Source organism: Wyeomyia smithii, chromosome 3 (assembly GCF_029784165.1).
Source record: "Wyeomyia smithii strain HCP4-BCI-WySm-NY-G18 chromosome 3, ASM2978416v1, whole genome shotgun sequence".
Classification (NCBI taxonomy): Eukaryota; Metazoa; Arthropoda; class Insecta; order Diptera; family Culicidae; genus Wyeomyia; species Wyeomyia smithii.
The window spans coordinates 104,479,555-104,989,215 of record NC_073696.1 but is presented as its reverse complement, the minus strand read 5'-3'; the positions used below and the strand labels follow the sequence as shown (position 1 = coordinate 104,989,215).

Sequence of the window (509,661 nt, the reverse complement as noted above, 5' to 3'; positions counted from 1 at the left end):
ACTATTCAGCATCGTTAGAGAATGGATTGATGCTTAATATGCAATACAGTTTATGTTAATTATGCATATAGTTGATTAGTAATAAGAGTTTAAAGTTCATTATTTGAGGTAAAAACTGATTTTTCTCCACCGGTAATCGGTTAAGCTTAAATTCGCTTGAGAAAATGTCTCGAGGAGTTTGCGTTTCAAAAACCAGATGCAACGAAAATAATTTAAAATTCAATTTAAAGTTTATTGAATAGTATTCTAGAGGCTTGAAATGCAGAGCCTGTCTTTGTTTTTTCTCAAATTACTTGCATACTCCTCTAAAATCAGAAAGACATATTATTCAAATAAAAAAGGCAAAACTATAAGGGCCATTGCGGAAATCATTCGCCTAAAAAAACCTGGAACAATACCACGTAAGGATAACAATGGTATCAAATTAGTCCTTTCTATATTGTCAAGACAATAATTGAGCCTCAATAGATCCTTAAGAAAACGGAAAAAATATTTTGAAGGACAAAAATACACACAGTTGTTCATAATTCGGCTCACAATTGCCATGAAACGTTTACAGAGACTATAAAAAGATAAAAGATATGATCAAATTTTACTAAAGGTCTCGATAAAAGTCAGCAATCAAATTTTAATTTAACCCCAGAAATGCACCATAAATATGAAAAGAATTCAATGATATTATAAAAGTAATAAATTCAATTTTTTAAAATAGATGTTTGTTGAAAATTCTGAAATCTAGAACGCGGAATCAGAAAACACAAACCAATCTTCTTATTTAGTTCAAAAAGGCAAAAATTGTTTCTAAGTAGCAATACAATTGTATTGAAGCCTGAAAGAAACTAATAATATCAATTTAAAATCAATTTCAAAACGGAAGTGTGTGAACACTAGGAAATGGGTAATAATAAGGTTGAAAATGCAAAAAAATATTCTTTATATTTATATTTATTCTTAAACAAATTTAAAATTGCCAGAATCGGCTATCATTGCAGACTCAGGCAAGGCGAAAAACTATATCGATTCGGGGTCAAAAAAATATGCTCTAATTATTTCAAAAACTCTGAAAAATAACTAGAATGTTTCCTCTCATCAACTAAAAATGACTATGAACAAGTTATCAGGAAACAAGAAAAAAATAATAACAAAATTTTAAAGTCAATTCAATAAAAAAAATTAAAGTCAATTCATTTCAAAATTAGGTTTTGAAAAGAAAATGAACTCAGAGTTGGGAATTTAGCTAAAAATAGCTAAATTTTAGTCTGACGAGAAATCAGAAGAAGAAACTCTAGAAAAGATTCCAAATTGAATTTAAAAAAAAATCCACAAACATATTTGAAATTCAATTTAGAATTAGTGGAAAATGAATTTTTATATTTTATTTTCAAATAAGCACTTTGAATAAGCCCAAAATCCGTAACAAAGCTTAAAAACAATTAATGAAATTTCACTAGGCTTGATGATAGAAAATGATTTCAAAGATTTGTCGTTTCCGAAGCTCAACAACAGCCAAAACAACTTTGAACTAAATTCCAAATTTGTAAAAATATATATTAAAGGTTTGAAAAAGCAGAAACCAGTCCTACAAAACGCAGAAAATCTCAACCGGAGAGTGCAGAAAGTTACAAATATTGCTTTAGTTAAACAGTTTAATTAAACCAGTAATTATTTACATAAGTCTAAAATGACAGAAAATAGAACAATTCAAACGGTTCAAAATAAATAAAAAATTTATGTGAAAATATTCTGAAACATGAAGCAGAAATTGATTCTGAATTATATCACGATTTTAGCTGAGTGAAATAATGAAAATCTCAGCCATGAAAAGTCCAAATAATCAACAGCAAATACATGTTGGCCAAAGAAGTTAACCCTTTTTCAAGTTTTGAAATGAAATAATGATATTAAAAACAAGATTCTCTCACAAAATTATTTTGTCAATAAATAAACGTGGTTGAACTTATAGATTTATGCGTTTTAAAACCGAATAAAACATCAATTTCTAACCGGGAAAAAAAACCGGGAATTTGAAATTGGAAATTTCCTGGCCACCCTGTTAATTGAATGCCATCAGCTAAATTGGTGGAAAGTGAGTTACAATATACATAATTTTTGTTTCATTAATGGTGTTGTTTATTTTCTTTTCATCATTCAGGACAATTCTGAAAGATTTCCGAACCTGTCGTTAATGGCAAGAGACGTCCTGTGTGTTTCTGCATCGAGTGTTCCACTCAAAACAAATTTTCTTCGGGACGAGTTCTCGTCACATCACGCATGAACAGACTAAGTAGGAAAAGAATCCGGCAGCTACTTTTACTAAAATATTGGCTCAAATAAATGTTCCAAAACTAGGAAAATTGTAGAACCAGCCTTTTTTGTTACTACACTCCAAACTTTTCAATTAGAAAAAAAATATAATAAAAAAATAGAAAAACAAACTGCAAAACTTAGTTTGTATTGTATTGATTTAGCAAATATTCTTCAACATGCATAAACAATATTTTTTTCACTAAAATAACGCTCTCGAAAAAACTGGCAACTTTTGTTCCCGGACTTCGGACTTCGGACCGGACTCCGGACCGGAACCGGAACGAAGCCAATCGGACCGGACCCAAATCGGACCGGAACGAGATAGTTCCGATTTTTTACCGGACCGGAACGCGGACCCAACGTTTTCGTTCCGATGTCGAACACTATTCTAAATGTTTTAAGAAAAGAGGGCCACACGAACAAATTTGCCCCGGGCCCCCACCGTCTGAATCCGGCCCTGCTTCGAACAACACTTTCATGTACAATGCAACTAACAAAAGTTGATACAAAAAACTAAATTAAAAGTTAGTTTCATATAATATATTTTATAACATTGTACCGAATAAAGATAGGATTCATTTGTTCAACAAAGTTTCATATTTTCGAGTCTTCTACAACTTTCCTGAATAAACCATTCCTTAATCTCGTAACACAAAAAAGTTAGTTTTTTTGTTTTTGGGATAGTAAAATTTTCATACATTTTGAAAATTTGCGATTATGCGGGTCATTATTACAAATAATTAAAAATTACAAATAATCCAAGGACACTATTAGGCTAAGATGAAGGTGGAAGGCGCTATGGAATTATGTTCCATTGGCCGCAGCCCAAAAATTTTTAAGTCCCAGAGGGTCAATTCAAAAAATGTAATTCGTCTTGTTCCTGAAAAATAAATCCAATATATTATTATTAGATCACAAATCAATCGGTCTTTAAACCTTCCCTATCTCCGTGAAACCATTTCACCGTTCAAAATGGTCGCTTTACTGATATGACACTCACAATAACTTAGATTTCACGCCAGATGTAACAAAAGTGAAAAAAAAGTTGCCCTAGAGCTCAAAACAGTTGCCCTAGAAAGATTATAACTTTTTAACCATTTCTGTGAATTTTAGAGCCTTTCCTCCTTTCAACGGCTAGCACCTAGCTAGCCGTATGTCACTGTTACGGTTTTGGAATGTAAATGATGGGGTGAAATGTTCGAATGGTACCTTATGTATCAAAGTTTCGTCAGTTCTTTGGAAAGAAGGAGTTTGGAAGAATAGGGAATGGTAAGGAAAGTAAAAAAGCATCGGAAACAGAAAGTGACCTCGAGTGAAACAACAACAACAACAAATCGTTTACAAAGTCAGATCGGTTTTATCCGTTAGTGTCGGCTGTGCTTGGGAAGAGAGGTAGTGATTGACTGCTCGGTATGATTTAAACAACCGATGTCTATTACCAACTTTTCAATAGTGTATCTCAAACAATAGGTTGTTTTTATTACATAAATTTAGCCGTGGAACACTAGAGAACGTCTATTATTTACGTTAACGCAAATAATTACTTTCTTCGACCCCACTCCTATGTCACTCCTTTTTATTTTTGGAATATTGTTTCTATGAGTTGTCAAGCTTTCCAACTCCCCTTTCGAACGTAACATACTAATTGGATGACCACTACATGTTTTCTTGCACATTTCCGATTACGGAAGTTAATTTTGGGCTATAAAAAATATTAAAAATTTTGATTCTATTTTATGCACAATTCGATTTTACGCACATTTCAAAAACGAGAATGTGCGTAAAATCGAGGTATACCTGTATATCGCGAGCACAATGGTGGCGAAAATAATCGGCAGCGCGCCGACTCAAAATGCAACTTTCTCATTCCCAAACTGAATTTCCAGTAGATATCTGCTTACCAGAATAGAATAAAGCTTTGCTGTAAATCCATTCTGATTTTTTCCCAGTATAACTTCTGAGAAGAGAAAATCATAAACAGTCTGTAAAAAAAATCAGAAACGACTTTGTGAGCTTTAAGCTTCGGCATTGACCAACAATTGCAAATCATCACTGCACACTTGTCAATTTTCGATTGGCCGTTTTATTTTGCTGTGTGAAAATATCGCCTGTGGGACGAAGAAAAACGGCAAGAAAAGACAAGACAAAATGATTCTTTTGCAAGACAACGCTTCACCACATATTGCTAGATTTCGTGCAGTGTTTTAACCTGCAATGTCACCAACTCACCACTGAGGTGGATGCCCGAACTAGCATCTCTTTCCCTAGAACCTGCTTGGCTACCGTTTTGTGAGTACTGCTTTTTTGCGTCCCTGCGGAACTCAAGAAACATTTCGCCAATGCAATCCGCTCCCAATTCCTTGAGATGGGTTTCGCTTCACATTTTCTTCAAGACGTCAGAATACTTAAACCCGTCCGTCTTGAGTATGAGGGCGTCCTCCCGCCTCCGCGCCTTCTTAGCCCTTGGTGGTCGTTTAGTCGCCACTCCGTCTTGGCATCCGGTCTACTCTCCGACCTTGGTCATGTTGGTGTGCCAGCACAATCAACAGGTTTTTCGCCTTCTCGGGGGCTCCTGTTTGCACCTGCTTGGATGCAATCGCTTTTCTGGTTCTAGCCTCCTTCTTGGTCACCTCCGCTCGAGCTTCCAGTTCCGCGAGCTCTGTTTTGGCCTCATCGATAGAGTTCCGCAGTAGAAGGAGACAGGTTCCCGGCGATGTTCTGCCTGTTCGGCCATTCTCGGCTTTGACTAGCAAGGAACCGTCTACAGATATATTTGATGTGGACACAGACGTGTTTGCTGTCTTCCAGTTCATGATTTGGATCCATCATGTCCACTTTCTTCTACGGAAACAGCGGGATGACCCCACCCGTAAAAAGGTTAGGCAGTCCCTCCGCGCCCATCACCGTTTTCTTCATTTAAATTTATTCTTACTTAAATGGGTCTCCCTTCCAGCCGCTATCCTCATCCATACTGGAGTAATCGCCTATATAGTCCCATGGTGGTCTATGGCGATGGTAGGTCACCATAGCGCCTTATTAGCAACTATGGTCCTCCTACTTCTGTTTGATTCCTACCAGGAACGTACTGCAAGACCTGTCAGGTTGGAGATCTCTGCACCGAGTACTATCTCGCCGTTTGAAGCCATTGTGACACAACTTTACCAAGGGAGCTTGATACAGGAGCCAGCCCAAAGTCTCGATATGTTGTCAAAATCCAACTTATATCCGGTCTCAATGGGTGGGTCAGTGTATTCGGGTAATGGAAGCCGCACTACTCGCTGCGTCAGATGCTTCCAAGTACATGTGGCTTTTGCGAGGACTTGAAGGCACAGTGTCCGAACTTCAAAATCGATAATTGCGGTTAAAACATACAGTTTGCATAAAAAAAAAAACTGGCATATGAAAAGGTAAAATATCATGTATTGGTCTTTTGAAAAAGATAAAACAGTGTTCAAAATTTGCAAATAACATCTGTTTCGCATGACTAAAGATAAAAACAGTTTATCTTAAAATTTTTATTTACTGCTTAAAAAATTTCAGTGTTTTTTTTAATAAAAGTTTGAAAAGCAATTATCTACAGGGTGCGTCAGGCTTATTGGCAGTGTATCAGAACATCGGAAATATCTTATTGCATTTTTTTAATGAACGCCAAAATAAAGTATTACGAGTTTGCTGCTCGCCCAGAAGACGCCGAAGAAGGTTTCCTGGGTAACAGTTATGTCGTTTTGACACAGTTTATTGCTATAAAAAGTCTCTACAGAGTGGTCCTCAGCAGCAGAGCCCGGAGGTTCAGGATTTGCACATACGTCAAAAATCTCAGGATTATAACAAATCTTGATATTTGTTACGAACTTGTATCAACTTCGAAAATTTTGATATTATTGCTAAAAGTAGTATAAACTTGTATTTTATACATGATTTCGTTAATAGTTAAAATATTAAAATTCCCATCAAAATTACACACTGATTACTACAAATTATAGCAAGTTTTGTAAGGTTTTTGGAAGAAAAATATCAGAATTAGTTAAATTATTTTGTCAATTGAATAACAAGTTTTGTTGTAAATATGCTTTAAAAACACACTTTCGAATATTCATGTGTATGATAACAGAATTTGATATAATTCTGTACACTAAACCGCGTAAAAAGCGACCTTACTGTACTTTAAAACATTCAGGCATATCAAGAAGGCTTTGTTATTTCTATCCAGTGCAGATATATTTTTGTTACCCATTTGTTATAATCGTTTGATCGGGTATCTGTCAATTCAATTCGATGCGAGGAATAATCATAGAAGATTTTTCGGAGCTAGAATGAAACACCACATTATCACGGAGCGGAAGTGGTGAAGGAGCTACGAGCAGTGATGGAAACGAAACGAATATGATGCAATCGTCGTTTATTCATCATATGTGCACTTCACGATGTGTACAGGCCGGGACTAAACTCGAATCCTCTCACTCAACCCATAATGAAATGATGATAGGGTGCATAGGTTTCTGGGAGAAACAAACACATGACTAGACTACATCAACTCTGAGAAGCGATTCGATCGTTGCGTTTGTCTCTCCATAGGCCGGTAGTTACGGGAAGAAAGGATAGCAACAGGAGAAAATCATATCGCCTGAACAGCAGCAGAGGTGTGGTGCGGTGAAAGGGAATGTGTGGGGGAAGGAACTACTTCGGCGGCTGTTGAGTTTAAGCGAGAGTAGGAGAGCATACAATGTCATTTTCTTTCTTTTTCTGACAAAAAATCATATTCATGAGTCAAAAGAATAAGGATATAACAAGTTCTGATCGCTCTCTGTAACAGAGACGAATAACTTCATATACCGAGTTGTGCACATTGAGAACCACGTATTGTGGTGTACACTAATGAATAGAAATATATCGTAAAGAGGAAAGCAAAAAAAGTGCACCAGCACCGATACTTTGTTTTTCGCATACTGACGACGATGTCAACGCAACCTAGGCTTGTTTTATATGTAGGTATTCATTAATCGCTAGAGGTGATTTTTTTCCTTCGCTGGCTACGAGTGATTCTTTCGAAGAGATTTCTTTTTTTTTTCTATTGGAAAAGAAAAAAATAATAATCCTGTTCTCCGACAAAAAAAAACTATTCAGCATCGATGCTGTGTTCTACAGCCGCACAGACCGGTTCATTTCACTGAAGAAATTTGCGGATATTTCGGGAAAAGTGATATTTAGATTCCAAATCAAACATCTGGCGTATTTGAAGTCTGTCATAACGCGCACGTGGTTATCAATATCGGGAGACAACGTTAGAAAGGCATGCTTTTCTTCCGGCGCTGTCTTGAGGATGTCAATGATAAAAATGGTAGACACAGCGAGTGCTGTTCGAAAGCTGTTCGAAAAATTGGAACCTAACAAAGATAACTGAACTCAAAAATTTTGCTATTATTGCTAAAAGCGGTTGAATATGAGATTTGAATTTGCACACGTTTTCGTATTTTGCCTGCCGCACCCTGTACACCTAGTCCATAGACATTTTTTTAGTAGAGAAGAGAGTTTTTGAGATACATTTTTTTGAAGATTACACCATCTAGCTCACATATACCTGTTGTTGTTTGTTTTAACGCGACAGACCGATTATCGATCCAGTGCCGAATCCAGAATACGTCGGCATGTCCCTCGGTCTTGGGCTGCTATCCTCCAATCGCCCCTGATACCTATTTCGCGTGCATCCTCGTCGACAGCACACATCCAACGAGTGCGGGGTCTACCCCGAAGTCGACGACCTCTATCGGGATTCCTGCTAAATATAGCCTTCGCTAAAAGGCCCTGTTTGCGGCTGAAATCCGCCTCTTCATCTCACGGCTAACCTCGTTGTCACATGTCACTAATGTTCCCAGGTAAATAAATTCGTCGACTACTTCAAATGTTTCCCCATGTAGCACCACCGCAGCACCAACCTCCAACGGACTACCACGCACTCTGCCAGCCACCATGTATTTCGTTTTGGCAGAGTTTATGATAAGCCCCAATCTCGCAGCTTCCGTCCTGAGAGGTCCGAAGGCCTCTTTTACAGCTCTACGGTTGATACCAATGATGTCGATATCATCCGAAAAACCGAGAAGCATGTGCGACTTCGTAATGATGGTGCAGCTTCTCTGCACACCAGCCCTCCGTATAGCACCTTCCAATGCGATGTTGAACAATAAGTTCGACAGCCCGTCACCCTGCTTCAAACCATCTAACGTCACGAAAGAGTCCGATATCTCACCGGCTATCCTGACGCTTGATGTAGAACCCTCAAGGGTGGCACGTATTAGCCTAATCAGCTTTGTTGGGAAGCAATGTTCGAGCATAATCTGCCATAACTCATTTCTCTTAACTGAATGGTACGCAGCCCTGAAGTCTATGAACAGATGGTGCGACTGCGAGTTGAATTCTCGAAATTTATCGAGGATTTGTCGCAAGGTAAACATTTGGTCCGTCGTGGAGCGTCCCCCTCGAAAACCGCATTGGTAATCGCCAACAAAGGTCTCCTGCAACGGCCTCAGTTTGTGGAACAGAATGCGGGAGAGAATTTTGTACACGGAATTGAGAAGAGTTATGCCCCGATAATTGCTACAGTCCAGGCTATGACCTTTTTTGTAGATCGGGCATATGAGACCCTCCAACCAGTCCGAAGGCAATTCTTCATCAGACCACACTTTCGGTATGATCCGATGGATGGCACGATACAGCTGTTCGCTCCCGACTTTGAAGAGTTTGGCGGGAATGCTGTCCATCCCGGCTGCCTTGCAGTTTCTCAGCTCTTTCACTGCTTTCTCCACCTCGTCCATGGATGGGGGATCCACAGCTTGACCATCATCGCCGCTATAGTAGATGTGGTACTTAAATAAAGTGTCCGCAATAGGATCTACTGCCCAGAATTCGCGTTCTCCCGATTTCGACCACCGCACCTCTTGGATAGCTGCAACCTCCACATTCACCTTCCGCAGCTCTCTAGCCAAGATACTTGCGCGTGCCGGTTCGAGTAGAGTCCTTTCATTCCAAATACCGAGTTTCCAATAATCGTTGTCCTTTTTCGTTCGCTTAGGCCGATTATTCCGTTCCGTATTCATATCTTGATTGTTCGTAGTATTCAATATTCAGTATGCTGCCTTACTAGGGCTGCGATACCTAATCTCGTGACGGGGCTGTCGGCTATGATATAGCTGGCGAGAGACCGTGTTTCATGACTCAGCCGCCCGCTCCGGATCAGACGCTGTTGTACGTCGCCCCTAACATGGGGAAACAGCCACGTACGCTCCCCCTTCTCAGTCAGCATACGACCAAAGTTTCCACCGGGGGTTGGTTACCCGATCTCCGCTAAGGTTACTCGTATCCCGGTCGGCACCACGTGGAGGTTGGGAGAGAAGTTGCTGGACAGAGGTGAATGACCACAACAGGATCTGAAGTGACACGAGTCCAACCATTCGCCAACCTCATATATACCTACCTTTTGCAAAATAAGGATTGGGCTAGAACGATCTACCTGTGTTGTGTCCTCTAGTCGAAAGCATATACAATGTTTCATTAAAATCAAAAATGTTCGATGAAGATATCAAGATTTGCAGGACGATTTCGAATGGAATTATTCAGTCCATTTGGATTAGGTAATCAAATGTATATTATAAAAAAAATCATCAAAAACCTATTTGTTACTTGAGCTGGAAAGGTATCTTAGGCGAGTCATGGAATATTTGATAGACCTAAAAAAATAGAGTTCATAAAACTTGCAGCAATATATCATCGGACCAACATTCTGCAAGTCACGAGTTTTCGAAGAAAACGAAAAATATGATCCTCATATATAGCATATATACACATAGGTTTATTAAAATTCCACATTTAATTGACCAATCAACAACCAGCTCAATTTATTACACCCGCAAAAGACCGTAATACGTAGAGCCAGCCAGTGTGTGATAACGTTGCCAGCGTCTGTTTTGAAAAGACACGGAACAAAATAATATAATGTGCGATCAGGCCACTTTCGCGTCACTAAATCCGCACACAATACAGCAGCAGTAAAACGTTCAATTGGTGCAACGAACAAGTTCATTCAATGTGAGAAGTTCGTCCATTCAGTTTTTTTATTCTCCACAGAAAACCAAAACCGAATTCATCGGTTCATGTCAATGGAATTCAGCTACATGGAGGCAAACCGTCCCAGGTCAAGCAACACGCCAGCACTTAAATGCCGGTGATCATCAATGACCTCCAGCTCGGCAAAGAATTCCCCACCGTCGCATCTAACAATTCGGCTAGGCCACTCGCAATAGTTTTCAGTGACAATATCTCAAGCAGACAGTGTACAAAAAAGCACGGCCGGAACGTTGGTAATATAGCTGTACCTATACAAAGTAAAATTCATTCATAATTACTGAGCCGGAAGTTACTCTTACGTTTGCGGCGGCTGCCCTGTTACTGCTTACTGCGACGCAGGCCCGAGATACGGCATCATGCGGTGTAGGTACGAACGAAGTGTTGTGATCGCTTCAAGCCATCCCGCAGCCGTGTGTAAGTTCGACTCTGTCTTCCTGTTTTGTTCGGTCAATTTTTGCAGCCTACTGAGAGAACCGGAGCGAGCTCACCCTGGCGCGATTCGGTTTGTGACGCAAGTTAGCAAAAATGTTGTCTCTCGGCTCGCATACCAGCCGCGAGCTGAGCTCCTTCTTCGATTTGTGTAACTACTACTGGCGCATCCGAAGCAGCATTCACAAAATTCGCCACAATGTGAGTGTTTGCGTATGTCGGAGAAACATATACGAACAAATACGCACACCTCGCCGAGCCCGACCTAGTCAAAACAAGAAATTATACGCGGGATCGACGTCTGCCATTATTCGAAACCAGTAAACAAGGCATGGTGGTGTAGAAGAGAGCTCGAGATGCTCTCCGCAGAAAGCAAAACAACGTAGTACTACCGATAGCAGCTCTGTACCAAGGTTTTAGTACTGGTGGGTTGATGCATACATACGAACCTTTGCAAAGCGGGTTTTTTAAAAGCACAAATATATAGAGCAGTCGAGTGCAGCAGTACATGTATGTATAGTAGATAGTGTGCAAAAATACTTGTTCAAGCATCAGACTCGTGATGCGGCAGCAGGCGCACTATGGGTACAGGTGGAAAACAAACCACCACCCTTCCGTTGGCTGCTCGGATATAGCACAGCAGACGCTGCTGAAGCGACCACCAGCTAGACACCCAACCCGCATGCCACCTCGTCATTGCAACTGGCATGTTTGCGGAGTGCTCCACCCAAGCAGTGCAGCAGTCTGTTTATCGGCCCAAGCACGAGTACTCAGCCACGGTGGGTCCCAGAGTTGTGAAATATTTTCGATTTACGCTACGAGCGATTGAAGGTTTTTCGGTTGGAAGACAGCCGAAAATCGTTATTTTAACATGAATCAAAAATAATCGAAAGTTGACACTATAAGTCCTTTAAAACCAATTCAATTAATCTGCTGTTTGATAAACAAGGAATTATCCACGTTCGAATCAATGTGTCCAAATTGACTATTTTCCTTTTAGGTTATTTTTAAATCATATCCTAGCCTGTTTTATATCAATTTAATATTATTTTTTATCATTCCTTTTTCATCTTCAAGCATTTTCCTTATTTTTGATTTTTTCAACTCTTTCAATATTTTGAAATTTTAGTGATTTCTTCATGACGTCTTGATATGACATTTGAACGGACAAATTTTTAAGTGTGTCTTTAGACGGCCGTGTGCCCAGAATCCCCCAGCTCGTAGTTTTCTAGAGTTTGTCTCATCCTCAAAACTTCTAAAAAACTAAAAACTAAACAAGAAAAAATAACGCAACGATTAAGCAAATATATAAGTTGGTGCATGCATTTCAACACAAAATCACTACAATAGAATGCGATAGAAAAATAAAAACCTATACATATCTGAGTCTTTTAAAACAATTCCTCAACAAGGGACCATACTCTCATAGACCCACTGTGTAGTTAGAAACAAGCGAATGAAAATTCTACATAGTGTACCAGTAATGTTGATGGAACTTTCTTAGTGCCTGGAAAGTACATATATGCTGACGTTCATCATTCGCAGCACCAAAGACTGTAAAATATTCGCGTTATACATTATCAGTGTATTGTATTTTACCAGATGTATTCATTACGTTAGAACTAGCCAGCAGAACATAACATTGCATTTTCGTCGGGACCGATGGAAATGTGAGAAGGAGAAAAGGATATAACCACACTCGGAAATTAGGTCAGGATCACATATTTACATAAGCCACGAGCTGGTGAAGCTTAAGATGTAGTGGAAAGTTCCACCATTACTTGATGCGAATACAATCAACGGGTATGATGGAACGTTTTTAGATGCATTTTATCTGCGAGAAATTTCACATTGATTCTCTAAAATTAACTATTCAAACTTATATAAAAAAGTCGGAGTATAATCCGTATACAAAAAAAATTCCAAGATAACAACAAAAAAATTCCAAGATAACAATATCTTATATAATTGTTAAAATTCAATTTCAAACTAATGAAAACCCTCAATACCTAGGGGAACTGCTCGAAGAATGCACGGATTAAACACCGAATTTTCACGAAATCATTGAACAAACAAACTAAATATGCTTACGTGCTCTTATGGAATCGTTTAGCATTGTATATTTAGTAAAAATAGCTTATAATATCCTGCATTTTGTAAAACAAACCATTTTTCACAACGCTTCCATATCCATCTCAAAACTTGAATCACTGCTCAATAATTCATCTCACGACGCCCCCATATTCGTCACACTGTTAATCATGAATGAATCACATTATTATGAATGAACGTAGCCGCAGCCCGTCGTAGTAGGTTACCTAGATATCCGCTGCAGTTGTTTACGTGCAAAATTGGTAACCTAGGTAACCACTACAGTGCTGTAGATTTAAGTCAATTATGTCGGAATAATTCCAATAATTCCACATAAACAGGGTAAGACCGCCCACTGTAGTTTTACTACCAAGTTATATAATAATTGAAAAAATTCTTTAACGTGTCTTTTACAGTACAATTACATTACATTTTGCAGCCTTTTCTGTTTTGATAGTGCGCGAACGGTCACAGAAATAATCAAAAACAGCCTTTCAGCTGGCAACCAGTCAATGCGCTATTGTTTTTCGGCAACGGGTCTTAAGGTTTTTCTGTCTAAAAATCAATCGTTTTGTTTGTGAATATACGTTTAATCGCTAGCCTGAATCTGTCTTCTTTCGTAAATATCGAAAGTTGTGAGTAATCATGCAATTTTGACTACTTTTTCGGTGGAATATGAAAATGTTACACTGGGGGTAAGGCCGCCCACTATACATGGGATAAAGCCGCCACGTATACAACTGTTTGTTGTTTTACTTCAAGACCCAAATGCCTCGACACTACAAAGGGGATATTTACAGGATCAGTAAAGCAATTTCAAGCCACATAAGACAACGATGTTAATCGACCATTTTCAATTTGGTTGAAGCTTTTCTAGTAATATTTTTTTAACAAGACTTATTTTAGAAAAAAGTAATCTTGTGTAAAATGGTATTAATGAACAAAAATAATTTTAAAGCCAGGATGGTTTATTCGATCGGTATGACGTCTCCGGCAGAGTTAAAAATAGTAGTTTTCTCCTTTAGAAAAAAGTATGAGCTGTAAAAAAAATCAAAGAAAAGATTAAAAATAGAACCAAAAATCAAATTTTTAGAAAGTTATTGAAAAAAAAGGTTTTTGCCTGCAAAATCTACAAAAGGTAAGCTGAAATTTGATGGTTGTTGGATCGTGGAGTAATAGAAATATTAATAGCTCACATTTTGTAAAGAAATTTTTTTTGGCGGTTTGTTTGATTGGTATAGAGTCGTTGGTAATTTTGTTCTTAAAAAAAAAACATAAAAATTTTGAAATTTATAAAAAAAAAATAATTATTATTATCACTCTAAACATAATAAGTCTTCAAAAAAATTATACAGACAGGTTTGATAAGTATTTATTTTAAGCTTTAAGACAGGTATATTATAAATTGAATATATTGAAAAACCCTAATTATAAAAAATCTATTTATTTTGGAAACCACAAAAAGTTACCTAAACATTGATTTGAACTTGGATAGTCGAAAAATAAAAAAAAAGTTAAAACTGAGATTTTTTTTCAGAATTTTCACAGTGTATATTTTTTTAAGAAAGAAAAAAAATACCATCTACAACTTTGCTAAAGACACCGATAAAATCAACCGATATGGTCCTAAAAATATTTGTTATCCTCAAAAAATGGTAGGCGATATTACCCCGCTGGTGGGCGGGTATATCCCGCATGAAAAAGATCTGCACATTTTCAATGACTTTTCAAAATTGAAAAAAAAGCTGAAAAATAAACATAGGTATTCCAATTCCAGTCCTTATTTTTTAAATGCGGGTATTGGATAGAAAAACCTCTTAGCAAAGAAAAAATGAAATTGCAGCCGCAACTTTTTTTTCTATAAACAGAATTGCTTAAGGTGGCGGTCTTACCCCGCTTACCCCTATGATTTTTTCGTATAAACAGAAACTGATTTGGCAACTTTTGATTTTCTTCAACGCAGTGAAAACAGATGAAAATACATACAGTTGAAATTTAGGAATTGTAGAAATTCATCTCATATATTTCTGCTAATTCAAGCTTGTTTTAGGAAATTTAAGGTGAACATTTCAAAGTTTAAAGTATTCTTAGTGTAGTGAGTGAATTTGTAAAGTGATATAAACAAAAAGTGATCCGCTAGTGATGAAAAAACTTTGGTTGGCTGCTGAACGAGTCCCGTTGTAGCCGTATAGAACGTTGCGCGGATTTTGTTTTCTGAGGTAGGTGATTAAATTAGGTATAGGTAGGTGATTAAATGAGTTTTTAAGTGCAGATGCCCGACTATAATATCAAATTTAGTGCTTCTAAAAGAACTAAGAATCCATTCCATGGATTAGCAGATTGGTTTAGTTAGAAAACATGCGTTTTTTTCCTGTCTCCAATTGTGTTTTCATGTTGTATGAGATGAATATATGGGCTGAGATGAATAATGGAGCAGTTCCCCTAGTATTGTTGGCAGACATTTAGAAAACTAAACAATCAGATTAGATAGAGACAGCTTACCACAATTCAATAAAAAATAAAACAATTGTGTGCATCCTCTCGTGGTCAAGTACGTACATGTGTAGGTTCCTAAACGTAACAAATCGAAGTGCCACTTCAAAAAGTCTGATATAAACCCAAGAACTCATCACTATTCCTTCAGAACTGTTGAATGCATTCAAACTTTATGATGCACACGAATATGGTCAATCTTTTGGTGATCAGCTTTTTCGCCATTTTGGCGCTGGCCACTGGTAAGTACACAACTTGTTTTACAATTGCAGGAAAATCACGAAAATTAACGCCTCACTCGTTCAACAGCCGTTTCAGTTTCGACAAGAAAAATCGTCGGTGGATTTCAAGTCTTCATCACCGATGTTCCCTACCAGATTTCGTTACAATATTCTGGCAAACATATTTGTGGAGGATCTATTATCGCAACTCGATGGGTTCTGACTGCTGCTCATTGCACTAAATACGATGCTAAATTCTATACCGTACGAGCAGGTTCCACAGATTGCTCCACTGGTGGAGTTGTCATCGCAGTACAAGCCGTGACCTCGCATCCGCTGTACGGCCAGCTCGGCTATGATTATGACTATTCTCTACTGCAACTAGCTGGAAAGTTAGTATATTCCCGCAACGTTGAGAGAATTCCGTTACCAAGTGCAGGCGAAATTGTCGCGGATGGATCAATGTGCACCGTTTCCGGTTGGGGTGATACCAAAAACCAAGCAGAAAATTCGCGACTATTGCGTGCCGTAAACGTACTGTCGGTTAACCAACAGAAGTGTGCCGCCTATTATAGTTCTATAGGCACCATAACGGAACGAATGATCTGTGCTGGATACACAGCCGGTGGCAAGGACTCCTGCCAGGGAGACTCCGGGGGTCCACTGGTTACCGGCGGCAAATTGATCGGAGTGGTGTCCTGGGGTGAGGGATGCGCTGCACCAAACCTGCCCGGAGTATACGCACGGGTTGCGGCAGTTCGCGAATGGATTACCGAGGTTTCCGGTGTATGAAGCTAATGTTTAATAAACTAATTAAGAATATCCAAAGAGCAACAGCCTTGGCAGCTACCTTGGTCATATTTTCTACACGTTTAATTGAACGATTGTGCTTTCTACTACTTGCTGATATTTTCCAAGCAAATCAGCTTATCGCGAGATTACCAGTTGAAGCAGGAGCTCTTATTGAGCAGCATGAGGATTATTTTAAGCTGTTCTTCGAGGAACGTGTGTCTGAATTTAACGCATTGGTGAATCAACGACATTGACGAATCATTATAAGCAGGTAGCAAAATAGAATTCGTCTAATTAAATTATGATTGGTATGATTTTGTGTGTAGGTTGGTGGGAGAGGATTGAGCAGTCATGTAAAGTGGTTACATACCTCTTGTTGAGCTGAACTGATCAGCTATTTTTATTTGAAAAGATGTGATGACCGATTTTTTAAAACTTTATATGCTTTCCTTTGAGACGATTTCCCAGATTTTTTTGGTTTGTCTAATGCAAATTAAAATTTGAAAATATTGCACAAATTCTACAAACTCATGCTAAAGTAATAATATCCCTTTCCAGATCTCTTTTTGTTGTGGAATAGGTATGTTGTAAAAGATTTCGCTTCCATCCATGAGATATCACGGTGAAGTACTTTTGATATTACAATAGGTCATATATGTTATGTGACACGAATTGCAAATAGTAAATAACAAGAGATGAATGGTAGCCTTATTATTATTCCAATAATTATTCTGAGAAAGCAAACGAATAATTCTCTGAAAAATGGCGCACTATTACAACATCTTCTTTCTATGAATTATTTCTTGTTTCTCTCATCAAGGGTTATTAATTTTTGCAATTTTTTATTAGAATAAGATACATGTTAAGTAATCGCTGTAGAGATAAGTAGTGTATTTTTTACAGAGCATTATTGGTTCCTCTAAATTCATTATAAGATTTTTTTTTCTCTTTCAAAGTGCACTGCAGTGTTGTATTAGGGATTTTCGGCTCACAGTTTGAATAGGTAATAAATTATTTCAGATTTATTCGGTCTTGATAAGTTTTCGAAAAATATCATGTATTATTACTAATAATACATGATATTTTTCGAAAACTTATCAAGACCGAATAAATCTGAAGTTTCTCAACCTTTTTCTATAAATCAATGCATCAAAAAAACGGCAATAGCTAAAGACAAGCTGTCAAGTGAATGTGTTTTTCTTCAAAACTTCTCTACGATTTGTCAGTTGAACAAATAATAGAGATTCTGTTTCAATTCTTGTGGCCAATATGCAAAAAGTAAGACGAGCTCATAGAACTACTTGGTACACAAAAGAATCATTCTTTCAGATCATTCTCTTCCCATCAAATGGCAGCCACAAGTTAGAGGTTAATCATTAATATTCACTATCTTCAAATAAACAAATAAATAAATGTTATTGTAATCAAAAATTAAATAAATAACAAATATATAAATAATAATAAAAAAGACAAAAAAGTTTTATATATAAGCATAACTTCAATAATTTAATTTACACAGAATAAGGTAAATTAGCATAATCCCGTAAATAAAATATGATCACGCGGTACCGACCGGGATACGAGTAACCTTAGCAGAGATCGGGTACCAAGCCTCGGCGGAAACTTTGCTGACATACGCTGACCGGGAATGGGAGTCGTACGCGGCTGTCTTGCCATGTTAGGGGCGGCGTACAACAGCGTCTGACTCAGATCGAGCGACTGAAGCATGAAATGTGGTGCCTCGTTAGCTGTATCTAAGACGGCAACCCTGCGCGAGGATAGGTGTCGCAACGCTATTAATCCCTAGAATAGTCCAGATCAGTGTTGCGAAATTTCGACACAGAAAAATGAAAATGATACAACAGCAGTTTCACTCTCACTCTCTCCAAACTGATATTAGGTGTCACCCGTGTCAATTATCAGTCAATAATCATGTCAGTGATATAAATGGTATATCTTAATTAATATCGAAATTATTTGATATGAGCCAATCCATTGCTTGAATTCAATGAAGCATATAGGCACCTTCATCCTACACCGCATAAACATCGCTACAGCAACATAGTGTGTGCGAAATCACAAAAATGCTGCCAGTCAACATTACCACTGTCAACTGATTGGAGCTGAAAGCAATTATCACTTTCAGCTCGTTCGTGTTGATACTGATATTCGTAGCTCTCAGTGTCAACTGAGAATCTATCACTGACAGTGAAAATTTGCAACCCTGGTCCAGATAATAATACGGAACGGAATAATCGGCATGGACCTAGGCGATTGCAAAAAGCACAACGATTATTGGAAACTCGGTAAGGGCTAAGGCACTGTAAGAAGAAAATTAAATAGAGAGAAAATAGGAGAAAACAGCGTAAAAATTAAGTGTTTTCTTGCTAGTATTAGCGATACCGTTAACCGTGCACCGCACGGACTGTTCAAAGAAATCATTGCGTAGTTCGGTGAATGGTCAATACGAGAACAATGTTCGAATTGATGTTCACCGCATGACATAATCGATTTTTCGAATAACGTTTGGCGATAGATCTCAAAAGTTTCGTCTTCTCGAAAAAAAAATCCCCATACTACATTTCAGCTTATTCGTGCAGTAACCTCTTTCCCAGACCCTTGAATAGTCACAAAATTCGATTCATATAGACAGACAGACATTCAGTGTATAGTCCGGAATAGTGTTACTTATTGTTACATATGGGGGAAGGGGGTTGGGTAGTTGAAACAGTATCGTAACTGTGATTTTCCTTCAAATTCGAAATTTTTGGGGGGCTTAGCGTTACGTAATTTTAAGGGGGGGTCTCATTGAACGCTACTTATCGTTACATAGCGGGAAGAGGTCTAAAATATAGATTCTTAGCGTTACGTAATTTGTGTACGACGCTTTGCGACAAATTATCGATAAATTTTGAGAATTCTTCAAAGACTTCAGGGCAGCTTACGGCTCAGTAAGAAGGAAAGAGTTATGGCAGATAATGCGCGAGCATGGTTTTTAAACACAACTAAATCCACTAATTCGGGCTTCTCTTGATGGTTCCAGCCAGTGAGATATCGGACGCTTTCGTGACGTTAGATGGTTTGAAGCAGGGTGACTGGGCGTCAAACTTATTGTTCAACATCGCATTGAAAGGTTCTATACGAAGGGCTGACGTGCAGAGAAGCGGCACCTTCATGACAAAGTCTCACATACTCCTAGGTTTTGCGAACGATATCAACATCATTGGTATTAACCGGTTAAACGCTGGAGAGGCCCTTGGACCTTTCAAGAGGGAAGCTGCGAGATTTGGGCTTGTCATAAACTATGCCAGAACGAAGTACATGTGGCTGGTAGAGAGCGTGGTAGCGTGGTCAACGAATTTATTCACCTAGGTACATTGGTGTTTTAGCCGTGAGATAGCGGCCGCAAACAGGGCCTTCTACGGATTGCGTTACTAGTTAATGTCCCGCATCCTGCAAACCCGGTGGCCCTCTATGGCCATGATGCAAGGACACTGAAAAAGACTGATCGTGAGCTCTTAGTGTTTTGAGCGTAGAATCTTGCGGTCAATCTTTGGCGGCAAACTGGAAAGTGGTGTTTAACGCATGAACCATGAAGTCTACCAGGCATACAAATCGGCGCATAAAACACGGCAGGCTACAGTGGGCTGGGCATGTAACTAGAATGCAGGAGGAACGATTAGCAAAAACAATATTTAGCAGGACAACACAAATATCTGAGCAATAATGTAGCAGAATATTCCAGTCTTATGGCGACTAGGCGCCCAGAGACCTCAAGTGCGATATATTGGTGAGTGTCGACTATATCCGTGAATGTCGTCATCGGTCACGCAAACGCACAGGTTGGGAGGGAGATTCTTCCGTCCAGTCATTGGAAGGCATAGCCTCCACTCGTCAACCAATGAAAACAACCTGAGGCTGATGAACTTTGCCGCGGCCAGAGGAATGGCCATATGTAGCTCCTATTTTCCACGTTTCAATATTCGGAAACACACCTGGAGGCATCCAAATGGAGAAGCCTGCTCCCAGATCGATCACGTACTGATTGACGGTCGGCACTTTTCGGATGTTACTGATGTTAGGTCTTTTCGGGGACCAAACATTGACTCTGACCATTATCTCGTCGTGTGTAAGATCCGCGCACGGTTGTCGAACGTGCTGAAATCTCGCACAGAGAGGACGACGCGTTTCAACATTCAGCGGTTGAAAGCTGATGGCGTGGCAGCAGAATACGCCAGAGAGCTGGATCAACGGATCGCAGAACAGCAGGAGGAAGGAGTAGGAGTATAAATGGGCTGTGGAGCAGTATCCACGGCGCCATCGAAACGACTGCGAGAAGGTGGTAGGAACGACGCGTGGAAGACAGCCTAATGGCTGGTTCGATGCAGAGAGCGACAGATGAAAAGAACAGTGCCAGGAGCCGCATGCTCACTGCGGCTACGCGTCAGAACAGAGAGAGGTACAGGGTGGCAAGAGCTGCCGAAAATAGAACCCACTTTCGGAAGAAGCACGAGTACGAGGAGCAGGTGCTCGCTAGCGCAGAGGACAGCTATGCTCAAAACGACGTGCGGAGATTCTATAGAACTGTCAACAGAGTCAGAAGCAGAAATTTCCCTGTGCCGGTCATATGTAATGACAAGGACGACAACCTGCTTACTGATAAACCGACGGTTGCAGCCAGGTGGAAGAAGCATTTTCAGGCGCTATTGAACGGTGAGGAGCCGGATGAACACAGGAGGAGGTGAAAAAGGCGATTAGTGAGCTGAAAAATGGCAAGGCCGCTGGGAAGGACGGTATCCCGGCCGAACTTCTAAAAGCGGAAAGCGAGCGGCTGTACTATGCGATCCACCAGATAATACTAAGGATCTGGGCGGATGAACAAATGCCGAACGACCGGTTGGAAGGCCTCATATGCCCTATCTATAAGAAGGGCCATCGATTGGATTGTGGCAACTATCGAGGCATAACGTTGCTCAACTCCGCATATAAAGTGCTCTCCCGTATCCTGTTCTTCAGACTAAGACCGGTAACGGATTCCTTTGTTGGCGAGTACCAGGCTGGTTTTCGACAGGGACGTTCCACGACGGATCAAGTTTACACCCTGCGACAGATCCTCGATAAGTTCCGGGAGTACAACTTACCGACTCACCATCTGTTTGTGGACTTCAGGGCGGCATACGACTCAGTGAAAAGAAACGAGCTGTGGCAGATCATGCTGGAACACGGTTTCCCTACGAAACTAATTAAGCTGAGTCGTATGACACTGGAGGGATCAAATCGTGCATGCGGATAGCTGGCGAGACATCGGCCGCGTTCGTAACGTTGGATGGACTGAAGCAGGGGGATGCGCTCTCCAACTTACTGTTTAACATCGCTCTTGAGGGTGCAGTACGAAGAGCAAATGTGGAAAGAAACGGTACGATCATCACGAAATCTCACATGCTTCTTGGCTTTGCGGACAACATCGATATCATCGGTATCAACCGTAAGGCCGTGGAGAAGGCCTTCGTACTTTTCAAGAGGGAAGCAGCGAGATTGGGGCTTGTCATTAACTCTGCCAAAACGAAGTACATGGTAGCTGGCAGAGAGCGTGGGAGTCCCCGTGGTGTTGGTGCTGAGGTGGAGATAGATGAGGAACGATTTGAAGTGGTTGACGAATTCGTTTATCTTGGTACGCTTGTGACATGTGACAACGATATGAGCCGTGGAGTGAAACGACGAGTTGCAGCTGCGAACAGGGCTTTCTACGTACTGCGTAACCAGCTAAGGTCCCGTAGTTTGCAAGCTCGCTAGTTTCGTGCTGTATAGGACGCTGATACTCCCGGTGTCCCTTTACGGACATGAAGCTTGGACGCTAAAGGAAGCTGATCGACGAGTGCTCGGAGTTTTTGAGCGTAAAGTTCTGCGATCGATACTTGGCGGTAAACTAGAAGATGGAGTGTGGCGCAGACGCATGAGCCACGAGTTGTACCAGGTATCCAAACATGCTGATATGAGAAAGGTAATACAGCGGGGCAGGCTTCAGTGGGCTGGACATGTAGCCAGGATGCTTGACGAGAGAGCCGCCAAAACTATCTTCAGTAGAGAACCAGGAAAAGGCCGTCGACTCCGTGGTAGGCCTCGCACGCGGTGGATGTGCGCGATGGAAGAAGATGCACGATCTGCTGGTGTACGAGGAGACTGGAGAACGGCTGCCCAAGACAGAAGAAGCTGGACATCTCTAATTCGTTCGACCCTAGACCGGTTAACGGTCCGTTAGCCAACAAAGTAAAGTAAGTTTTCCTTCTACCAAGATTGCGCGCTATAACGATCGTATTTGTATTACTAATGAACTCAACAGCTTGAACATTTTTGTATCGGATTTAATTACTAAGTTTAATATCCGATTGTGTCTCGTAGTGATCTGGTGGTCAGAGATTGGGAAGATTAATATTTTATGATTCCCAAATAAAAAAAAATTATAGTTGAGGTAGATTCCCTCTTTCTTAGGCCTTTGAAAACAATGATTCATCAACATTCATTCCGGCATAACCAAAAAACTATTCGTATTTAAGTTTTATTTTTTAACTAACTTTAAAATCTTATAACTACGTATATAATACCAGTAAGCTGTCCCATATACTAATAATAGATTATCTGGTTTTACTTTTTCTACTAACGGGCACAGACACATTAACACATACTTAGCTCTCTGCAACTCGATTTCGAATGGCACAGAAAGGAGAAAGAAATATCCATCCGCAACAAAACCGTACCATTCCCCAAAGGGAAATAGCAAATAAAGCCTACACGGATATAACTACCGCAACATCCAAATAATTGAATCCAACCCGCAAACGATGCTCTTACAAAAAAAGGAAAAAAGCTCCGCTCCAGGATCCGACTGTGTATGGCGGAATATTTTCCGCACTAAAATCACTAATTGAAAGTTCACCCCTTTTCAGGATTGCCGGACGACCGGCCAATGATATCGGCATAAACTGAGCCGCAATTAAATCAGCAGCGGGCTGCTCTCGACCAGATCCTTTAGTGTGCCCGGTCGTCGTCATACTGTTGAGAATAGAGCAAATGTCAGCGGTATAATGGACTCCTGATTTAATTTTATCGATCAAATGGAGCGTAAACGGAAAATGACGACTGCAAAAACACGACAGAGAACGTCCTTCACTACCACCCACTTTAGTCAGCACAAACGCCAGAAACACACAGGGAGAAAATTATGACTTGTCATTTTGGCACAGTTACCGTAAGCCAATCAGGTGCTAGAGCTGTGCGGAAAGAGCCGCAGCGGGATTGACCACCGGAACAGGAACCTGGCGGCATTTTCAGCGCATCGACCCTCGTCAAACTAATGTACGCCGCCAGAGCCTTCGACGTACTGCGAGAGCTTGTACGATGGAAATCACATCAGTAAAGCCCAAAATCCGTGCCAGTCGCCCTCTTCGGTACTACGACCTACTGCGGAAGAAATTTTAGCGCTGTGTTGAGATCCCCCACCAACGCAGCGGTAGGTAACACGACACAGAAAGATTATTGTTTCCAAATAGCAATATCATGAGTCTTTCCCAAAAGATGGGTCAGAGTGTCAATTCGATCGACTTCGGAAGGAGCAGCAGCTTCGGTATACTCAAATGTTAGTTTTGTTACGGGCGGATGTTTCGCCAAATTTGGCAAACACTGTTATCTCTTTATAGAACGACTAAATATACCCTCTCACTGTGCTACCGTCACATAGAAAAACTTGTTATGACAAGATAAGTGCTACTTTTGAAAAAGGGTAATTGTTCAGTTCTAGCAACAATCAATTATTTCTGCCATACGGTCTTTTTAACAGGACACCTTCAATTTTAATATTTCATTGAAGTTTTAAAATTACGATAAACAAAAAAATACAGTGATTATTATAGTAGTACAGATTTTAGGGGTTTAACGGTAATTCTTGCGACCGAATACGTTAGACCGTAACGTGGTATACAAAACCCATCAAATGGCTTGGGCCCACCGGTAAAATTCAGACTTTACTTCAAATGAGTTTTCCCATGAACGGCCCTACCTAAATATCATTACGTATTAACTCGACTGTTTACCTCACCCAAACTTCGCAGAATATAACGTCAAGAGCGACAAAAGACTTTTTTCCTCTTCAAACTGCCAAACATACCGATTCTCGGACCAATGAAAAAGTCAGACACAATAATAAGAAAAATCCGGAACTCACAGAAACAATTTTACGCTTCATCTGAGTAATTTTTGATTCACCAAAGGAGCACAGAAATGATTTTATCTAGCTCTTCAGCAATGGGTACAGACGCTAGTAAAACCTGCATGTTACGTGGAATCATATAAAACCGAATGTATGAAGAAAGGTTCAGATTAGAACGGTGTGGGGCGTACACAGTAAAAGATGAACGAAGCATAGATGCAAGAAGCAAGCAACATGCCGATCAGTGGGGTTATAGTGATACGAACTTTGCTCTATTCATTTTATTTTATTTTCAGCCCGCTTGCAGCAATCAGAAAAGATACCTGCTTCCAATCGGCGACAGCTTTGCAAAAGAAAAAAAAAGACTTTCGCTTGTGCTGGCAGATGCAGTTTATATTTTTTCTTTCGAAAAACACCCCTCCCAGCTGACGTGGATAACTTTTGATGATAATGAAAACGATGATAAAACGGCACCAGTTGCAAGTTTTTTTGCCATCAGTATCGGTTGAGATGGAAAAAAGTGGAGAGTGCATGAGGGAAACCTAGCACTGGAAGACGCGCTTCTAATAGCCACAGAGCCGCCATTGGTTGATAGGATCGTTGAATTTTAACCGCACTTTGGATGCTGAAAATGTGTACCCTGAGCGCGAAGTTTGCTCTTCAGCTTTTATTGTACTTGTGGGATTTAGATCAACTTTAAAGTAGCTTTTATGCTTGCGGGTATGCAGGTAGTGCGACTGGCGTTTGTCATTTTTTCACAGTGATGTTACGCAATCCCTATGACAGTCATCGATTCCATAGATACAGTCAAATCCCTCTATAACGACACTTTTCAAAGCGACAAATCTCGCTATAGCGACATTCTCAACAGTTCCTTCTGTTTTATACTAAAATCTTTCGTTTTATTGCGACATTTCGCTATAACGAACTTCCTCTATGACGGCATAACAAAACTAATACTTATCATTCTTTATTGCGACAATAGTACAGTCGAATCTCTCTATAACAACATTGCTAAATCTATAACGACATTCTCGACGGTACCTTCTGTTCTACATTCTTCGTATTATTGCGACATTTCGCTATAACGACAGTCCCTTGCGATGTCGCTATAAAGGGATTCAACTGTACTTGGTACGAAATTCATCGCAAAATATATCAGTGAAACTAGAAAACACTTTTTTGCTGATTAACAAACCAATTGAAAGTTATTTTGCGTTTTAGGTTAAAGAGAATGCCTAATTTGCACGTTAATCGTTTTTGGCAAAAAAAAAACTGATCGAAAGCATGTCCATTAGATGTAACAGTCTGTCTGTTCAGACCACAGTCTGAAGACAAATAATTTCCAAAATGTTTAAAATTTTCTGTTCAATGTGTTTCTTGAGCTCAAGCCTTATTTTTCTCAGCCTTTTTTTAATTTTAAAAATTTTTACTGCATAGAAAATAGAACAATCGTTTGTTCTGTTTATAATTTCACTATTTACTAAGTTTTTGAATTTTTCTATTTTTTTAGTTTTTTGTTGTTAATTCACTTGGTTTCCTCAATATTTCACTTACCTCATTATATATTCTATTCAAGTTTTGCAGAAGATTTCTCAGTTTTTGCAGTTCTCTTCTATTTTTATTTTCCAGGTGTTTTCCTATCGAACGTCTCTCTCTCTCTCTCTTTCTCTCTCTCTCTCTCTCTCTCTCTCTCTCTCTCTCTCTCTCTTCTCTCTCCCTCCCTTTTCTCTCTCCCTCTCTTCTCACTCCCTCTCTTCTCTCTCCCTCTTTTTCTCTCTTTTCCTCCCTCTGTCTCTTCCTCTCTCTTTCTCTCTCTCTGTCTCTTCCTCTCTCTTTCTCTCTCTGTCTCTTCCCCTCTCTTTCTCTCTGTCTCTTCCTCTCTCTTTCTCTCTCTGTCTCTTCCTCTCTCTTTTCCTCTTTCCCTGCAGTTATTTCTATCTCTATCTCTATTCTTCTCCTTACCGCTATCTTTCTTTATGCCTATTTAATTTATTTCTAAAAAAATATCCTTTTCGCTCTCCCTTTTTATCTATATTACTCTCTCTTTCGATCTTTTTTTCCTTTTTAATCCTATTTAACTTCTAATTATTTCCTTATTTTTTATGTCTGTCCTTTGAATTTACATCTAACCTAAAATTTAAATTCAAAATTTTTGGCTTGGTAACTTTTTTTTTCATTTTTTTTTTAAAAAGGGGGGATTTGTTAGTAGCTTAAGTATTTATGATAAATATTAGTAAATAATGAGTATGTGTGTCCAATCACAAATGGTGACTTCTCAACACTGTTAGAAATTTGTAATTTTAATTGTAATATAATAATAATTCTAATGATTCAACACCAGTAAGTCTATGTAATTCGAGTGTACCAAACCAAGGAGGACGCTTCAAAATCATTTTCAGAATTTTATTCTGAATCCTTTGGAGCGTTTTCTTCCTTGTTGAACAGCAACTTGACCAGATCCGTACAGCATAAAGCATTGCTGGTCTAAAAATTTGTTTGTAAATCAAAAGTTTGTTCTTTAAACTTAAAGAATTCCTGTTAATGAGAGGATATAAACATCTCGTATATTTGATGCACTTGGCTTGTATACTCTCAATGTGCTCTTTGAAAATAAGGTTTTTATCATAAATTAGTCCCAAGTACTTAATCTTGTCGGACCAACTTAAAATAACCCCATTCATCTTGACAACGTGATTATTGTTTGGCTTGAGGAAATAAGCCCTAGGCTTATGCGGAAAAATTATCATTTGAGTTTTAGAAGCATTGGGAGAGATTTTCCACTTTTGCAAGTAGGAAGAAAAATATCTAAACTTTTCTGCAATCGACTGCATATGACACGAAGACTTTTTCCTTTTACGGAAATGCTTGTGTCATCGCAGAACAATGACTTTGTGCATCCTGGAGGCAAATCAGGAAGATCTGAAGTGAATATGTTGTACAGGACTGGACCCAAGACTGAACCTTGAGGTACACCTGCTCTGACAGGAAATCTATCAGATTTTGAATTCTGATAGACAACCTGCAGAGTTCGACCAGTAAGATAATTTTTTAAAATTTTGACTAGGAAAATTGGAAAATTAAAAGTTTGCAATTTCGCAATCAAACCTTTATGCCAAACACTGTCGAATGCTTTTTCCATGTCTAAAAGAGCAGCTCCAGTGGAATAACCTTCAGATTTGTTAGCTCGTATCATATTAGTAACTCTGAGCAATTGATGAGTTGTGGAATGCCCATGGCGAAATCCAAACTGTTCATTTGCAAAAATTGAATTTTCGTTGATGTGTGACATCATTCTGTTAAGAATAATTCTCTCAAACAGTTTACTTATTGAAGAAAGCAAACTGATTGGTCGATAACTTGAAACTTCAGCTGGGTTCTTATCCGGTTTTAAAATGGGAGTAATTTTTGCATTTTTCCATAATTTAGGAAAATATGCAATTTTGGAGCAGCAATTGAAAATTTTCACTAAAAATTCCATTGTGCTCTCAGGGAGATGTTTGATTAGTATAATAAAGATTCCATCGTCACCAGGTGCTTTCATATTTTTGAAATTTTTGATAATTGATTTAATCTCATTCAAGTTAGTTTCAATTGTTTCTGCAGGTAAAAAATTCTGGGAAGAAATTAAATCAAATTGACGTGTGACTTCATTTTCAATTGGACTCACAAAATTCAAATTTGAGTTATGAACACTCTCAAACTGCTGAGCAAGTCTTTGAGCCTTTTGTTCATTGGATACAAGAAAACGTTCACCATCTTTTAAAACTGGAATAGGCTTTGAAGGTTTCTTAAGAATCTTCGGCAGCTTCCAAAAGGGTTTTGAATATGGTTTCAATTTTTCAACTTTAGTCTCAAAATTTTGATTTCTCAGAAGGGTAAATCTATGTTTAATCTCATTCTGTAAATCTTTATAAATAGTTTTAAAAACAGGGTCACGAGAACGTTGATATTGACGTCTGCGGACATTTTTCAAACGAATTAGAAGTTGAAGATTTTCGTCAATTATTGGTGAATCAAATTTCATTTGAGCCTTTGGAACAGAATAATTCCTGGCATCAACAATTGCACATTTTAATGCTTCCAAAGCGGAATCAATATTCACTTCGTTTTGCAAATCAAGCTCATTATTGAAATTTCTCTCAATACGAGTTTTGTATCTTTCCCAATTAGCCTTGTTATAATTAAAAACAGAGCTCATAGGGTTTAAAACTGATCCATGTGATAAAGAAAAAATTATTGGAAGATGGTCAGAATCAAAGTCAGCATGTGTGATCAAATCACTACATACATGACTTTGATCTGTAAGCACCAAATCAATTGTTGAAGGGTTTCTTACAGAAGAAAAGCATGTAGGACTATTCGGAGACAAAATAGAATAGTATCCTGAAGAACAATCATTGAATAAAATTTTGCCATTGGAATTACTTTGAGAATTATTCCATGAACGATGTTTAGCGTTAAAATCGCCGATTATAAAAAATTTCGAACGATTTCTGGTGAGTTTTTGTAAATCACCTTTAAAATAATTTTTGCGCTCGCGTGTGCATTGAAATGGTAAATATGCTGCGGCAATAAATAAAATCCCAAGTTCAGTTTGAACTTCAATTCCCAAAGTTTCAATAACTTTCGTCTCAAGATGGGGAAGAGCACGATGTTTGATTCGGCGATGAACAACAATTGCAACTCCACCGCCGAAACCCTGAATCCTATCATATCTATGAACCACGTAATTTGGATCATATTTTAATTTTATGTTAGGTTTCAAAAATGTTTCAGTAATAATTGCAATATGCACATTATTTACTGTTAAAAAATTAAAAAGCTCATTCTCATTGGCCTTCAATGAGCGAGCATTTCAATTCAATATTTTAATTGTTTTATTTAAAATCATTGCTAAATTTTAAATTAGAAACAATTTTAATAGTAAAATTTGTGCCTATTTGAATGGCTTCAAACATTGATTTTGCCTGCAACCTGGCGTTCATAAGATCGAACATTGCCTGTTGCAAAAAAGAAAGTTTACCTGCCGTAATAGGCCCCAGGCAGTTGACATTAGAAAAAATATTTTCGGCAGCAATATTAGCTGGAGTAATAGGTGTACAATTATTTTCTAGCGTGTTTTGCTTACCCATATTAACGGTCATTTTCGAACTACCAACACTAGGCGGTATAATGTTCGAACTACCTGTAACCTGTGCATAAGTTAAACGGGTATGCAAAGGAGTAGGTAAACTATGATTAATGGTACGCTTTGGAGAATTTTGTTTTGAAGTTTGTTTTGAATTTTGTTTACCTTGCCTTGCCTTAACAATTGCTAAACGGGCTGGGCATTGATAAAAATTCGACATATGGTTGCCGTTACAATTCGCACAGCGAAAATTTTTACTCTCTTTCACAGGACATGTGTCCTTTTTGTGAGAAGAGTCTCCACAAATGAGGCATTTTTGGTCCATGTTACAAAACTTTGAACCATGGCCATAACGTTGGCAAACACGGCATTGGGTGATATGCTTTTCACCTCCGCCAAACTTTCGATATAATTCCCATTTTACACGCACGTTATATAAAGCATGTGCTTTTTCAAAAAATTTTAGGTTATTAACCTCACTGCGGTTAAAATGAATTAAATAATTTACAAGGGAAATTCCAGTTCGCTGACTGTTTTCGCCTCGTGATTTTTGTTTCATCAGAATTACTTGGGTAGGGGCTATACCAAGTAATTCTGTCAATGTAATGTTGATCTCATCAACGGTTTGATCGTTGGTAAGACCTTTCAATACGACCTTGAACGGCTTGGCGCTCTTCGTATCATATGTAAAAATACTTCAGTTAAATACTGAATAAGACGATTCCAATCTTTCAATGTTTGGGCCAGTAAACGGCATTTGCCTCTTCGGCCAATTTGATAAGTAACTTTGACGTCGGAGAGAAACGTAGAAAGTTCTCTTTTAAAAATATTAAATTCAGAAGCAATAGTTACCACAATAGGTGGAACTTTCTCCTTTTTTACAGAAATTTCACTTTGAATAGTTTTACTTTCGAACATTTCAATTTCGCCGGCTTCTTGCTCAGGCAGAATATCATATAAATTTTCACTGCATAAGCTAGTTTCAGAAAGAGATGCCTCTCTTTTCCTCCCCGTAGCGATGCGTGGTTTCTTTTTTCGTCCTGCCATTTCAGGTGATACGAAAAAAGTTCAAGAATAATATCAAATTGCAAGTATTGAGAAAGAAAGAAATAGGTAGTCTTGAGAAAGACTGATGTAAGTTAACTTCCAGGTAATCTTTAAAAGGCACACTGACAAAACACAAACTTTGAAGCTATAGGCAGTCAAAGACCAGTCCACAAGCAACCGAAAATACGTCTGATCTGTCGGGCAGCTCAAGACGCACTGGCTTGGTAACTTGTTTTATATTTTCTGTTCTTGGTTTCTGTCTGGTTTTTTTTTGTCTCCTTTTCTTCGATTTTTGTCTCTCTCTCTTTGCAGTTCAGCCTGTCTCGTGTTTCTGATTTCTGTCTTACGTTTCTCATTTTATTTATTTTTCTTTCGTCTGCTAATTTGACCACTAGTTCTCTATTCTCGCAACTCGCTCTCTACTTTTCATGATTCACTTTCTGTTTTCGTTTGTTCCTCTCTGCTTCCATCTCTTACCATTTTAGTTTATTTTTGTATCTTTGTTTGATTCTCTGTAGCTCGCACTGTGTTTATTTCTGTTTTCTTTTAGATTTGTGTTTTTTTTTGCCTTTTTCCTAGAAAGGTATAGCAATCACTGCAAAAACTAAAGGTATGAAGGTGCTCCAAAGAGCCGAATGTCGTATATCACTTAACTCAGTTCAACGAGCTGAGCATTTTCTGTATGTATGTATGTATGTGTGTGTGCATTAAGTTGGGACAAAAAATAAATATTAGCTCCCGTGCACTTTTCGTGTTCCTTATGGGTCCCATAACAACTGTGTAACTTTTCAGGTCGATCGGTGAAACGCCCGATCTTTAAAGTTTCCATACGATTTTATATAACAAAATCCACTTTTTCAAAACTTATTCTCTTGAAATTCCCAGTTGGCTCCTAAAAATATATCGATACATGATATTTGTAGGAAATTTTCCTGGGAAAAACTCTTCTGAAGACCGTAAGGCGCTACAATGCTTGTAGAAACAGCTATTCACTCCAAACCAGAGGCGACGCGTGACCAAGTGGGCTACCTGTTCAATCAACATTTGCAACACTAAAACAACAGTATCGTGATAACAGTTTCGAAACTTTTATCTCTCTACATTTATCTATATGGCAAAGAATTTCTACGGTATATTATGACCGCGAGTTTTCCGTTAATTTTCTCGTAGAATAATGATATCTGCATGGTTTTAGTCATAAATAAGTCTGGATCCGTCGAAGAACTAGAAAAGTTCGCTCGACGGATGGCGTTGTGATATGCAATGTCAGTATCATTCAGGTTTTTTCCAACGATAATTGAAATTATGTTTATGATCTATTTGCCTCTAAACTTTTCGCATGAGTAAAAAACCTATCTTTGTTCAATGCTAAAGCGTTTCTTTTGACGATGTTGAAATTTTAAACTAAAAAGAAAGCAGCGCGTAAGAAGACAAACGTATACTATGCGGACTATGTGAGGTTCAAGTTTTCGAATGAACAAAATGGGTGTAGAGGTTTGAATGAAACTATACATCGACGGAAGAATTCCACCACATTGACAGAAATAATGAATGAATTTGCTCGTTTTTCCTTTGCACTACGAAAGCTCTGAAGATGGATCTGCGAACTCTCGCGGCCACGTGGTCTCTCTCAAATTTTAATGACGTCGAGAGAAGAAACAGAAAGGCATAAAGATTACCAGACACTAAAGAGAGGAGGTGTGTAATGAATGTATTCTCTCGCTGACATCGGTTTTGTTCAGCAGAAAGTTTGAACCAAAAATGTCATTTTTACGCGAGGCGTCGCATTAGTAGTGGTGAGCATGAATGACTGCGTCTACCCTGCCGCACTTGAAGGTGCAGAGAAGTGTTGAACGACGGTTAGTTTAGGTGAAAAGTCTGAACAAACGGTAGTCATTATTGCGTGTGGCCGTGTGGGTTGCGTTGCGTGTGAGTTGTATGGCGTAGTCTGAAATGTAGCCCATCAGGTTACATTCTTCACGGTGCATACATTTCTACTATGTAGAAAATAGAATAAGGATGTTCGGGATAACATTGAAATTACAAATAAATTACTCCGACGATTTTTCATCCACTCTACAAATGTGAAAAAATCACTTTTTTCTGAGATTGTCTACCTGTCCTATGAACAGGTTGAACAGGTGGACGAGACGCCTCTGCTCCAAACTGATTGAATGTCTGACGGACGGCTCACCATTGAAATTTTTTAGCAACACTGCTACAGCATGCTGCTATTGCAAACTTGCTTAAGAGTATCTTCGGGGAAGCCTCCAAGATAAATTTAAGCGATATCATTTCCCATCACATGGTTGAGTTTGCAACAGCAGCATGCTGCAGCAGTATTGCTAGTAAAATTCAATATTCGTCAGATATTCAATCAGTCTGGGGAGAATATCTTTTTTCACAAGCAAGCCTTGCAGTCTTCAAAAGAGTTTTTCCTAGGAAAATTTCCTATAAATATCATGTATTGATATATTTTTAGGAGCCAACTGGACATCTCTATAGAAAAAGTTTTGAAAAGGTGGTTTTTCTCATATAATATCGTATGGAAGCTTTAAAAATCGGGCGCAAATCGGACGTTTCACCGATCGATCTGAAGAATTACACAGTCGTTATAGGACTCATAAGGAACACGAAAAGTGCATGGGAGCGAAAAAATAACAACATCGCTAATTTCCCATATAACCGTGTCCCAGTCTAGTGTGCATGTGTGTGTATGTGCAACTTTTTTTCTCACTCACTTTTCTCAGAGATGGCTGGACCGATTTACGTGAAATTAATTGCAAATGTTAGGACTAGTTGCCCCATAGGTTGCTGTTGAATTTCATTGTGATCGGATTTTTAGTTTAGAGGTTATGTATCAAAATGTAATAATCACGAAACATCAATATCTCCTAACCACATAACCGATTTGAATAAAACTGGTTTCAGATGATCGGGCTATCTCCAGAACCCTTTACTTAGAAATTTCATAATGACTGAACATATGGTTCAAAAGTTATGCAAAGAAATGTTCTCCAGAGACTGTTTAAACTAACTCATTTTTCTCAGAGGTGGTTGGACCGATTTTCACAAAATTAGTCTCGAATGAAAGGCCTGGTTGTCCCGTAGGTTGCTATTGAATTACATTGTAATCGGCTAATAACTTTGTCCGTTATTTATAAAAATGTCAAGTCACGCTATAAAAGCTGAGCATATACCAAAGACTGCTTAAACTCACTCACTTTTCTCAGAAATTGTTAGACCGGTTTTCACAAAATTAGTTGAAAATAAAAGGTCTAGTGGCCTCATAACACCCTACTGAATTTCGGATTTTTAGTTTAGGCAACGTGTTTCAAAATGTGAAAATCGCGAAATTTTATTATCTCAGAAACTTCACAACCAATTTAAACAAAACTGGTGCCAAATGAACGGGCTGTCTTGAAAATTCTTAACTAATGATTAAACATGTGATTCAACAGCTTTTAAAAGAAACGTGTTCCGTAGGCTTTGAAACTCATTTATTTTTCCTAGAATTAGCTTAATCAATTTTTGCAAAACTATTTTTTAAAGATATGCATAGAAGAAGGAAATCACGTTTTGAAAAGAAACATATTCCAAACACACACATGTAGCCCCTACACTTTTTCTAATTTAATGTTGTACTATACCCAGATTACGCAAAATTTGGCCATTTTAGGATGTATTCCGGAAGCCAGTGAAGTAGTCAGGGATAGTGCGGGTTCAAGTCCCGTCTGGATGCGGTATATTTTTCCAAATCTGTATCCTATTTTCAGTTCGCTGATAATCCGCTTCCCCGGCTACACACACTGTCTGTTTTTAATGAACTTGAATGTAACGGGTAGAAGCCGTTGTTAAAGATAGAATACCTTCCGTTGTTGTGTCGCACTCGCAGGCATGATCACGATCACACAGGTCTATAAGAGTTATCAGCGTTAGCTGACTCTCCTGTGTGTGATGATCCTTTCAGTCGCATAAACAATGCCTGCACAGCAGTGTGTGTAGTTAGGAGTGAGCAATAAATTAAGTCGGCAGTGGATTTTTCGTGTGATGTATTTGACACATATTTATTTCATGGTATTTGCATGTGTAAGTGTTAATCAGAAATTCGTTATTCAACGTGGAAAATAAATCCAGCAGAAATCTTCAAGGTGTATTTTTTTTAAATTGGAGTGTTGTGTAATTCGGTTTTAACAAATAATACGTTCGAATGAGAAAGGCTGGGTCCGCTAGGTGGATTAATTTGGGTTTTTCTGACGTACAACTACGTCTCAGGAAGTTCGGCTACATAGGGATGTGAAATGAAAATCTAAAATTGGAAAGTGTCCCATTTCAAATGCTAGTGCCAGTTAATTTTCAAAAGATTTCCTTCGTTCTTGTAGCAATCAATTGGAAAATCTTCTCTGCATCAGTTCAAATGCAGAAAATTGTAACTTGATTATTCAAACTATTGTACTATTGAAAAAAGTCAAGCCTTGCAAAAACGCAGAATTAGACCTCTGATTGGTCACCTGATGCTTGCTTTCTAAAGCACAGTCGACATAATTGTATACCTTGTAAACCAAAAATGTACTGTTTGGCTTACACACTTAATTTATCTCGGCAAACTTTCCAACAGCTGATCGAGCTCGGCGAAGTTTTACGACGAACATTCAGCAAATATATCGATGTACCGTTTTGTTTGTCGAAGGTCTTGAAAATTCTGCCGAAAGCTTGTAGAATATTTCGCTGAAATTATCAGCTGTTGAGTTCTCGGCAATAAAATCTAAGTGTGTATAAAAGAGCCTGTTTCTGCCTAAACTAGTCATATTAGTATAGCGACAAGGACAATCCTTACTTTGCAGCAGTAGCGGCAGCGGGTATCAGCAGCAATAGTGGCATGGTTAGCAAGTGCAGCAGCATTTCCTCGGGTAAAAGCCGTCAGCCGAGAAGACCGGCTCATTATAATATAGATATTTGACAATCATATAAAAAATCGTTCAAGCAGTTAAAGAACAACTTACCTTTCGAATGTATTCAAAAACGCTGCCGCAGATGACACACACTAAACCAATTAGTTACTACTTTGGAAGAAACTTTTTTCTGTCGTACCTGCCATTCTGTTTATTGACGAAGCACTAACATTTTGTTCATTCCCGAATAAATAACACTGATTACACAAACTATGCCCAACATTGACCTAACGTAGAAATCCAGCACTCTTCTGCTTCGCTTCTAGTTTTACAATTAGTTTACTTGAACACAGTAACGGGCATTACAATTTACATTTCACACACTTATGAACATTGCAGTGACAAGACGATTGTTGATTCTCTTAGATTAAATTTACTAATCGCTTAAATTATTTTTCTTTGTATACTTAAATGCACACTAAATTTGCTAACGAAATTTGATTACACTTCGATGCACGAGTTAACAAAATGTTTTGATATTTCTTCTATTACATCTAAATTTATCGGTTTCAGTGATCATCCATAGGTTGACGGTGTGGATTCCGATATGCGATTTGCTCTACACTATCTGCGGCCATTGCTCGGAGCCGATTCTGAAAATGAAAAGAAAACAAGAGATTAAATATTTTTTTCTGGCAAATATTAGAAAAGCTAAACAAATCAGATGATAGACCTATTGGTAGCTTATTCTAACTTATCCATAGTTCTACCACTTCAACTTTAACAAAGATACTAAACTTAATATTTGTTTCCATACCACCTAAAGCATTCAGTGTTTACAGCTTATTGTCAGTGGCAACGACCGCAGTTCGGTATACCGTAAAACATTCGCACGACCTATCCCAATATGTAATGCATTAGAATTTGTGTTGGGAATGAATGCATTACAGAGAACTGCATGCTATTTACCTTTCCTGCTGCTGCTTCAGTCTGAGTGCCACTGTATAGAATTGTGTAAAATGGTACAGGGAAAACGATACAATAACAATCAACAGCCGTACTTGTTAAAACATCTTGTTTCATTAATGCATTTTGTGTAACTAAGAATGCAGAAAGTAAATATTTTATTTACGCACAGTACACAATTCCTGCTTTACAGTTTTTATTAACTTAGTAACGCCATGCCTGCTCTCAAGAGCATCCACCAACCAGCCAAACCGAAGTACAAACACATGAACCTGTGCACAACTGGCCACATATGTAAATACAATTATCACAACACTGCATTGTTTCCGTAGTACGATTATTGAAATTCGCCTCCCAAAACAAACTGCAGACGAACGTGTATAGACGTGGTGGTAGTGAGCCCTTAAATACAATTGCATCGGTCTTTCATACCGTATGCACTCACTTTCTGCCTGGATGCTCGCCATCGTTGTAACGCGCCATGCCTCTGCAAGGCCCCACATTGCCAACCGGACGAACGGCTCAGACGGCAGACTACGACGATGACGTCGAACAATCGGCTTCGGCTGGATTTGTAACGTAAAACTACGAAGTTGTAGCCGTCGCAAGCTGCATAATAGCAAGGCCAGGTGTGTTTACGACTGCTTGCTTGAAACCGCGGAGAATCGCGTACTTACTACCGACAAATTATTACTTCTTCGTAGTAGCAGTCAATGGTCATAAAAATAAGGGTGCGCGTGAAAAGAGTGGAAACCAGTCTAGGTAAATAAAACGTAATCTTAAGGCGCTGCACATATTCGTAATGCAACCACTTTTTCGCTGCATTTATCGATCGCGATTGTGGGTGGATTTCAGCGGACAAAAACGACGTAGGTCGTAAAATATTCACGTGTCACCTTAAGGTGTTAGAAAGAACAATTTTACAATTTTTTAATCTCGCTTATCGCCTTAAGCTTTCGACAGGCAATCCCTTTTGGCCTCCCTTTTAAAAGGCGCTTCTTACGATCTCATGAATCGACCTGAAAACCTTCATTTAATTTTGTTAAACATTTATACATACATTCCCGTCCATATCTAATAGGAAAAAAATACGACTCATGTAAGAATATTCTGTAAGACAGTAAATGTAGTCATAATAATTGAAAAACAGATCAACTGAAACTATGACAGTATAAATTACAGTATAAAACAATATCGAAAATTTCAATGACAAAAACGAAAATTCTAGTTAAGCAGCTAACGGATATGTAAAATATCGTTCAACACAGAAAAAACTTAAAACAATATCGAAAATTTCAATGACAAAAACGAAAATTCTAGTTAAGCAGCTAACGGATATGTAAAATATCGTTCAACACAGAAAAAACTTTGGGTAAACATCAATCAAAAAAAATCAACCAATTCAGGCGCCCCTTTCGGGTGCTAAAGAAAAGCCTGCCAACTGCTTAAAATAGGTTCGGGGTGATCGGAATAGTGTCACTCGATAGGGAACTTTAAATGATTATTTTTAAGTTTGCTAAATCAATTTTACAATCTGAAAACAATTGCTGACAGAGAGAAAGATAGTAAACAATTTGATATACAGTAAGGTCTTTTTTACGCGCGTTGTTTCTCTTCATAACTCAAAAACGGTACAAGATATCGCCCTCATTTCTATCACGTTTTCCGTTTTAGGTCAAAGGTAATCCTCCATAAGCTGCTTAAAATAGGTTGCTCACCCTAACTGAAATTGGAGACTACTTAGGGTTTTGAAATTTTGAAAACAGAAATGCCATATTTTCTGTTTTGAAATATCTATTTTTTTGTGAATCCGTAATGACACTTTTATTTAAAGGCTCTAGAATAGTTCTCTTTTTGTTTGTGTAGCTACTGTTTGTAGTTCTTCAAGGTGGCACCTTTCATTAACTCGTGAAGCCCCGGCCGATTTGGAAAACTCGAAACATTATTATAGGAGAATAGTTGGTCAAAGTTTTGATGAAGGTACCACTCCTATGGATTCCTCCCCTGAGGCGGAATAGATTTGGCAACATTTGAAATTACCACTGACTTGATAATGGAACACATAAATGCAAGTCGTTTGAGCAACGGAAATTCCCCGAGATAAGGAAACAATCTTTTATGTTCCCAGTTCTAGTATTTATGTGGAAGGATACTGCGTGTGAAACTTCGTTCCTGTGTCTCGCCTAAATTTACAAATAAATCAGGAGTTCCACAAGGTAGTAATATCGGGCCTTTACTTTTCGCGCTATTCTTCAATGATGCAATGCTACGGTTAAAAGTTGGCTGTGAGTTGGTATACGCGAATGATCTAAAGCTATATCTGGTATTTCGTACAATCGACGATTATCGTCGTTTGCAATATTTGCTGAATATTTTCGTAGATTGGTGCCATAGGAACTAACTGGTAATTAGTATTGGAAAATGTGAGGTCATGACATTCCACCGCATTTTAAAACCGATTATATTCGAATACCACATTAATGGACTTCAGCTGAGAAGAGTTAACCGTATTTGCGACCTTGGTATCCTGCTCGACGCTAAACATACTTTTCACCTACACCATGCCAGCTTAATTTCAAAAGCCAGTCGACAGCTGGGATTTATTGCAAAACTAGACTAGAAAGACCCTCACTGCTTCAAAGCCTTATATTGCTCTCTAGTACGATTCCATTGGACGTCGTTTAGATTTAACGAACCTATAACCGCTAGAATCAGGACCTTCTCGAGCGTATAAGAATTGTTTGAGTTTAGCTAACCATCATCCCGCAAGTTTGTGAACAAGGTAAACAATTCGAATATTTTGTAAACTTTACGCTAGTTTTTATTATTTATTAAGACTACATACTGTCAGATAAATTATTGTGAATAAAATTAAAATTAAAAAAATAAAACTCGGCCGTTCAAGTGCTGGGAAGGAGCTTTTTTTTAACTGTTCCGTCGCGGGTCTTTACAAAATTCAGTCCAAAGGTTGAACACACAGAACAGAATTATTGTTATATTAACGCTTTTGCCGTTTTTCTGCCGGTAGAGTGGCCACCATGGACCAACTGCAAGAACTTCTGCATGAAAAACTTTACTATTTCAGGGGCAAAGCAACGATGTGAAAAAATAATATATTTGAGTGGCTGAGTTGATGGAAAAAGGTACCGAATAGAGACCAAAAATCGGGTAGAAGAAGTGACTGAATAGTGACCATAAGTTGGTAAAAAAGAAATCAAGCCGTTCTTGACCCCCGTCAAACCCCCGTCCTCTCCAGTTTTGATAACATTGTCTTTTCATTTCGCCAAAAATGTGCTTTTTTCTCTATAGAATAGAATAGTGTAAAACAGTGTAGTGACTTCGCTTGTACAAATATATTTTATTCATGTCTCACGGTGACCGTTTAGCAGGGAACAGCTCGCTCGTTGGTTCTATTTAAAGACGTTGCAAACCTGAGTAGGTTTCGTTCGGTCGATAAATATCGTGATCAATCTAATGACTACGCGATGTATACTTTTTGAAGAACCGCGTCAGTCAAAGTGCGTTTGCTTTCGAGAAGGTACGAGAATGATAATAGACGTTCATATAAATGCATAGATGTTTCGGGTAGTAGATGATTTTCGCGCGCGTTAATCGCATAGGATCGCGTTGTTTAATAAGAAAGATGCTCATCATTCCTTTTTAGTAGTGAGCGAGCTTCGGGCGCAACATCGTTCGGTTCCATTCCAGCATCGTTTAACCTAAGACTTGCTTTTAGAGAAGCGTGTCGCAAATCATAGAAGGTTTAGTTTAATCAATTACGCAATGTTTACCTTCCAAAAAACCACGTCTAAAGAGATGTGATTACTTTCTCAAGAGTACTCGGGATTTGTAATAGACGAACATTTAAACACACAGAAGCTTAGAGTGATGGATGGCCCCGCGCGCGCCGCTCGCAAAGATTCGCGGCGTTTGATAAAAAAAAAAACAAACTCATCGCTCGCCTTCGTAATGAGTTAACGTCGCGCGCAGCATCGTGTGATTTCGTCACTTAACACGGTGATGCAACCCTTCCTTTCCGTCGCAGTCGTGGAGATGCAGAGGTAAACTTGGTCTCCGAGAACAACGACTGTTACACCTCCTTCCTTACAATTTCCTTTCTCACCCTTGCGACTGTAAGGACGGGGCCGGCGCTATTAGGGATCTAAACAAAGCGGAAGTTAGTGAATTGTTGTACATTGAAGATGGTAAACTAATCCCAAGTTGCCATATACTTGGCTCTCTGTGCAACTTCACGGATCCATCACGGAGGAGCAACTACGAAATGTGCGATCGTCAAGCTCAAGCTCAAGAATATAAAAGTGTAAAACATGAAGAGTTTTCCTGCTATTATTACCGATACCGCTTACCGGGCACCGCACGTGCTGTTCAAACAAATCGTTGCGTAGTTCAGCCAATGGTCAATTTGAAAACAATATTCGAGATTTTGGTTACCGCATGACAGAAACAGAAGGGTGCCAATGGAGATCGATTTTTCGAATTAAAAATCCACATGCAAAATTTCAGCTTATTCGAGCAGCAGTCTCTTTCGCAGACTCTGGTAGTCAAAAAATTCCATTCTTATAGACAAAGTCGATGCATAGTCCGAAATAGTATATTTTTCTGACCTTCTCTCGCTCGAATAAAGTGCTGATACTAGACACTTTGATTCCCATTAGAAACAACGACGGCAGGTAAATAAGTAGGCAGCAGAAAAAAGAGTAGCGATAAAGTTTTTCTTTATCAGTAAATAGAAGTGATAGGGACAACGTTGAGAATTAAATAGCTAGAAAAGGACAAGAAGAAAAAGTGAAAAAGAGAATTGTTTCTCTCAAGTTTTTCAGTAGAGTCCTAAACTTCTACTTAATCCTATTAAGTAGAATTTGTTTAATCAAATCAATCGAGCAACAAAGTTGGTTGCGAGCGGTCGTTATTTTCTCCGCACGTTCGCGTACGGTGACTTTTGTATTGCGAGTTCCTGGCAAAGGTTGATAAGATTAATTTAGTCTTTGCAATCAGACTTCGTGGACACCTGATGTTATCCAACAGCAAATCTTAACGTGATTTTTTAAGAATTTGGTTTTTCTTTTAAAAAAAACGCATAAAAATTACAAAACTGTATGAAATCTTTATTTGAGCCGATAAATCGGTTTATGCCATTTACTTTTTAAAGATAATTTCATTCAAATGTTGGTCACGGCTACGTTTTAAATGGTCCATACGAAAAGTCCAATTTTGGGTCACTTTTTCGAGAATTTCGGCTGGTATCTCGCGAATAACGCGTGTAATGTTGTCTTCCAAAGCTGGAATAGTTGTTGGCTTATCCGCATAGACGAGAGACTCAACGTAGCCCCACAAAAAATAATCTAGCGGTGTTAAATCGCATGATCTAAGCGGCCAATTCACCGGTCCATTTCGTTAAATGAATTGCTCACCGAACTAATTCCGCAATATGTCCATTGATTCGCGCGATGTGTGGCACGTTGCTCCGTCTTGCTGAAACCACATCTCAACAAGACCCAGCTCTTCCATTTCCGGCAAAAAAAAAGCAGAAATCATCGTCGATAGCGAGCGCCATTGACCGTAACGTTACGATTTTGATCATCTTTGAAGAAGTACGGACCAATGATGCCTCCAGCGTGTAAACCGCACCAAACCGTGCATTTTTCTGGGTGCATTGGTGATTCTTGTATTGCCTCTGGTTGCTCTTTGATCCAAATGCGGCAATTTTGCTTATTAACATACCTATTTAACCAGAAATGAGCTTCGTCACTGAACTGTCGTAATGCGCGATAAACATTTTTCACAGAGGACGAATTTTGGTAATAAAATTCGATTATTTTTAAGCGTTGTTCAGGCGTAAGTCTGTTCATGGTGAAATGGCAAATCTAACTGAGTATATTAGACTTTGACAGCTGTCAGAATTCCCGCGTGAACTGTCAGATCTGAATACACGAAAAACCAAATAGCAAAAAAATCCTCTTTACATTTCAAAGACATTTGGCTCAAAAAATCGTTTTTAACAATTTCATGAATCTTATTTCTTTATCAGCCCAAAAAGTGAAACTTTGATCGCTTTTAGGCGAGACTTCCTGAAGTCTGATTGACCTAAAATTGGTGGTGTTACCACTGAGTATGGCAAATAATGCATCTAAAAAATCTAAAAAGAAAAATACAGGGTAAATTTTCACTACGAAACTTGCAGTTGAAAAATACTGGGTAAGAAGTGACTTTTGAGTAAGTGCTGTGAGCATGGCAACGAATACAACTAAATTCTTAGTTTAGAATTATAATTCTTCTGATCTCAAGAAAAAGATTCATAAAATTTCGTTGAATGGCATAATTTTGTTACCTTCATCCTCATAAATTTTGTCGATTTAATACACTTAGCGTCGCTTCAAAAATTTGTTCACATTAGGTAATCACAGGTGAGTTATAAAGCCCCGCTTCTCAATTTTTGAAAACACGATAACGATAAATTGACCACAATTACATTGTTTTCCTGTAACAATAATAATAACTCTTGGCTTGACGCATTTCGTCAATAAAATATAAAAATATTAACGTCACCAAACATAAAGGCCACGTAATTTGCCCTTCAACCCCGCCCCCCCCCCCCTTCTTCCCTGCGTTGTTCTTGAGTACTTCTATCGTGTTTCAAGATTTGAAGTCGATCAACAGGTAATAGTGTAATTATGTTGGATTAGATAGAATTGCCATTCTATAACAACAAAAAAAAAGTTTCAGTCATCGGTTATCATAAAAATAGTTGAAAATAGTAACTGAACGAAAGAAAAAGTCTTTGAAAAGTGACTTGCTACCAGCCCTGCTATTTTTAATTTTTTTATTATTGGTGTATAGTTGTGAACACAGTAATTAAATAGTTCATGAAAGTCTAGTACTTGCACAAAAATGATATCACCACACCTTTCAAAACAACGATATAAACTTATTTGTTATAAAATAGAGTATCGTTTTAATTTCCGTCTCCCTGAGAGTAAATATGTCTAGAATTGACGCCCTTTGAGAGTTATGAGTCGAATAAACTAGTTTTTAACATACTTGCTTACCGGTAATCTCTATCATTTTATTAAAAAAAATAAAAGTTAAATCATTTTCGCCAATACTTGTTTCACAAGCATATATTATTATACTAAAGCTTGTGAAATTATTATTGTTCAATTTACTTTTATTGAAATATTTTAAAAGAAAACTTATTCTATTAGACTGTCTTCATAGTGTTTGTGGAGTCTTGACGCCATTGATCCTAATAAGTATTCTGAAAAATTGAAGTTTATAAACTCTATAAAAAAATATTACGTGAATTTTACAAAAAAAACTTTTGGCAGCAAAGAATTTATGAATATACTTTGCAAGCTTATCCGTTCTGAATCGGAAATCTATTTTAGGAATTCTTGCATAGCTCTTATCAGTAGTGCGAGTTCAAAGAACTTGTATTATTTGCAACCTTTTGTGCTACAAAACTAGCGAATTTCAAAAATAAACTTTGTTGAAAGTTGCGATCTTCAGCATTTAGTTTTGAGTACCGTCTGCCGGAGTAACATTAGGCCACAAGAGTGAGATAGGGCCAAAACGGGAAACGTTCGTATGTAAAAATACTTGAGATTGCTAGAACCTAACTCAATACTGTGTGAACCATAACATATTGCTTTACAACTTGAAATGGAATATAGAAAAAAATCAGAACTATTTTGCTAAAACAATCATTCGAAGTTTAAGGTGAAAAGCACGCGCAAATAACGTTACAAAGATGTCCCTTGTATGGCAACCCGATAGAAAAATCATATCAACTTACTGCTCAGAGGGTATGTTAGGCTGTCATTTCCACTGTGTAAAGAAAATTATTAATTAATTATTAATCATTGGAAAGGTTTATAGCATAGTTTACCAAATAAATTTTGATTTCTAGATCAAAAGTGTTTTATATAAATATTAGTTCTCTGCACATGTGGAATGGGAATCTCACTCGATTGATTGTTGCGAATAATAGTAAGTGCTTTAAAAACACACTTCACATAAAAATCTCTCCCCGATCGCAATTGAACCACCCTAAAGGACAACTTCTTGTATAGTGACGGACAAAATCGGCCAAGGTTCACATACTTATCAAAATACATACGTGCGGTATGTGCAAACTTATGAAGATCAGTTTCGTGCAGCGCAAACTGCAAACTACACTTTATATTATTTTCGTTTCTTCGTTTCACATATACTCACACGGCCAGCAAGAAATGGGCTACCATGTCCACCATAATCATCATCACCGTCATCATCAACATCATCAGCATCATCAACGTCGTCAGCTCATGATGAAGTAGCGTGCAACCACGATGCAGATGCAGCCTATTTATGAATGGCCTCTCATTCGTTACATGTAATAACCTTTCTCCTGCCTTTCTTAGTTCCGTTCATTTTCTCAACACCCTGCCCTCATGCATTCTATATTACGCCTTGCTGAGTGCTGTTTACTATTCTGTTTGTTTTACAATCGTTTCCTCTATATCGTGTAATCTGTATATCACGACAACTGAACTTCTACTCGCATCACAGCATAGTGCACATGCATACAGAAACTTTAAAACTGAAAGCACTACAGTAAATTCGTTGATTAAAAGGAAGTCTAAGCATAGAAAAGTGCTCCTTTTATTGCTTCTTTAATTAGCCGAACTACATATTAACTGTTATCGGGTGTATTGGGTTACTCTTTGTAATCCATCGTAAAGCAGGTATTAGACGAAGCAAACATTTGCTATTTTTCAATACAGATTTTATTTTATGCAAATAAAAATCGTACCAAAAATAGCAAATATTTGCTTCGTCTAATACCTGCTTCATAGATAAAATCTAAGTTATTGCTTTTCAAATAAAATATATTTTGATGTGTCGTATCACAAAAAGAGCAATTTGTTCAGCGGAAGGAAAATGTTATACCGAAAAGTTTTCTTCTAATAGATCACTCATACGTCCTTGAGCATAATCCTTATGTAACCTCTCTACAAGCTCAACATATAGTATTTTGAGGCCTCATCTGGTTACGTTTGCTACAAAAGACGTAATACTCATTCTACACGTCGTGGAAAATTGCCTACCCACCCAGGCTGGGTGGAAGAACAACGTAGGTTCGTACCGGTCAGTGGTGAGTTCCTGAATCGAAATGCCTCGAAACTTCTACCTCTGTGCACTACGCTAGTGGTGTATAATGAGTCCACAACCGTCACCACTACACACTCGGAGCGCCTATCGTGAGTTCCGAACGCGCACAAAACCAACACTCCGAAGCGACACTAGCGCGCACTCGCATTTCCAGTTTGTTTTCTTGGGCAAGGCAAGTGTGGCGTGATCGATTCCGCTAGCAGGCGCGTTGAGACGAGTTTGTTCACATTTTTTCTGAACATTTTCGGAACAGAAACGTTCACCAAATAAACTCCGAAGACTATGGATGGTAACTAGCCACTGTAATTCATGTATATTTATTCATTTTTTCCCAAAAGTACATTATCAGCAGTAGAAACAAAAGTCAAGTTTTATATTTCGATTTCGGAACTTAATCGACGATTTTTGAACACCTACTTTGTAGTCCTTATAGCTTGTAACAACAGTTATGCATTCAGAATGCTATTGTACTGCAACAAGCATCTAGAATGGAACATTAAAGCAGAAATAGCGCATATTAGTACAGGTAGCGTTAATGAAATCGCGTTCTAATCGGTTTGGTAGCGTTCAAGCATCGAGTGAGATTTTTATCCCACAGGTGCACCTAGGTGAAGAGAATTCCACCAAAATCTTTTTAACGCATTTTCTACGCGGATTTCAAGAAGAGTCGTTTTTTACGAGGCATGTTTTTAATGGTTTTTCGTTTTCAAATAGCTTGTTTAGAGTGTCCGATGAGTTTACTCAATCCAGCTACTGGCCTAACCTTTTAATATTTTTCCTTGATATTCAGCTTGATTCGCAGGTAGAAATAACACTGCTATTGATTCTTTTTTGAAAGTATTTTGCAGAAATGTTAAAAAACCTTCTCAAATAAAATTTTTTCCACGAGTATTTCGGAATTTACGCAGATTTTAAAATCTACGTGGTTGTTTCACGTGCTACGTATCCTAGCTCTCCCAGCTGGTCTCCAGGTACGATGCTGGCCTAACAAGCCAGTCGTCGTATGTTCGAGTCCCGGCTCGGGAGAGACTGTTAGTGTCAGTAGGATCGTAGCACTAGTCCCTCAATTGTCCTGTACACTTAAACAGTCGGCTGCGAAGTCTGTGTATAGTAAAACAGAAGGTCGAATTCCGATACGGAATGTAGCACCAAGGCTTTGTTTTGCTTTGCTTTGCTTTACGTATCCTCCGCGTGAAAAAGAATTTATTGTAATAAAATGAAAGCTCCAACAATGGCACGAACCTCACGAAAAATATCCATTTGATCATTGAACCAGAAATCGGACCAACTTACTATTTACAACTTTGCCGAAGACATCATACCAATCAAACCGTTCTGATTCAAAAAATATTTTGAATCATCAATACCATTTTTACTCAGAAGTTTCTCAAAAATCAATCCTTAATAAAGAAATAATAGCAAAAAATGACATCCTAAGCCTACAAGAACATCTTTGTAAATTTTCAACCATAATTAAAATAGTAGAATAAAATTGCTGTCCTATATTGAATGGAATAGCTCTATATTATTATTCCAGTGAAATTCTCAAGTTTTTGGTGATTTTCTTAAATTTTTTACATCAAAAGGACCACTCTAATCGCAAATATTCAATCCACAAATGTGCCCATGAATGTGAGCGGCGCACAGTGGGACGAAATTCAAAAATAGTGGACATCGGTGTTTGTTTGTTTGACGATACACATAATTTTTACGTTTTGATATCTTCTAGAAAGTTTCTTAGTTTTGTAAGTTCTTTTTTTAAGTGTGGACTCATCACTGAGACCAGAGACACTTGATCTATTGTAATATTGCCCAGGTGATTTCTGTACTCCGCACTTCATACTATGTACTGGCAGTATCACTTTTGACGTAAGTGACACGCTTATCTTTTGTGACACGCTTAGCTTTGGGAGGGGGGGGGGGGGTGGGTCTGTGGAATGTCCACGGTCTGTACAAAATTTTTAGAATTTATATGGACAGTTATCCACGGGGGGGGGGGGTCAAGATCGTTAAAAATCTGTCCACGTGGAATGTGGATGGCCCCTACCGTCAATTTCCTGGAGAGAAATATTATACGTTACACACACCAGAGTATTATAAGAGGGACTTTTTTTTGGTTAGGAGGAGAGTTAACAGGGGTGTTGTAGAATTCAGCTTGAGGGAAGGCTATGTAGTGGGGAGCCTGAGAATAAACCCACGTTAAAGTCCTTTGACAACCAAAACGGCCTGATTCTACCAAGATTCGAACCCATGAACACCCGCTTGTCAAATCGGACTTTGCAACCTTGCGACTACGGAGCTGTAAGTACTAAATTTGGATGGTAAAATTTTATTTATAAAATTCAACTCCTTTATTTCTTAATAAAATTATTTACTTGCTTTGGAATCTTTGTAGAAATAACTATTCTGAGCTAGTTTGTAGAAGGCCGAAAAATTCTATCTTCTAATCTGACGAAGTTAAGAGGTTTAAAAGTAAAGAAAGATGTGTAAGAGGTACATTAGGGTGTCCTAAAATAAATCGATGTTGAAAAAGTTAAGATGCTCCTGCTCAGCCCTAAATTGGAAGATAATGTCATTTATAATATTTTTGTAGAACATTTTGACTTTCTTATAAAATTGGTTTCAGGTTGCCCAAACATGATTTATGAAAAAATGACTTTTTAAAGTTAGAAACCCACTCTTCTGCATTTTTTTTTTTCAATTCTGTTCGATTCCTAAATTTTTCTATATATTCGTTTATTTTTGTGAGGTTGTTTTTAAATATTTTACATGGTTTCGTTCAGCATTGCACTTAGTTATTTGACTCCCAGAGCCCACTGAACATTACAGAAAAATTAATTTTTCCAATAATTTTTAGATAAAACCCTTCAAAACACAAAGAAATTCTCCGAACATACTTTATGGCTATAATCCACATTTGAATCCCTATTTAATTAATCGCACAAAAACGGCTAAATAAAACACTGGGCAATGGAGATTTTGAGCTTTAGTGGCATTTATGTGAAAATGCATAGTTTTGTATCACATGTAAAAACGCCAATATCTCAGCCCCAATAAGATATCAAGGATCTTTTTTCATGTAAACTTTTGTCTTAAACCCTGCTTTGCAGTAAAAATTTCAGTTCTTGACAAAAAAAAAATTATATGTATTTTGATGGATTTTATTTTGAAATTATGAGAAAAATTCCGTTTTTTTGTGATGTTCAATGGGGTCTGTGAGTCAAATATGTAATTGAATGCGATGCTGAACTAAACCATGCAAAATATTCAAAAACAATCCCACAAAAATTAAAAAATATATGAAAAAATGTAGGTAGCGAACATTTGATTTGAGAAACGTGCAAAAGAGTGGTTTTGTAACTTGAAAAAGTCATTTTTTCATAAATCACGTTTGGGTAACCCGAAAACAATTTTTTAGAAAATCGAAATGTTCTACAAGAATGCTATAAGTAACATTCACTTTCAATTTAGGGCTGAGCACCTTGACTATTTCCACATCGATTTTCGACAGCCTAGGGTACCTGTGTTTTCGCGCGATAATTTTGTTATCTTAATTATCCCATTGTTTAAAAGTTCTAAAAAGTTAAAAGAAATGTTAATAGGCAATTTTCGTAGAAGAAAATATATCACTATCTTTGAGTGTTTTTTCGATTCCCCCACAAATCTCATGGATTCATCAGATCTGCTTATATCGTCACTAAACGAGATTCCAAAAAGAAAACATATGTCGTTTACAGTTTTTGAAAGAATCGACATCTTCCGTAACAAGATGATATCAAGTGACTAGAACTCACAGGTACAAATTCCAAAAACTCGTACTTCAATTTTCAAGTAATTGTTAGAAATTCCCTGCGATTCCAGTATGGTATACATAAACATGTATACCAACATGCAGTATGGTATACATAAACATGTGAAGAGAATGAGGGTCCGAACAAAATGAAACTGAAAGTTGCTGCCAATATCTGCCTAATCGCAAGATGTATGTCCTAGTAGAAAATTTGTCAGATAATAAAATAAACAGACATAAAGGATTTATGACACTTAAAATCAGCGATACCTTCTTAATCTTGGGAACATGGCGGGGTTTCCAGGGCCAAAAATTAATCCAATCTCAATATTTTTAGAAAAGGGGAGATTCCCGAGCCGGGTGTTGCGACCCAAGCGTACGTTACACTTAAAATCAGCGATGCCTTCTTCTACAAAAATGTACTAATTAACATTAGTCCTAACTTTGCAGAACATTTGAATAATGGAAAAATTATGATAAAAGAGATATCGCGTAAAACACTTTTACGAGGGTTTTCTACGTTTATACCTTGTAACTTTGTCAGATTAAAAGATAGAATTTTTTGGTCGTCTACAAACTAGCTCAAAGTAGTTAGTTTTACATACTATGCTCCCGAAGTTATCAATTTTATCGAGAAATAAGAGTTAAATTTTTCATTTTAATGTAAGTCAAAAGTGTTACCATCAAAATCAAGTTCTTACAGAAATAAGAAACTGTCTAGAAGACATGAAAGCGCTAAAATCATGCGTATCGCCATAAACACCGATATCCTACTATTTCTGATTTCTTCCCACTGTGCGGCGTTAAGTATCATCTGAACAATTGTAACATAACTTCAACCCAAACATTAACAGTTTTCTACGTGATTTACAATATAAACCAGACGCATCAACTGTTAAGAACTTTTTTAAAATGCTTTTATATTAAAGGCATTACACAAAGCATTGAAAAAATACCTTCTACCGATCAATGTGTGAATTAGATATCTATGTTCATTGCTCAAGCAAAAATAAAACTTTACATTTCTTGATAAACTGTTTATTAAGAGGAACTGTTTAAGCAAGACGATTAAGTCTCTTTTCGAACATATTTTATCCAAGAACAGTTAACGTTGCGAAGCGCACACAGTGAGAAACGGTGATAACTCAGTTAGTTTTTTTTGCTTCCACTTTCAGCTTGAGAAATTAATGAGAAAGTAATAAAACGACACAGCCATACCACCCAAACATTATGAACGTTACACGTTCTTTAATGCGTTCTGAACTGAACTTTCTTGTTTTTGTTTTACAACTGCGTCTCTGGTGGGCATTTCAAAATGTTGCGAAATTGTTATTTTCAACACAAACACCATTCACTTACCTCCAATTTCAGACATTACAATTTGAGCCTGCTTTCGGTAAGACTCTGAAAAATTCGGAGAACGCTCGTTGCCAGTCCAGATTATTCGATTTTGCACTCATTGCTCGCCACACGGTACAAAAATAACACTTATTTACAGTTTGGTTTGCTTCATTCTGTTCGATCAAAACAAGATATTAATGCTCGTATCAAAACAATTCTTCCTACACACAACCTAGCGACATCGTCGACCAGCTAGAAATGGTGAAGCAAAAGAAAAACACACCTTTGCCACAAATAGTAACTAGTCCGACATTGTGTGCCATCTTCTTATTCCACTGCACATTTGGTTGGTCATAATAGTTATGAGCATGATATATTTCGATAAATAGATTTTCACATTCTATAATCGGGTGTTTTCTGTTTTTTGAAAACAGGGTGAAGCACAGATAAATCTTCACCAATAGTGGCGAGAATGGTTGAAATCCATTGAATCCAACTGAAGAACAGAAACGGTCCAGTTTGTTGTTTGTTGATTACGTGGACATTTGATTTGTCCAAACACAAGCTTTCACATTTTTCCGACTGACTTTTACACTACGTTCACGTAACCATTGACTCTCAAGATTTGTTTGAAAATAATAAAACGTTTGCCAGTGGGGAAACAGCTTCTAATTTTACTATTGACTGTCGCAATTTAGTTTCAAGCTCACACAGAAATAAGCGCACACAAACTTGGCGTACCTTGCACACAATCTGCCAACACTGTACAAGGTAATAGGAGCACCCAGCACAGAAGCATGAAAATATACCACACCGAGTTCCACCCCGTAAATTTCGGTATTTTGTTCGTTCTTCTCCGCCCAGAAACTACCAACGACAACGGAATTACCGTAGAAAATTCACACAAAGTTTACACTACACTCGCAAATTACACTATCCCGACCCGATTCCGTCGAATTCGAAGCGAATCATACGCAATCTGACCGAAAAGTCACTTGAAAAACCATGTGTTTTGATTAATCCACCAGCAGTACGAGTTTTCACCTACGTAGTAAACGCGTCCATCTTGGCATTTTTGAGTGCTACATACGCATACCAGTGCCTATGCTGGCGACTGGCACCAATACCACGGCGTGCTAAATCAAAATAAGAGCCTTCAGTTAAGGCAGGACGGACGAACGCCGAACTACAGATAACGGGAATGAAAAAATAACATCAAAACAAACGAGAGCTGGGCTGAGTTACCTGACCCAGACGAGCAGCGAGAGTGTGGTTGCATGTGGGCATGTGGGTTAAAGTAAGCAGGCATGCAAACACACGCCATACCAACGATTTACACTGGCGAAACGAATAAGGCGAAAAAAGAGAGTAGTTTTCATTCATGCGCCATTCGCGGTGCGCATTCAGTTTCGATAATGATTATGAGAACGATCTAATTGGTATACGGGGGGTTAGCCGATGCAGCCGTACGGTGTGTGTTAAATTTCTGATTGCGTTGGTGTTATACTTGGTAGAGAACGTCTTTTGAAGTAGAATACTTCTCTCAGGAAGTTCGGCGACATAGGGATGTGAAATGAAAATCTGAAACCGAAAAAAGTGAAAAATATGTCCAATTTCAAATGCTAATAAATCGGTTAGTATCTGATGGATTTCCTTCGTTCTTGCAGCAATAGATTGGAAAATCTTCTAAGATTCTTCCCAAAAGAAGATAATTGTAATTTTATTATTCACACTATTGTACTATTGAAAATAGTCAAGCCTTGTCAAAACGAAAAATTCGACCTCTGATTGGTCGTTATATGATTGCTTCCCAAGCACGGTCGACAGAATCATATACCTTGCAATTGAAAACATGCTATTTGGACTATATAAGAGCCTGTTTCAGCCGAAGCCGCTCATAATGGTTCTGGATAGCGACAACAGCAGTCGTCCTTCCTTAGCAGCAGCATTAGACCTGTGGTTGGTCACCACGTCTCTGGAGCAGCGCGGTTTTTCTCAGCGTGTGTCGCCAGACTACCCCAGTGTTGGGGTAGCATGAAGATTGCCATCAGGAAATCCAATTTTGGAAATCAAAATGCCTTTTTCAAGTCAAACAAACAAGTCATTGAAAGTTAATAATTTTTGACAACGCAAGCAAGATTCTGTGTTGGATCCTAGCAATTTAAATTTGTCGCACCCGTCTAATTTACTGAATGTGAAATAGCTTCCAAAGGGCATGTTGTCCGTGTATCTCAATTTCCCCACTGTTAGGGCAGCTGAAAGGTTGTAATCAGCAACCGATTCTGAACCGCAAAATGCCATTTTCAAGGCAAAAAAATAAATAATTGAAGGGTAATAATTTTCTGGCATTAACACAAGCAGACATTCTGTGCGGGATGCAATCAATATCTGTTGTAGTTGTCTAAATTTTACTTTTACTTTATTTAGTAAACCTCTCACTGTAGGGGCAGTGCAAAGGCTGCGATCAGCATGACCGACTTTGAATAACAAACTGCCCTGTTAGACTGCATTCACAAAGACAGTTAATTCTACTATGCAGAGCTAATATAAGGTCGATTCAATCAATCAGCATTAACAGAATTTCGTCGTCTCCCAGCTGCCAAGTTGCAACATGATGCAACACGCAACAGCGAGCAAACGAAATCGCTTGATGTTACAAACCGCAATAAGATACGGGTTAAAACCGTTGCGTGTGTGAGAGCACCATCGGTGTTTATTCGCTGGATACAAAAATCAAATGCGAATTGTGGAATAATTCGTTTAAAGAACATTAGGAAATGGTAAAACTAAACTGAAAGGCGTGGTCTATTACGTAGCACCCTTCGGCTATAAAAGAATGTTTCTGGGAAAACTGGCTACATTCATTAGTCGGAAGGTGAGCTGGATGGACCTCCACAACGTTGCCAGCAGGAGCAGCAGATATCAGCACTCTGCAGTAACAGACAATATAAGCGGGTTGCGCCTGTGGCTGCCTTCAAATTAAACAAATCACTTGCCCGGTGGTTGGTCACCACCTCTCAGGCCTCTGCCAGGCTGAACGCCAACGCGAGCGATCGGGCGAGATTTTTGCCGTACATCAGCTGGCACTTCCTCTAATGGAAAAGTTGAATCATTTTGTTTAGAAGAATATTGCTGTCGGTAATATTACAGAGATACGATTGCATAATATCCGATATGGAATTGAACAATTGTTCTTCTGAGGACAAATAAAACACTTAATTTGAAGAGTTAATAGATTTGGGTACCAGTAGCAGTATGGTAACAGCCTCAGCGGTAGGTGCAGCTGGTACTTCCATGAGGCCGATGTTATAAGGAAGTAAATGGAAGCGGCACGGCGAAACAGTTCGAGTGTGCTAAGACGCGCGTCATTTTTCGTTGTGGATATTATTCCCCACATGAAACGACGCGCTTTCGTACGACAGCGGCGGTGTTAGGGGCCATCCACATACCACGTGGACAGCTTTGGGTGAGGGTGGTTGGCTAATGTCCACGGTCCATACATTATGTGGGCTGTTGTCCACGGAGGGGGAGCGGGGGGGGGGTCAAAATCGTTAAAAATCTGTCCACGTGGTATGTGGATTGCCACCTTAGCGGTTGATGCATTTGCCAACACTTGCTCCAGTAAAGCCGTGTCTAATTTTCTATGTGAAAACACCTTTCAATTGTGTTGGCCGTGCGCGTTAGGCCTCTGCCAGGCTAAGACCGTTTACATCTGGCGCGTTCTGCGTTGCGGAGACGGTTCGCCTTGCCGCGGGTTAATGTACAGCTCTACTTACCGCTGTACATTAATCCACGGCAAGGCGAACCGACTCCGCAACGCAGAACGCGCCAGTATGTAAACGGCCTAAACGCGAAAAGCGGCGCGAACCGATTCGCCGGCCGTAGGTTAATGTACAGCCGGTAAGTAGAGCTATGTAAAAGTATTCTACTTCAACCTTGCGGTCGTGGCTTTGCACACAACCCTCCTGTGATTTTTTTACAAAATAGATAATTGAATGATTGAATAAAAGTCTAGTCGTGATACACTTATGGTAAATGAAAAAATTAAATGAAGAGTAGGGGAATTCAACACAAGAAATTTATTGTTGCCTCTGTTTTTATAAATTGCGGAAGCTTCAATATGTTTTCGTCCGCCATTTTTAAATTCATGGTTTTCAATAGATTAAAAGGAGTAATATTCTAATTAGACTCGATTGTTAACAAAGAGTTACAAAATAAACCAGGCGATATTTGTCATCCACAAAGACCGTTAAAATAGTTATTGTTATGCACCGCATTTTACTTTGCCTAATGATTTTGAAGAATCTATTCTTGGTTTTTTGCCGCTCTGAAGAACAAAATGTGCTAACAAATATTTAAAACTGATTTCTCATTTACGTTTGATGCTAAAAATAATAATAAATCACATCAAAATTGGCCGATTTTTTCCAATTCCTTCAATTTTCTAAGCAAATGTTTCGTTTAAAATTGGTATTTTGAATTTCCATCACACTTTCCTTATTCAAACAAATTTAATCGAAAAAAGTTGTGATAAGTTAAACCGAGCTCTTGATATTGTGCGTGAAGGTGGACAATAAAAAAAATAAGAGCAGAACAGTTTCAAAACATTGATATCTTTTTTTTTTTTATTCTCGCTTATTTTCCGTCGGTCTAGTTCCGCCACTATTGTTGTGCCAATCACCGACGCCCAGGGGGGCGACTCCACCCAGGACCCTAACTTACGACCCGTTGATTAACGGACCGGCGCCAACGGCTTTACTTCCTCATGCGATGGAAGGCGTGATCCCAGAGATTTTTCGCCTCAGAAAATCTCCCGGTGTCGGCTAGGATTGAATCTAGAACAGTTGGGTTGGTTGTGAGTGGATCACGCCACCTCACAACCATCGACACCTATGTCGGCGGTGGGGTTCGAACCCAGGCGTCGAGCGTGGTTAGCGGAGACGTTATCAACCACGCTAGGCCCCCGCTCAACATTGATATCTTGTTATTCTTCTTTTATTTATGTACGTTTGAACATTGAAAAGTAAAACCTAATTTCTATTTGAGCTGATTTCAGCTACGTAATGCTTTATTTAGCTCTAGAAGCGATTTTACGGTAAAACCTTATCTTAAGAAACTAAAGAAATCTACAAATATCATCGATCGACTGATGACCAAAAATTCTAAGTGAAATGGCAACAACTCGCATGTCGCTCCGTTCGCTCGAAATGCAGAAAATGCGCCCAAATTTATGCTACGCCGGTCTCGTAGTATTGATGTAAATGCACAGAAGTAGTAACTCATTTTCCTGCCACACAGTCAGTCAACAAAGGTACTTTACAACCATTTCTCATTTTTACGCAACTTTCCGTTGTCGTCCCTGCTTTTAAACTTTCATGCATCCAAGAATAATTGAGGCTGCGAATAAAGAAAAAAATGCTACTACTCGTAAATGAGTTCCCACGTACAACGCCCATTTTACGCCGCAATGTTTACTTCGTGCGCTGAATTGCCGCTCGACGAGCCGCCCAACATATCCTTTTTTATATAAGCGTACAACGACAACCCTATCAAGGCTGCATAAATATGTGCATCAAGAAGATCATGAAGTTGATACGCCGAAGAAAGAAGCCCACAATGAAATTAGGTCAAAAGGATACGATGCAGTGACAATAGTGATCTCACGTGCATTAAACTAGGCTGAACGGGTGGTGGTTTGCAGTTACATAATGATATGATAATGATACAAATGTCGCTTGGTTCGATTGCATGTGGCATATTTAAGTATGAATTACAGGAATAGAGTATGATTGCCACCTATTTCGAGGGATTGCACATAAACTGTTTAATCATTTTTTAAGGGTCGTTTACAGGTGATTTTTAAAACCTCTAGTAAATTTTTTCTCAATGACCGTTTCACAAAAAAAAAAAAATTCAACTTCAGCAACAGTTGTTAATGTAACTGAAGTTAACTAAAGTAACTGGTTGAATTGTTTGTGTTAGGAATGAAACGAAGGGTGTCTGCCCTCCCGAAATTGGCGCCTATGACCGTAACGGGTGAGTTTGGCTCATTCAACCTGTGAAATATCCTAAGATACTTAACCAAGGAAGATTGAACTTTTCGCACTGCTGCAGACCACTTTTTACGAAACTGTCAACTGATTTCTCTTCTTTGCCATCCTTTTTTTATTGCCTTTTGAGTTCTGGGTAGTTTGGTGAGTTTCACTATTTTGGAATAAAACCGGCTTTTCAACTTTTGTACTTGCAACCAATTTGACGAACGCTTCGTTACCAATCAAAAAAAACCTTTTTTTACAACAGTTCTTAGCATAAGGCCGTGTTACAGAAGCTTTGACGCGTCTCGTCTCATCTTCTGTAATAGGGTAGTCAATACCGAACTTATAATAGCTTTTTTTTACTCGAGATACGTTTCGCGAAATCAACATGATCTCAAACAAAATCAATCCCAAACACAAGGAAACTGGACTTCCTGATTAATCATTCAATCTTCTTTCAATACTAAAGACATCTAAGTATAACCTTTTCGCTCAGCAGTTTTCTAATGCTTTCGCTACCAACATTGCTTCAATTCATGATGTAAGAAATGCTCTGAAGTCCTATCTACACATGTACGCGATACAAACATAACTAATTTCTCACCAAATAATGCTTTAGAGGCTCCGAAGCGTTTGACCGTATTGACCACACTGTAAACACATCAGATTTGACGTCGAAACTGCCCCTCTGGGAAGAGAACGCTTTAGGAATCCAAAGAAACCAATTGGAACTGTTTTAAGGTGAAACGGGACGTGGTCGCGATCAAATCGAATTTTGCAATCTAATTTTTTCTTGATTTATTAGGACTACGTACATGAAACTTTGATCAATTGTTTTCACAACTGTTGCATGCCTGAAGTAGCAATTTGAGTGCTGTTTATTTAGTGGAAGCCGAATTTTTTACGATCAAAATACAGAAGTAAAAAGTACTCTGACCTCAAAATCGTATAGGAGAAGGCCACAATCCCGTTTCACCTTAAGGAACATTTGGTTACAACATCCTGTCACAAAAATATTCAAAAAATAATACGAATGGTCTTGGGCAATTGAAAAAGGAAGATGGAAGTAATACTGTCACCGGCAAAGAAACACTGGATGTTCTTATGAACATTTACTTTCCTGGCTCGACAGTGACCTCCGAGTCGAACGTTGAAGAGCCACATAGCCTCGGATCCAGCCGCATGACGTCCCGAGGCTCCGCAGTGCTCGCTCGCTGTTCACGGAGACTTCTATCAACTGGGCACTAAGTTCTTCAAGCCTGTCTTTCAGTTACCAGTGCCCTGCGCATAACGCCGACTGTTTACTTACTTACTTTTACTTTGTTGGCTAACGGACCGTTCACCAAAACTTATTAGAGATGTCCAGCTTCTTCTGTCTTGGGCAGCCGTTCTCCAGTCTCCTCGTACACCAGCAGATCGTGCATCTTCTCCTACCGCGCACATCCAACGCGTGCGAGGCCTACCACGGAGTCGACGGCCTCTTCCTGATTCTCTACTGAAAATAGTTTTGGCGGCTCTCTCGTCAGGCATTCTGGCCACATGTCCAGCCCACTGAAGCCTGCCCCGCTGCATTACCTTCACTATATCAGCATGTTTGTATACCTGGTACAACTCGTGGTCCATGCGTCTGCGCCACACTCCATCTTCTAGTTTACCGCCAAGTATCGATAGCAGAACTTTACGCTCAAACACTTCGAGCACTCGTCGATCAGCTTCCTTCAGCGTCCATGCTTCATGTCCGTAAAGGGACACCGGGAGTATCAGCGTCCTATACAGCGCTAGTTTTGTGCGAGTTTGCAAACTACGGGACCTTAGCTGGTTACGCAGTACGTAGAAAGCCCTGTTCGCAGCTGCAACTCGTCGTTTCACTTCACGGCTCATATCGTTGTCACATTTCACAAGCGTACCAAGATAAACGAATTCGTCAACCACTTCAAATTGTTCCCCATCTATCTCCACCTCAGCACCAACTACCATGTACTTCGTTTTGGCAGAGTTAATGACAAGTCCCAATCTCGCTGCTTCCCTCTTAAAAGGTACGAAGGCCTCCTCCACGGCCTTACGGTTGATACCGATGATATCGATGTCGTCCGCAAAACCAAGAAGCATGTGAGATTTCGTGATGATCGTACCGTTTCTTTCCACATTTGCTCTTTGTACTGCACCTTCAAGAGCGATGTTAAACAGTAAGTTGGAGAGCGCATCCCCCTGCTTCAGTCCATCCAACGTTACGAACGCGGCCGATGTTTTGCCAGCTATCAACACGCACGATTTTGATCCCTCCAGAGTCATACGACTCAGTTTTATTAGTTCCGTAGGAAAACCGTGTTCCAGCATGATCTGCCACAGCTCGTTTCTTTTCACTGAGTCGTATGCCGCATTGAAATCCACAAACAGATGGTGTGTCGGTAAGTTGTTTACTCCCGGAACTGATCGAGGATCTGTCGCAGGGTGAAGATTTGATCCGTCGTGTAACGCCCCTGTCGAAAACCAGCCTGGTATTCGCCAACAAAGGATTCCGTTAACGGTCTCAATCTGAAGAACAGGATACGGGAGAGCACTTTATATGCGGAGTTGAGCAACGTTATGCCTCGATAGTAGCCACAATCCAATCGATGACCCTTCTTATAGATAGGGCATATGAGGCCTTCCAACCAGTCGTTCGGCATTTGTTCATCCGCCCAGATCCTTAGTATTATCTGGTGGATCGCATAATACAGCCGTTCGCTTCCCGCTTTCAGAAGTTCGGCCGGGATACCGTCCTTCCAAGCGGCCTTGCCATTTTTCAGCTCACTAATCGCCTTTTTCACCTCCTCCTGTGTTGGTGGCTCCACAGCTTGTTCGTCACTCATAATCGTCATCCTGTTCCTGCTCTGCTCATCCGGCTCCTCACCGTTCAAAAGCGCCTGAAAATGATCCTTCCACCTGGCTGCAACCGTCGGTTTATCAGTAAGCAGGTTGCCATCCTTGTCATTACACATGACCGGCACATGGAAATTCCTGCTTCTGACTCTATTGACAGTTCTATAGAATATCCGCACGTCGTTTTGAGCATAGCTGTCCTCTGCGCTTGCGAGTACCTGCTCGACGAGGTATTGGTCAGAGTCAACGTTTGGTCCTCGAAAAGACCTAACATCAGTAACATCCGAAAAGTGCCGACCGTCAATCAGTACGTGATCGATCTGGGAGCAGGCTTCTCCATTTGGATGCCTCCAGATGTGTTTCCGAATATTCAAACGTGGAAAATAGGAGCAACATATGGCCATTCCTCTGGCCGCGGCAAACTTTCTCAGCCTCAGGCCGTTTTCATTGGTTGACGAGTGGAGGCTATGCTTTCCAATGACCGGACGAAAGAATTCCTCCCTCCTAACCTGTGCGTTTGCGTCTCCGATGACGACTTTTACGTCGTGTTTTGGGCACTCGTCATAGATTCATTCAAGCTTGTCATAGAACTCATCTTTGACTTCATCGGATTTGTCGTTTGTCGGTGCGTAGTTGTTGATTAAACTGTAGTTGAAGAATTGCCCTTAATCCTCAACACGCATATACGGTCATCTACGAGCCTCCACCGGATGACTTTTATTTTCTGATTTCCCAGCACTACGAAACCGACACCCCGTTCCGCTGCTTTGCCGCCACTGTAGTAGATGTGGTACTTGAAAGAAGTGCGTGCAATAGGGTCTACTACACGGAATTCCCTTTCTCCGGAATTTGGCCACCGAACCTCCTGCATCGCTGCGATTTCGACTCCCTGCCGCTGTATTTCTCGAGCAAGCAAGCCAGCCCGCGCCGGTTCATTGAAAGTTCGGACGTTCTAAGTACCCAATTTCCAATCGTTTACCTTAATCTTTTTCCGTGGTAGTAGCCTAAGTCTTTGCCGATTGATCCGTTCCGTATTTCTAAATTCGTTGTTCGTGGTAGAAGAAAGGTTTCGGTATGCTACCTTACCAGGGTCGCGATACCTACATCCTGCTGATGGGGCTGCCATCTTAGGTGTAGCTGGCGGGATACAGCATTTCATAGTTCAGCCACCCGCTCCGGGTCAGACGCTGTTGTACGCCGCCCCTCATATGGGGATACAGCCGCGTACGACTCCTTTCCCAGTCAGCATACAACCATAGTTTCCACCGGGGGTTGGTTACCCGATCTCCGCTAAGGTTACTCGTATTCCGGTCGGCACCACGTGGAGGTTGGGATAGGAGTTGCTGGACAGAGGTGAATGGCCACATTAGGGTCTTAAGGTACACGTGTCCAGCCATTTGCCAACCAATGCTCAGTTTACCTCTTCTAAATTTCCAGGAAGAAGGAGGCAGAGCTTGGCACACTGCGGCTGCGGAGAAATTCGGGTTATTCGCGTTGAAAGAGATTTTGAAGGCTGTTCGAACCTACGTGAACTCTCATATGTAATTGTCAAAATATGCGTGATGACAAAAGCGAAAATATTTCCTTCCTTCTTTTTCGCATGCAAAAAGCAAACAAATATCAGCAACACCGTCAACGCGAATACAACGATGCTCGACGGTGACCTAACAGGTCATGTAAGCATCCAGAAGGAGTTTAAGCTAACACCTTTAGTAACAACAGCAACTCAGGGAACTTTCCCGCCTCAACAAAGTTGTACTACTTCGGGTACCCGGTCACTGCGAAATCGTAGAAAATAAACATGGACATGGATCAGCTCAGCAATTTATTGGGCCTGAACCGTTCCTGGGTACATCTACATTCGCCATGGAGGCGAACTAAATACAGGGGAAAAGCTGGAAATAGCATCCCATTGGCAACATGCGCAGGGTTGCAGGAAAGCTAAACAGTTTATCTTTCCCAACCTTGCGGATACCAAAAGGCTACTCAGTTTAACTCATAGTGAACTACACATCAATACGGGACTCCTCACTGGACACTGTCCTGCTCTCTATCATTTGAAGAAAATCAAGTCCTAACCGACAATTGTCGCTTTTGTAACGCTGAACCTGAGAGCTCAGCACATCTGCTTTGCTTTTGCGGGGCTCTTGCTTCATTGTGGTTCAACTTCTTCGGAATTTACCTCCCAAATCCATACCAGATATGGAGTAGGTACCAATCCCAAAACGGTTAATGGTTTCATCAACCATGTAGTTCCGAATTTAAGCATAGGCTTACAACCAACTAGCTGAACTCCATCAATGAGTTCCAGTTTATTGTAAGCAATTGGGGTCAGCCACAAAAGACAAACATTCCTGTCGCAGTGGTACTGTTGCCCAATGTCCTTCAGGCATACGAAATAAAACGTTTGTCCACGGCCGTCTTTAAATATTGTGGTTTCTACTTACTTTACTTTACTTTAATGGCGACAGTTCGTTGCCCATTGCCGAATCTAGAATAAGTCTCTACATCACTCGATCTTGGACTAGTCTTCCCCAATTACCCCTAACACCCGCAATCGGGTATCCTCATCAACACCACACATCCATACTTACCTTACCAGTTAACTCCAGGCCGAAGTGTCCCTTGCTGTTCGAAGAAGTCGTCTCCATTCAATTCGGTCCATGGCTGCAGCTCACCAGCCATGTCATCTACGGAGGCCCGCAGGTCGTCTTCCACTTGATCGTCGGGTTGTTATCAAGAACCATTTTCACCGGGTTGTCGTCCGACATCCTAACGACATGCCCAGCCGTAGTCTCCCGATTTTCGTCGTTTGAACGATCGAACGAACGAACGAGTGGTTCTCCCAGCAGCTGATACAACTCGTGGTTCATCCGCCTCCGCCATGATCCATCTTCCATCTGCAATCCACCACAGATGGTATACAACACCTTTCGTTCGAAAACCCCAAGGGCGCGTTGGTCCTCCACGAGCATGGTCCAGGTTTCGTGGCCGTAGAGGACTACCGGTCTGATCGATGTTTTGTCGATGGTTAACTCCGTGGGGCGGCGAACCACACATCCAACGAGTACGAGTTATCTTCGCTGGTTGCTCCTCTGACGTTCGTGTCACGCGGCCGCTCTACCCATCAAGTTTTGAACGAAGGTATACCTTCCAGTTGGTCTCGAGGTACGATGCTAACAAGCCAGTCGTCGTAGGTTCGAGTCACAGCTCGGGGGGGACTGTTGGTGTAAGTAGAATCGTAGCACTATGTCCGCAATTGTCCTGTACATTGAACAGTTGGCTGCGAAGTTGTGTATAATGAAAAGAAGGTCATGTTCCGAATCAGAATGTAGTAGCAAGGCAGGAACTATTGAGCGCTGGATCCTACGCTCGAAAACTCCGAGTGCTCGCCGGTTGGACTCCTCCATCGAATCAGCCTCCTGTAGGTTGCACATTTCATTCAGATATGCATGCTGTGGCGCCTCGCTACGTAAACCTTAACTGCCTATGACTGCTATCCGTTTCTTAACTTCGTGGCACGTCACGTGAGTACCAACCCCTATCTGTCACAATCTCAGTACCGAGACTCCAAGCCTACTAGTCATCATGTAATTTGTTTAGGTAGAGTTGATGATAAGTCCAATTCTCGCTGCATCCCTCTTAAAAGGCATAAATGCCTCTTCCACAGCTCTGCGGTTAAGACCGACGATATCAATATGATCCGCAAAGCCAGGGAACATATGAGATGTCACGAACGCGTCTAATTACGCTCAATATCCTGACGCATGATAAGATACATTTGAGGGGGGCACGAATCAGTTCTATGAACAGATGATCAGCCTGTAAGTTGACTTATACACATTGTCCCAATTTCTATCCTGATAAAATTGATGTCATCTGCAAAACCAAGAACAACCTGATAAACTATTTGGCTACAAACAAGTCGTAGCAAGTTTCGGCCAGTCGCAGGTAGTGCCAAACATGTACGATTTTATGATGATAGTGCTGTTTTTAATGGACCTATGATTCTCGTACTCCATCTGCAAGGGTACTGTTAAATAGTGAATTTGATAGCTTTGTTAAATAGTGAATTTGATAGACACTAGTCAAAAACTTAACAGCTGAGAAATTCAACGAAAAATTTTGCGCCACCTTGAAGTCTACAGACATGAGTTGTACAAATTTCACTACATTCTGTTCCAGTGTACACATATGATTTGTCTGAAAATGGTTATCTTCGAAACAAGTTGCTGGTCTAACAAGCCAGTCGTCGTAGGTTCGAGTCTCGGCTCGGGAGAGACTGTTTGTGTCAGTAGGATCGTAGCGCTAGCCCCGCAATTGTCCTGTACACTTAACAGTTGGCTGCGAAGTCTGTGTATAATAAACAGAAGGTCGAGTTCCGAATCGGAATGTAGCACCAAGGCTTTGCTTAATTTTCCGGTAAAGTCTGGTGCTACGATGAAATAAATAATCCTGTTTATAGATATAGTAAATGAGATTTTTTCCGCATTTTGATGGCCATAATTCTTGTAGTTGAAACGCTGTACGCCTATTCAATTTCAGATGTTGCTTTTTCACCTGACAACAAACTGTTTGTTCATACTGCCCTGCTCATTATCAGTGATATTATTGACATGGCAAACGGATTTCAAAATGTATGAATATAACTTAAGCTGAATTTCGTTTTCCTTCAGTTTTATTATTTAAATGGCTTGAGAAAACATCTAACTAAACTATAAAATGAATAACATTAGAATAAGACATCTTTCGTTGGAAGCTCTGGTCCTTACGTTTATCACCTATATCTTCAGCGTTGGATAATTGAAACGGGCGCCATATATAGCTGTTGTCGTTAAAACAATAACGTATCGTTTGGAACAAGAACATTCGCGCTGTTAATAGACAACGTAAATCATTACATATCAACGCGCTTTAATGATGCAAAAGCAAATAGGGTGAAATAAAAACTTGTTTTCCTCTGTCAAAAACATTCTCTCGCTTTGGTATTTATAGATCAGTAGTGCAAGAAAAGTTTATAGTCTACACTAATTAAGATAGTAAAAAAAATTAAATATAGTTGCGAATGTCATACATTCACTGCTAAACTACCGAATGGAGCGTGTGACAACACATTTGACTGTTCCGCAGATGACGGTTAAAGATGAGCGAACAAAACTTGCTAATTTACAGATAGAACAGTTTGTCGTTGAGACTTTCATCTGGGTTCCGTTTGACCGATTGGCCAATCAAATAGGCCATTTTGTGTGCATACTAAAAAGAATAACAATATGATAATTAACACAAAGCCGTCAGGGCCAACGAGAAACATACCTGACAACAGGCCGGAACACGAACGCTTCCGGGCCAATTGTAATACAGATAGCAGAGTTTGTAACTTAACCGTTGCAGAATGTCTGGAGAATAATCCGGCTGATTATGCACTACGATATAGTGCGTAGGAGAAACACTGCCCTGGCGGACGGACTGTGGCACTAGGAAATAGTCAAAGTGGTTTCGTCGGGTTACGGTGTGATCCAGCACGGTGCCCGGATTCGGATTATCTAGATTGGTTTGGCCATCAAGCTGGAACGAGGACCGAACGTTAGGCATAACTTGAGTGAGCTAGGGAAGAAGTGATTGTACAACTTACGCGAAACATTCGAGTATTAATACGCTTCTGAACAACGATGAATACTATCTCTGGACAGTAATCGGGAGCAAGAAGTTTACATGCCTCCTGAAGTTGAGGTATTTCATACTCTGAACACATACGTAATTGTCCATCACCGACACCGTCCCTGTAAAAAACAAATACGATTAAAATGTGACACAAAGTGAATCTTGTTAAACTGTCAAATATCCCCCTAACTCACCTGAAAATGACAATTTTACCAGGGAGTACACAGTTTAACTTTTGGTAGGCTTTCAAAGACTTCTCCAGCGAAGCACAGAGACCGTTCATGAACTCTTCCTTTTTGTTCTGGATGCATGCTCGAGAATACCAGCGGGTATATTCACCGTTTAGTGAAGCCACAAACGCCGAAACTGAGCTACTCTTTTGCTTGGCGTCGTGGTAGGTGTCGATACCAGCGATCATAACGTTAGTGAACGGAATTTTGATACTCCAGAGCGTTCCACCCAGTTTGCAGTTCATCTGAAGTATAATTTTCTGTACGATGGCACGATTTTTCGATTCGTTGCTCAATGTGCGAGCATTGATGACCTGCGAGGGTATCGGAATTTCGGAACAGCAGATTCGCTTGATTGCCGCATATCGGTCATCGCGGGAAGTTGGACAAATGATAACAACAATTTGTGTTTCCTGACGGATTTTTGAACGCAGCACTTGCACATACTGCTCAGTTCTGTCGGAGTTTAAAACCTCAATTTGTGGTGGAGCAATCTGAATACCCATGGGACGGCAGCTCCGATCGACACAGTCCATGAACGATCTAGCAACTTTGCCATCTTTTCCGGTATGAATGAGCAGCCAGTTTCGAATGTTGACTACCTGTAGCATGTGATTGCTAGTTACTGCTCGATTGAAATCACCATTTCTGCCAACTCCGATGTTGATGCCATTTCCAAAAATAACTTTTTCCTCTTCGTAACAACGTCCTTGCATAATGAGTGGATCCATATCAAGCTTGAGGCCCCACACCTCTAGAATCTCGCGGGCTTCACGATTTTCGTTTACGTTACGGCAAAACTGACGCATACTATTCAGTCGCTGATTTGGCGAAACCCGGGTGAAGGCAGCAATGTCACGCATTACTTTAAAATCACTGCGCATTTCGTCCGTTAGTCCGGTTAGGAAACAAATTTCCGGAATCAGGCACATTATCATCTCTTGTGGCTTATCCTGGCCGGCAACTCGACGCTCCCTGCGATGAATCAACAAAGGTTGCTTCATGTCATTAATATCAATGTTATACTGTTGTTTGTAATATTGCATGTAAGAGATTTCCTTTCCACTGGCTTGAAAGGTCATCATCGGATTCTGATCAAATAAAATATCATCGATGCGATACGTTTTGTTGTTATAGCGGGTCAAAATTACGGCACCTTTAAAATTAAAATAAACATCTACATTTTTTTTCTATTTGAGTGGCAGAAAACTTACCCAACAATGACTTTGTTGCCAAGTTTTTGTAGTCCTGAGGATTGGATCGTGCTAAAGTTTTGATGTGATCAAGCACTGTTGTCTGTAACAGCACACGATGAGAAACGTCCAAATTCAACATCAATCCACCCTCGTAATCATCAACGGCACTGACATAACCTGGCCAAATTTCCAACCGATGCTGCGGAATTAGTTTCGGAGCGGAAGGATCAAAATTCTTGCGTGCCATTTCAACCATTTTGAGCACCTTCATGATACGTTGGAACAGAATGTTGTAAAACTGTACATTCTCGCTCATCCGTTGTTTTCTCTTGAAAATAATTTTTATCGTCACCTGATGATCGTCAACAGGATTTCTTGAATACAAAAGCGTTTCCGTGTTCGGTAGTTTTTTTGGTAGATAGAGCTTAACACCGTCGAAGGTTTTGGCATTTCCAATAACGCTAGCATGTTGCGATATGTATCGTGAGCGAGCAGCTTTGGAATCTACTTCAGGAGAAAAACGAACCTCGTACTCGTAGATTCCGCGGTCGGGATCGCATGCAATCCTGATATAATTGGTCATTAGTTGAACGGCAGATCCTAAAATCATAACGCATCATCAATGAATCTCACGCATCATCTAAAAATCTCACCTCGTGAGCCAGTCTTAACAACTGGCATTTTTTCAACTTCAATAGTTTCCACTGCGCTAATCGTGGCCTGGGACATCTTGTCTGACAGATCGGAATCTTTTTTGCTGCCATTGGTCGAAGGGGAGCTAGTTCCCGGCGCTGTGTTAAGCAACTGTTGGATGAATCTTCCTCGTCCTCCACCGATTGTAGAAATTCTTGCTGAAGTAACAGAACTAGCATCATCGGAAGCAACCGAACGAACCGATTCAAGCGGTTGCTGTATAAGCGCTTGAATAAACTGAGCACGTCCACGGCCCACGTTCGACGGGGCAGCGGAAACAATGCTGGACTGTTGGTCCGATTCCGATGAGCCCGCTCCGGATGTTGCCGTTCCGGTAGCAGCGGCTGCACCCGCAATGAGCTGACCACGACCGATTATTTTGCGTTGAGTTGTGGGTGTGCTCTCTGGAGTGCGAGTTTGAAAGCCGCTGTCGACACCTTCGCTGGGAGTACCACCCGATAAGGGCAGTGACCGGTCTCCATCGCCGGAAGAGCTTGATTGACTCAGAAAAGTACGAACTAAATTCAGTCTTGAGGACATCCTGCCGCGTCAGTGCTAGAGTTGTTGGAATGAAATGATTGGTTTTGCTGGGATCACTGGTCTCATAAACAAAATTTAAACAACTTTGCAGTAAATTGCGTTTCTAAATTAGGAGCATTCTATGAGAAATGGAAGTCAGTGCACTATTTTAAACAATTTATCGCTTACCAATATAAATGCGCTAAGGTATATCTTATTTTTCGAGTGAAAACTTATCTGATTGTGGTTTACTTTTGTAATTTCTCAGAGCACGCACGCAACAGCTGCTTGTAGAATGATGGAGGCAGATTTAGATGTGTTGCTGCAACGATCAGGGTTGCCACATTTAAATCTGTGTTTTCCCTTGAAAAAATCTGAGCTTCTGTATCTGGAACAATAATACCTGTAAAAAAAATCTGTATTGTTTAAACATAAAGAACTTTGTTTTTTTTAGGTTTTTATGGTACATAAACGAAATTTTTAGCTTAAAATGTGTGAGGAGTTGGAAATCATGTTCAATTTGCTTAATATTTAATGAAATAAAATTTAGATTGTTTTTAAAAATTAATGTCAATTTCGAAAAATCTGTAAATCTGTACATTTCGACGAAAATCTGTATATGCAGATTCTGTACCGTTACTTCGGCCAAAAAATCTGTAAAATACAGATTAATCTGTACATGTGGCATCCCTGGCATCGATGTTTTCAAATTCGATATTGTTGCGATCGCACAATAAATATCGATATTTCGATGCCGCTGGAAAATATCGACAACAAAAACTGCCAGAAAAACCGGGTACACTGAAAATAAATCGCACGCTCATTTCAGTTGGGTTGTTCAGCTATACCAGTTTTTTATGTTATCTGAGAGAGCTCCATTTTCTGAGGCAAACGTGATTCTCAGAAATTTTCTATCGTTGTCCTTCAATTTTTAAATTATGAACTAAAACTGCTCGAAATCGCTACAATGACAGTTCGCCCATATACCAGCTGTCATTGTAGCGATTTTTATTTTTCATTTAAAAATCGAAGGACAATGATATGAAATTTAAAAAAAATCACGTTTTGCTTAAAAAATTACACTTTTTCAGCTGATATATAAAAATCAGAAATCCTTGAGTAGCTAAACAACTCAATTGCTAGATGAATGCCAATTGGCGATTTAACGCATAACAAAAAAAAACGACCGTGCGACTTCTGGATTTGAACTTCAGAACTCAGAAAATTATGATAGATTTATTTTTTAGCCAAGGCTGATATACACAGAAGACTGTTGTTCGTGCGATATTTGCGTAAAATGGATGTTCTTGGCGTCAACATGAATATTGCTGGTTAGAAACTTTCAGCAGCATCTAGTAGACTACTTACTGTCAAAAAAATACATATGAAATTTCAAATATACGAGATCCGGTTTAGTATCTAATTTGGGGTTATGTTTTTACAGGAGTTGGTTGGTATATAGCGTGTTGGAATTGCATTTTATTAGTTTAAATCTGGACAATCTCCCAGCTGGTCTTGAGGTACGATGCTGGCCTAACAAGCCAGTCGTCGTATGTTCGAGTCTCGGCTCGGGAGAGACTGTTAGTGTCAGTAGGATCGTATCGCTAGCCCCGCAATTGTCCTGTACACTTAACAGTCGGCTGCAAAGTCTGTGTATAGTAAAACAGAAGGTCGAATTCCGATACGGAATGTAGCACCAAGGCTTTGCTTTTTTGCTTATTTTTAGTTTAAATCTACCGTCTAGTGAAAAAATATAAATTTCTTAAAATTTCCCGCTACGTAAACTCGTGATAACTAATTGCAAATAGAATTTTGATAGGTTAAAGTGCTGCCTACAAATCATCATCATCATTTTTACTGCAGCGCCAGCTGTCAGTCGAGAACAGTCATTTTAATGAACGAACTCAATCGTTCTAAAGGATGATTTTTTTGCTATTTGGTTTTTCGTGTATTCAGATTTGACAGTTCACGCGAAAATTCTGACAGCTGTCAAAGTCTAATGTACTCAGTTTGGTTTGCCATTTCACCATGAACAGACTTACGCCTGAACAACGCTTACAAATAATCGAGTTTTATTACCAAAATTCGTTCTCTGTGAAAAATGTTTTTCGCGCATTACAACCATTTCATGGTCGTCACAATTGACCTACTGAGCAAGCTATTCAAGCTATTGTGACGAAATTTCAAACCAGTTTTACTCTGTTGGACATAAACCCACCAACACGAATACATAGAGTGATGATGATGATGGTCCCGCCACATACCCCTACAAAGGTTTGAGCTGGACGATTTATCTATAGATAATTAATGTAATCACAATTTCAATCAGTTATACAAAAAAAAAACGAACTGATTCCATTGCCAGATATAAACTTCTTCAAAAACTGTTTACTTGATTCACATCGGTAAAGACGTTAATTGCTGTAGAGCTACACAAAGCTAGCACAGGGTTTTCATGACCTTCAGTCAGACTAACCACAACTACTTCATGTATATCTCTAAGCATTCAAATAACAATTTAAGTTTAAATTGTAAAAGAATCCTTTCATATCTGATCCGCGCGCGAGGCTCAAACTTATGTAGTCACTTTCTATTGTTTTTTTAAGCTACAACAACATAAAGGAAAAAAAATCCATCATCATCACCGCGACGAACACAGTAGTTTTGTCATTATATGTTAAAAAAGATCCAATATAAAATATAAATAAAATTTTACAACACAATCATATCCGTTCGTAAAAAACTTCGTCAGTTACAGGCTTCAATTAAACAAGCAATAAATAAATAGGTTTTAAAAAAAAATATTTCATCCAAAATAAATCCGTTGTTTAAACTTCGTCATATAAACTCTCGTCATTGTTAAAAGCTTTTAAATTTCGTTCTGTACAACAGAAACTTTCACGTGTGAAATACATTGTCTCTTGAACTCCGCAAGTGTTGGTGCACGTTTAACATGTCTTGGCATCGAATTGAAAAAATTTATACCTTTACAAAATAATGAATTCTGTGAAGCTCTGGTTAAAAAGAAAGGTGTTCTTATTCCATCCGCGTTTCTAGTGTTATATCTATGAAAATCTCTCCCTCTTTCAATTCGATCACACAAATATTGAGGTAGCAAACCATTAATTATTTTAAAAATGAACACCATAGACAAATAAACAATTCGTTGCTTCACGGATAACTATTGCAAAGCGTCCAACATAAAAGCAGAGGAAGTTAATCTATCACAATTTAAAATCAAACGCATTATTCTATTCTGCAAACGCTGTAACCTCAATAGTTGTGTGTTATTGGCCAAATACAAAAAGGTAGGGCAAAAATCCAAATGGGGCGAGATGATTGACTTGTATAGCTGTGTTTTACTACTAATTGGTAATTCGTTTTGCAAACGGCATAATATTCCATACTTCTTGGCAATTTTCTTGATGACACTGTCAATGTGAGCGTTGAAATTCAGGTTGTCATCAATAATCACGCCAAGATATTTAATCCCCCGAACGCGACCAATTGTCTCATCATCAATTATAACAGAGACATCGTCATTTACCACGGTGCGCGAGAAAATCATAAATTTAGTTTCATCAATATTCAATTTCAATTGCTTATACTTCAGCCATCTGCTTAGAGAACGTAAATCTTCATTCAAGTGTGAAACAGCTTCTTCTAAATTTTTAGCTGCAATGAACAACACGGTGTCATCGGCAAAAAGATTTATGTCACAAAAACGTAAATCTCGCCGCATGTCATTTATATACATAATAAACAAAAGGGGCCCTAATACACTTCCCTGTGGAACTCCAAGATCATTCTCCACGGGACCAGATACAGAATCATTAAAAACAGTCCGTTGAGTTCGGTCAGACAAAAAGCTTTCAAACCATCTGAATGCAGTACTCGAAATTCCAAAGCGCTTGATTGTGTTCAACAATAAGGGCCTAGAAATTGTTTCAAAAGCGCGTTTCAGATCCAAAAAAACAGCAACTATTGTGTCTCTATTTTCTAAGTTATCTTTCCATTTTGCAAGAACTAAATTCAACGCGGTTTCACACGAATGGCCTTCCCGGTAGCCAGATTGTTCCGGAATTAATAACGAGTTACTATTTAAATATTCTAACAGCTGACCTTTAACAACAAGTTCCAATATCTTTTCTAACGTGTGTAACATATTGATGGGACGCAACTCTTCGGCTTTAATCGTTCCAGCAACCTTTTAAATCGGAACAACCAACGATTCTTTCCACACTTTAGGCACGTGCCCAGTTAGCAATGATTCATTAATAAGGTTCAGCAGAGTGTGACCAATAACATTGAAGCAATCTTGAATAACCCTAGCATTTACATTGTCTACTCCAGCCGTTTTACCTAATGAAAAACAAATATTTTTAAGGTCATCCATTGTGATTGGGTGAAAACCATCAAATCTAGTATTAACGTTAGTCGGCTGTTTTATTTCATCCGGTTCATCGACCAGTTCAATTGATTGATTGATCAATGAAACACTATTGATGAAATAATCATTGAACTTACTAGCAATTATTTGTTCTGTTTGTTCTAATGTGCCATCAAAAGTTATGGACCGCGGTTCACAATTACTAGGTTTTAATAGAGATTTCAAAATTTTCCTTAACTCTTTGCTGTTGTTTTGATGCTGAGTACTCATTCCAATGACTCTGACTATTCGATCTACAAAACTTTTTGTACAATTTTTCCCTCTTGCGCTTAAGACGCAAAAGATCCGAATTGTACCAGCTGTTCGCGTTCTTTAAGGATACAAATGTATGTTCAACTAATTGATTCGTACACGTTTTCAAAATACTAGTAAGAACAGCTGCAGAATCATCTAAATTACCGGACGCGATTGGAAAATCCAAGCTTCTTTCAACAAGATTCGAAACAGCCTGTTTCGAATATTTTCTCCAGCATTTCAATTTTTTAAAATCATTATTCTCACTCAAGTTGTCCAATACAGTGATTACTAATGTCTCATGATCGGTTATTTTCATTTCAGAATCCGTTACTGAACAAATGGAATCCAAATTGGAATAAACATGATCAATCAAAGTTCTACTTCGCTGGGAAATACGCGTAAATTCATTAACGCTTTGTTTCAAATAGAAAGATTCTACTAAACGCTTCAAATGATTCGAATTTGTATTATCTCGCCAGTTGATATTGAAATCGCTAGTCAATATATTCAGTTTACTACAATCAAGAAATTCATCAAGCCAATTTTCCAATATTTCAAGGAAACGGTGATCACTAGCATTGGGAGAATGATACAAAACACCAAAATTATCCACCTTCATACCACGTACTACTGTTATGCCCAAGAACCAATTGCCATCCTTCGCTTCGTTTCGGCAAAGCTCGAATTGAACTGATTCTCTGACATAAATAGCAACACCGCTAGTTTGTCTAGAATGTAATAAACAAGCAGCCACATTATATCCCGGAATACTATATTGATTATATGCTTCAATATCGACAATATGAGTCTCTGATAAGAACACTAAAAGTGGACGTTTATCTTCAACAATCTGACGTAATGCAACGTAGTTTGTTGTCAACCCCGCAATATTCAAATACAAAAATTCAAACTTATTCACATTCTTCTTGGAACTTGTTTGCTATTTATTGAGACGCAAGCTGCTTTCCTTTTGATTGAATAATCTTTTATATATCAAGCATTCTAAACTAAATGCGGCATGGTTGACGTCCAAATTCATGTTACGCTCTTTATTCGTCTTTAAACAATTAACGCATTTCAAAACATTAGACGTGCATTCAGATGTTTTGTGTTTTAGACTACACCTGGAACACGTATCACAATTTTTGCAATCCATGCTCTTGTGCCCAAATTCTCCACATTTGAAGCATCTCAAAACATTTACCGCGGGAAATACTAAGCACCGATAGGGTGGTCGGTATTACCAACTTTTCGGAAAACCGGTATTTCGGTATTCATAGAAATTAAAACCGGTAAAACCGGTAAAAAACCGGTATTTTTATTTTTTTCTGACTAATACAAACCAGGTGCTACTCGTGGTCCTTAAACCTACTTGTTAAACTTCAAAATTCTGAAAATCATCGTTAGGGGAAGTGATGACAATCATGTCTGCGGAAAAACGCAAGTCATTCTCTCTGTACTATTTGAAAAAAAAAAAAACTCAAAAATAATTAAATATATACAGAAATTTGAATTTGAAATTTATTTTTTGCCTAGCATCTATGGACGTGTCGCTGCATGATTATGTTTTTGCTTTTATGAGTACCTATGCTTTATTACGACCCATTTTTCTCTGTAAGATTTGGACCACTTGTTTTGATCTCTTGTGGTGTTATACGATTCAGATACAACACTGGATAAATTTAATAGTGTTTGGAAAACTTTAATGAATGAATCCAGTAATATGATTACGAAGAACATAATTTCGAAACTCATGTTAATAAAAAAAATGCAGATTTTTATTTCAAATTTCTTTCACATCGCAAAACTTAGTGTTAAATTAATGAATGATTTTAAAATTCATAGAGGAACATATATTGAAACTGTTGAGTAGAGTTAATGAATGAAGAAGAAAATGAGATGACGATCAGACAAAAATTTACATTCTACGAATCCGAAAGAATTGAAGGTAAATACTTCTGTGTTCTGTTCGATGCTCTTTAAACAGTTCTTCCAAATTCAGTTGAAACTGAGAAAGCATTTTTCTTAGCTAGAATTATTGCTAATAGAATTCGCTGCGGTTTGGGCGACGAAGCTTTGACCATGCTATTCAAATTTCACACCATGCTATTTAAATTTCACTTTCTCAAGAATAAGGAGCAGTAATTTTTAGGACGAAATTCTTCATTGATTGATTATTTCATCATGTAAACGCTTTGTATCAGGAGCAACTTGTTCATAACTAGGTGCAACCTGTGCAATGCACACGGAGACGCCAAACAAAAAATAAATCCCTAATCCAAATATATATGTATATACTAGTTTTTCAGTTTTACTTTTGAATAGCACAAAACGAATAATGACATACGTTTTTTCGCGGACAAGATTGTGATTACTGCCCCAAATATGATTTTCAGAATTTGTGGTTGAATTCGTAGGTTCAAAATCCACGGGTTGCCTCTGAAGTATGAGTGTGTAAAAAGATTAGCTGTTCTACTTAAAAAATAAATGTCTTTTTTATTGATATGAAGTTTTTTTACATATTATCGATCCACACAAATACATCATACGAATCCAAGTAGAACAAACAAGAAGGAAACAAAAATTGATAAATAGGTTAGAGTAAATCAATATCCAATGTTCCTTCTGTCGAAATATATTTATTATATACACCGTCATGTGATTTGTAACGCCTACCTAAGTGGGTAGCATTCATAACCCTTACAACGATTTATGAATATTGTGACAATTTTTTAATTTTAGGAAAAATATCGGAAATACCGTTTTTTTCGCCTCTCCAATACCGGTATTTCGGTATTGGAAAAAATATCGGTTTCACCGGTTTTACCGGTTTTTGTTTTACCGGTAAACCACCCTAAGCACCGATCAAATTCTACATTTACTTGCTTAGCAGATAACAAGCTGTTATACATTTCCAAATCAACCTCTATTACCGCGCTATACTTGTTATACCGAAAGCGTGGATTTTCATACGAGTTTATTACTTTTACATCATTAATTTTGATACCTTCATTTTGACTCTTAAAAAAGTCAATGAAAACATCAGGAGAAAGATTCTCGCTCATGCCCACTATTTTCAATCTCGGCACCGACGTGGGAACAACAGCACTGTAGTTTTCACCCAGATTGCTTTCAATGCCATTTTTCAACTTATCAATATTTTCGCCAACAGCGCATTCAACAATAATGGAACCATCTTTACCGTTCCTAAAATTACTCTTTTTGTGTGTTTTTGGATTTAATTTTGTTTTCAAAAACTTTCGAGTTTCTTCGCAAGCTTGTTTGGACTCTTTCGGTTTGATCACAATGACCGGACGAGTCTTATGTTTAATGGGCTTAAAACCATCATTTATATTATTATTATTACTAATACTCGTTTTAATACTTTTACGGCGACCCTTCACGACTTGCGCAAAAGTCACGCCGTCATCAAAAACATCATCACTATTATCGTCATCAATTCTACGCTTCTTGCCGATTTGGTCCGATTCAGAAGGAACCGTCCCATTCCGCGTGCGGGCATCATTAATTGCGGCTTTATTTTGACGCGTATTTAATTCCAAAACCGAATTGTTCAATTTATCAAATTTCTCACAAGATAATTTTTCAAGAGATTCATTTACATTTAATCTCAACTGTTCCATACCGAAATTCAACGCGCTGTTTATCTGGGCCGATATTTGATCCCGCATTTCAATGACCGAATCAGAGAGAGAAGATAATTTCTTCATCTCTTTTTCAATACGCTTGATGTCCGGTATCAAATGTTGCCCACCACAACACTGGTTTGATAAACATTCGTCACACTTGAAGCAAAGATTATCATTATCTGTAACTATCTTTGCCGTTGCTTCGGTGAGTCCAGTACACTTGTAGTGAAACAAACGTGCACAGTTGAAGCCCACACATTTCAACGGCAAATCCGATAGGACAATTGCCGTACCACAGCCAGAGCAAATCATCGCACACAACACACGTTGAAACGGGACGCTATACCAATAGACATGCAGAGAAACAAGAGACAGAGGCAAAGAAAAAATGATCGCCACCACCGCTGCTTTGAAAGCGTTTAACAAACTTTAACGCGAACTTGCTGCTTAAAGCAACTGTTCTTGTACTTAGCCTTTTGTAGATTCACTACCGACACACGTTAGAATATATCTACCGTGAATCACTTCACTATTTCACACGTAAATTAACAATTATATAGCACCACAAAATAACATCAACTACTCTGTTGAGAGTGCGTATAGAAAAAATATAGCTGCCGTATCAGCCAGTGTAGTGGAATACCGTGAAATATCAATTCGACGCCGTTCGCAGCAATTGGGCTTGTGTTATTCGACTACATGGAAGATTTTACGGAAGGATCTTGGTGTAAAGCCTTACAAAATACAGCTCGTACAAGAATTGAAGCCGAACGACTTGCCGCAGCGTCGAATTTTTGATGAATGGGCCTTAGAACAACTTGCCGAAAATCCACTATTTTACCGAAAAATTGTGTTCAGTGACGAAGCTCATTTCTGGTTAAATGGGTATGTTAATAAGCAACTTTGCCGCATTTGGATCGAAGAGCAGCAAGAGGCAATACAAGAATCGCTAATGCACCCAGAAAAATGCATGGTTTGGTGCGGTTTACACGCTGGAGGCATCATTGGTCCGTACTTCTTCAAAGATGATCAAAAGCGCAACGTTACGGTCAATGGCGCTCGCTATCGCGCGATGATTTCTGATCTTTTTTGCGGTAATGGAAGAGCTGGGTCTTGTTGAGATGTGGTTTCAGCAAGACGGAGTAACGTGCCACACATCGCGCGAATCAATGGACATATTGCGGAATGAGTTCGGTGAGCAATTCATCTCACGAAATGGATCGGTAAATTGGCCGCCTAGATCATGCGATTTAACACCGCTAGATTATTTTTTGTGGGGCTACGTTAAGTCTCTCGTCTATGCGGACTAGCCAACAATATATCCAGCCTTGGAAGACAACATTACACGCGTTATTCGCGAGATACCAGCCGAAATGAAAGAAAAACCAAAATCTTAAAAACTCACCCTTTACATATATGTAATCCATCATAAACCTGTAAACTGGTTCAGTGGCATTTAACAAAGCATCGCCGGTGTGATCTTTTAAAACTGTATACCTTACGAAAAATTTCAAAAAACGATATTTGCTTATACATGGTGAAAAACATTATGTATAGTTCTTGGCAACAAACGGTACCAAAACTGTGTTGCCGGAACGACGGATTTTCTCTTTGCGCGACTCTATATAAACATAGACTCTGGTCGCGTAATGCTACTTATAGCGAATTTCTTTATTCCACCAACTCACCTGGTTTTGACCTGGAAGCGCACTAACTGCTGTCAAAACCCTTCTTTATTCGCTCGATTTTGACCCACTTTTGACCTGGCGTGCTGCACGAAGCGCACTGTAAAATTTGTCAGCTTCAACCCGCCACCGCACGTGCCTAGTTCGTAAACAATTATCTGGCATCTCTTTCTCACTTGCGTCGTAAATTGCGGAATCGTTTTTCTATTCCTCGGCAGATTTGCCCGAACACAGTGGAATAAAGAAATTCGCTATTAGAGATACTCAGAGAGAGAGAGAGAGATAAGCGATGAAAAAACCACAAATTTGGCAACTAGGTTTCACATGTCAGAGGTGCCAGATCTCTTCTCAAAGCGCAATGTTGACTAACTTTTTTTTTCAACTCATATAACCGGTGGTGACGATGAAGGTCCTGGGGAATAATAAAGTGCATCACAAAAACTGTGAAGCTGTCAAATTTTATGTTTATGTTTAACTAGTTGAACGTTCCCGGCGATGCTCGGGTTCAAAGGTTTCAAAATTGAGAATCATTTTTTATATTTCATTGATGCATTAGCACAACTCACTTCAGAAATATTTCGCATCGTATACATCAATATTCTTAGAACGCACAGAACGTAAATACCCATTTCGGGTTGCACGTTGTGATTTTATGCTGTTTAACAGAAACTGGAAGTCGCCAATTAGAATTTCGAAATGACGTATGAAGTTCTACTTTCGGAAGTATTGAAATTGTTGGTCAAATACCACTTTAGGCTATTTTCCTGAAACCTGAAATCGCCATTTTGGAAAATGAGTGGGGTCATCCCATTTCCGATTATACCTATCCATTCCACAATCGTTTACAGTAAAACCTCTTTTTATGTAGCTTTTGGAAGAAAAAAATTAATGTAAGAAGAATTGAGCATGACCAGCCATGCTATGTTTTCCGCTACAATGAAAGAGATGGCATGAGATTTTTAAAAATGAAAATGCTTATTAATGTCCAAGGAACACGTCTGAGAAAAGTGAAGGTTTTTTGATAACTAACAATTGTGCCTTAATTCACAAAACTACGTAAAAATTAAAAAAAGCATGAATTTTAATGCTGAAGTCGCCTCCTAATCGATGTTCAAACTAATGACTTGTGGTCTTTCCTCCAATCAATCTCTCAAGATCTAGTTTGAATAAAAGTATGAAAAATTAAAAAAGTAAGTCGAATCCCGTAATGTGTTACTATTCACAAAACTACGAAAACATCAGAAATGTAAAATGGTTATGCTCGACTCGCACTGAATCGAAACATGTTTTTTTTTTGCAAGAAAATATTTGCAAATGTTTAAGGAACAACGAAATTTTTATTTTAAAAAAATCACATGATATCGCTTTGAATTCTGATTTAGACAAATTAAACCCAGAAACAATCATGGTTTTGCATTTTTCACGTGGTTTTGAGGAAAATAATGAAATTTTAAATAATCAGATACCTATCATTTTTCTTTAAATAACTTTCCTTAACATTGCATGTTTCACGTAGTTTTGTGAATAATAACTTCAGGTTTAGTAATCAGATACCTGTTTTTTTCCTCAAATGTCTTTCCTGAACATCAACGAAAATTTTGATGAAAAAAGAATCATATCTCATCGCTTTGAAGTTTGATTTAGACGCGAATTCAGAACAAAAAGTCATAATTTTGCATGTTTTACGTAGTTTTGTGAATAATATATCAAGTTTCCGTAATAAGATACTAATATTTTTCCTCAGATGTCTTTCCTAAACATTAACGAACATTTCATTGTAAAAAATCACAGATCATAACTTTAAATTTTGATTTAGAGGCAAGTTCAATATTAAAAATAATGAGTTTGCATGTTTCACGTAGTTTTGGGAATAATAACTTGAGTTTAAGTAATCAGATACTTGTTTTTTTTTCCTCAAATGTCTTTCCTGAACACCAACGAACATTTTAATAAAAAAAGAATTATATGTCATGGCTTTAAATTTTGATTTAGAGGCGAATTCAGCACAAAAAGTCATTATTGTGCATGTTTTACGGTGGCTTTTTTTCACTTTCATGCGGAAGCACTGAAATTTTTTAACTTTGAACCAGGCCTGAGGCGCGCTTATGCTATTGAACTGGGTTTGTGTGGGACAAAGTTTTGACTCTGTTTTCATTTTTAATTCACCGTGGTCCCGTAATGTCATGAAAAGATGGCGTCTTTTCATAGGCCTTCTCTGAACACAAACGTTTATGGTAAAGCCCTACAGGGTGACAAAAAAGTTCGGTCACACAGGAAAATCTCAATGTTTCAAAGAATAAGAAGAAAATCTGAATCTGGCTTTCATAGCTTTATTCAGTAATTCATAAAGATACTTCACAGACGATATCTCGGAATTACCCCACCTTTCTCTGATCGAACCAGCTACAGACGTCTCGGAAAGTCGTCGCAAGCGGCGCGCACGTGCTCTATCGGCATCTCGTCCCAGATTTTCGTGATAACTCGCTTGAATTGCTCCAAATTTATTTTTTAGTCGTTCAGCTTCGATATCATGTATCCCCACACGAAATAATCCAGTGGATTCAGACCCGGAGACGACGGAGGCCATTTATTCTTCGAAATGAAATCGGTCAAGTTTTCCTCACACCACGCCTGAACAACCTTTGCGGTGTGGGATGGGGCGCCATCTTGCTGGAAGCAGTAGCAATCGTCTTCAAACAATAGTTCAGCTTGAGGCAGAACATTTTATTCGAAACCGTGTCCAGGTAGTATGCTGCGTTGATTTCGGCCCCTTTTATCGATGAAAAAAAGAGGCAGTTTACCTCACTTGCAAATGGCTCCCCAAACCATCACTGACGTCTTATTTTGGAACCGGGAAACGTTTAGCTTGTCCGTAGGAGCTTGCTGGAGGCTCACACTCCAAACTCGATCATTTTGGCGATTGACTGTTTGCTTCGAAATGAACAGCTTCTCGTCCGAAAAAATAATCTCGTCATCTGCGCGCCAACCGAGCAACTCCCGCGACCGTTGGTACCTCTTGTCCTTTGTAGCTTTGGTAACCCCATGAACCACCTGTTTTTTGTACGGTGTAAGTTTTAAATCCTTGCGCAGAAGCAGGCGGATTGATTCTCGGTTCATTTCAAGGTTCCTGGCCAGCATTCGTGCAGATTGGGCGGGATTCCGGCGAATCCGGTCTCGTATAATCTTTTTCAGCCTTGGAGTTCTCACAGACCTTGGTCGTCCAGATCGTGCCTTGTCCTCGGTGCCTCCGGTCTCTAGGTACCGATTTATGGTCCGGTACACGAATTTCTGGTTGATTCCGAGCGGTTTTAGGTGTATGAATATGTGTCCGGGTTTGTACCCTTTCACATATTCAGCGATAACAGCTGCTCTTAACTCTGCCATGGCTAACAACTTAATGTAAACAAACTGCACAGAAACGAAACTCTGCCACTTTGGGCAGCAAGGTTAACCCGCAGACAGACGTCCAAGCTGAGTTCCAAACTTGTGTAAAGTTTTTTGTAGTAGCAATCCGTAACCAGATAGCGTTACCAGTATCACCAGCCTCGTACACCACCGAAAAAAAAATGTATTGTATCGATAAGGTCATCAGGCGGCGCTAGTGTACAAGTGATTTATAACGCAATATACTTTGAAAATTTACACGGAAATTTTGATCAATGTTGTTCTTGCTTGGACGTCTGTCTGTGGTTAACCCTTTCATTTGATATATAGATGGCACCAGAGAGATGCAACGGCTACAGGCGACCCCAAAAAAGTGTAACCGGACTTTTTTGTCACCGTGTAGAGTTAAAGTTTGTAGGACTGTCATTGAAAAGTTCTAATCGAATGTAAGAATTTTTGACATGTCAAATTTGTCTTAGTAGATGAGAAGCATTGTGATTTAGCAATAACAAATTGCGAAAAATCTAAAAATGAATTTCGATTTTTTTTTCTCGCTTTTTTTCCGTCGGTCTAGTTCCGCCACTGTTGTGGCCAATCACCAATCTGTCCTTTCTATTCTCTCTGATCTTTTGCATCTAATAATTTTTAATCTTAACTGTATTATCTTCGAATTTTATCGCTCAAATTATGACAATGCAGTATGTGTTCAGTACGAATATGTTTCATTAAGGCATAAAAGTTTTCAAACATGTTATGTTATTAAAGATTAATGCTGTTGAGTTTTTTTTCAATTTGTTTCAGCTCCAAAAAAATTAAATGTTGCCTGACTCTTGACAACTGGGAGAGGTTCTGAGTTACGACGGCTCTTGGTGATTCATGGAATTTCGAACGGACATTATGTTGTTTGTTCGGAGTGACCTGATCAATCTACATATTATCCGGTGTCTCACTTGTCACTTGAGCCACAAACTTATACACAGGTCCCGGTAACTTTAAGTGTTTTTCCATTCTCAGACGCGAAGTATAAATCATCGTGGTTAAAGTGGAACTGCAAAATATTTTTTTTATTCGGATTGATATTTTCAAAATGCAAAACTTACGCTACAAAGACGTGTCGTTTCTGTTATTAAAAATCCTCTGGTAATTCACAAAACTCAAGCCATTTGTTTAAAAACTCAAGCTTATTTTTTTAAATTTTGTGATGTTCGATTTGAACAAAAAAGAAAACAGTACTTCATTTTTCACTATATATAGCAATACAAATTGAAACAAAAAACTATGAAACTGAAAATACGAGTAGTCATGTAATAATTTTATTTTTTACAATGTTGCTATTTCTTTGAAATTCTAGAATGGCTGCCAGATCGACGGAAATTCAGTCGGCCAAACTTTAACTCTAGGCCTTTAATTTCTGGTGGATATTTTTCACTTTTATGCAAAAGCACTGAAAAATATCAACCCCGATTGCAGTACCGGTCTGGTAAAGCCGTCCATTAACAACAGAGATAATGATTAAGACACAAAAAAAGAGTTTGGAAGTTTTAAATGTCTTCAAATTTGGGCAAATAATATTTGCTGATTTAAAAAACAGCATAGCACTGACGATACTTGAATTTACACAAACTCAGCTACTTTATTGTTTCACATCTCTTATTTTCGATTTTATTAAAGAATTACCAGAGTCACGGCACTATAAACATGAAACACACGACTAATACGTAACATTACACTGCCAGGACATGTTTCTAGAGCCCTATGACCGAATATCCTACCTCCATACAACCAATTTAATTGAACCTGATATAAAATAGATGTTCTACTTACCAGTATATTTTTCTGTTTCTAGTTATGTCGCACAAGCTACAATTTTACATATTTACTTGGAACAACACAGTATACTAGAAAACATAAGTCTAATCTAATTCTGAACAAAAAAAAACAATCGTTTTTGCTACCTATTCTCGCCAAAATATGTAACTCCTAACACTAAGTGAGCGAACCAAGTACTAAAGCTCTACTGCTTTTATCGAAATGAAGACGAAGTTAACGAGTGCTGGTTGTAACAAAGAACAATTGAATCTATTGTACTTCCAGCGAAGATAAATAACAGATAAAGACGAATGCCGTATGAGCAATCCTGCTAGAAAGTGTAGTTCGTTGCTCTCAACAAATTCGTTGCTTGGCGTGAATCGCATGTGCGTAGCTAGGAATTGAACTAGGGAAAGATGGGGGTGTTAAGTTTTTCAAAACTTTAGAGGCAAAGTGGAAATAGATATTGAAGAAAATGTTTATTTGAATTATTTTATAACTTTAACGTTTGTTTTGAAAACAAAAACTGATTCGAATAATGAGCATCTCAGGATTCTTTGAATTTAAGTTCTTTAAATAAACAACTAAATTAATTTAAACTTTTCCGTGCATTTCAAAATGAGCACTAATGAGGGAATAAAGTTTTTCTAATAAAAGTGTTCAAGAGATGGCTTATAAGAAATTGTCTGAAGTTTTAATTACCAATATTGAAAAAAGTTCAATTTAAGATTCCAAATTGAAAAAAAAAAATAAAACCAATAAGCGATTAAAAGTTAGTAAATAATAGAAAATAGTAACGTATTATTTAACTATAATTTTTACAAACTTTTTCGAGTAAACATACAAAAACAATTATTACCAGCTTTAAAACTAAAACTCTAAAGCTATAACCTTGGAGTTTTCTATTTAATTGGTAAGAAATCTAAAGACTCACTTACTTTTTACTTCTATGAGCGGCTCTTTAACAGTCGCTTCTTACATACGCTGCTCGGCCATCCTCGTCTACAGCGTTGGATGTGCCACGCGTGCGGGATCTTCCTCGAAGTCGACGACCTCTATTTGGGCCTCTACTGAATATAGTCTTCTCCTACGCCACACCTCATTTTCTGGTTTGCCACCGAGTATTAATCACAGGATTCTACGCTCGATGACCCCAAGCGCGTGCGGGTCGGCGCTCTTCCACGTTCACCATTCATGTCCGGGAGCATCAGCGGCCAGTAAAGGGCAAATTTCGTGTGGATCTGTAAGCTGCTGTCTCCAAGCTTACTACGCAATCCGTAATAGGCCCTTTTCGATGCCGCAATTTATCTCTGTATTTTGCGGCTATCCTCGCTATCACACGTCCAAAATAAACAAACAACACCTCAGCACCAACGCCCGTAGGACTACCACGCTCTATTCCAACCATCATGTTCTCTATTTTGGCAGTGTTTATGGTGAGTCCCATTCGCGCAGGTTCCCTTTTGGGAGCCGCTAAGGCCTCTTACACAGGTCTACGATTAGCATCGAAGATATCAAATCCGCCCGCAAAGCCTAGAAGTATGTGAAACTTGATGGTGCCGTACACCTGCTCTTGGTATAACACCTTCCAATTTTATGTTGAACAGCCCGTTCCTTTACCTCTGACCATCTAACGTCACAAACGCGTCCAGAAATTCGCTCGAATGTTGTAGCATAATCTGCCACAACGTGTTGTTTTTCACTAAATCGTACGCTTGTCAGAGAATCTGTCTCAATGTGAACACCTGGTCTGTTGTAGATCGTCCCGCTCGAAAACCGCATTAGTGTACTCCAACAAAAGCTTCCTGCAACGGCCTCAGGCACTGGAACAGGATTCGGAAGAGAATTTTATAAGCGGAATTGAGGAGGGTTATGCCTTGATATTTACTGCAGTCGAGTCCATGTCCCTTCTTGTAGATAGGACATATGAGAGCATGCAACCAGTTTGTAGGTAGTTGTCCCCCAGACCATACCCTTAGATTAATCTGATGAATTGCACTACATAGCCGCTCGCTTCCGACTTCGATGAGTTCGGGCGGTAAACCGTTCTTTTCAGCATTCTTCACCTCGTCCAATATTGGTGGGTCCACAGCTTGTCCGTCCTTCCCAATTTTTATCCTGTTTCCCTCGACGACTCTCCTACCCTCCTCACCGTTCAACACCACTTCAAAATGTTGGTTTCAACGCCTGGCTACCTGCGAGTTATCAGTAATCAGGTTCCCCTCCCTGTCATTACACATGGCAGATACGAGCGCGGTGCGGTTCCTGATTCCGTTAATCGTTCTATAGAAGCTCCTCGTGTCGTGGCTGGTGAAGCAATTCTCTGCATCCGCGAGGACACGATCGTATTTCTCATGTTTCTTACGGCAGTGAAGCCTCTTTTCGACAGCTCTTGCCTCCCGGTATTTCTCCCGCATCTTACGCGCCACACGATTAGCTGCTACTAACGTGTTGGCGTAGGCCTAGTTCTTCTTTTCCGTCACCTCAGCATCAGACCACCCAATACGCGTGGTTCCCGTTGTTATACCTATCACTTCTCGCGCTGCTTCGCTGACCGCATCATGGATGTGCTTCCAGTGCTCATTAAGGTCCACTCCAACTGGTTCACCGATCCATCTATCAACTTTCCGAGTATACTCTGTAGCAACTTCTTCCGCTGATATCCTCTGGATGTCCAAACGTATCCTCGTCCATCTCGATTCAGATACGTTGGACAACCAGGCGCGAATCTTGCCTATCACGAGAAAGTGATCCGAGTCGATGTTAGGCCCTCGAAAGGACCGCACATCTATGACATCTGAAAAGTGCCGCCCGTCGATCAGCATGTGGTCGATCTAGGAGCAGACCTCTCCATTGGGGTGTCTCCAGGTGTACTTCCGAATGTTCAGACGTGCAAAATAAGTACTACAGATGGCCATTACCCTGGCCGCGGCGAAGTTCATTAATCTCAAGGCGTTGTCGTTGATGGTAGAATTAAGGCTTTCCCTACCAAAAACGGGACGAAAGGACTCCTCTCGTCCAACCTGTGTGTTCATATATACGATGACGATCTTTATGTCTTGTTGTGGGCAGCTGAACTTACAGTACTTTTGACCAATATCTCGTCTCAAAACTGACAGTAAAGAATTTTATATTCGTGTATGTTTAGTGTGACATTACTTGAAATATTATGGAACCTTTTGCTAACAGAGCCTTATAATAATTTTAAAGAAAATTTCATACAGTTATTCTACTGTCGTTCGAAGTAAACAATAACACGCTCGGAATTGGTTGGTATTTTATTTGTATTCATATGTTTCACCTGTCTGGTTCGAAACCAAGCCGTTGAAAATTAGTTATTTAGATTTTGCTGGCGGGTTCGCAATTTCTTTGAATCTTGACGATCCGGGTCTAATAAAAAGCAAATAGTTTATGTACAATTTTTACAAATGTCAAATTACACTATAACAAAAAAAAAAAAGAATAAACATGTTTCTACACAAGGGCAAGAGAGATTTGAATTCGAACTACAAGTTGCCTATTCAATGTATTATTGGTGAAGAATCAGATTTGCGGAACGTAAAAGATCTTGATGGGTTATCACTAGATTTGGGTACGAAAGCACATGATTCTAGAATATGTTTTTTTTTTGTTTTTCATTGTTAGCATTAAAAGAATAGCACAGATACCGCGGTTTGGGTTTCGAAGGATACATACTTGTTTTTAAAAGTTTACACATTAAAATTAGAATTAGGAAGACATTCTGATCGCTGTCGTTCTCTTTCACTCGACCTCCAATCGTTCCCAGTGAACTATATCGATTATTATTGTTCGCTTTAAGTTTTTGTTTCCGCAAGGTGACACGAATATGGCTTCAAGAATTGTTTGCGTATTTGCTCATCATTTCTCAGCTATTAATTCGTTTTTTTTTTCTGAAAAAATAGCTCTACAATAATAGTGATACAATACATTGTTGCCACTAGCGTAATTTCGGTTGCATACGCGTAAACTCACACGAACGAATGCTAAAATCTACATAGTCACAATTAGTGGGTTTGCCCTTTCCAATTAAAACCTCGCACTGTGGCAATTTTTTCCCCTGGCCGGGATTAACCCTCGTACATTTTCTGTCCTAACAAATGAAATAACATGAAACCTGGGAAGAAATCCAACGCCCTTCGTCCACCGGCTAAGCCCCAAAACCCTAGAACTCTTCATCCCAACCGGAGAGGTCATCCGGTGGCGGGCCGTCCGGGTCAGCCGGATAGTCGTCAAAGTTGGTGGTGTCGACTACGCTCAGCACTTTGGGCAGGATCGGCGGCGGTAAGGTACGATTCCTTAGTCCCTCCCAGTAGAATCCGTCGAACCATCTGAAAGAAAGATGGGAATTGATTTTGTTGTAGAGTTGAGGAAAGTTGATTTAACTTACTTGTGTTTCTGGATTTCGCTGATTCCACCTCGTTGGTAGCCTAATCTTTCCGTTGGATTGTCTCGGCATAGCTTCTTGATTAGGGCGCTGGCATTCCTGGTGATGTTGCGAGGGAACTCGATGGCATCGATACCCTTCAGAATGATGTTATAGGTACGCATCGGATCGGCTCCGGTGAAGGGTGGCGTTCCTGGAAAAATATAGAATGTGTTTAAAACCTGTTCACAGCTGCTTTTTTCTCTGTACTTCGCAGCTTAGCATTTGCATTAAAAAATTGATTAAAATTATCGATTTTTCATGAGCCCTTCACACGCACTGACGGAACTACTCATGCAACATTGATCATAGTAACCCAAGGATCAGCAGAGAAAAAAAATTGACAGCTCTATCAGTTGAACTATATCCATAAAGGCGAAAACAGGTGAGGCTACTTCGTTCAGAAGTGTGCGCTTTTGAAGAACGGTACTCCGCGTCGGAAACGGACATCGTGCGGCACTTTGTGGACGCTGGATACATTGACTATTGGAAAACAATCTGAGCATCGGAGGAAATCCCGATTCCGGACGGCCGACGACTTTGAGTGACAAGAAGCTCCAAAAAATGTTGAAGAGGAAGACCGAGGGAAAAGTGGCTACATCGCCGCGTGCCAGGAGGTCGGTGCAACCGGCCAAACAGTGAAAAAGTGCCTGGTGACCATTGACATACATGTCAAAAAGCTGCAGTCCCATCCACTGGTATCAGAGTTACAGGCAATGACGCAGCGGCAGTGGCTGAATAAGATGGTCAAGTCCAGGCGAATCGCAACGTGGTGGTAATGTAGGACGACGAGACCAGTCACACCCTGGATGGCAATGACTGGCAGGGCAGTTCGTATTTTACTTTACACACGAATAAAGTAAGCCCCGACGTAAAATTCACTTCACATACCAAGTTCCCAAAAAGGTGCTGCTGTGGCTGACAATTAACGAGGACAGGATGTCAAACCTGCTCCTCTGTCGCTCCGCTCGTGAACGGGGAAATTAATAGTACGAAGTGCCTACCGGAAGTTGCGTCGTTCATCAAAAAAAAAAAAAACCGAAATTAATCCACCTAGCGGTCAGACCCAGCCTTTCTCATTCAATTTTTTATTTGTAAAAACAGATTTACATGAACGCTTCAATCCAATAAATGTATATTCACTCTTTAGGTTCTAAAATATTAATGTTGTTCTCTATATATATAAAAATGCAGTCCGGTCTGTCTGTCTGTCTGATCCATATAGGCTCGTAAACTACCTAACCGATCAACGTGAAAATTTGTGTGTAGGGGTTTTTGGTGCCGATAAAGGTTCCTATGATAGTTTGAGACCCCTCCCTCTTCTGGAAGGGAGGGTTCCCATACAAATGAAACATAAATTTCTGCACAACTCAAGAACAAACCAAGCAAATGAAACCGAAATCGGCATGTGGATGTTTTAAGGGGTAATTAATATGTCCATAATAGTTAGATGAAACACAAATTTGTGCACATCTCGAGAAATAATCTACCAAATGGAACAAAATTTGGCAGGTAAATGTTTTAGTGGTAACAAATATGTACATAATGGTTTGACACCCGAAACCCTCTTCTATAAGGGAGGGGTCCCATAAAAATGAAACACAAATTTCGCACAGTTCAAGAACCAATCAAGAAAATACAACCAAATTTGGTATGTGAATGTTTTTAGAGGTAACAAATTTGTCCATAATGGTTCGACGTCCCTCCCTCTTCTGGAAGTACATGTTTCTTCACAAATTTCTGCACATCTCGCGAACTTCTCTACTTAATGGAACCATATTGGCAGGTGAATGTTTTTAGTGGTAACAAATATGTTCCATAATCGACCTCAGGCAACATTTTGGATTGTAAGATGGCAACTTCCGGTTTCTGGAAAACAGCCAAAAATGGCCGATTTCCACCCATAATAATAATATCCGGATCTAGAATAATACACAGTAGCTAAAATCGACCACAGATAGCATTTTAAACAGCTGAAAATGACCAAATACCACCCAATATGAGTTTTTCTTAAACCAGTATGCCGTTCAAAATCCAGAAATTGTCTCCAAATGCCATTATGAAATCCAAAATGGTGACTTCCGGTGTCGGAAAAACAGCGCAAACGACCAAATACCACCCAATATGGGTATTTCCGGAACCGTAATGATGCACTGGAGCCACAAATCGACTACAGACAACATTTTGAATTGTAAGATGGCAACTTCTGGTTTCTGGAAAACAGCCTGAAATGATTCCCATTAAATTCCCATTGAATATGAGTATTTCTGGAATCAGAAAGATGCACAGAAGCTAAAAATTGATCACAGACACAGTCTTGAATTTCAAGATGGTGACTTCCGGTGTCTGGCAAACAGCCGGAAATGACCAAATACCATTCAATATGAATGTTTTCGGAACCAGAATTACGCCCAGATGACAAAAATTGGTTTCACAGGCAATTTTAAAGTCCAAAATGACGACTGTCGGCTTCTGAAGAACAGTCCAAAGTGACCAAATATCACCCAATATGAGTTTTTCTTTAACCAGTATCCTAAATACCATTTTGAAACACAAGATGGCGACTACCGGTTTGTGAAAAACAGCCTAAAATACTATCCAATATGAGTATCTCTGGAACCAGAATAATGCAAGGAGCTAACAATTGTCCTCAGGCACCATTTTGAATTGCTAAATGGCAACTTCTAGGAAACTGTTAAAAATGACCGAATAATACTCAATATGGATATTTCCGTAAACGTGATGATGCATAGAAACCAAACATTGACCCTGGACACCATTTTGAATTTAAAGACGACACTTTAATTTTTGGAAAACAACCTAAATAACTAAATACCTCCCAATATGGGTATTTCCGGTGTCAGATTGATGCCAGAAAATCTGCTGAAAATGACCGAATACCACTCAATATAAATATATTTAGAATTAAAGCGATGTACACAAGCCAACAGTCGAGGATGTTGTCATTTCGATTAAAACCAATCATTTCAAACGAGTTGTTATTTGACTTTGATCATATCCTATGGCCGATTGGTTAAGCATTTGCAGACTTTAAACACATCGGAAGGAATCAATGAATTTGAAACGTTCAAATAGTACGATACCACACTTAAATTATGTTAAGGCCACATATATCGATCAAAGCAGGTATAGTTTTAAATAGTCTTTGAATTTCTTTTCTTTCCATAATTTTTGAGCCACATATCAAATTGTTATGAAGTTTGTTATTTGTGAGTTTGAGAGATGACTCGTTCGTATGACACTAGTAATGTTCAAATAAGTCATGTACTCTTTGAGATAATAGACTTTCGTTGTATTGTTAACAATTTAATACATAACAGTTGCTTAAGTTCGAATATAATCAAATGAAATGGGAACGTATAGGGCAGCCAAACTTTGAAACCACATGTTCAATCATAATTCATCAGTTAACCCTTAACTAGCCAGCTCATATGATACCAATATTGATCAAAACGGTTGTATAGTTTCTGAGATAATGAAGTTTCGTGATTTTCACAAGTCGGTACATTACGGGTGAAGTTACAGTTTGATTACAGTAAAATTCAATATGGTCTTCTGGGGCAGCTAGACCATTCATTTGACACTAATTTTGTGGAAACCGGGTTAGCCATCTCTGAGAAAAGTGAGTGAGTCCAAGTAGTCATCGGAATATGTTCCTTTGCATAGCTGGATTTCACATTTTTAAACACAATAGGCAAAGTAATAGTCCGATTGCAAAACAAATCAATAGGGTTTGATGGGGCAACTAGACCTTCAAATTGACACTGATTTGATGAAAATCGGTTCAGCCATCTCTGAGAAACATGAGTGAGATTAAACAGTCTTCAGAACACGTTTCTTTCCATAACTTTTGAACAACATGTTCAATCTTTATAAAATTCAAAACTTTCCAGGTAGCCCGTTCTTTTGAGACCAATTTTGTTCAAATTGGTTGTGTAGTTTTCGAGATAATGATGTTTTATGATTTTTACTATTTGATACATAACCTCGAAACTAAAAATCCGATTACAATGAAATTGAATAGGGTCTGATGGGACAACAAGACCTTTCATTTGCAATTAATTTAATGAAAATCGGTCCACCCATCTCTGAGAAAAGTGAGTGAGAATAAAAATCTGCACATACACACACACATACACACACACAAACACACACATACAGAAAATGCTCAGCTTGTCGAGCTGAGTCGAGTGATATATGCCATTCGGCCCTTTGGAGCACTTTTATACTTTCGGTTTTGCAAGTGATTGCTATACCTTTCTAGGAGAAAGGCAAAAAACATAAAGGCAAAGACGTGGGGTTCTGGCAGGATCTGGCGTTGTACCACTACTCGAAGCGATTATTGGAGGAGATGGGGCAGCTAAATATTGATGTGGTACTTAAGTCGGCGAGTCCACCCAATTCCGTTCCTCAGCTATCCCATCTAGAATTTCTGGGTAAACTTGAAGCGTACGATCTACTCCAACGATTTTGTCGCGAAAACTTGGGAAATAAAAAACAAAACGAAGAAGGAACTTAAAAACATGCCAACACGCATGTTTACATCTGCCATGGCGAATGCTCCGGTTAACTGCCGGAAGGCCGCTCGCAAGGACGACAGATAATTACCTTCCTTGGGAAATTTATCAAACTGGATTATCTGTCCCAGTTTCTTCATCGCCATCCGGAAAAGTCTATTTTTTAATGCAATATGTGGTTTTCAACGCATGGCCGCCAGCGTATCATCGGTTATCAGATTCCATCCCAAGTCGTTACACATGCAGAGATTGACGCAGTCCGGTTTCTGGTTCCGTTGAACGCTTTATAAAAAACTTCTCATAGCGTGTCTGGAGAAGCATCCTCCGTTTCCACATTAAATTGTTCGCAAGGCTCGCGTCTTTTGTATCGGTGGAGTCACACGCTCTAGCCTCCCAATTCTTTTCCCTGATCGGGCACGGCCCTGAGTTTCCTTTTATGCACCTTTTGACATTTCACACAAAACCACCTGCCGTTCCTGCGGTCGGACACCTTTCGCCTTCCAGTTATCAATCTTCTGAGTTAGCTGAATGTTTCCTGCTCGAAGACCTCAATTTGTATATGTATTTGTATATGAATATGGTCAATCTGGGAGCAAGCTTCTATTTTCAAGGAATTGCCAAGTTTGTTTCTAGATATCTCAATGTATAAAATGTTGATTCTAAACACGCATAAACAGTTACTGACGGTCCTCCGCATAATGACACTCTTTATCTGTTTCCTTGTATGACGAAATCCACGCTACGTTTACCTCAGTCGCCGCCACTGTAGTAGATGTAGCATTTTAGAGTCGTTCTCGCGATAGGATCTGCCGTTCACCCGTTTTCTATCAACGCTTTTCCTGGACGGCTTCGACTTTCACCTTCTTTTTGGGCTGTATATGTAACAAGAATACCAGATGAGCACAAAGACTACCTTGAACTGAAATGAGGAGAACGTAGTCTTTGTGGCAGACTGCATCACTGAATGTGCACTGCCTTACTCATTTACTTTCCTTGTGAAACATCCCTCAGAATTTCACCTGCGTCACAATGTAACGCCAACGCACTCGGTCCGTGACAACTTGTCTCCAGTTTTTTCAGCGTCCTACATTTTCGAAATCTCACTCCATTTGGTCCAACCAACTAGCTGGTTGTGCGCCTCTACGTCTTGTACCGGCCGGATCCAAGACGAACACCGTTTTGCGGGATTGTTTTGACTTTCTGGATAACGGGCTCGTCGTAGAGTTGCGCCAGTTCGTGGAGCATTCTTCGCCTCCATACGCCATCCTGACATACTCCGCCGAAGATGGTCCTAAGAACACGTAGTTGGAAAACGGCTACTGGTTGCAAGTCCTCCTCGAGCATTGCCCATGTCTCGTGCCCGTAGAGGAATACCGGTCTTATGAGCGTCTTGTACATGATGCAGTTGGTCTTGTGAAGTCCGTAGTAGGCACGACTGCCAGGTCAAATACATCTGCGAATTTCTATGCTACAGTTGTCTGACGTTACCAATGCCGAGGTTTACCATTACGCTACTGCTAGCCGATACTTGGTCTTCAACGCAAAGCCAAAAAGCAAAGCCTTAGTGCTACATTCCGATTCGAAACTTGACCTTCTGATTTTTATCCACAGACTTCGCAGCCTACTGTTTAGTGTACAGGACAATTGGGGGGCTAGCGCTACGATCCTAATGACACTAACAGTCTCTCCCGAGCCGAGACTCAAACCTACGACGACTGACTTGTTAGGCCAGCATCGTACCTCGAGACCATCTGAGAGATTTTTGACGTATTCACCTTAAACCCTATCTTTTCTGCTTTACGTTACAGCTTGGTGTAGTGTTCAGCAACTATCTGGAACGTCTTTCCGACAAGGTCCACGTCGTCAGCGAAGCAGATGAACTAGCTGGGTTTACTGAAAATCGTGCCTCGTATGTTTGAAGCCTCACGTTTCATAACACCTTCAAGCGCAATGTTGAACAGGAGCAGGAAAGACCATCGCCTTGTCGAAATTTCTTGCGTGTTTGAAACAGGCTTGATACCGCACCCGAAATCATTACACAGCACTGTACACCATGTATTGTGGCCTTAATCAGTCTTGTTAGTTTCGCAGGGAAGCCTTTTTCGTCCATAACTATCCATAGCTCTACATGGTCGATAGTGTCGTAAGCGGCCTTAAAATCTGTGCGAGCAAGCCAGTCGTCGTAGGTTCGAGTCTTGACTCGGGTGAGACTGTTAGTGTCAGTAGGATCGTAGCGCTAGCCCCGCAATTGTCCTGTACACTTATACAAGAAATTAAATGCATCCCGCGCAGGATCTAAGTGTTTCTTGAGAACGATACAGTTGCTCCATTCCCTCATACTCCAACTCTTCCAGACGGCGTTTTTTGTTCCGGAAAAACTGGGTCTGCTGTATCAACTCAACTCACTTTATGACGGGTCCTTTGCTGCAGCATCAATGCCCGCGCTACATTCTTCTCGTCTAGGATCGTTTGACACTCCACGTGGAAACAACCGCTGCGTTGATTCCTCTCGACGAATCCAACAGCACTTTCCACTTCGTTGTTAATGGCTGCCTTCCCAGTACTCCAGTAGTCCTCCAAAGGGGCTTCGGTAAGCTCTTCCTCATCCGGTACATTACCTCAAGGCTTTGCGTGTACTCAATAGCGACTTCAGGGAATTAAAATCGCTCCTGATTATACCGTGGCGGGCGACGGTAGCGGGTGTTGTTGATAACCGAAGGTCTTTGGCGCATTTTGATAGGTTCGGAAGTCGATAATATCCGAGAAGTACCTTCCGTCAATCAAGGCGTGATCGATTTGTGTTTCAGTCTGTTCTGGTAGTCTTCAGGAGTACCGATATAAAAGGCTATGCTGGAAGTTGGTACTACGGTCTGAGATTCTGCTCCTGGCCCACCTGAGCGTAGAGATCTCCGATAACGATTTTGACGCCATGTTTTGGGCAGCTATCGTATGTATGCTCAAGCTGCGCGTAAAAGGTGTCTTTATCCTCTTCGTTACTTCCTAGATAAGGGCTTCCGTTGTTGATTGACCACCACCTAATCACGTGCTCTCTGTATTTTGCCCTTCACAAAGTAAGCTGTGCCCAGCTCGTGTGTGTTGCAGTGTACTGCTTGCGAGAGCTTGGTAGCGAGCGAATCTTCGGGCTTATTACCCAGTGGTGCGTTTGGGATGCTTGCATCCAGCAACAAAAGTAGAGTAAAAAAACAGAATTTGAGCCCGTGGCCCCTACGCTTTTGATTCTCATCACATCCAATCGTACACTTACCAGTCAATAACTCGAACATTAGTACTCCCAGCGACCAGTAATCGGCGCTGATGTCATGGCCTCGGTTGAGAATCACCTCCGGTGCGACATACTCTGGTGTTCCACAGAAAGTCCACGTTTTTCGTCCTAGAAGAAATCAATTATCAAACGAAACAGTTCGTATCACATCGTAAGCGTTCATTACCTGACTGCAGCTTTTTAGCGAACCCAAAGTCCACCAGCTTGACGTAGCCAGACACATCGAGCAGCAGGTTCTCCGGCTTCAGATCCCGATAGATGATGTTGCGCGAGTGAAGATAATCGAACGCTTCCACCACACAAGCCGTGTAAAAGCGAGTGGTGGGATCGTCAAAGTGTCCACGATCACGCAGAATCGTCCAGAGTTCCCCACCGAGGCAGCTTTCCATCAACATGTACAAATATTTGCGATCCTTGAAGGTTTTGTAAAGTTTTACAATGAAATCGCTGTTTGCCTGCATGGATTAGCGGTCATTAGAAACGGGAGATTAAATTTAGTGCATGATCATACTTCGCTCATGATTTCCTTTTCGGACATTATGTGCTGCTGTTGACGTGTTTCCACAATTTGAGCCTTCTTCATCTGCTTCAACGCGAAGGAGCGTGATTTATCCTGGGAGAGTTGAACCAACTCGACACGGCCAAAACCACCGACGCCCAAGGTAGCAAGTACCCGCAGATCCGAAAGTCGCACATCACGGAACTCTTCATAGATTCTGAGAATTGTAATGAAAGTTAGGAAGTACTTGTGTTGGGTTGTATGTCATTCAAGCTGAGTCGGCACAACATACTTACGAATCTCCTTATGAGAATGCTTTCGATAGAGTGAAGACCAGTAATTTTAAAACTCTTTTGCGGACGATTAAAACCTACCCTCTAAGCAAACTTACTTCTTCTTCTGGATCACTGCATCGTCATTGTAGCGATTCTTGATTTCGTCCAAGTTCGAGATCAACTGGTTGAACGTATCTCGGTCTATGACCAAACAGGTGACACCTTCCGGAGAGTCACAAATAATATTGGCTGTTCGAAGATCATCCCTGAAATTCAAAAAGGGGGCGCTGAGAATGTACTCTTGATCAAAAAAAAAAATAATAATAATAGTACAAACCCCTGCAATGCCTTTTCGCCGAAGAAATCGCCCTTGCCGAGCGTGCGGATGAATTTTTCCTCCTGTGTTTCTGGCTGCCGGATGGTGACGCGCACCTGACCCTTCGAGATAATGAAGAAAGTATCGCCGCGAGCCCCCTGGCGGATAATGTAGTCGCCCTTCTGGTAGTAGCACTCTTCCAGCACGTCCGATATCTTGCACAGGGTATCCTCCGGGAGATTCTTGAAGATGGGAACACTGTGAAGAAAAGGTAGTTGTTAATTATTTTCGTCTCATTTGAATCACTGTTATTTTCCAAGGAGCACATTGAGAGTAAGTGCAACAAACAAAAATACAATTCTAGACTACATCCAAAGAATAAAAGGTTTCAACTTTTTCTACAACTACACAATTGCGCAAGCAAATAAATATCACAGAAAGGTATTGGTGTTACGATGTCCCCATTTGTCTTAGAACACAAAATAAATCTTCAGAATAAATATTAGTAAATATATTATTCATTATAAACATTCTCTCAATTAAAAATAATGGTAACCTTGCAGTGCGGAAGACTGATTCAATGATTTCAGTCAGGTCATGGTCTCATGTTTGTATACAAAACCCTCTCATGAATGACTGGCCAAGTTTTGCGAGCCTTGACCGCGGTATCTACAGCGATAACTTAAAAGTGTACGTTCATGCAGATCTTTCCCACATATCTGATTGCTGCAGACGGTCAGTGTTTTATGCATGCACGAAACTCCGAAGCATAATGGTGACCTTTGTTTTGTTTCCGTCATTATTATTTTAGGTGTTTGTGATTGCAGTTCGTCTGTCATTGCAGCGTTATATCAATTGACTAGCATTAATCTCAAGACAGTGAGGACGGTATATGGTAACATTTTTTAACCCAGAAGTAAACAAATTTATGTTTGAGGGTTATGAACATTTGTACTAGATTTTAATGCCCGTGATGGTTTTTAGTATATAATATATTCCAAAAAGAAACTGAAATGATGAATTAAAGTTGATCCTATATTGATACATTTTTCATTCGAAAGAAAACTAACTAACCTCATTGTAACTTTCTTGGGGATAATTAATTTTATATAATACTAGCTGACCCGGCAAACTTCGTACCGCCACCTTGAGTTTTATTGGTTGTTGAATTGCAAAAACTGAAATATCTAACTGCTGCTAAAAAACATACCTACGATATGTTTTGGCTCTGATTTGTTTTTAGTTTTTTGTTCGATCCTGCGCTCGTAAAATTCTACATTTTTATTTCATTGAACATTATGAAGCACCTTTCAACCATAATTAAATCATTTCAATACATTTCTAAAAATAAACAGTCATTCTTTTAAATATTCTGAAGGAATTATTACATTATTTTTTCAATTATTCAAAAGCTTGGCTTAATGCAAATATAGTAATACCCTTCTGCCTGGCCAATCTCACTGGAACAGATTTTATAAAAAACTTCAGAATTCTAAATAATTCAAGCTTAAAATTCGGAATATGCGAAACATGTGAAAGTGGTCAAGGCGGTCCTAGCCACTAAATTCTATATATTCCACAATGTCGGGGTCTGGATCACGTGAATATGCGACATAAAGCTGTCCATGTGAGAAGCATGAATACTCGGAGTTTATGCCACAAATTTTCAGTGACTGTCCTTGGGTTTTATCAATAGTCATCGCGAATGCGCGACGCACAGGAAATTGCAGACGTTTGAAATTTAACGGTGAATCGGTAGGAGTAATCGAGATACGCGGGATCATTACGACTTCTCCTTTGTAGTTTCCTGTCAGAATTGTCGCTTCAAGGACATTTGCCATCGGGTAGTAGCAGCAATGCATCTGTTCGGTGGTAAATTTGACCTTGAATCTATAAAGTAGTAGTATTTGAAAATATTTGATTAGCATTTTTCTCTCAATTGAGTGTTTAGGTTATTATACTTTATTTTTCTTTTGTTCAAGACTCTCTTATAAACTATGGAAACTAAGTGTGTAACTGACGATTTTGAGATATATGGGGTGTCGAACGTCGTGCATTTCCTTAACCGATCGACTCGTATATTTCCTGACTTTTTAATATTCTATCTTCAGTGTTGTGGAGCCTGACACTTTTATTGACCTGCTACTACTCGTGTCTTAACTCACAAAACTGGAACAAAAACAACGAATTTTATTTTAATTCACCGGCATGTTAAGTATTTGAACATTCCAGTTACAACAACTTCATCTGAACAAAAAACACTTTGACCACAGCAGAAATTTGTCAAAGTCAACTGGAAGATATGCAAGAATCAGTTTAATCATGTAGTTTAGGGAACATTCCTTTTATAAAATACCCTCAGCGGCTTCTTCGTTAGAAAGCATTCCCACTACATGTGGAAGAAAATTATTCGAAACCAACTGAAACCAGTATGAATACTCCTCAAAATTCTCGCAAAAACACATTATTATTTTTAATCTATTATGTTTATTACGTACCGACAGTGTCTTCTTCTTTCTTGAAAAACAGTTACAGCACAAATTAACAGAAACCGACGTTGAATTTAAGTGGCATCAACAGAAACCAATACGAAAATCGCATAGAACTATTCCATAAAATATTTAAAAACATGAAAGCTATCGTTTATGTACGCCCCGGTGATGAAAACTAGTTCGAATTTTTCCGATAAAAGGCAACAAAAAATCGTTACTCACTAAAACTTACAAAAAACCTCTCAGAATCTCAGAAGGGCGGGAAATATCAAGGGTTGGTTTTTAACGTTTTATAACTTTTCCAGTTGATTTTCGTTATTGCCATGGCATAGTGACAATATGGTTTTGTCCTGAACAAAAATTCTCGCAAAACCTAATGGCCAACCATTTTTCGGGTATTTTTTTTTCAAACATACATGATACCAATTGCTTTTCACGTGACCATGTGACATAAAGCTGTTTATGCGAGAATATGCATATTTTAGGTTTAATGCCACCAGTTATCAGGGCTTTGGGCATTATCGAATATCACCCAACTGCGGAGCGCGAAGGTACATACAAACGATTGAAATTAAATGGTAAATTGGTAGGTACACGGAGCTTCGAAATTTTCGCTTCAATGACAATAATATTTCATCTGATTTTTGAGACAGATCTGCTGCCTAAGCACAGTGCAATTGACACTTCGCAACATTATAGTTTTCAATTCAACATTCAACAATTAATTGTAAATCCAGAGATTTGTAGGAATGCAATAGTGCCTATTTAACGAAACATGAACAGAAATCAATGTTTTTTGAGAAACAAAAACTACACGTTTCTTTTACCAGCTAAGAGAATCATTGCAGCATGAGCAATTGTCAATGATCTAAGTCAGTGTGCATTTTAGAGAAAATTGAACAGATTGATTAGATTCGAGCAATGGTAAATTAAATCATCGCACATGTAGTGTTATTCTTGTTCTTTCTTTTCATTCATCAGATAAATAACGATTATATGCAACTTTGCTCAAATAAGCCAGAAATTTAATTTACATTATCAAGTATATGCCCTTGACTAAAATCAAAGTCACGTTGAGAGTATTCACATGCATGTCGAGTTTGCTGCTACCACGCTATAGCGCTTTTGCATAGAAAAGGTGTAGTAGGCAGCGTAAACGAAAATCACTTTATATGTGAACCATTAACGCCTCAAAAACGACGCTACAACAACTTGTCTACCGGTCATAGCCTACAATCATAGTAATCTAATGACGTTGTTCTTGGAGTAAAAGGCGGGAAAAACCGAAAATATATTTCAATTTTTTTCTAACTTTATCAGTTGATTATTGTTATTTTTATGGCCTATTAACTCGTCGAAGATGAAGACAAAACAAACACAAAAAGAATCATTCAAATCCGTTGATTCTACTTCGAGTGAAACGCCGTTATACAGACACCAACTTATCTTTATTTAATAGACTAGCTGACCCGACAAACTTCGTACCGCCGCCTTGAGTTTTATTGACTGTTGAATTGCAAAAACTGAAATATCTAACTGCTGCTAAAAAACATACCTACGATATGCTTCGGCTCTGATTTGTTTTTAGTTTTTTTTTTCAATCCTGCGCTCGTAAAATTCTACGTTTTTATTTCATTGAACATTATGAAGCACCTTACAACCATAATCAAATCATTTCAATACATTTCTGAAAATAAAAAGTCATTCTTTTAAATATTCTGAAGGAAATTATTAGGGGTAAACAGGGTAAGACCGCCCTGCGGGGTAAGACCGCCCACTGAAGTTTTACTACCAAGTTATAAAATTTGATAGTGCTTAGTAGTTTTTCTGTTTTGATAGTGCGCGAACGGTCGCAGAAATAATCAAAAACAACCTTTCAGCTGGCAACCAGTCAATGCGCTATTGTTTTGCGGCAACGGGACTTAAGGTTTTTCAGTCTAAAAATCTATTGTTTTGTTCGTGAATATACGTTTAATCGCTTGCCTGAATCTATCTTCTTTCGGGAATATCGAAGGCCGTGAGTAATCTTGTAATTTTGACTACTTTTTCGGTCAAATATGAAAATGTTCCACTGGGGGTAAAGTCGCCCACTATACAAGGGGTAAAACCGCCACGTATCCAACTGCTTGTTGTTTTACTTCAAGACCCAAATGCCTCGACACTACGAAGGGAATATTTACAGGATCAGTAAAGCAACTTCAAGCCACATAAGACATCGATGTTAATCGACCATTTTCGATTTGGTTGAAGCTTTTCTAGTAATATATTTTAACAATACTTATTTTTGAAAAAAGTAAACCTGTGTGAAAATGGTGTTAATGAACCAAAATAATTTTAGAGCCAGGACGGTTTGTTTGATTGGTATGACGTCTCCGGCAGAATTAAAAATAGTAGTTTTTTACTTCCGAAAAAAGTACACACTCTTAAAAAAAACTTAAAAAAAGATATAAAAATAGAATAAAAAATATATTTTTTTTTTCAAATTTATTTGAAAAAACATGTTTTTGCCTGTAAAATCTACAAAAGGTAAGCCAAAATTTTATGGTTGTTGGATCATGGAGTAATAGAAATATTAATAGCTCAATTTTTGTGGTGAATTTTTTTTTTGGACGGTTTGTTTGGTGTATAGACCCGATCAGAAGAGCATACCTAAAAATTACAAAATTCTATCAACGCGAGATACAAATAACATATTTTGATACAATTTTGGATTTTTTCATATAATTTTGATAACAAAATTGAATCTGTATGTGTTATAATAACAAAACCTGAAATAAAGTAGTTCTGAAACAAATCTAACTAATTTTTCGTTCCTATCAAAACATGTTATTTCTAACAATGTTTGTTATTATATTGTTCTATATACTATCTTATTTTGTTAGAAAACTGATACATTAGTAACAAATTTTGATATGTGTTTGATACTAATAGAATCATTTCTGTTAGAATTCCTGTTATTTTAACACCTAACGGGATCGAATTGAAAACACAGTCTGTATGGTTTTTCCCGTAACAAACTAACATATTCTGTTACATTTTTGTTTTTTCTTTGTGATCGGGGAGTCGTTGATAATTTTGTTCTACAAAAAAAAAAAAAAACATAGAAAATTGAAAATATAAATAAAAGAAATAATAATTATTAGTATTTTTCTATACATAATAAGTCTTCAAAAGAATCATACAGACAAGTTTAAAGAGTTTTAATTTTTAGCTTAAAGATAGGTATATTATGAATTCAATATCTTGAAAACCCCCAATTCTGAAAAATCTATTTATTTTGAAAACCAAAAAGTTACCTAAACATTGATCTGAACTTGAATAATCAGAAAACAAAATAAGTTGAAACTTAGAAAAAAAATTTTTTTTCTGATTTTTCACAGTGTATATTTTATTTAAAAAGAGGAAAAATACCATCTACAACTTTGTCAGAGACACTATACCGATAAAATCAACCGTTTCGGCCCTAAAAATATTGTTTATCCTCAAAAAATGGTGGGCGATCTTACTCCGCTGGTGGGTGGGCTTACCCCGCATGAAAAAGATCTGCACATTTTCAATGAATTTTTAAAATTTAAAAAAAAGCTGGAAATAAACAAAAATATTTCAGTTCTTATTTTTTAAATGCGGGTATTGAATAGAAGAACCTCTTAGCGAAGCAAAAATGAAATTGCAGCCGCAACTTTTTTTTCTATAAACAGAATTGCTTAAGGGGGCGGTCTTACCCCGCTTACCCCTACATTATTTTTTCAATTATTCAAAAGCTTCTGCCTGGCCAATCTCACTGGAACAGATTTTATAAAAAAATTCATTATTCTAAATAATTCAAGCTTAAAATTCGGAATATACGAAACATGTGAAAGTGGTCAAGGCGGCCCTAGCCACTAAATTCTATATATTCCACAATGTCGGGGTCAGGGTCACGTGAATATGCGACATAAAGCTGTCCATGTGAGAAGCATGAATACTCGGAGTTTATGCCACAAATTTTCAGTGACTGTCCTTGGGTTTTATCAATAGTCATCGCGAATGCGCGACGCACGGGAAATTGCAGACGTTTAAAATTTAACGGCAAATCGGTAGGAGTAATCGAGATACGCGGGATTATTACGACTGGAGAAGTCGTAATGGATAATGGGTGGAGTTTGTAGTTTCCTGTCAGAATTGTCGCTTCAAGGACATTTGCCATCGGGTAGTGGCAGCAATGCATCTGTTCGGTGGTAAATTTGACCACCATAAGATAATTGTAATTTTATTATTCACACTATTGTACTATTGAAAATAGTCAAGCCTTGTAAAAACGAAAAATTCGACCTCTGATTGGTCGTTATATGCTTGCTTCCCAAGCACGGTCGACAGGATCATATACCTTGCAATTGAAAACACGCTATTTGGCCTATATAAGAGCCTGTTTCAGCCGGAGCCGCTCATAATAGTTCTAGACAGCGACAACAGCAGTCGTCCTTCCTTAGCAGCAGCACTAGCCCTGTGGTTGGTCACCACGTCTCAGGAGCAGCGCGGTTTTTCTCAGCGTGTGTCGCCAGACAGCCATTATTCCCCCCGTGTTGGGGCAGCATGAAGATTGCCATCAGGAAATCCAATTTCGGAAATCAAAATGCCTTTTTTAAGGCAAATAAACAAGTCATTGAAAGTTAATAATTTTTGTCAACGCAAGCAAGCATTCTGTGTTGCATCCTAGCAATTCAAATTTGTCGCACCCGTCTAATTTACTGAATGTGAAATAGCTTCCACAGTGCATGTTGTCCGTGTATCTTAATTCCCCCAATGTTAGGGCAGCTCAAAGGTTGTAATTAGCAACCGATTTTGAACAGCAAAATGCTTTTTTGAAGGCAAATAAAAAAATAATTGAAGGTTTATAATTTTCTGGCATCAACACAAGCAGACATTCTGTGCGGGATGCAATCAAATTCTGTTGTAGTTGTCTAATTTTTACTTTATTTAGTAAACTCCCCACTGTAGGGGCAGCGCAAAGGCTGCGATCAGCATAACCGACATTGAATAATAAATTGCCCTGTTAGAACGCATTCACAAAAGCAGTTAGTTCGACTATGCAGAGCTAATATGAAGTCGATTCAATCTATCATCATTAACAGAATTTCGTCGTCTCCCAGCTGCCAAGTTGCAACATGATGCAACACGCAACAGCGAGCAAACGAAATCGCTTGATGTTACAAACCGCAATAAGATACGGGTTAAAACCGTTGCGTGTGTGAGAGCACCATCGGTGTTTATTCGCTGGATACACTATCTACTGTCTACTGAACGCAATAATCTGCTTACATGCGACACGGGGACGGGAACATTTTCTTCAACGAAGCTGCGCAACACGACACAAAACATGTTATTTTGTTGCTTCAATGAGAGTGCTATCGGTCCGGCTCGACAAGAAATCATTTTTGTGCATCCGTGCTACGAAACTGAGGAAAAACTTTAGAAACTGAAAAAAGAGGTGGAGCTTATCAAATGATCGCTCTGAGCCGGAATGAAGTCACACATATTTTTCAAGTTATGTCATTCCACCACCTACGAAAAATAATTCATTCCTATTTTCATCCCTATATAAGAGCATGTTTCAGCCGGAGCCGCTCATAATAGTTCTAGACAGCGACAACAGCAGTCGTCCTTCCTTAACAGCAGCACTAGCCCTGTGGTTGGTCACCACGTCTCAGGAGCAGCGCGGTTTTTCTCAGCGTGTGTCGCCAGACAGCCATTATTCTCCCCGTTTTGGGGCAGCATGAAGATTGCCATCAGGAAATCCAATTTTGGAAATCAAAATACCTTTTTGAAGGCAAATAAACAAGTCATTGAAAGTTAATAGTTTTTGTCAACGCAAGCAAGTATTCTGTGTTGCATCCTAGCGATTTAAATTTGTCGCACCCGTCTAATTTACTGAATGTGAAATAGCTTCCACAGTGCATGTTGTCCGTGTATCTTAATTCCCCCAATGTTAGGGCAGCTCAAAGGTTGTAATTAGCAACCGATTTTGAACCGCAAAATGCTTTTTCCAAGGCAAATAAAAAAATAATTGAAGGTTAATAATTTTCTGGCATCAACACAAGCAGACATTCTGTGCGGGATGCAATCAAATTCTGTTGTAGTTGTCCAATTTTTACTTTATTTAGTAATCCCCCCACTTTAGGGGCAGCGCAAAGGCTGCGATCAGCATGACCAACTTTGAATAACAAACGGATAACGTTTATTCACTAAAAATTCATCCAATTCAAAACAGGTTTTTGTCTGAGTGCAATAATTTGCACAAAAAGACATTAAAAATTTAACCGCATTATTAGACGCGTTTCTCCAGTCATGCCTCGTGAACGTGAAGGTTCCCTATCACAGACATAGATTTCGTGCTCCAGCACGTTACAACACGTGGAAATTGTCTTTTTACTAGTGCAACATTTCTTGGAAGTGTTTTATTATTCTCGGGTAAGAGACTACGAGTGCATTTATTGCATTTATTGAGAAATCCATCGGAAGTGTATTCAGTGCTATGTCTAAATATATGAACGCCAAATACAAGCGTGATGCTCGGAAACGCGCGAAAGACCAGCATGGGGAAGTTCATCGAAGAAACCAAGTACCAGTACGGAGGTCAATGTAAAAGCAGCCAGAGGTAACACGTGTCCAACCTCTGGTTGGGACGCTGGAGAAGGGCCTTCTACTAGAGGTAGGAGAAATCGAACCATTTATTTATTCCATATGCTCTCATGTCTAATTTACCTTGGATATAATACTGCGAAAATGATGAAATTTATATATTGTCGTGCATGCAATATAAGCATAACTTTTGAACTCTCCTAAGGGATGTAATAAAAGGCAAAATAATTCTAACTTTTAATTCTCATCATTTTCGTTGCATAAACAAAGATTTACAAAAGGTACAACAGTTTACTGAAACAAAAGGTCTGAACTGTGCCTAAAAGGTTCCGCACATAATATACCATAAGTCCTCATCTAAATGTCATATCTGCATAAAAGAGCACGAAGAGTTCTGATTGCATTTTTGAAGTAGAATACTTCTCTCAGGAAGTTCGGCTACATAGGAATGTGAAATGAAAATCTAAAACCGAAAAAAGTGAAAAATATGTACAATTTCAAATGCTAAGAAATCGGTTAGTTTTCGATGAATTTCCTTCGTTTTTGCAGCAATCGATTAGAAAATCTTCTAAGATTCCTACCAAATGCAGGAAATTACAATTTTTTTATTCGAACTATTGTACTATTGAAAATTCTTAAGCCTCGTTAAAACACAAAATTCGACCTCTGATTGGTTGTTATACGATTGCTTTCCCAAACACGGTCGACAGAGTTATGGACCTAGTAAATTGAATAATGCATTATTTGGCCTAAATAAGAGCCTTCATCAGATATTAAACAGATATTTCATCAGATATTAAACTGAACAACTGAAATTTGAAGAACACAAATGAATATTTGAAGAGTTAATATTTTCGCTATAATCCAAAGTTAATTATCTTCATCTACATGCATACTCTGCCTATTATTATGTATTTGCGTCGCTTAGTGTTTGGCTACGGTGTTGCAGAACGCAAATGACGGCGCGATGCGATTCGGCAAGACGAAATGTGTTGAAATGTATAGCTCTACTTCGCCGTAAAAAGAGCTGTACATTTCACCACGGTAAGACGAATCGCTAGTGTGACCACGTCCATACTCAGGTATGGAGGACCAGTGTGGTCCAAGGTATTGAGTACCTCGTGCCATCGCGGCAAACTCGAGAGTACGTACAGGCTAATGTGCCTAAGGGTCGCGTGCGCATACCGAACAGTGTCGTACGAGGCGGTTTGCGTCCTGGCTGGCATGATGCCCATCAGCATCATCGCCAAAGAGGATGTAGAGTGCTTCGACCAACGCGACACGAGGGGTATTCGCAATACCATACGGCCATCCTCAATGGCCAGGTGGCAGCGGGAGTGGTCCAACACTACAAAAGGTAGATGGACACACCGACTCATTCCAGAGTTAGCAGGCTGGATTAATAGGCACCATGGGGAAGTAACCTTCCATCTGACACAGATCCTGTCAGGCCATGGCTGCTTTAGGCAGTACCTGCATAGGTTCGGGTACGCCGAGTCCCCTATGTGCCCCGCTTGTACGGGTGCGGAAGAAAGCGCAGAGCATGTGTTCTTCACATGTCCGCGCTTCGAGCGGGTACGGTACGAAATGCTGGCAATAAGTGGGATGGACACCACGCCAGAGAATATAGTGCGTAGGATGTGCGAAAATAGGAAAATCTGGGATGCGGTCATCACAGCAGCATCACAGATCGTTAGTATTTTGCAGGGCACCAATCGACGGGAAACCATCGACGTGCCCCAGTTAGTTAACGGTTAACTAACTGGCCTGTATAGGCTGCTCTGCTACCCATAGAGGTAAGTGCGAAAAGCACGACGGGCCCTCTCCCTGAAGTAATGCCTAACGGCGGTCCCGGGGAGACAAAGGGCTTTAGCTAATCAGCTTAGGTTGCTCAGCATGGGTAAAAGCAGACGAATCGCATCGCGCCGTCATTCGCGTTCTGCATAACTGTAGCCTTTGTTCCGTTTCCGTTCAATGATGTCGTATTTAATGTGCATATTACAATTCGGCAGCACTTCAACTGCTCATTTGCGCAAAATTTTAAAAATATTCAATACACTTTATTCAAAATATCAAACAAAATGAAATGAAATTAGAAAAAATGACTGACACGCAAGCAGCCGGGTTATCTTTCTTTCAAAAGTATTCTACTTCAACCTTGCGGTCGTGGCTTTGCATACAACCTTCCTGTGATTTTTCTCTCAATTGAGTGTTTAAGTTACTATACTTTATTTTTCTTTTGTTCAAGACTTGTTTGAAGACTATGGAAACTAAGTGTGTAACTGACGATTCTGAGATATATGGGGTGTCGAACGTCGGCGCATTTCGAGCTCGTCTTGTTCTTAACCGATCAACTTCCCTTCGGGACTCGTAGATTTCCTGACTTTCTAATATTCTATCTTCAGTGTTGCGAAGCCTTATTGACACTCTTATTGACCTGCTACTACTCGTGTCTTAATTCGCAAAACTGGAACAAAAACAACGAATTTAATTTTAATTCAACGGCATGTTAAGTATTTGAACCAGAGCTGCGGAAAGTCAATATCATACTACTGACGTTACGCCAAAATGATGCAACACCAGAATCAGCCAACTACGATGCATGGTTCATTACATAAGAGTCTGCGATGTTACAATGATTCTCTTAGCGTCAACTCTCACTCTCATCGTTTTCTTGCTATCTTTCTCGATCATTCGGGTATGGCTGTACTGAGATTGAACCAGCAGAAATATCAAGCTCATTTTGACAGCATGATGTTATGAGGATAGCAAACATAAAATCAATGATTTTTCTTCAATTGATATGTATGATATTGATATATGGTCGGCGTGCGATCAGACCGAACTAAGCGCCGTTTTCTCAGATTGTGTTATTGACACCCAGTGGATATGAGAAGTAATAATCTATCTATTATGAAGTAACGAAATCGTGTGAGCATTTGATAACGATATTATAACAAAAAATCTTTGTAACAGCTTGTACACAGCAATTGCGGCGGTAAATGTTTTTCTATGCTTGGTTCGGTTTGACTGCACGCCGACTAAAAGCATTGTCAATAAACAACTATCACTACTTTGTTTTGTAACTGAGCGTATTTTAGTTTGGTACATTTTGAATCTGTATGATCATTCATTTTTATTCTCAATAGAGAATATGCTTCTTCATAACACCAATTGTAATAAAAAGAATTCTATTAATATTTTTGAAATGACCTCATATCTGGCAAATAATAATGCATTTTTATTCGTTTTTTGACATCATGAGTTTATTAATTTGATTCTTGAATATTGGGCTTGTTGTAGGTTTAACTCTGTGGTTAAACTAAAGAGAGTGTTAGTTCGCGGCAAAAAATGAATCGCGGGTGGCAAAACAGAAAACTTTTAAATATGTATGGGTATGTATATTTATATACAGATCCTGTTAAATTTTGGCACGGTTCAACTTTGAAACTGTTCAATTTCGGTTCGGAACGGTTTTGCTTTTCTCCTAGTTTTCATTCATATTTTCTTTTAACGAAGAGGATGGCCGGAGTTAATCGACTGGTTTCGGATATATGGCCGGAATATGTTTCAGTAACATGGTAACGATGATCAAAGCAGTGCTTAGAAGTGCTTAAGATCCTACCATGCCTCTCATTGAAAAATGTAAAAATGCGGACCTGTTCCGGTTGTGTTCCAAATACTCGGGGTTGTTATGCCAGCCCATCAAGCGACACCTATAACCACTGGTTTGAAATTATAAACCTAGTTCATTGGTGGCCACGTGGTCCTCGTGGTTCTGTGGTTAGCGATGTCGGTCGGCTAGCTATCCCACATGGTTGTGATATCGGGTTCGATTCCCGATCAGGTCGAGGATCTTTTCGAGCTGGAAATTTTCTCGACTCAGCACTGGGGCACGGTGTATCGTTGTACTTATCCTACAATATGCAAAATGTGCCGAAAACAATATCGATAAGGGGCCATCCACATACCACGTGGACAGATTTTTAACGATTTTGACCCCCCCTCCCCCTCCGTGGACAACAGTCCATATAAATTCTGAAAAAATTGTATGGACCGTGGACATTAGCCAACCCCCCCCCCCCCCAAGCTGTCCACGTGGTATGTGGATGGCCCCTAACGAATTTTCTCAAATAATCTAGTTGATCGAGACCGCATTAGCCCCCAGGCTAGCATGCGATATTGTTTGTTCATTGGTGGCCATATCTTGAGTTGGGATCGTCACGGACCGCAAAGCAGATCAAATTTAAAAAATCCTGATAGCAACAAACTTCAAGCTGGCACTGACATAATCACGCTATTGAAACGATTTTTGATATTCCAAAAATCACCTTGTTTTGCATTGCAGTGATATTTCCGAGTGAACTCTGTATATTCACGACGATTGACAATGAGAACCCGAAAATGGCAACAAAAGAGACAAGAAATTAAATAACTTGTCGGATCTCCACGCTTACTGTGATGGTTGCTGGCTATTCATGAGAGAAAGAAACGAGTCTCTCTCGTCATAGTCAGCATGTTGCTTGGATTAATCGCAGCTCTGATTTGAACATTCCACTTACAACAACTTCATCTGAACAAAAAACACTTCGACCACAGCAGAAATTTGTCAAAGTCAACTGGAAGATAAGCAAGTATCAGTTTGATCATGTAGATTAGGGAACATTCCTTTTATAAAATACCCTTAGCGGCATCTTCGTTAGGAAGCATTCCCACTACATGTGGAAGAAAATTATTCGAAACCAACTGAAACCAGTATGAATACTCCTCAGAATTCTCGCAAAAACACATTATTATTTTTAATCTATTATGTTTATTACGTACCGACAGTGTCTTCTTCTTTCTTGAAAAACAGTCACAGCACAAATTAACAGAAACCGACATTGAATTTAAGTGGGAAACCAATACGGAAATCGCATAGAACTATTCCATAAAATATTAAAAAAAATGAAGGCTATCGTTTAAGTACGACCGGTGATGAAAACTTGTTTCGAATTTTTCCGACCAAAGGCAACAGAAAATCGTTATTCACTAAAACTCACAGAAAACCTCTCAGAATCTCAGAAGGGCGGGAAATATCAAGGGTTGGTTTTTAACGTTTTATAACTTTTCCAGTTGATTTTCGTTATTGCCATGGCATAGTGACAATATGGTTTTGTCCTGAAAAAAAATTCTCGCAAAAACCTAATGGCCAACCATTTTTCGGGTATCTTTTTTTTTTCAAACATACTTGATACCAATTGTTTTTCACGTGACCATGTGACATAAAGCTGTTTATGCGAGAATATGCATGTTTTAGGTTTAATGCCACCAGTTATCAGGGCTTTAGGCATTATCGAATATCACCCAACTGCGGAGCGCGAAGGTACATACAGACGTTTGAAATTAAATGGAAAATTGGTAGGTACACGGAGCTTCGAAATTTTCGCTTCAATGACAATAATATTTCATCTGCTTTTTGAGGCAAATCTGCTGCCTAAGCACACTGCAATTGACACTTCGCAACATTATAGTTTTCAATTCAACATTCAACAATTAATTGTAAATCCAGAGATTTGTAGTAATGCAATAGTGCCTATTTAACGAAACATGAACAGAAATCAATGTTTTTTGAGAAGCAAAAACTACACGTTTCTTTTACCAGCTAACAGAATCATTGCAGCATGAGCAAATGTTTAGATCATTGACAGTCAGTGTGCATTTTAGAGAAAATTGAACAGATTGATTAGATCCGAGCAATGGTAAATTAAATCATCGCACATGTAGTGTTATTCTTGTTCTTTCTTTTCATTCATCAGATAAATAACGATTATATGCAACTTTGCTCAAATAAGCCAGAAATTTAATTTACATTATCAAGTATATGCCCTTAAATAAAATCAAAGTCACGTTGAGAGTATTCACATGCATGTTGAGTTTGCTGCTACCACGCTATAGCGCTTTTGCATAGAAAAGGTGTAGTAGGCAGCGAAAACGAATATTACCTAATACGTGAATCAATAACAGGTGCTTGTTTACTCAACTACGACGCCTCAATAACGACGCTACAACTTGTCTACCGGTCAAAGCCTACAATCATAATAATCTAATGACGTTGTTCTTGGAGTAAAAGGCGGGAAAAACCGAAAATATATTTCAATTTTTTTCTAACTTTATCAGTTGATTATTGTTATTTTTATGGCCTATTAACTCGTCGAAGATGAAGACAAAACAAACACAAAAAGAATCATTCAAATCCGTTGATTCTACTTCGAGTGAAACGCCGTTATACAGACACCAACTTATTTTTATTTAATAGATAATTACTGATAAAATTGTTTTCCGTGTTACTGAATTGCAAAGGCTCAACAAATTATTACGTTTTTAATTCACTCCCGCTTATAAATATTTTTCAGATCAGTAGAGCATCACTGTTTTCGTAAACACATCTCTCGCCTTGTTCATTCGGTTTCCTATTGAAAAAGTGTGTAAAATTGCGCATATGGCGCCGTTTTCTACAAGATAAATATGTCCCACGAAAGACTAAGTTCAAAGTAATCAGAGCGCATCCGTCGTGTTTAAAAGATTAGCGATCCGAGCAGTAAAAAAAAGGAATATCAAGTGGAAAATTCATCAAAACAGACAGTGGTGCGTGAGACAGGAGATTCAACTAACTGCGTGTGTGATGATTCCTATCACACTCACACTTTCGCCTTTAATGTTAACCTGTTTTAACCCAAGTCATTTATTCAATACATTTATTCCATTCGAAATGCAAGCTTACTTCACTTTGGAGGGTTGGGAACTGCGACTGTAAACACATCAAGCTAAAATGGGAGCCACTTTTCCATTCCACACACTGGTGAAACCATAATAATCACAAAACTTTGAACTAAGCGAAGAAACATTAATAAAACATGTAGCAGTGACGAATCGGACGTTAAAAAGTAGTCTGCCCCAACAGGGTGCTGTGCTCGTGAATAACCGCAGGCCGGCTCGGCGATTCGGCCGAAATGCCGATGAGTAAATTAAAGCACGACTTTCATTCATAAATTGACCGGTTATCTCACTTTCTGTCATTAGCCGTGTCATGCCGTAAAGGAAAACGAGCGTGAACCTGTTTGGTTGCCATTGGGCTGATTTCGTAATAATTGACACCTTTGTGGAGCGCGCAATGTTGTGCCGGAGGGGGCGTTCCACCATCCAACAGCCGGAAACTCGTATATTGAATAATGGCAAGGGTTTATCACCCGTTTTTTATCGAACGGCGAGAAGTTTGAGCGGATCTCCAACTGGGATGTTTTGAATTATGTGAATTCAGTAATGTCTAAAAAAGTACATTAGAGCCGTTAAAAACATCTTCGGCTTACCCTAAATCCAAATCTAACACTATAAATAAGAGCCTTTGCTTCGTTCATCTTTAAGGAGAAGCATAGTAATCACCTTTATTCACCTATGTGTTCTAATAAATCGTATGCCGAATGTTGACGTGAATAACTTAGACGCGTTGCACAGATTTCTCTGTTTTCTGATCCTTTTTATTATGTCATGTAGTTTTCCAACAAAAGTTCTCTAGATAATAGTTGTTACTAGGTAACAACCCCTCGCCGTTTTCTCGATTATTTGCTGCCTGCTCCTTTTCAATATCAGCAAATATATCGATCTGCCGTAAACCAGCATGTATTGAAATTTTGTTTGCCGAAGTTCTTGAAAATTCTGCCGAAAACTTGTAGAACATTTCGTTGAATTTATCAGCTGTTGAGTTCTCAGCAATAAAATCCAAGTGTGTGGCAAAAAACACTTTACTAAGAATATTCAAGAAAAAGAAATGGATCGGAACAATCGGCATAGACTTGGGCGACGAATAAAAGACATCGATTGGAAGCTCGGAACATCCCGGGTGGTGACAGGATCCTACTGGATCATCTGGAACCCCATTACTTCGCCGTCGTAGCACTGCAGGAACTTTGACGAAAAGAAGAAAATGTACGCAGAATGTCTAGCCGCAGGGCCCAGTACTACCAGAGAGGCGACACAATAAATGAGCGGGGTACCGGTTTTATTGTGTTATTGTGTTGAGCAGGATGCAAAGTCCTGTGAGCAAGGGGCAGGCGATGTATATTGAGAATTAAAGGCCGTGTCTACAATTACTCCATCATCAATGTGCACTGCCCGCATGAAGAAAAACCCGATGTTAAAAAGTTAGCCTTTTACGCACAGCTGGAGGACGTCTACGACAGCAGCTTGCAGCGGGACATCAAGATCGTCATCGGGGATATGAACGCTCAAACCGGAGGGGAAGACCTGTATAAACCGATGATCGGACACGAAAGTCTGCAGACTGAGACGAACAACAACGGCCAAAGATGCGTAAACTTTGCAGCTTCTCGACGATTGGAAGTTCGAAGTACATTTTTCCTCTGCAAGGACATCCACAAAGCCACTTGCAAATCACCTGATCAACGTACAACAAACCCAATTGATCATGTGCTCATCGAAGGACGGGTTTTCTCAGATATCACCAACATACGCACCTACCGAGGTGCGGACATTGACTCGGCCCACTACTTAGTGGCGCTTTGTATGCGTTCAAAACTGTCGACTGTCTATCAGTCACGACAGAGCCGATCCCCGCGGCTGAACATCAAGCAGCTCCGGAACCCGCCAGCTGCCGAAGTCGACGCGCAACAACTTGAAGCGGAACTGGCCACGGTAGAGGAGTTCGGTGCAGCTCCTATCGGGGATGGCTAAATCATGATTCGCACGGCCATCAGGGAATCCCGCGACGACGACACTAGAAACAGAAGCACCGAGTGGCAGAAACGATTGGTATGATGGGGAATGTGAGGCAGCGGTGACAGAGAAAAGCCGGACTTGGGTAAATTACCTGAGGGTAAGAACGAGAGAGAACCTGGTTAAGTACAGACGGGCAAAGAACGACATGACCACGATTCTGAGACGTAAAAATCGCCAGCAGGAGGTTCGTGACCATGAAGAGTTAGAAGAGCTATTCACTGTTAAGGCTGACACAAATTTCGAATTCTTTTTATGTTCAAGGTTATCAAAGTTAGCAAAGGGGGTGGCAAAAAATAAATAACACCGAGACGAAAAAAAGAAAAAACTTCGACACTTTATTATAATTATTATTATTTATTTCACTTGCCTATTAACGACACTCTCGTTGCCACTGGACTTGTTTGTTGCTAAATTGAGCATTTATGCTGTCCGAAAACCAATAAAATGAACAAAACGGTTTGAGCTTTTTTTTCTTCCCCTTCCAATATTCAAGATTTTTGAGGGGGGGGGGGGGGTTGCATAAAATGAAAATAAAATTTGTAACGGCCTAATGATAAATGATAAAATTCTACGAAAAGATTAACCAATTCCGTAAAGGTGATATACCGCGAGCTGACTTTTGCAAGGATGTGGAAGTTAATCTTATCACGAACGATAGCAAGTGGTTGACCGGTGGGAGCAGCACTTCGATGGACATCTGAATGGCGATGCAACAAACAGAAGCGGAACTGGAACGGAGATGGGAATGCCAGCAGTAGATGAGCGGGTATCAGTCTTCGACTTCCACAAAGTTCAGCAGGAGAATGGGAGGCTGAAGAACAACAAATCCACTGGCAAAAACGGCCTGTCGGGTGAGCTCTACAAACATGGTAAAGGAACACTTGCTAGAGCACTACACTGGGTCATTTCTAAGTCCTGGGAAGAGGCAAAACTGTCAGAAGAGTGGATGGAGGAACTCCTCCTAGATGGGGAATGGCGACAAGCTGGAGTTCTGCAACTATCGTAGCATTACGCTTCAGCGCTGCTTATAAAAGATCATAGTTCTATTCCAATGTCTAACACCTTTAACCAGGAGGTTCGTGGGACAATATCAGGCGGGTTTTATGGGAGCTCGCGCAACCAAGGCTATCATAAATCGTGAGATGTGTTATGTGCGTGTTTCGGGGATACACTCGATTCCCTTCGAGTCATTCCGAGGATTGAGACAAGGTGATGGACTTTCCTGTTTGCTTTTTGACATCGCCCTCGAAGGTGTTATACGAAGACCGGGCATCGACACGAGTGGTACGACTTTCACGAAGCGGGTTCAGCTTAAAGGCTTCGCTGATGACTTCGACATCATAGCACGAAATTTTGCGACGGTGGTGGAAACCTACACCAGACTAAAAGCGGAAGCTAAGCGTATTGGAATGCTGATCAATGCGTCAAAAACAAAATTGAAGGAAGGAAGCTTCAAGGACAACAACAACAACACCAGCAAGGAGATTCCGAGAAGCATTCAAGGGGAAAATCGTGCCTACTTTGTACTTCGTAAGACGCTGAGATCCAATCGCCGTACGAAGCTGAAGCTGTACAAAACACTAGGAAGACCGGTGGTCTTTTTAGGGGAAAGGGAAGACAATACTGCTATCAGAGAACCCCAGGGCCCTTGGAGTTTTCGAACGGAGGGAGCTGCGAACCATCTACGGAGAAGTGCCTACTGAAGACGGAGAGTGGCTTGATCAGACTAAAAGTGACGTACGAGTGAAACAGTCCAGAACCGAATTGAATGGAGATGACTTCTTGATACTGTACGTGCCACCTCGGCCCTAGCCTGCTAGGTAAGGTGGGTTACATTTGAGAACTTCGAAAATTTGACGATTATGACGACCATAATTTGAACGTAGCGCTCTTGAAGTTGAGGCCACAGTAAGGGTGTGCGAAATTTCGCGAAATTTCGAGTTTCACGAAATTTAACGAAATTTATCGAAATTGAGAACACATTTTTCAAATAAATAGATACAAATTATGATTTCGGAACCCATTTTTCTGCTGTTATAAGCTCTAATTATGGTCCGGAAATGCTTCAAAGCTTTGACCGTATAAAGTTTGAAAAAAATCTATAGTTTACTATGATTTTCTAATTTCCGGGATTTTCCTGAACTTGAACTCAAATAAACTCAAAATATCTCTAAGCCTCCTGTTGAAATATGAATCAATAAAAAGATTTGCTTAAAATTTATGAACTCTAGTCATTTTTTGAAAAATTTCGAGAAAAATTTCGTTGAATTTCGGGAACCTCGAAATTTCGCGAAATTTCGCACAGCCTTAGGCCACAGACTCCAAATTTCGTAAATTTTAATAATCTCGACGCGTTGTTGAACCGTGTATCTTTCCATTATGAAATGGCGACGCTTACTGAAGAGAAATGTCAAGAGAGCGGAAAAAAGATGGCGTCGTTTGTTGTCCCCATCTCTCGTACGTACCATTGGTTTATGCCGTACTTGTAGGTATAAAATAGATCCGTGTGATGTATCACTGGTAGTCCTCTAGTTTCTTGTCCAGTAACCTCTATCCCTGCCTCCTTGTTGTACCGACGGGTATACGAGTGACCTTAGGAAAGATCGGATAACCAGCCCCAGTGGGACCTCCAGTCATATGCTGACAGAGAAGGAGGGCACTTGTCATGATCTAATTCGAACGTCTTGACTTCATAGCGGCTCGAAACAGTGTCTGTTCTCCATATTAATAGCGGCTGAATAAGTTGATGCATCCAGGACTTTAAACACCAAGGCCAAAATTCCTGGCGGTATTCGTGACTTAAAACAGTGGAACTACGTTGGTCCTCCTGCGAGACAGTTGGGTTGGTTACGCGTCTTGCGAGCCTGCACCAGTAAAAACTACCTAGCAACGAATGAAGAACAAGACGAGTCGAGCCGGAATAATTGTCATGGTCACAGGTGACGAAAACGGACTAACTATTGGAACTTGGAACATGGAACTGCCGATCACTCAATTTTATTTGAAGCACTCGAGTACTTGCTGATAAAATGAAGAGCCGCAAGTTCGACATCGTAGTGCTGCAGGAGGTGTGTTGGAAAAATTCTATGTCTCGTACGTCTCGAGATTGTCATACTATCTACCAGAGCTGAGAAAATACACAGAGTACAGCTTTCATCGCGATGCACGCGGTGCAGAAGCGGGTTATCGGGTATTGGCCTCCCCGAATGGGCTGGTTGAGGATCAAAGGGCCGTTCTCCAATATCAGCATTATCAATGTGCACAGCCACAACCCCGAGAGCATCGATGATGACGCGCAGCTGGAGCGCGAATACGACAAATGCCCAAGATGATATCAAGATCATCAAATTAAGCGTGCACGTCAGCCGGTGCACTGAAATCGCCCTAAGACTTATCGACTTGGCCGCCTCCAAAAACATGGCAGGACATAGTAGCTTGGTACAGCACAACCTTCAACATCGGTACACCTGGAGGTCACGAAATCAGCCAGAATAGAAAATCGTCCACGTTTTGAGAGATGGTTGACACTTCTCGGGCATCACCGACGTCACAGCCTAACAAGGCGCCAACATTGATGTAGACCACGACTTAGTGATTCTGAAGATGCGCCCAAAACTCTCAATTGTGAACAACACTCGATACCGGCGATGAAAACTAAACGCATTCGCTTGAAGTATCGCAACCGGAAGAAGGTGATTTGGTTAGAAACCCTCCGTGAAAACAGTTATTCACAGCGTTGCGGAGAACGTCCTGGAGTGAGTGTAACAAAATTAACGAAATGAGTTGTTCGACGATGAGTGTCGAAATGACTTGTTCAACGACAAGAACGCTGCGCGGATACTAAAGTTGCGCCGAACTACCCGTCAGAACGTGGAACGATACAGACAGAAGAGGAGACAGCAAAACCAACTATTCCTGGAGAAAGACCGCCACCAGGAAGAGGAGGAGTTCGAGGAACTAGAACCGTTGAATTTTTCTCATGAGACAACAGAACCCGCTCAGGCAGTAAAGTGACGATCGCCAACGATGAGCTCGAGGTAGTCGACGAATTCGTCTAAGTTGGCCCACTGTCAACATCGGACAACGATACTAGCCGTGAAATCTAAACGCGTATTATCTACGGAAGTCGTGAATACTATGGGCTTCACAGGCATGTGCGGTCCAACAGACTTAGCTCTCGCATAAAGTGTATTTTGTACATAAACGCACATTGCACGCAATTGCACAAATGCCGCACAACTAACCTGCAAAACTGACGTTTGTTGGGAATCCGGTTGGTATACGACGAAGAGGAGCGCAGCGAGCAAGGTTATTAGAACAAGTGTGGCAAGACCTGGTAAGCATTGAATGCACGCGGGATTGAAGAAACGCGGTCAGGAAACGAGTTGATTGGCGGAATTTTGTTCATCATGCTATATCTTAATGACTAGCTGATACCCGGCCCGCGTTGCTGCGCTAGTAAGTTTACGACGACAACCGCATATCTTTCAAATGTACATAATTTCGAACAAATATTAACATTACCATGTTATATCTATAAGGCTGTATGTATTCTGTCCAAAAATATGTATTTCTGAATCATGTTGCTCCAATGTTCTAATTTCCATTAAAAGTCTAACGAATACATTCGGGAAAATAGCAATAGTCAAAAATGTTAGAAACATGACGTTACTAAGTTTATTATTTTGGCTAGGAATAGCTGAAGTATTTTTTTTTTGTTTATACAAATTAGCTGAGGTATTGTCCTAAACTTCAACCAAACGTAAACGTAAGCAAATAGAAATTTGTTATTTCGGTTCAAAATAATTTGAAAAGTGTATGTGTTTTACAAATGAAAAAGGTATCCATCCATGTTGTTAACTACCTAAACATCATGCTATTTGTTACATTGCTCGCATTATTGCATTCGAGCATGATCGCTAAGAATAAGCTCAAAGTAAAATTCTCACTCCAAAAACTAATAAAATAACTCTCTAAAAATTGTGTAGTGTCCCTGAAAAAATTAAAAAATACATCTGGAGTCGATTTCCGGCCTCTGGATATCTTCCTGGTTTTGGAAATATTTATATTAGGATGTATTTGACCACTATCTACTTTGAGGATACCTTGGATTTAAGGAATGGGACCGATTTCTGGACTCTGAACATTATTTTGATTCCGGAAATAACCAAATTGGCTGATTTTTTGAAAATATCATTTTGAGTGAGTTAGTAGAATGATATCAAATATCAAAAGAATGAAATATTTCCATTAAATTATACTATCAACTTTGATAGTAGAATTGAATGGAAATTTTTCATTCTCTCGTTATTTCATTTTGACTGGTACTTCGCCATTTTGGTTGTACTCCTTCAACCGGAAATCACAATCTTGGATTTTAAAATGCTGTTTGGATTTGGTTTATGGTCTCCAGTTATCATCGCGATTCTGGAATGACCATTTTCGCTGATTTCCAGTAATCTGAAGTTGCCACTTAGAATTCGGCGTTTTTCACAAATTCTTTGAATTATAGTCGATAAGATTACGATGGAATATCTTGTATCAATATACAATGGACTATCTTGTATCAATATAACTTTCACCAATCATTTTTGATTGTTTTCCAGAAAGTGGAAATCATCATTTTGGATTTGGCGTCTGGGGTCGATTTCCGACCTCTGGGTATCATTTGAGTTTCAAAAACAACCATATTGGGTGGTTTTCGCTCATTTTCGGAAAGCGGATATCGCCATTTTGGATTTTAAAACGATGTCTGGATCTGATTTCTGATCTCTGGGTATCATAACGATTTCGGAATGACCATTTTTGGCTGTTTACCAACAACTCGACATTCCAATTTCAACAACTCAATGTCAATGTTGCAATTTAAGTTGCCACTTCGGAATTAAAATGTCGTCAGGGGTCAATTTTTGGCCTATGTGCATCATTTCGATTACAAAAATACCAATTTTAGGTAGTATTTGGTCATATCTGTAAACCGGAAGTCACTATCTTGGTTTTCAAAACAGCGTCTTGAGTTGATTCCAGGTCTCTTGGCATCATTTCGATTGCAGAAATACCTTTATTTGGTGCTGTTCGGTCATTATTGGTTGTTTTTCGGAAACCGGAAGTCGTCTGTGTATGGTCTTTGCAGTCGATTATCGGCTGCTGGCTATTATTTTGATTCCAAAAATACCGGATGTCGCCATTGTGTTTCTAAATAGCGTCTGGATTTGATTTCCGGTCTCCGGGCATCATCTTGGTTCTCGAATAACTATATTGGCTGTTTTCAAGCAACCGGATATTGCCACTTCGAATTTCAAAATGGCATCTGGGGACGATTTTTGGCCTATGTACATCATCTCGATTACAAAAATGCCCATATTGGGTGATATTTGGTCATTTTCGGAAACCGGAAGTCGCCATCTTGGATTTCAAAATGCTATCTAGAGTTGATCTCAGGTCTCTGGGCATTATCTCGATTCCAAAAATACCCATATTAGGTGATATTTGGTCATATTGGGCCAGTTTTCTGGAAACCGGAGATCGTCATCCTGGATTTCAAATGGAGTCGATTTTCGGCCTCTGAATATCATTTTGGTTCCAAAAATAACCATAATGGATGATATTTGATTATATTCTGGAACCGGAAGTCGCCGTATTGGATTTCAAAATATCGTCTGGATTTGATCCCCGGTCTTGGTGCTATTCTGGTTTAAGAAATATTGAACCGGAGAACATCATCTTGACATCTTAGGTTGATTTCCGGTCTCTAGATATAACCTCGGATTCAGAACTCCCCGCAAAAAACCGCAAAACAGGGGCAAAAAAAGGATTTCCCGTGCCCTGCACAGAATTGAACCATCACAAATCGACTTGTTGACCTATTCTTCATAAAAAATCTATATTCCAGGTTGTTGGCACCAATTAATCGCCGCTAGACTGGCAGCCTGAAATATAGTATTTCTCATGTAAAATTGGGCAACAAATCGATTGGTGATGGTATTATTTTGTGCAGGGGAAATAATCGATTTTGCCTTTTTTCACCCTATATTTGCGTATTCTCGGAAATATAGACCTTTTCCCGTGCCCTGCACAGAATGAGAATATCACCAATCGATTAATTGGTCATTTTTACAAAAATGGCTATATTTTAGGCCAGCCCAGCGGCTTGTAATAAGTGGGTATTTTGGTTCATTTTTTTCCAGTGTTCAATGTTATGATAACACATTTGAGCCTTAAAAACTCTCACAATTGAATTAAAATAATGATAGGAATAAATTGAAATGATGATAGGAATAATGATTTAGCTGCGCCACTAAGATACAAAATATCAATATCACAGCATTTACCCATTATTTGAGAACTCAAGTATACAGAATGATACGATGATCGTGTTTGATTCAGGACTATACAAATAACAAATTCGCTATTGCTACCCTCCTCCCTGACCACGCTGATGAGAAAATAAAATTAAAATTAATTGAAACAAATACGCTGCTATATTACTTATGTGTACCGAATAATATGATATTGGATGAGGCTATTTCAAATTTAATAAAGATTGACAACATTTATCCACTTCCTTCCCCTCTTAAATGACAGAGTAATGTAAATACCACGCATCATACTCAGAAACGCCTGTATATAAATTTTCATGATAAATTTCTTAATATTTTGCATATAGTGCAGTTCGAAATACCCCTCCCCTCTTGACTACGCCACTGAGAACAAACAGAAAAATCTATGACATAGATACTTTCTTGAGAATTCACTTATACGTATTGACACGGTATTCAAGTAAGGTTTTGAAGAGTTTACCCCCCGCCCCTTGTTACGCTTATGAAATACATTAAACTTAAAGTCGTTTAAATATACCACCCACTATAGCTCCCAAACATCGAATTTAATGATGATCGGCTCAGTGGTTTTAAAATCGTTAAACGGTGATGTCATCACCCCTCCCCCCTTACTACGCGAATGAAATACAAAAATCTCTCAAATGACACAACAACACCACAGAAATACGCTTCATACCTAAAAATCTCTGTGTTTTGAGTTGCACGGTTATTGTAGAAAACGTTTGCATGTTTACAGAGTACAAATTGACTCCTCCTTGCCAGCGCTTATGAGATAGAGCGAAACTAATATTTTAAAGTTACTCCCCGTACTCGAAAACCCTAATATACAAATTTTCACGGTAATCGGTTCAGTAGTTTTTGAGTCTATGGGGAACAGACACACATTCGCATTTATAGATATAGATACACCCTCCTCCTTACTACGCCACCGAGATACAGGAGAATCAATGTTATAGAAACATACTTCACTTTTCAAATTGGAACGGTGATCAATTTTTGTGTTTAGGTGTTTTCAAATAACAAATATTAGCTCCCCCTCCCTTGCCACGCTTATGGAATGAGTAAAATTCAAATTCATGAAATATATCAGCTACTGTAGATTCTACATACCGAATTTATTACTGATGGGTCCAGCAGTTTCAAAATCATCAAAGGTTGACATGTTAACCCCCTCCGCCCTCTCATCCTTACAACGCCTCTGAGAAACAAAAAAGTCGTCGGCCAGTAACGACGCAAGAATACATCTCAGACTCAAAAACATCAGTATATAAGTTTGCACGGTTATCGTAGAGGAAGTTTTCTCGTTCTTGAAACACAAATTCACCCCCCTTTGCCTACGCTTATGAGATAGAACAAAACTAATATTTGAGGATTACTCCCCGTGCTCGCTAACCCCTATAAACATATTTTCACGGTAATCGGTCTAGTAGTTTTTGAGTCTATAGGGAACAGACAGACAGACAGACAGACATTCGCATTTATAGATATAGAAGAAGAAGATAGAAAAATTACGCAAAACAAAGTAAATAATGTAAAAAACACTGTATGCACCAATGAAATAAGATGCTTAGGAAACATATTGCATTATAGTTTTCAGTGAAATAACTAACTCTATGTAGCCTTAATTTTGAAATTAGTTCTCACATGTCTCCAATCATGCCTGAGCCGATCTAAAGTCGATAAGAGTGGTAATATTCAAGTCGACTTTCAAGATAACGAATGTAAAAAAATAAAACACAGCTCTTTGTTTACTATTAAGCCGCTGCGCACTAGAAGCAGCTTGAAATGAATTACGAGTGATTATTTGCTAATTTATCATATTTAACGATATGAAACTGACAGCAAATGCCTGCAGAACATCTTTAGCCCGATTTCGATCATTTTCAGATGCCTAATATTGCGAAAACATCATGACAGAAGGATGTCCTCCTCAAATCTACTCTTTCTACTCTAAAACAATCGATGATTATCTAAAATATGATTTATTCCGAACGTTCTAAATGTTGGTATCGGAATATATATATATATATAGTTTGCTTGTCTTTTAGTCACGCGCACGACAAACGAAAGTTACAGAAAATTGTCTTTTTCCCAAGCAAACTCTGAACCTGAGGTACACTAAAGTTTGTTATTTTTTCAAGTGTAGCAACGCAAACACTTCTCTTCTGACTACAAGTTACCTTTGCTTTTAGTCCTCCACTCACCTCCTCTCGCTTGGTATGAAGCCAGTCGTAAGGAAATCAAAGCTAACTGCGTCTTAACTAATATTCGGCACACGTGTTAAATTAGCACATGGCTATAGATTCTGATGCAGGTGCATCGGCAAAAACCGCCAAAAACGTAATAAAGGGCGGAAGGCAATTTTGAGATGTAAGAAAGACATAGTATCGAAGATATCAAGCATGTAAATGAAATCTGAAGTTAGCCAAACCACTGTCAGTTGATTATGAACGTTACTTTATAGTTACATGTCCAATAATTTCTGTAATGTCATGGCATTCCCATCAAAATTAGGTTGTCAAGTGATGGAATATGGCAGTACTTGTTGAAATTCATTGAGGATAGGCTATGAAAAAGTCAAGAACATGATGGGGATTATAAACTTTTCTGCTCAAGAAAATCAGCAGTTTGGATTTTTTAAGTGTGTAACAATTTTTATATGCATTGAAATTGTAATTTTTCAATAGTACAGTTCGATAGCAAAAAGTTGTTTGTTTATTGAGAAATCAATTACGACCGAAGACGTTAATAACGAACATTTATAAAAAATCGAAGAAAACCGGCTGTAACTCGGCAAAGCCATTTCATGCAAAACATCATATCGAGTTTCAAGTTTAGCTTATAACGCGTGACAAGCCGCACTTGAAATCTATCCAACTTTCTCCCTATTACTCAAAGCTCTAACAAAATTCACAAAAATGTTCTCAAGAAGTTGTACTTAAAGATAGAGCAATATAATTTTTTTCGTTATTCTTAAAAACAGAAAAGACATCCTACACAACCTACACAAAATAAATTCTTTAAGTATACTACGACGTTCAAGATGTACGGAGAATGGAATAATTATTTTGCTGATACGTGAAAATTTTAGCTGTTTCAAAAAAAATTTGAGTATAAGATAAACTCATTCCCGACGGGCGACATTCAAACTTTGATTCGAGTTCAACAATTATACTTGAAAATTTTCACAATGAAATTATTCAGTACGGTTAGAGAACAGATTGATCTTTAATATACAGTTTGTGTTAATTGTGTATATAGTTGATGAGTAATAAGAGTTTGAAGTTCATTTTTTGAGGTAAAAACTGATTTCTCTCCGCTGGGATCGGGTTAAGCTATTGGTCATTATTTTTAAAAGTTATGTAAAATCTGATCAACTGTTTTGATTTAAGATATTTTGCGCTACAGTAAGCTAACTTATTTTATTGTTTATCAAATAACATTTGTTTGTTTATGTGGAAGAAGACATAGGTGGTGGTGATAGGATGAGAATTGTTATGTTGTTACGCAACACAAGAAAAAGTTTCTGTGATGGAACGCAGATGACAGATGTTTCATGCGCGTCATTCATCATGTCATCCTAGATTTATCGGAGTATTAGAGAGGGGTTTGAACTACCCATCAATGATTAAAAAAGGACAGTACTTCGTTATTCCAAACTTTGCTATTGTTAATGACAAATTGCAGAGACAAGCTTTTGCATGGTGTGAATATTTTTTTGAGCAATCCAGTATTTTTTCATGAGCAACGGTTTTTGTAATTTTTTTTTTCAATCACATTCATTTTTAGTTATTTTGTAAGTTTAGTTTGAATATAACATATGTAACATCAAACAATTGAGAAAATCAACTATTATTCAAGTTATGAAATTAAAAAAAAAAATTAAATCGTTGGAAAACAAATTTCGAAAATAATCAAACAATGGAGAGTTATTAGATATTGGATAAAACAGCTGTGCAGTGGATCCGTATAAGAAGCGAGATGCAGATTCGTAATCGAGTAAGCAATATTACATCAAGCAGTCATAGTTACGTCTCGAACTTCAACTGGATATTCCAAAAAATTTATCATTTTAGACTAAATACTCACTTTCAATAGTTCATTTGAAAGTGGCTAGCCACTATGGGCCAACTAGTTTTTCAATAATTTCCATTGTTGAACGATATGTTTCAAAATATATATTAAGCGTTTTACAATGGTGTAGGTAGGTATAGAGCAGTTATTTATATCGAAAAAATCACCCTGTTTCCCCATTCTATGGTTTTTCTATTGCAACTCTTTATTTTTTATGGTTAGTGAGTGCATTCATTACAATTACAAATTATTTCAACCTGCATTTAGACACAGTTTTGCGTCGATCTACCCTAATGTCATAAAATGTTCGTCAGTTGGATTCGAGACTTAGCGCAACCCTACTTTGGGGAAGATCATTGCGAAATTGGAACCATAAAGTACACATAACACAATTGTAGCAAATAAATAACACAGGTGTTGCTACATCTTGGACTTAGGAAATCTGGCAATCAATCGATCACAGCGCATCGAAGTGTCGTTGCGGATGGCCGAGATTTCCACACTTCAATTCGCCTAAGCGCCATCGCAAATGGCCATTACAGCACGCCAAGCGGCGTGTGCTAGTGGTATTTCAAAACATTTGCCACCGCCCGTCGCGAACTTCAGCTGGAGATGATGATCTTGATCAATCGGTTCGGAACTAGATGGCCATCGCCTGAAATCGATACATGTTTCAGAGAGTCCGCTGAAATCGCGGACATCGCGCGTACCATGTGCGGGTGAGTGAGGTTCATTGCGACGGCGGATTGAAATTTCGGCATCGTTCAGATGTTTTTTTTTTGGTACGCGAAACCGTAAATTAAGTTAAACACAAACAATTGACGATGACTGCCATACGCGAAAGTACGAAACGAAAAACGGCTGAGGATCTCATTGATTGTACCGCCGAGAAATGGCTGATTGCTAGGTTGATTATAATTTTATTAAATGAGTACATGTGCTCGAGGAATGAGTGATCGTTGCAACTAATGAGAGGCAACTTGAATTATTTTGAGGACAAAGCAAATTGGTTTAGAGAAAACTGGCACACATACGGCGTGTGTGTGGCGTTGTACTCCGAGCCGTTCCTAGAATTATGCTGCATAGCAAATTATGTATACAATTTGTATGGTCCAATTGCAGCGCAATAAATCATGTTTATTGTGAGACTTCGTGGACCGTTTGAATCTCGTGTGAAAATGAGTGCTCAGACGCGAGATGATTATGTGATGCAGTTGCACAATACGCTCGAAGAGCAGCGCGAGTTCTGTGCCTGAAAAGTTCCCGCTTTCTATCGGATCGCAAATCGGCGGAGGCCTGAAGTGATCAACCCTCAAAGGGTAGAGCCAATAGTGCGATGATTTTCACACGGTTATTTTGTTTTTTTTTTCTTTCATAATGGTTACGAGACCTAATGTTGTTCGAAAAAAGCAGTTTTCTTCTGTGGCTTATATTGAATAAGACAGGTTCAGAAAAACAGCAACAATATTTCTATTTCTTTTCGAATCTTCGGAATTAATATGCAAGGTTTTCGTATCCCGTATCAAAAATAGATTGAATGAGTAAAGTAATTTGAATATCCGAATTGAGTTCATTGATGCTTCCTTACTACAATTGTGAAATCGTCGAATTTAGGATTTGCTCTATGTTCCCAGTTTCTTATTTGGCATATTATTATCTTATCTTCATTTCAAGAGCAACAAATCTTAACAAATTGTAACTACCGAATCAATCTATTAACATTCTTAAAACACTTCAGTTAATTCCAGATCGTACGGCAGCCCATAAGAATAGAGTATCACTTGCAAATTATTCTCCCCTGTTTAGCTGTCCCTAATTGTTTTTATGAGGACCACAAGCCAGGGAAAACACTATCGACCCCACATCAGTGGAAAAGTAGTGAAGAATGCGGGGTGCGATTGTATGCCACATCGAATCGCAGCATCCATTCTGTTCTACCGTATGGTGAGAAATCTCTTTTTGTGCTTTTCGCTTGGGCAGGGTGCAAATTGCGAAGAAGCTACAGTAGCAGCATAACACACTTGAAAAGTAAAAACAATCAGTAATTCCTAAATCAAAGGCGATTATTGCACTTAATAATCAAAAATTTCCAATCGATCAGAATGTCTTTTTACTTTTCTTAGCTTCACTCGAGCGTTTCACTTCGCGGTAATGGCCATTCCATGGAGCCCAACAACGCAACCGGATGGAGTTAATTACCCCAGTACAGCCGGGTGAGCACGCAAATTTGATTATGTGATTTCCAAAAACGAAAGCGTACGGTCAGTGGCACTTTGCGATGACCTTCGATTCGATTCCGATCGGATGCATCGCGTGGAATCGATTACAGTGGAGAGAAAAGAAGGAACAACAGAAAAATGCCACTCACCTCTTGAGAAAATCGGAATATTCGGCCTGCCGGATCAGACCGGTGCGCATCATGATCGTCTGGAAGCATTGCCGTTCGACTGCCCATAGCTTGCAGTCGGTAGCCGCGGTGATTGTCGCCGTTCGCTGGCAGTGGTACAGGATAGCCAGCTCGCCCAGCACCTTGGCCCCAGAGAGCGTCGACAGGTATTTACCTTCGCGGGACACTTCCACGCGACCCTCTGAAAAAAAAGGAAATAAATAATGAATATAAGAAATCGTAATCACATTTATTGAGTGGGTAATTTTCACAATTCTAATTAATAGCCACCTGGCCGTTTTTTGAATGACAAGAATAAAAAAAAAAGATTATCACTGAAAGCTAAGTGATGATAGTGGCATAAGCAACTGCCAGTTTCTGGGATAAGCCCTACTTCCGTCACTTGAGAATGGGCAGGCCGATTTGAACTTAATTTTTTGTTAACATTCGTAACATTGTTTTGTTTGTCCTGACACAAAAAGTTTGTATAACGTGCAATTAGACATTTATAATACGTTTTTTTATCTATTTTTAAAAAGAATTTCTAGATCTGCTTTCGATTTATGATTTTTTTTCCAAATTTTCAAATTTCCAAATGTATTACTTTTTATGCTCAAAATAATCCTAATTGTTAAATTTTTTTTCTAAAAAAATATTATTTTACGTTGGATAATTCGTTATGATTTTATTTTGAAACAAGTCAGGCAAAATATATATTCCTTTTATGGAGCTCTTTCATATAAATAAAATCCTCGTAAGGCGTCGTACACAAATTACGTAGAGCATGAAGGGGGGGGGGGGGGGGGGTGGTTGAGTCTGCGTTACTTATCGTTACGTAGGGGGGAGGGGGGTAGTAGAGATAGTTGCGTAACTGTGATGTATGCTTGAAATTGAAAATTTTGGAGGGGAGTCAGGCTGTTCAGCGTTACGTAATTTTAGGAGGGGGAGTCATATCGAACGTTACCTATCGTTACAGAGGGGGGGAGGGGGTCTGAAATCTTGATTTTCAGCGTTACGTAATTTGTGTACGACGCCTACCATCCTACAGGTTAGAAGAACTTTTAAGCATTTCCAGCTCGAGTGGTAATTGTCTCGAAAATTTGAATTGAAAATAAAATTGTAGGGTATGGTATTAATTATATGATAAACCTCAAGTTTAGACGTAGAACTACCTCTCAGGAAGTTCGATCACATCTTGAAACGGAGCGGAAAAATATACACAGTTAAAAATAAACATTGAATTTTACGTCGAATCGCCTATGAAGAATTACCTCCATTGTGTATAATTCAATTTTACGTAAGATTTGAAAATTACAGGAAAAAAAGTGTTTCGAAATAGAATTACGTGAGCTGTAAAATTCAAATAATTGAATGTATATCGCGTACTGTAAAATTCAAATCACACGTAATATTCGAATAATTCGAATCCCCTTATTTTTTTTTTCCGAAAACAAGTTGTTGCGAGTGTTTGTCGTCTGATGCATTTCAATGCACGCAGAACTCGTACAGGAATAGTTTTTATATTTCTTTTCAAACAACGAATAAAAAATGCAGAATATTATTATGTGTGAAAACTTGTTTAACTATCGCATTTCATAGAGATCTTAGTGTAACGGATCTGCGTCATTGTGCCATCGATGATTAGACAAGGCCGCAATGACCCTTTGTACTTGCCGTTGCTGCTTTCCAACACGAGTGGCTCTGGGCTTTGACCCTTTGGCGGGAAAGAGTTTGAGGAAATACTATTGTAGAAGTTCCAGAAACTTCGAAGCCTTTGGAATGTACACAAAACTGTGTACGAATTGCACGCACATTAAATCCTGAATCGCACTTGCGTGCACTTCCGCAGATGTCCTTGAGTCCCGTCCAGATGTCAGTTTCGCAGGTGCTTCCTGAACGACCGATATGTTTTGAAAACCAATCCGCAGCTGGTGACCGGGCACTCAAAAACTTTATAACTCCGGTGAATCCGGATGTGTGCCATGAACCATGGCATATTTTCACAATGCACATAGCAAATTTTACACAACATATTTAAAAAAAATCGTAATACATACCTTTCCACACGAATGTAAACACGACAATGGCCGCCAGAAAAGTATTCGCACGGCAGCAGAGTGCTGCTGGGTTGTCAATTTTACGTGATGTACGTTGAAATTTAAAACACATCCAATTTAAAAATAAGACAGTGCGTGTAAAATAAGGTGGCGCAGCTATTACTTTTATAGCACTCCAGTAAAATGAAATGGGACGATATTAAAATTCCAGTGATGGTTGCTGGTCTTCAATGTTAAGTATGTAAGAACGTAAACTAATGTTTGATAAAAAATTACGTTTGTATTTTTTACGTTACATTACAAACTACGTTGCGCTTAATATTGAGAAATTTTTACTGTGTAGTCAGGTTTTTTTACGTGAGGAAAACGTTCAAAATTTGTGTGAACCCCGTAAAAATACTAATTTGAGGTGAAAATATGATAGTGTTTTTTTTCCTGTATGGGCTTCCTCACTGCGATTAGAATCGTAGATCTATTGTGAGATATGCCCGGGTGTCTGCTGTATCCCGCACTTTTGTTAATAGCAATACCTCTATTGAGAAGTGGCATGCTTATTATTATTGTCCATCAGTGCTTGTGTATAATGTGCTACTCTTCCGTGCACGCTTACTGTTCTACTATACCGATACTCGTTCCTCTTGCCAAATATCACCAATTATAATTCCCTGGAGAAGTTTCGTCGTGCGTGCTTCTGGCCAGTTTTATTGATAAGAGGGACTAATTTTTTGTTAAGAGGAAGTCACGCAAAGGTATTTGTAGATTTCACCGTAAAGGAAGGGTAACTGGTTAGAGCGGGGGCCTAGTGTGGTTGGTAACGTCTCCGCCAACCATGCTCGACGCCTGGGTTCGAATCCCACCGCCGACATAGGTGTCGATGGTTGTGAGGTGGCGTGATCCACTCACAACCAACTCGACTGGTCTAGATTCAATCCTAGCCGACACCGGGAGATTTTCTGAGGCGAAAAATCTCTGGGATCACGCCTTCCATCGCATGAGGAAGTAAAGCCGTTGGCGCCGGTCCGTTGATAAACGGGTCGTGAGTTAGGGTCCTGGGTGTGGAGTCGCCTCCCTGGGCGTCGGTGATTGGCCACAACAGTGGCGGAACTAGACCGACGGAAAATAAGCGAGAATAAAAAAAAAAAGGCTAACTGGTGGGGAGCCTGAGAATAAACCCATCCTTAAGTCCTTTCGACATCGGATGGCCTGATTCTATCAAGATTCGAACCCACGACCATCCGCTTGACAAAGCGGACTCTGTAACCTTGCGGCTACGCAGCTCCCTAATGATAGTGATTAGTCTCAAGGACAATATTATAAGTTTTGAGTATTTACACCAAAAATTGTGATTTTTTTTAATGGAATTAAGTCGATATCTTGTATCGTTTTTAAATTTCTACAAAAACAACCCGCGTAAAAAAAAGTAAAGTATGACCAAATTCAAATGCTAATAAGTCAGTAATTTTCAATGGATTTGAAGCAATCGGTTGGAAAATCATCTATGCATACGCCCAAATGCAGAAAAATGAAATTTGTCAAGTCTTGTTGAAACGCAAATTTTGACCTCTGATTGGTCGCTTAATGCATGTTTTCCCTAGCACGGTTGACTGAATAATACGCATAGTAAACTGGGAATGTATTATTTGGGCTATATAGGAGCCTGTTTCTGCTTAAACCAATCATATTACTAGTGGATGGCGACTAGGACAGTCTCAACTAAACAACAGCAGGTAGCATCAGCAGGGTGGCAGCAACGGCAGCGGAAAGCAGCAGTGCCAGCGCCAGCTGCGGTAAGTGCAGCGGCACTTCCTTTATTAAAAAGTTGCCATTGTTCGGTAGCGGCAGCGTAGTTGCAGAGCCAGCTGCGGTGGTAGTGGTAACAGCGGTTTAGCGGTAGGTGCAATGAAACCTACTCTAGCAAAAAGCTGCCTTTGAGCGGTAGCGGCAGCATCAGCGATTGCACAATGGTCCTGAAACTGAGGGGGGGATTTTGACCAGGAGCTCGACAGCAATGCTCTAGAGAAAAATTTTCTTCTACAAAATTGGTTCATATGATACAGCACTTATGGAAAAATTTTCAAAAATTAGAGAGACCTAAATTTTCGGTGAAATCAGGAAGCTAGTTTTTTTATCTCTGTGGAAAGAGGAAAAAATCATTATACAATGTTATAGATTCGCTAATTTCTGGCAACTTTGGGAAGAAAATGCTTTTCTATCTTGGAAAATAAATCGGTTCGGATTGAAAAAAAAACATGTTTTTCGTTCCATTTTTATTAGTTCAACTTGAACATTAAAACTGACTTCGAACGACTTTAAGGGTTTTTTTAAGAGAAACGATTTGCAATACTGACCTCGTGAATAGCTCAATTCTACTCAAAGCAATTGATGTTGTCCATCAGAAAATATGCCTTTCTTATTTGTTTATCTCTTTTTTAAATAATAATTTGATATAATTTGCATGTGAAATTACTCAGATTAATTTTTTGTGGGTTTTCTCTCAAAACTAGAAATAATTACCTTTGATTTGATTCAAAGAGATCGAAAATCGAACAACTGGTTAAAAAGATATGAATTTTCGAAAATAAAATACATTGAATAAAGCTATTCCGGAACTGGTCACCCAAAGTGTTTCAACCGTGTTCAATACTGGAGGGATTGCAGAGAATAATCAGACCTGTATTTTTTCTTCAAGTCCTTATGGCGTTTAGCTCTGAAATAGGGTAACCATAAGAAACGGCTTCATTCGATGCATATTATATTCGGATCAAATTAAAGGTGATTATTTCTAGTTTTAAGAAAATATACTGAAGAAATAAATCTGTGTGCTTTTGCATTCAAAATATATAAAATTGTTATAATTTTTGTCGTGCTTTTAAATTGAATTTACTCAAATTTAAAAAACAACATGTTTTTAAAAATTTCTCCATATAGGGTCAGAATTCGTGAAACGGATCACGATGTCTAATTTCTTCAAATAAGTATTAAAAACTTCAAGAGTTTCACTCCGGAAGTTGATTTTCCAAACTTTATTGAAATTGAATAAATTTTCAAGTTGTTATTGTCACTTGAAATTCAGGTCAACATTCTTTTCAAATGAACATATCTTTGAATATATTGCATCGAATTTGATGAAATTTTCACAGCAAATGCATCCAAAATTGTACTTTATGGAAATATTTTTTTGGAGGATTTTTTTTTCAATAGTAACTATATGAAGGAATATGTTGAAAAACTACGTTCTGGGGCACTGAAAAATCTGAAAAAAATCACAAGTATTTTTGATAAAATTTCGGATCTTTCCAGAAAATTTCGAGTTGGTATTATTTTTAGTTCAAAAGATATGGGCTTCTAGAGTTGGTGCCGCAACGCATCGCTGCAACTTAGGATGAAAAGAATATTGACCTAAATTTCAAATGACAATACCAACTTGAAAACTTACTCAAACTCAATAAAAATTGGGAAATTAACTTCGCGAGTGAAGCTCTTGAAGTTTTTAATACCTATTTGAAAAAAATAGACATCGCGGTTTTTAGTGATCCGTTTCACGAATTCTGACTAGGGTTGTCGATATCAAAAATAGAATATCGATATCTGCTTTATCGATATTAAAGGCGGCATCAATATTGAAATCGATACTGCGCGTCGATATCGATATTTTATCGATATTTTCCTTTATGCACTAAGGTCGCTTTTTACGCGGATTCCGGAATTTACGCGTTTTTTACGCGGATTCCGGAATTTACGCGGTTTTTTTTTACGCGGATTCCGGAATTTACGCGGTTTTTTTTACGCGAATTCCGGAATTTACGCGGTTTTTTACGCGGCACGTAACCCCCGCGTAAAAAGCGACTTTAGTGTATATTTTTTGTTTGGCTTTCAGCAACCCGGTGGCATCGGCCTTGTTTCCTGAAGCTGCCGTGAAAGACAGTGGCGCTAATCTCATTGATGTTTTTGAAGGTTTGTTCACACAGCAGTGTGAGCGCAATGAGCGAAGCATAATATATGTTGCACAGAGTTATGCGCTTGAATCAATTTAATTATTTAAGAAAAAGCTTAGCTTAGCTTTGTAAATGTTTAAAAGTGGCGCTGATATGCTATCTCATTTACACGTACGTTGAAATGTTATTCCTTAAATCATCGCGCGATGTCAGCTGCCTGCAAGAAACACCGCCATTCGCAATCGGCAAGAATAAACGTTGTGTACATTCTAAAATAATGCAACGCATTTTTGTTTTGTTTCATCAAGCAAAGCACTCGACGTTTCGTGCAATAAATATATCACCCGAAAACAATACAAAAGCACACTGCCACTGAACACCGATACTGTATGCACGTATGAGCACTGCTGTTTTTCGTGTTTCGATGAATCAGCTGTCAAATTACATGTAAAACTGATCCAGTGATCCAGCTAATGCTGGCTTCACTCATGTTGAACGTAAACGTCAGTGATGCCACCGGGTTGGCTTTCTGTTAGGCTTGAAACAAGCTGAACGCCAACGTAAGCGATCGGGCGAGATTCTTGCCGAAGGTTTATAAACAGCCGTGAGTAGAGTTGTGCATTAACCTACGGCAAGAATCTCACCCGATCGGTCGCGTTGACGTTCAGCATGTTTCATGCCTAAGTATTGAATATTCCGGCGAAGTGTTTGCTATTTCATCTCGTCCGTTACGACAGCGGGCCGATTACTGATCGCTTTACGCAAGGTGCATTTTCCAATCAGATTAAACCGACGTTTCGTGAGCCGCGTCTCCTAATCGTCACTGATCCATTGACTAATCACCAGCCAGTTACTGAAGCATCCTACCTGAACATTCATGTTATCGCTTATGTAACACCGATTCTTTACTAAAATTCATCGATTCTGCCATCCCAATGCAACACCAAGGCATCGCATTTGATCGGTTTAATGTGGTGGTTATTGCCCCGAGAAGTTCCACACCCAAATTCCTGGAAATTCGCTCTAAGCATGCTGTCAATAAAAATGGAGATATGGCAACCATATTTCTGTCGAACTGCTTACATTTTCCATCTATCACTTATTGATTCTAGTACCAACAATTCTGGTACCTATACTTTTTAGTTGATTTGCCCTAAAATAGCTGAAATAGAGTAAACATCCTTTAATTGCTATTGACCTACTTTCGAATAAATATATTTATCAATGGAGAAACCAAGCCTTAACGTGTGTTTTCAGTATAATGTGTACTTTCAATGAATATCTTATATTGCGTGTAAGCATTTTAAATTTGTTTTTTGATGCCATGATGAATTTATGATTGGTAGGCAAAATTTCGACGGCAGCACTCCCCTGATGGCAACCGAGAATATCGAACAGCAATATCGAGTCGCAATATCGAAATATCGATAATATCAAATGCGCCTATATCGGTAAAAAATATCGATATAGCGAGGGGCAAATATCGATAATATCAAATATCGATAAAATATCAGCAACCCTAATTCTGACCCTATATAGAGTAAAATCAAAAACATCCTATCAAGAAAACTGGCATCTCAAGATCAAGATCAAATGACAAGCGTCTAATCAAACAGCGCACTCCATCTATTGAAAGTGATAGGTTGTTATAAAGTGGTGGTAGTTACATCGCTACGAAGTCATTGTGTGCGTATGTGATAGTCCTGCCTGTGCGCTCGGATTGCATTCGCAACGTCAGCACGAATACTAGCATGCGTCAGTCCCAAGCAGCAAAATTTGTTTCGATAATGAACTTTGTGCATCACAGCAACAAATTCTTATGCGAAATCAAGTTGCAGTTACATCTCAGTTTCATATACAATGACAAAAAAAGCGCAGGAGGTGGAGTCAATTGCAACATTTTCGTTGTTTCAACACTAGTTTCAAGAATGAAACCGCAATGTGTATGAACTTATGCATGGAATTCGATAACAACATGGTAAATGCTGCATTGCGAGTTCATGGCTGAGTTTTAAATATTGCTTCCCTTACCATGCCAATGCAATGGTCATTACCAGTTTTAATTTTGCTTCTTCAAACCTCAGCGTGATAATGAAATTCAAAGCAATTTATCGCATTTCGTTTTAGAAACCAACACTTTTTAGACGACTTCAAGTCCAAGTACCCAAAAGTTACAACGCAGTAAATAACCTCATTTCAAAAACAAATATAAGGCGAACGATCGAGCAAAAATTGCTGTTACTTGGCTTCAGAACATGAGAGCAACTTTTAGAAGTATTTTTGTGTGTTTGTTTTTTGTATCTCGCAAGCATCACGTTGGCAACCTATATGCTCCACCCACTAAATCTATTCAGTAAAGGTTAGGTTTTCAAATGCCGTTTATACGTTTCAACAACAAATCTAACCTCGCGAAATACGTTGTTGGTGTGAAGATTTTTGAAGCAGCGATGCCACTTTAGTTGTTGCTTGTTTCTTTACAATTTCATCGTAGTAACAAAAAATGTTTCTTAAAACCTCGGAATTTCATTAGTGCAACAAATGATCACAATTTATTTTTTTATTATGTTTCAATTGTTGCTTGGTTCCACCTGAACTCAACAGACTACGATGCCAAAACTGTCGATTGCAGGCAGAGTTCCCAGTTTTCTCGATATGATGTTTCAGGTAAAATGTACCATATTTTGGCATATTTTCTGATGAAAAACAACACTAACTTTGAGTAGAATTGAGCTATTCACGATATCAGTATTGCAAACTCTAAAAGTCGTTCAAAAACAGTTTTAAAGTGAAAATTGAAAAAAAAATTAAAATAAAATTGAAACAAAAAAAAAAGAGCGAAAATATGTTTTTTCAATCTAAATTGGTTAATTTTAATAAAGAAACATTTTTCTCAATTCTTGCTTAAAATTAGTGAAGCTTTAATATTGTAGCCTCCCCAGCTGGTCTCGAACAAGCCAGTCGTCGTAGGTTCGAATCTTGCCTCGGGAGAGACTGTTAGTGTCAATAGGATCGTAGCGCTAGCCCCGCAATTGTCATGTACACTTAACGGTTGGCTGCGAAGTCTGTGTATAGTAAACAGAAGGTCAAGTTCCGAATCGGAATGTAGCACCAAGGCTTTGCTTTGCTTAATATTGTAGAACGGTTTTTCTCCTATCCACAAAGATAAAAAGGTCAGATACAAGATTTCATCGAAAGTTTGGGTCACCCTAATTTTTGATAATTTTTCAAAAAGCGTTTTATCATATGTAACAACTTTGTAGGAGAAAATTTTTCTTTAGAATATTGTTATCGAGCTCTAGATTCAAATTTCCTCCTAAATTCAGTTTCTGGATTATCGTGCATTGGTGCATTGGTCAGCATCTGTCTTCAGTGAAAAGCTCTACCGTATTCTGGCAACACACAAACATGTTTGGGATGCTGGCAATCAAAGCCTATCGGTCGTCAAATTTTCAGCGTAAAAAAAGCTTCCCCCATTGAATTTTCAATTGAAGAGTTAATATCTTCGGGATACCTACAGCGGGCACCAGTAGCGGTAGTGGTGGTAGCATCAACAGTAGGTGTTACAGCACTTCCTTTAGTAAAAAGTTGCTTTTGTGCGATAGCCGCAGCATCAGCGGTAGGTGCATTTCCAACACTTCTTTCAGTGAAAAGCTCTGCCGTATTTTTGCAACACACAACCATTTTTGTGGATGCTGGCAATCATAATTTGCCTGCCGTGTGTAGTTTCCAGTATTAAAATAGCTTTTCACTGTGTTGTACGTGTGCCATCTATAATGTTGATGATCCTATATTAAATAGAACAACAATTGTCCTTTGAAAGACTTCAAATAAATGATTGAAGGTTTATTATTTTCTCGTTTTGCGTTATAGTTAAAAGTTAGTTACCTGCATGCATGCACACTCTGGCTATTGAAACTACCTATTTTGCGCCGCATAGTGTTTGTTCCATATGTGCATATTATAATTCAATAGCACTTCAACTTCTCTTTTGAACAAAATTTTGAAAATGTTACATACAAGTAATCAACCACCTTTTGTAGTTTTACCTCAAAAATTTTAACTCATTGCACACCTATCCTATTGAAATGGGATTTTCATTGAAAAAAAAAAAACATTCCAAGAAAAAACTTAGTGAAATCTATTATTTAACAGATTCAAAAGGTATAAACTTTACAGAAATTGCAAGCACAATGGTTTTGAAGATGCTAAAATCTTTGCCGAACGCTTTTGATTCTGATGTATCAACAAATATTTAGTCTTATTTTCGAAAACGGTGTATATGTTTTGGTAGACGAAATATTTGAAAAATTTAATTTTAAAGCAATGGTTTCTACTTTTTTCAAAGTAATTTTTAGGATTTAGAATTTTAATTTTATTTGAGCCAAAATAGATGGTTTTATTTATGTTATGTCTCCAATAAAGTTGTAGGTAGTATTTTTGTAGTTTCTGAAAAATATACGCCATAAGAAAAAAAATTCTTGAGAAAAGTTCATAAATTGAATTTACTATAACAGTCTACTTTTCACAGATCTGTTTTGTTTTTGCAAAAACTACATATTTAGAGCTAAACATTGATGCTTGTTCGAACATGATAGAATAGAAAATAAAAAACCTAAATTAATCCACTTAGCGGTCAGACCCAGCCTTTCTCATTCAAACTTATTATTTGTAAAAATATATTTACATGAACGCTTCAATCCAATAAAAGTATATTCACTCTTTAGGTTCTAAAATATTGATGTTGTAATTGATGTATAAAATATGAAATTTGACGTAATGTTAGTACTTATGAAATAGCGAAATAAAAGAAATGACTTTTAGTTTCGAACAATTTCATCACGAGCGAAATAGTACGAAACCGCATTTAAATTATGTTGAGTTCACGTATATTGATCAAAGCAGGTATAGTTTTGAATAGTCTTTGAATTTCTTTTCGTTCCATAACTTTTGAACCACATATCAATTTGTTATGAAGTTAGTTGTTTGTAAGTTTAAAAAATAACTCGTTCGTATGACGCTATGTTGAATAAGTCGTGTAATCTTTGAGATAATAGACTCGTTGTTTTAACAATTTAATATATAACGGTTGCTAAAGTTCGATTATAATCGAATGAAATGGGAACGTATAGAGCAGCCGAATTATGAAACCACTTGTCCAATCATAATTCATCAGTTAACTCTTAACTAGCCCGTTCATCTGATATCAATATTGTTTAAATTGGTTGTGTAGTTTCTGAGATAATGAAGTTTCGTGATTTTCACATTTCGATACATTACAGACAAAGTTACAGTCCGATTACAGTTAAATTCAATAGGGTGTTATGAGGCAGCTGGACCTCTCATTTGACACTAATTTAGTGAAAATCGGGTCAACCATCTCTGAGAAAAGTGAGTGAGTTTAAGTAGTCTTGTAAATATTTTACTTTTCATAGCTGGATTTCACATTTTTAAACATAACAGGCAAAGTAATAGTCCGATTGCAAAAAAAATCAATAGGGTTTAATGGGGCAACTAGACTTTCCATTTGACTCTGATTTTATGAAAATCGGTCCAGCCATCTCTGAGAAACATGAGTGAGATTAAACAGTCTCGAGAACACGTTTCTTTCCATAACTTTTGAACCACATGTTCAATCTTAATGAAATTCAAAAGTTAAGGGTTTTTTAGATAGCCCGTTCATTCGAAATTAATTTTGTTCAAATCGGTTGCGTAGTTTCTGAGATATTGACGTTTCGTGATTTTCACATTTTGATACATAACATCTAAACTAGAAATCCGATTACAATAAAATTCAATAGGGTCTTATGGGGCAAATAGACCTTTCATTTGCAATTAATTTCATTGAAATCGGTCCAGCCATCTCTGAGAAAATCGAGTGAGATTGGGAGAGCGTTACACGCACACATACACACACATACACACACACACATACAGAAAATGCTCAGCTCGTCGAACTGAGTCGAGTGATATACGGCATTCGGCCCTTATGAGCACTTTTATACCTTTGGTTTTTTCAGTGATTGCTATACCTTTCTAGGAGAAACGCAAAAAGGTATGATTTAAAAAAAGCACAATTTTTTACAGTGTATATTTTTTTTTCGAAGGGCAAATTTTTATCTTCCACTTTGCCGAATCACTATACCGATTAAACAAACCGTTTAGACACTAAAAATATTTTTTGATCATCAATGTTGATTTATGTCAGCACAAAACCCGAGACGTCAATGTTCCGGAATAATCTCCTGTGCCGAGTGTCTATTAATGATGAAAAATATTTTTAGCGTAAAGCAAAGCAAAGCCTTGGTGCTACATTCCGATTCGGAATTCGACCTTCTGTTCATTAAACACAGTGTACAGGACAATTGCGGGGCTAGCGCGTCGATCCTACCGACACTAACAGTCTCTCCCGAGCCGGGACTCGAACATACGACGACTGGCTTGTTAGGCCAGCATCGTACCTCGAGACCAGCTGAGAGGGCGCGTACGAACGAACAGTTTATCTGGCCAACGTTTACTATAATCATCTACTCTATCATCATTATGCCAAAACCCAATCAATTCATCTACAAAGTCGATACGATCCCGACGAGGCCATTTCTGCTGTGGGCAGCACACAAAGCACAAGTTCAACTATCAACTGCGATGTGATATCTAAGAGAACCAAGAGTAGAAATTAAAAAAACGGAGTTTTTTCCTTAAATTAGAGGCTCTATTGTGAAAAAATAGTTACATTCTTATCTTTTCTTATCTTAGAGCTTGACGACCGCATAGTTCGTAGTTGCTCCTTCGGGATGGGACTGAGCTAGTGAAGTGGAAAAAGAATCAAATATGGATGGCTATTTGGGATTTATTTACCATCTTAAAATTTACAACTTTTTTTGTAGCATTTGTTTTTGTAAAGAACGATATCGACACCGGCTACGTTCTTAGAGAAAGGAAGGAAGTTTTATGATTATTTTGGCCAGTTTACCTCTGCATCTCTAACGACTGTGATGGTAAGGAAGGTACTTTGTTATAGTGGTGAGTGAAGGATTCCCGTGCGTAAAGGTCTCTCTGACAACAATCAGCCTGATTCTACTCTAAAATTTGAACTTATGAGGCTACGAGCTCTCCCTTGTTGAGAAATAGCACTTATTAATGAGAATATTGTCCATCAGCGGGCACTACTTTTACCCAACTTTAAGGCAGCAAATAGATTCCGTGTCGGAAAAAGTTTTTGTTTTTTGGTACTGTTTATGAATACCCAATTTTTGGGAAAAAAACGAAAATGTAGGTCAGCCAGTCCACGTGTCATTGATCAGGAGAGGTGACAATCGGATGGATGCCGGATGTAAGGAGAGTACATTAGTTGGACGTACTTTTCAGTGTATTCAGATAGGTTTCAACGACGTTGGCAACATGTGGTTGAGCGTTGTCATCCAAAAAATCACTTTGTCGTGTCTTTTTTATATTGTGGCCGTTTTTCCTTTAACGCTTGGCTCAAACATATTATTTGTCGTCAGTAGAAGGCTTCTGTGATGGTTTCAATACTGCGTTCACGAATTTTTTCATAGCTATGGAACGCTCCTTGTTTTCTATGTCATCTATGCAGTCTTCACTATATGTTTCAACAATCATTTGACTAGCCCCGGCTGCAGTTTTTTGTTTTTCAAGTTATAAGCGAAAATCAAAACTTTCCTCGAATGACGATTTTTGGGCTTAAATTTCGACATTCCCACATAAAAAAAAAAAAAAACAAGGTAAAGCCTTGGTGCTACATTCCGATTTTGAGCTCGACCTCCTGTTTATTTATACACAGACTCGCAGTCAACTGTTTAGTGTACAGGACAATTGTGGGGCTAGGGCTACGATCCTACTGATACTAACAGTCTCTCCCGAGCCGCGACTCGAACCTGGTTTGCTAGGCTAGCATTGTACCACAAGACCATCAGGGAGACATTTCCACGTAACAAGACAAAAAAGGTCAATCGAAAATCGACAAGTGTAGTGATTTGCAGTTGTTGATTAATGCTACAGCTTACGATAAGACGTTCCATTTTCAGAATAGTCGAGAAAATTGAAATAATTTCAAAACTATATTGATCAATATATTTAGCCTTCGAAAAAGTAATGATAACGCGGTACATTCATGGCATATGTAGGCTCAACCTACTTTCCTGAATTCTCGTTACTTAAGTGCCACTGTCTCATACTTTCATTTATTCACACTTATTAGATAATGACATTTTGCTCTCGCAGTTGATAATCGTAGGATTAGTTATGCAATTTCCAACCAGTTTCACAGGGTTTGTTTCGAAACCGTCTTTGTCACTAATTTCACTTCAGCCGACAGGAAATTGGTGTGGATATAAGAAAAATTGGAGCATTATCATGGGTGATAAATTACTGCTACCTTGTTGTGGCTCCCTATCAAATATATATTGTCGCTTACATCTTGTTTTGTACCACTTTGTACGTTGATAGTAGTTCTAGAAAAATTTAAACACTAAAATCATCTAACATTTCTCGAATAATCTCATTGTAATACAGATTGTCGCGATAGTACCCTATCGCAGACCACTTGATTGGACCACGAGAGAACCAAACCGTCAGTATGTGAGCGCGTTGCCCAAAAGTACCGCATCCTCACAGTTGTTGGCTGAAGTTACAAAACGGCAACCGGTAAGCCATAACTCATCAGAAAAGACGTACAAATTGTCGAGCTGTTACGCCATAGGTAATAGGCCCTCGCACGTCAACATCCAAACTATTCTTACACGTGGTCGAATGAGCCGATGCAACTGCTGGCATCAACAGTCGCATTCGGAGGGCGGAAGATATTTGCTCGTAAGGAAAATTTGCACTCATTAAGGTCTAATGTCTGCCTTCGTACTCAAGCGGATACCGGCGAGTCAGTGCAACGATACAATTTTATGGAGTGCTAATTTTATTTCATTTTCCTGTAGCGCCGGGTGAAACTTGGTCAAGCCTGGCTCGTGTGTTTAGCTAGGCTTAAGCTTGTGTGTATTTGTTTTCTCAAGCTAACTACTCCCCGCAGCGGTGTCCGGTACACCGCGGTATGAGGAGCGTCGAGAAATTAGGAACGTGCAGCGAAGCCCAAAACGCTACCGAAACGCGGAGGAGAAATTGCCGCCCATCGGCTCAACCCTGTTTGGGTTTTGTGGGCGGTGCGCAAGCGGAATGATGAAAAGTATGTACGGTCAGTTAGCAAGAGGAAGTTTGTGTGTTATTTATGTTATCTTACACACAAAGCAAATTGACTGTTGCTTGTAAACAACGGCTTGCGAGCCGAACGCGCCCAGCTTACCGTTTGGTGTTGATTGATATGTTGAAAAATTAAATAAAATCGGACGAATTAGTTGCAAAAGTTTGCAGTTGTTATGTGAGTTTTACTTGCTGAGTTTTGTTTGCACACTCTTGTAATTAGTGGCAATGACGAAATTCATCACCTTTATTTGTGTTTTCGAAGCAATAATGCATAATGTGTGCGGAAAATACTGCGAAACTGTGACACATAGCACCTGAGTCAGAAAAGTTTACCAATGGGGTTTGCCATAGCGATTTTCACAACTTTTTGTAACGATGATTAATTATTCGATTATACGACCTTCTCGGTTGATTTTTGGGTACATGTTAATCATCTCGTTACATAACAACTCATGATTCTCTTTTCTGGGTATATTCACTAAACTAGTAAACAGCAAGTAGAGTAAGTAGACCGCAATATTGGAGTAAATATCAACGCAGTAAATTACTGCAACGAATTGCGTATTGCCAGGAACAGCTTCTGTCTTCTGTCTCGGTTGCGTGCCGTAATAGTTTCATACAACTATAACCTTTAGCAAAAGTGCAGCCCTTGTTATGCCACACTGAAGCAACTGTGACATTTTTCCGCATTTCAGGTGGTAGGCGATTGAAAAACTACTGATTGATCAGGCTCACTGCATCGGCAGCACGAAGAGCTATTAGTGCAAATAAGATAAATGTCTGTTTTGACGCGAATGGCAAACGACGATTAACTGGAAAATGAAAGTTTAGCAGGGGTTGAACATCGTTTAGCAGAAATTTTTGCCAGGGTAACCCACGATTCAAACGAATTGGAACAACTTTAGCCACGGTCCTTGTTTGATTACCCAGCGCTTCACTAGGAATGCGCAAGATCATCATAATTAGTCCGCCTAGTCGCGAACGGTGACGTGACGGCACACGATATTACGCAACCTGAACACGGGCTTGACACATTGCTGCACTGCCGTCCACTTAAAGCAATTAGATGACACTCGGACTCATTTACATATCGACCTGTTCAGGAGGAAAGCTGCCATTATTCAAGCGCGATATTGCAGCCCACAGACGATGTTGACGTCTGGCATTTGTTTAGCGACCGGCCGGCAGAACTAATGTTGCATCTTGCTACGGCGTCGTTCAGTCTTACGTGCCTAGTGAATAGTGGGCAAAGGTGATGATGGCGAGTTTCTCAATTTGACTACGAATGAGATCGAATTGCTTATTTCCGCCGATTTTTTATTTAAAATAAATATGGTTGAATGTGTACATTTGTCATGTTCTTTGTTGTAAAACAATTGTTGAAGAAAATGACTTTTTTTATATATTTCAGTGCAAAGTTTAGTTTAATTTTCAATTTTTTTAGTTTTCGACGTTCAGTTAAAAAAAAAGTACACAATTTTAGTTTATTTGGTATACGTGGCAGCAACCCATTTTACCTAGCTGATGTAGGGATATCGCTAGTTATAAAAGGAAAGAGAACAGGTTACTAAGCTTATTACAGAAAAACTTTTTATGAACGAGTTTGCTGAAAACAATAAGCGAATTGCACATAAAATAACTATGCTTAAGTAAGTGGATACCGTAGCGCAATATTCGCGATGGCTAGATTAATAAAAAACTGATATCCTAATTATTATTTTATTGCGCAAATTTACCAGTCCACATAAGCACTGATGATGACTGTATGTGGCAGTCGGAATACGTATTTGTACGGACTAGTAATATTTTCAATATTTACTTCTCAAATTTCTAATAGAGTTTAATGGAAACTTATAATTCTTTTTCTTGATTTTTGAAACAATTTTTTTGCGATTCAATAGAGTAGTGAGGGGCAAAAGTACGCACAGGGTAAAAGTACGCATTGGCCTTTTCGAAGCATACGAGCAAAATAAACCGGCAACATTGTATGAATTTGCAGTATTATAACGTCAGTTAATCACACATTTTTTTATTACTTTATTAAGGTGGCTTTCAGCCACAGGCTGGTTCGCCACCATGTAACACATGTAAACACATAGGATTCCGTTTAAACGGGGCGAAGCTATGAGGACAGTTGTGTTTTGAGCTGTTTTGATCTACTTTTCTTAGTTTTGGGAACTATGATTAAACTATTCGGAAACCACGAAAACTCGAAAACAACAGAGCCCAAAAAACTCTTGTATAACAGTGGTTTGTAGGGTGAATTTGTTTTGCCGGAAATATTTTGATGTATGTCATAAAACTCGAACCAGTTGGAAAACTTATTTGTGGGGTAAAAGTACACATAAACTGCGGGGCAAAAGTACGCACTAAGTGCCATTAACCGTAATGAAAAAATGTGTTTAATAACGATGTTTTTGTACAGAAATTACTCAAAAATAACTAGTGATGTGCGGATGTGCTCCGAAACTTAGGAATATTATGGTTTCGTGATTTTTTAAATGGAATCTTACAACCATTTTAATAGTTTTGTTGATATACATTCAAAATGGTTCTTCCGGAATAAATAGGGGCTTCTAGAAGCCAAAGAAACAACGAAAAATACAAGGTCAAATACCATCAAGTATTTATTTTCGCAACTGGGATGATGTCCATAGATCGTAAAATAGCTGAGACGCCATTTTGAATTTCAAGATGGCGACTTCCGGTTTCTAGGAAGCAACCTAAGATGGTCGAATACCCTCCAATATGTGTATTTTCGTAATAGAGATGATAGCCAGAGACTGGATAGCGACCCCCGACACCATTTTTAATTCCAAAAGGCGACTTCCGGTTTCTGGAAAACAACAAAATGTGATCAAATACTAGGTAATATGAGTATTTTCGGATTCAGGATGATGCTCTGAGCCCATTAAATGACCCCAGACGCCATTTTGGATCCCAAGATGTCGGCTTTGGAGTTTATTTCTGGTGTCTGCGCATCATCGCGTTCCCTGAAATACTCATATTGGTATTCGGCCATTTCAGGTTGTGTTCCGGAAACCAGAAGTATCCATCTTGGAATTCAAGATGGCGTCTGGAATCGTTTTCAGGTCTCTTGGCATCATTTCGATTCTGAAATAACTCATATGGGGTGGTACTTGGTCAATTTTTACTGTTTACCGCAAACCGGAAGTCACCATCTTTGATTCAAAAATAACGTCTGATATTGATTTTTGATCTCAGAGTATCAATTGGATTCCGAAAATACCAGTATTGGGTGGTGTTCAACCATTTTTGGTTGTTTTTCGGAAACCGGAAGTCGCTTTTTTGGAATCTAGTCCATTAGAATCTAGAGCATCTGGAGTCGTTTTCGGGTCTCTATGTATCACCCCGGTTCCGAAAATAAATTTTATTAATTTTTTTCTATGGCCTTTAGAAGCCCCAGTGCACAGTGGTCCAATAAGGCAAAAAGTGGAACTTAATTTCATAGCGCCTTTCAACTTCATCCTAGCTTAATAGTATCTTCGGAGCAATTGTTTGTATGAATGACCCGCATAATTGCAAATTGTCAGAAATATGAAAAGTTTACTACACTAAAAATAAAAAAAAATACTTTTTTGTGTTAAGAGATAGAAGAATAGTTAATTCAGCAAAGTTGTAGAAACTTCAAAAATAAGAAACTTTGTTGAACAAATGAAAATCCTATCTCTTTTCGGTACAAAGTTATAAAGTACACTACATGGAACTTATTTAAAAGTTAGTTTTTTGTACTTAACTTTTGTTAGATGCATTTTACACGAAAGTGTAGTTCAGAGGAATGGTTATGGCACACAAAACACACATTTTGCCGAAGACCATATATCTCCAGGACTTTTCCTTACAAAGTTATATCATATTTTAGCTTATATTTTCGATAACTTCAAGAACGTATAGGTTAAAAAGGGGCAAGTGGAATCATGATGTCAATACTTTTCCTTGAAGTTAAGCTGAAGTACTATAAACTTCTTTAGGTTCCATTTGTCCCAATCCACCCATTTTAGAGTACGGCGAGCATATGTCACAGTAGGTTTTCATATATAAAAAATACTAACTTTTTTGTGTTGGGAGATAGAGGAATGGTTTTTTTCGGCAAAGTTTTAGAACGTACAAAAATATGAAACTTTGTTGAACAAACAAAATTTCTATCTTCATTGGGAACAGAGTAACAGAGTATTTCATGTAAAAGTTACTTAAAAGTTAGTTTTTTGTATTTAACTTTTGTTAGTTACATTTCACAAGAAAACGTTGTTCTAAAGAAGCATTTGGGCATACAAAATACAAGTTTTTGTTGAAGGCCACACATCTCCAGGACTTATCCTTACAAAGATATAGCACATTTCAGCATATTTTTCCGATAATTTTAAGAACGTATAAAGGAAAAAGGGGCAAGTGGAATCATGATGTCAATTCTTTTTCTCTAAGTTTAGCTCAAGTACTCAAAATTTCTATAAGTTTCATCCGTCCCAATCCACCTAATCTTTATTCTATACGTTGTTGAAGTTATCGAAAAAATATGCTGAAATGCGCTATAACTTTGCAAGGAAAAGTCGTGGAGATGTGTGGCCTTCAACAAAAACGTGTGTTTTGTATGCCCAAATGCTTCTTTAGAGCAACGTTTTCTTGAAAAATTTAACTAACAAAAGTTAAATACAAAAAACTAACTTTTAAGTAACTTTTACATGAAATATTCTGTAACTCTGTTCCCAATGAAGATAGAAATTTTGTTTGTTCAACAAAGTTTCGTATTTTTATACGTTCTAAAACTTTGCCGAATAAACTTTTCCTCTATCTCTTAACATAAAAAAGTTAGTATTTTTGATATATGAAAACCTACTGTGACATATACTCGCCGTACTCTAAAATGGGTGGATTGGGACAAATGGAACCTAAAGAAGTTTATAGTACTCCAGCTTAACTTCAAGAAAAAGAATTGACATCATGATTCCACTTGCCTTTTTTTAACCTATACGTTCTTGAAGTTATCGAAAATATAAGCTAAAATATGATATAACTTTGTAAGGAAAAGTCCTGGAGATATATGGTCTTCGGCAAAAATGTGTGTTTTGTGTGCCATAACAATTCCTCAGAACTACACTTTCGTGTAAAATGCATTTAACAAAAGTTAAGTACAAAAAACTAACTTTTAAATAAGTTCCATGTAGTGTACTTTATAACTTTGTACCGAAAAGAGATAGGATTTTCATTTGTTTGAAAAAGTTTCTTATTTTTGAATTTTCTACAACTTTGCTGAATTAACTATTCTTCTATCTCTTAACACAAAAAAGTAATTTTTTGATTTTTAGTATGGTAAACTTTTCATATTTTTTGATAATTTGCGATTATGCGGGTCATTCATACAAACAATTGCTCCGAAGACACTATTAAGCTAGGATGAAGTTGAAAGGGGCTATGGAATTAAGTTCCACTTTTTGCCTTATTGGACCACTGTGCAGTGGAATCTCTTCTGGAAGGTCCATTTTTGGGATATATCATCAAAACACCCAAACATATCCCCAGAAAACCGAATTTCCGTAAGTAAGAAAATCATTTCGTGGCACCGCTCTAACGCAGCTGAATGAATCAGTGCAAAACCAGCGAAAAACAATTAACTTTTTTAAGCATAGTGTAATAAATACACTGTTCATACAGTGCGAACTTTTGCCCCGTAAACTGCGTACTTTTGTCCCGCATGCTGGGTAAAAGTTCGCATCTGAGTATTTTTCCTAAAAAATGAAATTCTCATGCTACAAACAAAATTCGAAAACCTCTGGCAATACATTATGAAGGCGAAAGGTTCATGTACCACTTGGAAACAATTCCAAATTTAATGATAATTGTTTGCAATAGTTCTGTGGCAAAAACAATTAAGTGCGTACTTTTGCCCCTCACTACTCTTTTTTATTCGAATGTCATTCGAGATTCTAACATACGACGGCTGGCTTGATAAGTCAGCATTTTACCTCGAGGCGAGCTAAAAACTAAAAAAATATTGTTATAGTGGACTCGATCATGCTGATTAGATCGAACAACAAACAACAAACGAGTTTCAAATAACGGTAAGAGTCAAGAGCTTCGTCTTCTCGAATATTATTTATACTTAAGGATACATTTGCTTTCCTTTGTGCTTAAGTACACAAAAGCACAAGTATGACGTAGGACTATGGAAACTAGAGTGATTATTTCCCGTTATGTAAAACTCCTTATTATAAATTATCCTTTAAATACATGGCGTTACAAAAAAAGGATGCGAATACTGTACATAACCGTACGGGTCAGTAGTAAACACCAACCGCCAAATTTGCACAATACGAAACTGCTCTATACAATCGGCAGTACATAAATGTACGACATTTCACGAGAACCATACAGGGTGCGCCATATTCATTGCAACAAAAGTTCAAAGTCGATTTTCGGGTCAATATTTGTTGGGCCCAGAAAACTAATAAAAACAATCAAAACTGGGTCTTCATGCAAGACGGTGCCCCGGCGGAGACTGTTCAATAGTGGTGCAAGTCCAACTTTCTCTCTGTCATCGCCAACGATGAGCGGCCTCAATCTCAACGTGATGGACTTCTCGATTTGAGGGATGTTAAAAGCAAAGGCCTGCTCACGAAAACACACGAGTTAGGACGAGTTGAAGAAGTCTTTGCTCAATTTGCAATCAGTGCTAAAGAAGGATACATTGAATGAGTTGTTCTTTTAATTGTTTTAATTGGAAAATTTTGTTTTACCCGGTCCCCTACAAATTTGGAACGCATCCCCCGCGTAAAAATACTTAAGTGTATTTTAAAATTGATCAGCACTTTACGTTTGCGGTAAAAAAATGGACAAAAATTGCCGATTTTTCATGGGTTCACCTTTAATCGCACTGACGAAATTACTCATACATTATCAATTATAGTAACCCATGGGTTTGCAAAAATCAATTTGACAGCTCTACACTCTGAAAAATACGCACATAAAATCCACCTGAAAAATCACGTAAGTGACTGACCTTAAGAAAATCTGGCAATTTTACGTGACGTTAGTAATTTTCACCGAAATTTCACGTACGATTCACTGTCAATTCACGTACAACCGGTAGATGGTTTCAGCGCGTTGGTATTTGTGTTTTTTTTAACTTTGTTAGTATTAGTGCGGCTGTGGTTTGACGTTTCCGACAACGATATTTACGTGAATTTTAAGTATGCAAAAAAGTCAAAATGGCGGACAAAGGACTCCTGAGCTGCTCCAGCTAAATCAATATTGGAAAATACGCAATGTAAGTAGCCAGAATAATATTCATATTAACAAATAAAAACATATAAATCTTTTGAATTTTCAGTTGGTGAATTCCTTCCGGAACGATTGCAATCGTCAACAGTTAGTTTCGAGCAGAACACCTTCGTCCCAGCTGCGGATGAACAGTTGATAATCATTCTGGCCGGTCCTGTTTCTTTCCTGTCGGAAATGTTGATTCGGAGCAAGTAATTATTTTTTGATATTTAGAAATAAATTTTATTTTTTGTCATATGCGCCGTGTATTCTATTTACTTAAAGATCACGTGGATTCCATCTGAATAACACGTAAAAAATACGTGAAAATCATGTGAGGTTTATGCGCCAAATTTATGGTTTCACCTAAATATCACGTAAAAAGGTACGTGAAAATCAGGTAACAATTACCTGACCAACACCTGGTTGATTGACACTAACACACTGACGCATGGCTTTCGAGAAATCGGCAAAAGTTACGTGAAAAGAAGGTGGATGAGAATCAGTCATTTTTTCCGGTAAATTTTACGTGCGTTTTTTTTCAGAGTGTAGCAATCAAATTCTAACTGTGATGGCGAACAAAGTGACGGACATCGTGCGGCACTTTGTGGACGTCGGGTATGCCCGTTCCGGCATCTACAACATCTTGACACTATTGGAAAACGATCAGAGCATCGAAGGAAAGCTCGGTTCTGGACGGCCAACGACCCTGAGCAACAAGAAGCTTCAAAGGATGCTGAAGGGGACGACCGAGGGAAAAGTGGCTAAATCGCTGCGTGCACTTGGCCGGGAGGTTGGTGCATGCGGTAAAACAGTGAAAAGTATCAACAGAACATGGACATACATGTCTACTGGTCTCGGAGCTGCAGGCAATGACGCAGCGACAGCGGTTGAATAAGATGGTCAAGTCGATTTCCCAGGCGAATCGCGACGTGGCAGTGGTGATGGATGACGAGACTTATCTTACCCTATAGACTGTTCCGAAAATTATAAATACATCTTCTTTCTTGAATAAATAAAAAATACAGGATTTTTCGGGTCATTTTATTCTGAAATATAGATTATAAGTGTTTTCTTCCCAGTTTCAATTCAAGTTGGGATTATTTTTCGTAGGATACGCGAGTTCTCTTACTTTTCTTTTAACATTACTCATAAGCTTTTGCACAGTGTGTTCTCCGACCATTTTTACCACTTTAAGCCAATCTTTTTTAAATTTTTCAACATTGTCCGCTGGCTTGACATATTTCTTCAGCTTTGCCTTGGTCAAAGCCCAAAAAATTTCTATAGGGCGAATTTCAGGGCAGTTCGGAGGATTCATCTCCTTTGGGACACGTGACATTATTTGTTTTATACCACCCTAGTGCATCCTTAGAGTAATGGCAGGAAGCAAGATCGGGCCAAAAGATTGGAGGATTGTTATGCTGCTTAAGCATGGGTAACAACCTTTTCTGCAAACACTTTTTCACGTAAATTTTACCATTCATTGTGTCATTCGTAATGAATGGACGAGATATTTTCCCACATTCACAAATGGCCTGCCAAACCATTACCTTCTTGCCGAATTTTTCGGTGTAAATGGCTTTCACTGGTCCAGGGACATCCTTTCCCTTCGGTGATGTATAAAATTGTGGTCCTGGCAGATTCTTATAGTCCAGTTTTATGTAGGTTTCGTCATCCATGATAACACACCCCATTTTTTTGGTCAGAAGTTTGTCATAAAGCTTCCGAGCTCTCGGTTTCACTGATTCAGCTTGTTTTGGATTTCGTTTTGGCTGATTCTGCTTCCGACGGGTCTGCAGACCCATTCTTCCTTTGGCACGCATAATGTTACTCGCCGAGGTTCCAAGCTTTCTCGCCACATTCCGTACTGATACTGAAGGATGCCGCTTGTATTGTAGTATTCCTTAACCTTTTTGTCCATTGTGGGATCAACAGGCCCGGGTTTTCTACCACGTCTTGGGGCATCAGTAAATGTGCACTCTTCACAATACTTCCGCAATGCGGTTTGAGCTGCTCCGACACTTATACCTTCTTCTCTGGCTAATTTTCTTATAGAAAGACCACTCACGGTGCCCCATTTGTGCACAATTCGCTTTTTTTGCTCGGGAGAAAGGCCACGCATTTTAAAAATTTCGCACTAAATGTTAGAAAAAATGACAGCATCTGTTTCTTTTGGATGTAAACAACAGGACGCAGCCAATATTTGGTTGAATACTGCACGTTATTTGAAATGACGGTTGATCGTAAGTGTATTTATAATTATCGGAACGGTCTATAGATGGCAACGACTGACAGGGAAGTGAGCTCCGAGGTGAAATTTATTTCACACACCAAGTTCCACAAGAAGGTGCTGCTGTGGCTAACGATCAGTGAGAAGGGGATGTCAAAGCCGCTCTTTTTTCGTTCCGGGCTGGCCGCGAACGGGGAAATTCATAGTACGAAGTGCCTGCCAGAAGTTGCGTCGTTCATCAAGAAATACCATAAGGGGGAAGACACGGTGTTTCTGGTCAGATTTGGCGTCGGCCCACTACTCGAAGCGATCGTTGAAGGAGATGGAGCGGCTGAATACCGTTGTGGTATCGAAGTCGGCGAATCCGCCAGCTGCGTCCCATGGAGAATTTCTGGGCAAACTTGAAGCGCAAGTTCTATTCCAACAATTTTTTCGCGAAAACGGAGGAGGGATTAATAAAAAAACGAAGAAAGAGCTTAACAACATGCCTACACGCATGTTTTCGTCCGTCATGGCGAATGATCCGGTTAACTGCCAGAAGGCCGCTCGCAAGGGCGTAGAATTTTTTTGCAAATAAGATAATATAATTACCATTAATGGGAAATTTATCCAGCTTAATTATCTGTCTCAGTTTTTTTCATCAACATCTAAAAAAGTCTATTTTTTACCGCAAACGTTACTGCTGACCCTATCTCATGGTAAATAGTGAGAACTAAGTTGCGAATTTATAACCCATCTGTTGCGTAACGAAATTTTTAGTTTCTTTGCGATCGACGTTACCCACTGTGAGCCGCTAGTTCAGCGATTAATTACAGCATACAATCATTTTCAATGTCTAGTGCATTCGACCGGAGAAAATACGCTTTGTGCGATGCTTTCAGTTACCGCAGCATTGACAACATTGATGTTTGCTCGGTAATCTAGAGGACCATCGCCATTAGCGAACACCGCCAGGGATATGCACATGACACATCAATTTGCCGAGCTGATGTTGGTGCTGAAGTGGTAGTTCACATCGTTGCACAAAAGTCATATTCTGTATGCAAAGTGCATTCCGCGCAGTACAGCTAATAGCAGTTACGTTATACGATGTGCCTTGGAATCCAATCAATCATCAGGCGGCACAAAGCAACGGGTGCTTCGTTGTTGCTAAGAATACTAATGCACGAGAAGGGATGCGTGTTATTATTATTCCAAAGCACTGGAATTTAAATAGTAAATGACTTGAATTATGAGCATCGTTGTATAACATTATCAAACAGATGATGTAAACTTCTAATACGTTTGTATTTACCAAACCGTCCTCTGGAACGATCATCAAAATAAACTCCATGAAACAACACCCCGCCCAAATTAAAACCGTCTTCAATCAATTGGCTGTAGCAAATGTAAAACAAATCCATTTCTCAGGCAATCTTTTTTGTTGTTGTTGCTCAATTGCAATACCTAAATCCGAAGCTAAAATCAAATGACTCCAGAAACACGGTAGTTTAAACTCTGTCCAGCGGTAACCGTAACGGTAGCCACGCTTACGCGATGATTGACGAACGCCACTTCAGCTTCGCCTGCATCCGTCCATCAATCAAGTGGTTTTGATCTGTTTACCTAAATAGTTTAAACATTGTAATTTGCGCTAGATCAGATATGCCAATTCGTAGCTTGTTTTTGCTCTTGCTTCTCTACAAACAGGTGAGTGAATTAGATGGGCCGTACTGTTTAATCTCACTGGGCCAATATAGGACAAACAGCGGATCAATTACCCTCAACAAGGCGGAAGAATATATAGTGCGCTCGATTTTTGCGGTAGTACTTTTTCGTTTCGTTTCCCGATCGCGCGGTTGGTATTTGTCATCGCTGCTAATTTATGACTGGTTCCACAGCCTTTTTTCACAGCCCTTTTGTGGTTTACACTTTTTTTTTACAGTTTCTTCCTATTGATGTAACTTCATCGAAGCTTCGGTAGCTGATCTGGATGTACGGTTTGCGCGTAGATTTTCTTTTCCTGGTTACAGCAACATTCCGACCGACGATTGTGGCTTTTTGCGAATTGAGCAGATTTACGCATAAACCATATTTATGAGACGTGCTGGAATTTGTCCCACTTAAGGCGCGCTGAAAAAGTGGAGTTTTGATAGTTGGAAGCTGACAAGAGGTTGAAAACCACCAGTAAGTTCCTTATCTCAAGCGACAACTTAGATTGAGTGACGATTAGTTAGTATGGATAGAGTAAACGTAGCTTTTTCATATAACAAACTTGCTACTGACTTTAACTGCAGTAATCATCATTGTTCTGCAGTGAATTTAATTCTGAATAAAATCAACCACGTGCGGTTATGCAATTAGTCTTCAGTTGAATAATGAAAAACTACAACAGTAAAATAACTCCAGCGACTGGTTCCAGTTAGTTAGTGGACGAGTGTGTCGCAATATTTTTCGAGCCATTCGTATAAAAAGCTGTCCATTACTGCATCCCACCTTTCCACGACCCAACTTGAAGAATGAGTAGCAAATAGACCCTCGGCAGGATGCGTGCCGGCATAATTACCGGAGGGAATGATGGCTTTTTAAGAGACCTATTAGTGGCACCGTTACCACCTTACACCAATCGCTTTCCAGAGTGGATGTCAATTTGTTGGATGTGCCAAAGAAAGTGAATTAAAGCCACAGTCGCCGGTTGATTCGGATTTTACAATAAACTTAATCGTTTTTACCGCGGTGTTGAGTGGTAGTAAAGCGAAAGTAGTTGACTGTTTCACCGACTTGAATAATGAATGACTGTGTCTGTCGTTGCTACGAAGTGTGTGTATTTTTTATTATTTTCGTGGGTGAATTTCCCACATCCTTCGTACAGAAGATATACTTACGAAACAAACCATTTGGGTGATTGTTTCAGGAAATAGAAAAGTTTAATTGTGCTCTACCGATAGTTACCTGTAAAGAAACGAGAAAACCCAGCCGTTAGTTTGACTATAAAAGGATCTGCATCACTGATCATGTTTAAATTGAAATTATATGAGAAAGCAAGTTTATGTTGTAATAACAGGGTAGATTAAGACTAAAAAACTTCGTTTTACCTTCAAACGCTGTATTCCTGTGATAATAAAAATCTGATATGAACAACTAAGTGATTCACAAGATGACTGAGTTATGATGACTGAGTTATGCTTTCTTTTATAATAGCGACAATCTGTTTAAAGTATTCAATGACTTTATGATTCAGACCAGAAAAATACAAACAGCGGAAAATGAGTTTAATACACATAAACAGGAATAGTTTTTAAGAAATAGTCGGCCGTTGTTGTTTCTCCCACAGGAAACAAGGTGTCTAATATCAGAATTTTATTCCGGTGAAAGAACGTCAGAAAAAAATACTTTTTCGGACATTGGAGGTTGCATAGAATGTCTGTCAGCCTGTGGAAATGTAATTTTGTGTCTATACCTGGTTCTGGGAAAGAGGCTGCTGCGCTATTTACCTGGAATTTTGCATGGAAACTATTTTCGTGAAGACGAATCTTTTGAGAGCTACCGCTAAATGAATTTCGAAAAATTACTACCATTGGCATCCTACTGTTTATATCATGCGATGAGCGCCAATTCGAATATTATTCTCGAATTGACAATTGATTGAACTACGCAACGGTTTAATTAAATAGCACGTTCGTTGCACGGTAAGCGACAATATAGTAAGCTAATATGGTAGGAGAACACTTCAACTTTTTTTCTCATACCTGTTTTTTTTTAAATTCCGTTGTGTTACATGATAGTCATTGGTTTGGGTAACTCTACACCCAACGCAAAAGGGGAACATTTTATTACTTTAGGGCAATTTTTATTACTTTTTATGTCTTATGACTGCGCATTATACACAAAGAAGAGTAATAAATAAAAAGTAACAAAAATTATGACGGTCACTCGCTTGTATGTGTTTTTGCAGGAGAACATACAGCCAAGCACCGCAATGCATGTGTTAGCAGGACTTCACTCGCTGCATTTGTATTGATGTACCGATCTGGTTCATTTTTGTCCCCTTCATCCACACATAATCAGAATCTCAACCGTCAACCTCAAATGTCTAATTAGAAACACTTTCGTTTCGTCCCCCAGTGTTTACTTGAAATGGAAAGATGTAATACTGTCTGACCAGAGTTGCTGGAGTTGCGAATATTGTTCTGGATGGGCACAAGTTTTGTATTTTCAAACAGGTCCAAATGAGTTCCCATGAGCCAATGATTATGTGCTGTAGATAGCTTGTAAGAAAGCGTGTTTTTGTTTTTCTCTAACGCAGTTTACAGATCGTGATGTCATTTTAAGGCGCATTTCAAGTCTTTGAAATCATCAACGTTTGCATACTCTATGACGGGGAAAATGCTGCTTGGCAGCTCTTGACATATTTTTTCGCTACTCCGTATGCATACAACTAGCGAACTAATACACGCACACCGGATGAATTGGAGATTGAAGAAACTTGTTTGGCCTCTGCCAGGCTGAACGCCAACACAAGCGATGGGGCGAAATTTTTGCCGTAGGTTAATGGACAGCTCTACCTACGGCTGTTTATTTACCTACGGCAAGAATTTTGCCCGATCGCTCGCGTTGGCATTCAGCCTATCAGAGGACTAACATTTGCAACATATGGACGGTGTGTGTTTTTTTTTTACTTGAGACGGAAAGGGAGCATTTTTCGACAGAAAAAATTTTACATGTGGTTAAAACGACCATTATTAGATAGTCGTACTCCCGTAACACGTGCTAAACATATGACAGTATGTGTTGTTACTTGACTGGGGAAGAATTTTATTGCCTTTTAAGTAATAGATTTGTTACCTGAAAGGCAATTTTGTGTTATTGCTTCTAAAGTAATAAGGAAAAGTTTTGCGTGTATCAATCAGCCTCTCTCTTCAATTCTTTCAAAAGTGATTTTTTTTATCAAAATCCCTCTTAGGAAGAAAACCTGTAATATATATATATATATATATATATAATATATATATATATATATATATATATATATATATATATATATATATATATATATATATATATATATATATATATATATATATATATATATATATATATATATATATATATATATATATATATATATATATATATATAGTAATATATTTCACACTAAATTTAGAGTCAAATTGGAAGAAAGAGTGTGATATGATAGCGGCAAGCACATCATCAGTAGTGAAATGTCTGCCACGAGTGCCTAGACTAAAAAGGGAGCATAGCCCAAAAGATCAAAACAATAGTAGCAGTGGTCTAAAAAAAAATCTCTTATTGCAATCCAATTTTGAAAAACGATTCAGCAATTTAAAAGTTTTTTCGAAAGCTGGGTCTAACGATTTCTGAAACCCACCCGACTTGAAAAAAAACACTCTGAGCATAAAACAACAAATTTTTTTTTTAAATTTTGCCGAAAGTAATAAATATACAACATGTGAACAAAGTCGAGGAGTTGTTATTTTTATTCTGTGAAAATGCTGGATGATGGATAAATAATTACACATATTCTTTAGTTTGGAAATTTACAGTAACTTGAAAATGGCTGAACGGAAGAATAAGGATTACCCAACAAAATTTGATTGACATATTCTTTTAAAATACATTAATTTTCAAAGGTTCAAAAACCAAGACTGTAGCAATCCAGGTCATTCCATGTCAACAGACTCAAGCATTAACCCTTACTTCAAGTTGAATTCTTCAAAATCTCGATGATTAGAGTAGTGGAGGTGAAATAACGCATTGGCCTTTTCGAAACAAGCACAGTAAAAAATTCTAAATATTACACGTCACGTACATTATTTTCTCTTTTAAATTTTATTTGCTTCTGACAAAACCACAATTATGTTTGAAAATTATGTGTTATGTCATTTAGATTTGTATGGAAAATTATGGAATTTTACTATCATAAGCGATGGAGATAATTCTTTGTGTGTATTGCGGTTTATAAAGAGAGTTTGTTTTGCAGAAAATTTTTTTGGTGATTGTCATAGAAATGAAATCAGCTGGAAAGCTCAATAGGGACAAAAGTGCGCGGACAAAATGTCGTATTAGGTGCATGTAACCGTAAGAAAAAATGTGTTTACCAATTTTAAATACCAATTTTTTGTACAGGAATAAATTGTATAAATTGTTGATAAGGTAGTTATAATATTCACTAATTTGAAATGATTTTCATTTCTAACAACCAAAATATCAACACAGTATAATTATCAATATAAAGAAGGCTGGAAAACGCTGCTTTTGACAAAGACTATTCTCAGCAATGGTTGGATTACAGAAGAACATATTTCATTGAAGAAATTTTTCAAACGACAACCGATCTGGCTTTAAATTTTTGTAGAACTACATCTCACGGCAACCTTCAGATATAAAGCAATCGATTATAGAAACATTTGTGCATCTGCCCAGATGCAGAAAATTATAGTTTGAACATTCGAGCTGTTGTACTATTGAAAATTGTCAAGACTTGTTAAAACCCCGATTTCGACCTCTGATTGGTCGCTTGATGCTTGCTTTCCCTAACACGGTTGACAGAATATTGTACCTTATTAATCGAGAATGCCCTTACTTACTTTACTTACTTTTCTTTTACGGCAACAGACCGATTATCGATCCAATGCCGAATCCATAATACGTCGCCATGTCACTTGGTCTTGGGCTGCTATCCTCCAGTCTCCCCTAACACCTATTTCGCGGACATCCTCGTCGACAGCAAACATCCAACGAGTGCGAGGTCTACCTCGAGTCTGCGCCAAACATCATTTTCTAGTTTGCCGCCAAGGATTGAACGTAAAACCCTACGCTCAAAAACACCAAGAGCTCGCCGATCGGCCTCTTCCAACGTCCATGCGTCATGGCCGTAGAGGGCCACGAGAAGAATTAGTGTTTTGTAGAGTGCAAGTTTAGTACGGGTTTGCAGACTACGGGACTTCAGCTGGTTACGCAACCCGTTGAAGGCCCTGTTAGCAACTGCTATCCGCCTTTTTATCTCACGGCTAACCTCGTTGTCACTTGTGTACCCAGGTAAATAAATTCGTTGACTACTTCAAAAGTTTCCCCATCTAATACCACCTCAGCACCAACATCCGTCGGACTACGGATTTCGTTTCGGCAGAGTTAATGATGAGCCCTACTATCGCAGCTTCTCTCCTGAGAGGTTCAAAGGCCTCTCCCACAGCTCTACGGTTGATACCAATGATGTCGATATCGTCCGCAAAACCTAGAAGCATGTGAAATTTCGTAATGATGGTGCCGCTTCTTTGCACGCCGGCCCTCCGTATAGCACCCTTCATTGCGATGTTGAACAATGAGTTTGACAGCCCGTCCTCCTGCTTCAAACCATCTAACGTCACGAAGGAGTCCGATATCTCACCGGCTATCCTGGCCATAACCCATTTCTCTTTACAGTATCGTACGCTGCCTTGAAGTCAATGAACAGATGGTGCGCCTGCAGGTTAAATTCTCGAAATTTATCGAGGGTCTGACGCAGGGTAAACATGTGGTCCATAGTGGAGCGTCTCCCTCAAAAACCACATTGGTAATCGCCAACAAAGGTCTCCGACACCGGCCTCAGTCTATGGAACAGAATACGGGAGAGAATTTTGTAAACGGTGTTGAGAAGGGTTATGCCCCGATAATTACTACAGTCCAGGCGATGGCCTTTCTTGTATATTGGACATATGAGACCCTCCAACCAGTTCGAAGGCAATTCTTCATCTGACCACACTCTCAGCATGATCCGGTGTAAAGCACGATACAGCTGTTCGCTCCCAACTTTAGAAAGTTCGGCTGGAATGCCGTCCTTACCAGCTGCCTTGCAGTTTCTCAGCTCTTTCACTGCCTTCTTCACTTCACTAAAGTGTTCCTTCCAACGCCTGGCCACTTCCGTTCTATCGGTAATCAGGTTTCCCTCCCTATCGTTGCACGTGATAGGGGCTGACACGTTCCGGTTCTTGATTCCATTTATCTTCTTGTAGAAGCTTCTCGCCTCTTGCCTAGAGAAGCAACCTTCGAGAATGCCCTATTTGGGCTATAAGAGCCTGCTTCGCTCAAACCAATTTGTCTTCTAGTAGATGGCCACTAGGATGGTAATAAACATTGTTTTTTAACTTATTCCAATTCATGTCTCATTAGCATAGTCCCAACTGTCTATTTAACTACTTTCGTTGTTGAATGAGACCGGTTTGACCAATAAATTGGTTGCTAGAGAGCAGAACAATGATGTCTATTGTAAGAATATATCCGAGAACATGACGTGTTTACTTATACGAGCAACTTGTGCATTTCCCTATAATCACATACTCCGAGATTGCAAGAGTGTACACTGGAATTGCGAATATCTCGAAAACGGTAAAATTTAACACAAAACGGACTAAATTTACGCCCCAAAGGATCATAAAATCACGTGATCACCTATATAAGCATGAGTTTTGTTTAAAAAATTGCTTTCGTTTCGAATTTGACCTTTAGGCCCTCTGCGCCACCTCTAGACCTTAATGAATTTCAACCAATATTTTATATGTTGTTTATTGAACCCCAAGGAATATTTTTCGAATATTTTTGAAAATAAGCCTCAGCCTAGTATGACGTCTTCGACAAAATTGTAGATAATAGTTTTGTCCTTCAAAAAAAAACACTTAAAAATTTTTGTTTTGAAAAAAAAATTGAAAGAAAAATTGAAAAATAATTATTTAAACAAGCTCATTTTTGAAAAATCTATTTTTTTTATAAAAACTACAAAAGTAACTTTTTTTCTTGATTTACCCATGATCGGACCGGTTGCATCATATAGGTAATCTTCTGTAGTTGAAAAAAAAAAATAAAAAAATGAGCTTTTTTAGATAATTATTTTTTTATTTTTCTTTTCTTTCGGGAAGACAAAATTATAATCTACAACTTTGCCCAGGACGTCACACCGAACAAACAAACCGTTTTGGCCCTAAAAATATTTGTAATCATCAATACCTTGCCAAAAGAGCATTTTTCAATAGCTTCTCAAAAATGAGTCGTGTTCTAAAAAATTGAACCAATAGCACAAAATGGCATCTTTTGCCTATAGAAACGTCTATGCAAAGTTTCAGCCAAATGAAAAATGCTCAATTAATTTGGTTGCCCGTTTTTTTTTGTGGAATTGCTCTAAACACAAAACCAGAAAAACATTTTGATGCGTTCAGTAAAATAGAAACCACTGGTATTCTCTTATTTCTTGGTAAAAACAAACATAAAATAATTAGAAGGTAGATTAGATTGTAGTTTTTGGTATAAAAGTTAATTTATTGTAGAATATCTCCCAGATGGTCCGAAGTACGGTGCTGGCCTAATAAGCCAGTCGTCGTAGGTTCGAGTCTCGACTCGGGAGAGACTGTTAGTGTCAGTAGGATCGTAGCGCTAGTGTCCTGTACACTAAAACAGTCGGCTACGAAGTCTGTGTATAAAAAAACAGAAGGTCAATTTCCGATTTGGAACTTAGCACCATAAGGACTTGCTTTTATTGTACAAGTTGAAGAAACTAAAAATTTACCGAATAGCAAAACCCATCGAAAGACGGTATCGAGCATTAACGTAAAATTTTTTTCGCTGGAAAACAATGTTTTCCAAAGGGACGACGACACCTGGCATAATTAGTGACGCAAATAGTTAGATTAGCAACCAACGAGTATATTAAAAAAAAAAACACTCGAGAGATCTGCTTTAACAAAAATGCTTTAACAAAAATGCAAAAAGCTCAACAACAGCAAAAATACCACTTTAAAACCTGTCATATTACTTTTTTATTCAAGTTATAACTGCACATGCTGACTTTGATTCTGACCATCTTCCAATAACTTTTTCTTTATCACTTGAATCAGTTTTAAACCCTATGAGCTCTGTTTTTAATTATAACAAGGCTAATTGGGAAAGATACAAAACTCATATTGAGAGAAATTTCAATAATGAGCTTGATTTGCAAAACGAAGTGAATGTGGATTCCGCTTTGGAAGCATTAAAACGTGCAATTGTTGATGCCAGGAATTATTCTGTTCCAAAAGCTCAAGTGATAATTGACGAAAATCTTCAACTCCTAATTCGTTTGAAAAATGTCCGCAGAAAAATGTGACCCTGTTTTTAAACTATTTATAAAGATTTACAGAAAGAGATTAAACATAGATTTACTCTTCTGAGAAATCAAAATTTTGAGACTAAAGTTGAAAAATTGAAACCATATTCAAAACCTTTTTGGAAGCTGTCGAAGATTCTTAAGAAACCTTCAAAGCCCATTCCAGTTTTAAAAGATGGTGAACGTTTCCTTGTATCCAATGAACAAAAGGCTCAAAGACTTGCTCAGCAGTTTGAGAGTGTTCATAACTCAAATTTGAATTTTGTGAGTCCAATTGAAAATGAAGTCACACGTCAATTTGATTTAATTTCTTCCCAGAATGTTTTACCTGCAGAAATAATTGAAACTAACTTGAATGAGATTAAATCAATTATTAAAAATTTCAAAAATATGAAAGCACCTGGTGACGATGGAATCTTTAATATATTAATCAAACATCTCCCTGAAAGCACAATGAAATTTTTAGTGAAAATTTTCAATTGCTGCTTCAAAATTGCATATTTTCCCAAATTATGGAAAAATGCAAAATTACTCCCATTTTAAAACCGGATAAGAACCCAGCTGAAGTTTCAAGTTATCGACCAATCAGTTTGCTTTCTTCAATAAGTAAACTGTTTGAGAGAATTATTCTTAACAGAATGATGTCACACATTAACGAAAATTTTTGCAGATGAACAGTTTGGATTTCGCCATGGGCATTCCACAACTCATCAATTGCTCAGAGTTACTAATATTATACGAGCTAACAAATCTGAAGGTTATTCCACTGGAGCTGCTCTTTTAGACATAGAAAAAGCATTCGACAGTGTTTGGCATAAAGGTTTGATTGCGAAATTGCAAACTTTTAATTTTCCAATTTTCCTAATCAAAAAAAAAACACTCGAGAGATCTGCTTTAACAAAAATGCTTTAACAAAAATGCAAAAAGCTCAACAACAGCAAAAATACCACTTTAAAACATATTACTTTTTTATTCAAGTTATAACTGCACAAGTAATATTTTTACTAAAAAAAAAGAGTATATATGAAAAATTTGATTTCGCAACTTTTTTTCACCCACCTACCCAACCCCGCCCCTTGGCGGGTTTCGCATTTTCTCAAGTAAACAAACTATTTATGAACTCTTTGATTTGTTTTTTTTATGATTCTGATCATAAAAAGAGCGATTTAAAGTTTTTTTTTATCAAAGTCAAACCTTTGGGCATTAGAGGGTTAACACGATTTCTTTTTATCTTTCTTTCAACATGGTCAACATAAGAACATTTCGGCTATATTGCCAAACCCACTGCAAGAAATACATTGACATTGACAAGCTTTCGTAATTCTACGTTAACCTTGCGGTAGTGTCTTGAAAACAACCTCTTCAACTTTTTTTTCTGGAAAATTTTAACTTTTTCCTTTCTGATTTCTCCATGATTAGACAGCCATAATTTTCATCAAAAATCAGGTTTTTGAAAAATAAGCTTTCTAAGATAAATAATATTTATTTTTTTTAACTTTTAAGATAAAAATAATTTTTTAGGAGTGTATATTTGTTTGGAAAATACACAATTATTATCTACAACATTGCCGAAGACGTTCAAACCATTTTAGCCTGAAAAATAATCTTAATCATCAATACCTTTTTTAAATAGCATTTTTACATAGCTTTTTAAAAAATGAGTCGTGATTCAATAAAAAAAATATCCGTCATTCCGTCATTCACGTAGGTTTCCTTGGTGTAGATTTCGATGGGTTTGGATAACGTAATGCTTTGCTTATTGACTCAATTGGTCTAGATTTACTCTTAGATGGATCAGCATCAATCAAATAATGAATTAACAAAATGAGGAAAATGATTTTTCCTCTATAGTCTATATACATACTTATAAATTAATAATTTAAATATTTTGGTGATCAGTGCGTCTTGAGCTGCCCGACAGATCAGACGTATTTTCGGTTGCTTGTGGACTCATCTTTGACTGCCTATAGCTTCAAAGTTTGTGTTTTGTCAGTGTGTCTTTTAAAGATTACCTGGAAGTTAACTTACATCAGTCTTTCCCAAGACTACCTATTTCTTTCTTTCTCAATACTTGCAATTTGATATTATTTTTGAACTCTTTTCGTATCACCTGAAATGGCAGGACGAAAAAAGAAACCGCGCATCACTACGGGGAGGAAAAGAGAGGCATCTCTTTCTGAAACTAGCTTATGCAGTGAAAATTTATATGATATTCTGCCTGAGCAAGAAGCCGGCGAAATTGAAATGTTCGAAAGTAAACCTATTCAAAGTGAAATTTCTGTAAAAAAGGAGAAAGTTCCACCTATTGTGGTAACTATTGCTTCTGAATTTAATATTTTTAAAAGAGAACTTTCTACGTTTCTCTCCGACGTCAAAGTTACTTATCAAATTGGCCGAAGAGGCGAATGCCGCTTACTGGCCCAAACATTGAAAGATTGGAATCGTCTTATTCAGTATTTAACTGAAAAGATGTATAAATTTTTTACATATGATACGAAGAGCGTCAAGCTGTTCAAGGTCGTATTGAAAGGTCTCACCAACGATCAAACCGTTGATGAGATCAAAATTACTTTGACAGAATTACTTGGTATAGCCCCTACCCAAGTAATTCTGATGAAACAAAAATCACGAGGCGAAAACAGTCAATGAACTGGAATTTCCCTTGTAAATTATTTAATTCATTTTAACCGCAGTGAGGTTAATAACTTCAAATTTTTTGAAAAAGCACATGCTTTATATAACGTGCGTGTAAAATGGGAATTATATCGAAAGTTTGGCGGAGGTGAAAAGCATATCACCCAATGCCGTGTTTGCCAACGTTATGGCCATGGTTCAAAGTTTTGTAACATGGACCAAAAATGCCTCATTTGTGGAGACTCTTCACACAAAAAGGACACATGTCCTGTAAAAGAGAGTAAAAATTTTCGCTGTGCGAATTGTAACGGCAACCATATGTCGAATTTTTATCAATGCCCAGCCCGTTTAGCAATTGTTAAGGCAAGGCAAGGTAAACAAAATTCAAAACAAAATTCTCCAAGCGTACCAGTGACGCATAGTTTACCTACTCCTTTGCACACCCGTTTAACTTATGCGCAGGTTACAGGTAGTTCGAACATTATACCGCCTAGTGTTGGTAGTTCGAAAATGACCGTTAATATGGGTAAGCAAAACACGCTAGAAAATAATTGTACACCTATTACCCCAGCTAATATTGCTGCCGAAAATATTTTTTCTAATGTCAACTGCCTGGGGCCTATTACGGCAGGTAAACTTTCTTTTTTGCAACAGGCAATGTTCGATCTTGTGAACGCCATGTTGCAGGCAAAATCAATGTTTGAAGCCATTCAAATAGGCACAAATTTTACTATTAAAATTGTTTCTAATTCAAAATTTAGCAATGATTTTAAATAAAACAATTAAAATATTGAATTGGAATGCTCGCTCATTGAAGGCCAATGAGAATGAGCTTTTTAATTTTTTAACAGTAAATAATGTGCATATTGCAATTATTACTGAAACATTTTTGAAACCTAACATAAAATTAAAATATGATCCCAATTACATGGTTCATAGATATGATAGGATTCAGGGTTCTGGCGGTGGAGTTGCAATTGTGATTCATCGCCGAATCAAACATCGTGCTCCTTCTCATCTTAAGACAAAAGTTATTGAAACTTTGGGAATTGAAGTTCGAACTGAACTTGGGATTTTATTTATTGCCGCAGCATATTTACCATTTCAATGCACACGCGAGCACAAAAAATATTTTAAAGGTGATTCACAAAAACTCACCAGAAATCGTTCGAAATTTTTTATAATCGGCGATTTTAACGCTAAACATCGTTCATGGAATAATTCTCAAAGTAATTCCAATGGCAAAATTTTATTCAATGATTGTTCTTCAGGATACTATTCTATTTTGTCTCCGAATAGTCCTACATGCTTTTCTTCTGTAAGAAACCCTTCAACAATTGATTTGGTGCTAACAGATCAAAGTCATGTATGTAGTGATTTGATCACACATGCTGACTTTGATTCTGACCATCTTCCAATAACTTTTTCTTTATCACATGAATCAGTTTTAAACCCTATGAGCTCTGTTTTTAATTATAACAAGGCTAATTGGGAAAGATACAAAACTCATATTGAGAGAAATTTCAATAATGAGCTTGATTTGCAAAACGAAGTGAATATGGATTCCGCTTTGGAAGCATTAAAACGTGCAATTGTTGATGCCAGGAATTATTCTGTTCCAAAAGCTCAAGTGATAATTGACGAAAATCTTCAACTCCTAATTCGTTTGAAAAATGTCCGCAGAAAAATGTGACCCTGTTTTTAAACTATTTATAAAGATTTACAGAAAGAGATTAAACATAGATTTACTCTTCTGAGAAATCAAAATTTTGAGACTAAAGTTGAAAAATTGAAACCATATTCAAAACCTTTTTGGAAGCTGTCGAAGATTCTTAAGAAACCTTCAAAGCCCATTCCAGTTTTAAAAGATGGTGAACGTTTTCTTGTATCCAATGAACAAAAGGCTCAAAGACTTGCTCAGCAGTTTGAGAGTGTTCATAACTCAAATTTGAATTTTGTGAGTCCAATTGAAAATGAAGTCACACGTCAATTTGATTTAATTTCTTCCCAGAATGTTTTACCTGCAGAAATAATTGAAACTAACTTGATTGAGATTAAATCAATTATTAAAAATTTCAAAAATATGAAAGCACCTGGTGACGATGGAATCTTTAATATATTAATCAAACATCTCCCTGAAAGCACAATGAAATTTTTAGTGAAAATTTTCAATTGCTGCGTCAAAATTGCATATTTTCCCAAATTATGGAAAAATGCAAAAATTACTCCCATTTTAAAACCGGATAAGAACCCAGCTGAAGTTTCAAGTTATCGACCAATCAGTTTGCTTTCTTCAATAAGTAAACTGTTTGAGAGAATTATTCTTAACAGAATGATGACACACATTAACGAAAATTTTTGCAGATGAACAGTTTGGATTTCGCCATGGGCATTCCACAACTCATCAATTGCTCAGAGTTACTAATATTATACGAGCTAACAAATCTGAAGGTTATTCCACTGGAGCTGCTCTTTTAGACATAGAAAAAGCATTCGACAGTGTTTGGCATAAAGGTTTGATTGCGAAATTGCAAACTTTTAATTTTCCAATTTTCCTAATCAAAATCTTAAAAAAATATCTTACTGATCGAACTCTGCAGGTTGTCTATCAGAATTCAAAATCTGATAGATTTCCTGTCAGAGCAGGTGTGCCTCAAGGTTCAGTCTTGGGTCCAGTCCTGTACAACATATTCACTTCAGATCTTCCTGATTTGCCTCCAGGATGCACAAAGTCATTGTTCTGCGATGACACAAGCATTTCCGTAAAAGGAAAAAGTCTTCGTGTCATATGCAGTCGATTGCAGAAAAGTTTAGATATTTTTTCTTCCTACTTGCAAAAGTGGAAAATCTCTCCCAATGCTTCTAAAACTCAAATGATGCTTTTTCCGCATAAGCCTAAGGCTTCTTTCCTCAAGCCAAACAATAATCACGTTGTCAAGATGAATGGGGTTATTTTAAGTTGGTCCGACAAGGTTAAGTACTTGGGACTAATTTATGATAAAAAAACTTATTTTCAAAGAGCACATTGAGAGTATACAAGCCAAGTGCATCAAATATACGAGATGTTTAAATTCTCTCATTAACAGGAATTCTAAACTTTGTTTAAAGAACAAACTTTTGATATACAAACAAATTTTTAGACCTGCAATGCTTTATGCTGTACCGATCTGGTCAAGTTGCTGTTCAACAAGGAAGAAAACGCTCCAAAGGATCCAGAATAAAATTCTGAAAATGATTTCGAAGCGTCCTCCTTGGTTTGGTACACTCGAATTACATAGACTTACTGGTGTTGAACCATTAGAAGCTATGCCAAATAAAATTATCAACAATTTTCGACAAAAATCGTTGCAATCCTCAATTGCTACGATAAGCTCTCTTTATAGCCAATAAGTTAGCAATTAAGTTAGTTGTAAGTTTACTTCCCCTTTTCTGACAAGTAGGTTTAAATCCCTACGAATGATAAGTCCTAATTGCGAAAGCAAACAAATCCTAACAATTAAAATTACAAATTTCTAACAGTGTTGAGAAGTCACCATTTGTGATTGGACACACATACTCATTATTCACTAATATTTATCATAAATACTTAAGCTACTAACAAATCCCCTTAAAAAAATATTTTGGTGATGAAGATCTAAATTTTTACTCATGCAAAGTCATTCGAGTTTTCTTTCTTGTGAATGGTTCATGTTTTCTCTTGCAATTTAATCATTCTACAACAAACCAAACAAGTGTAACGAATTCCGTCATCTGGAAGATTTCGATTAACAAGCACCTGTGTACAATCTGTACACATAATTTCATTTGGAGGGTCCCCGAGTTTAATTTCACGGATATCTTGTTTTTCTTGAACGTAAGAAATTTATTTTATTACTGCTTTTATGAGTCAATCGACAATATTTTTCAGCTTTTATTTAATTATCATCAACTTTATTAACTAGTATATATATTATTAATAACTGACTGTTATTTTAAAAGTCTTTACCCAGATTTTTGTAAAAGGTACGTTAGGGGCCATCCACATACCACGTGGATAGCCTTTGGGGTTGGGTAATGTCCACGGTCCATACAATTTTTCTAGAATTTATATGGGCAGTTGTCCACGGAGGGGGAGGGGAGGGGTTCAAAATCGTTAAAAATCTGTCCACGTGGTATGTGGATGGCCCCTTACTGGTTTCTCTATGATTTCACAATTTGGGGTTTCTACCTTTCAATAAAGCTATTTATTCAATTGGTAGCATTATAATTCTTATAATTTCAAAATTTCAAAATAATAAACCAGAGCCGAGAAACAATAACCCGACAGCTAATTTCGCATGCTATCGATAATAATTGCACCGAAGCAAAACGGGCTACCGGTAGTGCAAGCAGTTCCAACTCAAGCATCATAATTAACAGTCTACTTCCAATTAATTCCCTCAATTCAATGGTTGGGTATTGGGTTTTCATTCGAATGCAACCGAAAATCACCCTTCGGACTTGCGATGCCTAGTGCAATACTTTACTAGCAGGTAAAATTATTGGCTAAGCCGGGTGCGACAGCAGGTGCGCACTGCGATCTTCCGCCACGAGTGAGCATTTTACTTCATTGGTATATCCCCGAGCGTCTAGAAATCGCAGTGTAATTTTCAAATTATATGCAATTTAATTATCACACTTAGGAAACAACAGCAGCTCGATCTGCACTCATTTGAGCACCTTTGTTGTGAGGAAAGCAATGGGGAGAAGAAAAAAAAAAAACGGACTGACTGCAATGATGTGATGCGAAAGCTGCGCTACTGAAATTATGCAATTTTATTCAGTAATAATTATATGTTTGTACCGGCGTAGCAGATCATATGAGAAGTGTACGTTTTTGAATGGTAATAAATAAATGTGCAGTAATCGGTCCGAGCGCACTATTCGCTTTTTTGTTGAATGTTGATTAAAATTATACACCGAAGGGTGAAAAACACTAAGAGTGTAAAAATAGTGATGAGAAGCGTGAACAAGTTGAAGCAGTTTGAATTGTTCACCAGTGATAGAAATTTGAATCGAGTGTTTTCTAATAACTAGATAATAGGTGTGATAAAAATGCGAGTCCTTCGAGTTTATGAAATTATATGAAGCTATTTTAATATAATGTAATAGATTTTAAATAGATTTCACTTAATATTCTCCTGAATTTTTGCTCTATAAAATACAAGTGGTTCTTTAATTTTTAAATTTTTTAAAAACTCAAAAAGGAAATCCTTTTTCACAGGTAAATTTCAATCAAATAGCTGTGGCGAACAGCAGAACTATAACACCTCAAACAACATGATCGTTCGATTAAAAACAAGAAAACCATCTTCATTTGAAGAGTAAGCGTTGCATACGAAAAAGGGAAAGTTGAAGCAATTTTATGCAATCGTCGTCTTCGAATAAGTGCGCACACGCGACATCGAATGCAACAAAAAGTCAAGCCGCTTGCCCAACCGTAGCGAATGAACGTCCTGTCTGCCAGTCAACGCTCATGATCTGGGCGCGCTCTTGAACGGCTTTCTTGAACGCGAAGAGTCGCCCCATTGCCCCAACGCACGGTTCCAGCTAGGGTGGTTTACCGGTAAAGCAAAAACCGGTAAAACCGGTAAAACCGATATTTTTTCCAATACCGAAATACCGGTATTGGAGAGGCGAAAAAACAGGTATTTCCGATATTTTTCTTAAAATTAAAAAATTTATTGTCACAATATTCATAAATCATTGTAAGGTAAATGAATGCTACCCACTTAGGTAGGCGTTACAAATCACATGACGGTGTATATAATATTTCGACAGAAGGAACATTGGATATTGATTTACTCTAACCTATTTATCAATTTGTGTTTCCTTCTTGTTTGTTCTACTTGGATTCGTATGATGTATTTGTGTGGATCGATAATATGTCAAAAAACTTCATATCAATAAAAAAGACATTTATTTTTTAAGTAGAACAGCTAATCTCTTTACACACTCATACTTCAGAGGCAACCCGTGGATTTTGAACCTACGAATTCAACCACAAATTCTGAAAATCATATTTGGGGCAGTAATCACAATCTTGTCCGCGAAAAAACGTAAGTCATTATTCGTTTTGTGCTATTCAAAAGTAAAACTAAAAAACTAGTATATAAATATATATTTGGATTAGGGATTTATTTTTTGTTTGGCGTCTCCGTGTGCATTGCACAGGTTGCACCTAGTTATGAAAAAGTTGCTCCTGATACAAAGCGTTTACATGATGAAATAATCAATCAATGAAGAATTTCGTCCTAAAAATTACTGCTCCTTATTCTTGAGAAAGTGAAATTTAAATAGCATGGTGTGAAATTTGAATAGCATGGTCAAAGCTTCGTCGCCCAAACCGCAGCGAATTCTATTAGCAATAATTCTAGTTAAGAAAAATGCTTTCTCAGTTTCAACTGAATTTGGAAGAACTGTTTAAAGAGCATCAAACAGAACACAGAAGTATTTACCTTCAATTCTTTCGGTTTCGTAGAATGTAAATTTTTGTCTGATCGTCATCTCATTTTCTTCTTCATTTATTTACTCTACTCAACAGTTTCAATATTTGTTCCTCTATGAATTTTAAAATCATTCATTAATTTAACACTAAGTTTTGCGATGTGAAAGAAATTTGAAATAAAAATCTGCATGTTTTTTTATTAACATGAGTTTCGAAATTATGTTCTTCGTAATCATATTACTGGATTCATTCATTAAAGTTTTCCAAACACTATTAAATTTATCCAGTGTTGTATCTGAATCGTATAACACCACAAGAGATCAAAACAAGTGGTCCAAATCTTACAGAAAAAAATGGGTCGTAATAAAGCATAGGTACTCATAAAAGCAAAAACATAATCATGCAGCGACACGTCCATACATGCTAGGCAAAAAATAAATTTCAAATTCAAATTTCTGTATATATTTAATTATTTTTGAGTTTTTTTTTCAAATAGTACAGAGAGAATGACTTGCGTTTTTCCGCAGACATGATTGTCATCACTTCCCCTAACGATGATTTTCAGAATTTTGAAGTTGAACAAGTAGGTTTAAAGACCACGAGTAGCACCTGGTTTGTATTAGTCAGAAAAAAAAATAAAAATACCGGTTTTTTACCGGTTTTTATTTCAATGAATACCGAAATACCGGTTTTCCGAAAAGTTGGTAATACCGACCACCCTAGTTCCAGCGTTCTGTCCAGCGAATTTCCGCTCATAGCAACCGTTTGAACAATATGCGTTATTTTTTTTCTTCGAACCGGATATCATTATTGCAAAGTTCGAAACGTGTTTGAGATTATGAAGAGAAAAAAAGTGAATCGATTTCCAATCGGTTCTCGGAGGGTAAGGCGCTTAGCGCGCTTAGCAAACCTTGACTTTTTGCTTCTAGCTCATGTTGTTGCAATTTCAACCCTTTCATTGCCCAATTTAAGAATAGATTTTCTCTTTCGTTTTTTTTTTGGTGCTGTAATTCAATTTCAGAAAGCTACTCTTATTCACTCTATCTTGGTCAGCGAAAGGTTCATAGCATTGACTATTCAAATATGGAGGAAGTAATGATAGGGGCCCTGTAGACTTAATGATACAGTAAAGTGATTGATTGTATGATTGTACATGCACAGAGGTGAGGTTTATTAATGCAACTAAACAAGAATGGATACGAAAAACCGTTTTGAAACTGGAGCAAACATGCGAAGGACGTTACGGTGTCGAGCTGCATACACATTTGCGTTCGATTCTAAGCTGACAGTAAAAAAAGCTGTACCTTTTGCGCCTACGGTGATTGAATGGTGGTGTAAGTATTCATAAGTACCCGTAAGCAGTAATTAGGGGCCGCTCAATAATTACGTAAGCAAATAGGGGGGGAGGGGGTGTGTGCAATTTTCTTACGCTATCTTACAGGGGAAGGAGGGGGTGAATTGATTATCTTACGTAAGAAAAACATTGTCAATGGAACTATTCAAAAAAACATGTTGATGAAAGTATGGACGGTAAAATTCATAAAAAGAAAATTACGGAAGGAATATTAACTCGAATTAAGGACAAAAGAGGAAACGAAGTATTGTGCTTGCTTCAGAATGATAAAACTATAGTAAAAATCTATATATAGTATATATAGTAAGATCTTACTAGGGGCGAGGGGGGGGGGGGGTATCAAAAAATCTTACGATGTCTTACAAGGGGGGGAGGGGGGTATAAAAAGTGGAAAAATATGCTTACGTAATTATTGAACGGCCCCTTAGTCAGCCAGAGGTTTCGATTGCATACACACTTTAGACGCTGGATTTTTTTGCACAACTTGTTGGAGAGTTTTTTTATTCAATCTGGACATCAATCTGCCAGTCTCGCTATACTAAAATAAATCTCGCAACCCAATTATTTCAAGGTCTGACCTTGCCCAAACCATGTACCTACCTCACTTTTCCGTGGATCAATCGATCATTCACGGCTATCGTTCCATCCACGTACAATCATAGTGGAAACAGTTGTAATTCGTTGAATATAACAAGCGATGATCTAACAAAGTGCCCCTGTAATCGGGCGCGCAAATTGAACAGCCAGACACGGCGGTAAGTGCAAGTACCACCACGATAGAAGTTTCGCTTTCGTTCGCCGTGGAGGCAAATTTAGTTCAAAGCATTTGTTTGACCCCGATTATGTTCAACTGAATCGAGTGTGCTCACGCGAGTGCGTTGGTGGTAAACATACTAGCGAAACAATCGCTACTGGCGAGTGTTTGGCACTTTAAAATGGTGCAAAATATTTTGGGAGATACGATTGCCAAATAGGACTTGAACGGTAGTGGAAGAATTGCTACGAGTACGAATGGTTTGTAGCTGTTGAGTTGTTGCAACATGGTTATGCTGCTTGAGTGGCGTACTAAATTGCAACTTACTTCTATTTGTAACAAATTCATAATACAGCTTAGTAAGCCACACCTTTGGTGTGTAACTTTCAACGCAATCGTGTTTTCGGTGTAAACAGTCCCACGTACAAGTGCTCGAAATGGGGCACCTCTACTAGAGCAGGTTGCTCTTTAATGAAAGTTCCTCCTTCGCAACTTGAGCCGCGAGTTTTCTGTTGCTTTTTTATCCGGAATATTTAAATCGGTAATGGTACGATCGTAGTGAATACTGGTTGTACAGACATTAAAAATTAGTAATCTTTGAGTACTCGGCAGCGTACTAAATTACTATATCAAACTGTCATATACCTTAGTGAATTCAGGTTTCGATTTAAATCGAATTTTGCGCAAATTTAAAAAATTACAGTATTAAGATTACAAAGTGCAATATTCATTGTAGGGTAAAAGGTATAAAACGCCCCCCTAAGCAAGAACGTCGATATTGCAGTTATGCTTATCACAAACAACCAATCTTTTATATAGTTAAATACACCATTTAGTTGGTAATGCACTGCAATTGTTTTGCTTTGTAAAAAATGTTATACGAAATCGCTACATTAAAAACAAAAATTACATTCAAATCGCAGACTTTTAAATCTGCCGGGGCAAAACGCCCCAGATTCAGTATAATATGCCCCGATGCAGAAGGACAAGATGCCCCCCATATAATAAACAGAACATTTTTCTGCCGCTGCGTTAAAAATAGCTGTAGCTACAAGTGTTTGAATTAACTAAAATATAGAAAATTGATTTTTACCAATTGTGGCTGTAAGCGTCAACCAATTGAACAATTAACAACCAACCCAATTAATGACAAATCTTATTTTTAAGTCTACGTTTTTTATTTTTTAATCAATTCATTTAAAACACAACCATTTTGTTTCTGTTGCAGCATGATTCTGCTTGATATTCTTTTTTTTATTGTAAAAAAAAAACAATTTTACTGGGAAAAAACAAAGAAATTTGTTTGCCAGTACCTTCGTCTTTCGTCCCTGTACCTGAAGTAAACAATTTAAAAAAGTGAAATATAACATCCAAGAGCATATATACTATATACAGTGTCGACACTCGTTTCGTCAACGTTGATAACCCTACTGGGTGGGTAAGGATGCTCATCGAAGACCCGTTCCAGCAGATCGAAAAACTGCACAACACTTCTCCGATTGAAGCCTCTTGCCCGTGCGATAGAAGTGTTTTCCGGTGTTCAAAGGGAAATGTTTGGATGACGCTGAAGACAACTTTTTAGCCAATCTGGCCTAGCTAGCTTGAGTTCCTTGTCAAATGGATGCGGAATCCCATTTTTTTCAGCCATCTGATACGCTAAGCTTCGCATGTTCCGAGTCGTTGATCCGTAGAAGCATTGACACATTTCGATCGCGTACGCGGCCTGCTACTCCTCCTGGGGTGAGAATACTTTGGCGAAACATCCCAGTCGAGCTAACTTCACATTCTCTGGATGTACCGTTGAATCTAAACACCGCCTCAAAGTACGTTTGGGAATGCCGTATTGGATTGCTGCTTGAGTTTTAGACAAACCGAGGTGTACGGCTTTCATGGTTCAGGACAGATTCTCAATGTTCCACGACCGTCTTTTTGTCGGTTTACGAATAGGTGTACGTGCCATCTACGAAACAAGAATGCACGGTTAGGTTGCACCAATAGGGCATATTACCCCGACTGGAAGCAGGGCATATTACCCGTAGTAGTTGCGTTGCCGAAATTATTAAATATTTTAGCAGTTTTGGCAAATCTTACCGTTTTTCCACTTGATACAGCTGCTTATTGGTTCACTTAACAGGATTAAGCGCAACTAATGCTAGCTAAACTATTTTAATTACCAAAAAAACCTTACGTAAATGATGCTGAAAATTAGAGCCGAAGCACTTCAAACCAAAGTTGTTTTTTCTTTCTGTTTGGTTGCTAGTGACAACAGGTAAACTTACATAGTATACTAGTTACATGAAACACTAGGGATTCTCAATATTTTCGTATTTTAATATTTGCATATTCCCGAAAAAAAGGACTGGGGCGTTTCGCCCAGGGGGGGGGGGGGGGCGTTTTATACCTCTTTACCCTACGTGTATAAATGGTTAGCTTATAACAGACTCATTTTGTCGAAGGGCCTCGTTCCTCTTGTCGACATTACACTTCCTTGAAGACAACGATTATATGTTTCTCTGTAAAATTTTATATAAAGCCTAGTTTGTGAAGACGAGCGTCATTGGAGGTACTACTGCAGAATTAAGCGTGAAAGAAAGGAATTCCGCAGTAGGTAGAGGTTTCACACAGTTGTATTCTATCAATCAACAACAACGAACACTGGTGTGAATCTTATTTCCTTCTTAAAAAAAAAACAAGAAACTTTTCCGTAGAATATCACTTAGTGTTTTCTTCAAGTGTAAAAAAAACATTCATTCTTGATATTTTTTTAATAGAACAATTTCATTGAACCTAGGTAGGGACGTAAATTGCGTTTTGAGCTGACAATTCACAAAGTTAAACAAAAACGATTCGGCAAATAGGCGAGGGAACACAGATAGTTAATAGTTAATCAAAGTTTTAGTTTCCGTTATTAAAATTGTCGATATTGATCGAATTTCAGCAGTTTGAGGCCCGTTTTCTTAGATTGATTTAAATAGACAAGTGAACCGTTCCCAACTTTAATTGCACGTTTTGTGAGCGAAAGTCTTCATTTGATCAATTCCGTATTTTATAAATATTATTAAATTGAAGAGTAATAATTAAAAAACGCGATGAAAGTCCATACAATTGGCATTTTCTTAGGATTCTGCTTTCTTAATGCTTCACGCCATCTTGACTTCCAAAGAATGTCAGGCATTTAGGCAGAGCTGACAAACACCTAGAACGGTTATATTTCAACAAAACCGACAGCGAACACAGAATTCCTGCAACAATGTTTAACCCACCAAAAGCAGAAGAAGGTGTGTGCGCCCACGATGTTGCATTTTGTCATTCTTTATAACTGCAATCGAGCAGCCTGTCAATGTCGTCAGTCGGCGGCTGAGGAAACGGACGATCACGGCAAGTCGGTGTTAACTAAATGCCTTTTCCGTGAAACGTTCCGAATTGGAGAGTTAGTGTTGGATGGTAGGAAATGATGGATAGAATATAAAAATACTTGTTTTTTTTTATACAGTAAATAAAGTTTTTAAAAAGGAAAAATAAAGTTGTTTGATCAAAAAAATTAAAACCAAAAATCTTCAAATAACAGATGATGATGCAACAAAAAATGATATTCGATAAATTTCGACCAGCCTACAATAGGTTCGTTCGGAACATCAAACGTCTGTAAGCAACACGAAACCCTGACAAAGTTGTGCCCACCGCTGGAACAAAGACAACAAATCGTTTCGCTTTGACTTTTTAATCGTTCGTTGTTGGTACGGCATACGGACCTACTTTCTAGGATTGGCACGGCTTGAGCCGAAGCAGAATTTATGAGTAGTTGAAGGGCGGCCATTTCGCGATCAGCTTGCCTGATCCCTCTATAGCTACTCGAGCTATTTATTTTCATCAACTAAACGGAGGCAATTAGCGGTGGCTCGGAGAATAATCGATTTCAAGGGAGTGTTCCGTATTTCACGCCCATTTGACATACAGCCTTACACTTTCCTAGAGCACTCCGGTGACATACAAAGGAGGGATATCGGATTTCTACGGCCGTTGTTAGATCTGAATCGTGATCGTGAAATCCGAGACTTACTGCGCGGCAGCCAATGAAAAGTTGTTTTAATGACCATGTCAGACTACTTTCTTTATGGTTGACGTTCGGAGGGTCTAAGTAGGATAGTTTTGATCAATGATGATAAACATGTACCGAGAGATTTACCTTAACGGTCGCCATGTTAGGTCTGTACAGTTAGTAATAATTTCTGAATTGGTTCATGGACATTAGAAAGTACTCTTTTAAAGTGAAAGAAAAAAAAACACGCAATACACGACTTGACACTAGACAAAACCAAAAGTAATACGAGAACAACAATAGCTTGATTTAAATTTTTACAGCTCAATTCCATTCATTCCAAGCTGTAAACTATTTCCCTCCGATAAAATACCTTACACACCATCATTGTTGACATTGGTGCTACCGCTTACCTGGAAAAGAGAAGAGATAAAAAACACCATCAGTAAACTGCAACTGAAACGTAAGTAATGCAGTAATGATACATAATGAATAGTTTTACGCGCCGTCGCCTCTCATAAACAAACAGATGTAAATCTTCATTAGCACCGCATAAGTTAATACGGGAGCTTCCAAGCACGACCAGCGAGTTCCACTTGGAGCTCGGAAGCTGCAGGGACAAGTGTGTAAATCGTAAATCAGGCGTTAAAACACTAGATATTTTTGTATTCTGGAAACAATTGCTTAAATGGGTTTATTGATAGGATAATCAAATTTACACATTTCACGCGTAATAACGCCCGGAACAATTGAAAAGCACATGTTTGCATCTGAACGATATTAAAATAAATATTTAAATATTTATCTATCTTACAGTTTATTTCATACGTTCAGTGGTTGGTCAGATCAGATCAGACCGTGCTCTGTGAGAAGGAACGTAACGTCAACTAGCCCAAGTTAAGCCCAAAAAACCGATCTCGTTAAGAAGCTATGAGATGAGATGATAGAAAGATAGATTCCCAATTGTGCTATACAACAAGCAGTCGAATTTAGCTCTCTGTGATCTGGTTTGAATAATTTAGCGATTTCATATCTAGTTTGAAAGTACAGTTCAAGCTTTTTGTAACGGCAATTTTAATAGCGACGACTGATCTTAATAACGACGATTATCAAGTCCACTATAATTTTTAATTTTTTACTGCACCGTTCCCCTTTAACGGATTCACTCTTAAACGGTGCACCATTTCTTTTGCGGATTCCAAAATTTCTTTGCTCGGATTCCGGAATTTACGTGTTTTTTTCGCGGATTCCGGAATTACGTGGTATTTTTTCCTTATGCGGATTCTGGAATTTCTTTGCTCGGATTCCGTAATTTACGTGTTTTTTTACACGGATTACGGAATTTACACGGATTCCAGAATTTACGCGGATTCAGGTATCTACGCGGATTCCGGGTTTCACGTGGTTTTTCACGTGGATTCCGGAATTTACGCGGTGTTTTTTTTTGTTATACGGATTTCTTTGCTCGGATTCCCGGATTCACGTGTTTTTACGCGGATTTCGGAATTTATGCGTTTTTTTTTCACGCGGATTCAGGAATTCACGAGCTTTTTTTCACGCGGATTCCAGAATTTACGCGGTTTTTAAAGCGGATCCTTTACGCGGATTCCGGAATTTCTTTGCTCGGATTCCGGAATTAACGTGTTTTTTTCACGCGGATTCCGGAATTTATTCGTTTTTTTTACGCGGGTTCCGGTATTTACACGGATTTTTTTCTCATGCGGATTCCGGAAATTTTTTGCTCGGATTCCGGAATTTACGTGTTTTTTTTTATGCGGATTCCGGAATTTATGCGGTTTTATTACGTGGATTTCAGAATTTACGCTTTTATTTCTAAGCGGATCCCGGACTTTACGTGTTTTTTACGTGGATTTCGGAATTTACGCGGTTTGTTTTACGCGAATTCCGGAATTTACGCGGATTCCGGAATTTACGCGGTTTTTTTCTGATGCGGATTCCGGAATTTCTTGGCCCGGATCCCGAACTTTACGTGTTTTTTTACGCGGATTTCGGAATTTACGCGGTTTGTTTTACGCGGATTCCGGAATTTACGCGGTTTTTCAAGCGCATCCTGGACTTAACGTGTTTTTACGCGGATTCCGGAGTTTTTACGCGGACTCCGGTATTTACGCGGATTTTTTTCTTTTGCGGATTCCGGATTTCTTTTGCCCGGATTCCGGAATTTACGTGTCTTCTTACGCGGATTCCGGAATTTACGCGGATTTCAAAATTCACGCGGTTTTCAAAGCGGATCCCGGACTTTAAGTGTTTTTTTACGCGGACTTCGGAATTTACGCGGTTTTTTTTCTGATGCGAATTCCGGAATTTCTTGGCTCGGATTCCGGAATTTACGTGGATTTTTACGTGGATTCCGGAATTTACGCGGTTTTCTTACGCGGTTTCTTTTACGCGGCACGTATTCCCCGCGTAAAAAGCGACTTTAGTGTAGTTTATAAGATACGACGGTCACGTACAATTACGATTTTGAATGTTTTTCCTGCTATCTGCAATGAATAAAAAACAGTTTCCTAGTGTTTCAAAAACATTTGATTATGCGTGCAGTAGGTAAAACACTCGCCAAATATTGCGAACTCATTTGTACTACTTTAACCCTCTAGTACCCAAATTAATTTTAAGACGGACTTCGAAAAAATCACTCATAAACATTTTTAAGTTCTTATTAAAGCTTTTTAGAGGTTCGACTGAAGGCGGCACTGGGCACTAGAGGGTTAATTGAAATATGTGGTCGTTTTTAAAGAGACGGTTGGTTTTAGTTTCCACAAAACTGGGAACGAGCCTGCATATCGACGGTGCTTCCCACACAGAAAGGAGATCCAAAATCTGGCACTATTGAAGATGCTGTGCACTCTGTTTGTCCGTTCGCTATGAAAGGCAGCGAGATATTTGAAATCGCCGCCTCCAGTAGCTCTGCTACCCGCTTATGGACAGTTTGGACAGTTCTTCCCACCATTCATTAGTAAAATGATTTATTTGAGCCAGAAGCAGGTCAATCGAAATTTGCGACGGCCGACCGATTTTGATTGCCAGCACCCCCGTTTGTGTATTACGGCAGCTTTTCGTTGGAGGAGATACCGGCCAATGTAGCTACCACTGATGCTGCCGCTACTCCACAAAGGTAACTTTTCACAAGAGGAAGTACTGCCGCTGCCGTTGCCGCCACACCTCACAAAGGCAAGGCAGCTCTTGACTAGAGGAAGCAATACCACTTCACCTGCCGTTAACATTGCTACTAATATCACTGCTGGTACCCACTGCAGCCACCGCTACTGATACCCCCGCTGCAGTTGCCGCTGCTATCTGCTGCTACTTGGGACCGTGCTGGCGATCATCCACTAGTAAACTGATTAATTTGACCAGAAGCAGGCTCTTATATAGGCCAAATAGTGCATTCCTGACTAACTGTCAACCGGAGAAGCAAGCATTAAGCGACCAATCAGAGGTCGAAATCGACGTTTCAACAATAGTATAATAGTTCGAATAATCAAACTACAATTTTATGCATTTGGGCATCCGCATAGATGATTTAACAATCGATTTCTGTAAGAAGGAAACTGACTGAGTTTTAACATTTGAAAGTGGACAATTTTCGTGCGCACTCGATGTTTCCCGTTTTTGAATTTGTACCTCTGTAGGTCTACGTCCAAAATGAGAAAATACCTCAGGCAATAATAAATGCCGATACTTAAAAAGCAAAAAAAGCCTTGGTACTACATTCCGTATCGGAATTCGACCTTCTGTTTTACTATACACAGACTTCGCAGCCGACTGTTAAGTGTACAGGACAATTGCGGGGCTAGCGCTACGATCCTACTGACACTAACACTCTCTCCCGAGCCGAGATTCGAACCTACGACGACTGGCTTGTTAGACCAGCACCGTACCTCGAGACCATCTGGGAAATCCCGATACTTAGTAGGAATAATAACGCTACTCGGTAAAACAGTAGCAAGTAGTAAAGAGTCTCATTTAGTAAAAGGAAGGGTAAATGTATAAATATCCTTCACTAATCACGATGATAAAGTGACCTTCTTCCTTTCCGTAACAGTCATTAGAGATGCAGAGGGAATCTATGTCTTTGGTAACAACGATTGTAATACTTTTTTTCCTTCCCCAACCGATCCACACTTCCAAAACTGCAAAACTGGGATCGAAGATATGTAACCCAAAAAAAAAAAATTACACAGCTGTAGTGTCTTCAGCAAAATTCTTCGCTTGAAAGGACTTTTGTGAGGATTTGAGAGCGAGTTCGCGAGAGGCGCAACCGCATTTTGTTTTGATGTTCTCCGATTGGGCTGATTTTTTTTTTAAGGGGGGATTTGTTAGTAGCTTAAGTATTTATGATAAATATTAGTAAAAAATGAGTATGTGTGTCCAATCACAAATGGTGACTTCTCAACACTGTTAGAAATTTGTAATTTTAATTGTTAGGATTTGTTTGCTTTCGCAATTAGGACTTATCATTCGTAGGGATTTAAACCTACTTGTCAGAAAAGGGGAAGTAAACTTACAACTAACTTAATTGCTAACTTATTGGCTATAAAGAGAGCTTATCGTAGCAATTGAGGATTGCAACGATTTTTGTCGAAAATTGTTAATAATTTTATTTGACATAGCTTCTAATGGTTCAACACCAGTAAGTCTATGTAATTCGAGTGTACCAAACCAAGGAGGACGCTTCAAAATCATTTTCAGAATTTTATTCTGAATCCTTTGGAGCGTTTTCTTCCTTGTTGAACAGCAACTTGACCAGATCGGTACAGCATAAAGCATTGCTGGTCTAAAAATTTGTTTGTAAATCAAAAGTTTGTTCTTCAAACAAAGTTTAGAATTCCTGTTAATGAGAGGATATAAACATCTCGTATATTTGATGCACTTGGCTTGTATACTCTCAATGTGCTCTTTGAAAATAAGTTTTTTATCATAAATTAGTCCCAAGTACTTAACCTTGTCGGACCAACTTAAAATAACCCCATTCATCTTGACAACGTGATTATTGTTTGGCTTGAGGAAAGAAGCCCTAGGCTTATGCGGAAAAATTATCATTTGAGTTTTAGAAGCATTGGGAGAGATTTTCCACTTTTGCAAGTAGGAAGAAAAAATATCTAAACTTTTCTGCAATCGACTGCATATGACACGAAGACTTTTTCCTTTTACGGAAATGCTTGTGTCATCGCAGAACAATGACTTTGTGCATCCTGGAGGCAAATCAGGAAGATCTGAAGTGAATATGTTGTACAGGACTGGACCCAAGACTGAACCTTGAGGCACACCTTCTCTGACAGGAAATCTATCAGATTTTGAATTCTGATAGACAACCTGCAGAGTTCGATCAGTAAGATAATTTTTTAAGATTTTGATTAGGAAAATTGGAAAATTAAAAGTTTGCAATTTCGCAATCAAACCTTTATGCCAAACACTGTCGAATGCTTTTTCTATGTCTAAAAGAGCAGCTCCAGTGGAATAACCTTCAGATTTGTTAGCTCGTATCATATTAGTAACTCTGAGCAATTGATGAGTTGTGGAATGCCCATGGCGAAATCCAAACTGTTCATTTGCAAAAATTGAATTTTCGTTGATGTGTGACATCATTCTGTTAAGAATAACTCTCTCAAACAGTTTACTTATTGAAGAAAGCAAACTGATTGGTCGATAACTTGAAACTTCAGCTGGGTTCTTATCCGGTTTTAAAATGGGAGTAATTTTTGCATTTTTCCATAATTTGGGAAAATATGCAATTTTGAAGCAGCAATTGAAAATTTTCACTAAAAAATCCATTGTGCTCTCAGGGAGATGTTTGATTAGTATATTAAAGATTCCATCGTCACCAGGTGCTTTCATATTTTTGAAATTTTTAATAATTGATTTAATCTCATTCAAGTTAGTTTCAATTATTTCTGCAGGTAAAAAATTCTGGGAAGAATTCATTTTCAATTGGACTCACAAAATTCAAATTTGAGTTATGAACACTCTCAAACTGCTGAGCAAGTCTTTGAGCCTTTTGTTCATTGGATACAAGAAAACGTTCACCATCTTTTAAAACTGGAATAGGCTTTGAAGGTTTCTTAAGAATCTTCGACAGCTTCCAAAATGGTTTTGAATATGGTTTCAATTTTTCAACTTTAGTCTCAAAATTTTGATTTCTCAGAAGAGTAAATCTATGTTTAATCTCTTTCTGTAAATCTTTATAAATAGTTTCAAAAACAGGGTCACGAGAACGTTGATATTGACGTCTGCGGACATTTTTCAAACGAATTAGAAGTTGAAGATTTTCGTCAATTATTGGTGAATCAAATTTCACTTGAGCCTTTGGAACAGAATAATTCCTGGCATCAACAATTGCACATTTTAATGCTTCCAAAGCGGAATCAATATTCACTTGGTTTTGCAAATCAAGCTCATTATTGAAATTTCTCTCAATATAATTTTTGTATCTTTCCCAATCAGCTTTGTTATAATTAAAAACAGAGCTTATAGGGTTTAAAACTGATTCATGTGATAAAGAAAAAGTTATTGGAAGATGGTCAGAATCAAAGTCAGCATGTGTGATCAAATCACTACATACATGACTTTGATCTGTCAGCACCAAATCAATTGTTGAAGGGTTTCTTACAGAAGAAAAGCATGTAGGACTATTCGGAGACAAAATAGAATAGTATCCTGAAGAACAATCATTGAATAAAATTTTGCCATTGGAATTACTTTGAGAATTATTCCAAGAACGATGTTTAGCGTTAAAATCGCCGATTATGAAAAATTTCGAACGATTTCAGGTGAGTTTTTGTAAATCACCTTTAAAATAATTTTTGAGCTCGCGTGTGCATTGAAATGGTAAATATGCTGCGGCAATAAATAAAATCCCAAGTTCAGTTTGAACTTCAATTCCCAAAGTTTCAATAACTTTCGTCTCAAGATGGGGAAGAGCACGATGTTTGATTCGGCGATGAATAACAATTGCAACTCCACCGCCGGAGCCCTGAATCCTATCATATCTATGAACCACGTAATTGGGATCATATTTCAATTTTATGTTAGGTTTCAAAAATGTTTCAGTATTAATTGCAATATGCACATTATTTACTGTTAAAAAATTAAAAAGCTCATTCTCATTGGCCTTCAATGAGCGAGCATTCCAATTTAATATTTTAATTGTTTTATTTAAAATCATTGCTAAATTTTATTTTAATAGTAAAATTTGTGCCTATTTGAATGGCTTCAAACATTGATTTTGTCTGCAACATTGCGTTCATAAGATCGAACATTGCCTGTTGCAAAAAAGAAAGTTTATCTGCCGTAATAGGCCCCAGGCAGTTGACATTAGAAAAAATATTTTCGGTAGCAATATTAGCTGGAGTGATAGGTGTACAATTATTTTCTAGCGTGTTTTGCTTACCCATATCAACGGTCAGTTTCGAACTACCAACACTAGGCGGTATAATGTTCGAACTACCTGTAACCTGTGCATAAGTTAAACGGGTACGCAAAGGAGTAGGTAAACTATGCGTCACTGGTACGCTTGGAGAATTTTGTTTTGAAGTTGGTTTTAATTGAGAAATTGAATTTTGTTTACCTTGCCTTGCCTTAACAATTGCTAAACGGACTGGGCATTGATAAAAATTTGACATATGGTTGCCATGACAATTCGCACAGCGAAAATTTTTACTCTCTTTCACAGGACATGTGTCCTTTTTGTGGGAAGAGTCTCCACAATTAAGACATTTTTGGTCCATGTTACAGAATTTGGAACCATGGCCATAACGTTGGCAAGTACGGCATTGGGTGATATGCTTTTCACCTCCGCCATACTTCCTATAAATTTCCCACTTTACACGCACATTATACAAAGCATGTGCCTTTTCAAAAAATTTTAAGTTGTTAACCTCATTGCGGTTAAAATGAATTAAATAATTAACAAGGGAAATTCCAGTTCTCTGGCTGTTTTCGCCTCGTGATTTTTGTTTCATTAGAATTACTTGGGTAGGGGCTATGCCAAGTAATTCTGTTAAAGTAAGTTTGATCTCATCACCGGTTTGATCGTTGGTGAGACCTTTCAAGACCACCTTGAACGGCTTGGCGTTCTTGGTGTCATATGTAAAAAATTTGTACATCTTGTCAGTTAAATACTGAACAAGACGATCACGACCCTTTACTGAGTCGGCTAATAAGCGGCATTCACCTCTACGGCCAATTTGATAGGTAACTTTAACGTCAGAAACAAACGTTGAAAGTTCCTTTTTGAATATATTAAATTCAGAAGAAATAGTTACCACAATAGGTGGAACTTTCTCCTTTTTTAAAGATTTTATATTTTGCATAGTTTCATTATTGGTAACTTCCATTTCACCAGCTTCTTGCTCAGGCAAAATATCAAAAGGATTGTCACTACAGACACTCGATGTGTCAGAAAGAGATGCCTCTCTTTTCCTCCCCGCAGCGATGCGAGGTTTCTTTTTCCGTCCAGCCATTTCAGGTGATACGAAAAAAGTTAAAACATATGTTAAATTCAAAAGTAGGTAGTCTTGAGAAAGACTGATGGGAAATAACTTTCAGGTAGTCTTTAAAAGACACACTGACAAAACACAAACTTTGAAGCTATAGGCAGTCAAAGACCAGTCCACAAGCAACCGAAAAAACGTCTGATCTGTAGGACAGTTCAAGACGCACTGACGATTGGGCTGATATTTTCAGCGTTTGTTTGTCTATTCAAGGTAGGAAGTTTTGCAAATTTCAATTTTTTTCATTGAGGTTAAGTGGGCAAAACGGCCCTTGAAAATGATAAGTCCAAATACTAAAAAGTGCTATAACTCCTGCTAGACTTGATGGATTTTTTTGAAAATTTGTGTTATTATTCTACACTAAGCGTACTTCAAAACGCATGGTCACAATATATGTCAAAGAGGTAACATAAGGAAAAAACGCCCTTTTTATTTTGAAAATTGTCAATTTTCAGGGTCATCCTACTCTTCTCAACATCGCTAGAAAAAATATCTGAATATGGCGTTTTGTAGAGCAACTCAAGAGCTTTAATGTCATGTATAAGCCAAGTGTGCCAAATGGGGTGAAACGGCACTAGAAGGTGTTTTTTTTTTTTTCAAAAAACCGTCAAAATCACTAAAATCACTATAGTTCCTGCGAGACTTAATAGGTTTTACTGAAAATTTGGATTGTCACTGTACCTTACCAGAACTACCTACTTTACCAGAAGATACGCAATTCGGGGTAAAACGTTCCTTGAAGATTTTCCTTTTCGAAAAATGCCGCCAAATCACCAAAACTGCTAGAACTCGGGTAAGACTTGATAGATTTACTGAAAATTCAGATTATCATGTTAGTTAAATACGAAATTGAGGGCAAGATGACAAAAGTGACAAATAGATTTACATAACAAAAAAAATTATTCCTGGAAAATACTTGGCGATTTTCGGGGTGCTATTTTCTCAACAGAAAACAGTCCAGAACCCGAAGTTAGCATTTTATAAAACAACTAAAGAGCTTCTATTTGATATCAAATCCAGATGCATCATTTGGAAACTAACTGAAAAGGACTGAGCTTTTTCTTGACTCTTTCACTAGGTTTCAAGCAAAGCATCAAACCTGGTAAAAAACATTATCGATGAGACGGTTGCTGAAAGATTGCAATATTTCGAAATTTGTTAAAGCAAATGAAGTAAGTTATTGTTTGAGTTTCATGCTTATCTTTTTAATTTGATTATATTTAAATTTATTGTCATCGGTCTCATTCTTCGCTTTTTTCCAGTGTTGGCCAAAAAATCATGTTACTCTGGTTGCTGTTGTATCAATAAAAATAAACAATCATTCAAAAAAATCACGACTTCGAACACTTATGCTTTACAATTTAAACTCATGATGTTCTTCAACGATCATCAAAGCATCATCTTCCTTTACGCTAAGTTTTGCCAACATAAATATTGTCGAGAATCGTGCATATAACGATTTTATTTGCTCCACGGATAAGTAGGATTCGGGGAGCTCCGTAGCCGCAAGGTTACAGAGTCCGCCTTGGTAAGCGGGTGGTCGTGGGTTCGAATCTTAGTAGAATCAGGCCATTTGGTTGCCAAAGGACTTCAGCATGGGTTTATTCTTAGGCTTCCTTCAAACTGAATTCTACAGTACCTCTGTTGACTCTCCTTCTAACAAAAATAAGTCGCTGTTATAATAAAACTGGTGTGAGTAACGTATGAAAGTTCTCACCAGGGAATTGTAATTAGGCGATATTGTTAGGAGGGACAGAGGCTCGGTATAGTAGAGTAGTAAGCTGAAACGGAAAGGTAAAACATACACACAAGCACGGATATGAATGATAAGCGTATCACTTACTTCAATAGTGATACTGCCAATAATATGAAGTGCGGAGTACAGAAAACACCTGGGCAATATCACAATAGATCTAATCTCTGGTTGCAGTGATGAGTCCACACAGGAAAACAAGTAGGAACTCGGTTGGAATTATTTATTTTCGCAACCGTAATATCGATAATATCTTTTACCATGTTTGATGCTTTTCTTGAGCTTAGTGAAAAAGTCAAGAAAAACCTAAGTCCTTTTTAGTCAGGTTTCAAACGATGCATCTGGATACTATTCCAAATAAAAGTTTTGTAGAGAAAATAGCACCCCGAAAATCGCCAAGTATTTTTCGAGAAAAATATTTTTTTTTCGTAATGTAAATCTATTTGTCACTTTTGTCATCTTGCCCTCAAGTTCATATTAAATTAGAGTAATAATCTAAATTTTCGGTAAATCTATCAAGTCTTACCCGAGTTCTTGCAGTTTTGGTTATTTAACGGCATTTTTCGAGAAAGAAAATCTTCATGGAACGTTTTAGGAGGCATTCCTAAATTACGTAACGCTTATAGGGGGAGGGGGAGTATGCTTGGACGTTACTATTTGTTACACAGGGGAGGGGGGAGATGAGTTCAGCGTTACGTAACGAAAAATCTCTGGAGAGACTCTCAAAAACGAGCATTTTTATCAAGGAAATCCTTCTGCAGCGTTACGTAATTTTTATGGGGGGAAGGTGTTGGCGTTACGTTTCGTTACACATGGGGGGGTGGGGGTTCAAAAATTGGGTTTTTTTGCGTTACGTAATTTATGGATGTCGCCTTACTCAAAAAGGCGTATCTTCTGGTAAAGTAAGTAGCTCTGGTAAAGTACAGTGATAACCCAAATTTTCAGTAAAATCTATTAAGTCTAGCAGGAACTATAGTGATTTTAGAGATTTTGACGGTTTTTTTGAAAAAAACCTTCTAGGACCGTTTTACCCCATTTGGCACACTTGGCTTATACATAACATTGAAGCTCTTGAGTTGCTCTACAAAACGCCATATTCAGATATTTTTTCTAGCAATGTTGAAAAGAGAAGGATGACTCTGAAAATTGACAATTTTCAAAAGAAAAATTCGTTTTTTTCGTCACCTCTTTGACATATATTGTGACCATGCGTTTTGAAGTACTTTTAGTGTAGAATAATATCACAAATTTTTAGAAAAATCCATCAAGTCTAGCAGGAGTTATTGCACTTTTTAGTATTTGGACGTTTTTGAACATATCATTTTCAAGGGCCGTTTGTTTTGCAAAATTCAATTTTTTTCATTGAGGTTAAGTGGGGTAACTTAACCTCAATGAAAAAAATTGAAATTTTGCAAAACTTTCTACCTTGAATAAACAAACAAACGCTGAAAATTTCAGCTCAATCGGAGAACATCATAACAACGTCCTTCAGAAAGGCGGCTGCGGCTCCCGCGAACTGGCTCTTCATATGCCTCTTGAATTTTTTTCAATATAACTTTTTATAGCATTTCCTATAAATTTTCAATGTTTTACATCGTTATTTGCTATAACAAAACACACAATTTCACCGAAGAATGTTTTCTTTTATCTTTTATATTTATTTAGTTATTGAAGATGGTTATCAAAATAATGCACAAGTTTACTAACAGTTATCAACAAAGACCTATACTGCTAGTTATTTAGTGCAATGTTTTAAATAAAATCTTCAATAATTGAAGAAACAAAAGAGTCAAAAATATAATTTCTTAGGTGAAATTGTGCGTTTTGTAATAGTGAACAACATTGTAGAATCTTGAAAAATTGTAGAATATCATTATGAAAAGTTATATTGAAAAAATATTATGAAGGTGCATTCTATACAAATCTCCACAAAACTGCGATTCAATAGGCAGACATAAGTATGGTGTCTTCGGCAAAGTTGTTTGTTTTAAATTGTGTCATAACTTTGCTGAGCAAAGTGCATTTTTCCATGCAAAAATGAGAAAAATCTATTTTGTTTTTATCTTTCTACGTTTGCTTACGTAAAAACTTCATTTAAGTGTTTGCAAACTTCAAGCACTTCCGACTTGGCTAGGGGTACCAAAGTGAACATCTAAACAACACGATTTACGAACCACAAAATTTGTACGTGAATAGTTTTCAAAGTATTCGTTGAAAACATTATCAATAGCAGAGTACCTTTTTTATTATGATCAATAAATCCACTAAAACAACTATTATGACACCCTTCGTTGCACAAGAATCGCCACCGTGCCATGCGCAATAAGGAAACTCCAAAGATACGTATTGATCCATCCTTGGCCAGAGCGAATGGAGCAATCGTGTATTTTAACTATCTATAAGCCCACAGGCGAGCTTCCAGCCACTACTGCCGGGTTGCTAGAGCTAGAGTCAACTGACCGTGGTGCGTTACTTAAAAATAAAGTGAAGCTTGATGGATCGCAAAAACACAATAAACCCACAAGCCATCTATAGCAGCGCAGCACTAGGGGTTTACTCGGAATGACATTTAACCAAATGCCCGCAAGCATATGCACAATGGGCTAATCGAATCGGTGTGGTCAGCTCAGCACTATTGCATCTTGAGTACATACGGTTTTCTCAGCTCCAATGCAGTATTCGCAAAGTGGTAAGTGCTTGGATTTGATCATATCGCCACTGGCAACAATAGTGCACACCCGACGCGTGCGGAAAGAGTTATTTTTCGCGAGAGAACCAATGTACGTAGAGATGTTCATGTTTTAATGCTGGTGCATGGTTGAACTTTGTTAAACAGAAACTGACTGCCGTTCCTAGCCAGTGCCCGAGGGGGGTCTTTTTCTCGGCAATCCAACAGGCAATTAAGGGCGCAATGTGAAACGAAAACTGAAGAATTTCACCATCTCAGATTTCAGTGAAACATTGTGAGATTGGGGACATCGCCAATTTATCCAATAAACAAAGTTTCACTGAATTCTAAGCTGGGGTAAATTACCGTGAAATCTCCCAAACATGTGTGCAAGAAAGAATTCCTTCACCCCCATCAGAGGTAATCTTTTGAAGTGCATTCGTGAACGAAGATATCGAAAATCGAAAGTAAAAGTAACATTGATTGAGTTCGTGTACTTGCATGTTGAACATGATACTCGTGCATTGTGCTCGCACTCCACGGCTACCACAAAAGTAGTAAAACGTAAACGTAGCCGCATCCGAAACATGGTTGCCGAAATACGTACAATGAAGGCAATGTGAGCTGTTTTATTAATAGAAAATTGCTACTTTTTGTACAATTTCAGCTTACAAGTGGACGGTTGTCGTTGAGGGTTGAACAATATAAAGAAGACCGATGGCTTTCTCAGCACACGAGTACACCAATATTATTGCTCCTATTAAACTATAACAAAAGCGGCTGTATGTTTTCATTAATCGTAGACACGCAACCCGTTGCTGTTATTTATGTTCCAAAGAAGTCGCGATCACTGCGGGTCGTAAACCGGTAAAAGGCTCGTTTTACACATTTCATACATCGCAGCGTGACAAGACTTGTTCGGGAAGATTTTAATGTCTTTACAGCCCCTAATCATGTCCGCGGATGGGCCTATGAAAGCAAGCATGTGCACTTAAGTTAACTACGGAGGTACAGAGGAGAATCAACGTCTTGCTTCTAACAGGCTGGAGTTCATCCGATCGTGGTAATTGTTTCGAGATTTAAATTTTCTAACTTTTGCCTGCCATAATCTCTCTCTTCCTCTCGTTATCTCCACCAGCGGCTCAATAAAAGTGAAAGTAGTTATATTTCCTACGGTACGTCTGCGTCGTCTTCGGCGTCATTGATGTGCAACTTTTGTCACGACATAGCATACAATCCCGGAACGATGAGCATGTCAGCCACGAAGTTACGAAACATTGGTTGCCCGCTTGATAACATCTTGTTTTGTTTTGATTGAAACACTAATAGATTGCACATTCTCTCTCTGTCGAGGGTCTTAAGAGTATTTGGAAACCGGTACAATGACATAATCGTGCGAAACTGTTCGGTTTGCGTTCGATGATGCCACGATCAGGTGCTTTCCTGATAATAATCGGTTGCAAGTTTTCCAATTTTTAGTTTTAATCCCTTGATCGTAATAAAAGAGACTCGCTTCGAATCGTCGCGAATGGTTGTTTCGCCCGCAAAACAGCAAAACAAGAAGATAAGAAAACGTGTTCCGCTTCCTAATGTGGTTGTACTGATAGCACAACTAGGGCGTTAAAAGCGGAGACTTTTTGACAAGCCTCCGGTGTTACTAAGCGCACAGTCGGTGGAAATTCCATACAAGCGGATGTCTTTTTTTGTACACCTCGATAAAAACGGCCATTCCGTCTTGCGACAGTTGCTAGCGTGGTTGACAACATTTTAGCATCTGTAATGAAAGTGCTTACTTAAAGTAAACCCATTACGTCCGACTATCAACTGGTGCTTCCGATGGGTGTTTCGGATTGCATTCGGTTTATGTTTATGTCTCACGGAGTAATTTATTGCAGTAGTCCATGACAACTTGATGAAGCAACCTCACAGAGAGTGTGTTAAACTAGATTTTCATAATTTCTTTCTGAAACATAGAAACACTTAAACTATCATCTCCGTGTTACTTAACCCTCTAGTGCCCAGTGCCGCCTTTAGACGGTCTTCAGTTGAACCTCTAAAAAGCTTCAAGAACGTAAAAAATGTTTATAAAGCTTCATAGTGATTTTTTCGAAGTCCGTCTAAAAATTAATTTGGGCACTAGAAAGTTAATTTCATGAATTTGACTAAAAAACTTAACCATCATTGCTTTCCATCATAATGTACTGTTTTTGTATGTCTGTAAGAAACTCTGTTATAATTCATTATATCATGTTTTATCATCGTCTGTTAGATTCTATCTTACTCTGTTGTACTCCACTAGAACCTAGATAAGTTATCCGATTGCAATACTCTGTTTCAAATTCTGTTCATCTACAGGACAAACAAAATCAGTATCATTCTTTTATATTTAATCGTACTTCATCATTCTCTGATTTTAATTTTTTCCTTCGTCATCAAACTACAGGTCTACAAGTTAGTTGGTTAACTTATAATTTGTAATTTTTGTCGAAAAAAAAAAAACAAATCAAAAAAAAAAGTTTTTAAGCTAATTAATTTATGACTATATTTTTTGTGTGTTTTTTAAAGGGTTTTGTTTCATGGTGTTTATTTTTGCTGGATGGATAAAATTACTGTATACAACATTGCTGAAGACGTTGTACCCATCAAACAAAATTTTTTTTTTTTTCAAGAATCTCACCATTCAAAGAGTTGCGATCCTCAGAAGTTCAGTAGGACTTTTAGTTTGTGCATAGTTTGTTTTGTACCCAATTTATCTCGTGAATCTTATAACTTAGAATGTTGCCGACTTCTGCATAGTTGTTGAGGAGGTTAAGGGCTGTTATTTGGTGCAGTAGCTACGCGGTCCTAGTGTCTAAACAGTTTTGAGTATCATTTATCTTGTGAATCCAACCACTTAAATAGTTGGATTTCGGCAAAGTTGTTCAGACGGACAAGGGCTTCAAGTTGTTATATAGTTTGGTATAGAATTCAACTTATATGTGGCGCTAGGGTCCCTGTATGTATGAGTATTTTGAACTAAATTTACCTCGTGAATTCAACCAATTCGAATACTGCAGTCTTCAGGAAAGTTGTTTAGAAGATCAAAAACTTTTTTTGGCTGATAACATAGTCCAGTATACTGCCACAAAGCGATGCTAATGTGCATGAAATTTTGTAAGTACTCTCTACCCATTTTATTTCGTAATTTCAACTGTTTGGCAAGTTGAGGTCTTCAGCAAAGTTGTTCGGGATATCAGCTTACAATTTATGGCAGTTCAGTTGGGAATAAGATCACTTTGTGGCATTATACAATGAAGAACAAATTTCTGCATGCTAGCTTTCAAACGTGACTGCTGAGAGTTTGATTTCTGGTGTGTCCTCGAGGACTAGAGCAAGTAAAACAACAATGATAATAACGGGGGACGAAGGTCTTATTGAAACGAGGGTTTTTTTCCTGTGTGGACTCATAACTGCGACCAGAAACTTTGATCTTTTGTGATGTCGTCCGTGTTAGTCAGCCTATACACCAGAGAGGCGCCGAGACACTCATTGTTATAGCAACTGTCACACCAAAACGGATAACAGCAATGCAAAAGTATACAGATCGCCCGTTTTGATGCTGACAGCTGGCTTAACGGAAAGCGTCTCGGTGCCTCACTGGTGTATAGGCTGACTAGTCCGTGTGTTTGCCGTATCCCGCACTTTTATTATTAGCAATATCATTATTGAATATAAGTGATATGAATATTATATTTCGTGCTTGTGTGTACGCACTTTCTTTTTACGCTTACAATTCCAAGCCTCGCTGCCTCCGGCCAATATTATCGCCAATTACAATTTCCTGGAGAGGCATCTCGAAATATCTGCCTATTGGAGGTGGTGCTAAGCTATTGGGGGTGTTGCAATACTCAGAGAACCGATTCCAAACTAATAGCGGAGTCCGATTTTTTATTTTTCGTTATCGAAAATTTTTTATTTCGTGCATCTTCTTCCACCGCATGCGAGGCCTACCACGGAGTCGACGACCTCTTCCTGGTTCTCTACTGAAGATAGTTTTGGCGGCTCTCTCGTCAGGCATCCTGGCTACATGTCCAGCCCACTGCAGCCTGCTCCGCTGTATTACCTTCACTATATCAGCATGTTTGTATACCTGGTACAACTCGTGGTTAATGCGTCTGCGCCACACTCCATCTTCTAGTTTACCGCCAAGTATCGATCGCAGAACTTTACGCTCAAAAACTCCGAGCACTCGTCGATCAGCTTCCTTCAGCGTCCATGCTTCATATCCGTAAAGGGCCACCGGAAGTATCAGCGTCCTATACAGCGCTAGTTTTGTGCGAGTTTGCAAACTACGGGACCTTAGCTGGTTACGCAGTCCGTAGAAAGCCCTGTTCGCAGCTGCAACTCGTCGTTTCACTTCACGGCTCATATCGTTGTCACATGTCACAAGCGTACCAAGATAAACGAATTCGTCAACCACTTTAAATCGTTCCCCATCTATCTCCACCTCAGCACCAACACCACGGGGACTCCCACGCTCTCTGCCAGTTACCATGTACTTCGTTTTGGCAGAGTTAATGACTAGTCCCAATCTCGCTGCTTCTCTCTTAAAAGGTACGAAGGCCTGACACTATTTGAACTTAAACAAATGGTCCAAAAAGTCGACTTTTTTCCAAAATTTTTAACTTTTAAACATTTATTACTTTTGAGCCGATTTTCAATTTATTACCGTCAAATTGAAATTATCTTGGAGAAGTATTTTAAGAATACTATATGCGTTTCCATCAAGCATTATAGTAAGCAAGCACCTCCATTGAAAAATTGCAGTTATTTTTTCGGATTACTGAACAGCCATATAAACATGTCAATACTATTTGACATGCAATAAAGGAAAGCCTTCCCAAATAACAACTTAAGTTGTAGGTACTATAACAACTCGAAGCACCACCAGAATCTCTCACTAGCCGCTTTAAGGGGTGATATCCACCAAATGCTAAAAAAACAAGGCTTTTTTCATGATTTTTTTTTAAATGACATTTGAGATGTAGGGTATATAAATAATATATCGTTGGATTAAGCAACTCTTGGAGAATAGAAAAAAAATTTATTGCTACTTTTTTTAACAAAATGGCGGCTGTGCAGCAATAAATAATCTAATGAAGGAGCTACAGTTAAAATTTCAAGTCAATCGGATGTAAACTTTTTCAGTTGTACTGCTCGCCGATTTTGAAAACATGGTTTTGAGAAAAACGCGTTCGAAGTTTCAAAATGCTATAAATCTTAAGAATCGTAATAATAAAGTCCCTGATATTTTTTTTACCTTCAGTGAGCTATCTCTGCGCCGTAAAGTTGTCCTTCCTGGGCTTTATTTCCCTGTGCTTCCTCCCCTTTTTTTAAGCCAATAAAAAAATTACAAGAAATTTTTTTTTTTGGTGGATATTACCCCTTAAGTTTATTTACCAAGAAACTCACACTTGCGATAATCATTTAATGAATAACAAAACCTAAGAGGGGGAACCATATTATATAAGCACTTTCATAAGAGCGACATGAAGTTCTGGTAAGCCTATGACTAATTCGAAAATGCGAATAACATTTTTCAGTACGTTTGGTTCGTTTTTTTCGTACGAATTTTGGGTGCGGATACGGATCTCAATGATAAGTACCTACGCGTTAAAATATTTATGCAATAATATCTCAAACTAGAAAGCTGAAGCTGAAACTGAACAACAATTACATTTATTTGAGATAACGTTCTTAACCATTAGTTTCTTTTTCGGACTTTAATAGATCACAGTTTCTACGAGGGGAGCTTGTAGCCTCAAGGATACAGAGTTCGTTTTGACAAGCAAATAGTCATGACTGGTCTTTCACGCATGGGTTTATTCTCAGGCTAAAGATGGTCAATTAATCCCAAACATCTATCTATATGTGGTTCTTTGTGTAACTTTACTGACTCAGATCAATCATCAAGGAGCAACTACGAAATGTGCTGTCGTGTTTATGTCAAGCGCAAGCTCAAGTTTCACTGAACACAATTTCTAAGCTTTATAACGGTGAACTATGTTGGTTTCATGGATAAAATGACTTTTAAAGCAAAAACGCATTTTAGCCTGTAGGCTTAATCACGAGTTTTATTAAAGTTTTATTGATAGCTGTAAGTATTTGTCATGATAGGTTATTTTTGGAAGAACAATAGGTTAACATTTTATTCAATTAAAAAAACTAAACGCTAGACAAGAATTATATGTTAGCGTTAGCTCTGTTTGAATGTTATGAGATTATGTTATTTACACTACTATGAGATCGTGTTTAGATTAGTTTTTTTTATATCTTTTTATTTTTGTATTTTTCTCAAAGTATTTTAGAAAACTCAATAGTTTAAAGTATCTCAATTTAAGTTAGAAGAGTAATATTGGAGCTCAAACTCAAAAAAGATAGATAATAGCGTTATAACCGTTCCTGTGAATTTTTGTGCTCCATCATTAAAGTGCGTCAAAAGGCCATAGCGTTATTGCCCACTGGGTCCGTTAGCTCACGGAAAAACTACATTGAAGTCTCTGTTTACTTGACGCACTTCCTTTCAACTAAGAAGCACCTGTATTCACAGGAACGGTAAAAAGCTTTCTTTCATTTTTCTAGCTTTAGCTTTAGGGCTTTTTTTTTCAATTCTGTCGATTAAAGTTGCCATTTGTGCCACGACAAACTACAAAATTTATGCAATCCCGAATGAATGAACAATTTTATGCAATCTCGAATAAATGAGAGTAAATTTTAGATATTAGGTGCGCAACGAAGTTACAAGTAACATCTAATAACGAAGCAAGCTGTTTCTGTGTTTGGCATGGATTCTTATCGAACAATTCCTCCAATTCAGCATCCTGGAAGGTTTTTGACCTTACTGATAAATAAGACAATCGTCAACATCGAAAAGACCGTCTTTAAAGTGACATCGAAGCGAACCGATTATTGGTTTCATTTAGAGTAGCATTTTCGTCAACTTTTGTTAACTCTCGATGCGCTTTAGCTGTCGTTTTCTTTGGATGAAATGAGAAAAGTTACATCTTCAATATTTTTCCTAGTTCTACCAACCATTTTTCATGGTACCTACAATGTCTCCAAGTGATCTCGATGTGAGACGCTGTTTTAATAAGCAAATCCTAGAACAAATTGGTCAGTCAAATGACGAAATTTGTCGTCTCTGCGGGTTCGAACGTGAAACCGCAGACCATTTGTTCTCTCACTGCTGCAGTGAACTAATATAGCGCAGAATAAAAGCCTTTGAAAAGGGAACTCAGGGGCCTTTCGAGGTCTGGTCTGCAAATCATAATGAGGTAATACATTTCATACTAAATTCAGTGCCAAATTGGGAGAAAGGGTGCAACGTGACAACGACGATCACTCTCATAAATAGTGATATGTCTGCCATAAGTACCTAGACTAAAAAAAGGTATACAAAAGATCAAAATCAAAATAAATAAATAGCCAGTCGTCGTAAGTTCAAAACTAAGCTGGAAGAGATCGTTAGAATAAAAAGACCGTTAGCCAGGCAAGTGTCCCGTTCACTGTAGTATTAGTTTGTAAGTTTTCGATTCGTAAACATCGCTCAACCCCAAACAGTGCTGTGGATCAACAACACCAAATGAATTGATTTCATCACCAGTGCTTATGGTTACACAACAAAACAACACATTCTAGTATATAAATCTACACCCAACCATGCGGTGGGAGAGCACATTAATTACGACCCACTAGCGTGAATTACACCATATGTGAAGTTTCATATTTCGAAATTAATCAAAATTGATGCACAATTTTCTTCTACTCATCACGGCTAAGCAACATCAAACCACCTGCTGACGATGAGAAAAACAAAACATTCAACTCTCTCTCTCTCTAAGCATGTATTTTTATCTGCGATGGGAAATCGATTTCCATTGAGTTTTTTTCTGCTAATGCGCACTTTTGCGCTCAACAATAATGTGATCGATGACGTGATTTGGAGGTAGCCTCAAACAACCCTAAATAATGGATGAAAGTAAAATTGCCCGAACCGGTGACGAGTCTCGTCAATACACAACTCAATCAGGAACTTCGCTTGGCCTCTGGCGGCAAAGTGAATAGGATCCTTTAAATTGGTTTTATGCGCGTAAACTGGTTTCTAATAGCATGAAGTCTAATCGTTCCCACTAGATGATACCCGCCAGCGTTTGTTGGCGATGAGGTAAGATGTGAGTCTGCCAGCATCTTTATTATTATTACCGCATATGAGTTAGCATGCGCTTGCCAAGTTCGCGAAGAGAAAGACCAGACCTCGTTCGGGGGCCGGCGTCTGCATGCACTTTCGCTTGGCCGATAGGTGACTCAGGTCGCGATGCGCTTCTTGCATAATCGCATGTAACTACGTGATTCTGGTTAGCGTTTTCAAAGCAACCTATGGTTTCGGGAGTCCCATTTGCATTATCAATCGATCGCGGTGAAAGTGACTCCGGTTTCGGTGTGTCGGAAGCAGACGGTCACTTTGCATTTTGAAGGGGACAGTCTTTTACGTTTCTTCCGACTGTAATAGCGATGCGATGATTCGTCATGACACTCACTGGGATGATTTTATTGATGAAACGTTTTATGCGTCCATACGAACGAGACAGAAAAATCATCCGGCTGCACCTATTTAGTTTACAGTGGCTGTTAAGTACAACTTGTTTGATGGTAATGCGAATTACCCGGAGCGAAGCATTTTGATTGCGGCCGCAATTTGGCATTTGCACCATTCACGACGCCACGGGCGGCGTGGCGGCGGCGTCGTCCGCATACCGTCGAAAGCCATTGAGCCGTGACATTTGCTGCCTCGAGTGCGAACTCCACATACTCCTCATTTGGGCGCTGCGGGAATCGGCGGTTCACCTGACCGCTTGCAACATTAAACGAAAAAGGGAAACCGAAATAAAAGGTGCTGGACTCTGGTTGAATTATGTCTCCACGTCACGGTTAAAAAAGGCTAACTCATTTATGAGGGTTTAAAGTGAACCAAAATTTACGATACATGTCATAGGTAGTGATTGTTTTATTATGTTTCTGAGTTCTGAAATGAACGGGTACTACAATTCGTTTTTAGTTCTTAACCCTCTAATAGTTAGCAAACTTTGAAGCCAACCGTCCGTTAGTATACTGCAGGCTACATTAAACTCTTACAGTCTCTTCAGTATTTATCAGCGTTTCCCGGGTACCACAAGGAAGTAACCTGGGCCCACTTCTATTCACGTTATTTTTTAACACTGTGGCAGCCCTGTTGGGAGTTCGATGAAAGCTCATTTATACAGATGATCTTGAACTGTAGTTTACTCAATTGAGGATTGCTAACATCTTCAGGCTTTGCTTAATACTTTCGTTGACTTGTACCGTCGAAATAAATTCAGTAATAGTGTTCCGAAATGTGCGGTTGTTCTACCAAACTAACAGAGGAAAATCAAAATAAATTGAATTGAAAATTTCATATTTATAAAATATTTATAAAAAATCCGACAACCCGCACGAACACATAGGTTTCGCATAAATTATGTAGGAATCCGCACATTGGAATCGTGAGTGTCTTCTATTAGGAATCCCAAAAAGAAATCCTCAAGACTGCCCTGTCTATGGGACCAGGATTCTTGAATGAGAATCGTGTAATGACAATCCGTCGGATTCGAAAGCTTTCACTTTAAAGGATTCTCAGAATTGGAAACGCCCGGACGAACACATTAGTTTCGAATAGATTCTCTAGAGCTTCACACAATAGAATCGTAGGCGTCCTCGATAAGAAATCTCGAAAAAGAACTCCTCAAAACTGTCCATTCTATGGAACTACGATTCTTGAGAATCGTGTTACGAAAATTTTCCGGATCTTTCACTTTAACCGTTATCTGCTCGACGGGATACCCAGGTACCTTTTAAGGTTTCATTAGACGAAATTTCTCAAACTATAGTGATAAAAATCAGTGACATCTCATAACCCATTAAAAGGCAACTCCTGATAACATTAGTTTCTATATAGCAAAAAAGGGGGGTGAATGGAAAGGACTAAAATTTGTTTACCCCTCACGTACCCGAATATCAGGAAATTGAAATTCTTGTAACTTTTGCAATTTTCATCTCATTTCCATAGTTTCAACACTTAAAGTTTCAGTAACTAATCTACATTCAAGTCAGCAGTGCCCGGAAAGAATTATCTTTGAAGGATATGTTCCGAAACTCAGGAATTTTATGAGTATTTAAACAGAATCTTACAATTATTGGTTCAGAGGCCATTCAATAATTACGTAAGCAAAGAGGGGGGGGGGGTGCAATTTTCTTACGTTATCTTACAAGGGGGGAGGGGGGTGAATTGATTATCTTACGCAAGAAAAACATTGTTAATGCAGCTGTTCAAATAACCATGTTCATTAAAGTGTGAACGGTAAAATTCATGAAAGGAAAATTACGAAAGGAAGATTAACTCTAATTAAGGACACAAGAGGTAACGAAGTATTGTGCTTGCTTCAGGATGAGGAAACTGGAGCTCAGACGTGGAGGGGATTAATACAAAGAATATTTTAACGGGTTTGAAAATATGCTTACGTAATTATTGAGCGGCCCCTCAAAGTTCATAAAACTACTTCCACAAGTGGTTGTGTATAGGTACACTCTGAAAAATACGCACATAAAATCCACCTGAAAAATCACGTAAGAGACTGACTCAAGAAAATCTGCCATTTTACGTGACGTTAGTAACTTTCACCTAAACTTCACGTACGATTCATTGTCAATTCACGTACAATCGGTGGATGGTTTTAAGCGCGTTGGTATTTGTGTTTTTTTAACTTTGTTAGTGTTAGTGCGGCTGTGGTTTGACGTTTCCAACAACGATATTTACGTGAATTTTTAGTACGCAAAAAAGTCAATATGACGGACAAAGGGCTCCTAAGCTGCTCCAGCTAATTCAATGAAAATGCGCTTGGCTTGAAAATGCGCTTGGCACCAACTTTGAAGGCCCATATCTTTTGATCAAAAAATATCACCACCGCGAAATTTTCAGGGCAGTTTCGAAATTTCGTCAAAACTACTTGTGATTTTTTTCAGATTTTTCAGTGCCCCAGAACATAGATTTTCAACATATTGTTTTAAATAGTTACTATTGAAAAAAAAAATTTTTTTCTCAAAAAAAATATTTTCTTAAACCACAACTTAGGATGCATCTGCTGTGAAAAATCAAATTCATCAAATTCGATGCAATACTTTTAAAGCTATGTCTATTTAAAAACAATTTTGACCTAAATTTCAAATGGCAATAACAACTTGTAAACTTACTCAAATTCAATAAAAATTGGAAAATCAACTTCCCGAGTGAAACTCTTGATGTTTTTAATACTTATTTGAAAAAATTAGACATCTAGATTTTTAGTGATCCGTTTCACGAATTCTGACCCTATTTTGTTGTTTAAAACTATTCTCATCATTCCAAAATTAGCACTCTCCACGAAAAAAGTTTTTTTATCGAAAACTTTTCCATGTATTGTTTCTACATGAAATCCATCGTTCTATATCAAGCACAGGCAAAATGAAGCGGTAAAGTCTCAGAAGTAAGCTGTTCCGATTATGTTTCAATGCCGCTTCGATACAAAAAATTTCAACTTTGAAGCGAATATTTCTTAGCAAACAGTTTCGACATAAAATTTAAATGTTTTAGAAGCATTTTACGAAAAAATATTTCGCAACCCTCAGATACTTGATTCCATTATCACTGCTTGAAAACAAGACATAATAGCAATTTAAAGGAAGAATTGTGTTCAAAAACGGATCGTTTTTTACAATTTTTAATAATAGTAATACTTAATTCTTTTGCTGAATGTTTGATATATTTTTTTTATTAAATAGTGAAATAATTTCGCTTATAAAAATTGTTCCGATCATGGTACATTTTCAAACTGCTCCGATCATGATACATTACCTTATATAAATTTATTCTAACCGGGACGTCAGTCACGTGAAATATTTTGTATTCGTTAGTGTTTCTAATTGTTGAAATTGGAATTCGATTCCCATGTTTAAAGAAGTTCCGTTCGCATTCTAAGAAGTTGAATCAACTTGGGCTTTCGCAAAGTCCATGTACGAAGGCAGTGTTCACTTTATTTCGTTCAACTCTTTTTGTACTACATCCTTTTGAGGCTCAGCTCAGAGGAAGCCAAATAAAAATATTAGTGATTATAGTTTTACTGAAATAGAATCTTTCTCAATTTTCATTTGTTAATCACCAGTTACAGAAAAGTTTGGTATTGCTTCCAGACATAATTTTTTTCTACTTTCAGGACTAAATTCAAAAGTCAGAAAGTAGAACGATTTGAGAAAGAGATGACTGAGTTGCAATCTATATTTTCTTAATCAGGTCCACCGTCTTCTCAGCAACGTAAATTCCGGTTAGTTTTTGCCAAGCAGTATATACTGTTGCTCTACAAATAAAAGTTGCCGGATATCAGGCATTGCTTTCCACCGATAAATCAACGCGTAAAAAATCGATATACAGCAATACAAAGCAAAGCAAAGCCTTGGTGCTACATTCCGATTCGGAACTCGACCTTCTGTTTACTATACACAGACTTCGCAGCCAACTGTTAAGTGTACAGGACAATTGCGGGGCTAGCGCTACGATCCTACTAACACTAAAGCCTGTATCAGACTAACCGTTGCAGCGGTCAACCGCTACCGTTCCGTTCTTTTTCGACCAATCAGAACACAGCGGTCGACCGTCGCTTGTTGTTGTTGCAAAAAATAGAATCTTTTCTATTTTTGCCGCCAACCGTTCCCAACGGTTGCCGGCTGCTGTCATTGACATGGCGAAGGCAAACGAATCTCTTCACACCTACACAAGATCACATATAGAGACTTGACAAATGAAAATGTGTGCTTCTCTTTTTGGCACACACGACAGCCAGTCAAAACATTGATAGCACCGGCAACGCTGGTTGGCGATGTCAATTTTCGACCAACGCACACTGGCAAAAATGAATCCAAATTCCCACTAATTAAAAGCCGCTGGGCAATTTTTTGCAACAACAACAAGCGACGGTCGACCGCTGTGTTCTGATTGGTCGAAAAAGAACGGAACGGTAGCGGTTGACCGCTGCAACGGTAAGTCTGATACAGGCTTAAGGCACGTTTGCCTTTGCCATGTCAATGACAGCAGCCGGCAACCGTTGGGAACGGTCGGCGGCAAAAATAGAAAAGATTCTATTTTTTTGCAACAACAACAAGCGACGGTCGACCGCTGTGCTCTGATTGGTCGAAAAAGAACGGAACGGTAGCGGTTGACCGCTGCAACGGTTAGTCTGATACAGGCTTAACAGTCTCTCCCGAGCCGAGACTCGAACCTACGACGACTGGTTTGTTAGGCCAGCATCGAACCTCGAGACCAGCTGGGAGGGTACTGCGATACACTTATGTTAATTGTTTGCAGAGTCGTAAAAGGTTTGCTCCAATTAGGATGCCTTCACCTATTTCACCTGTGTATGGGTAATTATAATGTATTTTTATAATACTCTGTTACATCAAAGCTTTACGGTGAAACCACACTAGCATAGCTTCATAAAACCAAAGATGACTAGAACAAAATACCTGACTCTTGCAGAATTCATCGGACATGATTGTCGTTGCGCGTGAGCAAAAGTCGAACTAATTTATACACTGTTAATTTGATGTATACTTAACGTCAAAATCAATTGACGACAAGGCCAAGACATGACTGCTGAAAGGTGAAACAATTTTTTCAGTATCCATGTGGACGACTGTACGGTACTGCTATCCGAAGAATGATAATAATGTGTACGAATGTTTAGTTCTCAAACATGAAACTTTCCGGAAGAATCAAGAACTATCGGCGCATCATTTAAAATAAAGTGTACCATTAGAACTTCCTGAAAGCCGCTATGAGCATGCTCTACAGCCAAGTTTTCCACTCTTGCCGAGATTAATAAAGCAAAAATCGGGTGCCCCGGTGAACCTGACCATATGCACAATGGTTTTGAAACCTGGCTTGCGACATATCAAACTTTAAGTTTTGGTAGAATGGGACCTGAAAATAAATACACTAAAGTCGCTTTTTACGCGGGGGATACGTGCCGCGTAAAAAAACCGCATAAATTCCGGAATCAGCGTAAAAAAACCATCGCTAATTTTGCATTCCGAGTGAAGGGAAACCGAAATCTATGCAACAAAAAATACCGCGTAAATTCCAGAATCCGCGTAAATTCCGGAATCCGCGTAAAAAAACCGCGTAAAAAGCGACCTTAGTGTATAACCCCTCAATATAAACCCCCACTCTGACAGTCAATTTTACACTTTTCTTTCGTACTTTGAAGTGCAAAAAATATGGCAAGAGCGAAGCAAAGCAAAGCTAACGCTACGATCCTACTGACAGTAACAGTCTCTCCCGAGCCGAGACTACAACCTACGACGACTAGCTTGTTAGGCCAACATCGTACCTCGAGACCATCTGGGAGACAATAGCATTAAGTGCAAAAAATGACAATATCATTAATCTGCATGTTATCTTAAGCGTCGAACTGACCAAACTGCTACACCTTTTTCATATATAACCTTGAACAGCTCAACGATCGATGACGCACTATGCACGATAAATCGGTTTTGCTCATAGTGACAAATTTTTGAGAATTTAAGTCATCAGATGGCAGCACTAACCGTCGGAAATCGGTCGTGTTCGTGTTCTTGTTCTAGTTGTCTTTGATAAAACATAAATCCTTTTTCCAGCACTAATCGGATCGTTTACAAATACGTTACAGATTTTTCAAAACGAAATCTCGATAAATCGATGAGAAGGTTTTCCATATGCGATTTCAACATATTCTGTATGTATCGTAGAAACGATTCCCCTTACAATTCCGTTACTGAATGATGGGTGTTATGAGAATTCTCACTTAGGGTTCTTTGTGTATTAGTTAGGGAACTCTACAAATTTGCAGAACACTCAAGAATGACAAATAAAAAAAATCATCTATTGGGTGTTCTTTTTCCTCATGTGTGATAGAATACTCTCTTTGAAGTTTCAAACTTAATTATAACAGCCAAAAATTATTTAATTTGTATGAATATACCCAAACTGATTCAAAAATTCAAAAATATAATCACAAAAATGCTCTATCTTCTATATTTCTTTATGGGATTACTCAAACTACTTTTTTGTAAACGTCAAGTAAGGTAGTAGCCAAATCAAATTTGGCCAACATATTGGATAGATGGCTATCTTAAAAATTCATGCATCATACGAAAGTTTATGGTTTTTTACATAAAATATGTTGAAATCAGAAATGTATGCCATTTAAAACAATCTAAACATATAAAAATGCAGCTCTGTCTGTCTGTCTGATTCATATAGGCTTGGAAACTACCGAACCGATCGGCGTGGAAATTTGTATATAGGGTTTTAGGGGCCGGGATAGGTGACTAAGATAGTTCAAGACCCCTCCCCCTTCTGCAAGCGAGGGGTCCCATACAAATGAAACACAAATTCCTGCACATCTCGAAAACTAACCAAGCAAATGGAACCAAATTTGGCATGTGGTTGTTTTCAGGAGTAACAAATATGTCCATGTTGATTCGACACCCTTCCCTCTTCTGAAAGGGAGGGGTCCCATACAAATGAAACACAAACTTCTGCACACCTCGAAAACTAACCAAGCAAATGGAACCAAATTTGGCATGTGGATGTTTCCAGGAGTAACAAATATGTCCATGTAGGTTCGACACCCTTCCCTCCTCTGGAAGGGAGGGGCCCCATACAAATGAAACACAAATTTCTGCACATCTCGAGAACTAACCAAGTAAATAGAACCAAATATTGTCGGTTTTTAGGGGTAACATATATATCCATAATGGTTTGATACCCCTCCCTCTTCTACAAGGGAGGGGTCCCATACAAATGAAATACGAATTTCGCACCGCTCGAGAACCAATCAATCAAATACAACCAAATTTGGTATGTGAATGTTTTTAGGGGTAACAAGTATGTCCATAGTGGTTCGACTCCCCTCCCTCTTTTGTGAGGGAGGGGTTCATAACAAATGAAACACAAATTTCTGCTTATCTCGAGAACTAACCAACTAAATGGAACCAAATTTGGCAGGTGATTGTTTTTAGGGGTAACAAACACGTCCATAATGTTTCGACACTTTTCCTTCTTCTGGCATGTCTCCAAATACCATTTCGAAATCCAAGATGGCGACTTTCCGTTTCTGAAAAATAGCGGCAAATGACCTTATACCACCCAACATGGGTATTTCCGGAATTGTTATGATGCACTGAAGCCACAAATCGACATCAGACAACATTTCGAATTGTAAGATGGCGACTTCCGGTGTCTGGAAAACAGCCGAAAATGACCAAATACAACCCAATATGAGTGTTTCTTTAACCAGATTGACGCTCAGAGGCCAGAAATTGTTTACAAATGCCATTTTGAAATCCAAGATGGCGACTTCCGGTTTCTGAAAAACAGCGGCAAATGACCAAATACCACCCAATATGGGTATTTCTGGGATTGTTATGATACACTGAAGCCACAAATCGACCTCAAACAACAATTTGAATTGTAAGATGGTAACTTTCGGTAACTGGAAAACAGCCGAAAATGATCAAATACCACTCAATATAAGCGTTTCTTTAATCAGATTGACGCACGGAGGCTAGAAATCGTTCCCAAATGCCATTTCGAAATCCAAGATGGTGACTTTCCGTTTCTGAAAAATAGCGGCAAATGACCTTATACCACCCAACATGGGTATTTCCGGAATTGTTATGATGCACTGAAGCCACAAATCGACCTCAGACCAGAACCAGACCATTTCAACCAGAATGACGCTCAGAGGCCAAAAAATGTCTCCTAATGCCATTCTGAAATCCAAGATGACGACTTCCGGTTTCTGAAAAACAGCGGCAAATGACCAAATACCACCCAATAGGCGTCGTACACAAATTACGTAACGCATGAAGGGGGGGAGGAGGGGGGATAAGTCTGCGTTACTTATTGTTACATAGGGGGAGGATGGGGGGGTAGTTGAGCCCGTTACGTAACAGAGATGTTTGCTCAAAATGGCAAATTTGGAGGGGGGGACAGGTTGTCCAGCGTTACGTAACTTTAGGGGGGGGGAGTCATATATAACGTTACTCATCGTTACATAGAGGGGGGAGGTGGTCTGAAATCTAGGTTTTTAGCGTTACGTAATTTGTGTTCGACGCCATATGGGTATTTCCGGGATTGTTATGATGCACTGAAGCCACAAATCGACCACTGAAGCCACAAATCGACTTCAGACAACATTTTGAATTGTAAGCTGGCAACTTCCGGTGTTTGGAAAACAGCCGAAAATGATCAAATACCACTTAATATGAGCGTTTCTTTAATCAGATTGACGCACGGAGGCCAGAAATTGTTCCCAAATACCATTTTGAAATCCAAGATGGCGACTTCCGGAATTGTTATGATGCACTGAAGCCACAAATCGACCTATCAACTTCAGACAACATTTTGAATTGTAAGAAGGCGACTCCCGGTTTCTGAGAAACAGCGGCAAATGACCAAATACCACCCATTATAGGTATTTCCGGGATTGTTATGATGCACTGAAGCCACAAATCGACCTCAGACAATATTTTGAATTGTATGATGGCGACTACCGGTGTCTGGAAACAGCCTAAAGTACCACCCAATATGAGTATCTCTGGAACGAGAATGAAGCTGAAAATTGACCTCAGACACCATTATGAATTGTAAGATGGCAACTTCCGGTTTCTAAAAAACAGCCAAAAATGGCCGATTTCCATACAAAATGAGTATCTTCGGAACCAAAATGATACACAGGAGCTAGCATCGACCACAGACACCATTTTGAATTCGAAGATGGTGACATCCGGTTTCTGGAGAACAGCCGAAATTGACCAAATAATACCCAATATGGGTGTTTCTTAAACCAGAATGGCGCTCAGGGGCCAGAAATTGTTTCCAAGTGCCATTTTTAAATCCAAGATGGCGACTTACGGTTCCGGATCACCGGATCCAGAATGATGCAAGGAGCAATAAATTGACCTCAGACAACAGTTTGAATTGCAAAATGGCAACTTCTGGAAAACAGCCGAAAATAACCGAATACTACTACATATGGATAAGTCCGCAATCGAAATGATGTAAAGAAGCCAAGCATTGACCCTGGACGCCATTTTGAATTAGAAGATGACCACTTTTAGTTTCTGGAAAACAACGACAATAACTTAAATGCACCCAATATATATCCGGAATAGAGGTCATGTACAAAAGCCAAAAGTTGAGGATTTGCCATTCCGATAAAACCAATTATTTTTAAACGATATAATCCAATCGCAAGGAATCAATAAATTTGAAATGTATAGAATTATCAAATTGAACACTAAAATAGGCGGGATGAAGTTTGCCGGGTCAGCTAGTGTCGTATGTAAAAATTATCAAAACTTGTTCGACTAGACCGTATGTTTGTGCTAAAAGTTACTTCAATTAAAATTACTTTTACACATTATATTTTTCATGAAGTATTCAAAACAAACCTATCATTAGAATGGTTACAACAAGGGTATTCTAATGTTATTAGTAACTAATAATTTATTGCAATAATTCCAATAAAATTCTGGTCAAAAATTTCGTAAAAAACATTGTTTTCTAGTTAACATGCAGTTCATCAAATTGATTACCCTAATGCAGCTTAATGATCATGGGCCTTCAAACAAACAAAACTTGAATTATTTTGAGTGATCAAGTCTCAAAGGGAATTTCTCATTTTTCAAATATGTGAACCAATCAGATAATGAGAACAAAATACCTTTTCAATAATACATAAAGGATACCAAATGCCAGCTATAAGCAATTTAGCATGCCGGTGAAACACCAGAAAAGTTTTCATTGGTTTTTACATTGTTATTTACACACCAATTTCGCCATGTTCAAACCAATCTGTTTTTAACAGTTTAAACAGTGTTAAGCTGCTCTCAATATCAGTTGCATTTGATGAGGGTTTATTCGGTTAATATAGAAAATCTATAATTACAGACTCCATATTCGATGAAACATCCTTTATGGTCTGAGCATACTTCTCGTTCTCACGCGATTTATTCCACAATGACTTACACATTTAGTAGAATAAAAATTATAGAGGTTCTGAGTTTTTTTTCTAAAAAAAAACAAACAAAGAAAAAAAATTTTCCACAGTGTATATTTTTGTGGAAGGATAAAATTATTATCTACCACTTTGCCGAAGACTATACCGATCAAACAAACCGTTGAAACGTTGAAAATTTTTTTATCAATAATAAACACTCGGCGTAGGAGATTATCCCAAAGTTCGATTTATGTCATCAAAAAACCCGGGACATCAAGTTGAGAGATATTGCGGATTTCAGCATTTCAATTATTTGTTTGATCGGTATCAGTGTCTACGGCAAAGTTGTAGAAAGTAATTTCCTTCCTTCCACAAAAATTTACACTGTAAGCAAAATTGAGAAAAGTACCTATTTGTTTTGGTTTTTCAAAAAGTTATAACTTTTTTACTTTTTTATTCAGACGTATTACAGAAAGTATCAAAGCATAGACAAGAGTGTGTAGTTTTTGTGAAAAATCAGCTCTTCGAAATGTAGAATTTTGTAGATATCCAATTTATAATGATCCTTTTTTTCTTAAGAAGAAATTTTTTTTCTACGGTCAATATTTTTTCTAAAGGTATCAAACAAACCGGTTTTCTGATATAAAATATTTTATTCATCAGTCACATTTTCAGACAGACGACTGTCGTAAGTACACATGAAAAACTGATATCATAAAATGGCCTGATATCATAAAATTTATCAAAAAGTAACAACTGTAGTTTCAGTGAAATCGGAAAATAGGTAAAAAAAATATTATTTTCTTTTCACGGAATTTTGTGGTTACTGGGTATGGTTTGCTTACGGTTTATTGTAATAACCATGATAAGATTTATGATGAACGTTCATGATAAATTTTATTAATTTTATTATAATAATTGAAGAATCGTTTCATTACCAATTCTTTGTATAATTTTACGACGATGTATCCAAAGCCTGAGCACACAAACCCACTTCAGGTGAAATGACAAATTAGGTCATAAATTATATAGCACTTTAATTGTCATTATAAAACCCTTAATAGTTGAAACAAATGTCTTGAGGCTATTGGATTGGTACATGGAAAATAAACCCACTGCAAGGTGGCTTAGCAATTATTTTGCGGTTAGACCTACACCCGCAACGTATCGATTGGAAAATTTATTGAAAAAATTGATTATTTCAAAAGCAGTTGAAAAAAAAAAATCGATTCAAACTAACTGGAGGCGTCGAATGTAAAGTTTATACGAGAAAAATTTATATTTTTAATCAATAAATTTATAACACTGGTGAACATAGGTTCTGCCCTAAAGCTTTTACTGTAAAAAATGAGAGATTGAAACTTTTTAACCATTCCTGTGAATTTTGTGCCCCTAGCGAAGATAATTTTTTTAGAGACATAAATGAGTTTTGTCATATGCCACCGTAGAAACGATAAACCCGAGGAGCACTTACTGTGCGGTGTTTTGACGCATTTCTGAATACTTCAGGGGCTCCAAAATTCACAGGAAAGGTAAGAAAGGTTTGTCGACCAGAGAAATCATCAATAAAATATCTTCGAGGAATCAAAATTCATTCCTGTTTTCAATTCTCAACTATGTCATTACCGCATGCTAAGTGGTTTAGTAAGTCATTAATTCTACTAGGATATCCTGCATATTGAAATCAAAATCTAAGGTTGTTCTTGTCGTTTTTGGATAGTAATGGGATTTAGTTTGATTATCAAAGGGATATCTAGAGTATGAATCTTTTTTCCATAGCTGTTTTGCTATCACTCAATAAGATATATTATGTAAAAGCTAAGAGCTTAAAAGTGAGATAAAAAGATGCACACTGCCAATGCGACTATTAAAAAGACAGCGAGAAAAACCACGAGATTGCGACAATGCAACGGGAAGAAATACATCATCAACGGGGTCTCTTTTGTATCGCCTTCGCCAGTTTGATATTTGCGGACTTTATGGTTCAATGACAACATCGCACATTGGAGTAAATGCGTTTAAAACCTGATCATAAGTGAAAAATTCAAAGTAAATCAACTTTGTATTGTAGTGTTTCATTTTGAAGTGTGATGTATGCTAGATCACTTGACAGCTCATCAACATCCAAAAGTTATGTTTACGGTCTTAACGAGAGGTTTAAACCGACCGCAATTCAACAGTTTTTTGTGCATCATAATGACGCTTTGATACCGTGAGCTAAAATATAACGTTCCGAAGATAAACAAGTGATTTTTAAATTAAACAACGATGGAGATTGTTAAATAATGTTAATCGAACAGAAATGTGTACTTAGCATGTATGCCATTCTCTCCAAATACCCTGGTGTTTGTCAGAATCAATATAATAAAACCCAAAATATTTGTTTTTATAAGTTAACTCAAAATAGGATAAGTTATGTTTCCGGCAAAATCCGGTTGAACGGCTTATATTACGTGAAAGTGCTAATATTTTTGGTTATAATGGTGAAGAAAAACCTTCCGGATGCTTCCGGTCTCAAGAAATTCTTAATTTTTCGCTTTTTGGATAGTTGTAGCCTTGGTTACCCAAATGAAACTTTGTCAAACGACTGAAATGTGTATTAAAATGTCATTTCATGATAAATTCAAGTATTTGGATGAATTCTGACCCGACTATGACTGAATTTAAATTTCATTATAAGAAATTTCATCCATCACTTTAAGTGGGTTACTCCATGTAAAATATTATCCAAATCCAATTATTTGTTTTTATTATCACAAAATGATACGTTTTCAGTGCAAAAATTTTTTTTAAATAATTATGATCAGGTTTGATGTTCTAAGTGTTCCACTGTGAGTCGTCCCGAAGCGAAGCGATTGGCGATATGCGATCGGATCAGTAACCTTTCGCGTATGTGCGATTTGGTGTTTTTTTAACGGTTGCTCATCATCCTTCGTCGTATATGCTGAGTTCATAAATGGAGATGCGGATTTTCAACCGATTAAGTCATCGCCAGTCGAAGGCGATATTTTTACGATCGACGTAAGGCTGTGGATTGGAGATTGGAGCTGTATTTAATGTGCATCTAATTTGACTGTCAACGTTGACCGGACACGTAATATCATTGTGCTACGATGGTTGCGACGTTAGGTAATGTTACATGTCAACGGATCGGCCATGAAGAGCGCAATTGGTTTTATTCGGTAGTTGAAATTTTACGACCCACCGTGCTTCAAACGTCCGAAACCAATTTCGGAGCATAAGCGTAGCAACTCAGCGGAACGCTTTTGGATTCCCTAAATGGATTTCATGATAACTAAAATTGCCCGAAGGTAAATTGCATAAGTACATGAAGTTAAAAAAAAAAACTTAAAAACCATGCCATTTTTCATCGCTTACAGAAAGAAGTTACACTGACTGCAAGTTATTTAACCAACTTAAATTTTTTTTTCATACCGTTAGTTTTGCAGTCATAACAAAATGTAGCAGAAAATTAGCTAAAAAAACAGCACACAGGTCACACCTGTCCAATTTACAAACAACAATTAGAAGCCAGAAAGATAAGTACACTTACCTTCATTATTTCCGTGGACGTCCTCCAGATTGCCGTAGATAGGTTCGGCATTGAGAGCACCAGTGCGTCGTTTGCGTGCGTACGTATGAACCGGAACGATATTCTGACGATGATGGGTGGCCAAAAGAACGCGAGGCGCCGGCAGCGGTGGAGGAACGGGTCGTTCTTCCGGTGTTGGCAGCAGGAACGAATCAGCCGAATCAGCTGAACTGGAGGAACTGCTCGGCTGGCGTCGGTTGGCACGGGAACGCGAGCGGAAAAGTTTCTTAAAGGATGACGCAGTTGACGAAGGAGAGCTTGACTTCGGAGAAGAAGGTGACACTAGTGGAGGTGTTTGATGGAAGCCAGAGGAAATCCTCGATGTTTCGAATGGGTCGGAATGCCGATAATCAAAGTTGTCGTATTCTGACGATTCGTCGATATCTCTACTGAAGTGGTTTTTAAGTAAAGATCGTGGAAATTTGCTGCCGGCGGAAATAGTGTTGTACAGCATTTTACCGAAGCCGACCTTTTTAGTTTTCTTGAAACTTTCGGAATCCGAACGGGGCAGCAGGTCGGCTGGGATGTCATCCAGAATGGGACGACCTTTAACGCTTTTATTGCGAGATAAAGTTGCAGTGGATTTCGGAATGTGGCGGAGCGACTTTCCAGTATCATCGCGATACACTCGGGAGCAAAGATCGCTTGAGGAGCGATAACCCGTCATTCGGTCTCCTATCGAAAGATTGCTTTCACTATCGTCACTTCCGCGGTGATAGTCCGGAAGAGCCGATATTGACTCGAGAGACTTAGAACTTTTAGTATCACAGTTTTTGTTGAACCTATAACTAGTATTGCTATGATCGATTTTTTCACTGTTGGCAGGAAATCCGTAACTTCGTTGATGGTCGGAAAACTCATCGATTGGCTTTTGCTGGCGAACTTTTTCTTTCAATCGCTGAAAGACGTCCCGACGATCCAGCGTCCGGGGTCGACAGGCATCCAAGTTGCCACTTTGGATAGCCACCGTGTTGGATCGCTTCAGAGCTGTATTTTTTCCGCCGGCGATTGGAGTTCGGAAACTCTCCGATGAGGCGAGATTTACGTACATCCGGTATTCTTTTGATGGCGATTCTCGGTCGTATTGGCGATAGCCACTCGTCATTCTGGTGTGAGAGTTGACGAACGGTTTGAAGGAGCTATGGGATCGTACTGTGTCTAAATTCTCCTCCGAATAACTGGATTCCTTCAGCTCGTCCCACTCCGGAAACTGTCGCAGCCGATGGCGACGTATCGTGGATGGTTTGTAGCCGTTGAGAGCTTTCAGGACTGTACTATTACGTTTTAGACCCTGCGTTACGTCTTCATCCTCGTCTGGCAAACCTTCATCTTCATCTATCTCCCGAAGGGGCGTTATTTTACCGTCATCTTTCCGTCCCAGCCCATGGTGACTTTCGATTAGGGAATTCATGCTGGACTGCACTTTATCCCAATTGGCCTCGTACAGGGCTCCCATTGCGTTGTGCTGGTCCAGCGATAAGCTGGCTTCGATCGCCCTGCCGGGATGATGTTTGATCCGCATTTTTCTTATTTTATATACTGAACTTTCTCACTTACACTCAAACTTAGAACGCGAATAGGCACACTTTAACGCACTGGTCCATTCATTATTGATTTTCGGATTAAAACACACACACGTAACGCCATCTGTTGCCTGGTTGGCGAACCTCACTGCTGTCGCGCCATGAGCGTCTTCATTTTTCGGAAAACCTCTTCGGTTGCACTCCGTCGTTGTACTGAGCGTGTCTATGAGCTAGTTGATACGGGTTGCTGTAACACTGGAACAATTTTCACGCTCCGTCTGAATGCAAACAATGGAATTAGGAGTCATACACTATCGAACAACATGCTGAATACATATCTGGTAAACACTTGCGTGGTTCAATCTAGTTTGGTTCGATAATTATTATTGCCTCAAATATTACTAAGTTCCACGCGATTGTCAGAGGGCAGACTATCTAATGTATTCGGATGAAGTTTTTTTTCCCGTCCAGGCCGAGCGAGCGCGTTCGTCCGTACGAAAGCGAAAAAAAAAACAAATCCCCACTCGCTAGTAGGTAGTAGGCAATTCACTATGAAATCAATCGTTTGAAACGGTGTTTCGTTTTTTGTTCGCTAATTGATTGATCCGTAACGGCGAAGTGATTTTTGTCTATTTGCTGTTTGTAACGCATGCTACAGGTTGGTGGTGAATGTGTTGTTGATTGGGTGTAAATTCTTAAATTGGCGACGCTAGAATGAACGCGACAATATGCCTCCGTCATTCTGTGTGCGTAAGGGTAACCACTGCTCTTACTCAACGACGAGTAATTATTGGTAATGATATAAAATTGTTGAATGACGATGGGTTCAATGATCGAGGAATTACTTCCCACGAAAGTGTGCGATCAACTACAGAAACACTTGGGTGATCTACAAGGAAACGGCAGAGTGGTGGGCTAATTCGAAATAAAAAAATGGTGTTGGGCAAAATGATTGTGCGGGGATTATTTCCAATCGAACCGAACCGGTAATGGTTGTACGTGTTGTTTGTTGCTGCAATAATTTCGTTGGTTTTGTAACAGTTCCAACGATTATGCGGAAAGACTAACTAGAATGAGTGCTTGGGGCTTGAACTAACAAATTCCATTCTCTTTTGGGTAATATCGGATACCAGCAGATTTCAAAATTTTTAATCAATTTTACAAATATGTAGATAGAAGACAAAAAGTGCAAAGCTCTAGCGTGTAAGAAACAAAGGGACGCAAATTGAAGCCCTTATTATACCAAGCAACATTGCTAGAGTCTGGATATCGATTGAATAGAGTAACCGGGCACTGGTCATGAACCTGGTTGTATGCAAACTCGAATAAAAAAAAACACAAAAAGTACATCCATCAAGAAATAATAACTCGTATATTCCAGAAATGAGAGATAAAAATTTCGTGTCTTCTACAATGTTTTACAAAATGCCACCAACAACTTGGTTGAGTTAGCTATAACGTATAAGATAAAAAGGTTGGAACCGCAGCATTATCTTTGCGGTCAAATCGCGAACAAAGTTAAGTATTCAATTAGAAATCCTAATTATTCCAAAAAGCTTTGCAGAAGATTGGAAAGAGATTGAGTGAACCCTGAGTACTGATAAAATTTTTCTGCGAGATTACCTTCCTGGCCCAATGTGGAATGTAGGTCATAAAGAGTACAATATGGGTTATAAATAGTGTAGAAACTGCGTTGCACTATGTTACGGGAAGGTTTAGAATGCGTGTTTAATAAGTTGTTGGAAATTCAAAACATCATCATGATAGTTGCTTTTTTTCATTTCATTTTGTATTGTGAAAACATGTTGAGCATTTTTCCTATTTGTTTCCGGAAATATTTCCGCAAAATTTATATTATGAAGTTTGATTCTACGGTGACTGTCACAGAGCAAATCAGAAAACATTATTTGGGTTTTTAGAAAAAAACTTCAAATTTCAGATTGATAAAATACACCCTTGGGAAAATCATTAAATTGCTAGGGAAAAAAAACTCTGGACAAGCATACAATCAGAGTTAAAAAAGAATCCAAAGAGGCTTCAATTTAAAAAACATCATTTTTCATCAACAACATTTTGCATTCAAAACAATTCCTAAGTATATAAACTCTTGAATTTTAGCTTAAACGGAGAGAACATTTAGTTTAGTTTGAAGAGCGAAAAACTAGGTATTAAAAAACAAAAAATGGCTTGAAATTGACTCAAGAGATTGTTATACTGAAAATATAAGTAATAGGAACAAAACTCGAGACACAGCAGTTTTAACAAGTAAAGTCAAATTTACTTTGATTTGCCTATAACGTCTATTCTTATTTTGCTAATAGCGCTGTTTTGATTTTGGACATTCTGGATGATGCATTTGAAGGAAATTAACCAGGGAATTCAGCCTTGAATATCCATTTTTTTTTTTTGCTTTCTACTTTTAGATTATAACTATTTGATTATATTCCCAAAAATATTTAGGATTTCAATGATTATATATTTTCTTCAGACACAGTGTTGTCATTTGTTGTCTAATGATTTATGAATAATAATATTCTATTTTTCATATTTCAATATTTTATTTCATACTGTGGTAAAAAAAAACTTTTTCCAGAAACGAGAGTCTATTTCTAGAAAACAATTTCTTCAATAAAAAAAAACCTTTGCTAAAGTTAAAACCTAAAAATGCCACAATAATATAAAAAAACTGTTTTATCATGGATTTCCGACTCAAATTTATATTTTTTCTGAATTTATTGACTAATTCCCTCCAAATTGCATCGTTCAGAATGTTAAAAATCGAAACAGAGATCAAAAGAAAGAATTATCAGTTTCCGTTAGACTCTACTATAAATTTGAGAAATAAATATTGAAATTGTATTGTGTAGTAATGTCTAACGGAAACTAATAACTCTTTCTTTTGATTTTTTGAATCATTCTGCTAAGACGCTCCGTATAGATTTTCCAAAACAGAAACAGAGATATTAGCAAAATAAGAATAGAAATTGAAGCAAGTCAGAGTAAATTTGACTTTGTTTCCAAAAACTGCTTTAACTCGACTTTTCTTAATAATACCGTCGAATGATAAGTGTTTTTTATGTAAAATTTTCTCGAAAATACGATGAAATTGCTAAATTTGTAATAAAAGTATACTCATCTGCCGCAATTTAATTTTTCAATTACCAAAATAATTTATCTGGCAACACAGGTGCTTAAAATTACCATTTTTTATAATTCCAAATTGCCAAGTTAATGTACAACGAAACTGACTCCCCGAAAACGCTATCCATATTAAACTTCCGGCCTTACAGCGAACTCTTCGCTCTACCGGACTGCTGCAACGAAACTATCATCGTACTGTATTTGGATGCAACGAACCAATGAATGCCTGTTTTCGTACCTTTTTGCTGTAGAAAACTTGTACGAATTTGGAGAACCACCATTAATGTTCAAAAGAAGACTGAATAATACCTCACTTTTATGATTTTGACCGCACAACATTTAATAAGACATTCGTCAGTTAAATTACATTAAATAAATAAATAAATTAATTAATTAATTAATCAATTAATTCTTGGACTGGTTTTCGTCAAAATGCAGTTTCCAGAATGTTCATTGATATAGCTTATCCGGAGACACAAAAAAACACCCAAAAAAGAAGATTGTTTAGAACCAGAAAAATTAAACATAAAATTAAAAAAAAATTCAAATCAAATTTCCTGATTTTCTCTGATTTAACATATAATATAACATTAATTTTACTGATTTTTTCAGCATTCAGCACAAAAAAGTGCAACGTAGATAAACGCAACTCTAAAATCCCAGTGAAAAAAAATGTTTGATCAGATATGAAATTGAACAGTAAAGTTTTCAAATTGAAAAAAAAATCAGTTTTTGCACTAAAGAGCCGTTCAAAAACGAATCACGTACCGGTTAGAAATTTTTCGTTGATTATTTTTCATTTTTCCGTGATATTCCCTGATTTCCCAGATCGAAAAATAATTTCCCCGAAATTCCCTGATTTCCCAGGTTTTCGCCACCCTGTCATAGATGTACCACTCCATACAAATTTCTAAGAAAATTGTGGTTCCGACTAACTTGTGCGACACCTACTGGACATATTCCGCAAAAGATTAAACTTTCAGCCTTTCTGCTGTTTTGGCAGCACGGCGCGCGACAACTGTCAACTGATTTCAAAGGGAAAAAGCACATCAGCGCCACCACCGCTACGGTGGGAATATTCCGCATAACTGAAGCTCATTTTAAATCACCGTTATTTTGATCCACAAAAATAAATTCCGCGGTACGTCTGTTTGTCTGTGATAGTACCTCCGGATGATAAATGTTGTTCATATAACATTTTTCCAGAAACACGATGAAATTATCAAATTTGATAACAAACTATGCTCATTTGCCGAAAAATGCAATTTAATTGTCAAAATGTGAAAAGAACATATCTGGCACCACGGCCGTTTGTAATATTTTAATTTTTCTTTAGATTCACAGACTAGTTTCCTCCAAAAATAAGATATCGGTGTATTTCTAACATTTTATATTTATAGCCATGATTAGAAGAAAAAATGTAGTCATAACAACAAATTTAAGTTCTAAACTGCGTCACTAGTGGCGCTGCAAAATTTAATTTTACAGTGTTACACTTTAGACAAATTGTGTCTTAGGCAATGTAGTAGATAATGTTGTCACAAATAACTTTACTGAAAACTTTTTTCTTCTAACTTCACTTATTTTGGAGATACGCCGTTTTGTATCAGAATAATCCTTAAAATTAGATTTTTTTGAAGAAATCAAAATTACTATAGCATTCAGAAAGTAAGGTTGAAGTCATTAGCATACACTTGTATATTATCGAAATACACAACTTTGTAGAAGACACATAAAAGATAGCTTCTACACAGGCCATGTTTCTTCCAAAAATGAGCTCAAAATCGTTTTTTTTTTCATTTTCTCTCCAAATAATAATTTTATTGACATATTTTCTTCGGGAGATATTTAGTGTATAAAAAACCTTGAAGAATGACATCAAGTTCTAGTTCGAAACCTCGCCACCAGTGGCGCTGCAAAATCTACCTTTTCAGTCTTGCACTTTAAAGAAATGGTGTCTTCAGCATAGTTGTAGATAGTATTATCTCAAAAAACCTTGCCGAGTACACTTTTTTTCTAACCCTTCTTGTTTTGAAAATATAACGTTTGATATTAGAATAGTCCTTAAAATAAGATTTTTTGAATATTTCAAAACTGTATCATTTAGAAGCCAAAAATGTGAGGCATAGTACACAACTTAGTAGGAGACACAAAGAAGATAGCTTCTACACAGATCAAGTTATTGTCGAAAAATATAAAAAAAAAATGTCTTTTCTGGAGGAAAGTGATTATAATAGTTGTTAATCCCATACATTCCCTCTGTTAATTCTTACCCAAATACGATCTGGGGAAGTACAAAAAATATTTTTTTTTCAATTTTTTTTGACAAAGACTCAGTTTTTTTAAAATCTATCTAGAAAACATTTCAAAACTGCGTGTTCCGATGATGTGTAAATATATGCTGAACATTGTTGCCTTCCAAAGGCTACAGGTTTTTAGTTAGTTGAAAGATTGTATTTTGAGGACTAGTCTGATACGAAACGGTGTATCTCCAAAACAAGAGAAGTTAGAAGCAAATAGTCTTCAGCAAAGTTTTTGTTATAACATTTTGTACAACTTTGCTAAAGACTCCATATCTTTACAGTGTAAAAAGTGTCTTTAAATATTTTACTTAGAGTTTAATTTGAGTTTAAATTTACTGAGTTTTATGATATTCAAGTCTGCTGCTGCTGCTGCTAAAACGAGACCGTCCGTCGTGCCATCCTTCAGTAAAATGATTTGTTGGAGCCGAAGCAGACTTCCCAATAAGTACATTTCCGGTTAATTAGATATGGGTCATTCCATACGAAGTGACCACGAAAAAGCACAAACTTGGACACGACCATCACAGATTTTGCTCAAAGTTGGGAGAATTATTCATCTACCTTCACTTTGGAAAAATCCCAAATTTGGTGTCGATTAGAATACCCCCCGCTCTGTGGGACCCCCCTGTTTATTGCAAAGTCACGCATTTTTTGTTCAAAATCTCTTTTTTCTTTTTCTTACAATATTCATAGACGTAAGATGTCCGAAAAATACTGGTAGATGATTTTTGAAGAAAATAAAACAAAGGAATCCAGAAAAAATATAAGTTTTGACCGGAAGTGTTGCCAGATAAATTATTTTTGTATTTGAAAACTAAATTTAGTTTTTAAATACAAAAATAATCCACCTGGCAACACTTCCGGTCGAAAATAATATTTTTTCTGGATTCCTTGGTTCATTTTCTTCAAAATTCATCTATCACTATTGTTCGGGTGTCTTACGTCTATAATTTGTGAAAAAAATAATAACGAAGTTTACAACTTTTTTCGTAAAAATGTTATACCTCGAGATTGGCTCATATTACCTTGGGATGATAGTTGTCTCTTGTGTGAAATTTCCCAAGGAACATGATGAAATCATCAAATTTAAAATAAAAATGGCTGCATTTGCCGAAAAATGTAAATTTAGTTTTCAAATACAAAAATAATTTATCTGGCAACACTTCCGGTCAAAACTTATATTTTTTCTGGATTCCTTGGTTTATTTCCTTCAAAAATCATCTATCAGTATTTTTCGGACATCTTACGTCTACGAATTGTGAGAAAAAGAAAAAAGAGATCTTGAACAAAAAATGCGTAACTTTGCAATAAACAGAGGGGTCCCACAGAGCGGGGGGTATTCCAATCGACACCAAATTTGGGATTTTTCCAAAGTGAAGGTAGATGAATAATTCTCCCAACTTTGAGCAAAATCTGTGATGGTCGTGTCCAAGTGGCATGTACACTTCGTATGGAATGACCCATATAATATTCTTTCAACTGTGCTATGAGAAAGGCAATAATGAATCATACACATGCATGCAGTTCTGAGCTGATTGGTCAATTTTCAGTACTACAGTCGTTTGCATGATCAAATTACATTTTGCTGCATTTGAACGAACGCGTACCTGATTTTTCAACCGATTTCGGTAAAAATGAAGGAAATTCGTTGAAAACAAACCTAGTGATAGGCATCTGACTCGATTTTGTCCCGTGTTCTGATATTAGGTTTTCATTTTGAGCCCCATAGACCTTTCATGAAGGCATAGTTATACGTCAAAACATTGTTGAAGACCGGGAAGAGATTAGAGTGCTATTTTTTTTCTTTAGCAAGAATGAATTCCTGGCCTAATGTGCAATGCGCGCTTACAATAAAAAAAAAGTAATTTCCAAGTACCTAATCGTATACTTTAGTGTCAAACACGCAAAGTGATCATAATGACATTTTTGAACAATTCCTAAACCTGCTTTCAGAACCTAATAAAAACTGATGTCTTGAAAGAAAACATGCCGATAAAAGCAACAGTACCAGTGGAGTAAAGAACGCCAGGTCTCTAGTCGTCTATGATTGCAGCATTGCATTGCATTACTCTTCTATTCGTACATTTCAGTGGTATACTTCTATTCGTACTGCAGCGTCACTATTCGTATTGCAGTGGTACACTTTTGTTCGTACATTTCTATACGTGTGCAATCGAGGAAAAACTGCAATGCTGCTGTTGATGGTGATGGTGATTGAAAGTTTATCACATAAATATGATTACCATGAATTACTCAACAAGAACTGTAAATTTTTGCAACGGATATTTATTTAATTTTAACTTCGATATTCACTGAATAATCGTGACCGGATAGTATCGAAAGAGTAAATTCCTAAATATATACATTTATAGAAGAGTAAGAGCCTGCGAATGCTTGTGAATTTTTTGTTTATTTACTAAGATTCATTCAGAATCTCTTTTTTCATTTCAAAATTGTTAGATGATATATTATTATTCTAAGCTTTACCATAATAAACGTATATTAGCTGTCTTCGTCATACAGCAAGTATATTTGTAGGCAAATGAAAAAAATTGTCAAGCAAAAAAACAAAAATTTGATTGTTACAATTTTATGCTGGAACTTGTTAATAATTTTGGTTGAAATATCTTCTTATGTTTGCCAATTGATGAACCTTTGTAAGAGTTTGCATATTATTTTGAAAGTAAGATCCATATTATAGATTTGATTTAATCAGAGTTAAATAAGACAAAACCATTCATTATGATAACGTAAGTATTATTGGATTTGGTTTTTGAGGATATAGAGTTAATTCTGACTTTGACGCATTACGAGAAATTCTTGGTGCTTCTTCAACAAGCTCGATATGCTTGTGCTTTGTCAATTACATGTTGTTTGCACAAAAAAATACTACAGGCATAATATCGAGATTCTTACGATATTCTTTCGAGTGTTGTTGAATATATTTCAAAATTTGATTCCCAAAGGCGGCTGAAAATAAAAATACGTACAGTCGCTGAGCAAACACATTGATTCTGTCTGCAGAATCTGTATATTATGTTACAAAAAATCCCCTAATTAAAATGTTTAGTCCCACGTCACCATTTCATACAACCCTAGGGCTGTATACCTTGTATTCTTCTGTGTTCTCACTAATATGATTCATTACTCTTGTTTCGCTCGACTGTGGTGTAAGCAGAAAGCGTATTAATTTTTATGTGAGCGTCAGAAACACAGCACAAAGAAGAAGACAGAAGTGTGATGCAAAAAATTGCTACACGCAGCGCTCATGCTAGGCAAAAAGTGAGCGGCGAATATTCACTCTGCTCTTTCTACATATTTAGGAAAATAACAAGTCTGGATAGTTGGTTACTTCTCCAAGATTATATTAAATCTGCTGATTTCCAAGAATTTCATTTTAAAAGATAATATTTAAATCGTCGTTTTGGGCCGCCAGGATTGCACGCGCACACAATCCTGGATATATTAAAAGGCAGGGACTTGCGGGAACGAAACCAATCAAACTTAAACCTCAACTAGTACTTCTTCATTGCCAATCGCTACCAATTGTTTCCAAAAAATTTCTATAGTTATTAAAAAAAAAATCAGAATGGTTTTGTGCAAAGTCACAACCCCAAGGTTGATGTAGAACTATATAAAGCTGTTTGTTATATCAAATGTGTTGTTGTATTTGCGAGTGATCGCAAGCGATGAATTCGAAGCAATTTTCTTCTCTTCAAAAATTATTTAAATACCAGACGGTAATAGACTATGTTGTATCAATATGTTTGTCATTTTTTTTATCAAACACTAATAAAATTGCTCTCTGTATAATATGGTTGCCCTGAAAAAATTCAGAATAGCATCTGGAGTCGCTGTTTTCTTCAAAACTTTTTTTTTTCAATGGGAGCCCCCTCTTCTAGCAGAGAGAGGTATGTTAAACAATCATAGAAACATTTCTCGTACCCAAAAACCTTCACATGCCAAACTTGGCTCCATTTCCTTGGATAGTTCTCGAGTTTTAATTATACGGTGGCCCGCCTTAGAAGAGGAGGGAGTGTTAAAACCATTGACATATTTCTTGCTTTATTTCAAACCTCCAATTTGGTTCCACTTCAGTCCTAAAATCAAACAAAAATTTATGTTTCATTTGCATGGCAGCCCTCTCTTTAAGAAGGGGGAATATCATTATAAACCTCCCCGGTCTCAAAAACATTTTTCATACTCATTAGTTCAGTAATTACAATATCTATAAGAATCAGACAGACAGACAGAACTCTATTACTATTAGATGTCTATTAGATTTCGTGAATCGAACTTTGCAGAAACATTTTTTTCTTTTCTTTGGAATCATTCTTTGCTATGGAAGTTTTTGTAAGTTCTATCCGAAATTCAATTTTGTTCAAAATGTTGGAAATGGTTTTCAGAAAAGCCATATACTAACATTGGTTTTACGATGTAGGTACGGTTTTTGAATTATGCATTTTTGAATACAGCGGTGACTAAGCGAATTGGAAAAATTTATTCATACAGTTCTAAAAATACTTATATATTCTTGTTAAGCAACACCATTGGTTTCCCTAGTTTATGAGAGAAGTTTAATTCCTGATATATGATAATAAATGTTTACCGAAGCAATAAACTGGTTTTCTACCCAAATTTATAAATGCCGATTTATAAATAGATATGAGAATCATTGGTATGCTGTCCGGTATATATGAATCATGGATTTATTTTTGGTTTGCAGCTGCAAAAGTTATTATCAAGAAATAATATTTTAGCACGCGTTTTCCGGCTTGGGTTGAAAAAACGAACACATTTTCGATAAATAATACAGCACACCCCACAGAACCAAAAAAACCTCGCAGATCCATAGCAGTATTCCTCGCCGTCATCATCTAATTAAGATCTTTTTACACGCTCGTAATGAGCTGGGATCATGCCAACCGCGCAAAGTAAATTCAATTTCAAATTGTGGCGCATCCGACAATGAACCGGTCAACCTCGAACGATGATGTCTTCAACAACTGTAAAGCGCGTTTGAGCTTCAAAGTAGGCACCGGCGATCTTCCGTTCAGCAAGAACCGACAATGCAACATTAGCTAGTCCGGGTGGTTTGGTGGCGTGGTGGCTAATATTTCTCGTCTAGTCATCATCCCTGACAAAATTGACATTTAAACCGCCTGACCTTGATGAAGCCAAAACTTGGTCTGCTCAGTAGGTTGTTTGATAATGTTTTCTCTGGAGTCTATTTTGAAGATCGGTTTCTTATCTATAGGTGGTGCTATTAGCGACCAAAACTTGAATGATTTTTCAATTTATAGTCGTCTAGGAGCCGTTTAATAAACCGGTCCAGTAAGAGGTTTGTTTCTATAGCTCACTGGGGGTATTTGGAGCGAAACTTGTTCATTGTTAGCGAGAGAAGGTACGGGCCTAGCTCTCGAGTGATCCTCTAACGAAACGGAACAGATATGCGAAATGAATGGAACGTCAAGGTAAAGTATGCGTTACGATTTTAACTGATGGGACTTTCTTTGCGGCAGATGAAGCCACTAACTTTCCATTTGTTGAATTTAGATCAGTCCCATTGACACCGTTTTCCAGATTCAACCCTAACCGTGCGGCTCGGCTCATCTGCATAGTTTATCATTCGTTATTGACTACTGCAGCTCTTTTTTTATGAAACTCATTTTGCATTCATAAACCCAACGTGGCCTGTGTGTGGAAATTACTATAATCGCGAGGTCCCAAACTTCGTGACTGAACCAACCAAAAGCCTCTGCTGATGGGGTAATGCAAGTGCCGAGGTTTATGGCCCGGACTAAATTGGCGGGAAAAAAACTGGAAACGAAAAATCACGGCCCTCCTCAGCGATTCGCGCGTTATTTGCATCGATGACTTTCAGCAAACCTATAAACGAGGATTGCCCCAGCCTGTTGTTGTTCGATCAATAACAGTGATCAACGAATCAAACATGCTCGCAAAGGATTCGTTTGGTGGGTTCCAGTTCAAGGGTAACGAACTATCGGGGCAAATAAATGGATGCGTTTGTGAAAAGACACCAATAGTAAACTTTTGTTGTTTATTGGGTTTCATGATTTCGGAATAGATTTTATGTATAACTGTGCGGAAAGAGACGTGTCTAGCTAACGTGACGCGTCCATTTTCCTACAGCTCCGAATATGTTACTAATAATAATGTTTAAATCTAATTTTTGGTCGATCGTGACGGATCAAATTTAAAGAGATCCATCAAAGCAATTCCGGCATGCTGCTCATTAAGTGATCGATCAAATAAATCCCACGAGTATTGATTGACCTCTGCCACCATCGACGCAACATATGCGGGGCACATATGACGGACGGTGGCAAATGATGATGTGCATCTGGGCGGCGATCTGTCCCCGCTTTCTAGGTTACTTTTATCGTACACAAAGTATGTTTTCGTTTTTCCATAATGCATTTGTGCACACGAAAACCAGCCGGTGTGTGATTTGATACACTTTTTATAATGGTTTGATGATCATTTGATCTGAGAACTTGTTGCTTTAGTTTAGGTTGAACGAAAAACATGACACAAAGCATTTTTAGTAACTGACACAACGATAAAAAAATATATTTACACGTAGATGAACAACATAGGTCTGATCAGCGATGTCTAGCTGGGCGGCTTAGACACCAGAAACCTGTTCGCTCATGAGAGAACGTTGCTCGCAGTGCTTGATAAACTGGATTAGTGCCTGAATGGGCGGGTACTGCAAATGTCAGAGAACACCGCAATCGAAATCACGAAGTTCAGCGCAGAAAAGTTGCATGGAACATGAAGGAGCATACTTCAGTAACGGGCACCGTTTTTGAGCTGCATCGGGACTGTTAGAAATTAGAATGTTGGATCTAGTTATATGAAACTAGATGTAGGGGAAGTGTTCCAAAAATTAATTTGTATCTGTAAATTTGTAGAGTTAAGTAGTGTACAGCTTCACACTTAATGGATTTGTGTAAAAACTAAGAAATTATCTTTTTTTTCAATATGGTGCAAAGATAAATTTACCTAACCAAATACCTTATAGGAGAATGCCTTAATTTACATTATTAACCTCACATGGCGCTAGGTTTGAACATGTAGGATTCCTACTGGATAATAATAAAACCAGTCCTCCGTATAATGTCTGGTTGCAAATATTATTTTCGAGTGAATGTTGTAGCACTTGTCAAAACAATATGCTTTTGAATAAAGTTTTGCTAGATTGATTTTGTCAAATTCTACTTAATCCTAAGAATTGTCCCATCCCATTTTTCTCCCTGTCCTTTTCTAATCTTTTAATTCTCTGCTTTGTCTCTATTACTTATAGTTACTAAAAGAGGTAAACCTTCACATTTTTTTGGCTGCCAAATTATTTCGCTGCCTTACGGCCGTCGTTGTTAGTCATGGGAAACAAGGTGTCTACTATCAGTACTTTATTCCTGGGGAAAAATGTAGGAAAATATTTTCTACTATTTCACAACATGCAGCGGAAGATTGCACGACATGTCTGACTATCTGTTGTAATAAAGTTTTATGACTGAAGCTGGTCTGCTGCACGATAGGCCTGGAATTTACCAAGGGACTTTTCTCGAGAAGACGAAACCCACAAATTACGTAAAAACTTTTTTCGAATTTTTACCCCGCCTCTCCCCCTAAACCCTTACATAATTTGTGGATACCCCAAACTTTTAAGACCTGCCGCTAAGCGAGATGATTTCCATTGACAGCCTCCCCTTGATGTAGCGCGATAAACAACAATTCAAATGTTGTTTTCGAATCGACCTTTGCACAATAATGGTTCCAAAACCGAATTTAGGGAGAAATTTGGATCTTGAGTTCGATAGCAAAATTCTAGAAAAAACTTCATCCTGCAAAGTTATTATATGTATGTGGGTTATTCCATCTCATGTGTGCACACCTCATGTATGTGACATTCTCAGATTTGGCTCAAATTTTGTGTAATGGTTGATATAAGGTCATTATGCAAAAATTCCAATTTTGGTGCTGATCGGTTCACCCCCCACCCCGTGAGACCCTCCCCTTTTTGCGATAAAGTGCAATTTTTCGTAAAAAAGTCTTGTTTCCTTTTAAGAATAGCTTCAAAAGCATGATGTCTAGAAATAAATTGATACATGAATTTCGAAGTTCCTTCAAGTTTTTCTCATAATACCTCTACGTAATAGGTGTTTTTAAGGTAAAATTTTCTCAGCAACACGATGCAATTATCGAATTGAAATCAAATTATACTTATTAGCCGAAAAATGCAATTTTATTTTTCAACTGTAAAAATAACATATCTGGCAACACTGCCAGGCAAAATTGTTATTTTTTTTTTTGATTTCTTGAATAACTTTCTTCAAATTCAGAATGGCCATAACACAGTGCAACAATTTTTTTGCCTTGACTTCTATGTATGATTTTTTGATGAAGTTTGATGCAAAAATAAATTTCCCCGAGTTTGAACATAATTTAGCCTAAGGGGCAACAATGGCGCCATTATGAATTTTCGAGAAATAGGAATAGAGTTTGTCCACATATAAGCATCTTCTTACCCATCTTTTGAAAAAAAAAAACAGATCCAAAATCGGACAAAAACTGAGTTCAAAACGGTGATTCTACGAAAACTGTTTTGGCATGGTTTTCGTTCATTTTACAAAGCAGAATAATATCGAGTATGTCTTAGCATTAATGGTAATGCGCTAATGTCTAAAAGTGGTAGTTAAATTATATCTTATATTGAATAAAAAAGTCTTAGAAATCGATTGGTAGGTGTCTGATCTACGTAAAACTTTGCTCATAATACTTCGCGGTGATAAGTGTTTTTTATGTAAAATTTTCTCAGGAACACGATTGAATTGTTTAATTTGAAATCATAATATACTCATTTGCCGAAAAATGCAATTTTATTTTTCAAATGCCAAAACAACACTGTCGCTGAAAATTGATTTTTTTGGAATCCTCAACAAATTTTCTTCAAAATTCATGTATAAATTTATTTCTAGACATCATTCTTTTGAAGCTATAATTAAAAAAAACAGGACTTTTTGACGAAAAATTGCACTTTTTCAAAACAGGGGAGGGTCTCACGGGGCGGGGGGTGAACCGATCTGCACCAAAATTGGAATTTTTGCATAATGACCCGAAATCAATCATTCCACAAAATTTGAGCCAAATCTGAGGAGGTCGGTGACCCGTTTGTCGACCCATATGATGAAGCGCTTATTAAAAAAATATCAAGAATTGTGACCCACATTTTCAATGAAACCGAGTATCTAACTGTTTTTATCTTTGCAGGTAAAAAAAGCTGGTCTTTCTAACGACCCAATAAAAACTATGCGTTTATCTATTGTCGGCGAAGATCAATCCCTAAATTTGGAGCAAAATTAAAGCTATTTAGGTGACCAATTCCGAAATGGAGTAACCATCAAAAAAAGATTTGATTTATTTTCGAAAATTTCTAACTTTTTACCCAGTTGATCAATATTTAATCTTTTTGAATCAAAATAAGGTATTTTTCTAGTTTAAGGAAAAAACAATTGAAGGGTTGTATGTAAAGTCACAACTGTAAGGATGACGTAGAACTACATTAGGCTGTTTATTATGTTACTTGCAGTCGAGAATGATGAATAATAATTACTTTTATCAAACACCGGTAAAATATATGTTCAACACTAAAAAACATAAAAAAGGATATAATGTTGTGGCATTGAAAAGATTCAAAATGGCATTTACAGCCATTTTGAAATTCCAGATGATGACTTCCTGTTCCTGCGAAAAAGCCAAATACCGCTCATATGGATCACTCTCGTCAACAAACACTATGCGGTGTAAACAAGTTTTAACGGTCAGAGTGCATGCAGATTGAGCTAACACTTATTTTCTAGCGTGAAATTTTTTAATCTTCAATCATTTATTTGTTCATTCTCATGTCCATGATGCTGATCGCGTCTCTATGCTACCCTGACAGTGGGGAAGCTGTTTGCACACTGAAAGTTATACGATCGGTAGGTGTTGATTGCCAGGATCCAGAGTACTTGTGTTGTTGCTAAAATAAGTCAAGACTTCAACGGAGGAAGTAGCCGTCTGTGTCTCACCATCTGCTAATATAATGATTTGCTTGAGTCGAAAGCAGACTCGGCAAGTCTGATGCTGGTACCCTGCAGGTACCCGTGCCGCTAACGCGACCGCTACTACTAAGTTAGGACCGTCCTCCTGACCGTCCACTAATAAAATGATTGGTTTGAGCAAAAGCAGGCTCTCATAAAGCCTAACGAGTACATTCCCGGCTAACTAGGTATATAATTCTGTCGACCGTGTTCGAAAGTCGAAAAGTCGACATCTATATTTCAACAAAGCTTGACAATTTTCAATAGTACAATAGTTCGAGTACTTAAATTACAATAAATTACGAAGGATATCCGTTGAAAACGAAGGATATCCGTTGAAAATTGGACATATTTTTCCCCTGTTTCGTTTTTAGATTTCTATTTTACTCCTTTATGTAGCGGAACTACGTAGTTCGACGTCAAAACACCAAGTCATCAAACCTGTGTGCGTTTGGATGCAAAACATATAAAATTATTATGATTTTTGTCATGTTTTCAAATTGAATTCACTCAAATATAAAAAATTACATGTTTTCAAATTGTCCCTTTATAAAGTAAATTGTGCCATTCAAAATAAGAAGAAGAGATTTATTTATCAGGTTTTCCCCAATAAGAAAGGCAAACAAAAGAAAAGGGTATATTTTTTATGAAAAACATCGAAGCCTAAGCATTGCAAATAAAAAAAAGATGTGAAAATTGAAAAAAAAATAATTAAAATAATTAGTGTTTTTCAATCTAGATCGATCGTTTTCAAAGATAGAAAAAAAAATTTAATCTACGAAGTTGCCTGAAATAAACGGGGATACAGTCATACCTCGAAATAAGGCAACCTCGAAATAACGTAACTTTTTTAAATATCTTCAAATTAGAGTACAAAAATTATTTTTGGGGTGTATAATTTTCCGAATAAATGTTTTTAGTGAGTTTTGAAACCAATAAGTACCGTAAAATGGGGTAAAATTGACATTTTTTCCAATGTTTTGTGTTTGATTATGCTTGTTTTCGAAAGTTGTCTTAAAGGGGTATAGGGCAGGTTTTTATATACTGCTAGGTGAAGGGAAATAAGTTTTTGCGCACCTTTGAGCAGCCATCAAGAATTTTGCATCTATGGAAATTTTTTTTTCGTGTTTCGATACGTTATATCGATGTAACGTAACGAAAAAAAAAGTTTATTATTTATATCGAGGTATGACTGTTCAGCATTGTAGAACAATTTTTGTACTACCTATAAAGTTAGAAAGTTGGATTCTTGATTTTATCGAAAATTTTGGTTACCCTAATTTTTAATAATTCTTAAATAAGCGCTTGCTATCGAGCTCTAGATCCAACTTTCCCTTTAAATTCGGTTTTTGGATCATTGTGTATTAATTGAACTACGCAACGATTTTTTTTTAAAGGTACGTGCGTTGCACGGTAAGCGGTATCACGAATGATATCAGGAAAACACTTCATCTTTTACGTTGTAATCTGCTATTCTCTCTCTTCAATATTCTCTCGCTCTCCTAACTTCACTACAAGGCAACCCGTATTGAGAGTGAGTGATATGAGCGCACCAAACCACTGTTTTTCTCATCCCGTTTTACTACATGACAGTTCTAAGCCTGACTCTCTTTTTGATATTTTTAAAATTCATTTTCACCCCTAGACAGAAATCCATATTGTGCCACTACTAGAGAGCTTTCTTTTCCAGTATGGGCCAATCAAAAAAAAAAAGGCAAAGCCTTGGTGCTACATTCCGATTCGGAACTTGACCTTCTGTTTACTATACACAGACTTCGCAGCCAACTGTTGAGTGTACAGGACAATTGCGGGGCTAGCGCTACGATCCTACTGACACTAACAGTCTCTCCCGAGCCGAAACTCGAACCTACGACAACTGGCTTGTTAGGCCAGCATCGTACCTCGAGACCAGCTGGGCCAATCACTACAATCAAAAACATTGATCTTTTGTGATACTGCCCGGGTGTCTGTTGTATACCGTACTTCTATCAGCAACCAAACCACTATTGAATTTATATTAGAATTTATTTTATCATTCCTGATACGCCTCTTGTTCTACTATACCAACTCTCTTTCTTCCTGCCAAGTATCACCAGTTATAATCTTCTGGAGAGGAGAGGAACCAGATTTATCATAGGAGAGATTTATTTTGTTAAGAGGAAGCCAGTAGGAAACAACTTTGTATACTTCATTTTTCAAAGATATTTCTAGAATAACATTTGAAAAGGGCTGAATTTTCCATATCCTATCCTCCTTTTTTTAACATATTAAAATGTAGTTCTTCCAGTCTGTCTGTCAATATGAAAATTTGTGTGTAGGGATTTTTGGATCGATAACGAATTCTCTCAGCTAATCTAGTTGATCGAGACCGCTATTAGCCCCAAAGCTAAGCGTGCGATATTGTTTTAGGGATTTTTGGTGTAGAAAAAGATGATTAGAGATCTCTACTACTTCTGGAAAGAAGGGGTTCCATTCATAAGAAACTCCTGAACAACTCGTGAATTAATCAAGCAAATGGAACCAAATTTAACATGTAAAGGTATCTGAAGGGAAAACATATTTCTATGGTAGTTCGGTGTCCCTCCCTCTTCTGGAAGAGGGGGCTCTCATGCAAATGACACGCAAATTACTGCACAATTCAATAACTAATTAAGCAAATAGAACCGAATTTGGCGTGTGGATCTTTTAGCGGTAAGAGATACCTCCATTGTGACTTGACACTCCCTCTTCTGAAAGGGAGGAGTCCCATACAAATAAAACACAAATTACTGAACAACTCGTGATCTAATCAAGCAAATGGAACCAAATTTTACGTTTGGTTTTGGATGTAAGAAATATTTGCATGCTGACTTAGTACCCCTTCATGGTGATTTGACACCCCCCCACCTCCCCTTCTGGAAAAAAGGTTCCATACAAAAATAAATGTAAAATTCTGCGCAACTCGATCAAACAAATAGAACCTATTTTGGGATATGAATGTTTTGGAGGAAAAAGACTTTCCTCATGGAGGTTCAACACCCCTCCCACATCTTGAAGGGAGGGCTTCCATACAAATGAAACAATAATTTTTGCACAATTAATCAAGAAAATGGAACCAAATTTGGCATGTGAAGATTTTTGTGAGCAAGAAATACTTTTATGATAGTTCATCCTTCTTCCATTCTCTGTAAACTAGGGTTCTCATACAAATCAAACATAAATTTCTGTGTAACTCGGAAACTAATCAAGCAAATGGAACCAAATTTGGAATCTGGAGGTTTTTGGGGAAAACTGTTTCTATAACGATTTAACACCACTCCAGACTCTGAAAAAAGAGGGCGGGGTCTCCCATACAAATAAAACAAATATTCCATCCAATTTTTCCAGAAACAGCTTAAAACCATCGATATAATGCACAGCAGCCAAAAATCGACTCTAGACGCCATATTTAAATTTAAAATGGAGACTTCTAATTCCTGGAAAACAGCCAAGTACCATTTTTGAAATGTTGAGAAGAGTTTTAGGTTACTAAATAAACTATCTAAAAAACTTCTTCTCTTGTTTTTATTCAAATAAAAGACATTCCATCCAAGTGTTCAAGAAAATGAAATTATCTATATTTGATTTGAAGCAACATTTGCGAATGGATTATTGGGATTTTGGGCTGAAATTTGAAAATTCAAAGTTTTAGGCCGATCGATGAGTCCCTGAGCCACACACATTTTGCGAAATGGAATGACGTCTTTTTTAATTCGCAGATATGTAGAAACCTGTAAGAGCTATAAGTGACCTTGGCATGCCATTTTGATGCAGAATTGAACGACGTGCTCAATTTTTTCTGCATTTAATAATCTTATCGTCTTTACTTGCATTTAATAATCGTATCTCACGATAGAAGATTTATGGAGAAAGTCATATCAATGAAAGTGTCAATGTTAAGTAAATAGTATAGAGAATAAAGGGTTTACCGAGTTAGACACATTTAAGCAGGTATATAAAGCAGGTTTTTTTTATCAAGAAGCGTTTCGGGAGGAGGGTCGGAGGACCTCTTATTTTAGTCCTTTTTATGCATTTGAAAATACCAGCAGCAAGTAAATTAATTTGAATAAATACCTACTACGAAACTTGTCGTTTAAAGAAAAATAATGGATAAGCACATGAATAATTCTTCCGAAATCTCAATTCAAAAAAATCTTTCAGTAGATAATTTGGAATAAACATTTTATAGACATTTAAAGTTACCTTAAGAACATTTTTTGTTACTTTTCACTCCCTTCGTCATTAATACTTTTGTGATTGTTTTCCTGAATGTCTAAGAATATGTTTCAACATATCACTAAATTTTATTAAGCTAGGCGGTTTTTGTCTACGATTTCTATTTACAATTTGCTTTCAAAAACTGCTCTTAAATAAGTTTCAAGTCGCCATGAAACATAGAAGCTTGCTGTGATAAAATTTAATATTGATTTTTTTCTAATGACAGTTTTTGATGACATTCATGAGCGTTGCTCTATAACAGTAGTAATATTGCCAGAATGGAGACTGCTGACAGATTTTTTTTGCGACTATAACGTTGCCATCTAGTTTCCCATACACGATTTTTCTTTCTTTGCCGTTCATCTTATTCCCATGTCAACAATGGCATGTATGGTTGTACAACAACCAGTATGCGATACACACATCCTTCAGTACACAGCCGCTCTATTGCCGAGTTTTCTTTTCTTTGCACGAAGGCTGTCGGTAAGCTGCCGAGCAGTCTGTACTCCTACTCCTTTTATAACAGCCGTCACACGATATTCGTCATAGGCAAATAAAAAAATGGGAAAATGTTTCCGGTGCATTTGGGCTGTTACCGAAAAGCGCTGTTTGTGTGGTGCTGACATTATCGACTACATAAAAAAACTTCTTTTTTGCCGAATCAACACAGGACGTTTATTTCTTTTTCCTTTTGTGCTCTGTTGCCAATAAATTCTCAATGTAAATACCCGACTGCTAGTGCGGGTAGCTATCGCAAACATATAGCAACAGAAAAAGTATTCTGAGACGACAGTAAAAAAAGGCTGTACCTTTAAAATGTCTGTTCGCAGCTTGTCCTTTTTTTGTTAATGAAATATGAACTGCTCGTGTAGAGGGCAATTGTGAAATTTATGCTATTTGATTAACACGTCCGAATTGTTTTATAACCCTTTCCGACCGAGCCCACACAATTGTGAAGGTAAAACAATGACGGATAACAAAACCTAAATCGAAGCAATTCCTATATAAAAACACTTGCTGTGAGCAATAAAACATTGAATAGGACGTTCAAAAATCTAGAGAGAAGGTTTTGTTCAAGTCACCTCCTACCTACGCAATTATATGGGCCCGGTCGAAAAGGGATAAAACATATTTTAATTTCCTTTTCATAACTTTCAAGTAACCCACTCAGTTCGATAAAACAGCTGAAATACAAATTTCATTTGTTAACTGATTGAGGACAAGATTCGGGAAATTCATATTTACTTGATCTAACGGAAAGTTGGCAAAATGTTTAGTAAAAAGACCTGCTTATATGCTACTAAGTTAATCCTTTTCGGAAATATTCAAGTCACATTCCTTTATATTTTCTCTTGTGACTAACGAGCGAAATCGTTCGTTTCAAATAAAATCGTCAGAAGTGACTAACTGGATTGCAAAATCTTTCCAATGAGACAAAAAGCGTGTAAATTGACTCCACCGTCTCTGAGTAACGGGAGCTAATTTGCAAGCATAATAAACACATGAAACTTGAACTTCACAAAAAAACGGCCCGTTTAGGTTGACTGCGTTGAAGAGTTACACCCGCAAACGCGGGGAGGGAACAAACATTTAAACAAATGGAGCTAGTTCAAACAGTGTCGAGCGACGACGATGAAAACAAGAGTGTTTGAACAAATTGTGATCAATGATGCACTTGAGAAATCAACGGAATCCTAAAGTGGCTCGCGGCTGCCGGTTTTTACTGTAAGATGCTAATGTGGCACTGCAGAGCTCCACATGCTGAAATGCAAAAGCAGTTACAAATAAACAAACACACACACACCTGCTGGCAAACTGGATTGGCGACGACGACGACGTCGTCGTTGTCGACGGTTCGATTCGAAATGGCAATGATGGAATGCAATTGTTGACTGTTTCAAGATGTTCTTTATGGCTTTTGGTGCTGTTTTCATTAGCTGCTGCAATTGTACATAGCAGTCAGCAAAAACAGATGACCACGTAAGTCGAGTGTTTGAGACACTAAGTACTCGTATCTATAAGAGCTCTAGACTATAATTGAAATAGAATGTTTCAATACAAATCACGGATAGATGGAAATTTTGCATTATAGCCTCAGGAAATGAAGCGTCAATATCGGGAAGGTTTTTAACATTAACCATTAACGACCCCTACGCGTGCACTGCATCTCGATAAAACTATGGTTGAGCGAATTCATTCATTGAAAAATGGCAGTGTCCGTGTTTATAAAATGAATCCTAGGCAGACTCATTCCAATCAAGTTATCTGGCCATGAACCACTATTATTGCGCTGATCGAACTTAACATAATTAACAAGATAATCAAGCAAAGGAAACGGGAATTGTTTAGCCTTCCGATCGCGTGGTGCGGTTTTAGTAGGTTTTCGATCCTGCTCTGAAGATTGATAGCTTACAAATCTGTACTTATAAAGTATGCGTTCGAAAATAGAAACATTGCCTAGTAGGAGATGAAATCGGAAGCCCAACCACGATTGCATTGCATGAGTACAGAGCAATAGCTAAGCGAGCAAAATAAAAATCGCATTCTGCATTAAATCGATCGTTCGTGTCAGTATTGCGAACCGCCTTTAGTAGGCAGCTTTCAGCGGCCGCGTGTCAGGAAGGCGCTGCAACATCATTCGACGCTTTTTACCTGCCTCCCTATGCCTTCGACTTAACTCGCCGTTGTCAGTGATGATTTCACTCCACAGAATGAAGGATATTTACGCTATCTGGTTTATCTGAGATGCGCCCAATTGCTCAACTGAGCTGGGGGCGTTGCAGAGACGTGTGCAAAAATTTGTACGCCACCAATTTGCTAAGAGCGAATTGCGATTTTCTTTCGGTTCGGCACGAGCCAGCTGGGCAGTTTCGAAATCCAGTTTATTTCGTGCTTTCTTTTAAATTCATGCTTTAAGTGTTGTGGTACTCGTGGGTTCAGCGGAGTAAGCTTAAGCAAGTCGGTTTAAAATGCTGTTGTAATATGTCCAACTTGGTAAACTCTCTTTTTATATTTTTTTAAATATAAAACATGATTATTTTACTCGAATTTAAAGTAATCAGCTTGTGGATAAAATAGGCTGAGCATACCTTATTATTATTTAAAATTACTGATGAACAATACATAGCACAATCAAACACAGAATAAATTCATTAGAATGCAACTTGAAGCAAGTAGAGAATGGCCTTTAAACGGCGTTTGGGTATTTGTATACATTCAACGGCACGTCAATCTACGAGGTGACTGGCCATGCATTCAGATTATATTTGTGTCGACAAACCATATTTGTATTAATACTTTCGGGTGGACACTTGTGCCTGAAGTACGCCACAACCGACGTCAAAAAGTATTACTCAGTGTAGTTTGAATAACTGTACAAGTAAGTCATCGTGAAGTCATCAACGCGATCCATTTAGGTTGGTGCTTGAATGAGTGCTCAAAAGTCATCTTACTGTTGTTATGAGTCATAAAATCCGTCTGGTGTCGTATTGAATGATTTCATCTGGACCAATGAGTACGAGAGTAATCCTACACAGCCAGATCAAACCTCCGTTGCAGTGGGAGGCAATTTATCTTTCTCTCTTGTGAATTTTTTTTTTTTAGATTTTAAAGACCTTTATATCAGGCATACAATAATTAATGCAAACTTATTAAGCGAAAAATCGAAATAACGTTTTTGGTTTACTTCCGAAGGGAATAAACACGCAAGTAGGTGGATCGAAGCACGACACGACCGGCGGCCGTCCAATTCCGGAATAAAAGTGAACGGCTCTTTCAATGTCATTTCGAGTGAGCCGTATGCGTGGCGGATTTGCACGCTAGTGAAAAGTGCTGTTTTCGACCGGAACCAAAATAACTGTGTGCAAGGTCGTTTCTTCTTTTCGATCGTTGCGATTTGTCTTTTTCATGTTTTGATCGTGAGTTATTCGTTCGCCATAAATCAGGTCAAACAAATGGTTGGAAATCGCTGCTAAACACTGTCTGCATAAATCAACGCAACCCTCTCCGATTTTCTCTCAACAATATGCACACACTTTCATGCGCTTGTACTAAGTTATCTACGTTTGACTTCACTTTGCAAACAAGCCGCCCAATTAGTGCGGTTTAGTTCGTTGAGGATGTAACGCAACAAAGTTAGCCAATTTGTGTAGCGGCGCAGAGGCGGCTAACGAATGGGCAAAACGAATGGAAACGAATTACCCTCCGACGCTATTTTAGGATCATTCATGTTTACGCCTTCGATGGCATTAGCCTTACAACAACAACAAAAAAAATAGCCGGTCCACGGTGATGCGATGGAAAGCAAAAGTGCAACATACACGTGTGCGTTTCATTACCGGTTCACCGGGAGGGGGCGGGGCGGCGAGAGCGCCTTGGTGGTTTGTCTTGCTGACGGCCTCCAGTGAAATCGAGAAGCCATTCGCGAACGGCGGCGCTCGATTTCTATTTCAAAGGTGCCGGGCGGAAAAGGAGAAGTATCCGGCGTCGAGCTGCAGAACGTACCGTTCGCGTGGTTCGTGCAGTGCGGACGTGTTCATGCTAACTCAATTCGATTCAACAACCGTCGCCCGTCAGGCAGTGGAAGAATGGATAAATCTTTTCATGCATTCCCATATCACATTCATAAATCAAGATTGAAAGGAATCGTGCGCGAAATTTGTGCACTACGAATAACCATGTTAACAGCACGCCATCAACGGAACCTAAATTCTGGGAATTAAGGTGCAATCTTGAAGGTTTGGACTGAAAACGGTTGAATCTATTGATAGATTAACCCAATTTATAAGTCATCACTAACGAGATGAAGATGCTATTCAAGAGTGTATGCGTCCGATTTGACCCTAAAGTCTGGAAAGAAGATACCATTCATGTGCACAGACTTTCCATGAAATATCAACATGCAAAATCGATAAAGAAACCAGCAATTTTTTTCAAGTTTTAGATACTAAATGACTATAAATATGTATCTGCTGAAAAATCGAATGATCAAATAAGACAAATTTTCGCTAAAATATATTACCAAAAAAAAAAATAATAATAATTGAATAATAATATGAGCAAAACAAATTGAAATTGACAGTTATTTTTTCCAAGAAAATACTTTAGAACAGCAGTACTCAACATGGGGTACGTAAAAGCTTCCAGGGGATATGCAAAATACATTAGTAATGGCGGTCAAAGTAAATTACACATTGCACATAAGACGGCCCCTATAGCGGCCAAAATTACCAAAATGCGAATTTTATATCCTTCCTGGATTTACTATCATGATTTCGAGCACATGATTTCGTAGTTTTTGATCTATATTTTAATAATTTCTTAATACATAAAACATAAGCCGAACGATAACGAACGATTTTTCTCAAATTTTAAATTTTTGGGAGATTCATCAACGAAAATCTTCGTATACCTTAGCAAACTGGTCCAAAACACATTGAGAAACCGTTGAATCAGTAGAGCTATTCGTTCGTTCACGAATTATTTTGGTTTTTCGAAAAAATATGAGATTTACTTCAGTTTACGTGGTATATGGACAGTCACTACAACACTTTTCGTATATAAAAGGATCATCTGAAGAAGAGAAACCAACATAACTCTTGTTGTTTTCTTGTATAGTAATAACAGTTTTTGTCGTAGAGCTACGTTTTTCTTTAGCCTACCACATAGGGGTGAAGATAACAAATTAATCACCAAAAAGAGGACAAAATTTGTCCCGTTTCAAATGCTTTGACATATAATAAGTTTCCTTCATTCTTGCAGCAATCGATTAGAAAATTATACACGCATCCGCCCAAATGCAGAAGAGTGTTGTGTCGCATAATCGACTTATTGAGAATTTGAAAGCCTTGTTGAAACGAAAATTACGTCCTCTGATTGGTCGCTTGCTGGCTTTTCCTAGAAAGTAGAAGGTTATGTCTGACACAAAACTGCATTATTGCCGTGGGACAACGAGGAGCGATCATTCATTAACCCACAACACAGTGAGCAAGAGGGTAGAAAACTAAAATTACCACGACCCTAATTGTTACTTGCCAAAGACATTGGTTTCAATTTCATCTGTGCTTTAATATTATTTTGTCTTTGTCTGACATATTCAGCATATAACTTCTCTCTGCCCCCTCATAGTGAAAAGAAATGTTGGCATCGTTCATGTCTCGTTATGTCATAATTGGAGTTTTATTCGTAGAGTAGAGGACATACAGTCTGCCAATACTCGAACTATTAACACCATATATTAGCGCACTTTTCCTCAAGCTTGTAATCATTTCTGCATTTTGTTTATAAAGGCATATATTATAGAAAGGAGAAAATTAACTCTTCAATTTTCAATCCTATTTGTCCTGTAGAGGACAGTGTGCCAATGCTCTAGCTTTAACTACCACAAAAAAAAGAATATTTCTTCAAGCTCGTGTCAATTTGGTCTATATCTACAACTATGTGTATAACCGAAAGAAAAAATTCTCTGACTTTTCAATTTTAAATTTATTTGTCCTGAAAAGAACAGTGTCTGCATTAAAACAATCAACCCCAAATCAATAAACAAAAACCGAATCTCATTTCGGTTAGTAGTTAATGAAAACTGTTTTTATCATTCTTGTATTTGTCTATTCTACAGCCGGAAACTGTCTTCTGCCGCACAAGAATTGAACCGACAAAAATCAGAAACAATCCGATCTGATTGCCTTCCATTCCCCCCCGTCCTCCGCAACACGGTCCCCCACCAACATGGCAACTCAAATCTTATGTAAGCGATTACTTTTCTCATTTGAGATGTTGGTGGGGGAACGTAGTCTCAAGATTCTTTTCATGCATACAATCAGTACAGACATGCGGCACGCGCGTTAATTTCTAATCTGGCTTCTGAAGCAGAGTCACCAACAGTAGTTCTCAAATATCTTCCGAAAGATGAGCATATAAAGCATATACAACTAGACCGCATTTTCAAGTTCCGTCATTCTCGCCGTGTCAAATAAACGTTTTGAAAAAAGGAGAAAAAAAAGGACCAGCTGACTAAATGTCCCAGTTCAAATATGTATTTTTTTTAATTGTTATTTTTGATTTGGCTGAAACTTTGCATAGACGTTTCTAGAGGCAAAAGATTGTTCTGTTGGTTTTTTAAACACGACTCATTTTTGGGAAGCGATTTTAAAATAAGATTTTGCGAAGGTATTTCATCAAAAAAAAAATTAATAGTGTGTATGTAAAATTTTATAAATGTTTGTTTGATTGACATAGTCTTCGGCAAGATTGCAGATAACATTCTGTCTTTCCAAAATCATAACTTTTTTTTATTTCTCCATCATCGGACCGGTTTCAATGTTTAGGTAATCTTTTGTAATTTTATGAAAAAATTGATTTTTAAAAACAGAACGTTTTTAGATAAATAGTTTTTAATTTTTATTTTAAGTTTTTTCCCAAAAAAAATATTTTTTCTAGAGTGTATATTTTTTACGGAAAGACAAAATTGTTATCTACAACTTTGCCAAATACGTCATACCAATCAAACAAATCGTTTTGGCCCTAAAAATATTTGTAATCATCAATACCTTCCCAAAAAGCATTTTTCACTAGCTTCTCAAAAATGAATCGGGTTCCAAAAAATTGAACAAATAGCACAAAATGGCATCTTTCGCCTATAGAAACATATATATATATATATATATATATATATATATATATATTTTATATTTATTTTATATTTATATATATATATATATATATATATATATATATATATATATATATATATATATATATATATATATATATATATATATATATATATATATATATATATATATATATATATATATATATATATATATATATATATATATATATATATATATATAAAGATTCAGTCAAATGAAAAATGGTCGATTAAATTGGTTGCCCGTTACTTTGTGGAATTGCTCAGCTTCGTAAACGCAGAAGCGAGAATGACGGAACTTGAAAAAGTTGTATAGTTGTATGTGCTTCATACGCATCATCTCTCAACAGTTGGATGAATAACGAAACGGCCAACCATATGGTAGCGATGAAGATGCGAGGTGTTAAGGCAATAGTTGAAACATTTTTGCGGTATCTGTGTGTGGGAAACGTGCACGTGGTTGGTTGAATGATATTGATTTTGAATTGAGTTTGGACTTGTTGATTGTTTTTTTTTTTTAATAATAACCATTAAAACATATTACGTCGTACTGCTGATGCTAATAATGCAAATCTTATAAAATACAGGAATGGAATGATGTATAAACCATAAACGTAGATGTTGATTTTCACATCGCTGTATGTGATTGAAATATTACAAATGAATTGGTTTTACACGTTGCGATAGAAATCTCAAAATGGACCCTTACGAAAAAACGTGGTCCTACGTCGAAAGGTCGACAGAATTGTATACCTAGTTAGCCGGGAATACACTCTTTGGATTATAAAAGATCTTGTATTAACTAAAGCAATAGCGAATTGTGACAGTATCAGCTGGCTTTTCGAATTTGCTTTCGGCTTAAACAAATCACTCACCCGGTTAGTTCAAATAGTTTTCAATGTTATTTTAAATTTAATGTTAGGAAATTTGAAGATATACACTCAATTTTGAATTAATACAAAAACATAAAAATTATGAATAGCCCCTTAAATTATTTTTTATTGGAACGTGACATTATTGCGAAACTCTGGTAAAAAGTTGAGGAATCTTTTATTCTTTATGTGCGCGTCAAGCGCTCGAAGCTCTATACCAGGCCCAAAGAAAAAAAATGATGAGGATAAGAAAAATGAGGCAAATTTTTACTTAAGAATTGAGTAAAAAATTTTTTTTTCTAATTTTTCATTTAAAGAATAATCAAATTTCGATGATTGGGTAAATAGTTCAGAAAGGATAGATTTTTACTTAAATTTTAACAATTTTTTTTCAATATAATTTATTTTGGTATAATCAAATTCCAAGGATGCAATATATTTCTAACAGTAATTTAAAAAATTATAGACCTCTTGGCGACAATTTTTCCACATGAATCTGTTTAGGAGACATTTGAGAATTGAGTTTGGCAAATTAGATTTTTTTTTATGAAAACACACCTTTATCGAAGGTTTATTGCAACAAGCAAAGATTTATTGAAATGTGTGATAAATATGACAAGATTTATTTATTGACAGTATATAGTTTGTTGCAACAACTCTCGGTCCTTTGAATCTTTCAAACCATAGAAATAAATCACCGAGAAATCGACCATTACCATAACTTCTGAAAGAAAATGTGTTCCGTTAAAAGAAACTTTAATTTGCCAAACTTGTTTTGAAATATATTAGAGACGGATGCTTTTGGTGAAGTTAGTCGCCAAAAGCTTTATGATTTGAAATTACTGATTCTATCATGTGGCATCATTGGAATTTGATTATTTTCAAAAAGATGGAATTGAACAAAAAATCTTAAAACTTAACCTTCAGGCAAAAAATTATCTACATATCTCTATCCTGACCCAATAATTGGGTTTCGGCTTAGCAGTCTTTACACTCTAGATTCAGAACGAATTTGTTCTTATTCGACCCAACGTTTCAGCACTTGTTGGTGCCTTCATCAGATGAAAAATAATTGTTTAAATTCATCCACCACCAAGCGTACAGATCTTCAAAAAATTGACCGAATTAAAGTTTGAAAATTGTTAACTATAGTTGTAGTTATGAAACTCATCTGACGTGAAACAGTACAATTATTTTTCCGCTGATGAAGGTACCAACAAGTGCTAAAACTTTGGAGCGAATAAGAACAAATTCTAGAGTGTAGAGACTGCTAAGCCGAAACCCAATTATTGGTACCCTCTACAATCGACCTCTACCACACAATTTATCCTGAACATTTTACCGAGAGTTTCGGAACAATGTCAAGTTCCTATAAAAGATCAATTTTGAGGAAAATTCAACTTTTTTTTTTTGTACTGATGCAATATTTAGTGTTATTTTTTGAACTTGAATTTAAAATAATTGGAAACTGGATGCATTTGGAAAGTTAAATATTATAATAATTTTGATTTAAAATGAAATCGTGAGAAATCATTTGAGAACAAATATTTGAAAAAATGTTTAAATTAAATATTTTTTTTTAAAACTTAACCTTTAATAAAAAAAAATTGTCTTTTATTTCTCCATCCTGAAATTTTTACCAAAAGTGTTGTCTCAATTTCAAGTTTCTTCATCGAAATTCGGAAAAAAATCCAACTCATTTTTTTGTGAATTAAAAATTAGTGGTTGGTTAGAATTTTTCGTCAAAACCCAAAGTGCTCCAATTGTGCTTAAAATTGTAGGATTTGATTTTCGTCGAAAATAATCAAAGCCGTTTTTTTTGTTACGTCGTTAGAGTGACCAGTTCTGAAATAGGGTGACCATAATTCATACTTTTTGAATCAGTAGATTTTCGATATTTTTGGATCAAATTAAAGGTAATCTTTTCAAATTGAAACCAAAAGATATTCTTTTGTTTGCCCCAAAAAGAAGGACCGAGAAGTAAAAAGAGAAAAGTTCAAATCCGCGTGAAAACAGCCGCGTAAAAAACGCGTAAAAAGTGATCTTTGTGTATTTGTATTTAATCGAAAATTTGGGTTACCCTTTTTTTTGATAATTTTCAAATAAGCGCGATTCATGATGATAAAACAGCTTTGTAGAATAGAGTTTTTCTCTAGAATATTGCTATCGAGCTGTAGATCCAAATTTCCCTCAAAATTCGATTTCTGGTCCATTGCGCAATACTTTGAATAAACTTATATATAGTCCAAGATTGCATATTCAATTTGCATTAAAGTAAAAAAAAAACAGTGCTCTAATTCTTATGTCTAAAATGTGAGAGCCCATATTCAGTGGGATATTCAGCCAATAATCGCGTTGGATATCGTAATATTCACAGCGAACATTGGCTGAATATGGGCTCTCACACTTCAGGTATAAGAGTTAGAGCATTGCACTATTCGACAAACTTGTAGTACTACTTAGGGACTACCAGTTTGTCATACATCGTTTCTCAAAATTTCACTTGTGGAGCGAGCTATCGGCACGCGGCGAAAAAGCACCCCTAAATTTTAATATGCATCATTGATATAGTCTGTTTGAAGACAAGAATACAAAAATATTGTTCAGGATGAATTGTTGGTTGGATTGTTTTAGTGATGAATTGTAAACTTATATACTTCGGTGATATAGAGAATCTTCATGAAAAAAAAAAACAACATTTTAGTTTTACATGGATTGTAAACTCACGTTAATACACACATTTTACGTGATACGAAAAAATCTTCACAAGCACAGAGCGATTCCAAAGAACATTATTGCAGTTTTCGGAAAAGTCAATGGATTATGCAGATTTCAACTTCTAGATGGATCTTAAGACGCATTTTTATCGCTTGTTGTCAGAACTAGCTGTCAAAAAGTTGAAAATCAGCTAGAATGAAATTAGTTCGAATATTCTGATTTGTTTCTGATTAATGTTTTCGGAAAGTCATAATAAAAATTGCATTGTAGACATTTCATCATTACATACTTATATTGCTATTATAACTGTCGTTCTGTTCACGATATCTTTCAATTTTTTAGATGATAAAATGGCTTGAATTATCAATTTATACAACGTAAAACAATTGACAATTTCGACAATCGCATTATTTACAATCAAAACTGTATATTCAAAGCTGAATACAAGGCCTGTAAATATTTGAGTTCACATTAACGAAGTAATTAAAATTTTATTGCTCATATCAACGAAAGAATGGCTTCCAATTGAATCAATTAACGCTACCAGCAGTAGCGTATAGCTAAGCAATCTAAACAATTCTCAATACCCAGTCAGTCTCCTGTAAGCACCATCAACAAAAAATCACTGACCGCCTGGCGCGTAGCGCGTAAATCCACAAGACGTCCAACGTCAACAACAACAACAACATCAACACCAACAACCGATTGCCCGTACTTGACCGTCCGCGTGTGTACGGCGGTTGTCGTTCCGTGTACTACCGACCAGCCAGCGAAGGGAACTTTTGCTTTCGCACCTGGAGCTATTGATCCGGCCTCGTATGGACCGAACTGCCTAGACGCCTAGTCAAACGGACAACAGGCCTTTCTTGTTTACTGCCACCGTTTTTGTCTTCTGAACCCGATCGGTAGCTTTGAAGATTTCACCCTACTACTGTTGATTACTGTTTCAATAATTGCCGATTAACTTTCACTCAATGCACGTCGTTTTAGCCAATTTTGGATACCGACTCATCGCTGTTCTTTGTGCCTCACAATCAAAACTACCTCGGGTTCACTTGTTCATCTTCTCACCCTTTGCTAGGGTGTGACACAGTTTCATTTGTTGAACTACCCGCCTAGCAGCTTTCAGCCGCGACGCAGGATTCCGGGAGAGAAACTTCATCGATCACTAACTTTCGAACTGCCGGGCAAATTAAAGCACCACGCTTTCAACGAATCTCTTAATTTCCATAATAAATGAGCGCCTGACGGTATGGAAAATAAGTCACCAATTGATTGGTGAAATTGGAGAACAATTTGCATAATGAGACGTTTCCGAGAAAAATTTACAAATTCCCGATACACACATACACTACTCCCGAAGGTCCGTCTGCTACACAGTGTCTGGCCTAGTTGCAGACAAAGCACAATCAAAAACCAGATCTACAGTATCGGCTACGAAACCACACTCACCACCCTTAGTAAGCACTTAAGTTAAGCCAGCCTTGGTCGTTGCAAAGACAGTGCGCGCACAAAATCACTGCAGTGTCCGATATACGTATTGTAGTAAACAGGAATCTCGCACGTCGTCTGTTTGATTTTTTTGCTCAACAAAAACAAAACTCGCGCGGTTGGCTGGGTCACAAACTGATACGGACTCGCGACTCACTTCCACTAACGGAGGACCTGATCCGACGAAACACCGAACATCACTGAAGCAATGCACGCGACTGGCAAGGTAAGATCAGCATAGCCTTCGTGCTGCTGCTGGTCTGGTGCTTGGTAGCGTGCATGCAAGCCCATGCTGGCTCAGCCAGAGAATCAACGAACGCACTTGGAGCGAGAGATAGAGAGTCCGTTGAAATCGAAAGGGAGCGTATGGTAGTTGGCTTTTTTTGCAACTCGTTTCAATCAGCTGTTTGTGCGCGGCCGCGAGTACAGTGAAAGAGAAAGAGTGAGAGACTCAAGTTGAGAGCTGATCGGCTGAGCAGTCTCAGTTTAATTGAACGAAAATTGAACAACGTACAAAGCACTGTTGAGCATTTGTTAAATTTTTGACCACCCTAAATGTGAGTAGATAGTTTATCTGGCTTACATTGGTTTCTGCAACCGATAAGGCAGAACTAGTAGCTTTCGTAGAGATCGTAGCAATGAGCAGAAGCGAACGTGGCAAGGACCAAACTGAAGATTGAGCTTCAGAGAATGTTTGATTTTCTATACATTTTTTATATTGTTGTAATGTATGTATTGATCATGTAATTTTTTTTTTTACAGTGTCTGTAATAACGGTCATTCCGAACCAAGTGACCATAACAAAAGAAACTTGGTATCGATCATTACAGATATTGCTCAAATGGTCATGTTGGAAAAATTCCGATTTTGGTGTCAACTGGAATACCCACCGCTCTGTGAGACTTCTTTCTACGAAAAACGCTTTTTTGTTCAAAATTTCTTTTTATTTCTTCTTACAATAGGACGTAAGAAGTTCGCAAAACAACTGATACGTGATTTTTCACGCTCTTTCACGTTAGAATGCAGCTGAGCGATTCTATAATGAATGGAATGGAAAGGCCAATAACAGAAATAAAAAGACCCATAACTTTTAAGTGAAAAATTAAATTTTTGGGAATTGAAAAAAAAACTGCTTCAAAAAATTCAGAAAAAAATCATAAATCAATTTCTTGGGTTGAAAAGTTATCAGACATTTTCAAATAAATGATATTGTTAAACGAAAATTGAGATATTTTAAACTGTTTTCGTAAAAATGTTGTATCTAGAGATTGGCTCATATTACCTCAGGATGCTAAGTGATTCTTACCATGAATTTTTCGAGGAAAACGATGAAACTATCAGATTTAAAATGAAATTAGATGCATTTACCAAAAAATGCAAATTTAGTATGAAAATGCAGAAAAACCTAACTGGAAACCGTTAAAAGCCCAAAACTGATTCAGATGGAGAGACAGGGAGTAACCTACATCAATTACTTTCATGCTTTAAAACGGCATTAGAAAAACAGTGGTTTGCGCGCTCACATCACTCAACTTCAATACGGGTTGCGTTGCAGTAGAGCAATGAGTGAGCAAGAATATTAAAGAAAGAAAATAGGAGAGAACAACTTAGGAAATAAATTGTTTTCTGCTATCATCAGCGATGCCGCTTACCGTGCAACGCACGTACTGCCTAAATTAACCGTTGCGTAGTTCAGTCAACGATCAATGCGAAAAAGACATTCGAAACAGCTTTTAGGATTTTGTTCAGCAGTTGCTTCGAAAAGATTTGTCGTTTCGAAAAAAGTTTCCATGCAAAATTCCAACATAATCATGCGGCAGTGTCTTTCCCAGAGGTAACAGTAACAAATCTGCATTTCCACATACAGACATTTGATGCAAACTACTGTTACATAGTCTGAAATAGTATGTTTTTCTGACATGCCGTCGCCAGAATGGACCCATAAATCGCTATAGTTGTTCTTTTACGAAAAATTTTAGACCTGTACAGTTTCTGTCATAGGGCTGCCCAAAATAAATCAACTTATTATACAAATTTCAATTTTTAAAAATTTGTAACTTTTGAACCATTCAGCCGATTTTGAATCATTTGGCATCAAATTTAAGGTTACTAATGGACCTTTCACGGAAAAATATCAAATTGTACCTTGAATAACAAAGACCATGCGTAAATTATAATACAACATGTTTTTCGCCGTTTTGGAAGATTTGAGACCCCAGAAACTATATCTATCCATTGAAATTAGCTACTGCATTGACATTTTTATTTAAAGTACAGTTTTATATTTTTTTTGAAAGATTCATAAATTACTGTCAATTCGATGCCAAAGGATTTTACATTGGCTAAACGGCTCAAAAATTACAGATTTATAACTACCCTAATTAACTTTGTGTATTTTTTGACGTTGGACTAACGTCTATCTCGAAGTTAGGCACCTAAATTTGAAAATCTAGTAATTTAACCAAGGAAGACCAGGGAAAAGTGATCAGGTTTTGAGCGCTTATATATAAGTCACTTCTTTTCATAATATCGAAGTTTTCTTAATTCTTTCACTGTTAAATTTATGTAACAAAAACAATCCACTATTTGAGATACACTATTGAAAAATTGGTAAAGAACATCGATTGTCTAAATCATACCGAACAACCAATCACTACCTCTCTTCCCAAGCACAGCCGACACTAACAGATACAACCGATCTGACTTTGTAAACGATTTGTTGTTGTTGTTTTACTTTCCTTTCCATTCCCTATTCTTCTAAACTTCTCCCTCTTACCAAATAACTGACGAAACCTTGATATAAAAAGTACTATTCGAACATTTCACCCATACGCACGCCATCGAATAGAATTTCTCATTCGTGCGTCGGTTGGCAAAGCGGCCGGTTCTTTCTGGAAGAGCAGAAAGCTGGTGGTGGCAAATATTGGTCGCTCACAAAAGCGCATGCCATCGAATTGAACTTCTCATTTGTTCATTGACCGACAAAACGGACTGTTCTTTCTGGAGCAGCAGAAAACGGTTGGTGGCAAATATTAGTCGCCTTTAAAAGCGCACGTCATTGAATTAAATTTCTTATTCGTTCGTATGTTTGGATTGCTATGGCACGTTTGTGGGTAGCTATAGTGGGTGTTAATCGAATATTTAGTAATAACTCGTTTATTCATGAACACTTCATTGAAGAAGATTGCACGCGTTGAGAAATAATGTCATTGATAAAATAAAGCATTAAAAGTTCGCGGTGTTCTTTAAGTGCTTATATGTCTTACCATCATATGAAGCACGCATGCAGCGTGCTTCATATGATGGTAAGGGAAATGCTGTCCAATTTAGCTTACGAAGCGCGTACAAAAGAATTTGTTTTTGGACAGATTCAATGCGTTCTTCATGTGTTACAATATAAGGATTCCATACAATGCTACAGTATATCAGAATTGGTCGGACGTATGTAATATATAACAGTTTGATTGTATATGGGTCTTGAAAATTATGGTCGAAGGGTTTTATAAAGCCCAGTATATATTACGATTTATAACGCTTTAACGTCTCCGCATTTAGAAATGCACTGTTCGATAAAATTACAGAGGATACTAGAGTTACAATTCCGTCTACTATTTGTTTTAATAAAATATAAAAATAACGTAGTCCAACGTCATGCGGTCGTGTCTTGGATACCACCCTCCTACTTATTTAAATTTTTCTTCTGTACTAACATATGATTTTTTTTAAGAAACCGATATATCTGAATAACAACAACAAAAAAAGACATGTTGTCAGGGGATGATTTCTAGGGAATTGTCTGAGCTGTCACTTAACCCTCTAGTGCCCAGTGCCGCATTTAGACGGTCTTTAGTTGAACCTCTAATAAGCTTCATTCAATACTTAAAAAATGTTTATAAAAATTCATGGTGATTTTTTCGAAGTCTGTTTGAAAATTAACTTTGGCACTAGAGGGTTAAAAATATTGAAAAAAAAAAATGGTTTGGAATCCTACACTGAAAAAAAATTAAAGAACAAAGTGATTTAAAAAAAATCGTTTTTCTCAGATTTTTTCAAAATAATTTTTTTAGATAGACAATTTAGCTGCCTAAAACTATTTTGAATAAACTTAAGTGGAAACTCTCTAGGAAAAAAGTTTTCACAACAAAAACCTTCTCATGTTTGACTTCGTTTCACGTTTTTTGCCAGATGGTCCAGAAACTGAATTCACGGGGAAATTTGGATATAGAGCACGATGGCAATATTTTAGAGAAAAACTTTCTTTTAAAAAGTTGTAACATATGATAAAGCGCTAATTGAAAAATTATCAAAAATTAGGGTGACCCAAATTTTCGATGAAATCAAGTATCTAACTTTTCTTTCTCTGTAGATAGAAAAAAGGTTGTTTTACAACGTTAAAGCTCCGTTAATTGTAACTAGCTTTGTAGAAAAAAGTTTTTTATTTCTTTGAAAATAACCGATTTAGATTAAAAACACATTTTTCGCTTAAACTATTTCATTTTTTTCAATTTTCACCTTAAAACTGTTTCTAAACGACTTATAGGGTTTTTAGGAGAAGCAACCTGCAATACTGACATCGTGACAATCTCAATTCCACTCAAAGTTATTGATGTTTTTCATAAAAACCTAAATTAATCCACTTAGCGGTCAGACCCAGCCTTTCTCATTCAAACTTTTATTTGTAAAAATAGATTTACATGAACGCTTCAATCCAATAAATGTATATTCACATGTTGCAATCTATGCATATAAAAATGCAGTCCGGTCTGTCTGTCTGTCTGATCCATAGAGGCTCGAAAACTACCGAACCGATCGACGTGAAAATTTGTATGTATGGGTTTTTTAGGTGCCGATAAAAGTTCCTGTGATAGTTTGAGACCCCTCCCTCTTTTGGAAGAAAGGGATCCCATACAAATGAAACATGAATTTCTGCACAACTCATGAACAAACCAAGCAAATTAAACCAAATTTGACATGTGGATGTTTTATGAGGTAACAAACATGAACGCCCCTCCCTTTTCTGGAAAGAAGGGGTTCCATACAAATGAAACACAAATTTTTGCACATCTCGAGAGCTAACCAACTAAATGGAACCAAATTTGGCAGATGAATGTTTTCAGAGGTAACAAATATGTTCCATAATCGACCTCAGGCAACGTTTTGGATTGTAAGATGGCAACTGCCGGTTTCTGGAAAACAGCCAAAAATAGCCGATTTCCACCCAATATAACGATATCCGGATCTAGAATGATACACAGGAGCTAGAATCGACCACAGATACCATTTTGAATTCTAAGATGGCGACTTCCGTTATTGGGTGTTATTCGATCATTTTCGGCTGTCTCCAAGGAACATGTGCTTCCAAAAGAGGGAGGGGCGTCGAACCATTATGGACATATTTGTTATTTCTAGAAACATTCAAGCAGAGGACGCTCAGAGGCCAGAAATTATCTTAAATACCATTGTGAAATCCAAGATGGCGACTTCCGGTTTGTGAAAAATAGCATAAAATAACCAAATACAATCCAATATGAGTATCTCTGGAACCAGAATGATGCAATGAGCTAACAATTGACCTCAGGCACCATTTTGAATTGCTTAATGGCAACTTCTAGGAAACAGTCGAAAATGATCGAATAATACTCAATATGGATAATTCCGTAATCGAGATGATGCATAGAAACCAAACATTGACCCTGGACACCAAAATAATTAATTACCTCCCAATATGGGTATTTCCGGTGTCAGATTGATGCCAGAAAATCTGCTGAAAATGATCGAATACCACCGAATATGAATATATTCAGAATTAAGGCGATGTACAGAAGCCAAAAGTCAAGGATGTTGTTATTTCGATAAAACCACCCATTTCAAACGATTTGTTATTTGACTTTGATCATATTCTATGGCCGATTCGTCGTGCATTTGCAGACTTTGAACACATCGCAAGGAATCAATGAATTTGGAACGTTCAAATAGTACGATACCACATTTAAATTATGTTGAGGCCACATATATCGATCAAAGCAGGTATAGTATTAAATAGTCTTTGAATTTCTCTTCTTTCCATAATTTTTGAGCCACATATCAAATTGTTATGAAGTTTGTTATTTGTAAGTGTAAGAGATGACTCGTTCGTATGACACTAGTTATGTTCCAATGAGTCATGTAATCTTTGAGATAATAGACTTTCGTTGTTTTATTAACAATTTAATACATAACGGTTGCTTGAGTTCGATTATAATCAAATGAAATGGAAACGTATAGGGCAGCAAAACTTTGAAATTACGAGTTCAATCATAATTCATCAGTTAACCCTGAACTAGCCCGCTCATCTGATAATATTATTGATCAAATCGGTTGTGTAGTTTCTGAGATAATGAAGTTTCGTGATTTTCACATTTCGGTACATTACAGACGAAGTTACAGTTCGATTATAGTAAAATTCAGTAGGGTGTTATGAGGCAGCTAGACTTATTAATTGACACTAATTTTGTGGAAATCGGGTCAGCCATCTTTGAGAAAAGTGAGTGAGTCCAAGTAGTCTTCGGAATAAGTTCCTTTTCATAGCTGGATTTCACAATTTTAAACATAACAGGCAAAGTAATAGCCCGATTCCAAAACAAATCAATAGGGTCTTATGGGGCAACTAGACCTTCCATTTGACACTGATTTTATGAGAATCGGTCCAGCTATCTCTGAGAAACATGAGTGAGATTAAACAGTCTTCAGAACACGTTTCTTTTATAACTTTTGAATCACAACTTCAATCTTTATAAAATTCAATAGTAAAGGGTTTTTTTAGGTAGCCCGTTCATTTGAAATCAATTTTGTTCAAATCGGTTGTGTAGTTTTTGAGATAATGATGTTTCATGATTTTTACATTTTGATACATAACCTCTAAACTAAAAATCCGATTACAATACAATTTAATAGGGTCTTATGGGACAAAAAGACCTTTTATTTGCAATTAATTTGATGACAATTGGTCTAGCCATCTCTGAGAAAAGTTAGCGAGAATAAAATTCTGCACATACACACACTCACACATACAGAAAATGCTCAGCTTGTCGAGCTGAGTCGAGTGATATATGCCATTCGGCTCCAGCACTTTTATATCTTCGGTTTTGCAAGTGATTGTTATACCTTTCTAGGAGAAAGGCAAAAATATGTGTTTTTCATTTGATCGCCATTCTTTTTGAAGCAAACATAAAAAATATCTCTTGGTTACAATATCGCACGCTTAGCCTTGGGGCTAATAGCGGTCTCGATCAACTAGATTTTAGTTGAGAGAATTCGTTATCGATATTGTTTTTGGCACATTTTGCATGTGTAGGATAAGTACAACGATACACCGTGCCCCAGTGCTGAGTCGAGAAAATTTCAAGCTCGAAAAGTTTTTTGACTCGATCGGGAATCGAACCCGATTTCACAACCGTGTGGGGGAGCTAGTCGACCGTCATCGCTAACCACCGACCCACGGGGACCACAAGTGCTAGTTGTTATATACCCGTATTTACGCGAAAGCTGGATGGCACCTCATCAAAAAAGTTCGAACTTTACATAGTTTTGATTAATTAAAATATTTCAACTACAGTCCCTCTACAATTATGAGTCAGTCAACGTGTTGTCTGAATGTTCAAAAATGGATATAAAATCGGAAAAATTATCAACTACGAATGTTTTACTATCTATCTCTGTGTTCTGATGTGTACTTTCGATCAGCAATTAGTTTCACTGCAGTTGATGCGTGTAAATCGGTTGGGAAGAAAAATATAACTTACATAGCAAAAGACACAATTATGGGTCACTTTTGGCATTCAACACCATTTAGTCTATAATATCATCAGAATATATTACGCAAGGTACTTTATTGTTGTAAAAGCTTGATAATAAGTTATTTTATTCAGTCTTGATGCATTATCACGAAAAAGTAATACAAATAGCGAAAATATGGACTGACCCACAATTGTGCACCGCAAAATGTAACATTACTACAATTATAGGTCACTTCACTAATTGCACTGAGCAGAATTATAGTTTTTAGTGACATTTTCAACTTTAAGTCATTTTAATCGTATAAGTGAGTTTCGAAAAATACCACTGCTAATAAAAATTATTCTGTTTCGTGAGAATAGACGTATTTGCATAAAAGTGACCCATAATTGTAGCTGACCCATAACTGTGGAGGCACTGTATATTGTAACTCTGTGTTGGTGTTGGTGACAAATTGTCAAATTTTATTCAATGCTGTTTAATGTATTTGCTGAATACTTGCTCTGTTCTGTTTTAGCACATTTTTTGTATGATTAAAGCATGTGTAGATGAGGTTGATGCAATAGTCGATTACTGCTAGAACTGAGAACTGATGTAATATGATCTTTGCAGCATTTTTGAATCAAAGTGCTCATCATGATGATTATTTGAAAAGTTTTTTTTTTCGAGATACATCAAATATAGTTGCCGCAACCAAAAATATTCAAAAGAACTAAAATACCAAAATTAACTCATTTTGCGAGAATTATTTCCTATTTCTGGCAATCTACTACAAGGGCTTCATTGCATTAAACTGTACAGATATTCAACCGATACACAGAGACCTTCGCAGCCCTCGCTGTTGGATTGAATTAACGCAAAGGTAAATGCAAATTACTGCGAAAATTTAGGCCAATACTGAATGATGATGGCGGCATGCATTACACAACGATTTTAAACTCGTATAAGGCAGGGGCATTCTACCGCCATAATATGTTGCGTTTTCCAGCGTTACGCATGAATGAAACGGAGCGGAACTTGATAGTAAACGTTTGACTTCGAAGATACTCAGCTGGATGTAACCCAAGACGTTGCACGAATTCAACTGAGCGTATTAAAACCTGATGAACCATTTCATTGTTCATTTTCGTATTTCTTATCTTTTTCTAATCAAATAAACCCAAAAAACCTTCCGCTGATTTGAGCTATACATTGTTAGTCGCCATGATTGCTTGTAGTACTTCCGTCAGACAAAGCGGAGAACAAAACCTTCTCGGTGCTTGAAGGCTGCGCACAGCTCACAGAACATGGCCTTGACAGGTAACCCGGCAATGTTACCGTGCCTCGGCTCCGCTGTGATGCATATGCATATTTAGAATGGCAATATTGTTTCGGCCATAAACGTAACCGTAATTGGTGGTTTTCTTGCTTTCCCAGCTTCCGTTGGGGTTCACCGCCTGTACCAGCATTGAAGTGATCATTTATGGGACTGTCTGCAGAGAAGAAAAATGTCCGCTGCAAGTTTTGTTTAAATTGGATGTCTATAAAATTAAATAATTTCTTCTCTCTGTGGTACGTTACGTCGATGGCTTTGCGTAAGATTTGTAGCAACGTACGTTTCGGAAATATAAGCCCGTTACTGCGACGTTGCGCTCCAAAATGCAATCAAATGATCGCTGACTCATTGTAATTGTAAACCATTCATTACCGACCGCATCGGTTACTGTTTTCTTCCTGCTGCCATTTACCGTCCTCAGCGGTACGTTTACGAACAATATCAACTACTCAGGTCACTCGCGGCCGCCTCAAGTTCATAAAAGCGGAATGAAGCGCGCCTTAAAAAATGATTCTATCCGCGCATTTCATCATGCACATTCGCCACCTTCCGCTTGCTCTGGGTCCGTTACGTACACCGACAACATCAGTGCCAAAGATCATCACTACGATTCTCCTGTATGCGATCGTGTGTACGATAAGTAACCTCCGAATAGTCATTCATCACACTAATTTATATACTCAACTTTCTTGGTTTGTCTTCCCGTTTCGAGTGCAACCAGCCAGCAAGCAGCGGGCAACTGCAGACTGCAGCCGAAACCGGTTATCCCACCTTAGAGCGAACGATGCAAGTTTTGAAGCAAACGAGAAAATGATAATCCACTATTAACAATGATACTAATCGCTACCCATAATTCATTACGTTGAGAGGAAATGTCACGATAATACCCACCGCGAACTGCAAGAGCAAACCCTCACCGATACGAAACGCCTGAATGTAGTCTCACCAAAGCGATAACTACACTTAAATAAACTTGCAATCCAACTATCAGAACTTTTACAATTCAATCCACTTACCTTCCATCACATACACTATGCTGCCCACATCGCCCTCCTTGATGATCAGGCTGCCCGCTCCGTACTGCACCGGGTACATGCAGTCCACGATTTCGCGGATCTGCGTCATCTCCAGGTTCTTCATGAAGTCATTGTCCAGGATTGCGGATTTGATTATTTCGCGTGATCTGTGAAAAGAACAAGAAAAAGGCTTAAAAAATGTGTCTACAATGCTGTTGGTGAACGGGAAAAATGAACGAGCTTTTCAGAGCTTTAGGGGTGAATAGGAAGATTTCTGATGGAGAAGCGTGGTGATTCACTGGTATGAACAACGTTGCAGCAGCTGTGTATTATTTCAAGTGCAGAAGGTCTTGATCGATTAGAATTGGCTTGTTACTTCGGGTAAATATGGGATACAAAAAATATTATCGTTCTTCTGATATTGTTGTTGAATAAAACCAATTTCAATACTTCTGCTTAAAAACAGTTTGATGAAAAGAGATTTCTCTGTTATCGAGCGGTTATTATCTTCTAAATCCGACAGCTATTTGATTGAGTACAAGCTATTGCAGGAATGTCTGTTATGTAAAGTCGCTATCGCGTGTCTGGCCAGTACGTTTTTCAATGCGTAATATTCTGTGTAAATCTTACACTAGCATCCAAGAGTTAAGCCTATAGCCAACGGCAGAAGTAAACCAATCAACCGCTAGCGGATTACACGAGATCTGTAGAGATAAAAGTAATGGCTTTTATCCTGATATGTCGATTGCATGATAACACCGCAACAGTTATGATCGCGCCACCTAGTGGAAATCATTTCTAATGATGGCGTTCGGATTACGACTGACAGAGAAAAAGTAGTCGGTGCCTGTCATTAGCCAGGCGCTTTGCAATTCCAATAATAATTGACTAGAACTGCTTGCGGTGCTAGTAAAATAACATGGCTGTATAAGCCTAATTGGGCTAGTACGCATAATTAACAGTAGAACAACTGTTACAATTAGTTCACATCGAGCAGAGATCGCGCTAGCGGGCACATATGACAAGTTCAAATGTCATGTTATGTGGACTAGTGGATTACTGCACGCGATCTTTCATTTTTTTTCTCCATTCGAGTGACAGGAGATATGTTAATTAAAATGCCAGCTATCATCTCGTTTGCAAAATTAACAAACCAACATTATCTGTTATGTTCCAACGCATTACTTCTAACAAATTTTCCTTCCAGAACGTTGCCTCTAAGTGTTTTAAAAAAAGATGGCCTCACAAACAAATTTGCCTCGGCCCCCCGCGCCTAAATCCGGCCCTGTATTTCAACCATCAGCTATTAGAATTGTCTATCAAAAGTTTTTTATCCGATGTGTTTTTAAAATATTTGAATTTGATTGCAATTGTGAGTTACATGGAAAGCTACAATTACTACACATTTTTGGCATGGAATGTATAGGCCAGTACTCTGTCCAATCTACTTCCAATCTTCAGCAACTTTCTTAGTGTATTAAAGGTATTGTTGATTGATATACTCTGTTGATATACTCTAATAGTATCTAATTATTATTAAAAGCCTCTAAACCCTCTAGTGCCCAAGCTCACGGACTCCGGGAAAATCACTATAAATCAGGAGTAAATACTTCAAAAAACGTTTAGAAAGATTAATAGTAATTTTACTGAAGCCACTAGAGGGTTAATTATTTTGCTTTAAAAAGAAGTAATAAGCATATTTGTGGAACATGCAAAAATAAAATAAAACTCAGACTAGGAGAGACGACTTGTGATAGTGTATATTTTATTATATTCGTTGGTATTTGTTGTCTTCAACACAAATGTATCCACGAATTTGAGAGATCAAGTCTACCCAAAAGAACTAGCTTAGCAAACTTATTTTTAAATGATTTCTAATCTAAATCGGCTCGAACTTTTAGTATCATTTTAATTCAAACTTCCAATAGTCTCAAACTTCGAGCACGTTTTAAAATAAAAATAGAATTATTATAGCTACCGTGATAATAATTATGATTATTACCTATATACCATTTTGTTCCATGGAATTTTCTTAACTCAGTGATGTATAGCTCTTCACTGTAGGAACAGGAGGCAAAACTTTGATCAACTTTGAAATTATTTTATTCGATTTCAATAATTCGAACACCATTTTGGAAAACTTTTGAAAATTCATTTTTCTGACCACCAATGTGGCCTAGGTTACCGGATGTAGGAATAATCCTGAGTTCCGGTAGGCACGGCAAACCTGCTAGTTTTCGGATAGTTTTGGTAATGGGATGCCAGATGAAAATGCTTATTTGCATCATGGAAATAGATGGCAGAACCATTCTTGAAGCTAATGGTTTCACTAAGATCAGTAATCGGTGAAGAACTTATCGAGAAATGACTGTTTTTATTCGAAAGTCCCCTGTAGTAGGAGGCATAAGAATGTGACACCTCCATCATAATAATTTTTGAAAAGGATCTTTCAAGACATATTTCTGCATACAGGCTGCATTGTCCACTCCCGGAACAATCTGGATGCCACGAAGAAACTCGCACCGGGTACATTAACATGTATTCAAAATTATGTCTTTAGGAACATTCCTGATGGAAAATGCTGATGATAGAGGTGTCGCAGGGGATTTAAATTATGAGTTGACAACCTGGAAGAAGCGTTACACTTAGCGCCGGTCCCCATATGTTCTTATCTCACAATATACTGCCAGCTGAAGCGTTTGTTTTATATGTTAGGGAGGCTCATCAACGTCCGGGTGCCAGCGTGAGACTCTAAACAGTGTTGTCACGATGGTACTCCGGCGGGACTGGGGGTTGGTGCAGGCCTCATAAGCCAGCCGTAAAAACATTCAGTACAGGAAGCAAATGATGTTAATATGGACCGGAATAATCGACATCGACTTAGACAACGAAAACAGACTAACGATTGGAAACTCGAATCGTGGAACCGAAAGTCTCTTCTCTTGAATTCCTTCCGACTGGAAGGTATATACATACTGAGATGGTTACACCATCTACCAGAGCTGCGGCAACTCACACGCGCTGAACACAGCTTTCATTGTGATGGGCAAAACGCAGAAACGCGTGATTGGGTGGTTACCAATCGACAACAGAATAAACAAGTTGAAGATCTGAGGCCGTTTATTCAACGTTAGCATCATTAACGTGCACAGCCCTCACCTAGGAAGTAATGATGGCGATAAGGACGTCTTTCACGCGCAGCTGGAGCGTGCATACGATAGCTGCCCATAATATGACGCCAAAATCGTTATCGGAGATCTCAACGCTCAGGTTATAGGAAAAGGAATTCAGACCGGATATTGGAATCTTCAGCGCACACCGCACGGTGTCCAAATTTCGATTATTATCGAATTTTCATGTACCTCTAATTTTTTTTTTCGCAGAAATGTTCCCAACTGAATAAGAATCAAGGATCGGAAAGTTAAAAAATAATTCATCGGCGATTTTTTTAAAAAATTGAATTTATTCATTTAAAAGAACGGCAAAAAAAATTAAGATGTAACAATTTTTGTGGGAATGCAGGAAAAACGTACGGGAATCCAGAGAACAAGTTTGTCTCTATGTTTTCGTAGAGAAAATTTCCTTAATATTCAATCTTGGTCGGATTAGGTAAATAAATTCATTAAAAAACATTTTTATTTAAAAAAATTCAAAGTTATTTATGTTTAAGTATCTTTATTGTAGTCGTGGACGTGCACATCTCGATGCTTCAGACCTTGTTCGAAAAGGTGCTTCAGCAATAAGTAATTTGACAATAATTAGATCACATTCTACTTAACTTTGGACTTTCAGTACATCCCCAGATAACAATTTCCGCACAAAACTCTAGGATACTTTTTATCATTTTCCTTATTCATAGGCAGAAAGTGAGAAAAGAGCATTTTCTTCCACTGCTCGCCCATTCTCTTCGTAGATTTGGTTTTTTTGAAGCACAAGGCGCAAACCAAATTCCTACACTTCTCGTGGTCAAGCTTCATGGTTTATTCGTAAAATTTTTGAAATGACGTGACATTGCACTATCCTCAAATGCATTGGTTGCTGTGATTTCCTATGGTTAAATCACAGACAAACAGAGGTACCTTGAAATTTATATTCATGGATCTAAATAACGGTCAATTCAAATGAGTTTCAATTACGCGGTATATTCCCGCCGCAGCGGAGGTGCAGATCAGCGTTGCCGGATGAGGAAGAGCCTACCGAAGCCTCTCTGGAGGACTGGAGTACTGTGAAAGCTGCCTTGAATAACGCAGCGGAAAGTGCTGTTGGAGTGTCAAACGTTTCTAGACGAGAAAAATACAGCACGGGCATTGATACCAAAGCAAAAGACGGGAATCGATACAAAAAAAAAAAAAAAACGAAGACATCAGACCTATCTCTTCCGGGACAAAAAGCGCCGCCTCGAAGAGCTGGAGTTTGAGGAAATGGAGCAGCTGTATCATTCTCAAGAGACACGTAGATTCTACAAGAAACTAGGTCAGAGGACCCAGATGGTTTTATGAACGACTTCATCAGCACAGTGGATGAGGGAGACATACCGCCAGCCACGATAAGTGAAGTTATAGATACATAAAGCAACTCGAGAGAGCGGGGGCCTAGTGTGGTTGGTAACGTCTCCGCCAACCACGCTCGACGCCTGGGTTCGAATCCCACCGCCGACATAGGTGTCGATGGTTGTGAGGTGGCGTGATCCACTCACAACCAACCCAACTGGTCTAGATTTAATCCTAGCCGACACCGGGAGATTTTCTGAGGCGAAAAATCTCTGGGATCACGCCTTCCATCGCCAGAGAAGTGGAAGTAGGGAGTAAAATGTTAAATATACAAAAAGGGGAACAAATTGGAATGTGAGAACCACGGAGCGATCACGATTCTCAACGCAGCCTGCAAAGTTCTCTCCCAGAGTTCTCGCCATCTCTCGCCGCTAGCTGTTTGTGGGAGGTTATAGAACCGTTTTTGTGAATGGGCGATCGACAACATACCAAATCTTTACGCTTCGTAAAATCTTCCAAAAGTATCGCGAATACCAAGTCTCTACGCACCACCTATTCATCGATTTTAAGGCTGCTTACAACACTATCGACCGTGTAGAACTATGGAAAGTTATGTATGAAAATGACTTCCCTGCGAAACTTACAAGACTGATTAGGGCCACGATGGATGAGATCGGGTGCCCAATCAAGCCCATTTGAAACAGGCTTCGGGGGTTAGACAAGGCGACGGTCTTCCTACCTCTTGTTCAACATTGCACTTGAAGGTGTTATGAAACGTGCGGCCTTTACCATGCGCGGCACAGTTCTCAATAATTCCTGTCAGTTCATTTGCTTTGCTGACGACGTGGAAGGACATTCCAGGCGGTTGCTGAACAGTACACCAAGCAAAAACGTCAAGCAGAAAAGATTGAGTTGAAGGTGAATACGACGAAGACCAAGCATCTGCTAGCAGGGGGAACTGAGTGCGATAGGGCTCGCATAGGCAGTCGTGGAGTGATCGACGGAGATAAGTTCGAGGTGGTTGACGAATTTGTGTACCTCAATCATTGGTAACGACTGACAACAACTGAAGCCTAGGGCGCCAATCATCGTATCGAAAAAAAATGACCAGAAAATTTCAAAAAAAAACCCTGTACAAAATGTTCACCTGCTCGAAAAAACACCCTGTGCAAAATTTCAGCTCAATCTGACTTAAAATGGGGTGGCGCAAAGCGATTGAAGTTTGGCTTTTTTGAAAACCGAAAAATCACCCAAGGGGGGGGTACGTGAAATTTCGGTTTTCGAAAAATTTTTTTTGATGCCAAATGACTTAAAAACGCATGAAACGTCGAGAATTGGTGTCATCTGGAAAAATTTTTTTTTGCAAAAATTTACTCTCTGGGACTTAGTCGTTTTTTCAATTGTGGAAGGCGGAGTTCAAAATGTTTAGAATTTATCTTTTGAAATTAATCACTAGTCTTTCTAAATAGCTTGTATAATGATATACACTATAACTAGCATCGAATACATTATGTTTCATTAGGGTGGTTCATTTTTTCGACATAGGGTGGTTCATAATATTGTGTAAAATTGAGTATAAAATGAAAAAAATCACTTTTAACTGAATACCAATAGAAATATTCCTGAAAATATAATATTTGATATATCATTGTCGTTAGGGTGGCAATGTTGAATTGGAAAAATTATAAAAAAATGGCAAATAATTACAGAACAAATTTACAAAATATATCAAACTACTCTGTGCAAAAAATAAATTCTCTCAACCAAAAGTAAGATTGTGTCTCGTGGAAAATGTTGAATGCATTCATGTCATTTACAAAATCACACACAGGAGGTACATGGAATTTTAATATTTAAAAAATGTTTTCGATTCCAAGTGTCTTAAACTTTTAAATGAAACGGTGGAAACTGATGGAATATGTTATATTACTTTGTTTGAAAAATCTACTCTATAAGACACTTGCACTCGTCTTTCGAATGTTGTATCAGACAATTTATTCGTTTTATTTACTACAATCATGTCCTTTGCCAACACTTGATTGAACACACAGTGCTCTGGCTTATATAATTGGACAAAAGACTGTATCGATGTTATTCAGTGATAATGAGAGTTTAGGGATCTCAATCAGATACGCAACACAATTGACTCGTTGTTTCTGGGTTTGCGTCGTTTTGACAGTTCGACCATACATTTTCTGTCAAGTTTACATCATCAGAACGTGAACGTGCCCATTGGCTGAAACTTTGCATAGACGTTTTTATAGGCAAAAGATGCCATTTTGTGCTATTGTTTTAATTTATTGAAACCAACTCATTTTTGGAAAGCTATTGGAAAATGCTATTTCGGATAGGTATTGATGATTACAAAAATTTTAAGAGCCAACACGGTTCGTTTGAGCAGTGTGACATCTTCGGCAAAGTTGTAGATAATAGTTTTGTTTTTCAAAAAAAATATACACTCTAAAAACAAATTACTAATTAAAAAAATAAAAGAAGATAAATTAATTATCGAAAACAGCCCATTGGAAAAAACTGATTTTTTTTTTTATAAAAACCTCGAAAGTTTACCTGAACAACGAAACCGGCCATGGAGAAATCAGAAAAAAAGTTAGATATTTTAAATTAATTTTTTTTTCACAGGGTAAATTTTTTTGGAGGAACGAAGATATTATTTACAACTTTGCCAGATACACTATGCCAATCAAATAAACCGTTTTGACTGTAGAAATATTCTTGATTCCTCATAGAGTGCTCTAATGGAAATTAAATATATATGTCTACAGTCGAAACGGCATAGTGTCTTCGGCAAAGTTGTAGATAATATTTTGTCCTTCCAAAAAAAATGTGCCTTAAAAAAAAAAAATTGAAAATAATTTTTTTTTCAAAAAAAAAAATTTTTTTTTTCAAAAAATTATAACTTATTTTTCTTAATTTCTATATGATCGGACTGGTTTCATTGTTTTGGTAATCTTTCGTAGGTTTTATTAAAAAAATCAAGTTTTTAAAAATGAGCCCTTTTGAATAATTAATTTTTAATCTTTCTTCTATTTTCTGACTGAATAATTTTTCGAGTGTAATTTTTTTGAAAAGACAGAATTATTATCTACAACTTTGTCGAAAACGTCACACCAATCAAACGAACCGAAGTGCTTTTTTTCATTTTATACTCATTTTTCACAATATTATGAACCACCCTATGCCGAATAAATAAACCACCCTAATGAAACATAATGTATTCGATGCTAGTTATAGTGTATATCATTATACAAGCTATTTCGAGAGACTAGTGATCAATTTCAAAAGATAAATGCTACACATTTTGAACTCCGCCTTCCACAATTGAAAAAACGACTAAGTCCCAGAGAGTAAATTTTTGCAAAAAAGTTTTTTTTCAGATGACACCAATTCTCGACGTTTCATGCGTTTTTAAGTCATTTAGCATCAAAAAAATTTTTTCGAAAACCGAAATTTCACGTTCCCCCCCCTTGGGTGATTTTTCGGTTTTCGAAAAAGCCAAACTTCAATCGCTTTGCGCCACCCCATTTTAGGTCCGATTGAGCTGAAATTTTGCACAGGGTGTTTTTTCGAGCAGGTGAACATTTTGTATAGGGTTTTTTTTTTAAATTCGAGATGACCATTTTGCCTGGCACCCTACAGAAGCCTACTACGGACTCCACAAGACGTTCAGGTCTGGCAAACTTCGCCCACGTATCAAGTGCGCCCTGTACAAGACGCTCATAAGACCGGTAGTCCTCTATGGGCACGAGACATGAACAATGCTCGAGGATGACTTGCAAGCACTAGTCGTATGAATGGCGTCTAAAAGCGAAGAATCAACCACAAACTGGTGCAACTCTACGACGAGTCTAGTATCCAGAAAGTCGCTTAAGTTGGAAAGGTACAACGGGCGGATCATGGTGTAAGAATGCCGGATAACAATCCCGCAAAAATGGTATTCGTCTCGAATCCGGCCGGTACAAGACGTAGAGGCGCGCAATGAGCTAGATGGTTGAACCAAGTGGAGCAAGATATTGGAAGCGTAGGACGCTCAAGAAACTGGTGGAAAGCTGTCATGGCCCAAGTGCGTTGGCGTAACAGTGTGACGCAGATTGATTCCTGAGGGTTGGTTCACCAGGAAAGTAAGTAAATACTTAAAAAACTTTTATACTTGGCAGGAGGGACGGATTTATTTAGTTTCTATCATGAGAAATAAAAAAAAATACCCGATTTCATAAGATTATCACAAACAAACACGAAATTTGGACTAATTTTTCAAAAACACGTGAGAAATAGAAATTCCGTGTCTTTTACGGAATTTCATAAAATTTCATGATCGCAGCGTCATAGTGCTATAATTTTTTACTGCTCGATTTTTTCCTGGCCCAATGTGCAAAGGTGGTTCCCCCACTGTAAAACCCAAACTAGAAAAAACCTTTACATTTTTTAAAGAAATGGGTAGGTATTATTATTTTTTTTTCTCGTAGAATTACGTCTTCCGGCAAGCTAAGCTGTCCACGTGGAATGTGGTTAGTGCCTAAGGGATGGTGTAAAATGAAAGGTTGACTTCGGAACATGCAACTAATTATTTTTGTCCAATTTCAAATGCTTATAACTCGTTTAATTTCAACGGATTTCCTTCGGTCTTGCAGCAATCGATTTGAAAATTATTTACACGTCCACTAAATTGTAGCTTCATGACGTAAGCTATTATACTAAAAGGGAGGAACCTGTTCATGCTATTTGGAGCACAGGGTAATTTCCCGCGAGTTCTCTCGCAGCCATCTTTTCCAGAATTGGTTCACAATTTATAAAGATAGATGCTCACTGCGGCAAAAAGCAATCGTGTTATTTTCCAGCTCGATCCATGGCTTGAATCCGCTGCCCAGTAGCTAATAATTTGGGGTAAAGGCAGGTACTACGTTTTCCTCTATGGGCACGTGGGTTAACGGTCGCGCACTTACGAAACTCTCAACTTCAACTAGCGAATTCTTCAGCTCTTCCGCCGTCGAGCCTCGCAGCAATGAAATACCCGTTAAGGTACACTTGACTGAATGGATGAGCCGTTCCCAGCTCCCATCCATGCACCAGGTAGTGGTTGATAAGATGAATATCTGGGCAGGCTTGTGTTGATGTCCCTCTGTCGCTATAGAATACTGCTGGTGTGCCACGTCGTACAATGAAGTTATGTGTAATCATTAAGCAAGAGCTGTTCGATGAAGAGCTAGCTAGTTCTAGGTAAACTGCGCGGATAGTGAGACAAGTGCCACAACCCACACTTACATTGGACCAAAATAGTTGACACCGAAATGCGTTAATGAATGAAGAAATGCTCAAATCTACATGGCGAAAGATCAACCATCACAGGAGGCCCCCGACGAATGAGAAACTCATCTTGATCGCCAAATGCCTAAAGGTGAACAAGGCACTGGGACCGGATGGTACATCTAACCTGGCAATCAAGGTCGAGGACTGGATGCGCTCCAGGAAACTGTGAATCGGAGCAACATGCGGTGGTCAGAGTCGGAGACTGCACCATTACCTCAAAGCGAGCTCTGAAGCTCTTGGGGGTTATGGTGGACGATTAGCTCACGTTCCAGAGTCACGTCGAATATTGGATTCACCTTTTTTTCTAATTTCGCCAAAAAAATCGCTCATTATGCTGATCGTTGCAGCCGATGCCGTCTTGGTGAAACGCGGATAAGTAAATTTCAAGTTATCATTTTCAAAAACTCATTCAGTACCGTTCCCATCCTAAATTTAAAGAATGATTTAATTTTCTTTCTATATACCTTAGCGAGAGCAGATTTCCAACCTTTCTGCAAATTAAGACTAACACATGGAAAATGCAGGACTGACAAACATAGCCCCTCATTACAAAACTTGCATTGGAATTTTTTTGGGGCCCCAAGTAAAGGCATTTCACACACGATAAATTCTGAATTCTAGAAAAAAACTACTGATTAGAACTATCAGTAATGTATTATTTAAATTCCCATTAAAAGTCAAAATTTCAAATACCACATCGTAGCTCTTTTCAGTCACATAACAGTTGAGTTAAGTAATGCAGTCCCGGACGTATGCTGATTACTTGTCCTTTTAGTCGCCGCAGTTGTCTCCTTCAGATTATCTTCAAAATCTTTAAAAATGTCTCAACTTTCTAGCGACACACGGTTTTCACTATAAATGCCAGCGAATTATTACATTAGAGATTTATACCGCCCGTAAAACGATCATGTGCGGTGCTAGTTCCCATGCAAGTATCGCACAGCGCGCGGGGACCAATAGCATCCATCCATGCCATGCATCATTAATTGCAATCCATTAAGCGAAATAGATTGCATATTCGCATTGCCAGCCAAGCTTTTATTGCCAATCGATTAGCATATCGTCGTTCGCACACGGGCTGGGGAGTCGCAATCAATCAGCCCGGAGGCAGTTGGCTGACTTTTGCAAAATATCGCCACAATTTGTCATGAAGCCGTAACTGGATTCTGAATCCGTCTGCAGAGTAGTGCATGTGACAGCATCCTAGCGGTACGATACGTACACCCACCCACATGTGTCGAACGGCAGCCGCGTCGACCCACCCGATGCTGTCACGAAAGTTATTCACCGAGTAACAATTCATAAATTTTTATGCACTTCTCATGGCGACGGTTTGGAAGGGACCAATTGTGGGACTGCACCGTGCTCGGCGGAAAGTGGTTGTTTGGCTAATTTTTTATGACTTTTTAACGATAATTGATGAAAACTTACCCAGAGAGATAAATCATTTGTGAAATTTGAATTTAATTGCTTGACTTTTTTGGAGGCCTAAATCAACGGGCAACGCGTTTGTTCGCCTACATGCGTTTATCTAACCTGTCTGTTGGAATGTTTGCTCGGCTTTGAACGTTGCTCGGACTCCCTTCAGGGACGAACGAAAAACTAGAACAATTGTATGCAGAATGTAATTGAAATTTCTAGAATAATTTCCAACAAACGACACACCGTCCGCGCTAGCTTCCATTTAGCCGCAGCACATTGTGATGACAGATTTGTATTTGCAATGAGAATGTTTGTTATTGTACAACACGGGTGACAACCTCGAAGGCGCGCGTTGGCTTTGAATATGAATTAGGGGAGGTGCAAAAAACGCCACGATTCTTGCGCCTTCGCAGCCATCGTCCTCATGGGTATTGATGATGCGCACACTAGAGTTTGGTTTGGCAGCAAAATGGTCAAAAGTCAGAACCTGTTGATCACCTGTTGGTAACTTTGCTGCCTAATGGCTTTCCCACTGTGCCTACAGCTGCCTATCACCGAGGGTCACTGCTTGCGTAGACTCGTGCCTTCATGTGTTGCAAATTATCGCGAGGGCCGACACACACGTGTGTAATAAGCCCATAAAAAGGTGAAGAATGGGATCGCGTGGGGTTTCCAGACAGACAGCGCGCGGTCGGATCGGATCGGATGAATTACCGCAGACAGATGGTGTGAAATGATGTCGAGTTGTGTTGTAGTAAGTAAATATATTTAGGATTCGGCACGGTACAGAAATAGTCTCCGGTGTGAGTTGTTGCGGAGGTGTTAATAATTGGTAATTTTATTGATAGCCGGACGCGAATTGCGTGCTTGAAGAAAGCCGATAGTTTTTTTAGTTTTGTGGTTTCTAATTTGTAATTGCCACGAAATTCATTTTGTATACTTAAAAAAACCGAAACGTTCCATTTCGGAAAGTACGTTTGTAAATCATATACTCGGCAACAAGATTGCCAAACGTGTTGAATGGCAACTATTTTTTTTTCTATTAGAATCTGAATATGGCAGCCGCAGTGTAATTCAAGCATCCAGAAACGGCAACGCTCATGACCTTAAATCCAGCTTTGAAACTTCCCGAATAAAACCCATTAAAACGTCATGCATGTCGTGTGCTGCTGGTGGCACGGCGTCAGCATGGCGACATCTAAATCTTTGGCTTACCAGCATTGCGCAATGGAACATTGATCAAATTAAATTATGCTTACAGTGATGACTTGGGTATCTTGATCAGGTCTCCCTGCATTCCGGCTAGCGATGAAAGCGGTTCCGCACTGATGGCTTGGCGCTTCATGCGGGGTTCTTGATTTATTGGCAGCACCCGGGTGTTCTCTACGCCTGGGGTCCACCCGTCGTAACTCTCTTCCGAGCAACGTTTCTCGATCATTGCTTTGGTGATTGGCCTAACCTGCGAAAGTACGTATGAAAAATATGAAAAAAAAACACATTTTCCTGGTAAAAAAAAACTTACCACCTGCCGGAACTTGTCAATTTCATTCTGCAGCTCATCCAGTCGATCGTCCTTACTGAGGGACTCCTTCTGGACGTAAATCAAATTATTGGACAAACGGATAACCTTTTGGTTCAGCTCTCTAATATGGAGTTCCTTCTCCTTCAACTCCTTCTGCAGCTTCTGCAATAAATCTTCCAAGTTCCCCGCACCCACAGCGTCTTCCTTGCTGTTTCCATTCAGATTAAAATTCGGCGGAATGCTAAGGTCACTTTTGTTGCTCTGATAATACTCCTTCAGCTTACGGAACTCGTTTTTCAGGTAGCGAATACTGATATCCCGGTCACGTACGTCCTTCTCCAAGTCCACCAGTTGTTCATTCTTCTCACGTAACGTTTCGTACACTTCGCGCAGTTCCCGTCTTAGCGAGAGCACAGTGTCCTCGATGCTTTTGTCGTGCTGTTGAGCCCTACCGGCGTGACCCTTTTGACTAACGTTTGGGGTGGTACCATTTTTGCTACCGACAGAAGTGGCCACGGCTACCGCCGTACCAGTTGGTGTTGATTTGGAAGTTGCCATGTCACGATTCAAATCTTGCGAACCAACAAAATGACAGCCGTACTTTCGGAATTGATTGTTTCAGATCTTTTCTCTTTAACTGTCTACTTCTTTATCACTTATTTTTTTCATGTTTTAAGTTATAATCAATGAACCTTCACTTGGCTGCAATTGTTCTTAATGATTCACTACTCTTTTTCAAAGTTTCTTGTTTCTTGTGGACGCTTTCCTATTTTTGAATGGAATGGCACTTTGATACCATTTTGAGCCAAAACTGACATCTGGGATAGTATTATCACTAATTCGTGTGTAGTCTGTGTGAAACAATGTAACAATGTGTTGTTTGAACGTAGGTTTTGGCGAAAAGTTAAATTGTAGCGGATTTCTGTACATAAATGTCATTAAGAAGACAGATAAAAATTACCAAACCTACAGCGTTGCAGTCTTGTCAAAGCTCCCAACCGTTCAAATTGGTGCCAATTTTTTTTTCTACCCAAATTTTACTACAAAAAACAACAACCAGCGCAAATCGCCTGATATGCATGAACTGGCGCATCTGAAGCTAAACCGTACACCAAAGCACAGATGGGCCGTGGAAATGACGATTCATCTTGCCATGATGCCCAGCCCAGTTGACGACGTTGATTCTCCTTCACCTTCTATCTAATATGTCACCGTGTATTCAGGTCAAAACACGCTGCTAAAAAATAGCAGCGATTAAATCTGTTTACAGTGCCATTAATCCAGTCACTCGACGACAGCGAACTCTAGCAATTAATACGAAAGGTTAATAACCCGGGAGGACAGAAGCAGTTTTGATTCATTAGTATCACGCGTCTGTGTTTTATATCAATAGACTCATGATTAGATCGTAAATAATGTATTTATAGATTGTGTCATCCATCAAAAAATCACCAACCAACTTCAACCTGATTCCAAAATAAAGTTATTAATCAGCGCGAAGCCGGCAACGATTAACGGTCCACAATCAAAAATTGAAACGTCAAGAAAGCCATCAGATTGCAAATCCTGTAAAACAATCTCTTCCCGGAGTAAGTAATCCACTATTTGTGCCATGCCACCAGAAGCGGGCAATCGGAATGTGGAAGCGAAAAAATAAAGCCGTGTTGATGAATATGATCCGGCAAGTATGACCAGATCGCGCGGGACGGCGCTTTTTTTTCGAAAAGTGACAATAATTGCTTTTGGCAGCCGGGTGCCGACAGCATTCTCTCCAAAATGAACTACAAAGTGCTCTGCGAGCTACACAAGCTGCGCTTGCTTCAAGGATGCAGTTATGGATGGTTGGAAAAAGAAACGAAAGGATTAACAACATTTTTGGTCGTTGTACGAATTTGTCTTGGCAATGATTATAAAATTGCGCTTTGCAGCCCACCGTCGTCGTCGTCGGTTAGTCTGCCGCACTGGTTTGTTGCGCGCTATTAATCACCTTTGTTGGGTACAATCGAAGCGTGTAATTAACATTTAAAGGCAGATTAAAAGGTGTATTTCATTATTATTAGGTGTCGCAAGGGGCTATTATTATCGGCTTCGAGGGATTAAAATCGTGAGGTTGTAAGTTTTAATTTTCTCAAATGTGTGATGTTTGTTTAACATGTTTTGCGCGACTGAAACCTAAATGAATTGTAAGTCAACAAATAGAGCTGTCCTTGTTGAGAGGCCCACACAAGAGCATTTTAACATCATTCCTGATAATTGATTCTAGCTGAGAAACGGAAAGATAGAATGTAAATCAGACTGATTGGTACAGTGCTTCTCCGCACTAACAAATGCTCTAATTTGTTTGTTTATTTGGCACTATAGCTGACCCGCAAACTTCGTCCCGCTCTTTTTTTTATTTAATTAATTTTACATTCTAAATTGATTCCCTGTACTTCCAAAGATTTGTTTATAGTCTGTAAATGCGTCATTAATCGGATATAGGATACGTTCAAACTCAAAAGGAAAATCGTTTGAAATGATTGAATTCATCGTGATGAAATGATCCGCGCTCTTGAATTTGCGTCAAATCTAGTCTCATTACATAATTTTGGTTAGTTTAAGCTTCGAAGCAAGATTCGTTGTATAGTTGATTACCTCTTCGTGAGTCGTGATTCTTACAATCTTTTATTCATTTATTCATACAATATGTTAATTTTAAGGAATTTTGTTTTGAAAGATAGAATTCAAATCGACGACATCGTTGTTTCGGTCGCCACTATTGCAAGTGCACTCAATCTTTGTTAACATGATTCAGAACAAAGGTAATGTATAATGATTGGAACAGTTTAGACTTTTTTCATGGTACATAAATTTTCATGTCATATTTCGACCATCAATATCGCATTAAATCATGAACAAATTACATTTGTGGAAACCATCTATCGGTCTAGTTTGCAGAAACAATAATTTATAGCCAATCCGACGTGAATTCATTCAAATATATCAGTTTATCTTATCTTAGAATTTGTATCATGATAGGGTGAATCATGATCGGATCAAAAAACGTATCATAATCGGAACAGCCTTTTTATTTCACACTCATTTGAATTCAAGTATTTTTTCTTAGTTGGACAATTTAATTGTCTAAAACAATTCTTAACATTCCAAACTGGGCGCTCTAAGAAAAAAAAATTTCTTACAAAAACTTTTCCATGAATTGTACCTACGTGAAATCCATATCAAGCACAGGCAAAGTGAAGCGGTGAAGTCCCAGAAGTAAGCTGTTCCGATTATGATTCAAAACAGGTCTTCGCATTTCATTAATGATTTCAACTTCAAGGCGAATATTTTGCACAGAAAGTATTTCTACATAAAATTTAAATGTTATAGAAGTTTTACGGAAAAATACAATGCAATCTTCGAATATTTGATTCCATTATCAGTGTTTGCAAACAAGGTATGGTAGCAGTTATAATGAAAAAAAGTGTTCGAAATGGATCATTTTTTAAAACTAGTAATAAAATAGTAATACTTAAACCATTTTAATGAAGCTTCCTGAACGAAATCAGGAAATGTTGCTTGATGCTTTTGCTGAATGTTTGATTTTTGAAGTAGAATACTTCTCTCAAGAAGTTCGGCTACATAGAAATCTAAAACCGAAAAAAGTGAAAAATATGTCCAATTTTAAATGCTAATAAATCGGTTAGTATTCGATGGATTTCCTTCGTTCTTGCAGCAATAGATTGGAAAATCTTCTAAGATTCTTCCCAAAAGAAGACACTATTGTACTATTGAAAATAGTCAAGCCTTGTCAAAACAAAAAATCCAACCTCTGATTGGTCGTTATATGATTGCTTTCCAAGCACGGTCGACAGAATCGTATACCTTGCAATTTAAAACATGCTATTTGGCCTTTATAGGAGCCTGTTTCAGCCGAAGCCGCTCATAATAGATCTAGACAGCGACAACAGCAGTCGTCCTACCTTAGCAGCAGCACTAGCAGTGCAGTGGATACCAGCGATGGCGGAAAGCGGCAACAGCTGAGGCGTAGCAATGGATAGCGCACCAGTTGCAGCGGATCTCAGCATCGATAGCGGCTGATGCAGTGAGGCACTTTAGTGAAATGCAGTCTCTGTGCGATAGTGGGCACTAGTAAATGCATTCAATGAAAAGTTGACTAATTTTGACAACACGTGAGCCGTCTAGTTTTGAGTGTTATATCAGCATTTCATTGTTTACTTCATCACAAGGAAAACTTTATTCGCCCTGTCGGTGATAACGCAAAGATGTGATCGGCATCTTATCCGATACTAAAATAAACAACAAATTGTCCTTTTCAGCATGAAATAAAAACTTGATTGAAGAGTTAATATTTTCTAATGAGTTAATTCACATTTTTAAATTTGTAAAAGTTATAAATTTTACTTCCTCTCAGTGTCTCAAAACGTACTGAATTATCTTTTCCTTCAGTCATGAGCACGACATCCGAAAAAATTTCATCTCAAAATTTAAAAATTGTCAAGCCCCAACCATGACAAGCAACTTACTATATTATTGAAAATGGTCAATGCTTGTTGAAGCGCAAAATTCGATTGATCTAATAAGTCAACGTTTATTTACTAGAAAAAATGACTGACACGCAAGCAGCCCGGTTATCTTTCTTGTGAAAGTATTCTACTTCAACCTTGCGGTCGTGGCTCTGCACACAACCCTCCTGTTATTTTCTTATTGAATAATGGAAAAAAATCTGGAAATGAAAATTGTTTCGATCATGGTATATTTTCGGACTGTCCCGATAATGTTACCTTATATTTGGTAACACAATCGCAATAAGTTTCTCTTTCGTCGATTTTAGGTAGCAGAAATATGTATTGGGAGAACGAAATGAATCGAATAGTTTTTATAATCGCATATCAAAGACAATAGATTTTTTCGACGTAGAATTACGTTTCTCAGAAAGTTCGACTACATAGGGATGTAAAAGAAAATTGGTCGCTTAATGCTTACTTTTTTAAGCACGGTCGACAGAATTATAGACCAAGTAAATCTGGAATGTAATATATGCTTGCTTTTGTCATATTAGTTCTAGGCAGCGACTAGAGCAGGCTTTACTTAACAGCAGCAGCAGTGGCAGCGCATAGCAGCAATAGAGGCAGCGGATGGGTACATCAGCCGGCACAAAAAAAAAACAAAACAGCTTTTCTCTGTGTTATCAGACAAATACCTTATTCTCATTGTCAGAATAAAATAATATCCTAATTGAAGAGTTAATGTTTTATCGTTCATTCATCACACTTCATTTTAAAAGGTCTAAATACCGCTAAATATGAGAATTTTTAAAACCAGGAGGATGCCCAAAAGCCGAAAATCGATTCAAGATGCCATTTGGAAATCCAAAGTGGCAACTTTCGATCTACATACCACGTTATAGGAGTATTTTCGGATTGGAGATGACATTCCGAGGTTGTAAATCGACCCTAGTTGCCACTTTGAATCTTTCAAGGGTCACCGCATTGTTTTCATAAAGTTGTTTTATTAGTGTTGGATAAAAATGATTATTATTGATGATGATATATGATAGTCCATCATAATCTTAGCGTCTACCATTCAAAGATTTATTGTACAGGAGAAATTTACTTCTAACTTATCACTTGCGGTCACTCTCAAGTGCAACAATGCAAGTATTGTAACAAACAGCTGTATGTAGTTCTACGCCAACTTTGCGGTCGTGGCTTTGCACACAACTCTTGTGATTTTTCAAGGAATAATGATTAAAATAGATATTTCTGGTTGTTTCATACCAAAAACCTACAATACCTAAAAGCGTTCTCGTTGTTTATAAGTAAAAGTAAATCAGAAACTTCGAAGCAAACTTCTCCTCTTTAATAATTTTCTAAGTTATGGACGTTAACAATACGATATCTTGTAACAATATGTTTATGTCTGTAACTTTCATCTAAAACCAATCTCTCTTCCAGAGTAGAGAGGTGTTAAACCGTCATAGAAAATTTTCTTGTTCTCCATTAACCTCCCCATGCCGTATTTGGTTCCAAATGCTTGACTAGTTCTCGAATTGTGCAGAAATGTTTGGTTACATTGTTACATTTGTAAAGCACCCCTTCCTTCCGATAGAGGGAGGAGGGGTGTCGAATCACCATGAAAACATTAGAGCGTACTCAACATCTCAATGGTTCATGGTTCCCCTGGCATATATAAAAAAGCCCACCAAAAATTCCATGCAACTTTAAACGGTTGCAGGAAAAATTCTTCACACCCTCGGGAAAAATAACTCTAAAATGAGTGAGATTTGACGCATTTTCGTATAAAGTGGAACAACTCATAAACTGAGTACCATGGAACGGGGTGAAATTGATCAATTTTTATAACAATTTCCAACTAACTAGCTTCATGTACATTTTTTCCGGAAATAGTATAATTTTAAAACAAGTACTGTGCTCCAATAAACCTCTATGGCTATTGGTGAAATTTCTATCGTCTACTTCATGAAATAAATTCGATAATTCTATAAGTACTATGAGGTAAATTGGGTTGAAATTGATCACCGTAGAAATCCATACATTCATTTGGCAATGTGCTTTTGTTTTGATATGTTCTAGATAAATGATGATTTCTGTACTGAAAAATATAATTTACAGCTAGTTTGGAAACGAAAATAACGATATTTCAGGTTGAAATTTGTTAATTTTGGTTCACGAGCTACTTGTTGCTAAATTTGCTCTTATTTGATCGTCGTTAGACCGATTTCAATTCGGTTTGTTGCAAAAGCTCAAAAACTAGATCTGAAATTTAAATCTTTGTGGTTTCCGGCGAATTCATCAGTATTTTCTTGATGGTATGGAATGATCATTGTTGAAAATTACATTTTTTGAGCTTTTATCAAACTTTACTCACTTCTCCAAATTTAACGTAATTAACCCTTAACTAAGATTACTTTGAGTAAATTCAATACTTTTTTTTATTATTTGGAAACTTGTTTGATCAAATTTGATTGAGTTTTGACTAAGTTACAAGAGTTTTTCGAACATATGAAAAATTGGACACGTTAACATTGCCTAGTGTATTAGTATTATTTATCACGAATTTTCAGGTGATCAATTTCACCCCATTTCACGGTAACTCCGTAAATACGCATAATTGAGAAACAAAGCGTTTTGAAAACTGAGTGATTGTTACTCACTTTTTGGGTACAGTATTGAGTTAAGTAATTACTCATTTTTTGGGTTCTGAATTTCTGCTCAATTTAATTTACAAATTTATAGTTCGAAGATAAAATTAAACATACCTGGGTTTGTTGTTTGTACTGGCTAGAAGCCCTAGAATATTTTGCAAACGGGAGGTATTTCTAATCCGAAAGCTTATGAAACACATAAAAAACAAATTCAATCGATGGAGATTAAAAGCAACGATTTTAAATGTCAAATTCGTTCTCAATTCACTCAAAATAATCATCACTTTTAATTGTAAATCTTATTTTGAAACTTAAATTTTGTTTATTCTTCATGTAATTCATCACAAAAATCTCTTTGCAGGTTTTCGTAGAATATTCGTTTTTGGTTAGGTATTCTACCAGAGATATTCTACGTAGAAAACTCGTCGAAAACTACATGAGGTTTTCTACATGACATCCCTTGTAATAATACTTACACACAAGCACGGATATGAATAACAACCGTATTATTTACTTTAATAGTGATACTGCCAATGGTATGAAGTGCGGAGTACAGAAAACACCTGGGCTATATCACAATAGATCAAATGTCCCTGGTCGCAGTGATGAGTCCATACAGAGAAAAAAAACATGTTCAAGTTGCAAGGATAAATTAACAAAATATATTTATTTCTTTATTGTTGTTTACATCATCTGACAGTTGTCTTATTAATTACATAGTTAAAAACAAAGAGTTAAAAAGAGCCTAACAATTTTCTGTTTAAATAAGTGTGAGGGTTCGCCAAAGTTATAAACTTTTTCAACACTTGTACCTGTACTTGCGATACCTACGTTGCAGGCTCGAAGTAAACATAATTCGTGCGGTGGAATATATTTTCTAGCATCGAAGATGATCTCAGCATGCGTTGTGAAGCGCGAAAATTAATCATAGATGGTAGTTTCGGAGAATATATTTCTCCGTCTAAAACTTTTGCAACGGATAATGCCTGTTGTATCTTGTGGCGGCGACGTTCAAGCGTATCGAGTCCTGGATCCGGATGAGGAGGCTGAAAGGCTGGATCACGCCAAAGTAAATCTCTCAAACCCAAACGGACAAATCCTCTCTGCACACGCTCTCATCTCAAATTCCACGATAGCTGATGCGGAGTCCAAACTACGCTTGCATTTTCCAACATGGGACGAACCAAAGAACAGTATAATGCTTTTAAGACATGAGGGTCCTTGAAATCGCATCCAATTTTTGCGATAAAATCGAGCTGTTTAGTGGAAAGAATCGCTGTATGGTGCCTTTCAAAGCTCGGTTTTCGGGCCAGGATGACGCCAAGTTCGTTTACGTGATCAACTTTTTTTAGCACTTCTCCGTCCATGACGTACGTAAAAGTTATTGGTGATTAGACCCGGTGAAATGTAATCACTTCACATTTTGCTGTGCTAAGTGTAAAGGAATTTAGTTTACACCACGTCACAAACCAGCCAAGTTTGGACTGTAAAAGGTAACAATCTTCGATATTACGTAAATAAGTTTGCAACGAATTTCTATAGCGCTGGCAGCATCGTTGAAAGAGCAATATGAATAGAAGTGGCCCAAGATTACTACCTTGCGGTACATCAGATTTGTTCGTGAAGGGAGCTGAGACAACAGAGCCAGGTTCAACTTGCAACGTTCTATTACACAAGAATGATTCTAACCATGTGAAGTCCATGAGGTTTGTTTTTACGGAACAGTGCCACAACAGTGCTTACATTGATTTCAAACAGTTTGGATGACGCACACAAATTAGCAATTATTCCTTAGTAGTTTCTTATATTTCGACGTTCACCGCTCTGGAAACATGCTAGAGTGCTTCCATACCTTGGGAAATTTTCTTTGAACCAACGATTGATTAAATCGTTGGTTCGCTCTGTTGCATAGCGAGGTAGCCAAACTCTCTGCACAACGGCATAAAAGTACAACCGAGATTCCATCAAGACCGGCGGAGAAATAAGTTTTCAGTTTTTTGGAAGCAGTACACCATTTGAGGTGTTATTTCGAAAATGACGAGTTCAAAAAGATCAACTGGGACGCTGGCAGCAGCGCGGAACAGAATCGAAAGCAAATACCAAAGAGAATAACAACAAAAAACTCGCATGGATCAGACACCGAGTTAGATTCGACATCATCAAAGTAAGTCTTCGTAGGTATTGAATCCTCGTTTCGTTTTGAGTTTACAAAATGCTCAAACTTTTTGGCTTTCTCCGCAAATCTGTTTGAGTTCTTATTACGTACCTACAACTAAAAAATAGTAATAAAAATTCTAATACGACCTAGTTTTTGAGATATTGAGATTTTTTGAGAGTTTTTGAGATATTGGCCGGATTTATTTCATATAAAAAATATTAAAAATAATGCATAAAAGAATTCATAGAAACTGCTTCCCATAATTTGACAAAATCTGAGAAGGGGGTTTGCAAATTTGTGACGAAAAGTGACGAAGGGGAGGGGGGGGGCAAGCCAAGCTACGTAGCAAATATAAAACTAAGAAAAACATTTGGTTTTTTTTCTAATTTTTTTTTATTATCGCTGTTTTGTTTGGGTTTGTATGTTTTTGATAATAAAATTTGCAAAAAATTATCATGTGGGATTTGCAATAACATTATCATGTGGGGGAGGGGGTTGTTATAAAGCTACGTAATTATCTAAAGGGAGGTCCTGATTTTGTGACGAAATGCTACGATGGGGGAGAGGCATAAAAGCTACGTCATTTATGGATGTTCCCTATCGTGAAAATTAAAGTCGCTGTTCAACTATGTCATATATTCTGTAAAACAACTAAACTTAATCATATTTGAAAACGTTATCAGTTTGAACTTTTCAGCTCTGGTGGTTGAGATTTCATGAAAATTAAACTTCAAATAGCTTGTACACATGAATTTGTTAGCTTCATTTATGTCAGCCAACATTGGACATCTGGCGTAAATACACAGAATGGGAAAATTTAGCACACATTCAATCGGGTTTGCGCAAATTCTTAATTCCATCCGCAATATATATGGTTCCATCAGCCGGATATGAGAAACCAGATCAAACCAGGCTGGTTTTGGCGGTTTCACTACTGGTGTATTTATTTTTGTTTTAGCTTCCCGTGCAAAGTCAACAAACGAACGGAAAATGTCAATAAATTTTCGTCTGCAGAAAAAAAACCTGTGCCAAAAACGCGATGGATATCCACCGGAGCACAACTAAGCTATAAAGATCGCCTAAGTTCATGGCCGCAATACGTAATATAGTGGGTAGTAAACGGCAGCGACAGTTCGGCGAAATCGAGATCACATTTTGTTCAAAAGGTAAGTGATATCCAATGCTATCCGATGACAGAGGCATCCGATTTTCGAAACGTTGTTTCAAGGCTGATTGGCTTAACACTTTACTTTTTTTTCCTCTACTATTCAATCTTGGGAGTTGACTATAATCGTTGTCGGTGTTGGAGGGCTTGCGTTGTTGGCACGATGAGAAAATTACACGTTTGAAGAGCTCTGACACCTTGGGCGTTGAGATCGGAAAAAAAATTCCGTACCTTGTTTCAAGGTTTGAGGGCAGATTGTTTTCAGTTTCGCAGTTTAGCGGTGAGAGGTAAGGTTATTTTTAAAGCAAAAGTAGGAGGTCACTGGGTGTGAAATACAACCCATATGAAATTTATTTAGATTATTATTCTGGCGCAACAAAAAATCGTTCATATTTGTATACTCAAATCGAGTTCAGTTAAACAATAAACCAATAAACTTTACATCCACTGAAAAACGTTGTTGGAGGAGGACGGAGTTGGCCGTTAAATTAATTGCAAACTTGAAATAGGTCACAGACTCACGAAAAGACTTCGCACCACCTTTGCCTCTTCTAATAGGATTAGCAACTTTGTAACGCATTAATGAAGCTGGAAGATTGATAGAGGTACTGACAGCTTTGCCGCTACTGGCCATCAACTAAATAAATGATCAGCGTGAGTTTGATTAGCGTTAGATTGAAAGCCGTTGTTCGGGTTTCGACATTTTATTCCGAAGTGTGCAAAAAATCTACCGCACATGTGACACGTGTTGAGTCATCTGTCTGTTTGCGACTAAAGTGATCTCATAGGACCAGTTTTTATCGAATCAATGAAATGAATATTGACTGTTTTCCGAAAAAGGCAAGCCCGAAGGGGTCCAATGAAAGAAAGTTGGTTGATACATCAATGTCTCTTATGACACGGGCGTAGAACTGGCACCGCCTTCGAGACAAGTTCGCGGCGGTGACGAACATTGGCCGCTCTAATTTATGCATCTGCCGCTGGGTGTTATTTGTTCTGGATATACGCTAAATTGAAACCAATGCATCGACACCTCCATGGCCAATTCATGCTGTCACTGCCGGGTGATTACACTTCACGCAAGACAAATAACAATTAGAGGGTAAAAAACGGCAACCGAAAGGAATAAATTAACATAAATTAAGTCACTTTCGTTCCCGCCATCCGCGACACTATCGAAATGAAGTTGCTATGCGCGCAATGGATAGGAAACTGTGCGCGACTCGTAAATCATCAATAATTAGTGGATGTGACGGGTTTATGGAAACGTACGTTTTAGACAGAAGGCCCGGTTGTTCTCTATAGTCCGGTGCGATACTTTGTGTTTAACCTGCTGCCAGCGAGCGGTATTAGGATACGTACGACCTTGCCTCGGGAATGTTCATTATTTGCGACTCCACCGAGGAGAGCTTTTTGTGTGAGGCAAGAAATAGGCCGTGCCATGAATTATGTGCTTCTAATTTGAAGACCCGTACTGCACAATATGCGAACCCCCTATAATTACGATAAATAAAGTTGTTTATTTTGATTTATACTCAACCTACCTTGAAGTAATTTTGTTCGATGCAAACTAATAATCATAATTGGTGTACGTTCCCAAGGCGGTACCATAAACAGTTATAGCCCACCTGCTTTACTTTAACGGACGAGTGAAAAATTGTAGCTTTCGAAATCACTTAAATAATTCCCAATGAATACATTCTCTTAGGAATCTCCAATATAGTAAACCTAAGAAACTACTTCAACTAAACCACAAAATAAAAACCAGTATCGTTAATCCCTTTTATGTAGCGATGTACGCTTGAAATTAATGGCATCCGGCACCATTTGGCCAGCAGCATGCTGCAATAAATCTTCCAGCAACGAAGTGGTGCAAGCCTTGCTTACACTCAAATCCTAGATTGATCCGGTATCGAACACGACGAGGACATCTAACGTGCGTGTGACAAGATCAGTGCAAAAAAAACTCGTTTTCCAATTACCCACAACTAGTGTACCGGGCTGCCTCCATATTCCCTGCCGCACTCTGCTGAATTGATAAAAATCGACAGAAACGTCAAAATTTGGCGGCCACGATTAATCAATTGGGCCTCCAGCTTGCGACGTGATAATCTATGCTGGAAACCCAAGGGGTGTTTTTTTTATTACGCAAGAATGGGCGTGTAAATTACAAGGCCCATGTTTAGTCCAGTTGAGACCGGATTCTCATTAGTCTAAAATACCATGAATACGAGCTCAAAAATATCGCCCAAGGCTATTTGTGTTTTTGCAGTGAATTCCAGTGCTATTTGTCCATATACAATCATTCATCTAATTCAGTAGTATTGTCATATCCCGCATTCATGAATCCAGTATCTACTTCAACATATTGTGAAAAATTTATACAAAACCCTGGAATAGTTTTACAAAACCATATTTTGAAGATCAAAAATAGAAAGTTTTAAAGTCCCGAATTCATACAAAGAAATACTTTTACTTCAAAAATCTTTATTCAATTTATTCAATATGTATTCCCAATTTTTACAAATACTGCCATACTAAATATCTCTAAAAACTGAAGACTGTTTTTTTTTCAAATCTGACATTTAAATTTTATGGAACTTGAACATTCTTATGATAGCAAAATCAATCCCTATATCCTGAAATCCATAAACCGCACTGTATGATCTAACACCAGATCCTACACTGCCGTGAGATGACTAAGTGACCTAAAAGCCATTTTTTCGAATATGGGTTTTTCATACCAATTTGTTCATTATTCGAAGACTTATCTTTTGCTATCTTCCTTTTCGTTGTAACTTATTCGTACGTTGTATAAAATCGAAAAACCAAAGTGACGTAGGCACCCATTTCAGTACAAAAGTGACGAGAAATTTATTCGTATTTGGGCCGTACTGAAAAACTGATCACTTGGATCTACGTCGCAGTGTCATATCACGGCAGTACAGTCCTGGAGCATAATTAAGTAATACTAACTGCAATCTTTAATTTTTGAAATCCCAAGATGCTTAAATCGCTATTTTTCCAAGTTAACGTCCGTAATCTTAGGAACGTTTGGTTATATAAAAATCCCGAATTCCTAAAATAACAAAATCTTAATAACCTAATCCTCACATTTCAGAATTCATTTTTAGTAAATCACCAAGTCTGAGATCCCGAAATAAAAAATGCAGCTATCCAACAATCCTACAATTTCAGACTCATTTGATGTCCAAAATTTTAAACTAATGAAATTCTATAACACTTAAGTCATATAATCTGAGAATTCAAGAATCTCAATCTAAACATATGAGAATGCAGCTCTGTCTGACTGTCTGGTTGATATAGACTTAAAAACTACTGAACCGATCGGCGTGAAATTTTGTACATAGGGTTTAGGGCCCGGGAAAGGTGACTAAGATAGTACGAGACCCCTCCCTATCCTGGAAGGGAGGGCTCTCATACAAACCAAACACAAATTTCTGTGGTGATACTCTTCCGTGCTCTGGAAGGGAAGGGGGGGGGGGCGGTCTCCCAGGAAAATTAAACAGATATTTCAACCAGTTTCTCCGAAAAGCAGTCTCAAATCGAAACGATACACATGAGCCAAAAATCGACTCCAGACGCCATTTTCAATTTAGGATGGAAACTTCCGGTTTCAGGAAAATAGCCGAACATTACAAAATATCGTGGAATGGGGTGAAATTGATCAGTGGGGTGAAATTGATCAGTGGGGTGAAATTGATCACCTGAAAATTCGTGATAAAAAATACTAATCAAAAGATATTGCTCTTACAACACTAGGCAATGTTAACGTGTCCTTAAACGAAAGTTTTGCATGATTCACATACCTGTCAAAGTTAACCCTTGCATGCCCGGTGCAATTTTTCATATTTTCGAAAAATTCTTCTAACTCAGTCAAAACTCAATGAAATTTGATCCAACAAGTACATGAAGCTAGTTAATTGGATATTGTTATAAAAATTGATCAATTTCACCCCGTTCCATGGTACCACCCAATATGAGTGTTTCCGGAACCAGAATGACGCTCTGAGGCCAGAAATTGTCTCCAAATACCATTTAGAAATCCAAGAATGCGATTTCCGGTTTCCGACAAACAGCCGTTTCTGTAAAAACAGTGACCAAATATGAATATATGAAATATAATGATGCATAGAAACTTAAAATGGACCACAGACATCATTCTGAATTCCAAGATGGCGACTTCCGGTGTCTGGAAAACAGCCGAAAATAACCAAATTCCATTCAATATGAAAATTGCCGGAATCAGAATGACGCCCAGAGGTCAAAAGTTGGCTTCACATGCCATTTTGGAATCCAAGATAACGACTTCCGGTCTCTGGAAAACAGCTGAAAATGACCGAATACTGCTCAATATGAATATATTCGTAATCGGGATGATGCAATTGTGACCATTTCATCATTTTGAATTCAAATATTATAACTTTTGGTTTCTGGAAAGCAGCAAAAATAACTGAATACCACCCAATATGGACATTTCCGGAATCAGATTGATGCTCAGAAGCTAGAAATTGACTCCACGTGCCATTTTGAAATCCAAGATGGCGACTTCCGCAAGTAATTAATCAATTTGAAATATTTATATTTATTTAATAAAAGAAAAAAGGGGCGGGACGAAATTTGCCTAAGCCTAATCTTAAAACCATCAAATCGGAAAAAACGATATCTCAACTTTTAAATTCAAAAACCAGAAATTCTAATTTACTAAAATCCATAACTCTTAGCTTTCATCGTCAACATTGGGATTCTGCTAGAGGTGCCTTTGCAGGTTTACGAAACATTTGGTATTCAAATCACATCACTCTACATACTAAAACCCGAAACGTTAAATCCGTATTGCTGTACGCCTGCGAAACGTGGAGCGTCGCAGCGAAGACAACGCAAAAACTGTAGGTATTTGTTAATCGCTGCCTGCGATACATCATTCGTGCCTGGTGGTCTGACAACTGGATATCCAACGAGGAGCTCCATCGTCGATGTCATCAACGGCCGATAGCGACAGAAATTCGAGAGCGTAGGGTGGATGGTTGGCAAATGGTTGGACACGTGTAACTTGAGACCCCATTGTGGTCATTCACCTCTGTCCAGCAACTCCTATCCCAACCTCCACGTGATGCCGACCGGGATACGAGTAACCTTAGCGGAGATCGGGTAACCAACCCCCGGTGGAAACTATGGTCGTATGCTGACTGGGAAGGGGCATCGTACGCGGCTGTATCCCCATGTAAGGGCGGCGTACAATAGCGTCTGAACGGAGCGGGTGGCTGAATCATGGAAAGCTGTATCCCACCAGCTACACCTAAGATGGCAGCCCCATCAGCAGGATGTAGGTATCGCGACCCTGGTAAGGTAGCATACCGAAACCTCCCTTCAACCACGAACAACGAATTTAGAAATACGGAACGGATCGATCGGCAAAGACCTAGGCTACGAACTCGGAAAAAGATTAAGGTAAACGATTGGAATTTGGGTATTCGGAACGTCCGATCTCTCAATGAACCGGCGCGGGCTGGCTTGCTTGCTCGAGAACTACAGCGGCAGGGAGTCGAAATCGCAGCGGTTCAGGAGGTTGGGTGACCAAATTCCGGAGGAAGGGAGTTCTGTGCAGTAAACCATATTGCACACACTTCTTTTAAATACCACATTTACTAAAGTGGCGGCAAAGCAGCCGAACAGGGCGTCGGTTTCGTAGTGCTGGGAAATCAGAAAACAAGAGTCATCCGGTGGAGGGCCGTAGATGACCGTATATGCGTGTTGAGGATTAAGGGCAAATTCTTCAACTACAGTTTAATCAACACCTACGCACCGATAAACGACAAATCCGATGAAGTCAAAGATGAGTTCTATGACAAACTTGAGCGAATCTATGACGAGTGCCCAAAACACGACGTAAAAGTCGTCATCGGAGACGCAGACCCCTGTTCTCGTCAACCAATGAAAACGGCCTGAGGCTGATAAACTTCGCCGCGGCCAGAGGAATGGCCATATGTAGCTTCTATTTTTCACGTTTGAATATTCGAAAACACACCTGGAGGCATCCAAATGGAGAAGCCTGCTTCCAGATCGATCACGTACTAATTGACGGTCGGCACTTTTCGGATGTTACTGATGCTAGGTCTTTTCGGGGACCAAACATTGACTCTGACCATTATCTCGTCGTTTGTAAGATCCGCACAGGGTTGTCGAACCTGCTGAAATTTCGCACAGAGAGGACGACGTGTTCCAACATTCAGCGGTTGAAAGCTGATGGCGTGACAGCAGAATACGCCAGAGAGCTGGATCAACGGATCGCAGACCTCAACTCCGCATATAAAGTGCTCTCCCGTATCCTGTTCTTCAGATGGAGACCGTTAACGAAATCCTTTGTTGGCGAATACCAGGCTGGTTTTCGACAGGAGCGTTTCACGACGGATCAAATTTTCACCCTGCGACAGATCCTCGATAAGTTCCAGGAGTACCGTAAAACGGGGCGAATAGAAACAGTGGGGCGAATAGAAACAAAACTTCCGAACTTGAAAAATGCGATTTCAAGTCTTTGGTTACATTTGAAAACCATACAAAAAATATTTTTTTGGATAGTTAAATAGTAAACAAGTCCTGCAAACCCATTTGGGTTAGCAGCACTACAGTTTGTTTTCTTCAAAAAAATGCAAGATGGGGGCTCGAATTCTGAACGTTTCCTTGTACCAAAAAACTTTGTCTGTGGAAGCCATTCTGCTACACTTAGAACTTGTTCGTGTGATATACTGGGTCGGTAGCTAAGCATTTCAAGTTTTTACGGTGAATTAAAGAATTGCCGTAAGGTATTCATCACCACGTTACCTATGTTTCATGGAAAACTCGCGGTTCTCAGATCAACGGGGCGAATAGAAACAACGCCGTAACGGCTTTTTTTATGTACCAAAACATGTGGATTTGAGAAATGCTATAATGTTTTTATGTAAAATGATGTCTGGAACATGTTTTGTGCATTTTCAGCCCATCATGGTCAGGACTTACCAACAAAAAAGTCCAAAAACGTATTTGCTCGGCCTGTTGCTGTTGAGATTTTACGCAAAAGAACTGTTTCCTTGTCAAGCGGTTACGAAATATTAATATAGAATCAACTACTCTGTGATAAATCGGATGTTACCTTTAAACTTCAATCCAATAGACAACCACGCTAGTTTCCAAAAACGTGATGAAGTCTGGTTTATCTGCTGCATGATGCTCGGCATGGACTGACCCGAGAGATATGAATCAAGGTTTCAGTTCCGCCAAGACAAAATGTTCCCGGATGTCGTGTCCTAGATGAAACACCGGAAGATGCCAGACCGGTGAAAATGCTTGACCCAACCCCGAGTCCTAATAAGAACACTAATAGAACATATTCATTCATAAGATAACAAACATGAAGTAGGGTAGGGAACATATTCTAAGCAGCTTTAGGAACCGCCTGTGTATTCAGACGAAATACTCGAAATGTATTGGGTGAAACTCGAACAGTAGTATATCAATCTGTTCTCTATCGTTTTCTCTGTCAGAACTAGTTTTCAGATTGTAAAACTAAGTTAGCAAACTTTAACAATCATCAATCAAAGTTACCAATCGAGGGACACTATTCCAATCACCCCGAACCTATTTTAAGCAGTTTCCATCTGTTTTCCAGGCTTTTTTTTAAGCACACGAAGTGGCTCCTGAATGGCTGCAATATAGGTCGATAATTTCAATTGCAATTGTTCAGAGATTGCTTTGTGATTAACGGTATTTCTTATATTCGTAAGACAGCTAGACAATCAAAGTTTTCGTTTCCATCATTGAAATTGTCGATGTTGATCAAAATGCAGGAGTTTGAGGCCTGTTTTCTCCGACTGATTAAAATAGGCGCTACTGCTTAAGCCGGTTCCTACCCTAATAAACCGAACATTTTTGATATTTTATATCGTTTTCTTGCCTCTCATATCAATAAATATGATGCAATATGAGCATATCAAAAAATATGATGCAATTGTTTTCTTCAAATTAAAACTATAATTTTCTATCAGAACAAGGAAAACGTATTTTATTGGCGAGTGTTTCTATTCGCCCCATTGCGGGGCGAATACAAACCGGCAACATTTTTTTCAATAAAACAAAGAATTGCTTATTTTATCAAAATGGACGTTACACCCTTAATAAAGGGAGGCAAGACCCACTTTACGAAGAGCAAACGTGGAAAGAAACGGTACAATCATCACAAAATCTCATTTTTTTGTTTTGGTTTTACGGACGACATCGATATCATCGGTATCAATCGTAAGGCCGTGGAGGAAACCTTCGTATCTTTTAAGAGAGAAGCAGCGAGATTGGGACTTGTCATTAACTTGGCAAAACGAGGGAGCTGCGTAGCCGCAAGCTTACAGAGTCCGCTTTGTCAAGCGGATAGTCGTGGGCTCGAATCTTAGTAGAACCAGGCCATTCGATGTCAAAAAGGACTTAAGCATGGGTTTATTCTCAGGCTCCCCACCAGTTACCCTTCCTTTACGTTGAAATCTACAATACCTTTGCGTGACTTCCTCTTAACAAAAAATAAGTCCCTCTTATCAATAAAACTGGCCAGAAGGATGCACGACGAAACTTCTCCAGGGAATTATAATTGGTGATATTTGACAAGAGGAACGAGTATCGGTATAGTAGAACAGTAAGCGTGTAAGGAAGAGTATCACATTACACACAAGCACTGATGAACAATAATAATAATCATGCCACTTCTCATTAGCGGTATTGCTATTAACAGAAGTGCGGGATACAGCAGACACCCGGGCATATCTCACAATAGATCTACGATTCTGGTCGCAGTGAGGAAGTCCATACAGGAAAAAAAAACTTGGCAAAACGAAGTACATGGTAGCTGGCAGGAGGCGCGGGAGTTCCCGTGGTGTTGGTGCTGAGGTGGAGATAAATGAAGAACGATTTGAAGTGGTTGACGAATTCGTTTATCTTGGTACACTTGTGACATGTGACAACGATATGAGCCGTGAAGTGAAACGACGAGTTGCAGCTGCGATCAGGACCTTCTACGGACTACGTAACCAGCTAAGGTCCCGTAGTTTGCAAACTCGCACAAAACTTGCGCTGTATAGGACGCTGATACACCGGGTGGCCCTTTACGGACATGAAGCATGGACGCTGAAGGGAGCTGATCGACTAGTGTTCGGAGTTTTAGAGCGTAAAGTTCTGCGATCGATTCTTGGCGGTAAATTGGAAGATGGAGTGTGGCGTAGACGCATGAGTCACGAGTTGACCCAGGTATACAAACATGCTGATATAGTGAAGGTAATACAGCGGGGTAGGCTTTAGTGGGCTGGACATGTAGCTAGAATGCCTGACGAGAGAGCCGCCAAAACTATCTTCAGTAGAGAACCAGGATAAGGCCCTCGACTCCGTGGTAGGCCTCGCACGCGGTGGATGTGCGCGGTGGAAGAAGATGTATGATCTGCTGGTGACGAGGAGACTGGAGAACGGCTGCCCAGGACAGAAAAAGTTTGGCATCTTCAATTCGTTCGGCCTTAGACCGGTGAACGGTCCGTAAACCAAAAAAGAAAAGGAGCGAACGAGATCTGCAAAAAACCATTCGACTGGGATCCGAGAGGACAACGCAGAAAAGGCAGACTCGGAGGCTCATGGCGACTCAGCTCCGGGCTGTCAACGAGAATCTGTTCTGGTGACAGAAGAAAGTCATGGCGGGTAACCGTCCACAGTGGAGATCTCTAATATCATCCCTTTGTTCCGCCGAACCGGCTGACACGGACCTATAGTAAAATCGAAAAAGGACAATAACTATTGTAAACTCGGTACTTGGAATATAAGGACTCTACTCGAACCAGTACGCGCAGGTATCCTAGCTGCAAAAGGTGAATGTGGAGGTCGCAGCAGTCCAGGAGGTGCGGTAGCGAAAAACAGGGAAACGTGAATTCCGGGTAGTAGATCCTATTGCAGACACTTCATTTGAGTACCACATCTACTACAGTGACGGCATGGAAGCAGGAAGAGGAGTCGGCTTTGTACTAATTGGGAAATGAAGCGTGTCATTGTAGGGCAAATTTTTCAAAAAGAGCCTAATTGATGTGTACGCACTGACTAATGATAAACTCTATGACGCGAAGGAAGAGTTTTATGCAAGCAAGAGCTCCTTGAGAAGACTTACAATGAGTGCCCAGAACATGGCATCAAGCTCGTCATCGGAGATGCAAATGCGCAGATCGGACAGGAAGACTTCATCCGCCCCGTGATTGGTAGAGAAAGCTTTGACTGCCAACGTATTGAGGTGTTGGATACAGCTGGGACAACCACGCCCAACGAGTAGTTTGACGCTGAGTGCCAACGAGCGACGGATAAGAATAACCGCGCCAGAAGTCGCATATTGGCAACGGCTGTGACACGTCAGAGCGTAGGGAGATATCGAGCAGCTAGAGCCGCTGAAAAAAAGACTTCAAATGACAGCATTGGGAGCGTGTTCTTGCGGAGGTGAATGACTGCAGTTTCAGGCACGATGCGAGGAGCCTCTACAGAAAGATTAACGGAATCAGGTATCGAAACGTGTCTGCCTCTGTCATGTGTCATGGGACAGGGAACATGATTACCGATAGATCAGAGATGGCCGGGCGTTGACGGAGGAACATTGAGAATCATGGATAACCTGTGGATCCACCAACCATGGACGAGGGGAAGGAAGCTGTTAAAGAGCAGGAGAACTGCAAGGCATTCCCGCCGGGCTTTTCCAAGTCGGGAGCGAACAGCTTTATCGTGCCATTCATCTGATTATGCTGAAAGTGTGGTGTGCGGACCAAATGTTTTACTTACGTGAAATCCTTGATAAATTTCGAGAACTTGCAGACTCGCCATCTGCCCATAGACTTCAGGGCAGCGTGCGACTCAGTTAAGAGACATAAGCTATGGAAGATAATGCGCGAGCATAGTTTGGACAAAACTAAGACTGATTGATGATTCTACGTCGAGCGTCAAGATAGCCGATGAGATATCGAATGCTTTCATGACGTTAGATGGTTCGTAGCAGGGTGACGCATCTAATTGGAAGGTGCTCTACGGAGGGTTATCGTGCACCATCACGACGAAGTCTCTGCTCCTAGGTTTTGCAGACGATATTCATATCATTGGTATTAGCCGTAAACGGTGGAAGAGGCCTTGGGACCTTTCAAGAAGAAGGCTGCGAGATATTGGGCTTGTCATAAAACGATGTACATGGTGGCTAGTAGAGAGCGTGGAAGGACGCCGGATGTTAGTGCTGCCGTTATGATAGATGGGAAATTATTTGAACAATGAAGTTAACCGTGAGATAAAGAGAGGAACAGCGGCCGCAACCAGGGCCGTCTACGGATTGCAAAAAACTAGCACTCTATAGAACACTCCCGGTGACCCGTAGAATTTTGCGGTCAATTCTTGGTGGCAAACTGGAAAATGGTGTTTGACGCAGACGCATGAACCATGAAGTGTACCAGGCATACAAATCAGCGGACACTGTCAAGCGGGTAAAATACGGCAGCCTATCCTGGGGCTGGGCATGTAGCTAGAATGCCGAAACTATATTTAGCACGAATCCCGATAGAGGCCGTCGACTTCGGGTGGACTCCGCGCTCTTTGGATGTGTACTGTCGACGAAGATGTCCGCGTAGTAAGAATTAGAGGCGATTGGAGGTTTGCAACATAAGATCGAGTGATATAAATAATTAAGTCATTTAGTCATTTAAACACCAAATCAGAAAGTTAATAAATCATTGAATCATTGTATCATTGTATCATTACGTCAATAAATCTTCAAATCAAAAAGTTGTCATATGATGAAGTAGTTCATAGATTCAAAACAATATTTTTAAATCGCAATAATTCACAGTATCCAAAAAAAAATCATCATACAAATCATTATACTTTCGCCACTTGCAATCGTCTCCCGCCGTATGCTGCTAATCAGCATCTAATGATAGAAACGTTAAAAACAAAACAGTGAGTGATGAGTTTTGGGAGCAGCTGGCAGTGACGGTTTTCCTTTGATCTCGGTTGTTTCAAAGTGAGACGAATATATGATCTCAATAACACCGGCAGCCAGAATCCTATTACTCAAAAATGTGCTTTCAACACTTCGCGCCGCAGACACTAAACCTGTTCCTAATTATGGGAACGATTTAACGTGCGAAACAAACTGAAACGACTCGTGATAATTAAAATGTATATACGCTTAAATCTGAAACTGCAGACGAAAGCGACAACGACAGCGGCTAACTGCCCGTGGAACGAATAGTTGGCAGGATCACGAGCGGATTGGCGCATGGTGTCTCCACGCCATACAGTCAACGACCCGCTGATAGTCGCTGGTTGGCTACCGGGTTCGGTCAAAATCGAGCAGGGTACAACGACGATGAGACGCAGGCCAGAAGCCAAGAAATAAAACGGATCTATTTTCACTTTCGGTTTACAGCATCTCGATCATTTTCAGCACACCGAAGTGAAGCAAAATGAGTAAATATACACAAGTTGATGTTGAAACGGTAAACATCAAATCCATACTGATGAAAATTTCATCATCATGCGTTTTCATTCACGACTACAGTGAGAAAAAGGATCTGGGTAACATAAAAGATTAGGCCGTTTAGAATCTGATTTATTTACGTTTCCTTTTGCAAGAAAATTGCAATGCTCCTAATTTGGTGCATCCCACACGCAACGCAACTCGGCGGATTACTCGCACATTCAGTGATTTGTTGATGGTGATTAAAATAAACGATGACACATTACGTTTTTCACAGGCGGCCCCACCAACTGGCGGATGTCTGACGAATGCGGAAAATAAACGGATTAGAATAAACCGCTTGCTGTTGAACTGCATACAGTTCGTTGTGGTTGCGTTTTGGGGTAACTGAAAGAAACGGTTGTCCGTCATAGGTACAGTAGAAAGTTTACTAATTAGATGAGTTCGCTAGAGGTAAATTCAGCTTTCGTTTGTCAGTGCGCCGAAACTTATATCGGAAATACAACAATGTTAGTCTTATCGTTGCCGTCTGTGAATATTCATTCTCTTAAAACGAACATCTGAATCGTGTATGTAGGTCATGAATGTTTACCAAAGTAAAAAACTAGAACTGGTTTTTTTCAAGTAATGACAATTCGTTTGTTGTAAAGAGCTCAAATTATATTCAATGTCAAGTATTGACTGGTGTAAACCAGTTATCTTGAAACACCGAGATACAATACTTGTTCGAATAAACAACCTTTTACTCCCAGGTGAAAAACATATAATATTTTTTTATTTTGCATGAAAATTAAAAGAAAATCCATTCAAATTATCGCCTGTGAAACCTACATAATCGTAATGCTAATGACAGCAATACTTTTGATGCCGTCATTCACAGCCCGGTAAATTAAGCCATGAAACATGCATGTCTAGCGCAACCCATCCTGCCGTGCTTCAATTTTAGATACGATCGCTAATTACCTGCGACACTAGGACTATTAGCACCGTGTATAATTGATATAGTCTAATTTGCTATAATAATTTCTCACGCTCGTGGCTTCAGGCCAAGGCACGATTCTCGGATGGCGTACATAATCTTGCTGACAGTTCGCGCAGTGGGCAATGGAAACGGGAATTCAAGAGGCTTACCCGCTCGTGACTTGTAGGATTACGACGAGCGACTACCTGCGCCATGCCAGTTTGGCAACATTTGACGAAACACGATCGGAAGAGGTAGTAAATATTCAAAATGATTTAGTGAAAGAATTTTTATTTGTCCAGGAGTTTTTAAGGAAGAAACTTTTCTCACTATTCTAATATTTTACGTTATCTAGCAAATATACTTACACATCTGTTAATTTAAATGAATTTAGGTTGAATGTTTTTGAAGAAATCAACGAAATTATGTCATCACAGCACCGTTTATGTACTAACTGTGCGCAAGATTAAGAAAGCGATTTCGAAAGTTTTGTAATTTAGAGGTGTGACGAATATTAAAAAAGACCGTAAAATTTTATGAACTGAGCCGATGGATCTTGACGCTGACGCCTCATCCGTATAATTTTTTATTTTTTTGAACCACGTCTTTGAATTATTAGGATGATTATTATTAACAGGTTAAGACCGTTTTTGTTCTAGTTACATGTAAGTTTTGGTTTCAGGATTTTTAAAACGAGAAATGAAAACCCCCCAATTTAGAAAAATGTCCCAGTTTTAATATTCTTTTTGAATTGTAATTTTGGATGTGGCTGAACTTTGGGCTGAAAGTGTCATTTTTTAGGATTGTTTTTGTGCTTGAGTTTTTGAGTTCTATCAACATCAATCCACAATAGAAGGATGTTACGCAAATTTTACTGTTTAAAAAAAAATAAAAAATATAAAAAAATTCTTTGGTTTTTACAACAAGAGAAAGCAATAACCAGAAATTCTTCGTTTTGTAATAGATTTGTTACTTTAAAGTAAGTATAGAAAGTAAATTAAAAATATTCATCTCCAGTCAAGTAACAACACGACAGTATGTGTCACATATTGCTTTGCACATGGTACGAGATCACGACTATGGCCGTTACAACCACACATACTACACATACTATCGCATATTTTGCACATGTTACTAGTTTCTTCCATCTCTAATTCATCCGATTTGCGTGTATAAGTACACTAAGGTCGCTTTTTACGCGGTTTTTTACGCGGCTTTTTTTACGCGGATTCCGGAATTTACGCGTTTTTTTTTGCTCGGATTTCGGTTCCTCTTCACTCGGATTGCAAAATTAACGCAGGTTTTTTTTTACGCGGATTCCGGAATTTACGCGGTTTTTTCACGCGGATTCCGGAATTTACGCGGTTTTTTTTTACGCGGATTCCGGAATTTACGCGGTTTTTTTACGCGGATTCCGGAATTTACGCGGTTTTTTTACGCGGCACGTATCCCCCGCGTAAAAAGCGACTTTAGTGTATATTCGTCATACGGACATGGAGTCAAAAAAGAATATGTCAAGAGCTGCTAGATATACCTTTTTCTCCGTCATAAAGTATGTAAACATTGATGATAACAAACACTATCTCATATGCTTCTTAAAATTAACATCGCGGTTTGTAACCTGCGTTGGGGAAAAACACAACCATTTGCTTTCTTGCGAGCGGATGCAAGTCATGTTGAAAACACACTGATCGGTTCATGGAAACTCATTTAAATATGTTGGATTATACAAAATTCGTGCCCATGTAAGAAACCAATATTCGCATCGTCGACAACTCTGGTCACCTGGTATTACATATGGATCATTCCATACGAAGTGTACATGCCACTTGGACACGACCATCACAGATTTTGTTCAAAGTTGGGGGAATTATTCATCTACTGTCTCTTTGGAAAAATCCCATCTGCAGTTCGCCTAACTTCACATGGGCGGTTACCTCATTAGCCCTCTAGGGCCCAGTGCCGCCTTTAGACAGTCATCAGTTAAACCTATAAAAAGCTACAATCAATACTTAAAAGATGTTTATGAAGTTTCATAGTGAAGTCCGTCTGAAAATTAACTTGGGCACTAGAGGGTTAAGTTGAGACCATCATATAAGTGCAGCATTTTTGGACGAACTATTGCCGAGTAAATCCAGTATATCGGCTTTGACCGTAGTCCCCATGTTTTCCCTCAACGTTACTACAGACCCATAGGGCATTTGTACCTTTAGTAATAACCTTGCCTAGGTGGGAGTTTCTGTTCAGTTGTTTATCCAAAGTAACACCGAGGAATTCAACTGCACTACGGTACACTGATTGGAGGTCTTTTGAAACAGGCTGTTCCAAATTTATCTTTCTCCTTTTAGTAAAAGGTACTAAGCCAGTTTTAGAAGGGTTTACATCCAACCCTTCTATTCTACACCATTTTAAAGTCACATTGAGCGCAGTCTGTAGCCGATTAGATATCATGTCATCATACATGCCACGAACAATTATGGCTACATCATCTGCGTCTTTGAAGGAGTTCGTCTACTACTAAAGACCACAATAAAGGTGGAGGTACTCCTCCATCAGGACAGCCCTTAACCGATCTAATAGTTAGTTTCACACCTCCAAGATCAGCAGAAATTTCTGGACATTTGAGCGTCGCCATTATCCATTTGATAATACAGTAATCTAGGCCCCTCACTTCCATTGCGAAACGCATTAAATATTAGGAAAACCGAGTATAGCAATTTCTTTGGCTTGTAACCAAATTGATTTTTGGTTACTAAAAATTCTGCAAGCTCTTTTGAGTGATTTCCATTGTCTTCAGTAGAACAGAGAAGATACTGATAAACTTTAGAAGTCGTTTTATTTTGTTTTCGCTTTGGGTACAAAAACAGCTTCAGGCTTTTGATATGTAACGCTGTGTAACACTGGTTCTGAATATTTCACCACCAGGGGAATTACCACATCTTTTCCGATAGATTTGAAAGACTGAAAAGAACTCAATGTCCATCAAACCCTTGATGGAGTAAATATTTCACAAGCTTTAAGAGAATTGATAGCGACGATCGAGTTGTGAAGTCATCAACACGCGGCGGAAGTTGAAAAGGTGATTAGTGACCTGATATACGGGTCAGCTGCTGGGAAGAATGGCATCCCGGCCGAATTTCTACAAGCAGGCAAGTAGCTGCATAATACGGTCCACGGATCATTCTTCAATCTGGGCGGTTGAACAAAAAACTACTAGCTCCAAGACGGATCAAATCTTCACCCTGCGAAAGATCCTAGAAAAGTTTCGAGAAACAATCTGCAGATTCACCACCTGTTTATGTACCTTGAAAGGTGGCATATGACTCAGTCAAGCAAAACATCAGTCGATTTCTCGACGTTGGATGAATGAACTAAGAAAGGAGGTACCCTTGCAAAACTGATAGCTGGCAGAGAACGAGAGAGTGCTAGTGATGTTGGTGCTGAGGTAGAGCAAAATAGGAAATCTTCTAAGTGATTGAGGAATTTATATAACTTGGTGCTTTCGTGACATTTCTACGGATAACAGAGCCAGAAGATAATCTTCGTAATCTGCAGACTCGCACAAAACTGGTACAGTATAGAACGCTGATCCGCCCGTTTTTTTTTACGGTCATGAATCATGGACACATGGTTAGGCTCCGTACCCGGTGGTTGCGCACTGTCGAGGAAGACACGCTGCTGGCTTTTGTGAGGAGACTTTAGAACGGCCGCCCAAGACCACTGTTTCACCAAAAGTAAGTGAGTAGTAAGATAAAGAAATTTTGTGTAACCTTAAAGATGTGGTCCCGAGCGAAGAGAAATCTGGAATATTCCAAATTCCATGTAAAGATTACACCGTCGTTTACATCGAACAAACGTGCCGCAAATGCAAGTTTCGTCTGCGGGAACACAAAACAAGCAGTGGAGAATAAAAAAACTGTTGAATCAAGCGTAGCAGGGAACACGACCAGCTTTAATCACTAAATTGATTAGGGGAGTGCAAAATTGGTAAAACCTGTAAGAAAGGTTTCACTCTTGAACGCCTGGGAATCGATGTGCATCGCCAATACCGAAAAACCCCTCATGAATAAGGAAAATGCGCCGATAATCTCGCCTCTCTTTAATTTGATAAGGCAGAGAGCGTAGGCCGGAATTTTCTCCTAACACCTAAGCCAGTAATCAGAAACATCAGCAATCAGTCGGACATCGGGCATCGTCCTGAATGATGAACAGAATTCAGCTTGAAACCGGTCGACGGAACAGGTAAATTTTTTTAAAAATTTTACTTGTAGAATTAGTAACAGTGATAAGTGTTGGTGTCTTCTCCTTAGTATCGTTATCATAAATAGCTCTTACAGTAGCACGAAAAAATAGTTGAAGTGAGTAGTAACCGACACACTGATTAAATGATTAGAAAACAGAAAAATCATTGAATCACGCAGAATTCCAAAATCCACATTTAAAAACCCATATAAATTCCGATATCCGTGTACAAAATACGGCGTAAATTTAAAATTCTGCGTAGAAAAACCACGGTAATAGCGACTTTAGTATATCCAGTTTCAAAGTTTTTTTTTTAGTTTAAAATAGATACATTCCGAGATCGTTATTGTATCGTCCAAAATGATTCCAAAACGCCACTTGTTATTCGTTATCGTAGGTTAAATCTTCCTCTATTCACAAATAGTGATCGATTCAGTGCTTCAATTCCATCGTTTTAATTTATCCAACAGCAGCTCATTCATTCAGAAATTCGCCCTACCCGCTTTATTCCCGCACCAGCGGAACAGCATTAGTATGCAGAGGAAGTCGTGGTTCTTGAAAGGCCTACCACAACACAATTTTGAGTCTACTTTTTCGTGCTATCGTTGCGACACGGTTTCCTTGAATTTTGATTAATTATATCTTTATTTGTTGCTACGGTGCCGCGTACTCACACAGATAACGGCAAACAAACCGCACCCACACATACGGATAAGCGATGGTGAACTCGTTGGTGACGTCTCGTCTGCTAGACACGTTCTGCTAGGAGTTTACCCTGTTATCATAATAGAGCAAAACACACCTACTCTATAAATTAGCATTGCAGCCCGGCCAATAGACCGACCAATCGACGACGACCCACACTATCGCATAAATAGAGTGAACGCGCGCCGACGTCTCTGTAATAACAGACCTAACCGCCGCCGTCGCGTCCGTCCGTCGCGGTGAGAATGTTTTTCTCCGCCAACACCGAACGAACGATCCGAGCGGGGTGCGACTGAAAGTCTAGCGTCATAATGGCCGTTCAGGTTTACTGTTTCTGCATATGCACGAATGCACGCAGTTTATGTAGGTGCATGCGCGACTGGAACGTATTACTGCTCCACCCGCACGCATTGCACATTTCACAGACAATGGTTTTAATTTAGGTTTTTTTATCTCTATGAATAATTAATTACTCCACAGACAGAAAATGTTGATATGACAGTTGACCTCATTATAATGAAACTTCCAAAAGAAGAAAATCATTTTGCAATCGTTTAAACTTTCATGATTATTTGCCGTATGCAATTCAGAGAACCAGAATATCATCAAGATCAAAACAGATAAGCCATCAGCTTATCAACCTACCAATTCGCGGCTTCCAGAAAAGATCGACCAACATAAACGACCTTTAAAAACGAACAGCTCGAACCTGAATGGTCATTTTCAACTTTCATAAACTATACTGTCAATCAACTCATCATAGTGTCAGTCGAGCAGTCAATCCCAACCGGCGTAGCATAGATCCAAGCTAGAAAACCTACCCCAGTAGTGGTACACAAAAACTGGTGCTGATCCACATTTTCTAGCGCCCTTCGTTCAGTTCGCTGTCATCAGCAAATTCGTTTATAGTCACACGGACACCTTTTTGGTAGCAGATGAAATCGAAGTCGCGCGAAAACTAGTTCCATGCTTCATTACTGTTCCATTTAGGGAGCAAAGTTCTCGAACTGCGCTCGTATTGATAGTTTGTGCGCGCGTTGTGCCTCTCGGCTAACGCAATGGGCAACGACATTTACTAAAATTTAGATCTCAATGGATTTGGAAAGGCAGGCACCTGTTAAACGATCAACCGGTTCGGAAAGTTGTGTCCGGCAGTGCCACCGTGCGCGGAACGTAATTAAAGATCACCGCTTCTAGCCGTGGCAGCTGCTGGCAATCATCGGTAGCGCACAACACAGTGTACTGACCAACAGATTTTGCTAATGTATGACCACCGCCGCCTGTCGCCATCACGACGCTAAATGAGTAAACAACATGAGGGCGCTTGAGGAGAAGTGATTGTTTTTTGACATCTACTCAAAAATGTTGTATGGGTTTCAACCTTTCAATCCAAAATTAAATGAATATTCTTATACATGAGCATGATTATTAATTACATACTGCAAAACGCGAAGCGTTTAACCATCCTAATGCAAATGCTCGATTTAATGTGAGTAGAGATTAGCTATCAGTATTTTTACGAAAAAAACAACGAAATAATACAAAAGCTGATTATCCCAAGCTCTAGTCTTCGTTGCAACCAGATTCGTTAGTCGAGCTCATAAACTTTTACGATTATTTTCGTGTCTGCTGCGAATCATAAAAATACTTTCTTCACAACAACGCGAGTTCAATTACAACATTTTATTTCGATTCCAGGTGGGAGCAAACCAGAGCTGATGATTCGGTATGATTGTGTTGAAAAATATTATTGCATCATTTGGTTTTCTAACTGTATTTATTTTGGATTTTATCCAGAAGAAAACTAAACATTTACTCGAAAAAAATATTTTTTGAGCTACTATCAACTTGGTTGATATTAGAATTAAATGGAAATATTTCATTTTGTCGTAATTTGATATAGGCCGTTCCTAAACCAACCTGTGCTCTTTCGTGATCTTTCAGTTATATCTGCAAACTGAAATCTTCGTTCTCGCCTGGACCAGATAATGTTCCACCTGTGCATGCAGGAGTTCAAAGCCCCTTTCTTGAAAATTCTAAACCTTTCGATGCAGCAAGCTCAGTTTCCTCATGAATGGAAAAAATCGATGATGTTTCCGGTATACAAAAAGGGTAAGAAGCAGTTAGTTGAAAACTATCGAGGGATAACGTCCCTTTGTGCTGGCTTTCAACTGTCGCAGATACATTTCTACACAGCAACATGAATTTATGCCTGGCAGATCAGTTGACAGAAATCTCATGGTGTTTACATCTCTGTGTTTTGAAGGGATATCAAGTAGATGCAATTTACGCCGGTTTAAAGGCTGCTTTTGATCGAATTGACCACGACATAGCTTTCAAAAAAGTTAAACAACTGGGATTTTCTGCTCACCTCTGTGACTGGTTGGCGTCGTATCTAAAACAGAGAACTTAACAAGTAAAAATTGGCTCATCTTTATTTCAGGAGTTTACCAACTACTCCAGTATACCTCAAGGCAGCAATCTCGGGCCAACCCTGTTTATTTTATTTTTCAACGATGCGATGTACCTTTTCACCGGAAATTGCAAGCTTGTTTACGCGGATGACTTTAAACTCTTTACCGAAGTGACTAGTTTGGCTGATTGCGACACTCTTCAGTGGTGTAATATCAATCGAATGATCCTTAGTATCGAAAAGTGTATAACAATCTCGTTCCATCATAAATCGAGCCGCGAAACCTTCCGCTTTGATAACACAATCGCTAGCCATACGTTGGAGCGTGTAGAAGTCGTAGAAGATCTTGGTGTTTATCTCGACTCTGAACTTACTTTCCGACAACATCAGCAGTTTGTAAAAGATAAAGAGAATCGATAGCTCGGATTCTAATTTAAAATCACCCAGGAGTTCGACGACCCGCTATGCCTTCGATCGCTATATTTTGCGTTAGAACGGTCACATTTGGAATCTTCTGCAGTCATTTGGTCACCGTATCATGCAATTTGGATTCGCCCGGCGAGTAATTATTCTACGGCCTTTCGATGCACTTCCAAGCTCGCTAGGGGCACCAAAATTCACAAAAATGGTTAGCAAAGTACAATCTGCAATATTTTTCCAGTTCGAGCTCTAGGGCAAAAACTGTGTTGATCAGTGTTATTATTTTATTTTACTTTGTCCTGATAAACTAATAACAAATTATAAAAATATTTAGCTTCGCTTAACCCTCTAGTGCCCAAGTTAATTTCTAGACGAGCTTCGGTGAAATCACAATTAATCATTCTAAACACTTTTAAAGTGTTCATTGAAGCTCTTTAGAGGTGTGACTGAAGCCCGTCAAATGGCAAGTAACAACATCAGTTTGCGATAAACTGTCATATCAAACTCTTCGACCTATTGCTCCACCAAGATACTGATCACTAACCTGTTTGAATAATTGGGAGATTAAAAGTCACGGTTTTATTGGCTTAGCTAAGATCTGCCTGTACATATCAATGGTTGCTACTCCGTGATGAGTCCGAGCCACTCAAAATGTACAATGCATTTGACAGAACAACTGAGAGTGGTAATTCCTGCTCACTGTGCATCATTCAATTACCGATTTTTTTATAGACCAGTAACGGCGCCGGCCACGTCCTTACAATGTTATAGATCCGTTAATTTTAAGTAACTTTGCAAAAAAAGTTTTTTCTCTATCTTTGAAAATACCCGACTTAGATTAAAAAGCATATTTTTCGCTTCAACTTTTCTATTAAAATTTTTACATTGAAATTGTCTTTAAACGACTTTTAGGGTTTTGTAAGAGAAACAGATGGCAATGCCGTGAATATCTCGATTCTACTGAAGTTATCAATGTTTTTCCTAAAAAATAAGTCTTTTTCATTTGTTTTTATTTTAAATTTATTTTATGTCGTTTTTCATTTATTTCTACATTATTTTATTCTTTTTTAATTGTATTTTTTTTAATTTAAATATACTTTCTAACTTTTCTTTTATTTTTCTAATTTTGTTTTTTTTTATATTTTTTAAAAAATATTTTTAAGTTTTCAATTTGCTTTAATTTAAATCTATTTAATGTCTATTAAAAAAAATACTATGTTCGACCTCCTCTCCTTTCTTTGCAAGTCTCCAAAGTTTTCCAAATGGGTGCATCTCTTCGTCAGACAGCTTTCCCCCCATTTCCACTCAGTGTTACGTATTTTATGAACGTTTTCTCATAATATTTTAGCCTGTGATAAGTCATATTTGATTTTAAAATATTCACATTTTTTCTACTATTCATATTCGAGTCTAAAAAGGTAAAAAATTGAATCATATATTCCCGAGCTTGTCTCTGTATATTGCTTTTAAAGTATATATTGCTATTTGAGAACATTAAGCAGATTAGATTCTCCCAGATGGTCTCGAGGTAAGATGGTGTCCTCGTAGGTTCGAGGCTCGGCTCAAGTTAGTAGGTATAGCACTAGCCTCGCAATTGTCCTGTACACTAAACAGTTGGCTGCAAAGTCTGTGTATAAATAAACAGAAGGTCAAATTCCAAATCGGATTGTAGCACCAAAGCTTTGCTTTGCTTTTATGCAGATTATTTTACGACAATTTTTTCGGATTTTCATTCTCGTTGCATTTCCTTGCCTATGAAGCCTATTTATCAGGTGTATCAGCCGATACTATAATGTAAAACTGTTATTAATATCGACAAATGTAAATTTAGCAATTTGAGAATATTTAGCAGATTTGCTTACGACACTTTTCCAAATATTCATTCTAGTCGTACTACGGTCGCCATATTATATTTTTCCCAAATTTCGTAACTGTGTTTCACAATAATTGTGTGACTCAGCAAAATCATTAACTCATTGTCAGATTTACAAATTACGTTTTGCATTTGTAGAAAATTTTCAAAAACAAGAGAAATCTATACATATAAAAATGGAGTTCTGTCTGTCTGTCCATCTGTCTGATCCACATAGATTCGGAAACTACGGAACCGATCAACATGAAAATTTGTATGTAGAGATATCTTGGGCCGGGGAAGGTTCTTTTGATAGTTTGAGACCTCTCCCTCCTCTGGAGCGGAGGACCCCCATACAAATGTAACACAAATTTTTGCATAACTCGAGAACTGATAATGCAAATGAAGACAACCTTGGCACATTAATGTATTAAGAAGCATGAAATATTTTGATGGTGTTTTGACACCCCTCCCTGCTCTGGAATAGATGGCTTTCATACAAACAAAATACAAATATCTGTATAACTCGAGATTCAATCAAGCAAATGCAACCAAATTTGGCGTGTGGCGGTTCACGAGAGAAGAGCAAGAAATAGTTCTATGGTAGATCGACATCCCTCTCTTTTCTAGAAAGGGGGGCTCCCTTACAAATGAAACACAAATTTCTGCATAACTCATAAACTAATCAAGTAAATGGAACCAAATTTGGCACGTGGAGGTTTGTGGGGGTAAAATATGTTTCTATGGTTGTTCGAAACTCCTTGCTCCTCTGGAAAGAAGGGCTTTCATACAAAAGAAACACAATTTTTCACATGACTCCAGAATTATTCAAGCAAATGAAGCCAAATTTAGCATGTGAAGATTTTTGGAAGCAAAAAATGTTTCCATGGTGGTTTCACACCCCTTCCTTGAATTGTTACGGTTGTTTATGGTTTCTAGAAAACATCCCAAAAAGATCAACTTTCAAATGGTTATTCTCGGAACCAGAATAACTCTCAGAGGCTACACGCAAAAGTTGGATGGTGCGAAACCAGTACAAAATTGTGCGTTTTTAGCGCAATTGTTGATGTAATTCGGAACCAGTACAATGATTGCGTGTTGGGTATAACGCAATTAATGCTCTAGCATTTCTCCAATTTTTTTTTTTATTCTCGCTTATTTTCCGTCGGTCTAGTTCCGCCACTGTTGTGGCCAATCACCGACGCCCAGGGAGGCGACTCCACACCCGGGACCCTAACTCACGACCCATTTATTAACGGACCGGCGCCAACGGCTTTACTTGCTCATGCGATGGATGGCGTGATCCCAGAGATTTTTCGCCTCAGAAAATCTCCCGGTGTCGGCTAGGATTGAATCTAGACCAGTTGGGTTGGTTGTGAGTGGATCACGCCACCTCACAACCGTCGACACCTATGTCGGCGGTGGGATTCGAACCCAGGCGTCGAGCGTGGTTGGCGGAGACGTTACCAACCACACTAGGCCCCCGCTATAGCATTTCTCCAATGTATTTGGCAGCTCCAAACTACTACACCTAAACAGTTTGAACTGGTATCAAGCAGCATTGCAAAGCGAGTGAGAAGCAAAACCTTTCTCCTCCTTTCTGCTTGAGGACGAAACATATGCTACGCTTTTCAAGTCTTTTGCACACACGCTTTCGAGATACTTTTTCTTCTTCATGCATTCCTCTGAATAGCAGCAAGCACGCACCGACAGTATGAGTGAGACTAAGGCCGTTGACATACTGGCGCGTTCTGCGGTGCGGAGACGGTTCGCCTCGCCGTGGGTTAATGTACAGCTCTACTTAGCGCTGTACATTAACTCACGGCAAGGCGAACCGTCTCCGCAACGCAGAACGCGCCAGTATGTCAACGGCCTAACAACACTGGTATCAAGTATATGTACAGCACGGGTGTCTCGCTCATTTCGCGTCGCAATTCGCAATCCGAACTGAAAGAGAAGCGAAAGAGCAACCTGCAAATTGTATGTGACGTGTCTCACGTACATGGAAATTCTACGAGCGAGAGAGAAATTTCTCTCGTCGCTTGGGAAAAAAGCCCGTGCATAGAATGACAAATAATAATTATTCACAATTTACAAGTGTTGCCATAAAAAATCAGCAACGCTTTTGTGGCTTTGTGGAATGGAGGGCTTTCGGTAAAGCTAACGTTGATTACAACTGTTGCGTTATGCATTTCACACATTTATTGTGCGATTTTAGTGCAAGATTTGTGCGAATCGGGAAGTACAATGATTGTACAAAACTTGAACTTTTGCGTGTAGAAATGAACTCCAAATGCTTTTTTGAAATCCAAGATAGCGACCTCCGGTTTTTTGAAAACAGCTAAAAACGAATGTTTGAAGAAAAAAATTATTCCATTTCTTTAGAAACACCATTCCGATAAGGTATGTGATTTGGCCAAGTGATGCATCATTACATTACATAAAAAAATACAAACGTTCCTGAATAATCTTTCAACCACATTTGTACTTAAAGTACAGAACAAAACGAATCTGCCTTAGTGCCACCCAATCGGATATTTTGTTTGGAATTGTATAGACCGTTCCGATAATTATAAATACACTTACGATCAACCGTCATTTCAAATAACGTGCAGTATTCAACCGAACGTTGGCTGCGTCCTGTTGTTTACATCCAAAAGAAACAGATGCTGTCATTTTTTCTAACATTGAGTGCGAAATTTTGAAAATGCGTGAAAGGCTTCTCCCGAGCAAAGAAAGCGAATTGTGCACAAATGGGGCACCGTGAGTGGTCTTTCAATAAGAAATTAGCCAGAGAAGAAGGTATAAGTGTCGGAGCAGTTCAAACCGCATTGCGGAAGTATTGTGAAGAGTGCACATTCAGTGATGCCCCAAGACGTGGTAGAAAACCCGGGCCTGTTGATCCCACAATGGACAAAAAGGTTAAGGAATACTACAAGCGGCATCCTTCAGTATCAGTACGAGATATGGCGAGAAAGCTTGGAACCTCGGCGAGTAACGTTATGCGTGCCAAGGGAAGAATGGGTCTGCAGACCCGTCGGAAGCAGAAGCAGCCAAAACTAAATCCAAAACAAGCTGAATCTGTGAAACGGAGAGCTCGGAAGTTTTATGACAAACTTCTGACCAAAAAATGGGGTGTGTTTTCATGGATGACGAAACCTACATAAAAACTGGACTCTATAAGACTCTGCCAGGACCGCAATTTTATACATCACCGAAGGGAAAGGATGTCCCTGGACCAGTGGAAGTCATTTACACCGAAAAATTCGGCAAGAAGGTAATGGTTTGGCAGGCCATTTGTGAATGTGGGAAAATATCTCGTCCATTCATTACGAATGACACAATGAATGGTAAAATTTACGTGAAAGAGTGTTTGCAGAAAAGGTTGTTACCCATGGTTAAGCAGCATAACAATCATCCGAACTTTTGGCCCGATCTTGCTTCCTGCCATTACTCTAACTACTAGGGTTGGTATAAAACAAAGAATGTCAGGGTGGTATAAAACAAATAATGTCACATGTTTCCCAAAGGAGATGAATCCTCCAAACTGCCCTGAAATTCGCCCTATTGAAACAATTTGGGCTTTGATCAAGGCAAAGCTGAGGAAATATATCAAACCAGCGGACAATGTTGAAAAATTTTAAAATGATTGGCTTAAAGTGGTAAAAATGGTCGGAGAACACACTGTGCAAAAGCTTATGAGTAGTGTTAAGAGAAAAGTTAGAGAACTCGCGTATCCTACGAAAAAGAAATCCCAACTTGAATTGAAACTGGAAAGAGAACACTTATTATCTATATTTCAGAATAAAATGACCCGAAAAATCCTGTTTTTTTTTTTGTTTTATTCAAGAAAGAAGATGTATTTATAATTTTCGGAACAGTCTATAAGTTTCTTGGTGTACAAAAATAACTGGCAAGCAACGAACTTCAAGCAGTTGATCAGTATAATCGAAAAAGAAAGAATGCAGATATTTAGTTTAAAAAAAACTATCACTATCACCTAAGAAGAGAGCAAAAAAAGCTTCAGGCATCACTTCATATTTTGGTCTGATACATGGTTTCACTTCTTAAGTACCATGCGCCTCCATCAATACAGTGACACTAACTACACTAACACTACACTAACTTTTAAAGTTGTTTATTTAAAATAATTTAACATAATATCTGACAAGAACTAAACAAAACAAGCGACCCGTCAAAAAAAGTGTTTGGCAACGAAACCTTTTTAGAGTATATGGTTATGTTAGAAATTATGGATATGGTAATAAAGGTTTTGTATGGTCCGAGAGGATCCGAAATTTTTGGATTTTTTTATCTCATCTTATATCACCTATGCTTATACTAAAAAAATTCAAAGAAATTATATAACATTTCTTGTACCGGATTAGAATGCAGATAAGGAAAGAAATTTATTTATTTCTGAATGCGTTATAAAAGTCCAGTCAAAACATGCTTCGCCAAGCTCAGATAAGACTAAACCATTTCGGTGTGCTACTGTGCTGACCTGAATGCTAACTGTCTATTAAACGATAAAATAAAACCCACTTTAAGGGAAAGTCAGTAGAATTCGAAACGTCTAGCGATAAAAATTCCTTTAGCAAGCAAATAACAGTTAGACTTGAAATTACTCAGCAACAGTTGCTTAATGGGATTAAATACTACTTCTTAGAACTTTTTTTTGCGATGATTGATATCCGATCAGAAAGCGAAAGTCACCCGGAATATCACTTGACAAACTGAAAGCCAATCAGCTGCGGTAGCAGCCGTACTCTGATTGAAAACCTTTTGCATGTTGTGGTTGTCGATCTGATGTATAGTAAAACCACACAAGCATTTGCTTACAACCAAAATAACTAACAACAAACTAAATTCGTGTCGCGTCTGCCGCGAATCGTTGGTTCTCTGTTTTCGTAATCCCAGATGTCAGTTTATATTGCTCGGTGCTCCATCGCCGCCGGTAGAAGACATTAGCGATGGGGTTGTTGGTAGGACACTGGCGGATAGATAGTCTGTCATGCCGAACCGCGCAGGTTGACGCATACAAACTTGTTAGCGCAGAGACACGCAGTCGAAGTTGACACCGCAGGCAGCAGGTATGCGCTGAAGTAGCAGCACACATCAACGCGGCTGCTGTACACAGACACACAACGCGCGGTTGAAGATCATTGTTCACAACGGACAACCTTGGCCTCTGTCGAACGCTGGTGGCAACATGAGAATTCGATTGATCTAGTTAACTTCACCGCTGCACTTATCACTGACCCCAGGTGAGCTCAATCGCCCCAATTTTTATTTTTCAAATACAAAAATATCACTGTCAAGTATTCACTATTTCAATTACTGTTTCAACGTTGAACCAAAATCAAAAAACCGACCCGCTGAGAGTATTTATCCGCAGGACCTCGATGCGAATGCTCGGACGATCGCGCTCGTACACTGCAACGGTACCGAATGAAATGCGTGTGTTCTCGAGACGAAACCTTGTTTTGAACTGCTGATGCCCGCCGACGTCGTCGTCGTAGTCATCGCCGTCGTTCGAGAGAGCTCGCGTACAAGTTCAAGAAAAAACAAAAATCGAATACGGCGGTGCACGAGCCGCATGAATATTGAACGAAAATAAAAACAAAACCGGAATTATGTCACGCGAGAGAAGGCGAACTTGTATGCGCGCGAGACTTGGGCCACAACATGCCGCTAATCGGTGTCGGGCAAAAGGAACGACCGAACGCAACTCTGAGAGAGCAGCAACAGCAAAACCTGTTCGATTCAGCTAAAATGCCGTGAGCCATAGCAGTTTGACGGCTCAGGTCGATAGCCACACTGCAGCCAGAAGCGAAGCAGCGTTGAAATAGTTTTGACACACACACGAGAAGGCAACATAAACACTCGAGCCACTTCGATCGCGTTTGGTGAGACACCGTTGAAGCATGCACTATGGTCTCACGATACACTCGAACCGGTGTGCTGTGCGACTGTTTTGAGGCGTTGATTGACACAAATGGATTAGGCAGGAACCATACCGGTCTCTAGCTTTATCTAATAGCTAGTGGACAACATATTTAAATGAGGGGCAGAACAGCGGAGCCATGTCTCTTATCAGATGATCGAAAAGATTTAAGGTTGTACAACATGAGAGATTTTGGAGATAATAATATCATGGTTTCGTGTTTCAAAATTAATGGATTCTGTTGGACTGCTCTTGTGATCTCATTTATTGTGATTTGTCTTATTTAGAACTATATGGTTCTGGAGCTGCATAAGAAACAAAGTCGCACAGCTAGAAATTGTATAGGAATGTTTCCAAATTATATGCTTTACTTTTCTGATAAACTTCGCTATCATTACAAATAGTCACAGATTACATATTTTTTGAGTATGATTTGTACTAAACTTCTGCCAAGTTGAAATTTCATCTTTATATTTCCCACATGCATTTACAACTTTTTGAATACACTAAGGTCGCTTTTTACGCGTTTTTTTTACGCGGATTCCGGAATTTACGCGTTTTTTTTTACGCGGATTCCGGAATTTACGCGTTTTTTTTACGCGGATTCCGGAATTTACGCGGTTTTTTTTACACAGATTCCGGAATTTACGCGGTATTTTTTTGCCCGGATTTCGGTTCCCCTTCACTTGGAATGCAAAATTAACGATGGTTTTTTTACGCGGATTCCGGAATTTACGCGGTTTTTTTTTACGCGGATTCCGGAATTTACGCGGGTTTTTTACGCGGATTCCAGAATTTACGCGGTTTTTTTTACGCGGATTCCGGAATTTACGCGGTTTTTTTATGCGGCACGTTTCCCCCGCGTAAAAAGCGACTTTAGTGTATGTGAAGTCTTCAAATTCAAGAATAAACTTTACTTTTTAATTATCATGCTTACATACTAAAAAAACGAAACTGTTATAGAAAACAAATCTCTATTATAAAAAGCAAAATATCATAGAAATCAAACTTAATTTTTTAAGCTTCACGTCGCACAATTTCGTCAAAAATATCCAATATTCCTCAAATGGAAATGTATTTAGTGGTTTCTTGAACAATCACAAAAAACTTTTAAGAAAAACACGAATAAATTTAGCTAATCTTTTGTAATTTCATAATTTTTTTTAAGACAGAAACGAAACTCAATTTTAGTTTTTAATTCGCGAATAACTACTTGGTAGTTAAAACGTCTCTTATTAAAAATAAATAGTGTTTTGTCTCAAAACAAAACAACGATTTTTCCGCGGTGTATATTTTTTTTAAAGAGAAAATTAATATCAATAACTTTGCCGAAGACGTCACATCGATTAAACAAACCTGGCTCTAAACATATTATATCATAGATACTTTTAACGCCACGTGGATGAGAGTGCGGCAACTCCTGCTATCTGCTTCCAATCCAATATGAAACAAATTTTGTCCCCAAGCCGCACATGAGAAATTTGCAACACGCAACAGCGTAATAAACTGTTGCGTGGATGAGGGTGGTAAAGCACTTCTGCTATCTGATTCCATCTAACAAAAAAAGAAATCGCTTGTCATTACAAATTGCAATAGAATACAGGTTAGAACTCCATGGGTCCTTTTCCGCTGGTTTGCCAACACGGAATGAGATTCATTTTTCATTCATTCGTTTTAGCTACGAAAAAAAAATTTTTGTGTCTTGCGGTGCTGGGTAAGCCACTTACAAAAAACAGGTTGGGCCTCTTACAACGTGTGCCTTGATTTTTCTTCTTTCATCCGCTGTTATTTTCCTTTGAAGTTTAGTTTACAACTTTAAGTACGGTATCAGAAAACCAATTTCAACGTCGAGGATGAATCTCAGATGATAGATCGTTTGCTTAGTATGCGGGAGGTATGAATTTATGGAGACGCAAGTACATTGTTCTAGACAACGAGCTTGGGGAGAAAGCTAAATCCAAAGCTCGATAGTAATGTTCTAGAGAAAGCTTTCTCCTATAAAATTGTGCGATATGATGGAGCGCTGTTAGAGTGACCTCGATTTTCGATTAAATCCAGCATCTAACTTACTTATTTTTGCAGATAGGGTTGAACGATGTTATACAATGTGGTAGCTCCGTCAATTTCGCGCAACTTTGTTGAAAAAAAAAATTCAAAATAATCGATTTAGATCTATTGTACAAAATCACAAGAAGAAAACTACGTATGCGCTCCTAAAGCTTAAACCGGAGAATATGAAAGATTATAGCTACTCAACCATACCTGTGAACTTCAGCGTCCCTATCCATTATCAAAAAGGCGTCAAAAGCTCCCAGCCACTTCAACACGAACGTTAATCGTGCACCTCCTTTCACTGTTAAATCGAAGGAGATGCCAAGTACATCGTTCTAGGGAACGAGTTTAGGGGGAAATTTAGATATAGAGCTCAATAGTAATATTCTAGAGAAAAATTTTCGAAGAAATCTGGTATCTTACGTTCTGTCCTTGCAGATAGAGTTAAACCATGTTATACAATGATGCTGTGCCTTTAAATTTAAGCAACTTTGTAAAAAAAGTTTTTTTCCATCTTTCAAAACAACTGATTTAGAGTTACTTTATTTCGGCAAAGTTATTCTCCATAAAATTTCCCATCTTTCCACGGTATTGAATCTTATATGACTCAATGTGCCCTCCCAGCTGGTCTCGAGTAGCGATGCTGTCGTCGTAGGTTCGAGTCTCGGCTGCCTCGCTGCGAAGTCTGTGTTCAATGAACAGAAGGTCGAGTTTCGAATCGGAATGTAGCACCAAGGCTTTGCTTTGCTTATGACTCAATGTACGGTACGGTAATAAAATATACTTCATGCTTGGGACCCTGAATTGCTCTGGAAAAAACCTGGCTCATAGTTTTAACCCTGCAGAGCTTCGTAGCCGCAAGGTTACAGAATTCGCTTTGACAAGCGAGTGGTGATAGGTTCGAATCTTATTTATTTATTATTTATTTCGTCAAGAAAATGTAGACTACAGTTATAATAATACAATGTTTTCTTATATTCTATACATTATTTCCAGTAGTTAGTCGTTTTTTGATTTGATTCCTGCCCATAGTGATGTCGATATTTTCGCAGTGCTGATTATCCCTTTCCGACCGAGCCCACACAATTGAGTAGATAAAAACCTAAATTAATCCACCTAGCGGTCAGACCCAGCCTTCCTCATTCAATTTTTTATTTGTAAATATAGATTTACATGAACGCTTCAATCCAATAAATGTATATTCACTCTTTAGGTTCTAAAATATTGATGTTGTAATCTTTACATATAAAAATGCAGTCAAGTCTGTCTGTCTGTCTGATCCATATAGGCCCGAAAACTACCGAACCGATCGACGTGAAAATTTGTATGTAGAGGTTTTTGGTGCCGATAAAGGTTCCTATGATAGTTTGAGACCCCTCCCTCTTCTGGAAGGGAGGAATCCCATACAAATGAAACATAAATTTCTGCACAACTCAAGAACAAACCAAGCAAATGAAACCGAATTTGGCATGTGGATGTTTTAAGGGGTAACTAATATGTCCATGATAGTTGGATGAAACACAAATTTGTGCACATCTCGAGAACTAATCAACCACATGGAACAAAATTTGGCAGGTAAATGTTTTTAGTGGCAACAAATATGTACATAATGGTTTGGAACCCCACTCCCTCTTCTATAAGGGAGGGATCCCATGAAAATGAAACACAAATTTCGCACAGCTCAAGAACCAATCAAGAAAATACAACCAAATTTGGTATGTGAATGTTTTTAGAGGTAACAAATATGTCCATAATGGTTTGACGCTCCTCCCTCTTCTGGAAGTACATGTTTCTTCACAAATTTCTGCACATCTCGCGAACTAATCAACTGAATGGAACCATATTGGCAGGTGAATGTTTTTAGTGGTAACAAATATGTTCCATAATCGACCTCAGACGACATTTTGGATTGTAAGATGGTAACTTCCGGTTTCTGGAAAACAGCCGAAAATGGCTGATTTCCACCCAATATAATAATATCCGGATCTAGAATAATACACAGGAACTAAAATCGACCACAGATAGCATTTTAAATTCTAAGATGGCGACTTCCGGTTTCTGAAAACAGCAAAAAATGACCAAATACCACCCAATAAGAGTTTTTCTTTAACCAGTATGCCGTTCAAAATCCAGAAATTGTCTCCAAATGCCATTATGAAATCCAAAATGGCGACTTCCGGTGTCGGAAAAACAGCGGCAAATGACCAAATATCACCCAATATTTCCGGAACCGTAATGATGCACTGGAGCCACAAATCGACTTCAGACAACATTTTGAATTGTAAGATGGCAACTTCCGGTTTCTGGAAAACAGCCTGAAATGAACGATTTTCATTAAATATAAGTATTTCTGGAACCAGAAAGATGCACAGAAGCTAAAAATTGATCACAGACACAATCTTGAATTTTAAGATGGTGATTTCCGGTGTCTGCCAAACAGCCGGAAATGACCAAATATCATTCAATATGAATGTTTTCGGAACAAGAATTACGCCCAGATGACAGAAATTGATTTCACAGGCAATTTTAAAGTCCAAAATGACGACTTTCGGCTTCTGAAAAACAGTCCAAAGTGACCAAATATCACCCAATATGAGTTTTTCTTAAACTTTTTTTTTCTTAAACAAATACTATCCAATATGAGTATCTCTGGAACCAGAATGATGCAAGGAGCTAACAATTGACCTCAGGCACCATTTGGAATTGCTAAATGGCAACTTATAGGCAACAGTCGGAAATGACCGCATAATACTCAATATGGATATTTCCGCAAACGTAATGATGCATAGAAACCAAACACTGAACCTGGACACTATTTTGAATTTGAAGACGACCACTTTTAGTTTCTGGAAAACAACCAAAAATACCTCCCAATATGGGTATTTCCGGTGTCAGATTGATGCCAGAAAGTCTGCTGATAATGACAGAATACCACCCAATATGAATATATTCAGAATTAAAGCGATGTACAGAAGCCAAAAGACGGGGATGTTGTCATTTCGATAAAACCAATCATTTCAAACAATTTGTTATTTGACTTTGATCATATCCTATGGCCGATTCGTCGTGCATTTGCAGACTTCAAACAAACCGCAAGGAATCAATGAACTTGAAACGTTAAAATAGTACGACACCACATTTAAATTATGTTGAGGCCACATATATCGATAAAAGCAGGTATAGTTTTAAATAGCCTTTGAATTTCTCTTCTTTCCATAACTTTTGAGCCACATATCAAATTTTTATGAAGTTTGTTATTTGTAAGTTTGAAAGATGACTCGTTCGTATGACACTAGTTATGTTCAAATAAGTCATGTAATCTTTGAGATAACAGACTTTCGTTGTTTTATTAACAATTTAATGCATAACGGTTGCTTAAGTTCGATTATAATCAAATGAAATGGGAACGTGTAGGGCAGCCAAGCTTTGAAACCACGTGTTCAATCTTAATTCATTAGTTAACCCTTAACTAGTCCGCTCATCTGATAATAATAATCAAATCGGTTGTGTAGTTTCTGAGATAATGAAGTTTTGTGATTCTCACAAGTCGGTACATTACAAATGAAGTTAAAGTTCGATTACAGTAAAATTCAATAGGGTCTTCTGAGGCAGCTAGACCATTCATTTGACACTAGTTTTGTGGAAATCGGGCCAGCCATCTCTGAGAAAAGTGAGTGAGTCCAAGTAGTCTTCGGAATATGTTCCTTTGCATAGCTGGATTTCATATTTTTAAACATAACAGGCAAAGTAATAGTCCGATTGCAAAACAAATCAATAGGGTCTTATGGGGCAACTAGACCTTCCATTTGACACTGATTTTATGAAAATCGGTACAGCCATCTCTGAGAAACATGAGTGAGATTAAACAGTCTTCAGAACACGTTTCTTTTCATAACTTTTGAACCACAAGTTCAATCTTCTTAAAATTCAAAAGTTAAAGGGTTTTATAGGTAACCCGTTCTTTTGAGACCAATTTTGTTCAAATCGGTTGTGTAGTTTCTGAGATATTGATGTTTCATGATTTTCACATTTTTAAACATAACCTCGAAACTAAAAATCCTATTACAATAAAATTCAATAGAGTCTTATGGGGCAACAAGACCTTTCATTTGCAATTAATTTCATGAAAATCGGTCCAGCCATCTCTGAGAAAAGTGAGTGAAAATAAAAATCTGCACACACACACACACATACACATACACACACACACATACACACACACACACACACACACACACACACACAGAGAAAATGCTCAGCTCGTCGAGCTGAGTCGAGTGATATATGCCATTCGACCCTTTGGAGCACTTTTATATCTTCGGTTTTGCAAGTGATTGCTATACCTTTCTAGGAGAAAGGCAAAAATGACTGATAACAAAACCTAAATCGAAGCAAATCCTTTATAAAAACACTTGTTTGCTCCTTTTTTAATTTTTCGTAGCAGCTGCGATGTTGACACTAGCGGTGTGAAAAATAAAACAACAAACGACGTTCAAAAAACGAGAGAGAAGGTTTTGTTTAAGTCACCTTCTACCTACGCAATTATATAGGCCCGGTCGGGAAGGGTTATAGTGACGCATCATGCGATTTACTGGGCCATTTTTTGAGTAGTTAGTTCTGTGAGAGTTTTCCGAAATTATTTTAAATAAAATAATTTAGGTGATAATAATTTAGAAGATTGCACGCGTTGAGAAATGATGTCATTGATAAAATAAAGCATTGAAAGTTCGCGGCGTTCTCCAAGTGCTTGTATGTCTATAAGCATGCAGCGTGCTTCATATGATGGTAAGGGAAATGCTGTCCAATTTAGCTTACGAAGCGCGTACAACAGAAATTTTTTTTGGACAGATTTAATGCGTTCTTCATGTGTTACAATATAGGGATGCTACAGTATTCCAGAATTGGTCGGGCGTATGTAATATATAACAGTTTGATTGTATATGCTGCCGGTAACCGCAAGTCAGTCCCATCTGTAAAAAAGTTAAAACGAGAAAACAGCTTCGAAAGATATTTCATTCACGCTCAGTTATCACTTATTTAAGATGAATTATTTTGACAATATTCATGCTAAAATATAGTTTGCATACTAGCCTGCACTAATTACGTTGTAAAAACCATTGATATAATTGATTTTATGATAAAAACCTTGAGTGTGACTGACTTGCCGTTACATTCTACACCGAAGAGAAAAGTAACCGCAAGTCAGTCACATTGCCATGTTGAAACTATAGTGCGTGTTGACGTGTTGTTATTCGTTGCCGTGGAAAACTGTCAATCTTTCGCTGTTAGGAAGTGTATGTCCATGAGAACCTTTTAAGAAATGTCGACGTTGGAAAAACTCATGATGTACGGAACCGATGAAAGCTTATCCGGTGAGGACTCGGATAAAAAAACTGAAGCCGGGACTGCAGTTGGTTCATCCGACAACAAATGTCAAGATGATCCAAATCCATTTGAGGTTCGAGCATCACCTTTGGAGATTTCTTGGAACGATTCCCTGGATTCTGATGGAAGTTTTTTCGATACTCAAGATTTTGCGGATAGATCTACGAAGAAGCGAACCAAGAAAAAAAATTGATTGGATTCGTATTAGCAGAAAATCGCTCCACATAAATTCATTACCAATTCAAACTAAAAAATAATCCCAATAATTGATAATTATTACTAGATAACTTATTTTCATCTAAACGGTCGTATCGAACTCTTTTTTACTCCCCATTAATTTTACTGTTGTATTATGCATGTTTTTTTTTGTAAATCGGGACTGACTTTCGGTTATTTTTCTTCTGGGACTGACTTGCGGTTACTTTGCCTAATGTGACAATTCGACTTGGTATTGATTTCCACTTTTGTTGAACAAACCACTATTTTTTATCGGTACATCTGAAAATATACTCAAAGCTAGGCCAAAATACGATGCTAACTCAAAATTGACAAAATTACAGATGAGACTGACTTGCGATTACTGGCAGTATGGGTCTTGAAAATTATGGCCGAAGCGTTTTATTTGCTTTGTTGATTACTGTGTTATAATGTTCTATGAATGTAAGTTTGGAGTTTAAGACTACGCCTAGGTCCCTTACGATTTTGCTTTTTTCTACTGGTTGATTTCCTAGGAAAATGTCTGTTGGTGGTGTTACTTTTTTCTGCTGAAGGCTATTGAATTACATTTTTTAATGTTGTAATAGACTTTTGTTGCACCAAGTGTAGAATACATTAATTTCATTCTGAAATATTTCGGAGTCTTCTGCATTGATTATTCTAAAGTGATATTTGGCTAACAATTTCAATACTTTCGGAAGTGGAACTCCATACGTCATTTTGAAATCCAAAATGGTGACTTCCAGTTTCTGTAAATCAGCCCAAAATCACAAAAAACAATCCAATATGGGTATTTCCGTTCTGTGCGTTCTCAGAATATTGAAGTACTTAAAGTGACAATGGAAGTATAAGATGTGAATTATATTTTTGAAGTGAGTTTAGCTAATGCAGCAATAGAATATAAAAAAAAATCTATCTTTGAAACCTGTGATCCCGAGCATCGCCGGGAATGTTCAACTAGTTATTTCTATAAACAGCTTCATGTCGTCGTCGTCTGATTTAAGAAGAAAGGAAACGTCATTCACGTATAATATAAAAAGAAGAGGGCCCAGGTGAGAACCTTGAGGAACCCCGGAAGTTACTTCCATTGGGTTTGAAAAGGAATTTTGAAAGCGGACTATTCGTGTTCGTTTTGTTAAGTTTGACTGCAGCCATTTCAAAAATTTTGTTTCCATTCCGTATTTTTCGAGCTTGAAGAGCAATAAAGGTATGGCAAATGGATTTTAAGTATGGGGTCATTCTCAGGCTCTTCCACACAAAACTTCCCTTCAGACTTAATAACCACTGGTCTGAAGCTTCGACAATATCATATAGCACGTTATACGCTATTAGAGTGATATCTTGTAGGAGGATATGATACTGTCGATAAAGAAGGAAGAAGATTAATAAGTCTGAAGGAGAAGACAAAAAGCACTATAACACGGAGCAGGTGTTTCTCAATAGGTAACACTGCAAAAAAAAATATGCGCGAACAGCAAAAGCGTCCGGACAATGTCACAAAAGATAAAAGAAACTACTGGTCGCAGTGCGATCCATACAAAAAACCCTAGAGAATCCGTTGGAAAATATGCGACAAAGAATTCAATAGAAATTTGAAGTGCTAGAATAAAAAAATATCTTGAAAAATCTGCCTTGTTTTCAAAAATCGAACTTGTGCACCCTCTAAACAGCATTTCCCAAACTAGTAAAGATTGTTTCTAACACCCTAAGCTTTCCTTTGAAGGGTGAGCCTCCAGGTTTTACAAACATCATGCAATTTTGGGCCAGCCTAGTAAACACCTTTCAAATACAACCAGGATCGTTTAGTTGAGCCGCTGAACCATTCATTTGTTTATTTCGTCAAGTGAATGTAGACTACATACAATTAAAATGTAACCAATATCGTCGAAAACAATCTAATTGCTAATAAGAAACTAAAATTTAAGGTCCTTAAACATATATTCTAACTAAACACTCCGAATATAATGCTTATAAAGCAACTACTTAGACTGCGAAGCCGAAAGTCCTCTGAGTAAACTAACGGTGGATATGAGGTTTTATAGCAACTACTGAGATAAAATAATAACATGAGATAATGAGGAATGGTTGACCAATTAAACTTTTTTAAACCCAAAATTAACAGCTATCTTAAACGTGGATATTTTTTTGTCTCTTCTCAATTACTTTCAAAAAATTCTACAGTACTGTTCGGTAAACCTGATTCAAAATAATTTGTTTTCGCGGGTACTAAGTACTTGATCGCGTTGCTGTTTTGGCACGGAAATTTACAGGAGCTATACGAGAGCGACAGCGGTTTGCATAGATCATCGTTTTAAACTACATGGAATCAAAAGTCGAAATCTCTCCATGAGCTGGTTTTACCATATGAGTAACGACGAAAAATGTCCGCGTAAAAAATCGGTTGTGGTTGAATATTCGATAATGGTTTATTTCCAACAGATTTACGGTTGTGATACCAGCATGTCTCCTGAATGAAAGGACAAAAATAAAATAAGATAGAGAATAGTCTTCATTTCTTTTCCTAACATTATTTCACAAAAAGTCGCATTCATTTATTTCAACGAAGCCTAAATATTTTCATGTTCGGGTTTGCTGCTAATACAGAATCGACATAGTATTTGACAAAGTTATTTCTTATTCGATTCCGTCACTTACCACGATGACACAACTTTTCCTTTCCGTCGCAGTCGTAGAGATGCAGTGGTAAACACAGTCTCCGACAGTAACAACTGTTACACCTCCCTCCTTAAAATCTCATTCATTTCCATAACAACCGTAAGAACGTAGCCTACGCCGTTTTGATCTATACAAAGCTGAATCTACTGAATTGTTATACATTGGAGATGGTAAACTAATCCCAAGTAGCCATATACGTGGTTCTTTGTGCAACTTCACTCAAGGTACATGAATGAATTATCATGCGTGAGCTTTGTTTACTAAGCTCGTATTTGTGGTTCAGTGGTCGGCAAGGCTCACATTTCTCACAGAATCACTTATCAGATCAACACAGTTCTGTACAGTTCTGCTACTTATCAGATCAACACAGTTCTGTATAAAATTGAGTCAATGATAAAATCACGATCTTTGTCACAGTGGAAACCATGCAAAGCGCACGCTTCAAGTCTCTGCTGCTGTACAGCATGCTTTGTTGATTAGTAGAAACAATCCTTTATTACTTGAATTGTAACCCCCGCTATCACTTTTGAAAATGATCAACCGAATCAGGCAATTGAAATCGAAATCGGTGCTCCCATTTCGAATCAACGACAAACAACCGCGTCGTTAGAATGCGTTTCGAAGCATTGTCCGAGGCGCCAGACAGCTGGCAGATCCAGCATACAGTTTACGAAGAATGAATGGCGCAAATAAAATACCAATTGATCGGATGACCTTTCCCTATTCAACACAGATATTACAGCCACAGTATGGGCGTTTTCGAATTTGCCTGATTGATGGTGGCCCGTACAATTAAGCACACTGATTTTTCATCCAAATTTATTACTTCGACACCCGAAACAAAATTATGCGATTCCAATAGTAAATGAATATTTGTATTCCTCATCTCTACGCCATATATTCCATACTTATCGTAAACACTTTTTCATTCACGGTCCTGCTATGGCAACGAATTTCGCTTCTACGGTGCGAATAATTAACAGGATTGTTGAATGTTTTATTCGCGACAAAGCGAACGTGAACGAGCGTACGAAAAATTCCGCTATTGCGTGATCGGAACGGGAGGTTGGTCAAAATTATGTGAGGTCAAAAAAACACTTAAGAAACTTCGAATTAAAATTATACGTAACTAGTAGTAAAAAGCAACAGAGCTAAGGTATGAATGACCACATTTTTTATAACGTGGCAACATGAACACTACAGAATTTCGCAGAGATTTAGCATAACGTCAAGTGAATGCTGTCTCAACAGCACCCAAACAAATAATTTTGTTGACATGCAAGAGTGTGTTTGACCTCGCCCTGTCGTTTCAATAAACTCAGAATATCAATTAAAGATCCAACATCCAGCGGAAAGCACATCAAGCGCAAAAATAAGTGGTGCAAAAATGACAACTACCAGCAAACAGCGTCGTGGAATGGAGAAAAACATTGACGGACAGGTGATTTACATTAACTTTAGGAGTGCATGCGTACCCTTTCTGGATTTGGAACGGCCGCGTTTTTTTTTTGTTCGTTCCTCAAATAATCCGCACGGAGATCAGCAGCGAGAGCGTTTTAACCTGATGAATTTCACCGTTCAAGTAGCGCTGTGCTTGCGCAACCACTTGGAAATGGTAAATCCCAAAAGGATTACCATGGCCAGAAAATCAGATAGCCTGTTACGAAAACAATACAACTACTCTGTTAACTTTTCGTTGATAACTACCAAGCCGTGCAAAGTGAATGGTAAACAGTGACTTCCTTTAAAATTCGTCCTATTAACTTTCGATTTTTTTTGTGATATTCTGCTGTTGACGCAAATGACACAGAAACGTGAGGCAAAAACGCATTTGATGGGTTTCGAAATCATTTCCAATTATGAATCATCGTTTTTTATGGGAAAGCGTTATACCTGCAGCCGTTGACATTTTTATTGTGAAAAGAACCGCAATGCATTTGTCATTGACTCGTGAAAGTGATTATCAGGTTGCCTTCAGATAGGGGCCCCTATTCATACGGAAACGAATTTACCCCCCAGTGCACGGTATAAAATAATAACTACAGCTACTTACTGATTGATGAAGTGGAAATATCGGGGCGATCTACGTGTGAATCATAGTCACTCACCTGCAACGAAAGAAAAAGAATGATGATGTATTAAACTGTTAAAAAATTTATTTTCAATAACATGAAAATTGGCGCATTGCTTGTCCGATGCATAATGGATTGCTTAAAAGTTGTCATATGCAATTATTTTATATGGCGCGATAATTGTGAAAAATTCTGTTCCCAATTTTGCCCCAACTGTGCTGGACTCAAGGTGAGGATCTACAATCAGACAAAGACCCTTCAAGTTAACCTCGCACCAAGCTGTGGTTACGGTGTCACATCACATCATGAATATTTCATGTTGCAGGTCAGTTTGTCGATCCTCGGGCCAGCAAAGAAACATGCGGTTGCAATTAAATTTCACTTAACATGCCTTTTCGTTCGGATGCCCTGTACGCAAGAGGAACGCGTCGCGGTCCGAAAAGGACCTGTTTTATTTGGTGGCGGCGATCACGACAACGACGAAGTGAAAAATCGAAACACGATATACTGGAAACCACGCTCATTAAGCAATGAACAATGAACAATAATTTAATGAACGTGAGCTGCGTTCGTGCTGGGACGAGAAATTGCAATTATTATTACAATAAAGCTTGCTGGGGAAACAGAGAAATGCATTGGCAAAAAATCCTAATTGTTTGTTTCAAGTAATGGATGTAATTTACCTTTTATGAGAACCACCAGATTGCTGCGGTGTCGTTTTTTATGTATGGACGAAGAAGGAATGTCCTTCAAATCCGTCAGTAATTTTTGTATGCACAGTCATGTACAAGTAGGTTTAAAAAATAATTAAGTAAAACTAACTTTCTAGGGTTTACAAACGATAAATAAATAGGCGAAAAGTTAAAAATAGTGAAATAGTAAAAAGGTAGTAGGTACAAATTTTATGTCAAAAAATTAGTCAATTAAAAGTCAAATTATAAAATGAGTATAATTAGGCAATGTCATGAAAAATATGGGAACCATTTCAATCGATATTTTTTTTTCTGGCTTAAACTTTGCACTGAAATCTCTATGGCGCTATGAAGGGAGCTCCATAGCCGCAAGGTTACAGAGTCCGCCTTGGTAAGCGGGTGGTCGTGGGTTCAAATCTTAGTAGAATCAGACCATTTGGTTGTCAAAGGACTTTAGCATGGGTTTATTCTCAGGCTCCCCACCACGTACCCTTCCTTCAACCTGGATTCTACAGTACCCTTGTTGACTCTCTTTCTAACAAAAGTAAGTTCCTATTATAATAAAACTGGTGTGAGTAACATATGAAAGTTCTCTCCAAGGAATTGTAACTAAGGCGATATTGTTAGGATGGACAGAGGCTCGGTATAGTAGAGCAGTAAGCTTGAAACGGAAAGGTAATTACACACAAGCACTGATATGAATGATAAGCGTATCACTTACTTCAATAGTGTTACTGCTAATAATATGAAGTGCGGAGTACAAAAAACACCTGGGCAATATCACAATAGATCTAAGCACTGGTCGCAGTGATGAGTCCACACGGAGAAAAAAAATTGCGCTATGATAAAAATATTTATAATCATGAATTCAATTTTTACATAAGCTCATTTTAAAATTAGTCGTGATTTTAAAAAAAGTGCTAATAACACAAAATAGCCCATAGGAACATCTGTGGAACGTTATAGCCAAATTCAAAATAGCAGTTTTAAAAATATTAGAATTGAGACATTTTATATGAAAATGTTCATTTATAAATATATTAGAGTAGGTAAAAGCGTAAAAACGAGAAAAAATATAGAGGGAAAAATGCAAAACAAAAGAAAAGGTGAAGTGGTAAAACTATCTCCTAGACGTTCTCGAGGTACGACTCTGGCCTAACAAGCCAATCGTCGTGAGTTCGAGCCTCGGCTTGCGAAAGACTATTAGTGGGTCGCAGCGCTAGCCCCGCAATTGTTCTGTACACTAAACAGTTGGCTGCGAAGTCTGTGTATAAATAATACAGAAGGTCGAGTTTCGAATCGGAATGTAGCTCCAAGGCATTGCTTCGCTTTGTTGGTAAAACTACCGGAAGGTAAAATTAGAAAGATAAAATTAGAATGGCAAAAAGGCATCATACACAAATTACGTAACGCATTATAAAGGAGAGGGAGTTGAGTCTGCGTTACTTATTGTTACAAAGGAGGAAGGGTGGTTTAGACAGTTACGTTACTGTGATATTTGCGCAAAATTGAAAGTTCAGAGTGGTGTCAGGTTGTTCATCGCTACGTTATTACTTATTGTAACAAAGGAGGAAAAATCTGGATTTATAGCGTTACGTTATTTGTGTACGATGTTAATGGTAAAGATATAAAAAGGCAAAAGGCCATCCACATTCCACGTGGACAGCTTTGGTTGAAATATAAAAAATATAGAATGATAAAAAACTCAAAAGCTAAAAAGTTTGAAAGGTGGAACCACATTCCACCCTGACTTGATAGATCCGTATTGTGCTTCGAGACCAGCTGACAGTTTTCTGATCAGCAGGTTGTCAATGGAATATATGGAAAAAATTGACTTTGTAATTTCATTCAGCAGTAGGGTTCAAAAGTTTCGTGTTCTCAAGAATGCATCTGTGAAATCTGTCGGTTAGACCTCTGGAAGTGAAACTCAAAGTGATCAAAAATTCATTTTTAGACCAGGTAGTAAACAAATCATGATAATACAAAAATCGAATTTTTTTTATTCTAAGTGTTCTAAAAATGCATAGAACGTCGAGATCTTGTGTTATTTGATAAAAAAAATGGAAAAAATCCACTTTCTGGGACGTAGACAATTTTCAAGCTAAAGTGGTAAATCAAATTTGAAATGAGGAATTAGAATGCAAATAATTGCTGAAACATTCATGATAATAATATTGAAATGTAAATGTAGAACACTTATTATATGGTATAGGTCATTAGGATGGCTCACTTATTTGCCACTAAAAAGGTGCTCCCTTTGGAAAATTTGAGAACAATTGTAACGCGGACGATCGTCACGCGTTCGGTGATTCTCGTTCTAAAGGAACTCAAACGGTTGACTTCAATGCGCCATCCCCGGAGGGGATCAACCGTCGTGTTGTATTTGCCCGGCAAGAGATCTCCTTTCAGGGCGGATTCAGTAAAAGAACCCGAGCTGTGAATCGCGGAAGGTATGGCCAACAACAACCAACTTAAACGGCTATCTGAAAATTCAACGCTAGTGGAAAAAAACGCAGAAGAGGTCTTTGAAAAAACCCGTCGCTCGGCCAGTTAGCAAAAACCCACCACCCACTACTTTATCATCACGGGAAACAGACTCCAATCAAACTAACCGTTTCGGTCGGTAAGGTGGGTGGAGGGGATTGAGATTCCCAAGCAATCCTTACTTCGAGCAAAAAAGAAGAAAACGAACGAACCGCAACTGGACAAGCGACGTGAAGTTCCTAACAGACCGAACCAATCAATAGGGGTAGCTTCTCATATTCGCCAAAATGATCTCAACTGATTTGTGGGTTTACATTATCGGTAACGTCGGTACATAGTGCACTGGTTTATTTGTAGCTAAATTACACGCATCTTTATCTTCGGCCTTTGCTGACCTCTCCTCCAATCTACCTACTGTCTCATCTCTCACTTCTTTCCCCCTCTCTATCTACTGACAAAACAATGGCGGCGGTGCGACGAAACGATGGCGTCGCTGGTGGTTGCGATGACGCCGACGAGGGACGTGGTAAATTTCGTTCCTGTCGATATGTTGAAAACGCTTGAAGAATCGACGGGGTTCGGACTGAACCGTGGATGACCGTTAGCCAATTCTAAGCCGTGGCGGGCAAAGCGATCCTGGTTTCGCTAGAAGTGGTTGACAAAGCAGCACGTTCCACGTGCATCGATAGAACCGTTTCCTATGGTTCACTTAACGGTGGTGGGAATTGTTCGCTAATAGACAAAAAGCCGTTTGAACGGCTGTTCAAACGCGTTAGGGCGCGGTGTACGAAATTATTTTTTTAAATCAATTTTACCTTTTATTCTCAGGCCTTTCACGCACACGATACCGCACAAATTATCCTAGGCACTAAATTCTGTCTCCTATTTACGGGGTGAAAAACATCACTGTTACTGGCTAGACTGTAAAAACTTCACTCATTTTACCTAATTATTTCATATCACTCGACAACGCGCGGATCCAACACTCCACTTACATTCGCGAACCAGGTTAAATAAAGCTGGACGCTGCGAGAATCCATCAGTTAAATAGTGAGCAATCTTCGGGAAATTTGAACCGGAAGTACGTTATCTATCCGAAACAGGACAACGACCTTTCCAAACGACAGGTTCTCCCAAAAACCAATTCGTTGTTAATCCGGACTGGCATCTCTTTTTCGTTCAAGCCGTTTAAATTAACCCATCTCAGATTCTGCCGACTACTAAGAATTCCCCTACAAAGAGAGATCTTGCCCGACGGAGAGAATACCGTGGAAAGACGGAATAAAGATTAACCAAGTATCCTCTGGTTAAGTGTTCACGCAGCAGGGACTTTCATAGAAGCTATGCGAACCGCAGCAGAGAGCCTCATAAGCTTTGTACGTTCGCTCGAAAAGGTGCGTGTCTAAGATATTTGCATACTTGCGTCTTGTGCCATTCTTATCTAGATATTCGATTTGAAGTTGGTGTAATAATTATCACCACAATAGTGAACCAGAATACAACGAAGATTTTGGTGAACAATACGGATAACAATCATACTATAATAATAATTCCTAACATTGAAATAACTCTAATCATGCATTTGTAAAATATCTATATAAGTCAAAATGTGACCATGTTACACAATACCAAAACAATGAATATTTGAATCGAATATAGATAATCTCCTTAAGCAGGTATTACGCGAAGCAAATATTTGCTATTTTTGGTACGGATTATATTTTGTGCAAATAAAAATCGTACCAAAAATAGCAAATATTCGCTTAGTCTAATACCTGCTTTAGCCTACTGCCAACATTATGGCTTATTTAAGTTTAATTAATATGGATAGGCAATATCACAAATCACTGTGAATTAACAGGAATTGTTAAAAACCATAATACTTCATTTTTTCCAGTTTGAGCTCTAGGGCAAAAGTTGTGTTATGTAATAAATGTTATGTCCTATCTCGCATAGTGTTTTGTGAGTATTCTTACTTTTACACAAGAAAATAAAATAGTGATTCTTTTTGTTAAAAATTTAGGAGCAATTTCAAAAATTTGAAAATTTGAATAGAATTATTATGATAATGGAATTGAAATATTACATTTACATCTTAGGTCAGGATACAGACAGACAGACGTGCCACTCGACTCCTTCGTTCAGAAAAATAACGATTTATTGAATTTGGGATTAAAAGCGCTCGTAGAGCTAGAGCTTGGGCTGGGCAGTGCGTACCAGCAGTACACCCGTACTAATTGGCATAAAATAGACCCCAGCGTGGTCCAAAGCATAATGCCCAGCAACTCCTATCCCTACCTCCACGTGGTACCGACTGGGATACGAGCAACCAAGAGAAGATCGGTGAACCGGTGGGAACTTAGTCGTATGCTGACAGGGAAGGGGGAGCTGCTCTCCTAGGAGGGCAGCTTGTCCGAGCGTCTGTTCCCCGTGTTAGAGATGGCTCAAACAGCGTCTGAGCCGGAGCGGACGGCTGTATTATGAAATGCGGCGTCTCGCCAGCTACACCCAAGACGGCAGCCCCGTCGCGAGACTAGGCATCCGCAGCCCTAGTAAGGCAGCATGCCGAAACATTAAAATATTACGAATAATCAAGCATTGAATACGAACCGGAACAATTGGCAACAACCTAGGCGACGAAATAAGGAAGATCGCTGAACGCCCCGGGTGGCGACCGGATTCTGCTGGATCAGCTAGAAGCCCGCCACTTCGACATCCTTGCGCTCCGGGAGCTTTTCCGAAAAAAGAAAAAGAGAAGGTACGGAGGATTTGTGGCCGCAAGGGCACAGTACTACCAGAGCGGCGGCACAACCAATGAGCTGGGTACCGGCTTTATAGTGCTGGGCAGCATGTAGAGTCATATGATCAAGTGGCAGGCGATCAACGACAGGTTGTGTTTGTTGAGAATGAAAGGCCGGTTCTACAACTACACTATCCTCAATGTGTACTGCCCTCACGAAGAAAGACCCGATGTAGAGAAAGAAGAGTTCTACGCACAGCTGGAGAAACTCTACGATAGCTGCTCGCGTAGAGACAAGATCGTCATCGGAGTCATGAACGCGCAGATCGGTAGGAAAGAAATATACAAGCCGGTGATCGGCCCACATAGCCTGCACACCGTGACGAACGACAACGGCCAGCGATGCGTCAACTTCGCAGCTTCCCGAGGACTGGCAGTCCGAAGTACCTTCTTTCCCCGTAAAGACATCCACAAAACCACCTGGAGATCAACTGACCAACGTACAGCAAATCAAACATGACATGACATGACTACGATTCTCAGACGAAAGAAGCATCAGCAAGAAGATCGTGAACATGAGGAGCTGGAGCAGCTGTACCGTGCCAGTGAAACGCGGAAGTTCTATGCGAAGGTATCCAAGTCCCACAGAGGCTATGTGCCGCAAGCCGACATGTGCAACGACGCGGATGGGAGCCTTCTCACGAATGCCAGCGAGATGGTCGACAGGTGGAAGGAGTACTTCGATGGACATGCGGAGCAGGAACTGACCTAGGAGCACCAGCAGTGGATGACCGAGTACCAGCCCCCAATATTCATGCAGTTCTTTGTGAGATCGGGAAGCTGAAAAACAACAAAGCCGCAGGCAAAGACGGACTGCCGAGCGAGCTCTTAAAACATGGAAGAGAGGCGCTGGCTAGAGCGCTGCACTGGGTCATTTCCAGGATTTGGGAGAAGGAAAAACTGCCAGACGAGTGGATGGAGGGAGCCCTCTGTCACATCTGCAAGAAGGGCGACAAGCTGGAGTGCTGCAACTACCGCGGCATCTCGCTTATCAATGCCGCCTACAAAATTCTCTCACAGATCCTGTTCCGTCGTCTATCACCTTTAATCAGGAGATTCATGGGTCAGTACCAAGCGGGTTTCATGGGAGCCCGTGCCACCACGGACCATATCTTCTTAATCCGACAGATCTTACAGAAATGTCGCGAGTACAACGTGCCCACACATCAAATCTTCATTGACTTCACGGCGGCCTATGATAAAGTCGATCGAGAACAGCTATGGCAGATCGTGCATGACAACGGACTTCCGGATAAACTGACTTGATTGATCAGAGCCACCATGGCGCAAGTGATGTGTTACGTGCGTGTTTCGGGGATACTCTCGAGTCCCTTTGAATCGCGCAGAGGGTTGAGACAAGGTGATGGACTTTCCTGTTTGCTATTTAACATCGCCCTTGAGGGTGTGATCCGGAGGGCGGGCATCGACACGTGGGGCGCGATTTTCACAACGTCTGTTCAGCTTCTGGGCTTCGCGGATGATGTGACATCATGACACGTAACTTTGCGACGGCGGAGTAAGCTTACACCCGACACCGAAAAAAACTTTAGCCGAAGCCGGACGAATCGGACTGCGAATAAATGCGCCGAAAACAAAAGACATGCGAGTAAAAGGCTCCAAGGAGAACAGCATCAGCCTCCCAACTCTAGTCTCTGTAGACGGCGATGAGCTTGAGGTGGTCGACGAGTTCGTGTATTTGAGGTCACTGGTGACCGCCGACAATAACACCAGCAAAGAGATCCACCGGTACATCCAGGCTGAAAATCGTGCCTACTTTTCACTTCGGAAGACGCTTCGATCGAGTCGAGTGCGACGGCGCACGTAGTTGACTCTGTACAAAACCCGGATAAGAGCGGTAGTCCTCTACGGAATCGAGACAACAACGCTTCTCGCGGAGGACCCTAAAGATCTTTGAATTTTCGGATGGAAGGTGCTGCGGACTATCTACTTCATTGCATACCTAGCGAAAGTCAATAGCTTGCGGTGGACTGGTCACGTCGTAAGGATGCCGGATGACAACACTGTGAAATCACTTTTTGTCAGCAGCCCTGCCGACACCAGAAATAGAGGGACGCAGCGTGTACGATGGCTCGACCAGATCGAAGGAGACTTGCGGGTGATGTGACACCTGGGGAACTGGCGAACCACAGCCTAAAACCGAGCAACATGGCGACAACTTCTTGATACAGCGCGGCTCTCGTCTGATTGGTAAGGTAAGAAACGTTGCTCTTCCTGCGAGACAGTGGGGTTGGTTGCAGATCTTGCGAGCCTGTTCCAGGAAAAACAACTTAGCAACGAACGAAGAACAAGATAATATGAATCGAAATAATCGGACCTAGGTGACGAAAACGGACTAATGATTGGAAACTCGGAACATAGAACTGCTGATTTATCAATAATAAAATTGTAAGAGCCATTCAAGTCCTTGCTGATGGATTGAAGAACCGCGAGTTCGAAATCGTAGCGCCGCAGGAGGTGTGGTACGTTCCGGGATGGTCATCTACCAGAGCTGCGGTAAGATACATGAGCTGGATACAGCTTGTATCGTGGTGGGGATAAAAGCTATACCCGGAATGTGCCGCTTTAGGTTCGAAGGCCGGTTCTTCAATGTCAGCATCATCAATGTACACTAGGATGGGGAATCGTTATATGGAAAAAACGAAAAGCCAGAAACAAGTTTTTTTTTGTTCTATTTGGGGCCCCAAACAATCCTGAATTTATTGGAAGCCGATTGGTTTTGCCTCCGCTTGGCGCATTGCATTTCAAATTTATATGGAGATTTGTATGGAAAAACCAACTTTTTTGCATTTTCCATTCTAAAGAGCTCAATACGGCCTAAACCATACGTTTCATGACTTCAAATGGTAGGTTTTTTGATGCCTAACAACTTGGCCGAAGACACTAAAGTGCTAGGGTGTGCCAAAAAAATACTAGAGCTGTTCAAAGTTGAGTGTGTCGAAATTTATGTTGCAAATCATTTTTTCTGCCAACACTGCCAGTGTACCGGCGTCAGTCAGATTTCCATCAGAAGTAACCTCTGAAACACGTTGTAGATTCTATTTACGTCTAGAATATTGACTTAAATTTGTTTGCTTGGTCCAGCCGAATGTATAAACACGTTACGACAGATTTCTGGCGCCGGTACAAAACCAATCGACTTCAGGTAAGTTTAGGGTTGTTTGGGACCCCAAAAGAAAACAAAAAACCTAAATTAATACACCTAGCGGTCAGACTCAGCCTTTCTCATTCAAACTTATTATTTGTAAAAATAGATTTACATGAATGCTTAAATCCAATAAAGGTATATTCATTCTTTGAGTTCTAAAATATTGATGTTGTAATCTATATCTATAAATGCGAATGTCTGTCTGTCTGTCTGTCTGTTCCCTATAGACTCAAAAACTACTGGACCGATTACCGTGAAAATTTGTTCATAGGGGTTTGCGAGCACGGGGAGTAATCCTAAAACATTAGTTTTGTTCTGTCTCATAAGCGTAGGCAAAGGGGGGTGAATTTGTGTTTCATGAACGAGAAAACTTCCTCTACGATAACCGTGCAAACTCATATACAGATGTTTTTGAGTCTGAGATGTATTCTTGCGTCGTTACTGTCCAACGACTTTTTTGTTTCTCAGAGGCGTTGTAAGGATGAGAGTGCGGAGGGGGTTAACATGTCAACCAGTTTCGAACTGCTGGACCCATCAGTAATAAATTCGGTATGTTGAATCTACAGTAGCTGATATATTTCATGACTTTGAATTTTACTCATTCCATAAGCGTGGCAAGGGAGGGGGAGCTAATATTTGTTATTTGAAAACACCTAAACACAGAGCTTTCTTGGTATGAAGCGTATTTCTGTGGTGTTGCTGTGTAATTTGAGAGATTTCTGTATTTCATTCGCGTAGTAAGGGGGAGGGGTGATGACATCACCGTTTAACGATTTTAAAACCACTGAGCCGATCTCATTAAATTCGGTGTTTGTAAGCTATAGTGGGTGGTATATTTCAACGACTTTAAATTTAATGTATTTCATAATCGTAACAAGGGGGCGGGGGGTAAACTCTCCAAAACCTTACTTGAATACCGTGTCAATATGTATAAGTGAATTCTCAAGAAAGTATCTATGACATAGACTTTTCTGTTTGTTCTCAGTGGCGTAGTCAAGAGGGTAGGGGTATTTCGAACTGCACTATATGCAAAATATTGAGAAATTTATCATGAAAATTTATATGTACAGGCGTTTCTGAGTATGATGCGTGGTATTTACATTACTCTGTCATTTAATAGGGGAAGGAAGTGGATAAATGTTGTCAATCTTTATTAAATTTGAAACCGCCTCATCGAATATCATATAATTCGGTACACATAACTCATATAGCAGCGTATTTGTTTCAATTAATTTTAATTTTATTTGCTCATCAGCGTGGACAGGGAGGAGGGTGGCAATAGCGAATTTGTTATTTGTATAGTCCTAAATCAAACACGATCATCGTATCATTCTGTATACTTGAGTTCTCAAATAAAGGGTAAATGCTGTGATATTGATTTTTTGTATCTTAGTGGCGCAGCTTAATCATTATTCCTATCATCATTTCAATTAATTCCTATCATTATTTTAATTTAATTGTGAGAGTTTTTAAGGCTCAAAAGTGTTATCATAACATTGAACACTGGAAAAAATGAACCAAAATACCCACTTATTACAAGCCGCTGGGCTGGCCTAAAATATAGCCATTTTTGTAAAATTGACCAATTAATCGATTGGTGATATTCTCATTCTGTGCAGGGCACGGGAAAAGGTCTCCAAAAATAAATTTCCAAAAATTTCCAAAAATACGCAAATATAGGGTGAAAAAAGGCAAAATCGATTATTTTCCCAGCACAAAATAATACCATCACCAATCGATTTGTTGACCAATTTTACATGAGAAATACTATATTTCAGGCTGCCAGTCTAGCGGCGATTAATTGGTGCCAAAAACCTGGAATATAGATTTTTTTATGTAAAATAGGTCAACAAGTCGATTTGTGATGGTTTAATTCTGTGCAGGGCACGGGAAATGCTCTTTTTTGCCCCTGTTTCGTGGTTTTTTGCGGGTTTTTCTGAATTCAAGTTATATCTAGAGACCGGAAATCAACCTAAGATGTCAAGATGATGTTCTCCGGTTAAATATTTCTTAAACCAGAATAGCACCAAGACCGGGGATCAAATCCAGACGATATTTTGAAATCCAATACGGCGACTTCCGGTTCCAGAATATAATCAAATATCATCCATTATGGTTATTTTTGGAACCAAAATGATATTCAGAGGCCGAAAATCGACTCCATTTGAAATCCAGGATGACGATCTCCGGTTTCCAGAAAACTGGCCCAATATGACCAAATATCACCTAATATGGGTATTTTTGGAATCGAGATAATGCCCAGAGACCTGAGATCAACTCTAGATAGCATTTTGAAATCCAAGATGGCGACTTCCGGTTTCCGAAAATGACCAAATATCACCCAATATGGGCATTTTTGTAATCGAGATGATGTACATAGGCCAAAAATCGTCCCCAGATGCCATTTTGAAATTAGAAGTGCCAATATCCGGTTGCTTGAAAACAGCCAATACAGTTATTCGAGAGCCAAGATGATGCCCGGAGATCGGAAATCAAATCCAGACGCTATTTAGAAACACAATGGCGACATCCGGTATTTTTGGAATCAAAATAATAGCCAGCAGCCGAAAATCGACTGCAAAGACCATACACAGACGACTTCCGGTTTCCGAAAAACAACCAATAATGACCAAACAGCACCAAATATGGGTTTTTCTGCAATCGAAATGATGCCAAGAGACCTGGAATCAACTCAAGACGCTGTTTTAAAAACCAAGATGGTGACTTCCGGTTTACAGATATGACCAATACTACCTAAAATTGGTATTTTTGTAATCGAAATGATGCACATAGGCCAAAAATTGACCCCAGACGACATTTTCAATCCGAAGTGGCAACTTAAATTGCAATATCGAGTTGTTGAAATTGCAATGTCGAGTTGTTGGTAAACAGCCAAAAATGGTCATTCCGGAATCGTTTTGATACCCAGAGATCAGAAATCAGATCCAGGCATCATTTTAAAATCCAAAATGGCGATATCCGCTTTCCGAAAATGAGCGAAAACCACCCAATATGGTTGTTTTTGAAACCTAAATGATACCCAGAGGTCGGAAATCGACCCCAGACGCCAAATCCAAAATGATGATTTCCACTTTCTGGAAAACAACCAAAAATGATTGGTGAAAGTTATATTGATACAAGATAGTCCATTGTATATTGATACAAGATATTCCATCGTAATCTTATCGCCTATAATTCAAAGAATTTGTGAAAAACGCCGAATTCTAAGTGGCAACTTCAGATTGCTGGAAATCAGCCGAAAATGGTCATTCCAGAAACGAGATGATAACCGGAGACCATAAACCAAATCCAAACACCATTTTGAAATCCAAGATGGTGATTTCCGGTTGAAGGAATACAACCAAAATGGCGAAGTACCAGTCAATATGAAATAACGAGAGGATAAAAAATTTCCATTTATTTCTACTATCAAAGTTGATTTAATGGAAATATTTCATTCTTTTGATATTTGATATCATTCTACTAATACGCTCATAATGATATTTTCAAAAAATCAGCCAATTTGGTTATTTCCGGAATCAAAATAATGTTCAGAGTCCAGAAATCGGTCCCATTCCTTAAATTCAAGGTAGCAACTCCCAATATTTAAGGAAATGCCAGGTATGGTCAAATACCACCAAATATAAATATTTCCAAAACCGGGAAGATATTCAGAGGCCGGAAATCGACTCCAGATGTATTTTTAAATCTTTTCAGGGACACTACACATTTTTTAGAGAGTTATTTTATTAGTTTTTGGAGTGAGAATTTCACTTTGAGCTTATTCTTAGCGATCATGCTCGAATGCAATAATGCGAGCAATGTAACAAATAGCATGATGTTTAGGTAGTTAACAACATGGATGGATACCTTTTTCATTTGTAAAACACATACACTTTTCAAATTATTTTGAACCGAAATAACAAATTTCTATTTGCTTACGTTTACGTTTGGTTGAAGTTTAGGATAATACTTCAGCTAATTTGTATGAACAAAAAAAAAATACTTGAGCTATTCCTCGCCAAAATAATAAACCTAGTAACGTTATGTTTCTAACATTTTTGACTATTGCTATTTTCCCGAATGTATTCGTTAGAGTTTTAATAGAAATTAGAACATTGGAGAAACATGATTCAGAAATACATATTTTTGGGCAGAATACATACAGCCTTATAGATATAACATGGTAATGTTAATATTTGTTTGAAATTATGTACATTTGAGAGATATGCGGTTGTCGTCGTAAACTTAATGGCGCAGCAACGCGGGCCGGGTATCAGCTAGTTAAAGTATAAAATATGAAATTTGACGTAATGTTAGTGCTTAAGAAATAGCGAAACAAAAAAAACGACTCTTAATTTCGAACAATCAAATAGTACGATACCACATTTCAACATAATTTCAACCTTGCCTGTGTAACGATCGAGTGACTATTTTTGAGTTCGTGTTTTATTTCGCTTTTTTGCTCGATTTTGTTATTGTAATTTCACCAAAGTAACCCTGTCGGCTATCGTGATATCCGTCGTCGTGGTTATAGTGAATTCATAGTTTTTCTATTAACTTTTTTGTGCAAATTCAGAAGAAGTGTTTTCTAGTTAAATCCGAGTCTATCTTCGCTTCAACTGCTTCGTTCATTGCTTTTTTCTGCCGAAGCGACATCTGTGAGTAACAACTGCAAGCTTCATCGCCTTTTTGTCATCGCCATCGCCTGCAAGCGCCGTGTACGCCAAACGCCTCCATTTATGCCGTCCGAGCGACAGAAAGCTACTGCTATGATGGATAAAAATTGCTACGAATGCTCGCAACCTATTACAAACCTTAATTTGATCAAATGTCATTTATGCGAGCGCGTTGCCCACATGAAATGCTTCGGATGGGCACGATCGAATTTAGATTTTGTCAATGGTCAAACCAACTTGCTTTGGTTCTGCACCGGATGCATGATATCCGTTCAGAATTTGAGGGAGCGTAATTCATCGGAGTCTGCTACTGATGTTTCGTCATCTTTAGCTAATTCAATCACCTGCTGCTTGAACGAAGTTAAAACTGAACTTGGCCAGATTAATGCATTTATCGGGTCGTTATCTGACAAGTATCTCGCCAATACTGCACCTGCGATTTCATCGGCTAGTCGTAGCTCTAAGCGTCCTAGGATTATTTCTCCGAACTTGACCCCTAAAAGATCTAGTGGATTTGCTGACTTGATTAGTGGTACTAAGTCAACTGAAAATTTTCCTAAATTGGTCGAAACTGTTCCGCAGCCAGCGGCTAAGTGTTGGATCTACCTTTCGCGCATTGCTCCGCACGTTTCTGAAAATGAAATATCGGCTCTTGTCCGAGAATGCGTACCTGGCGCACAACCAGTTGTCAGAAAGCTGATTAGGAAAGATGCCGATATAAAATCGTTTGCTTTTGTGTCCTTTAAAGTCGGAATTGACTTGCAACTAAAAGATGTTGCTCTAGATGCTACCAACTGGCCAAAGGGAATTTATTTTCGGCTGTTTGAGGAACGCAATACATCCGTGGATTTTTGGAAACCGAGATCGTCGAAGTTTATACGCACGTTAACCTCACAGCATGCTGTGAGTCCTCATCTGACGCCTTCAAACTGATTTCTCAACCTCCGAGGGAGCTTGGGGGCCAGCCGGCCCCCAGTCCAGTTAAGTCTTTGCATTTTCCCAACATTCAAAAAATTTATGCACAATTTATTCCCCATAGCCCAATGACTAATCGCACTGCACAGTGCGAAATGACGCCCCACCTGACGCCTGTGTCTACGACCCCTCCCCGACGAGCTCTTCCACTGGACGATTACGCTGGTGAGCAGCAGACAGCCAGGACTGTTTTATCTACGGACAATAGTGGCATGCGAGCTGACCGGCAACAATGCGACTCTCCGTGCGACACTGTCCTTTCATCTTTACTTTGCTACTATCAGAACGTGCATGGTCTACGCAGCAAAGTAACCGATTTTGCTTTGGAAGTGTCCAATTCGCTTTACGACTGCATCATTATCACCGAATCCTGGCTAGATTCTCAAATTCCATCTTCCCAACTGTTCGGCATTGATTATACCGTGTACCGGACCGATCGTTGCTCGACTAATAGCACCAAGGCAAGGGGTGGAGGAGTAATCGTTGCTGTGCGACGATCGTTGGCGTCGGCATTATTGATTGAAGCTATGGATGACTCGCTTGAGCAGCTGTGGGTAACAATTAATAACGGTGAATTGAACATTGTGATCGGCGCTATTTACATTCCTCCTAACTTGCGAAATGAAGTTGAGATAATTGATCGGCATATTTCATCAGTCGAAAAAGCTGTCAACTCGACTAGTATTAACGACGATCTTCTTATCTTCGGAGATTTTAACCGTGCTGGTCTTTCCTGGTCGATGCAGACGGAGGCTAATCATCTCGTTGTTGACGCTTCGCGCTCTTCTGTTAATGCCGGTAGCACCCATTTATTAGACGGTATGGCATTTCACTGTCTGCAACAAATTAATTCTGTTTGCAACCAGAATGGCCGATTTCTCGATCTAGTTTTCGCAAACTCGCATGCTTTGCTAGCATGCTCAGTCACTATTGCACCTGATCACTTATGTAACATTGACGTTCATCATCCTCCTTTGATGGTTACTTTCAACAGAGCTATCAAAACTCAGTTCATAGACGAGTTTGATCCTTCCAGTTTTGATTTTCGGCGTGGGAATTTTGATGCAATCAATTCTGCTTTGAGTGATATTGATTGGTCATTTCTCAATCAATGTCAAAACTTGGATGATGCCGTGTCAGAATTCACTCAAATAGTTCAGGAACTTATAAATCAGCATATTCCAAAAGTTCGTCCTCGTTGTAAGCCTGTTTGGGGAAACAGGCATCTTACTAAGCTTAACCGCACTCGAAAGTCAGCTTTGCGCGCATATCAAAAGAATAGAAACCCTATCAATCGGATCCGGTTTATTTCTGCCAGTCGTTCCTATAAAGCATTGAATAGAATTCTGTACACAAGGTTCGTGCGCAAAACGGAACACAACTTACGTTTAAATCCAAAAAGCTTCTGGAAGTTCATTAACTCGAAGCGTAAGGAGGAAGGATTACCATCCAGTATGTTTTTGCTGGACAGTAAAGCTTCATCGAACAACAGAAAATGTGATTTGTTCGCCGAACACTTCGCCAGCGTTTTTAACACGGAGTGTGCTTCATCTAACGACATTGCCGCAGCTTTGGCTCATGTTCCGAGCGATGTGTTCGATGCCGAAATCTTCACGGTTACAATCGGAGAAGTAGCTCAAGCCGTCTGTAACTTAAAACAATCTTACTCTCCTGGTCCCGATGGAATTCCTGCCGTTCTTCTGAAAAAATGTACTGATAGTCTGGTATCACCGCTTACCGCTATTTTCAATCTTTCTTTGCAACGACATCAATTTCCCTGCAGCTGGAAAGAATCGCTCATGTTTCCAGTATTCAAGAAAGGTGATAAACGTAATGTGGAAAATTATCGTGGAATTTCATGTTTGTGTGCCTGCTCCAAAGTGTTTGAAGCCATTATTCATCATCATCTTATGTTTAGCGTGAAAAACTACATTTCTACTGCGCAGCACGGATTTTTTCCTGGTAGATCTGTTTCAACAAATTTATTAGAGTTCACATCATTTTGCCTTCGCGGCATGGATCGGGGCCTTCAGATCGACGCTGTCTATACGGACCTCAAAGCTGCCTTCGATCGTGTTGATCACGGCCTACTTTGTGCCAAGTGCGACAAACTCGGAACTGCAACTGGAATGGTGGCATGGCTAGACTCGTACTTGCGGAATCGTAAGATTGCCGTTAAGTTGGGCACGTCGCGATCTACCTGGTTTAGTAACAGTTCAGGGGTTCCACAGGGTAGCATCCTGGGACCGCTACTTTTTTCGCTGTTCATTAATGACGTTACAAAAGTTTTACCACCTGGCACACGTTTATTGTACGCAGATGATACGAAAATTTTTAAACTTATCGAGACTGCTGACGATTGCTGTAGGCTTCAATCGCTGATTGAACTTTTTAATGACTGGTGCCATCGCAACTATATGATGCTAAGCATTCCGAAGTGTACCGTGATCAGTTTCCAGCGCAAGAAACAGCCTCTCTTGTTCAATTACCACATTGCCGGTACATGTATACAACGTACCAATGTCGTCACCGATTTGGGTGTTTTGTTAGACACTCAACTAACATTCAGGCAGCATTTGTCGATGATTATCTCCAAAGCTAATCGTCAACTTGGTTTGATATTCAGAATTGGAAATGAGTTTGTTGATTATGGCACCATGCGAGCTCTCTATTGTTCATTAGTACGCTCTATTCTGGAAACTGCTTGCGTTGTTTGGGACCCGCATTATGAATTTTGGAGTCAGCGAATTGAGCGCATACAAAAACATTTTGTTAGAAGGATCTGCCGTACTTTGCCATGGAGAGATCCAGATCATTTGCCACCTTACGAAAGCCTCTGCTTGTTGATTGGAATATCCCCTCTCGAGCAGCGCCGCAAGGAGATAATTGCCAGAATGACTCACAATATTTTGACTAGCCGGTATGATTGTCCAGCCATCTTGACGTTGCTGCAGTTGTATTGTCCCATTCGTCCTCGTCGAAGCCAGAGCCTATTGCAAACGAATTCGCACCGCACGAACTACGGCCAGAATGAACCTGTTCGCCGAATGGCCGTGCTCTTCAATCGATACTACGCAAATTTTAATTTTTAGTCATGTCTTGTATGTTATGAATTGTATATAATGTATGTTATTTTATACTTGTACTGATGCCATGTATTATTTGCAAAAGATGTTGGGTTTTTATGCCAGCTTGAATGGTTGCATTCACGGCCTTTCAAGGTGGCTTTTCCCAGCCATATAGTTTAATATTTATTCATGAAGACTACTGTCGGATGAATTATTCAATAAATAATAATAATAATAATAACTTCAATCCCGAGCAAGGTCGCAAACATTGAAATAGTACAATATCAAATCTAAATGATGTTTAGGCCACATATTTTGATCGTAGCTATAGTTTTAAACAGTCTGCTGTCTGTTTGGATCACTTTTCTACGTATAATTAGCCAGTGATCGTTAGGAGAAAATCAATATGTTTACATTTATTTGACACTAATTTTGTGAAAATCGGTTCAGCCATCTCTGAGAAAAATGAGTGAGTTTAAACGACCTCAGGATAACTTTTCTTTACATAACTTTTAAACCATATGTTCAATCATAACGAAATTTAAAAGTTAAGGGTTTTGGAGACAGCCCGATCATTTGAAATCAGTTTTATTGAAATCGGTTATGTGGTTTTCGAGATATTGATGTTTCGTGATTTTTACATTTTGATCTAAACTAAAAATCCGATTACAATGAAATTCAATAGCAACCTATGGCGCAACTAGACCTTTAATTTGCAATTAATTTTATGAAAATCGGTCCAGCCATCTCTGAGAAAAGTGAGTGAGAAAAAAAAGTTGCACAAACACACACACACACACACATACACACATCATACAGAAAATGCTCAGTTCGTCGAAAAGGGTCGAGTGGTATATGACATTCGGCCATTGGGACCACTTTTATACCTTTGGTTTTTCCAGTGATTGTTATACTTTTCTAGGAGAAAGGAAAATCGATCATTTTTCCCCACCCTAATGTACACAGCCCTTAAATATGACTTTTACGCCCAGCTGGAGCGCGAATACGATCGCTGCCTAACTTATACGATCAAGATCATTAGGCCAGGAGGAGGTGTTTGAACCGGTAATTGGAAAGTTCAGCGACACCAGCTGAAAAACGAACACGACTTAGACTTTGCAGCCTCCAAGAATATGGCTGTAGTACCTTTTTCTAGCACAATTTCTCACATCTGTATACCTGGAGGTCATAAAATCAGACAGAATCGCAAATCGATCACGTATTGATAGATGGTCGGCACTTCTCGAACATCACCAAGGTCAGAACCTACCGAGGACTAACATCAATTTGGACCATTACCTAGTGTTAGTGGAGATGCGCTCAAAACTCTGCATTGTGAACAACACTCGATATTGGCGCCCGCCACAGTAAAATCTCGCGCGACTGAAGTAAATCGACGTCGCTGAAAACTACGCCCATTCGCTTGAAGCATCGCTACCGTAAGAGGGCGAGTTGGTTGAAACCCCTCTCGAGGAGTGTTGGAGCACCGTGAAAACAGTCATCAACAGCGTAGCGGAGAACGTCGGCATGTAGAACGAAACCGATGGAACGAGTGGTTCGACGATGAGTGTCGGAAGGTGATGGAGGAAAAGAATATTGCGCGGGTACTAGTGTTGCTTCGACCTTCTCGTCAGCGATGTAAACAGAAGAGGAGATAGCAAAACCAACTATTCCTGTGGAAGAAGCGCTGCCAGAAAGAGCAGGAGTTCGAAAAACTAGAACAGCTGAAACACTTTCATGGAAGTTTTAAATAAATAAATAAGTGTTAGGAGCGGCTAATCTACCGTCTTATTAGTGCAATCAGAACTCTGAACACCAAAAGCCAAAAGTCCTGGTGGTATTTGAGACTTAAAATAGCGGTACCACGTTGGTCCTCCTGCGACTTTGCGGCGAATTTTAAAAGTGCCGTGAGTACAGAGTTCGTCTCGCTTCGGGTATGAGACAGAATCGCCGCGTCTTCGATAAAGTTAAATGCGACCCCCTCTCCGCAAAAAAAAAGAGGATCATGTGAAGACAAATTGTTATTGTATCTTTGAATATCTCTCAAACTTGATATTGTATTTAAATAAGCTATTCTAACGTCGAGATAAACCTATTTTAGTGTTGTAGGGGAATTGGGGCATAACTGACTTGTTGCTGTCATTTTACGTGGATCAGACACCTACCAATCGATTCCTGAGAATTTTTTCCTCAATATAAGACATAATTTGACTACCACTTTTAGATACTAGCGCATTTCAATTGATGCTTATACATACTCGATATTATTTCGCTTTGTAAAATATACTAGAACCATGCCAAAACCATTTTCGTAAAATCACCGCGTTGTACTCAGTTTTTGTCCGATTTAAGATCTGTTTTTTTAAGATGGGTAAGAAAATGCTAATATGTGGACAAACTCTAAGAATTTTGATATTTCGCCTTAAAACAAAATGGCGTCGATAAAACTTCGGAATTTTCCGATATCTCAAAAATTTAAAATGGCGCCACTGTTAAGGTAAAATGTGTTCAAACTCAGAGAAATTTGTTTTTGTTGCACTGTGTAATTTATTATTCGTTACGATGGGCAGTCTTAACAAGGAAAAAAACACTGTTGGTTATTCAATAAAATCTTGTAAAACCCTCAACATAATTCACACATTCATCATCAGTGACAGATTGACTTGATCACTGTTGGTAACAATAAAATATAAATTTACTGTCTTAACAACAGAAAACAAGTTCCGTCGTCGCATTCTTTATGACTATCACTTTAGGGGCTGCCGGTTAATTAATTCTTCATTCGGTGCCACGCATTCGTTCGATTCGATTTCGATTTCCAACTGCGTGTATCGGAAAATAAAAACCCAAAAAACGACGTAAATTTAACAACCCAGCTGTGCTCGCAACCATTATGACAGGCGTAAAACAATTGCCCAGCGAATTACAATTGTGCCTATAGTTGCCGATATCTTCATCGTTGCAGAATTTTTTTTGGGCCGCCCCAGAAAACTCTCCAGGTATACTTCGTTCGGGTTCCTCCAAACCTCACAAGTGTAAAATGACATATCATTAAACAACTGTCACTGATTGGGGCAGTTCGTAAAGTTACATCTGTTTTGTATCTTTTTTGTTTTGGGTTTTGCTAAATAAGATTGCAAGTTTCGTAAAGGTAAGCGGCGCGGGCAAACAAACCTGTTATTTGATTTACTGCCGGTCGGGACGATGGTTGTCTTTTTTGTCGGTGTATAAGTCTGCAGCATTACCAATTCAGGACATTATAATTTCACGAAGTATTATCTTGACGGAGATTTTCGATACTGTGTAATTATTTGTTGTAGCACATTATGGAAAACATGGGTATTATCCGATAAGTGGCAGCCCTCAAATTGCGTCCGCAGGCCAATGAATGCTGTTACCGGAACCTGACGGCTCACGAGTGACAAGGTTTCCGCACGAAGCAGGATTGTTGGTTAGGGAGGTGTATTACACTTCAAAATCACTTTGGTTCGCTATTATCTGCCGTATTTTTTACAATTTATGATGTTGGTAGTGAAAGATAAGTGTCCGTTTAGCCATGTATGATAGTGATATTTATTTATAGCGTTTTTACATAATACATTCTAGTCGAAATATAAACTGTAAAACCGCTTGTCTTATCAAGTGCAACAAAATAAATTACTGACAAATCAAGCCAGTACTCTTTGGTAAATGCTTTAATTTTTTTTATTGATTTTATTTTTATTCGCCCCATTGAATCCAGTCGGCTTTCGTCGAATCACTGGAAAAAGGCCATCTCCACGGTCATCACGGCATGATCATCTGCTTAGTCAAACCCCGGAGGGGACATAAAATCGCAGCACGTAATTTAACTTGACTCCTTGTCATAACACCGATCGGTAACCCGAAATGCACCGCAATTTCAACTGACCTGACTGTGCCAGCAGTGACTGTCTCGCAATTATAATCGCGTTCGGGTTCTTTTTCGCATTGCACCTAAACCGCTGGAGGTCGTTGGAAGTCGTCGGAGGATCACACGGAGAATAAAACGTGCAAACCCAAACGGAGCCGATAATTTATGCGGTCGACTCCGGGCACCTCATATTCGCACTCCTTCTGTCGCTGGTCGGTCGATTGCAGGCCATAACTTTTCTCGCTGCGGATCCTTGTTTTCATTTTTGTTTTTGTCAATGGAACCACGAGATGCAATCCACCACTGTGTGAATTATAGCTTCATCTCGTGTGCCCACAGGCGATTAAAGTGCACCGACGCGAATCGGCGGTTTACACAGGATCAAGGTTCGCCGATTTTGAGTTTATTTCATGTCTTGTCGATTAGGTCTTGCTGTTGCGATTATTTATTCTGTCCAGCTGAATGTCTCCTCGGGGGAGGAGAGAATAATGAGAATTGAGTTAATTTGTGTACTGTACACTCATCATTGAATAAGTCCATAAAAACAGTCGATTTAGCTTTGTCATGGAACTATTGTTGGATGATAAGACAACATTTTGAGATTTATAGATTCAAAATTACTAGTATACATACATACCAGTTTACAAAAGTGAACCTCAAGAATAATCATTATTATTCACTAAGTCAATAACGAAATCGAGCATAGGGGACAAAAAAGCCACCGAGTGTCGAGTTTTTGTGAAGCACTTTACCTTGCTTCCCATTTCGGTATTGCCGTTAAACTGTTGCACGTCTTTTTTTCTTCAACCCGGGGTGCTCCGAGGGTGCGTTAACTGCAAAAATCCTCTCGATGCCAATCTGAACTACATAAAATGGCAGATATAACCTTGCACCACAGCACAAAATCCGTTTCGACGGCAAGTGCAGCCGTACTTTACCTATTATTACCCTCGTGAACCTTTCCAAATCCGCTCGCCTCCCCGAGGTACAGTCATGCTTTGGGCCGTACGAGGCGTACCATGCGAATGTCACGCACAGATGGAAATCCTCCCCGGGGGAAGTGAACGACTGTTAACTTTTTAAAGTAAATGGCTGCGACGGTAGTAACTAATTAAGACGTCAAATCGACAGCTTCCTTTTCTCGTTTATTTCTTTATTTTTGTGCGGCTATGGAGGTCAAAACCTGACTCGATGCGAAGCCAAATGCGACGTATCGATTGGGCCGAAGCTATCGCGGGTCGTTCGTAAACCTGTCATACCGATAGGACAATCGACCTTCGGCGAACGTCATCAGAAGCGAAAGATCGACCCAGCACAGCATTAAAGCTCGAGTTTCGATGTTTCTCTTTGAACGATCCAACAAATTACTATTTTATATCGACGTGTCGCTGCGATACAATCTTAATTTTTCGCCTTTATAAATTCATTTATTCCCTAAATTTATCACCCCAATAAGAGAAACAAAAACACGAAAACGATTGGACCACTGGAGCGTGAAGGCACTTTTCGCAACCAGGTCTTTGATGTTTGGCCCTGGTAGCGGAAACTTTATTGGTACTCAGCGATCTCGTGACTTGAGTACTTTAAAATACCGAGTATAACGAAAATGCAAGGTACGATTGCATCTGATTTTGGCAGAGATTTTAAAATTAATATTCGGTATTTGAGGAGAATTACGAGTACATCAATGACATTTACTTTAAAACATGTTATTACAAACCCATTTATTGGGAGAAATCGAAAGTGTATATTTTTTGCCAGAAGTGCAACTATCTGCATCTTTGCCATTTTTTGAAGGCCTTTTGGGAAAATCAGCCGAGATTTTATATGCTTTTTATGATTGTGTGAGTTAAATGTAAAACTTTTACTCGGAGCGTGGTTCAGACTGCTATGAGACGGTTTTCATGCAAGTGATGAACTTATTTTCATGCGATTTCAAAGTCGTCTGCCTATATCTGGGTTTCGTGTGTTTGCATACTCCGTACAGTTCGTGATTCATACGCATGCGCCACACCTGATTTTATTTTTTGCCACCGACTACTGATCGCAGGATTCTACATCCTTTCACGTCCACGATTCATGTCCGTAAAGCGCCACCGGGAGGATCAGCGTCCTGTAGACCATTCCGCGTTTCATGATAAGCCCCGTTCGCTGCCGCAATCCGTCTCTTCATTTCACGACTCACCTCGTTATCATACGCTACGAGTGTAGCAAGATAAATAAATTCAGCAATCACTTCGAAAGTATCCCACCCATTACCATTGCAGCACCAACGTCCAGGCGATTGCTCTCTACTAATCACCATGTACTTCGTTTTGATAGTATTTATGGTGAGTCAAATTTTCACCTTCTCCATAGTCCTACGATTAACACCGATGATATCGTTGTTGTCCGTGAAATCTGAAAGCGTATGGGACTTTGTGATGATAGTGCCGCTCCTCTGCACACCTTCAAGGCTATGTTGATGTGAAACCGCCAAGAGTCGCACGTATCAGGTTAATCAGATTGTTGGGAAACCATGTTCAAGCATTATCTGCCACAAGCCGTTGCGTTTTACTGAATCGTACGCTGCCTTGAAGTCTATAAACAGATTATGTGGCTGCATGTTAGGTTTTTGAAACTTTTCGAAGAACACGGTATCACGATGAACATTTGGGCCCATTATGCGCCTGGCCTCAGACCTTATCAGCTCTGCTGTTCGAAGAAGTCGCAACAGCAATACAATCAATTCCACTAGATCGAATCACCTTGGTCAGAACGGAGCGTCCAAAAAGGCCCGATTTTCTACCATAGGGCGTCGACAAATTTCTCTGCTGGTGTCGTTGTCAGCAGTCACCAGTGAGCCCAGGTACACGGACTTGTCTACCACCTCGATTTCAACATTGCTAAGGCGTACGTACACAAATTACGCAACACTAAAAACCTAGATTTCAGACCCCCCTCCCCCATATGTAACGATAGGTAACGTACGATATAACTCCCCCCCTAAAATTACGTAACGCTGAACATCCTGACCCCCATCCGAAATTTTCAATTTCAAGCAAACATCACAGTTACGTAACTGTCTCTATTACACCCCCTCCCTCCCCTCTACGAAACAATAAGTAACGCAGACGCAACCCCCCTCCCCCCACCATCATGCGTTACGTAATTTGTGTACGACGCCTAATACGGGTTCACATTGGGATGGGAGGTTAATAATATCTTCTCTGGAATCTCTTTCCCTCGTTTGCATTCAAAAATAGACTTTTTCGGATGGTGATAAAAAATTAAGGCAGACAAATGAGTTTGATAAATTTCACATGGAAGGTAATTGAAAAACATTTCGACAATTGAACATCCACCATGGCGGACGAAAACATGCGTGTATCAATTCCTCCGCAGTTTTTGCGACAATATTGTTGAAGAAGATCTCGCGCGTCAGGTTTGTCCGGAAATTCTCGGATAGGACGCAACTGGGGGACGTTGGGCGGATTCACCGGGGTATCAGATCGATATTCAGCCGCTCCATCTCCTTTAATGATTACTTCGAGATCGACGCCAGATCCAGCCAAAGCATCGCAACTTTCAACCGGCAGTTCGTACTATAAATTTCCTCGTTCACGGCCAGTTCAGAGCGAAAGAAGAACACCTTCTTGAGGAACCTGGTGTGTGAAATGAACTTCACTTCGGACCTCACTTCCTTGGGCGGGAAGTAAAATACGAAGTGTACTGCCAGTCGTTGCCATCCAGGGTGAGATGGGTCTCGTCGTCCATCACCAGCGCCACGTAGCGATTTGCCTGGAAAATTGTCTTAACCATTTTGTTCTACCGTCTATGTTCGCCAGGTATTTTTTTACAGTTTTCGGTTACACTGACCTCCCGGCCAAGCGCACGCAGCGATGAAGTCACTTTTTTTCAGCACCTTTTGGAGCTTCTTGTCGCTGAGGGTCGTCGGTCGTCCGGAACCGGGCTTCCTTTCGATCACTATTCGCTCTTAATGTTATCGGGGTATCGTTCTTTGAACGCTCAATTTTTTCCTGCTGACTCATTGGTAGAGACAGTGGTAATTCGCGGCAAAAAAATTCAAAATTCGCGGGTGACAAAATACTAAATATTCAAATATCGCGGTAATTTCGCGGCAACCTAAGTGAAGGGATTTTTTAAGGAAAAAACAAGAAACAACTGTTTTATTTAGTTGAATATGCGGTAATTTAGCCGTACGATAATATCTTTGCATTATTACTAATTAAAAATACATGCCTTATCAAATTGGTTTTAGTGCTATTGCAGTGTTGGCAGGCACGTATTATTTCAGTTATATTGGCTCACGTTGCGTTCCGTATCTATCGAGTTTCCGGTTGGTAAACGGCTGGGCAGTGCGTACCAGCAGTACACCCGTACTAGTTGGCATAAAAAAGACCTCAGTGTGGTCCAAAGCATAATGCCCAGCAACTCCTATCCCTACCTCCACGTGGTACCGACTGGGATACGAGCAACCAAGGGAAGATCGGTGAACCGGTGGGAACTTGGTCGTATGCTGACAGGGAAGGAGGAGCTGCTCTTCTAGGAGGGCAGCTTGTCCGAGCGTCTGTTCCCCATGTTAGGGGCGGCTCAAACAGCGTCTGATCCGGGGCGGACGGCTGAATTATGAAATGCGGCGTCTCGCCAGCTACACCCAAGACGGCAGCCCCGTCGCGAGACTAGGGATCCGCAGCCCTAGTAAGGCAGCATGCCGAAACATTAAAATACTACGAACAATCAAGAATTGAATACGGACCGGAACAATTGGCAACGACCTAGGCGACGAAATAAGGACGACGATTGGAAGCTCGGTACATGGAACTGTAGATCGCTGAACGCCCCGGGTGGCGACCGGATTCTGCTGGATCAGCTAGAACCCCGCCACTTCGACATCGTTGCGCTCCAGGAGCTTTGCCGGAAAGGAGAGAAGGTACGGAGGATTTGTGGCCGCAAGGCACAGTACTACCAGAGCGGCGGTACAACCAATGAGCTGGGTACCGGCTTTATAGTGCTGGGCAAGATGCAGAGTCGTGTGATCAAGTGGCAGGCGATCAGCGACAGGTTGTGTTTGTTGAGAATAAAAGGCCGGTTCTACAACTACACTATCCTCAATGTGCACTGCCCTCACGAAGGAAGACCCGATGTAGAGAAAGAAGAGTTCTACACACAGCAGGAAAAACTCTACGATAGCTGCTCGCGTAGTGACATCAAGATCGTCATCGGGGACATGAACGCACAGATCGGTAGGGAAGAAATGTACAAGCCGGTGATCGGCCAACATAGCCTGCACACCGTGACGAACGACAACGGCCAGCGATGCGTCAACTTCGCAGCTTCCCGAGGACTGGCAGTCCGAAGTACCTTCTTTCCCCGTAAGGACATCCACAAAACCACCTGGAGATCACCTGACCAACGTATAGCAAATCAAATTGACCATGTTCTCATCGACGGCCGGTTCTTCTCTGACATTACAAACGTACGTACCTATCGCGGTGCGGATATTGGCTCGGACTCAAAACTGTCGACCGTATATCACGCGCGACATCGCCGAACCCCGCGGCTCAACATTAAGCAGCTCCGGAACTCCCAGGCTGCGGAGGAATACGCGCAACAGCTTGAAGCGGTGCTACCCACAGCGGAGGGGCTGGGCGCATTGCCTCTCGAAGACGGCTGGTGCAGCATTCGCACAGCTATCGTGGAGACCGCAACGGCGACACTAGGAGTGGAAGCACCGAGTGGCAGAAACGACTGGTATGACGGGGAGTGCGAGGCAGCGGTGAATGAGAAGAACTGGACCTGGGCGATATACCTGGGCAGGTCAACGAGAGAGAAAAGGCCAATTACTAACGGGCACGGAACGACATGACCACGGTTCTCAGACGAAAGAAGCGCCAGCAAGAGGATCGTGAGCATGAGGAGCTGGAGCAGCTATACCGTGCCAGTGAAACGCGGAAATTCTATGAGAAGGTAAACCAGTCCCGCAGAGGCTATGTGCCGCAAGCCGACATGTGCAACGACGCGGATGGGAACCTTCTCACGGATGCCAGCGAGATGGTCGACAGGTGGAAGGAGTCCTTCGATGGACACCTGAATGGCGAAACAGCAAACAGATGCGGAGCAGGAACTGACCTAGGAGCACCAGCAGCGGATGACCGAGTACCAGCTCCCGATATTCACGAAGTCCTTTGTGAGATCGGGAAGCTGAAAAACAATAAAGCCGCAGGCAAAGACGGACTGCCGAGCGAGCTCTTGAAACATGGAAGAGAGGCGCCGGCTAGAGTGCTGCACTGGGTCATTTCCAGGATTTGGGAGGAGGAAAAACTGCCAGACGAGTGGATGGAGGGAGTTATCTGACCCATCTACAAAAAGGGCGACAAGCTGGAGTGCCGCAACTACCGCGGCATCTCGCTTATCAATGCCGCCTACAAAATACTCTCACAGATCCTGTTCCGCCGTTTATCACCTTTAACCAGGAGGTTCGTTGGCCAGTACCAAGCGGGTTTCATGGCAGCCCGTGCCACCACGGACCAGATCTTCTCAATCCGACAGATCTTACAGAAATGTCGCGAGTACAACGTGCCCACACATCACATCTTCATTGACTTCACGGCGGCCTATGATACAGTCGATCGAGAACAGCCATAGCAGATCATGCACGACAACGGATTTCCGGATAAACTGACTCGATTGATCAGAGCTACCATGGCGCAAGTGATGTGCTTCGTGCGTGTTTCGGGGATACCCTCGAGTCCCTTTGGATCGCGCAGAGGGTTGAGACAAGGTGATGGACTTTCCTGTTTGCTGTTTAACATCGCCCTTGAGGGTGTGATCCGGAGGGCGGGCATCGACACGAGGGGCACAATTTTCACAAGGTCTGTTCAGCTTCTGGGCTTCGCGGATGACTTCGACATCATATCACGTAACTTTGCGACGGCGGAGGAAACTTACGCCCGACTGAAAGCCGAAGCTGAACGGATCGGATTGCGGATAAATGCGTCGAAAACAAAATACATGCGAGCGAGAGGCTCCAAGGAGAACAAAGCCTCCCAACTCAAGTCTCTGTGGACGGTGATGAGCTTGAGGTGGTCGATGAGTTCGTGTATCTGGGGTCACTGGTGACCGCCGGCAATAACGCATCCAGGCAGGAAATCGTGCCTACTTTTCACTCCGGAAGACACTTCGATCGAATCGAGTGCGACGGCGCACGAAGTTGACGCTGTACAAAACCCTGATAAGACCGGTAGTCCTCTACGGGATCGAGACGACAACGCTTCTCGCGGAGGGCCTTAACGCTCTTGGAGTTTTTGAACGGAAGGTGCTACGGACTATCTACGGTGGAGTACAGACGGACGACGGAGAATGGCCTCGGCGTATGAACCACGAACTGCACGCGCTGCTTGGAGAGAATCCCATTGCACACCTGGCGAAAGTTAATAGGTTGCGGTGGGCCGGTCATGTCGTAAGGATGCCGGACGGCAACCCTGTGAAATCACTTCTCTCCCTGCCGGCACCAGAAATAGAGGGGCGCAGCGTGCACGATGGCTCGACCAGATCGAAGGAGACTTGCGGGTGATGAGACGCCTGGGGAACTGGCGAAACACAGCCCAAAGCCGAGCAACATGGCGACAAATTCTTGATACAGCACGAGCCACCACGGCTCTCGTCTGATTGGTAAGGTAAGTAAGGGTAATCGAAAAACATTTAATTAAAAACCGGGAAAGTTCAAGAAAACGTCCGCGAATCGATTTAAATTATAAAACCAATCTCACTGTGCCCTCAGTTTATCTCGCAACTTGGATTTTATCCTATCATGTAGGCTACCAAAACCATTGCTCTAAGTGGATCTAGCAGCCGAACCTTTCGGAGACAATTCAACTCGGGTTAACGAAATCGCGTTGTAAGTGAGCGATTTAGTACTGTTTCATCTTTCCGGTTGCGTAGAAAAAGGCGTCGCGCTGCTATCTGGGTGCCCATTAATATTCAACTTTGTTCGTCTAGCTGGTTTTCATGAATTTCGCAGGTTTCAAATCGAAATGTTTCATAATTGACATAGAATGTTGCTGTTTTTCATTACTTTCGATGCTGGATTTCGCGGGATTCACGGCTTCCGCGAAATCGCGATTTACCACTGTCCCTACTCATTGGTTACTATGATTGATGCTACATGAGTCGTCAGTGCGTGTGCGTGTAGCCCCATGAAAAATCGGGAATTTTTGTCCATTTTTAATGCAAAAGTTACACAGTCTTCGACGCGTTTCTGGACAGTCCAATCACCCTGACTTCAGCCTTCAATCTGATGTATGCCTCCGCCATCTTCTCATGGTTCAGGCTACAATATCAATGACATCGGCGAAGCCAAAGAGCTGAACAAACCTCCTGAATATCGTGTCACTCGTTATTTTCAGCCGGCTAATCTCCTCTTTACCCTGCTGGAGAACAAGGGCTGGAATTCTGTCGTCATCCGTGCGTATCTCAAGATCTACTGTCACTTCGTTGTGTGTCCTCTGCCACATCGCCGTTAAGGCGCTCGTCGAAGTACAGTTTCCTTGTCCGTGGGACGGCTACCGTCCTGGTCCCTGTACATGTCGGCTTGTGGCACGTTCGCCTCACGATCTCGATCTTTCTACCGACGCTTCTTCTTCCGAAAGACCAAGTTGCGTCTTAAATACCAATTTAGTTCACTTACGTGAAATTATGAAGACAAATTGAAAATGACAGAAGCGTTAGTCACTTTTTCGACCGCTAGGTGCGCCACTTCTGATTTTGTTCTACACGACATGCGAAAAAGAGTAACTTTTGACAATAATATTACCCTAATGGGTACACTGAAAAAAAAATGCACATTTTATTGTGAAGTGGACTAGGCCGAATATTTTATAATTATAAAGTTCTCCTATGTATGAGGCAATCCATGGGTGGTGTTCCACGGTTTGTACGTTTGTCGACCTCCAACAATATTTTGAGTTGTAAAATGGCGACTTCCGGTAACTGGAAAACTGCCAAAAATGACCAAATACCACCTAATATGGGTGTTTTTTTTAACCAGAATGACGCTCAGAGGCCAGAAATTGTCTCCAAATGCCAGTTTGAAATCCAAGATGGCGACTTCCGGTTTCTGAAAAACAGCGGCGAATGACCAAATATGGGTATGAATTGTAAGATGGCGACTTCCAGTGATTGGAAAAGAGACGAAAATGACCAAATACCACCTAATATGGATGTTTCTTTAACTAGAATGACGCTCAGAGGCCAGAAATTGTCTCTGAATACCATTTTTAAATCCAAGATGGCGACTTCCGGTTTCTGAGAAACAGCGAGATATGACCAAATACCACCCAATATGGGTATTTCCGAAATCGTGATGATGCACTGAAACCACAAATCGACCTCAGACAACATTTTGAGTTGTAAAATGGCGACTTTTGGTGACTGGAAAACTGCCGGAAATTACCCAAAAACAAGCAATTCTTTAACCAGAATAATGCTCAGAGGCCAGATATTGTCTCCAAATGCCGTTTTGAAATCCAATATGACGACTTCCGGTTCCTAAACAACAGTGGCAAAAGACCAAATAACACTCATTGTGGGTATTTCCGGGATTGTTATGATGCACTGAAGCTACAAATCGACCTCAGACAACATTATGAATTGTAAAATGACGACTCCCGATGAATGGGAAACTGCCGAAAATGACCAAACACCACCCAATATGGGTATTACTTCAACCGGCCGATTTCCATCCAATATGAGATGCTTCGATACCAGAATGATACACAGGAGCTAGAATCGACCACAGACATCATTTTGGATTCTAAGATGGTGACTTCCGGTTTCTGTAAAACAGCCGAAAATGACTAAATAACGCCTATTATTGGCGTTTCTTAAACCAGAATGACGCTCAGGGGCCAGAAATTGTCTCCAAATGCCATTTTGAAATCCAGGGTGGTGACTTCCGGTTTGTGGAAAATAGCCTAACCACCCAATATGACATAACCACCCAATATGAGAGTTTATTTAACCAGAATGATGCATGGAGCTAAAAAATTGACCTCAGACACAATTTTGAATTGTAAGACGGAAACTTCTGGGAAACAGCCGAATACTACTGCATATGAATATTTCCGTAATCGAAATAATGTATAGAAGCCCAGCATTGACCCTGGACACCATCTTGAATTCGAAGATGACCACTTTCAGTTTCTGGAAAACAACGAAAACAACTGAATACCACCCAATATGAGTGTTTTCGGAATAGAGGTGATGTACTAAAGGCAAAAGTCGAGGATGTTGTCATTCCGATAAAACCAATAATTTCAAACGATGTAAACAAATCGCAAGAAATCAATAAATTTGGAATGTTGAAAATTATTAAATTAAACACAAAAATAGGCGGGACGAAGTTTGCCGGGTCAGCTAGTAAATACATTAATATGCTGGTTAAAGCAAAGCTGCAAATGATGAATACGAAGATTAAAACTCGAGAGCGAAAAATTCGGAGGGATAAAAAAAAACAAAAAATACTTTCAAAACGAAGAAAACTAAATATTAAATAATAGTTTTTGCATAACAGTTGTTATCACTAATTATGTTTGTTTTGTTGAATATCTTTTACATATAATATAAAAAAACTTTTAAACCAATTACAACATTATATGTATCCATACTTAAATTGTTAAATTGATAAAACATTCAAGTGTTATCTAAGCTAAAAGTTGCACAACAACCATATACGACTATTGACAACCATTGTGCGGTTTCTCCTTTTATCTTTTCACGAGGTAATTGAAGCATTCATTTAATTGTACACTTCGTGGCCTGATTATTGAGCTTGAGCTTGACGGCCGCACATTTCGTAGTTGCTTCCCGTGATGGATCTGAGCTAGTAAAGTTACACAGGGAACCACGTCTATAGCAACTTGGGATTAGTTTACCATTACACGTCGTGGCCTGATTATTTGAATATTTCTTCTTCGTGCCTCGATAAGCTACATCTATTATATTATCAATGTTTAACTCCCGGAATGGCGTTAGTTTTACATATAAACAATATACGCACGAAATCTTCAACATATTTTTTTCTGTGAAAGTATGAAATTGAGTCAACTAAATTTAAAATTGAGTAAATTCAGTTTCGTGTGTGAGAATGTCACATGCTCACAGAAATTCAACAACAATGCACAGTGGTACAGTAAGGCAATGTAGGCGGGCATGAGTTTTTCGATGCGATTTTGTGGTTTTAGAGTAAAATTTTTTTCTAAGAACTTGTTTCTTATATTTAGTCTATTTTTTAAGTGCAAATGAAAATTAGGGTGGTCCTGAAATCGACTAAATAAAAAAACTAACTTTTTTATTTGCAAAAATAAATATATACATTCATCGGCACAGTTGTAGATCAACTAATTTTAAGCAACTTCCGGTATTTCTTCATAATATTTATACAATATTTGTTCTTTCAAATGATACCAAAAAATATTATTTATGTTTGCCCTAAACGGAGACATCGATATTTTAAAAGGGCCTATTTTTAAAATAGAAATAGTGAAAACTCTTCATCTGTACAATATATCGACAATGTTTTTTCGTCAAAATTGGCGTATTTTTGATTAAAGTTACCGAAGAAAACTTTGTTTTTAAATTTGAATTGAAAAAATAGAGCGAAAAGACTGTTTTTGGAAACCAAATTTAATGTCTACAAAAAAGTTTTTTACAAAGTTACTTAGAATTAGTTGATCTACAAGTTTGCCAAAAAATGTTTACAGTTAATTATGCCAATAAAAACAAGTTAGTTTGTTTTTATTTCGTTGATTTTAGGACCACCCTAATTTTCATTTGCCCATAAATAGAGAACTATGTATAAGAAACAACTTTTTACAAAAACTATGGCTTTAAACCGCAAACCAAAATCGCAACGAAAAGCTCATGTTCGCCTAAATTGCCTTACTGTACCACTGTGCAATGAGTTTAGTTACCTTTTTCACCACAAGAGGGGGTGTTCCCTGTCTGTCTTCACGGAAATATATGGGAAATTCGAGAGTGAGCTATATTGTTATTTTAAGATATTTGGCGTCGGCTGCTGAATTTTTCTCATCCACTCGTCGTCAAATCAGTCGTTTCTTCTGTTCGAACCTATTGTACCCAGTGCCGCTCCCTATAGTTCGCATGTTTCTCCAGCTATCTTCAAGAGTAGCTCTTTCGTTGGCAGTACTGCTGCGCGTACTTCTGTGCAACTTCGGTGTTCGGTAGTTGCTCGTTGTTTGGTCGCGACGAGCGACTTCGACTGCAACGAGGTATTGGCCCAAATCTATACTGGCACTGCGATAGATAATCTTGGTTCAAATTTTCTGTTATAGCGTTCGTTGCTTTTGTTTTCCGCGGTGCGGGCTTCCAAGGCCCACGACCAACCCCACTTTCGCGCAGGAGTACCGACCACAGTGCCACGTTCCATAGGCAAAAATAAAAAAAGTGGATTTCTTACTGACCTAATTCTCTATGCTGGTATGTTTGTTATGTTGTTTGAGACATACTGTAATGATATTATTAATCTCCCAAGTTCACTCATACGATTATGACACGCATCTACTGCACACTGGTTTCAACTATTCAAGTGACACGTTATTTTCAAAAAAAAAATTCTTAGTTTTCAAATTAATTTTTTAATATACTCTATATCTTTACATGTTACAACCAAAACGGCAACGGTAGAGGCATGTAACTACTCTATTTCACATGTTACTATTGAGACATAACATAGCGCATTTGGAAGTTAAAGGCTTCTTAGTCATGCTTATTTATGCTTAGAGAAAAAAGACACTTTGGAATTAAAATCGATTGTCAAAAAAGTACCCCAAAGTACCTCTCTGAATTTCACTTATTCCTCTTATTTGGAATGTCCTTCACACTTTGGAAGTGATTGCCATTGCTCAAGTTTGCTCTTTCAACCGAAATTCGCGTTTTCAAATGATGCCTCTGGAACCAAGAGTGAGCAATTTGTCGTACATCTGTCCCCTATTTTTATGTATAACACGTAATTTATGTGCAAAACACATGAGAGATTCCTGGATTAACAATTTCTAGATGTTTTGCAACAGTAAACCGTAAATATACACAACTAAAAGAAAATGAACTAGAAATAATCATAAAAACTGAATGGGATGGCGTTTAGGTCACTTTTTCATCGCCTAAAAATTATTTTAATATGCTTTTCAAGCCTTTTATCTCGAAATGGATAATATTTTTGGAAAATTATCATTTTATGCTTCTGTACAAAAAAATGGCGTTTGAGACATTTTTGCGATGACGTATTTGACATTCGTCAATTGTGCAAATAGTAGCTCTCATTGGTACTAAACATTTTTCGTGTCACACCAATTGAAAAAATACTAGAATGGCTGTTTTGATTTTTGTTGTTCATCGCACTGTGCAACGTAGTGCTACTGTTTTAAGCCCCGAGCGCAACCAGGACTTGGACACAACGCTTGTGAGTGTGTCACTTAGGGCGCTTGTGGTGGCGTTACATGTCCAGGAAACTTCCTTCCGAGGAAGTGCGATAGATGCGAAGGTTGATAATGTCAGAGAAGAATTAATTGTCGACTAGAACGTGGTCGATTTGGTTCTCCACTTGTAAAGCAAAGCAAAGCCTTGGTGCTACATTCCGTATCGGAACTTGACCTTCTGTTTATTATATATAGACTTCGCAGCCAACTGTTAAGTATACAGGACAATTGCGGGGCTACGATCCTACTGATACTAACAGTCTCTCCCGAGCCGAGACTCGATCCTACGACGACTGGCTTATTTGGCCAGCGTCGTACCAGCTTGGAGGTTCTCCACTTGTAAGTCAGGTAATATCCAGGGGGCTTTACTTCTGACTACCATACCACAGGAGGCTACAAAGTTCACACATCGTTGGCCATTACCATTTGATGCAGCGTGCTGGCTCTTCGACCCGATTACCGATCTGTACGTTGTCAGAACACAACATCACCCAGGCAACGCCAACATTTGTAACGTCGCTTGTCCATGCTTCAGCCGTAGTTTTTCGTCAACAGTCCATTCTTCTTCGCTAGCCGGACGATCGTCCGTCACCCATCCGACGGATTCCACCACAGATAGCGTACACCTTAGAGGTTTCTAACATATGGTCGGTCTGTGGGTTCAAATCGACAATGTTGATCTGAATGGAGGCATGATCCTTGGCGTGAATGATCCGGTTGCTTGGAAGAGCACTTCCTCGGGCAGTACAAATCATCAAATTCTGCAGCGTAATTTTCTATTTTTCAGTTATTTTTAGCTAGCAGCAATGACGGATCAAAAAAAAAAAACAATAAACGTTGTGTTAAAGACCGCCAGGCTCCGTTTCTGAGCTGCGGGTCAATCTCAAAAAGTTCAAAAATTTCGTAGTCAAAATGGAGGAGCAGCTTGTAGCCGAGACCACGAAAAGTCTCCAAAATTTATTTCTATGGACCATGTTTCCTAGTGTCTATTTCATCGTTAGGTAGTAAAAGTATAAGCGAAATTAACTGATAAATCAAACTGATATTTGTTTTTGACGTTGACTAAAGTCTATATCGAAGTTAGGCCCCTGAATTTGAAAATCTAGTAATTCAACCAGGGAAAACCAGAGAAAAGTGGTCAGGTTTTGAGCGCTTATTTTGCAGTCATCTATAATCAGGTTTTCGAGGTTTTGGCATCAATCGATCAGGAATTCTTCTACGGTTGAATTTATGAAACAAAAAACTAACTATTGTTTGAGATACACTATTGAAAAATTGGTAATTAATATCGATTGTCTAAATCATACCGCGCAGCCAATCACTACCTCTCTTCCCAAGCACAGTCGACACTAACGGATACAATCGATCTGACTTTGTTGTTATTGTTGTTGTCACTTTCTGTTTCCGATGTTTATGCTGCTGCTAGCGGAAAAAACCTTGCAAATATGCATCTTTTTGTTGGTGTTAATTTTACGACAGCGGCCGGCGCCCCATCATTCTGATTCCAAAACCGCACCAGTGACATGCGGACGCTAGGTGATAGCAGCTGAAAGGAGGAAATACAAAATAGTACCGGTCATCTCGTGCCGGTTTCACCCGTAATGCTGGTGGCTTTAGTAGTAAATGGCTACTGCAAAACACTTAAATGGCTGGAATTCTGGACGGACTAACCAGGAAACTATAATCGGCAACTGGCACCTTTTGGTGCCTCGAAATTTTGGTACAGAAGCGGCTAATTGAATTTTCTGTTTTACCAAATGCTGCTGCTAGCGGAAAAAACCTTGCAAAAATGCATGTTTGTGTTGGTGTTAATATTACGACAACGGCCGGCGCAGCTTTCAAGAAACATTTGTCTCTACCATTCCATCATCTATGTAGCCCCTCCTTCTTTCTAATTATCTGACGAAGCCTTGGTATAAAACGTATCGTTCGAACATTTCACCCCATCATACGGACGCTTGGTGTTAGCAGCTAAAAGGAGGAAAAACAAAATAGTACCGGTCATCTCGTGCCGGTTTCACCTGTTATGCTGGTAGCTGTTAGTAATAAATGGCTACTGCAAAATACTAAAATGGCTGGAATTCTGGACGGACTAACCAGTAAACGAGAATAATCGGCAACTGGTACCTTTTGGTGCCTCGAAATTTTGTTACAGAAGTTTTGTAAAAGAAGCGTTGCAATTCCCTCTACCATTTGCTTCAATGGAATTTTTTTTTTTTATATATATATATAAGAATACGGTAGTCAACGTCATGCGGTCGTGTCTTGAATATCACCCTCCTACTTTTTTCTTTTCTTTCGAATCGCCGATTTTTATTCAATTCTGTCGTGGTGAATATGAATTTTAGTATCTGCTAGGTTCTAAATATTTGACCTGGTGTAGATTATGTCTAATTTATGCAGCTTTGTAGATCAAGCATGATCTAAATTTACATAAAAACAACGCATAACCGATTTAAGCACTTTTAAATACTGTACTACAATACTATAAAATTACTTCAACTTCAACCAAATTTATTTTTCATAGGAATCAATAAACTTGATTCCCTTTATAAGCCACTGAGAATGCGTTTCCTCATCAGTCGGTCTGAAAAAAGATTATTTTTATTATTTTTTTCCGGGATCGAAAGAGCAACACAGAAATATCATTTTTATATATACGTAAGTATTGACATGAAAAAAAAAGTTAAGTTAACATTTTTTGCATGCAAATTGAAGTGTATGTGTGTTTGTGTGCATTTTTAATTCTTTCAATAAATTTCAATGTCTTCAATCATAATTGCCATTCTCCGTCGGCATGACTTAAAATCTCGTTTTTTCCTTTAATATGAAATGAATTCTACAGGAAATGTAGCTCCAACAAACTGACAAGTCCCAGCAATCGACAGGCCGGTGACATCGGCGAATGTAGAACAACTTTAATCTGCACGAACGCCAAATTAAAGCATTAATTAATTGTAAAACATGAACATTCCACTACGGCTTTATGGTAACAGCCATAACATAATAATACTCGTTAGGTAGCTACGAACGCGCGGTGCATAAACGTGAATATTGACAATCTGTACTTGCATTGCCGTGCCATTCGCCAAAGACTGACTCGATCGTCGTTTCTAAGCTGCCGCATTCAAACACACCGAGCGGTGATATTGCGGCAATCAAACCATTGATTAGGATTCGCTAGACTATACAGTAATTGATTGCAGCATAAATTTCAACTAGCTTACCCCCCAAGATAAAAAGGAACGGTACGTTGGAATGCAGTACTGATAACTCATATTATTCCCTCCCTTCTCAAACCTGTTGCGTGCTTTCAATTTATTGCGATGCAAATGTGAGCACGACAACATCCCGACGCGACAAAGCGACACAGTTGAACGAAATTGTTGCATACCACTAACGCCATCTGTTAGAATGTAGGGAACATCATGTTAGAGGTGACGCGTGACATTTAGTATTTACCGTATCCACCGGATAGATTGGTTATATTGAGAACCAAACAAACTTACTTTTTTTACTGGCTGGTTTTACGCAACTTCATTTTTATACTATATGTTTTCAATGGTTTTTCATTTTCGAATCGTTTATTTAGAGTGTCGGTCGAGTTTCTTCAATCCAATTATGTACCGAATATTCTTATGTTATACAGTTACCAAATATTCCATACATAGATTTTTCCGTGAATTTCGGAATCCACGCGTTTGTTTTTCACGAGCTGCATATCTTCCACCCAAAAAGCGACTTCTATATAATGTTTTTGTGTGCTGACTTCTTTTCAAAAGTTTTTAACTAATTCTTATTTATAGAAATTTAGATTTTTTACACATTTATGATGTTTTAAACCTTTTTTAACACTTTTGATATATCTACATTTTTGTATTTTATTGGCATGTTTTCAATTCTTCTCTTACATTTTTGGTCATTCTAACATTAGTTGATATTTAGTATTTTAATATTTCCTACATTTCTGACTTTGAGACATTTTTGTATGTACCTTGTTTGTTGTATGATGCTTCATACATACGGGATAATATCACAAAAGAATTTTTGGAAATATCATCCAAATTAGATCACCGCTTCCAAGAGATCTAGTAAAAATCTGTAGTATGATAACAAACAATTGGATACAGGGTGGCCACTCATTTTACATTTTCGAGTTCCCGAATTTTTCCCGACTTTTTCCCGCATGATTGCAAGAAATTCTCGATTGTCAAAAATGGTAACTAGGTTATGTTCTATCGACGGTTCCGAATTTGATCGGGACATTCTACACAAACAGTTGATTAGTTACATAAAATACAACTTTTGCCTTTATACAGGTTAAATATAATTTTTGCGATATTCTCTAATTGCCAAATCTTCCATTAAGCAGTCAATAATCGTGTTAGCTATATCGTGCATTCATTATGTTTGTCTATCTGTCTTCTTAAAATATGATATAAGCACCGTTTTTATTCAACGCATAACAACCTATTAGGAGAACAAAAACGAACAAAACAGCACTTTGCGTACATTTTTTTCTCGTTGTTCAAATCATCGGAAAAAGTCCTGGGAAGTTAAGGGTGAACATAAAACTACTTAACCTAAAAGTAAAAAATATTTTGAATTGATTTTTTAGGGAACAAAACTTGTGACATGGATTTGCGTTTTTTTTTTCTTCTCAAATTGAAGATAATGTTATTTTACGTTCAGGAAAAATACTGCGATTTACCTGTATTTCGTTCATCACGCGTTGCATAGATTCAAAACTTTTTAAAAGTGAATTCTCAACTTTTTCAGCATTTTGATTTGCTAGTCCATCTCTCTGGTCATCTGCCAACATCTTCAACTTGTTTGCATCCAACGCTCAAAATGGTCAAGCTGATAAAAAAATGATATTGGGGACTAACATTTCAAAATAAGTGATTTCGAAACATAAAAAATTACCTGGGAATCAGAAAAAAGATCTTAAATCATTGTTTTTCAAATTAGAAGTCTTTTACTGCACGAACATGTCTTGCAGAAACCGTTGAAAAGGAAACAAATTCGTGTTCAAATAATCAACGTTGTAACATTTGGCAACTTAGAATTCAAAAAATAAGCTTTTTGAGATCTTAAATCAATGTTTTAAATAGAACCAGTATCTACAGCATTGCCGGAAACATCACACCAATCAAGCTAATTATTTTGGCTTTTAGAATATTTAAAGTATTTTTGTTTATTGGTCACAACCAGCAGTCAGCTGTTTAGTGCACGGGACGATTGCAGGGCTAGCGCTACAATCCTGCAGACACTAACAGTCTCTCTCGAGCCGAGACACGAACCTACGACGACTGGCTAGTTAGGCCAGCATCGTACTTTAAGATCAGTTGCAAAACAAAAAGCATGTTAAAAGTCGTATGCAACAACAAATAAAATAAATAAACGATTATGCTGCTTTCTAAAAACATTTCTGATTTTATTTACATCAAAAATATTTTTTTTACAGTCAAATTGTGTGATTTACAGAAAAATTTGAATTTGAAAAATGTACAAAAATTAGTTTTCCAAAAAATTCCAAAATAATGTTTGCTCTATTTTGTGGCAAGTTTGTAATGTTTTTTCAATTACTTGCTCCGCATAGCAAGTTCGTCCCTAACCCAAAATCCCACCAGCATTGAGTTTCTAAGCGGAAAAAGTAGCTAGTTTCGCTAGAGTTTGCCAAATATTCCTTCAAAAAGACACTTACAACTTCTCCATCATTTGTTATTGCATCATACACAATACTTTGAAAAAATCTTGGTAACAAAATCCCGATAAAATAAAAAATTCCCGACTTTTTCCCGCATTTTTCCCGATATAATTCAATTCCCGACTTTTTCCCGCATTTCCCGTTTTCCCGATTGAGTGGCCACCCTGTGGATAGTAAAATTGCATAGGAAAGAAATGTATGCATCAACTTCCAACAGATTGTGATTGCGACACTATTAACTCTAATAATTTTAGCAGAGATTAGACTCTAACCGAGCTTCATTTCAACCGCGAGATCAACTAAAAAACTGTGCATATAGCAAATAGTAAAACCAAAAGAAGATGATTTTGAAAATAAAAATAAATTTTATTAGTAAAAATGTTGATTTCTAGTCTATGTTATGTAAAACAAACATTAAACCTTACAGCTAACTCAAAGACCTTCTTAATGTCTCAACCGTATTATCCTCCTTAATTTTATAAAACTTTTAAGTAACGTATCACGTGCCTTTTTACATTTATTTGCTACCAACATTGTGCAATCCTTAAAAAATTATACCCGCTCCGTCCGTCTATACGAAACAAATTCATATCCAGTATCAAACTCGTACGCGGCGTGTAATATTTCTGCGGAATAAATGACATTATTGATTAGATTTTCCCTACCCATTTACCATTATAACGACAGCGTCGGTGTTGCAAGTGAACGTTAGCCACCGCAGCCGCCATCATCAACGATTAAATGGCGGCAGTCGGTAAAGACCCACCCTCTCCGAAGGGCAGAAACGATCGAACCACGGGAGCGTGATAAAGTGCAGCAATAAGAATGTGAACTGCATAAAACTAATGTGTGGTGCATTTGCGCATTCGCTTTTTGTTTCCATTTTACCCTGGTGCCAATATTTCATCCACGTGTGTAATGTGTGTGCTTCGATTAGGTGTGGATACCAGCACCCTTTCGTGTGACGAATAAAGACCGTCGCACGACTCAAAGCGCACACGCTTGTGATGCAATATTGCAGTGCAGTAGCTGCAGACGATGGCAGATAAGTGAGGTCCGAAGGACGTGCCCACTTTGTCAAGACGCGACGGCCTCAATGATGGATTATAAGGAAATCTTCACCGATAGAATACAAAACAGATTGATGAATTACGAGACAGGATTCCAGGTGGCTATTATTAAGTAACTTGATGACGTAGGTCGTGCTATGCAGATGTGCATCGACGTCGCCCCTTGAATCCATCGATTACCATTTTGCCAAGATTTTTCTCCACATGCGGTAATACCGGTAATGCCACAACGTTCACTCGATTGGATTAGTGCCAACGTTGTTGAGGTAAGTCCGTCATCAACATCAATTAATCTTATTGGTCGAGAGCAATTACCCGTAGAAATTTTGATAGATCAGGACAGGTTGCTACCGTTGGCCAAGTGCATATATGCGTCGATTTATGACCGACCGTTAGCGCCATTTGCAATGCAAAGTAGTGCGGACTGCAACTTTGTGTGCAGGGATGCAGAGATTACACATGGTCATGGTAATTTTATAACTAAGATAGTAATAGGAAATTTCGAACGTCCTCGACTATTTACCAAAATTTTTTGAATTCCTTAAGTAAATAGTAGTAATAGTAAATAAATTACCGATAGTCTATTCATGTTTATTATTGAACATTTAATATTGATGTGATCATTATTCTAAGCATAGTTTAAAGTTTTGAGTAAATGCCAAACTACGAAATCGGTCGTAAAAACCCTAGTTACAATTATTCTACAGTAAAAAGTTCATGTGAAGTGAAATCTGCGGGCCCACTTTTCGAGCAAAGTCAAAGTTGATTGGAACTGTGCGATTTTAATCGCGCAGAAACGTCAACTTTTCACTAGCTGTTGCGCCCAAGTAATAAAGTTGCTTTAAATCTGTTTTTTTACAGTTGCAAATCAAGTGATATTTTCTAATTTGCATTTTCCACGCGCGTGGAACAAAAATTGTGTTTTGTCAGGCCTTATTTAGCAGCTTGGCTCTAGACCAATTTAATTCTCGGTTTTTTTTATAAGAAAGAGTTAATTGAGATTACATAGAGATTGTATCTCTATTTCCTTATAACGGCATTAAAAAGTGTGTTCAAACGATTTAGGGCTCAATTGAGAATCATTTTATTATAGAAAGATAAAACTTTATACCGTAAGCAAGCTCTCTTCGATATCTAAATATAAACCTTTATTCTACAGTAATGTTATGCTCAACCATCGCTAGATGGTTGCGGAGAGTTGGACAATCGGGAGCTTCAACGCAACTACAAACGGTACGAAACGAAAAACGATTGCACCAGGTGATACACATTGATGTGATAGGAATGAGATTCATCTTCATTATTAAAATATGCGAAAGAGGTCTTCGAGAGGAAGCCAGACATTAAAAGACGAAATCTCAAACTAAATAACTGAATTATAATAATAAGAATATGATGCATACACAGAGGCCAGCATAACAGATCCATGTAAGTCTTCCTTTTTAAGGAGCTTCACATCATTTCGAAGTGGGGGCAGATGTAACGTCACCCATCGGTCTTTTTTCCATATTTTTTCAGCTTTTTAAGGATGATCAATTTTGTTTCATTTAACTTAATAGTCAAAAAGTATTTGGTAGTGCCAGGTTTTTGCACACAATTTGGGATCCAGTACGTGAAGACCGCAACAAGATCTTGATTCGAGGTCCTCCTATCGGACTGAAACTTCGAGGGTTTGTTTATCCTCATAATAGAACAATGTTTTGCATTATCTCAGATTTTTTGAAGAGGAGTAAGTGGGGTAAAAAGTCTGCCAAAGATTGATGTCCTAAAACTGCTAAACATATAAAATTGCTATAACTTTGATTGAACTAAATCGATTATCTTGAAAATTGGCTTGTTTGTTCTACCCTATACAGTATACAGAACAACGATTACTGGAAGTTGCTGAACTTCAAATTTGGTTTAGCGGTAGGCCTCAAAAGTTTCATCTTCTCGAAAGGAGTCCCTACGCAAAATTTCAGCTCAATCAGACTTCGGAAAGTCGTGTTTCATAGCGATAAAAATTGATTTACAAGGCACCCTGGTGAACATGTATTGGACCACTGTTCGGTAAAACGAACAGTCATTTTCAACCAAGTGACGCGCGCGTTGTAATGCTTGTAAAATATTGATATATAGTACAAAAACCTAAATTAATCCACCTAGCGGTCAGACCCAGCCTTTCTCATTCAAACTTATTATTTGTAAAAATAGATTTACATGAACGCTTCAATCCAATAAATGTATATTCATTCTTAAGGTTCTTAAAAATTGATGTTGTAATCTATACATATAAAAATGCAGTCCGGTCTGTTTGTCTGTCTGATCCATATAGGCTCGAAAACTACCGAACTGATCGACGTGAAAATTTGTATGTAGGGGTTTTTGATTCCGATAAAGGTTCCTATGATAGTTTGAGACCCCTCCTTTTTCTGGAAGGGAGGGGTCCCATACAAATGAAACACAAATTTCTGCACATCTCGAGAACTAATCAACTAAATGGAACCAAATTTGGCAGGCAAATGTTTTTAGTGGTAAAAAATATGTCCATAATGTTTTGACACCCCTCCTTCTTTTATAAGGGAGGGGCGCCATACAAACGAAACACAGATTTCTACACATTCTGAGAACTAACCAACTGAATGGAACCAAACTTGGCAGGTGAATATTTTTAGAGGTAACAAATATGTGCATAATGGTTTGACACCCCTCCCTTTTCTATAAGGGAGGGGTCCCATACAAATGAAACACAAATTTCGCACAGCTCAAGAGCTAATCAAGAAAATACAACCAAATTTGGTATGAGAATGTTTTTAGAGGTAACAGATATGTCCATAATGGTTCGACTCCCCTCCCTCTTCTGAAGGCACATGTTTCTGCATAAATTTCTGCACATCTCGCGAACTTATCAACTAAATGGAACCATATTTGGTAGTTGAAAGTTTTAGTGGTAACAAATATGTTCCATAATCGACCTCAGGCAACATTTTTGATTATAAAATAGCAACATCCGGTTTCTGGAGAACAGCCAAAAATGACCGATTTCCACCCAATATAATAATATCCGGATCTAGAATGATACACAGGAGCTCAAATCGACCACAGATACCATTTTGAATTCTAAGATGGCGACTTCCGGTTCCTGAAAAACAGCCTAAAATGACCAAATACCACCCAATATGAGTATCTCCGGAATGTTGCAAGCTAAAAATTGACTTCAGGCACCATTATGAATTGTAGGATGGCAATTTCTGGTTTCTGGAAACAGCCAAAAATGGCCGATTTCCGTCTAACATAAGTATCTTCGGAACTAGAATGATACACAGCAACTGAAATCGACCACAGACCCCTTTTTGGATTCTAGGATGGCGACCCGACACTCTATATGGGTGTTTCTTCAACCAGAATGACGCTCAGGGGCCAGAAATTATCTTAAATACCATTTTGAAATCCAAGACGGCGACTTACGGTTTGTGAAAAACAGCCTAAAATAACCAATCAGGCACCATTTTGAATTGCTTAATGGCAACTTCTAGGAAACAGTCGAAAATGACCGAATAATACTCAATATGGTTATCGAGATGATGCATAGAAACCAAACATTGACCCTGGACACCATTTTGAATTTAAAGACGATCACTTTCAGTTTCTAGAAAAGAACCAAAATAACTAAATACCTCCCAAAATGGGTATTTCCGGTGCCAGATTGATGCCAAATCTGCTGAAAATGACCGAATACCACCCAATATAAATATATTCAGAATTAAAGCGATGTACAGAAGCCAAAAGTCGAGGATGGTGTCATTTCGATAAAACCAATCATTTCAAACGATTTGTTATTCGACTTTGATCGATTTGACGTGCATTTGCAGACTTTAAACACGTCGCAAGGAATCAATGATTTTGTAACGTTCAAATAGTACGACACCACATTTAAATTATGTTGAGGCCACATATATCGATCAAAGTGAGTATAGTTTCAAATAGTCTCTGAAATTCTTTTCTTTCCATAACTTTTGAGCCACATATCAAATTGTTATGAAGTTTGTTATTTGTAAGTTTAAGAGATGACTCGTTCGTATGACACTAGTTATGTTCAAATAAGTGATGTAATCTTTGAGATAATAGACTTTCGTTGTTTTATTAACAATTTAAAACATAACGGTTGCTTAACCCTCTAGTGCCCAGTGCCGCCTTCAGACGGTCTTCAGTTGAACCTCTAAAAAGCTTTAATCAATACCAAAAAAATGTTTATAAAGTTTTTTCGGAGTCCGTCTGAAAATAAATTTGGGTATTAGAGGGTTAAGTTCGATTATAATCAAATGAAATGGAAACGTATAGGGCAGCCAAACTTTGAAATCACGTGTTCATTCATAATTCATCAGTTAACGCTTAACTAGTCCGCTCATCTGATAATAATATTGATCAATTCGGTTGTGTAGTTTCTGAGATAATGAAGTTTCGTGATTTTCACATTTCGATACATTACAGACGAAGTTACAGTTCGATTACAGTAAAATTCAATAGGGTGTTATGAGGCAGCTAGACTTATCAATTGGCACAAATTTTGTGAAAATCGGGTCAGCCATCTCTGAGAAAAGTGAGTGAGTCTAAGTAGTCTTCGAAATATGTTCCTTTTCATAGCTGGATTTCACATTTTCAAACATAACAGGCGAAGGAATAGTCCGATTGCGAAATAAATCAATAGGATCTTATTGGGCAACTAGACCTTCCATTTGACACTGAATTCATGAAAATCGGTTCAGCCATCTCTGAGAAACATGAGTGAGATTAAACAGTTTCCAGAACACATTTCTTTTCGTAACTTTTGAACCACAAGCTCAATCTTTATAAAATTCAAAAGTTAAAGGTTTTTCAGGTAGCCTGTTCATTTGAAACCAATTTTGTTCAAATCGGTTGTGTGGTTTTAGAGATAATGATGTTTTATGATTTTTACATTTTGATAAATAACCTCTAAACAAAAAATCCGATTACAATGGAATTGAATAGGGTCTTATGGGACAACAAGACCTTTCATTTGCAATTAATTTCATGAAAATTGGTCCAGCCATCTCTGAGAAAAGAGAGTGAGAATAAAAATCTGCACATACACACACACACACACACATACAGAAAATGCTCAGCTCGTCGAGCTGAGTCGAGTGATATATGCCATTCGGCCCTTTGGAGCACTTTTATATCTTCGGTTTTGCAAAAGATTGCTATACCTTTCTAGGAGAAAGGCAAAACAGTTTCATTTAAAAGCTACTAGAGAATATCAACATTTAGAGTTTCAACTATTTTTTTCGATTAAAAAAAAAAGAAGCTCCCCTCTCTACGGAATGGGAGAGAAGGGGTACCCGGTAGGTTTTTTTGTGCATAAGATTCCCAGCTATCATATGGGTCATTCCATACGAAGTGTACATGCCACTTGGACACGACCATCACAGATTTTGTTCAAAGTTGGGGGAATAATTCATCTACTGTCTCTTGGGAAAAATCCCAATTTTTGACAAAAATCTCTTTTTTTTCTTACAATTTATAGACGTAAGATGTCCGAAAAATACTGATGATGATTTTTGAAGAAAAAAAACCAAGGAACCCAGAAAAAATATAAGTTTTGACCGGAAGTGTCGCCAGATAAATAAATTTTGTATTTGAAAACTAAATTTACATTTTTCGGCAAATGCAGCCATTTTTATTTTAAATTTGATAATTTCATCGTATTCCTTGAAAAATTTCACATACCAAACAACTATCATCCCGAGGTAATATGTGCCAATCTCGAGATATAACATTTTTACGAAAAAAATTGTAAATTTCGTAATTATCTTATTTTATAGTCGTAAGACACCCGAAAAATAGTGATAGGTGAATTTCGAGGGAAATAAACCAAGGAATCTAGAAAAAATTTTGTTTTTGCCCGGAAGTGTTGCCAGATAGATTATTTTTGTATTTTAAAATTAAATTTGCATTTTTAGGCCAATGCAGCTAATTTTATTTCAAATTTGATGGTTTCATAGTGTTTCTCTCTTTTACGTAAGAAGCACATACCGCTCCGTGGTAATATGAGCCAATTTTGAGATATAACATTTTTACGAAAAATTTATCACGAAATTCAGAACTATGTTCGTAAAAATGCTATATCTCGAGATTGGCTCATATTACCACGGGGTGATGAGTGTTTCTTACGTAAAATTTTCCAAGAAATACGATGAAACCATCAAATTTGAAATAAAATTAGTTGAATTTGGCGAAAAATGCAAATTTAATTTTAAAATACAAAAACAATCTATCTGGCAACACTTTCGGTCAAAAATAATATTTTTCTGGATTCCTTGGTTTATTTTCTTTAAAATTCACCTATTACTATTTTCCGGGTGTCTTACGTCTATAAACCTTAAAAAAGGTAATTACGAAGTTTACAACTTCTTTCGTAAAAATGTTATATCTCGAGATTGGCTCATATTACCTCGGGATGATAGTTGTTTCTTATGTGAAATTTTCCAAGAAACATGATGAAATTATCAAATTTAAAATAAAAATGGCTGCATTTCCCGAAAAATGTAAATTTAGTTTTCAAATACTAAAATAATTTATCCGGCAACACTTCCGGCCAAAACTTATATTTTTTCTGGATTTCTTGGTTCATTTTCTTCAAAAATCATCTATCAGTATTTTTCGGACATCTTACGTCTATGAATTGTAAGAAAAAGAAAAAAGAGATTTTGAACAAAAAAAAATGACTTTAATAAACAGGCGGGTCCCACAGAGCGGGGGGTATTCCAAACGACACCAAATTTGGGATTTTTCCAAAGTGACAGTAGATGAATAATTCTCCCAATTTTGAGCAAAATCTGTGATGGTCGTGTCCAAGTTTGTGCTTTTTCGTGGTCACTTCGTATGGAATGACCCATATACAGATAACGGAATATGGTTATCGCATCTCAGTTGTTCGTGAAAAAATTCCAAAGTGCTGTTCGATAAATCGAACACCTGGGCCATAATGGGTTAATCGCTTTGGCATAATTCAGAGACAATCAGGTATTCTTTTTCCGTTGATAGAAACGTACATTCATAATAAGTTCACTCATCCTACATAGTGAGGAATTGTATTACTTCCACCTTTTTTTTTTGATTTAGTCTTTTACTCAATAAACATCTTCTTGCAGACCCTTGTTCAAACGTAACTTATTTATTTGCAAATATTCCAAAGAGTTAGAATTATTTTTTCTAACTATCTCATATTCAACATCGTACCGAAGGCTCTGACAGCAGGCTTTCGTCGAATTGTCTGCTCAATGAAAGTTTGCATTTTCAGTGTTTTTCACCAGGTTTTTGCACACTATGAAACTGTGTTTCGTGTGAGCAGTTACCGCAGGCTATGGGAGCATCGAGTAGGTAATGAGTTCAATGGGCTCAGTAAAATAAGTACAAATTATTATTTCGAGTTTGTGATGTGTTGATTTTCCTGCACACACCCAGTAAAAATATTCTATGCCCTATCTAAACACCGCCCTGACAGTGTAGGAGTAGTTATCACAGTGTTGATTGCAATATCGGGATTCTTTCTAGCGTTATATTTATTGATCTTCATATATTCTTGATGCGTTTTTTAACGTTTGTGGTTGTCAGCCAGTTTTAGGCTCTGGTAAGGGAGCAGATGTTTGAACGTGTGGATGATCTGTTTGGATAACTTCATGCGGTGAATGGTTGCAGAGAGGAGCGACACCACTGAACATAAGGCAAGACACTGCGTAAAATACAACAAAGATCACCGAGGTGGAAGATGAAGAAAAGTAATAAGCAAGATGGCTTGCTGTAGGTCTGAGCAAGCGCTTCAATGTGGTTGTAATAACTTATTCCAACTTATGTTTTCAGCTACAGTAAGCAGCACAAAAACCACTATTGACTTAGTGTGAATTAATCTCATATAAGTTCATTTACTTTATATCAGCACAACGTATATGTATTAGGGTGAACCAAAAGAATAAATGTTAGCTCCCATGCACTTTTCGTGTTCCTTGTGGGTCCCAAAACAACTGTGTAACTTTTCAGAACAATCGGTGAAACGCCCGATTTGCGCCCGATTTTTAAAGTTTCCATACGATTTTATATGGGAAAATCCACTTTTTCAATACTTATTCTCTAGAGATGTCATGTTGGCTCTTAAAAAATATCAATACATGATATTTGTAGGAAATTTTCCTGGAAAAAACTCTTCTGAAGACCGTAAGGCGCTACGATGCTTGTAGAAACAACTATTCACCATAAACTGATTGAATGTTTGACAGACGGCTCACCATTGAAATTTTCCAGCAACACTGCTACAGCATACTGCTATTGCAAACTTGCTTGAGTATGAGAAATAATTTCGCGTGGAATTAATTTTCAAAGTGTGATTTTTGCTCATAGTATCTTCGGGGAAGTCTCCAAGATAAATTTAAGCGATATCATTTCTAATCACATGGTTGAATTTGCAATAGCAGCATGCTGCAGCAGTATTGCTAGTAAAATTCAATTGTGAGCCGTTCGTCAGATATTCAATCAGTCTGGGGTGAATATCTGTTTTCACAAGCATGGTAGCGCCTTGCGGTCTTCGGAAGAGTTTTTCCCAGGAGAATTTCCTACAAATACCATGTATTGATATAATTTAGGTACCAACTGGACATCTCTATAGAAAAAGTTTTGAAGAAGTGGTTTTCCCATATAAAATCGTATGAAAGCTTTAAAAATCGGGCGCAAATCGGGTGTTTCACCGATCGATCTGAAAAGTTACACTGTTGTTATAGGACCCATAAGGAACACGAAAAAAGCATGGAAGCGAAAAAATAACACCATCGTTATTTTTCCGATATAACTGTGTCCCAGTCTAATATGTATATGTATGTTTTTCAAATCTATTAATATTTTTTTGCAACTAATAAAAAAATAAAAACAACTTTACATGTCTTATTAATTCTTATTATATTTTTATCTATCTCACATCAAATGTACACGATCATATCTATATTATTACATTATTCCAATTGATAGTCATATTTTTTTTTAGAGTGAATCCTGATGAAAAACCCAATTCACTAACTGAAACTCTCATCCGTGGACTTTGTAGGGAAGATCGAACTCTAACAAAGTAAAGACCACATTCTAACATTCCTTCCATGTTGTAAGTTTCGTGCGAGCTTCGAGTTTCGTAGTTTCGAGTTCATAGTTTCGAGAGAAACGTGTTTGAAAATAATATGAGTAAATTGTATGAGTTAAAATCTCTTTTTTATCATCTTTCGAAGGATGCTTTTGGTTTGAATTGCAGACGCATATGCTTATAACTCTGGATTTTTTGTGAATTTTGTAACGAGTCTTTGTGAGATACAACTTAACTGTATTTAGCATCGTTCGACATCAAGATTTCAAAATGAAACATTTTTGAGTTGTGCCGGTGTTCCTCGAAATCGACGATATCCCTTGACTGCAAGCACGTGGCCGTTATAAAAAATCGGGTCATGGAATTAAGAACAATGAGGAGGAACGACCACTGCCAGTCGTTCTTTCAGTTGATTCATTGTGCATCTTGAGTGGCTCGAACCCATCACGGAGTAGCAAACATTGATCTGTACAGTCAAAACTTAGCTAAGCTATCTAATATCAAACATCGTATCAGCCATCCATAAATTTATCCATTTTCAACAAATACCAACTCAATATTTGGTTACTTAATTACATAATTGTTCTGTTAACTAAAACTAAATCAAATGGAATTTTCAGCGATTTTCAAGTAAGTTCAAGTTCTTTATACTTCAGGTTCACAAAACCGCTTTAACTCTTTCCAACCGAGTCCACACAATTGTTTAAGTCAGCGGTTCTCAACCTTTTTTGTCCGCGTACCCCTAGGCGATATTTTCCAAATCAATTGTACCTTTTGGCTTGAAATATTCCCGCAGAGTGGGAGAGAATAGTGGTAGATCATGTTGTGGTAGTCTAGTTCAGGTTTTAAAATGGACTATGTATGGTTTGTTTGATTACTGCAGTCATGTTTTTAGAGCAAGTTTGATGAACAACAAATGAAGTATTGTAAAGAAAAATTGTTTTGTTCGCCATAACTAATTTTTCCTGCGCGTACCCCTTGAAGGCTTTCGCGTGACCCTAGGGGTATGCGTACCTCAGGTTGAGAACCGCTGCTTTAAGTAAAAAGTGACGTGAAACAAAACCTAAATCGAAGTAACTCCGCTACGGTACCTACATAAAGACAATTATGTGGGCTCGGTCGGAAACGGGTAAACGGTACAAAAAACGAATGCTTTCTTGAGCACATTCTGTGGTATAATTCAAGCTGCGCATCCTGATTTTAAGTCAGCTTTTGGTCCCATACGAATGTTCTAATAATAATATCAAATGTCGCCGACGTTTAAAACGGTTTGGTCTCAAAACCGCGTGACATGTGATGTGGCCATTGACATTTTCGCAATGCAACGTGAAACGTCTTCTTATGACCTGTAACTCAGCTGCAATTCAGGCGCCTGTAAGTGAACTCGCTAATTCCAACTACAAAAGGTTTTCAACGGTGACGATTTCTTCGTTTTTCCGCTTTTATTTCGGCACCTTGTCAGTTGGATCCTAGCCAATTGGACAGTTTTTGCGCGAAAACTTAAGATGAGCAGCGACGCGTCGCTTCAAATAATAAACCATTCGTAATAAAGTCGCGTTTCAAATGCGGCATACTCTCGGCGGTCTTTGACCAAAATTTATTAATTAAGTAATCAAATTAATCAAAGTAATTTTAATTGTAAACTGGTTTCGATAACATTAATTCAAAATGTCTATATAACGTACCGTTTGATTGCCATTAGCGCATCTATTACTTGCCTATAAAATCAGCAATCAAATCCACACACATTTTTAGAGCTGCTTCGCAGCGCTTTTATCCGAATACGAGTACAAAGAACAGATTCAGAAGCACGCTACCACTTAAGACATCCTGGTGTAATGTTTACACTTAACAACAAGTGGAAAACCAGTTCATATTCCATAAAAATAGAATAAACAAACAGCAGCGGCACACAACTCGAGCGGTTACGTTATTACCATTGGCTTTTTTTTTTATTGAGACATCCTGCTTCGATTGCAACATAAAATATTTTATTTACCTGCACATCATGCTATTTTTTAGCGTCCGCGTGTAACTTCTCAACCGATTTCAGCCTTAATTGGTTGCAATTATGAAATACACAAACGGTCTGTCGGTACTGGTCGCAAACCGGAAATGGATTGCATTTTATTGAACACAGTCATGTTGCGTGAGATCAGCACGTAAGTAATTGTAATACGTTACAGCAGCAGTTGGCAACACTCAACAAAAATAAAGACATTCGCTTAAGGGTCACACCACCGCGATCTAGAGTCTAGGTTGCGTCCGAGCGCCGCGGGTGGTAACGTTTTGACGCAAGAAATGTCAGCTTCAACTTTCGAAATTTGGTACAACGACTGCGGAGTTAACTGTCGATAAAAACAAGAAATAAGTAATACTGCAGCATTTTTTTTCAAGTTCAATAGTACTGAAGAGATTGTATGCGAAGAGCAGCGGCTGCCTTGATCGGGACCAGGCCCTTCAGCTTGTCAAACTGTCCGAACCGTCGATGAACTCCAATGTGATTGACAATATCTATCTGGAATATATCTCACACTATCATACAGTAATGAAACCATGATGCTTTTCTCTTGTCTCTTACAAGAGGTATTTTTTAGCCTATACACTTTTTCTTATTTGTTATACCATACCCTGTAATAATAGACTACTCTACTTCACGAATAACTTAAAACGTAGTCGTAATACTGACTGAAAATCTCGTTTACGCAGGCCATAGATATAACAGTACATCACTGATATATTCTGCGTGTGAAGAGACTTTCTCTATCAGTCACATCCAGTCTTGTCCACTTACTCATCTTTGTGCATTTTTCAACACATAGGCACTGTGTGTGTAGTTGATCGACGTATGTTAGAAAGGTGGCGCAACTGAAGAGGTTGGTATTGGGTTTCGAAAAGTGTACCTTCCCAGTAGTTTATTTGATGTAAATATCATACCAGAAACATCGGAGTTTGCTGGATCGGGTCCCCACTGGATGAGATTTAATATTTTCAAAGCCTATGTCACATCTTCCTCTTTCATTTATCACATTCTCGTGAAACAGTTTAAAACCAATCAATACCATTCGATATAAGAAATTTCGGAATCAGGATGGAGCCCAGATGCCAGAACCTGATCCCAGACACTATTCTGAATTCAAAAGAGCGACTTCCGGTTTCTGAAATGCATCCCAAAGTAATCAAATAGCATCGAATATGAGTATTGCCGGAATCACCATTTTAAATTCTCAAATCGTAACTTTTGGTCTCTGAAAAACAATTCAAAATTATCAGATACCATCCAATATCGGCACATTAATTGCAGACGCCATTTTGAAATCCACGATGCCGACTCCCGGCGTCAACAAAAAACAGCCTAAAGTATATCATCCAATATGCTTTTTTTCGGCATCGGGATCGTGTTCAATAGCCGGGAATTAGCTCCAGATGTTGTAATATCCACTTCCGCTATCTGTAAAATAGCCTAAAATGGTCAAATACCACCCAATACGAGTATTTCCAGAAACGGGATGACGCTCAGAAGTCGTAAATCGGTGCCAGTAACCTTTCTAAACTTCAAGAAAAGTTTTCCGGGCCGATATGATGTTCTAAAAACGGAAATCTATCGCGGATGCCATTCTGAAATTTGAAATGGCGTCTTTCGATTTTCAGAATACAGTCCAAAATCTAATGAATACAGTCTTAATCTAATGCTACGCGATGTATACCTTTCATAGAACCGCGTCTACCGAAGTTGTTTGCTTTCTTGAAAATATGCGAGATTGACAATGCACATTTATATAAATACTTAGATGCTTCGGGTTGTAGATGATTGTTGCGAGTGTCATGACAATTTGTTCGTTCGATTTCATAGTGAGCGATCTTCGCGTGCAACATTGTTCGATTCCGTCAATTACCACGGAGACAAGACAACTCAAATTATTGTGCCGTGTCAAATAAATGTTGTGTGAACAAAAAAAAAGACAATACAAACCTTCCTTCCCACCGCAGTCGTAGAGATTTAGATATAAACTCAGGTTCAGTCTGACCATTTCGTTCAATTACGTCATTTACCACGGTGACACAACCCTTTCTCTCCTTCGTAGTCGTAAACTATTCCCAAGTTGCCATATACGTGGTTTTCTGTGCAACTTCACTAGCTCCGATCAATTACGGAAAAGTAACTAAGAAATATGCGAATGCGAGAATATTGATGTTAAATTTAGAGTGATATTCGAGTACAAGATGTGAAATGTGACGGAATATTCTGAATTTTGAACTCTTTGATCTCGTAAAAGAGTAAAAGTAGGGCTATTTGCTCTATGTAATTTATGAATGTCGCCTAAGACAACACTGCCATGAGATGACAAAGTGACGGAAATGCCATTTTTTTCGAATATGGGTTTTTCATGCCAATTTGTTCATTTTTCGAAGACCTATCTTTTGGTGCCTTCTTTTTCGTTGTGACTTATTCGTACGGTGCATAGAATCAGTAAAACAAAGTGACGTAGGCAACCATATCAATACAAAATTGACAAGAAATTCATTCGTTTTTGGGCCGTACTAAGAAACTGATCACTTGAATCTACGTCATATCACGGCAGAACAGTAAGGTCTTCTTTACACGGTTTTTTCATGACGATTCTCCAAATAACGTGTTTTTTTTTCAAATGACGCGGTTGTTTACACGATTTTTGCACGGTTTTTCGTTCTCGCGTAAAACACAGTAAGTAACAGGCTATAGTAGGGTGTTTTTTTTTTGAAAATGTTTATTGAAAATTGTGAAGCCTTGGTTAAGTGCAGATTTCGACCTCTGATTGGTCGCTTAATGCTTGCTTTCTCTTACACGGTCGATAGACACCTAGAAAATCGAGAATGTACTATTGGGGTTATATAAAATCCTGCTTCTGCCTCAACCAATCATATTACTAGAGTATGGAACGTCTTAAAAACCCCTAAATAACGAATGATGATTGAACATGTATTTTAATTGAACATGTTATGATGATTGAACATGTATTTCAAAGGTAATGAAATAAAACGTGTTCAGAAACTTTTTTTTTCAATTTACTTCTTTTGGACTGATTACAACAATCTTAGTTTTAAATTGAAGATTCAGTTCCTTACTGGTAACCGTTTTGCTTTTCTCCTAGAAAGGTATAGCAATCACTGGCAAAACCGAAAGTATAAAAGTGCTTCAAAGGGCCGAATGGCATATATCACTCGACTCAGCTCGACGAGCTGAGCATGTTCTGTATGTGTATGTGTGTGTGTGTGTGTGTATATGTGGAACTTTTTATTCTCACTCACTTTTCTCATAGATAGCAGGACCGATTTTCATGAAATTGATTGCAAATGAAAGGTCTTGTTGTCCCATAAAACCCTATTCAATTCCATTGTAATCGGATTTATAGTTAAGAGGTTATGTATCAAAAAGTAAAAATTATGGAACATGATTGTTTAACTGTTTTGAACAAAATTGGTTTCAAATGAACGGGCTACCTGAAATACCCTTAACTTTTGAATTTTATAAAGATTGAACTGGTGGTTCACAAGTTATGAAAAGAAATGTGTTCTGGAAACTGTTTAATCTCACTCATGTTTCTCAGAGATGGCTGAACCGATTTTCATAAAATCAGTGTCAAATGGAAGGTCTAGTTGCCCAATAAGACCCTATTGATTTATTTCGCAATCGGACTATTCCTTCGCCTGTTATGTTTAAAAATGTGAAATCCAGCTATAAAAAGGAACATATTCCGAAGACTACTTGAACTCACTTACTTTTCTCAGAGATGGCTGACTCGATTTTCACAAAATAAGTGTCAAATGAAAATTCTAGTAACCTCGTAACACCCTATTGAATTTTACTGTAATCGGACTGTAACTTCGTCTTCAATGTACCGAAATGTGAAAATCACGAAACTTCATTATCTCAGAAATTACACAACCGATTTGAACAATATTGATATCAGATGGCTATTTAAGGGTTAATTGATGATTTTTAATCGAACACATAGTTTCAAAATTAGACTGCTTTATACGGTCCCATTCCATTTGACCTTCGAACTTAATCAACCGTTATGTATTAAATTGTTAAAACTACGAAAGTCTATTATCTCAAAGATTATACGACTTATTTGAACATAACTAGTGTCATACGAATGAGTTATCTCTCAAACTTACAAATAACAAACTTCATAACAATTTGATATGTGGCTCAAAAGTGTAAAGAAAAGAAATTCAAAAACTTAAAAAATTTAAAACTATATCCACTTTGATCAATATATGTGGCCTCAACATAATTATATATGGTTTCGTACTATTTAAACGTTCCCGGTATCGCTCGTGATTAAATTGTTCGAAATTAAGAGTCATTTCTTTTATTTCGCTATTCTTAAGCACTAACATTACGTCAAATTTCACATTTTATACTTCAATTACAACAGCAATATTTTCAGAAAGAACACAAAGAGTTCATTATTGGATTGAAGCGTCCATGTAAATCTATTTTTACAAAAAATAAGTTTGAATGAGAAATGCTTGGTCTGACCGCTAGGTGGATTAATTTAGGTTTATACGTATATTTCAAAGTTTATGTCGTTTTTGCGCGGTACATAATGGGTGACAACTAAAATTTTAGATTTTTTTGAAGTTCTCTTGCTCCAGAACAAACACGCTCCGAGAGTATGAATATGAAAGCTTTCTCTCCTCTGTATGCCAGTCGGTCTTGTTTTCTTTAAACATGCTCAGTTCTGTTCAAAATGGCGTCGAACAAAAAGCATTACGCAAGCGCATTGTACAGTTCTAACTGTACTGCACAAAAATTTTAGCAACAAGTTCACGATAAACCATTTCAAAAGCGAAAATCTTCCGGTTTCGACTCTATATAATTTCCTGCAAACCTAAACAATGATTCGCCGAAAAAGTAATGAAAGACCAGCCACCAGTGCTGATAAAAGTCATTTTCCCCAGCAAAATTCTTCGAAAACTACAGCCAATCATTTTAAATTTTCACTTCCAATGATCGCAGCACTCTTTCAGATACACTAGATTTTCGTCCTAGTAACGTGCTGTTACACTCAGATGAAATAGATCGCGCGCATCGTTCACGGTTACGGAATAAAATTTGACGACAAATCCAACCAAATGATTCACTTCAAAGCGAAAAAAAAAACAAACAGTCCACTCAACCAAAATTAACCTCACCGAAACACTTTTTCACTGACACTGACCGATGCCTTGACAATCTTCGTTAACTGATAAACTGATTCTGTTGTCTTGCTTTCATCGCATGAAATATAATGAGGTGTTTTGACAGGTCACTCCCATGCAAAAGGCGGGAAGGGAGAACTCTGAAAGGATTGTAAAAAAATAACGTTTATGGATGTTTTTTTTTCACTTTCACTCAAGAGTGTCAACAAATATCAACCCTGCCAGCCACTGGCTCCGTTCTTCTTGTCTAAGTTATGGTTTGAATCCAATGGTATGGTTATCAATTAAGATGTGTACCAGAACGAATGAGTGAAGGAAATTTTGATTACAATTCTTCAGAAAACCTTTGAACATTTGGTAATTTCCCTTTTCAGTTCTTTCACGTCACTTACACTTAATATCACTTGTCACTACACAGATACATATTTCGACGTAAATTAATAAGAAAAAAAATTACATTTGTCACCCGTCACAACAAGTGCGAAGAACTTATTTTCATCTGAACATGCTAATGTTAACATCACGAATCGGTACTGAATAACATAGAAATTGTGTGTTTTAACAAGTTAAATGTCCAAATCAATAACATTTAATTTTAATTATTAGAGTACATTCAGCAGTACACTGTGAATTAAATGAGTTGGAATATTCTGTTGATTAATTTTAAACCAAAAAGTTAGGTTGCGTGCTACGCTGCGGTTTGAGTTACTGGTCTGTTTTACGCACATCTTGATCAAGGTTTGATCAAATTGTCCAGTCTTTGAAGATTTCAAGACATTTAGTTTCAAATAAACCAGACATTTCGATTACGGTTAATCAATTAGTTATAACCAACATCTCAATTTTCTTCTACACCTTTTATCGCATCTCTGATCAAAATAAAAACCCCATTAATATATATTTAAAAGAACACATCCCATCAGCACTAAATTATCGCAACCTATTATATGGCACACTCGTAGGTAGATCCAATCCTTTTTCGAAGTACCAATCCATTACCTGCTTGTGGAAATGCTACAAACTTGCCTGTGGAAGGATGCCTCCTGTAGAGCGCAAAATCCCGCCCATTATAGTGACCGCGTGGCGGTTTACAATCCGGTTCATACGCGCAAGTCACCACCACGCACATTCATGTATGCACTTTTGGTCAACGCACCAACAACAATAACAAGAACATGATGAATGGCCAATGCAATGCACCTGAATTGAGTCACGACAGGCGGTGCGGTGTGATCTGAATCAATAATGAGTGCCCGATGCAGTTCTAGTTGATAGTTTGTATGGTTCAGCTTTTATTACGTGAACGTTTGGATGGTGGTTAGAGAAGAAAAAATTGAAACGATTCGGATATTACATGCTGCGACTAGCAGCAGAAATCTTGTTTATGAACTATATACACTCTGAGGAGTGATAACATGCTGTGCGTTTACTACATAGGGGTGAGTTGATGACTGCTGTTATGCTTCGGTTTACGATACTTACGAACCGATGGGGGAAAAGGGGCGTCTATATCTTTGTAAGCTTAATAGTTATGAGCTTTACGATATACAGATTTATCCCACAAACGGAGTAGATCTTAGCTTGGTATTTATAAAGGAACCCTTGTGTATGTAAGTATACTTATTTATAACAACAGCTCGTCCCTGTATAACCCCTTATTGGGTGCAATATTCAAAAATAAATGTCAATACCACTCCTCTCCCATATTATTACACAAGCAAACAGAAAATTTGGTTTTATAATGAGAATCACTGAAAAGTTCAGTTGTTCCTTTTATATTGGAAATGTCTCCCAAAACACCTGTCTTTACAATGACAATGAGACCAACCGGATTTAATCAAGCGTACTACGTTCTATTTAAAGGATACTTCCATGGCGTAATTCATTCATCCTTATGCTAATCGGTGTCGATTATGTATTTATTTATGTTATATTTTTTAAGAAGTTACTTGAAAACCCAACGATTCCTGTTAATCCTTCTACCTATAAAGCAAGCAAGTTTAGTGAACGTTTGAAAAGCTCATCTGTCTATTCCCCTAGCTAACTGTCTATAATATACAATTTAATTAAAAAGATTTTTTTTTTCAAATAATTATTGATTGTTTCTCGAAATACAGTCAAATCGAATGGAGTGTCTCGCAAATTTAACGACCCTGATGTTTTTGTCCTTCGTTTGTCCATGAACTTTATCAACCTGTCAATAAAATTTGACAAAACAGTTATACCCAAACGTGTACGATAATAATAAAAAAGTCCCCTATACACACACCCAACAAAACTAGTCCAAATTGTCGTCTCAAGCTCAATATGTCGACAAGTCTACGTTGCTTTACTATAATGTAAAAATGCCACACTTATCGGGCTTATTCAACTCATAAATCTAGCAAAATACCCTCATTCACCAGTGATCACGATTACAATACCACTCGACAGCTAGGCAAATGCGGGTGCTCTGGCATTATTAGTCGCACGGCTTATCTGACTCCAGTGACAGGGCGCTGCCGTAACCTGTATTACTCCAATGTGAACACAGGCAATGCATTCATGAATGTAACGAGACTACCCAACATATAGCGGCTCGTATTGGAGATACATACGTTCATGGAAGTTTAATTACGAACGATAAAATTAACGCTTCTGGCACCGTGATGAAGAAGTTCGACTAGTCGATAGAACGGTGATCGAGAAGGAATTTAATGCTTGCACAGGAAAATTATAGACGCAGTCGTAATGATGGTAGAACTGTTTCCAGCTGTTTCTTGCAGGAAAAGAAGAACTTATTCAGCGGTTATAAATATTTTGATCGGCCACGTATGTAAGAAGCAAACAATATTATACTATATTCACATGCAGTCTACTAGAGATGTTCTTGGTATACTATATTCACAAATGCTGAGATTGTAGTGGTTCTTTGAGAGGACACTCTCTTGTTAGCTAATAATAGATTATTAGGAATTATTTATGTAATATCATGCTTCGAGTTGTTGTTTAGCTGAATTGACCATTGGGGACAACATAATGCTTGTTCATTCTGTATTACCCATGGTTTCGAAACACTGCTATTGTAGGTCTACGTACACGCAAAAGTTGAAGTCTTGTACAATCATTGAGTCTTCCCGATTCGCACAAATGTTGAACAGAAATCGCACAATAAATGTGTGAAACGCATAACGCAACAGTTGTACTGAGAATACATTGACATAGAATGAAATCAGAATATGTATCATACACCGACACGTTATTTCTCACGTCGAGTGTATTAGTGACTGCACGCGCTTTTTTCTCAAGCGAGGAAAGAAATTTCTCTCTCGCTCGTAGAATTTCCCTGTATGTGCGACAAGACTAGACAAGTAACATACAATTTGCAGGTTGCTCTTTTGCTTCTCTTTCGGTTCGGATTGCGACGCGCAAGGCGATATCTCGTTGCTTCACGAAATGAGCGAGACACCCGTGCTGTACATACTTGATTTTTTTTTTGACTTGAAAAGCGTAGCATATGTCTCGTCCTCAATCAGAGAGGAGGAGAATGGTTTTGCTTCTCGCTCGCTTTGCAATGCTGCTTGATACCAGTTGAAACTGTTTAGGTGTAGTAGTTTGGAGCTGCTAAATACATTTAAAAAACGCTAGAGCATTAATTGCGTTATGCCCAACACGCAATCATTGTACTGGTTCCGAATTACATCAACAATTGCGCTAAAAACGCACAATTTTGTACTGGTTTCGCACCATCCAACTTTTGCGTGTAGAGTTGTACAGTACCAGAGCTCTTGGGGAAAAAAGGTTTTTTTTTAACAAAATACTTCAAACATTTCAATACATGGTTGTTTAGGAGCCATTTGAAAATTTGCTTTTGATAACAAAAATGCAGTGTATGTTCATAAATTTTAATTTTCCAATATTTTCCAATGAAATTTCAGACAATTTCTCAAAAATCATCCTTTGACAAGAGAAAGAGAAAGAGAAAGAGAAAGAGAAAGAGAAAGAGAAAGAGACAGAGAAAGAGAAAGAGAAAGAGAAAGAGAAAGAGAAAGAGAAAGAGAAAGAGAGAGAGAAAGAGGAAGAGAAAGAGAAAGAGAAAGAGAAATAGAAATAGAAATAGAAAGAGAAAGAGAAAGAGAAAGAGAGAGAGAGAGGAAGAGAAAGAAAGAGAAAAAGAAAAAGAAAGAGAGAAAGAGAAAGAGAGAGAAAGATATAAAGAGAAAGAGGGAGAAAGAGAGAGAAAGAGAGAAAAAGAGAAAGAGGAAGAAAGAAAGAAATAAAGAGAAAGAGAAAAAGAGAGTAAAAGAAAGAAGGAGAGAGAAAGAGAAAGAGAAAGTAAAAGAAAGAGAGAGAAAGAGAAAGAGGAAGAGAGAGAAAAATAAAGAGAAAGAGAAAGGGAAAGTAAAAGAAAGAGGACGAGAGAGAGAAGAGAAAAAGGAAAAGGAAGAGAAAGATAGAGAAATGGAAAGAAAGAAGAAGAAAGAGAAAAAGAGAGAAAGAAAATAAGAGACAGAGAGGAAGAGAGAGCAAGAAGGATAACAAAAGAGAGAGAGTGAGAGAGAGTGAGAGGGAGAGAAAGTCAGAGAAATAGAGAGAGAGCATATTTTTTTACGCTGCGTCCTATTTTAGCGGGGTGGAAAGTGTAACAAAAATGTGCTCTCTTAAAATGCATATTATGGTACTACTTCTGAACAGATTTTGAGCACCAATTTTTTTATCGAAAAGATAGTTGGCATATTTTTTTAAAAGTAAATTGAAGGAAAGCTGCGTTGAAATTCAATCAATTTTTTCTCTGTTTCGAAGTGTTCAACCAATCACCAGCTCGCTTGTACAGCTGAGAACGGGATGGTATGGTATAAAATCATGCGTAAAATGTGTCGATTTGAATGTAGCATTGTTAATTTCACTAAGTAGATCTTGCACAGTAATGTCTTAGTCGATAAGTGTAGTTTTATATCATTTTCCTTCGATTTTTAAATAAAGAATAAAAATTGCTCCAAATCGCTAGAATGACAGTTGGTATAATAGCGAACTGCCATTCTAGCGATTTCGAGCAGTTTTAACGATAGAAAATTTTTGAAAATCATGTTTTGTTTAGAAAATGCAGCTCTTTCAGATGATATAAAATACTGATATAGCTAAACAACCCAATTAACATACCTGATCAATTGCAAACCAGTGACAAAATAAACCAAAAATCAATTGGAAAAGCAGTAGATAACTAATCACGAGCACAATTTCTGTTTGCGATTTTCACTTTAGGCCCATATTGTACGTAGCTCCGCCTTTTCTTCAAGGTATGTCATTTTTCCTATTTCACAATACGCAAAGAGATTTACGAATGTATCTTGCAGATGCGGCTGGCGGATATCAAAATGCATGTTGGTCCCATAGCAAAAAAACTCAATAGAGAAAACGTCGACTGAATAATTTAAGCAATTTTCGGTTATTTCGTGTCCGCATAGCTTGTCATAGTGAGGGATTGTTGTCAATTGGTTAAATTAAGTATGTTCAAGTCAATTGACTTAAAAAATGACATATATTATATTTTTCTATTAACATAACAGCAATGTGACTGACATGCGAATAATTTTCGATCTGATCATCTAAATATTCGCATAACCGTCTCCTAACGAAAAGTGTTGCTTCAGGGTATCCGACAACTTCAGCAGCAGTTCTCTTTGGCAGGTTTTCTACAGCAAACTGCTACCAAAATAGTCCGATGCCCAACTTTTCCCATTTTTTGTCATAATTAATTATCTATTACCCCTTTCCCCGCGGGTGATGCCATATTGTATCTCCAGACATCTAAACTTTAATTACAATTTATCAATTATACTTGAAACTATGAACGATGAAACTATTAAATAGGGTTAGAGAGCAGATCGATGATCAATATGCATCACAATTGGAGAGTAATGAGGGTTTGTGGGTCTCTTTTCGACGTAAAAACTAATTTCTCCGCGGGGAGATGGTTTATAAGAAAAATGTGTAACAAGAGGGTATGATAGCATAGTTTTGTTTAAAAATTATACGTAAACATTTCAAAGAGAAGGGAGAAGTTTCAAACATATGTGATGAAACGAGTAATATACAAATAGCGCGACATGCAAGTAAATTATTGAATTTATTGTGTAAAATGAGTATGATTAGAGTTTAATTCAGAATAATAAGCGATTTCATTGCATAGTATGGTTAAAAAAAACACTTCAGGACATCAGTTAGACCCCCAACGATCAATAAAATGAACGTGACTATTATACGAATACTTTCGACATAGGACTACACAATCGGGTTTTGATTTTCCATATATCACGAACAAAGTATACTATTTTATCATTTTATTAAAAGCTTGAGATGACTTCAAACAGGTTTCCACAAAAAAGTCAAAATCAACAAAAATCGATATGGGACGGATATGCGAAGAGCGGCAGTATATTGTCTTTGTAAAGAGATAGCTATCATTGGTTGGCTTACAATGTAAGTGCAGGAAAAAATTGAGATTCTTGAAAAATGAGCTTTTCGAGATACTTAATTTTTATTTTTCCTTTCATATTTTTCGAAACCGTGTATTTTTTTCTGGGATGACAAAACTACTGTCTATAACTTTGCCGAAAATATCATATCAATCAAACAAAACGTTCTGGCTCCGATTTTTTTCCTTTTTTTTAGAATTTTTAATATAATCTATTTTCGTCAAGTTTTACCGGGGGGGGTAAATGATGTCCTCGAGCGTTAATTTCTTGCATGATGGTTCTTAATAATGCAGAGCACCTTCCTGCAAAAATTTAGTTCTCTATGACTTTATTACCCCTCAGATGATAATTGGACAAACCTGACGATAATAGAGCCGACACCCTAGTTAATTCAATTTTTTACTTGTTTTTTGAAAAAAAAAGTTATCACGGTATATATTTTTTTCGGAGAGACAAAAACATCATTTACAACTTTACCAAAGACCAGGCCCGGATTTAAGGGGGGCTAAGGGGGCAAATGCCCCGGGCCTTTCATCAGGGTCCCACCTAGTCCTGGGCCAGACGTGAAGACTGAGTTGAACCCTTTTTTTGCTCGTCGAAGCGTGAAGTCATATCAAAATTTAAAAATTTCTTACCTCTAATTTAAAAAAAGAGGGCCCCTCGAAAATATCTGTCCCGAGCCTCCCAGCACCTAAATCCGGCCCTGCCATAGAAATTTGCTTCTCTGATTTCGATGCGATAAGAAGCAAACAAGCATCGTTCCATGATAGTTTACACTTTTGAAAAAAAAAAAAATACTGCATTGTAGGCAGATGGCACGCGTTTGTGTATTCGATACCGGTCCTGTGGCAACAAAAGATGTCCAGCAGACTAAGCAAATTCCCAGCACCGCCGGGCGCTTGTTACCCCTTAGCGGTGAAGCAGACCGTGCACTGTATGTAGACGGTTCGCATGTCACTTATGCTGCCACTGTAATAACAAAAACCCCGCGCCGCCAGGCATTGGTTACCATCTAACGGCGTATAAGATATTGTGCAGCATGCCGAAGAAGAATTGTAATTTTTGTTAGCACGCTCGTCGGACCTAGAGCAGCATAAGCTAGCAGCAAAAAAGGCGCGTATGCAAAAGACACTTTCGTGTCTTGAAGTGGTGAAGTATCAAATGTTGTTATTTCTTCATTCTTTTTTCTCTTTAACCCGATTGTCTTTTGTATTCGATTTACTTTTGTTTGGAAAATTGTTTTTCCATTTGATATCTATTATTTGATCCCCTATACTATGAAAATATTTATTGTTAGCGTGCAGTAGAGCGATACGCTATCGCAAAAGTAATTTATATGGGGGTGGTATTTCTCGTCGATGTTGAAACGAATGGGGAATAGATCGAAACCTCACTCCCAGATCTCCACGTTCTTCCATGTACCTAGTCCAGCGTCGAAGGTTCTAAGCTTTTCCAGATGTCGCTAAAGGTCTTAACGTTGTATTTTTCCGACTCCTAAGAAGTCATTAAATATCATCCAAGTTGACGTGGCTAAACAGTTTCCGAACGTAGCCGAAGTTGCAAAAACAAAGGAAAACCCATTTTTTTTCACACAGGGCTACGTAAGTGTAACGAAAATGTGCTCTCTTAACCCATTCCCGGCGGAGAAAAATCAGTTTTACCTAAAAAAATGAACTTCAAACTCTCACCACTTAATAACTATACGCAAAATTTACACAAACTGCATTGCATTTCAAAGATCAATCTGTTCTCTAACCATACTGAACAGTTTCATCTTGCAAATTTACAAGTATAATTGTAGAACTTAAATCAAAGGTTGAATGTCAGGTGATGCCATATGGTATCGCCCGCCGGGAATGGGTTGAATGCATATTATCTTATTACTTCTGAACGGATTCTAAACACCAGTGTCTTGATCGAAAATTAGGGAATGCCCCAACTATGTGATACAATAATTGGAATATTTTTTCAAAGCTGAATTAATGAAAGTTAAGTAATGAGTTGAAAATCAATCAATTTCGGTTTAGTTGATAAGATTCAATCAATCAGCAGATCGCTTCTCTGACTGAGAACAGGATGGTATAGTGCAGAATCATACGTTTTTTGACTGAATTAATCCTGAATCTTAATCGGTAGGTGATGTTTTCCACAAACTTTCGATACAATAATTAACATATCTTTTTCATTGTAAAACAGTAAAAAATGAAGTAAGAATCATTTGAAAAAAAAAAAAACAGATAACTAATAACGAGCTCGCATTCAGTTCGAGATGTTTACTTGAGACCCAAGTTGTAAGTCGCTCTGCCTTTTTTTAAGTACTCTGAGGTCGCTTTTTATGCGGTATTTTTTACGCGTTTTTTTTTTCACACGCCTATTTTTACGCGGATTCCGGAATTTACGCGGTTTTTTCACGCGGATTCCGGAATTTACGAGTTTTTTACGCAAATTCCGGGATTTATACGGTCTTTTACGCGGTTTCTTTTTACGAGGCACGTAGCCCCCGCGTAAAAAGCGACTTTAGTGTATGTCATTATCCCTACTTCACAAGACAAAAGAAGATTTTTTTCCATATGTAATACGAATGTAAGAAAAATGAATCTAATGACGTGTTGACAAACAGTGGTTCGATGAAGCTCTCGGCCACGCAACAAAATAACACGCTATATTATGTTGCAGCTTGGAAGGATATGGCGGCTATGAGGTAATACAATAACCGTCATTCTTAAAACGTTTCAATATTATGTAAAGTGTAATGAACTTTCCAAAACCAAAGCCAGCAATGTTTGCTCACTGTAAAACTGTGAAAACAATTAATGGAAGCAATCATTGCGGTTTTTGTCTACAAGAACAACAAAAACTCGGTGGAACACTTTTTTAATTCAGATCTTTTGTCGAAGAATGAATCAAACATTCTTAATTCACTCATTGATTCAAGTAAGCAGGTGCTCCTTAAAATATTTTGGGTTGAAAATGTGCTCAGCCGAGCAAAAGATTTGCGATCTCCTGGGCTGAATTGCGGTGGAAAAGTCATGAGTACTGTAGTAGCGAACATATATAAAGCTTCATCAGAATAAAAACTGCTCATTTTAGTTTTCAGATATCATCCTAACAATCGCATAAAATGGTTCCGTTGCAATTGGGCCAGGAATGTAATTTTGCAGAAAAATTATATTGGCGCTCTCAGGGTCCATCTTCTCTTTTTCCGGTCTTCTACAAAGTTTCTTGGTATACTTAGGGCTTCAATATAGATGCTTAATGTAGTTCAAGAATTGGTCACAAAGATGGCGCTTTTCAAGCGCTTGAGCTTTGCATTTTGAGGAAATTTACAGATCACAGAATTTTACGAAACTTTGTTACACATCAAATTGCGTCATAGGGAAAACGCTGTAGAAAATTACCCATTAGGTATTTTATCTTGAAAAATCGGGTAGAAGTAGTTTTGAGTATATTTTTTAATTTTATTCTTATCGTTGTCAGTTTTTTCGAAAATTGGCAGAAAGGCCGTTATCCGAACAATAAGGTCGCGAATTGATTTTGCGCAAGCGACTAGATAATTGTCAGCGCTCTCATCGGGACATCGGAAAACAACTCTGTCCGTGCAGTCAAACGGTGAATAGTGTGATTAAATATTACTACGAAACTCTGAGCATCAAACGGAAGAAGAAATGCGGTCAGAATGGATGTTCTATTAGTGGTCAGGAACACAAGCGTTTTATGAAAGCGTTTACGTGGAGTTCCAATGCTTCGGTCAGGGATGAGGCCAAAAAATAGAATTTGTTCAAGCCGTTCGTTCAGAGAGCCAAGGATCGGCAGGGACTGCATACGTACAAAGTGCAGAAGGCTCCAAATCGTGACGAACGACAAAATACGGTAGGAAAGCCACGGGTCTGGAAACTGTATATACAGATGCTGACGAATCCTCATTGTCTCATCATGGACGATGAGACTTACGTCAAGGTGCAGTTCCGGCAGCTTCCGGGTTACTATTCTTGACTGCCCTGCACGTTCTGGAGGAAGTAAGAAAGTAGAAACTTTCAAAGTTTTCCAAGAAATACCAAATCAGAAATACCAAGCGATTTGCCAAGCGTAGTAAAAGCAATGCGCCGTTCGTGACTACTACCTCAAGGAGTGTATACAGAAGCCTCTGCTTCCTCTGTTGAAGCAACACGAGGGACCTACAATCTTCTGGCCGGATCTAGCTTCGTGCCACTATTAAAATTATGTAGCCAGCGTGGGTACTTTCGTAAAATTCCTTTTACTTATTTTACAAAACTCGAAGTTTTTTTTTAATTGGGGAGATAGACATTTTGTGTCTTCTACGAAGTTTTAGAAAATTTTGTTTCTTATTACTTTGTCGAAAACTGCAAAACTCTTTTATTTCATTTTCGTGAAGCCTGCGTTTATGTACTCAAGCACCGTTCTACTAATTACATTCAGGATAAACTGATATACGAATTGGTTATCGGAAATAGTTTCAGCCAATTCTACGATCGTAATTCAAAAGCATCTATCTCAAAGACGAATTTTTTGTTGGTCTCATTTCAAGGCATTTTTTCTGGTTTTCGTTCTAACACTTCTACATTTTTTTGGATATTTCAAATTTCAAGTTGTGCGAGTTCTGTTTATCCACATAATACTTATTTCGTTTGCTTCAGAAACCTGAAAATTGTTTTCGGGGCGCTTATTTGTTTAGTTCCTATTAACTTTAATGTCTCAACATAACTTCAAGAATTTAATATATAGAATTATTCAAAAGAACGACACCGCTTCCAAACCCCAAACAACAACCAACACTACCGGTGCATGACTAAAACTTGAATGAATGAGTCAGAGAAGCAGAAAAAAAATTCAACAACGCTAGTATAATAGGACAAGGTGATAAAGACCCGATTGAGAGTCTTTCATGCATGATAGCTTGTTTATACTATTATTTTTTTGGCTTTGGCTCATGATAAATATTCATATTGAACGAGCGTTGTATTTTCGGAAAGATAAAAGTATGTGAAGAAGAGTTAAATCAAGCAATCTACACTCGAGCCAAATTTGTTAATCCGTCAAAATCCTTAGCATCCGAACCGAGTGAACCGGACGAACTCGAGTGGAACGAATTTATGGATTTATTGTATTTATTTTTATTGTTTATTTATTTCAAGCTGCACCGGGGTTACCCGATATAGACTGCTTTACTTCAGAAAGGTAAGAGGTGGATTTTTCCTATTTTTTATATATTCGCAACCGATTGCTGACAAAACTGTATTTTAAAGCTAGATGAAATAAATTTTTACTGGCAAATTGGCTCTATCAATGGACATGTTCTTGCTCTGTTGGGTCTGTATAAGCATACAGAGGATTGTGTTCAGAACAGAGGGGCGCGTCCAAAATGATGACACAACCATAGGCTAGTCGTATATGATTAGCATACATTTTTGTCTAGCATATTTCCTATAAAATGGAATTTTCGACAAGCAGATTTAATTTGAATATTATTAGAAGCAGTTTCGTTGTAACATTCAAACTGAAGTGTTCTTTTGTATTATAGGTTTTGTTTTGAAATATCAACCATTAATTATTGCTTGTTATTATGTTATTATTATCGCTGATCATTGCGACAAAGAATATTTGGCGGCATCATTTTTCGTATCAACGGACCAAACCTTATTGAAAGGTTTATGGATCCATAACTCAAACTTAGATATTTATTTGTTTTATTACATCAATGTTTGTTAAAGGTTCTAGCGGAAAAACATTTGAATTATTGACATCGATTCATGTAATGCAAATAGTATAGATATGGTATTATTCAAACGCAATTATAATAACATGATGGAACAAAACTTTCAAGTATTGGAACTAAACTATTATACTCATTTCCGCCGCTGTATACAAAAACGAACGACACTTGAATCAAAAACATACAAAACTCGATGAAATTATGTAACAAATAATTGCAAAAATGCCATTAAATTATTCATCACCACTGCTAGCAGCCTACGTCTAACCTTTTCCGTGCTGGGGTTAGCGACTATTCCGAGAGCCGCAAACAGCTCGGTTTTATGACACTGACTGTCCCCCCTAGGTTGAGCGTTTCCAGTTCCGTGATAAATCAAGCAACACTTTGCGCGATTCTTTAACGATTGTCGTAAATTATTGGATACATGTATTTCAGCACTGAAGTCATTGAAAACGTGCGACACTTTCAACCGATCGACTAGGTTGCCATAAGCAATGAACGCTCCCCGTTCGTGTGTCAACTAGAAATATTCTTGCAATATGTAATAGAGATTCTAGGAGAACGCCCATGAATAGGTAAAATTGTATTTGCCCGAGCCACAGTTGGCAACTCGGTTTCACAGCTAAAAATAGCCTTTCGTTACCCTTATCGATTTAATGTCAAGTGATTTATTGATCTTGGATGGGCACAACCGTTCAGGCCGTGCTCGCCCAGATCGCTATTGAAATTGCATCTTCCTATGTGCAAAACGTTGATCAATCAATGTTGTTGCATTAAATGACAAACGGTATTTGTGTGAACCCGAGCAGGCCACTATTTGCGCTTGATTTAGCGTCCAGATCTTGGTTCTAAAAATAAGCCATTCTGAACACTTTTCCGATATTGATAAACATAACAAACAATTTGTTTGGTTTGTTTGAAAATGTAGATGTTATGAGCGATAGGAGTTATTATAATCTCTGCAGTTCAATTGTAATTAGAGTAAAATTACAAAGTAACATTATATAAAATAATAATCACAATTTCAAATAAATAATTCGAAGCAACCTATTATTTCAGTTTGCTACCAAGAGAAAACCACGATAGCAAAATTTGCCACTGCCGCGTCCAAATCGGAAGCAGTTTTCAAGGGTGTTCTTTGCTGACAGATTTGAATTTCACATTACATTGGCCAGGCCTGGTGCCGATGATGGACACACTCCGTTTGTGGTTGCTCTGTTTATTTACGCTTCGCACTAGGCGGCCCATGCGGTTTGTTTGTAAACTTGGCGAAATGGCCGCGTTTGATCTACAGAATCTGTGATGGGCGAAGTGAAACACGTTCCTTGAGGCACGGTTTGTTTGTGCATCGTGGACTGGAGAAAAAAGAATACTCTGCCCGTTACTTTCCCAAATAGCTATTGGTGCTGTTAATAGCTCTGGCAGAAATTGTGAAATTGATTCTTCGAATTATAATTACGCTATTGACGCTGGAAGGAAATTGTAAAACCGTGTTTATGTACAGTAAATGTGATAGGATGAAATATATATTACCTTTCGAAGTCATCTTAAAGTAGAACTAACCTGCAAAAAGGAAATGAAAAATTAATTTAGTATAGTATCGCTTCAACAATCGTAAAATTAATTTTTGCATTTTTTTCAACATTACAGAAATATAATGTATAGAATGTGAACAACCTCAACAATCATTACTAGACACAGATTTCCTCATAGTTTCATCTACGGACCCCGCATTGATCTTCACACAGAAAACCTTCGTTATTTAATCCGCTTAATTTGTATCTTGGCTCAACATTCACAGCTCAGTTTCCACAATTCCCCATAATCAACTCACTTGATAACATCATCTTAATTAAAGTTATTCGCCGACAGAACATGAAATCCGATTCGATTCGTTCTACCTTCCCACCCTGATCTATTAGTTAAAACAGCACAAAATTACCCGTTAGAATTGCATCCGGCCAACCGTCGTCAGCTGCATCACCACCCCTCTAAACTGGTAGATATCATCAAACGGGCAACATCATTTTGCATATAAATACCGTAGGACAAGCCGACGCCGACCAGAGTGCGGCTAGCTACAGCAGGTCAAATTACAATGCAACTCGCTTCGGTATCCTAAGCAGCGCCGGCCAAGAAAATCAAGTGCGAGATTTTTGCCTAGCGATATCCAGCAACCATCGCAGGTCAGCGAATGCCAACAATTATGATTCAAAGTTTGTACTCGTTTAATGAGACAGATTACTCTGTTAGCCATCTAGATCAAGTGACTGCCTGCGAATAGTCATGCGTCGTTGATCGGCGTCACATCCACAGTACGAGTACAACTGCATGGCGAGCCAGTCAATAGCTAGCGGTCACTAGCAGTTCATAGATGATGATGACTGGGCACAATATGTTTCCAACATCAATCGGATTACGATTTAACACGGTGGTGCAGCAACTCGGCTGATGATATTTAAGACAACCTGTCTATTCCTATCTCTAGACGCACTGACTGCAGCTTTTCTGTCAGTACTTAAACGGTAGCAGTCAGCTGTCATAATCCAATTGTCAAGCTAATTGCCGCTGCTAGAGGATTCGCTCAAAGTGCCGCTGCTAGCGCATTTGAGAGCTAATTTGAAACTTTGATGAAACACTACATAATTTGTTAATGATGTTAACACAATACATTTTCAAATATGCTTTAATCAATAGCCGAAACACCCGAACACTACATAACTTTACTCTAAACACCTGAAAAAAAATCACGAAAACTCATTATTTTTGGACCTTCTAGAGTAGGGTTCTCCGTTAAAACTATCTGCGTATGGAAGCATTCAATTGGTATTTACTTGTAACAAAAGGTTTCTGATCGTTTTTAGAGAAAAGTATTTTTAAATTGCTCATTTCAAGATGGCTTGACAAAGTATTTTTTTTAATTCTTTTAGCACCGATATTTAGTGGTTAATTTGTGTTTCGAAATCCAATTTGTGGTAATTTGTGGTTGAATAATTTTTGAGAAATTTTCAGAAAACTGAGTCAAGCCATCTCTGAAAAAGATTTCGCTTCAAATGAATCGGACAACGATGATATATACATCAATCGAAAGCTCTTAATTTGTGGTTCACGAAAATGTAGTTTTTGTAGGCATACTTCATAATAAAATAATTAAAAAACTATTATTTAAATTTTTGAACATTGTTTACCTCTTGTTGTCAACACCGACCGTACGCGGCGCTGGTAGACCATCAAGATGATTTTTTCTCAGAAAGCTTTCGTGTAGCGATGAGTATGGTGAAACTACACAGTTCCAAAAAATGAAATTTAAAACTGACATTAATTGAAAACATACAAAGGAATCAAGCACATAAAGTGAATTACATACACAATTTCACATCGTAATTGATGCACATAACAGGATCATTCCGAAACATATAATTTTACACGGTAAGTGATGTAAACTTACAAAGCATCTGTAAAGTTCATCGTCTAGATGAACCATGGTACATGCATGTACGAATATGACGTGTTCATTCATGTGAATTTACATCGACACTGTAAATTTAAATCAAGGAAGAGACGAAATAGCTTGCTGAAAATCGTGTGCTAGTGAGCTCATTCTGTGTAGGTCGTTCAAAGGTGGAAGTAAAAATTCAATCGGTAACGGAAAAAAATTAAAATACTAGTGTTAACATGTTATATTGTGAACATTGTACAATTTATTTTTCTTGTGCTGAAACTTTTTTGTTTCATATACGTATACACAAAAATTCAAAAAATTTCAAATGTGCCTCACGAAACTGTGAAGTTCAATTTTCTTCCTATGTTGCATATAAAAAGCACCTGAGGCAGCGCCATTTTCGGCTTGAGGAAACCCGTTCGTTTCAGTGCTCCGTTCCTGCTTGTAATTTTTCCGATGGAAACCATCGATCAATACGTAAACACGCATCAGCGCATATTGCTGCAGGCCAGAGGGTATTTTGCCCATACAGTTGCCGCACCAGCAAACCTTTTTCAACTCCGAACAGCTTAAGGATTCACTTAATGTATTTCCATAGAGTTAAATTAGGAACCAAACAAGATACGTGCCAATCATCACCAACATCTGTACCTTCTGTACCTGTACCTTATAATTTTACTTCGTTACCAGTACCAAAGGTTCCACAAGAAGATACAACAGCAACATTGATTTGCAGATATCAAAAATTATTTGGAAGTTTGTTTTTGAATCTTCTCTCGAAATGTCATGTTACGGATACAGCCATACAACAAGTAGTTGAAACTCTGGCTGAAGCGCTAGCACTACACAAAGAGATATTCAAACAGAAATTATCTGTTATTAGCAAAGAACTAAGCTTCCCGGATCGTATTTTGAGGGAATTGATATCTAGTGAAAGTGTTTTTGCTGAAATGTTTGGAAAAAATGGAGTGTTTCGTTCTTCTTATACAAGAAAAAAATATTTTAAGGAACAATTCTTATTCGTTTCCCCAGAAAAAATTTGCTTGGAAGTTGACAATTATCACAAAGAGAGTTTCTATTACTACGTTCCTATATTAGAAACATTACATACACTTTTAAATGATGATTGTGCATATAACGCATTGTTCGGAGAAAGACGTACTGTCCCTGAACATATGACAGACTACACAGATGGAATGAAATTTAAAACTAGTTCATTTTTCACAAGAAAAACTCTCAACATTTTTCTTTACCAAGACGCTACGGAAGTCGTTGTTAATGCTATCGGTAATGCAACCTCTCGCCATAAGCTACTGTGTGTGTATATGGTACTTGGTAATCTGGAACCGCATTTGCGGAACCTAACAGACAACGTGCATCTGGTGCTTTTGTGCAAAACGAAAGATTTAGCATATTTTGGACCTAATCGAGTTTCTCGAAGACTGGTGGAAGACTTTAAAATTTTAGAAATGGATGGAATAACATTACATAGAAGCAATACAGAAGAGAACATCGATTTCACAACATTGAACGACAACTTGGGTGCTCATCAAATCGCCGGATTGACGGAGAACTTTTCAAGAAGTGCTTACTTCTGTAGATCCTGTTATATACACAACGAACAATTCAAAGGTGATTTTTTGTATAAAGCCGAACTAAGGACACCAGAAAGTCACAACGCAGATCTTCAAGTGATACTTCAAAACCCTTCGGCAATTCCTTATCGTGGAGTTAAACAAAATTGCATTTTCAATGAACTTAAATATTTCAACATATTCGATTTCGGTGCAGCGCCTTGCATGGCTCATGATTTGTTTGAAGGATGGGTGAACTATGACCTATTTCTAATATTTAAAAAACTGATAAAAGTGGGAATAGTAACCAAAACCTATCTACAGGCACGGATTAACAGCGTGTGTCAAACATTGAAGGTAAACACACAAATAGTACTCGATTTTACAAGGAAGGCTCAAAATATCAAGGCAAAAGCTTGTGATATATGGCACCTCGTTCAAGTTCTGCCATTTATATTCATAGCTAAATGTGGGGATTACAACGAACCACTTATGTTGATGCTATTGCTTATAAAAAAAATCGTAGATATAGTTACATCACCAGTTATTAGCAAAGTACATATTTCTTTGTTGACCTTGCATATTGATGAATATTTAGAATTTCGGGAAAAAGAATTCGTTACTCCCTTACGTCCGAAGCATCACTACACCAAACATTACCCACGTTTCATCTCTTGGTTAGGTCCACTCACTTCGTATTGCACGTTATTCTGTGAAAGGAAACATTGTTTTTTTAAGCGCTGTTTAAGAAGCACGTTAAATTTCAAAAATGTTACAAAGTTCTGCAGTGAACAGCATCAGTTTTTCCAAGGATTGTTGAATATGAATAATGACAGATTCATGGTCGACTTTCGAGTAGAAAAATATGTGGAAAGTTTCACCGATCTCCCGAAAGAAATTCAGTGCGAGATACAAAAGTTTGGCCTGAACCAGTGTGATGCTTTATACGCTGAAGTGGGAGTTTTCCGTGGTCATACATATGCAAAGGACAGTTACATATTTTTAAATCAGGATGAATACGGAGAAAAGGTATTCGTACTGAAAATTAAACTTTTAGTATATACACACTCATTGAAGCATCTAATTGTATACGGTGAAAAACTTGTTGCTGTTGATATCCATGAAAAAGGACTTCTACAAATTTTGGATAATTGTCACTATGAAACAATTATTAAAAACGTTGATGATTTTATAGATAGCACGCCTATCACGGTTCTCCGCGAAAACGAACAATATCTTTTTATAAAACACGCATTACCTATAGTTTAAGGAAAAAGTTATTGCTGATGGTTAGAATCATCATGGAATACACTATTTTTAAAATATGCGATTCATCACGCAATGTCCGATTGGCTATTCCAGCGTTACCAGATGTTTTAAGTTTACTTGAGCAAGGTAAGTTATAGAAACTTTAGCGGTACTAATGCAGCGCTCGTACACAAATACTGTATCGTAAAATTATCAACTCCATTGACGCGCAATGAAAGATACTCAGTTTACAACAGGATATTTGTATAAAAGCGCTATGTGAATACCGTACTATTAGTGGAAATTAATTTTCTAAATATTGTTATTTTTCCCAGGAACAATTGCTTTCGGAAAAAAAGTCGATTTAATCGTCACAGAATCAGATGGATGCCGAATTACAACTGAATTAGCGTTACTTGTATTCCAAAACACTATGTTAATGCTACTCTCAAGGGATGAATTCTGGACTCCAAGCTTTCCGTCCGAAAAACAGCCAAATCCGAGCTGTATGTCTCCAAAAGGTATGTTCATATATCGGTCACAGGTTTCCTTATTGTTTCGAGTGTTGTGTTGTCTTCTAGTTTTGCGTTAAAATGAAGGTTTAGGATTAGTTCAATCAATTCACGTATTTTACAATGCTGTATGTGAATATCATTTTACTTTTAGGAGGAATCCGCCAACCAAACTAATATTGATAACGAACATTACCTGACTTTGACACAAAAGTTGTTGATAATATTATTGCTTTTTGGTTTCTACTCAGGTCTCAGAATGACAGTTTTCTATTATAGACACTATATGTATAGACCTGCGGACTGAATTATAGTGAGCAGAGATGCCATTTATTTTAAACAATGTTTGCAACTACAGTAAAATTTTTTTTACACGTTTTTCTACGCGGGTCGCTTTTCTTAATTACTCCAAAACAAAAACAGTACAAGTTCGAATTCATTTCAATCACGTTTTCCGTTTAAGACCAAAGGTAATCATATATCTGTTTCCAAAAAAAAATCAATTTTTGTTGTAAACTGAAAATTTACTATGTTGAATTTTGGTCTTTAGATTGACCACAATCATATTGAAATGAGGTTCAAACATCTGAAGACGGTTTTCTTCGTTAAATTTGCAATCGGAATATATATAGTTTGCTTGTCTTTCAGTCACGCGCACGACAAACGAAAGTTACTCAAATTGCCTTTTTCCCAAGCAAACTCTGAAGCTGAGGTATACTAAAGTTTGTTATTTTTTTGTGAGTAGCAACGCAAACCCTCCTGTTCTGACTACAAGTTACCTTTGCTTCTAGTTTAAAATAGTCTTTTTACGCGATCCCATACAAATTTCAAACGCATCCCTCGTATATGTTGTTGTATATACTGTATGCTGTTGTAACTGTATATGTCTTATGAACAGTTTAGTGTTTAAAATATGTCCGTGCTTGTAAGAAAAAATATTTTAACAATACGTGATTTTGAGTCGCGTCGTAGATCTTCAGAAACCAGCAGATGGAAACAAATTTTTAAGTGACGCATAATTTAACGGGACAGGGACAGGGACAACTAGCAATACTCAGAGGAAGAGATATGCGAAGAGAATATCGTGAGCCAAACGAACATGTCAAAATCCGAGCCAAACGAACAAGAAAGGTTACACATTGAAAGGTATTGCAATCAGGAATAATAAAGGATATATTCATTTTTACACGTTTTCGCTAAACATTGAATTGGGAATGCTCCAAAATCGCTTTATCACAGTGATTTTTAACTGGTGGCTCACAAACCTTTTGTTTGGTAAACAAAACAAAAATCAAATATGTTGAAAGTATATAAAATTTAACATAAACATAAAATTTAACACTTTCACGGTTTTTATGATGCACTTTATTATTCCCCAGGGGTGGCATTGCGCAGCTCGATTCGAGCGATTTTCACTATTTTCGAGTACGTCACATACTGCCAGTTTTGCTTTAAGTTCAAAAGGAGCTGTTATTGTCATTTGTCTTTCGGCTCATCTAACCCGCAAAATCGAAAAAAAAAAAACAAGAAAAACGAAACGTAACGCCCACCAGCGATCATTTAGTTTTGTTCGAGTTACTCGAAACGAAATGCGCAACATCACCCCAGGACTTCCACCGTCACAATCAGTTATACTAGAGTGCCTATATATAATTAGAATGACGCCGTGTCATCCAAAGTAACGCTGGTAACACTGGTAACACTGAACATCCTTTCTCTTTTCCCCACACGTGTTTAATAGGTTGTTTGCTCAATTGGAATGACACTGCCAGATAATTTTTATTCCAATTTTGACAGTGTCGCCACTCTATATTTTTACAGGCACTCTAAGTTATACGAGTCGAAAAAGTCAGAGTCTATGTTTATAAGAGTCCCGCAAAGATGAAACTTAAGGAACTAAATCAGTGTCAAACGAGGGTACCAATCGAGCAATGTAAATAAACAAGGTGATAATGTTAGGAGTGGATGAAAAGTGTTGTAATTGAGCGTAATAAAGAATATGTGTTTTTCCGAAGTTTTACTTACACATTTTAATCCAACATTAAACCTGTACACTGGTTCCCTTAAATTTAACAAAACATCACCGGTGTAATCTTTCAAAACTGTGTACCTTGTGAAGAATTTCAAAAAACGATATCCGCTTATGCATGGTGAAAAACAGAACTGTATAGTTCTTGGCAACAAACGGCACAAAAACTGTGTTGCCGAAACGATAGATTTTCTCTTCGCGCGACTCTATATAAACATTGACTCTGGAAAAAGTTAGTCAACATTGCGCTTTGAAACGAAATCCGGCACCTCTGGCATGTTAAACCTAGTTGCCAAATTAGAGGTTTTTTTCCATCGCTTATCTCTCTCTCTCTCTGAGCAGAGTCTATGTTTATAATAAGAGTCCCGAAAAGATGAAACCAAAGGAACCAAATCAGTGTCAAACGAGGGTACCAATCGAGCAATGTAAATAAACAAGGTGATAATGTTAGAAGTGGATGAAAAGTGTTGTAATTCCGAAGTTTTACTTACACATTTTATTCCAACATTGAACCTGTACACTGGTTCACTTAAATTTAACAAAACATCACCGGTGTAATCTTTCAAAACTGTGTACCTTGTGAAGAATTTAAAAAAATGATATTCGCTTATGCATGATGAAAAACAGAACTGTATAGTTCTTGGCAACAAACGGCAGAAAAACTGTGTTGCCGAAACGATAGATTTTCTCTTTGCGGGACTCTATACACGCATAGACTCTGGTTTTAACGAGCCATCTTGGGTTGGAAGAGAAGTGAAGTTATTGGAAAAAATAACCTGACATCCCTGTTCACGACGACGTTTTCAATACCATGGTGAGCATGTTTATAAGCACAAGTTGATTACATTTGAACTAAAGCCAACAATGAAAAAATCATAAGAACTAATATCAAGCTGTTTTGCTCTTCGCCTTCGAATCTGAACTAAACCAGCTTGCTAGTGTAATTTGGAAAATCGTAGCGTTTATTGTTTAACCACAAAATCAGTTGACAACCAATTTAGAAAAAAATCATACATATTTTATCTACATATTGCTGAGAAAATTAGAACCAAAACCGTGTTAAAGTGAAATTAGGACTACTGCCGTTTTACAATTACAGAGTATGCGGTTTGAACAATCAATCGCATTTCTTGAAAAAGAGGTTTGTTTATTTTTTACCTAGCAAAATGCATGTGTTTGTGAAACATAAAACTGTTCAAGAGCATCTATGCAAATGTGATTCAGGTGAAATTATTTTGTTTCATGCTAGCCCATTGGTGCCAGTTAGAGAATACCATTTTACAGCACCAGCATATGGTCTTTTATCGCTCAATGTTTCCAATATTATTTATTTACAGTTTATGCAAAACTACAAATATTTACAAATTGTGAGGCGTCATAATTCCTTGCGGTTCCTTATCCCGTGCATTTCGTATCAATGTGAAAAAAACCCTATGTATAAATTTCGAAAAAATATTTTACTCAATACAGAAAGTCATCATCAAACATACATTTTGAAATTTTCCTGTATTTGAATTTTTTACATTTTGATACGAAGTACACGGAATAAGGAGCCGCACGGAATTAGGACGTCTCAAGGTATCAAACAAAATTAATAAATCTTTCGATGTAAACGTATTAAATTTATAATGACAGTGATTTGTTTTCTTTGAATTGGGTCATTTTACAAATTTGTTATAGAATTTTGATGTATTACTTTTGTCACATTTTCAATGTTGTTTTTAATACTAAGAGTATTCATCGCCGTTTTTATACCTGTTATATTTTGTATAAGAATTTATGGTTCATAAACAGCTTCTTTTCATTTTCAGCTATGACGCAAAATGAGACTGTTCAACTTGAAAAATTTTGCGACGAGAATCAAACAAGTTTATATCTGGAGACATCTTTTACGGAAACGAGAAATGCGAAGCGAGTCGAAACTCCGACAGCTTCAACTCATTCTGATTGCGAAATTTCTACTGATACGGCACTAGATGTTATATCTGAAAATGTAAATGATGTTAGTGTAACAGAAATATATGATGAAACGATTTTTGCGGTAGGTCTAAATGAGGAGAACATTTCGCCGAATATAAATCCAGATGAACCAACGAATAAAATTGTTTTAAAAAAAAGTCACAAGAAGCATGCTTCAATAGAAATGAAGTTTAGGTGCTTTGTAATCAATTGGGATAAAGTGAGTGATAAAGTTATTCAAACCCTGAACAATCTGCAAGCGTTCAAGGATAATAATCCCAAAGTGGCCGTGCCATGTAGTATTCGATTCTCGAAAACGGACTTGAACGATCTCGTGAATGTTGTTGTTGATCAATTGAGAATGATTGACACTCAGATTGCAGCCAAAACAATGGAATCCGTAGCAAAAATGATTTTCACCAAATTCCCGTGTCTCGATTTTGAGGACGATGATGGTTTTGGTGGAGGAAACGGTCATATCGCTTTAAAATATAAAATGATAAACCGTAACACCTATCTTAACAGGTTCAAAGACCCTAATATTCCGCACGTTTCATCTGGTCAAACAAGAAGGAGAAGTAACATTAGAGCAGGCACTGTAAAGGAGTATTGGGAAAAATCGACGAAAGATTGTGCTTCGGATGTTTTATCAAAACTACTGCGAAATGAACCGGACTTACTCACCCCAAGTTTTTTAATTGAAACACAAGCCTACATTCGCAATCGCATAGATGAAAATAAAAAAATGTCGACTCTTATAATGGATTTTCCTGTTTTACGTCGTCGTAAACTGGTTTACTACCATTTTGAACAATGCACTGGAATAGATGCAAAATCACTAGAAAACTACTTTCTAATGAAGAGACAAAAAATTATCAGTTTTTCTAAAACGCGACCAAAAAAGTTACACCTCACAGAGGCGTGTACGGACATCCAAATCTTTCAATTTTTATGCAGTCTTGTTGGGGATGAATGGAGTGAGCTCCTGTGTGTCAAAGAGGTAATATAATGAAAAATAAAAATTTATTGATATTAATTTTAGTTTGTATGCAGTTAGGAACACGCTTGGAAGGCATCGTGACTTATTCACCAAGCCCAATGTTGGTTGAAATAGGTAACTATTGTTCTGTTACATTGATCTGCAAGTAGCATACTTATACATTATTCACATGGTGCAATATTCAAATACACTTTTCACGCTTGTGGTAGTTATATATATACATATATTAGGGTATGTTTAACTGTGTATGTGTGTTTATTATTGCCTATTTGTGTGTAAAGTATTTCCCTCATAATATTGGATAACTTGCATGGTTTTGAGTAATTAGTGGTTAATGTAAACTTAACTTTTTCAGATATGGGCAATACAAGTATGTATTACGTATATGCAGAAGAAACGCGTTTATCAGAAGGAACAGCGCAAATCAAATGCGCCTTAATGGATCTACTGGCCGTTTACTACGTGCATAATTTTATGTATAAAAAACAATTTCGAAATTTTTGGAATTTATTCAACAATATTTTTGTAAAATAATATCATTCGAAGGATCAAAGTCTCAAGCTGTCAGAATTGGGCGACAACAACGCATTGTTAACAAAATAATCAAAGCAATTTCAAATCATGTCGTTGAATAACCTAATTTAAGGTTGTTACATGTTAACCAAATTTAATCTGTATCTAAGCAAAAGAAAAAGGCATTTATTTGCAATTTGAATACGTGAATAAATTTTCGATTACAAAAACATATCTGCATCTGCATTATTTGTTTGAATATAAATATCTGAACTCCGGCAGTTACCTCTAGATTAAAATGAGGCAACGTTTCGTAGAAATTGGAAAATGTAAGCAATTTAACGATGTTTCGTGTGAAGTTATATGTACATGAAATTTCTATTTATGATGTATTTGAAATCGCGCTGTAAAAATAAATGTTCATATAAATTTACAATATATTATATTACATTACTTGTGATTATAATGCAACACATAATATTACATGGTTTTCGATGCTCCCTTTATGTGCATGTAAACAAACGTAAATTTACACGAATTCTTTTTACTGTGTAGAGATACTCAGAGGGAGAGATATGCGGTGAGCCAAACGAACCGTCAAAATTGGAGCCAAACAAACAAGAAAGGTAACACCACATTGAGAGGTATTGCAATCAGGTACAAAAAAGAACGTGTTCATTTCTATACGATTTTTTGTTCTATTGCCAATGAATGAGTGATTTTTACCCGGAGTTCAACAAACCTTTTGTATAGGTTACAAAATAAGTGAAGGTGTATAAAATTAAACATAAGCATAAAATATATCACCTTAACAGTTTTTGCGAAGCACTTCACTATTCTTAAGGACTTTCACCGTCACCACCGATTATACAAGTCGCTTGTTAGTCAACATTGCGCTTTGAGAAGAGATCTGGCACCTCTGACATATGAAACCCAGTTGCCGAATTGGCGATTTTTTTTACCGCGAAATCTCTTCCTCTGAGTATTTCTAGGTGAAACAGTATGTAAACAGCAGGGATACTATATGTGCAGATTTGCTGCGAAATGCAAATGTTGATCAATTAGCAGATATTTGTAGTTGACAAGCCTCCGTGTGTTTTACGTAAATTTCCTTAAAATAAGTGAAGTTTTACGTAGACATGCGAGCGTAATTTTCTCGATCTTCGGTCGAATCATTTCCGGAAATGTAGTTTTGCCGTTTACCGATTGTTTGAAAAAAAAAAACCTAAATTAATACACCTTGGGGTGTGATCTGGTCTTTCTCATACAAAATCAATTATATGTTAAAATCTATTAGCACATACGTTTTAACTCTTGGAATAAATTACAGCCTGATAATAATAAAGAACAATTTTTTGTTTCGATAAATATAATAATATTTTTGTAACCAACTGCGCAACTGTATTCGACTGTTGGGTATTTTAGAAACCGGAATGATGCCTGAAGATCGGGAATGGGCCTTAGAACTGTAGGGAACGGTTGAAACGCATGGTAAATGCCCAAAGGTATGAGTCCTGACTAGAATTAAAATTCGATATTTTCTCGTCTCAGGAATATGCTACTACAACTACCCCCTGAATAATAAAACAAAAAAGCTTTCAACGGCAGCGACAACTGTATGTCGTATACAGTAAGGTCGCTTTTTACGCGGTTTTTTTACGCGGGTTGCTTTCCTCCATTACTCGAAAACGGTACAAGCTATCGACCTCGTTTCAATCACGTTTTCCGTTTTAGGCCACGAGTGATCATATATCAGTTTAAAAAAAAAACACAATTTTTGGTGTAAATACTCAAAATTTAAAATATTGAATTTTAGTCTCTAGATCATATTCAAACGAGGTTTTAACGTTTTAGGACGGTTTTCTTTGTTATATTTGCAACTCAAAAAAGTCGTTTTTTACGCGGACCCATACAAATTTGGAACGCATCCCTCACGTAAAAAACGACCTTAGTGTATATGAACGACTGTCGATATGTTCTAGATAACCCACTAGCACTAACATCGGCAGGTGCCAGTACTATGCTCATCCAACGCCGCGTACGGTCGGTATGGACAACAAGAGGTAAACAATGTTCAAAAATTCAAATAATAGTTTTTTACTTATTTTAATATGAACTATGCCTACAAAAACTACATTTTCGTGAACCACAAATTAAGAGCTTTCGATTGATGTATATATCATCGTTGTCCGATTCATTTGAAGCGAAATCATTTTCAGAGATGGCTTGACTCAGTTTTCTGAAAATTTCTCAGAAATTACTAAACCACAAATTACCACAAATTGGATTTCGAAACCACAAATTAACCACTAAATATTGGTGCTAAAAGAATTAAAAAAAAAACTTTGTCAAGCCATCTTGAAATGTGCTTTTAAATTTAGATCAAAGCTTAATTTTTAAAACAAAGCTACGTGTGTACAATATTTTCTTTATTAAAAGTAAAACAACAAAACTATAATGAGAAATTAGGTTTATTTCAAAAGCATTTAATGAGCATTAAATTTTTTGGACCATTCTAGAATCATCCTAGAACAGTAGAGCTGCTATTGAAGGTATTTTTAGGAATCTGGCTCGGGTATCAACTTTTACCGAGACCACTTAAGTTCACCCGAATAAACTGCGCGTTTTGATGTTAAGCTTCAAGTAAACAAGTTGGCTGTTAGTGAGCTTTTCACGCTGGTGTGCTACGTATACATTTCAGCTCGCGCAGTCGAGATTGATGGTGTAATCAGTCGAGTCTGACCGTCAGATATCTGTTGAAGGCTGGAACCAGCCGTTTCAAGAATTCCAGTCTTCAACCGGTAATGATACTGGATTGCAAGCAATTGCATTCAGTATTGCTCAAAAAGGGTGTAAAAACTAACATCTAATAAAACTCTTTTTTCTTTGAAGAGCATTTAATAAGCATTAAATTATTTTTACCATTCTACAGCAGTTTCTTGGTGAAAAATGATGTTTTTATCGAGCTAGCATAACAACATTTCTGAGCAAATATATTTTATAAAAAATGCACCTAATTTATTGAAACTACCCGCATTTAAATGACATATAATGGTATCAATACGTTTTCGATCGTTATCGAAAGTAAATATCTGAAAAAACCAACCCATGCAATAAAATTATCATGAAAACCAGTTTTTTGTTTACAGGAGAGAAGAAGAAGATTCATCAGGGAAAGCTATACCCGCAAGGATATCCGGGCCCCTGGGTACTTTCGGTATTGAATACAATGCAGATTTGTAGGTATTTAGCACGGTTTTTAGCCGTTACTTTTCACCCTGGAGTACCACGTGTACATTCCGGCTCGCGCAGCCAAGATTGACGGTGTGATCAGTGATTCGAGTCTGAGCTGACAGCCGCTGACACTGAAGGTCGTTTCAACTTGAAACAGTGAAAATGCGGTTTTCGTCATCGGGCTTTCACTGAGTGTCCAACTCTGAGCCTGCTACTTTTACTGATTTGACGAGGCGCTCCCACACTCCGCCTATGTGTGGAACTGCGGAAGGGTTGAATTTCCAAGCGGTTCTTGCATTCTTGAAGGCAAACCAGCGATTCATCAGACTGTGCCCTTTTCTGTCTATCACCGGCCCAAAATAATCCACCACCACGTACGTGAAGGTGAAAGGGCAGACGGAGAGTTCTAATCTTTATTCGGAATGAGGTGCTATGGATGGTGCTGATGGAATGATCTTGGCGATCTTGCAGAACGCGCAGTTGTTAGCTTCTTTCCTGACAAGAGCTCGAAGATTAGCCAACTCAAAACGCTGCCGCCTTTCTTTCACCACTGTCTTGCGGTGGGCAAACAGGTACTATCAGATTCTAGGTTTGGTCCGCTTTCCCATTTCATGGCATTGTCCGACACGTTGTTCTTCGATTGTACCCACCTGCACTTTTGAGGATCGCTGAGTGTTAGGAATTCAGCAATTCGGACTGATACAGGTTTGTGAAAACGAGTCTTGAAGTGGAGAGATTCTTCAGAGGAGCCACCTTCCTTTTTGCTCCAACCAGGACCAATTGGGCCGTTTGCCGTTCTGCACTGTGCGAAAATAGACAGTGCATGAGTGCGCAGTTTCTATAGCGTCCACGAATGTATGGACTTGCAGAGTATCTAGGAACGGTGAGAAGTAGCAGCGTGAAATCATCAACCAGTCCAGCTTTGAAAAAAATCCATCCATTGACGCCACTTCTGATGGAGATCATCGTTAATCGGTTCATCCCATCCCGTTCCTTGTATTAGTACTTTTCCGTGGATTGAAAAATGGGAAATGAACCCCCGAAAATCAACTCATAACGACCTTTAACACCTTTCCTTTTGTCGGTACGTGCGCTGCCTTAACGATGGTTTGAAGATCTTCCCGTAAATTAACCGTGTAGGTAAAACAGTACTTCTCAGGAAGTCACTTCATCCCAATCACAGATTGAATTGTGCCATTCGCTCCAGCAGTGTCAGGTTCTTCGGCTCGTCCGCCGAAATTTCACCGATTCCTCGCAGAAGTTGAGTAGAACTGGAGCGAAACTCGCAGATCTCTAATTCTCCTTAACAATTTCGACAGCACCTCCGGCGGTCAGAAAGCTATCCAAATAATCATCCACATAGTGGTTTTTCACTATGACTGCTGTTGCCCGTGGATGCAGTTCGGCGAACTCCTGCGCGTTGATATTTTTAACGTATCGAACAGAAAATGGTGGCTGCGAAGGTGGCTGCGTCCATGACGTAGACCTGAATCGGATCGGAAGAACCATCTCGCCACAAGAAGTATTGTGCCAACCGATGTTGGACACGGATTAGCATCTTTCTGATGTCTCCACGAACTGCCACCGTAAATTAACGGGATCTGCTCAGCAAACCTGGCAATGGTGACAGCAAATCCGGGCCCTTGTGTTTCGAGTTGAGAGAGACTTCGTTTGCCATTGCCGCCACGTCCCAAATCAACCGTACCTTATCTGTTTTCATGGGATTGATGGTGATTCTTTGCGGGAGGAACCATATACGCTTTTTCTTCTTCGCATTCGCCAATTCTGCTTCGGTTGCTTTGTGTGCGTAACCCTCCTGTAACCCTGAGGGATCCTTTGAAAGTCCTTCCATGAAGTCACCGAGTCTCGCTAATGTTGCGTCTGGTTGCTTATTTTCGACGGACCTGTTAAAGGCTGGAGGATTCCAGTCTTCAACCGGTAAAGATACTGGATTGCAAGCAATTGCATTCAGTATCGCTCATCAAGGGTGTAAAAACTTACAAGCAGTCAGACTCTTTCCGCGTGACTTTCACCGGATATGCTCAGTCGAGCTATGTGCTCGCGGATAAGGTGCGTCTACCCATGTGTTTGTTTATACCGCAAGATGTGGACTGCCATAAGTGCAAGCAGATGAATTATACCCAATGCGACAATAAACGAGCCGTGGTAAATGCGGAGAGCGGATGACACCTGCGGTAAAGGTGTTGAAAATGGTCTCTATTGTGGGCACACTCCGCATGATATGTCCGCATGCCCCGCTTACAGACAACACCAAGATAAATAATGTTAAAATCATGGAACTAACGTCCATTCTTGAAGCGAGAAAAGTTTTACAGAGGAAAAATATATCGCATTTGTACTTATTAATCAAAACTTTGAGTGAATCAATTTTGGAGATGATACTTCTACAACTCCACTGTAAAACAAAGATAAAATCCTGTGTCTCAGCAGATGGTCAACTGCTTCAAAACCGTTTTAACTGTAGGTAGAAATGCAAGCAGAAGATTTTAAAGGGGATCAGTTTTGTTAAAATTTTCAAAAATCCAGTCCACAATAGATTCTGAAAACTTCAGAAGTCCAGATTCTGGCTGAATTTTGGACGAAAAAGAAAGAAAAATTGGGTATTCAGATGTTCCTGGAAATACTGAAAACTTCTTGTGAAAATTCATTTCAGCCAACTACAGAGGAGTTTGCTTCGGGTTTTCAACAGTACTTCTTTGCTTGAAAGTTTCTGTCATTTCAGATGAGGATTTCTCTAGTCCTTTCCGGGGAAGTTTAGGGGAACAGGTTTTTTGTTCTTCCTAAACTTTCCGGGTTCAGCAAATGAAGTTTCCCCAACTTAATTGACTGAATCAGACTCATCAGGCGACAGCACCTTTTAAGGGTTTGGGGAAACCTGTTAGGTGGCAGCGGCAATCTTAAGCATTTCTGCGAGAGTGCGCGTTGAACGCTCTTCCAGAGACCACTTGATTTTGTTTTGGCGTTTATTCTACGCGGGGCATGCAGACAGATCATGTGCGGTCTGCTCAGAATAGAGATATTTTTAGCACCTTTATCGCAGGTGTCATCCGCATGTTGCTCCCCGCATTTCGTCACATCTCGTCTTATTGCCGCAGTGAGAGGCCGTATGTCGCAACCATTGCATTCGATGCAATTCATCACCCGCGGTACAAACAAGCGCACGGGTAAACCCACCTTGTCCTCGAGTACATAGCTCGTCCAAGCAGACCCTGGGAAAGTCACCCGAAATGAGTCTGATTGGGTGTAAGTTTTTACACTCTAGTCTAGCGATACTGAATGCAATGGCTTGCAATCCAGTATCTTCACCGGATTAAGGCTGGAATCCTTAAAACGGCCGGTTCCAGCCTTCAGCAGGTCCTCGACGGTCAAACTTGAGTCGGTGACAACACCGTCGATCTCCGCCACACAAGCTGGAATTTTCACGCGGTATTTCCGCGTGAGAAAGTCAAAAGCAGCAATCTCGTTTGCTTGCTTGAGGCTTGACACCGAAACACGTGAATTATTCGAGCGAATTTCCGTGGTCACGGCTGAAAAATATAAAGCCAGATCCCTCGAGATTTGCATTGTCATTAATGCTTTCACTTTGGACCGAAGAAATGCAACTCACAGCCCCAGCGATTCTTCCGGGTACAGCTTCATACAATGGATCAGCTCCTGAGACGCTCATCTAGCGACTCTCGGTGCCTTTTATCCAGGAGTATCAGGCTGGATAACGAGGAATTTTCATCCTCGTAATCGGCTGGTTATCTTTGTCGTCCATGCTGTTCGCACAAACTAAGCGCGCAGAGTCTCAGTTACCAATATAGTAAAAAAATAAGAAAAAAAAAACTTCTGGAACCGCTCTCCTCTACAACCCGTGTACAGACAATAAAACGGCACCCAGCGGCGCACGAAATTTGCTCCGAATGGTAGTCGGCTATTGTTTATTCGAACGAGCAAAATAATATGGAGCGTTATTCAATTGCTCCCTTACTCGATGTCAAATTTACAAATGTGAAAAATAACGAAAATTGCAAAATATACGTAAACAATAGGAGTCGCATCAATTCTCAGAATGTCATAATTACTAAAAATGTCATGAGATGAAGCTTGGTGACCGCACTTTTCGTAGTTACTTTTACGTTAGAATCTGAGCTAGTGGAGTTGCACAAAGAGTCGGGTAAATGGCTATTTGTGATTAATGTACCATCTTCAATGTACAACACGTCTTTAGCTTCTGTTTCGTATGGCGCCGGCTACGTCCATATGGTCGGTTAGGGAAAGGAAGGGTTGTTTGTTAATGTAACGATCTTCGTCGTCGGAGATCGAGGTTATCATTGCATCTCCACGACTGTGATGGAATGAAAGATTTGTATTGTTTTGTCACCGTGGTAAGTGATGGATTTTCATTTATACTTTTACCCTTCCTTCTACGCTTACATTGCTCTACTACACCGAGTCTTGTTACTCCAGCCAAGTGTGGTGCTCGAGAATAAACCTATGCTTGAAAGCCCGCTCTGACATCGGAATGGCATTGATTCTACTAAAATTCATACTTATGACCAGCTGCTCGTCAAAGCGGACTCTGTAGCTCTAAGGCTACGTACTCCCCTGCCATAGGCACTGAAAATAAGCATTGAAATGTCAAAGATGAAATAAAAGCTCTAATACTAAATTAACAAAACGGTCTAAAATACCAAAAACGTCTAAAACAATAGAACATCCAATAACGCACAAATTGAAAACTTTCTTTATAGTTCTAAGAGATTTTCAATAACCCATGTTTATAGTGCAAATTTTTGATTAGTATTTACAGTACTGACCCCTCCAGAGCTAAAAAATTCAAATTCTTTTTCCTGCCATTCCGCAAAATGACCACCGATTTCGATCCAACTTTTTTTAAAAGATCCCAAATTTATCACAGTTTTAGGTCTATAGGGAACATTTCAAAATTTATCGTTTTTTCGGAAATAACGAGAGGAACCGTGGGATAAGTACCCATCAAAGAACACAGGCTATATCGAAATCAGTACCGAAGTATAAGTGGCCAAATACCGATCGCTGATAGTGCTGTTTTGAAAAACTTAAAGTCTGATATGTCGCAAGGCAGATTTCTGTACCGCTCTCAATCTAGCTTGTGTCCCTTCAATGTGCCATAAAGTAACAAAACAGAACCCGGCCCCTTCTACTGGATTAGTTAACATACCCACGATTCTGATGTTACCTGGCTGCTGGATTGTTCTCTGTTCATAATGTTAGAACCCTTATAAAACCAAGGCACCTAGTAATAACCATGAAAACTGTTGCATTGCGTAAGTATCATTATCATCATTTTGTTTCAACCGTAAAATGAAGCATTGTTTATTCGAAGTCAATGAGTATGACACCAGAAGACATTAATCCAACGTCTAGCATATAGGAGAAACGATTAAAACATAACTATAATAATTATATTCCAGTAAAAGCATTGCAATTAAGCTTCGAAATTGCTTTTGAATGGCAAAATCACCAAAGTACTGTATCATGTAAAAAAAATCAACCAATCTGTATTGAATGTATCACCCTTAATTCACATTCCAAGAAATTAAATAAAACTAAATGCACAAACCATTGCGTGATCATTTAGTACTCCGGTGGCTTAGCATATCGCGAATGTGATTAAATATTTAATTAAAATGTAGTTCGGCTCGTGCGTACGGATAGTGGAACCTCCACCAGCAGCCGAGTGCCCGTTCCACGAATCTCGGACAGCTTACGGGGCGGGTTGACTGCTGCCATATTTCAAAAGTGCGACTCGCACACTCCTCGCGAATTTTACAGATTTCCATTCACGACGCAGCCATTCATTTTCAGGCGCAATCCAACTTTAGCACAAGCAGCGACAGCGAGACAATCGAGCTCAACTGATCTAAATCTGGAAAATAAATTGCGTGCTCAAAGCGGGCGGGTTCTACCGTGTATTAGTTAAGTGGTTTTGCCGAACGGTGTCGGATATTGGAGAATGCCATTGAATATCAACTGTTCGATTTGGAAGCAATGTTTTAAATATTGCATATACAATTTTAAAATTTAAATAAAAATGTACACAAAGTGATATGGATAATTTAGTAGTTTTGTTTTCAAATAATGTAAATTTGCCAAATTCGGTTCCCTGCCCTTGAGCAAAGGCAGATTGAATGCAGACCATTAAATCATCAATAGAATCACGACAACGGCTGCCTAACACACAGTCCTCTGGTCACAGTGAACGGAAAATGTTTCACCCGCAGTGGTGCAGCTATTCAAACATAATCCGCACTACTTTCGCGTGCACAGAGGATAGTTATGGATCCAATTCTGGCGTTAAACAGCTGTTAATCGTTTTAGTACATGCACATAAACATTATTCTACGATTATTTCAATGGGCAAAACGGCACAGTTTTCGAACGCGCCCCGCGTCTTGTTCCTCGGTGATCAATCGATAAAATGTAAACATCTTGTACGATTTCGTAGTTTTGTAGTCGATAATCGTTTAGTTTGGTCCGACTATGTTTCGCTGTGATCTGAATAATAATCAAAACCGGGTGAGATTATCCAGCAGCGACCACAGCGGTTACGGTTTCAGCTGTTCTATGAAATTGCGAAGCGAGGGAAATCAGCAGAGCAGCCTTCATATACCCGTAAGAGGTAATGTCGCCGTAGATGATGTTGTCACCGATGGCGATGCTGGCCATCCATCTTATTTTGCTGTCGCTCTGCATCAGTCAATCGCGGAGCGAAATGAAGTTTGTACAATTTTATCGGAGTCGATAGGGTGGTTGTGTTGAGAAGCGGAAAACGGCAGCTAGATGATGTGGGATTCAGATTCGCAGAGACTCCCATCGCTGATCTTTCATGATTACTATTGAAGAGGTGAGGAGACAGAGAGCTTATTAACAGCCAATCGGACTTTTGAACTGAATGATTAGTAATGTAACTCGATATCTTTCAGATTCGCATTGCTTTGACGTTTCAATAGAGAAGGTTGTTGTGGTTTTGCTCTAGAGATCAAACCAGAAAAAAAATAAAAGATTACTTTTGAATCATTTCTGTGAATTTTTGTGCCCCTAGCAGAGGTAACTTTTTCAGTGACTTTAATGCGTTTTCCCGATAGCAAACGAAGAAGCGACGAACCCGGCGAGCAATTATTCTGCGGCATTTTGACACACTTCTGCAGTCACTAATGGTACTAAAATTTACAAGAATGGTTTAAAAGTTATAACATTTCAGGGCAACTTTTTTGAGCATTTGTCAACCAGTGTAATTTTTGATTCGAAGAAAAAAGATGCCCATTTATACTAAAGAGATATGAAAAAGATCATATCGAAACTAAACATTAAGGTTTCCCAAAATAACGTTTTGTCAGATAGTCTGGGGGCTCAACCCGAAAATGATTGGTTATGGTGTAACAAAAAAACTTTTGTATGGCGACAACTCTGGAAAATGTTTAGCCGACGTGCTAATTTGAGTTTCATCTCCGGAATAAGTCTGTGCGTTCATCTACCCTTCGTGGAATTGGACCACTCCTGCTGCCATCGGGACACCGAGAATGACTTTCTGGTTCCTCATATGCCCCTTATGTCATGTTGGTCGAAGCTTTCTCTGTCCTCATTAATGGCGATGCTGATAGGCATTATGCCAGACAAGAAACAGATTGCGTCGTATGACACTGTTCGGTACGCAACCCGAAAGCACATGAGTCTACAGGTGCTTTCCAATTTGCCACGTTTACTGTTAGTACCAAGACCTCTGAACAACACCGGCCTACCCTACCTGAGTATGGATGAAACCACGCTGGCAAAAGTTTTCGCTTGCTGCTATACACCGCTGAGCTATTGGACATCATACGAAATAGTGCTGTAATAGCCAACGAGGCTTTTCTACAGGCATAGTCGATGTGGCTCCCAAACGCGAGGTTGTCGTCGACCATAATCCCCAAGAGCTTCAGAGATCGGTTTGAGGTGATGGTACATCCGATCCGATTTACGGTTATTCACAACCGTGAACTCCGTGTTATGATGCGCTAGCTCCAGTTTCCTGAAGTCATTCAGTCTTCCAGTCTTCGATCTTGCGTGTTATACAGTGCACGGCCGTCAACTTGATCTTCTCGATCGAGTTACCGTAGACCTCTAGCATTATGTCGTCTACAAAGCCGTCGATTACAACTCCTACGGGGAACTTGAGTTTTAACACATGTCATACATGACATTCCACAACACCGGGCCCAGGATAGAACCTTGCGGAACGCTTGCGGTGATTGGGACGCACTTCTGACCCTCCTTCGTATTGTAAACAGGTACTCGATGCTGGAAGTAACATCTCAGAGTCTTGTACAGCGACACCGGTACATGAATGCTCATAAGCGCAAGCGCTAACTGTTCACGTCAAGCGTGTCGATTGTGCAATAGCTTATGTCCCTTCTCTTGCGCTGGACTGCTACCTCCGCCGTCTTGGTGAAGGAGAGGATGGCATCCAGCGTGGACCTGCCCTTCCGGAAATCGAACTGGTTACTTGCCAGACCGTTTACACCCTCTGTGTACTTCACCAGTCTGTTAAGGATAATCCTCTCAAGCACCTTGTCCGCAGTGTCCAGCAGACAGATAGGCTTTTATGCCGACGACTCCCCTGGCGCTTTCCCAGCTTTCGGCAGTAGGACCAATTTCTGCCGCTTCCACCTCTCCGGGAAGAGGTAGTCATCCAGGCACCTCTGCATGACTGCCCGAAACCGCCCGGGGTCGTTTTTATTGTCAGTCTGATGGCCAGGTTAGGGATTCCATTCGTTATCGGTGTCTTGCTCACCTTCAGGGAGTTGGCGAGCACCCTCATTCCTAACCCTTACCTCTCCCTCGATCTCGTCACGACTGTCGTCGCTCACGGATTCTATGCTCGGCGGGTTGACCGACCATTTCTGGTCTGTGTCTATGTGAAAATCGACAGTCGGAGGCTAAAGACTTAGCTCGTGGCGCGGAAAAAGTCCCCCGATGATACGCTCCAGGATCGCTTGTGCTCACTCTGCAGTAGTCAGCCTATAGGATAGAGAGAAGACGTAGAACTCACCGTTATGGTAACTGTCACACCAAAACGGCGGGTTCCCCCGCCAAAATAAGCTTTGCGATGTTATTTTGCGTGACTTTTTCAATATTATATGTTTAGGGACCCAAACACATCTCACGTAACAGGAATTAAACCGTATGGCAGTAAAGCGTATATCAAACATGTTTAAATTTAATATGTGTTAGAGTCACATTCCGATTCGGAACTTGACCTTCTGTTTACTATACACAGACTTCGCAGCTAACCGTTAAGTGTACAGGACAATTGCGGGGCTAGCGCTACGATCCTACTAACACTAACAGTCTCTCCCGAGTCAAGACTCGAACCTACGATGAATGGCTTGTTAGGCCAGCATCGTACCCCGAGAGCTGGGGTTCGAAAAACATTCACATTTTTTTTTTTTAAATTGTACTTGCACACAAGTTGTTACGTAAACTAGCAAGTCCCTTTTTTCATCGCAACTTGATTGCAATACTTTGCGTCAAAACTTTCGAAACTTTAAAGGCCTTCCAGCCGTTTTAGTGTGAGCTTAATGGAAGTGAGTGTCATGGCGTCTCTCTTTTCTATAGGCTTTCTACTCTGCAGGCGCCTTTGGTCTTGGCCATTACGATCCTGTAGGCGTCACCTTACGGGTCCGTATTGGCACTCGCGCATAACCTATCGAAGCAGGCCTGGGATATACATGAGAGTGTTCTTAAAAACCTGCAGTGTTTCCCTGAGTGTGATGATGAAACTGTCGTCTTCTTTTTTATATCGCTTTCTGGAGTCGTGTGGCTTCGGGCATTGTTTTGATGTCCTCACTGAGCTTGATCCTGCAATTTCTTTTGGCCTTGCGTAGCTCAGCGTTGTACTTGGTGAATGACGCTCTATATTCATCCCAGTTAGATGTGCTATTAGCCACGTTGAACAAGCGCTTGGCCTAACGGCGGTGGTTTTGAGGATTTCGTTCCACCTAGGCACATGAACCTCTCCTTATGGGAACAGCTGATCATGTAGCATAAGTGATCCTGCTTTCAAGATGCAGTTCGCAGGTGCAATTCGTCGGGTGTGCGTATACCAACGGAGCAGGAAAACCGGGAGTTGACTAAGAGTTCCCTAAACAAAAACCAGTTAGTCTTCTTCGGGTTCCTGAATTTTTCACATTTTAGAGCATTAGCTTTGATGATATGTCGGTGATCTGATAAGCTTGGTTCGTCAGAGACATGCCATTTTTTTACTTTCCCGGCAATGTTTGCGCTACAGAGAGTGAGTTTGAGGACCCGGAATATTGGAAAAAGAAGTCAATGGATGGTTCTAGAAAGATTTTCACTCGAGGACTTGTCTTGTTTGTCCGATTGAAAAAAATGTCGAAAAAGTTCGATTGTCATATTGTGAGTTCGGAATGCCGAAGAGAACTTGAAGCGCTATCTAACTGCAGATGGGAAAGCAAAGTAGTAAAGTTGCTCATCCAGAGATTGCTACCTGCACATTGTCAGGCTCAAACTAGTTTCAAATTGTAGAACACATAGAACAATACACTTTTTAATTTACTAGACTAAACATACACACCCTTGTGCGAGGCCTCAACAACATTCAAATTGTTTGTTGGTTTAACTCGGTTATTTTTTTTTTTTTAATTTGTGCGTCATCCCATCAGCCTTTTATGGTATACAAGTTTGAATCGGAATCATACCATGTAGTGACTTATCTTTCATTTCTGTACCAGTAAAGTGACATCTGGAGTTCCACAAGGCTCCCATTTAGGCCCTTTGCTCTTCATTTTATTTGTTAATGACGTTACCCTTGTGTGAATCGTCTCAAAGTATTGATATATGCCGATGACATGAAACTGTACATGGAAATAAAACACAAATCAGACATCCAACAATTCCAACAAGAGGTTGACATTTTCTACATTTGGTGTAAAAAAGTCTTCTTGATCTCAACGTAAAAAAATGTAATATTATATCCTACACAAGGAAAAGAAATCCTGAACATGCCAGTTGCACTCTTGCACATCAAGTTGTAGAAAGGTGTTATCAAATTAGAGATTTAGGAGTAATTATGGATTCTAAGTTAACATTCATTGATCACTACAATACGATCATCAATAGAGCCAACAGTATGCTAAGTTTTATAAAAAGGTTCAGTTATCATTTCGTAGACCCGTACACTATAAAAACTCTCTTTGTTACATATGTTAGATCTATCTTAGAATACTGTAGTGTTGTTTGGTCGCCTTATCAAGACGTCCATTCCAATAGAATCGAATCCGTACAAAAACAGTTTTAGTTATATGCACTAAGAAAACTAGGTTGGAATTCATTTCCTCTCCCTTGTTATGAATCGCGTTGCATGCTTATTAATATAGAAACGCTTGAAAAAAGAAGAGAAATTGCTTCGGTAACTCTTGTCAACGATTTAGTTTCACAACGCATAAGTTCGGAAAATCTGCTTGGAAAACTCAACTTTTATGCTCCTACACGCTCATTAAGAACGCGAAAAATTTTCGTATTAAATTCTTATAGAACAGAATATGCCATGGCCGAGCCAGTTAATAGTATGATGAGTCTTTACAATAAATATTGTGAAGTTATTGATTTAACGATGTCACGAAATGCTCTTAGAAAAATATTGAACACTAGAATTACATAACTATATTTGTGATGTTAGCAATAGTTTTTAAGATGTAGTCTACTATGATTGACGAAATAAATAAATAAAAAAAAAATTTTTCCGTGCAATATACTACACACACCTGTGCATGGTCCCAATAGCATTCTTATTGGCTGTTAATTTTAATCGGTCTTAAATCAGGAAATCAAGTAATGCCTCTTCATCTCTAACGACTATAACGGCAAAGGCACTTTTTATATCCGTGGTGTCAGTGACAATTTTTCATACTTTTACCTTTCCCTCTACACTCTTATTTTTATAGGGGCTTATTACGGGAGTCACTTCACGGTGAGAACGAAGTGAAAAAATCTCACGGTGAAAAAAGACGCGTGCAAATCAAATAAGAATCACTTTCACCGTGCCTATTACGGTTGTCACTTCACCGTGAAGTGACTCCCGTGATAAGCCCCATAGACTTTTATACTTTTCCAAATCGGTATCATATTTCCAGTTCGCTTATTTTTCGCTTTCCCTACTGCACATATTGTCTGCTTAATGAACTTGAATGTTAACGGGTAAAAGCCGCTGTTGAATTTAGTGTGAGAGAAGGGTCAAGTAGGGAGATGAGAAAAAGCCTGAGAATAAAGTCAAAGCGGATTTTGTGACCTTGAGGATACCACAAATGATCAAATTACTGGTCGCAGTGGGGCCCATACAAAAAAAAAACATCTACTAACAAAAATATCATTTTTGTGACTGCGACACTTTACACAGAAACCTCTTCTATATGTCTGCACCGGTTCTGGATAAATATTCAGGAAGTATTTAAATATTTTATACCGCAATAGATTGAATAATGGTCGCAGTGGTTCAGTTTCCTACAAGGGAAAAATTTTATCAGCTTTTCACAGTATTCCAAAAACCTGGCGAAATCATCTTGGATTTCAAAATGGTAACAAAAACTGATTTTCAGTTTCTGGACATAGCCCCGGTTCCAGAAATATCAATACTGGGGAGTATTTGAAAATTTTCAGAGTATTACACAGCTTGCAAAAACTGAAGGTTGCGAATTGGATTTTAAAATAGTGTAATCACATTGCTGCTTTTTGGCGTCAAGTCAGTTTCGAATTTATCTCCATCGGGCAGTGTTCAAGCATTTTCCTCGATTTTATCCAGTTTTTCAGAGAACGGATGTCAGCACTTTGTATCGGTGTCAGACTTCGATATTTGGTCTCTGGATATCATCCCGTTCCGTTGTCGGACACCGATTCCCGGATTACATATATCGTCCTGGTTTCGACAAAAAAGTCATAATGCAGACAATTCTTGTTCCAATTATTTTCTGTAACCAATAATAAATCCCAACACCACCCTATATCGCACGATCTAAGATCGTCTACGTGTGTGCACAGGTGAAAATGTAACATATTACACAATCGGCCGTTCGAAATCCGCACATATGCAATCCACATTGCTACTACATGCTGCACTAGAAAAAAAATGCACTTTGGCGGTCCGTTCGCTTCTCTTGTAAAAAACAACAACAACAATAATAACATTAATAGTTTAACTCGAACGACAACTGATCCGCTTTATATGGTTATCGTCTTGGACGTGTTAAAATGTACATTTATGCGATTTCATTTACTTGTCGCAGTGACATACTGCAATACGCGACTGCACGGTTATGATGAATAGCATGTTTGAGCTGTGGCTTGTAGGGCAGCGGTAGCGTTTTAGTGCAATTTCGTGCGACTGCTGCACCGCAAATACCGACGCTATACGTAAAGATTTTATCTTATCGGCGGCTTAGAAACTCTTGTCGATCGTTGAAAAACTCTCTTGGCATTTTCAAAGTGCTTCGATGGAGTAGATACTACGAATTGCTGTTTCGCATGTCTACAAATGATGTAGGAGCAATTTGATAAAAGGTTGTGCATGAAAAAATAAGCAAATCCCAAGAATTTCTCAAAGATACTTCTCGCTCATAGGTATGTATATTCAACTAGAAGAGAAACTAAGCTATAGCGTGATATTCAATAAATAACGCTCGAAACGTTGACTGCCATGCAATCGCTTGACGTTAGCTATTATCATCCGACAAGATACTAAACACGTAAACTACAAACCTTGCTAAAAGGCAATAGTTGCATATCTCGATCGAACTTCGATCCAATCTACTTGAACAAAATGGTATTTTACTGCGTGTATGCAGCAGCTCACAGTCGTCGCGTCGTTGGCAGCAGCAGAACACTGTTTAATATGCGGCATGTAGGCATGATCTCTGGTAAATCACGATTAAATCACTTATTTTATCTACGAACATTGAATTCTACAAAATTACTTCTACATGGCATTTACTACCAAACTAATCCACATTAAAAAGAATTAAACTGTTTAAACAGCGCAACTAACGTAGACTGGACGGTCACAGATTTCTACCTGCTGTCGTTTTTTATGCTTTTCATAGTTTTGCTCAGGTGGTCGTTTTTCGCAAACCCATCGTTAGGGAAACTGTAATTCAAAACAGTAAACATGCATAATCATTCTAGAACAAACATCTTATCAATCATCAGACCGCACAGGATCAAAGCACATGTACTTTAATTGCCTATTTTCAAAACAGTAAACCACACACAAAACGCGAGTTCAAACAGACCGTATCAAGCGGCCAGGCCTTTCCATCGGCGATCGATTGCATCAAATCTAGTTTAATTGAGCTACATGAAAGGTTGCACGTGTTCCAGAAGTGCAGATTTTCTTTGTTTTTGTCGCTCTCCAGTAGAGCGCCGACCGCGACCAGCAATCAGCAGAGAAAATCAGCACAATCTTGACAAATCTCGTACGACCCTGCGCTGTCCCAATTGAAGCTGGATGGATGGACCCCGTTGCATATGCGAGACAGAGACAGAGAGAAAGAGAAGGAGGCGCACCCATTGCATTGCACTGACATGAACGTGAACGTTATTCCCAGCAGAGTTTGATGCAGTTGCGTTTAGTCTTTAGTATGAATGTAGTAACTTTATGAACTGAATTAACGTGGATTATTCCACGATTATTTATAGAGACTAACTTTAATACTTCTATCAGTTTCTGAACAGAACCATTTATGTGAGATTTGCATTATATTGAAAGCAGGATGCTAAGCTTTACTGAAAAAAAGCTAAGAAATCAATCCAGTATATAATTCGTGAATAACGTTCATAACAAAAAAATATTTAAAAGTACATGCAATTAACACCTGTTTTCACTCAACTAGGCTACTCGAATGGTTTCAACATTTTACTATTAAGATTTGTTTATCATTTTTAATCAGTATGATTAAATTTTAACACTCGATGTGATAAAATTGACTAGTTTTCATGTATGACTAAAATATTATTTTACCTAATTTTCTGTTTGTTTTCGTGCGCAACTAAGTTTTCGCTGTTTGTCAATAGATGGCGCCAGCCAAACTAAGACATATGGTAAACAAACATTTAGACACGTTAGTGATTTTATTGTGGTGCCATATACTTTTAGTTGTGAGAAAATGTCTGATTTTGTGCCAAATAACCGTCATTTAAGGGAAGTGTTACTGCGCATCGAGAGTTGAAAAAATATTAACAGAAATACGACTCTGCTGTGATTTGTTCCGTCGCTTTAGAGACGGTAATTTCAATGTTGAAGACTGTCCTCGTGAAAGGAGAGCGAAAACCAGCGAAGACGCTGAATTGGGGAATTGCTCGATAAGGATCAGTGCCAAAGGCAGTAAAAGCTTGCTTCGACATTAGGAGTTGCTCACCGAGCCATTTCCAAGGGATTCCGAAATAAAGTTGCATTTTTATTTAAAAAAACAACATTGATAACTTAGGTGCGCATCTAAAAAAAAGAATGAGGCATGTCCAAAAGTTACCACCTCGGAAAACATGTTAATCCCGTAGCATAGTGGTGGTTCTGAACCTGGGGGTACGCGAAAGCCTCCTGAGGGTACTCGTCACAACATCAAAAATGAGTATCGTAACATCCTTAATGCGATTTTTACCTTTACTTTTCGCAGTTTCGCGACAAAGATACCCACGCGTGCCGAATCGCGAATCAACAGAAATACATGGGAGGTACAATTGACGACAAAAAAAATAGTTGAGAACTGCTGGCGTACCATATAATAGTTAATTTACACTACGTAAGCTTCTATGAAACATGAATAAAAAATTCTTTTTCCAACAGGTGCAATAATTCCTGGCTCGCTCCCGACGACGCTTTCGGCAGTCACGAACGTACTCTAAACGCATGTACTTCGACATTAAAAAATTAAATTGTATATTCACCAGTCTACTATCCGTCTCATTCGCTTTGAACTTAATGCAAACCCGCTGCGTGCTCATTTTGAATAACAAGAAACATTTTCCGACTTCAGTCGAAAATTGGCGCAAAGTTTGAATTAATTTTTTTCCCAAAAATTAAAATGAAGAAGGAAATTTACAACGCTAATTCACCAACCCTTTTCCACTTTTATATGTATTTATAAAGAGAGAAATTATTAACTATTCAATTGTAGATATGTCTGTCCTGATAAGGACAGTATTTGCATTGGAGCAATTAGCCCCAATCATTAGACAAAAACCGAATTCTGTTTCGGTTAGTAGTTGCGCTCACAGCAGCTATCATTTACTTTGTCTATTCTGCAGTCGGAAAATGTCTCCTGCTGCACAAGAAATAAACCCAAAACAAATCAGGTACAATCCGATCCAGCTGCCTCTCGCTTCTTCCGCCATCTGCTTTAACCATCTGCACCTCGGTCCATGTGCGAGCTGTTTTGTAACGCCCCTGCTGTCTGCTTTCAACTTCCGCATCTGCTGTTGCTTTCTTCCTTTCCATCCTCTGCTTCTGCTTCAGGAGCTAAATTGGAAATGAACGCGCACCGCATGTATGTACTGTTTTTATGCATGAAAATGATCCTGAGACTATGTTCCTCAACCAACATAGCAATTGGAAACTGACGCTAACTTTTTCTTTTCTCACTTGCAATGTTGATGGGGGAAGTTACTTTTTATATATGAAAGCAGTACAGACATGCGGCGCGCGTTCATTTATAATCTGCTTTCTGACGCAGAAGCACCAGCAGCAGTTCTTAAATACCTTCCGAGAGAAGCGCATACAACTATACAACTTCTTCTAGTTCCGTCATTCTCGCTTCTGCGTTTACGAAGCTGGAAATCTCAAAATCTTAACCCTTATGGAGAGACGTAATCCTACGTCAAAACACTGTTCTCAATCAAACAAGAGTTTCAATCAAATTAAAAATGTCTCTAGTTGGAAATTTTCCAATATGTTTCCCGGGCGAATTCTCGTCGACTTGCTTACGAAACATGAGTAACGGTGCCCAAATAAATGCAGTTTACTGATCTGAAGGCAGGCATTCAAACGAGTAGACCACTAAATACTTTTAGCTAAACTCGAGCAACCTGAAGTTTCTTCGGCTCTTACACTCTGTTGGAAAATAGGAGTTCAGTTTTCTGCGCAGCTCACAAATATTCCTGGAGTCCCACAGGGCAGCAATCTTGGACTGCTACTATTAATGTTATGGTTGCCATAAAGTTACGCGTGAAGCTATGGAAAATGTTGCAGACTTCAGCGGATTTTCAGCCAATGGTGGATCTCTCAGATTCACATCGCTACTGAACCTGCCCCTACGCAGGGTAAAATATGGCCGATTCGACCCAATACGCTTTATGTCGGCCAGTTTTCATACAGTTACAGACAGGGCTGGAATTCACCTCAGTGCGGACAGAACCACACAAATTTGTGCGTGCCACTCCCGATATTTCGTTTGTGTTCTCTTCTCCCTATTCGCTCTTTTGTATTTCTTTCGCACCGAAAAAATATGACTGAGTACGCTTTGTGCATTTGCCAAAATGTGCGACACCACACATTGTGTCTTACTTTGTGTGTTGCTTGGGGCAATGATTTTCGGATTCGACAAACGAACGATTATAGTATTAATTTTTTTTTTGCACTTCATTTGTCTCCTACTGAAATAATTTAGGAGCTAATTTTCAGTGCTGCGCAGTGGGTTTTGTTTCAAAACTAAAAATAGTTTCTTCCCGGAGATAGCCGCAATATATTCTGGTTCCAAACCTACGTTTATTCGCAAATTCGCGATTTTTTTTTTAATTAGCGCGGTATCGCGTAAAAAAACCGCGTTAATTCAAAAATCCGCGTAGAAAAAAAAACGCGGTAATTAAAAAATCCGCGTAAAAAAAAAACCGCGTTAATTCAAAAATCCACGTAAAAAAACCTCGTAAAAAATCCGCGTAATAATAAAATTCTGATACCACATGTCTTAAAAATGCATGAAACATCGAGATCTGGTGTTATCCAAAAACAAAAAATGAAAAAATCGATCAGTTAAAGTTTCACTTTTCAACTGAACGAACTTCTAAATGCGATGAACTACTATTTTTTTTCCATACAAGTCATTACCACCCTAATGAACGGTATCAGTAGTGAATGCATGTAGCGATTGTATATGAATACCGGGACAGAAACATGTCTGGACGTGCGTTATATGTCCTAAGAAACACGTCGTTTCTTGGTTCCTTTTCTCTGCTATTTTTTCTACCCGCAACGCAAACTGCTCAAACTGAAGCTCACAAAAAGCAGCACAAAGTGTTGTTCCGTTCTCCCTCTCTTGAAATATGTCTCACTTGGTGTTATCTTTCATAGTCATTTCGTTTTCGCTCTTTCACTTTGTGCCTGTTGGTTGTCAAAATGTGTAGGTACCGTTCTCGTTGTGCCTTGACATAAAATTCACACACTGAGCGCAATGAATGTGCGAATGACAGCCCTGGTTACAGATACTTTCAATTTGAATATTACTGGTGCAGCTTTTGAAGATTAGACTTAGTGATAGATAGCCTGCTCGTGATAGTTCCTTGAGTTAACATTAAGTAGTCCATCAAGACAAGTACCCTGTCAGATGGATTTTAATAAATTATAACAATTAGGACAATAGAAAACTCGTTTGGTAAGTCTTTCAGGGTCCAGAGAATATTTTTCTTGAGTTATATTTGTACACTTTTATTTGGAACAACAAAATGCAGTATATGTATATTTCAGTGTGGCGAAAAAGTTTTAAAAATTAAATTCGCAAATTTCTTTTGAAATATATAAATAATTTCCCTGATATTTTTGAGCATTCAGCACAAAATAGTAGGAGGGTGATATACAAGATACGACCACAAGATGCAGGACTGCGTTGTTTTTTACTATCAGCGGCATTTTGGCGAGTGGTAGAAAAAAGGCAAGTTTGTTCAATTTGTCGTCACATCTGATTGCCATTTACCGGTGATTTTAGTTCTCGTGTCATTTTTGGTATTATTTTCTACTATTTACATTACGTTTGCAATTACCAAGCACGAGATGAACGGTACGAGCAGAACCTAGAGTTTATATAATTTTAAAAATCCATGCACGCAAAAGGTTTCCTTATTACTTCAAAAGAAATAACGTAGAATTGCCCTTAAGGTAACAAATCTATAACTCAAAGAGCAATAAACTGCCTATAATCGCATATCAGTCCCATCTGGAAAATCATAGAGTTGAGAAAACAGCGCTTAAAGATATTTTTCTTGTTCTGCTTATTTCACCTGTTTGAGGTGGGTTGTTCTAATTTTTTCGTTATAATGTAATGAAATAGACCTCAATCATAACTTCTTCATTAAAGAACTGCCTTTTTCGTGAAAATTACAATGTAAAATAAGGAAGAGACTGATATGCGATTATTTAGGCCATCGAGTACCAAAATAATCGCATACTAGTCTCACTTTCAACCGCTCGGTGTAGGAGTAGTCATATTTTTCTCAAGTATTTTGAATATGGGCAGACGTTTTTGGCCGCAGACAGCTTCTGAATATGCTGCATGGAGAATGGCGGAGACGTCCACCCATTACTTACCCCGACTTTAAGGTCGTTTTTGAAAAGCAAAATATTAGATTGAAGTCTTGGATATGCTACTGAATAATTTCTTTCCTACGTCTTCAGTGTTTCGCAATACGTGCTGAATAAAATTATTCCGCATTAGCCCGTGCATTTAGCATATTGGAAAAGTGGTGTTGAGAAACAGAAGTTTCCAATTTTATTACAACCGTGACTTAACGGAAGACGACGGCGATGAAAAAAGGTACAAGCTGTTTTTAGCTAAGCAACTAAAAACGATTTCTTCTGAGTTCTGACAAATTCAACTTGGATGATCCATTGAAGTGAGCAGATCATTCACAGGAAATTACCCCTTACAGAAAGCAGCATTGCTTGAGGCTATTATCCCTCTGATTGACAAAACCAATAACCTTTCGGGATCGAACTTTCAGAAAAAGCTGCAGTTTCATTGTCTACTTATAATTAATTTTAGTATGGAATTTACTTGAAATAACCTTGGATTCATTGATTATTTGATGAGCTTTTAACAGTAAAAAGCTTGAAAAACAGCACCAAGTATTTATTATATAGATTGAAGTAAAAAATCTGGCCATACTCAAGAAAAACATTTGATGGGACTGCTATGCGATTATTTTTAAGATGGGACAATTTGACCTCACATTTTTTTCTAACTTTTTCAAATAAACCATACTTTTTTGTTTCCTTACTCGATAGTGCAGCAAGAAATAGATGGAATCTGATATTTAACTCAAAAACGATGAAAATCCATATGGGACTGGTATGCGATTATAGGCAGTAAAGGTCTACTCAAGTCAAGTAACAACACATACTGTAATATATTTCGCACATGATACGAAAGAACGACTATTTAATAATGGTCATTTTAACCACATGCAAAATTTTCACTCGTCGAAAAAGGCTCCCCTTCCCTCTCCAGTTAAGAAACAACACATACTGTCGCATATGTTGCAAATGTTACTAGTTTCTTCTATTTCTAATTCACCCGGTGTGCATGTATTACTGTGTTCGTTGTACGCATACGGAGAAGAGAAAAAAAGTATCAAGAGCTGCTAAGCATCATTTTTCCCCGTCATACAGTATGCAAACGTAGATGATTTCAAAGACTTCATATGCGTCTTGAAATCACATCACAATCTGTGAACTGCGTTAGCGAAAAACACAAACATTTGCTTTCTTGCAAAAGGATGCGACTAAGTTGAAAACACACACTCGTCGCTTCACGAAACTCATTCTACCCGGTTTGGAGATACAAAACTTGTGCCCATCTAGAAAAACATTCGCAACTCCGGCAACTCTGATTACACTGTATTACATATTTCCATTTCAAGTAAACACTGGTGAACGAAACAGTGGTGTTTCTAATTAGACATTTAAGGCCAGCGAGTTTCTGCATTTGTGTGAATAAAGGGGACAGAAATAATCGTTGCATCAATACAAATGCAGCGAGTGAAGTCTCGATAACACAAACCTTGCGGTTCTTGGTTGTATGTTCTCCTACAAAAACACATATAAGCGTGTAGCCGTCATATATGTTGTTACTTTTTGTTTATTACTTTTTGTGTCTAATGCGTGGTCATAAGACACATAAAGTAATAAAATGTTACTCAAAAGTATCAAAATCTTCCCCGTTTGTGTTGGGTGTGTTCTTAATATATTTCAATAATGTATCTCAATCAATCGTTTGTTTTTGTTACAAGAACTCAACCGTTTCAAAAATGTTTGATCGATTGATGTCAAAAACTCGTGAATCTGATAAGAAATAATTGAAATGTAAGCGCTCAAATCCCGACCACTTTTTCCTGGTATCATTGCTACATTTTCATTTAGGGCCTCAAATTCCAGATAGACGTAGTCCTACGTCAAAAGTCCAACGTAAATGAACGCAACTCTGACATTCCAATGAAAAAGGCATTCGATTGGATATGAAACCAAACAGTAGAGGTCACGTAGTAACTTTTTATACTGAAAAAAATAAATTCGTTTTAGCGCTTAAGAGTCGTTCCACGAAATTCGCGGGTAAAAATTTATTCCTGATTGTTTCTCAGTTTTTTTATATACCCTTATTTGATTGATCAAAAAGTGAGTTCCATAATATACCCTGTTTTTTCAAGTTTTCCTAGGATCCATGATATTTATAAACGCTATTGTTTGCTTTGCGTATTCAAGGTAAATTAACGTAATGTGGACCACTCGTCATATTCCTTAATATTTGCCAAAATTCGAAGGATTTTCAGAAAACTTCCACCGGGAAACATCTCAAAGCAGCAAAATTTTTTTCGCTGATTCCCTGATTTTCCCTAATATTCCCTGAAATATAACATTAACTTCCTTGATATTTTTCAGCATTCAGCACAAAAAAAGTGCAACAAAAATGACGCAACTCTGAAATCCCAGTGAAAAAAGTATTCGATCGGATATGAAACCGAACAGAGGTCTCACATGAGGCTCTCATGCTAGAAAAAACCGTTCTAGCGCTAATAAACAGCACAAAAACAGCGTTTCGGGGGAACGGCCATTACTCCACAAATAATTTGTATTTCTTTTGGGCAAACGTGTTTTGTTGTTGGTGATAATTACAACCTTCAAAAAGTTACTACATTTATGCAATAAAAGTGGTGCTACACGATTGAAAAAATCCAAACTTTGCTCTTTTTTCTCGAGCAAAAAAGTATATAACCCCTTAAAGCACCAAATTTTACAGGAATTGTTAAAAAGCTGTAATCTTTCTAGGGCAACTATTTTCAGGTTTAGGAAAACATTTTTTTCACTTTTGGCGGCCAGTAAAATTGTAATATTATAAAATTTAGTGTTTGTTTTCTAATTTGCTAAACGTTTGTATGTTTTAAAGTTATAAGAATACAAATGTTTTGGAAAATGTTAAAAATATTATTTTTTTAAACCAACCATCAATGAAAAATCCCAATAAAAAAAAATTTAAAACAATAACATTTGTTTGTGTATAAAAGCTAGTGTTTTATCATAATTTATTTTGGTAAAAAATAAAACTACTTCGGATGGACCACGTCCTTTAGTGGACCACTTGTCAGATTGATTCAATTTATGCGAAAACTAATAAGATTCCAAGAAAACTTCCATCGGGAAATGTCTTATCCAGCTAATCTGTATCATAATCACATGAACAATTTGTGAATTCTAATTTATATCAGAAAATAAACAGGTTCTCATTAGGGTGGTCCACTAGAGGAAGTGGTCCATACAATGTAGTTTTATTCTTTTTTTTCCTGTAGGAGCCTATGACCACTGCTACCATTAGTTAGATATATTGAGGTATTCTCCGCGTTAATTTTTATGCACTGTCAGTTCGTTCCATCACTATGGGTATCAGTGATAGTCGCACCCAGACATTGCATTTCACCCCAAGAAGGTATGACTTCTTCGATGAAGTTCCTTACCTTCATTAGTTCAGCAGACCATATCTCGTTAGGCGTGAGGATACCTTTTCCAATTATACGTAGTCTTTGCTAAATTAATGCGCTGCATTGGCACAGTAAGTGTTCCGAGGTTTCTACTTCAGAATTACAGAAACGACATAAGTCATCTGTCAGTTTACCTAATTTTTTAAGGTGATACTTACTCGGACAGTGCCCAGTAAGTAGGCCAGCTAACGTACTCAGATCAGCTTTATTCATACTGAGTAGGTTCCGTGTGATTCTTTTACATGGTGTAATGAATAGTTTAGATTGCCTTGCTTTGGAGTAAGCCTTCCAGTTGGCATCAATCATCATTGATTCCTTGCCTCTTAGCTCAGATTTCAAACAGGATGAAGATACCCCACAGAATGGCTCCGGCCCGACGAAAGCAGTTGAAGAACCAATTCTTGCTAACAGATCGGCTTATTCATTTCCTTCTATACCACAGTGACCAGGCACCCAGTATAGATTGACAACGTTTGTTACAGTTAGTTGTCGTAGGAATTGAATACAATCCCATACCAACTTCGACTGACATGTGTATGCTTTTAAAGCATTGAGAGCTGCTTGACTCTGAGCAAATGCACATGTTGGCATACCTATATTTCCTAGCCAAGCAAATACTTGTGCATGTTTTTTTTAACTGCATTTTTTTTTGTTTAGAAAATTAAATTTTTATTACATAAATTACAGTTTTCACAAATATTTCCTAGAAACTAAAATATAAAAGCATACTTTCCAGGCACTCTTTTATAAAAACTTCTTTGATTCCACCTTTGTTTCCTAAGAATACTCTTGAAGGCAAATATTGAGGCATTTCTAAAATGTTTCATATTATACGAAATTCCTTCGGCAACTAACCAAAGCACAGCTACTAATTTTTGACATCCGTTTCCTATATTCATAGTGAATATTTCAGATGCACTTTTTATTCTAACACAAAGCTTATTATGTTAGAATAGCATTTATTTCCGCTTGAAAAACTGTGGGCCACTGCCCCATTGGAATTGATACATTGATTCCTGGTCCAGTGACCCCAGCGCCTGTAGACTCGCCCATTTTAGAGCCATCTGTATAAAATATGACTGATCCAGGACGAACTTTGGGACCTCCTTCTTCCCATTCACTGCGATTGGTTCCAATCACTTTGAAAGGTACATTGAAGTTAGTTCCAGCGTCCATCCAGTCCACATTCATGGTTATTAACGTGTTTAATTGGAAATCTTTGAGGATTCGTAGATGTCCCTTTATATCCCCTTCTTGAAAAGTTTTAACACGTTTTAGCCTAACAGCACCTTTTTCGGCTTCAAGTTGTACATACTGATGTAAGGGTAGAAGATATAAAAGAGCTTCTAAGGCTTTGGATGGTGCACTGGCCATTGCTCCTGTTGTTGATAAGCATATTACTCTTTAATTCAATTTATATCAAAGGAGCAAACATATTTTTTATCATTTCGTCAAGTCTTCTGGTATGAAATCGCTTAATATAAGAGTGAATTAACCTATAGTGGACCCCTTTCCAATTGTGGACCACCCACCAGATTATCATAATTTATGCGAAAGCTCGAGGGATTTTCAGAACACCTACATCAGGAAACATTTTATCCAGCCTCTGCATCAGAACCACGAGAAATATTTATAAACTTCGATTTATGTTAAGAAAAATTAGGTTAATCTGACACGTGGTCCACTATAGGACAGGAGTCTACTATAGGTTAATTTACCCTACTTTAAACATGAGTTGAAATTTCAATTCATTAATTACAATATCGTTCAAATAAACTTTTCACTGCGATTATTGATCCTGTGCTTTTCCACAGGTATTTTCTGCACTCCATACTCTCAAGATAGGGTTAATTAACCTATAGTGAACTATAGTGAACCTTCCCTATAGTGGACCACTCGTCAGAATAACTTAATTTATGCGAAAACTCGAGGGATTTTTCATAAGACTTTCATCGAAAAACAACTTAACGTTTGCGGTAAAAAAATGGACAAAAATTGCCGATTTTTCATGAGTTTACCTTTAATCGCACTGACGAAACTACTCATGCATCATCAATCATAGTAACCCATGAGTTAGCAAAAAAAAATTGACAGCTCTATCAGTCAAACTCTAACTGTGATGGTGAAAAAAGTGAAGCTACTCCGTTCAGAAGTGTGCGCGTTCAAACAACGGTACCCCGCCGCGTCAAAAACGGACATCGTGCGGTACTTCGTGGACACCGGATATACCCGTTCCGGCATCTACAACATCTTGACACTATTGGACAACAATAAGAGCATCGAAAGAAAGCCCTGTTCCGAAAGACCAATGGCCTTGAGCGACAAGAAGCTTCAAAGGATGCTGAAGAACTTGGCCGGGAGGTTGGTGCATGCGGTAAAACAGTGAAAAAGTATTTGAAGAACATGGACATACATGTCAGGAAGCGGAAGTCCCGTCCACTGGTCTCTGAGCTGCAGGCAATGACGCAGCGACAGCGATTGAATAAGATGGTCAAGTCGATTTTCCCGGCGAATCGTGACGTGGCAGTGGTGATGGACGACGAGACCTATCTCTCGCCCTGGATGGCAACGACTGGCAGAGTACTTCGTATTTCATTTCTCCCACGAAGGAAGTGAGCTCCGAGGAGAAATTTATTTTACACAGCAAGTTCCCCAAGAAGGTGCAGCTGTGGTTGACAATCAACGAGAAGGGGATGTCAAAGCCGCTCTTCTTTCGCTCCGTGCTGGCCGTGAACGGGGAAATTTATAGTGCGAAGTGCGTGCCAGAAGTTGCGTCGTTTATCAAGAAATACTATAAGTGCGAAGAAACGGTGTTCTGGCCAGATTTGGTGACGGCCCACTACTCGAAGCGATCATTAGAGGAGAAGGAGCGGCTGAATATCGATGTGGTACCGAAGTCGGCGAATCCGCCCAACGTCCCCAGCTGCGTCCCATCGAGAATTCCTGAGCAAACTTGAAGCGCAAGATTTATTCCAACAATTTTGTCGCAAAAACGGAGGAAGAATCAATAAATAAAACCTGAATTAATCCACCTAGTGGTGCAGAAACCTTTATTATACTAACTATTATTTATACATATAAGGTCAGTCACTTACAAATCGTATACCAACGTAAGTCCAATTTCAATAATAAATGAAATGAATTTAAAAGATAGTTTTCAGAGAGTTAACCAAAGACGATCATTGAATTAAAGCTTGACGTGGTTTTCGCTAATAATAAGAATGCTATCACTGGAGTACATGAGTCTTATTTTTTCGATCACAAACCAATTTTTAAATGCTGGCTAAAAGCAATTAATTTTTTTTTTGAAATAATCGAACGTGGGGAAACAATAATATATAACAATGATGATTTCACACTAGAATAGCAAACATGTATGTTAGTTTAATGCGGTTCAACTCTTTCGCTTTATTTTCAGAAATGGCAGGACCAAGATTTATGAATTAGCATCAAGTTTTTTTCACGAATTGACAAATTGACTTCTACAAACATTATTCTTTTCGAAGGTCTAGGCTGTATTAAAAAAATCAGAAATAAAGACTTTTTAAATCAAGCTTCGATTTGTCTTAAATTAGATTTTTGCACTTAGTCTTAAATTAGAAAGCAATATTTATATCTTACATGAGCATATTGTATCATTCATAGAGATAAGTGACTTTCCACCTGCGCACACTAGTAAACGTGAATAGCCATGTAGAGTTGCTTCAACACTTTTTCCTTATTTTGCCGATTACGTTCACCAGCTACTTTAGATTCCTGGTCACAAATATAAAACATAAAATGAGTGTTCAACTGAAAATTTTTCCAGCTGTTCAAAACGTAGCATTGCAAACAAAACAGCGATTTATTAGTGTTTTTCTTAACAGGTGGCACTAACACATTCGTACGTTAATAGGTCTATACATCTTTGGTAAAGCTTTTCAAAATTCCTGCATCGCTAATGTTTTACATTTGCACACTGTGGGATCAGATTTTACTACAATGTTTGGCTTCCGAAAGCTGTAAATGTTTCTTACTCTTCGCAAATCTAGGTTAAACGTACAATTTAGTATATATTTTATAAGAAGTGAGGACGGAAGCTTCGGAATCGAGAAAAGGAGCTAAGTAAGCTTGCAGTTTCTTCTAAAAAATGTTGCAGCTGAATAGTTTAAATGTTGCAGCTGAATAGTTTTTATAATTATAAATAATCGTTGTAGCAGCGTGACATGTATACACGACAACTGTACTATAATAAGTTTGGCGGTTTGAGATCGAATTTAGAAAAAAAATTTGGCTCAAGTGCATGTTTGCATTTTTATATACTTATTAAGGGCTTTGGACGCATGAAATTTTGCCAGTTTTTCAATTTTGATAGATAGTTTTTGCGTCAATAACCTAAACCCCTTAATCCAACTCCGTAGTACTTACGAGACTGTCACTGAGTCAGTGGCCTCTCATTAAGCAAGTATTACATCATCAATATCCTTTCTAATATCCCCAAGCTACGGTAAAGATGGGCGTGGCCAGCAATGATGACTATCGGGCCTACTTCAACTCAGATTGGTTTAAATGTTACTCCCAAACATTGTACCTCATACAATCCGAGTGGAAGCGTTAGTCATCAGTCTGCAATCTACGAAATATACCGTGCTTACGCTACGCTACGCTACGCTAAGTAAGCATTGCAGTTTCTTCTAAAATCTGGTTCAAATTATTAAGTTAAGTTAAGTTAAGTTAAGTCACACTACGAAGAGTGTAAAGATTATGAAAAGTTGTCGATGATTGTTTATTTCTTTTGAGAAATAAATAGTGATACGAAAAAAAGAGGGATAGGGAAGAAGAAAGAGCAGTGAGAGAGAAAAAATATCCAGAAAGTATTTAAAATATCCTATGTCTAAAATATACTATTGTCAAAACTCTACAGTTCAAGCAACCAATAAAAGATCGCACTCAGTATCATTTTCAAAGAGCTCTTGGGCTTTCATTTGAGCATGCGAACATCAAAATTGGAATAAGCGTTCTGTAAAAAGAGTATTTTTTTGGTTATTTTCCTTTTTTGGTCGATTCCGATATACTATACATATAAGCAACATATTCACACATACATACGTATAGGCACACATACATACGTATAGGCACACATACATAAATTGTTCAATTCGTCGATCTGAGTAAATTGGTATACAACACATGGCTCTCCGTGTCATTAATTTTGCCTTAAAAGTTAAATGTCTCATATACAAAATACTCTTTGATCAATATTTTTAAATCTAAGCCACTAATCAAAAATCCACTCAGTAGCATTCTGGGGGAGCACAGTAGCTTTCGTTTGCGTATAAGATCATTAAAATCAGATATTGCGTTCTGTAAGAATGGTGCGTTAGTATTTTGCAGCACATACATACAGACAACATACATACACACACATACACACATACACACGAACAGACATTGCTCAGTTCGTCGAGCTGAGTCGAATGGTATACACGATTCGGCCCTCCGGATCATGGATCTATTTTGCGTTTTTCGACCGATTTTATAACATTTGTTTAGTACAACAAAGGTAAAACAAAGGGGAAACGAAGAAAGAGCTTAAAAACATGCCTACACGCATGTTTTCGTCCAACATGGCGAATGTTCCGGTTAACTGCCGGAAGGCTGCACGCAAGGGCGTAATATTTTTTTGCGAAGAAGCTAACATGATTACCTTCCATGGGAAATTTATCCAACTCAATTATCTGTCTTAGTTTTTTTTTTCATGACCATCTGAAAAAAAAACCATTTTTATTACCGCAAACATTATTTAGCCAATTTGCATCAGCCTCATAAGAATCATTTATTAAAATTTCGATTTATGTTAAGAGAAATTGAGTTAATCTGACGAGTGGTCCACTATAGGAAAATGGCCCACTCATGACCAGATTGGGGTGTTGGGGAGCCTTGGGCAGTTATTTTTGTGGGGCACTATTTCCTTAGAACATTTAGAGGTAAGAAATCATGAATTGTGAAATGACTTGACGCTCCGAGAAGGCGGCGAGAAAAAAAAGGTCTTTCGATCTGTTATGCCTTCGAGTGGTGGTTGCATGTCTGGCCTTGCCTCCCTTAGATCTGAGCCTGGGCCGCCCCCCTCTACGTTGATTTACTCTACCTCCTGCTAACATCGAAAATTGAAATTCCCTGAAGAGACTTGACAAACGTTTCTCTGGCCTGTTATATATAAAAGGGATTTATTTTGTCACGAGGGATTAGGTATATCAAAAACTCGCTCTTCGTGCCAATACCGTCGTTGGGGTAAATTAACCGATAGTGGACCACTTTTCAATAGTGGACCACCCGCCCGATTAACTTAATTTGTGCGAAAACTCCAGTGATTTTTAGCAAACTTCCATCGGGAAACATCTTAACCAATCAATAATATTTATCACAAACATTTAAATGTTCCGATTTATATTAAAAAAAATTGAGTTAAACTGGCTGGGGGTCCACTATAGATTAATGAAGCAAAGCGGTCCACTATAGGTTAACTTACCCTACACTTCACTAGAGAGGATATATATTTTTCCGATCAGTTTAAATGAGCAATTCTCGCTGAAACTAGGCCACTAGATGCACAAGGTCTTTCAAATTTGATGTAAAAGCACATAGTTATTAGACGTAGAGAAAAAATAGTAATGCCACTTTATTTGATCGTATTTGTTGACCCCTTGGTCACCAAGGGGTGGAACAGTTTTCAGAAAAGTTGAAATTCTAGCAATTCTTGTTGTATTATTCGGGCTATATCTCTAAAATTCTTTATGTAACCTACTACAAGTAGCACCTTTCTGTAAAGAGGAATGATAGGGCCTTCATTTGAAGTGATCAGAATTCAGGCCGCCATCTTGAATTTGGCCGCCGTCTTGGATTTTATCAGAAAAATGCAATTTTGACCGTGTTCACAACTACCAATTTTCGATCTGAGACCAGCATTGGAAAGCTGAGAAAAAATTCTATAAGATGCAAGAAGGAAATTAGGTGAGCATCAGTTTTGACCCATCAATTGAACCTATTCTCCAAGCTGAGTTTCAGAATAATCAACGTACAAAAAACAAAATAACCTGTCTACTGAGACCAAGTAGATACACATCAAGAATTGCTAAAATAACTTTTCTGAAAACTGTTTCACCCCTTGGTGACCAAGGGGTCAACAAATTCGATCAAACAAAAATGGCATTATCTTTTTTCTCTATTTCTAATAACTATGTGCATTTATATCAAATTCGAAAGACCTTGTGCACCTAGTGGCCTAGTTTCAGCGAGAATTGCTCAAATATAAAAAGGAATTCAACGTTAAGGTGAGGAGCCCACGAACAAATCCAAACCCCACGATTCCCCACTTGAATTGAATTAAACTATAGGGGACCCCTTGCCTATAGTGGACTACTCGTCAGATTAACAAATTTTCTCTCAACAATTGGAAATTATAAATGTTTCTCGTGATCCCGATGAAAGTTTTCTAAAAATCCCTCGAGTTTTCAAGGTTAATTTACCCTACTCTGTAACTAAGCGACTACGAAATTCTTTTCGGTCGTATCTTGAACACCGCCTAAATGTCTTATTGTTTCCTTTATTCTTTTTTTATTTTTAGCTTTCTCTGCGATTTTTTTACGGAACAAACAGTACTATCTGGCTGAATTCGGTATTCTAGCATAATATGCTGACGGCAGAGATTTTTTTCGCTTGTTTCATTTTGAATGAAATTGAAAATAGGATTAAACTATTTCGGTTAGACCACGTCTTTAAGTGGACCAGATTAACCCGATTGATGAAAAAAATCGAGGGATTTCCAGAACACTTCCAAACATCTTATCCAGCTAATCTGCACCAGACTCGCAAGGAACATTTGCAATCTCCAATCTATATCGAGAGAATAAACAGTTTTTGGTCAGGGTGGTCCATTTAAGGCAGTTGTCCATCGAAGGTATTTCTACCCTAGAGCAAACGATGAATAAAATTGTCTGAAGAAAGTCAGAGGAAAAAACTAACTTACCGTTACATTTGTTCTACAAATTATTTCAATACTAGATATATTAGTACAACGAAAACCCGTATAAATAATTGTTTATTGTTATCCAAATTTGTAAAAAATGCCCATTCGACGTCTTGAAGTATGCTGATGAGCTATAACACTCTAGCTTCAAAATTTTGGGATGAAACTTTCACGAGGTACAACAAACTGACTGAACCATCCCAACCAGTTATGTGGGAGTTTCAAACAAAAAACACAACGAACAAGGTCGAATCAAATTCCTCCTTTTCGTGTCATATGACCAGAGGAAACGAAAAACAGTCTCGTATAAACGCTGTCTGGTGGAGGTACAAATCACTAAACGTAGTCATTAGTCGAGACTAAATATAATCCTACAGCAGCTACGCAATTGTTCATCATTCTTAGCAAAATCACGTTGCGTGATGATCATGATGACAGCAGACATCGGCCCTCCCACCAACGTTTAGTACCATTATCACACCAGCCGACCCCATTTGCGAGAGATAAACAAATCATGATAGTAAAACCCCTTCATCACTCACCTTTCTTCCTTGTCGTACTTCGGGAACGCAACATGCATCAGCTCCAGCACCGAGATATCACGCTGCGGTTCGGCCGAAATACCCTGCGCACGTTGCCGCTGGACTCCGTGCGTGCCGAGCTTCCGGCCACTGTGCGAAACCGCGGTGCCACCTTGACTCGTGCGGAATACACTTTGAAACTTGTCCAGATGACTGCGAAGCTCCGCGACCTCATCGTGCTTGTGTTGGAGGCAATCCTCCAGCTCCTGGATCCGAATGTCTCGCGCTTGTATCACTTTCAGTAGCTCTTGTTCCCGAGGTGTCAAAGCTAGGCAGACAGGATCGTTAATAAACAGATTTTGCTGCAAGTCTCCCTGTAGCATAACAATCTGCTTAATGTTGCTAACATCGGTTTCGATATTATTGTTGATGGAATCATTCTGTTGGTTGGTGGCGGCTGGCATTGGAGGAGGTTGCTGTTGTTGCTGCTGGCTAAAGGAAGCTGCGGCCGGGTCACTGTTACCGTTGTTTCCGTCGTTCATCGTCGTAGATTTCGCGGTGGCGGTGGCGGCTTTCGATGGCACGAGCAGATCTTTCCCCGCGGAACCGTGAGAAACGACTGACGAAACCGACGGTTGCAGCGCTGGAGCGCGCTGGGAACCGAACACCGCTAGACCGAGTCCGTTCGTCGGCGCGGCAAAGTTCGCGTACTTCAGCAAACGCGTGAGCTGCTGAGTATCGAGTGCGGTTGCGCCGCACAAGACCGTCTGCGTCTCCTGCTCAACGGCCGCCGGTCGCCGTGACGCGAAGCACAGCCCGTCAAAACACACGCGCATCCACACTATTTTGCCTGGTTCGAACCCGTGGTGTCATAAAAATAAATTTATCTGAAAGTATATAGAAAGAGAGAAAGGAAAAAAAAAACAAATAAGTTTGCGAGGAAGTAAAGCGGGGGCACACGACAAGCACGTGCACTGGAGCTAGAACAGAACTTTTGCTGGATTCAAAATCGGAAACATCGATTATTTTCCGAAGCACTTCGGATGTGTTTACAAAGCGCGCGGTGTACACAACGATGGCGTCGTTGTAGAAGCGATTGAGTATCAACAAAGAACGTATCCAGTTAAGAGTTTCAGATTAGCAGACGGCGGAATGCATTTTGAGGAATTTCTACAAGAACTGGTAGAAACACATGGAACTCGTTTAGTTATTCAATAATCAAGGTTACAATAGTTGCGGTTGGCTATTTATAATCCATAAAACATAGCTTTGCGAATCGTGTCAATAAACATTTTGGTAGTTTGAAGAGACAGCTGATACCTACCAGCGCATTTTTAGATTTGTTCGCAGCAATTTTAAACGGATAATTTAATGTCACGGCAGAAACTGCGTCGCGCTCGAATTACGCCTTCCAGTTTTATAACTATTATAGAAGGAAATGAATTTGGGATGATACACCATCGATAAAATCTGAGAAAACGTGCCATCTTTATTAGTTTACATGTCGGCACGCTTCCGCAGTCATTGCGCTCCTGAAAACATATAGACAACCGGACGCGAACAAACAGATTCCGCCCGCAGATCGAGGTCAATTAAAATCAAATTACTTTTCAGCGGAGACGTGGTCGCGGATGAGCAAGGATCTATATATAGAATGTGTGGTGGTGTGCAGTAGCAGCTACTGGTGAGTTGACTGCACACGCGATTTCAGTGATCCTGTTTTTTTTTTGCTTTAGTTATGAAGAAGGGATGCTGAAATAATAACCCAATGAAAATAAATAAGATCGCCTGGGACAAATTCGGATGTGGGGTCAGTTGAAACGGAAACCATAAGCCGTTCTCTTTGGCGAATGGTTTCTCATAATGCTGTACCTTTTGAATATTCAAGTAACTTTACACACTTCGCGTCTTTGTTTACTTTTTGTCAAATTTAGAAAATCTATACCGAGCGTCTTAGCAGAGGGATTGAGAAATCAAAGAAATAGTTATCGGTTTCCGTTATACTCTACTAGAAAGTAGTAGAGTATAACGGAAACCGATACCTATTTCTTTACTATTTGTCGTGCATTTTAACTGAAATGTTTTAATTTATTTATTATTTATTTTAGACCCTTTAACAATTGTCATTCGGGTCTTTAACTGAAATAAGATTTTGATTGTCTTGATTGATTTTTCAATCCCAACTGAGGGGACTTTTTCTCTCTGAAATTTGATCTTTCAAACTTGTACAGAATGAACGACAATTTTATTAACTTTTTTATTATTCGGAAATCTCTACCTGAGAAAAATCCTACACACAAAAGTTTGTTTGTGCGAAAGCCTACACATATCTTTCTTATGGAAATTTTATCATGATACTCAGGATTCAAACCTACGACGACTGGCTTGCTGAACCAGACCAACGAGCAACTTCATAAAAAAAATGTTCTAATTTCAATATTTTTTATGGGTTTTTTATTTGGCTGAAACACATATGGGCTGAAGATGTTATTTTGTGCAATTAGTATTTTGTAGAAACTAATATTTTTACAGCGGTTTGTTTGATCAGTGTGACGTCTTCGGCAATGTTGTAGACAGTATTTTTTCGTTCAAAAAAAAAAAAATCGAGAAGACGGTACTTTTGAGCCCTACCGCTGAACGATATTCGAAAAATAGATTTTCATTGGCACTCTAGTGACTATTTACAAGCCTGCGGGGTACTGTCCAGTGAAATATCATTTAAAAAAACTACAGCGGTCTCAAACAGATATAGAGGAACTGCTCCTTTATTCATCTCAACACTCATAGTCATCTCATCGCTCTTATTTGTAAAATTCACCGTCATATTTTATAATTTAAACAAAGTAAAAGTAATTTTAATTTTACCTCTCGATTAAGTCGAGGTGTCGAAAGTTTAACTTTGCAGAAAAATAGTAAAATTTGACGGTAAACTGGACGAAAAAGAGCGATAAGATGAATATAGGTGCTGAGATGAATATAAGAGCCGTTCCCCTATGTCACTTCTGTGACAGTGAAACTGAAACCTCTGAACATTCGCTACGCAACTGTGTAACTCTGTACAATCGTAGATGACAGTTTTTCAACAAGGGTATTTTAAGCCCTTTTGAAATATGGTTAGAAAATCCCAAGAGGGTAGTGGAATTAATACCAAAAATCATACCAGATTGGGGTAATTCGCAGGCAGACCATGGCAATTACCAATTATGGTATGGTATGGTGCTATCTTGAACCGATGCAAAAAAAAAACTAAAATAATGACCGCAGTGGTTCGAATATGTAAAAGCAGTAAAAGGATGCCCACAAGGAGGCGTTATATCAAGGTTTTGAAATAGATTCACTGATGATATAGTCATAATTGTTTGCTAACAGAATACAAATCGCCTTAAGCATTGCTTCCTCGTGGTGCGATAGGGAAGGCTTAAATGTCGATCCTTCAAACAGTATTACCATTCCATTTATACGTAGAAAAAATTTTAGCTAAATACAGGGCGACGAAATGTTTTTTAAATCCAATTCCCTGATTTTCTCTGAAATTTCCTGGAACACCGTCTGCCGGGGTGAGATTGTGCCAAAAAAGGACACGTTTTTGTTTCTTAGCTTGTAATGCACACATTTAGGCCATGAGTTTGATCCAAATCACGTCAATGCATACTTAAATGTTAAGTTAACGACTGCCGCAAATATGGTCAAGTTACAATAAACTATAATTTTGCTAAAATTGAATGAACTTTGGCCTAATCTCACCCCTTCTATGGGGTGAGATTGCGCCAAAAACAAAAATTTGAATTTAACACCTGTTTAATGAACAGTAGTGTATCTACGAATAATTCACATGAATAACATGATAAAACAGTAAGAATAGAGACGACCATAAACAACATGGACTATTAAGGGGCTGTAGGGGGTTGACCAGAAATTACGTTTCATATGAATTATATAAAAATGTATGACTGAATCAAATCAATATCTTGAGTAGCCAGTTATGAGAACGTGGCTCATGGACAGTCTTTAAACACATAGTGGCGTCTCCAGGTAGCTTAGAAAGGGAAAACGTTAGGACATAAAGCCTGAGAAGACTTTTCGTTTCAATTATTATGTGTCATTGACCACTGTATATTCCATTGGAGATCTCAAAACTGCTGGAAACGTAACCACAACCCTCCTTCCTTGCTTTAAAAGTCATCAGTTTATATAGAATAGATGTACAAAATTTTGTTACATTCCATAAGTAATTTTAGTCATTTTAAATTTTCATCTAACAGTTGTTAACTTACTGTTCTCAAGCATTTAGTCATTATTTCAAAAAATACCATAGCTAGACAACAAACCCTATGTAAACAATGCAAGTGTTTTGGTGTATACTGATATAGTTTTGTCGTGAATGTGAATTCCGCACACTGTACCGTTCATTATAGCTTGGCACAATCTCACCCCAAAAGGGCTCGAGAAGTGTACAGTTTAGAAAAACATTTTTTTCTGAGCCATCACAGGTTCAATGCATAATATTTCCTCAACACATTGGAGACGACATCCTAACGTACCATCTGAGCAGTACTTACTTTACTTTACTTTACTTTAAAGGCGACAGACCGATTATCGATCAAATGCCGAATCCAGAATACGTCGCCATGTCCCTCGGTCTTGGGCTGCTATCCTCCAATCGCCCCTAACACCTATTTCGCGTGCATCCTCGTCGACAGCACACATCCAACGAGTGCGGGGTCTACCTCGAAGTCGTCGACCTCTATCGGGATTCCTGCTAAAAATAGCCTTCGCTTAACGCTCATCCGGCATTCTCGCTACATGCCCAGCCCACTGAAGCCTGCCGTGTTTTATCCGCTTAACTATATCCGCCGATTTGTATGCCTGGTACACTTCATGGTTCATGCGTCTGCGCCGAACACCATTTCCTAGTTTGCCGCCAAGGATTGAACGCAAAATCCTACGCTCAAAAACACAAAGAGCTCGCCAATCAGCCTCTTTCAGCGTCCATGATTCATGGCCGTGGAGAGCCACCGGAAGAATCAGTGTTTTAAAGAGTGCAAGTTTAGTACGGATTTGCAGACTGCGGGACCTTAGCTGGTTACGTAATCCGTAAAAGGCCCTGGTTGCGGCTGCTATCTGCCTCTTTATCTCACGGCTAACCTCGTTGTCACATGTCACTGATGTTCCCAGGTAAATAAATTCGTCGACTACTTCAAATGTTTCCCCATCTAGCACCACCGCAGCACCAACCTCTGGCACGATACAGCTGTTCGCTCCCGACTTTGAAGAGTTCGGCGGGAATGCCGTCCTTCCCAGCTGCCTTGCAGTTTCTCAGCTCTTTCACTGCCTTCTTCACCTCGTCCATGGATGGTGGATCCACAGCTTGACCATCATTCTCAATAGTCATCCTGCTCCTTTCGACTCCACTGTTTCCCTCACCGTTCAACAGCACACTGGAGTGTTCCTTCCAACGCCTGGCCACCTCTGTTTTATCGGTTATCAGGTTCCCCTCGCTATCGTTGCACATGACAGGGGCTGACACGTTTCGATTCCTGATTCCGTTGACCTTCTTGTAGAAGCCCCTCGCATCGTGCCTGGAGAAGCAACCTTCCGCCTCCGCAAGTATACGCTCTCAATGCTGTCGTTTCTTCCGGCGGTGGAGTCTCTTTCCAGCGGCTCTTGCATCTCGATATCTACCAATGCTCTGACGAGTCACAGCCGTGGCCAACATGTGACCCCTGGCGCGGTTCTTCTCTTCCGTCACTCGCTGGCACTCAGTGTCAAACCACTCATTGGGTACAGCTGCCGCAGTTGTACCCAACACTTCTCGCGCTGTAGTGCTGATCGAACTGTGGATGTGCCTCCACTGTTCATTCAGGTTCCCTTCAGCTCTTTCCTCAATCCGTTCATCAACTTTCTGCGAGTACTCTGCAGCTACTCCTTCAGTTGATAGCCGCTGGATGTTCAACTGCGTCCTCCTCGTTGCCTTGGATTTCAGCACGTTGGACAGCCTGGCGCGGATTTTGGCTACTACGAGATAGTGATCCGAGTCAACGTTCGGTCCTCTGAACGACCTCACGTCTGTAACGTCTGAAAGGTGCCGTCCATCAATCAGAACGTGGTCAATTTGAGAACAAAGCTCTCCATTCGGGTGCATCCAGGTGTGCTTACGTATGTTCCGGCGTGCAAAATAAGTGCTACAGATAGCCATCCCCCTAGCTGCAGCGAAATTAACAAGCCTCAGGCCATTGTCGTTCGTCGTAGAGTGGAAGCTTTCCCTACCAGTTACGGGGCGGAAGAAGTCTTCCTGCCCGACCTGTGCATTTGCATCTCCGATGACAATCTTTATATCGTGTCCTGGGCACTCATTGTATGTTTTTTCCAGGAGCTCATAGAACTCCTCCTTTTCGTCATCGGGTTTCTCGTTGGTCGGTGCGTACACATTTATTAGGCTGTAATTGAAGAACTTGCCCTTAATTCTCAACACGCATATACGGTCACTGATCGGCCTCCATCTAATGACACGCTTCATCTGTTTTCCAATTAGCACGAAACCGACTCCTCTTTCTGCTTTCACGCCGCCACTATAGTAGATGTGGTACTTAAATGAAGTGTCCGCAATAGGATCTACTGCTCGGAATTCGCGTTCTCCCGATTTCGGCCACCGCACCTCTTGGATAGCTGCAACCTCCACATTCACCTTCCGCAGCTCTCTAGCCAGGATACTTGCGCGTGCCGGTTCGAGTCGAGTCCTTACATTCCAAGTACCGAGTTTCCAATAATCGTTGTCCTTTTTCGTTCGCCTAGGACCATGCCGATTATTCCGTTCCGTATTTATAACTGGATTGTTCGTAGTATTTAATATTCAGTATGCTGCCTTACTAGGGCTGCGATACCTAGTCTCGCGACGGGGCTGCCGTCTTTGATATAGCTGGCGAGACACCGCGTTTCATGCTTCAGCCGCCCGCTCCGGATCAGACGCTGTTGTACGCCGCCCCTAACATGGGGAAACAGCCGCGTACGTTCCCCCTTCCCAGTCAGCATACGACCAAAGTTTCCACCGGGGTTGGTTACCCGATCTCCGCTAAGGTTACTCGTATCCCGGTCGGCACCACGTGGAGGTTGGGAAAGGAGTTGCTGGACAGAGGTGAATGACCACAATAGGATCTCAAGTGACACGTGTCCAACCATTCGCCAACCACCATCTGAGCAGTAACTTGATGTAATTTCTTGATCGGGTTGGTTTGCATGGGACATTTTTTGGTAACGTTATTTGCGCGTGTTTTTTAGCCTGTACTTTGGAACATTATTTAAGTAAAAGCAGTTCACTAATATTATCTATATTCTATTTAAAGTTGTGAATAAATATGTCATGTTTCAAACAGTATTGAGTTTGAGGCATTAGGTTCTAGAAATCTCAAGTAATTTAACATACAAACATTTCCCGTTTTGGCTCAATCTCACCCCCGTGGCTCAATCTCACCCCGGCAGACGGTATAACATTAATTTCCCTGATATTTTTCAGCATTCGGCCCAAACTAGTGCAACGAAGATTAAGGCAACTCTAAAATCCCAGTAAAAAATGTATTCAATCGGAAACCGTACCCCGTATTAGCCTTTAGTGCAAAAAAAAATAGTTTTGCGCTAAAGAGTCGTTCAAAAGAAGATCGCGTCGCCATCCACATACCACGTGGACAAATTTTTAACGATTTTCGCCACCCCCCCCCCTGGAAAAAAAATTCCTGAAAACGGAAGAGAAAAGTGCACAAAATAAAGAAAAATTTCAGTGGAAGGCCACTCTTCCTATAACGGGTGCAATGAGAAGTACACCAAGGTATTGAAAGCTTTACTCATTTTGTTTCCGGTACATCAATTTATAGAATTAGAAGTTGAAAAAATTGCTTTAAAGATCAAAAGATCTTTGAAAACTTTTTGAAGGTGACCATCTAAATATTCTAAAAATTATTTGTATCGATCCTGTAGTAATCAATTATGAGAATGGATGGAGAAAAGATACAATGTTGAAAAACGATTTCAAATGTTCGAACCTAAGCGTGATGTCTGGGAACGCGGTGGTTCAGGTCCTCGCCCAGAATCAGCCATTTTCTACACAGATGGTTCAAAAATGAACAATCGAGTGGGAGCAGGGTAACTGGAGCAGGAATAGACCAATCAATTCCAATGAGCCAATGGCTAACTGTCTTCCAAGCTCAACTCCAAGCGATTCTAGAATGTTCTGTTATATGCCTACGCAGAAAATATGGGCATTCCAACATTTGCATCATGTCCGACAGTCAAGCAGCTTAGAATGCTCTGAAGTCTGCGAGGCAGTTTGTTGCTTAATTTAACATTGGATATGATGCTGATTGTATCTCTGTGCATTGCAAGCGCCCCAAAACGTTTGTGTATTGTCAAAATTCGAGAGCTTTTCATGGAAGAAAGTACCGGCCGATGTACCTACTACTTACTGATGCTGCCGCTACCGCACAAAGGTAACTTTTTATTAGCGGAAGTACTGCTGCACCTACCGGTGACGCTGCTACCACTACCCTCTGTAACTGGAGCTGCCCTACCGCTGCTGCTATCCGCTGCCGAAGGTGCTGCTACCTGGTGCTGCTTAGTTAGGACCGTCCTAGTCGCCATTCACTAGTAATATGATTCGTTTAGGCAGAAGCAGGTTCTTATATAGCCCAAATAGTACATTCCCGGTTCAAAAGGTGTATAATTCTGTCGACCGTGCTAGAGAAAGCAAGCATTGAGTGACCAGTCAGAGGTCGAAATCTGCGTTGCAACAAGAATTGACAATTTTCAATTGTACAGCATGTTCGAGTAATCAATTACAATGTTCTGCATTTGGAAAGATGCATAGATGATTTTTCACTCGATTGTTACAAGAACGAAGGAAATCGAATGAAAACTAACCGACCTGTCAGTATTTGAAATTGGACATATATTTTCCTTTTTTCGTTTTTAGAATTCCATTAGATTTCTACATCCCTATTTAGCCGAACTTTATAAAAGACCTAGTTCTACGTCAAACTTCCCTCATCTCCGATGTCTCCGGTATGGTGTTTTATTTCATATCATATCATCTTCTACTGTTGTTTTCCCATTCCTAGCACATCCCGATCACCCACACACACTATCTCGTAAGAGTTAGTTTTGTAACTGAGAAAGAATTTTTTCACACGCGAAGAATAGCAATATAGTAATATCTACGGGCTGTGTGTAGTCAAAGCGCTCTGTTGTTTGTGTTTCCCCGCCGAATACTTTCTACGGAAGAGCTCCGGTCTGCTAAAAGTTACTTAACGACCTCATTATATTGATTGTCTTATAGCTACATTTCAAGTTAAGTAAAATGGGCAATGTATGTAATTTTGTAACAACAGAAAAAATGAACGAAAATAGAAGGTGTGACTTAGATTTATAAAAAAATCCTCATACGAATGGGATTCTAAGTTACAAATTTAACTCCCACGAGGCAGTGTGTGTGTGTGTGTGGTGTAAACTGTGCGGTTGCAATTTATAACCAAACCATTTTTGAAAATTAGTCGTGATCCAAAAAAACTATTAGCGTAAAATGACATCTTTAGTCCATAACAACATCTGAGCAACGTTTCAGCCAGATTAAAAATGGTCGAATAAAATGCTTGCCCTGTTTTCCTGGAATTTCCTGGGAGAAAACACTTCTTGTAAATAATCTTCTTGAAAAATTAAAAATCATAAACCATGTCATAGAACCCAAGTTAGTATATAAATTTGCTGAGAAATATTTAAAAATCGGGAACTATATACACTTTAAAGGAAATGGATAATACAATTTTCAGCATAGGCTTTTTTATTGTTCTGGAAAATCACTTGACTAACAATTTTGAATAAAAATATATTCTGAAATAAGGCAGTTTTTTTTTTTTCAATATTTAAATCAGTCTAATACGAAACCTGCAAAAAAAAGCGACCACAGTGGTACGAGAGCTCAAAATCGTGTTTTTTTCCTTCATTCTCTAGACTACAGAGCGTCCCTCACTAAGTACAACGCCAAGCTACGTAAGGCTAAACGGAAATCCAGCGTTAGTTTCTGTGAAAGAATCCAAACTCTGCCTTCAAAAGACGATGTCCAAAGACCATACTAACGGTTTAGGACAAATAAGGAAAGAGGATGTATGCCTCATTGTCACTACCAAGAAAACGTTGGAGGTTCTCATGAACACCCATTGTCCCGGATCGACAGAGACTGAAGAACTGAATAATTATGGGTCGCGGCGGGACAACTCGAGACATATGACGTCTCGTTAGTTCATCCTGCTGGCCCACCGACTGTTCACGAGGGCTTCAATAGGTTGGGTTCTAAGCTCACTCGACCCTATAAAGTCTCCAGGTCCAGACGGCATACCACCCGTCTTTCTTCAAAATTCGGCCGCTTTATCCTGGGCCATATTTCGGATAATTGGCTGAAGGTGAAGGTAGTGTTTATCCCCAAAGTTGGAAGAAAAGATAAAACCCTACCTAAGACCTTCAGACCCATAAGTCTGACTTCATCACTCCTCAAGTTGATGGAGAAAATAATGGATAAATATATCCGTGATGAGTTTCTTAAAGACTCCCCGCTGAATAGGAACTGCGAAATCTGCGTTGCAACAAGAATTGACAATTTTCAATTGTACAGCATGTTCGAGTAATCAATTACAATGTTCTGCATTTGGAAAGATGCATAGATGATTTTTCACTCGATTGTTACAAGAACGAAGGAAATCGAATGAAAACTAACCGACCTGTCAGTATTTGAAATTGGACATATATTTTCCTTTTTTCGTTTTTAGAATTCCATTAGATTTCTACATCCCTATTTAGCCGAACTTTATAAAAGACCTAGTTCTACGTCAAACTTCCCTCATCTCCGATGTCTCCGGTATGGTGTTTTATTTCATATCATATCATCTTCTACTGTTGTTTTCCCATTCCTAGCACATCCCGATCACCCACACACACTATCTCGTAAGAGTTAGTTTTGTAACTGAGAAAGAATTTTTTCACACGCGAAGAATAGCAATATAGTAATATCTACGGGCTGTGTGTAGTCAAAGCGCTCTGTTGTTGGTGTTTCCCCGCCGAATACTTTCTACGGAAGAGCTCCGGTCTGCTAAAAGTTACTTAACGACCTCATTATATTGATTGTCTTATAGCTACATTTCAAGTTAAGTAAAATGGGCAATGTATGTAATTTTGTAACAACAGAAAAAATGAACGAAAATAGAAGGTGTGACTTAGATTTATAAAAAAATCCTCATACGAATGGGATTCTAAGTTACAAATTTAACTCCCACGAGGCAGTGTGTGTGTGTGTGGTGTAAACTGTGCGGTTGCAATTTATAACCAAACCATTTTTGAAAATTAGTCGTGATCCAAAAAAACTATTAGCGTAAAATGACATCTTTAGTCCATAACAACATCTGAGCAACGTTTCAGCCAGATTAAAAATGGTCGAATAAAATGCTTGCCCTGTTTTCCTGGAATTTCCTGGGAGAAAACACTTCTTGTAAATAATCTTCTTGAAAAATTAAAAATCATAAACCATGTCATAGAACCCAAGTTAGTATATAAATTTGCTGAGAAATATTTAAAAATCGGGAACTATATACACTTTAAAGGAAATGGATAATACAATTTTCAGCATAGGCTTTTTTATTGTTCTGGAAAATCACTTGACTAACAATTTTGAATAAAAATATATTCTGAAATAAGGCAGTTTTTTTTTTTCAATATTTAAATCAGTCTAATACGAAACCTGCAAAAAAAAGCGACCACAGTGGTACGAGAGCTCAAAATCGTGTTTTTTTCCTTCATTCTCTAGACTACAGAGCGTCCCTCACTAAGTACAACGCCAAGCTACGTAAGGCTAAACGGAAATCCAGCGTTAGTTTCTGTGAAAGAATCCAAACTCTGCCTTCAAAAGACGATGTCCAAAGACCATACTAACGGTTTAGGACAAATAAGGAAAGAGGATGTATGCCTCATTGTCACTACCAAGAAAACGTTGGAGGTTCTCATGAACACCCATTGTCCCGGATCGACAGAGACTGAAGAACTGAATAATTATGGGTCGCGGCGGGACAACTCGAGACATATGACGTCTCGTTAGTTCATCCTGCTGGCCCACCGACTGTTCACGAGGGCTTCAATAGGTTGGGTTCTAAGCTCACTCGACCCTATAAAGTCTCCAGGTCCAGACGGCATACCACCCGTCTTTCTTCAAAATTCGGCCGCTTTATCCTGGGCCATATTCCGGATAATTGGCTGAAGGTGAAGGTAGTGTTTATCCCCAAAGTTGGAAGAAAAGATAAAACCCTACCTAAGACCTTCAGACCCATAAGTCTGACTTCATCACTCCTCAAGTTGATGGAGAAAATAATGGATAAATATATCCGTGATGAGTTTCTTAAAGACTCCCCGCTGAATAGGAACCAACATGCCTATCAAAGCGGCAAGTCAACAGAAACTGCTCTTCACAGCTTAGTGACGTTGATTGAAAAGTCCCTGAGTTATCAGGAGACGGCGCTATGTGCCTTTCTTAATATTGAAGGAACCTTCGATAACACGTGCTTTGCATCAATTAATACGGCTCTCTCCAATAAGGGAATCAACCACACTTCAAGGAGCTGGATACACGCAACGCTCTCTAGCAGAGTGATCACAGCAACTTTGGGAGATTCGTCTGTTACAATGTCGGTGATCAAGGGATGCCCGCAAGGAGGGGTTCTCTCGCCCTTGTTATGGTCACTAGTTGTCGACGCACTTCTCAACAAGCTTTAACAGCTTGGATACGAGGTCATTGGATACGCTGATGACATCGTCCTCATCGTCAGAGGTAAAGATGACGCAACTCTGTCGAGCCGAATGCAAGTGGCTCTGGATGCCACCACGTTATGGTGTCTACAGGAGGGTCTAAACATAAAACCCTTAAAAACAGTCCTAATTCCATTCCTCTAACACTGAATGGAGTCAGACTGGGCTTCAGTAATGAAGTCAAATACCTCGGAATTATTCTGGATAAGAAGTTGAACTAGTTTGCACAACTGTATCATGCCGCTAAGAGAGCGACCTCGGCGATCTGGGCCTGCAGAACTCTGTTCGGTAAGACCTGGGGACTGAAACCAGACTTGGCACTCTGGTCTTACAAGACCATTGCCCGACCAAGAATCATTTATGCTGCCTTTGTGTGGTGGCCTAAGGTGAACGAAGTGACTGCGCAAGCCAAACTCAAAAAAGTTCAAAGACTTGCATGTCTTTCGGTTACCAGCACTATGCGAACAACTCCAACTGCAGCCATGGAAGCTATGCCCAGCCTACTGCCTCTACATCTTCATGAGAAAAAGGAAGCAGAGCTTGGCGCTCTAAGGAAAACTATACTCGAAGGGGACCAAATCGGCCACCTTCGCATACTTAGGGAGTTCAAACTAACTGCGCTATTGACTACAGTCTCCGACTGGATGGGCGTTAGGACCAACATGGATATTCCGTATAGAGTGATGAAAACAAACCGCTCTATGTGGAGCAATGGAGGGCCAAATCTTCAACCTGGCATCGTCAGTTTTTACACGGATGGCTCATAAATGGGATCCCCAACGGGATCCGGTATATACGGACCCGGTATCAGGAAAACATTTTTCCTGGGCAAATGGCCCACCGTTTTTCAAGCAGAGATATATGCCATATATTTTTTTTTCTTCACATAACATTTATTTGACACGGCACAAATACAATTTAATGTTTAACGGCGCCAATTATATCTGATGACTTAAAAACTAAAGCAAATTTTTTATCCTCGCTGCCGACTACGAGCTGAAATTAAGTCTAACTTAAAACTAGCATGGGATTTCCAATCAGTGTTTTGTTGTTCAATGGTCGTCTGATAATCGTCGAATGGCATGTATGGATTCGTTCTGCTGAGCCACGATGTCGTGAGTTGGGACAGAGGCTCGTAGTCCTTGGGTCCTGGTTCTATTGTGCGGGGTCTGGTTGCTGGTTTTGTGCTTAAGGTTCAAACGTGTTCTTGTCGTTTTGTTGGGTGTAGACTAGTCAGCCTATACACCAGAGAGACGCCGAGACACTCACCGTTAATGCAACTGTCAACACCAAAACGGGCGAGTTGTATCATTTTGCATTGCCGTTATCCGTTTTGATGTTGACAGTTGCCTTAACGGTGAGTGTCTTGTCATTTCTCTAATGTATAGGTTCGCTAGTGTAGACGGAGGGGAACGGGACTAGACTGGGGCATGGATGGATTTCAGGAAAACGTATATAAGGGACATGTAGGATAGGTCACGGCTCGCCAAGACATCACGAACAGGAACAGCCGGCTGTCTACCCTCGGCCTGCAGGGAAGCTATCAATTTAGACCTGGCGTCACGGTGTACAGGGCATGACTTATGCCATATATATTTGCGCAAAAATATGTCTGAAACGCAGTTACAGACATGCGAAAATCGGTATATTTTCGAACAGTCAAGCAGCACTACTAGCACTTAAGTCCGTCAAACTTGTTTGGGAATGCATTGAAACTCTACGGGAACTCTCCCGGCAGAGCTCAGTTTTTCTGTTTTGGGTGCCTGGATATTGCGGAGTCGAGGGTAATGAACACGCTGACTACCTAGCAAGACAGGGATCAGCTCAGCGGTTTATTGGCCCCGAGCCGTTTCTGGGTACGTCCAATTCCGCTAAAGAAAATCGGTGTAGTGTTGAACGACACCTGCCGATTCTGCAAATCTGAACCAGAAAGTTCAGAGCATTTGCTTTGCTCTTGCAAAGCTCTTTCTTCCTCTAGGTACAACTTCTTAGAAAGTTACCTTTTAACTCCATACCAAGTATGAAGCTCTAATCCCAAGCAGGTCATTAGTTTCATCAACTATGTTGTACCTAATTGGAGTACAGGTGTACAACAAAACAGTTCTACTCCATCAAGGAGTACGAGCAATCCGTAACCTGTGCACAGCAATCAGGGCCAGCCACAAAAGATAATCAGCAAGACTGTCGCAGTGGCATTTCAGTACCCAGTGCCCTTCAGGCATACAGTAAGTATACACAGACTTCGCAGCCGAGTGTTTAGTGTACAGGACAATTGCGAGGCTTGCGCTACGATCCTACTGACACCAACAGTCTCTCCCGAGCCGAGACTCGAACCTACGACGACTAGCTTGTTAGGCCAGCATCGTACCTCGAGGTCATCTGGGAGAAATCACAACAAGTTCAGATTTGTATCTCTACTGCTAGTGGAGCTGCGAAATCTAACTTTTCTTTCTTACACTTTGGAGAAATGGAGTCTTCAGCAAAGTTGTAGATAATGTTGTCACACTGTCGAAACACACAACTTTGTAGAAGACACAAAAACGATAGCTTCCACCAAGACCGAGATATTACCAACAAATGTTGAAAATTTCATTTTTTTGTACATCCCCAGACCGCATTAAAGCAAAATTAAGTAGACGGAACCTGCGAGAATCATTATAATAATCAACCTACGAAATTGGTTGAAACGTTTGTCCCTGCCAGTTTCTCGATTTCCTGATATGCAATTCAAAAAAATATGTTATCAAAATCAGTATGTTACATCCACACGTTTTAACGAAGAGGAGTATTCAGAAACCTGCGCAACAGTAATAAAATAAATCTCTGGAAAATCTCTGTTTCTGAAAAACAGCCAAAAATAGCTAAACACCAGCTTATATGAGTATTACCGGAGCCGAGATTATATTAATGGGCCAGAAATTAATCCCAGTTGTCATTTCACATTTTTCCACGACGATTACATTAATTCCAGAAATTTCAACTAAAATACTGTTGGATAAAAGTTATTAACATTGAGAAGATAGTCTATTGTAATCTTAGCTTAATCTATCATTCAAAGATTTCGCAATCACTCCCGAACAGAATAATGCAAGTGTTGCAACGAACCACTACTGCTGCTACCCGCTGTTGCTTAGTTAGGACCGTCCTAGTGGCCATCAATTAGTAAACTAGTATAGTCCAAAAAGTGCATTCCCGGTTTACTATGTATATGATTCTGTCGACCGTGCTAGGGAAAGCGAGCATCAAGCTACCAATCAAAGAACGGAGGAAATCTATTGGAAACTAATCGACTTATTTCATTAGCATTTGAAATTTCACTTTTCCGTTTTTAGATTTTCATTTTATACCCCTATGTAGCGAAACATCCTGAGAGATGTAGTTCTACGTCAAAAGCGTTTCAGTGAAATGATCATAACCGCCACAATTGATATTTTGATGAATAAAACCTTTTTTTTGTGTTAAAAAACTGAAATTTACTTTAATGTTATATAAAAATTTCCACACACCTTAAAATCCTCTTTTTGCTCATTCCTCATTTTTCTCGAGCAGAAAGGTTTATATAACCCCCCAATTCATCACCAGTCCTGTAAGTTGGTCACAGTCGAGGCAACAAGACAACATAACTAGTGTTATTAGTGGAATTCAGGCCGAAATGCCAGCAAAAGTGATAGAAAATTGGACCTAAACTAAACTTTAGATGATTAAATTAAGTTTTGAAAACAAAAAAAAACTCTTAAAAGAATTACCCTATATATATTTTTGTTCAAAAATGATGTTCAAACATTTCAAGTGAGTTTTTTTGTATGGTTTCCCTTCTTTCATTCAAAAGAAAGTTTTGTTAGCTCTTCTTTCTAATTTTCCTATAACGCGAAATTCTATGAGAGTTTATTTTTAAATCATATTTTTTCCCAATTGTAAAGAATATTTCATAGCACCTTCATGTACTAGGTTTGATCATACTATGTACCGTGTATAGGTATACTTCACTTGAACACGTCAGTAAATGTACAACTTGGGCGACGCTGAATGCTCTACTTTTGTGCGGCTTCCGCTCGGTATACGACACTGTTAATTTATGTCATATCTCCACACCGCGTACTACAGCTGTTCATTACAACTCAATCACACACTAATCGAAAGTGACTTTAATGACTTTCAACCGTTTGCGCTGCACAGCTTTTCTGTTATTTGCTGTTTAACGGCAATCAGTATGAATTGATAACCGAAAATGATTCATCAGAAGCAGAAAAAATAACTCCCATTGAAAGCGCGTCTTTTGGGCACCAACCGCATTCACGAATTCACAAATTCGCAGTTCGTGCGCCCATATGATTTCGGTCGGTGTATGACACATATTTCTGTCGGCAGCCGATAACCCTAATATCGCACAGTTTGCACGCGACGCTGACTCAGACCCACAAGGCGCCCCAACGAGCGCAGCTAACCGGTCTCTGCTGCTGCCCCGTATACCGTGCGGGTTTTATGTGCAGACAGTTTTAAAACATGTAGTCAATATTTTTCTTACACGCACATTTATTGCCACGTATTTCCTGAGCGATCAATTCCTTCCTCGTTGACACAGTAATTAAACATTCATGAAAGCGCGTTTGCCGTTCACCCCGTTCGCCACTGCCCTTTTGCTACATACCATCGACCCGGTTTTACAGGGAGTTGTGAGGATCACAACGTGCCGCAGAGTGATACGCGACCGCAGTCAAACGGTAGCTCAGCAATCAGCAGCTTCGACAGTGTCCTGTTGGGGCGAGCCTCTCCGCTTGAGTGCGTACATGATTAGTACATAAAAGTTTAATTGATTACGACTATTTTATAATGAGTGAAGGAAGAGAGTAAAAAACCAGATCAACCGTTTCCAATAGGTCGGCGATTGCTGGTTATCGTTTAATCTACGGTTATTTTTATTATTTTTCCCCCGTCAGAGCAAATATGACGCACCAGCTGTGAGCTAAACGAATCGACATGTCGCTCTATAGCTAAAAAAGCGAGAGTAAACTTGCGATCTCGCTTCGAATTTTGCCACAGATTAATTACCATCATTAGACAAGATCGATAAAAGGTAAAGGCAAGAGTTCGAACTATGGCAGTGGTAGTGAAGCGATGGGTGAGGGCATACCTTCAGAAAGTACTGTGACCGTTAGTGCTAGGACCTTCACTTGAAGCACGAAGTCACCTCAGGCTACGTCCCTGGCGTGATTCGCCGTAGTAAGGTGCGAAGTTTGCCATACGAACGAGCGGAGGATCAAGTTTCACCACTCGGATTTGATTTACGAGCTCAATCTACCGGTTTTATGGCGAACAGCAGGACTTGAGTGATGCATGTGCCAGTTTAGTGCCTAGATACTACGTGCGGACGTCTATCAGTTTGATTGCAAACTGTACATCACCTGCTGGTCACACACGGACTCCCTCGCTAGCCACTACGATTTGAATTTACATACCAACAATACATCCCAGCTGATCGTAGATTCTATGTGGATCACAAACACGAGGATGTTTTTTTTTGCAATGTGGTAAATATTAACGTACGTGCTGACAGGGTGGGCATCGAAACCTCAATTCATTTTATTCCAAGCAGTAAAATCAACCAGATGAATCGTACTCGCATGCAGGATTTTTATTATGCGGGGGTGAATCTTAGTAGTTTGAAATAAGGCTGATGAATCAATACAAAATGTTTCACTTCACCAACTGATTAGAAAAAATTGCATTCAATTAAATTAGAACTTTAAACATCAAAATTTTCCTATTGGTTACACCTTTATCAGTAATTTAGCGTTGAACCACAATTTCGCATCCCCCGAGCGCACGCACGCGTCTTAACCATAAATCATTTGACGTTCCTTGTTCTCAACAAAATAAAACTGACACGAATATAGCAACCAAACTAAATCAAAACAAATAAATACTAAATTAGCAAACGACGACCATGTACATTGTTTATTAATAACTGCAGAAGAGATCAACTTGGAGCAACCGGAGCGGGTGGTGGTGCCAAACCTTACAGATTGTGCTACTGTACGTAAGGGCTTCAAGTGGTGGTGGTACGCTTGGCTTAGTTCCAATGAATCATGGAGTTGTCAGTCCAAGCGGTAGTTTTCCCCGCTTCGATCTAAACAAAACCGATCGGATCGCATCTCTGCCGGATTAATCTTGGTTTCAAACGTCAACGCGGCTGGGTTTACCCAAACACGCGCCTCAAGGCATTTGCTTCGCAAAAAAATAAACAAACAAATAACTTCGCGAATTAATCGGATTGATATTCGGGACCCTTACTAAATATTTTATGACGGGTTTTTACGGTGAATAATTGGTGATACAGTTTCACCGTGACGAATCTGATTCACGCCTAGTTGTAATCACATTCAAAAGCTTTTTTACTGTGTAGTCATAAAAACACATATGAATTACCATCCTGAATTCAGCCAACCCACTTATAATTATAGATATCAGAAATTTGACACTGATTGCAAAAAGAGCGTAAAGTAACACCTGTACTTTCTAGTTCACGATTATTATCAGTTGAAAAGTCGCCTTGACATAGAAACATTCGCAAAAAAACTGACCTACATTTTTGTATGGTAAAATTCTAGTGTAACTGTAACTGATGTTGCTATCAAAATAAAGTGATTTTCAGTGAATTGAGTGCAATACTGCTTCATACCAAATGTACTAGAACAATTTGCTACAATTCTTTAGCGAATTGAATTCCTACTTAATCTTTATCAAAGCTTTACGATGATGAAAAATAAATTATTGCCACACCATTTACGAATGGTGACAAATTAGAGTACGTAGGTAATCTGATTTGTAACGTAAATGAAACTACTGAAGATTATCGACGGTTAGAACTCAGTAAGCAATACATATTGGTGTGCAATCTGCACTTCTAATAATAAATCCGTTTCGAGTAGCTTGGCATGTGCTGATAAGGAATTCGCCTACCAGTTCTCCAGGTTGACTGCTAAACTAGCAGGTACTCTCTAACTAATTCAAAGCGAGAAAAATGCCATGTTTACACTATTTCAAATATGAGCAATCCGAGATGAGACCGGTCCACTATTCACATGAAGAGGTTGCGAACGATTCAAAAAACGCTTGTTCGAAGGCTCATGTTGAATAAGTAACAAAGGGGAGTTAGTTAATCAAATTGATGAACTTCTCGTTGACTGGAAATTAAAACATTTTGGAATTCTTCGTTTTTCGTCTGACCTAGGGTTCTCAAAATTGCTCTAACTTTTGAACTTTTTAAAAGAATTACTTAAACCAACATATCATTAGAGAGTGAAAAGATAGAGCCTTTTTTGCAAACATCATAAATGGTGGTCGCCATATTAATTTTTTTTCCAGAATAATTGATTTTCGAACAGGTTCTCACCATTCGAAAGCTACAACTTTTTAACATAAAATATATTTAAATCAAAGAGTTGTGTCGTCTAAAACAAGATTTATATTAAAACTTCTTAAACATTTTCGACTCGACCATTCACATTCTTTTGCATGTATCAGGACTTGATAGAATATCTTAAATCAAAAATCGTCAGATGATATTGACGCTGTTAACTTTCGCTTTCATTAAAAATAATTTGTTACATTTTTGACAAACCTTTTTTTTTTAGTTCTATTCTGCTTATTTGACACTACTTACACATTCGAAAAGTATCATTCAATGACGTGATGCAGTACTAGCAAAGCAAAGAGTCATGCTTTGCATCAGTCTTTCCGTCAGCTGAAACAATCATCAATTATATTTGAAATGAACCGATGAACCTATAGTCAAACCCAATTGTCAAAACAGAACAGTCTAGTTTTAAGGATCGTTATACTGCTTAAAGATCCAGCAAAGTGGCATGTTTTCTTCGGCATACGGAAGCAAAATCGGCCACCTAGGTACACGGGAAACTTAACTCTACTCCAAACGCGACACATTTTGGCAAGAACTGAATTTTCTAAAAGATGTTAGACTAAGGTGCAACTATATGGCACATCGTGTTTTGGTCGGATGAGTCGAAATTTAACCTTTTTAGTCCAAACGATCAGCAGCTGGTGAGAAGACCGATAAATACTGCCTTCAACACACAATTAACCAAGAAAGTAGTAACATTTAAAAAGTGACCACAAAATGGTGTGATGCTGTTTTCTGATGCTGGTGTGGAACCCATACATTTTATAACATAGACGAGAATACAAACGACTATGTAGATATTTTACGTAGCGTGATGCTTCCATATGCCAAAGAAAACATGCTTCTTCTTTGGAGCGTAACGATCCTAAACATACAGCATTGAAAACTTGAAGATGATTTTCAAAGGAAAATATAAAATTGTTGGATTGGCCAGCACAGACTCCTAACTTGAACCGTATCGAAAATCTATGAAAGATTGTGAAAGTTTAGGTTGCGAAGCATCACCCAAAGAATAAAACAAACTTATGAAACATCGTGCAGCCAGCGTGAAATGCCAGTTCAGCTTCCACTTGTGAAAAACCTGGTGGTAAACATACCACGAAGATTGAATATGGTTTTACAAAACAAAGGACAGGCCACGAAATATTGGAAGTGAGTTTTGCAACGTAAAAGGTCACTTTGCTAACGATATGTAGAGAAATAAAGCTATTTTGGATGGTTTTGTATATATTTTTCAATAGTGTATTTATTTCTTTCGCCACCTTAAAAACACTAACTCACGCAAAAAACTTTCGGAATCACCGACACAGAAAAAAATCAGTTATTTCTCCATTCCTCTTTTATTAAGAGTGTCTGCAGATCATAATGACGTAACATAACATCATACAACAACAAAAATCAATGCGCAAATATGGAAAATTACCCAAAACTGCAAGTGTTTTTATTATTTTCTCCATGACTGTATAACCAAAACTCGAGTTACAACATTTTAAAGAAAAAAGTCAAATTCGACAGAGGTGAACCAGCCTAGTGGCTGAAAACCTCTTTAATAAAGACAATAAAAATAAAATAAAGTCAAATTTTCTCTTTTTTAAGCAGTTTTCTTTTCTAAGTTCCCCGTGATTCTGTGAGTATGTGTCGAATCGGCTAGCTCTACGGCACGGTTGTGATATCGGGCTCGATTCCCGATCAGGTCGAGGATCTTTTCGAGCTTAAAATTTCCTCGACTCGGTACTGGGGCACGGTGTATCGTTGGACTTATCCTACAGCATGCAAAATATGCCAAATACTACAAGGTATACAGCCCTACGGGTTGTATGAAATAGTGACGTAGGACTAAATGTATATGCTGCGATAAACTGTTCATAGGCAACACTACCGTTTATATTTGATAGTCTTTGTTGTAAAACTAACGATGCATGAATACATGAAAATTTTACACTAGTAGTAGTTGCGAAAAATTCTCATAACTCTTATCTTCAAGCATCTATATAGTTCTGAAATGAACCGATTCCATAATCTTCAGTTAGAAATTCGTGCTACAGAACACTGATAATCGCACCAACGGTAGCATTGAATATTTTGCTTGGTCGCGTATAATATAATTCGTTCTCCGCTGTGCCCTCCAGTAGCTGTACAAGCAAAATTTCCGGTAGCGTATGATGGTAACTGTTGCTGCCGTATGCAAAATAAAGATAACATGCTCCGCAGTGCCTGGAAGTTGACTCGTATGCAGCTCTCGTTTCTCAATGTCGCGTACCTCTGACAGCTATACTCCACTCGCTATTGTGTGACTAACTAGACTGAAGCTGAATGCTCTACACGCAGTCTTTTGTATCGAGTTCAGCGTAGTTTTTGCCATTAGGGCGTGGCCACGCAGCTTAGAGAAAGAGAAACAAACCAAAACACCTTCGATACTACTGAGTGATTTCCATAAGTACCAAAAGAAAGTTTTTGCTTTCCCGATGCGAAAATCACTCTGGTTCTTAGGTTATCTAATTTTCGTTACTAATATTTGACTGATAACGGTGTTCGAGTGGGCACAAACAAACAATTTAACCGGAAAATCACTCAATTTAGCAGCAGAAATTCTTGAAATGAGGGTTATATCTTGCTGTGATAAACTATTCATAGGCAACACCACTGTTTATCTTTGGTGCGCCCTGGTCGTTATTGTAAAAATGATTATTGAGAAATAGATGAACATTTCACACTAGTAGTAGTTGTGAAAATTCTCATAACTCATATCTCAAACATTTATACTTCTGAAAAGAACTGATTCCATAATCTTCAGCTCGAAATGTGTGCTACAGAACGCTGATGGTCGCACCACCACCGGTAACATTGAATATTTTGTTGGCCGTGCATAAAATTTGCTCTCCTCTGTTCCCCTCAAAATATCATGCAGCGTACGATGGTGCCTGTTGCTGCCGTATGCAAAATAAAACCGAACCGATTCCATAATCTTCACGTGTGCTACAGAACGCTGATGATTGCACCAACGCACAGTGGCGGGTCTCCGAACAAAAGTCGGACAAAACCCAAAATGTTCATTAAAAAAGCAGAAAAATCCATATAAGGTTGATTTTTCTTATGAAAAATTCAATTTTGGTATCAAAAATTCAAAAAGTTGGAAAAATATCTCCCTAAAGGGCAATTAAAATTTTCTTATGGCTAAAATTACGTCGTAGTGTTTTAATGTATATCATTACTCATTTATATTCCCATTTTTTGTTATGTTTGAGGATTCAGTAGTCATCAGCGAAACTGAGAATAGTATATAAAATATAATTTTTTTAATAATAATGAATTATTTCAAAATTATAATTTAAAATTTTAATTATAAATATAATTTAAATAAGTACGGTGTCAGTATAGTTAGTTTCTGGCGGAGCGAATATAGGAAACCAGCATAAACTGTCAAAATGTGAACTATCCGATTGTGTGCCAAGTTTCGGAGTTGGAAAACTGGGATCATGTAGTATTGAAATAGATATCATTTTTGGCTCAATTAATACATCGCATTAATTTAGGAAACAAAATGTTAAATACGTTAAACTAAAATAAGTGAGTAGAAAACAAAGAAATATTCATTCATATAAAACCAATGTTGTGTGTAATAAGCTGTCTTAAAAAAAAATAATAAATTATTAACTGTTCTGTCTTTTTTTCACGCTATACTATTTGAAGAGAAATGTGAATTCTAAACAAACTATACAGAATATTATATGTTGGTATATGCAAAATGGTCCCATTTTAATAGATTTAAAAAACTTGAGTCTAAGTAAAAATTTGTCGTTTAACATGGTCAAAAGGGGTTATGCCAGTTTTTTGTGTTTTCATACTAGTAAAAATACAGTGTCTATATACGTTAGTGCATAATTCGTCACGTGTCACCATCGTATTATAGTAATTAGGGATACCAGATATGCAAATTTATCTGGAAATGAAGATTTTTATAGTCCGTGTGCAGACTTTTATTGATTTGTCGATATTTGCTGTTTTTTCAGAGAGCAGATTTCATATTGAATTTAAATTTAATATTGAACATTGAACTTAAATTTCATAACAAATTTTCGGAGTAGAATTAAATGGAAATATTATCTATTCTCATAATTTGAAAACAGGTAACATCGATCAGCTCAACAGCATCAAACAGCGAATTCAAAGAGAATTTTTTGCCAAACTTGGTCTACATGTCGACGAACCGCACGCTGGCTTCGGAAATAGCAATAACAGTGTTACAGCAATGTGTTTTTTCCAATGCAGAATTTTCTTTGGAGATAGCAGGAGTCGATTTAACCCTCTAGTGCCCAAACATTTATAAACATTTTTTAAGTTCTTATTGAAGCTTTTTAGAAGTTCAACTGAAGACCGTCTAGAGGCGACACTGGGCACTAGAGGGTTAAATTTAATCCAGCGATTTCAGACGCTACTAGCAACGATTTCGAGTGGCGAAAGAATTGATGCATCAAAATTTAAGTCCAACGCTACCGTTCATTATTACGTAAAATTGTATGGATGTTCAACAACAGTGCACAAATTACTAATTAAAGTAGGTGAAATAATCGTTTAATCTTCGAGCCCCATTGGCAAACTTTCGGAAGGAGCCCAAGAAAGCATGAATAAAGCGAACCGGAAAACACGAGAAAATAAATGCCTGGAAAGGATCACGTGAGAGAACTATCGGTGACATGTTTCGTGAGCTGCTAATTGCGTCAGATCCGGTAGTTCCGAATTTTAGACACAACAACAAATCGAAAAGCACTTTCACATAAGAGGTGGAACGTAAGCTGATGATGTTCTTCTAGAGCAATTGAATGAAACTACTAACTACTTCTGTAAAACAACGTAACTTTCACAAATCACCATGCGCCTTCATTAAAACTATTTTATTTTCAATTAAAATTTTTGTTCAGCGGGGCAGAAAAGGGCAAAATAGGACCTTAATATTCGAAAAGTAGAGAAAATTTCCTATGAAATGCATACTATAAATAATGATGATTATTTATCTTCAAAGTGCAACCTATCGCATTGAATTCGAATAAGAATTAGGTGAGTATTTACTAGTTAAAGTAAACCCCAATATGTGCTCTCTGAGCGAGAAAAATCATTGAAATAACATGACTTAACGGCGATTAAACTGCTCTCAAAAATTCAAATTAAATCCAATTGTCTTAATATTTGGAAAACACGTTTTTCAATACAGTAGAACTTTAATAAAATATAAAATTTCAATAATTAGAACTTGAGTTTTGTCCGGCTTCCGGCCACTGTGCAACGGTAGCTTTTAATATTTTGCTTGGCCGCGCATAATAAAATTTGATCTCCGCTGTGCCCTCCAGTAGCTGTGCCAGCAAAATATCCTGCAGCGTACGATGGTAACTGTTGCTGTCGTATGCAAAATAAAGGTAACATGCTCCGCAGTGCCTGGAAGTTGACTCGTATACAGCTCTCGTTTCTCAATGTCGCGTACCTCTGACAGCTATACTCCACTCGCTATTGCGTGACAAACTAGACTGAAGCTGAATTTTCTACAAGCAGTCTTTTGTATCGAGTTTAGCGTAGATTTTTCCCGTTAGGGCGTGGCCGCGCAGCTTAGAGAAAGACAAACGGAACAAAACACTTTGTTGACTCAAAATATGTAGGCAATGGAATTTATTCCGTCCATGTTATTGTTATCCGTGCTCGGGAAGGGAAATGTATGGGAAAGCTTGACCTTGGAACTTTTCACCTTTTTTCACCATTAAGCAGTAAAGCAACAATGTTAAACATTATATCAAACAATTGCTACACATTTTATCTATCCACCGACATATAAATGACTAAGATGCAATAAGTCGTTCGCTCGCTATAATCGTTTGAAATCTGACGCAACATTTGCCAGTTTCATTTTCAATTTCACAAAATGTAATCTAGTATAGAAAACAAAGACGTAGTCCTACGTCAAAACAATATCGATAATCTAGTGATAATCTAGTTGATCGAGACCGCTATTAGTCCCACAGACTAGCCTGCGATATTGTTGTTGTTGTTGTTGTCTTTTCTAAGTTTACTTGAATTTCCAGATATGTTGATGTAATGGACATTCTAGAAATTGCATATTGGAGAAAACCAATCAAGGAATACAAAATAATATCAATTTTGAGCGACAGTGTTGCCAGATATGTCACTTTTGCATTTCGATTTCTAACGTGACCATTTAATCGTGCTTCTGAGGAATATTTTACATGAAAAGTACCCATAACTTGGAACTATTGTTGGTTATATTTCCAAAAATACTTAGGATTTGAATGAATTAGAATACGACAGCCGGTCGCAACATAACAGTGAGAAAAGGATAAAAGTGGTAAGCATAGGCATAGTCTTATAGAGTTTATAGAATATTGCTGGTTATTTTATAAATTTGATTTTTTTTATTCCATTATTATTTTATATCGATTTTATAAAATCTCAAACGAATTAGACGAATTTTAGGGAGTCACGTTTCAGAAAGGCTTATAAAAAATCGAGATAATCTTAACTTGAAAATTACAAATAAAAATTACTAGTTTGATCAAAATGACGTCAAAAAACATAGAACGTTTTCTAGCGAAAATAAATTGAGGAAAAACTTCGTAATATTTTGTGAAAAATAACAACCGGAATTAAACTTATAACCGAATATTTAATTTCTTTTCGGTATTTAAAAAAAATCTCAATGATTTAAAAAATTCGAATGTTTGGTTACTTAGACATTTCACTGTATTGAAATTTCAAAAATTTCACAAAAAAAAAGTTTTAAAATTTCACAGAGATATTCATGAATTTTATGAATTCTACTTCTTCTATCAACTTTATCGACATTTCAATTTATGCATTTTTTTATACTTATTACCGAGTTTGAGGCATTCCATGAAAAATAGGTAAAAATTTTTTTTTTGACACGTCATTTCCGAATTCGCTGAAACTTTTCACAGTTGTTCTTTTTTGGTAAAGAGGTTATTATATGATATCAGTTCTTCATGTAGATTCGCGGCTGCTGCTTCAAAAGAGCCTATTCAAAATGGTGACTGTTAGATAAAAATTTCTATATCACAAAAACGGCTTGTTTGATTGAAATGGTGTCTTCAGCAAAGTAGTAGGTAATAAAATTGCGGCTCTATAAAAAAAATCTCTGTGCCAAGAGCATGATATCAATTCAACGTGCTGTTTTGTACCATAATCGAACGTTTTATACTGGCCCTGTTGTGTTTTACGATATTTAATATTATGTGATAATTTGAAAAATTTGGCACAAAAAAATATTTTTTTTGTGTATATTTTTTCTAGGACCGCAATTTAATTACCTACAACTTTACTTAAGACCACTGCCAAGCTGAACGCCAACGCGAACGATCTGGCGAGATTCTTGCCGTTGGTTAATGAACAACCGTAAATAGAGCTGTTCATTAACCTAGCGTTGGCGTTCGGCATGGCAGAAGCCTAAGACACCATTTCCGTCAAAGAAGTCTTTTTTCTGATATAGAAATTTTTATCTATCAGTCACCATTTTGAATCGGTCCTTTTAAAGCAGCAGTCGCAAGTCTACATGAAGAACTGTTATAATAAAATGACTTCTTCATCGAAAAAAAAACAACTGTGGCAAAATTCAGCGAAATTGGAAATGGTCGATCAGGATCAATATGTGAAGTAGCATGGAATGACTCATTTATAGGTTACCAAATTGATATGCTTAGGGTTCGAAAGATTCTGCAGATTTCAAATAATAAATACAATATAAAATTTCATCCGGTTAATCTGTACTTCCAATTTTATATAAAAAATAAATTATTTTACGAGTTTCCCAATCTTCTTGTTCGTCTATATTTGCACTTTTGATTGATGGTAAAGATTTTATAACATTAATTTCTATGGGACATGCATGTTTATTGCTTTCATTAATCACTTCTTTTGCCGATTGACAAATGAAATTGTTCATTCGATTTTAGGCGACATCCATTTACTACGTTTACACAGAGATTGTAGAATTTGTTTTCTGTTTATTGTTTTCAACGAAACTTGAGACTCAGTAGTTGTATGGAATGAAAAAACGCGGTATCAATTATCACGCTAGACGGTCAAAACGAAAGCGTATAGCACTAAACAATGGCTGCAGCGTATTGTCATGGAACGTTTTAATGAATGTAAATCATTATTGGAGGTTTTACCGTTTTCGTGACATTTTTCAAAACAAATATTTTCTGTAAACACTATATTTTTTGTTTTACTATTTCCGCTTCTCGTATCGTTGTTATTAATCTGATCACTGTGATATTTGTGATCACAGCATTTCTAGTATGTCATTTTAAACATGTTATAAAACACTTATTTTAAACACTGATTCATTCTCTAAAAGTAAAATACGGTCATACACACTTCACATCTCGAATGAACAGGTAGCAAATAAGCTGCACCAAAATCAATATTGACATAGAATACCATGCGCTTCCATCTATTGTACATCTGAAGGAGGTGAAGTTATAGCACATATTTTAAATAGTAAACAAATTAAACCACGCTTAAGTCGACAAGTCAACTTGAGTCCCACGGTTGTTGTGCTCACATCAATTGGTTTTATTGACACATATTGAACTGATTCTACAAAACATCTGCTGCGGCAAAAAACAGCATTACAGCACTGACTGCCAGTTCATCGTCTATTATATATCGATGAGTTGTGATTCCAAACAAGAAAAACTTAATTGCAATGAATGGAGATGATCAAATAGCAATGCACTAGTTTCTGAAACAATCTCTCGCGAATTATCGTCGAAAGATAGTGAATGCACGAGCCATGACTTTTTAGCTCATGAAGTCACGCGAATGCATATCCAACCGTTCACTGAGCCACCCACCAGAACACGTTGACCTACTCACTAATTGCAAATATGCAACTTCTGCCACTTCCACCCACCCAGAACATCATTACACAGAAACAGTATTGATAAGAACAGAACTTAAATACAACAAAAACAATAGGCTACGTACCACTTCCTGAAAATCACCACTCCTCGGCACGGTGTAACTTGAAGGAGCGTGAAAAACGCACTGAAATCGGCGGCTTGTTTTTGCCAATATTTTATGGGTGCCCGCGCCGTTCAAGTAGTCACTCCACCGGTTTTGACGACTACGACGACGACGACTACTACTTCCCGGATCGCTGCAAATAAGCAGGCACTCAATTTAATTGAGAACTTATTGTAGTACTGGTTGCCTGATGAGTGGGACGAGTTTCACTTCACTTCGCACTATCGCGCACCCAGAGACCCAACCAGCTGCAGTGCTATACCAGCGAACGAACGAACAAACTATTGTTACTGCTGCCCGTTTCGGGTACGACCTCAAGCGCCCCCGGCCGATACAGGCTGCCTTGAGAACTTATCGAGTACAAATTGATTAGCGGCTATCCGAACCCGCTGCTGCTGCTGCTTTGTATAGGGGCACCCGTTTGCTCGCTTGCAGGCTTCTTCTGCGATTTTTCTCTCTTCTCTTGTTTGCTTCTTTCCTGTACACAGTCGCGTAGCACCGCCTTTTGATTGTATTATTTATTATCAACTGGTTAATATACTATAATTTTTATTAATATTGATACATCAATTTACTACACTCCATTAGCACCAGGGTTTCCACTGTGTATGTAGAAGAGGTAGAACAGAGTTTAATTAAGACAGCTTCCCGCTTTTGTTTTACTACCGGGACGGGAAGAGTGTTGCCAGAGGTATGGTAAATACAGTCACCAATGGAGAAATATATGTGATTAAGATTCATAGTTATTAGGCAACAAATTAATTGAATTCCTAACTATTATTTTACTATATTATTTTGCAATTTAAACGCCTCTTCATATGTGCCTTTTGCACTTCGCTGACAAAAGTCAGCGGATTTTGACCTTCAAATAAATGCTATAAAGCTGACATTGCTATGACAATTGCCTAAAATTCACAGTACTTTTTTCAAATATATGTACTTCCATTTGCTCCAGCAAGAAAAAAAGCACTGAGCGAAGAAAATGTGTCCAGAAAATGAATTCAAAGACATTTAAAGACACAAAAAAAGCCGCTTTAGTGCCCTACTTTGACTATTTGTATCTGTTCTGTGAAAAACAAACGAACTTAACGCAGTAGTTTAATAAAATCCTTAGAAGTTTTTCATTGTTCACAACAATGCCGAATACCGTATAATCGGAAGTTTTGTCCATGATTGTCTAGTTGGCTATTGTTAAATACAAACATGTTGAAAAATCAATATATTCATATATATTCTCTACAGAGAATCGAAATTTGGCCAGCACGTTTCATAACTGCGTTTCATATTGCGTGGAGACGCAACATCTGGATTGGCCACCAATTTCAATTTCAATACAAAATTTGAATTAAAATGTATAGCTTGAAAAAATCATTCAATGGTAGATCCGGTGTTGTACTTCTATTGAAACTGCACTATTAAGCATTTTTGTATCAACCAGCTTCTATCAGTCCATTGCAATGTAACTTCTTATTCTCTATCGATAAAATTTCTTGTTCACCTAAGGAAATTAAAAAAAAATAATTTGGAAAAAACCGTGAACATTCAGAAAATTTAATTTTTTTTCAGCTATAACTGCCGGAAAATTTTAGGACACTTAAAATGCAAAAAAAAACCTAAATAGACCCGTGCATTTGGGATCTTAAAACTCATTGAAAGCCAACAATCAAAGGCTAAATGAAAAATCAGAGTGTCAGGAAAAAATAATAAAAACCAAAATCCAGAATCCTCAGAATTTTTCGTCATATATTACTACAAATTCATCATCGATTACTAGGAAAGCTTTAATTGCGATGCCCAGGGGGGCATCGTAAAGTGATAAGCATTATAAGCTGAGCCATATCAGAATTGTGTGTCTTATGAATGCTGATAACCAATAATATTTCATAACTGAACGGTAGGGTGCCAACCAAAATGGTCATTTTGAGAAACCCTAACAAAATGGTCATCTGCCCGAAAAACACCCTGTTCAAAATTTCAGTTCAATCGGACCTTGGCGCAAAGCGATTGAATTTTGGCCTTTAAAAATCCAAAAATAACCCAACGGAGTAATGGGCGTGAAATTTCGGTTTTTGGAATTATTTTTGGTGCCATATGGCCCTACAATGCATGATACGTCGAGATCTGGTTTCATGATTTTGGTGATATTTCAAATATTTCAAGGTCAAACTTCAATCGTTTTGCGCCACCCCGTTTAAAGTCCGATCGAGCTGAAATTCTGCACAGGGTGCTTTTTGGGGCAGGTGAACATTTTGTGTAGGTTTTTTTTTTAAATTTTCTGGTTACTTTTTTCCCATATAAGTGATTGGCACCCTACCGAACGGCGTTGATAGTCAGCAATAAGTTCATGTTTAAAACACTTATCATATTTATTCAATGCGCTCGAAGCGAGTAAGATGTAAAGCGAAGTTTAAAAATCATCAATTGAACTGTTGAGAATGTTGGAATTTATTAATTTTTTTTTTTTTTTTTTTGATGAATGGTGGCACTTTGTATTACAACGGGTTAATTCAACACTATGAACTATGTTTCAAACTGCCAAATACATCTTCCGCTGGCTGGTATGATACTCAAAATTGAACGAATTTCGTATGCTTTCATCAGTTTTTAATATTCAAATTCGTATGGATGAAAAACCTCTTACTAGACGTGAATACTCGCAACTATAAATAGTCACTGCATATCACAAATTCGTTGGTGTAGGTCTAACCAATTTTTAAAACAAAGTTCGTTTCAACTTTATATTGTAAAATAAAATACGCCTGCGGGTATATTCATATACAGTCGTACCTCGATATAAGGCAACTTTATTTTTGTTTCCGTTACGTTATATCGAGTTACGTTATATCGAAGCACGATTTTTTTTTTCATTGCTCCAAAATTCTTTCAAAGGTGCACAAGAGCTTATTTCCCTTAACCTAGCAGTATATTTAAGCCTGTCTTATGCCCCTTTAGGACAACTTTCATAAACAAACGAAACCAGTCACAAGAGATTAAAAAAATGTCTATTTTACCCCTTTTTACGGTACTTATTGGTTTCAAAACTTACTAAAAACATTAATCCGGAACATTATACACCCCAAAAATAATTGTTGTACTTTACTTTTGATATATTTAAAAAAGTTACGTTACATCGAGGTATGACTATATAGTTCAACAAATTGAATTTGTAAATAGTAATGATTCATGAAATCATTGTATAAAATTTAGTTGCTCACAAACATTTTTTAATCTTTTATTTCAGAAAATTCTATGAATAAATGAAAATAAATTCATATGGAATGCTAAAACATTATTAAAATTTTGAATATACAAACTTCGAGAAGGCACTCATTTTCATCACGACATCTGAACAATTGTCAAAAAATAAAAAGACAATCGTTCAGCATATAGATATAAATCTTAAACACTGTTGTAGTCTAGGTTATGTAAACAATTAATCAGGTAATAATTCACATTTAGTTATAACATTCATCAGCAACCCACAATTCGTTCACAATCGTTTAAAAAGCATCTTTCTGGCAACACTATCCCCGATCGGCACCCGATCTTCAAAACATTCAAAACAGCTGATCCACCTTCGCAAAAACAGCTCCACACATACCCTTTCAACGCATATACTGAGGGTCAGATCGACGGACGCTTATAGTATAGAACGAACGGGTCGCATGCAATACGGCGGCACCGTTTTCGTGCGATCACAAACACATCACTCTAAACTCACCACACGTTGACGTAACCCGATCGATCCCAACCCGCGGCCACTTGTTGCACACCACCAGCAGCGCCGAGGAGCGCAATCAATTCACCACAACGACGAAGACAGTGCGCGTATACGGGCGTCGGATTACGTCTGCTTCAGTGCTAAACAAAAAAAATGATGAATGAACTGGCACGCCGGCTATAAACATTTCTCTCACACACACCCGAAATTGGCACTTGATCAATTTTCCGACTCGAAACAAGTTGCCGTGTTGCTGTTCACTTCCTCTTTTATTCCGGTTCGACGCGAACTGCTACTGCTGCTGTTATTGTTGTTGTTGCTGTTGGTGGAGCTCGGTTAATTACCCCAAGCATCAGCTGTTCTGAACGTTATAGAAGGGCTGGCTGATTTATCGATCACTTAGTAAAGCACTTACAAGTAGATTTTTCCTTGAAACTTCGTCGTTGATTAAAAAAAAGTTAGCTAATCACACGAACACTAGACTGGGACTAGATGTAATCACAAAATGATTTTTTCACGTCTTCTTGAATAGATTCACTGTAAGATTCGTTGTAATCACTGGCTCTGCTTTTCTTCTGATTCATGATGCGGATTCGTTGACAAATGCTTCGTTGTTTTTTAGCTTCGTTTCTTTACCCAACAAGAAGCGCTTTCTTCTATTAAGACAACAAATCTATTTCAGTACACTAACAAATTTTGAAACAGCGTCGATTCTTTCTTCTATTTTAAGCAACCGTGTACCGTAATGGGCTTTATCGGCTACCAGCTTAATGAAATTACCGATAACACGTCAATACTGGGCATGCACCAACTGCACAGTAATGAATGCTGCGACATGTGTATCAAATCAGCTCACGGTGACCTCTCTCTCTGGAACTGCTGTAAGACACGAGACGGGTACGGACTGTGGAATCGGAAAATACCGAGCGCGAAACCGAGGAAACACGTTTGAATGAGCACCAATTCGACGACAACGATGCCAACGACGAGCTCGACGACGATGACAGCTATAAAGGCAACGGTCAACTGATAATGCTGTGTAGCGTCTTCCGTTCGGTTAAGTAGGCAGTCTGCAAATCAAAACAGAAAAAAAATACGAGATGTATTTTTAGAAACCTGTTGAAGGAATTATCTACTTAGGGAGAGATGTGAGTGACTGGCATACAACCGGGCATGTGTAAGTCGATTTGATTATGGAATGCATCGTTAGAGGAAAGGGGCAGAAACAGCGGTCGAAGCACTGGCTCAGCCAAAATTTTTAAAATTGTCAATAATAGGTTCTCCATCGTGGTCGTTTATGCGAGATGTTAAGTGAGGTTAGAACTCGTGCGTTCGTGACTACATGTCTAAAAAAAAGGCGGCATCTATTAGTTACGTAATGATCAAAATAGCAATTTCTGCACCTATCCGCTCCATTTGCTACAAAACGCAACGTAGCAGCTGAACTGTGTCGTAGTTATGTAACGCAAATTATTTTTAGTTTTCATCTCATCCTTTATGCAACGATTTGTAGCGATAAAACTAACACGCTATTCTCCCTATGAACGTAACGTAATTTATGGATGTCGGCAAAATAATGTGTAATCAACGTAAAACATAAAATTAAGTCATGACAGATAGAGTGCGTTATCATTATGTGACGGTTGCTATATTTGGCAAGTACAAAGAGGCATTTCACGTAAATCTGCGAATCTTTTCGGAACAGACTTCTGTTGAACTAACGAAGTCAGCTAAAATTAAAGTTAATTTTTTCTCTAATTTTAGAAAAAAATTGGAGTTATTTTTATGACATTTAGATTGTTTAAAACATAGACACATGAGTCACGCCAGATACTAAAAGTTTTTTATCAAACCGCAGGTGATTCTATATTGAGTAATCCAAAATTATTTCCATCAAAATTCAAATCAAATTTCTTGATCTTTTACATCTGCGCATTAGCACACTTCAGCTCTGCGACATTTGACGCGTTGACATTATCCGAATGGACCAGACGCACCAAGTAGAAAAATAGTCATCCATCTTTTTCATATTCACAACACGGTATCCCAAAGCCAGTCAGGAATCTATTTTTGGCAAATTAGATTCTCTTTTTGCGTATCAATATCTTCATTTCATATGGTAATTTATTCCTATTCTGTGGCGCCCCACGGAAGAGTGGCACCCCGGCTGGTGATCGCGAGGGGGTTTCAATTTCCAATATACTAACGGCACGAGAGTGTCTCCTCGAGTGCGATGATGGGGATGATGACACTCAGTTGAATCGGTTCGAGCCGCGCGCGGAAGATGCACGCGAACTATACAAACACGACCTCAACCGGTTCCGTGCTGGTGAGCGGGCAGTTTGAATGCTAATACATTCCACAGTGGGAACCGGTTATGTGTCCAGTTCTTCTGCAGCGATTCTTGTTGCCACAAATCATGCTGCGCTAGTGAACGCATAGGAGATTTATGGTTTATGCATGGTTAGTGGCCTGTTTGGTAACCATAAAGTTGTGAATGTTTGAGGTAAAAATTCAATTCGGTTATTTAATAATTGCTTAATACGGCTGTCAGATTGTGAAAAAATAAAATAAAACCAGTTTTGCAGAGAACGGTGGACATTTGCACAGTGAAGATCGGGTAATTAGCAACCAAGTACAACCGGAGGCAAGAATAATTATTCCAATGCACGGTCAATTCGCCGCAATAATTTAAAGATGAAATTAAATGAATATTAATTACATCAACCGTACAGCGGCAATTTAAATTGTTTGATAAATTAATTGGATGTAGCATTACGATTGATTTATTTTTGACCTAGACAACAAATAGTTTCTGGTGGCTTTGAAATAGTAACGTCTGACTTATCATTGAAGAAAAAATCGATTGCACGATTATTTGAGTTTAAAGAATAGCACATGTAGTATGGAGTTTACTCGCAAAGAATTCAATAGCAGCTTCACTATTATTTCTGAAGTTACAGTAGAAACCTCGGCAACAGGTACAAATACGTTACTTAAGCCCGTTATTGTTCATGCTTGACAACAAATTGAATTTTTTTAGTCGTGAGAATATTTACCGAGAGACAATTTTGGAGTTTAACGTTGAGCTTCCTCTGGACTTAAAACTAAAGTGGCCAGACGTCCCGCATTTCGCGGGACAGTCCCGCGTTTTAACAAAATGTCCCGCGTAGAAAAACCTCCCGCGAAATGTCCCGCGTTCTTATAAAGTGCGCTGCGCGCCTTTGTAAAGTCCTGCGGTTTCAAAAAAAAAATTGAAGCAACAGATGTCACATATTTTCAATGGGACGGTTGTCGGTATCGAATTTTTTAATGCCAAATGTCTTAAATGGCCAATCTCTCTTGAGTTTTTTAACAATGTCCGCTGGTTTCATATGTTTCGTTAGCTTCGCCTTCGTCAAAACTAAGAAAGTTTCGATTGGGCGAACTTCAGTATGGTGGATTCACCTCCTTTGGTACAGATGAGAAATTGTTTGTATTATATCACTCTAGCACATCCTTGGAGTAATGGCAGAAAGCATGATCGGCTCAAAGATTGTACAATTGTTATGCTTATTCAAGGATAACAGCGCTTTTTTTCAAAAATTCTTTCACGTAGATCCTGCCATAAGTTGTGATCTAATGTGTCCCGGATTTGCAACATCCATTTCTTTTCAAGATGCCTATTGAAAAATATGGCGCACGTTTGATGATTAACAAAAAGCGTCGATCAATGAATTATACATGAAACTAGAATATTTTTTGCACCCTGCGTTTAGGCTGGGTATAATATTTTTCTCTAAATAATGCGGCAAAGACGCATGATTAGGAACAAGGAACCGAAGCGGCACTAAGCCGCCGCAGTTTCCGCAGACCGAGCCGGCTGCCGACTCACCGTCTAAGCCAGCGGCTTCTCGCGCACAAGCGATTGATTAACTGGTTTGCTAGGTCTACTCAAACAGCCATGGCCATGAACCATAGACACTAAAAAAGGCTGATCGGCGAAGCTCTTGTTGTTTTAGGAGTACAATCTTGTGGTCAATCCTTGGAGGCAAACTGGAAAGTCATGTTTGGCGCAGACGTATGAATCATGAAGTACAAGTACATGAAGTGCTAGGCATACAAATCGGCGGATATAGTCAAACGGATAAAACACGACAAGCTGTTAGTTGATAAGTGAGTCTCTATAAATCGAGGATATTACCAATAACACTCCGCTTCACAGCTTTATATTTTCCGATATTTACAGTAGAGTAGAACCAAGCAAAATCGCCCTGAAAAAACTGAAATCCCAACAAACATTTTCGATTCTGATGAAGCTTTGTACACTAAGGTCGATTTTTACGCGTTTTTTTACGCGGATTCCGGAATTTACGCGGTATTTTTTTTGCCCGGATTTCGGATTCCCTTCACTTGGAATGCAGAATTACCGCTGGTTTTTTTTACGCGGATTCCGGAATTTACGCGGTTTTTTACGCGGCACGTATCCCCCACGTAAAAATCGACTTTAGTGTACCGTGCTGGATCGAAACCCGTACAGTATCGAAATCCGGACACCTTGATATTTTTCTTCAGTTTTAAGAATTATAAAAGTGAAAATTCATATGATAGTTACATGTACATATCCGTTGAGTTGTTGGCCTTCTGTTAAATTAAACTATGCGCCAGTAGGCCATGAAATAAAAATATTAAAAATGAAAAATCAATCGTGTATCGGTTTCAGTTATCATTTCGTTGTATCGTTAGAGAATTTACTAAGGAAACGTTCTTCAGATAAAAACGATTATCAAGTGGGATATAAGTGTTTTACTCTGTGAATCTTTTTAAAATTGATGGAAAAGGTAAGTCTTTGTCTTTTTCGACCTGTATATTGTCTAATAAATAGTGTAAGTTGTAGTTTTTCAACAAAAACTTTGCCGTACGGATTTTGATTCTTTTTATTTGCTTGAATCGAAATCCGTACAGCGTGTGTTTCATGCATATATTGTTGAACTTTCTTCCTGTTTTCAGCATATTATGGAAGAAAACAAGTATAAAAATACGGCAAACAGTTTTAAACGAGCTGTGACTGAGGTGCGCAAGGGAAAGTCGTACCGGGAAGCTTCGAGAGGTTCCGGCGTTCCGGTTACTACGAAACGCTACGAAAATTGCACTATTTCAGCTGATATCAAAAATTAGGAAACCGTGTGAAACTTTAGGAGCCAGTTGATCCTCAAAATATACTTATTCGGTAATTTAAAGATAAATTATAAATAAAAGATGTTCATTTTTGTACTTCTTCATCTATAGGGAGTTTGCTTTATTGTTGTATGGACTTTGATCCAGTCTATATCGCGTGTGTGCGGATTTCGATTCAAAAGTGTACGGGTTTTGATTCAGACAAAAAACTGTGTACGGATTTCGATTCAAAACATGTTCTATTTAAACATGATTTTTTCGAGTTTCGGAGTGATTTCAATCATTTTGCTGGAAAATAGTGATAAAATATAAATAGACCTATAACTAAACATGTCAGTTTACAGCAATATGTGATTTCTTGATTTTATATTGACCGTCGAAGATTATCATGTGCTTAGGTGTACGGATTTCGATCCAGCACGGTATATGTTTTCTACTAGACTTTTCAACCGGTATTTAAACTATTCTGACTCAAAGCCAACTTTTGCAAACGTCGAATACGTTGTAGTAGGCGAAACCAATGAAAAAATTTATCTCAAAAGTTTTGATCATAGCTAATAGCGAATAATTTTTGACGTAGAATTACGTCTTACGGTCTAACAGTCTAGAATAGGGGTACAAATTGAAATACCGAAAACATCGAATGGCCAAAATTTAAATGCCTCCACAGTTATGGGCCAGCAACAATTGTAGACTTAATGATTTTGAATGCCAAAAGTGATCCATAATTGAGTCTTTTGCTATGTAAGTGATATTTTTCTTCCCAACCGATTCATACGCATCAACTGCCTATACTGCCCCTGTTTACATAGTTGACGTAACAACCAACACCATCATTGCGAGAAAAACGCGTTTTTGTTATTTTAACCCAAATCATTATATTGAGATACAATTCCAACAAAATAGTCTGTCAATTTTATGAAGATTGATGTTTGAAAAGAGGCCCCATGGATTATACGAGTCAGCCCGTGGTAATTGATCCAGAAAAACCGCTACGCCAGTTTATGCGAATAAACATGTATTTTTCTTGCAGAATGTTCGCATAGCTTGGCGTAAAAACTTGACTACTTTCTACTCTGCCTCGCAGTTGATTCAGTTTTATCCATCGTGTTTCGGTCAAACATCAGCTATTGTCCATCGGCAGTTTCAATTAGACAAACACGCACAAACACACATACAAACACACACACCCCACACACAAACACATGCCCAAAGACTTACATTTACGCTAAGGTGGGTAATAGTTACATGGAAAAATGCAAACTTGACAGCACAGAGCCAGGACAAAGTTTTTCTTTGGTTCAATTTAGGCCCCCAGATAATACTAAACCTGCCGGATATGGATTACTTGTGCCTCTGTTTGATGCATAACATATGCATGTACATAAATTTGTATGAAAATTAGTATAGGAAAAATTTTGCGCATGTTTTTTTCTAGAGAGCTATCGATCAGTCCACTTCCGGTAGTGTCATAATAATTTCATAACTTTTGAGCTAAATATCAGATTCCATCTATTTCTTGCTTTAATATCGATTAAGGAAACAAAAAGGTATGTTTTATTTGAGAAAGTCAGAACAAAATATGAGGTCAAATTGTCCTACCATATGTTTTTCCTGAGTATGGCCATGTTTTTTCTTCAATCCATATAATAAATATTCGATGCTGTTTTTCAAGCTTTTTACTGTTAAAAAATCATCAAATAATCAATAAAAATGCAAGGAAACAAATAAATTCCACACAAAAGTTAATTTTAAGTAAACACTGCAACTTTTTCTGAAAGTTCGTTCCCGAAAGGGTTATAGGTTTCGTCAATCAGAGGGATAATAATCTTGAGCAATGTTACTTTATGTAAGAGATTAATTTCTTGTGGATGATCTGCTCACTTCAAATGATCATTCAAGTTGAAATTGTCAGAACTCAGATGAAATCGTTTATAGTTGCTTAGCTAAAAACAACTTTTACCTTCTTTCTTCGCCGTCGTCTTCCTTCAAGTCACTGTTGTAATGAAATTGGAAACTTATCTTTCTCAATACTACTTATCAATATGCTAAATGCACGGGTTAATTCAAAATAATTTTATTTAGCACGTATTGCGAAACACTGAAGACGTAAGAAAGGAAATTATTCAGTAGCATATCCTAGACTTCAACCTTATATTTTGCTTTTTCAACGACGACCTTAAAGTCGGGGTAAGTAATGGGTGGAGGTCTCCGCCATTTTACATGCAGCATAGAAGCTGTCTGTGGCTATAAACGTCTGTCATATTCAAAATACTTGAGAAAAATATGACTACTCGCTACTCGCGGTTGAAAGTGAGACTGGTATGCGATTGTTTTGCTACTCGATGGCCCAAATAATCGCATATCAGTCTCTTCCTTATTTTTTATTGTAATTCTCACGAAAAAGGCAATTCGTGATGAAGAAGTTATAATTAAGGTCTATTTCATTACATCATGTCGAAAACCCACCCAAACAGGTGAAATACCCAAAACAAGAAAAATATCTTCAAATGCTGTTTTCTCAACTCGATGATCTTCCAGATGGGACTCATATGCGATTATAGGCAGTCAACTGCAGTGAAACTAATTGTTGATCGATAGTACACATCAGAACACAGATATAGATAGTGAAACATTCGTAGTTGATAATTTTTACGATTTCATATTAATTTTTGAACATTCAGAAAACACGTGGACTGACCCATAATAGTGAGGGACTGTAGCTCATTTTGTTTTCAGTGGATTTATTTCATTCTTGCAGAAACCGTACATTTAAAAAAATGTAGAGCCTCGTTTAGAGCGCAGATGTCAAGCAATAAGAACTGAAAAGAAGGCCAAATACCATCCAATATACACCCAACACAAACTGGGAAGATTTTGTTACTTTTGAGCAACAGTTTGTTACTGTTTGTATCTTACGACCTCGCATTAGACACAAAAGGTAATAAAAAAGAAGTAACAAAAATATGACGGCTACACGCTTGTATGTTTTTCTACAAAAAAACATACAACCAAGAACCGCAATGCATGTGATCAAGCCTTCACTCGCTGCATTTGTATTGAGGCAACGATCAGGTTCATGTCTGTCCTCCTCATTCACGAAAAAGTAGAATCTCACCCGTCAACCTTAAATGTCTAATTAGAAAAACCACATTAGATAGTTTGCGAGAAAGCAAATGTTTGTGTTTTTCTCTAACGGAGTTTACACATCGTGATGTGATTTCAAGACGCATATGGAGTCTTTGAAATCATCAACGTTTACATACTGAACGACGGGGAAAATGATGCTTGGCAGCTCTTGTCATATTTTTTCTCTACCCCGGATGCACACAACGAACAAACTAATACCCACAGCCCGGATGAATCTATCTTCAATTAACAAGAAACTGGTAACATATATGTTGCACATGCAACGGTCCCTATATGTTGTTTCTTGACTGTAGATGGATAGGGAACATTTTTCGACAGTGAAAATTTTGTATGTATTTGAAACGAGCATTGATAGATAAGGCCAACACGCACACCCCCCCCCCCCCCCCAAAAAAAAACTACGTAACGCTGCTGAATGATTTCCTTGATAAAAATGCTCGTTTTTGGAGAGTTTCTCCCGAGATTTTTCGTTACGTAACTTTTAACTCACCTCCCCCCCTCCCCTGTGTAACAAATCATAACGCTCAAGGATACCCCCCTATGAGCGTTACGTAATTTATGGATGCCGTTACGTAATTCATGTACCCCCGTAGCATGTGCGAAATATATGACAGTATGTGTTATTACTTGGCTGGAGAACAACTTTATTGCTTTTTGAGTAACAGATTTGTTACCTAAAGAGAAATTTTGCGTTATTGCTTTCAAAGTAATAAGGAAAAATTTTGCGTGTAGGTATATTTGTAACCGGGATGATATCACAGTGCAACAAAAATTGACTTTTCTGACGTGGGACTACGTCTTTGTTTACTATACTGGGATGCATTCTGTAAAATTGGAAATAAAACTGGCAAATGTTTTGCGTCAGATTTCAAACGTTAATAACAGCATAACCACCTGATGGATAACAGAAACCAACATGTTGTTGGATAGATAAAATGTATAACAATTTTGTGATATGCTAGTTATCACTCTAATTTCATTCTTAAGCGGTAAAATTGATAAAAAGTTTCAATAACAAATTTACGCGAATAATGAACCAATTACATGCGAGCATTCTTAGCACAGACGACGTGAATGGACACCATCCGTTCCTTGTGATATTCTCTGTATCAATATCGAAATAAAAATTGGCAGAGTCTCCCCGTCCCAATAGGTCAATTTGATTTTGTTTCCATGAGCTTAGACTAATATGATGTCTCGAAGGTAAAAGTTTTCCAAAAAGTTTGAAACAATCCCCATTCTTGAACAATTTCTAAACCTGCTTTCAGAACCTAATAAAAACTGATGTCTTGAAATAAAACATGCCGGTAAAAGCAACAGTACCAGTGGAGTAAAGAACCGCAGGTCTCTCGTCGTCTATGATTGCAGCGGTACTCTTCTATTCGTACATTCCAGCGGTATACTTCTATTCGTACTGCAGCGGTACTATTCGTATTGCAATGGTACACTTTTGTTCGTACATTTCTATACGTGTGCAATCGAGGAAAAACTGCAATACTGCTGTTGATGGTGATTGAGAGTATGTCTCATAAATATGATTACCATAAATTACTCAACAAGAATTGTAAATTTTTGCAACGGATATTCATTTAATTTTATCTTCCATATTCACGAAATAATCGTGAACGGCTAGTATCGAAAGAGTAAATTCCTAAATAAATACATTTGTAGAAGAGTAAGAGACTGCGAATGCTTGTGAATTTTTTGTTCATTTACTAAGATTCACTCAGAATCTCTTGTTAGTTGTTAGTAAACTATTGTTTTCATGGAGAAGTATAATTTGAAAATGGAATTCTACAACAACTTAGTGTTATGAACCCTTTCCCGTGGTTCGTGTTCCTTACATTGCAACAAAGTGAAAAGCATGGAAATTAGGTTTGATATTGATTAGCTACCACATAATCCCACAGGGTGGCCACTCAATCGGGAAAACGGGAAATGCGGGAAAAAGTCGGGAATTGAATTACATCGGGAAAAATGCGGGAAAAGTCGGAAGTTTTTTTATTTAATCGGGATTTTGTTACCAGGATTTTTTCAAAGAATTGTGTATGATGCAATAACAAATGATGGAGAAGTTGTAAGTGCAGGATTGCAAGTTGGTCCCTTAAAAGTCACATTTTTCTTCAGCAGTCAATTTTTTAACCAAAAAGTCACTAAACTTACTTTTTTTGACCCGCTGACCAGCTGACTACTTTTATCAGTCCTGCTTTTCAAATTAAATAAATGTTGACACCAAATGTCTTAGAATAGCATAAAACGTCGGAATCTGTTGTTATCTGAAAAAATTGAATGGCCTCTGTGAGCGAATTGAAACCGGAGTAGAAAATCGGTCCGGAGTCTGGGAATGGAAGTTGCCAGTATATCGAGAAAACATTTTTAGTGAGAGAATCAATCATAAATTCTCATATGTACAATAGAAACTTTCATTTTCTAAGAGCAATACAAAATAAGTTTCACTGTACAATCTTACTAACATCACTAGTTATTAGTAGTTATTTGAATAAACAAATTGAGGATAAAATAAGTGGCACACAGTTCTGATTCTCCAGTTTCTCAAATAGATTTTTATTTCAGCTAGTCGTTTTGAAGGAATATTTGGCGAACTCTAGCGAAACTAGCTACTATTTCCGCTTAGAAACTCAATGCTGGTGGGATTTTGGGTTAGGGACGAGCTTGCTATGCGGAGCAAGTAATTGAAAAAACATTACAAACTTGCCACAAAATAGAGCAAACATTATTTTGGAATTTTTTGAAAAACTAATTTTTGTACATTTTTCAAATTCGTATTTTTCTGTAAATCACACAATTTGACTGTAAAAAAACTATTTTTGATGTAAATACAATCAGAAATGTTCTTTGAAAACAGCATAATCGTTTATTTATTTTATTTGTTGTTGTATACGACTTTTTACATGCTTTTTGTTTTGCAACTGATCTTAGGGTACGATGCTGGCCTAACTAATAACTAGTCGTAGGTTCGTGTCTCGGCTCGAGAGAGACTGTTAGTGTCTGCAGGATTGTAGCGCTAGCCCTGCAATCGTCCCATGCACTAAACAGCTGACTGCTGGTTGTGGCCAATAAACAAAAATTCTTTAAATATTCTAAAAGCCAAAATAATTAGCTTGATTGGTGTGATGTTTCCGGCAATGCTGTAGATAATAGTTCTATTTAAAAAATTGATTGAATATCTCAAAAAGCTTATTTTTTGAACTCTAAGTTGCCAAATGTTACAACGTTGATTATTTGATCACGAATTTGTTTCCTTTTCAACGGTTTCTGCAAGACATGTTCGTGCAGTGAAAGACTTTTAATTTGAAAAACAATGATTTAAGATTTTTTTTCTGATTCCCAGGTTATTTTTTAAGTTTCGAAATCACTTATTTTGAAATGTTAGTCCCCAATATCATTTTTTTATCAGCTTGACCATTTTGAGCGTTGGATGCAAACAAGTTGAAGATGTTGGCAGATGACCAGAGAGATGGACTAGCAAATCAAAATGCTGAAAAAGTTGTGAATTCACTATTGAAAAGTTTTGAATCTATGCAACGCGTGATGAACGAAATACAGGTAAATCGCAGTATTTTTCCTGAACGTAAAATAACATTATCTTCAATTTGAGGAGAAAAAAAAACGCAAATCCATGTCACAAGTTTTGTTTCCTAAAAAATCAATTCAAAATATTTTTTACTTTTAGGTTAAGTAGATTTATGTTCACCCTTAACTTCCCAGGACTTTTTCCGATGATTTGAACAACGAGAAAAAAATGTACGCAAAGTGCTGTTTTGTTTGTTGTTGTTCTCCTAATAGGTTGTTATGCGTTGAATAAAAACGGTGCTTATATCATATTTTAAGAAAACAGATAGACAAACATAATGAATGCACGAAATAGCTAACACGATTATTGACTGCTTAATGGAAGATTTGCCAATTGGAGAATATCGCAAAAATTATATTTAACCTGTATAAAGCAAAAGTTGCATTTTATGTAACTAATCAACTGTTTGTGTAGAATGTCCCGAGCTAATTCGGAAAAAGTGATATGCGCTATTACTTCCAATTTTAAGGCTCAACCGTCGATAGAACATAACCTAGTTACCATTTTTGACAATCGGGAATTTCTTGCAATCATGCGGGAAAAAGTTGGGAAAAATGCGGGAACTCGAAAATGTAAAATGAGTGGCCACATCCCATCATGGAGCTTAAACCGTGTACATCATGGCACGGCAAAAACATCATCACCACGGACTCCCAAGCATCTACAAAATGGAGGAGATACCATCTGCTACAATAATCGCATGATCTAGACGCTGTTCAGCAAGAACATATTGAAGCGCATAACATTGAATTGTTTTACAAAGGCATAACTGGAATCATCATTTCATCATTAATATCATTCGACCTCTATTGACGGTGTTCAAGCGAAAGCATGTTCGAGGAAGACAAAATCATTGAATGGCCATCGTTTTTGAGCTCACCTGGAATCCTTTAGAGTGCATATCAGTGAGTTATTTGTCGATTATTGTCTGAAAATTTTTGTAAATACTGCGTAAGGTGAAAACATATAACTAAGGTTAAAACAAGTGAACGTACCCTACGCAGTCTAACAGGTACTTTCATCCCTGACCAAAGTCGACAGGTGTGGCCTGTATCATTATCAAACAATGTACAAATCTCTTATCTAACACGAAACATGCATCGCTCGAACCAACCATTATGATGTGACCTTTAATATCTTCTCGAAAGTGACTTTTAGTTGCTTCATCGTGCCAATTTTCTATCCCTTGTCGGGCCAATTAACGAGTTCAACTATCATTTAGATAAATGCACATCGTTGAAGCGATTCAAATTAAGGGCCTTGACTAGCATTGAAAATAATCAGTTTCATCTCACCATAGCAAAAAATATAATGAAATAAGCAATCATCATTATTACCGTCATCATTTATCACCTTCCTGTGAGACTTGTTCAACCCAACCAACAACCGAGACTACGCGTTGGGTAAACGCTATCAAATGGCATTAATTCTGTTCCATATAGTCGCCGGACCGATAAGCAAATTAATTCACCAGCGCCATTTTCGCGCATTTTCCCTATTATCTCGAGTGCTGGCTGAATATGCAGTATGTACTATACATAGTCGATACGCTAGTCAAGCGCCTGATGTCAATGTTGATTAGAAAACAAACGAGTGAGCTATGCTGCTTGTATGCACCCTTGGATATCGCGTATGTGTGCTGGGCGCCGTAACTTGATTCAATTATCGATTATTACACGCATCGACGGATGTGGACCGGTTGCGACAGCTTACTACTGGAATAGTTTCTTCCGACCTCAAGGCTGTGGACATAATAATTTTTTTTCTAAGAAATAAAAAGATTCCAGAGAACACGATGATTTGAGGCACTTTATTATGCATGCATTGGTGTTCGAATTTCTGTCTGTAGACTACATGCCTTGATCCATTCTTTACATAATCTTCAAATGGTTTTGTTTAAATAACAATGATTAAAACCAAATTTTTTGAATAAAGGTTAAAGCATTTTACAACGCTATGTCCGCAAACCAGAAAATCAGCACACTCATTAGTAGTTTACACACTTCCGTCGTTGCTAATAGGATAACGTAAATGCACGGCAAATGCACATCTACAATCTAAATTGCATCGCAGATCCACACCCACAGTTCGAAGTTGCTACCAGCGCATAAATGACTGCGGCCACGAATGATTGATTGCAAAAAAGCAAACGTGGCTGATAATTGCGAATGCGATATTTTAGTCACAATGTCGGTCTTTTTGAAGCGATTCATGCTCTGCAATCTAAGATTCATGACGCTAACCTGACTTCAAATAGCTGCCGATCAATCAATTACGCGTGCTGCAGGTGACTGGCTAAACCGGGTTTGTGAAAGGCTGCCTACTGTGTGGTGGTGATAATAAGCCTTTATTGCCCCCAGAATGGTTTATTTCGTTGAATCGTTAGCACGAATAGTTGTACCGATTCACAATTGGTGTTGATTGCAGAAGATTTTGTTCGGAATATTGAGCATGTCATCGTGACATCTCTATTCTTCGAGTTGATTGAAAAAAGGAGAACATTCGCGTTCCTTTAAAATAATTCTCAAGAAACTACCTGCAACAACACGATTAGAAGTTTGCTTGATGTCAAGTGATAAAGTTGCATTTCTTCCTTGTTCCATCGATTGATTCACAATATTGGTTATAACATGACATAACATGACGTCCATCCACATTTAATAACATACAACGCGGCTTATAGAGAGGTTCATAGAAAGGTCAACGTAAAGTGGTCAAACCTAGCTTTCGTAGAGCATTCAATAAAATAAAGATCTCAGGTTCGCTACTTTCAACTGTTTTGATATCTATAGTGATTGGATTTTGTCTAATGCTGTTTCCTGGTAAACCAATTGGAATTACATTTTTCATGTTAAGTTCTAATAGACTTTTTATGCACCATGTGTGAAAATTATCAACTTCACGATGAAATACTTCGAGGTCAGAATCTTGACGTATTTTAAGAGAAAGTTTCATGTCGTCTGCGTATATTAAAACTTATAGATTAAACTTCTGTTTATTTATACACAGACTTCGCAGCCGACTATTTAGTGTACAGGACAATTGCGGGGCTACGATTCTACTGACACTAACAGTCAGTCCCGAGAGGAGACTCGCTTATTAGGCCAGCATCGTACCTCGAGACTGGGAGATTGCGTTAATAGTAAAAGTTACAAAATTCAACAATCCGGGAGATTGCGTTAATAGTAAAAGTTACAAAATTCAACAATTTTGTGGCCGTAGAACGGCTTTTGACGAAGCCGTGTTTTTTGCTAGAAATCTAATTGTTAAAGGGGAGCTCCGTAGCCGCGAGGTTACAGAGTCCGCCTTGGTAAACGGGTGGTCGTGGGCTCGAATCTTAGTAGAATCAGGCCATTTGGTTGTCAAAGGACTTTAGCAAGGGTTTTTTCTCAGGCTCCCCACCATGTACCCTTCCTTCAATCTGGATTCTACAGTGCCCCTGTTGACTCTCCTCCTAACAAAAATAAGTCCCTATTATAATAAAACTGGTGTGAGTAACATAAGGAAGTTCTATCCAGGGAATTATAACTAGGCGATATTGTTAGGATGGACAGAGGCTCGGTATAGTAGAGCAGTAAGCTCGAAACGGAAAGGTAATTACACACAAGCACTGATATGAATGATAGCGTATCACTTATTTCAATAGTGTTGCTGCTAATAATATTAAGTGCGGGGTACAGAAAACACCTGGGCAATATCACAATAGATCTAAGCTCTGGTCGCAGTGATGAGTCCACACAGGAAAGAAATTGTAAAATTGTACCAAAATAAATAAATTTACACGGCTATCGTTGAAGACGTTTCAAGCTTACAGAGTACCCTTACCTGCTTGCCCACGCTTATCTGATATTTTATCACATATCAAAAACCCTCGGAAAAAAAAACAATTTATGAATGATCAATATTCATTGCTATTGAGAGGAACAAACATTTTGGTTGGGAAATTTTTTTTCTTGTTTAGCATTTGAAACATGATATTTTAATTTCAATTGCAATCAACTGGATTTTTTTTGGAGACTTGGTTTTAAATGAACGAGCTACTTAAAAAACCCTTAACTTTTGAGTTTCATGAAGATTGAACGTGTGGTTCACAAGTTATTTAAAGCAACGTGTTCTGTAGAGTGTATAATCTCACTCATGTTTCTCAGAGATGGCTGAACCGATTTCCACGAAATCAGTGTCATTTTGAAGGTCTAGTTACCCCATAAAACCCTATTGATTTTTTTTGCAATCGGACTATTACTTTGCCTGTTATGTTTAAAAATGTGAAATCCAGCTTTTCATGGGAACATATTCCGAAGACTACTTAAGCTCACTCATTTTTCTCAGAGATGGATGAACCGATTTCCACGAAATTAGTGTCAAATGAAAGGTCTAGCTGCTTCATAACACCCTATTGAATTTCAATGTAATCGATCTGTTACTTTATCTGTAATGTATCAAAATATGAAAATCACGAAACTTCATTATCTCCGAAAGTACACAACCGATTTAAACAATATTGGTATCAAATGAACGGGCTAATTAAAGGTTAATTGATGAATTTTATAGTGATTAAACACGTGGTTCAAAAATTGTGAAAAGAAACATGTTCCGGTGACTTTTCAAATTCACTCGTTTTTCCAAAAATGGCTGGACTAAATTCAACGATCTTAGTGTCAAATGAAAAGAAGATGAAAAGACAAGTAAGAAATTTCATAGCAATTTGATATGTGGTTCAAAAGTTATGAAAAGAAACAAAATTCAAAGACTATTCAAAACTGTAACTGCTTTGATCAAAACATATGGCCTCAACAAAATTTAAACTTGGTATTGTGCTATTCGTGCGTTCCCGGTATTGCGCGTGATTGAAATGTACGAAATTCAAAGTCATTTCTTTTATTTCGCTATTTCTTCAGCATGAATATTTTACTCCTAATTATTAATTTTTTAACTTTTTGCCTTCCTCCTAGAACGGTATAGCAATCACTTGCAAAACCGAAGATATGAAAGTGCTCCAAAGAGCCGAATGGCATATATCACTCGACTCAGTTCGACGAGCTGAGCATTTTCTGTATGTATGTGTGTGTGTGTGTACGTGCAGATTTTTATTTTCACTCACTTTTCTCAGAGATAGCTGGACCGATTTCAATGAAATTATATGCAAATGAAAGTTCTAGTTGCCCCATAAGACCCTATTAAATTTCATTGTAATTGGATTTTTATTTTAGAGGTTATGTTTAAAAATGTAAAATTACTTTTGAATAACTATATAGATAACTTAACTTTTGAATTTTATATAGATTGAACATGTGGTTCAAAAGTTATGAAAAGAAACGTCGTCTAAAGACTGTTTAAATTCACTCATGTTTCTCAGAGATGGCTGGACCGATTTCCACAGAATCATTGTCATATGAAAAGTCTAGTTACCCCATTAGACCCTATTGATTTTTTTGCAATCGGACTATTACTTTGTCTGTTATGTTCAAAAATGTGAAATCCAGCTATGAAAAGAAACATATTCCGAAGAATACATAAACTTAATCACTTTTCTCAAAGATGGCTGAACCGATTTTCACGAAATTAGTGTCAAATGAAAGGTCTAGCTGACTCATAATACCCTATTGAATTTTACTGTAATTGAACTGTAACTTCGTCTGTGTTGTACCGAATTGTGAAAATCACGAAACTTCATTATCTCAGAAAGTGCACAACCGATTTGAACAACATTGATATCAGATGAACGGGCTAGTTAAGGGTTAACTGATGACTTATGATTGAACGTGGTTTCAAAGTTTGGCTGCCCTATACGTTCCCATTTCATTTGATTATAATCGAACTAAACAACCGTTATGTATTAAATTGTTAATAAAATAACGAAATTCTATTATCTCAAAGATTACACGACCTTTTTGAACATAACTAGTGTCATACGAACGAGTAATCTCTCAAACTTACAAATAACAAACTTCATAACAATTTGATATGTGGTTCAAAACTTATGGAAAGAAAAAAAATTCAAAGGCTATTATAAACCATACCTGCTTTGATCAAAATATGTGGCCACAATATAATATAAATGTGGTATCGTACCATTTTAATGTTCCCGGTATCGCTCGTGATTGAATTGTTCGAAATTAAGAGTCATTTCTTTTATTTCGCTATTTCTTGAGCATTTACATTACGTCAAATTTCATATTTTATACTTCTATTACAACATCATTATTTTAGAACCCAAAAAGTGAATACACATTTATTGGATTGAAGCGTTCATGTAAATCTATTTTTACAAATAATAAGTTTGAATGAGAAAGGCTGGGTCTGACCGCTAGGTGGATTAATTTAGGTTTTTTTATCGAGATAACACCAGATCTCAACGATTTATGTATTTTAAAGTCATTTGGAATAAACTTTCTTTTTTCAATTTTTCCAATTTCATGTGCTCCCCTTTTGGTAGATGAGGCACCCCTAAATCATGTCCGAATGAGCTGAAATTTTACACAGGTCTTTTTTGGGCCAATAAACAAAATTTTCATGGTCGGTTTTTAAAATTCGATCATGATTTTTTTTTTTTCATGCAGTCATTGTCATATGGTTACTGTCCACTTTCAAATGTTTAAAACTCAGTCAGTTTTCCACCGATTTCCTTCATTATTACTTACTTTACTTTTATGGCGACAGATGGTTAAGATCCTATGCCGAATCCAGAATACGTCTCCACGAAAACTCGGTCTTGGGCTGCTACTCTCCACTCTCCCCTTACACCCGCTGCTCTGGCTTCTTAGTCGACACAGGGTGGCCACTCATTTTACATTTTCGAATTCCCGCATTTTTCCCGACTTTTTCCCGCATGATTGCAAGAAATTCCCGATTTGAATCAAAATGCTGAAAAAGTTGTGATTTCACTTCTGAAAAGTTTTCAGAACCTATGTAACGCGTGATAAACGAAATACAGTTAAATCGCAGTATTTTTCCTGAACGTAAAATAACATGATCTTTAATTTGAAAAAAAAAACGCAAATCCATGTCACAAGTTTTGTTCCCCAAATAATCAATTCAAACAAAATATTTTTTACTCTTAGGTTTAGTAGTTTTATGTTTACCCTTAGCTTCCCATGACTTTTTCCGATGATTTGAGCAAAGGAAAAAGTTTTGCGTACGAAAAGTGCTGTTTTGTTTGTTGTTGTGTTATGTGGCAGAAACCGTTGAAAAGAAAACAGTTCTATTTTTAATTTCTTTTAAACTTCTCAAAAATAAAAAATATTTCCTAAAATTTTCCCAAATCCTTTTTATTAGGATATCTTCTAAAGAATTTTTGGTTTTTATTTCTCAATGATCATCAACGTACAGTTTGCATTATGCAGTTTTTAGAAAATACATTAATATTTTTCAAAAATCAGCTCTTTGGAATGTTTAATTTAGAATATTTTTAATACTCAACTACTGTGAACAACTTTGGCGGAAACATCGCACCAATCAAACAAATCGTTCTGGTTTCGAAAAAAAAAATTCAGATATTTTAACCACTTCCGTGTTCAAATAATCAACGTTGTAACATTTGGCAACTTAGAATTCAAAAAATAAGCTTTTTGAGATATTTAAAGTATTTTTGTTTATTGGCCACAGATTTAGTAGCCAACTGTAGCACAGGGCGATTGCAGGGCTAGCGCTACGATCCTGCAGACACTTACAGTCTCTCTCTCGAGCCGCGACACGAACCTACGACGACTGACTAGTTAGGCCAGCATCGTAAAACCAGTTACAGAAACAACAAGCACCTCCGTAAACATTGATTTGTGTTGTGCCGTGTCAAATAAATGTTGTGTGAACAAAAAAAAGCATGTAAAAAGTCGTATGCAGAAACAAATTAAATAAATAAAATGTTTTCTTGAAAAACCTCGCAAACGATTATGCTGTTTTCTAAGAGCATTTCTGATTGTATTTACATCAAAAATAGTTTTTTAACAGTCAAATTGTTTAAATACGAATTTGAAAAATGTACAAAATTTAGTTTTAAAAAAATTCCAAAATAATGTTTGTGGCAAGTTTTTAATGTTTTTTCAATTAACTGCTCCGCATAGCAAGTTCATCCCGAACCCAAATTTTCACCAGCATTGAGTTTCTGAGCGGAAATGGTAGCTAGTTTCGCTGGAGTTCTCCAAATATTTTTTCTAAAAGACTAGCTGAAAAAAAAATCTTTGAAAAACTGGAGAATCAGAACTGTGTACCACTTATTTTATCCTCAATTTGTTTATTCAAAATAACTACTAATAACTAGTAATGTTAGTAAGATTGTACAGTAAAACTTATTTTCCATTGCTACTAGAAATTGAAACAGTTTCTATTATACATATGAGAATTTATGATTGATTCTTTCGCTAAAAACGTTTTCTCGACAAACCGGCAACTTCCATTCCCAGACTCCGGACCAGTTTTCGACTCCGGTTTTAATTCGCTTTAACATCTTGAGAAGTCCCACAGAGTCCATTAATTTTTTTTATAGATAACACCAGATTTCGACTTTTTGTGCTATTTTAAGACATTTGGTGTCAACATTCATTTCATTTGAAAAGCAGGCCTGATAAAAGTAGTCAGCTGGTCAGCGGATCAAAAAAAGCAAGTGATTTTTTTGTTAAAAAATTGACTGCTGAAGAAAAATGTAACTTTTAATGGATCAACTTGCAGTTCTGCACTTCCAATTTCTCCATCATTTGTAATTGCATCATACACAATACTTTGAAAAATCTTGGTAACAAAATCCCGGGTTCATTAAGCAGACAATCGTATCGATTCTTGCTGTATCGATACCTTTGTGTCTGAATATCGTTTTTTTATCGATGCAGGCGACTTCAATATCACGCTAGATCGATACTTTCGCCCCGATATTTTTTCGATACTGAAGGGAAACTATAAAATCGGAAAATATTGTTGATTGCTATAAATTGTCCAACGAAAAATACTTGTAGAAATGCGCGGATACGATCCATCGCGTTAAAGTCTTTTACAAACAGTGCAGAAATTTGATTTGTGCTCTTTTTGTAAAAGATACCAACAGGATTGAATATACCCGCTCATTTCCAAGGCGGTTTTTCATGCCTCTTGAGAGAAAAATTCTGAAGCAGAGCAAAATCGGAAGCGAGTTTCTGCAAAAAGGCAGATAATAAAGAATAAGAAGCCAGATTTTTCGTGCTGCCCTATATTTCAAATATGGCCGCAGACGCGCTTATGCTATTGCATTGATTTGTGTGTGTGACATATAATTCTGTCACACCGTGGTCCCATTAGGTCTATTAATCGCAGGGGTACAAAATATGCAGATTTGTCTTCAAAACGCAGATTTTTATAGTCGGTGTGCAGATTTTTATTAATTCGCCGATAATTATATTTTTTCCAGAGTTTCTGCAGATTTTTGTCATAGTTTCTTTATATTAGCGCAGACTTTCTCAACATCTGTGAAACTTTTTGCAGACTTCTGCCAGCGCGAACGCAATTTTCTCAAATCACAGACAATTTTTTTTTCAGATTTTAAGCAGATTTTGTCGGTTTTCCGATTAGTTGCTTACATTTTTCAAAAACACCTGGCATCTCTGATTTCTTGTATTGAAGATACAGCTGGTATCGATGCTCCGCCATCAATATCAGCCCGGTATCGATACTACCAAGGACGAATTATCGATACTCGAGTATCGATACTTCTGCCATTTTTGGCCAATGCATTGTGAAGAAGAGAGAACGAAAACTAAGCGAACTGGAGATATGATACAGATTTGAAAAAATATACCGCATCCCGACGGGACCAGTTCGCTTAGTTTTCGTTCTCTCTACTTCACATACTGTCTGCTTAATGAACTTGCGTGTTAACGAGAAAAAGCCGTTGTTAAAAATAGAAATTCAGTTCGAAACAAAATCCCGATTGAAGAAAAAAATTCCCGACTTTTTCCCGCATTTTTCCCGATGTAATTTAATTCCCGACTTTTTCCCGCATTTCCCGTTTTCCCGATAGAGTGGCCACCCTTTCGACAGCACACATCCAGCGCGTGCGCGGTCTGCCTCGAAGTCGTCGGCCTCTATCCGGTTCTCTGCTAAATATTATCTTTGCCGGTCGCTCATCCGCCATCCGTGCTACATGGCCAGGCCACTGTAACCTGCCGTGTTTCATCAGCTAGACAATATCAGCGTGTTTGTATACTTCGTACAGCTCGTGATTCATGCGCCTGCGCCACACCCCGTTTTCTAGTTTGCCTCCGAGTATTGATCGCAGGATTCTACGCTCGAAGACCCCAAGCGCTCGTCGATCGGCCTCCTTCGACCTCCACGATTCATGTCCGTAGAGCGGGACCTAAGCTGGCTACGTAGTCCGTAAAAAGCTCTATTCGCCACCGCAATCCGGCTCTTCACCTCGCGGCTCACCTCGTTGTCACATGTCACGAGAGTACCAAGATAAACAAATTCGTCGACCACTTCGAAAGTATCCCCATCCATCTCCACCGCAGCACCAACACCCGCAGAACTACCACGCTCTCTGCCAGCCACCATGTACTTCGTTTTGGCAGTGTTTATGGTGAGTCCAATTCTCGCAGCTTCCCGTTATACCAATTATATTAATGTCGTCCGCAAAGCCCAGAAGCATGTAAGTCTTGGTGATGACGGTGCCGCTCCTCTGCACACATGCCCTTCGTATTGCACCTTCCAGAGCTATGTTGAACAACAAGTTCGAGAGCCCGTCACCTTGCTTCAGACCATCCAACGTCACAAACGCGTCCGAAAATTCGCCCGCTGTCCCGACGCATGATGTGAAACCGTCAAGCGTCGCACGTAACAGTTTAATTAGTTTTGTTGGGAAACCATGTTCTAGCATTATTCGACAAAGCTCGTTGCGTTTCACTGTGTCGTACGCCGCCTTAAAGTCTATGAACAGATGATGCGTCTGCAAGTTTTGTTCGCGAAACTTGTCGAGAACCTGTCTCAAGGTGTCCTTCCAACCAGTCCGTAGGTAGTTGTTCCTCAGACCATTATTACATTATTGAAAAATCATCAATGCACCCGTCCAAACGCAGAAAATTGTAATTTCGAACTACTATTCTATTCAAAATTTTCAATCTTTGTTGAAACGGATATTTTGAACTTCTGATTGGTTGTTCAATGCCTGTTTTCCCAAACACGGTCGACAGAATATAATACTAAGTTTACCGTGATTGCACGCTTAACGTATACACTAAAGCCTATTCACGAGATATACGCTATATGCATACACTAAAGCCTATTTTACGAGAGGGATACGTAGCGCGAAAAAAACGCGTAAATTCTGAAATCCGCGTAAAAACCGGTTAACCGGTAAAGACATCAGACACTTTAAATAAGGGATTTGAAAATGAAAAACCATCGAAAACATGCCGCGTAAAGATGACTTTTATTAAAAATCCGCGTAAATTCCGAAATTCGCGTAAAAACCGCTTCAAAAAGACCATACTGCAAATCATTTCAAGACCATAGATTTTAAAAGCTACAGAAGTACTAGAAATGGCAGGAATATCTGCAAGAGATAACGAGACAATTAAAATCATCGACGAATGGCAAACTTGCCGGTGTTGTTAATGTTGTGAAATACAATGGCAACTTTTGGTGCCAAAAAATTATGTATTTGAAGTAGTTAAAATTTTTCTATCAGCTAAAACGTTAAAAATAAGAATCTTGCTTCAAGTGTACATTGAATTCTTCATTTCAGAATCTGATAGAATGAGCAAACCTAAAAAAAGGGTGTAGCATTTCAAACCATCACAAACTGAAAGCGAGCTCGTGGATTGAAGGCTCCACCTTTTTTACGTTGGTTCATTCTACCAGATTCTTGCAACTAAAAGTCCATCAAATTCTTGTGCAGGATGGCAGCAGATAGCAGAAGTGCAGCATTTTCAGTCCCGCAACAGTATTAACGCTGTTGAGCAATTCCACGAAAAAGGGCAACCAATTTAATCGGCCATTTTTGATTTGGCTGAGATAGATGTTTCTAGAGGTAAAAGATGCCATTTATTTTTTTGGAACACGGCTCATTTTCGAGAAGCTATTAAAAAATGCTTATTTTTATGATCGAACCAGTTTGTTTGATCGGTATGAAGTCTTCGGCAAAGATGTAGATAACAATTTTGTCTTTCCGATAAAAAATGTACACAAATTATTCTTTTTGTTAAAAAAAGTTCCAATAAAAATTAATTATTTTAAAAAAGTTCATTTTTAAAAATCCAATTATTTTCATATAAACTACAAAAGATTACCTAAACAAGGAAATCGGTCCGATCATGGAGAAATCAAGAAAAAAAGTTATGATTTTCTGAAAAAAAAATATTTTTTTTTTTCGAGGGGCATATTTTTTGGAAGGACAAAATTATTATCAATAATTTTGCCTAAGACAAAATCCCAATCAAACAAACCGTCTTGACTGTAGAAATGTTTTTAATTTCCAATAGAAAATTCTAAGGATTCAGCATAAAATTTCACAAATGATTTATAAGCGCTCTCTTTGGTTTGGTACATTCGAATGATATAGGCTATGTCCAATTAAATTATTTCCAATGAAAATATTTCCAATTGTTGATAAAGCAGCATTTGAAAGGCTTAATCGCGAATGCAAACAAGTCTATCGGTATTTTTTTGGGTTACTTAACCCTCTAGTGCCCAATGCTGCCATTTGGCGGGCTTCAGTCGAAGTTCTGAAAAGCTTCAATAAATACTTAAAAAGTGTTTATAATGGTTCATAGTGATTTACCGAAGCCCGTCTAGAAATTAACTTGAGCAAAAGAGGGTTAATATACAAACAATTTCTTTTTAGCAGCCTAAACTTGTAAGCATTTCCTATCTATTACCAAAAAATAAGCACCAACAATTCAGCCCGAAAAAGCATTTTTCCTGGAACCCAAAACAACCAGCTAGGTAAACTTTACTCACCCTGATTAAGTGCACCATCCAAGTGTAACAGATAACACTGCAAAATCCAACATTTAATTCAAATGCAAATTTTCCAGTCGCGATATCAAAAGCACACAAACGAACGCACCGGCGTATAATTTCGTTGCACGTTTATCCAAGCGTCGAAAAATACACAATAACACCGTTTGTTTGCTTTATTTTCGCTAAACAAGCGCTTGGGCGATGGTTTTTTCACCTTTTCGTTTTGGACCACTTTCGTTAATTCGCTTTCAACGCACAGCGCACACAACAATTGCAATACGACACCTGTGGAACTCTTAAAACGGCACAAAATAAGCGATAAATGTAAACGAAACACCCGCAAACCGGGCAGCACGGAAGCCGAATAGTGTTCTTCCAAGGTGATTATTAATTCGGCCCCTCAAGTGATCTTCTAGAACGTTATCACTCGATGATACGCTCGAATGATGATGATGCTCTAATTCTGTGAGCGCGCGGCTAAGTAGCATTTTACTGGGCTCGAGTGTTACCCTTTAGTTGGCTTGGTTGACACTAGCTCTAGACACAAATTTCACAACAAGACACGCGTATGGCATGCTGTTTACATCGTAGCTAGAGCAATGACAATTCACGAACCGGTCGACATCGTCAACAACAATAGAAGTAATTATAGTGGCTTATAGCTCGGTACGATTGCAATGGAAAACGGTGTGTTGGTTTTATGCATTTGTGTGTGTGATTGTCTCCATTAAAAAAGTTTGAGCAACAAAACAGTAATAAATTATTCAAATAGTAGCATCTTTTTAACGTTTTCGAGTTTATTATATTTTGAAGGTTCTTTTGAAGTTGCTAACCTTGTTCTCAGTTAGGGCTCACCACTTAAATGTTTGTGTTAATTAATGTGTTTTATCACAATGCGAACAAACACATAGCTATAATTAACTGTAATCAAATTATTGAACATATGTGGCCCTGAGACTTTATTGTGGTTTCCATTATTGGAACTTTATCTACTACACTATGATTACTTGTCTTTTTCTGTTTCAGTAGGCTGTAGTCAATGCTTAGAACATCTACTAGTGGTGCCAATCGAGAAATGAGCAAGAGAAAATCAAGGACTTTTAGATAATACATAAAAATACAACAAAACTGTACGAAAATGTTCTTTCATTGTAGGGGCAGCCTAAGCTAGCGTCTGTCCCAATGCAGATGACTGATTTATGGAATGCAATATTTGTATTCTGAATGACAGATTTTTTTGTGAGACAAGAACATAAGATACGAGAAAATTAAAGGCTCAGTACCTGGAGTGTTACTCCCAGGTGATAAAAGACTCCATCTCATTCATTTTTTTCTGAAAAACTGAGAACTTTATACATAACATTCAGACATTTAGAAACGCAAAAAGTGTCGTTAGATAAAACCAGGTGGCTAAGAATACCTGGTTGAAAAATGTTATTTGATTTTACTTGGCAAAAAAATTCGCACAATGTCAGAACGGAAAATGAATTGATAATGAAATTTTAGTGTTTGGTTAAAAAACCGTAGCATTGAAACACGAGTAAATCTTCACTCTTTTTCACAGGTCCCAAACTCACTTTTGAATCCGCAAACTCATTACCCCAAAACAAAACAATCAACAGTATAAACTTGATAGTTTACACCACGGCGCGAACTCACCACCACCACGAATCAGGGCCGGGGAATCACACCAACAATAGCAAACCGTTTTATATTCGTAGGGGACAATTGCAACACTTTTGTTTTGATGGATCTTGATTGCCATCCACTTCACACTCTCAGCCCAGCAAGACCAACGTGGATCTCCTCGTGAGCATGTGTTTTGGGCCGCCAGTATAAACAGGTCGCAATTCCGCCACAACCAAACGTCACAAATCGATGCCACTGTTGATGACGATGCGATGGTATGCGTTTGCTGCGCACTCTATATACCCAAAACAGCTTATGCGCAGGCAGAAAAGATACGTTCTTATCCACGGCTGCGATTCGATGAGCAAGCGAACGGCAGCTAAACGAAAGGTGTCAACGACGACGCGGAGAATGCTCCGAAGATCAACCTCAGTGTGCCCCAAATAAACACTGATTCTGCTCAACGGTGTGTGATCGGAACGAAGATGATCAAAAGTGAAGGCGGTTTTAAACGAAATATGGAAAATTCCTTCACACACAACACGCACAAATCAGACTGTGACATGCCTAAAATCACTCATCTACACTAAACACGACGATTTTTCGCACTGATATGACCATATTTCATCATATTCTAGTCTATTTATTGCTACTTCCACTGACCCCGATTTGAGTGACAACTAACGCACCGAACACCGCGACACTTGAAAGAATAGTGGTGGCTAGTTGGACTGCAGTATCCAAGTGAAGTTACCTAGGAAAACTAGTGTTCTTTCCAGCACGAGAGGAAAATTGTCCCTCTTTAGGATGTTTGCAGTGAATTTTCAATCAAAGCTACTAACAGCACCGACGCGGAGATACAAAAAGTCAGCTTAAGCGCTGCTACGACACGACGAACACTAATACTGTCCTCTACAATCACAGAACGCGTGTCGGAAAACGCGAGATATGCTCAGTTCCACAACGTTAGCGGTGGCCCCGGTGTTGCTGCTACTGCTGATCAGTGCAGTTAGTATCGTATCGTACTAGCCTGTTTAAACGGACAACACATGTATGAGGGAATTATTGCGTGAGAGCGCGAGATAAGTCACGATTTTTATGAGATGGGCCGACGGGCAAAACAAACACAAAGCGGGGTCGCTGAGCTTGGATGAGAACGGCATGAAAGTACACTCACACCAGGCCGGTAAGAACTACGGTAACGGGTCGATGTTGGTCGCAATGATCGCAAGCGATGGTACACTTCTGGCAACTTACCTAGGGATGTCCAATCAGTAAGTTACAAGCACCACATGATAACAGAATGCGCTATAAGTAACAAGTTTTGCGTATTGATTCTCCTCGTATATTGTTTAAATCTTAGTCTCATTTTGGACTCGTAAGCTAACTTTGCCAGTACATCAGTTACTCTCAGAAATTAATCTAGAATTTTGCCCAAATTACTCTGAGAACCATCATTCAGGATGGTTAATGGCTCTATATGGGTCATTCATTACAAAGTGTACATGACACTTGGACACGACCATCACAGATTTTGCCCAAAGTTGGGGAAATTATTTATCTAGTGCTCGATCTAGTGTCACTTTGGAAAAATCCCAATTTTGGTGTCGGTTGGAATACCTGCCGCTCTGTGGGACCCCCTCCCTTCCCCTTTGTTGTGAGATAACGCATTTTTTGTAAAAACCACTTTTTTATTTCATACAAATTATAGACGTAAGACGTCCGGAAAATACTAATAGGTGATTCTTGAAGAAATCAAAACAAGGCATCCAGAAAAAATTTAATTTTTGACAGAAAGGGTTTCCAGTTATATAATTTTTGTGAGCATGAGCGCATGAGCATGATTGACCGCCCGCGGTTGCTACTCCGTTATTGCCAGATCAGCTGTAATTACACAGAGAACCAATGGGTGATGTTTGGGACTAACATTCATCCTCAATGTGTAAAAACTGGTGATCTTATCTTTATGTTAGGCAATACCAGCGCCGGCCGCATCCGAATGCAGGTCAAAGAAGGAGTGTGTATGGGAATATGTTGACGTGATACTCTCTTTATTGGAAGCCGAGAACACCTCTGCACTTCCACGAGAAATCACTGGGATGTTGGAGAAAAGGGTAGGGTTTGCAGCAGATTTCGTTTTGGTAAACGATGCGCTGAATTCGGGTACCGGGTTCATAGCAAATATCGCGCCTACAAGTTCATATTAACCTCCGCGAAAATTATTACGCGATTCGAACTCGTTCTGTTTGATATACCACCGAAAAAAGGGCACGCGAGAATACCGGAACTGCGATTAAATTAGTACAGACCAAAATATTCGAACATTCCCTCAACAAATCATCATGCAACTACCGAAGAGAGTCTCCCATTGGTGTATCTCAGCCGACTACACAATGTTACGAGAGCTACGAAAGCTCTATCCACGTTAACGTCTCGACACTTCTATTGTTTCCTCCAAGAGGTTATACCGAAAACTACATCGCGTTGATAATCTATCTGTAGAAAACACGAACTCATGGAAGGTATCGACGTGACATTCGGACATCTGTTTATGAAGTCCTTATACAACTACCGAAACGTATCTCCCATTGATTTATCTCAGCTGACTACACGATTTTACGAAAACTACTGGAGTTGAGTCCACGTTAACGTCTCGCCACTTCTATCGTTTCTTCGTGAAGGACCCTCTTTATACCGAAAATTATAACGATAGATATTCGGTCACCCGGAGATATGGCTTTCTGCTTAACAGGTCGACTAACGACATTCGTCTGTTCTTAAAAAGCGATTCACTACACTCTGTAAACCCTTAGATGTGCTTAACTAACCCGAACCGAAGACGCGTTTACACCGGAGCGTTATGCACGGCAGCACTATTCCCTTCTACCGACGCAGACGCGCAGGGACACGGTGTTTCGCACCGGTTCTCTCTTATAATAAATAAACTAAGATACCTACTGGCAAAGTTTCATGCCTCCAAAGCCTAAAAACTAGGAAAAATGCAAATATGCATATCAAACCAAACAAAGTGCTAAGTTTATTAACAAAATGCCAAAACAATCGCAATCAAAATTTAGTTGTCGTGGACTATCGTCAGCCCGACCAAAACGGTTACAGTATAATTAAATAAAAATTGTTTATGTGTATTACAATTGTCCAAAAGCTAGAAAAGTCATAAAATAAAAGCATAGAACTAAGTGAAATGTCCGTAACCGACCAGTTAGGGCATGGTAGACGATGGGATCAAATACTTGTCGAGCGCGATATTGAATTTTCAAACTATTTTTAAACTATATTGTAAAACTGCCTATTTTGTTTTGAAAGAGTGTCATGCATTCACAGCTCATTTTTCAAAAGCCAAACTAATTATAAAACGAGCCCAACAAGAGTCATCAGATTGAATTTAAGTTCGTAGTCTTTTTATTATAGCTGGCAACCCCGGGTCACTGGTCTACACCAAATAAAAACAAAAAAAAAGATTTTTGTTGCTATGTTTCTAGCCCCCGCGTGGCAAACGTCCATCGCGGATGAAACTTTGAACAGATTTTCAGTACTAAGGAAAAAATATACTTAGCTTATTAACAGAAATATGCATTAAGGAAATTCCATGATCTCAATAATCCGGCAAAAGATTTATCCTGCTTTATCTGTGTCCAGTGAGCACTGTTCTCTTCTGATAGTTATTTTCCCGTTTCTTTTTACGCCGGTCAAAGTCCAACGAAGTCGTTTTTTTTCTCCACAAAACGCACATTCGAGAATAATCAAGGCCAATTAACGTATTTAACACCAACTTTTCATGTTTTTTTCACTGTTTTCACACGCAATAATTAAGAAAACTTAGCGATTAGCAACGCGTTGCACGTACTCCCACGATATACTTTGCGTATCACTGACCAGAGAAACAAAAATGACCGCACCAAACTTTGTTTCTCTATTTCAAGATCTTGATTAACCACAACTCCCGGTTTCCAGTTATATAATTTTTGTATTTAAAAACTAAAATTGTATTTTTTGGTAAATTTTACTAATTTTATTTTGAATTTGATAGTTTTATCGTATTTCTCGGAAAATTTTACATAAGAAACACTTATTATCCCGTTTAAATTAATTACGTGATTTTAAATTTTTTTAGTAAGTTTCAGGTTGCAGTTTTAAAGTAACAAGAAAGCTCCGATTTGCTGACTCTTTTGATTTTATTCCTGGAATAGAACTTTTAACAAATAGAGTATGGATTCAATGACGAATTTGGAGTGGCTTCTAATTGAGTTATTCAAATAATGAACCTTGATCTCTTTTGTTTTGAAAAACCTGTTGAATGTTTACTGATTTTTGTTTTTTTCCCGTTGTAAAGGGTGATTTTTTTGCTATTTGGTTTTTCGTGTATTCAGATTTGACAGTTCACGCAGGAACTCTGACAGCTGTCAAACTCTAATGTACTCAGTTTGGTTTGCCATTTCACCATGAATAAACTTACGCCTGAACAATGCTTACAAATAATCGAATTTTATTACCAAAATTCGTCCTCTGTTAATAATGTTTTTCGCACCAAAAATGTGTTTAGTGACGAAGCTCATTTCTGGTTAAATGGGTATGTTAATAAGCAAAATGGCCGCATTTGGATCGAAGAGCAACCAGAGGCAATACAAGAATCGCCAATGCACCCAGAAAAATGCACGGTTTGGTGCGGTTTTACACGCTGGAGGCATCATTGGTCCGTACTTCTTCAAAGATGATCAAAATCGCAACGTTACGGTCAATGGCGCTCACTATCGCGCGATGATTTCTGTTTTTTTTTTCCGGAAATGGAAGAGCTGGGTCTTGCTGACATGTGGTTTTAGCAAAACGGAGCAACGTGCCACACATCGTTCGGTGAGCAATTCATCTCACGAAATGGACCGGTGAATTGGCCACCTAGATCATGCGATTTAACACCGCTAGATTATTTTTGTGGGGCTACGTTAAGTCTCTCGTTTATGCGGATAAACCAACAACAATTCCAGCCTTGGAAGACAACATTACACGCGTTATTCGCGAGATACTAGCCGAAATGCTCGAAAAAGTGTCACAAAATTGGATTTTTTGTATGGACCATTCAAAACGTAGCCGTGGCCAACATTTGAATGAAATTATCTTTAAAAAGTAAATGGCATAAACCAATTTATCGGCTCAAATAAATATTTCATACAGTTTTGTAATTTATATGCGTTTTTTAATTAGATTTATTTCATTCAGTTTGAGCATGCAACCGTAAACTTTTAATGATAAAAACATTTTGTTCGTGATCAAATTCGTTGCATACAATATTTTACGATTCAGGTTTTTTTACACTTTTGTAACACAAATTTTGTAACAAATTACTTATTTATTATAAATTTCTGTGATTTGTATAAATTTCATTTTGTTATTTATTTATTTTTATTGAACTTCAACTGACATAGTCTCAATGGAAAATGAATGGATGGGAAAAGATGACTTGAGCGGACAACATCAATACCATTCGCAAATCGGTATACGAACCTATTTTTGAATACGGTACAGATCACTAGAGCCGGATTTAAAGAGGCCCCCCTCTTTTTGGAGGCCTCTACAACTGAAGAAAAAAAACATTATATTATGTTCTGCGTATTCCTTTTAAGTCTAATGATTTAGAACGTAACTGAGAAAAGGTTGTTATCGAAGATGTATCTGAAGTTGAAATAAGTTACGTAACTTGGTATTTTCAAGTTGCGAGTACGACATACTGGAGGAATTGAGTGTTGTTTATAAGATTGATAAGTTATTCGGCGATATTTTTCAAAAACTTCCGACCAATATTTGTTTCCATTGTTTTCAAAAGTAAATAGGGCTTTATATACCTGCGATTAGAAAATGGTTTTGTTTTATTCTGTGCCTCCCACACAAGACTCGGACCTCGGGTTCCCTAATTGTAATTATATTATCTTTAATGAGACATCTGAGCTTTGTGATAGTAATTTACACTATTTATTTTATGAGTTGATTTTTAGTTGAGGTACACACACATAGTTTTCTTTTACTATTCCACATTTTTGTTTACATGTTTTTTTTTTTCAAACATTGTTCTTTCCTGCTGCTTTAAGCATTTTTTTTGTGTGTGGACTCATCAAATGTGTGGACTCAAGAAATCTATTGTGATATTGCCCAAGTGTTTTCTGTACTCCGCACTTCGTATTATTGGTAGTATCACTATTGAAGTAAGTGATACGCTTATTATTCATATCTGTGCTTGTGTGTATAAGTTTTACCTTTCCGTTTCAAGCACACTGCTCTACTATGCCGAGCCTCTGTCCATCCTACTTACAATTCCCTGGAGAGAACTGCCATACGTTACTCACACCAGTTTTATTATAATAGGGACTTATTTTTGTTAGGCGGAGAGTCAACAAGGGGTACTGTAGAATTCAGATTGAAGGAAGGGGACGTGGTGGGGAGCCTGAGAATAAACTCATGCTAAAGTCTAAGACAACCAAATGGCTTGATTCTACTAAGATTCGAACCCACGACCACCCGCTTACCAAAGCGGACTCTGTAACCTTGCGACTACGAAGCTCCCCATGCTGCTTTAAGCATACCAACCATATGGATTTTTTTGGACGGTCCGAACTTTCAGGAGTGGTGTTCAGATTAATTTTTTTTTCAGATTTTGTCCGGATTTTTCTAACTGAGCAGATTTTTGATTGGATGCTTAGATCTTATCGTGGGATATTCAACTTTTTGTGCATCAATGAATCCTTTCAAGATTAGCAGTTGATCTCTATCTCTTCCTCCATCACTCACTCTCTCTCTCTTTTTTCTCCTATTATTTTTTCTGTCGTTCGTCCCTATGTTTGCCTCTTTCTCTCTATCATTTTTATCGTTTTCGCGATTTACTGCTATAAAAACTTATATAAGATCAATTCCGCTTGATCGCGATTTAGTTCACACTGTCTTGTGATTCCAGCACTGTAATCGTAAATCAGTCAGTTATTCGTATAACATACATGCGATCAACTTCGAATTTGTTGTGATTTTTTACGAAAATGTTTATGCATTAGCATACTATTTGTGGTTTACTAAAATTTCATAGTAATTAGTAAATTAGTAGTATGACAATGGTTCCTGCACCGTTAGGTAGAATAATTCTGGTTTTATTTTGTTTTCAACAAACAAATTGAATTTTGAAAAAAATGGTCCTTTATTCATTCAGGAGTTGGTATGCTTCACTTTTTAACCCTGCAAAGATAGTCTGCGTCAATTTGACTCCTCGCTTTCAGCAATATTGCTCATTTTTTATAACATTGCATTGGTTCTTTTTCGTTTTTTCTCAATCAATAATGAAATATCGAAATCTAAACTCTGGTGTTTGTTATTAATAGGTATACTAACACCGTAATAACCATTCATCGAAAATTTATGAAGTAAAACAAGCATTTTCAATTGGGTCCTAAAGTTTTAAACGGTTTTCAGATTTTTTATATATCAGCTGGAAAAGTGCGATTTTTTAAAAATATTTATCATTTTTCTTCGATTTTTAAACTAAGAATGAAAAACTGCTCGAAATGCCTTTAATAACAGTTTACTCATATACCGTGCATGGGCGAAACGTCATCTTAGACCTTTCGAGCAGTTTTTTTATTCTTCATTTAAAAATCGAAGGAAAACGATAAACATTTTTAAAAAATCGCGTTTTGCTCAGAAAACGCGGCTTTTTCAAATGATATATAAAACCTGGTATAGCTTTAGGACCCAATTATTCATTAGCCGGGAGTCAATTTGACGCATGATTGTAACTTTTCGGAAGGACCCTAGTAACAATTCCAAATTTTTTTTCCCTCACTTTGTTTCTTCAATTAGAGCATTATTACACCAGTTATCAACGGTCTCTTGCCATAAATCGAAAGTTTATAATATTGTCTAACTTGCTATGCAAATGAAAAATATAAAGATAACTTCCCGATAAAAATATCATAAAAAAAACCTGAAAGTTGCTGTAACTGCACATAGTTATACCGTAATTTAGCTATGTTTTTCATTGTAAATACATCATGGTCCGAAACAATGAAAAACATTGTTTTTGCTATTTTTATGTATCTTAACAGAATTTTTTCAGGCATTTTCCCCGTATATTCAGTAGCCACTGACAATGTTTTCCATGGTAAAATTATTGTCGGTGGTTGATTCAACAACAAAAAATGTTGTTAAAATATGGTAATGACAAAAACAGTTTGCAAGCTTACAATAAAAATACCATATTTTTTATGATAACAATTAAAAACATTGTCCATTCACTGTTCTCACCGCAAATACATTATAAATTTTTTTTTCGGGTTAGTTATTAATCAAAGAAGTAAACAAAGAGTGTCTCTCAATGTTTCTTAGGCCCCTTTGAAAAGTTATGCAAGAATTTTAAAGCCAAAAACAGAAAGTAGTAGAAATAGATACCGGAAAAGTAGTAAAGATTACAAAAACAACAAAATGAAAAAAAGTGCACTCCAAAAGGTCAAACCGGAACAAAATGAATGATGAAAGCTATTCAACAATTTCTAAGAATTTTGGTGCTCTAGCCATTGGCAAAACGCGTCAATTTACGTGAGAGTGTCGTATACAAATCGCTCGCCGGGTTCGTCGCTTTAACGTTATTTTTACGAGAACACTTATTTAAGTCACCAAAATTCACAGGAATGGTTGAATAGTTATATTCTCTCATTGTTTTTCGATTTGAGCTTTTGGAGTGCATCTGTGTGGAGTGTTTTGAGAATAATTCTTATTATTTCTTAAAACGAAACCTTTCTTGCAATCAGATTAAGCCACGTTTAATTTATTGAGCATTTCTAGTTTGGTAGCACATGGATCTAGCTTACTTTCGGCATTCTGCCACACACCATGTCATACGCTAAGCTGTATAAGTGCGCGCAGTCCACGCGGGACTTGGGGATGTCTGCAGGCAGTGAGAGAGCCTCCAACAAGTCTGAACAAACACCAACATATCCGCACACATCCAGCGGAGCCAAACTTAATTAGCAATTCCCCGTCTGTTTACTGCTGACATCGCTGTAAATGGGAATAAAAACGAATTCCAGCCGATTCCGCACCTGAGACGGCAAGAGGTGCGACCCGACTGACTTTCAGGCATCCAACACAACATACACAAGCCGGTGAGCAAGGTCTATTTTTAGCCGTCTGGCTACTTCTTCATCTTAGTGGGTTCGCAGTGCTGGATGGATAAGCGCTTTGTCGATTGTCGGAACAGTGGGCAAAGAGTAGAACTCGAGGCGGAATATGGCGATAACCTTGGAAACAGCGTCTGATAATGAAGGCTGCTGCTGCTGCTGCTGCTGCCGCTGGTCGTTTGTGCGATTTGTTGCAGCCGGAACCGATCGTGGTTGCTCGTAGTATTGCGTTTCATTGTATGCACAGTCGGCATGGTGATCGAACACTTGATACCTCCTTGGGGAGATAGCAGAATGCTTCCGCCTTTTTTCTAAGATGCAACTGTCGAAAAAAAGTTTAAAAAATTTTCATCATCATCAAAAGCGCTCCCAGTTATTGATGTCAGCTCTAA

General features: G+C 38.4%; 3 protein-coding genes and 2 pseudogenes across 14 annotated transcripts; 2 read left to right on the top strand and 3 right to left on the bottom strand.

Annotated features, from left to right (window-relative positions):
- Window positions 1–15,583: 15,583 nt before the first annotated feature.
- On the top strand, window positions 15,584–16,481 carry LOC129732283 (trypsin 3A1-like). Its single transcript, XM_055693020.1, has 2 exons — window positions 15,584–15,680; window positions 15,748–16,481. The coding sequence occupies exons 1-2, from the start codon at window positions 15,599–15,601 to the stop codon at window positions 16,449–16,451; spliced, it is 786 nt and encodes a 261-aa protein (XP_055548995.1). The 5' UTR covers window positions 15,584–15,598; the 3' UTR covers window positions 16,452–16,481.
- A 48,074-nt stretch (window positions 16,482–64,555) lies between these two features.
- LOC129731553 (protein argonaute-3) lies at window positions 64,556–83,591 on the bottom strand. Of its 5 annotated transcripts, none has more exons than XM_055691644.1 (8): window positions 83,419–83,591; window positions 68,378–68,591; window positions 67,630–68,224; window positions 66,995–67,576; window positions 65,745–66,936; window positions 65,522–65,669; window positions 65,203–65,454; window positions 64,556–65,142 (listed from the first exon to the last, which is right to left on the bottom strand). In XM_055691644.1, exons 3-8 carry the CDS (start codon window positions 68,207–68,209, stop codon window positions 65,056–65,058), a joined length of 2,841 nt encoding a protein of 946 aa, XP_055547619.1. In that variant the 5' UTR covers window positions 68,210–68,224; window positions 68,378–68,591; window positions 83,419–83,591; the 3' UTR covers window positions 64,556–65,055. The 5 variants fall into 5 exon arrangements, with proteins under 5 accessions (XP_055547619.1, XP_055547618.1, XP_055547616.1 ...); XM_055691643.1 differs by having other exon boundaries at window positions 67,630–68,328; window positions 83,419–83,590; XM_055691641.1 differs by having other exon boundaries at window positions 67,630–68,312; window positions 83,419–83,590.
- Window positions 83,592–86,669: 3,078 nt separating this feature from the next.
- On the bottom strand, window positions 86,670–501,064 carry LOC129726435 (cGMP-dependent protein kinase, isozyme 2 forms cD4/T1/T3A/T3B). 8 transcript variants are annotated; one of them, XM_055683124.1, is made up of 14 exons: window positions 500,766–501,064; window positions 498,471–498,768; window positions 474,066–474,720; window positions 469,891–470,531; window positions 440,655–441,520; window positions 258,307–258,473; window positions 128,426–128,645; window positions 96,780–97,016; window positions 96,559–96,708; window positions 96,180–96,384; window positions 95,835–96,123; window positions 95,651–95,776; window positions 87,812–88,001; window positions 86,670–87,752 (listed from the first exon to the last, which is right to left on the bottom strand). In XM_055683124.1, exons 5-14 carry the CDS (start codon window positions 441,467–441,469, stop codon window positions 87,587–87,589), a joined length of 2,565 nt encoding a protein of 854 aa, XP_055539099.1. In that variant the 5' UTR covers window positions 441,470–441,520; window positions 469,891–470,531; window positions 474,066–474,720; window positions 498,471–498,768; window positions 500,766–501,064; the 3' UTR covers window positions 86,670–87,586. The 8 variants fall into 8 exon arrangements, with proteins under 8 accessions (XP_055539099.1, XP_055539098.1, XP_055539100.1 ...); XM_055683123.1 differs by having other exon boundaries at window positions 500,857–501,064; XM_055683125.1 differs by lacking the exon at window positions 500,766–501,064 and adding an exon at window positions 500,406–500,642.
- LOC129731068 (40S ribosomal protein S21-like) lies at window positions 358,804–378,204 on the bottom strand (annotated as a pseudogene).
- LOC129726437 (uncharacterized) lies at window positions 398,586–405,991 on the top strand (annotated as a pseudogene).
- Window positions 501,065–509,661: the final 8,597 nt, after the last annotated feature.

What these genes read in the sequence shown, in the direction of transcription:
- LOC129732283 (XM_055693020.1), top strand. Translation starts at nt 15,599, where the DNA reads ATGCATTCAAACTTTATGATGCACACGAATATGGTCAATCTTTTGGTG. An exon ending in CATTTTGGCGCTGGCCACTG is followed by an intron (nt 15,681 to 15,747) that starts GTAAGTACACAA and finishes CTCGTTCAACAG; the next exon opens with CCGTTTCAGTTTCGACAAGA.
- LOC129731553 (XM_055691644.1), bottom strand. Translation starts at nt 68,209, where the DNA reads ATGTCCTCAAGACTGAATTTAGTTCGTACTTTTCTGAGTCAATCAAGC. An exon ending in TGTTAAGACTGGCTCACGAG is followed by an intron (nt 67,577 to 67,629) that starts GTGAGATTTTTA and finishes TTATGATTTTAG; the next exon opens with GATCTGCCGTTCAACTAATG. An exon ending in GGTAAAATTGTCATTTTCAG is followed by an intron (nt 65,670 to 65,744) that starts GTGAGTTAGGGG and finishes TGTTTTTTACAG; the next exon opens with GGACGGTGTCGGTGATGGAC.
- LOC129726435 (XM_055683121.1), bottom strand. Translation starts at nt 215,680, where the DNA reads ATGCGGATCAAACATCATCCCGGCAGGGCGATCGAAGCCAGCTTATCG. An exon ending in GCAGTGATCCAGAAGAAGAA is followed by an intron (nt 96,385 to 96,558) that starts GTAAGTTTGCTT and finishes TACAATTCTCAG; the next exon opens with AATCTATGAAGAGTTCCGTG. An exon ending in AATGTTCGAGTTATTGACTG is followed by an intron (nt 88,002 to 95,650) that starts GTAAGTGTACGA and finishes ATATTTTTCCAG; the next exon opens with GAACGCCACCCTTCACCGGA.